This window comes from Oncorhynchus kisutch, linkage group LG13 (genome assembly GCF_002021735.2).
Source record: "Oncorhynchus kisutch isolate 150728-3 linkage group LG13, Okis_V2, whole genome shotgun sequence".
Lineage (NCBI taxonomy): Eukaryota > Metazoa > Chordata > Actinopteri > Salmoniformes > Salmonidae > Oncorhynchus > Oncorhynchus kisutch.
This window is the reverse complement of record NC_034186.2, coordinates 29,074,431-29,610,740: the sequence shown is the minus strand read 5'-3', so window position 1 is coordinate 29,610,740 and position 536,310 is coordinate 29,074,431. Positions and strand designations below refer to the sequence as shown.

Here is a 536,310-nt window from a genome sequence, read left to right as displayed (position 1 = left end):
ATTGTCAAGGCAATTGTTTTGGGTTTTCATAGTGCAGAGAATGTTCAACCTTATCACATGCAGATGGGGATAAGTGTATGGAGTAAATGAATAAAATGTCTGAACCCTCCCATCCCAATCGCTTAGATGGTGTAATTCTGCCATTTTTAGTCTGCTGCATCAAGATGGCACTTAAAACTGACAGACCCAATTAAAGAGAAAATGTGTCAATGTCATCAGATGGCCCCAAGTCTTTTTTGTCTCTTCATTCTCTGGTTTAGAATGTGAAACTGAAATAACACTAAAAGCTTGGTATTGTATGATACTCATTTGCCATTGTGAAGATTTATCATACAACTTTGACTTAGAGTTCCTTAGAAATGACAAAAGAGCTGGAGGGTGCTCAAGTATGGTGTCGCATTCAGCTCTGCTAGGACTACACTCAACCTGTCTGTGTCATTTTACCAATACCCTGTACTGTGCTATGGGGCTCTTAATGGTTCAGAGTGAATGATACACTAGACAAAGACTATGAGTGTGTAGAGCCATTTCATCTCCTGTTGTTTTGAGGGTCAAAGTACAGTTTCAGCAGGTCATATTTTCAGTAGACTCAGTAAGGCTGTCTTAATTTTCAACAATAAGACAGGTGTTGTTTAAATGCAGGAGCCGCTCTAACCCCCATCCAGTGATTTCTTGAGGGTTCTCTCCTGTGGCAGAAAGCTTTTGTTGTTCCTAGGGCTGAGACAGTCATGGAATTTTGGATGATGGTAATTGGCCAGCCAAATGACCACGGTCACAGTAATAACAGTTCGAAATGCACATTTTCTCCTCTCTTCCGCTCCTGACTGCATTTGTTGCATTAGAAATTGAATGAATAGAACGGGGATCCCCTTTAAGTCAAAGAGGACATAATGGGTGGACTGGCGGCCATTGCGAGTGTACCCATAGGAGCAAAGCAGGAAGTAAAATATGTGCTAAAATATGTGCTGTGATTTGTTGATTAAACTCAACTGATGTTACAAACAATACATTACATTGGATGAGCCACATCAGTTAACATCATTTGAAGGAACATTCTACATTACCATGCAAATTATTGCATTACAATACCAGAGTGTACCCATATGCGAGTGTACCAATGAGTTTACCAGTCAAATCAAATTGCCAGGGTTAGAGATTCCAAGACTGTTCTATTTATTCTATTTTTATATGTGCTGCTGCTGCATTGTGGAGGCATTGCCTAGGCAACCGTAGACTACTTTGCTTGTTTCAACAAGGAGCTAAGTTTCATCACGTTGTTAAGAGTCCATGTTATGGCTAAAACTGACTCAACCTCACAAATGTCCGGTCGTCCCATCTTCAATTAGCTGTTTTTTTTTCTCACTCAAATTATAATATTTTTTTTTAACGGTTATGATGGTTATTTTATTTTCATGTCGGTCTTCATTCATAACCGTCGGTTACACAGTTGTACGATAATTGTGCGTAGTTGTTCCTTTCCAGTCATCTGAGTGACAGGACCATGGTACTGGCACATGTTGCACAGCAGATTGGACCTAGACAATCGACGCAGAACAGCAGACACAGCTATTTCTCTGTTGCCTATTGTTTCCCTTTGATGCATATAAATAGCTATTTATTCCACCTTTTGCTTACCACTCGTTTTAGTGGCTGGGTTCGATGTCACAGTCCACACGGCCTGGCAAAGTGAAATTTATAAAAGACCTCAGCTCTGAATTATTAGATTGTCTCTAATGGACTATCTTATGGTGCTGTAAATGGCTGTTATATGACTAGTGCGGAGTACATCTGTGTGAAATACTCTTATTATAGAGCAGTTTCTTTGCATCTGTATTTGTCTAGAGGGCAGTTAAGAGCTGTACCATTTCCTGGATAAGTAAGTGGAGGGCTGTTATAGTGTGCCATATTTCACGTTAAAGAAGTGCTTCTGGATACAGCTGCACTTTCTAAAGTCAAGCCGTTATATATTTCTCTCAATCTCTTTGCTAATAATGAGATAGCAGCTCATCCATATGCATCTACCTTACCCGAGGAGGACCTTGGGAGTATGTTTATGCTTAGTCTAACACACTATTCACAATGAAACAGAAAGCCCCGTCACAGAGGCATCCTTGAGATTTCTTGCTGCTACATTTGTTCCTTCTCATAATTGCAACCCAATACATAGACCTTGCTCACCCTACCTTGGGAAAGATAATATGGATGATATGCTACAGTGGAATGCATCTCCTTACATATTCAGTAGTCAAGCGTGGAGTGTCGTAATGACATAAAAGGTGTCGTCGACGTCTCCCGATGGAGAGGCTGCTGCTATGTGGATGGTTTGGAGGAGGGGTGGGTAACTCATTCTGGCTTCCTCTCTGCAGTGGTGGGTCTACTGTTAGACCCTATAGCTTGAAGCTTTTCCTGAGCCCCAAAGAAATCAGCAATGATGAAGGAAATATAATAACTTGAGTGGATATCTAATGAAGAAAGTAGGGCCATATAAAAATCAGTTTGCTCACAAAGGCTGACACGGCTGATTAAATAAATAATGTAAACTGGTTGTTGCTGCAGTATAACAGCAAACAGCATAGGGAGACAAGGCTAGTACTCATCGGGAGTCAAAGTTAGTACCAATGCTAATGTAGTGGTTCTGGTTAGAGGAGGAAGAGGAAGAGGATGGGGAAGGGTGGGTGCTAATGTAAAATTCATTTAGAATTACAAATAATAATATTAATTAAAATCATCAGTCCGTAACTGATTAACAATACAAACAAATTGGTTCAGAAGAGATTCTGACTTCTTCTTCTAAATAATGAACATAACAGAATCAAAGTGAAATGGAAGCTCTGTGTTATTTTGTTACTACATAAAAAAATAGCTAAATATGCCAACTTTGTAATCCTAGATTCCACTGAGTTAATGAAATGGACATCAATATGCTGCTAACAGTGTATCTTCCTCTACTGTCCCTGTCCCCAAACTGGGCTTGAACAAGGGATCCTATGCTTTGCAACACACGTAACCACCTCCTTGCCAATGTACCAATCGTTTGAACTATACAAACAGTACCAATTAGACAGCTCCATCAACGACATTTCAAGCTAGCTGTGGAGTGAGTTTACAGCACGTTCTTAACTCTGTTCTATCAAGGGTTAAACCAATTCCAGCACTGAACCTTGACTTCAAATCATAAACCTTTACTAAACCTTACTCTCTGCCAATGCGTAATTAAATCCATATGTCATCAGATTTATTTGGGGGTAAATCACCATGAGGATAAGTATCTGGTTCTTAGAGTAACATACCATGGTGTGGAATACATGTGGATGAGAAAATGCTTTCGGGCCATATCAAGAGCCCTACAATCTTCTACTCCGTATATTTTCATCTAAAACGATACACTTCAAATAAAAATCTGTTGGATATACCACGCATTATCTATGTGTCCCTCTAGAAATGCGGTTGAGGTCTGCCTTGCTGTGACAATTCCCTGCTTCGGTGGGAAGTGTTCTTTATTCATACTCTGTTGAATAACTTTTGAGGGTGTTGGTACTAGACATGATGCAGGATTTCCAACCACAACATTACTGACGTAATATAATGTATGGTTCTGGGCTAATGTACTTGCCCAACTTTAGTTGAACCTCTTTTTAATAAAAGTAAACAGGCTTGGAGAAACATCTTTAATGTCCAAACAGGCTTGGAGAAACGTCTTTAATGTCCAAACAGGCTTGGAGAAACATCTTTAATGTCCAAACAGGCTTGGAGAAACATCTTTAATGTCCAAACAGGCTTGGAGAAACATCTTTAATGTCCAAACAGGCTTGGCGAAACGTCTTTAATGTCCAAACAGGCTTGGAGAAACGTCTTTAATGTCCAAACAGGCTTGGAGAAACATCTTTAATGTCCAAACAGGCTTGGAGAAACGTCTTTAATGTCCAAACAGGCTTGGAGAAACATCTTTAATGTCCAAACATGCTTGGAAAAACATCTTTAATGTCCAAACCGACTTGGAGAAACATCTTTCATGTCCAAACAGGCTTGGAGAAAAATCTTTAATGTCCAAACCGACTTGGAGAAACATCTTTAATGTCCAAACCGACTTGGAGAAACATCTTTAATGTCCAAACAGGCTTGGACATAAACGTTGCCATGCAGATGGCTCAGCTTTTTGAAAGGGAAATGGTTAAATACTGCAGAAATTAAAACGTGGGCCCATTACTTTGTATGAATTGACCCCATATTGAGCAGCCTTTGTAGTGTGTAAATATGTGCCGTATATGAGAATGTTCTAAGAAATGGCAAGGTCAATACAATGTTCAGTGGATCTGTTTCATTAACACACTCAGATCCCCCGTGTGTAAGCCGTTTTCACTGTCAGTTGAGATCTCAGCTGTCTTGGATCAAGGACAGTAAGCTCAGCTGTACCTTTGTTTTACCATCAGATGCATTCAAAAGGTTGCATGGCTTTACATTTGTGTTCTGTGTACTATAGTGAGCTTTACATCCCACCACTTTGTCTACAACAATACGCTTTTAAGTGATACCATGTTTTAACATACAATAAATTCTCATCAAGAGAGATGCATAAAACGTGCACACAACTACCTGTTTGCCAAAAAGGAGAATTTGGATCCAAAAGCTAATAGTGGATGCAGGACAAGAAAGTGAGCTTGGTGGAAGGCGACGAGAGACAACAGCATTTGAAGGAAAGTAAATTAATAAAAGCATGGTAAAGATTGTTATATTATGACAGAGAAAGAGTGCATCCATTGTCTTCTCTGTGGATTTCAGTGTTAGCCACAGTGGACCTGGCAGCATGGATGATTCTGTCTCTGTCAGTGTTATGGATGGTGCTGGCCCAATGCTGTTGCTGAGTGCTAGGCTTTTCACGGGACCCACAGAGTGTCATCACTATGATGTTAAAATGAGATCACAGCCCAGACTCAGTACCAGGAAGCTCCTCTCTAAAGGAGAGATGCTCTAGGTCGGGAGGGGAACCTTGTAATATTGGATGTTTCATTTATTAATTATAAATGTGAAAAAACAGACATGAGACCCTCAACAGTAACCCATTAAATATAAAGAATGTTGTTATTGGCATATTGATAAACATTGTTTTATTAATACTGTAGAAAATATCAATGCAGCTCCTGCCTCTGGCATTTCATAACAAATATTCTACTTATGCTGTATGTTTATCTGATTCTGGTGGTGTTTGTCGATGAGTTCTTGAGCAATTATACCAGCACTGTGTGCATGTCAGTGAAGTGTTGTCTTTTACTTCTTTCAATTAGAGGCTATTTGTGTTTTTGAATGTACACAGTGATTGTTAGTTGCAACAGAAATCAATGCCTTCTGTAATTAGCCATTAATATCAACTGGTGTAGCCTACCACCTCAAGACCAAGTATTGATACATTACAACCCACTTTTCCATTCTACCATATATTAAAAAAACAGAGACACATTTTCCACTCAGATATTGAGGTTGGCAAATGAACTAAATCATTCTGATTGTAGCCAAAACCTGATGTTCGTTCAATGAATATGTCTGAAACATGCTGCCTCTATTCAGCAGTCATTGAGATTTTGGGTTTTTTAAACGCTGCTCCACATTTGTTCACATACTCAACTATTTACTATTTTTGTTATTGCCATAATTGTCATTTTTGTAATGGTCAAATTATTTTTTCATAACACATCTTTGAAAACCATACCTAATGAATGAAACACAGCTTTGGTGACACCCCTGTCTCAAAAATCAATGGTTTTGATAGAAATGAATAGAAATTGGTAATGAAGCTTCTCCTAACCCTGCCATTCTGCTCGTAAAATTATTACCAACTTTACCCACTTCATGTAAGAAGAAAAAAACTGCTATTGGGTAAACTATATCTAGTTGAATATGAAGTTGAATTCCCCCTTCTCCTAAAATGAGTGTAGTAAGACGATAATGACAATTATTATATGATACTGTAATTGTGCCAGCCATACTCCAAACACATCTTCGATAATTGCTGCTGTTAAGCTGGTTAAACAAAGGTTAGCAATGTTTTGGAAAAATGTATGTCCAAGTCAAGAAGGCTTGCCAACAGCCAGCTTGACAGCCAGCTGGTATGTCAGATACTCCAGTGAGTGTAATTATCTCAAATCAGTGTAATTTGCTCAATATTAGGAGTTCAAAAATAAAGTTGACATCAGTAGAAAGAAGATATTCCCATCTTTTTGGTTAAACAAAGGTTAGCAATGTTTTGGCAAAAATGTATGTCCAAGTCAAGAAAGCTTGCCATCAGCCATTCAAAGGTTTGCACACAACTACTCATTCCAGGGTTTTCTTCATTTTTACTATGTTCTACACTGTGGAATAATAGTGAAGACATCAAAACTATGAAATAACACACATGATTTCATGTAGTAACCAAAAAAGTGTTAAACAAATAAAAATACATTTTATATTTGAGATTCTTCAAAGTAGCCACCCTTTACCTTGATGACAGCTTTGCACACACTTGGCATTCACTTAACCAGCTTCCTGAGGTAGTAACCTGGAATGCATTTCAATTTCAACAGGTGTGCTTTGTTAAAAGTTAATTTGTGGAATTTCTTTCCTTCTTAATGCGTTTGAGCCAATCAGTTATGTTGTGTCAAGGTAAGTCCATATTATGGCACGAACAGCTCAAATAAGCAAAGAGAAATGACAGTCCAAATGACAGTTACCTCTGCTGCAGAGGAGAAGTTCATTAGAGTTACCAGCCTCAGAAATTGCAGCCCAAATAAATGCTTCACACAGTTCAAGTAAGAGACACATTTCAACATCAACTGTACAGAGGAGACTGTGTGAATCGGGCCTTCATGGTCAAATTGCTGCAAAGAAACCACTACTAAAGGACAGCAATAAGAATAAAAAACTTGCTTGGGCCAAGAAACACAAGCAATGGACATTAGACCTGTGGAAATCTGTCCTTTGGAGATTTTGAGATTTTTGTGTCCTACCGCTGTGTCTTTGTGAGACGCAAAGTAGGTGAACAGACGATCTCCGCATGTATGGTTCCCACCGTGAAGCATGGAGGAGGAGGTGTGATGGCATGGGGGTGCTTTGGTGGTGACACTGTCAGTGATTTATTTAGAATTCAAGGCACACTTAACCAGCATGGCTACCACAGCATTCTGCAGCGATTGGCCATCATATCTGGTTTGTGCTTAGTTCCACTATCATTTGTTTTTCAACAGGACAATGACCCGACACACCTCAAGGCTGTGTAAGTGCTATTTTACCAAGAAGGAGAGTGATGGAGTGCTGCATCAGATGACCTGGTCGCCACAATCACCCGACCTCAACCCAATTGAGATGGTTTGGGATGAGTTGGACCACAGAATGAAGGAAAAGCAGCCAACAAGTGCTCAGCATATGTGGGAACTCCTTCAAGACTGTTGGAAAAGCATTCCAGGTGAAGCTGGTTGAGAGAATGCCAAGAGTGTGCAAAGCTGTCATCAAGGCAAAGGTTGGCTACTTTGAAGAATCTCAAATCTCAAATATATTCTGATTTGTTTAAAACTTTTTTTTGGTTACACGATGTTTCCTTATGTTTTGTTTCATAGTTTGGGTTTCTTCACTCTTATTCTACAATGTAAAAGAGTAAAATAAAGCAACACCCTTGACTGAGTAGGTGTGTCCAGACTTTTGACTGGTACTGTATATATATATATATATATATATACACACTACTGTTCAAAAGTTTGAGGCCACTTAGACATTTCCTTGTTTTTGAAAGAAAAGCACATTTTTTTGTCCAATTAAAATACCATCAAATTGATCAGAAGTACTGTGTAGACATTGTTAATGAAGGCCAGTCGCCTCTTCACTGTTGACATTGATACTGGTGTTTTGCAGGTACTATTTAATGAAGCTGCCAGTTGAAGACTTGTGAGGTGCCTGTATCTCAAACTAGACACTCTAATGTACTTGTCCTCTTGCTCAGTTGTGCAGCGGGGCCTCCCACTCCTCTTTCTTTTCTGGTTAGTGCCAGTTTGCTCTGTTCTGTGAAGGGAGTAGTACACAGAGCTGTATGAGATCTTCAGTTTCTTGGCAATTTATCCCATGGAATAGCCTTCATTTCTCAGAACAAGAATAGACTGACATGTTTCAGAAGAAAGTTATTTGTTTCTGGCCATTTTGAGCCTGTAATCGAACCCACAAATGCTGATGCTCCAGATACTCAACTAGTCCAAAGATGGACAGTTTTATTGCTTCTTTAATTAGCACAACAGTTTTCAGCTGTGCTAACATAATTGCAAAAGGGTTTTCTAATGATCAATTAGCCTTTTAAAATTATAAACTTGGATTAGCTGACACAACGTAACATTGGAACACAGGAGTGATGGTTGCCGATATTGGGCCTCTGTATGCCTATGCAGATATATTCCATAAAGAATCTGCCGTTTCCAGCCCCTGCAGTACCTCCGTGGATCCCTAGGGGGCCGCGGGCCCGGGTTGAATACCCCTGCTTTAGAAGGAACCATATAATGAGGATAAAGATATATCTCTGCTGGATATGGTATCCGCAATAAACACACATCCAAAAAATACAAATTAATAAATTAAGACATATCAGAACGAGCAATGTCTCTATTACACAGGTATAAGAGTTCACATCTTGAGATTGAGATTTGTAAACTAATTGTATTTCCTCAATGAGGCTGGTCTTTTCATTTTATAAGAAGATCATTACAGTGTCAAACTGTTAAGCTCCTGAGAAAATAATCATGCATTTTCCTGCTTCAAAAAGTATTTACAAGATTGCCTGTTGAACATTTGATTCCATCTCCTCTTAAATTTCTTGATAGGATTAGATGAGGTTTTAAACAGAATATCATCCTACACTCAGGAACTTCAAACCCCCAGGGGAAGGAAATACCCTGGGGAATCCTAGTCCTATGTGAAAACAAGGCTAAGTAATTCAGCGGCTCAAAAACTGGGTTCTAAAGGTTCACACATGTGCCAAATCATGTTAATTATATTCTTGTTTTATTCTTCAGAATATTGCAGAGACATTCAAAGACAATGGTCAACATGAATGGGTGTACATTGGGAATCTCTATGAATGTATTCTAATAGACCAAGCTCAAATAAACGTAGCAGTTTCCCCGTACATTTGAGATTTAACCTGTGTTAAGACCTGATTAAACATAGCACGTTCGCGCTGCTTTCTGCAGAATCTCACATCACTTTTGTTATGGCAGCGGAGATGCACCGCCTCGTTAAGATTTGTGCGGTTAACTGCTCATCTTTTCATATCAACATTGGTGATTATAAGAGTTGGGTAATTTGTCTGGACTTGGTCTATCAACATACAGTTTAATAACCATGTCGGCGGCGTTCTCATTGAAACGTCATAGCTGACTTGGTTTCTTCATCGGACTCTATTCTGCTTGTTATTCCGTTCACTGTCAAACACACAGCAACTGGCGCAGGAGCGGGAGTCGACTGTTTTACCTTCAAACTTAGGGAAGGTATAACGGTTGCACCAAATGTAGCTGGTCCAAGACATTCTGAGAAAAAATGGTAAACTGACTGCTGATAAGCTTTTTGGGAGTATTGACGGTAGAAACCGGGTGCAGTTGAAAAACCGTTGCCACTCCCGTTGCTTCAGTCATCGCAACAGTCAACCATCATTAACTGTGTATTAACTGGGAAAACTCCTTCAAGGATTGCTCCGATTCGACGAGCAAAATAGAGATTCTCCCATAACTCAGGTATGTCTTATAAACTATCAGCATATTTTACATTATTTAATGATTTATCTTAGATCATGTGATTTATTAGGCCTATGTTTTTAAGGCCAGTCCATCCTTATTCTATTTGCATAATGCAACTGAGGATTCATGCCTCTTGAGGAAAACTATCAAGACGAAACAAAGTTGCAGTTTCTGATTGATTAGTGTGTGTGTGTGCGCGCGAGAAAGATGATGAGTAACTGAGTGAGTGTGTGTTAGGCTATATTACACGGAGGTCGATAATTCCAAGTGAGATAATTATTACTACGTCAACAAAGTGATGAAATATTATTATATATTCTTATTTAGAAAGTCACATTTTTCCTCCACAACATGATCATCGAATTAATAAACTAGCTCTCAAGACAGAGAATGTGGCTCACAAATAAATAAAATAAGTCTGAAAATAACAGTATTCGATCTCCATTGCAAAATCTGGTGCGACATTTTGTAGTATCAGAGCTTTTATTAATTTTCATTGAATTAACAATTGAGACAATAAGAAGTAAGCAGCTTTGCTAACTTCCCCAGTGTTTTACGATTTCCCTCACATATTCCAACATTGGGGCCAGGCCAGCTCTAGTCTCCTCTTTAGAAAGCACTGCGTCGCTGTTCATGGTGCTGATTAAGACAGTTTGCGGGCCATGCGTGTAGTTCTTGTTCGACAGGAGCCACTTCTCCAGCCTTGCTTTTCAGTTGAAATCACCAGCACTGTGCGCAGAGGCACCAGCCACCAGGCAGTACGGCATCAGTTGCCTCATCTCTCTCTCTTCAAATGAAACACTAGCTTGAGTCCAATTTGACACAGTAAATCAGTACCACAACCAACCCCATCAACCATTGCCACACATACTGGTCGGGGGTTGAGGCACTTATTGGATACTCACAACATGAGATTCATGATTGTATGACACCTTCATATTCAAAGCATTTGAGATATTCCCTGTCTCATACAACTACAGTATAGTTGATAGCTGAAAAGGATAGCATAAATCACAAAGCTCCAGTCTCTGTACAGTGGATAGTAGTGATAACACTATGTAGGCCCGAGGCCATCAAATTGCTTGCTTATCTCCTGATAACAGTGATTGTGATCATAAAGGATAGCTTGAGATAGGGTTTTTAAATTCACTCAATTAGTGGCACTGCCAAACTCAGTGGTTGTTACCCTCAGGACTGTTTGCCTGTAGATGGCAGTACAGGTCAGATATTAATTTACACACAACGCCATCAATCCTGATAGGCCATTGACAGGTCTAGTGTAATTGGGGTATCATAGCGAGATATTGTTGAATTATTCATTGTGGTATGGTGATGGATTAATGTATCTTTATCATGATTTATGTTTGGATGAATGGTGATGTGAAACACTGACCTCAGTGAATGCACAGAGTGTACAGTAATGTGCATTCTAGGCCCTCATCTAAATTCTGTGGATTACACAGTTGTGCATTATAGACTCTGCATAATTTCATGTAGCAGACCTGGATATATTTTATCAAGGCCTGCTCACAGCTGATGTACTGATAAGGTCAATACTGATTCATTGAGAACTAAACTCACTATGAAATGAAGAAGTTATATTTAATTTATCTGGATTCGGGAAGCAATGCACAGGCTCTATTGGGTGTCTGAGTCACAGGTATCATGGTTTGGTGGTTTGTCGGTGACCCTGTGTTCCTCTTTGTAGAGATGAAAGCCAGACAGCTTTGACATCAACCACAATACAACTCTCTTTGTATTTTACTGCTGGCCAGCTCCATGTCCATCATATGAATATTTAGAAAGTGAACAGCTGTGCTTCCACACTACACTTTTAATTTTGTATTTTAAACAATAATTCCAAGGGTCATGCTGTCTGGCCACTGTTGAGGTCTCATTGTTCATTATTACTGAATCCAGGGTTACATACTGTAGACTGCCAACAGAGATGAGTTGATTCAGTTTGAATGTCTACTGCATAAGGAGAGGGGGGAAGGGAGATAGACAACCATTTAAAAAGATATTCAGAGAAATAGAGAGAGAGAGCGAGCGAGCGAGCGAGAGTTCTCAACATCCTGTTGAGTACTACAGTGGAAGAAGTAAAAGAGTGAAGAAATATTCACCACTGAATAGCTACAGAGCTATGAGTTTACTTGATGGGCTCCAATTCTTAGTCAAGTTTTCATTGTCAAATGAAGTGAGTGTCATTTAGAAGATTGAATGGTTCTGTTACACAAACCAGGGATTTTAGATAACCAATATTGAATACAGTTGGGTTATTTGACTTTTGTTTGGTTGAAGGACATGGTGAGGGTTGATCAAAGTGGGTTGCTGGTACAAACATGTATTTCAGGTTGTACATGAGAGCCTGCTTGGCTAATGGGCTGAAGGTAATGTATCACGTTTGTAATACTTTCTATGTTAAACTGCCATCAGTGCCATGTTGTAATTACATTACATGTTATGCTTCATGTTGTGCTGGAACCTGAGTCATGCTGTTGGTCTGTCCTGACTGTTTACTGGTTTCCATAGGCACAGGAGGGTACTGTAGACAGCTTATCTAAATAACAGCATGTTTTCTCTATGAAGGGTCACTGCCTCACTCTGCCTCACACTCAACAACAAATCATATAACAAGCACAGAAACACAAAACGTTAACTAAGACGCTGCTTTATTTACTCACGTCTCTCAGGGTCACTTTATCGCTGGAGTGTCCTTTCTTTCAATACTTAAAACCTGAATGTTGTCTCCTTGACATACATGTACTGTATGTCCATTGTTCGTGAATCCACTCCACAGTGTGTATTGGAAACAATGTTTTCTCTTTTCTCCATTGAGTTAGACTGATATGTAAGCTGAGTGTTCCCCATTCTTTCAACATGGCTGACTAGCCACCTCATGACTACTTTGACTTTCTAAACCTGGTTCACACGTGTTTGAGGCCTCCACAGACATGAACCATGTGTCAACAAGATAAGTCTTTTTTTTTACAGGTTTATTTTTGTAGCTCATGTTCATTGTCCTAGTCATCTCCATTTTCTGACTTTGTGAACAGAAAATATGGATATCATTTTTTGGGAAGAATAGGTCACTTAAATAGGTCTGTTCTGCAGTGAAATCTCATTCATTTGGGATCTAGGTACAATGTGTTTGACCCTGCTAGCGCCGTGGCTATGTCCTTGTTTAGCCCTGTCACCAGGAGACTGTTTATAGTCACCTTTAGCTTTTGACCGTCCCGGTCACGTCAATATGAGCACAGCTCCTCTACCTCGGTCACACAGGCTTGAAACACGGCAATTAGCTGTGCAGTCACAGCTAATGTTAAGGCCCTCTGTCAGAGGGAACAGGGGGATGAGACATGGATTGCGTCCCAAATGGCACTCTATTCCCTATATAGTACACTACGTTTGACCAGGCCCCATATGGCTCTGGTAAAAAGTAGTGCAATGCAGGGAATAGGGTGCCATTTGGGATGTACACAGAGTCACAGAGCTGACGGATGGCAGAGGGCAAAGCCATGTTACGTAACACAGCTCTGGTGATGGTCAGACTCAGACTCATTGGGTTCATTGAGCAAATTGATAAGACAGCATTAGTCAAATTTGAATATTCTCCATTAGGGAAGTCACACATCAAGTGAATATGGGGAACGACTTCATTTAGTATCTTTGGTGAGTATGACACTAATGAGCTCAGCTAACAGTTCTGTATGTATTTGGGTGAAGTATCTTCTTTACTACAGTTAATCTTTTTTGTATTCGTAAACCAATATAACCTACCTAGTCATTACTGGGGAATCAGACGCCTTGAAAGTCATATTGATCTTTTTCATGCTCCCAGTACTGACATTATTACTTTCCATTACTTTCCTATTTTTCTGGATATTTTTCTGGTTCATGAAACCAGGCAGTTTAAACTTTATCTTTACATTTTGAATCCTCACCAGTACTTAAATACTTCAGCGTTGTATCATTATGCAACATTTCCAGGATCTGTCTCGATAGCATAATGGGATTCGAAACATGGCTTGGAAAATTACAAGCAACAAAGCATTCAAGTATTGAATGTGGAGCTCAAGGCAAGATAAAAAAAAGTACATTTATTAAATTGTGCTTCCTACTAATTCATGGGCTGTAGTTATTCATTTTAGTCTGTGGTTTTGACTTGCAGCGTTGTTTGCACACACAGAGGACATAATGAAATAAGATCTGAGGGAAAGTAATCATGAAGTGAGGGTATAAAGTGGCAAGTGTTCCCCACATTGATCATCCGACTCATATCCCCTGGGGGATACAGAAGACTGGAGTCAATTATCATCAAAACGTTTGTACATCTGCAGTCTATCTGAGTTATTACTGCCAATAAAGCACAGAAGCTCAGATGCAGATTTGCATTCAAATGCAGAGGATATTTCCTCCCACACCGGAGAAGATAGCATCTTTTTCACTTATGAAAATGGCTGCTTCGTTAGGAGCAGGGGGCCTCTGCCTGTACAGTGCTTAAGTGTAATCGTCCAGGTCTTGTGGAAGAGAAGTGGAGGTCAACTGCTGTTTGCCAACAATCAATTGGGGTTGGCTTTAGCTTGATTAATTTAATGACAACATGAATATATTATTGAGATGTCCTGTTCAAAGATCGCCCGGACCCCTACTGTGGCTCTCCACAGCTAATGCAGAGGTGTGTGTCTGTGTGTTCGTGCTTATGTCCTTATGTACTGGAACGATGGAGCTAGTTGGGTGGTTGTTTGAGTGTTATTCAGAGAAAAAGGCTCCACATTGTCTGTATGATTTATATGTTCTGCTGCTTAGCTGATGTTGACGCCCGAGTGTGGCTGGGGCCAAACTAGTGTCTTCTCAGCTGTCCGGACAGGGTACTACATGTCCCTATGTCCCCACCTGTTTGGCTGCGTACGTTGTCACTGTGTGCAGCGCGATGATGAGGACCGTGACTATCCGCCTTGACCCACACAATGGGTCCATCCACCAGCCCTGCTCCTAACAGCAGCACTGCCCACTTCACCAGATTAAACGACTGACCGCCGCAGTAATACACTATATGGATCACCTGTCTATTGGCTATAGATCTTTCTCACAGGGCCACTGCCAAGGTTATAGATGGCAACATATTGCACTACAGGCAGGCGCTCATGGCTAAAACACAGCCACGGACACTGACTGAGCCAGAACATCCTCATGAGATGGATAGAATAGAAACGGCTAGCTATCTACAGTGCTCACGAGTGTAAACAGTACTAGTTTTACATTGCCTAAGGAATGCCTTTCCAAATACCATTCAGTATACAGGCTACACTCTAAGAAAAAAAGGTGCTATCTAGACATAAAAGGGTTCTTCGGCTATCCCCATATGAGAACTCTTTGAAGAACCGTTTTTGGTTCCATGTAAAACCCTTTCCATAGTGGGTTCTACATGGAATCCAAAAAGTGTTCTACCTGAAACCAAAAAGGGTTCTCATATGGGGACAGCCGAAGAACCCCTTAGGAATCCCTTTTTCTAAGGCTGCCCTTTACAGGTAATGAAATTCTGTTATATTAGTTATATTTTTCTTTGCTGAAGATGTCACTAACAAGCTTACCCCAGAAGCTCAGGGTTCTTTCTCACTAGTGTTAAGGATAGTTGGTAATGTAATTATTCTAATTGTTTATTCTCTCTCTCCATCCTGAGTAAATGGCCTGCACTCACTGCATTCATCTGAATTACCTGTACTGAAGCAGTTGTACATTACCTTCTATTCTCCACCACTCCTTCCCTTCTCCTTTCTCCATTTACAGAAGTGGATGTTTGACTCTAGTCTCAGCCCAATGCTCCTGCGGCCCTCCGCTCTCCCTGACAAAGTAAGCAGCAGTTAAATCTTTTATTAAATTGCTCTGTGAAAAATGTAACAAATCAGTACTTCCATGTGTTTTAGGGAAGCCTTGTCCTTTACTGATGGCTCTGTGGGACACCCAGAGAGAGAGAGGGCGGGGTTTGTACATTGATACGGCTTCCTCTTGCTTTTTAAGCCTAGAAACACTTGAAAACATGCCACACTCACTCATGTCTCCCCCTCGTTCGTCTCGGGTTGTTATTGTTGCAAACATTCAAGACCTGAAAATGTTGTATGAACCTTGTTGAACAGATCATGACCCTTCCTTCCAGGAAAAGTAGGCCAGGGGCCTGATAGATATGAGGATCATGTTCTCCCAGGCCTTTGTTGGTCAGTGTGGGGAGCAGAGCAGAGCAGAGCAGTGGAGGGAGGGAGGAGTGGAATAGCCACTGGTTATAGGAGAAGTGCTGGGACATGTGTTATCACTGCAGTGAGGATGAGACCTCTTTCACCTAGCTATGTGATCTACTTACTGCCTCACTTTGAACTCACATGAGAACCTTGGGTAGAGCCACCGCTGCCTCTCCACCGCGTCTTCTGTTCTCATAAGCACTGGGCCTCTTAGGAGTAAGAGGGTTCTCCAAGGTTATCTCTGGGGAGAGCTGATATGAATATGCAAGTGAAATGATGGATATGAAGGTTGATCAGACAATTAAATAATTCCTGTCAGCTAGAGCACTTTGGCTAACACTGACCACTTTGCGTATGCTTTTATTCTCAAGCCCCATCTGTTATATTTGAAACTTTTTAAGAGTAGGTTTAAAGAAGTGCATTTCCTTTTTGAATAGTCAAATGCTTCCGTTTGACTTGCAGGTGAAGATCGTGACCTTTGTACGCCATTTGATGCATTCTGCAGTCTATCTGGCTGACCTCCATTCAGCCTGGTATTAGAGTGAATCAGCAATGAGCTGAGTGGCCCTAATACGCAATTTTTCACTCTCAACCCTCACACAGCCCTCTAAACTTCTTTGGACAAACTTAATTAAGAGCTTGAAATCAATGCACTATTGCATAAAAAAAAACACAAACAGTGAAGACGGAGGGGGAGAGATTTCGCCATATAGTTAATTATAGAGTATATATTACCAAACAACTACTTTATGTTGGTTTTTTTTTTTTTTAGTGTGCCCCTCCTAAACTGCTCAGCCCTGCTTCACTTTTGGTTTTACAGACAAAATTACCACGTCATCCGTGTTCTCGATAAAAGGGCTGGTCTATGTGTAAAAACGACAACAGGATTGCAGATTAATGGCCAGACCTGGACATTTACAGCTGGTTATTACCAGTTCAATTTTGGTTTATTAATTTGTTTCCCTTTTTCTGAGGCGTGGTAAAAATGTCAAAATGTTCTCTAGTTATTTAATAGGGCAAATGTGCTTACCAGTAAAAACAGCCTCTTGTGATTCCCTAAACTACAACTATGGTAAATCCCAAACAACCTGGTCATCTACAATAGGTCATTGTGTTGTGTAGAGCTCACTAGACACTGAGACAGTGTATAATCTGAATTTCAGAGAAGTGCAGATGGATTGTCCTCCTTTTTAGAAGCAGTAGCATGATAGACGAGGTGAATGTAAAATGGCTTCAGAAACCCTGTTGTAGTGAGACAGGTATTATCAAATACGGCTGGGTTGATTCTATGGAGGCAGCATTAGTATGCCGAGCCCACAGTCATGTCCCTGTTTGTGATGATATCATCTGTAGTGCTCTCCGTCAAATGTCGCCCCATAGTTTACTTGGCCTTACAAAAATTACCCTGGAGCGTGGCCAAATGCACAGCGAACATGGTTGAGCAGCAGCCAACCTGCACCTGGGAGCAGAGCCTAGGAACACTGTTCGAATTTGCTGACAAGTATTCTTAAGCAGTGAGCCCTGGTGACTATTGGATTATGGGAAACAATAATGTCCTGTCCTACAGGTAGCTCTGTCCTATGGCAGCCAGCAGAGGAGCCGACACGGTCCTTAGACAGGCAGCTAACCAAGAATGCAGTGGTTGATTCTCAGTGGCATTGAACAACACTGAACACACGTCGGTGATTGTGAGACAGATTGGGATGCTGTGATCTATAATAGACAGCCATTGTGGCAAAGGATCAGGTGTAAATCATCGCTAACCCAGATCCCTCATCCCATGAACATCACATGATAGCTGCATGAGGCATTTGCAATGCATTATGTGAGGAACAGATGTTGCCATAATAAATCCCCTCATATCAAGTGCCTATATGTCACATCTCATAAAACAATCATCTGCAGTGTCTTTCAAGTGGCTTAGCGAGCCAGAATGTACTTGTGTGTTGCCTTCTGGCCCCATAGACTGTACAGTGAAAAAAATCCATGTTGATTTGTCTTGGATATATATAAATATACAGTACATGTGTAACCGATGTGAAATGGCTAGCTAGTTAGCGGTAGTGCGCGCTAATAGAATTTCAATCGGTGACTCGCTTTGAGACCTTGAAGTAGTGTTTCCCCTTGCTTTTGTGGAGCGATGGGTAACGATGCTTCGTGGGTGACTGTTGTCTGTGTGAAGAGGGTCCCTGGTTCGAGCCTGGGTATGGGCGAGGGGACGGTCTGAAGTTATACTGTTACATTGGTGCCGTGACCCAGATCACTGGTTGCTGTGGAAAAAGGAGGAGGTCAAAAGGGGGGTGAGTGTAAGCGATGTGAAATGGCTAGCTAGTTAGCGGTGGTGCGCGCTAATAGCATTTCAATCGGTGACGTCACTCACTTTGAGACCTTGAAGTAGTGGTTCTCCTTGTTCTGCAAGGGTCGTGGCTTTTGTGGAGCGATGGGTAACGATGTTTTGTGGGTGACTGTTGTCTTTGTGCAGAGGGTCCCTGGTTCGAGCCCGGGTATGGGCGAGGGGATGGACTAAAGTAATACTGTTACACATGTTAAATATAATTGTAGTGCGCGCTAATAGCATTTCAATCGGTGACGTCACTCGCTTTGAGACCTTGAAGTAGTGTTTCCCCTTGCTTTTGTGGAGCGATGGGTAACGATGCTTCGTGGGTGACTGTTGTCTGTGTGCAGAGGGTCCCTGGTTCGAGCCTGGGTATGGGCGAGGGGACGGTCTAAAGTTATACTGTTACATTGGTGCCGTGACCCGGATCACTGGTTGCTGTGGAAAAAGGAGAAGGTCAAAAGGGGGGTGAGTGTAAGCGATGTGAAATGGCTAGCTATTTAGCGGTGGTGCGCGCTAATAGCATTTAAATCGGTGACGTCACTCACTTTGAGACCTTGAAGTAGTGGTTCCCCTTGTTCGGCAAGGGTCGTAACTTTTGTGGAGCGATGGGTAACGATGTTTCGTGGGTGACTGTTGTCTTTGTGCAGAGGGTCCCTGGTTCGAGCCCGGGTATGGGCGAGGGGATGGACTAAAGTAATACTGTTACACATGTTAAATATAATTGTCTTACGTCAGATGGCATCACTCCTACACGAACCTCAACCGATATGTCAGGTAGAATGTGGAACTCATCTAAAGAAAATTTAGATTTTGCTCATCCGCCTAAAACAAATTCCTAATCCACTTTTAGTAGCTATCCAGCTACTGTAATAGCCTAGTGCTCTGCTGTTGTACTCGGCACACTAATCACGGCAGAACAGTTATAATGAAAACTACTTTTGCATTAGCTAGAACGTCACTTCACTAGCTAGCTAGAGGGAGTATTAAGCACTGAGTGTGTGAACTGGCGTTGTTAGCAACCCTGCCTTTTTGTTTCATATGGATTGATTTGAGAGTGGTTCAGCCAGCAAGCAGACACTAGCTAGCTAACACGTTAACCAGCACATTTTTGTGTACATCCCGAATTTCATAAATACTAATTCTACCACCACAAAACCCCTTAGTTAGATGTAGAATTAGGTAGTGAAAACTTGTCCACGAAAAAAAAACATCAATAGTATCGACAGGTTTATAATTGTTGATAAGATGAACACTTGTGAGAATAAAAGAAGTTCAGTGGACGATATCACCTTAGTAACATTTTCAAATTTTAGGACAGCATATTTTTAGCTATCCCATGAGTGTTTGCGCTCATTAGGCCGTCGCACTATCCGACGTGAGACAATGTGTTAAATATATGAATCTAAATGACTCCAGGGTGTAGGATCAGAATAACGACCTGCAGTTGACCCAGTCATTACTGTGATTTGTTAATAATGAAGTATTGAGCTCCTACAGTATCTCCTTGGCTGGTAGCAGTCAGAGAGATGATGAACCCGGTGAAACGACTTGGCAGGCCACGCCAGCCACTACTGTCCTGGCTCTCAGAATGGACTTTGATTAATGTCCACTGTCCACCCTCACAGTCCCTGGGGCAGACGGACTCAGAGACCAGGTCATTGGTGTCACATTAAAGTGCTGTATATGCTGTGCATAGAGCTCCCTCTGGGTGCTCTTTCTTTACTTTGTGTGTGTGTGAGGACGCCGGAACATTATGTTTCTGTGAAGGGGTGGTGTGTGTTTTTTCCCAAACGCACACGTATACAACAATGATTTATATATACATTAGGCTAATACATAGCATCAGCAATCCAGAGTTAAAATGCATCATTGTTATACAGTTGTTCTGTGCATCAAGGGTTGAGCGTGTTGTGTTTTTGAGTGTGTGAGTATTGTATGCTTTCCAGAAATGCCTGTGTATCTCAGATAGGCACTATTGGTATTGTACACACCACTGACACTGCTCACTGGTGTCTAAATGCTACACACTATAAACCACTTTCAAGCTACCCTCTACAACATAGCTCATGGAAACTACCATGTGTGAAGAGAAAACTATTTTGCTATTGATTTGTGTGCTACAGCTTTCAAATCAAAGTTTATTGGTCGCATACACAGTTTAGCCGATGTTATAGCGGGTGCAGCGAAATGCTTGTGCTACTAGCTCCTAACAACAAAATACAAAAAACAAGAAATCATGAAATGTCAGAACAAATGCCAGTTAGCAACCCAAATAACACTGTATCAATAATCCAAATGTAATCTGTATGTATATAAACAAAAAATATATAGTGAGAATGATATGTACAGCAGTAGAGATATTAGCTATGTCAAGATTCCAGTATATAATCAAGTATATGAATATACGGTGTGTATAAACAGTGTAACAAAAATGCAATGTACGGTAGAAGATATATTGTAATGAGCTATATGAAGAGTATACAGTGTGAAAAACGCTATAAAATATACAGGAAGTATCCAGTGTTTAATGTCTCTATATACACGGGACAGCACTATTGTCTGTTTGTATGTGTGTGTGTTTGTGAGAATGGGTATATGCTTGTGTGCCCTAACCCATCTGGACAAGAGGAATACCTATGTAAGAATGCTGTTCATCGACTACAGCTCAGCATTTAACACCATAGTACCCTCCAAACTCGTCATCAAGCTCGAGACCCTGGGTCTCGACCCCGCCCTGTGCAACTGGGTATTGGACTTCCTGATGGACCGCCCCCAGGTGGTGAGGGTAGATAACAACATCTCCACCCCGCTGATCCTCAACACTGGGGCCCCACAAGGGTGCATTCTGAGCCCTCTCCTGTACTCCCTGTTCACCCACGACTGCGTGGCCATGCACGCCTCCAACTCAATCATCAAGTTTTGCGGACGACACTACAGTGGTAGGCTTGATTACCAACAACGACGAGATGGCCTATAGGGAGGAGGTGTGGGCCCTCGGAGTGTGGGGTCAGGAAAATAACCTCACACTCAACGTCAACAAAACAAAGGAGATGATTGTGGACTTCAGGAAACAGCAGAGGGAACATCCCCCTATCCACATCAACGGGACAGTAGTGGAGAGGGTAGTAAGTTTTAAGTTCCTCAGCTTACACATCACGGATAAACTGAATTGGTCCACCCACACAGACAGCGTTGTGAAGAAGGCGCAGCAGTGCTGAAGAAATTCTGCTTGCCACCAAAAACACTCACAAACTTCTACAGATGCACGATCGAGAGCATCCTGTCGGGCTGTATCACCGCCTGGTACGGCAACTGCTTCGCCCACAACCATAAGGCTCTCCAGAGGGTAGTGAGGTCTACATAAGGCATCACCGGGGGCAAACTACCTGCCCTCCAGGACACCTACACCACCCGATGTCACAGGAAGGCCATAAAGATCATCAAGGACAACAACCACCCAAGCCACTGCCTGTTCACCCCGCTATCATCCAGAAGGCGAGGTCAGTACAGGTGCATCAAAGCTGGACCGAGAGACTGAAAAACAGCTTCTATCTCAAGGCCATCATACTGTTAAACAGCCACCACTAACATTGAGTGGCTGCTGCCAACATACTGACTCAACTCCAGCCACTTTAATAATGGAAACTGATGGGAATTGATGTCAAATGTATCACTAGCCACTTTAAACAATGCCACTTAATATAATGTTTACATACCCTACATTACTCATCTCATATGTATATGTATATACTGTACTCTATATCATCTACTGCATCTTGCCATCTTTATGTAAAACATATCACTAGCCACTTTAAACTATGCCACTTTATGTTTATATACCCTACATTACTCATCTCATATGTATATACTGTACTCTATACCATCTACTGCATCTTGCCTATGCCGTTCTGTACCATCACTCATTCATATATCTTTATGTACATATTCTTCACCCTTTACACTTGTGTGTGTATAAGATAGTGGTTGTGGAATTGTTAGGTTAGATTACTCGTTGGTTATTAATGCATTGTTGGAACTAGAAGCACAAACATTTCGCTACACTTGCATTAATATCTGCTAATCATGTGTATGTGACAAATACAATTTGATTTGATTTGTATGTGTGAGTGAGTGCAGGAGTCTGTGTGTGTAATATGTGTGTGTGTGTGAGCTTGTGTGTGTGTTTTGTGTGAGTGTGTGGGAGTATGTGTGCAAGTACTTTGTCCTGGGCAGGTAGCCGGCTAGTGATAGCTGTTCAACAGTGTGATGGCTGTTCAACAGTCTGATGGTCTGGTGATAGATGCTGTTTCTCAGTGTCTCGGGCCTGGCTCTGATGCACTGTACTGTCTCTGTCTGCTAGATGGTAGCAGAGTGAACAGACTGTGACTCAGGTGGCTAAGGTGATCTTCTTGGCCTTCCTTTGACACAGAGTGCTGTAAATGTCCTAGTGGGCAGGTAACGTGCCCTCCGAAGAGTCATGCGGTTGAGGATGGTGCAGTTGCCGTACCGGGCGGTGATACAGCCTGACAGAATGCTCTCAATGGTGCATCTGTAGAAGTTTGTGAGGGTCCATGACAAATTTCTTCAGCCGCCTGAGGTTGAACAGGCGCTGTTGTGCCTTCTTCCCCACAACTTGTTGGTAAACAATTCGATTGAATATAAGCACAAAAAGTGTAAAAAGACAACAGCAAGAGACAGAGAACAATTCTGAATGGGTTTAGGAAGAACTAAAAACATTGACAGTTATGAGCAATATGTGGAGCTTGCATTGGCGAGAGAAGACAACGTACCATCTACCTTTAGAGGGGATTAGGGGGAGTTTCAGTAGCCTGAGCTCGCTGAGACTGGTTGCGTTCAACTTAATTATGGAAGAAGAGCAAATTTGGCTTCACATTTGAACTCCCGTTGGCTTATGGTGGAAGGCTGATGAATCTGTGATTGTGTGGTGGTGTAGATGGAGGTTGTGGGTAGATTTGATGGAGAAGATTGAACACATTTAGCCATAACTGCGGCCTAAGCTCCCCAGCCCTCTATAGTTCTCTAGTCTGATGGAAACCTACAGTATGTGAATAGCTGTGCTCCAGTGATAACACAGACCACGAGCTCTGCCAGCCCCCTCGGGATAAACAATGGATTCACTAAAGGTTTTGCTGTGTCCAGACTTCTCACATCTCTAGCAGGGGCCTGCTGAATACTAATGCTTTGCCGGCTGGTGTCCATGCATGAACAAATAGACCGATAAACAAACAAACAGACAGACAGACAGACAGACAAACAGACAGACAGACAGACAGACAGACAGACAGACAGACAGACAGACAGACAGACAGACAGACAGACAGACAGACAGACAGACAGACAGACAGACAGACAGACAGACAGACAGACAGACAGACAGACAGACAGACAGACAGACAGACAGACAGACAGACAGACAGACAGACAGACAGACAGACAGACGGACAGACAGGGCAGTAGGATGTATGTTCCTGGTGATCCAGGAGGCCTGAAGGACAGCCAGCAGCCAACCACATGATTAAGATGCCTGGTCTTGTTAGCAGAAAAAAGGCAGGGTTACCATACACTGTGTCATTAGTTCAAACTGTGTGCTTTGCTCTGTGTTTGTTTCTGCAAATGCAGAACGAAACATAATCTTACTAATGAAGGCATATAAATTGCAATCGGGCTGCTGCTAGTTTCTCTGTCAGGTGTCAAGTTATGAATTTCAAATGAGGGCTTTAACAAATATCACTGGAGCACTCCAAGTTGGTTTGTTTGTCTGTGATTTTTCCTCCCTTCATCAAAGCGTGTGATACATTACAGGTACACCAGTAAGGAACCAGGAAGTGCTCATGAGATTATTTGCTCCTGCTCGTACACGTTCCCCCATATCACTCTAGTCCATACCCATTGTACGGTTTAGGAAGTGGCTCGCTATTTTTGTGCGCAAGTGTGTTCCCAGATGATAGTAGCAGGGGATTTACATTTTTAAAGGTAGTTCTTGGCAGGTCATTCACATTCTCATACAGCAGAGGCTCAGCTTGGAATAGAAATAAGGGGGACATTCGGTGGGATATTTAGTGCAGCATGTGTGTATTTTCAGACGTTGAATGGTGGATCATGCAATTTGCGCAAACTTCCCACATCGTTGTGTGATTATCTGAATGCTGGACATGAAGTGGTGGCCTCAAGCGTCTTTGTCAGTGAGGTGGGGAATAATAGCAGAGCTGGCTGATTTTTCAAGGACAAGAGGACAAAATGGTTAGCATGAAGTGCCATCTTCAACCGAGACAATATAAAGGTCGTTCCACAAAATGAGTGACTTTTGATATTTTAAGTAGGAATTGTGCACCAATATTGCATTTTAAAAGCCTGTTATATTAAATGAAGTGCCCTTTAATATAGACCACACGGAGAATTCAATACATCCGTTATCGCTCTTATTGTAAAGTTATTTTGTTGCTTTGGCAAAGTCATTTCTGAAGATTATTATTTATTTCATGTGATTAGTGATTCATTTGTGTCTGTCCCTAATTTTAAGGACAACCCTGTTACGTAAACTGAACTTTTATTTTAATGTGGTGAAACTAATTCCTTTTTTCCCAAAAGAGACATTGAACATCTATCCAATAGTCAAATCATAGTGTAAAAGCAGGTGAGCTGGTTCTACTCTGTTTGCCAATTGTCTGGTGTTTTGTGGTGGAAAACTGAGCGGGTTGAGCATAACATGTCAACTCTGTTACCCAGAGGTAGACAACCCTGTTACCCATAGGTAGACAGGCTAGAAATGTTTTTACAAAAACAATATACAGATATTTGAATTTTGCATTCAACTGCACTTCCCTGTTGCACAAAACAAGCTTCCATTCCCCCTGTCACAAGGGGATTTATGGGTGATTTAAGATTAAAACATCAACCCTGTTAAGGTCAACCCTGTTACTTTCTTTGGCACTTAATAGACTCTTACTATAGTATTTTTTCTTTTATTTAACCTCTGGAGATGGGGAAACTTTTTTTAAATGAAGTTGAACCTGTGCTCTTTATGACAGAATGTAAAATATTTCTGAAATCAAATATGTATATTTTTTTTATACCAAGTTACACTTCTCAAAAGCAACTGAATTGGTGGACCGCCACAGAGAAATGTGTGAAATGGCTGCTTACACTACATTTGTGTTGTTGTTGAATACCAATAGGAGGAGTTTGTTGAGATTCACAAATGTCGAGGATTCAAAGCAGTCAGAGCATGACAACGGCTGAAGGCTTGAGAACTAACACCCAGACACAGGCGGAAGCACAACCAAACAGACAATCCCAGGTGCTTCGGAGTTATGACTAATCAGTGGAGAGAGGGCATGTTCACTGATTTCACAGCTTCTCATTCAAATCTACATCGTGCAACATACTGTAGAAGCTTTAGAGCCAGGCTCCTAACACTGGAACCACTATGTTCAATTTAGAAGCCAATAATATTGCTGTGCTTCCGTTTAGAAGGAAATGTGTTGTTGGGCTATTTATTGATATTTTCATATTATTTAGACAGAAATGTTCCCCTCAGTCTGATGCTGTTGCTTGATTAGTATGCAGCTAAGCTAAGTGTCCAACCACCATCATTCGGTGCACAACGCCAGAAGTAGGATCATGGCATCACCCACCTTGTAATAAAGGACAGAGACGTCAGAAGTGTTTCAGTCCTCCCTGGTGTTTGAGAGAGAGAGAGGATCCTTAGGAGGCCTGAGACTAGAGGAGTTAAAGCTACTTTGGCTCACGCTGTCTCCCTCAGCTTAAATCAGTAGAGCTGGATAGAGGATGGGACAGTTAAAACTCCTCTTCTGAGGAACTCACTGATCTCTGGCTCTCACTTCAAAGAGCCTCATTATGCTACAGATCCTCTGTAACTGCCTTTACAGGAAGTGGGTACTTATTTCGTTAATCTGAAAAAATCTGTAATTAGCAGTCAGACAGCTTTTGATATCCTTCACTGAAGTTTTGTTGGGATTTGAAACCAGTCCAGCACCATGTGAATGGCAGTTTTGTGACAAGCCATAGTCCCACATACCGTAATTCTGAATTCATGACACATCATATGTGTAAATGTCAGGGTTGATATTGTCCAATCTTAAATGTTCTCCAGGGAGTGTAGCCTAGTGGTTAGAGCGTTAGACTAGTAACCAGAAGGTTGCAAGTTCAAACCCCTGAGCTGACAAGGTACAAATCTGTCATTCTGTCCCTGAACAGGCAGTTAACCCACTGTTCCTAGGCTGTCATTGAAAATAAGAATTTGTTCTTAACTGACTTGCCTAGTTAAATAAAATATATTGTAGATGCATTCTGTCTCTACTTGATGTAATTGCATAGGATATGATCTATCTACAGTCAAAAACAAACGTTATTAAAGATGTTACCCACTTGTTGATACAATATTTTAATACATCCTGTCATTTACATGCCGTACAAAAGAAGACAATGTGGTTCTTCAATCATTAACATAGCTAATGGCCCTCTTTGCATTCAGTCTTCCAAACTTGGTAGTCAGTTCAGTGGACCAATGTTCTCCTATATTATGAGAGGGAAGGGTCAGAGCTCCATTGAACAAGGAATAGGTGCCCCATTAATATTCCAAAACAGGTTTTATCCCCAGGTAAAAAAAAATTGGAAGGCGGCAAAAACAGAAGAACATTTGTTGTCAAGGATGAACAGATTGGTTTCCAAACAGCGGCGAAGTGTATTAGATTACCCAGTGAGGAGTCTCAGCCTGACGTCTGAAATGAGGCCCGAACTGTTGAATGCCTAAAAACAAATCCATATTTGCTGGAGGGACCTCCACGGCTCCCCAAATCCCACTTTAATGTCTTTAAATATCGAAACCTCATTATTCTGTTGTCAGAGAGGGGCATTGAGAGCCAGAGGAAGAGGGATGCCATAGTGGGCATAGGGCTTTGCACAGGAGGTGCGCCGCAGAATGTACTCCAGAGATTATAAGGGGGCCGAGGGAGCAGGACTCCATACAGGAGAATGAATAAACCCGAATACCTTTCTGTTGTGTTGGTTCTATAGATTCTGAACTGGTGTAGAAGAAGTATGTAAATAAACCTGGAGATGGAAAAAAAACACTGCTTGTTTTTACAACAGTATTTATTTCCTGGCTTCAGAGTGTGGATCAATATTCCTTATTCTAGTACCAATAACTGTGGCTGTATGTATGTGGCTGTATGTACGTACTGTATGTGGCTGTAGTTTTATAGACTGTGGCTGTATGTACATACTGTATGTGGCCGTATTGTTATAGACTGTGGCTGTATGTACATACTGTAGGTGGCCGTATTGTTATAGACTGTGGCTGTATGTATGTGGCTGTAGTTTTATAGACAGTGGCTGACAGAGCATGAGTATGTGTGTTCGTAGAGAGAGAAGTTAGACATAATAGTCTGACCATCACATTCTCTGTCTAGGAGTGGAAAAGTGGCAGAAAAGTGGTGAAAGTGGTGAATTTGTGGGATGAGGTGGAGTGATTCTTTTCCCACTGATATGAAACTGGTAAATTGCTCTGGGTGATTGGATGAGTACCATAGCATGGTGATGGGTGCATCCATGGCTCTGTCCATGCCTGTTTGAACAGTAGGAGGTGCTCTGACACTATACAAAGGGCTCCTGGGAGGGGTCAGGATTGGTCTCTTTAATTCTCCCACTTCAGGTAAAAATAATCTGTGTCCTGCTGAGCCTCAATCTGATAGGAACAGACGAGGCATGAAAGTACATGCAGGGGGATGAGGGCCCAGGGAGCTGTGGTGGCTGAGCTACCAGACCAGACATAAACACTGAGGCTCCAGGTGAGTCCGTTCCCTTACTTCTGTGTGATATGGTGCCCTGGTCATGTGACTTGTGCCAGGTCTCCTCCCACCGTGCCTGCCCCAACCCCTCCTCCTCTCCTTGGCTGCAGCCAGGTCTGTTTGTCACTAATGGAGCTGCACCACTCAGACCTCAAGAGGAGGCACCAAGCCTTGAAATGGTGGGCATAAATCATGCATCCCGCGCTCACTACGCAGCCCCCTTTTAAAAATGCATGCTGTTGAATACGGCCCTCTTACGGGATGAACACTCCCAACGAGAGAACAGAACAGGAGCATGGCTGAGACAGACAGCCGGGTGAGGCGCTTTCAACAGGGAGCCTCCTTTAAAGCAGACCTGCTGCTATTGTCGATTAATGAATGTCTTCCCACTTCAACGTATTGGCTTAGAAGGCATAAATGGCACTGATCCCATCGCTCATTTATTCCCACTCTGACTGATATTGACAGCACAGCTCATTGCCGATGTGTTATTTTACCTCATGCTTGAATAAACCAGGACTTGAGCCATTTATGCATGGTGTGAACAGTCCTACCAGCTCCTGGCTCTCCTAATGGAACTGGGAGCCCCTTCGCTGACCATTAGTGCAACACAAACAATGATGGCCAGCAACAGAAAAATAACATCAGATTGTGAAGTTCGATCCTTGGTTCCCACTCCTCTCTCTCCATCCATTATTGAGTCATGATGCAGTGTGTCACAGTGGTGGTCTGCTCGGAGAGGGGTTGGAGGCACACAGGTGGTGATCCACTGGCCACTGATTGGGTTGGGTGTTTTACAAATGGTCAATAGAGGCACAGTGGGGGTACACTGACATAGTCATTAACTGTGGAGAACCATTTGTCTAAGCCACTGTAGGGAGGAAGATCCCACCCTGCCCGTTCATGTTTCTTGTTATTGGCTGCTTCACACACACACACACACACACACACACACACACACACACACACACACACACACACACACACACACACACACACACACACACTCACACAAATCCAAATTAAATGTAACTCACTACACATTGGGACATTCTTACAAGCTTGACTTACAGCATTATTGGAGATGGGGGGTAATGATCATGAATCAGGTCTGAGTTTTGTCATTGTTAATGTCCGTGATTCATTTAAAGACTAGAGAATGACGATGCTTCTGAATACAGAACAATATCCCTCTAAGATTTGTGGCAGTTTTTTTACTCCAACATGCGTATAATGACATCTAAGCATGGCTGGAGAGGACACAAAGAGAAGATTTGGCAGATATCTCTTTAGCTGCTTTGCACAAGGTTTTCCCATACAAAGAGGAATTTGTTTGTCAGATGAAAAAGACCTGATTTCACAAGTAAAACATTGTTTACTGTAAGCTTTACATCCCCAAATTAATACACCAGAGAGAGGGGAGGAGGAATTACCTTAAAATAGCTTTTAACAAGCACTACGATTTCGGGTTATGCTTATGAATTGTGTTTAACCACACACTAACAGATAGGACAAAAGTAAGGTAACCAATTGATAACTGAACAACAGGAATGGATCCACTGAGATGAACAACCTCGTAGCCTAATGTAGATTAACGGCACTTAAACTGCAATTAGTGACATGCTCTATGTCTGTATGGAGTTTAGAGCCTCTTCCATTCAATCTACTGTAATCTTCTAAAGGGCTTCTTCGCAGTTCCAATCTACCCCTCTGCTGTACAAGAAGTCCATTTTGACCAGCCATTTGAGTCAGATGTGGTAGTGCTTGGGTCACCAAAGTAACATAGTGCTTCTATTGGGCTTATCAAAACAGCAACCATTACCTCTGAAGGGTGTTGTGGCTGTTTGCTGCACTCCATTTCATTCATGTCTGCTGCTTTTTCCAGAACATGACATTTTCTTCCAGACAAAAAGGAGGTTTTTTTTATTTTCAGTTTCTCTCCATGTTCTTTGAAAGTATATTTTCCGGTTCAAATCCCTCTAAAGTAACTTAGGGGTAAATAAAACCTTCGTCCTAAAATATGACGGGAACAAAACAACAAATGATATGCTTGGCTTGAAGCTGGAATTGGCTTGCCCTTTTTTACTCTGCACATTTGGGTCTTGCGGCTTGTGCTCACGGCTCAATAATCAGGCTAGAGCTCGGCCACAGACAAAGAGACAGCGATCTTCTTCCTTGTATCTGAACATTCGACTGCACATACAGTACCAGTCAAAAGTTTGGACACACCTACTCATTCAAGGGTTTTTCTTTGTTTTTACTATGTTCTACATTGTAGAATTATTGTGAAGACATCAAAACTATGAAATAACACATGGAATCATGTAGTAACCCAAAAAGTGTTAAACATATCTATATATATATTATATTTGAGATTCTTAAAAGTGTCCACCCTTTGCCTTGATGACAGCTTTGCACACTCTTGGAATTCTCTCAACACCTGGAATACTTCACCTGGAATGCTTTTCCAACAGTCTTGAAGGAGTTCCCACATATGCTGAGCACTTGTTCTCTGGTTTTACTTCACTCTGCTGTCCAACTCATCCCAAACCATCTCAATTGGTTTGAGGTCAGGTGATTGTGGATGCCAGGTCATCTGATGCAGCACTTCATCACTCTCCTTCTTGCTCAAAAAGGCCTTACACAGCCTGGAGGTGTGTTGGGTCATTGTCCTGTTGAAAAACAAATGATAGTCCCACTAATCGCAAGCCAGATGGGATGGCGTATCGTTGCAGAATGCTGCGGTATCCATTGTGGTTAAGTGTGACTTGAATTATAAATAAATCACTGACAGTGTCACCAGCAAAGCACCCCCACACCATCACCCCTCCTCTTCCATGCTTCACGTTCAGAACCACACATGCGGAGATCAACCGTTCACCTACTCTGCGTCTCACAAAGACATGGCGGTTGGAACCAAAATGTTACATTTGGACCAAAGGACAGATTTCCACCAGTCCAAGCAAGTCTCTTCTTCTTATTGCTGTCCTTTAGTAGTGGTTTCTTTGCAGAAATTTGACCATGAAGGCATGTTTCATGCAGTCTCCTCTGAACAGCTGATGTTGACATGTGTCTGTTACTTGAACTCTGTGAAGCATTTATTTGGGCTGCAATTTTTGAGGCTGGTAACTCTAATGAACTTATCATCTGCAGAAGAGGTGTCTCTGGGTCTTCCTTTCCTATGGCAGTCCTCATGAGAGCCAGTTTCATCATAGCGCTTGATGGTTTATACGACTGTACTTGAAGAAACATTCAGTTTCAAGTTCAAGTTCTTCAAATGTTCTGCATTAACTGACCATCATGTCTTAAAGTAATGATGGACTGTCGTTTCTCTTTGCTTATTTGAGCTGTTCTTGCCATAATATGGACTTGATCTTTTACCAAATATGGTTATCTTCTGTATGCCACCCCTACCTTGTCACAACACAATTGATTGGCTCAAACATTAAGAAGGAAAGAAATTCCACAAATTAACTTTTAACAAGGCACACCTGTTAATTGAAATGCATTCCAGGCCTCATGAAACTTGGTGAGAGAATGTCAAGAGTGTGCAAAGCTGTCATCAAGGGAAAGGGTGGCTACTTTGAAGAATCTCCAATATAAAATATATTTGGAATTGTTCAACACTTTTCTGGTTACTACATGAATCCATATGTGTTATTTCATAGTTTTGATGTCTTCCCTATTATTCTACAATGTAGAAAATAGTACAAATAAAGACAACCCCTTGAATGAGTAAGTGTGTCCAAACATTTGACTGGTACTGTACATCTCACAGCTGCCTTATGTAGCACGACCAGTTCTTTTTCGAGTTTCATAACCGTTGAGAGATTCTGCACCGTCATCTTCCCCTGACGCAAATCCATTGTTGACAGGTGGCACAGTGCAGAAAAGAGATGGCTGGTGGGAATTATCTTGTTGTTGTGTGTGCTGTGGCTTCCTCTCACCCTGAGAATTAGGCCAGACACACATCATTTGAAGACCTAAATAGGGCAGACACGTCCTGCTCTGACTCAGAGATACATCTGAATTCTAATCCCGTTCACCGTGGGATTTTAGTATTTGCATTATTTAGTGGAGGAAGGCCATTAAACAAGGCTCTGTTAAGTTTTAGCCACTGACATGACATAGCCTGCCATTTGTGACTCTATAAACTATGACACTGAGTGGCAAAAGTCATGACAACATTGAGATGTACTGTAGACTAGGCTATGTGATTGTTTTGTTAGAAAGACGGGGAGTGAAACAGAATTGTCACACTAACATTCTGAAGAGCTTCAAATTTCTTCTGGTGAATGCTCATCACATTGAATTTCCAGGAATAGAGGCCTTATAAACACAAACTTCTTTCCTTTTTTTTGACCTCATACTAAGCTAGATACTTTTTGAACACACTGCACACATACAGAATCACATCCATTAGCCTCAGACTGTTTGGATCCATTAATTTTCCTTATTCAATTTGCCAGTAAGTCTACAAATGGTGACCTTAAAAGTCTGAGGTCATGGGTCACATTGTACAAAAGTACATGGAACTTTAGCTTGCATTCTAGTCTCTATAAATGTAAATATAAATGTAGAGAGAATTATTCATTACCAGTAAGTGAAGTTGGAAGACAGAATTTCCAGTAATATTTCATCCACACAGATGCCACCTTCCATACTGTAATAATGTATTGGCCACGAACAGCCTCATAATGTGCATACTTGTTCTCTATGCTGTAGTAATGCAAAAATAACTGCAGTCAGTATTATTTAACAGCAGATTATTATAACTCTTATTATTGCTATTTGGAAATCGGTGCTCAGTTAATTATTTTAAAAGGAGCTGCAATATGCTCATTAAAGTGGAAGAATATTCACATTCATGTCTCAGGTCAGCATTTTTCATCCTTAATGTATTCCATGTGTAAAATACCTTGTGGAGTTGCATTGACAGTAATAAATAATGGAGAGATGATAAATGAACATTTCTAGGCCAAGCTATGCAAGTATGATAAACACACAGCATATGTGTGAATGTGTAATGGCACCGCTGTTGCCACAATGTGCCTTGTAAGGTCCAATCCCCTGACAGAACATCTGTATCAGTGAGACTAGAGAACCCCCACCCATACAGTAACACACACACACACACACACACACACACACACACACACACACACACACACACACACACACACACACACACACACACACACACACACACACACACACACACACACACACACACACACACACACACTAACACCCTACCCTTGTTTCAATTCACAATGATCCAGCTCAGTTTAATATGTAATTATTCTACAATATTATGTGTCTCACCTTGGTTTATGACCTGTATCTGCAGTAGATGAGGGCAGTGTACGTAATCAACAAATGTGTCTCTTTGAGGTCTTTAATGAAGGTGGACCAAGATAGGGAGGGAGGGAGTCCATATTAATTACCTTTAGAATGGAGGGTATTCAGCTCTTCACTCTCCCATTTCAGATTTAATCAGGCCCTGGAAGGACTGGCTGAGATTTACAGAGAACGAGCAGGAAGAAGAGTGGAGGAGTGAGAGAGGAGGGAGGGAGAGTAGGAGGGGAGTGTTGAAAAATAAGACTTTCTCTGAGAACCACTATGAGGCCATTTCCACATTCAGTATAGCTTTTTAATTCCTCTAAGTAATTGTGTGTCTTTTCACAATGGGATTTATTTTACGGTGCAGCACACACTGGGCCTATGCCTATGCTTACTGCCCATAGAGCTCCTGTTGGCTGCTGTACTGCTCCACTGTGGCTGCCGATGCAAGCATAGCAGGCTTTCCCTGAAGTGTAATGGAATGATAAATTAACGATCATACATACAATACTAGGAAATGAACGCTAGCACTCACACATACACAGCTGTGTCCTTCAGAGACAGGTGTTCCATCATGGGTCTCCATTCTCAGTGGTTACAGGAAAAGTCCCTCTATCTAATAGTCATGCACTCCCCCTCCCCAACCCCACACGCCACACTATATCCCTGGACCATTCTGCATAACAAGGATCTTGGCCCTCTGCTATCGATTTTTCCACTGTGTTCACCTGACTCCTGGTATAGGGGTAATTCTCTGATTCAGCAGCATTCTCCAAATGTAAAGGCCACGGCTTATCCTTGGTGATGGCATACAGCAGTCAGTTCTTCATAAAGGTGTGACAATTCCACACCCCTTTCCTTTACAGTTTAGAACTTTTCGGCATGAATCTTGTTTTGGAAGCAGCTCTTCAGAGTAGTCACTAGCTGGCACAGTCACAAAGTCCCAAAATCAGATTTTAAACCTAACCCAAACCATAACCCTAACCTTAACCACACTGCTAACCCTAATGCCTAACCTAAACATTAAATTAAAAGCAAAAAGCTCATTTTTGATTTCAGACATTTTTACAATAGTCATTTTTGTCTTTGAAGCTGGCCTATCTAAGGGGAAATCGCTCAGTTCTGCATCCAGGACAAGACTCATGACAATAAACATCAACCTGCCTTTCCTTCACCCCACTTTCCCCAATTTCCCCTCTCCTCATTAATTCTTGAACCCTGAGGTCTCATATCCTATTGTCTACTGTCATCTCTCATTTTCAAATGACTACAGCTTAATGTGACACTGCTGGGTCAATGAATACTGGACATATTGATTTCCAAAATACACCTGGCTTGACCTTTGTATTATGTGTGTATGAACACTATACAGTGCCTTCAGAAGTTTTCATACCCCTTGACTTATTCCAAATGTTGTTACAGCCTGAATTCCAATTTGATTACATCGTTTTTTTCTCGCCCATCTACACACAATGCCCCATAATGACAAAGTGAAAAAAAATCTAAAATGTTTGCGAATTTATTGAAAATGAAAAACTGAAATATCTCATGTACATAAGCATTCACATCCTCTGAGTCAATACTTTGTAGAAGCACCTTTGGCAGCGATTACAGCTGTGAGTCTTTTGGGGTAAGTATCTAAGAGCTTTCCACACCTGGATTCTGCAACACTTGCCCATTTATTATTTTCCCAAATTCTTCAAGTTCTGTCAAATTGGTTGTTGATCATTGCTAGACAACCATTTTCAGGTCTTGTCGTAGATCTTCAAGTAGATTTTAAAACTGTACCTAGACCACTCAGTTAATGTTTGTCTTCTTGGTAAGCAACTCCCTTGTAGATTTGGCTTTGTGCTTTAAGGTATTTTCCTTCTAAAAGGTGAATTCCTCTTCCCGTGTCTGGTGGAATGTATACTGAACCATGTTTTCCTCTAGGATTTTGCCTGTGCTTAGCTCCATTCCATTTATTTTTTATCCTGAAAAACTCCCCAGTCCTTAACGATTAGAAGCATACCCATAACATGATGCAGCCACCGCATTATTTGAAAATATGGAGAGTGGTACTTTAGTGCCTTGTTGCAAACAGGATGCATGTTTGGAATATTTGTGTTCTGTACAGGCTTCCTTCTTTTCACTTTGTCAATTAGGTTATTATTGTGGAGTAACTACAATGTTATTGATCCATCAAGTTCTCATAGCCATTAAACTCTGTAAATGTTTTAAAGTCACAATGAAATCCCTGAGTGCTTTCCTTCCTTTCTGGCAACTGAGTTAGGAAGGACGCCTGTATTTTTGTAGTGACTGTGTGTATTGATACACCATCCAAAGTATAATTAATAACTAATAAATAAATAATAAGTTCAAACAGATATTTAATGTCTGCTTTTGAAATGTTTACCCATCTACCAATAGGTGTCCTTCTTTGTGAGGCATTGGAAAACCTCCCTTGTCTTTGCTTGAAATGTACTGCTCAACTGAGGGACCTTACAGATGTGTGGGGTACAGAGATGAGGCAGTCATTCAAAAACCGTGTTAAACACTATTATTGCACATAGAGTGAGTCCATGCAACTTATTATGTGACATGTTAAGCACATGTTTTACTCCTGAATTTGTTTCGGCTTGCCATAACAAAGGAGTTGAATACTTATTATCAAGGCACAAGGCGAGACCCAGATGCAGATGGTTGGAGTCTTACAATGTTTAATAATCTAAAGGGGTAGGCAAGAGAATGGTTGTGGAAAGGCAAAAAGGTCAAAAGCAGATCAGAGTCCAGGAGGTACAGAGTGGCAGACAGGCTCGTGGTCAAGGCAGGCGGGTACAGAGTCCAGAAACAGGCAAGGGTCAAAACCGGGAGGACTAGAAAAAGGAGAATTGCAAAAGGAGTACGGGAAAAACATACTGGTTGACTTGACTAAACATACAAGACGAACTGGCACAGAGAGACAGGAAACACAGGGATAAATACACTGGGGAAAATAAGCGACACCTGGAGGGGGTAGAGACAATCCCAGGACAGGTGAAACAGATAAGGGCATGACAGTACCCCCCACAGGGACGCCACCTGGCGTCCTACCTGGGTGCATACCTAGCTGGCCGGGGTGTCGGTGGTGGAAATCGGCAATGAGGGCCGGGTCCAAGACGTCTTTAGGCGGAACCCAGCACCTGTCCTCCGGGCCATAACCCTCCCAGTCAACCAGGTACTGGAAACCCCTGCCCTGTGGTCGAACCTTCAGGAGGCGTCTCACCATATACGTTGGCTGGCCACCGATAACCGGGGGGGAGGGATGGGCCTGGAGACAGAAGACAAAGGACAGTGAGACACAGGCTTAATCCTAGACACATGGAATGTTGGGTGAATATGGAGGGTACGGGGTAACACAAGACGGACAGGAGTGGAACTCATTACTCTGGAGATGGGAAAAGGACCAATGAACCGGGGAGACAGCTTGCGGGACTCTACCGGAGGGGCAGATCCCAGGTAGAGAGCCTCCAAGTAGAAACCCTCTGTCCAATGTGGCAGCGGGGAGCTGGGGTCCGGCGACGGTCAGCTTGTCGACGATACCTGGAGTTTGTCTTGAGAATAGCCGCCCTGACTCTTCTCCAGGTACGATGACAGTGGCGGACAAACATCTGGGCCGAGGGTACGCTGACCTCCTGCTCTTGTTCCGAGAAGAGTGAAGGCTGATACCCCATGGAGCACTCGAAAGTGGAGAGTCCCATGGCAGAACTGGGAAGGGTGTTCCGGGCATATCCCACCCAGACCAGTTGACAGCTCCAGGTAGTGGGGTTGGTTGAGACCAGGCACCTTAAGGTTGTCTCCAGGTCTTGCTTGGCTCGTTAGTTTGGGGATAGAATCCGGATGACCTGGCCGATGACCCAAAAAGGGTGCAGAATGCCTTCCAGAACTGAGATGAGAACTGAGGACCCCGATCAGAGACCATGGATCTGGAAAACATGCTGCACCATAAGCTGGGCCGTCTCCTTGGCAGAAGGTAGTTTGGGGATGAAATGGGCAGCCTTGGAGAACCGATCGACTACCGTCAGAATGACAGTGTTGCCATCAGACGGAGGGAATCCAGTGACAAAGTCCAGAGATATACGAGACCAGGGAAGATGAGGGACTGGTAATGACTGAAGGAGGCCAGAAGGAGCTTGCCGTGGAGTCTTGTTCTGAGCACACACTGTGCACGCGGCGACGAAGGCAGAGACATCAGGGACCATTGTGGGCCACCAGAAACGTTGTCGGAGGAAGGCTAGTGTACGACGGGACCCTGGATGAGAGGTCAGCCTGGAGGAATGAGCCCATTCCAGGACCTGGAACCAGACTGGATTAAGGACAAACAGCCGGTTAGCCGGGCCACCTTCAGGTCCAGGCTGGGAGCGTTGTGCCTCACGGACCAGGTTCTCAATACTCCAATCCACAGTGGCAGCAAGGCATGAGGTAGGGAGAATGGTTTCAGAGGTTGAGGGTGTGGCAGAGGAACTGTATAGGCGGGAGAGGGCGTCAGGCTTCAAATTCTTTGACCCTGGGCGGTAGAAGAAGGTGAAGTTAAATCTGGTGAACAGGAGGGCCCACCGGGCCTGCCTGGAGTTGAGGCGCTTGGCTGTATGGAGATATTCCAGGTTTTTATGGTCAGTCCAAAACAGTATTGGCTGTTCTGCTCCTTCCAGAATTGGCTGTTCTGCTCTTTCCAGTGCCTCCACTCCTCCAATGCCATCTTCACCACCAGGAGTTCTCAGTTGCCAACATCGTAGTTCCTTTCAACAGGATTCTTCTGGTCCTGGGCAGATTGCTGGGACAGGATGTCCCCCACTCCAACATCCAAAGCATCCACTTCCACCACAAATTGATGCGAGGGATCCGAATGGATGAGGATGGATGCTGTTGTGAACCGATGCTTCAGGTCCACAAAGACTTTGTTGACAGCTGTAGACCATTTGGGAGAGGTGAGTGCCGAGACAGAGGCCCGAATTAAATGGCGGTAGAAGTTTGCAAACCCAAAAAACCTTTGCAACTGCACCCTGAACGTTGTTTGAGGCCACTGCTTTCACCTTTCCAGGATCCATCTGAACATTGCCCTCAGCAATGACATAACCCAGAAAGGTGATTGTAGAGCGGTGGAACTCACACTTCTCGGCTTTCACGGACAGTTGGTTCTCCAGGAGGCGCTGAGGACCTGTTTGACATGAGAACATGGTCTTGTGCAGATCGGGAAAAACCAGGATGCCGTCAAGGTACACAAACACAAACCGGTTTAGCATGTCCCGGAGCACATCATTGACCAAAGCCTGGAAAACAGCAGGGGCGTTAGTGAATCCAAATGGCATGACCTGGTACTCATAATGTCCACTGGCTGTGTTGAAGGCTTTCTTCCACTCATCCCCCTCGCGTATCCGAACCCGGTGTTAGGCATTTCGACTTAAAAATATGGTGGCCTCCTGAAAAGGTTCAAATGCCGAGGAGAGGAGAGGTAGGGGGTAATGATTCTTGACAGTAATGTCATTAAGTCCCCGGTAGTCAATGCACGGACGCAGGGTCTTGTCCTACTTCTCCACAAAGAAAAACCCTGCGCCGGCAGGAGATGCAGATGGACGGAAGGCCCCAGTGACCAGAGACTCCTATATGTACTCCTCCATAGCTTTCTCGGGTCCAGACAGAGAATACAATCGACCCCGAGGTGGTGTAGTGCCTGGGAGAAGATTGATGGCTCAATCATAAGGGTGGTGAGGGGGAAGGGAAGTAGCCCGTGCCTTACTGAACACTTCCAGGAGGTCATGGTGTTCTGTGGGGATAGCAAAGACATCCATAGTCTTGCCAACATCCAGAGAAAGATGACTTGAGGAAGGCTGCGCTGCTTGAAAGCAGTGGAAATGGCAAAATGGGCTCCAACCCAGGATGGAGCTTGCGGTCCAATCAATCTTTGGATTGTGCTTTTGAAGCCAGGAAAATCCCAAAACAACCGGAACATGGGGAGATGCAATGAGGAGGAAGCATCCATGGGCACAGATAAAGGCTGAGTGGGAATACCAAGCTCCGAAGCTATCGTGGCATCCATAAAGCTTTATCAGCCCCAGAGTCAATGAGCACTCGGAGAGACTTAGATTGGTCTCCACAGAACAAGAGCAAAAAGGGTGTGCCCGTGATGGGAATTAGGGAACTCCCAGTCTGACTCACCATGTACTGGTACCCACTAGAGACAAGGGTTTCCTAATAGGGCAGGTAGCTATAAAATGTCCTGCCCCTCCACAGTACAGACAACAGTTATTATTCATCCTTCGTGAGCATTCCCACAACTGATAACCTAGATCTTTCAAACTGCATAGGCTCAGGAGTATCCAACTCAACCGTCGTAGATTCCCGAGAGTGGCTTCAAATCCTCTCGGTAGAGCTGTCTTCGGAAACTTACGGATTCCCTTGGAGGTGAACGCACCATAGCGGGTGCGATAATAATTTTGCACGCCCAATTTTTCAGTTTTTGATTTGTTAAAAAAGTTTGAAATATCCAATAAATGTCGTTCCACTTCATGATTGTGTCCCACTTGTTGTTGATTCTTCACAAAAAAAGACAGTTTTATATCTTTATGTTTGATGCCTGAAATGTGGCAAAAGGTCGCAAAGTTCAAGGGGGCCGAATACTTTCGCAAGGCACTGTATGAAGATCCAGTCGATTTAAAAAATGGAGGCCTCTTACAAAAAAATTCTAGCTAAATGCTTGGCGGAAAGAATTTAAAAGGTTATGTCAGATATTATTCATCCTAATCAGACAGTTTTTTTTACATGGACAATACATTGGAGATAATATAAGACAAGTACTGGAAACAATAGAATACTATGAAATATCAGGGAAAACAGGCATGGTTTTCATTAGGTGATTTTGAAAGTTTTGGAGAATCTGTTATAAAAGGGGTTAAAGTTATGTATAGTAACCCTAGGTGTAAAATAGTAAATAATGGCTACATCTCAGAAAGTTTTAAACTGTCAAGAGGAGTAAAACAAGGTTATCCACTATCGGCATATCTATTTATTATTGCAATCAAAATATTAGCTGTTAAAATGAGATCCAACAATATTATTAAGGGATTAGAAATCATGGCTTAAAAACAAAGGTGTCATGTGCGCTGATTTTCTAACCTCTCTGGATTAAAACCAAATTATGATAAGTGTACTGTACTATATTATGAATTGGATCACAAAATAATTGTACTTTTACATTACCGTGTAGTTGACCAATAAAATGGTCTGACGGGGATGTGGACATACTCGGTATACATATCCCGAAAGAAAGAAATTATCTCACTCCAATGCATTTTATTATAAAGTTAGCAAAAATAGTTGTGGGTGAATTTTGGCCCATTCCTCCTGACAGAGCAGGTGTAACGGAGTCAGGTTTGTAGGCCTCCTTGCTCGCTTTTTCAGTTCTGCCCACAAATTTTCTATGGGTTTGAGGTCAGGGCATTGTGATGGCCACTCCAATACCTTGACTTTGTTGTCCTTAAGCCATTTTGCCACAACTTCGGAAGTATGCTTGGGGTCATTGTCCATTTGGAAGACCCATTTGCGAACAAGCTTTAACTTCCTGACTGATGTCTTGAGATGTTGCTTCAATATATTGTGGCAGACCAGGGGGTTGGGTCAAGACGTTTACAAAGATCAGACACGGACAGAGTATGACTAGCTCGGTTTCAAGGGTGTTTATTAAATAATAAATCAAAAGAAAAGGATAGGTCTCCCCCATGAGACCCTTTCCGGGATACTGTCTTCTGTGCTCTGGGTCTTCCTGTATCCTGTCGGGCACACAAACTCAAACTCAAACTCCCTCGTCTTAGCTCGGGCACCGTCTCCAACTACACGGAAGTCACCTTAATTCCCCAGTCCTCTCCTGTGTGCTGCCCGTCTGGCAGCTTTATGGGGCTTGTACAGCTGGTGAGCAATCAGCCCTTGATTACTCACCAACTCCCCAATCAGACCCAATTAGTCCTGGGCGGAGAGCCCGTCTAGACCTGGCACGTCCAGCAGATGGAGCCATCGCCTCGTGATGTATACTTCGTCTGTCACCAGGCCTCGACGAGTCTCCCCCTGGTAGCTGACCTGCTGTACGCCACAATATCCACATAATTGTCCTGCCTCATTATGCCATCTATTTTGTGAAGTGCACCAGTCCCTCCTGCAGCAAAGCACCCCCACAACATAATGCTGCCACCCCCGTGCTTCACGGTTGGGATGGTGTTCTTCGGCTTGCAAGCCTCCCCCTTTTTTCTCCAAAAATAACAATGGTCATTATGGCCAAACAGTTCTATTTTTGTTTCATCAGACCAGAGGACATTTCTCCAAAAAGTACGATCTTTGTCCCCATGTGCAGTTGCAAACCGTAGTCTGGATTTTTTATGGCGGTTTTGGAGCAGTGGTTTCTTCCTTGCAGAGCGGCCTTTCAAGTTAGGTTGACATAGGACTCGTTTTACTGTGCATATAGATACTTTTGTACCTGTTTTCTTCAGCATCTTCACAAGGTCCTTTGCTGTTCTGGGATTGATTTGCACTTTTCGCACTATAGTACGTTCATCTCTAGGAGACAGAACACGTCTCCTTCCTGAGCGGTATGACGGCTACGTGGTCCCATGGTGTTTATACTTGCATACTATTGTTTGTACAGATGAATGTGGAGCTTTCTGGCATTTGGAAATTGCTCGCAAGGATGAACCAGACTTGTGGACGTCTACAATTTCTTTGTCTGAGGTCTTGGCTGATTTCTTTTGATTTTCCCATGATGTCAAGCAAAGAGGCACTGAGTTTGAAGGTAGGCCTTGAAATACATCCACAGGTACACCTCCAATTGACTCAAATGATGTCAATTAGCCTATCTGTTTAAAGGCACAGTCAACCACAAAATATATGGGGATTGGAAATGATGGAGACAATTACATTGATGGAAGCAACAATCTATCTGCTAAATTAAAGCTGATCCACACCCCCCAAAAGTACAAACAATAATAAAAAATACATTTAAAAACACTCGCACTTGATTTTTTTTATTTGATAAAAAAAAATATATATATCTTACTCGATCTGACTTTACTGAAAGCTACTTTACAGAGGAAAAATGTACTTACTATGACTGTGATATGTGGTTGTCCCACCTAGATACTGTATCTTCAAATAATGCACTAACTGTAAATTGCTCTGGATTAGAGCATCTGCTAAATGACTAAATTGTAAAATGTAAAAATGTAAAGTTTTTCTCCAGCAGTATCTGAAGGATGAACTTTTTGAGCAGTCAGTAATCCTCTTGTAATGTAGTATTTATTATCCATTATGGAATCAAACAAGATAGAGCTCCATTACTGACATATATATTATACAATAGTGTGTTGTTAGAGGCCTCACATTCTCCCCATGCCACGACCAATTACATCAATGAAGAACTTTAAATCGAATACAAAAGACAGACTTCCCTTTACACTTGAAATTATGAACAGTGGAATATGTAAGGTATCTATCAAGTTTCACAACACATACTGGAATTTTAGCCTAAAATGCATCATTCACAGGGTAAAAATCCATTTAGGTCCATTTCACACTTTCAGGTTATTCTATCTCTCTGGTGTAATTTTTTCCCACTCAGTTTAAACACATTATGCTGCTCGGGGGAACTTAGAGTTCTATGGAGTTGACAAATTCAGCAGTACTTTTCCCAAGGTTTTCCCTTTATTTGCCAATGAAGAGTGAGGCAGACCGGGAGGATGAGGGGAAAGAGGCTGTGCACTTTTTCCTCTGATGTCAAAAACTAAGTAAGAGGTAGTTTTTTACATCAAAGAAGATGGAAAGGCCAGGTTTCATAACGCAGTCTCATCAACCTGGTGTCCTGTTTGTTTTGGAATACAAATGAGCAAAAGGCGCCGAGCAAAAACAGTTTCCCCGCAAGGACACTGAATGTGATCTCAATGTCAGGCAAATGTTTCGGGAAGAGGTTGTGCAGAATTCTGAAACAGCCATATTTGCTTGACCTTGCATCCAATGAGAAACACCACTTCTGCCTTACTTCCCCTGGTCACTACTTTATTTATCAGTTCTCTACTAGCGCACTAATGCATTATCATGTCCACAATGCAGACACATCCTACTAAGTTTAGCAGCACAGTAAGCCCAGCTTTATGGCCAGACCAAACTCCCTAGACTCATGGGCAAGTGGAAATGGGAGGTCAAGAAGCTAATATGTCCTCGACTGTCTCAGATAAAATAAAATAAAACTATCTCAGATAAAATCTTTATAAATTAATTTCATTTTTTACTTATTCCAGACACTGTCTGGGACTCCTGATCGAGGGATCAAGTCACCACTAAACCAGGCTTTTGTATATCATAATAATTTCCCTACAATAAACCACACTTTTATTTTTCAGATAGATTCAGAGGTTTGTCCCTTTCCCCCTGCTTCAGAGACACTTCTGTCGTCTCTTGTAGGCACCAAAATACTCCCAGGCACATTATGTGAGTCAGTGGCAGTCAGTGCCGTTTAAGATGAGAGAGGAAAAATTTGAGGTGACAGACAGTGACACATGGACAGACAGTGACACATTCAATACAGCCTTGCACACTCTTGTCTGCCTCTAGTTGATACAGGGTGTGATCATTAGCCCAACAGTTGCAAACGAGAGTTTGGACAGATTCAGGTATTTTTATCCATTTTCAACAGAATCAGCAGAATTATTACACCCCTGATCACGCGTAAACACAGTTCACTTTCATAACAGCCACGTTGTATTCCTTCTCGCATGTATGCACTCTCCTCCTCTCACTTTGTCCCGTTGCTTGTGGACTTCAATGCACAAAACATCAGCTGTATGTGACCAGGCAAAAAAAACTTTCCAAGCCAAACCATATCATAACTGCTACATACAGCCTACATCGTTGCCACAATATTAGATAAAGTAACGTCATAGTCAACATAGCTAACACAATTAATGAGTTAGTAAACCTGCTACTATCATGCAGTGGCATTACAGTGTACAGTCAGTAAGCAGTTTAGCACTTACACCGGCGGGCCCTGGTGGCAATACATTTGGGAAAATCACAAGCTTACCTTGACTTGGAAGTATTGGATAGTCATAGGCTGCTAGCTAACATAGCATCTATCTGCTTGAGCAGGGTGTTTGAGGAGGGTAAACTAGCTAGCTGCATTTGCTAGCTAAGTAAGTGAAACTGAAAGTGAAATAAAATGACAATCTCTATTTCTCTCTTGCTTCTCCTTAATTTTGGAAGAAATTAATTTGTTCAAAACTGTTCAACTATTTTCTATCTCTGTCTGAGTCAACTACTCACAACATTTTATGCACGTCAATGCTAGCTAGCTGTATCTTATGCTTTCAGTACTGAATTCATTCTCTGATCCTTTAATTGGGTGGACAACATGTCAGCTCAATCTGTAAGAGATCTGATAGGTTGGAGGACATCCTCCGGAAGTTGTCATAATTACTGTGTATGTCTATGGATAGGGGTGAGAATCATGGTTTCCTAGGTTTTGTATTGAAGTCAATGTACCCAGAGGAGAATGGAAGCTAGCTATCCTCCGGCTACACCTTGATGCTACCCTACAGAGTGCTGTTGAGGCTACTGTAGACCTCCTTTGCAAAATAGTATGTTTTAATCAATTATTTGGTGGCATGTGATTATATTTAGTATAGTTTTATCTAAAAATGATAACTTTTAAAATCTTTTACCATTGACATTTTTCTGAAAATCACTGAGGAGGATGGTCCTCCCCTTCCTCCTCTGAGGAGGCTCCACTGATGTGAGTGTCTCTAAGACCATGCCTCTGTCAGTCTGGACATCAGACAGAGTAGAAGAGCTAGCTGATGCTCCAGACAGAGAGAGGCTGAGGAGGGCTGGAGGCTAGAGGCTTACTTTCCCATCCCGTGGAAATATGTTTTGCCAGTAGTGGGCCGCAGCAGTCACACTTGTTGACCCCGTGGCGCGGTATAAACAAGATTTAGTGGGCAGTCAATATGTGCCAGGCAGCTCCAGCCCTTCCCCGTTCTGATGTAATTGGAATGGGCTCTCAGATATGGTGGATCCACACTCTCCCAGTTCCTCACTCAGTGATGAAGGGAGAGATCCTGCACGACCAATGAATCCCATTTCACTCTACATGATGTAGGGCACAGACAAAGTCCCTTATGACTCAATGGGTGGTCAAACGCCTAAATAATATTGGACTGTATACAGACCATTCATAGTGGTTAGCTTGGATGGTTCAGCATCATAAAGCTTTTAGACTTTTTGTTGTTGTACATTTTTAACATCATATCTAAATGCAGTGCATTAGTCCCCCTTTAAAAAAAGTTACGACACATTTCGTTTTTCTTGTTGTTCTTTCTGTATTGACTGTGCCAATGAGAGAGGATTGTTGTGCTTTGGAGTTGAAATGGCTCTGTAAGACGCATTTAATTTCACTATCGCCTCTCCCCCCCATATAGATTCATTACAGTTTGATGATATCAGATGATTGCTCTCTCACTCCTGGAACAATAGGCTGCCGGTCCCCCTGGCATCAGATATAAATTTGATGGGCTTTTCGCTCAGACATCAATGAGTGAGTCACTTTTGCCAGAACGTCTGCCTCTAACCATATCCTACTAGAGATGAAGGAAGAGAGAAATTCAATTCAATGACTTGAATGCCAAATGAGTGTGAATGGTATTCTGTTAAAAAATGGTTTGGTACCAAAATCTTTTGGGTTTACAAATATACAGTAGAGCAGTGTGCACATTGTTATCACTACTCTTTTAAAACTTGCATGCCTTGATTAGAATGTTGTGTAGCTGACATTCTATTGATATATGGCACAGGGGAACTCATAGCCTAAAGAGTTTTGTTACAGTAGCCTTCCATATTCAGCTCATTGGTAAATGTTGCAGATCCTCTCACGCTATGTTTTTCTTATATAAACATGGATAAAGCCGGTGTTCTTTGTTTACAACATACACCATGGCAGTTGTAAATTCATTTGTAGACACTAATGTAAAATGATTTACTTTGTATTACAGATTAGAATGAGCAACACTATTTGAGAGCAGCCAGCAAGGACACAAACCACACTGTCATTACAGAATACCTGTGGAACTGATTATGGCTGACCGCACTCTCCGACACAAGGGAGGAGCAATCACAAATGGAAGCATTTTCATTTCCATTAATTTAGTTATAGATGAAAACCTGACCCATTTACTAATCGTAGCGTTGGCACGGTTTTAGCAGGGCCTGTGCTCGAGACCTAGTTGGTAGACAGATTACACCATTAGACTATCATACCTTCTCTATATGCGGAACCCCCTGGAGGTGGTATCCAGGAAACAAGTGGTCGGTGGGACTTTAAATCAATCACAATACTTTTAGAGAGATAAAGAGACCTACAGTACTTTGTTGTGCTTTGCATAATGTAGTTCATAGTGGATTGGCAGGCAGTTGAGTGGTGGTACATACAGTATGTGACGATGGTGTGGCGTGGGCTCTATTTTAGATTGGTGCACTTTTCAGATTTACTGGAAGGTAACTAAGTGGGTGAGGAGAAGAAGAAGCAGGATAAGGTGGAGGAGGAGGAGAAGAAGCAGGAAAAGGAGGAGGCTGTGGCAGCGGACAAGGAGAGTGGGTCAGACGACATGGGGGTTGGCCACAGCAGCGGCAGCTGCTCATAGCCAGGCATAGGCAGGCCGATCATCAGAGTCAGCCTGAGGGGGGCCTGGTTATTACACCAGCGTGTGCTTGGCACCATGCTTTCCTCTCTCCTCTCGGGGCAATGGAGCCACGTGGTGTTGTACCCAGTCTCTCTGTGTCTTCCCCAACATCTGTCCACATGCTTGTTCCACATTGTGCATAGAAAACGACCAGTCTGCATGATGGCAGGCACCTCAGAATGACAGCCCAGGCTGACATATGGAGAAGCTGGCGGTGTTTCATATAATTCTAGAGAAGACCTCTCCAGCTTGGCCCATTGTACATGGGTGGAGAGAGTGGCAGGGTGAATGACTAACATTTGAGTAAATTTCAAGTGTCTCCCTATACAATAGCCACTTTCTGGGAGATCATCTTGTTGCCCATGAAATACAGTATAGCCAGGATGGATGCTGTTGTAGTTCTGAGCATGAGTCATATGATGGGGGCGTCCTCCTCTCAGGCTTTGAAGAGTGAACGTGGATCCACAGAGGAGAAGTGGGTTGGTGTAATTTACATTGTTTGTGGTTCTTAACAGATATTAGAATCCACAGTCTGCGCTGAATGCAGAGCTGTCATCAGAGTATCCACAGGCAAAAAGCAGCTTTTAGATTCAGTGGGTAGAATGAATCTTGGATGAGGTCAGGGCAACGTTTCACTGCTAATGACCAAAGTGCATTAATGTGAAAAGTGCATTAAAACTTTCAATGGTTGTCTGTGATAAAAATGGAGCACGTCAATTAAAATATGCAATATTTATGAAATGATATAAGAGACAATGACACTGAACAAGGAAGACCCAGTTAGCTGGAGGCTATTTTTTATTTTCAAATGGTTCAGCTCACTCAAATGGGAAACAGGCTGTGCATTGTCTTTCATTCAGTGAAAGCAACAAGCAACCACAGCATGTGGGTAGCTAGCCCAGTAGTGGCCTTTTGTGACGACACAACTGTCTTCAAGGACAGCTATGCCCACATGAGCCAAACATCATCCATATCACAAAGGATTTACAATACAGCAACCTCTTTTGGCAATAGACAGTGGCACAACTTTCACTGTGGAAACACACACACACATATTCTAAAATTGCATTTTTGTCCCCCACAGTTTTATCATTGTGCTGTGATACAAAAAAACATAATCAGTGTGCTTTAGGACCATGTGGACGCCTCAGCGGTTGGGTAGGCTGTTTGGCGGTTTCAGCAGGTTGGATTTAGGACCACTTGGACACCACAGAGCATGCGCACAGGCAATTCTTCTGACCAGAACGGTGTTGCTGTCTGCAGCTGCAGTCTGTGTGTTGCGCTTTTTGTAAAAGCAAACAGAGCAGAAACTGGCTACTCTTTATTTGACTGATGTAGCTGGCAAGGTAACTACTGTTTAACTTTTTTCCCAGTGCAGTGCTGAGCTAGTAGTGTAACTGACATGTAATGTTAGCTAATGTTTCATCCCTTCTCGACTGAAGTTCCGTCTGAAGAGAATCATCTAGCTAGCTAGCGAGTAGCTACCACAGCCAGTTCAGCTGTAGCCTCTAGCTATATGTCAGAGTGCAATATCTAACAACTGTTGTGTGTATGGAAATGTTTTGTAGTCTTTTTATCCCGTTTCAACAGAAGTAAATTAATTTGGCTAGTTATCATCAGTTGATGTACCATTATAGCTATCCAAAAGTTGGCTAACGTTAGCTAGCTAGCTCACAAACTTTCGGTATTATTTTTACCTCAATCACACTAGATCTGAATCAAACGATGAAACCAGCGTCCAAACGCTCAATATTATGATGTTTTTTGACATAGCAATGTGAGTTTTTATTAATGTCAGTATAGCAATGTAACATTATTGATCTGTCAGTTTCTCTAGCGACTTCCCTACTTTTCATACTGACATTATATAAACAGCTCTACAGACTACACCGTCATGGTGCACAGTCAGTACACAACACAATAGTGATGATGAATGAATACAGATACTGAATGTTTGAATGCCCAGTCATGTTCATATAATCTCAGCCATAAATTACTGCAGTTTAAGACCATCCGTAGAGCATCCTATATGCCAGTGAAACTGAATATCATGCACTCAGAAATGCAATTCCTCTGCTGAAAATGTAAAACCAAAAGGGGACATATTTGCATGTTATTGTCTTGTGAAGGCTGGCTGAATTCTGGCAAAGAGTATGATCTGCTATCTCAGCATGTCTACGGATTCTCCCTTCTCTCTGTTTTTGTTTGCTTGGAAATGTTGATACTGGAGACTGTTATCAAAAGAAACGGTGTAACCTATTATTGATAGAGGTTAGGAAATGTATTGCCATTAATTGGAAGGTTGGTTATGCTCCCACAATGTCACAATGGATGGCAGAAATGTCAAGTTATGTATCACTACTAGATTAGATTTATTACAAGATTAAGGGTATACTGTGCAACTTTCATCAGGTCTGGCTGCCTTATATGGACGAGCCTACTGTATGACAAAAGAGTCTGTATTGAAAACATAACAGTCACAAATAGATTTTTTTGTTGTTGTCATGGCACACGAGTGACCTATTTGATTTGCGCCTGTCTCAGTAGACTAATCCATTGATGAGGCCGCGGGGACGCCGTGGTCCAAGAATAAGGGCAGTGTGGCTCAGATGCACAAAGAGCGTCTCTCCAGAATGTGCTCACTCCCACCATTTTGTATACATTGTTTCATAACTTCATTGTGTGCATTGTTTTCTGTGTCTATCAATTCCCCATTACATATATCACAAGTAGTAGCCTACATTTGTTTAATTGCTAAATTAAATTGTAATTATTTTGCCACTATGGCCTATTTATTGCCTTACCTCCCTCACCTTACCTCATTTGCACACACTGTATATAGACTTTTCTATTGTTGTCACGCCCTGACCTTAGTATTCTTTGTTTTCTTTATTGTTTTGGTTAGGTCAGGGTGTGACATGGGTGATGTATGTGTTTATGTACTGTCTGGGGGTTTTGTAGGTTTATGGGGTTGTTTACCATCTAGGTGTTTATGTATGTCTATGGTTGCCTAGATTGGTTCTCAATTAGAGGCAGCTGTTTATCGTTGTCTCTGATTGGGAACCATATTTAGGCAGCCATCTTTGGGTATTTCGTGGGTTATTGTCTATGTGATGTTGCATGTTTGCACTCAGTATTTATAGCGGTCACGGTCGTTTTGATAGTTTGTTTGTTTGTTTGTTTAGTGTACTTCGTGTTTGTTTTCATCTATCATTAAAAGGATGTATTCACATCACGCTGCGCTTTGATCTCCTCACTACGACGTTCGTGACAATTGTGTTATTGACTGTATGTTTGGTTATTCCATGTGTAACTCTGTGTTTGTGTCACACTGCTTTGCTTTATCTTGGCCAGGTTGCAGTTGTAAATGAGAACTTGTTCTCAACTGGCCTACCTGGTTAAATAAAGGTTAAATAAAAAAATACCATTAATTCACATAATTTCTAATCTGCAATGTTTGTTTGGTTAGGGTTATTTCTGTTGATGCATTCAATTTATTATTAGTCATTTACCGTTCTCATTGTTGGAGTGGACATGTTTTTACAGAACTCACAACCTATGCTACACTTGTGAGAAGTTTTGTCAATTTATTAATCGTCTTTTGTTTGAAACGCTCCTGTCAATGTTGAGTAAGGATGCACACCTGATTACGCATATAGAAGTAGGACTAGTCTACCTGTACTGCGGCTGTCTGGTAGTATTTCTGCTTGTCTTAACTCACCACCACTAATGAGCTGTGGAGCTTCTCAAAGTCATTTTTCTTCACCTCAAACAGCAAGTAAACAAAGTATGTTTTTAGAATCAATTAATAATGACAATAGTTCATCAAAGTATTTACACAATATTTCCAGCTCTATCCCTTTCGATAACCACTCGGCATGAAACTGAAAAATGTAATGCTCTGATAAGGTGGAAACCTGATTACTTCTTATCCCTTGTACAAATAGCCTACAGTTGTGTATTTTATGGGCTCACTGGCACGGCCCAGAATATTTGATACAATGTTTCAAGTTTGCTAGGGAGAGTTTTGGGGCAACCTTGTTAATAGTTGATACAATGTTTCACGATCGTTGCAGACAGACTGTGCAAAGCCAATGTGATTTACAGGTTATTTATTTGTATCATGATCTTTTCTACCTGCATGCCTCAATGTTTTTGTGTTTTCTTTATGTAGGTTATTATTACATAGTTGGGAATGGCAAGAAAAGTTACTTTTAGATTGGTATCATTTTCATTTAGATTTAGATAGAATGTGGATTAACCACAGACAATGATTTTGAGATACAATTACTTTTATAAATGAAATTAAACTGTTCCACAAAAATGTAAATGGCATGGAAATTGGTAGAAATGGTAAGATAAATTTGCACTCCAAATGGAAAAGCTTGTCGAGCACTGGCGTAGCCTATTACCAGCAACTTCAGGAGCATAACAGCAGGAAGGAGAAGGAGGGTTAGGAAACAGATTTTCTTCTTCTGGTTAGGCTATCTTGATCTCTGGCTCCTTCTTGAGTCATTTGTGTGTATTGATTTTTAATCGAACAGCTTGTTTAAGCATCAGAGAAGTTCAGTACATTTTGCCTAGTTGATTTTATTAAAACACATAGGGTGTGTCTATATAGACCTATGTAATAATACACATTTTAAAATGTTGATCTATTGATTGGTCGAAAGAACATTTTTGTTGTTGTTGTGGACAGCCTAAGATTTTTGTTGTTGTTGTGGACAGCCTTAGTAGAAATGCAGGAAATTACCTTAAGATGCCACAAAAAAATCTGAAGGAGGAACCCCTGCCAGATTATGTCCCACCCACATCTAAAACCAAAGTTGCGCCCCTGGACAGTGGACAAAGAGTGGCTAAGTTTCCCCTTATTCTTAAAAAGAACTTCCATTTTCCAAGTCGCCATATCAACTGTAGCAGCTGAGTTGCTTGATATCTATCAGTGCAGTTTCACAATCTAAAGTTCTGTTCAAGTGCTTATTCAGTCTTTGGTTCCCTTGAATAGGCAGCTGAAAAAAAACATGGAAAATATTTGTACTTACTGCTTCCATCACGTGGACTGGGATATGTTCCACATTGCGGCGAACAACAACATTGACGAATACGCTGATTCGGTGTGCGAGTTCATTAGAACGTGCATTGAAGATGTCGTTCCCATAGCAACGATTAAAACATTCCCAAACCAGAAACCGTGGATTGATGGCAGCATTCGCGTGAAACTGAAAGCGCGAACCACTGCTTTTAATCAGGGCAAGGTGACCGGAAACATGACCGAATACAAACAGTGTAACTATTCCCTCCGCAAGGCAATCAAACAAGCTAAGCGTCAGTATAGAGACAAAGTAGAGTCGCAATTCAACGGCTCAGACACAAGAGGTATGTGGAAGGGTCTACAGTCAATCTCGGATTACAAAAAGAAAACCAGCCCCGTCACGGACCAGGATGTCTTGATCCCAGGCAGACTAAATAACTTTTTTGCCCGCTTTGAAGACAATACAGTGCCACTGACACGGGCCGCTACCGAAACATGCAGACTCTCCTTCACTGCAGCCGACCGTGAGTAAAACATTTAAACTGTTAACCCTCGCAAGGCTGCAGGCCCAGACGGCATCCCCAGCCGCGCCCTCAGAGCATGCGCAGACCAGCTGGCTGGTGTGTTTACGGACATATTCAATCAACCCTTATCCCAGTCTGCTGTTCCCACTGGACCCCACAAGGGTGCGTTCTGAGCCCTCTCCTGTACTCCCTGTTCACCCACGACTGCGTGGCCACGCACGCCTCCAACTCAGTCATCAAGTTTGCGGACGACACTACAGTGGTAGGCTTGATTATCAACAACGACGAGACGGCCTACAGGGAGGAGGTGAGGGCCCTCGGAGTGTGGTGTCAGGAAAATAACCTCACACTCAACGTCAACAAAACTAAGGAGATGATTGTGGACTTCAGGAAACAGCAGAGGGAACACCCCCTATCCACATCGATGGGACAGTAGTGGAGAGGGTAGTAAGTTTTAAGTTCCTCGGCGTACACATCACAGACAAACTGAATTGGTCCACCCACACAGACCGCATCGTGAAGAAGAAGCAGCAGCGCCTCTTCAACCTCAGGAGGCTGAAGAAATTTGGCTTGTCACCAAAAACACTCACAAACTTCTACAGATGCACAATCGAGAGCATCCTGTAAGGCTCTCCAGAGGGTAGTGAGGTCTGCACAACGCATCACCGGGGGCAAACTACCTGCCCTCCAGGACACCTACACCACCCGATATAACAGGAAGGCCATAAAGATCATCAAGGACAACAACCACCCGAGCCACTGCCTGTTCACCCCGCTATCATCCAGAAGGCGAGGTCAGTACAGGTGCATCAAAGCTGGGTCCGAGAGACTGAAAAACAGCTTCTATCTCAAAGCCATCAGACTGTTAAACAGCCACCACTAACATTGAGCGGCTGCTGCCAACACACTGACTCAACTCCAGCCACTCTAATAATGGGAATTGATGGAAATTGATGTAATATATATCACTAGCCACTTTAAACAATGCTACTTAATATAATGTTTACATACCCTACATTATTCATCATTATATGTATATGTTATACTGTATCATCTACTGCATCTTTATGTAATACATGTATCACTAGCCACTATGCCACTTTGTTTACATACCTACATTACTCATCTCATATGTATATACTGTACTCGATACCGTCTACTGCATCTTGCCTATGCCGTTCTGTACCATCACTCATTCATATATCTTTATGCACATATTCTTTATCCCTTTACACTTGTGTGTATAAGGTAGTAGTTTTAGTAGAATTGTTAGGTTAGATTACGGACATTAAGATAACACGGACATTAAGTTGCTCTATTATATCCGTGTAGTTATACCAGCTGAATTACGACAGTCACAACATTGTACTATGTTCTGTGTTACCACATTAATACAATATTGTTATTAGTGTAATTACAGCATTTCTACACGTTTAAGAGCAACTCAATGTATACTGAACAAAAATATAAACTCAGCATGCAACAATTTCAACGATTTTACTGAGTTACAGTTCATATAAGGAAATCATTCAATTGAAATACATTTATTGGGCCCTAATCTATGGGTTTCACATGACTGGGAAGACAGATACAGTGGGGCAAAAAAGTATTTAGTCAGCCACCAATTGTGCAAGTTCTCCCACTTAAAAAGATGAGAGACGTCTGTAATTTTCATCATAGGTACACTTCAACTATGACAGACAAAATGAGAAAAAAAGTATTTGGTCAATAACAAAAGTTTATCTCAATACTTTGTTATATACCCTTTGTTGGCAATGACAGAGGTCAAAGGTTTTCTGTAAGTCTTCACATGGTTTTCACAAACTGTTGCTGGTATTTTGGCCCATTCCTCCATGCAGATCTCCTCTAGAGCAGTGATGTTTTGGGGCTGTTGCTGGGCAACACAGACTTTCAACTCCCTCCAAAGATTTTCTACGGGGTTGAGATCTGGAGACTGGCTAGGCCACTCCAGAACCTTGAAATGCTTCTTACGAAGCCACTCCTTCGTTGCCCGGGCGGTGTGTTTGGGATCATTGTCATGCTGAAAGACCCAGCCACGTTTCACCTTAAATGCCCTTGCTGATGGAAGGAGGTTTTCACTCAAAATCTCACGATACATGACCCCATTCATTCTTTCCTTTAGACGGATCAGTCATCCTGGTCCCTTTGCAGAAAAACAGCCCCAAAGCATGATGTTTCCACCCCCATGCTTCACAGTAGGTATGGTGTTCTTTGGATGAAACTCAGCATTCTTTGTCCTCCAAACACGACGAGTTGAGTTTTTACCAAAAAGTTATATTTTGGTTTCATCTGACCATATGACATTCTTCCAATCTTCTTCTGGATCATCCAAATGCTCTCTAGCAAACTTCAGACGGGCCTGGACATGTACTGGCTTAAGCAGGGGGACACGTCTGGCACTGCAGGATTTGAGTCACTGGCGGCGCTGTGTGTTACTGATGGTAGGCTTTGTTACTTTGGTCCCAGCTCTATGCAGGTCATTCACTAGGTCCCCCCGTGTGGTTCTGGGATTTTTGCTCACCGTTCTTGTGATCATTTTGACCCCATGGGGTGAGATCTTGCGTGGAACCCCAGATCGAGGGAGATTATCAGTGGTCTTGTATGTCTTCCATTTCCTAATAATTGCTCCCACAGTTGATTTCTTCAAACCAAGCTGCTTACCTATTGCAGATTCAGTCTTCTTAGCCTGATATAGGTCTACAATTTTGTTTCTGGTGTCCTTTGACAGCTCTTTGGTCTTGGCCATAGTGGAGTTTGAAGTGTGACTGTTTGAGGTTGTGGACAGGTGTCTTTTATACTGATAACAAGTTCAAACAGGTGCCATTAATACAGGTAACGAGTGGGGAACAGAGGAGCCTCTTAAAGAAGAAGGTACAGGTCTGTGAGCGACAGAAATCTTGCTTGTTTGTAGGTGACCAAATACTTATTTTCCACCATAATTTACAAATAAATTCATTAAAAATCCTACAGTGTGATTTTCTGGATTTTCTTTTTGTCTGTCGTAGTTGAAGTGTACCTATGATGAAAATTACAGGCCTCTCTCATCTTTTTAAGTGGGAGAACTTGCACAATTGGTGGCTGACTAAATACTTTTTTGCCCCACTGTATGTATCTGTTGGTCACAGATACCTTAAAAAAAGGTAGATGCGTGGATCCAAAAACCATTCAGTATCTAGTGTGACCATTTGCCTCATGCAGCACATCTCCTTCGCTTAGAGTTGTTCAGGCTGTTGATTGTGGCCTGTGGAATGTTGTCCCACTCCTCTTCAATGGCTGTTCAAAGTTGCTGCATATTGGTGGGAACTGGGACATGCTGTCATACACATCCCCAGAGCATCTCAAACATGCTTAGTGGGTGACATGTCTGAGTATGCAGGCCATGGAAGAACTGAGACATTTTCAGCTTCCAAGAATTACAGATCCTTGAGACATGGTGCCGTGCATTATCATGCTGAAACATGAGGTGATGGCAGTGGATGAATGGCACGACAATGGGCCTCAGGATCTCATCACGGTATCTCTTTGCCATTGTTAAAATGCAATTGTGTTCATTGTCCGTAGTTTGCCTGCCCATACCATAACCCCACCGCTACAATGGGGCACTTTATTCACAACATTGACATCAGCAAACCGAGCACCCAGACAACGCCATGAACTTGGTGTGCAGTTGTGAGGCCGGTTGGACATACTGCAAAATTCTCTAAAATGATGTTGCAGGCAGCTTATGGAAAAAAATTAACATGAAATTCACTGGCAATATCTCTGGTGGACATTCCTGCAGTCAGCATGCCAATTGCATGCTCCCTCAAAACTTGAGACATCTGTGGCATTGTGTTTTGTGACAAAACTGCACATTTTAGAGGGGCCTTTTATTGTTCCCAGCACAAGGTGCACATGTGTAATGATCATGCTGTTTAATCAACTTCTTGTGGAGTGGTGGATGGATTATCTTGGCAGAGGAGAAATGCTCAATAACAGGGATGGAAAAAAATGTGTGCCCAAAAGTTGAGAGAAATAAGCTTTTTGTGCATATGGAAAATGTCTGCAATCTTTTATTTCAGCTCATGAACCATGGAACCAATACTTTACATGTTGCGTTCATATTTTTGTTCAGTATAAATTGAGATTCTTATTTTGTGACCATGTCTACACAATAGAATCACAACTGAAACTCCCTTTGAAGTGTAGAAATCTATTAAACCTAGCCTTCTCTGACTCCTCTGCCCTATTATTTTAACATTAATAGGGTACAACTTCAACGGTTGTTTGTACCCTCTATCTTTCTCTACTTGGAAAGGCTGTCCGTGTTGCTGAAAATATCCTTTAGGTGAAATCATATATAGTGGCAGTCCCACAATGCTTGTAGCAAACAGAGCAATACTCTTAGCATTCTCCATATGCTGCAAGTAGCCTATCAATTGTGAAGTGCTTGCAGAACAATGGCTCTATATGGTGGCTAAATCCAATCCAGGGTTTAAATAATTATCCCTCTCAGGTGGTATATGCTCATATGCACTGGTGATCATTCTGCACTAAAAAACAACAAACATTCTGGCAAATAAAATGCAGTCAAAAAGTACCTGTGAATGTGATGCAACAGCAGTACGTTCAGGGAAGTGATTCATTATGGGAATAATAGCTACTTCAGAAATGCCCACACATAGAGATACAACACAATAGGTAACCTATAATGGGCTGGAGTAAAATCGTGACTTGAAAAGAGGAAGTTAAATTGCAGACAAACGGAAACAAATATTCCTTGTCTCTTTAAAAGATATTTAGCAGCTTTATTGAAGTTCTTTCCAGGGCCACTAGGTGTATCTCTGTTCCATTTTTCGATCAGCGCATCCTCTCTCCAACAGGGATGAGAAGAGACCTCGGCATTTTATCAAGCAGGTGCACCCTGAATCGTGAGGAGCAGATAAAAAAATATTTCAGTTCTTTAGTTTTCATGTTGTTAAGACAAGGAGGGTTGCGCAAGACCCAGAGCAAATGGTCATCTGATGAAGGAAAACATTTTGGATTAAAAACACTTATTCTGGCTGAGGGGGACCCTTTAGTTTGTCTTTATTCTGCGAAATTGGACCGAATTATGACGAAGTATGAAAAAGCAAGTTTTTAACCTTTGAAATGAAAAGTCCTATTTTTTCTGGCAAGGTTTGTGTCCCTGATTTTAAAGAGCAATGCACTCTGAAATAACGGAAGATGGCACTAAGGAAAATTGTCTGAGGTGACGACGAGTGGTGGAGATCAAGCCTTATGGTAAATATACATGTACGCAAATATGACTGTTTAAACATGTTACTCGGTCCCAGCTTTTGTGTACTTTTATCAAATGGGGATTTTAAACGCGAGCCTTTGTGTCGAGGTTAATTGTAATATATTGGAAAGGAGGTGATAAACAAGTTTAGACTGCCTAAATGTATTTAATTTCATGCATAATGTGTATATTGCATAGCCTATATAATTATCCTAGAGTTATGACGAATTTCAATTGGGGATGATGGAATTGTGGCTACATTAAACGATGGGGCATATGTTGCTATAGATGCTTGACAATATGCTCCTGTTCAGCTCTCTGGTGAAATCTCTCTGTTGGAAGCTCACACACTCACGTGCCTGTATGTTGAATATGAAAATGTGATACATCTACTTTCATAAGGGTCAGTTGTGCTGATGCCAGTTGCACAGGTGCTTAGGTCCAAAATGCTCTGTCCATTTTAACGTCAGTTGCAGTCCTGAGAAGAGACCTAACCCTATTCAGTGCAATACAGATAGAACACCATCCTCACTTGATGAAGGAAAATCAATTTCCACCCTTAATTGAAATTAATCAGCCAAATGACTTGATATTAATTGACCCATAATTAAGGATATATACCTCACGTTGAGTTGGGAATGTCTTAGCCTTCATTAATTAATGTCAATGGGTATGTTCAGAGACGACTGAGTAGACAATTAAACATTTTATGCTATGAAGAACTGAATGTATTATACAGTAAATCGAGTAGGCAGCGTTTGATGGGCAAGTTCAACACTATTGGCTATAGGCACCGGGCACCAGAAAACTGGATAAATGCGGTATTTATGTGCGCTCAATTCATAGCCCACAGACAGGACAAGGTACTCATAGCAGTAAAAGACTGGATTACTTTATTTGGCTTTGCGAAATAGTCGTTATTGATATTATCTACAATATGGATATTTAAGGCATGTTTGATATGGGGGATAAACTCACCAGTTATCATTATATGATCTTCAAGCTATTGGTCATTGACTTACATCGATTGCTATATGCATAAGTGGGCATTTTTCAGATAAGCTTCTATACAATGCGCTCTGGCGTGGTGCTGTTAATTACAGTTTTATTGACATGAACACTGCATGTTGTGTCGTTTTAGACACATTGGATTTTGCTCCTGTAAAAGCTTATAAAATGAGGTAGTAGGTAGGCCTAACCAATCAAATCGTACACAATATTAGAGTCAAGGACACAGTTGAATGTGATTTGAAATAGAGAGCGATATGATTAGTTGCTCTCAAGCATTTCGCTACTCTCGCATTAACATCTGCTAACCATGTGTATGTGACCAATAACATTTGATATTGTAACGCAAGCACAAACAATTATCAATTATGTCTGCTGATTTGTGAGAGCAACGAGTAAAATATTAGCTTTTTCCCGTAGCCACATCTTTAACATTGAAAGTAACATTCAAAATTGTTCCTATAAATGTTAATTTAAATGGCTAGCTAAATAAAGATATGATTTTGACTCACTCAACTCAACTAGAATGTATGGAAGGAGCCAAATTGATTTGAAACAATGGGATACAATGTTGCTAATGCTAATGCTTAGGCTACTGTTATTTTTATTTTTTTACATTTATTTATGTTTATTTATATTTTTTAACATCTGTGTCATCAGTAGTTCATACCTCCAATAGTCTCAAACCATTGATCTATTGTCAAGCCAGTAGCCTGAAAGGTTAGAGCTTCTTACAATAATCTACCTTCTTTCCTTTAGCCCCTGGCAGACTTTAACTCAGCTACCCACTCTGTACATGGGAGGGAGCTAGTTCATAAATAATGGAAGTGTTGACTTCTGTGTTCCTGTTGTTTCAGGTGCGTTACTTTAGAATTATATGGCCGATTTAATGTACTCACCCTCAAAATGTTGGTTAGGACATTTTTGGAAAAGTTTCTTTTTCAGTGCATTATGCACAGTGCCTACCGTTGTGCTAAATCAACAGCCTATGACAAATGACCATTGATGGCATATTCTATTGTTCAAGTACAGAAAGTCAACTCCAGGTCTCATAATGCATTATTCATCTAATTTCCCTTATTTACAAGTATTGCAAAAAAAAAGTCTGATTGCCAAATTGTCATTGGAATAATACTCTTTTCATTACAGTATTGGCAGAGAGCCTCCAACTGTCGCATGTCTTTGTACATAACATTCTCTGTCTGTGCATTTATATAGCAAGATGACCTTCACCAGTTTTTCTTTCTATACTACTATTTTAGAATTTTTATTTTATTTTTAAAAGCTAAATATTTTCCCTTGACAGATTGCATGGACAGTATTGGCACATGATCACAGTCAGACAGTGTGGCTTTTAGTTTCAGATAATAATTCCACAAGCTAATAGACATGTGGGAAGCACACCTGCTTTAGCTATGGGATGGAGAATATGGAAGATATCTGCTATCCTTTCCTCCTTAGATGATTGCTGTGGAGTTTTCTGTTACAAGTTCTGACATGGTGTTGTTTAATTTGGGGCCATTTTGGAACTGTCTGCATTTTTTGCAAATTTTCTAGCATGGGCTCCAAATGGCCCCTCTAAAGAAGGCTTTGTGAGTATCCTGTGTCATGGATGGTGTTTGGGATTTGCCATGGTAGGTGGTTTTGCATGTTAACTAGCCATTTGCTGGTTATTTAGCCCAACAGTCTTTCTTCAACTCAAGTGGACTGATGGTCTCCTCTTGTCAACATGAGAGCTGAGCTTAATGGTTATTTGCTGTGTTTTTGGTCAGTTCATTATGTCTGACTGATCAGAGGTGGGAAATGGGTGCAGCGAGAGCATCAGCTCTGACAGGGAGCACAGCAGGCTCTGGGAAATGGGGCATTAATCAGGTCGGAAGTGTGTGTGTGTGTACCCATGGAGGGACGTTGGAGCACCCAACCTAATGAGTGGACAGAGGCACAGAGCTCTGCTGTGGCACCTGACCGACCCTCTGGTCTGATGGCTCAGGTTCTCACCTGAGGGCATCCAGTCCTTTTACACTTCTTTTGTCCATTTCCTGAAGAAAACCAAAACACATAAAGTGAAGCACAGTATGTGCCAGGGACTCAAAGTGCAAGACAAAGCTAAACGGCCTTAATGGACTTTTATCTCTGTGTCCCTGTGAGGAGTGCAGTTTTTGCTTGTTGCTTGCTTCCTCTCATCTGTACTCCACTTCTCACCTATCCACAGCTGTTGGAGTGAAAGGATGTCTCAGCCAATCGATCAGAGTCCTGTAGTTCTAAAGGTGAGAGAGAGCTGGGCCACAGCAGCGCTCTCACACTTTCCAATTCAGTAGGCTCTGTGTTTTCACAAGAACACCTGTCCTTCCACTCAGGGGGGTGGCTTTTAAAGCCAGATCAGAGCAAAGTGAAAAAATATTGGATTCATATAGAGAATTAACAACCACAAATGCTCCACTAAAGTTTTGACTCATTTATGTCTCTTAAAGAAAGTTTTGCCCTCTATTTGTGCCCATTAAGAAACCAAACCCAAGTTTGAGTCCCACCAGGGGAAACTAGCTGAGTGTAGGTTCTGTGTTTACTCTCTCCAGCTCACAGGCTTGGCCCTTGAGGGCATCCCAGTCCCTTATGAGCTCTGCAGTAACTAACTGACTAATTATTGCTTTGATGTAAACCAATTTTAGGGGGCCCCCTGGATCCTAGGGGTGGGCTAAAGTGGAGCCGTAAGACCTGTCTGCCCCAGGAGAGCTGGGCTGGGGAGAACCCGCCACATTTGTATTAGTGGAAAATATTATCTAATAGTGGAGTTGATAATTTTCTAAGTATGATAATGACTTTCCCACGCCTCCTCCTGACCAGGCCTATTCCCTGTGCCCTGAAGTGAGAGAGTGGGAGGTAGTGTTTCTCACTGAGCACAGGGACACTCGGAGAGAAGGCAGGAAGCTTTTCCATTTTTTAAAATTTCACGCCAACCTAGTGCTTCAGCTGTGACCCCTGGCAAGAAGGCACGAAGATGGCAGCCAGGTGAACCAAGTGGAGGGAAAAAAACAGATGCCCTCCCACACAACCAATCCATCCATGCTGCATAAATGTAGTCAAATGATGAAAACATGTTTTCTAAATACAGGCTCTAACAAGGGCTGTGATCAGCTGATCACTGCCTCTCCCACCTCTACTCGCTACCTGTCCCGGTCTTTTTCCATTGATTGTGTTATCAATGTGTATTCAACTTGTATTCCCTTTTCTTGCATTGTTTTGTTTGTCAGTTCTTGCTTCATTTTGTTCAGTGTCTTGACACCCACGTGAAATGCAGTTAAATATAAACTTGATTTGAGAGAATTGACCCGATTTGCTAAGTAGAAGCACCAATGAAGCTGTCCAGTTATGATGCTGTTTATCATCTTGGTAAACAGTGTAATATGGGGATGTGAGACCAGAGGAGGAGGCTTTCTTAAGGGGGCTAATTAAGGATAAGGGGGTAAAGTAGGGAGTTGTGTAGGCTATAGTGTGCTGTGTGATGCAGGACTTCACCAGAGCTGCTGCAGACGCTGGGAGTAGAGCAGGCTGAATAATGAGCAGCCACGTCACCCCTGTCGTCATGCACTTCAGTGCTCCGCCACGAGCTGCAGGCGTATGCTGGGCACCATACGCTGTGTGTTTCTCTCTGTGTGTGTGTGCAGTTTGTGTGCAGTGTGTGTGTGCAGTGTGAAGCGCTCACGGCTTGCCATTACAGTTTTAACTTCTCCATGTTCCCAGTACTCCAGAGCACTGAGGGGCCATCAGAGTTGATGTGACATGACAGCACAAGAAAACCTGCTACAGTCAGAGGGACTTAAGCAGTAATTGAGTAAATCATGGAATTTGTTAAGTGTCATTAGCCATAATTAAGATGGTAGTAATGATGAAAAACCAAAATGGTGGATACTACTACTTGTATTAGTGATTCTACTCCTACCGCTGCTACCAAATGTAATTGATGATATTATTGGTATTATTGGTATTCTATCATTTTTTATTAGTAGCACACATAGTGGTGGTGGTCATTTGTCATATGATCATTATTGTTTCTTAATCGTCATTTCCTAATGGATTTACTATAGATTGTAGATTTCTTCTTATTAATGTATGGATGCTGGATGTATTCATCAGTCTTTATTAATAACCCCAGCCCTGGGATTTCCCCCAGTTTGGAGACAGGCCTCAGTGGAGCTGCTGCAGTCAAGTCTAGTTACTCACTTCCTCACAATGTGACTGACATGTTTTACTGAAGGATGGTGATACAATGGACATTGTCACAAACGGTGCTCAATTTGTTAGGAGCACAGAGGAGGCTTCTGACTCCTGTTCTTAATTCACAGCGACATCTCACTGTCACACCGCAAAATCCCCAAATCACACCCTGGCCATGGCGAACCTGCTGGCTAAGCATCCACTGAAATAGTCATAAGCAGTCGTCTATAAATTCCCCAAAAGCCTTTATTGGAGGTGAAATTAGATCATTAAGGTCAGTGGGAGCTCGCATGGATGTAAACCACACAGTGATGGAAGGTTTAGTCTGTTGACTGACTGCCACCATAACTCTGCTTTGTGCCTCTATGTTCTCTATGCTTTACAGCTTGGGCTCAAATAATAGGCCGTTTGTTTTCCAGAGTACACCTCTATATAATCGGGGACCTTCCAGTGGCTCCTATGGGGAAAAATGTGCTGAACCTCATTAAACGCTGTTCATCCACCATTGTCTCTCAGTCTATGTACTGCGTAGCCATGCCTTTTCTGTGATATTTTGCCACTCCGTATACCCGTCAGTTTATTAATAGGGTAATAAATGAAGTGGTGATGACGTATTGTGATGCATCAGGTATAGATTGTCTAGAGGTGAACAATGACATATTTTTGACATAACATACAGTCATAACATTGCGTCCCATTTCAAAGCTTCCCATTTCAGCATTGACACTTGGCTGCAGTGTCCCTGAGCAGGTTAGTGATTCGACTCACACTGGGACAAGTTCCTGCACTGGATCTGCTCGAGGCATGCTTCTCCATGTACTCTGGGAACCAACAACATACTAAAAACATGGGGGAAAAAATTGAAAAACAGGATTATACATGAGTTACTCCACATGCAAAATAAATGGCAAGGTTGATTTCATAGATCCCCTCTTTTTGCTTGAGCTTATTATGTTGGGGTTCTTAAGCAGGGGATTTTCAAAGGATTTGTTAAATGGATATCTTGGCCACGTGTGAAATTTGTTCTCAACACCTGGAAGGGTTTAATCACACACAGAAAGTATGGAAATTGGAGGCAAAGTGGCAAACATTTTTTGTCCCCATTTAGGGAAAGTGAGGAAAATGGAATGAGAAATAATTTTCTAGAAGGAAAACATGAGCATATAGTACAGCATTTAATTGATTTTCCTTTTGATTCAAATGACATCAGGGTGACACTATTGTATTGCTGCAGGTATGACGTAGATATTACAGAGTGTTAAGGTAGCTACCATAGGTTTGTGGCCCAGTGTTGCTGGGATGTGTACAGTACATTACCACCCCAGAGAGATTTAGCTTTGGGAGAGACCTCACTAAACTCCTCTCACCATAGGCCTGTTTGAGTTAGATTGTCATAAGGATTAAAGGACACAATCTGATCTCATCCTCTGTGCACACACTCATTTACTTCATCTCCCTCACACAGTGCAGCACAACATTGTAACCAAATCCTGCTTTGCTCCAACCAGCCAGCTATCAACCCTCCAGCCAAACCTTGCCCCTCCTGGATTCTGAAAAAAGATTAGAGCCAAAGCCTTGGTTTTTATTTGCTTGTCTGCAGTCTAAATATTTGTCTGGTGTGTCAGAGATGACAAAGGCTTGCGGCGAGGTCCATGTGCAGTTTTTCTTAGCCTCCCCCATTGTAAAAACCTCACAGTAGTTTTATAGCCTCATTAACAATACAGTACACAATCAATGCCAGAGGTTTTCATTTCATTCCGCTGTTTATCTGTTTGCCTAATTATTCCAGGGCGCAGACTGCTTGCTATGCATTTGTTTGGATGCATATCATTTGTATGCCTCTGTCAATAGATGCGATTTGTTTTGAAATATGGTTTTGTTGCAAGGGTTGAAGTGAGAGTGGTACCAGTAATGAATGTGTTTGGCTATATACAAAAAATAAGTGATTGCAAATATTACCATTGGGTACACCTAGACATCTCATCTGCTGTGTCTGGGATGGTTTAAAACTATCAGACCACTGCAAAACTCCTTCAACCCAGAGCACTTAATTTACATTTACTATGGGTGATATAAAGCTCTGTTCCAACCCTGTATCCTTGTATATTCACACACACATAAGTGTACTTAGGTCTACAGGAAGACCAATAAGCGGACAGATCTGCTTGACCAACCTAAGTGTTTCTTTCAACTTGCTCACAGCTACAGTGTATTTTTAGAACTGCTGTCTAAAAATGTCCAACCTTAGGGTGTGCTTAATGTCTTGGGGTTGTGGGTTGTTAGGATCACTTCATCTCCCCATGGTGTCAACCTACTTCACCACTGGGCCACTCATTTTAAAGTAACTTACTACATGCAGAGGCATCATGCCCATAGGGGGAGCTTGGAACACTTGACTCCTCAGATTTGTCCTGTTTAATATATATATAGATACATATTTTGTATACATTTTTGTTGTTGTTTCTCTGTAATACTACTAGCCATCTAGACATTTTCTGAAGTTGGCTTTAGCTAGCCCAGTTATGTTCCCAATCTCCAAATCTCATAACTAGCTACTAAGAAGCCATTTCAGCCTAGCAATCAAGTTAGAGTAGCTAGTTTGTCTAACTATCTTAGCTGGCATGCCTGCTGGCAAGGTTGGTAGACTTTAGAAAAGCAAGCAATAACTAAATGTACTGTACCCAGATTATAGCATTATAGATACCGAGCAGCATATTTCAGTTAGGAAGATACAGACAGCTCAAGAGGTATGCTTAGATATGCAGAAAAATAGACATTTTTTTTTTTTGACAAAGAATTAAGCGTAATGATTATGACTCTAGATTGCAGGAAAAAGCTGTTTCATGTGTTTGAAAAGTGCTAAATTCTTCAACCTAGCCCCCCTCCGGACCACCTCCCGCAGGTACTTTGTGCCCCCTCAGATTTCTGGGGAGAATGACACCCCTGACTACATGGTTACTACACTACATTGTATAGTCTCCACTCCGAATGCTGATGTCTCTACGTTTTGGTCTGAACTTTGAATGATGTTCCTGTTCTGCTGCTGTCTCTGAGTCCGTGACTCTGTGTCATTGACTCTATGTGTGGCGGACCCAGTACAGTAATATTGATGACAGGCATCCTATATTGGGAGGACATAAACCCACTTTGTGTTTCGCTGGGAGATCTGCCGCTGTTTTCATGTCTGGTCTAAATGAATGGCTGATCTGAATCCGCCCGTAACTGATTCCCTTGGAGAGCTAGAGCGAGTCGCTTCTAGTTACAAACTAACCTCCCATTCCTCCTTAATACTTATTTTCTAAAGACGGGTTGGTTGTTTAGCAACAAAACCGATGTGTGTGCAACTATGGGGCAATACATAAAGGGTTGGCTTAGATCGTGGACAACATGTAAACTATATTTAATCTCCAATGTTTATTGAAAACATAAATACATTTGCACAATGATTTGTTGGTTAGCTAGCTAGCGAATTTTAGACATATTAGCATAGAGGTGTCATCCCAGCTAGCAATGAGGAACTGGCCCAGAAGCAGCCCTCTTCCGGGGGGCCGGAACTGATTGAATCGGCCCGGAATCGGGTGTCGGACTCGGCCCGGAATCAAATTGAGTGACTGCCCAGAATCGGCCCAAGTACATCGGGGCATTTCCAACTACAGGAATTCAGCCACTTTGCCGGCATTTGACCAGAATCCCTCCAGAAATGGACCGATGCAAATTGAAATAAATGTATACAAAATTACCCAATTTAGTCATTTTAAATATTACTATTATACATTTTATACATACAAATTATACCCATCGACAAAAAAAAAAATGGTGTCAGAGGGAAATACCATACACTTTGTCAGCTTGCATGCGCTTGGCCCGCCACAGCATGATGGGACAAGGACATCCCGGCCAGCCAAACGCTCCCCTAACTCGGGTGATGCTGGATCAATTGTGTCTCGCCTCATGGGTCCCCCGGTCGCGGCCGGCACGCGTCAGCTCGGGTTTCGAACCAGCATCTGTAGCAATGGAGTTTGCACTGCGATGCAGTTTCTTAGACCTCCACGCCACTTGGGAGGCTCCATCTACAAAGTTTTAATGCTTATCAATTGCGTTGCACAAAGTATCAAAATACAAAAATACTACACACGACTCTTAAAATTGTCAATTTAAATGTTCATTTAAATTATCACAGAAACAATGAGAAAATATGGAAAAATAAATTAGGAAAAGTAATGTATAAATCAGCCCGCGTAGTCATCTGCCAGAGAGTATCCCAGAGCCCCATGAAATACATTTGGGACAGATAAATGTCACTGGAGTCGGCCCAAGCCCCAAATAATACATTTGGGCCAGATAACTCACACTGGAATCAGCCCGAACTCAATCCCCGCATCGTAGCCATAAGTAATACTGCCGAAGGCAGCACAGACTCGGGCCACATGACTCTCAGCCGAGTGTCCCGACTCTCACCCGAATCGGCCCAGATCCTCTGTGCTAGCTGTGATCAGTCAAAACACCCCAAAACAAGACATGGTATTAAGAACAAGATGAAACTAGCTTAAACTAGCCACCTATGATTCCCCACATGGCAGCTTCTTGTTATTGTTGCTAGCTATCTGTCTATCCAGAATCACACAAACTTCTGCCTCATTAAATCATGTGCAACGTTTTCGTGACATCAGCTAACCCGTCTATAGAGGATGATCCAAATATAGCTTTCAAATATTTGTTTTATGTACCGTACTGTATGCAAGGTGGAAAGGTTACTCTCCTAAGATTTGGAAGTAGCCAGTTAATGTGCAAGGAGAAGCAAGTCAACATGTCGCATTACCTCAAGGCTCGGTTTGCAACTTTATTATGTTATTCTTCTGAGCATATTTCCCTAATTAACGTCAATCTCCTTGTTGAGTAAACATGTTCAAAGGGGTGCTCTAGTCATAAGAATATGGATGCTCTTAGAGAATGTTTGGATCTCTTTTCACATTTCCATGCTAACACTGTCATAATTGAAGTTTCTCTATGTCCCCCACTATATGTCTATGACAGGTGTCATCGCATTGTAAACAAAATAGGATTTCCTTCTCTCTATGAACATGATCTTCTTAATTCTCCCTCCCTGGTCTGGAAGAGGAGGAGGGCTCCCTTAACTAATGCCCAGTCACTCAGTCAGTCTGCTACTTGCACATGATTGATGAGGTGTCACTAGGCAGACTGTGATTCCCCTGTGCTCTGCTTGATGGCAACATAGCCAGAATGTAACAGCCAGTAAAGCCCTGCTCTGTTCATATTTCTTCTCTCCACCTCAGTACTAATTAATTATTTTTTATTTCCTGCAGGATATAGACCCACGCCTCGACTGGGGTTGATTTATCTGTGGAAGACCTGCTGCAAATGGCTGCCCTGCCTGCGTCGCCAGGATGGAAAACAGGACTGTCAATAGGATGCGGCCTGACGAATAGCAGCAAGTGAAGATGTTGCCTCCGTCAGTGTGAAATCAGTGGGGAGTACTTGCCATGCAAAGAGCCTTTGAAAGTTTTGACAGCCGCACGTTTGGGGAGGCCTCACACTTTTCCTTTGATTGTACCCCTTTCTGTGGGCGGACCTAAAGTGGATTTTTGCTGCTAGCGCTGCGGTGTGGTGAGCCCTAGTTGGTGTGTGTATTTACTGGTGTGGCAGAGGGAGCATGCCCCTGCAGAGGCCTGGCCGTCTGAGGCTGCACCCTGCCTGGAGGGTCATGCAGCCCCGGCTGGGCGTAGGCCTGGGTCTGGGCCTGGACCTCACCTTCCTGCTATGGATACTGAGCCTAGCACAGCAGGCCCTGGTCACGGCCTCTCAGAAACTGGACGAGACGGACCCCGTGGTCACCACCGTCTACGGCAAACTGAGGGGCGTCAAGAAGGAGCTCAACAACGAGATCCTGGGACCCGTCATTCAGTTCCAGGGGGTACCTTATGCCGCACCCCCCACGGGCGAGAGGCGCTTTCAGCCCCCGGAGCCGCCCATCTCGTGGCCAGAGGTCCGTAACGCCACGCAGTTCGGCCCGGTCTGCCCTCAGACCATCGTGGAGGGGCGTCTGCCAGACGTCATGCTGCCTGTGTGGTTCACTAACAACCTGGAGATAGTGTCTTCTTACGTACAGGACCAGAGCGAGGACTGCCTTTTCTTAAACATATATGTTCCCACTGAGGATGGTGAGTTAACAGCAGGACCAACAGGAAAAACAGACCTAAACCAACAACCCCTTTTAAAATATTTTCCTGTGTGTTTTGTACTGACAAGAGTGAGAAAAGCATGACCTCTGCATGTTTACGTGCATGACACTGCTTTTATGTGTGTGAGTATGTATGTGTGTGTGCGCCTCTATGTGTGTGTGTGTGTGTGTCTGTGTGTGTGTGTCTATCTGTGAGTGTGCGGCTGTTCATCAGTCTCCTGATCCCTTCCTCACGCACATCCTCCTGTTTACCTCAGCACGTCCATTCAGGTGAGACTGGTTCCTCCTTTCCCCTCCTCCTCCTGCTTCTCCTCCTCCTCACTCCTCACTCCTGACTGATAGCAGGTCATCATCTGTCCATTGTGTGTAGGCACAATGAATAGGGCTCATCAAGGAGGAAGCTCATGTAAATAATGATTATTGATTGATTTACTGACTGATTGATTAATGAACTAAGCCAGTAAGAGCAACCCACTGGGCACAGATGTCAATTCAACGCCTATTCCACATTGGTTCAACGTAATTTCATTGAAATGACGTGGAAAAAACGTTGATTCAACCGGTGTGTGCCCAGTGGGAACTCTCTTTGCTACCACATTCTCTCCTTCCTCAGCAGTCAGATAGTGGTGTTGCATGCTCCAACTGTCCTTAATGGAGCTCCATGTTATTTTTTAGTCTTCTATTCATTTTACAGTAAAAAGAATATCCAAGGAATGTGCCAGGAAACCGGGCAAGAAAATATGTAGACAAGGAGGTATGTATGCACTGGAATAAATAACAGAGAAAACAGAGAAGGGAGGGCCGGTGGCATGGGGCCCCAGAGAGAGGCGTCTCCCCTCCCCAGTCAGCGATCCACCGAGAGGTGAGGAGAGGAAGTGGGGCCCTCTGATTGGCTGCCAGGTCCCAGGTCAGAGAGTATCCTGTAATTGATGACGTGTGTGAGGAGTTAACTGTGGTGAGACGTCGGCCACTCTTAAATTAGATGGGCGCACGGTGAACTTGCAGAGTCTAATCTCAATTAAAAGGGATGGTATCGCTGTTCCATTGGCTTGCTCTGGCTTTATCGATCATGGCTTCATCAAGATAATGTTCTCTAGGCTCCTTCCCTCCCCACTCCTCCCTCTTTCTTTCTTTCTCTCTCCTTCCTTCTCTCCCTCTCTTCTGCTGGCTGGCAGAGTGGCAGTGCATTGTGCCTCTCAGGGCCGGTGACAGCGCCCTTGATAAGGCGTGTGGTGTTAATGCAGCCACTCTGGCAGGCAGGAGGCTGGGGGGGGCGCTCATTATACATCCTCTCTCTGCACCCTCTCTCCTCTCTGCTGAGCTACACACACCGGGCAGGGCAACCCCTCTCCAACCCTCCTCCCCTCCGAAGATTTGGGTTCTGGCATATCAGGCTCCGACACTGTTATAGCAATGCCAACATATCCCCACATCACCTCAGATATTCCATCCCACTAGCAGTCCTCCAAGTCCCTTAATTAAACATATATACCCAGAGGTAGTCACACATATAGTATTTCGTAGACATATACAGTAGCTCCAATGTACAGTTGAAGTCAGAAGTTTACATACACCTTAGCCAAACACATTTAAACTCAGTTTTTCACAATTCCTGATATTTAATCCTAGTAAAAATTCCATGTCTTAGGTCAGTTAGGATCACCACTTTATTTTAAGAATGTGAAATGTCAGAATAATAGTAGATAGAGTGATTTATTTCAGCTTTTATTTCTTTCATCACATTCCCAGTGGGTAAGAAGTTTACATACACTCAATTAGTATTTGGTAGCATTGCCTTTAAATTGTTTAACTTGAGTCAAACGTTTCGGGTAGCCTTCCACAAGCTTCCCACAATAAGTTGGGTGAATTTTGGCCCATTCCTCCTGACAGAGCTGGTGTAACTGAATCAGGTTTGTAAGCCTCCTTGCTCGCACATGCTTTTTCAATTCTGCCCACAAATTTTCTACAGGATTGAGGTTAGGGCTTTGTGATGGCCACTCCAATACCTTGACTTTGTTGTCCTTAAGCCATTTTGCCACAACTTTGGAAGTATGCTTGGGGTCATTGTCCATTTGGAAGACCCATTTGGTAGACCCAAGCTTTAACTTCCTGACTGATGTCTTGAGATGTTGCTTCAATATATCCACATAATTGTCCTCCCTCATGATGCCATCTATTTTGTGAAGTGCACCAGTCCCTCCTGCAGCAAAGCACCCCCAAAACATGATGCTGCCACCCCCGTGCTTCACGGTTGGGATGGTGTTCTTCGGCTTGCAAGCCTCCCCCTTTTTCATCCAAACATAACGATGGTCATTATGGCCAAACAGTTCTATTTTTGTTTCATCAGACCAGAGGACATTTCTCCAAAAAGTACGATCTTTGTCCCCATGTGCAGTTGCAAACTGTAGTTTGGCTTTTTATGCCGGTTTTGGAGCAGTGGCTTCTTCCTTGCTGAGCGGCCTTTCAGGTTATGTCGATATAGGACTTGTTTTACTGTGGATATATACAATTTTGTACCTGTTTCCTCCAGCACCTGCACAAGGTCCTTTGCTGTTGTTCTGGGATTGATTTGCACTTTTCACACCGAAGTACGTTCATCTCTAGGAGACAGAACGCGTCTCCTTCCTGAGCGGTATGACGGCTGCATGGTCCCATGGTGTTTGTACTTGCATACTATTGTTTGTACATATGAACCTGGTACCTTCAGGTATTTGGAAATTGTTCCCAAGGATGAATCAGACTTGTGGAGGTCTACAGATTTTTTGTCTTAGGTCTTGGCTGATTTCTTTTGATTGACCCATGATGTCAAGCAAAGAGGCACTGAGTTTGAAGGTAGGCCTTGAAATACACCCACAGGTACACCTCCAATTGACTCAAATGATGTCAATTAGCCTATCAGAAGCTTCTAAAGCCATGACATAATTTTCTGGAATTTTCCAAGTTGTATAAAGGCACAGTCAACTTAGTGTATGTAAACTTCTGACCCACTGGAATTGTGATACAGTGAATTATAAGTGAAATAATATGTCTGTAAACAATTGTTGGAATAATGACTTGTGTCATGCACAAAGTAGATGTCCTAACCGACTTGCCAAAATTATAGTTTGTTAACAAGACGTGTGGAGTGGTTGAAAAACGAGTTTCAATGACTCCAACCTAAGTGTATGTAAACTTCAGACTTCAACTGTATATACCCAATATACCTTTACTAACTAATCATATCATAACTTGTCCCCTCTCTCCCTGTTCCTCTTTGCTTAATCATATGACCCCCTTTCCTGCCAGTCAGAGACACCATGTTGACCCCCCTCCCCCACACTTAACACGGAAATTGGAGTGCCGAGTGCAAGCCAATGAAGTGGCTGATCATACATTTGAATGTTTCTCTTAAATGTTCACTTGATGATGGCAAAACTGCAACAACTATGTTACTGTGTTTTGCTACATTGTCTATTTCCATGTGTTCTTATTGCCTAAAAAAATGACACAGCTTCCTCTAAGTTAGGGATATAATTTATTGATTGCAGTGCTTCATGGGTAAAGCAGTGTGATGAGATGGAATGATGTTTTAGTCACCACAAGCTGCAACACACTGATGTATGTCTAATTCATTTTTTGGCACTGATCACTCAGCATTTTCCCACTGCAATTATCTACTCACTCTATATCTCGGGTCACTGTGGAAGCACACACAATTCAGGCAATGCGTAGAGCTCAAGGACATCAGTAATGCAGTAAAGAGTCATGTTTTGTGCCTCTCTTTTATATGTTTATTAGTAGGCTATTTTTCATCATTCTCATCATTCCACGTTGATAATAGGATTTCAAATGTACAGATCAGAATGTCTCAGTCACATTGATTGTTTCAGGGGAGAGCTAATTCATCCTCTATATCCTCTGTAATACTGCAGAGATTTTCAGTTAATGTTTGTATTCATTCAATGTTGTGTTCCTCTTTGGGCATATGTAAAAGAGAGGCACATTTGAAGTTGAGTGTTGTGTAATTCAGGTTGAACTGTGATAGTGTGGTACTTCTATTCTACATCCGGGTTTCCCAAACTTTTTCACTCGGGCCCGCCTTCCAGCTTTTAGGACCCCCCCCCCCCCCCCCCCCCCCCCCCCCCGCGCGCGCGCGCATTCACCACGTCTATTTCTATGGGCACAAGCACTGTGCACTTTTCACACCCCTCTTGTTGGCGGAGAGAATTGTGCAGGTTTAAGCTTATTTCTTGCAAATCTACACATTTCGTCATGGGGTGCAAATAAAATGTTGCATTTTTAAAGCAAATTTTCTTGCAATTCTCTACATTTTGCCATGTCTAATGTGTATTCATGTGATTTTTGAGTGACTAAAAAATGACAACAAAATCTATAGGTAAAAAAATCTAAATAAATGACTAACATGACAAGAGGAACTGATGATGCTCTACCCAATGTGTGTTCTACTATTACAACTTTCAAGAGTAAGTTTAAATCTGGACTGAGTTCCATGCATTTTTTAAAACACTCCCCATCTAGTAAGATATTAGTTAGGTTTTTCTCCAAATTTGCATCCACATTGAGGGTATTACAGAGCTGATTTAGAATAGATCTGTGTGGTTGGGGAAAGTCGGTGAAGCTTAAATAAAGCTCTTTAATCAATTTTGGGATGGTTTCTATGAGCTGCTGTTCAGTTGTTATAGTAGTTCTGCAGTACTCCAAATAACTGGAACCCAGTGTAGTTAGTGTTATGATGAAGGCTGTTTTACACATAGAGTGATATATAGTTGCCCTTAGCACTCCCACCCCCCCTTTCCATTTATGAGGTCTCGTCCCAGTTTTGTAATGGTTGAAGGGGGCTCCTGGGGGAGGTGCAGGACCTCAGGAATAGATTTTTACAGCTCCAATAAGTTTCCAGCCTTCTCCCTACTGTCTCCCCGGAGAGAAGCTGTCTGTAAAACCTGGGCTAAAGTTTTAGTTTTAAAGGTGTGCTGTAGCTTTCTTTATGTGGGCTGAAGCACTGTGGGTGGGTGGGTGAATGTGTATATGATTTGTATGTTCCATGTGTTTCAGTCTTTCTCTGTAAGAGAGATCAAAAGAGGCAAACCTGTGTGTTTGTGTTTGTGCGGGCAAACGTGGGTGTGCATTTGTAGACTTTTCTGTACACATATAAACGGACTTGTTCTCTATCAGGAAATCAGAGATAAATTGTTCCAGTGGTGACTGTAGTGCTAAGTGTATTCAATTTGAGCAGAAGTGTACAATGGTGGGCTCAGCATTCATAAGAATCAGGCTGTGAGTGAAGTCATTAGAGTTTGGTAGAGTTGGGAAATGCCCTATATGTTATTCATGGTGGATTGGATTCTCTCTGTGGATTGTGCATGCACATATAGTTGTTATAGTAGTTCTGCAGTACTCCAAATAACTGGAACCCAGTGTAGTTAGTGTTATGAAGTATGTGTGAGTCGTGGGACTGCTCTGTAGACTTAACGAGGTGCTTCCAGACTTCGTGGCAAATCTAATCTGTTAATTTTCAATTGATAAATGCTGATTCCACTACTGAGAGCCACACTTCAAGTGTATTTTCAATCTGAAAAAGTAATACCTCACCTGGTTTTGATAGCTCCGTGCTCTCACCGTGAGTTTCCATCAAATGAGGTATGACAATGTTGATTGGGAAAGTCTCCCCTGATCTTTTATGCTGTAGCAGGAAGAATGGTGGCTGAACATTTACTATTGTTGTCATACTAAGATGTTTCTGTGAAGGTACAAATGGGATTCCAAGGTTCCAGTGTTGACAGCTTCAGTTAAATATTAATGACGACTGTATTATGATAAATAAATGAGTATCTTCATTTTTGAATCTTTAATAAATGGCATTAAACTGAAGATAACAGTCCAGGCATTGCACTTATTATAGAGCTAGTAGTAGGGAAACAAGGGAAAACTACAGACCTAATATGGCTTTCTGTGCTGTTCATTTCTAAGAAATTGTATTTTGATGCAGTGTGAAATGCATTGCAAGCTCTCATGCATATTTAAAATATACTGTTGAATCAACATAGATATTGCTGCCGACAAGTAACAGCTTTTTACCATAGTTTCAATTTCATATTCACAGACATTCTTTATGGGCCTTTCCAAAATGTCCTTATATTATGTAATGCATGAGGCTGCAATGATGGATGACATTCAACAATGACAATGCAATGAGTAGAGAGGGAAATGTTCCCACATTTAGACTTAGTTTTCTTTCTAACAATCTGTGTCAATACCATGTACTATAGCCCTAGTGTTGATGCACAGACGTACAAGCACTGTACAGTATGCACATCTTTGTACTTTTACACATGCTAACATATGTTCTTCGCAGTAGGGTTTGATTCTATCACTTCATTTTTTTGTGGCCTCATGGCCTATTCCTCGGAATTCAGAGCAGGGTTGAATAGAGGCTCTTTAAGAAAACACAGGCCCGGATGTGCAATGCTGCAGTGAAGGAGAAAGAGAAAGCGAGGGATAGAAAGAGGGAGAGAACGAGAGAGAGAGAGAGAGCGCCAGTGGGTGATATAATGTTTGGACCGACTTGGTCGGTGGCAGCTGTGATAAATTCTGAAACGCCAATTCACCGCGGCCCATTTTAAAGGGCCAGGCCACACTTTAGTGCAGAGTTGCTGTGTGCCCCATTTGAACTACAGTGGGAAACTGTTAAACATCATCTTCCTTGACATACAATCCACTAATTGCCCAAGGACATGTTTGCTATGTGTCAGAAGACTGTGAGGTATAACTCAAACAGAATGGTAATGCCAATGGCAACCTGTGATGAAATGTGATGGTACAGGAACCTTGATTTCAGGATGATGCAGTATTGGAAAGTGGCTTGTTTGTTGGTTCTGTGATGAGTAAAACCCCATAGGTTTTATATAGGCCTTACATCATGGATACCTGGGACCGTATACTCAGGATACCTTGTACTATACCTGTTTTTTCTATTTGCACTGTAGTCCAAAAGTGTCAATATATAGTACATTAACCAATTGCCATTGATAGTTGTACATCAGCTTGAACGTATTTAATAATTGTCAGGGTGGGCATTTAAATAACAAGTCCACATCATCAGGCTCATTTCTGGCTACCAACTGCACACCCATTCTTGTGATCAGGGAGTATGAAATTTGGTTTTAGCCGACTGCCAAGTCACTTTAATTATGGTTTATGCTAAATTAGGGAGTGTCGGATGAAACAGATTCCGTGCTGCACTTGGCCCTGTTCCCGGTTGAGCACAGTGCATTTTCTCAGTAAGTGACAACTATTGAACCTGAAGAAGAGGGGGAAGAGAGAGAGAAAGAGAGCGGGTTGGAGTGACAAGCTGTTGCAGATGGCCACCGTGCAGGGGAATCTAAGTAAATGCAGGTTTCACCTTGACTTGATAATGGGAACAAAGCACCTGACCCAGAGTGTGTTAATCAATGGGTTTAAGTTTACCTCCCAGCTGCTACCTCTTCTACAGTCTGCCTGTTTACTGTAGAAAGGTCATTGGCACATTTTCATTCCCATGTAGAAACTCATTTTTAATACTTTTGGCCCCCGTAACAAATATGTTTAAATGACAGAGGTTAGTCTTGGAATAAGAAGTAATAAACTGTAATTTGCACATACAGTAGTCCATAAATCACTTAGCCAGGAGCCACGTTCTACTGAGGTGCTCCATATCAGAGGGTGTCATTAATAAATGTTTAACCGCAGCAGTTGTCGAGGTGGCTTTCAGATGCATATTAAAGATAAATCCATGAGGATTTGAAACCATTAAGTACCTTCACCCTGTGTTCACTTGTTTTAATGTTTAATTTCAAACAAAAATCAGGAGTGGTCGAGAATGGTACATGTGGGACTTGAATACTCCGGGGACTAAGCCATAAATTACCCAGGTCTCCCTTGCTCCCACTTTCCACCAAACATTTCATTATTGGCCTGGAGTTAAAGCCAGTAATTAGTTTCACCAATCCACGGAAGTGTGACTAATTGGAATTTAAGGCTTCTGTCGGTCAAAGGGACAGCAGATAACTTGCTCCCTGCCCGGCAATCTCTTACACACTCATATACAGTACACACACACACACACACACACACACACACACACACACACACACACACACACACACACACACACACACACACACACACACACACACACACTCCCTCACAGACACACACACACACTCCCTGAAGTATTCAGATACAGTCCACCACAGCAAAATCAATGGTCCTCTTTGTGTCTGCACAAAGGCTGCAATAGACACCTCAGTGCCTCTAATTAGACGAGAGCTGTCAATAACTCATCACTCCTGTCATTAAGCATATTGGCAACCAGGAAATGGGCCGCAGTCAGTTTTTTTTCACTGGTTCAGCGGCTCGCCACACCGTCCGTCTCCCACTGGTGACAGTGCACATTGTCGTTATAGCGGGGGTCATTTAATCACAGAGTTCATAATGTGTGCACGCAGCTAGAAAAGTAACATGTATTCTGGTGGGTGGCCTCTCCACTCATCTTGCAACCAGGCGACGCTCTGGTCTGACAGGTAAAGGCAAAGGTGATGATTAATGGAGGGGTGGAGGAGTACATTAAGTGACGATCAGAAAACAGGCAGACTGGGAGAAATCAGCCTTGAGGTCCGGCCGCGCCGAGCAGGTTCCACAAGCAGTTGAAACTATGAGGAGTTCACCTTGAATATTAATGGCTGGGCAGAGCCATCAATCCCTGTGGCAGCCAGGCAGAGGGAGAGAGGGAGAGAGGTAGGTAGGGGAGCTTCAGTATCAGACCGCTATGGTTATTCTGTGTCATCTGTGCAGCCTGCTTACAGCAAAATTGTATGTGGACATGATAGACAAGTCATAGCAAAATATTTTTCAATCCAACTGCAACTACATTCTAAGAAAAAAAGGTGCTATCTAGAACCTAAAAGGGTTCTTCGGCTGTCCCCATAGGATAACCTTTGAAGAACCATTTTTGGTTCCAGGTAGAACCCTATTGGGTTCCATGTAGAACCCTTTCTGCCTGGAGTTCTGCCTGGAATCAAAAATGGTTCTACCTGTAAGCAAAAAGGGTTCTCCTATGGGGACAGCCGAAGAAACCGGTTGGAAACCTTTTTTCTAAGTGCGTAGACAAGAAATATCAAGATGTCCTATAAGTCAACTAAAGTAAATCCTGGCCAGACAATTTGTATCTATTTCTTTTCATTAGATAGATATTCAATGAGGATACTGTACAGGTCAAATCCCTTTCTTACTCAGTTTTAAAATTGAAGAACAGGAATGGTGGCATAATCCTACATTAGATATACCTTTCTGCCCTCCAGTGTCGATAAAGGATCCAAAAAGATTCACCTATGATGAAAGCAGGCATTTGAAGTCACCAGAGAGAGTTTGATTGGGGTTGCTGGACCCACTGGCTAAGAAACAGTATCCCCATTAATATTCATTCAACAAGTAGACATTCGTATGAAAAATGGGCAGAGGGGGAAAAAAAACGATGTATATTGTTTTACAGTGTGGTAACTAAAAAATAAACCAATAATTAGTACACTACAGTGCATGAAACCAAAACAACTACAGATCTATTCAGCCAAAACAATCACACAGAATCTTATTCGTATATGTTTAATTCTGACAGTCTGCAGAGTGGAGACTTGTTTGAGCTGAGTATACTCCCCTGAGGTGTTAAAGGATGTCAGTGCAGAGTTAAAAGCAGACATCAGAGTCCGGCTGCGCCAATCACATGCCTCACTTTGAGTCAGTAGTCGACTCTATATAGAATGTGCACCATTTCAAGTCTGAGTCACACTCCTTTTTGTGTCTGACTAACTTTGGATCATCCCACTCAAACCGCACCCCGAGCTAGGATGTGATGCTTTGTTGTCTATTTTATGTTTGTGGGTGTTCGCCAGAGCTGAGTGTATCAGTGTCTCTGTGTAAGAGATCTAAGCCCAAAGAAGTTAATGTTAGACATCAATAATTCCATAAAGCAGAATTTCATGTTGAGTCAGAGGATAACATCATAAAAAAACAGTGCATTGAGAATGCGTTCCAGACTCCTTTTGTGCTGTCACATTGTGACAAGAAGGGCTCTATTCAATCCGTAGCGCTGAAGATCCGCTTCATAGTGCGATTGACAATTAAAGGCAATGTCTCAAGAGGCAACTACCTTTATATTTTATCTTCCGCGTTCCGGGTTGAATCCAGACCGAAGAATATGACAGTATATAGCATCAAATGCTGTAGTTACATTACTGTCATATGATTTAGGAATTTTTCAGTTGACCCCATCAGTGTTAGTAAATCATACATTTGTATGCTCTTGCATGTGGTATACAGATGTAGGATCTTAATTTGACCACTCTTTTGTTGCTGAGAATGTTCCATTGCAGGAAATGCAGATGAGCATTGTGATTGACATACATTTACTGAAAACCCACAGTAACAGGGTTATATTAACAGTATTGTAGCCTATTTTTGGCCAGGTTAATAATAGCCTAACCATGGATTAAGCAACATTATTGACTACGCGTTCTAATCCAGTTTCTGCAGGATTATTTCGCTGTGAAATTAAAGTCAAATTAAGATCCTACACCTACATCTGTACTTATATGCCACTTTTTGACACCCTCTAGCTACAGTAATTTTAGCATAACCTTTAAAATAGCAGGATCTTCTCTATGAATTATGCTCGAATAATGTCTGACTGTTGCAGGCAGCACAGGACCCAGGAACTGCATTCATGCCATCAGAGTTCATTTTGTGGGATCACTAAATTCAGTTCTGCTCAGGGTCACAGTGAAGAATTCCAATAGTATTGGACAGGCAATGGTCAGGGTCACGTTTGCCATCTCCCTCCAGCGCTACTCCATAAAGAGCTTAATCGGAAGCCTTAGCACTTAGACCAAAGGTCAACACAGACCAGAACCACAGAGAAAAACTGCAACAACATTCAGACTCTCCAAACATTACATTCCTGTAGGGCCAAATAATTTTTGTTGGAGATTGTAACAAATGCAAAGAGCACATTTTCTGTGTTTTTTTCAGGAGGATTTATGACTTGGTGATATAAAACGGCACGCTATACTCAAATAGCTAGCAGCGATTTAGCCACTAAAGCTGTCAAGACTCCAACTGTTGGTCCTTATTAACCAGTGTAGTGGCATTTAGGAAGCCACATGACAAGCTTGGCTAATTCTCTACCTCCTTCCTCGTAAAAGAAGAAGAGAATAAAACTCAGGCTGAAAATCAGGTTAGCCCAGTCCACAGATTTGAAATATCAAGTTTGTTAAATCACACTGGTCTTTTGCTGGTCCCTGACGTTTGAATAATCGCAGGAAGACAGCCTGGCTTTGGCTTTTAATGTGCTTGATGGTAGTCCACTGTGACTTGGCCCTCTTTGTTCTGCTGTTTAAATGTTCTATCTAGCTGCTGACACAGAGGCCTGTGTTTAATTGTATTCAGGGCTCTTTGTTTGGGATTTTGGAGCGCCATTATGCCAGGAAGTCGGGTTAATTGGTGTTTCTGCTGATAGGAAGGACCTTTAAACAGCTCAAACTGAGTTTGACATCTCTGGCCAGATATTGCTCAATGCCTCTCAAGCCACTGCTATAGCAGATCAGTAACAGGATGCTAGTTTCACTGAGGCAGTGTGGAGCAACAGTTCCCACTGTACTGTATATCACAGGATATCGGAACAGCGACTTGTTATCATTTGCTCTTGTGACACCTGTCTCAGTGCACTCAGCTGCTGATGTCTCAATAATGGGAAAGAAGGAAACCTTAACTACTCACAAATTGTGTTTGCCAAACGTTCCCATAAATCAAAGGATATTTGCACCTGACTGATAACTTGCTTTTTATTTCCAAAGGCATTTCAAAGTTTGTCAGGGAGATAAAAGTGCACCAAAGGAATAGGGTGTGAAATGCTGTTTCTTTTCAAATCATTATATTTCTGGTGTTTCTCTTAAGCCCTTAGAATTTATGGTCACCTGCTTGTCGCCTGCAGTGCTTAGATGATGAAGCAGAGGCTCTCCACATTAGTGGCCCCCCAACCCTAAGATCCTGCTCTCTGATATCTGCCACTGTCATCTTCCTTCAGCCAGTCATCGATATGCCTTGTTCTCAGTCTCAGCAAACAGGCAGTGCAAATCAAATAAAATAAAATAAAATAAATTGTCACATGCGCCGAATACAACAAGTGTAGACTTTACCGTGAAACTGCACCCAACAGTGCAGTTCAAGAAGAGTTAAGAAAATATTTACCAAGTAGACTAAAATAAAAAGTAATAATTAAAAGTAACACAAAAATAACAATAATGAGGCTATATACAGGGGACACCGGTACTGAGTCAGCGAGCGGGGGTGCAGGTTAGTTGAGGTCATTTGTACATGTAGGTAGGGGTGAAGTGACTATGCATAATTAGTAAACAGCGAGTAGCAACAGTGTAGAAAAGGGAGGGAGAGTCAATGTAAATTGTCCGGTGGCGATTGTATAAGTTTTTCAGCAGTCTAATGACTTGGGGGTTGAAGCTGTTGAGGAGCCTTTTGGTCCTAGACTTGGCACTCCGGTACCGCTTGCCGTGCGGTAGCAGAGAAAAACAGTCTATAATTCGGCTGACTGGAGTCTCTGACAATTTTAAGGGCTTTCCTCTGACACCGCCTATTGTATAGGTCCTGGATGACAGAAAGCTTGGTCCCAGTGATGTACTGGGCTGTACGCACTACCCTGTGTAGCGCCTTACTGTCAGATGCCGAGCAGTTGCCATACCAGGCGGTAATGCACCTGGTCAGGATGCTCTCAATGGTGCAGATATAGAACATTTTGAGGATCTGGAGACCCATACCAAATCTTTTCAGTCTCCTGAGGGGGAAAAGGTTTTGTCGTGCCCTCTTCACCACTGTCTTGGTATGTTTGGACCATGATAGTTCATTGGTGATGTGGACACCAAGGAACTTGAAACTCTCGACCCGCTCCACTACAGCCCCGTCGATGTTAATGGGGGCCTGTTCGGGCCCGCCTTTTCGTGTAGTCCACAATCATCTCCTTTGTCTTGCTCACATTGAGGGAGAGGAGGTTGTCCTGGCACCACACTGCCAGTTCTCTGGCTTCCTCCCTATAGGCCGTCTCATAATTATCGGTGATCAGCACTACCACTGTTGTGTCGTCAGCAAACTTAATGATGGTGTTGGAGTCGTGTTTGGCCACACAGTCATGGGTGAACAGGGAATACAGGAGGGGACTAAATACACACCCCTGAGGGACCCCAGTGTTAAGAATCAGCATGGCAGACGTGTTGTTGCCTACTCTTACCACCTGGGGGAGGCCCGTCAGGAAGTGCAGGAGGGAGGTGTCCTTAACTTAGTGATGAGCTTTGTGGGCGCTATGGTGTTGCTGTAGTCAATGAATAGCATTCTCACATAGGTATTCCTTTTGTCCAGGTGAGAAAGGGCCGTGTGGAGTGCGATTGAGATTGCGTCATCTGTGGATCTGTTGGGGCGGGATGCGAATTGGAGTGGGTCTAGAGTGTCCGGGAGTATGCACTTCATGGCTACCGACGTGAGTGCCACAGGGCGGTAATCATTTAGGCAGGTTACCTTCGGTTCCTTGGACACAGGGACTATGGTCGTCTGCTTGAAACATGTAGGCATTACAGGCTCGGTTAGGGAGAGGTTGAAAATGTCAGTGAAGACACTTGATAGTTGGTCCATGCTTTGAGTACATGTCCTGGTAATCCGTCTGGCCCAGCAGCTTTGTGAATGTTGACCTTTTTAAAGGTTTTGTACACATCAGCTAACGAGAGCATTATCACACAGTCATTCAGAACAGTTGGTGCTCTGGTGCATGCTTCAGTGTTGCTTGCCTCAAAGCGAGCATTAAAGGCATTTAGCTCATCTGGTAGGCTCATCCGACAAGTGTCAGAGCCAGTGTAGTAGGATTCAATCTTAATCCTGTATTGATGCTTTCCTTGTTTAATAGTTTGTCTGAGGGCATAGTGGGATTTCTTACAAGTGTCCGGATTAGTCTCCCGCTCCTTGAAAGCGGCAGCTCCAGCCTTTAGCTTTATGCAGATGTTGCCTGTAATCCATGGCTTCTGGTTGGGATATGTACGTACAGTCACTGTGGGGACGACGTCATTGATGCACTTTTTGATGAAGCTGATGACTGAGGTGGTGTACTCCTCAATGCCATTGGAGGGATCCCGGAACGTATTCCAGTCTGTGCTAGCAAAACAGTCCTGTAGTGTAGCATCCACGTCATCTGACCACTTCCGTATTGAGCGAGTCACTGGTACTTCCTGCTTGAGTTTTTGCTTGTAAGCAGGAATCAGGAGGATATAATTATGGTCAGATTTGCCAAATGGAGGGCGTGGGAGAGCTTTTTATGCATCTCTGTGTGTGGAGTAAAGGTGGTCTAGGATTTTTTTTCTCTGGTTGCACATGTGACATGCTGGTAAAAATGTGGTAAAACTGATTTAAGTTTGCCTGCATTAAAGTCTCAGGCCACTAGGAGCGCCGCTTTCTGGGTGAGAATTTTCTTCTTTGCTTATGGCTTTATAGAGTTGGTTGAGAGCCCTTTTAGTGCCAGCTTCGCTCTGTGGCAAAAAGACGGCTACTAATAATATAGATGAGAACTCTCTTGGTAGATAGTGTGGTCTACAGCTTATCATAAGGTACTCTACTTCAGGCGAGCAATAGCTCAAGACTTCTTTAATATTAGACATTGCGCACCAGCTGTTTTTGACAAATAGACACACACCCCCACCCCTCATCTTACCAAAGGTAGCATCTCTGTTCTGCCGGTGCATGTAAAATCCTGCTACCTCTATATTGTCCGTATCGTCGTTCAACCACGTCTTGGTGAAACATAAGATGTTATAGTTTTTGATGTCCCCTTGGTAGGATAATCTTAACCGTTGGTCCTCAATTTTATGTTCCAATGATTGCACGTTAACAAGAAGAACGGAAGGCAGTGTGAGTTTACTTGCTTGCCTACAGATTCTCAGAAGGCTGCCCGATCTGCGGCCCCTTTTCCTGCGTCATTTCTTCACGCATAATGCGTGGATCTGTGCCTGTTCCAGTGAAATCAGGATATCCTTCTCGTCAGACTCGTTAAAGGAAAATGTTTCTTCCAGTCTGAGGTGAATAATCGCTGTTCTGATATCCAGAAGTTATTTTCAGTCATAAGAGACGGTAGCAGCAACTTTATGTACACAATAAGTTACACAAAATGCCCCAAAAAATACCAAAATAGCTAAATTGGTTGGGAGTATGTAAAACGTCAGCCATGTTCCTCGACGCCATCTTCAAGCGTTTAGAGGAAATATGTTTTTGACACAATAAAAGGAGGGCTGAGCATTCACTGTGGTCTCTTTAATTATCCCATGGGAGAAGAGGAGCTGGTGATTAATGAGAGCAGGGACCTTTTGAAAGACAGACAGACAGACAGACAGACAGACAGACAGACAGACAGACAGACAGACAGACAGACAGACAGACAGACAGACAGACAGACAGACAGACAGACAGACAGACAGACAGACAGACAGACAGGCTGCCAGCCCAGCAGGAGAGGTGAGAGGAGACAGGCAATGACGTGTCAGATAGAATGTTCCCTCTCTCGCCCCCTCAGCTCTTTGACATGCCTACTGTTTAGCATAGAAGTGCACCTGCTGTGAGGGTCCCTCTTAAAGCAGAGACAGAGCACTAACTGTCCAAGGGTTGGTTCAGGCGTCTAATGGTCAAGTTAAAGGAAAATACCACCCAAAAACTCTCTTTTAGTTTTTGAATTAATTAGTTAATTGTTGACATAGTCCCAAAATGCTTTGCTTGTCAGAAATCAAGTTTTCAAGATATGTAACTTTCAAAATACAGAAATTATCCCAATATGATACAAAATGCGGCATTCATATGATGCAAAATGCATCATATGGGGGCAATTTCTGTATTTTGAAAGTTACATCTCTTGAAAACTTGATTTCTGACAAGCAAAGCATTTTGGACTATGTCAACAATGAACTACCAAAAGATCATTTTGGGGTGGAGTTTTCCTTTAAGCCTTGCACACATCACACCAAATGTGGATCTAGCGTTCCTCTGTCGATTGTTCAGCGCGCTGTGTTTTAGGGACCAACCGCTGTAGACGTCTGACTGACATCGGTCAGCAAATTACATTCAACAGCAAGCTCTATTGGTGTGTCTGAGCCCTTAGAACCTAGCTATAGTGATTGATGTGTATAATTGATTGATAAGAAACGCTGTGTCTGTAACATAGCATAGATGAATCTTAAATGACAGAAGGGCACCAAGCTTTGCAGTTGTCATCTATACATTCAGTACAGTAGATTATATTGGGACTCCATGAGGCTTACATTTAGCAGATTAAGTTTTCAGAAATGTATTCTGCATTGATATCCCTCAAAAACATACGATGGCAAAGCAGCAGCCTCTAGGGGCAGGCTGAGTCTGCCAGAACGCCCCTCTGACAGCCCCTTCCCCTTCTCCTTCCCTTCCCTCCGCTGGGTCGGAGACACACAGGAGACCATAAGGGAAAGCACTTCCCTTTTGTTGAGAGAAAACAAGCTTGAAGAAATGTGTGAACTCAGGGGCGGCGTCTGACACATCGGGCCCAGCATCGGGCCCTGCAGTCTGACCTGCCAGATTGGAGCTTCTGGGGAGGGGAAGCGAAACACCGATTTCCGCCAATGTTTGGTATTTAAGACTTGGGAGGAGAATAAAAAGAGATTGATGTTGTGATGGATTGTCATTGACTTATGACCTTTTCCCCCACATTTCAGTACGGCGAGCCGTTGTCAAATGGCAGAGGGAATTTGCAAAGCTATTACCTTAGTGTCTAAGGTAAATCATATGCCTCTGAGTGGAGATGGCTCCCATAATACCTGCCATTTACTGGCCAAATTATCTATTATATTCCTGCTTCATATTTAGTTTGCTCCAGCCTGGCTCTGAGTCTGAGGGTAGGGAGGGGTGGGAGAATGGGAGCCTCCGCATTATTCACACCATGCAGGCCTGGCTTCTATAGTCCTCTTTTTTTCCTATTCAGATATTTCTTTGTGGATGGCTTTTGATACGCTTTGAGAGACAACCACAGAGATTTATCAGTTGAGATTTTCACCTTTGGAGATTTCAATTCTGTTTCGAAAATTAAAAACATCCCCAAAAGGGACTTCAAACTGAGGGAGGCTTCATCATATTGTTTTTGATGGCCTGGTGGAAGCAGCAGCAGCGTTTGCAACAGCTGTGGATTCGCAAAAACTGTATTTGTGTGATGAAAGGAGTATAATTGAATAAAGGATGTAGGAGGCCACGTTATTAAGCCCTACCCTGCCTGTTTGTAAGGAATTAAAACACCTAAAATAAACCAATGGCGGGGATATTAATTGAATCAGAGTTAGACTTTCTGGGCAGGGATGATCTCTTTCTTATGCTAATCTGACGTCATTAGCATGCCTGCGGTAATCTTTCCCCATGCAGACTGAGTCACTGTTGCGAACTTCATCTTTCGGTCCATCTGAAAACATGATGCTGTCAGCGAGGGTAAAGCCTTGTGCTCCATACTAGCTACTGTGTGTTCATAAAAAGAACACATAATCAATTAGTTATAATGGACATTGAGAACCTAATGTCAGCTTTAATTATGAAGACTGAACCATTTTTAGTAGTACTCATACCATTGTTTATGTTTCGAGTACCAACAAATGATTTATTCTGGGTGATATACTGTCTCTTAGTTCACAGTGTTCCATTTGAAACCAGGTTGTATTTTGCTTCATGGGTTTCCAGGTAGTCCAGACTAGGTGCCTGTAATTAAGGGTGTGGTGATGCTCGATCCCAGTCACTAGGTCCTTGTTGCTAGGTCGAGACACTTTTAATGACTTTGGAATATGAATATATTAAAAAATAATTAGCTGATCTGTGGTGATAATCTCAGTCAAGAGTCAATTAGTAGTTTTTTTTTGTTAATGTGACAAAGGTTCCAGAGATAGAGAGGTGACAGTTATTAATTACCTCAGTTTGTCAGACGCTCTCTATAGAGAAACCCAGACTCAGAGACCAGGGTAAACTGTCTGACATGCCAGCCATAGCCCCAAACAATGGAGAATTTAAGATATTTGACATACTGTACAGGCTGACTGAACACCCTCTCTCCTCTGGTGCTATTCTATTCTGGGAGCCATTTGTTCCTTTCACTGGGCTTATCTATGCCTCCTCCTGTCCTGCCATTCTTAGTTGGACTGTGCCTAGGTGTGGGTAATGAGGATCCTCAGACCTCATTGCCCTTCATTACCACTCGTCCTGATGGGACTATTTCTCTGTACGGAATGTCACCCTCAATGTGTTATCCATTGGCGCATCTGTGGAAAAGAAACCTTACAATTTTAGGGTTTTAGTGATCAGGTCCTCATAGGCTTTAGAGTAGAACGATTACACCTAGTCACCCATGTACTGTATAGAGTTATTTTAAAGGAATTGCTCTAATTCAAGCTTCATTGTAATTTTTTTGTGAAGGATAAAGGTTCTCCTATATGTAAAAGATGTTGAAAAGACAATAAATACTGTAGTCAAAAGTTTGGACACACCTACTCATTCAATGTTTTTTCTTTATTTGTACTATTTTCTACATTGTAGAACTATGAAATAACACATATAGAATCATGTAGTAAGTAAAAGTGTTTATATTTGAGATCCTTCAATGTAGCCGCCCTTTGCGTTGATGACAGCTTTGCACACTCTTGCCATTCTCTCAACCAGCTTCATGAGTTAATCACCTGGAATGCATTTCAATTAACATTTGTGCCCTGTTCAAAGTTAATTTGTGGAATTTCTTTCTTTCTTAATGAGTTTGAGCCAGTCAGTTGTGTTGTGTCATGGTAAGGGTGGTATACAGAAGATAGCCTTATTTATTATACCAACTCCATATTATGGCAAGACCAGCTCAAATAAGCAAAGAGAAATGACAGTCCATCATTACTTTAAGATATGAAGGTGATTAAATACGGAACATTTCAAGAACTTTGAAAGTTTCTTCAAGTGCAGTCACAAAAACCATCAAGCGCTATGATGAAACTGGCTCTCATGACGACAGGAAAGGAAGACCCAGAGTTACCTCTACTGCAGAGGATAAGTTCATTAGAGTTAACTGCACCTCAGATTGCCGCCCAAATGAATGCTTCACAGAGTTCATGTAACAGACACATCTCAACATCAACTGTTCAGAGGAGACTGCGTGAATCAGACCTTCATGGTCGAATTGCTGCAAAGAAACCATGACTAAAGAACACCAATAAGAAGAAGAGACTTGCTTGGGCCAAGAAATGAGCAATGGACATTAGACAGGTGGACATTTTGGTCTTAAGAATCCAAAACGTGAGATTTTTTGTTCTAACCGCTGTGACGCAGAGTAGGTGAACGGATCTCTGCATGTATGGTTCCCACCATGAAGCATGGATGAGGAGGTGTGATGGTGTGGGGGTTCTTTGCTGGTGACACTGTTGGTGATTTATTTAGAATTTAAGGCACACTTAACCAGCATGACTACCACAGTTCTGCAGCGAAATGCCATCCCATCTGGTTTGAGCTTAGTGGGACTGTCATTTGTTTTTCAACAGGACAATGACACCTCCAGGCTGTGTCAGGGCTATTTGACCAAAATGGAGAGTGCTTCATCAGAAGACCTGGCCTCCTGAATCACCCGACCTCAACCCAATTGAGATGGTTTGGGATGGGTTGGACTGCAGAGTGAAGGAAAAGCTGCCAACAAGTGCTCAGCATATGTGGGAACTCCTTCAAGACTGTTGGAAAAACATTCCAAGTGAAGCTGGTTGAGAGAATGCCAAGAGTGTGCAAAGCTGTCATCAAGGCAAAGGGTGTTTACTTTGAAGAATCTAAAACTCTTTTTTAAAACACTTTTTTAGTTACTAAATGATTCCATGTGTTATTTGATAGTTTTGATGTCTTCACTATTATTCTACAATGTAGAAAAATGTACAAATAAAGAAAAACCCTTGAATGAGTACGTGTGTCCAAACTTTTGACTGGTAGTGTATATTTTTCCCACATTCCTACTATGATATCACCCCTGTATCTCGTGCGGTTAATTAAGGGCTTGATATTTGCCTTTGTGTCTACTCATAGCATGTTCACACATTATATGCCCTGTAATTATATGGACATTATATGCCCTATATGCTCTTTGTGCTGAATAATACTGTGAAAGTAAAGAATAATTTGTCCTGTTGTAGCCTCGTTATAAACCATTCTGTTCTCGTGAACATCAGGTTGGTTTGTACGAGGCTAGTCCTGCATTACCCTCACCAACACACATGGACCCAGATGAGGGAGGGGAAATTGGATTTGAGCAGAGAAAGATGGGCGCAAAGAACTCCAGATATTTGTTTTGATATACGTAGGTGGTATTTATTTACAGTGCAGGTTGTGGAGAAAACGTGGAGTTATTTTTACAAAAATGAAGGCTACAAAATGGCAAAAATTACTTAAGAAATTTTCAAGAGAAAAGCTGACAAATTAAACTTGGTTAAAAGTTTGGTTTAAGGCAATACTATGTGTTTAAGGCAATACACGACATAATTTGCATAAGCATTAATGTTTCTAATAATACTGAACAAAAATATGTTTCATGAGCTGAAATGAAATATCCAAGACATTTTTCCAAAAGCACTAAAAATCTTATGGGCACAAATTCGTTTAAATTCTTGTGAGCATGTATCCTTTCTCATATCAAGAAGCTGGTTAAACAGCATGATCATCACACAGGTGCAACTTGTGCTGGGGACAATGAAAGGCCACTCTAAAATGTGCAGTTTTGTCACACAACACAATGCCACAGATGTCTCACGTTTTGATGGAGCGTGCAATTGGCATGCTGACTGCAGGAATGTCCAAGAGAGCTGTCGCCAGATAATTTAATGTTAATTTATCTTCCAAAAACTGTCTCCAACATCATTTTAGAGAATTTGGCAGTACGTCCAACGGCCTCACACCAGCCCAGGACCTCCACATACAGCTTCTTCACCTGAGGGATAGTCTGAGACCAGCAACCCGGACAGCTGAATCAATTGAGGAGTATTTCTGTCTGTAATAAAGCCCTTTTGTGTGGAAAAACTCATTCTGATTGGCTGGGCCTGGCTCCCCAGTGGGTGGGCTCCTCAGGACCACCCATGGCTGTGCTCCTGCACAGTCATGTGAAATCCATAGATTAGGGCCTAATTTATTTATTTAAATTGACTGATTTCCTTATATGAACTTTAACTCAGTACTATTGTTGCATGTGGCGTTCATATTTTTGTCCAGTAAACATGTAGACACCACCTAAACGGGAGAAATAAATGTAAAAGAAATTGGCATGAACCTGTGGCTAAATCAGGGTACTTCACCCGCTCGCATTCACATCGGATCCAGTTCTCTGAGTAGCCTACAAAAAGGTTGGCGATACCAAACAACAGATATACAATCTAAACATTTGTATAAATGATACAATTACCAGTCTCTGGCATGTGTTATTTTATAATGCAAAACAAAATGTTTGATGGGACCAGCGTTAGGATAGGTTAGTTAGTAAGCAATGTGTAAAGCGAATGTTCATGTGGGGGGAGAAACGGAGAGAAATGTCCGATTTGAGGAGTTCACATGCACATTCATCATCACATCATCACTTCATCACCTACATAGAAAAATTGCATCAGCACATGCTTTATTGCCAGAAGCTGAAGCAACCCCTTGTGCCCTCAAATAAATTAGGTGAAAACAATCTGGAGGAATTGGAGGAAACAAATCTGGCTACCAGAATCAGTGCCAAGTAGAGGCTAGATAGAAGGTACGTGAGGTGAGAGCGCTAGTGAGGAGCAGTCCTGGGGTGTATTCATTAGTCAGATTCTCCAAATGGAAATCGTTTTGCAACTAAACTAGAGTTTCTATTGGACAAATTCATGTAGGCCCCTCGTTTGTTTTTTTTGGTTTCGTTTGGTTCCTAAAGTAGGCGGGTTACCTTGCAAAATGTTTTGCAACAGACGAAACGGAATCGGTCTAATGAATACACCACTGCTTTATACTGTAACTGATGACAGCCTCTGAGTGGACTGTGTTTACCAAATATTCCAACATTTATTGGGATCTGTATTTTGATTGGTATATAGAGTGCTCTTTAGAATGCTTTTTCTCTAATTTGTTGGCCTTTACCAGGACTGCAGGGTTTGGGTTTTATTATTTGCTAAGCAGGGTGGATTGCTGGCGAGAGGCTTTATTGGTATTTGCGCAATATTGATTAAGTGACACCATGGAGAGCTCTCGTCTCACCTTCAGTGGCTGTTTTGTTATTGGTTTGATTACTGTAATACCATGGTGACTGATGCACTTTACATTTAGTCATCATCCATATCTGCAGAGTACACAGGAGGAGGTGCTTTCAACAGGCCAATTTTTATGTTCTCCTGAACATTTTTATTGTTTGTCTACTGATCATGATCTTGTCATTTTGTATGTGTTGAACAAATGTTTTTGAAATAGCTTTTCTGTTCTCTACCAAATGCTGATAATGGTTAACAACAGCAAAGCAAAAGTTCCCAGAGTAGAACATATCATACCCAGTATCCAGTCATAATCCCATGCCAGTTCTATGTGGCTTTATAAAAAACATGGCCCAACCCAGCCCAATCCCCTGTTTGATCACTGCAAATGGATATTCCTGGGCCGTGTGTTCACCCTGCTTGTTCTGCACCTGAATCCCAGGGAAATAATTCTCCACTCTGTCGTGTCGAGTCTCAGGAGAGCTGACCATTGTCTAACCTTACTGCTCGTTTAAGTTCAGGGGTTTATTGTCATTAGTAAGGGAAGGGAAACAAAATCCCTGAAATGTTCTCCCTCTGTGTTCAGCAAGGAGTTGCCCTTTGATGCTGGGGGTGTGTGTTATTGATGTTATTAGTGGTGGGTATTGAGCTTTAGAGAATATATGTGGCCCTCTGTTTAAATTTAGAACCGTTTTTTTATTTTTTATCTCACCTGTCTAATTAGCTGCAGTAGAGACTAATTGTTAATGGCACTGCCATTAATGCTCTGGGTTCTTTTTTTGATTCCAAATGGAGCGGGCTGCTTTTGTGAGGCATAATTAGGTTTTATAGTGTTACTCAAACCAGCCCTTTTTGTGGTGGCAGACAGTCCACACGGTTTTATCAGCCACTATTCTAGAGAGCAATTAGTACGACTACAGCATTTGTAGTTCTTCCGTCCCTTTCTGCTTAAACCGATAGATTAGTATTACTGTGTTAGAAGCACTGCTGTGTTTTTTCTCTCAACCTGCTGTTAGACTAGCAATTATCCAGTAGTTTAGCTTGTGGGTGGAGCCTTGCTGATTTCTAGAGAGTCTTGGTTCTGAATAAAGAAATTCTTAACCAGATCTATGGGCTGAAGTGTGGAATGCCAGGCATTAGGAGATGGGATTCCTCCTCATTTGTAATTTGGCGTTGCTCTCTACTAATTTGACGCTTTCCATGGTTTTTCAATTCCGCTATGTTTTGCCTGCTCATATATTTCACTTTAACTCCAGCCCATTAGATGTAGGCCTATACCCCCCACACACTACTGTGTTGTTTGACCCGTTTCCAAAGTTGTAAAGGATATTTAACAAACCAAACAAAAACAAACTTCTTCTTCATTGTGTCTCTATTTGTATGGTCTCACTCCAAGAAGTGTGTTTTCTCTATAATCCTGGCAAGTGAAGCGAATACTGAGAAAACAGCAATTAGAGGGTGTCATGGAGATGATTCACATTGTCTCCCAGTATGGAAACCATATGTAGTCTTTCCCATTTCTACAACAGTAGGAGAGTTATTACTGTTTATGTCTGTGGGCTGCAGGCTGTTGCATCCCACCAGTTAGCAGATACATTGATCCCCAGCTATCCAATTAGTCCAAACACACCATTTCATCTACACACTGAGCTCAGTGCAAATGCAAGTGGATTGGGTTCAGTCAAATGACACCAAATGTTTTGTCTTTTCTCCCTTTGTTAAATTCACCTGCTGAATTGTTTGAGTGAAAGTATGAGTCCCCCAGCCCTGTGTGCCCTGGTCCAGGTATCCTCTTTAATGACAGAGTCATCCTAGCCTGGACATACAGCTGGAGCTGGGCGTCCTGAGCTGAGCCCTTTAAACCATGTCAGTGGGAGGCTTAGCACACAGCATTTTCATCTCCATCCGCAGCCCATGAAGTGGATCTCCTAAGGGCTTATCGGTTACACATCAGAGTAGCCTTTCATGTCCCTTCCACACTGCCATCTGAACCCAAGAAGCTGGATGTTTTTTTTTAAGGTGGTGGAACAATGTAGATAGATGTACATAGATGTTGATGCAATCCGTTGTTTGATTTAACAAATACTTATCAAATATCAAAATGTCGCTTGTGGTTTTGATGTCAGTCAGAGAAGTTGAAGGTATTGTTGGTGAAAGATTCACACGGATTGCTGAAGGCAACACGTATAAACGATAATGCACACCTGTTGGATGCACATCCTGATGCACATCCTTTAGAAACTGTAACACCACTTTCTTTGTAGGTTTGATTATCATCAAGCCTGCAGTGGATTTGATTACGCTGCACCTCAGGCTTATTTAGTTGAAAACACTATTATGAGCTAATAAGTGCTACGCCTGTCTTTATTTCCTGTGTGAGAGTTAGCAAGGACTCTTTAACTCAGAGGTCGGTGACTTTGTGGATTCAGCTGGCCTGGACACATTAGGCTACACTACATTGCTTAAACTAAATTGATTGTGAGCCTTGAGCCATTCTCAGGAGATTGTCTCTCTTTGTCATCGTTTTTCACATGTCGGCTCCACTAATTGATGTAATTAATTTGCTTATTGATGGGACTCACTTGCCTGATGGTTTTAACTTTTTTTTTTTTTTAATCTGACATTTTAGTCAACTAATGAAGCAATCGTGAGAATGATTGTGTATACTTTACAAGTAGTTTGTGTGAAACTAATGACTTGACTGCTATAATTAATTGACCCCAACAAACCTGAATAAGCAGACTTTTAATGAGATGTGACAGAGAAAAAAAATCCACTCAGAGCAGTTTACTGTAAAGGAAAAGCACTGAGTCATATGCTCTGTCAGATGAATAGGAAATGTCCCTTTAAAGTTGGTCCATGTGTACAGTGTATATATTAATAACTGTTTTAGTTTTAAGTGTGGATTTAGCTTCAAATGGGACTTCTGTTATATTTCCCAAACTTACTACACTGACTGTGTGCTCTGAGCCATCTCAAGGACTTGGGTGTAATCCATGGAAATTCATCACAATCCAAAACACATCTGTGTGACAGGCCTACATGTTTTCAAGGCTCAAGCACTTCTATGCTTGGACCTTGAAAACATGTAGGACCAAAGGGTCCAAAGCAAATCTGAATATTACTTTCGGAGAATATTATAGCACACTATTAAGGCGTATATATATATTTAAAATGTGCCAGCGTACATGTGTATGACGGATTTCACAGCTGTAAAGGAAGAGGTCTCTTTTCTCCAGAGCTGAGGAGCCAAGGGAGGGCTGACATCAGCACAGTACCAAGGTTAGCGGGTTGCATGTTGATCTGCAGGTTTAGACTTTAAAACCATGTCATGCTCCTCCATCTCAAAGCAGGACTGAGATATAGATCCATTGGGTGGGAGAACAAAAGGCCGCCATAAACCCAAGGGAAGGGCAACGTCTTTTTTTTCACCTCTCTTCTCTCGTTTTTGCAGAGTATGCACATTGCCTTCATCCTCCCATCCCACAATATGAGAGAGAGAAACATGAAAGGCTGCCACATGGAATAAGGATCTTTCTGCCAGTATAGGAGTATGGTGTAATTGGATGAAAGCGGATGACCTTCGCCTCATTCATTCATACTCATCTAGTGGCAAAATCTGAGAACAACCAGGTGTTAACATGGAGGTGCTCTGCCCCAGCTAATACAGGTCTCGCCATATCAGCTTTCCTGTCTCTGCTGAGTTAAACAGATCCAAAGAGAGACATCATGGTAGGATGTGAGCAAAGTGAAGCACTGATATTTGGTTTTGCGGGGAAAATACCCCCTGGGCACACACTGGTTGAATCAACATTTTTTTTCATGTAATTTCAATGAAACCACTTTGAACTAACGTGGAATAGACATCGAATTGGCGTCTGTGCACAGAGGATAGTCATGGATCAATGATGTAAACTCTACTTTGATCTTAAGGGCTTCCAATTGGTTATGTGATTTGATTACTATGGAACTACTATTGTAGGTATGCTGTCATATTGGAGAGCAGGTAAAACCCTTGTCAAGTTCTTGGGAAGCTGCATGTGGAATCTGGGCCTGCTGCAGTTGCAACTTAAACTGATCAAGAACATATAGCTGTTCATCAGAAAAGGAAGGTGTTAGTGAATTTGTGAATGTGGTTTCTGAATTATGGGTGAAGGATTTAATTACCAACTTGGGAGGGATATTCATTCCAGTTAGGTTGGCATAGGCTTCCTAAAAAAAACTGCATACAAGGCCAAGTTGAGTTACTATTGCATGTTCCTCATTTAAATAATACACAAATAAAGGCCTTTTGTTAGTGTAACCTGCCCACAGAGTTATATAGCTAAGAAAATATGACCTCTAAGAACCTGTAGTATTCTAGAAATGTCTCAAGGACTAGTACACACAAGTATTCGAAATAAAAGAATGCAATGCAGGGTAAAGGCTAAATTAAATGGTGTATACTGGAAGGAAATGTATTACTGTAGATTAAAAGAAGGATTGTGAGGTGAATGACTGTTTTTAGCAATATGACCTTGAAATGAATCAAATGGTTACCTAGACCGTCAAAGTTCAAGTATGTCTTTTTACAGGTCATGTCCAAGCCAAAAAGTGGTTAGACCGTCTTTGGGGTTCTGGAGGACTTGTTCAACACGTCAGGGCCAGCAGGCCATGCTCATCCAGGAGGGGTTAGCCCTAGTTCAAACACTGCACCATCGCTGCACCGATGGTGCTAAAAAATGTACCTTTCTCTTTGGAAGAGCGGGGATTGAGTTCTGTCTGAAATCACGCAGTGCGCCTCGTCAGAGTTTTGACATTAGTTCAGCAGCCTCTTTCACTCTTTCGCTGCGGTGTGGGTGACACACGCCTCTGTTTCATGCAGCGCACCAGAGCAGTTCTTCCACTATCGGGAGAAATGGGAATGAATATTAACATATGTTAATTGCATGCAAATTAAGGTTGCTTCGCTACCACACCTACAACGGAAGCGCAACCATGTCCTCGGATTTTGGAGGTGGACGTGTTAAAGTATCTAGTGTCCTGCCTAGCATATCTTTGGTCCATGGTGCACCTGGGAAGGAACCACTTACGAGTGAGAATGGGGAAGGGTACTCTTTGCCTGGTCCAGTCAGTGCCCCCTCCACAAAATATAGCTGACAGAGCTTTTTATAAATATTTATGATAAAACTTGGGCTTATACATGATGTTTAGTAGTTAGTTTAACATCTGAAGAATTCAAAAATAAGTCAAATGTATAATTCTTAGGGGGCACGTGCCCCCTATGGGCATGACATCTATGCTTCTAGTCTGCTCTCAGCCCCTGCTTTCTGGGTCTGCTATGTGTGTGTGTGTGTGTGTGTGTGTGTGTTTGTACGCCAGCCTCTCCATGGAGCCAGCCCTCCACAGATGGTGGCAGCCACAGCGGACCCCTGCATTCCCATGCACAGCACGTCCTGGGGCAATCGCCACAGCGATTTACCGGTCGCTCTGTTGCCGTGACGACTGAGTGGGAGGGTCAGGATGGGGCCCCTATTAAGTGTTTTTCACCATATGCACGTCCTCCCTGAGTGACAAGATCACATCTAATACTAGAGAGACACAGAGGGCACAGAGAGTTCCCATGGTCAACATCTCTTATTTCCCCATTCTATACATTTCTTTACAATTTCACATCCGGTCCATTTTATTATTTTTCTGCAGGGGGTTAATTGTTCCCTGAGAAGATGCATTGCTCAACACCTGACTTGTAGTCATTCATAGCTGAACCAGAGGGAATATTTTCCCAACCCTTTTTCTTGTGGCTGTGCAAAGGACTATTGTCTTGTTGTTTACATTTGATTTAATTGATTTATAATTTTGCATAATTTGTTTTCGTAGAGACTTCCACTTTGGGTGGCGGACATGTAATTTGAAAGCTGAATAACATTAGGCACTTACTTAGAATGCTTAATAGTGAGGATGAGACCTTAATATACTTCTTATTACTTATAACTTTGAATTACTGCTGGAGCGGGCTGCGATGTATTATAATTCGAGGAGGGAGCCTTTGAGAAGTTGCTCTGCTGAAAAGGCAAGGATGAGGGCTGGGAGATTAGAGTTTAGGCTAATGGGAATCTTAGGCTCATTTTGAGTTGATATCTCATCTTTGGTCCTGCTCGTGAGGGGATTGGATTAATCAAGGCTGAGCTCATCTGTAATGGATGCTTGAGCACACAATCTGACGATTTGGATGCATGGAATGGACGGTTCTCTCTGTTCCTCCCGTGCATATCAGATCTTCATTAATAAGAGAAGGGAGGGGGGGTGCTTTTCAGTTCTGCACACACAGTCCTGTCTGTCTGTCTGGGCTTACTAAAGAGTGTAGATGGAACTACATGTTCTACTTTGAAGTAGAAGTCAGAAGTTTACATACACTTAGGTCTCACTTAGTCATTAAAACTTGTTTTTAACCACTCCACACATTTCTTGCTAACAAACTATAGTTTTGGCAAGTTGGTGAGGACACCTACTTTGTGCATGACACATTTTTTACAGACAGATCATTTCACTTATAATTCACTGTACTACAATTCCAGTGGGTCAGAAGTGTACATGCACTAGGTTGATTGTGCCTTTAAATAGCTTGGAAAATTCCAGAAAGTGATGTCATGGCTTTAGAAGTTTCTGAGAGGCTAATTGACATCATTTAAGTCGAGTGTACCTGTGGATGTTTTTCAAGGCCTACCTTCAAACTCAGTGCCTCTGCTTGACATCATGGGAAAATCAAAAGAAATCAGCCAAGACCTCAGAAAAGCAATTGTAGACCTCCACAGGTCTGGTTCATCCTTCGGAGCAATTTCCAAATGCCTGAAGGTACCACATTCATCTGTACAAACAATAGTACACAAGTATAAACACCATGGGACCATGCAGCCATCATACCGCTCAGGAAGGAGTTCTGTCTCCTAGCGATGAACGTACTTTGGTGCGAAAAGTGCAAATCAATCCCAGAACAACAGCAAAGGACCTTGTGCAGATGCTGGAAACAGGTACAAAATAATCTATATTCACAGTAAAATGAGTCCTATATCGACATAACCTGAAAGGCCACTCAGCAAGGAAGAAGCCACTGCTCATGGAATCTTTAGGGAGGAAAAGAATGTGGATATATTGAAGCAACATCTCAAGACATCAGTCCGGAAGTTAAAGTTCGGTCGTAAATGAGTCTTCCAAATTGACAATTTAACCTTTATTTTTTACCTTTATGTAACTAGGCAAGTCAGTTAAGGACAAATTCTTATTTTCAGTGATGGCTTAGGAACAATGGGGTAACTGCCTGCTCAGGTGCAGAACGACAGATTTTTACCTTGTCAGCTCGGGGATATGAACTTGCAACCTTCCGGTTATGAGTCCAACGCTCTAACCACTAGGCTACCCCAAGCTAATCCCAAGCATATTTCCAAAGTTGTGGCAAAATGGCTTAAGGACAACAAAGTCAATGTATTGGAGTGGCCATCACAAAGCCCTGACCTCAATGCTATAGAACATTTGTGGGCAGAACTGAAAAAGTGCGTGTGAGCAAGTAGGTCTACAAACCTGACTTAGTTACACCAGCTCTGTCAGGAGGAATGGGACAAAATTCACCCAACTTATTGTGGGAAGCTTGTGGAAGGCTACCTGAAACGTTTGACCCAAGTTAAACAATTTAAAGGCAATGCTACCAAATTCTAATTGAGTGTATGTAAACTTCTGACCCACTGGGAATAAGATGAAAGAAATAAAAGCTGAAAGAAATAATTATCTCTACTAATTATTCTGACATTCACATTCTTAAAATAAAGTGGTGATCCTAACTGACTTAAGACATGGAATTTCTAGTAGGATTAAATATCAGGAATTGTGAAAAACTGAGTTTAAATGTATTTGGCTAAGGTGTATGTAAACTTCCGACATCACATGTATATCACTGGGAAGCCAGATGTGGCAGGCACCAGTCAAAAAGCATGATGACTATGCACTATGCAATTTGATTAGGTTGTGTGATTTTCTGTTTTTGTTGGTCAATGTGTCATTTATTTCACAAAGGAACTAAAAGTAGCAGATTATTTTAGGTAATTTTGGCAGGTTATTGTTTTTTGTCATGAATCTTGTTCTGGAAGCAGCTCTGCAGAGTGGTCATTAGCTAGCACAACCAAAAAGTCCTAAAATCTGATTTTAAACCTAACCGTAACCACACTAAAATAAAAAATGTATTTTTACAATATAGCCAATTTTGACTTTGCAGCTGGCCTATCTAAGGTCAAATCGCTTAGTTCAAAATTTTGAGCCACATTTTTCAGTGTTCTTTTATAATTGTTATGTAACAAGAAAACAACCCTCTTACCTTCTGTCTGTACTGTAGTTGTGTCGCAGGGGCAGCATACTGAACTGCTATTTGTAGCTGCTTTTTATTCTGCCTACACAGGGGAATGGAAATGGGATGTAAAAGCAAGACTCCCCGTGAATGCAATGCAGACGTTAAAAACGTTCGCCCTTCAGGTCCGATGGGAGACCATCTAAATAAGGTAAGATTCAGCGGTTCAATTTGAGGGGAGGTCACGGAGTACCATGAAGCCTACTCAGGACACTTGCTCATCCGACTTGCTCAATTTTGTCAGAATTGTCTGTCAGAAAGAAGAGCCTTGTTAGCCTTCATTTATAGTTGTTTAACGAATTACTGTGATAAAAAGATCAATACACCTAGAGAAATATGTCATCTCAGGGTTCGCCAGCATTGGCTGTGGCATGTTGAGGGTTTCTTTCATTTGTTCTGTATGTCTCAGGTTTGTGAGACAGGTAATATTTTCTACCCTGGCTGCCATGCTATTGTTTTAGCTAGGTGGTCACCTCAACTAGCCTCCGAATTACTAGACTGATTATCGCAATCAATGTAGCGAAACAGAATTTAAGCTTACAAGACGTTTGGGTGGTTGTATGAGGTTACACCTCAACTGCCAGGGGCCAGTTTGTCAGCTTGTCTTGTACACTGTATAGCATTGCTGTTTCTGCTTTGTCATAGGAGGTTTGGAGTCCCATATCTGGGCCTGTTGTTTTGGGTTGTGATGCAGTGCGGGTCTCTTTTCAGCCTGTTTGGGAATGCAAAGGGATTGTAGGCTGTCAGCAGTGGTTTGCTTGATGCATGGATAGACATGTGAGCTGGCTGGCAAGCTGGCAGGACGGGACTGGACAGGCTCTTACAGGAAACCCCCCTTCCCCTCCTAATGCAGGAAAGGAATAACCCTTTTTCCTTCTCTTCTCCTTATTCCTTTTGTCCCCTCTGCCTTCACACTCCTCTTCCTCTAATTTCTCTCCTCTCTGCCGTCTCTTATTCCCAGCTTTCTCTTTAGGGATGGATTGAAATTTGCAGAATAGTTACCTGGATGACAATGGGGGAGGGTCATGCTTTTTCAATTTCAGTCAATCTAGTACAGGTGAGGGTCATGTCATTTGTAATTGACAAAATTTCAATATTTCTCAGTGTTTTAGAATTAGTTACTTATTAGGCTGTATATCGATGTGCCGGATGCTGCCCCTCATCTCTGATTCTCCGTTGGGCATGCAGTATCAAGTGCGCCTACAGGCTATTTAGTGTAATCTATAGCCTATAGGCTACAAAGTGCATTCTTGGAGAAGCACAGAGCAAAGTTATATTTCGAAGATAGCTGCTGGGATGGTGTAAATAAAACTAAGCTGCATTACACACTGCAGTGGATATTCTCACCCTGAGCCTCGGCCTGCTCTGCTCTTGCTAATCAAAATGTTTTTGTGTGCTGTCTAACCAATCACTGTGCTGTGTAGGCCTATGGTGGCAATTCAGGAGGAGAGTCAAAGGCTTCTTTCGATTATTTGTTTTATTGGGCCTAGTCCAAAAAATGGTGCATGCGGACTAGCCTATAGCCTATGTTCTATTCAGTTTAAGGAGGATAGCTCGAAGATGAGGAGGAGGACCGGAGGTCAACTTTGATAGCTTGCTACTACTATAATTGATTTGATTAAAAATAATGTTTATTTCCCATTATTTATTTATCAGCGTTATTGACCTCACAATAAGCCGTATTCAAGTAATGTACATCGTGGTGCTGAAACTTGAAGCAGCAGCGGCACATCGATTGGGAATGGAACACTCTTGCTATTGAAAGTAGGCAAATTCCAGTAGGCATAATTATTTATATTTTTATTTAACTAGGCAAGTAAGTCAGTTAAGAACTAATTATTATTTGCAATGACGGCCTACACCGGCCAAACCCGGACGATGCTGGGCCAATTATGAGCTGCCCTATGGGACTCCCAATCATGGCCGGTTATGATACAGCCTGGAATTGAATCAGGGTGTCTGTAGTGACGACTCAAGCACTGAGATGTAGTGCCTTAGACCGCTGTGCCACTCGGGAGCCCAAAACCATCTTCATTTGAATTAGACTTTACTAACAAGAGGGCTTTGTGTTGGAGCCTAATTCTTCCTATTTATGAAATAATACATTTGGGCTCCCGAGTGGCACAGCGGTTTAAGCCACTGCATCTCAGTGCTTGAGTCGTCACTACAGACACCCTGATTCGATTCCAGGCTGTATCATAACCAGCCATGATTGGGAGTTAAATCTGTTTGACAAAAGAAAATATCCATAGATTTGTAAGTCAATTCCTCCACCCACTATGTACTGTTTAAATGGCCTACCTTCGTGTCAGTGAAGGCCTATCTTTTATTAAAGACAGTTGCAAAAAGCACAGGCCTATCCCTTGTTAGCTTAAGACTTTGAAGAAAATAAAATGTGTCCGATTATGTAAAGTGATCTTTAACAGCGCTTTTGTCCGCAATGCATTATGCTAGAACCAAGCTGTGAAATACCCGGGAAAGACATGACTCCGATGCATATTGGGAGCTACATTGCATTCGGAAAGTATTCAGACCCCTTGAGTTTTTCTACATTTTGTTACATTATAGCCTTATTCTAAAAATGATTAAATTATTGTTTTTCCTCGTCAATCTACACACAAAACCCCATAATGACAAAGTCAAAACAGGTTTTTAGAATTTTGTGCAAATGTGTTAGAATAAACTTAAATATCACATTTACATAAGTATTTATGGTTGTTTTCATGTTGGAAGGGGAACCTTCACTCGAGTCTTATGTCCTGAGCGATCTGGAGCAGGTTTTCATCAAGGATCTCCCTATAGTTTGCTCCGTTCATCTTTCCCTCAAACCTGACTAGTCTCCCAGTCTCTGCCGCTGAAAAACATCCCCACAGCAGGATGCTGGCACCACCATGCATCACTGTAGGGATGGTGCCACGTTTCCTCCAGACGTGACGCTTGGCATTCTGGCCAAATATTTCAATTTTTGGTTTCATCAGACCAGATAATGTTGTTTCTGATGGTCTGAGAGTCTTTAGGTGCCTTTTGGCAAACTCCAAACTCAATGTGCCTTTTACTGAAGAGTGGTGTCTGTCTGGCCACTCTACCATAAAGGCCTGATTGGTGCTGTTGTCCTTCTGGAAGGATCTTCCATCTCCACAGAGGAACTCTGGAGCTCTGTCAGAGTGACCATCGTGTTCTTGGTCACCTCCCTGACCAAGGCCCTTCTCCCCTGATTGCTCAGTTTGGCCGGGCGGCCAGCTCTAGAAAGAGTATTGGTGGTTACAAGCTTCTTCCATTTAAGAATGATGGAGGCCACTGTGTTGTTGGCACAGGAGGTTGGTGGTACCTGAATTGGGGAGAACTGGCTTGTATTAATGACAGGAGAGGAATGGGTGGAATGGCATCAAATACATCAAGCACATGGTTTCCATGTGCGCCATTCCAACCATTATTATGAACCATTATCTCCTTAGCAGCCTCCTGTTGTTGTTGGGACACCTTCAATGCTGCAGAAATGTTTTGGTACCCTTCCCCAGATCCGTGCCTCGACACAATTCTGTCTGAAAATTATGTAGACCTCATGGCTTGGTTTTTGCTCTGACATGCACTGTCAACTGTGTGATATTTTATATAGGCAGGTGTGCGCCTTTCCAAATCACGTCTAATCAATTGAATTTACCGCAGGTGGACTCCAATCAAGTTGTAAAATATTCTCAAGGATGATCAATGGAAACAGGATGAAAACAGGATGCACCTGAGCACAGTTTCGAGTCTCATAGCAAAGGGACTGAATTCTTATGTAACTAAGGCATTTCTGTTTTTTATTTAAATAAATGAGCAAAAATTTCTGAAAACCTGTTTTCACTTTGTCATTATGGGGTATTGTGTGTCGATTGATGAAGAGTTTTGTATTTATTTAATCCATTTTAGAATAAGACTGTAACGTAACAAAATGTGGAAAAAGTCGAGGGGTCTGAATACTTTCCGAATGCACTGTATATTGTTTTGTTTCATTGACATTCAGAAACTGAGCTACAATCTTCTATAGCCGAGGAGACAAAAAATGTACTTTGCTTGGGAAGTAATCTAATTCTGTCACTATCGATTGATTAAGCTATTCACTTTCTGTACAATAGAAGATGTTAAACCCAGACTTATTTTGGGGAAACACTTGTGACCTTCTCGTTGGGTTAAGCAATGGAAGAAAAGTTGCCAGCAGTTAAAGCTGACATTTTTCTACGTTGGTAGGCCTACTCTGTCTGGGTTGGAAAGCAGCCCTAACTTTTAAAAGTACCATGCTCAGATTCCTAATGACGTCTTAGAATGTATTATTAGCAAACAGGGACAGTTTCATTGCAAATAAGACACACTGATTTGGTATTAGAGAAATAATAATGATAAGCTGAACACAGGCCTATCTCTCTGTCCATTCTTAGCCTGTAATTTTGGTAATGTGTGTCGTATAAAAAAATATTTGGCTAATATGTAAAATGACATAGAATTGCATGAAATGTTGATAAAAGGCTATTTTTTCGCAGACCTGTAAACACAATGATAGATTCATGCAATGCTTTTACTATGAAGGAGATCCTTGTCCACCCATACACTTGTCCACGAACCCACAACAGATGGACAGATCAGTGAAAGAACTGTCCATCTGCTGGTTCTTCTCTGTCCTGGTGCAGAAACATAATGAGAACACCAAAGTGTGGGGGCTGAAGCAAGAGGATGCCATGGCAACTCAGCACTTACCTGTAGCACTGAGTAGGAGGTATGAAAATAATGAATGTTTGAAATCGCAGGGGGATAAAATATACCAGCAGGGGCGGATTGGCCATCTGGCAATTCTGGCAAATGCCAGATGGGCTGGAACATTTTTTGGTTGAGTGGGATGGTAGAAATTGACACACAAAAAATATATTTTTTATATAAAATAAAACAATGGAAAAGGTGACGATTTTTATGCTGCTGAAAAACACAGCTTTGGAAACTTCGTCCCCTTGTCTTTGTCGAACTGAGGGTAGCAGCTTTCTGTAGGTGTACGTTTTAGTCTCAACTCAAAATATTCAGCTCAATAGCAGCAAGGTTTACAACCAAGATATTTGATATAGCTTTGAGATATGGAGAGGTGCGCACGGGAAATGCGCACCAGCCATTGGCCTTCAGGCCTCATGGGGTAGTAGCCTGACCTACAACTACAACGTTTTTTAGAACATGAAATGTACGGTTGGATGAATACATGGCTCACAGTGGGTATTATATTTAGGGAAAGGGGGATACCTAGTCAGTTGTAGAACTGAATGCATTCAACTGAAATGTGTCTTCTGCATTTAACCCAACCCCTCTGAATCAGAGAGGTGCGGGGAGCTGCCATAATCGACATCCACGTCTTCGGCACCCGGGGAACAGTGGATTAACTGCAGAACTAAATATTTTTACCTTGTCAGCTCAGGATTGGATCCAGCAACCTTTCGGTTACTGGCCCAATGCTCTAACCACGAGGGTACCTGCTACCTGCCGTTAGCAATCTAGTTAATGCGTTTTGAGATTCCACTTCCTAAAGTGTTGAACCCTAAAGTAATTAGGCTATAAAATTAGGGCTGTCTCGAAAAGAAGAAAGAATATATATAATATAAAAATTGGTCGTTCTTTCCCCTAATCGATTGGTCAACATTTTTAAACATGTATTTTTCCATATACTGTATAGACACACCCTATGTGTTTTAATAAAATTGACTATGCACTGAACTTGTCTAATACTTTAAGCTCCCTGTTTGATTAAATAATTAGGACATACAAGTGGCAGTTTGTTCATTCTTCAATCGCATTCATCTCTCTACTCCGCCTGTCTGCAACAAAATTGAAACATTGTATCAACTATTAACTAGGTCAGGCTAGGAGCAGAAGCTTGCAGTAGCAAACTTGCAATATTGTATCAACTGTTCCTGGCCCTCACGCCAGTGCTCCGGACAGACACAGCACACAGCTGTAAGGGATAAGAAGTAATCCGTTATTTTACAATGTTTCCACTGGATCAGAAAATGACATTTTTCGCTTTCACACCGAGGCTTGTGGTTAACAAAAGGGAGAGAGCTGGAAATAATTTTCAAATGCATTGAGGGACTATTGTCATTAAAAACATGTAAAAACAGACTTTGTTAACTTGCAGTTTGAGGTGAAGGAAAAATGATATGACGGATCAAACCCTTATATTTTAGATCTGGTAAAAGAGAATACAAAGAAAAAAACATTTTCTATAAAGAAATGTATTCATTCATTTTTATAATGCAAGAGAAAGGCCATTATATCACATAGGAGTATAGGCTCAATTTAAAATTTGGCTACTAGATGGCAACAGTGTATGTACAACATTTTAGACTGATCCAATGAACCATTGCATTACTGTTCAAAATGTTGAATCAAGTCTTCAAGTGTACCGAATTGGTAAATTGATACATTTTCAAGTACATAACTATAGAGAAAATACAAAAATTATATGGTAATAAAAAAAAATGATTTACACACTCCCAGGAATGTCATAAATAATGGTTATTTAGTTTCCCTACAGAAAAGACACAGCAGGGGTTCAAACTGTAGAACCCAGTTCCTACATTTGAATATACAAATTGATTTTATGAAATAAAATTATGCTACATTTTATCTCTGGGACCCTCAGAATAACAAATCAGAGCAAGATTACTGAATGTAAGTACATTATTTACCTTCAAAGGTGAATGTATCAAACCATTTGCCGTGCTAAGTTTTTTTGTTGTTGTGCACTCTCCTCAAACAATATCATGGTATTCTTTCACTGTAATAGCTACTGTAAATTGGACAGTGCAGTTATATTAACAATAAAGTAAGCTTTCTGCCCATATAAGAGATGTCTATGTCCTGGGAAATGTTCTTGTTACTTACAACATCATGCTAATCACATTAGCGCACCTTAGCTCAACCGTCCCGCGGGGGGACACCGATCCCATTAAAAGCTCCACTGATCATTAGTAGTGGAGAGCTAAGACAATCAGAAATACTATCAGACATCCCCGAATGGGCACATTTAGACATTTGTGCGCAGGCCAGGTACCCTAGACCTACCTCTTTTATTTGTTTATTTTTATTGTTATTATTTTTTTGTGTTTTGTCCCACTCCTGTATGGACTTGGGAGAGGCAAAGGTCGAGAGCCATGGGTCCTCCGAAACGTGACCTCGTCAAGCTGTACTGCTTCTTGACACCCTGCTCACTTAGCCCGGAAGCTGGTGACCGAAGTCAGCGTGCATGCGCCCGGCCCGCCACAGGGAGTCGCTAGAGCGCGATGGGACAAGGACATCCCGGCCAGCCAAACCCTCCTCTAACCCGGATGATGCTGGTCCATTTGTGCTCCGCCTCATGGGTCTCCCGGTCGTGGCCGGCTGCGAACCATCCTGAGATCAACCCGGGTCTGTAGTGACGCCTCTAGCACTGCGATGCAGTGCCTTAGACTGCTGCGCCACTCGGGAGGCTAGCCTAGGCCTACTTCTATGCGTAATCAGGTTTGTGTCCTTATAAAAGACAATGAATAAATGGACAAAACACGAAAAATGAATGAAATAAACCAAAACTTATTTCTAACACATGTAGCATAGGTCGTAAGCTCTGCAAACAATGTGTCCACTCTGTAACGACTGTAATAATAATAAAATATTGAATGCATAAACCGAAATTGCTGTAACCAAACAAATATTATAGATTATAAATAATGAGGATTAGCGGTAAATGTACTACTGGTGATATACAATATGTAATGGGGAATTGATAGACACTAACAGTCAAAGGGCAAACAATTCACACAATTAACTTATGAAACAATGAATGCACACAATGTGGCGTGAGAGGACGCATTCTGGAGAGAGACGGGCCTTGTGTGTCTGAGCCAGACTCCCATTCTTCTTGACTCAACATTTTAAATTAAACTCAAGAGCCAAGACACTTCATCTTCACACATACTGTAGGACTAAGGAATACTCTCACAAAATGGTGTCAGGTCCAAAGTAGTACCCATTTATCGAAAACCAATGCAATTTCAAACTAATGCAATTTCACTTATTTTCTAAATTGTATTATATTGCTTGGTGTGCCAAGACAAATACCCTTGCGGTGCGCGTGTCTTACGTTGTCGATGCCTGTCTTACAGAGTGATGGACTGTGCCATCCCACGGCCTCCGCAATGGATTAGTCCAGGCGCGAATCAGACCGGTGTTTCTTGTGCCATGATTTTTTTTTTTACTATTAGCGACTGCTTGACTTAAATAAAATCTCTGTCGATCAACAATGACCAAAACAATCAACCAGTCAACTAAATGAGGCCAGCCCTAGTGCACATAAAGATGTAATTAATCTCTATTAAAAAATTATAATAATTCTGGAATTCTATTTTGACAGTAAATAATAGCAACTACTCTATTTGTCAACCCATAATTCATGACAATCACAGGATTAGGTTGCACATAAATATATCTTGAAACATGCATTCCTGCTTGGATCAAACAACGTATTTATTGAATACCTCAATAGTATTTTTATTATACTTCTTAATAAAGCACTATTCATTACTTTATAAGATGATTACTCATGATTTAGGTCTGACCAAATCATGGGCTGATGCCACCAAATGTAAAGGTTAGTGATACCAGAGGAAAATGTTAGTCTGCAGCCTTGTAATACTAATTAACACTTAATTGTAGGTGTTGCAAGGGAACACATATGACAGACACTCATTTGCAATATAGCCTAAGTCAGTAGCTTGGACTTTATAACGTACTGTATAAGGCAGAGAGACAAGAGAACAAGAAGAAGCACAGTAACAGCAGAGAAGGGGCTGAGACAGATAGACAGGCAGATAGACAAGAGAACAAGAAGAAGCACAGTGACAGCAGAGAAGGGGCTGAGACAGATAGACAAGAGAACAAAAAGAAGCAAAGTAACAGCAGAGAATGTGCTGAGACAGACAGGCAGATAAACAAGATAACAAAAAGAAGCAAAGTAACAGCAGAGAATGTGCTGAGACAGATAGACAGGCAGATAAACAAGATAACAAAAAGAAGCAAAGTAACAGCAGAGAATGTGCTGAGACAGACAGGCAGATAAACAAGATAACAAAAAGAAGCAAAGTAACAGCAGAGAATGTGCTGAGACAGACAGGCAGATAAACAAGATAACAAAAAGAAGCAAAGTAACAGCAGAGAATGTGCTGAGACAGACAGGCAGATAAACAAGATAACAAAAAGAAGCAAAGTAACAGCAGAGAATGTGCTGAGACAGATAGACAGCACAACAGTGAGACAAACAAAATGGTTATAGTTGTGAGTTGGATCTCTTGTGGTGTTTTTACAGAATGTCTTTCTTTTGAACATGAACTGGTTAAAAAATAGGAGGACCATGTCTCGACAATCAATGGTACAGAAATGGTTGAGAAAACCTGTACTAATGTTATGTGTCAGCAATATTGCCTGTGTTGAAGTAGTGTGTGTAGGGTCAGGGTATATGGTGTGTGTGTGTATGGCTGGTGGCCATATCTGACACTTTCTGCCCAATGACACCTTTAATGGACTGAGATGAGATAAGTGTAAAGTCTACTAAGCATGGTGCCGTCCAGTCCTACTGGGTACTGGGTACTGTGCATTCGGAAAGTATTCAGACCCCTTGACTTTTTCCATATTTTGTTACGTTACAGCCGGATTCTAAAATGGATTTAAAAAATATAAAAAACTCAGCAGTATACACACAATAACCCATAATGAAAAAGCAAAAACAGGTTTTTAGAATGTTTTGCAAATGTAAAACAAAAATAGAAACAGAAATACTTGATTTACATAAGTATTCAGACCCTTTGCTATGAAACTTGAAATTGAGCTTAGGTGCATCCTGTTTCCATTGATCACCCCATTATTTTTATTTCTACTTTGCACATTCTTCCATTGCAAAACTACCATTCCAGTATTTTACTTGCTATATTGTATTTACTTTGCCATCATGGCCTTTTTTGCCTTTACCTCCCTTCTCACCTCATTTGCTCACATTGTATATAGACTTGTTTATACTGCATTATTGACTGTATGTTTGTTTTTACTCCATGTGTAACTCTGTGTCGTTTTATCTGTCGAACTGCTTTGCTTTATCTTGGCCAGGTCGCAATTGTAAATGAGAACTTGTTCTCAACTTGCCTACCTGGTTAAATAAAGGTAAAATAAAATAAATAAATAAAATCATCCTTGAGATGTTTCTGCAAGTTGATTGGAGTCCACATGTGGTAAATTCAATTAATTGGACATGATTTGGAACACACACCTGTCAATATAAGTTCCCACAGTTGACAGTGCATGTCAGAGCAAAAACCAAGCCATGAAGTCAAAGGAATTGTCCGTGGAGCTCTGAGACAGGTTTGTATCGGGGCACAGATCTGGGAAAGGGTACCCAAAAAATTCTGCAGCATTGAAGGTCATCAAGAACACAGTGGCCTCCATCATTCTTAAATGGAAGAAGTTTGGAACCACCAAGACTCTTTCTAGAGCTGGCCGCCCGGCCAAACTGAGTAATCGGGGTAGAAGGGCCTTGATCAGGGAGGTGACCAAGAAGCCGATGGTAACTCAGACAGAGTTCTAGAGTTTCTCTGTGGAGATGGGAGAACCTTCCATAAGTACAACAGCGCTCCACCAATCAGGCCTTTATGGTAGAGTGGCCAGACAGAAACCACTCCTCCGGAAAAGGCACATGACGGCCCGCTTGGAGTTAGCCAAAAGGCACCTAAAGACTCTCAGACCATGAGAAACAAGATTATCTGGTCTGATGAAACCAAGATTGAACTCTTTGGCTGGAATGCCAATCGTCACTTCTAGAGGAAACCTGGCATTATCCCTATGGAGAAGCATGGTGGTGGCAGCATCATGCTGTGGGGATGTTTTTCAGTGGCAGGGACTGGGAGACTAGTCAAAAATGAGGGAAAGATGAACAGAGCAACGTACAGAGAGAGATCCTTGATGAAAACCTACTCCCTAGCGCTCAGGACCTCAGACTGGGGTGAAGGTTCACCTTCCAACAGGAAACCGACCCTAAGCACACAGACAAGACTCTGAATGTCCTTGAGTGGCCCAGCCAGAGCCCGGACTCGAACCCGATCAAACATCTCTGGAGAGACCTGAAAATAGCTGTTCAGCAATGCTCCCCATCCAATCTTACAGCGCTTGAGAGGATCTGCCAAGAAGAATGGGAGAACTTCCCCATAACAGGTGTGCCAAGCTTGTAGCGTCATACCCAAGAAGACTCTGTAATCGCTGCCAAAGGTGCTGCCAAAGGTGCTTCAACAAAGTACTGAGTAAAGGGTCTGAATACTTCTAGAAATGTTTTATTATTTCAGTTTTACATTTTTTATACATTTGCAAAAATTCTAAAATCCTGTTTTGGATTTGTCATTATGGGGTAGTGTGTGTATATTGATATAGGGGGGAAAACTATTTAATACATTTTAGAATAAGGCTGTAACCTACCTAAATGTGGAAAAAGTCAAGATGTCTGAATACTTTCCAAAGGCACTATACGTATTAGCCAAAGCTTTCAGATTCAATCTAACATGTGCTCTCCTCTCTCTGCCCATCGACTCCTCCCTCCCTCACTCTTCCTCTACTAGGCTGGGCTGCCAATTTAAAACGGCACAGACTGTTAGGGTTAAACTGGCTCTACATGTTGTAAGATATACTCTTAGCTTTACTTGTTTTCCTGTTTGTTAAAGTAGAGGAACCTACAAATAACTTCCTGTCTGTGTATTTCTTCAGAGGAATGTTCTGTCATCCCATCTCTTCTCTGTGGGCATGTCTATGGGGAGTCTGTAGTCAGTTTGATTCTCCTTCGCAGGGAGAAGGCCAGAATAAACCCCTGCTTGTCAAGCTATCTGCTATGTAACTACAAATACAGTTTTAAATGGCTAATCTACAGCCCCTCTTCCTACTTTATTGTGAAATATAGCTTTTAGTTTACACAGCTATTGTGGTCATAGATAGTAGAGCTGGGCCATATAGACAACAATCCATATCTCAATAAATTGCCTGAATTGAGGCGATAACGATAAATAGAATGATAAGTTTATCACATAAATGTGCAACACAGTTTAAAAAAAAGTATCCTTTAAACTATTAGTTTAATGGTTGTAGCCATCAACTATCACCCATATTAGCAAACGTATTTCATTTCAAACTTCACATTTCTCTAGTATAGGCTACTTATCGTAATGAACGATATCAGCAAAATGCCTCTCGATAAGTGATCGGTATGGTCGGTGTCGATAATCTTCTGTTTATTGTCCCAGCTATGATAGATACTGTAGGTCATCATTTTCAGTTGGTTTATGTCACTGCAATGTTCTTGTGCTTTCCTAACCCGCACTTGTTCTGTGCTGGGTGGGACTGGAAGTGGGTTGTTCTCCAGCGCATTGCAACGCACACAGAGAGGTGATCATTGGCTGCCGTCTTCTGTGCGATCCATAGCCGACCGTATGCTCAACGATTTCCTGCCAGCCTTTTAATGTATCTATAGGACAGGTCGATGCCTCCGTGGGAAGAATTCTATATTTTTGTGTGATGAACTACTTAATCATCTCAGTTGGTCACTTGCGTCAGAAAATCCATATCCATTTTCCTTTTGTCTTTTATTGACCTGTGCTTTTCAAGTCATCAGAAAGGGAGAGGGGCATAGCAGATTAATGGGTCAGGTACACGGTTTCATACTTTGATACTAATTAAAGCTTTCTGAGACTAATTTACTAGTTCATTACCCCTCCCTGAATTAGTGATATGTGGGCATTTACCCTGATAATTCTCCAAAGAGTACACAGGGTTCTCAGCGTTTAAAATAACATTTATGGTAGGACCCACCTTGCATTTTTACCCCCTTTCACCACTCCTCTGCCTCACTGTCTCTATCTCGCTCATTCACATTTTGATACGCTATCCCAGTGTAGCTCTGCCTCTGTGTTCCTGTATCTCTTTCACCCCCCCCCCCCCCCTCGTCTGTTTTCATGCCAACTCCTTTATCACTCTCCACAGAGTAAGGTTTGTCTGTGCAGGGTTGCCCTGGTACATATTTGTACAGTTTAATGGCAAACAATAAATGGATTTTAAATGAATTTGGAGCTGTTAAGCGGCTCAGTGTCATAGCTATTTTTACCAGTGTGCCCTCCATGTGGAGATCTGATAAGAAGGACACACTCTTCCTGCAGCTGAAAAGATCTTGATTCACCGTGCAATATTTCTATGCAGATGTCATTGCTAGCATGAAGCACTCTACAAACCCCATCCATTAATCCCTCGTAAAATATAACCCCAAACTTCTGAAAAGACTCCCTATGGGGATAACTTATTATATCATTCCAGGCTTTGATTTCCTAGATACACGTACAGTATACGGAATGCACTTTGATGCATGTTCTACAGCCAGACATGACCGTTGCAGTGTTGTAGCATCGTCAACTGTGAGTCACGTTGAACTGTCAGACACATGTTACTAAGGTGATCTGCCAAAACTGATACTATACAACCATGGCTCAATCTAAGAGATGATTTCCAAATAATTTACATGACATCTTCTGTGCTGTATAAAAGTAACCTGATGCTACTTTGAAGTGTTGTTGTTGAAGCTACTGTGGCTCAATCTTGGCACTCCCCCACCATGTAAAACATATTTTGGATGCTATAGAAATGCATTTATTAATGTCTACATTTGTTTTTACCACACTTATTATATTACGGACATCTTAATGCATACTTTAAATTATATTATGTGAGATAAACATACAGATAAAACTTTTTTTTTTAAACATTAAAACATGATTCCTTAAAGTAAATTTCTTGGAGATTAATAATGTCACTGTGTCCACTACAAAAAAAACAAATACTTAAATACATATAATTCTGTCCTTGAAACATTTAATTGAAATAGTGTAGAACTCCATTCACTCCTATGGAGGACTACTCCTACTGGGGAGTGCCAATATGGCCGACCGGTAAAGAGAACTAGGCTATTATAAATGGCCAATGCATAGCATCAGCAATCCAGGGTTTATATTATTTTATTTAACCTTTATTTAACTAGGTAAGTCAGTTAAGAACAAATTATTATTTTCAATGACGGCCTAGGAACAGAGGGTTAACTGCCTTGTTCAGGGGCAGAACGACACATTTTTACCGTGTCAGCTAGGGGATTCGATCTTGCAACCTTTCGGTTAGTCCAACGCTCTAACCACTAGGCTACCTGCAGCCCCAGGTAGATTCTAACCACTAGGCTACCTGCCGCCCCAGGTAGATTCTAACCACTAGGCTACCTGCCGCCCCAGGTAGATTCTAACCACTAGGCTACCTGCCGCCCCAGGTAGATTCTAACCACTAGGCTACCTGCCGCCCCAGGTAGATTCTAACCACTAGGCTACCTGCCGCCCCAGGTAGATTCTAACCACTAGGCTACCTGCCGCCCCAGGTAGATTCTAACCACTAGGCTACCTGTCACTAGGCTACCTACAGTTCATATAAGGAAATCAGTCCAGTGAAATAAATTCATTAGGCCCTAATATATGGATTTCACATGACTGGGAATAAAGATCAGCCCCCCTCACAATGGGACATTAGGATCTCATCACGGTATCTCTGTGCATTCAAATTACCATTGAATAAATGCAATTGTGTTCGCTTATGCCTGCCTATACCATAACCCCGCCGCCACCATTGGGCACTCTGTTCACAACGTTGACATCAGCAAACCGCTAGCCCACACAACGCCATACACGTGGTCTACGGTTGTGAGGCCGGTTGGACATACTGCCAAATTCTAAAAAACAACCTTGGAGATGGCGTTTGGTAGAGAAATTAACATTCAAATCTCTGGCAACAGTCGACATTCCTGCAGTCAACATGCCAATTGCACGCTCCCTCAAAACTTGTGGCCTTTATTGTACCCAGCACAAGGTGCACTTGTGTAATGATCATGCTGTTTAATCAGCTTCTTGATATGCTACACTTTTCAGGTAGATGGATTATCCTGGTAAAGAAGAAAGGCTCACTAACAGGGATGTAAACAAATGTGTGCACAACATTTGAGTGAAATAAGCTTTTTGTGCGTGTGGAACATTTCTAGGTTCTTGTATTTCAGCTCATGAAACATGGGACCAACACTTTACATGTTGCATTTGTTGTTCAGTGTAATTGGTTGCCCCTATATAATCAGACTGTTCCCTTTTCGTACATTTAATTAGAAATCGAAGATGATTAATTGTGATGTAGTTTTGCAATGTTTCCCCATTCAGCCGATCGGTGGAGCCAGCCAATAGTGTACCAGGCTGGCCAAATGAGTGGCCTTGTTGTTCAGTCCGGATGCAATGCTGCTGAGATGTGCTCATTAACTTGAAAACAGGGAAGGAGGAGATCAATTAGCCAGGCTTGTGTGCTGCTGATGTAATTGAGTGATCTGAAAATTGAGGATATTGATTCAGCATTATGCCGTGCACTAACATTCTGACCATAGGTGGACACCAGGGGATACTCAGAGAGAGTTGTGACAGTGGTAGTTTGGCAAAGATGATTGCCTTGCAGTAACATTATTCTGATACCTTACCATAGGTCTACATTAGGAGATACAGAGAAATAGGCTTAGGACTAGTTGTAACAGTGATAGAGTTCGGCAAAGATTCCTTCCCACTTTTTAAACTTTTCTTAACTGAATCAACTTGGTCTTGGTTAGATGAAAGAGAAGGTTTGCAGTTTAATGGGTAGACTCATAGAGTAGTTAGTAGATGGGGGATTGTTAATGGGAATCGGCATCCTCCTTGTGAGGGTAAAACTGCAGGAAAACAATGCTTTGATGATTAATTAGCATACTGCTTTATTTCTCAATTGTGTTCCATTCTTTGCAAGTGAGCTTTGACAGCGAATGCTTCTCCTCTGTGCCAATCTATTGTTGTATAGTAGACCGTCAGGGGATTGTTGTTGTTGTGGTTTTGTACTACATTTCACTGAGAAACACAAACAGTAGCAGAGAGCGGAGATAAGAAGAACATTGGAGGAAATCCAAAATCAACATGATTATTTTTTGTCATAAGGAAAATCTCTTCATCTTATCGCTCTTTAGATATTGCTGCTCTATTTCAATTTTTGCATGTTCATTTTTAAAATAGTTTTTATTTTGGGGGGGAGGGGTTCTAAACAAGCAGGAGATATTGATATAAAATGTACCTTGGGGTGTTGTTGCTTTGGTTTACTAATGCTCTTGTCTCCCTGGCAAGATGCATCGGTCACTTTTAACCTTCGTTCCACTGTTATTCATCTTCTCACCCTCCGAAAAGTGCCGTTCTTTTTAAGTGGATGACGAAGTTTAAATTTAGCTTTGATGAGACGGGATTGAACTTGGTGCTTGGGATGATAGATACAAAACCTCTCCTGGAGAACATTAAGGGGAGTTGGAGCCATCCATTATTCAGCCTTACAGTAATAGCAAAGGCAAGGCAGTTTCCATGTTGTGGACCTGTTCTTCTCTCTGTCATTGTGTTGCCTGCTTTTCAAGCCTCTCTCTCAAAAGGTAATGGGCACAGCTTTAGTTCCTATCAGTGACAATACTGATTATCATTTTTACATAACCTATCACACACTGTTACGTTCAGAACTTTAAAAACAACGTTGCATTACTTTTGTGATTGTTTTCCAAGTACTGTACACAGTTCATAGGATACGGCATATCCAAACTCCAAAATGTCTTCCCTTTGCAACCATTAGGATCGGCATTTTGTGAGTTAGAGTGGGATATATGCAGGTTCTCAGATGGGAGAGATGAAATATTGATTAAAAGCTAAATTTGTAATTTGTAGGTCCAAATCAAAGGCATCAGTGCACACACTGCAAAATGAGAGAAAGAGCACGTGTTTGAATTCATTTTGGAGCTGGTAAATGATGCCTAATTCTGCTGACGTGCTGTTTGAGAGGAGAGGAGGGCTGGGGTTGAGGGATGTTGATGGCAGAGCTGAGCAACGCACTGCAGTCCTCTCTTTCATCCCCGCCGCATGGTAATGCAGTGCTTTGAAATTGAAATGATTTGAAAATAGAATACACTGGCAAATTAGCCTGTTTGCTGTCCCGCTGGTGCCTGGGCCTCTTTGAACATCTCCCTTTCCTCATCATCTCACCTCCCCTCGCTGAGGCCTGGCCTCAGAAGCATGCTCCGTGCTCTGTGTCGTGTTGGGAGCCTTGGCTAGAACCCTGATGAACATTGGCTGTCCAGCTCTTGTCAGAGTACAACTCATCTGGAGTCTAGAGACCGAGCATCCAGCTAGCATAACATCATAACATGTTGTTTAGGAGTAGGTGCATTGTTTAGCTGCAGGTTGGGTTTGGCCTTTAGTCAGGGCCATGGGGTGCGGCTAGTGAGTGGGGTATACTACAGGTGTCAGTATGTGGGTAGATAGGAGTTGTTTGAAGACAAGCCCCTCCTAAATCACTCTGAGCATCCACAGAGACTTAAACTGGAATGAGAAAGTGAAAGAAACCAAGACAGATAAACAGACACAGATAGACCTAAACTGAAATACAGAGGGGGAGAGACTGACGGACAGAACGATAGCAAGAGAGAGAAGGAGAGAATCTCCATTTAGCTGCGACATAAAAGGCCCAGTTGAGAGAAAAGGAACCAAACTAATTTGATCAGGCTGCATCCCTGGCAATGACGGATACAAAATGAATACATAAGCAGATCATCCAGAAAGTAATATTTATGTTTAATAAATTATTTGAATCATGAGGGTTGTTTTATGTGTGGCAGCACCTCGTAAGGTTGTTTAGCTCAGTGTCTGCAAGATTCCTTGTTTGGTCGTTATCTATGGTAGATTTCATATGCTCAACCTCAGGGCGACATTTAACTCAACCACAGCCATCTCCACGCTTGATTTTCTCAAGTCCTTTTGATGTATCAAAGTGAGACAAACAGATGCATACCGATATAATTTGTAAAAAGAATATATACATTCAGTACCAGTCAAAAGTTTGGACACATTTAAAGGTTTTTCTTTATTTTTTACTATTTTCTACATTGTAGATTAACAGTGAAGACATAAAAACTATGAAATAACACATATGGAATCATGTAGTAACCAAAATAGTGTTAAACTAATCAAAATACATTTTATATTTGAGATCCTTGAAAGTAGCCACCCTTTACCTTGATGACAGCTTTGCACACTCTTGGCATTCTCTCAACCAGCTTCATGAGGTAGTAACCTGTAAATCATTTCAATTAAAAGGCAAGCCTTGTTAAAAGTGAATTTGTGGAATTTCTTTCCTTCTTAATGCATTTGAGCCAATCAGTTGTGTTGTGACAAGGTAGGGGTGGTATACAGAATACAGCCCTATTTGGTAAAAGACAAAGTCCATATTATGGCAAGAACAGCTCAAATAAGCAAAGAGAAAAAACAGTCCATCATTACTTTAAGACATGAAGGTCATTAAATACGGAACATTTCAAGAACTTTGAAAGTTTCTTCAAGTGCAGTCGCAAAAACCATCAAGCCCTATGAATGAACTGGCTCACATGAGGATCGCCACAGGAAAAGAAGACCCAGGTTACCTCTGCTGCAGAGGATACGTTCATTAGAGTTACCAGCCTCAGAAATTGCAGCCCAAATAAGTGTTTCACAGAGTTCAAGTAACAGAAACATCTCAACATCAACTGTTCAGAGGAGACTGTGTGAATCAGGGCTTCATGGTTCAATTGAGGCAAAGAAAACACTATTAAAAGGACACTAATAAGAAGAAGAGATTTGATTGGGCCAACAAACAAGAGCAATTGACATTAGACCAGTGGAAATCTGTTCTTTGGTCTGATGAGTCCAAATTTGCGATTTTTGGATCCATCTGCCGTGTCTTTGTGAGAGGGTGTGGGGGTGCTTTGATGTTGACACTGTCAGTGATTTACAGTATTTAGAATTCAAGGCACACTTAACCAGCATTGCTACCACAGCATTCTGCAGCAATACGCCATCCCATCTGGTTTGCGCTTAGTGGGACTATCATTTGTTTTTCAACAGGACAATGACCCAACACACCTCCAGGCTGTGCAAGTGCTATTTGACCAAGAAGGAGAGTGATGGAGTACTGCATCAGATGACCTGGTCTCCACAATCACCCGACCTCAACCCATTTGAGATGGTTTGGGATGAGTTGGACCACCGAGTGAAGGAAAAGCAGCCAACAAGTGCTCAGCATATGTGGGTACTCCTTCAAGATTGTTGGCAAAATATTCCAGGTGAATCTGGTTAAGGTAATGCCAAGAGTGTGCAAAGCTGTCACCAAGGCAAAGGGTGGCTACTTTGAAGAATCTAAAATCTTAAATATATTTTGATATGTTTAACACTTTTTTGGTTACTCCTTGATTCCATATTTGTTATTTTCTAGTTTTGGTATCTTCACTATTATTCTACAATGTAGAAAATAGTAAAAATAAAGAAAAACTCTTGAATAAGCAGGTGTGTCCAAACGTTTAACCGGTACTGTATATTATTTTAAAACTTTACAAGATGTTGAGTCAGGACACCTCAAGCAATTTAGGATAAAAATTAAGAGTACTTTATAGTGAATGGATGCATAGAATTTCACCCTAAAAAACATGGTCTGACTTGCTTCCAAATCAAAAAAAGGTATGTATGTGTAATGAGCGAACATATAAATTGACAAGAAAGAACATAATTTATGCGCAGTGGGGCATACTAATCAATGATTATAGGAACATGTGAAGCATTGATCAAAAATCATCATGCATTGCCAATACTACATCTTGTGATTCCAGTACAATTAGCACTATCTGTATCTGCACTTTTAATTGGATCAATATTTTGCTCTGCTGGGAAATTGGTCACACTCAAGTCTATCCTCTCCTTGTGCTTACTTAACTTTATATCGAATGGAGATGCCACTCTTCATGATCAAATGGTCAAGGCCTGAATGATTATGCCCACACTCGGCTGGCCAATAACAGAGGTGCTACAGCACACGCTCCTGTGAGATTATTTATTTTCAGTGTTTCCCCTATAATTTTTTTCAGCAGCAGTGGCAAAGTGGGTGACCAATGGCGCATTTCAAAGGTCGTCCTCTTCTCTGCAGAAAAAAAATTATATTTTTTTTAAAGCTAATTTCCTTCAATTGCCATAGGACTGAGAGACAATTTGCAGTTTTAAAGCTAATTTTCTGCAGTGATACACTTTCCCACATGGCTTATACCTTGTTCTTATGCTATCTGAGTGACTCAAGCATAATAACAAAATCAATGGGGGCTCCATGATTTTAGATTATCCCTGACTGTCTGGTTTTTATGTTGGGGATTGTCAGTTCTCAAAAATGATCTTATTAAAACATATATAAGTCCATTATCTTTTCTACATACTTTATATAGGGGAAACACTGATCTTGCTATGTGCTCCTCGCAGGATGCGGTGTCGCTGACCCCCTCTCCAGGCAACTTCCCCTCAACAGGAAGGGTGCTTATTACGAGGTGTGTCATTTCCAATGTCCCTGTTCTCATTCTGACAGCTCCTAATGAAATCCCCCCTGCGTGCACACACACACACACACACACACACACACACACACACACACACACACACCGATGTTACCTGCCTTTAAATCCTGTCAGTGGCTGGCTCTAATGAGCAGCAGCACCTTTACAATCCAAAGGCGCTGTGACATTTGGGTCCCCAGGTCCTCTCTGCTCTCCCCAGGGGGGATTCCAAGAAAATACATTTTTTGCTGGCATTTACTACTGATATTTGAAACCCAGCATCAGACCCTTTTTCGCTGGGTCCAGAGACCCTTGTCATCAGTTGTTAGAATGTCAGCCATGTTACGGAAATCAAATATTTATGAATCTCCAGTTGTTACCATTTGTGACTGATGTTACACAGTATTACACAGTGACTGAGTGTGCAGTACATGTCAAATATATCAGAATATATAGGTACATAAAAGCATAGGTATGTGTATTGATTCATTAGGGGAGAAAACACACAGAGGGCTGCGGGTCCAGACAGAGATCATTGCGGCACAGTCAGCATTTTTCAGACAGACATATTATTTTGGGATGAAAATATATTTTTTGTCTCACAGATTATTTGGAAACATCATCTTTCTGCTTTGTAAAAGCACATCTTTGTCACATTATTAATCTTTGTCACTGCTTCACCTTCAGTACCCTACCTTTCCTATTCTAGTTGGGTGTGTGAGATCAGCCTGGTCTCAGACTAGACATAACATAGGAAATACGTGACACTGAAATTATGATATGTTACATTTAGTGGTTTTACATATGACAAGTATAATGCAAATGACTAGCAACCCAAAGGTTGTGTCCAATCTCATTACCGCAAACTAGCATTAGCATTTGAGCTAATTACCAACTTTATTTACTACTTAGCATGTTAGATAACCCTCCACCTAACTCTAACCTTAATCTTTTTAGCTAACTCTTCCCCTAACACTAACTTTTAACCTAACTCCTAACCTTAACCCTAAACCCTAATCCAGCTAACATTAGCCAGCTTGCTAACAGTAACCACCTAGTCACCTAGCTAACGTTAGCAAATATAAATTGGAATTTGTAACATATCGTACATTTTGCAAATGTAACCTATTGGACTAATGGCAATTCCTAACATATCATACACATTGTAATAGATAACATTTGATAAGTAATGGATGATGGACATCCACAAATGAATACATACCATACGAAATGTAACATATCATACTAAATGAAATGTCTCGGATTTACGTATAGAATAATGAAAAATGCGTATACTGTATATGTGGTCTCATTGAAATAGAGTAGGCTGCCTATGCATGGTTGTAGAATCACTGGTAGTTATCTTTCCAAGGAAATGTCTGAAAATCATCGCACTCCTAAAAGGTAGGCTATAAAAATAGCTTGCAAAAGTGCAAGTCTCCCCAACTCTGCTTTTCTTCCAAATACGTCAAGTATATTGTCATATAGCCTACCAATAATGGGCCACGTGAAAATCTCAATTTAACCCAGGCTATTTCTTAGGTTATTTTTGATATCGCCTATAGGGCACAAAAAAAAGCATTTTGATATTGCCTATAGGGCACAAAATTGCTGAGACCATGGCTGGTTGGGACCAGTTCTTGCAGTTGGAGTTGGACAGAAAACCTGTGGGTGCAGTATGAAAAGCTGCGGGTGCAGTATGAAAAGCTGCGGGTGCAGTATGAAAAGCTGCGGGTGGGGTATGAAAACCTGTGGGTGCGGTATGAAAAGCTACGGGTGCAGTATGAAAGGCTGCGGGTGCAGTATGAAAAGCTGCGGGTGCGGGCGGGATGAAGAAATCAGTCCCGCGCAGACCTCTACACTGAAGCACATTCAATTAGCATCATGAAATATTCATGCTGGAATGGTTACAAATTATTTTTGAAGAAAGAAATGTTTGATGTCAGGTCTCACTGTGCCGATATAGTATCCTTCTTCTCTCACTAGCATGGAAGAGAGCAAACAGAAAAGATGGAGATGATGTGCAATACCAGTTAAATAGCTGAGTGCAACAGGGTTGAGTCCTGTATGACACAGGTGACATCGTTCTCATATGTTACAAGCTGTACTGTATATGAAAGTGCGGGTTGGAAAATAAGCCTCGACTTCCATGGGAGTGTGCTCTAGATGCGTCTTGTTCTGTGGTAATCGGTCCTGTCAACGAAAGCTTCATCCTAGCCTCTCCCCCTCATCTTGTGCTTTAGCCGTCACACATTTTAGTACAGTATGTCTCCCTTCTATGAGGGTAGAGAATGCTTTCTCTCTCTGGCAGGTGTGACCAGTAGTAGGGTGCATAGTTAGACAGTAGGAAAGACAGGCTGTTGGGTTGGAACTGAAGGAAAATCAGGGCGGTTGCTGAGGCTTTTAGTCCCATATGGCATGGTTAGTTGCCTTGGGCTCGACATGTTAGCCTAGACGTGTGGGAAACCTTGTCATAGGCAGGCAGGCAGCCAGCTGAGAGGGTCATCTGTTGTACTGAATGTATACTATGTGTGTTCTGCAAAGCACATAGTAGTCACGTGGTTTTCTCTACCCTGCCTATCTGTATAGTTTGCATCTACAGAGCCTCGAGAGCTGCATGCATAGCTGGCTTAAAGCGGCAATCAGCAGTTGAAACAAAAACAAAGTTTTTCGCTAAAAAGCTGAGGGATGGTGCTCGAGAAATATAAGCTCTCAAAAATTCATAGTATCGGAACGTATTCAGACCATTACTTTTTTGATATTTGGTTAGGTTACAGCCTTATTCTAAAATGTATTTAAAAAATCTGCATCGATCTGCACACAGTACCCCATAATGACAAAGCAAAAACAGGTTTTTAGATAATGTGTGCTAATTTATTACAAATAAAAAACTGAAATATGACATTTACATAAGTATTCAGACCCTTTAGCACCTTTGGCAGCGATTATAGCCTCGAGTCTTCTTGGGCATGACGCTACAAGCTTGGCACACCTGTATTTGGGGAGTTTTTACCCATTCTTCTCTGCAAATCCTCTCAAGCTCTGTCAGGTTGAATGGGGAGCGTTGCTGCACACCTATTTTCAAATCACTCCAGAGATGTTCGATCAGGTTCACGTCCGGGCTCTCGCTGGGCCACTCAAGGACATTCAGAGACTTGTCCCGATGCCACTCCTGCGTTATCTTGGCTGTGTGCTTAGGGTTGTTGTCCTGTTGGAAGGTGAACCTTTGCCCCAGTCTGAGGTCCTGAGCCCTCTGGAGCAGGTTTTCATCAAGGATCTCTGTACTTTGCTCTGTTCATCTTTGCCTCAATCCTGACCAGTATCCCAGTCCCTGCCGCTGAAAAACATCCTGTTAAATCTTGGTTTCATCAGACCAGAGAATCTTGTTTCTCATGGTCTGAGAGTCTTTAGTTGCCTTTTGGCAAAATCCAAGTGGGCTGTCATGTACCTTTTTACGGAGAAGTGGCTTCTGTCTGGCCACTCTACCATAAAGGCCTGATTGGTGGACTGCTGCAGAAATGGTTGTCCTTCTGGAAGTTTCTCCCATCTCCACAGAGGAACTCTAGCGCTCTGTCTGAGGGACCATTGACAATTCCTTCGACCTTGGTTTTTGCTCCGACATGCACCGTCAACTGTGGGATCTTATATAGACAGGTGTGTGCCTTTCTAAATCATGTCCAATCAATTGAATTTACCACAGGTGGATTCCAATCAAGTTGTAGAAACATCTCAAGGAGGATCAATGGAAACAGGATGCACCTGAGCTCAATTTCGAGTCTGATCGCAAAGGCTGAATACTTATGTAAATAAGGTATTTCTAAAAACCTGTTTTGTCATTATGGGGTAGTGTGTGTAGATTGCTGAGGATTTGTATTTATTTAATCCATTTTAGAATAAGGCTGTAACGTAACAAAATGTGGAAAAAGTCAATGAGTACTGTATGCACGCTAAAAACAAAGTTCCTGGAGTATCCTTTAGAGGTTCTTCAAGTTGAAACTGTGGGGGAACCCCTATAAGTTCTTCGAATACCCATTTAAAAGGGTTCTTCAAATAACCTTTTTAATGGATCCTTGAAGAACCTTTTGGGGTTAATTTGATGAACTGCCCCCCCTCCCCTATTATTATTATTATTATTAATAATAATATACATAACAATAACACCATATTTTAGTTTTCAGTGTTTATTGTTATTTTAGTGGCAAAGCAGAATAAAAACAATCTAAAGATGAGGTAAACTCCCAGCAGAGCCCCAAGTTCAATGGGTATATCCTCTGGCGTGTTGATGTTAATGTGTTGATGTTTTCTGTATCCATATCCAGAATGATTTTTCAGTGCATGGTGATCGAACAGGTTTCCTGTTAAATTCATCAGAGATGAAGTCTGTGAATCCACATTTTTTTAAATTATACAGATGATTAACAGTATTCATACCTTGGTTTTTGTGGAAAATGTGAATGAACTGTTTTGATAATGGTTTTCATGCACATACCTTGTCCATAATGTAGAGGCCTATGGGATATTCATTGAAGAGGTAAGGGAGGAGGATGATACATGTGATCTGCATAACATACCAATTGACATACCTTTGTGTATGCCTCCTCGTCTTTGTATACTTGCAGAAAAGGATGCAAAAGTGAGCAGTTCAGTCATCTGCACCCAATACATCTTGTCTTCAACATATTCTTATAGCCTACATATTCTTACCTCTTTGTTGATTTGATATCCATTGAATTTTGATTTGCACAAATATGAAAAGATAGGTGGTTTCACCATAAAACAATATCAATTTACATCATACAAGGGACAAACCTTTCCTTTAAATTGAGACCTTTACATTTTTCAGTTAAGTGCCTGCACCTGCTGTCCATTGAAATTCAAATCCAAACGTTTCAGTTGGGCAGTTAGGTACCTGCAAGAACGCCCACCAACTAACGAGGTTGCTCAATTAACCTTTTGGGGGATATTTTCAGTGCTTAGAATTAAGGTTCTTCAAAGAACTTTGAGGATCTTAGAAAAACCCTTATTGAACACCTAATTTGTAGAGTGTAGAGCAAGGACTGACCATCCAGATATCAAAATGATAGTTTTAACCATGGTTTGAGGCAATACAGTGTTTACATTTACTTTGTTTACAAACATTGGAGTAAAACAAGCTTATATTTTGGGTTCTGATGGGGTACGATAGTTGAACTAAGCCCATGGGGCATTTACAAGTTATATTCTTCAAGAATCAATGGGTCCATATCAATAATGTATAAGTCAAAACATGTATACACCAACTGCTGATTGCCCCTTAAATGATGAGTGCAGGTTGAGGTTACTATCTTGTTTTAGAATGTTAATGCAGTCAAATCCTCCCCAGCCACACCTGTGAGCATTTGTTTTTCATCTGTGTTATTTTTCGTGCTTTGAGAGTGTGAGTCAGTCAGCCAAAGAGCCAGCCTCTCTCTGTTATGTGCCTCTAACATTTGAATCGAGTAGGATGGCACTGCATCAAGTGCACAACACATGGGTGGATGTATTCAGTAGTGTCCTGTTCCTGAGTACCACCTGGTCCTGAGTCATTGATCAAAGAGATCCACAGAGCTGTGAGCACTGTAATTGGCTGTATAGCCATGTACACTGCACTACATGTGTCCCATGGGCACCAGGCTCATGACTCACTCGGCCCCTGGGAATGAGTTGTGCTGTTGGACTTGATTCGAAAGGTAAGTTCTTGTGTATTCTGCTCTTGATCAAAATGTTATGGCACAAACTGCATTGTATGAAATATTTCACCATACAGGCTATATTTCACCATAGACATTCAGTAATTTATCAAAGGATGTGAAATATTTGTTCATGCAACAATATGTTTTATAGCCAGTACTGTCGAAGGTCAGTACTTAATCCCCAGATTCATTGGCTTTTGTATGTTAGAGAGCCCGTTGTTTTTATGGTCAAATCAATGATTGAGTTGGTTTGTTTCCATTTGGATAGGCCTAAGATCCTTGACGAATGTGTCGTATGGATGCCCATGTGCACAATGTAAGATCAATTGAGCTCAAAGCATTAATGACCTAATCTGGTTGGAGCCTCAGGGTTCATAGTGCATTAAAGTGTTAAGGGCCAGGAGCCCCGGAGTCGGCCGCCTGCTGCACGCCTCACCAGCCCACCTCTTTTTCTGCATTACAGAGTACTCAAGCGTGAAGTTGCACTTTATCAGTCAGAGATGAACACAAATCAATATCGGCACAACGAGGGATATGGAAATTCATTTGGAAGGGGTGTGTAAGAGCTAGGCTGCAGTAATAAATCAATTTATCATCTGACTGGGAGACAGCATTACTGGTGAGACAGACAGTGTGTGTGTGTGTGTGTGTGTGTGGGGGGGGGGGGGGCAGAGGGACAGAGACAACGGCACAGGAAAACAGTTTGGCAGTTAGACAGACGGAGAGGCAGAGTAAATAGAGGGAGAGAAAGGTAGACTGAGGTAAAGGGAGAAAGAGAAAATAAATACTGGGAAAGACAGAAAAACAGAGTCTCCCTAATCAGTGCAGTGGAGCCAGGTGCGACACAAAAGTGTTGAGGCGTTCAGTACTCCAAAGGGGTCAGAGGGGTTGGAAAGTCAGTGTGCAGGGCCTGGCCCTCAGTCACTTGGAGTTTAGGAGTGACGTGATGCTGACAGCATGCTGTCATGTTGCCGTCCTGACTGATATGATCCAACCATCCCCTCAGATAGGGGACAGCCATGCACAGTCATGTCACAGGGCACTGCAGTGCCTTGCTCCAGCATCTACGTTCAGTTGCTTTATAAGCCTTACCTTAGCTTATGAGAATGTGATGGTTTAATGATGTGTTCCGATAAGGTAGGCTACAGTGTACTTTACTCTTAACTGTTTTCATTTTTTGTCATGTATCTCACAAAATCAATCTCAGCATGGCTGCTGGGTGAAACGGGATGTTTACGCCAAATGTTCTCTCCAGTGTTGAATAACCCCTGTTTTCTTCTCCAGAATGTTGCTACAAATTATAGAGGTGTCATGCCATTGCCTACTGCTCTAGCGTTCTGGCTACAAGACATGAGGAAAATAAATGACTGGACTATTTTAATAGAATGAACAGAAAACAGAGCATTTCCATTTCCCCCTCCCATCCCTGCCTCTCATTGCTTCCCTGTTTTGGTTTTCCTGTACTGTATTGTCACGAAGGAGCATGATCATAAGCAGGATGAGTTTGAGTGATGTGTGGGAAGGCTTCTTTCATTGGTCATACTGTGTATCTCACTCTTTCATGTGCTGCTCTCTGCTTACACATGCTTGATCTAGCTCGCATGTGTCTAGACTAACGCTTTGTCAACCTTGTGTGTCTGTGTGTGCCCCCGTCTGTCTTTCTGTGTCCCCCCGTCTGTCTTTCTGTGTGCCTGTGTGTCTTTCTGTGCCCCCGTCTGTCTTTCTGTGTGCCTGTCTATCTGTTTGTCCATCTGTGTCGTGTTTATAGTACAGTCCATTGCTGCGGTCTTTGTGCTGTTACTCCCTAAATGAATCCTGTCTTGGTTTATTCTGCTGCAGTCTGACCTATTTCCTGCTTTATTATTTTGCCAATGAGGGAGAATTAAGCAATTAACCTCTGTGTGTTTGGAGCCACTTAATACATTAACTTTTTCCATTTGCATTTTGGCACTCTGTGATCCTACAATGAAATTACTTCATTTAGGTTCTATTTTACATATTTACATAGTATGAGTCCACTAATGATTCAATCTGGAGTATTCTCTTTTAGCACATTAACATTCACAGACGTGGGCTACTTATTGGAACATAATGTTAGAAGACACCCTCACAAACATCCATAACAATTATGCTTTTGTCTGTTTACTTGAGAATGACATGAGGGTTAGAATGACATGAGGTAAAGCTGTGACCCTATAGGACCTGTTTTACTGGGAACGACTTATCTTACATTCTTGAATCTTTTTGAAAGAAAGGGTCCTATTTTGAAGATCCTTTTTGTTTTGTTACAGTACTTTGTAACAAAAGTCTTACTATCTCATAGCTACCAAGCTCCACAAATGTGTATGATATTATTTACATTCTTTCTCTTTCAGTAAAAGTTTTCACAGGGAAAATCACTTAAGATTTCTTTCTCTTTTGAGCATTTTTAAGGTTTGTGTGTTCTTATATTATCTGTTTCCTCCATCTTCTCCATTCTTGATCCTAGGTCCCCTTACAAAGAAACACAATGATGATTTAGGTGATAATGACGGGGCGGAGGATGAAGGTATTTTTTGATGCCAAACATATTTGCATGACAAGGAACCCTCCAATTTTTCCTCTTTGATTTTTTTTTTTACATTTCTTGTCCTTTTTTTGAAAGTGAAGATTTTTTTTCTCCGTAATTTTTGCTGGATGTGTTTTGTCTTTTTTGCTTGATGTTTTAAGAGTATGTTTAATGTCGCACATCATTCCAGAGTACTTAATTGTTAATAATCTAACATAGGTTTTTGCTTGAATTCTTTTTACATTTTGTAAACAAATAAATACATGTTGCATCCCATCTAAAAGAGAGTAACTATTAACCCTTCAATTAAATCGTAACACCTTTTTGCATGATTTTTCACAACTCTTTTCCTTTTCCAAAATAAAATATACTATTCCAACCCTGGGGAATTTGATACCGTGATCAATCCTAACACATAAGTCACCTTCAGTTGTGTTGTAAAAAAACTGTACGTTTCCTATGCAACATGTATGGATGTTCCTGGATCGTTATGGGCAAAGACCTGTAACATATTGATCACAAATCCCTTCCTAACGAGGCCACTTCATCACTATTTTACACAAATTCAAGTACATTATGGCACAGTTATGTAAACCTAGGAATCAAGGCCAAATGTTTAAATCAACAAATCTAAAATGGGCTTCTCACTGAAAAGTAACAGACTGAAGAAAGTACTCAAATAACCCCAAATTAAGTTATTCAAAGAGAAAGTGAGAAAGTGAACTTCCTACTTAATGACAGAACACAGTCTTAATAATGCACATCTCCTGTATAATCTGGTGAAATAAACACCAATTACAGAAAACTAAACTAGGAATGCGGCAGCTATCTTTGATCTGCAGCAACTTGCGATTTCCTGAGTACACACATCAAAAGATTAGAGACACAAATATACAGTGAAATCTCAGCCAGCCTCTCAAGTATTCACTTGATGAAGAATCCAGGCCAGACTAATAATCCTCTCTAAGACAGAAGACAATATGCTGTTAAAACCAACACATTGAAATGGCCCAAGGACCAATCGGCTTGATAACTCACTGGCGGTGCTCTTTTGACATTTAACCTATTGCCACAACAGAGCTATATAATCAAATGACAACAACAACACACTGCCATGGAACCTCAATGTCATGGAATGTAAGATGTGCAGTTCTCTGTAGGTGCCACTCCACCTGTGGATTTGTAATGGATGGAAACCTTTGTCCTCAGGAGGATTGTGACAGGGACATTCTCTTTATACTGTAGCTTGTTAGCAAGGCCATCCAGATTTGGCATTGGATGGATATCCAGTGCAGTGCTTTTATAGCTAGTCTTCTGTGATGTGAGCGCCTGTATAGGAATGCACCTGTCCTCACTTACCTCTGTACCTTACCTACAGCTAGGATTAGCCTAGCATGCCATGGCGTCCACGTAGGATGCATGACCGAACCCTATGATTAGTAGGCCCAGTTTAGAACAAATGGCTGAATTGCCATCTATTCTCAAAAGCCAGCACACACAATTCCCTGGCATCTATTCCTCATTGATGGAGGTTTAAAATGGTTTGACCTCTGTCAGAGAAGCCTGGAATCCCTCCAAAGGATTTAGAATGTGCACTTGCTTTTGCCACTCACAAAGATGAAGTGAACACAAGAACAAACAGCATAAAGGACTGTGAATGACATGAATGATGTAATGGACATCCTGACAGACACTGTAGCCATAACCCTCTGTGACCAGATGTGTGTCACTTTAATCTGCTGTTGGCACCCACACAAGAGACAGAGGGGGGCAACATATGCACTGTATGAATATTTCACTTTCACATGTACGCATGAACGCATGCATTGACATAGACAGACAAACAGACACGCAATCTTTCCAGTTAGTCTTCAGTCCTAGTTTTATTTTACATATTTAATCATTTACCTTGCTGTTATGTTTGTAACTATATGGAGAGATCAGGTATTACTCTCCTGTCTCAATGCTGCTCTAGTTTACACACTTGCGTGAATCCAGCTGCTCTTCTGTGATTCAATTAATTAATCAAAGTGAATGGAAGATGTTAGGATTCTGATGCGCAATTTATGAAAATAATTTAGATTTGCCCTCCGGATCTCTCTCTTTACAGTATCTCCCACTCTTTCCCTATTTCTCTCCCCCTTCTATTGTTCTCTCTTTCTTTCACCAAAAACGTATGCTTTTGCGCGCACACACACACACGCGCATACACATGCACTCAGCAGCTGCTCAGTCCTCATCAATATTCTAGAAGTTATGGATTGCCTACTGAAGACGTGAGGATTAGAGGTGCCCTGGCATTTTCTTCCCGCTTTCACTGGAAATGTAAGAAAGAGAGCGAAGGAAAGAGAAAGACAGAGTGGGAGGAAGAAAATCAACTAAAAGAACAGAGATGTGCTTGCATTTTGCAAATACAGCCTCATGTTTTGCCATAAAGGCATTGTGGAAGATGCCATCCTACTTTCTTTACTATTTAATTACTTTCCTTAGCTCTGAGACCTCCTGCAAGTGTCCCCCAACACCAAACATCGATAAGATATTGAACATGAATGTGGATATTTTGCACCCAAGATGAAACGTCTGTCTCCTTTGTGGAATATAAAAGTAATCAGAAGCCAATTTTTTAGTATCCCTCCCTATCCCCCATTTAATTCAAACCCAGCGGCCAAACTAGATGTCCTCTCTCAAAGACGGGATCAATTGAGTTGATGTCATTATGCAAAGTTCAGTAAGCGTAACACTTTGTTAAAGGGAAACGTTGGATGTCTGAAATTGAATTAAAAACTTTTCTTGAAGAATGTTAATCATTAAAACATTTAGGTTCAATCTTGTTTATTAGATTCTACGTTACTGATAAAACTAGCCACCTGTGCCGCTTAAATTGAAATGTCAGTTTGAATCTCTACGCTTCTTTAATGCTGACAGTTTATTGGCCCCCCAAAAATAAGAGCCCATAAAATTTCCTGAAACAAAAAACAAGATTAATGTGGAATTTTCAATTACCAGGAACATGTCATACTTGTCACGTATGAAATGAGCGGTATCACGTGCAAAAGCAGAAATTGTCTCAAAGCTAAGTCAATGTGTCCGAAATTATGAGAAAACTAAAGCGTCCACAATTTAGATTGCATCTCCAGCTGTCATTTTAATTTGTCCTTTAATCATTTCCTTCCCCTTGCAGACATCCGTGAAAGCGGTAGCCCCAAGCCAGTGATGGTATTTATCCATGGGGGATCCTACATGGAGGGCACTGGGAATATGTTTGACGGCAGCATCTTGGCAAGTTACGGCAATGTTATCGTCATCACAGTGAACTACCGGCTTGGAGTATTAGGTAAGGTTTTCCAGATTTTGTCCTTATCACTAATCCCCCACACTAGCTACCTATATATGTATATACCGGACAGTAGGCGCCCATCAATGCTTTTTCTTTGCCTTGGGGGGACAGTGTGAAACAGAGTGAAACGGAGGTGCTATGGTTTCACCCTCAATGAGATTATGCTGTCATTTGTTTTCATGAATATCCTTATTCTCGCTTCATATGGTGATTTACCCCTCCTGAAAAGCATCAAGGCTTTAATGCACACAACTCTGTGGCAATATCCTCCTTTCACTCACACCAGCAGCAATATGTGTCAAAGGAAACCGAGCTTGGAGGCACAAGATTTAAGATGATAGTAAATATGGGGTATAATTATAACCATGAATACTTTATGACCAGCCCCCAGCATGAGCCCCTGCTTTTGTCCCCATAAAGCAACTATTTCCAAATTGATTTCTCTCCATAACAAGTCTTTATTTGTACAAATTATGAATATTAGAAAACGTGGTATGTCAGATGTTTTTATTGTGAGCAATTTGGCAACAACTTGAATCCCTCCTGAATTTAAATTAGCAACGATAATAATTGGAATTTTAAAACATTAGGCCTGATTCCTCTGGACTGGTTTCATGTTGATAGTGTTCATGTGAAGATTTAAAAGCACCAGTTTTGGTGATGATCAGGTAAGTGGTGTGGCTGTGTTTTCACTAATGCTGGTTCTCCTGTCAAGCTAAGAGGCTGTGGTTTGGTGCTACAGGAAAAATGGGAGCATATTTAATCAGATGTATCTTTTTAGCATCACAAAGAGTCTTGTTGACATTTTCCTCAGTGTTTGTATTTACCCCTGTGGCGGTGGGGTAAGCGGATCAAACCACTCAGCTCTGCTGAATGAGATGAGCAGAGTAACGTTACAGGAGCAAAGCAGACGCTGTGTGATGTGTGACAAGCCTGCTCTCTGCTCATCTGACCAGCCAATCAAGGGCCCGTCTAACAAGGCCCAGAAGTGCCTTGGCCCCTGTGGCCCTTTTGTAGTCAGGACTGTGTGTGAATGTGCAAAGGAAGTAACAGAGGGGCTCTGTCATCGTGGCCCCTTCATCTCGTGTGTGTGTGTGGGGGGGGGGGGAGGCTATTTAACCAATGCTGCTACTCCTCCTAATTAACCTGACAATTAGAGGAGAGCAGAAAAGAGGACGAGAGAGAACGGGAGAAAGAGAGCGAGAGAGAGAAAGACTGGGAGAGAGAATGCTAGTGGTGCTTTTCTCTCCCACTAATGATCCTGCCAACATTATTGGGTTCTTGGTATTTTTTTTTTCTTGCCACCTGATGATTTGTTTTTCATTGTCAGGGAAGGCATGCAGAGTCATAAGGAGCCCGAAATATGCAGAGTGGCTGACGTGAGCTTTATTTATCGGTTTGGGTGTAGCGCGGGATGGATTTGGCCAGGGGCCGTTTCTCGGCCTGCCTCCGTGTGTGTCTGCAGATGTGTCAGGGTTTTGTAAGACGCCTTAATGGAATAATGGAACTCTGCTGTCAGCGCATCATTATCAGAATTGCTCTGAATTTATGGGCCGAATCATACTCATCATGGACTCCTGTATAAGACCACAGTCTGGCCGAGCTTCAACTCACATAAGACCTATTTAAAACACAGCCCTGCGCACTGTAGTGTTGGCGTGAACCTTATGGCCTCAACACATTCTCTGGTCCAATCCATCGTTAAGCATCCTTTGAATTCCAGAATTGTTGAAGCTCACAAATATGACCTTTTAGTAGTTAAAGCCAAGGCTAATAAGGGAGTTAATAACATGTCTAAATCAGGATGGCTTTTATTGTGCTTAATGACTCCCTGTATCAGAACCCAGCTGGCCTTGAAAGCATCTGTTGATCTCCCAACAGTAGGTAGAGCAACAGAGGAAAGTGATCTACCACCGCTGTCTGGGCATTAGCCAGGTAAACAGCCCAGGTTCCACTGCTCCTCCTATGCTAGGCCTGAGCACGCAGCATGTCAGCGTGATATTGCACCAGGCAGGGCTCCGGGAGCAGATGCAGCCAGCCATGTTCTTCCCATTGTTTACCCTTTCAACCATCTTCACCGCTGCCTTTTGTTCTTGCTGAAATAATTGGTTCTGCAGTTTTTTTTATTTAATCATTGCGTGTGGCCCGGTGTAGAGGATTATTGTTTTTCATGCTTATTTATGTATTCTCCCTGAAACAAATACCGCAGATAATTTGTTTCATTAGTCTGCGTCTCTTTCCTTTCTGTTGCTTCACGGCTGGCCTGCCCATTGGCCCGACTAACATGTTAGCTGCTGGCCTCAGTCTCTGACTGGTAACCCTGGGCTTGCCTGAGGATCTTTAAGAGGGACATGGAAAGTGTCTGACCCCATTTCTATTAGCAATGCATCTTGGGAGATGCCTAATTTGAGTATGTTTATTAATATGCGTTTAGTGGTTCTTCAGGATTGCTCTCTCTACAAATGCTACATGTATACAGTGTCTTGTATCTTGAGTGGATATTATATACTATTGTACAGTGGCAGTTAGTGCTGTTTAAGATGAGAGAGGACGATTTGTTTTCATGAGCATGGCCATATTTCTATTACAGCATATTGGGTGACAGTCAACGTATGAATCATAACCTCTTATCATATCATCATTCTGAACCGTAGTAACCTCCTTGCATCTGCAAAAAACCCAGCCTTACTTTCAGTACTACACAAATTGCTTTAATTATTTATTTACTAGCTAACTAAATGATAACACAGGATAAACATACACACTTAATACATTAGAAACAGGTCCCTAGCTACTGACACAATATGGCTGCTTGTTACAAAGGAGATGGAGAGAGAAAGAGACACTTATCGTTGGTACATTTTAGGAACTACTCTCACAGTAATCATATACTTTGCACACGAACCGCCAACCGTTTGGAGTAAGAAGTCATACATTTATTTACGTGTGAATGCTTTCGTTCGCAATTTATCTCTGTCCGAACCAGGCCTTCTTAGGAAGGGTGTTAGGACTTTCCGTAGCATGCTTGTAAGGCTCTGATTGTCCCAAAGGGCCCCCCCCCAATCTTCTACTGTTGTTCACTCTGGAAGATGCTCCTTGGAAGATAAGCTAGCCAGCCGTGTCGACAGTTCCCATTGGTGATGAGAGTAGTAGAATACAGTGATTTGAGAAGAGTAGGATGGTTTGAAGAGTAGTAGAATGGTTCAACTTTTTTTTTTTTCCACCTTTATTTAACCAGGTAGGCTAGTTGAGAACAAGTTCTCATTTGCAACTGCGACCTGGCCAAGATAAAGCATAGCAGTGTGAACAGACAACACAGAGTTACACATGGAGTAAACAATTAACAAGTCAATAACACAGTAGAAAAAAAGGGAGTCTATATACATTGTGTGCAAAAGGCATAAGGAGGTAGGCGAATAATTACAATTTTGCAGATTAACACTGGAGTGATAAATGATCAGATGGTCATGTACAGGTAGAGATATTGGTGTGCAAAAGAGCAGAAAAGTAAATAAATAAAAACAGTATGGGGATGAGGTAGGTAAAAATGGGTGGGCTATTTACCGATAGACTATGTACAGCTGCAGCGATCGGTTAGCTGCTCAGATAGCAGATGTTTGAAGTTGGTGAGGGAGATAAAAGTCTCCAACTTCAGCGATTTTTGCAATTCGTTCCAGTCACAGGCAGCAGAGAACTGGAACAAAAGGCGGCCAAATTAGGTGTTGGCTTTAAGGATGAACAGTGAGATACACCTGCTGGAGCGCGTGCTATGGGTGGGTGTTGTCATCGTGACCAGTGAACTGAGATAAGGCGGAGCTTTACCTAGCATGGACTTGTAGATGACCTGGAGCCAGTGGGTCTGGCGACGAATATGTAGCGAGGGCCAGTCGACTAGAGCATACAGGTCGCAGTGGTGGGTGGTATAAGGTGCTTTAGTGACAAAACGGATGGCACTGTGATAAACTGAATCCAGTTTGCTGAGTAGAGTGTTGGAAGCAATTTTGTAGATGACATCGCCAAAGTCGAGGATCGGTAGGATAGTCAGTTTTACTAGGGTAAGTTTGGCGGCGTGAGTGAAGGAGGCTTTGTTGCGGAATAGAAAGCCGACTCTAGATTTGATTTTCGATTGGAGATGTTTGATATGAGTCTGGAAGGAGAGTTTACAGTCTAGCCAGACACCTAGGTACTTATAGATGTCCACATTTTCAAGGTCGGAACCATCCAGGGTGGTGATGCTAGTCAGGCGTGCGGGTGCAGGCAGTGAATGGTTGAAAAGCATGCATTTGGTTTTACTAACGTTTAAGAGCAGTTGGAGGCCACGGAAGGAGTGTTGTATGGCATTGAAGCTCATTTGGAGGTTAGATAGCACAGTGTCCAAGGACGGGCCGGAAGTATATAGAATGGTGTCGTCTGCGTAGAGGTGGATCAGGGAATCGCCCGCAGCAAGAGCAACATCATTGATATATACAGAGAAAAGAGTCGGCCCGAGAATTGAACCCTGTGGTTACTTAGGACAGCTAATCAGCCGTACCAGTGATTGTCCGGGAGGTGACGTTATTGTCTCTACCTTGTGTTGAGATTTCAGAGTTCGAACCACTTTGGACGTGAGCTGCAGCTCAACTCCTCTCTGGTCTGATATGGTAATTCTTAACCCATCATTTTATACAGTTCTTCAAAAGGGGCAGTTTGTGAGGCTGACACACTCTGACCTCACTCAAGGGGGCGGTGACTACTTACTTGTACAAAGTTATAAAAACAATTTCCTCTTATAGTTTCACATCCCGCTCTTAACCAAAACACTTTCATAATGTTTGATATTTCATACACAATGTAAAGCATGGAAACTTCGTACATATAGTTGTTATACTTTCCTGTGGGTGAGAGATGGTCTGGTTGAAATCATCCATTGCCAAGCTGATCTGACCTATTTGGATCCTCACAGGACAGTCATAACACTAGCCTATGAATGAAAGTTTATAACGTAGGTGCACACAGGTTGAGAGACAAATTTGAGGTGACAGACAGTGACAAATGGCCAGGCAGTACTGCCTTGCACGCTCTTGCCTGCATCTAGCTTATATAGAATGTAGTCATTAGTCCAACAGTTACAAACAATTGGACAAATTCAAGCATGTTTATCCACGTTTTGTTCCGTTTACGAAACATTTTTCAACAGTATCGGTGAAATGAATACACCGCTGATCACACGTAAACACACAGCCATGTTATATTCCTTCTCACATCTATGTGCTCTACTCCTCTCACCTCGTCCCATCGCTTGTGGACTTCAATGCAAAATTCATCGGTTGTACAGTATATGACTAGGTAGAAAAACCTTTCCAAGCCAAACCGCTACACACAGCCTACATCGTTATCACCATATTAGCTAAAGTAACATCCTAGTCAACATAGCTAAGATACGAAAAAAACAGTGTTTAATTTCATCAAACTTAACATGCGTAAATATTTGTATGAACAAGACATGTGACTAACAGTAATGGAATAATGTGTCCCTGGACAAAGTGGGGGTCAAAATCAAAAGTAACAGTCAGTATCTGGTGTGGCCACCAGCTGCATTAAGAACTGCAGCGCATCTTCTACTCATGGACTGCACCAGATTTGCCCGTTCTTGCTGTGAGATGTTACCCCACTCTTCCACCAAGGCACCTGCAAGTTCCCGGACATTTCTTGGGGAGAATGGCCCTAGCCCTCACCCTCCAATCCAACAGGTCCCATACGTGCTCAGTGGGATTGACATCTGGGCTCTTTGCTGGCCATGGCAGAACACTGATATTCCTGTCTTGCAGGAAATCACGCACAGAACGAGCAGTATGGCTGGTGGCATTGTCATGCTGGAGGGTCATGTCAGGATGAGCCTGCAGGAAGGGTACCACATGAGGGAGGAGGATGTCTTCCCTTTAACGCACAGCATTGAAATTGCCTGCAATGACAACAAGCTCAGTCCGATGATGCTTTGACACACCGCCCCAGACCATGACGGACCCTCCCCTCCAAATTGATCTCACTCCAGAGTACAGGCCTCGGTGTTACGCTCATTCCTTTGATGATAAACGTGAATCCGACCATCACCCCTGGTGAGACAAAACCGCGACTCGTCAGTGAAGATCACTTTTTGCCAGTCCTGTCTGGTCCAGCGACAGTGGGTTTGTGCCCATAGGCGACGTGGTTGTCGGTGATGTCTGGTGAGGACCTGCCTTACAACAGGCCTACAAACCCTTAGTCCGGCCTCTCTCAGACTACTGCGGTCAGTCTGAGCACTGATGGAAGGATTGTGTGTATCTGGTATAACTTGGGCAGTTGTTGTTGCCATCCTGTACCTGTCCCGTATGTGTGATGTTCGGATGTACCGATCCTGTGCAGGTGTTGTTACACGTGGTCTGCCACTGCGAGGACGATCACCTGTCCGTCCTGTCTTACGCGTCTCACAGTACGGACATTGCAATGTATTGCCCTGGCCACATCTGCAGTCCTTATGCCTCCTTGCAGCATGCCTAAGGAACGTTCACACAGATGAGCAGGGACCCTGGGCATCTTTCTATTAGTGCTTTTCAGAGTCAGTAGAAAGGCCTCTTTAGTGTCATGCAGTAATGCTACAGTAATGTTACAGTGTACAGTCAGTAAGCAGTTACACTGTCGGCCCCGGTAGCAATAAATGAATGAAGCCAAAAGTTTACCTTGACTTGGAGAGTTCCAGTGTTGTGTTGGATAATCATAGCCAGGTAGCTAACATAGCATCTCCCTGTTTGGGCAGGGTGTTTCAGTAGGCTAAACTATGTAGCTGTATTTGCTAGCTAAGTAAGTGAAACTGAAAGTGAGAAAAAAAGGACAATTTCTATCTATATAAATTTCTCTCTTGCTTCTTCATTTTGGAATAAATTAATTTGTTCAAAACTATTCAACCATTGTCTTTCTCTCTCTTACTCACCAAGCTTATGCTTTTAGTACTAGATTACTTATCTGATCCTTTGATTGTGTGGACAACATGTCACTTCATGCTGCAAGAGCTCTGATAGGTTGGAGAATGTCCCCTGGAAGTTGTCATAATTACTGTGTAAGTCTATGGAAGGGGGTGAGAACCATTAGCCTCCTAGGTCTTGTATTGAGGTCAATGTACCTAGAGGAGTATGGAAGCTAGGTGTCCTCCGGCTACACCATGGTGCTGTAGACCTTTGCAAAATAATGTGTTTTAATCAATTATTTGGTGACATGATTATATTTAGTATAGTTTAATCTAAAAAGGATAACTTTTAAAATATTTTACCTTTAAAAAATATTAAAAATTCACTGAGGAGGATGGTCCTCCCCTTCCTCCTCTGAGGAGCTTCCACTGATTGTATAACATGTACAAGTGCAGATTGATGTTTATTGTCATGAGGCTTGTCCTGGAGGCGGAACTGAGCCATTTCGCCCCTAGATAGGGTTAGCAGTGTGGTTAGCGTTAGGTTTAAGATCTGATCTTATGACTTTGTGGCCGTGCCAGCTAGAGACAACTCTGCAGAGCTGTCTCCAGAACAAGATTCATGATGAAAAACGCTAACCTGCTAGATAAGTAACCTACACACACATCTGAACTGGTCATGTTAGGTAATCCCAATAGTCAGTTGTGGTCTGCGAATTGTTCCCAGGTGACTTGACGCTTTGGTGGAGGGAAAGAGAGGCTGTGGCTGAAGTACACGGGCATGTGCCACCAGCAGGGCTGTGGGGGCTGTGGCCTCAGTGTTCTGGTGACACAGTGGATATTAGTGGTGGCTGGTAGAGCACAGCAGATGTCCATGTAAGCCTGCTTAGTGGCTGGTCTTTCTGTCCTCGATCCCCCCCCCCCGCCCCACAGGCTCACTAGCCAGACCCTCTTAGAACCATGCTCTCCTAATATAAGTACATAGTTTGGCACAAGGTCTGCCTCAGGAAGACATAGTCAGAACCAAGAAACCACTCAGGATGTGATGTTTCCTCGTACACGGGGATGACACACAGGGATGAGTGTGGCTTTGTTCCTCTTTGTCACTCCACTGTTGTAATCCTCTGTGGATCTCACCGGGCCTGATGTTTGTATTGGTCTGATTTCACTGGGAGGTTATCTGACTGAAGGCTCCCAGCTAACTGTACTGCCCCCCTACCACTTTTATTTACTGTGTCTCGACTCCTGGGGAAATTGCATTGTGACTCCATCTCATGTGAAGCTGCCACAATTTACGGCCAAAGCCCCTGAAGTTATTTTGCCGATGGCTGCGGGGGTTTCTGTCAAGCTGACCACCCTCATCCGGTCCAGCCGTGGCATTTATTTTGCTTGCAGATAGGAGATACTGTGAGGAGCTGACGTGCAGGAGGGCAACAACAGATGGATCGATGTGGACTGACACATCTATCTTTACCACAGCGTGAAGGATAAGCTTGCCTTGCTCCTGGGCATTTCTGTGGAAACCAACCAGTGTGGATGATCAAGGTGCTTGCTGGGCTGAGTGCGGGGAGCAGGGCAGCACGGTGCGGGGCTGCAGTCTGGGCTCCGGGAAAACAGATGGATATGTTTAACAACTTGGAAACGAGGCATATTGGAGGACCTTGTAGCTCAAGAAGGCACCCTGTTCACACGTACACATGTAGAAGGAAAGTGGGAAAGCAAACCTTTCTCTGTGCCAGTGTCATTTTTTTATAGGCACTAACCATCCTCCCTAGCTGTAATCCCTCCTCAACATTTTATCCAGTGTATTTTGCAGTTGAATTATTCATATCTCCTGCAGTAATTTAACACAGCCCAGAGGTGTCTTTCTCTTTGTTATAGCAAAAGCTATTCTTTTATTCTGCCTTGCTTGAATAAACCCCACTCTCCTGTCAACTCTTGGCTCGAGGAAAAGCGTCTGTCTGCCCCAGCTGCCATGGCCCGGGATGCTGATTGGTTGGCTGGGTGCTGTAACTTGTGTCATATTTTTAGAGGCGAGTGAGAGGGCTGCTGCTGATGCAGGTCAGCGTTTTCCATTTGGTCCTCTCTTACAGCAGATAATAAGTGAGGATGAAGAATATCTGACATTTACTGTGTCGTAATCATGCCATGATGCTCTCCCCCTGCTTGTGAAATGGACACTTATCTGTGAAGATGCTCAGGGGAGGTTTGACCAATGGTGGCATCTCACAGTTTAATCTCATGAGTGCAGGTAACGTCATATTCCCTCTGGTTCTGTCAGTTTCATGAATCCTATACATTACCTAACCTGTTCATAACCAAGATACTTTTTCACCTTTGTGCGCCAAGCTCCTTCAAAAAACAGGTAAGATTCTGTGCTTGTAACCACCCCTTAGACTCATCCTGGCTATACACTGAGTTCATAAACAGAGAGTTAGAAATGAGACTAGAGTAAGTTCACAGAGGTGGAGAAATATCGGTCAGAGGATTTTTCTTTAGCCCCAGGCCCGATTTGTCTGTGCTCTAACTCTTTGCCTTGACTCTGCTGGCCTTGATTATTGAGGATTAAGATTACCAGAACCACGCAGGAATTTATCTTGGGCCTGGTGACCTGCAGGCATCCAGCCCCACACCTCCTAGTTTCATTTATTGGTAGGTTTTAACCGAGATCCACCGCTGTAAATTGTCCAAAAATGTGGTTACTTAGAGGTGAATCTGTGCCCTAGAAGATTTATATCTTCAACCACAAGCATGAGGCTGGGGTAGGAGCTAGCGTAGCTACTTACTATGGTTTGGTTAAACCTGCTATGCTTCAGCCAATGTGGACAAAACACTGTCATGTCCTTTACAATAGACCATGCTTTCCAAAGGACATGAGCAGATAGACATATTCATCATGAACTAATTTGTGATCTCTCTAAGTTACATGTTGAGATCAACAACCATATGGTTACAAATGACACATTAATTTATGATGATGATGTGATTTCACTAGTTCTTACTAGCAGACATCAGACATGCACTGTCTGTTCACTGGGGTTTACAATGACATTGTTAATAGTTTTATATTTAATTTAATTTCTTACAACTAGGGCCGGCTCTAGTCTTTTGGGGGCCCTAAGTGAGATTTGGTTGGTTAGTTTATTTTCTGCAATTCTACACATTTTGCCATGAGGCACAGAGAAAATGTTAGTGTGTTAAAGCAAGTTTTCTGCAATTCTACAAATTTTTCATTTTACAGCTAATTTCCTGTAATTCCCCCCCCCCCCCAAAATACATGGGATGGAGAGACATTTTTGCAGTTTTAAATACATTTTCTGCAATTCTACACATTTTGTAATGACTTAATAATATGGTTAATATGGTATCTGAGTGAGAATGACTAAATAAATCATTGGGGGACCCCTGGAAGTCAGGACCCCTGGGCACGTGCCCTGCCCGGTCTGTATTCGGCCAGGATTATTACAAGTTTAGATTGTTGGCTACCAATCTAAAAACTGATAACTGACATTGCTAATTGAGTGACTGTCAGTGACTGACATAACAAGAGAAAAAACACTGATGCACAACCAAGTTTCAAAAATGTCTACTGTGCTTACTCTCAATAGTAAGTTGAGAGTTGAGAGGGGGCCCTAAGCGACTGCATATGTTGCTTATGCCTGGAACCGGCCCTGCCTACAACCATGTTTTGACTGCAGTCTTTTAGTAATGTGGTATTTTAGTAAATACATCTGCCAACGTCTCTCTGTCTAATACCATCGCAAATCCCGTTGAAGGTCAGTCTTTTTCCCCTGCAACAGGGTGTTTTCATTCTTTCCTTGTGGAAAAATCAACACAATATGGAGGATTAAAGGAGTAGGGATCCATCTCTCTAATCACGTTGCGTGAACAGTGAGACATCCCATGTTCTCTCCTCATACCGAAATGGTGTAAACCAGGCTGCCTGGGTAGACTGAAAGCTGTATGTCTCATTACAGAGGAGAGAACATCGTGTGATCACAACTTGATTTGCATGTAAAAATTAATACTGCAGCATATTGCATCCTGCTGATTCTAATTACTGGAATAATCATTAATAGGAACATTCAATCATTGATATTAATCTCTGTAATTATTATTAATTTTGTCCCTCTAAAACACAACTAGGAAGTGTCACAGCAGTGCATGCATATCAACCTCTTCATTACCTTGGTTATCTCTCTCACTTTCTCTCTTTCCTTCACTCTCTCTTGCTTTCTCTCTGTTTCTCTCTCTTTCTTTCTCTCCCTCCCTTTTTCTCTCTCTCACTTTCTCTCTCCATCTAATGTATTTGTCTTTTCTTCCCCTGACCCCCGTCCCAAACAGTATGCTTAGATGTTGCAGCTCGGCTGTGTTTTTAGTTAGTGTGTACTGTCTGTGAGTGGGTGTTTCTCTCTCTCTCCCCGTCTGCCTGTTACGATATCGTGGGAACGGCATAAACATTCCACATTCTTATTTTCAATACACATCTCTCTCACTACCATAGTTTAGGATTGACGGATGAGCACAAGGGAGATTGGTTGTAACGCTGTCTGTCTCCCTGTCCTTATTGTTTAGTTTATTAGGATCCCTATTAGCTACTGCACATGCAGCAGCTACTCTTCCTGGGGTCCACATAAAATGTACAAATACATGACAAAGTACAGAAGAGTTATAGACAATGACATTACTGTAACAAAACAAAACACAAAACAAAAAATACATATATTTATTATTAAAAAAAATATATATATATACAGTACCAGTCATACGTTTGGACACACCTACTCATTCCAGGGTTTTTCTTTATTTTGACTATTTTCTACATTGTAGAATAATAGTGAAGACATCAAAACTATGAAATAATGCATATGGAATCATGTAGTAACCAAAAAACGTATGAAACAAATCAAAATATATTTCATATTTGAGATTCTTCTAAGTAGCCACCCTTTGGCTTGTTGACAGCTTTGCACACACTTGGCATTCTCTCAACCAGCTTCATGAGGTAGTCACCTGCAATGCTTTTCAATTAACAGGTGTGCCTTGTTAAAAGTTAATTTGTGGATTTTTTTTCCTTCTTAATGCGTTTGAGCCAGTCAGTTTTATTTATTTACCTTTATTTAACCAGGTAGGCAAGTTGAGAACAAGTTCTCATTTACAATTGCGACCTGGCCAAGATAAAGCAAAGCAGTTCGACAGATAAAACGACACAGAGTTACACATGAAGTAAAAACAAACATACAGTCAATAATGCAGTATAAACAAGTCTATATACAATGTGAGCAAATGAGGTGAGAAGGGAGGTAAAGGCAAAAAAGGCCATGATGGCAAAGTAAATACAATATAGCAAGTAAAATACTGGAATGGTAGTTTTGCAATGGAAGAATGTGCAAAGTAGAAATAAAAATAATGGGGTGCAAAGGAGCAAAATAAATAAATAAATTAAAATTAAATACAGTTGGGAAAGAGGTAGTTGTTTGGGCTAAATTATAGGTGGGCTATGTACAGGTGCAGTAATCTGTGAGCTGCTCTGACAGTTGGTGCTTAAAGCTAGTGAGGGAGATAAGTGTTTCCAGTTTCAGAGATTTTTGTAGTTCGTTCCAGTCATTGGCAGCAGAGAACTGGAAGGAGAGGCGGCCAAAGAAAGAATTGGTTTTGGGGGTGACTAGAGAGATATACCTGCTGGAGCGTGTGCTACAGGTGGGAGATGCTATGGTGACCAGCGAGCTGAGATAAGGGGGGACTTTACCTAGCAGGGTCTTGTAGATGACATGGAGCCAGTGGGTTTGGCGACGAGTATGAAGCGAGGGCCAGCCAACGAGAGCGTACAGGTCGCAATGGTGGGTAGTATATGGGGCTTTGGTGATAAAACGGATTGCACTGTGATAGACTGCATCCAATTTGTTGAGTAGGGTATTGGAGGCTATTTTGTAAATGACATCGCCAAAGTCGAGGATTGGTAGGATGGTCAGTTTTACAAGGGTATGTTTGGCAGCATGAGTGAAGGATGCTTTGTTGCGAAATAGGAAGCCAATTCTAGATTTAACTTTGGATTGGAGATGTTTGATATGGGTCTGGAAGGAGAGTTTACAGTCTAACCAGACACCTAAGTATTTGTAGTTGTCCACGTATTCTAAGTCAGAGCCGTCCAGAGTAGTGATGTTGGACAGGCGGGTAGGTGCAGGTAGCGATCGGTTGAAGAGCATGCATTTAGTTTTACTTGTATTTAAGAGCAATTGGAGGCCACGGAAGGAGAGTTGTATGGCATTGAAGCTTGCCTGGAGGGTTGTTAACACAGTGTCCAAAGAAGGGCCGGAAGTATACAGAATGGTGTCATCTGCGTAGAGGTGGATCAGGGACTCACCAGCACCAAGAGCGACCTCATTGATGTATACAGAGAAGAGAGTCGGTCCAAGAATTGAACCCTGTGGCACCCCCATAGAGACTGCCAGAGGTCCGGACAGCAGACCCTCCGATTTGACACACTGAACTCTATCAGAGAAGTAGTTGGTGAACCAGGCGAGGCAATCATTTGAGAAACCAAGGCTGTCGAGTCTGCCGATGAGGATATGGTGATTGACAGAGTCGAAAGCCTTGGCCAGATCAATGAATACGGCTGCACAGTAATGTTTCTTATCGATGGCGGTTAAGATATCGTTTAGGACCTTGAGCGTGGCTGAGGTGCACCCATGACCAGCTCTGAAACCGGATTGCATAGCAGAGAAGGTATGGTGAGATTCGAAATGGTCGGTAATCTGTTTGTTGACTTGGCTTTCGAAGACCTTAGAAAGGCACGGTAGGATAGATATAGGTCTGTAGCAGTTTGGGTCAAGAGTGTCCCCCCCTTTGAAGAGGGGGATGACCGCAGCTGCTTTCCAATCTTTGGGAATCTCAGACGACACGAAAGAGAGGTTGAACAGGCTAGTAATAGGGGTGGCAACAATTTCGGCAGATAATTTTAGAAAGAAAGGGTCCAGATTGTCTAGCCCGGCTGATTTGTAGGGGTCCAGATTTTGCAGCTCTTTCAGAACATCAGCTGAATGGATTTGGGAGAAGGAGAAATGGGGAAGGCTTGGGCGAGTTGCTGTTGGGGGTGCAGTGCTGTTGTCCGGGGTAGGAGTAGCCAGGTGGAAAGCATGGCCAGCCGTAGAAAAATGCTTATTGAAATTCTCAATTATGGTGGATTTATCAGTGGTGACAGTGTTTCCTATCTTCAGTGCAGTGGGCAGCTGGGAGGAGGTGTTCTTATTCTCCATGGACTTTACAGTGTCCCAGAACTTTTTTGAGTTAGTGTTGCAGGAAGCAAATTTCTGCTTGAAAAAGCTAGCCTTGGCTTTTCTAACTGCCTGTGTATAATGATTTCTAGCTTCCCTGAACAGCTGCATATCACGGGGGCTGTTCGATGCTAATGCAGAACGCCATAGGATGTTTTTGTGTTGGTTAAGGGCAGTCAGGTCTGGGGAGAACCAAGGGCTATATCTGTTCCTGGTTCTAAATTTCTTAAATGGGGCATGTTTATTTAAGATGGTTAGGAAGGCATTTAAAAAAAATATCCAGGCATCCTCTACTGACGGGATGAGATCAATATCCTTCCAGGATACCCCGGCCAGGTCGATTAGAAAGGCCTGCTCGCAGAAGTGTTTCAGGGAGCGTTTTACAGTGATGAGTGGAGGTCGTTTGACCGCTGACCCATTACGGATGCAGGCAATGAGGCAGTGATCGCTGAGATCTTGGTTGAAGACAGCAGAGGTGTATTTATAGGGGAAGTTGGTTAGGATGATATCTATGAGGGTGCCCGTGTTTAAGGTTTTGGAGAGGTACCTGGTAGGTTCATTGATTATTTGTGTGAGATTGAGGGCATCAAGTTTAGATTGTAGGATGGCTGGGGTGTTAAGCATGTTCCAGTTTAGGTCGCCTAGCAGCACGAACTCTGAAGATAGATGGGGGGCAATCAGTTCACATATGGTGTGAACTGTTGTGTTGTGACAAGGTGGGGGTGGTATACAGAAGATAGCCCTATTTGATATTATGGCAAGAACAGCTCAAATAAGCAAAGTGAAACAGCAGCCCATCAATACTTTAAGACATGAAGGTCATTCAATCCGCAAAATTTCAAGAGCTTTGAAAGTTTCTTTTAATAAAAAGTTTCTTCGAATAAAATGGCGCCGGAAGAAATGGCAGCAATTTTACGGGCGCCCAACCAATTGTGCTATTATGTATTTTTTCGCGTTATTTGTAACTTATGTTGTACATAATGTTTCTGCAACCATATTTTACGGCAAAAAAGAGCTTCTGGATATCAGGACAGCGATCACTCACCTCGGATAACAAAGATTTTTTTCCTCAACAAGCAGGACGCACAGGACATTCTCCAAACACCCGACAGTTATTTGTAAGAGAAAGAGACGCAGGTAAAGAGGACACAGAGTGGGGTGCCTTGTAAGGATCCGCAGAAGGTGAGTGGGAAAGCTGCCGTTACTATCGATATTACTTGCCAACGTGCAATCATTGGATAATAAATTAGACGAGGTATGATCACGAATATCCTACCAACGGGACATCAAAAACGGTAATATCTTATGTTTCACGGAATCGTAGCTGAATGATGACATGGATATTCAGCTAGTGGGATATATGCTGCACCGGCAAGCTAGAACTGCACACTCCGCTAAGAGGAGTGGGGGCAGTCTGTGCATATTTGTAAACTACAGCTGGTGCACGAAATCTAAGGAAGTCTCTAGATTTTGCTCGCCTGAAGTAGAGTATCTTGTGATAAAATGCAGACCACACTATTTGCCTAGAGAGTTTTCAGCTATACTTTTCGTGACTGTTTATTTACCACCACAGGCCGATGCTGGCACTAAGACCACACTCAGTCAGCTCTATAAGGAAATAAGCAAACAGGAAACCGCTCACACAGAGGCGGTGCTCCTAGTGGCCAGAGACTTTACTGCAGGAAAACTTAAATCAGTTCTACCTTATTTCTATCAACATGTTAAATGTGCAACCAGAGGGAAAACAATTCTAGATCCCCTGTACTCCACACACAGAGATGCGTACAAAGCTCTCCCTCGCCCTCCATTTGGTAAATCCGACCACAATTCTATCCTCCTGATTCCTGCTTACAAGCAAAAATTTAAGCATGAAGCACCAGTTACTCGATCTATAAAAAAGTGTTCAGGTGAAGCAGATGCTAAACTACAGGACAGTTTTTGCTATCACAGACTGGAACATGTTCTGGGATTCTTCCGATGGCATTGAGCAGTACACCACATCAGTCACTGTCAATAAGTGCATCAAGGACTTCATGCCCACAGCGACTGTATGTACATACCCAACTAAAAGCCATGAATTACAGGCAACATTCGCACTGAGCTAAAGGGTAGAGCTGCTGCTTTCAAGGTGCGGGACTCTAACTTGGAAGCTTATAATAAATCCTGCTATGCCCTCCGATGAACCATCAAACAGGCAAGCTTCAACACAGGGCTAAGATTAAATTGTACTAAACCGGCTCCGATGCTCGTCTTACATGGCAGGCCTTGCAAACTATTACAGACTACAAAGGGAAGCACAGCCGCGAGCTGCCCAGTGACACGAGTCTACCAGACGAGCTAAATCACTTCTATGCTTGCTTCGAGGCAAGCAACACTGAGGCATGCAGGAGAGCATCAGCTGTTCCGGACGACTATGTGATCACGCTCTCTGTAGCCGACATGAGTAAGACCTTTAAACAGGTCAACATTCACAAGGCTGCGGGGCCAGACGGATTACCAGGACGTGTGCTCCGGGCATGTGCTGACCAACAGGCAGGTGTCTTCACTGACATTTTCAACATGTCCCTGATTGAGTCTGTAATACCAACATGTTTCAAGCAGACCACCATAGTCCCTGTGCCCAAGAACACGAAGGCAACCTGCCTAAATGACTACAGACCCGTAGCACCCACGTCCGTAGCCATGAAGTGCTTTGAAGGGCTGGTAATGGCTTACATCAACACCATTATCCCAGAAACCCTAGACCCACTCCAATGTGCATACCGCCCTTGCAGATCCACAGATGATGCAATCTCTATTGCACTCCACACTGCCCTTTCCTAGCGATACGCCCTCCCGTCTAGTTTGTGGTTAGCGGGACTATCATTTGTTTTCAACAGGAGATTGACCCAACACACCTCCAGGCTGTGTAAGTGCTATTTGACCAAGAAGGACAGTGATGGAGTGCTGCATCAGATGACCTGGCCTCCACAATCACCCGACCTCAACCCAATAGAGGTTTGGGATGAGTTGGACCACATAGTGAAGGAAAAGCAGCCAACAAGTGCTCAGCATATGTGGGAACTCCTTAAAGACTGTTGGCAAAATATTCCAGGTGAAGCTGGTTGAGAGAATGCCAAGAGTGTTCAAAGCTGTCATCAAGGCAAAGGATGGCTATTTTGAGGAATCTGAAATCTAAAATACATTTAGATTTGTTTAACACTTTTTTGGTTACTACATGATTCCATAGGGTTATTTCATAGTTTTGATATATTCACTATTATTCTACAATGTATAAATGAGTTAACATAAAGAAAGACCTTTGAATGAGTAGGTGTGTCCAACTTTTGCCTGGTACTGTATACACAGCAACACCTCCCTCATAGACATTCCTGTCTTCTATATTTGTTATGTCCTTGTATTCCTACTGCTGTATCATCAAAGGTGCTGTCTAAGTGAGTCTCAGAAATGGCTAATATTTAAATATTAGCAAAGATGAGCTAATTACTAATCTCACGAATGTTGCTTCTGAGACTACATATGAGCTCATTTGAACCATTTCCTAGGTACCTAATCTAAAACTGAACACAATGATAATATGTTGTATTTCTACAAATTCTATTTCTGATAATAACAAGAAAGAATGAATAGATTGTTGGATTATGTTCAGCAGATGCTTTATCTGTTTTAGCTTGGCTGCAGCAGGGTGGAATATTCTTTGTGCCACTTCAGAATAGCTGTCTTGCTGGACTTTTGGTCTCAATGGTGCAGGGGGTGCTGTCCTGTCAGCATGGGAGGTAATGGGGTTGGGGGGTCGGTGCTGTCCTGTCAGCATGATGGGTAGTGGGGTGGGGTTTTGAGTGGGGGCCAACGGAGTGGGAGGTTGCTGGCCCCTCTGGGTGGAGATCTGAACTTTCTGGGTGGAGAGTTGAGCTCTCTGGGCGAAGTACTGGCCTCTGGGGAAGTGTTGCCCTCTCTGGGAGGAGAGCTGGGCTCTCTGGTTGAGGGGATGGTCTCTCTGGGTGAGGTGAAGATCTCTCTGAGCGGAGTGCTGGCCTCTCTGGGCGGAGTGCTGGTCTCTCTGGGCGAAGTGCTGGCCTCTGGGCGGAGTGCTGGTCTCTCTGGGCAGAGTGCTGGTCTCTCTGGGCAGAGTGCTGGTCTCTCTGGGCAGAGTGCTGGCCTCTGGGCGGAGTGCTGGCCTCTTATTTGCTGGCTTTCCATAGGCCGTACGCTCCTGGTCTTTCTTCTCTTATTGGCTGTGTACATTAGCACCCTTACAAAGACCTTTACACTGCACATGTTTAGGAGGATGTGGTCTTGCATCTGGTGAGGTTGGATGTCTTTCTGTTGTGCCAAAAAGACATTAGGCCTTAGTGCACATTTTCTTGAGAGCTCTGCATTGTTTTCTAAAATAATATTGAATGGCACATTGCAGCTCGGGAGAAGAGATTCAATTCAAATTCTTGCAGATGGGTATCTCTCTGTGGTCATAATGGCTACTTTTGCCATAGCTGGGGCCACACATCCTCATGTTATTTAGGTTGTTCATTCCAGTGAGGATTATTACTGTCTTCGCCCCTGTGAGGGTGTCCTTTGAAATTATTTTGAGGGCACTCGTTCATGGGGCACCATATTTTTCTCACCTCCATGCCAGATAATAGTTCTCTTTCCTGTAGATGTTTGCTGTTGGAGTCCAAATAGTGGGAGTGTTGGTTGAGCTAGCAGAGGTGGTAGGGAGGTTATTTGTTGGACAGGGATCTGAGGTAGATGAGTTGGTGTTGGTTGGAGAGGGATCTTCTGGAGGAAACAGGTCGGTGCTGGGTGGAGAGTGATCTCCTGGAGAGCTGTTGGGGGTGAGTGGGTGGAGCACGGTGGGGGTGGGCTGGGGTTAGTGACCCTGGGTAGCTGCTCGTTCAGAGCCTGTATAGTGTCCTCTCTGTTCTTCAGGTCCCCTTTGCTTCTAAAACCTCTCTTCTAATCTCCTCCTTGATCTCCTCTACTTTTGTCACTGTCTTCATTTCAGAGTTCTTCCTTTCTTTCTCTCTGGACTTCTCTGACTTCAGATGTTAGGTTTTCTATCAACCGTCTGTGTTTATTCTTCACCTGGCAGAGTTGGTCACGCAGCTACTCCATCTTTACATCAGTGCTGGTGGAGAGCTGGTCCAGTACTTGTTCTTTTAATTCCGACTCTTTCTGGGAGAGTCTCATCTGCACCACAATGGAATTGGGCTTCGGTGATTTGGGCATTTCTTTGGCCATGTCCTCTCTTGTCTTTGTTCGTTGGGGTGGAACTTGCTTGTGATGTTTTAATGTTGATCAGGGACTGGTCATTTCCCCCCTTTCACCACAGATTTGAGTGTAAAAAGCTGGGTACAAAGGTGTGGAGAGCAGCTTCACTCCCTTGAACCCTTACTGTTCCATTCAGGTATATGTTTATTGTGAGGTACCTGATATCACTTTCTTTCTTCTTGATCCTCCAGAATCTGTGTGTCTATGTGATAGCCCATGGGGCTGTGGTTTAACTCCGACATGGTGGGGGTGTAGTCATTTATAGGGGACCCTCTCATACGCCCAATCCCAGGCAGAAGGCTTAGATTTAGCGCACACTGTCTGCTGATCTCTAATCTGCTTGTTCTCTGTGTCTGCCATCGACAGAATAGATAGCGTTCTCCTCTCTCAATGCCTGGCCCTTGCACACAGTGCACAGAGGGATCTGTCTGTACTGTACTGGGCAGGACGATGAGGAACAGAAGCAGGAGGGAGATGGAGGGATGGCGGGCTGGGTTTCGGAGTTACTAGCCATTGCTCTGTGGTGCAGCCCCAGCGCCAGAGTTGTGATGAAGAGGAGGCAGGGGAAAGGGGGATTTATCAGCGCTGCCCTTACAGGTTCATAACAGGTCCTCAGAGAGCTGTGAGGTGGCCGGGGTTGCCCGTTCGGGAAAACCGAGAGGATGCTTTACAACTATCCAGAGATCATATGTTTACTAACACCCTATCACAGCTTCTGACATAGGAGATGGCTTTCCCCTCTATGCCAATGCTGCTCACTCCAATATGATTTGGTCCCCATAGTGAAGCATGCACAAACTGGGAAGACATTTCTAGTTTACATACACACCATGTACTTCTCTGCATTTACCGAAGCACCATAGTTTACTAGTGGAGGAAAATTGGCTGGTGTGTGTGCAGACTGTTTGTGCCGTGTGTTGTTTTTTTTAAGGAGAGGGGAGTGTGTGCAGTGAGGCAGTGTCACAAGGTGTTTGAGCAGACCAGCTGTAATGAGTTCCTTGTCCCATAGACAGATAACAGCCTCTGCTCCAGACGTTGTGGAGGTGGGCTAGCTAGACAGACATAGAAACATACAGCATGCTACTAGGGACATTTCGAGTGGGAGCCCTACATCCACCTTTACTCGACTCAGTAGTAGCGGTTTCTGGTGTTTGTGTATCCGTAAGTGATATGCAGCATGTGTTTCTGTGTGTGTGAGAGAGTGTGTCTGCGTGTGTTCATGTGCTCAGTGGATGTGTCTGTTAGTGTGCGTGTCTGTGTACATGCATCTGTGTGGGTGTGTGTGTGTCTGCTTTAGTGTATCTGTGTGGTGTGTGTGAGCACTGTGGTGGGTGCGATGCCACAGGCCTGGAGGGGGGACAGATGTTTAGTTGTCTCCAGAAGCCCTCTACAGATTAGAGTGGTGCTCCCAGGCAACTTCCCAGCACAGGGGGAGAGCATTGCTCCGGGCCAGCGATGTTGCTTAACTTTGGTAAAAAGAGGAATCTCACATTTAGCTGGAAACTATCAGCATACCGGCTGGTTGGTTGGTGGAGATCGTTTTCGCAGGTTGCAGTGAGGTTTTCTAAACCAATAATATTAGGGACTGAAAATGAGATTTTTCTTTTCAAACTATACTGAACAAAGATATGAACACAACATGCAACAATTTCAGCAATTTTACTGAGTTACAGTTCATATAAGGAAATCAGTCAATTAAAATGAATTCATTAGACCCTAATCTATGGATTTCACAGGACTGGGCAGGTGCGCAGCCATGGGTGGGCCTGTCTGTACAGGGAAACCAGGCCCAGTCAATCAGAATGGGTTTTTCCCCACAAAAGGGCTTTATTACAGACAGCTGTCCGGGTGGCTGGTCTCAGAAGATCATGCAGGTGAAAAAGACGGATGTAGAGGTCCTGGGCATGGTTACACGTGGTCTGCGGTTGTGAGGCTGGTTGGATGTACTGCCAAATTCTCTAAAATGACGTTAGAGGCGGCTTATGTTAGATAAACATTGAATTCTCTGGCAACAGCTCTGGTGGACATTCCTGCAGTCAGCATGCCAATTGCACACTCCCTAAAAACTTGAGACATCTATCTGTGTTATTGTGTTGTGTGACAAAGCTGCAAATTTTGAGTGGCCTTTTATTGCCCCCAGCACAAGTTGCACCTGTGTAATGATCATGCTGTTTAATCAGCTACTTGATATGCCACAACTGTCAGGTGGATGGATTATCTTGGCAAAGGATAAATACACACTAGCAGGGATGTAAACAAATATGTGCACAAAATTTGAGAGAAATAAGCTTTTTGTGCATATGGAACATTTCTGGGATCTTATATTTCAGCTCATGAAACATGGGACCAACACTTTACATGTTGAGTTTATATTTTTGTTCAGTATAGTTGATGGCACGTGTGTGATGAAATGTGCATTAAGATTGAAGGTTGACCATCTGTAGGTAAGGCACTGGTTTGGATTTATCCTCTCAGTGAAGAGCTGCTATCGAGATCTCCTACAGGCAGTGGCACAGCACTCTTTGACTCATTTAGGATTGGCTGTCATCCAACCTAGATTTGAATATAGAGAAAATGTTTTAATATATTTAGTTTCCACCACTGTCACTGATCTGATGTTCTGTCACACCAATGATCTCAGAGTGTACTGCAGGATGTAGGAGTGCTACTCCAAAAACTCCTTCTTAGAAGCAGATTGTGTGTCTGTGTCGATGCCTGTGCATGTGGGTGACTAGCAGCTGCCACAGTTGGTCCCTTAGTCAAACAGACAATACTGAGACGGACGTTTATCGTAGTGATTCATACTCTTTAACACGTTATAACTGATGAGTTGTATTAATCACACTAATCCAATTACCTGTAACTTTACCATATGTCTCTGTGCTTAATGTCATGAGGCAAATCCACCCGCCGCTGGCAAGTTAATTAGCTTTTATCCTCAGAAGGCTCGTAAGTCATCCGTTCACCTAAATCAGGAGGTTTCAGTCACCAGATTTACTCTGCTTGTTCACCGTCCTCACTTTCACTAGCTACTGCTGAATGCATGGCTGTGTTTATATCCATGAGAGAAGGTCAGGGCCATCCATCCACATGTTTTGTAACTTCTCTACCAAATCCCTGTAGGTAAGATGTTGCTGCCTTTTTTGTCAGCCACTTTACACAAAACTTGCTACCTTTCACATGTGGTGTTGCTGCAGACAGTCCAGTTACACCACAGGTCTCTATTGTACTCCATACTAAACTACCCTTTAGCCACTGGTCCTTCTGTCCTGCTGCTCCCCTCATCCACTGATTCATCATGTCCCTGCAGCCACCATATAGAGGACAGACTGACTGACAGACTGAAAGGCACTGATGGCAGCTAGTAGTTATTATGACATTGCCACAGATACAGTAAACAAACTAAGGATTGAACTGCTGCTGTACCTGTCAAGTTATTGACAGGACCAGGTGATGATTCATTTTACACTTACGTCTAGCTTTGGAGTGGGATTGTTACACCATGGTAAAAAGAGTCTCTTAAACCGGATGGCTGGTTGCTTAGCTTATAGGATTTTGAAACCTGACACCGTTGTTGTCGAGATTCCATCATGTGTTGTTTAATATGTGAGCAGGTGTGTTAAATAAATTCTGTCTTGAGACGCATTGGTGAGAATATGCACAATCAATAGAAAAACAACTAGAATGGGAACATTCTAGCTTACAGCTGATGCCTGATGTGGAAGGACAATGCATTCCCTTATTTATTTGCATAGTTAAAACTAAGACAGAAAAGATGAAGCCATATACCACAACATGATAAATTGCTTTTCAATGAGCAGAAAATATATTCCATTCTGGGAATTTCCAAGAGCTCAGCAGCATTGTGGTAATAAGATGGTAGAGGGGGGCATCAAGCAGTATCTCCCTCAACCCCCTCCTCTCCACTCCCTCTCCCACTCTGTCTATTCTCTCTCTTCCTCTCCCCTTGCTCCTGTCACATCAGTCAGGCTCTCTTGGTTTATGTATTTTTAAATGCAATTTTGCCCATTCAAATTTAACAGTAAAAGATTGTTTTCATTAGCAACTGACAATAATGTGGATATTTAAACAGATGAGTGGCTTTCAATTTCAGCTTCCTGTCACGGATGTGCCGTGTTTTATTGCCGTCCCGCCACAAAAGGGCCGAAAGAGCGCTGTTTTTCCACCGCTAATGCATATTAGTCAGAGATGTCATTTAAGCATTTTCTTCTGACAACGTGTTTAATCTGTTTCATCATCAGTATTAGCACTATTTATTTGCCTCTTAGCCAGGAACAGTAGCATGGAGACTCCTCACAGGCTTCTAACATGACATTTTTGAGGAAACTCTCCTGGAGAATGTATGCACCAGTTAAAGTAAAACACACATGTCCAGGAATCATGGCATAGCATCAGAATGTATTCACTGTTAGCCATAAATGGGATTAGTCGATGAGCAGGAATATTTCTGATGAGATGACTGTCGGGTTGTGGTTCTCATGGTCAGTCTGAAGGATTAGGGTATTTGGATGGATTAAAACAGACAGTTTGTGGGCAGAGAGCAGGCTAACTGTTTCCTTTTTCCATGAAATTTCACACAATGTCAACACGTAGAAAATAAACACACAGTATTGTTTCAGAAGTTTTGGATATTTAACACCCTGAGGCCTGGAAGACATTGATAAAACCTCTTGAATCTAGGTTTGGTGTTCCATGCATATTCCACCTAATATATAGAGGCTAAGCAGGAGAAAATGCATCATGAGTGCATGGCTAATTGAAAGCATGGCCTTCACTGTCATGTTCCAGCAGAATCTGTTCAGGACAATTCCCAGCACTGCCTGGCGCTCGCAACATGCTCCGTCTTGAGAAGAGGATCTCTAAGGATAGATGTGCTACAATTATTCCCAAATAGATTGAATTTCACACGCATTCATTTGCTGGGAACAGGGGGCATGATCAACACTGTGCTGCGTCGTTAATACATAGACGTCACCCTCATCATAGCCCGCTGTGTGCATGACTAACACCAGAGACCATTAGTCAAAACCAATATTAACAGGTACATCCAATTTTCATACCTCCCACCATGTGAAGGCAACGCCAGCCCAAGTGGCCATTAATCACCCCATACTGAGTGACTCACCCTGTGCTGTGTGACTAGCGCCAACATAACGCTAACATAACTCTAACGCAACGAGCACACACTAGCAGGAGGCAAGTACCAATGAGAAAAATACAGGAAATTGATATGTTGGATGGTAACTTTGTGGAGATGTACTGTAAGCTGTGAGCGTTGGGCTGATAGAGACATGACAAGACTGGTCTATTATGAAGAGGTAGTCAATTCCCCCCTCAGTTTGGGCTGCACGCATCCATCATATTTGGCATGAGTCAGCGTCAGGGGGAGATTGGGCTGGATGGAGGGGGAGGGACAGTACAGGAACATCCTGAATCCTGAAGACGGGTCTCTTGTCCTACACAAGGGGATGATGGGAGGGGAAGGGGGTGGGAGTGACTGTGCTCACATGCTCTCTGTCTATCTGAGGAGTGGCTGTGTCGTTCCAGAGGTAGCAGCATCACATCACAGAGTTTAAGGCCTGGGATAAAAGTGGTGGGGTGTGGTGAGTACCGCAGTGTGAGTGATAGGTGAGTGGTGGAGATTAATTCCGGGGGAATCTCTAGAGCCTGAGTAAACAGCGTGCTGCATTTGAGGGGCTGGAGCAGTTGAGCCGTGGAGGCAGAGCCCACCGCCCTCTGTGCTCCATAATCTCTCGTCAGTTCAGCCTGCGCCATATTGTTGCTTAAATGTTTTTGCAGAAGAGGGCAAGCTGTCTGGTTTCAGGAAGTGGATCATACGATTCAGAGGCAGGCAGGCAGGGCACAGCAGAGCAGACCTCTCTCTCCTCTCCCCTATAACTGCTGGGTTCACCGTTCAACCGGCCGACCGGCCGACCGGACATCTGGCAGAGCAGGGAGTGGGGAGATGTTTTACCCTCTCACTGGCACCAGCAGCCAGCCAGACTCTCAAAGGAGAAATCCACTGGAGACAGAAAGCTTCTAGCCTCCCCCCTCTCCCCGTCTTAAACTAAACTGATCTGATTTGGGTGAATGAGCTGGACTTATACGACTGATAGATAGTTGTCTTGTCTTTTTATTGTGAAATCACATCCACTAATTTGATTAGTGTATACATCGAGCGGGTTAGTATTGCACAGGGCCAGACACAGATACGTACACATGGCTTTTCATCCAGTAGAGGAGAGTGGGGTATGTTGAGCCACCCTTGTTTCTAGGAAACGATACATAAAGTTTGTAATTTTACCAAATGTTTAATAAGAGGTAATCATTTCATGAAGGAAGTCTGTGAAGGAAGAAACCACATGAAAAAAGTGTTAAGCAAGTTAGGTCCAATTAAAATGAATTGATGCTAATTCAAGCTTGCGTCTAAACCAAAGTAGATCATTCTAAGATTGTTCTATACATCAGGCCTCTATAAGCTACAATATGAGGTCCTAAGCCTAACATGAAAGTGCATCCTTGTAACTGTCTGGGCTAATATAGTTAGGGTAAGTTGAGCCAATGTACATGGGGTAAGTTTAGATAGATATAGGTAACAGTACAAAGTGGGTGTTGTGTGTTAAATTATGCTTAAAATTATTCAAATGCAAAAAAGCTATCGGGTTGAATTGTTTGGGAACTAAAGATTGACATGGTTTTAAAAAGATAGTGGTAATATTTCATTCAGTACGAACAGTTTTAGGCAGCTTAACTTATACTGTAAATTCTGCCAAGAGACCACATTTTTTAACAAGCTATCGATTTTGCATTGAGCTAGGTGAATGGAATATGAATGACAGTCATCCAATATGCTGTAATAGAAATAGGGCCATGTTCATAAAATAATTGTCCTCCCTCATCTTAAATGGCACCGATCACCACTGATGTAAACATCTTTGTTAGAAAGAATACTTTATTTCCCTTGATGGAGTGATGCTGAATGTAAAAATGGCTCAACTTACCCCACACTCCCCTATCTTAGTTCATTTGGTTTCTATAATGTCACAATGGCTGTTGTACTGCTTGCTCTACAGTCTTTATTGGGCTGCCTCTCTGCCCATGACGCCAGCATGCCCATTAATGTCTCCCTAAGTTGGCTGTAGTGCGCCGAGCATGGAGGAAGGGGAGGGAGGACACTAAATTTGTCCTCTTGACTTGAAGAGATTGTTCTTGCAATTATTTGAGGACCTTTCCCTGAGTAAATCAATACAATGTAACAATCTTAGAATGCTTGACACTACTTGACTGATGGCTCTAGTCTATTTATTTTCTCTCTCTTTCTCTCTCTCAATTTCTTCTCTCCCTCTCTCTCTCTAGCTCTCTCTTTATATAAACTCAGCAAAAAAAGAAAGAGGACTCTGTCTTTCAAAGATAATTCATAAAAATCCAAATAACTAGACAGATCTTCATTGTAAAGGGTTTAAACACTGTTTCCCATGCTTGTTCAATGAACCATAAACAATTAATGAACATGCACCTGTGGTACGGTCGTTAAGACACTAACAGCTTACAGAGGGTAGGCAATTTTAGTCACAGTTATGAAAACTTAGGACACAGAAGAGGCCTTTCTACTGACTCTGAAAAACACCAAAAGAAAGATGCCCAGGATCCCTGCTCATCTGCGTGAATGTGCCTTAGGCATGCTGGAAGGAGGCATGAGGACTGCAGATGTGGCCAGGGCAATACATTGCAATGTCCGTACTGTGAGACGCCTAAGACAGCGCTACAGGGAGACAAGACGAACAGCTGATCGTCCTCGCAGTGGTAGACCACCTGTAACAACACCTGCACAGGATCGGTACATTCGAACATCACACCTGCGGGACAGGTACAGAATGGCAACAACAACTGCCCAAGTTACACCAGGAATGCACAATCCCTCCATCAGTGCTCAGACTGTCCGCAATAGGCTGAAAGAGGCTGGACTGAGGGCTTGTAGGCCTGTTGTAAAGCAGGTCCTCACCAGACATCACCAGCACCACTATGGGCACAAACCCACCGTTGATGGACCAGACAGGACTGGCAAAAAGTGCTCTTCACTGACGAGTCATGGTTTTGTCTCACCAGGGGTGATGGTCGGATTCGCTTTTATCGTCGAAGGAATGAGCGTTACACCGAGGCCTGTACTTTGGAGCAAGATCGATTTGGAGGTGGAGAGTCCTTCATGGTCTGGGGCGGTGTGTCACAGCATCATCAGACTCAGCTTGTTGTCATTCAAGGCATTCTCAACGCTGTGCATTACAGGGAAGACATCCTATGCCCTGAAGTGGTACCCTTCCTGCAGGCTCATCCTGACATGACCCTCTAGCATGACAATGCCACCAGCCATACTGCCCGTTCTGTGAGTGATTTCCTCCAAGACAGGAATGTCAGTGTTCTGCCATGGCCAGCGAAGAGCCCGGATCTCAATCCCATTGAGCACATATGGGACCTGTTGGATCGGAGGGTGAGGGCTAGGGCCATTCCCCACCCAGAAATGTCTGGGAACTTGCAGGTGCCTTGGTGGAAGAGTGGGGTAACATCTCACAGCAAGAACTGGCAAATCTGGAGCAGTCCATGAGGAGGAGATGCACTGCAGTATTTAATGCAGCTGGTGGCCACACCAGATACTGACTGTTACTTTTGATTTTGACCCCCCCTTTGTTCAGGGACACATTATTCCATTTCTGTTAGTCACATGTCTGTGGAACTTGTTCCGTTTATGTCTCAGTTGTTGAATCTTGTTATCTACATACAAATATTTACACATCTTAAATGTGCTGAAAATAAACGCAGTTGACAGTGAGAGGAAGTTTCTTATTTTGCTGAGTTTATGTATATATTTCTCTCTCTCCTCTCTCTCTCCTACTTATGAACAGACGTGCCCAGTTCTCTGTTGTAGATCCACTAGGTAAAACGCCCACTACCCTTATGAGAGATCATATATTTCCAATTTGTAATGGAATTGTTTATGGGGAACCACATGGCATGGAGACTCACCTAAAATGGACCCTAGTTCACTATCCTCCCCATGTTTTTATAAGCCGTGGATTTACTGAACGTGAAAGTGCTGTGCTTGATTTCACTGAGCCCAGGACTGTTTTTATAGGACACCATTAGATGGGCTGGAGTCTCCTCAGTGCTTTCTGGATGTGGAGCTTCCTTCTAAATCAGTCAGGATTTCTTTATTTTACTCAGTGCCTGTCACTACTGTGAAAGATGATTGTTAGCTTTATGGTCATATCTGACTCCAGCCCAATGAGGGTAAATATTGTTCCTTTCTCATAGCAGACCGACAACAACATGGTGAGGACATGGTACCAAATCAGAGTCAAGATAAGCTTCTCCAACCTATCCTCCAAATGAATATAGATTATCTATCTTAATATGTGTTGTGGAAATTCTTGCTCAGGGACACTCGAAGTCAATCTTAAATGACTCATTGTTTATTGTCAGCGCGCTGGAAAGGTTCCAATACACTTGATGCACCATAGTGAATTTCTGTCAGGAGCTCTAACGGGGCAGTCCCATTAGTTCCAGTATATACTGCAGACAAGTCATATTTGCATGATTAAGCTTATTCATAATTAATTCATCATTAAAGTTTGCTTCCTTCATGTGACCGACCAATACTGGTTCATAACATGTGACAGACCAATACCTCACGAGGCTTATTTTCTCTAAGCTGAGACCTTGAAACTGAGATATCCCTTTCTCTAAACAAGGTTCTGGGCGTACTGCCAAATTGCAGACACTGATAGTGAGGATTTGTTCAATCAGTCACTTGCATGAACACAGAAATAGGTTTATAGAAATGCACCAACATAGAACATAGAAATTGGTAAATAGAAAAGCACAAACATAACATTTTCCGTCACATATGCATGCTGAGTGTCTGCACTGTAAACCAATAGTCCTCCCCATCTCCCATTGAAGCTTAGCGCTGTATATTTTCCATTACTTAGCGTAATTGTGCGTGCTAATTATTTTCCCATTATGATTACACAGTGTGCTGCAATTTATCAAAAATGTAGTTTTCTTTCAAAGTTGCCTATAAAATGTAATTTTCTTTCCTGAATCCAGACTTCTTCTGTGATGGTGACAAATGTGCCTGGGGATTAGAAGAGCCCTGTCTCAGATAGCACCATCTCTCTCCCTCACTTCTTCCCTCCCTGTCTCCCTTCAGTTTTCCTCCTCCTCTCTCTTCCTCTCTCTTTCTCACTCTTCCTCCTTCCCCTTCTATCTTTCTCACTCTTCCTCCTTCCCCTTCTATCTACTCTCTCTCTCCATCTCTCGCTCCCTGCCCTTCTCTCTGCTCTCTCTCACACCATCTCTCCCTCCCTCCCCTTCTCTCCACTCTCTCTCCTTCCGTCTCTCCCACTCTCTCTACTTTCTCTCTCCCTCCGTCTCTGTCCTTCCACCTCTCCCCCTCTCTCTCTCTCTCTCTCCCCCTCCATCTCTCTCTCCCTCCATCTCTCCTCCCCTCTACTCTCTCTCCCTGCATCTCTCCCCCTCTTCCTCTCTTTACTCTCTCTCTCCCTCCATCTCTCCCCCCTCTCCCTCTCTCTCCTCTCTTATTCCCACCCTTTCTCGTAACCACCGAGTTTCCTCATTGTGGCTGGGTGAATCCTGTTATAGTGCGACAGGGCCCTGGGATGGGGGCTGGGGGCGTTTTGGTAGTGGAGAGATTGCATGCATGGCCCTTTCTCCCAGACATCATTCTCACTATGAGACGGATCACACAGTTTGCACAAGGCTCCCAGGTTCCTACCATAGCCACTGGTAAATCCAATTGTGTCGTTATGCTGTGTACTCTACCATGATGCTTCCCTAGTACTCGTACCCCTGCACATCGACTCTGTACTGGTACCCAGTGTATATAGCCAAGTTATCGTTACTCATTCTGTATTCTCTCCTCATGAAATAATTATTCTATAATTTATATATTTTTCTCTCTCTGCATTGTTGGCAAGGGCCTGTAAGTAAACATTTCACTGTTAGTCTACACCTGTTGGTTAAGAAGCATGTGACAAATAACATTTGATCATCATACAGATGATCCATCCCAGGGCCTTTTAGGCACTGCATACATCTCGGTTAAAGTACAGAATACACACACTGTTATCTTGATGGGTAGAGTTTTAACTCCCTTTTTTGCTCCAGCTCGTCGTCATCGGTGAGGTTGACAAAAAACAAGGGGGTGCCTGCTGAATTCTGAACAGGCTGATATACAATTTCCAGCAGGAGCCCAGATCCAGCAGAGGTCATGGATGGACTAGGGTGCATTACATTGATTGAAGTGTGCCCACACACTACCGTTAATGTAGTAACAGTCTCTTGGCTGTGCCCTCTAACCCAATCACTGTTCTGCTGATGTGAGCCCCTGGCTGTTCCTGGCTCCTGCACGGCTCCCAGTACCCAGCGATTAGAGTGAGCCGGACTGATGTTTATTACAAGCTATTCCAGCCTGCTATATGATTCCAGTTCACGTTTCCTCACTTCACATGTTGTTCCTTTAAACATGGGGCTTTACTCTGCAAGTCATAGAAACAGCCTCATATTGTGACATCTCGTAGCATCACGCAGCACTGGACTGTTATAGGGCCTCCTGTGGCCCTGAATGGTAATAACCCGGAGGTAAAACGAAAATAAGTTGTGAACCAAAGGAAACGGATTGCAGATTTATTAGCATTTCAGAGATGACAAGCATAAGCCAATCACATAAAGAAGAAGAAGCAGCAGCAGCAACAGATGGCAACAGTGATGGGTGACCCTTAGCATTCATCTCTCCGGCCTGCAAATGAAATGTTACATGAGGGAGAGTGGAGTGGAGATGGAGGAGGCGGCAGGCTAGGATTGCTCATTAGATGGGTAGAGAGGACCCCTCTGTTAACCCCGCCGATCCAGACCCCCAAAACGGCAAACAAGCAGATAGATACCTCTTAATTGTCTGTCTGTTTAGCATTCACAGCGGCCCTCTGTGTGCGAGAGGGAATCTGGTTGTGTATGGATTGAAGAGAAAAGGCTCCACAACGCTCCGCTAAATCACTGTGTATTTTCGTCCGCTGGGGCAGCTGTACTCTGGTGGGTTGTTATTCCACAGAGGAATCATTTCACTGTGGAAAACACAAAACCAGAACAAAAAAGCATTTGGGAAAAATGATGTTCTCTACCGGTGTAAACTGCATTCTACAGGGTAGGGAAAATATTTGCTTGATTCGGATGGATGATGCAGTAACATAATAGTATTCTCTGTGAGTGCTTTGGTCAGATAAGTGGGTCTGAAGGCTTCGGGTGTCCTGGTGAATGACATTGATCCAAGCGCATGCTAATTGCCATTGTGCTGGCGTTGAGAGCAGCACCTGTATGTGCATGCATCCAGGGGTCTTTCAACTTCCTGGCTCCCGGTTGTCATCACAACAAGGTCTCAAGGCCAAAGCTGCAGTAGAGCTGTCCACCATCTCAAAGACTTGCTGCATAAATGTATATCTAAATGTTTGTGTGTGTGCGAGGGTGTGTGTGTGTGCTTATGTGTGTCTATATATATATATATATATATAGACTGTCAACTATCATTAGTGAAGAACAAATCATCCACAAGAGCTTTTCTTCCACAGCATTGTTGAGTGTATGCATATAACGACTCACTGGTACACACAGCAGGATGTTGAGAGACCTGGCTAGTATCTGGCTAGAGTGAAGGTGGTGGTTCCTACCTACCTGTCTCTGCCGTACCACAGACTCTGTGGGCGTTGGAGTGACGATCACTCCATTCTCTGGAGAGTGATGTCAGATGTGCTATGTATCACCCTGGACTCTACTTCAGAGGGGGCTTGAGCATGGGAGAGCACGTCCATGACAGGGGCACTCACTTTGATTAAGAGTCCTGTGTTTGTTCCCTACCACTGTCTGAATACAATCCATCTATAGGGCCACCATGCACTCTCCTCTTCCTTAACTCCTCTCTTCTCTGACTCCGATCGTTTTGGCCATTGACCGACCCTCTACGATCCCCCTCAAAGCATCCATCACCTTCTCAACTCCAAACATTAGTCCCATGGAGCTGGGAAACCTTGTCATCCTATAGGCATCAGGCAGGATGTAAACCATCACCTTTGTGTAGTAAAGCCCGTGGAATGATTAAAGTGAGAGGAGAAAGGAGAGGCAGAGGGGACAGAGATTGGTCCTGTTGTAACAGCTCCAATGATTCCACACTGGGGGAATATTGACTGGAATGCGCCTGGAGGTCAATCGAAGTTCACAAGGCAGGACCATATTTATGACAATCTATAAAAACACAAGCCTGGAAGTATAGGCTAGTATGTTGGTGGGCTAGTTGTATTTTTTTCACATCAGATTGATTGCTGCTCTTTTGTAATGTTCTGCTAGCCAGCCACCCAACGGTCACTCATTCCTTAAGGGCCGTCGAGGATATTGTTTTGTAATAACCCGTTGTATTAGTAAGCAAGCAAGCAGTGCATTCCTGCCAATCATCTCATCCCTCCTTCCCTCTCATCCCAGTGCACAGTCACCACTCTTGTTTACACTCAACCACGTCACCCTCTCTGTTCTGCAGCCAGAACTCTGTACTTGTATGACATAGTGGTGTCTCCAATGCATTAATAGGTTGTTTGAAAATGTCAAGGTCTAAAATGTAATTTCCAATGCCAAAAACAGAGTTGTATTAACAGCTAAATCTGAGCTAATTCAGAGAGAGAGAGAGAGAGAGAGAGAGAGAGAGAGCTCTGACCACAGACCCATTGGGCTGTCTGCCTAGGTTCTGGGTGGGTATGGGCACAGTTGTGTGTTTGCACCGCCTGTATGTCCCTTGGCCTGCCTTGCGACCGCTTATTCTCATTCAACTGCAACAGAGAGGACTTTAGACAACTGCTAAATATATAGCCGCCTCTCAGGGAAACCATCCCCATTTTAAGACCAGCGCTCAGATCTCTCTTCATGCTGTTCACTAAACAAGACAGTGTCTCAAATCCCCTTTTAGTGTGAAAACATGACTCTGTGATGATACAGTAGAAGACAAGGCATTTACGTCCCCTTTGTTTCCAGTGAAACAGGATTGCTGCTATGATGAGAACATTCCAGTCAGTGAGCTTGCTTTATTTCTAAAATGTTACAGTAAATTAAGCTACTATAGCAAGATTTATTGTTCTGTTTTTTAGGCTCTGACACACAAGCTTTTCACAGCACATGACCTTTCCTGTGCCTTTATCTGCTTTGTTGCATGAGCCTGTGTGCTCTTCTCAGGGTCTGCTTCTCAGTGTAACCTCCTGCACCCGACATGTGGACATCAATTCCCTATGACAAATAAATGGTTGTCATGCTAGATCCCTGTGCCGCTATAGCCTGTGAAGAGACCTTTCTGGGTAATAGGCTCTAATAGTCCCTGTGCCTGGATCCATCTTAACAAGAAGGGATCAGTTAAGTTGTCTGCTGGATAGAGTCACCTGGGGATGGCGCTAGTGCTCACTAAGCCTTACTAACCGAGACGAGGAACGGGAACCTCTATCTCTCTCTTCCCCCAGACACTATCAGACTGTGGCTTCGGTGACAAATCCCCTTTTTGTGTTCTGTGAAAGCGGTAGAATTATTTTCTGAAACAGATTAGGCTATCGTTCTGAAGGCGAGTTATCATGTTGAATAAAAAAGAAGCCAAAATGTTTATACTTTATTTTTTGGGTTAACAACACGTTATGATGGTTCATCCTGACTAGGGGATTTCTGCCGTGTGGAATCCTTTAAGGGATCTGCCCTAAATTCCATGCTGTCATCTAACATAGTAGCGTTGGTGTGGGTCAGATAAGCTCTTGCTCCCATCGTTGTGCTTCTGCCACCCAAACCAAATCTTTTATAGTAGAACAGAGGGGGGGAGTTCAACACTCCGATTGTCCAAACTGTGAGCAAATTGTAATGGAAATTTGCAGCTGGCAACACAGATGTGCATAACTGAAAGCCCTAGTTCAATGTGCCAATCCTGTTTGCTGGAGTACTCAGTCCTCAAGAGCCTGAGTGAGTGGTTTTGGGAAATGATGTCCAGCCTCGATAGTGGGAATTTAGGCTTGTTCCATATGATAATGGTCAAATTGTGTGCAAAATCACATGTAAGCATTTTATATAATGAGATTGTTGCATTTGTTCTCCTTCATTGTGAGTTACTGACATTTTTGCAACGTACATCAGAATAACACTTAGAATATTAAACTGATTCTATTTGACCTTTACAGAAGATGTATTGTCTGAAATGGGCCTTGTTGGAAAACTGTTTGAAACCCATCATGATGCACAATGCCCTTTCCTTTCCCAAGTGAAGTAGTCCACAATGTTGTTGAGTTTTTATTAGGCAAGACATATTCAGCCCCTTTAGTCCACAGATTTAGACTTGACCATGAAAGAACAACACTTGATTTATTTCCTGTCGTTGGTGTGCTCTGTTATTTGGTGTTATTACTGTAATACGCTGCGTGGCAATTTATTGGCAGACAATCATTGCAACTCATGGCACTCCATTTTAAACAGCGCTAACACAAACTCATGTTTGGTCATGTTTCAATTATTCATATTGGCACGCTTTGATCCTAATAACGTCTAAAGTAGCTCAGCAGGCTGTTATCAGCACAGTGTAATGCTGAAACATTAGTACAACACTTGGTGTCAAATCAATAATAATTAGCGAATAAAAGCCATTTATTATTTTATTATTCCAGAGCCATGAATAGTTGTATTGAATTCTCTAGCTCCAGCTAAACATTTGCCCTTGTACAACAGCTTAGTAAATGTGACCCTTAGTGTGATGAAAAAGGGACACATTTTATGTCGTCGTAAAACAAGTTCAATATAGCGATCACAATCTGTCTCCCAGTCCAATGTTGTGGTAAAGCAGGTTATGCACAGCAACATGGCTGCATGAGAACATTTCTTTTATCTCCTATGTTACCTGTCACAGAGAATCCCTCCACATCACTCCCAGTTCCCTTGTGTGGTACACAGCATCGTTTACGTGGATTGGATTTACTTGCAGATTGATCTGCTCAAAATAATGAAGGGCTTTTGATTTCCCCCGAGTCGGCTGGGGTTAGTCGCTCCTCACTCACTGAAATCATTGCTGATGGCTCTCTCAGGCCTGGCTCCCTCTATCCACCTGGAATTAACTGCTGAAACACAAAGCTTTTGGCATTATGACTGTAGTTAGATTACCTTATCAGTGTGGAGATAACACTCCTTTAATAATCAACGCCTGCATGTGTCAGCTGACAAAACCAAAGGGATGGAGTTGAGGACTGAGGACAGAGATGTGAGACGGAATGGGCTGCCCGTTTGTCGGGTTGAAAGTGTCTGTTTTTGGGGGGGGACTATACTGAAAGGTATACTGAAAATGTCCTTTTTCTAATAAGTACTTTATCGTAATAATGATTTCATCTTGAATTATTGATTTACCTTAGGGTCTGGGAAGAGACTGATTTAGTCCCTGGAGAGCAATTTGTTTCATTGGACTAGGAGGATACAGCATTCATTAGCACGGTCTTCATTAGCACAGTATACTGTATGTTTGGGGTTCTGTGAGACACGTGTGTGTACACATACACGCACACACACAGTATGATGCACCCATGTACAGTACATCAGCATGATTTCAAATGACAGATCTTAAACAGATCTTCAAGGCTGTTTTTAGCTGCAATGGAAATCAATTGGCCTTCTGTAGTTGTTTTCATGATGCCACATCCTGCTTTCCTCCAAGGTGGCTGCTGTTCCTGTTGATTTAATTATCATGCTAGCAGTTTAATGTGGTTACATTTTGTCATGTCACTATCTGTGTGCTTGATAGCTTCTTGATTATGTCCACATGAACGATGAAATGCACGTGGTGGTACTGCAGTGAAACAACGTTTGCTGTTCTGTAGCTGCATGCAATTCACAAGACACCATGTAAACCGGATTGTTCTGAGAAATGTGTGAAACATAAACATTTAGAGTAGATGCTCAAATTTGACACAATGCTTCCATATGGTTGAGGCTGCTGATTTGTTTATGAATACCTGCATTTACTATCACGATCGTCTGAATGAATGGACCAAGGCACAGCGTACTTAGAGTTCCACATGTTTAATAAATATGAAACTCACCAAAAACAATACAGAAGAAAACGAAACGTGATGTTTTGTGCTGCTCACAGGCAGCTACACAAAAACAAGATCCCACAAACAACAGGTGGGAAAAGGCTGCCTAAATATGATCCCCAATCAGAGACAACGACAGACAGCTGCCTCTGATTTGGAACTATACCAGGCCAACAAAGAAATAGAAAACATAGATTGCCCACCCTAGTCACACCCTGAGCTAACCAAATAGGGAATTAAAAGGTTCTCTAAGGTCAGGGCGTGACATTTACAGTGCATCCAGGGAAATATTCAGACCCCTTGACTTTTTCCAATTTTGTCACGTTATAGCCTTATACTAAAATGTAATAAATCGTTTTTTCCCCTCACCAATCTACACACAATACCCCATAATGACAAAGCTAAAACAGTTTTTTAGAAATTCTTGCTAATTTATAAAAATAAAAATAACTGAAATATGACATTTACATAAGTATTCAGACCCTTTACTCAGTACTTTATTGAAGCACCTTTGGCAACGATTACAGCTTAGAGTCTACTTGGTTATGATGTTACAAGCTTGGCAGACCTGTATTTGCAGAGAAGAATGGGCGAAACTCTCCAAATACAGGTGTGCCAAGCTTGTAGCGAATGGACTGTACCCTCACATTATATAGGTTATTTGGCCGAGGGCCAGCGATGCCTTAAACAGGCTCTTTCTAAACATATCCCTGATAATCGCCTTAAGGGGATATTATCAGGGTGATCTCAGATAGACCCAGAGATAGCACATGAGTGTTGGTGTGAGTTTTCTACCCAGGCTCAGCTCTATCCCTGTGGGGAGGTGCTGGGTGTTTAAGCCAAGCTGCTAATGAAAGTGCCTTCAGCCACAGGGAAGCAGCAGTATCCATCTTCATTAAGTCACACTTTTGTTTTTAACCCACGCTGACCTTCTTTGTATGCACCCACAGTTTGAATGCCATGGTATTCTTTTTCATAGCCACAATTGTATTTCATGCTCTTACTGTAAATAATGTTACAAGTTGTACACATTGTGGACAGATGCTCTTTTTTCTCTCTTGCTTTCTGTATGGGCTCAGAAACGAGCCAAAAAGGACAATTGTTTCAAACACACTGTTGAAATATGAATCATTGAGGAAATTGGTGGCATCGCGCTGTGCTATGAACATTTGTGTGGTGGACTCATGGAGGGGCATTTGCAGTCTGAATGGGTTAAGCAATCAACTTCAACCCCTAGTGATTTGTATGTTACCTTTCAATTCTGACAGGAAGTCTTTAGCTATTGTCACGATGTTCAATAGTCACCTGCACAGTCACTCCTCATGGCCTCCAGGCTTTGTAAAGGAGAAAGACAATCCAACCCTCACTGTGACACCACCCTATAACCACCATTTGAATTCTAGTCAGTCTGAGAGAATGAACCCCCCCCCTTTCATAATAACCCACCCTCTCCAAACTGCATCACAGTCTATTTTATTGGGATATGGTCATTTGAGAATGAATTGTACTCCCAGCAGTGTGGAAGGTAAAAGCAGCTCTGAATAAGACCTAACCCCACAGGTATGGCCGGGCTCCCTGCAAGGCCACAGAACAGCTATAATAGGTGTCCTTCCTCTTCTCAAATGTATTTTTAATGCCATTAGTTTGCCCTGCCATTATTGTACAATTAGATAGGCCCCTGTGTTAATACACCCACAGCTCGTAGGCCGTCATTAACTCTGGAATACTAACAAAGAACACATTCGCCCTGTGTATGGCCAGCATTCCAGCAGGCATTTCCAACGTCGCCCTTGGTGAACTAATTGAATTGCAGACCTCTGACTGTTTTTTGGGACCGGATGTCGATCATTTCAATATACAAGGGCATTACTAGTCATGTAGGAACATTTACCCTCCATGTGTTGCCAGGAAGAGTTATGTCCGTTTGGCCATTAGTACAACCCCCCTCCATCTGTACCCTCCTTGTTCATCAGCATTTGAAAACCCCCCTGTGAATGAATATGCTAAATGAATCCAGCATAAAGAGCTCTGCCTGCCTGCATGGTGTTCTTGTTTAGGAGACCAGCCCTGTAAAGGGGGAAATCTTTCCAACCATGAGTTATCAGATGTAGCCCGACGGCCATGAAACACGATAGGGAGGGCGAGTTCAGGGACTTTGGCTGATTGTTCCGGAGATGCTTCAACAGTTTTACACATACATGGCCGACTGCCCACCAATATGATAATCCGTGCCCTCAGGCATCTCTGTGTTATTGTTGTGCAGAAGGAAGAGAGAGAAATAAACAGATTTGCAGTTTATGACCCGTCACTTGCCATCCCATCATGCACTAGTTGCGTGCTGCAATTAATGTTATTGACTCATTGTGTTGATGAATGGAGACAGCAGATGAGTTAACAACCCAGCGTTAACCTGCTCTGCAGCACAATACTACAGTTTACACAATTGTACACAACACCCCTGAGCATTACGGATGAGGCATGGGCGAAGGACAAGGACACATGTGGCCTATTATAATACAATCAAATGCTCTAATTATTCTTGTAAATTCTACAATAGCAATAGAGAACTGCGAAGAATCATAATTCTGACTTGAGAGCTATCTAGCAACAAAAAAAGTACAATTTGCAATGCCTGAGGTCACAGCAGGGAGTCTCAGTGCTCCTCAATGCTCTTTACAGATGTATGTGCACTGGCTGATGAGTAACCATTGGATACTCTTTACAGAGAGCTAGCTCCCGCTCCCATTTCTCACTCAGTGTGCCACAGTGGCTCTGTGTGAACTTGGCATGTCACAAATGTCATTGTGTAATTCCCTCTGTCATCCGCAGCGTGGTTGCTGTGGCTGTGGCGTCCGAGGCCCTTGGTGGGCACAGACTAAAGATCTGCAGTGTTGACATGTGTGTCGCCAGGATTAGGGATGAATTAGCAAAGCAGTGCTGGGAGAACAGGGGGCAGTTGTTCATGACACATCTCTTCACTGCTGCGTGAGAGAGAGAGAGAGAGAGAGAGAGAGAGAGAGAGAGAGAGAGAGAGAGAGAGGGAGACAGGGAGAAGAAAGAAAAATATAGTTTCCTCCCTCCTTGTGTGTGTCATTAGTTACCAGTATAGGCTACAACTAGGCCAAGGGGAAGAGCAGGGAGGGTGGGGCAGACAGGGACATAATGGGCCTGGTAATTTACAGTGCCAAGGACTTTCACTCAGACACTGGGTGTGTGTGTGCAGGCATCCGTGTGGGTGGGTGCATTCACAGGATGGTGGATAAGGAAAGCATTTGAATCGCTCAGGTCCTTCACCTAGCCTAGCAGTCATATTTGTCCTGTGACCCTTCTCCATGGATCAGTAGCCGTGAGCAGACACACACCTGAGCTCTCCCTAAGGCCATGGGAATGAGTGACAGAGCTCAGGGTCAAAAACATGACCTAGCATAATCGTATAGCATTTCCTTAATTTCCCTTCAAGGTCAATTCTACACGCTAGGTGCTGATCCAACACCGCTCTGCTGCCTCCTATTAAAACACAGAACAAATCAAAATGTATTACATTGTCGGAATTGAAATTCCTATTCAGACGTTCATAAAACCTGATCCCATAACCACCAATGAGTTGTGTTTCCATTTGAAATGAGTGACACGTTCTCTCTCTTCCCCTCTGAACTTCCCTTGGAGAAGGTTCCTTTCCAGCTCCAGTCCATCCAAGCAGATCCTCTAAATACATTTAAAGGTGTTTAAAGAGGGTCCTTGTGGTGCATTGTGGCTGTCAGGACCTGCGTTAACAGCTAGAGAGACACAAGACAGATAGGAGGGTTTAAGGGGCTGAGCAGCCCAGGGCCTGGCGGGATTTAGAGCCCCGCCCGGCTTCACTGCACTCCATGCTCCAGGAATTAATAAGGCAGGACTTTACCTCGTCACGTTGTTTATTAAAAGCAGGCCCTCTTTATTTTCTATCCGTCGCTTGTTCTCCCCGCTCGGGTTATAAACACCCAGTAATCGATAGGAGACGTGGGAGGTTGGGGAGAGAGGCTTTATGGGGTTGCCTTTTGTTTTTAAATAGATCCCAGTTAGGCCTGGGATTTGGGCTGTGGTAGGAGGGGATGGAGGTGAGGCTCTGGAGAGAGACAGAGAGAGAGAGTCGGAGAGGCTCATGTGGTTCCAGGCACTCGCTGTGTATGTTAATTGAGGTTATGCACTTACTGTGCTGTGAGCATTATAACGGTGCAGTCATAACACTTGACAAAAGGTGAGTAATTCTATAAAAAAGTGAATTTACATGATACAAGGATACTGGTCTTTAGAGCATACTTTTTAGAGTGTCAGCAGCATATTTTTTTTGTCTCTGGTGAGCTATTGTTGTACTCCAATGAGTCACTGCATTGAGCTGGCATTTAATGGACATAGCCTTGTCGGTGGAACATGCCTGGAATAATGAACCCTAATCAGAAGGACCTGCTGATATTTGCGCATTAATTTTAACTAGTCATTATTCATTATTTGTTTTAGCGTTTCACCTTTTATGTGGTGGACACACACTGCAAGCAAGATATTATGCCTGATTTTGTTATTAGCATTACACAGTGAAATTGGAGGAATTTGGGTAAAACTCATGACATTATAGGGGAATTGAAGAGACACATAATTTGGTACAGCATTCAAATCTCCCGAAGACTTACCGAGCTTGTCTTGTCATATTTAACTTTTTCCTGATATAAGATCTACACAAAACAAAAATATATATGCAACATGTAAGGTGTGGCATATCAAGAAGCTGATTTAAACAGCATGATCATTACACAGGTGCACCTTGTGCTGGGGACAATGGCGTCACGTGGACGAGCAGTTTGCTGATGTCAACTTTGTGAACAGCGTGCCCCATGGTGGCGGTGGGGTTATGGTATTGGCAGGCATAACCTACGGACAACGAACGCAATTTGATGCACAGAGATACCGTGACGAGACCCTGAGGCCCATTGTTGTGCCATTCATCCGCCTCCATCACCTCATGTCTCAGCATGATAATGCACGGCCCCACATCGCAAGGATCTGTACACAATTCTTGGAAGCTGAAAATGTCCCAGTTCTTCCATGGCCTGCATTCTCACCAGACATGTCACCCATTGAGCATGTTTGGAATGCTCTGGATCGACATGTGTGACAATATCCAGCAATATCCAGCAACTTCGCACAGACATTGAAGATGCGTGGGACAACATTCCACAGGCCACAATCAATAGCCTGATCAACTCTATGCAAAGGAGATGTGTCGTGCTGCATGAGGCAAATGGTGGTCACACCAGATACTGACTGGTTTTCTGATCCACGCCCCTCCCTTTTTCTAAAGGTTTCTGTCACCATCAGATGCATATCTGTATTCCCAGTCGTGAAATCCATAGATTAGGGCCTAATTCATTATTTCAATTGACTAATTTCCTTATATGAACTGTCACTCATTAAAATCTTTGAAATTGTTGTGTTTATATTTTTTGTTCAGTATAATATTGCCTCATCGTTTGCCTGTCTGCCATTGTCAAACCACATGAATATTGTTGTACCAACAATGGTATATTGTGTGGGTGCAATATATTAGGATAACATGACATCATGTATTCTTATCATTTAAAGCTGTCGCTTCTCCATTTTCCATCTTCAGCACTGCATATTGCTGTGTGCAGTATATTGTCTTTAATATAGCTATAAGATGGTTATGACTTATAAAAAGCATCATCCACCTGTGTCAGCACAGTTCCACCAAGGGACCTGACTTGTTTATAAGCTGGCCATCTGGCTCGTGACCCCTGGACCAATATTAGCTTTTTCTCTACCGATCATTTGACAAAATGGGAGAATGGAAGTTAGCTGAGAGGACAAACCGGAAGCTCAGAATTAGCCCTGTGTTCACAGTGTTCTCTGTCAAAGGCTACACACACACACACACACACAGAGAGAGAGAGAGAGAGAGAGAGAGAGAGAGAGAGAGAGAGAGAGAGAGAGAGAGAGAGAGAGAGAGAGAGAGAGAGAGAGAGAGAGAGAGAGAGAGAGAGAGAGAGAGAGAGAGAGAGAGAGAGAGAGAGAGAGAGAGAGAGAGAGAGAGAGAGAGAGAGAGAGAGAGAGAGAGAGAGAGAGAGAGAGAGAGAGAGAGAGAGAGAGAGAGAGAGAGAGAGAGGAGAGAGAGAGAGAGAGAGAGAGAGAGAGAGAGAGAGAGAGAGAGAGAGAGAGAGAGAGACCTCTTAGCGACTGAGAGGTGTGATAATAGTGATAACAATAGGAACCTAATTCCTCTTTTGGTCAATGGCAAATGTGTTGCTCTAATTAGAAACCTGTTGGAAATAACCACAAATGCCTGCAGACAAGTAGAAAATCATTAATTAAAGATGCACTATGCAGAAATCACTCTGCCATTTGCTGGTTGCAAGTTCTAATAGTTTGCCTGATTTCCGTTTGTGACAAAACAAGCAAGTATATGGTAGAGAATCATTGTACCATCTAAACCGCTGTGAAATATATTTTCCTTAAAAAATATTGTATTTTCAGCTGGTGTAAAAAAAGAAGAAAGTAAAAGATGCAAAAATTTAATTGAAATGGGAAGGATACAAGTAGCGCATTCTCAATAGAACAGATCTACCCGATATAACAGCTTCTTAGACTTGCTTCAATGGGAATTACAGATCTATAACATCATTTCTATGTGAATTTGGTCAGGTCGCCCAAAAAGTTACATATTGAAGTAGAAAAAGAGGGAAAAATAGCTTCATGGAGGACAACTGTGTGAGCAGAATGCTTAGCACCGACAGGCTCGTTTATCATAGTCCCGTTGCTAGGGCAACGGGAGTTCTTGGGAATCATGTGATCCCAGGCAGTGGGTGACTGTCTTCTTAAGAGAGGGGCTCCTGTGTTTCTGCCAGCAAGGAGGGGAAAAGAGGACGAAAGACTGACATTTTCCCAAACACGAGGGTGGAGCAAGTCGCAATAAAAGAGATCATATCTTTGTCTTTAGATTTGTTTTGATTGCTTTGGAAAATGCCCACACGTCTCCTTAATTTAACATTTCAAAAGTATGTGCTGTTTACGGAGTCTCATGTTGTGTGTGTGTGTGTGCGCACGTCTGTGTGTCAGCAGCAGATTAATTTAAATCACAGCACTGGGCACTGCGCAACACTTTCTCTTTGTGACAAACTGGCTCATTGCCCCTCACATGCTTAGGGGCTCTGTCTCTCTATCCATGGGTTAGTTTAAAACAGGGGCAGCAGCCAGAATTCCAGCAGATTTTTGCTGCAGGATCTCTGGTACACAGCAGAAAGCCCTTATGCAATTGTCTCAGCTCATTTGCTTTGAGTTTGCCCGGCTTATATAACAGAATGGCTTCATCACTGCATGCGGCATTGGCGTCGGGAGGTGGTGGTGGTGGTGGTGGGGGAAGTGTCACTGCTGGCTAATATTTGTCTAATGTCTGCTTTTGGCCTTCCTCTTCCTGCTGCTGTGCACATTCACTGTGCGGTATTATGGTTGTGTTTGTGAGCAGCGTTTGTTCTCCTTTTGGTGGGTTCTGGCCGTGATCATTAATGCTATTGCCAAATCAGCTACACTGCAGCCCGAAATTGGCCTACTACAAACCTTAGGATTAATTTGAGGATAAAATAGGTAGTTTAGTACAGAGATACATACAGTAATGTACCACTGGGTCTAAATTGACCTAGAGCACATGTTAAGAGCAAATATTCATCCCCCTGAGTGCCTGTGTGTACTCAGACTTTCACTTCAATCTCTGTCTTGGTGCCAGGTAATGAGTTGAGAACCCATTTTAACATGACTGGAGTTTATGGAATAGTCCAAATTGTCTCTTTCTTCAAAAGCTTGGAGACTCCTATGGGGTGTGGAGGAGGCTCAAAGAGAATGATTCATTTGGTGTTTACATACTAGGTTTGACTAAATGAGACTCTGAGCAGTAGTGGTGGTGTTATTTATCGGCTTTGCCTGCAGGATAGAGAGACTTGTTGAGCTCTTGAGAATATGGACAGCAAAAAGCTCTCTAAGAGGAAATCTCTCAAACATTGTTGATGCTTAATGATCGCAGTGATAAGCACTACATTATCAATGTCATTATGTTTGACTTGTCATTCTGGTTTGGATTGATGTTAGACTTGCCTCTGTTTGCTCATTCTCAAAGAACATTATTAAATGGGCTAATTACTAGGACCAGATGCATTGATGAATTCAAATATCCCGAATACATCCGTTAGTGATAGGGATGAGGATTGAGAGGGTCATTTAGGGGTCTTAAGTCAACATATCACCAATTTTCTTTACCAAACAACATTTAGCCTAACTTTACCCTACCATAGTCAAAGACATCAATTCATATAGCACATTTAGCAGAAATATAGCAGTTGAAGATCCAAGTTATTTAAAAGGTTCAAGTTATTTAACGGAAAGTAGGGCAGCTATTTTAAACTCATTTTCATTACCGCTGAAAGTCAGACACTTGAGAAACTAGAACACTCATATACTGTAGCACAATGCATTCTGAGGTTCACTGCGAGGCCACACTTGTACATGCTTAATTGATTGTGGTTGACTACAGACCACACTCTCTCACTCATAACTGTATATTATTCCATGATGTATCCTCCTTTACTGCACAGCTTATCCTTGTGTCAGATAATCACACTATAAATATTTTCCACCCCTTGATATCAAATGAAACACCCATCCTGAGCATAGAGAGTATACATTTCAAGGGATAACATATGGAAAGAACTGTCATCCTTGAATTTATTACCACTTTGAAGTATCCTTTTTCATGTTTATGGTGATGCGGTTAGACTCCGTGGTGGAGAGGAGAGGCATGTGAATTTCTCTGGATGCTGGATGTAATAGGATGCTTTAATTGGGTTAGGCTGTATAACAGGCACCCTAAGCTGGAGCTGTAATCTGGGTTTACACTGGCCCAGCATTAATCAGTTTTACATGTCCATTCAGGAAAGGCGTGCTCTGCTCAGCACTGCCAACCCAACAGGGGAGAGGAGAGGAGAGTGACTCTTCCTGTAGTCCATGATGGGGGAGAAGTAGATTGGCTATTATGGCACCAGTACAAGTCTTCTAGTACTCACACAGAATCTAGCAAAAGCCTGGATACACTGACTGGAGTGTTGTTGACCTTGGAAACATAGTTCATTACTTAATTAATTAGGTGCTTTTATTTATTTCTGTCAACATTTTATTGTGAGTCCCCTTTTAGAGATCCTTAATGATATAAATTAATGAGATTCCTCAATGTCATGGCCAGGGAAATTAATTCAAAGAGGAGACACCACACTGTAGCTTTTACTGTAGCTGTTTAGAACCACCCATTGTCTTGAAATGGCCATTTTCATCTGCTGAATCCCTTTGTGATGACATTTGTCTAGTTGCTTCTGCGTATCATTAAAAGTCCAGCAAAAGGAAAATCAACCGGGTTTTATTGGTCAACTCGTCAGGGACCCTGTCCAATTAGGCGGCGGAGGGTGGTGGTGTGTGCCTGTGTACTCCACCACGCCATGTGACATTTCACTCAAACCTAGAAAAAACACACTGACAAGAAATTAAGAATTCATTTCAGACCTGTTTAGCACAGAGGCCCTTATCAAAGAGACAAATGCTTTTGTCTGCAGAGAAACAAGGAGCCGGGCCCCGTACGGCTAAATTGGCTCTCTGGCATCTTTTGTGGCTCTGAGTGACAGAAGCCCTAATCATATTCAATGGAAATGAAGTCCAGGAAGCTGGATGGTGGGTCACAATAAAAGGTTTCCTTGATATCACCATGCAAAATCAGCATGCTAAATGCTACCAGACAAGCTGTCCCCAAACATATTGAAGATAAGGGGCTGGCGTGGGGGAGGAGGGGAGGATGGAGGGACCATGGCTTTGCTGAAATGAAATCACAAAGGGAGCTTCTTACAATGAGCTGAAGTTTCAATCATTTGTTGCCAGTTATCCCAGCAGCAGTGCCTTCACACCACAGTTCATTTAAGCTAAAGGATGCCAGTGGTCTAAGGTAATGCCGAGTTTCTCCAAATAGATTAACAACAAGATTAAGGCTGACGTGCACCTTTTCCAATTTCGTAGAACACATGGCTTGGGGTAACCCTACATTAACTCTGGATATGCCCATTAAGATTTTCACTCAAAAGCTAATAATGCTGAGAGGTTGCGGTTCAGTGTCTCTCTAGGACCAGGGGATAACAGCACACTTAGCCAAGTGGTTATCCCTGATCAGAACAGGTGTGAGCTGTGAGCCACAGCAACGTTAATTGGGGTAATAAGTTGTCTTAACGCAAAATTGGTAAAACACATCTGACTCCGACCGCGATGGATTTAAAGAAGAAGCCAATCAATATGGATGAGCAAGAGACATTTTCATATTCATTAAGTACTGTTTTTAAAGGCAGAGAGACAATCGCTGTGGGGATTGGGGTCTCAGATATGATGGGGATGACATTTACAACTGCAGCCTTCTACCATAGCTGATTGGGGTGGATCAGAGTTACTGCTACCTAGCCAAGGTGTAGGAATACCCTAACCCTATTATTTTACATTTAAATTTGAGTCATTTAGCAGACGCTCTTATCCAGAGCAACTTACAGTAGAGAGTGCATACATTTTAGTACTTTTTTTCGTACTGGTCCCCCGTGGAAATCGAACCCACAAACATGGCCGCCTTGCTCTACAAACTGAGCTACACGGGACGTATCAGTGATAGTATCACTCTGACAAAGCAATTAGACAATCCTCATTCACAGAGTAGCTTAGTAGGCATCCCTCACAGAACAATGGATAGCTTTCATGGTATCCATATCAGTATGATAATATACTATTTGATGGTATCCATATCAATATGATAATATACTAGTTGATGGTATCAAATAAAATAAAATAAAATGTATTCATATAGCCCTTCGTATATCAGCTGATATCTCAAAGTGCTGTACAGAAACCCAGCCTAAAACCCCAAACAGCAAGCAATGCAGGCGTAGAAGCACGGTGGCTAGGAAAAGCTCCCTAGAAAGGCCAAAACCTAGGAAGAAACCTAGAGAGGAACCAGGCTATGTGGGGTGGCCAGTCCTCTTCTGGCTGTGCCGGGTGGAGATTATAACAGAACATGGCCAAGATGTTCAAATGTTCATAAATGACCAGCATGGTCGAATAATAATAAGGCAGAACAGTTGAAATTGGAGCAGCAGCACGGCCAGGTGGACTGGGGACAGCAAGGAGTCATCATGTCAGGTAGTCCTGGGGCATGGTCCTAGGGCTCAGGTCCTCCGAGAGAGAGAGAGAGAGAGAGAGAAAGAGAGAAAAAGAGAATTAGAGAACGCACACTTAGATTCACACAGGACACCGAATAGGACAGGGTACTCCAGATATAACAAACTGACCCTAGCCCCCCGACACATAAACTACTGCAGCATAAATACTGGAGGCTGAGACAGGAGGGGTCAGGAGACACTGTGTCCCCATCCGAGGACACCCCCGGACAGGGCCAAACAGGAAGGATATAACCCCACCCACTTTGCCAAAGCACAGCCCCCACACCACTAGAGGGATATCTTCAACCACCAACTTACCATCCTGAGACAAGGCTGAGTATAGCCCACAAAGATCTCCGCCACGGCACAACCCAAGGGGGGGCGCCAACCCAGACAGGATGACAACATCAGTGAATCAACCCACTCAGGTGACGCACCCCTTCCAGGGACAGCATGAGAGAGCCCCAGTAAGCCAGTGACTCAGCCCTGTAATAGGGTTAGAGGCAGAGAATCCCAGTGGAAAGAGGGGAACCGGCCAGGCAGAGACCGCAAGGGCGGTTCGTTGCTCCAGAGCCTTTCCGTTCACCTTCCCACTCCTGGGCCAGACTACACTCAATCATCTTCAGTAAAGACTTAAAGCTTGAGACCGAGTTTGCATCTCTGACATGGGTAGGCAGACCGTTCCATAAAAATGGAGCTCTATAGGAGAAAGCCCTGCCTCCAGCTGTTTGCTTAGAAATTCTAGGGACAATTAGGAGGCCTGCGTCTTGTGACCGTAGCGTACGTGTAGGTATGTACGGCAGGACCAAATCAGAGAGATAGGTAGGAGCAAGCCCATGTAATGCTTTGTAGGTTAGCAGTAAAACCTTGAAATCAGCCCTTGCTTTGACAGGAAGCCAGTGTAGAGAGGCTACCACTGGAGTAATATGATCAAATTTTTGGGTTCTAGTCAGGATTCTAGCAGCTGTATTTGGCACCAACTGAAGTATATTTAGTGGTTTATCTGGGTAGACGGAAAGTAGAGCATTGCAGTAGTCTAACCTAGAAGTGACAAAAGCATGGATTAATTGTTCTGCATCATTTTTGGACAGAAAGTTTCAGATTTTTGCAATGTTACGTAGATGGAAAAATGCTGTCCTTGAAATGGTCTTGATATGTTCTTCAAAAGAGAGATCAGGGTCCAGAGTAACGCCGAGGTCCTTCACAGTTTTATTTGAGACGACTGTACAACCATTAAGATTAATTGTCAGATTCAACAGAAGATCTCTTTGTTTCTTGGGACCTAGAACAAGCATCTCTGTTTTGTCCGAGTTTAAAAGTAGAAGGTTTGCAGCCATCCACTTCCTTATGTCTGAAACACGCAATTTTGGGGCTTCACCATGTTTCATTGAAATGTACAGCTGTGTGTCATCCGCATAGCAGTGAAAGTTAACATTATGTTTTCGAATAACATCCCCAAGAGGTAAAATATATAGTGAAAACAATAGTGGTCCTAAAACGGAACCTTGAGGAACACCGAAATTTACAGTTGATTTTATCAGAGGACAAACCATTCACAGAGACAAACTGATATCTTTCCGACAGATAAGATCTAAACCAGGCCAGAACTTGTTAGTGTAGACCAATTTGGGTTTCCAATCTCTCCAAAAGAATGTGGTGATCGATGGTATCAAAAGCAGCACTAAGGTCTAGGAGCATGAGGACAGATGCAGAGCCTCGGTCCGATGCCATTAAAATGTAATTTACCACCTTCACAAGTGCCGTCTCAGTGCTATGATGGGGTCTAAAACCAGACTGAAGCATTTCATATACATTGTTTGTCTTCAGGAAGGCAGTAAGTTGCTGCGCAACAGCCTTTTCTAACATTTTTGAGAGGAATGGAAGATTCGATATAGGCCGATAGTTTTTTATATTTTCTGGGTCAAGGTTTGGCTTTTTCAAGAGAGGCTTTATTACTGCCACTTTTAGTGAGTTTGGTACACATCCGGTGGATAGAGAGCCGTTTATTATGTTCAACATAGGAGGGCCAAGCACAGGAAGCAGCTCTTTCAGTAGTTTAGTTGGAATAGGGTCCAGTATGCAGCTTGAAGATTTAGAGGCCATGATTATTTTCATCATTGTGTCAAGAGATATAGTACTAAAACACTTGAGCGTGCGTCTCTCTTGATCCTAGGTCCTGGGAGAGTTGTGCAGACTCAGGACAACTGAGCTTTGAAGGAATACGCAGATTTAAAGAGGAGTCCGTAATTTGCTTTCTAATAATCATAATCTTTTCCTCAAAGAAGTTCATGAATTTATCACTGCTAAAGTGTCCATATCAATATGATAATATACTATTTTATGGTATCCATATCAATATGATAATATACTATTTGATGGTATCCATATCAATATGATAATATACTATTTGATGGTATCCATATCAATATGATAATATACTATTTGATGGTATCCATATCAATATGATAATATACTATTTGATGGTATCCATATCAATATGATAATATACTATTTGATGACATCCATATCAATATGATAATATACTATTTGATGGTATCCATATCAATATGATAATATACTATTTGATGACATCCATATCAATATGATAATATACTATTTGATGGTATCCATATCAGAATGATAAAGAAAATCAGCTGCCCTTCATAGACATAAACACAAGGGCTAACCAACCAACTAGCTCCCTATATCTTGAATTAACCGCTGCTGGTATTTTGAGCCAGTTTTGTACGTTATCTTTGTGACATAGGACTTTATTGCTACGTTTCATCTTTTGAACTGTGGGGGGACAATAAAGGACTATCCTTTGTTTTTTCTTAGAATTCCGCTTCCTCCTATGCCAATTCCTCCTATCTCTTAATGAGGTTCATCCCTGCCTCGGTGCTGACATTAAGATCCCTTCTTCGAATGGCATATCAATTACTCAACCTGGGAGGCGGTCCAGAGAAGTGACTCATAAATTGAGAACCCCTACTGTCAAAGAATATTGGACATCATCTTTTTGATGATTTTGTTTTATCTCCAGAATGTTAAAATGGGCTGAGAAACTAGCTGTGAAATAGCTCGTTAATCTGTGTCCATGAAAGCACGTGTCTCACATTTTGTGGAATTCGCGTGTAAAAGAGTAACAGTTTGTGAACTTGGCAACAACTATTGCTTTAGTTATCTCATAGTCTTACGAGATGACTGAATGTCCAGTCTGTTTTGGATAACCTACAGAATTTTTACTGGCAATATCAATTGCATGACATGGTTACAGGCCAGCAAGGGGGTTCTGAGTTAGAAATGCAGAATTAGGCCAACATGATTCAAGATGTTTTATACTTAGTCAATAAGGCTCGAGGGGTGTGGTATTTGACTAAGGGCTGTTCTTACGCACGACGCAACGCGGAGTGCAAGGAGACACAGCCCTTAGCCGTGGTATATTGGCCAAATATCACAAACCCCCGAGGAGCCTTATTGCTATTATAAACTTGTTACCAATGTAATTAGAACAGTAAAAATAAGTGTTTTGTCATACCTATGGAATACGGTCTGAAATACCACAGCCTTCAGCCAACCGTCATTTAGGGCTTGAACCAGCAAGTTTATAATAGGGTATCAAAAACAGTGTCTTCAGAAACTATTCACACCCCTTGACATTTTCCACACTGTGTTGTGTTACAGCCTGAATTTAAAATTGATTGAATTTAGATTTGTTTGTCACTGGCCAACACACAATAATACCCTGTAATGTAAAAGTGGAATTATGTTTTACATTTTTTAAGAAATTAATAAAAAATGAAGCGAAAAGCCCGGATCTCAATCCCATTGAGCATGCCTGGGACCTGTTGGATCGGAGTGTGAGGGCTAGGGCCATTCCCCCCAGAAATGTCTGGGAGCTTGCAGGTGCATTGGTGAAAGTGTGGGGTAACATCTCACAGCAATAACTGGCAAATCTGGTGCAGTCCATGAGGAGGAGATGCACTGCAGTACTTAATGCAGCTGGTAGCCACACCAGATACTGACTGTTACTTTAGTTGTTGACCCCCCCTTTGTTCAGGGACACATTATTCAATTTCTGTTAGTCACATGTCTGTGGAACTTGTTCAGTTTATGTCTCAGTTGTTGAATATTTTTATGTTCATACAAATATTTACACATGTTGAGTTTGCTGAAAATAATGCAGTTGACAGTGAGAGGACATTTCTTTTTTTGCTGAGTTTAGTTCTGAACACATACAATTATCTGTAAGGTCCCTCAGTCGAGCAGTGAATTTCAAACACAGGTTCAACCACAAAGACCTGGGAGGTTTTCCATGTCTCACAAAGAAGGGCATCTATTGGAAGATGGGTGAAAAAAAAAAACAGACATTAGATATCCGTTTGAGTCTGCTAAAGTTATTAATTACACTTTGGATGGTGTATCAATACACTCAGTCACTACAAAGATACAGGTGTCCTTCCTAACTCAGTTGCCGAAGAGGAAGGAAAACGCTCAGATATTTCACCATGAGAGCAATGGTGACATTAAAACAGTTACAGAGTTTAATGGCTGTGATAGGAGATAACTGAGGATGGATCAACAACATTGAAGTTACTACACAATACTAACCTAACTGAAAGAAGCCTTTACAGACTAAAAATATTCCATAACATGCATCCTGTTTGTAAAAAGGAGCTATTGTAATACTGCAAAAATTGTGACAAATTGTGACACTTTTTGTCGTGAATACAAAGTATTATGTTTGGGGCAAAACTCATTACTGAGTACCACTCTCCATATTTTCAAGCATAGTGGTGGCTGCATTATGTTAAGTGTATGCTTGTAATCGTTAAGGACTGGGGAGTTTTTCAAGCACAGGCAACATCCTAGGGGAAAACCTGGTTGTTTGCTTTCCACCAGACATTGGGAGATTAATTGACCTTTCAGCAGGACTATAACGTAAAATACAAGGCCAAATCTACACTGGAGTTGCTTACCAAGAAGACAATGAGTGTTCCTGAGTGGACAGTTTTAACTTAAATCTACTTGAAAATCTATGGCAAGACCTGAAAATGGTTGTCTAGCAATGGTCAACAACCAATTTGACAGAGCTTGAAGAATTTGGAAAATAATTATGGGTAAATGTTGCACAATCCAGGTATGGCAAGGTATTACAGACTTACCCAGAAACACTGACAGCTGTAATCGCTGCCAAAGGTGATTCTAACATGTATTGATTCAGGGAGTTGAATAATCTAATCAAGATATTAGTGTTTATTCACTTACTTTGACATTACATATTATTTTGTGTAGATCATTGACAAAAAAATGACAATTAAATCAATTTGAATCCCACTTTGTAACACAACAAAATGTAGAATAAGTCAAGGAGTGCGAATACTTCCTGAAGGCACTGTACATATGTGTGATACTTGCGACTTCAGATGTCAACCAATGTTTTTAATTTAGTCCCAAAACACCTTGGTGCTTAATAAAAAATAAAAAAAAGTACATGATGTATCTTCCTTTAAATTGTCATTGATTTTTACATTAGTGAAGTTTGACTGTGGTAGAGGCTGAACACCTCTTTTATTGTATTGGAGCACTGAACTGTTTACCTGCCTGTTTTCACTGCAGATTGTAATACCAGTAAAAACACCAGATGATGAACAATGAGATCCAATCTCTGCTCGGGGTAGAAAATAAAGCACTTATTGAAAACACAACAGTACTGATATACTGTTTGTTATATCATCTGAGCAAAGAGGGCGAAAAGTGCACCTGGGAGATCGAAATAGGAATGAAAAATGCACATATATGCATGAATAGGAATAAGGAAAAAATTATTGTTTCATTTTTAGCACACCACCCCCTTTCTCAGTTGATGTGGAGCGGTTATAAAATATTATTTATCTTTCTTAACCATGCTTCATCTCTTCTCTCTCTTTATTTTCCACTTCCCTCCTTCCTCTGTTTCTCACTGCTGGTTATTAATATGTGGGTCAGCCTCAGAGGAGAATGAGGATAAATTAAAATACCAGGAGTGCTGCATCCATCTCCATGAAGAATATGGTGGCCATAATAAATCATTATGAGTGCTTTGATCAGAGCTGGACTGACAGGGACTCTAATCAGCAATATTGGACACAATGCATCAGCCGCAACCCTACAGATATGCTAATGATATTAAGTTCTCGCTGGTGTCCATAAATGTGGGGGCCGGTTGGTGTTATTGACAGAATCCTCAGCTCCGGGGGGAGACTGGGATCGAATAGCATCATTATTCCTCACCGGGGAAAAGTGGGATCAGGCTTTGGAAACCTCTTTGAATTATCGGAATATACATTTTTATGATTAAAGTAATACCCCATCTCGCTTCTGTTCGAGGATCAAATTTGAAACAAGGAATTTGCTGCCCTGGCCAAGCCATCAAATATGGATTGCGGTAGTTTTGGCCTGTGCTGTGTGAGTGGACGTTAGCAGAGCAGGGTAAAGATATGAGAAAATGGCTGACTGACTGTCTCGGTATTAGGAAGGTCATCGCCTCTACTCCTGGCAAAGGGGATATATAATACTTCTTTCACATTGTCATAATTGTATGTCTCATCTCTGGGTGAATTTTTGTCTTAATTCTCTGTCTAATCTCTGTCCAATTCCCTTGTTGGTTAGTGCAAGGTAAAGGACATTCTTAGGATAATTATTAATGTTTCTGTTGACTGTCATGCTTTTCAGGTCTTCATGATACAAATGTCTTGGACTTTGAACTGGATTCATGAAAATGTGAACTGCACTTTTAAATGAAATAATATTTCAATGTTGAAATGATATTACACAAACTAAAACCTAAACACCTGACCAGCTTTTGCTATAGCTGTTGGTCAGAGACAATTTTATATATGAATGGACAAAACCACCAGTCACGTGACACCATTCAAGACTCAATAGTGCATGGAAGACAAATTAAGTCGGTTAAGATGGCGTCTCATGGAGAAAATATTGTAACATGCACAGTTTGAGCTACTCCTGGAAGTTACATTGCAGGCTAGCTCAGTGCTGCACCCTTTCATGCGTAACTCAAATTGAAGGCCAACCGGTATACTGCAGGAATCTACTAGCAACTAAATTATCTTATCCGTATCACTTCTTCTGTGTGTGATTTTTTTTTTATCTATTCAAGGACATACATTGAGTATTATTGGTACCATGATTTTCTTCTAAATGTTTTTTGTACTTACATAAAGATTGCAATATTTCCATTCACTATAATGGGGCATCCTGTTTTCTTTATCTTTTCTTTAGGTGTTAGATTAGCTTTAATATTGCAGATAGATTGTGGCTGCCGTCAATGATATTGTCTGCTAATTTCCAATCCCCATATATATATTTTTTGTAAATACATAAAATATATGTGTATATATTAAATATATATTTCCTTTATTATTTCCCCTAAACCGACCATCCCTCCCCTAATTGGAGTAAACTAATGGATAACAACACTTATGCTTCTACTACCAGCTTATTCATACTATATACATTTTATGTTTTACAATAGTGATTTTTGGTTTGTTTTTAGTCCCTTCCTTCAGCTCCACTCAACCCATCTATCTCAGAACACCATCCAGTTTTGATTTCTATTTTGTTTTCTGCAAAAGCAGTCGGCCTTGAACTTCGGTGGCTTCAATGAGAGAGGGCAGTCGTTGTCCCTTGGTCATAGAGCACCATCTGTGTTTTAGTGTGAATGTACAGCGAGTTCTAGTTCACTTCAGGACCATTTCACCATGTCACCCCTTTACATCGCTAAGAGTTTTAGGGCAAAATGAAATGGGAGGAAAAAAACATCTCTGCTCCATCTGTAGTAGCCGCGTTTCAAAAATGACTGCCCCCTGGCCCAGTCTTTTCCTTAACAAATATTATTTAGAGAAGAGAGCTCCAAGCACCTGGTCAACTAAAGTCTGATCTCTTAAACTCTCAATGTTGTCAGTGGAGCTGAAATGAGGCGGCGGCAGCCATTGGCCCTGAACACATTTGGGTCATAAGCATGATATTTGAGATGACTCTTTAATTGTGAGTGGTCATAGCACAGTAGTATATCAGTCCACATTTGAATATACACTGTGAGTAAATGTGATATGCAATAGAATAATCTGACATTAGGCTTGATATGTGTAGCGGAACAAAGGGGGTTCTTGGCCGCAGAAACACAATCCTGGACCTAACTCTAAACATCATCTCCACATGTTCTGGGTCATGCAGCCCGTGCCTCTCTCTTCCTCGCCCAGAGGTAAACATGCCCAGCAGCTTGCTCTCTGTTCATTCCCTTGTCTGTCCCTTCCTATCACGGGTGGCGTTTTAATTTGCTCGCCGTCTCTCGTTATCTCATTAGGATGGCTGTCAAATGGCTCCAACAATTACCGTCCCTGCTCCTTCAGAAAGAGGTGTGGGCCTAATTGTGTGAGCCTGCAGGGTATCTCATCATGAGACACGGTTAGGCCTGCTCAGACTTGGAGTTTACTGGCCACCACCTTCACCACAACAACACAACATCGTGACTCAAACGGGGGGAACCGAGGTTAATTTAAAAGCATTATTTAATTATCTTTGAGTCCTGGCCGGGAGATGAAAGTGATTTATTTTGGTCCAGATCTGATACCCTGTATTCAATCTTTTGGGAAATGTTGTGACTGAAGCACTGCAGATGGTGTTTCATAATTTCTTTTCAATCAGTTCCACCTGCCCTCTGTGATAGCTTAGATATAAAATATTTCACCACCTTCTATAAAGTGGTTTATGTCCTTGGAGATGTGGCACAAATCTAAGACAAAATCGCACAGAAAATGTATACACAAAAGTACTAGCTACCTCTCCTAGCACTGGCACTAGTAAAACTAATACCTCTACTACTGCACTACTACTGTACCACAACTTGAACCACTAATTTATTCTAAATGATATCCTGTTTGATAATGTCAAACCTAACAGCAACCATGCTCATGGTCTTCATTTGGAATGTATGATGGAAGGCAGAGAGGGAGCCTGACACATAAGGTCCAGTCAGGGCGGGGTGAGGGTGAGAGCGCGCGGCACAGAGGCAGTGAGTGTTGACCTTGTATGAGCATGTGTCTCTGGGCCGGATCCCAGGGACTGAGTCCTGAAAGGTTGGCTGAGCAGTTTCCCCGGCTGAGGTCCCAGGCCAGCCAGAAAGCAGGAGGGAATCACACACACATACACACACACACACACACACACACACACACACACACACACACACACACACACACACACACACACACACACACACACACACACACACACACACACACACACACACACACACACACACACACACACACACACACACACACACACACACACACTGTACCATGTGCCCTGCTGACGGGGAAAGGCTTAAGCCAGACTCTCCATGAGTTCCCAGTGTGTGAACCTCCCATGTGTTTCCAGTGTAGTGCTTATGGTATCCTTAATGTAGGCTAGTTGCCATTTACTGTATTATTTATGTACAGTATGTATCTATGTCTGTGTGGTGTTGTAATCTATACTGTAGAGCATATGTAAGTATGTATGTGCAACAATGCCCTTCATGAATGTGTAAGCCTGCGGGGCCCATTAGCTTTGGTGTGTGTGTCACTTTAAGTAGAGCATCTATGGTGGTGGCAGCTGGGGCCGCTGAGCTGTGGAGGGAGAATGAGCCTCTGTCTCGTTTGCTTCGCGGGAGGTCCTGGAGTGTAATAGCTGGCATCTGCGGGGCTCCCATTAGAAGGGTTCTTGCACCTCCCCAAACTGGGCTCTGTTTTCAAAGCAAATTAGCCAGCACTTCTATACTCCAATGTTCATCCTCACCTCCCGCCAAGGAAGTGTGTCGCGGCTTAAATGTCAAAACATTTAAAAAGCTGTGGTCTGGCTCCTTCATTAAGGTGAACGGTCCTGGAATTGTGATGGTCTGTTTAGTTTTACTCTGCTTAAAATAATACGGTACAGGAACGTCCTTCCTGAGAGGCACCATAGAGACAACTTAAGAACACTCGACCACAAGTCAGCTGCTGTCACAGTAATTCACAGGAGAGAATACACTTAAAAGAAAATGTTTTTTTTTACTGCGATTCAGCACATTTTCGCCTGATTGGACTTAATAGAAAACACAACCTCAACCATCCCTTGGCTCAGTAAACACTAGCTGGGTAGTTTTGTGTGTGTGTGTTTTGTTTTAGGGTCTTGTAGTGAGTTTCTTTGGCCAGAAGAGGGAGTAGGGTCCAGCTGCGATCCCAGAGAGAGACATACACCTGGGTCATCTCTTGTCTCAAAGTGTGAAAGACAGAACAGTAACCTAGGTTATGCTAACGTTTAGGAGCTATAGATGTGGCAGCTGTTTCAACAGCACCTAATGAGGTTTTAATGTATGATTCATACACTATAAGTGAGTTATTCTAAATTAAATGTAGAACATACCAAACCAATGTGAGACGAGGTGTGGAGCAGGGGCGTAAATGTGTGAAATTTAGCCAATGTGCTGATATTGTCCAGCAGATAGATGAAATAATTGTTACAGTTTATGATACAAGCATCAAACTTGGTACACTAATACTAGGTACCTTAAGGAACATTTTAAAGTTTGGAGGCAACCTAGGAAGCCTCCCAATCAACCAGGTCATCCAAATTTCCTGTTAGAAGAAAATCATTCCAAACAATAAAAAAAGAGTTTGTAATGTTATCTACCCACAAAAAAAACCCACAGAGAATATAAACAATTCTGACCATAAAGTACTCTTAAGACCTTAATAAGGTTCATATTGAGGTCATTTTAAGCATAGTCCAGCGGCTCCGTCATTTTTGGGGACACTTTGTGATTAAGTATTTCTGGCTACAGTGTCATCGCAGATTGTCCATTACCCCTTGTCGGTCATTTCCAATACGGCCACTGAAAAATAGGTTAAGAAACCCAAGCTAGGTAACTGGTTGGATAAATGTCACCAGGGGTACTTTGCTCCAGTCAGAGAGTAAGAAGATAACAGAGACGATGTCAAAGTTCACATATTTATTGAGGACTTGTGGTTGGACATGGTAAAGTTGGATTTCAACAAAGTAGAGACATAATAAGCAGGTTGCATAACATAACAGGTAAATGGGATAAGGATGAATCTATTAAAACAATATATCTCAAATAATTAAAATTAGGAAACGACATGACATCTTAATGTTGTGACTTAACTCTTAACTTAAATGCACACAACTGGAAAGAGACTGAGGAAGGGCTTGACAGGATTTAAATACAAACTTAAGGTGTGAATGAGCCTACCAGGGCAGTCCTGATAATTAGTGACAAGGATGTGGCATTGAGAGAGAGTCAACAGGTGAAATCAACTTGGTTGATCAAGTTAATCTCAGTAGTATGCTGCTCCACTCTGAGGGCTTTTGTCCATAAGCCAACGAGCTTTATGGGACTGGAAGTGATTCACATGGCCATATCTTCATAAATAATTGGTATATACAGCCCAGTGATGGCTTAACATGTTAGAGGAGGTCTGGAAAATACAGTAAAATGGACCAAAGTTGGCATGTAAATGTACGTATATATCCTTTAAATTGTTTGTAGGGAAGTGGTGAAAGCGTGTGCCAACTTACTGTTTTTTGTAAATGTTTTCATGGCTAATTCCAATAGTTTACACTCTAAAATGTATGAAATTGTATTTAATATGATATTCTTTTTTGTGTCAATTTTAAGAAACGTTTCAAGAAACCTGTACATGCCACTTTAGGTAAAATCCCATAGAAATGCCTTGTGTCCAGCAGAAAGACAGGTAACCCATTATGATGAGACCTTTCAGTCTTGAAACAAAGTGAGTAGACTACTACATAACGATAACTAGCTATAGTGGCATTGCAGATTTAATAAACCATTCAAATATAATATACCAGCTTTCCAAAATGACCTCCAACCAGCTACATTGGTTCTAATTGGACAGAATTTACATGGCCATATCTTCGTATATAATGCAGTCCAATGATGGCTTAAAATGTTTAAGGTGGTGTGGAGTATGCCTTATGTGTGTGTCCTTCATACATTTCTTGAAATTAACAAAATACAGAACATCATATTTTATATGATAACAGAAGATGGCGCCGGAAGAAATGGCAGCTGTTTTACGGGCGACTAACCAATTGTTCTATAATGTGTTTTTTTCACGTTATTTGTAACTTATTTTGTACATAATGTTTCTGCCATCGTATCTTACGGCAAAAAAGAGCTTCTGGATATCAGGACAGCGATCACTCACCTCAGTTTAGACTAAGATTTTTTCTTCAACAAGCAGGACGCACAGGATCTACTTCAGACACCCAACAAGGCCGAAATCCCCGTCATTGGCAAGAGAAAGAGATGCAGGTATAGACACAGGGTGGGGTGCCTCATAAGGATCCGCCGACGTCAAGAGGAAAATATGCCCTTATCATCAATATTACTTGCCAACGTACAATCATTGGACAATAAATTAGACGATGTATGATCACGAATATCCTACCAACGGGACATCAAAAACTGAAACATCTTATGTTTAACCGAATCGTGGCTGAATGACAACATGGAAAACATTCAGCTAGTGGGATATACGCTGCACTGGCTAGACAGAACAGCACACTCCGGTAAGACGAGGGGGTGCAGTCTGTGTACATTTGTGAACAACAGCTGATGCACTAAATCTAAGGAGGTCTCTAGATTTTGCTCGCCTGAAGGAGAGTATCTCATGATAAGCTGTACACCACACTATTTGCCAAGAGAGTTTTTTCATAATTTTTTTTCATGGCTGTTTATCTACCACCACAGACGGACACTGGCACTAAGACCGCACTCAGTCAGCTGTATGAGGAAATAAGCAAACATGAAACCGCTCACCCAGAGGCGGCGCTCCTAGTGACTGGGGACGTTAATGCAGGGAAACTTAAATCAGTTTCACCTCATTTCTATCATGTTAATTAAGTATGCAACCAGAGGGGGAAAAACTCTAGATCACCTTTACTCCACACACAGAGACACGTACAAAGCTCTCCCTCGCACTCCATTTGGCAAATCTGACCATAATTATATCCTCCTGATTCCTGCTTAAAAGCAAAAATGTAAGCAGGAAGCACCAGTGACTCGATCTATAAAAAAGTGGACAGATGAAGCAATGCTAGAGTACAGGAGTGTTTTGCTAGCACAGACTAGAATGTGTTCCAGGATTCTTCCGATGGCATTGAGGAGTACACCACATCAGTCACTGGCTTTATCAATACGTGCATCGAGGACGTCGTCCGCACAATGACTGTACATACCCCAACTAGAAGCCATGGATTACAGGCAACATTCGCACGAACCTAAAGGTTAGAGCTGCCGCTTTCAAGGTGCGGGACTCTAACCCGGAAGCTTATAAGAAATCCTGCTATGCCCACAGGCGAACAATCAAACAGGCAAGCGTCATACTATCATACTACACTGGCTCCGATGCTCGTCGGATGTGGCAGGGCCTGCGAACTATTACAGACTACAAAGGGGAGCACAGCCACGAGCTGCCCAGTGACAAGAGCCTACCAGACGAGCTATGCTCACTTCGAGGCAAGTAACACTGAGACATGCATGATCACGCTCTCCGTAGCCAACGTGAGTAAGACCTTTAAACAGGTCAACATTCACAAGGCCGCTGGGCCAGACGGATTACCAGGATGTGTGCTCCGGGCATGTGCTGAACAACTGGCAGGTGTCTTCACTGACATTTTCAACGTGTCCCTGACTGAGTCTGTAATACCAACATGCTTCGTGAGAATGCCATTCATTGACAACAGCTCAGCGTTCAAAACCATTGTGCACTCGAAGCTCATCACTAAGCTAAGGATCATGGAACTAAACACCTCCCCTGCAACTGGATCCTGGACCCCAGATGGTGAGGGTAGGTAGCAACACATCTGCCATGCTGATCCTCAACACTGGAGCTCCTCAGGGGTGCATGCTCAGTCCCTCCTGTAATCCCTGTTCACCCACGACTGCACGGCCAGGCACGACTCCAACACCATCATTTAAGTTTGCAGATGACACAACAGTGGTAGGCCTGATCACCGACAACGATGAGACGGCCTATCGGGAGGAGGTCAGAGGCTTGGCCAACAACAATAACAACCTATCCCTCAACATAATCAAGAGGAAGGCCCTAAAAAAAACTACAGCCACCCCAGTCATAGACTGTTCTCTCTGCTACTGCATGGCAAGCGGAACCGGAGCGCCAAGTATTGGACCAAAAGGCTTCTCAGCAACTTTTACCACCAAGCCATAAGACTCCTGAACAGGTAATCAAATGGCTACCCGGACTATTTGCATTGTGTCCCGCCACTCCCCCCCCCCCCAACCTCTCCCTCCCCCGCCAACCCCTCTTTTACGCTGCTGCTACTCTCTGTTTATCATCTATGCATAGTCACTTTAACTATACCTACATCTACATATTACCTCAATTAGACCGACTAACCGATGCCCCCGCACATTGACTCTGTACCGGTACCACCTGTATAAAGCCTCGCTACTGTTATTTTCACTGTCATTTTACTGTTTTCTTTTTATTTTGTATTTCTTTACTTATCTATTGTTTACCTAATACCTGTTTTTTACTCAAAAATTGTTCTGTGGGTTAGGGCTTTTAAGTAAGCATTTCACTGTAAGGTCTCGACCTGTTGTATTCGACTCACGTGATAAATAAACTTTGATATCATTGCAATTAGTAGACTTTAAGGAACACCCATTTCATAGTTTTCAGTGTTTAAATGTAAACTACTGAAAATTACGATCAAAGTATATTCAGGAATCAAGAATTCTGGTAGATTTTTGGCACCTTTTCACAACTTTTCTACAAAATATTTTAAGTGGTATTGTTCTTCAGAGACCCTCAAACATCTTAAGCCATCATTGGGATGTATGTACCAATTATTTATGGAAATTTGGCAATGTGAATCCGGCCCAACATGGCCCTATGGAGCTGGTTGGTGGTCATTTTGGAAAACTGATTATAATCAGGGGTGTAGTGCTGCTGGAGAAAGATCACTTCATTAGTTAGTATTCTGCATAACAGCCGGAATATAATGGCATACTATAACGTTAGTGTAATACCAAAAACACAGCATAATTTGTTATGAAATTTAAGGATGATTGTGCTGAATGTTCTAATTTTTTCTCATGATGTGGCGAAAACTAAACAACACATGCCATAGGATAAATGTGCTCAGATGTAAACAATACAGGTAGGCTAGTCTGTAGCTTGTTAATACTGTATCATCTGCTCTGCAATCTGTTTAAATAATATTTACTCACATCACTCAAGAAGATCTAAATGCATATTCTCATGAAACTGAGTGAGATCAAATGGTTATGATTGGCATTCAGATGCAGCTTGGACGTTTCATAAAACGAGAATAATTGTAATTTGAAATTGGCACTATTTTGAAATTAGGTAGGCCTAATTTGGTATTTAAGGGTATCAAATATAGAAACATTTATTAAAGTCAATGTTTAAGCATGGGCAGACATTGCATTTGGATGATGCGTTTTATGCACATAAAATAATATTATTCAACAGGCTAGTGTGCAAACGTTGATTGAGAAATCATGACATCATTTTCGGGCATCTCAAAAAATAGCAGTACACCACTGAGTATAATAGGTTAAATCTCAATGTCACTATTGCTTGACATCTTTGTTTAGACTTTTACTTGCTTTGTGTAAAGGCTGAAAGGTCTCATCAAATCAAATGTTATCGGTCACATGCATGTCATTAGCAGATGTTATTGTGGGTGTAGTGACGAGCGATGTCAGAGAGGAATGTACTAAGATATAGTATAGAATACAGTATATACATATCAACATAAAAGTATTTTGTTAAAATTGGTTACTTGTCTCTCGGCTGAACATAATACATTCCTATGGGATTTTACCTAAAGTGACGTGTACAGGGTAGGTTTCCTGCTATTTTTCTTCAAAACAAAATATAATATTATATATCTTTGCAATCAGTAGACTTCAAGGAACACCCACATTGCATGTAAACTATTGGAACTAGTAATGAAGACGTTACAAAAAAACAGTAACGTGGCATGTATTTTCTCACTTTTTTACTAAAAGTTTACAGGATAAAAGTTTAAATACGTCTTTAGACATGCAGCAGCTGTGTGTGAAATTTGGAGACTCTATCACAGACCACAATGTTTTCCCATAGCTGCTGGACTCTGGTCAAAATGACCTCAGTATGACCCCATGAAGGTCTTAAGAATATTTTATGATCAAACTTATTGTCTATATTATCTGTGGGGTTTATTTAGTGAGTAGGTAACCTTACAATGTCATTTTGTTATTGTTTGGAATGATGATTTTACCCTATTTTTCTTTTAACGGAAAATCCATATGGCAGCCATGTTATTAAAATGTCTACCCTGGCTGACTGACATGCTTCCCAGACTGCCTCCAACCTTTAAAATGTTCCTTAAGGTATCTGGTATTAGTTTCCCAAGTTTGATACTTGTATCATAAAGTGGAACGATCTCAGGTATGTTTGGTTCTTATTCGCTGGACTATCATGAGTGTTCTTTTCAATGACCTTGTTTTAGGACCATATGGTGTGTTTTTTGCACTTCAGTAAGGAAAGATTGAGGAAAATGAGAAGTAGAGAGGGGGAGGGAGTGAGAAAGGGGGAGGGAGAGAGTGGTGAAGTTATTGCAATGAATTGAATGTATTATTCACAGTTGCCCTTCATGATGGCACTGTGTGCTGCTGTATCTGGAGGGGAGGAATTGAGAAGAGGGGAAATCATCCCTAATTTATGCTCTGCTCTTATCCCAGGCCTTGAATCTCTCTGATCATACAATAGACCTCTGAAATATATGTAGGTTCTTCCCCGTAATACTGCTATGCTATCTTTAGCCAGTGGTGTCGTGACTAGGCGCAGTTCAACTCAACTATTTTATTGGAAACATTGAGGTGGAAGAGAATCCACTGAGGTAAGAACTGTAAGGTGCCAACTTTGATCTAAAAGGCCTGCCAACAAATGATAAATCCACATCACTACTCAGTTTTCTGTTTATGGCGACTTCACAGTTAGAGACAAGGAAACTTGGTTGGTTGTTCTTTTCCATCAGATTGGCTGTGGAAAGATCAAGTGAAGACTGCCATGTGTTTGGTCTCATACAGAGTGACATGATTGGCCTGGTAGGATCTAAGGAAGAGGTAAACCCGATGTGAAAATAAAGTATTATCTCCCCTGTACTACCTCGGTGTCTTTGCATGCTAACCACGGCTAAGGGCTTAGTTCAGTAAGACATTTTGGCTGTCAGATTAGGACTAAAACAGCCAGTGACAAGTATACATACTTACATCTCATTCCAAACAAGAAAATGATTGGAAATGAAGTGGTGTTGTGAGCTTTAATTCCTACGGCTAATTTTTTGATTAAATTAATGCTTAATTAATGAGTGAAGAGGAAGGCATCTATATGCATCATATCATCTCCTCCATCAAGACTTGTCTTTTAACCTCTGAAAATAAAAAAATGTTCATTCTGACTCTTGCATAACCCTGCAACCAGCAAGGCTACCACAGCATTCTTCAGCGATACGCCATCCCGCTTGGTTTGAGCTTAGTGAGACGAACATTTGTTTTTTAACAGGACAAGTACCCAAAGCCCACCTCCAGGCTGTGTAAGGGCTATTTTACCAAGAAAGAGAGTGATTGAGTGCTGCATCAGATGACCTGGCCTCCACAATCACCCGACCTCAACACAATTGAGGTGGTTTGGGATGAGTTGGACTGCAGAGTGAAGGAAAAGCAGCCAACAAGTGCTCAGCATATGTGGGAACTCCTTCAAGACAGTTGGAAAATCATTCCTCATGAAGCTGGTTGAGAGAATGCCAAGAGTGTGCAAAGCAGTCATCAAGGCAAAGGGTGGCTACTTTCAAGAATCTGAAATATAAAATATTTTTTAATTTGTATAAAACCTTTTAGGTTACTACATGATTCCATATGTGTTATTTCATAGTTTTGATGTCTTCATTATTATTCTACAATGTAGAAAATAGTAAAAAATAAGGGAAAACCCTTGAATGAGAGGGTGTGTAAACTTTTGACTGGTACTGTTTGTGCTTGTCGGGTGTAATGGTTTACACAGTGAATGCTTCCCTCACAGCTGCAGACAGCTAACAGAGGAATAAGAATGAGGCAATGAGGTGCTGGAGTTACGTTGTGGAAATTCTCATCTACCATACCTACAAGACAAATTACCCAGCTCTGACCACTAATGTTTATGGTAACTCAATCCATAGTAATATTGTATTGTTCCATATTGCATCCATATTGCATCCATATCGCATCCATATTGATCCATATTGCATTGATCCCATGACCTTGTGTCAATCACATTATCGGAATCATATCAGTACTAGCATAGCATGTCCAGTCTGGATGATGTTTCCATATGACATAAAAACAGGTAAATGGGCCTCCCGAGTGGTGCAGTGGTCTAAGGCATAGCAGTGGTAGCTGTGCCACTAGAGATTCTGGGTCCGAGGCCAGGCTCTGTCGCAGCCGGCTGCGACCGGCAAACCCATGGGACGGCGCACAATTGGCCCAGCGTCGTCCGGGTTAGGGGAGGGTTTGGCATGCAGGGATGTCCTTGTCCCATCGCACACTAGTGACTCCTGTGGCAGACCGGGCGCATTGCACGCTGACGCGGTCACCAGGTGTACGGTGTTTCCTCCGACACATTGGTGCGGCTGGCTTCCGGGTTAAGCGGGCATTGTGTCAAGAAGCAGTACGGCTTCGTTGGGTTGTGTTTCGGAGGACACATGGCTCTTGACCTTAGCCTCTCCCGAGTCCATACGGGAGTTGCAGCGATGAGACATGACTGTAACTACCAATTTGGATACCACGAAAAAGTGGTAAAAATATACATTTTTAAATTAAATAAAAATACGTAGATAATTGTTTGACAATTGTAAGTAATACGTCTCCCACTGGGCACAGACATCCAATTCAACGTCTATTCTACGTTGGTTCAATGTAATTTCATTGAAATGACGTGGAAGCAACATTGATTCAACCAATGTGTGCCAGTGGGCTGCCTCTCCTGGAGTTGAAGGAAGTTTGCTAAACAAAATTTACACAAGCGAGAAAATCAGGGGTCCTTCATTTTCTATTTCCCAGCCTCAAGGAAAGATGCTAATATGAGTCAAGTGTCTGTGGCTCTGATAGCTACTGTAGCATTACTTCAACTGCTCTCTTTCAAAATGGGACTGTCTAGACCTGATGCTCATCCATTAAACTACTCATGAAAGATGAAGTTTGAAATATTTCTAATTAATCAATTAAATAAAACCCACGTTACACAAATGGACATACATACAAAGTATTATAATGCCAACATATTGATTTAGTCTTAGGACTGTAGCTTCCAAATCATACATTAAAAGTTATTTGCATACCTAAGCTTCCCTGAGGTTAAAACACAATATTAAAGCCCTTAGGAAATGTATATGTTATAACAGAAGTGTGTGGCGTTTTATTAATATGTGATATCAAATGTAATTCAATATGTATTATAGGGGAGAGTGTGGTCAGTTGAGTTTTTTTTCACTCCATCAAGGGAAATACTGTATAGTATTCTTTCTAACAAAGATATCAACATATATTTCAGGATGTTGTTTATCCCTGGACAATAATCAGAATTCATGTTAACATTATTTTTGAAAACATTATTTGTACAAAAAAGTGGTCTCTTGGCAAAACATATGGGGTAAGTTGAGCGGCGAGACAGGGTAAGCTTTTAAAAACATGTAGCTTTATTTCCCAAACACAATTCAATACAATCACAATCACTTTATTGTTTTTAATCATTTTAAGCATCTTTCAACACAGGTTTAACACCTAACAAGCACTTTTTACTTAAAAAAAACTTGTAACATGGGCCAGGCCCTATTGTTACCTCATATCCCACCGATAATGCCTTGCATTACACCTGGGAAGAAAACACTTCAACTTGCCATTGGCTCAACTTACCCCAAGGCAAACATTTTGACTATATTAGCCCACACACCTACAAGGATACACTTTCATGCTAGGTTTAGGACCTCATGTTGAAACTTATAGAGACTCCAACTGGTTTAGAATAATCTTAAAATGATCTAATTTGGTTTAGATGCAAGCATCCTGAAACTTCTAACACAAGAAATTAATTTGATTGGAGAAAACCTAAATTTCTTACCACTTTTGGTATGTGGTTTCTTCCTTCACAGACTCCATGAAATGATGACCTTTTCGTAAATATTTGTTCAAATTAATAATTTGGTGTATGGTTTCCTAGAAACAAGTGTGGTTCAAATTACCCCACTCCCTAGTGGTCGTAGCAAAGAGTTGGAGGTTAGATTATAGTCTCTATAGTTGTGGGCCCAAGGTGGAAGCAGTTGCTAAGAAACTAACAAGTATGGTGGTATATTAGCTGTGCTATTTTTTTTGTCTGGATGACAAGTTCAGAGAAAAATGTCAGCGAAAAATCAATCTCTTCCACCCTCCTCCTCTTGAGTATTGTTTTCACCTCAGCCTGTCTCCAAATCAAATGAGTCACATGAAAACATGTTCACTCATTATACTTGATGTGTCTTTGTGTGGATGGAAGCGGAGGTGGAAGCTGGAAGAGGCGGTGGTGGTGGGTTGGGTTGGGTTGGGTGGATGGATAGATAGATGGATGGAGGGCGTTCAGGGACCTGGTTGAGTGACAGGCTCATCTGAGAGAGAGAGGGAGAGGGGTGAAGGGTACAGACGGCAGTTGACTTAGCCATTAGCAGAGGTGTAGCGGAAGGCCACCTTGAATGAAATGAGGGGTGGAGGAACACATTTACACTGTCTTCAAGGGAGGCATCCAATTGAGAATAAATTAAGGCAATTACCAGCGCACAGAAAGCGGCAGAAATCAGGTTTAGTGTGTTATTTGTGTTTGACATTGCTACATGCTTGTCTGTTTGTGCTCTTTGTGTGTGGGAAGGAAGGCGTTGAGGTTTACGATAATGGATCCATGGAATGTGACTCTATATTTTATGCAGCTTGTCTATTTAAATGAGCTGTGGGCCACCACACAACCCACTCCACACTGTTTGCCTTTGCCACAATAGAGCAGGAGGAGAATGAGTGCTTTTCTGAAACAACAACACAGATAGGCAGGATGGTCGCCCCAGACAGCTGTGGAGAGAGTGCAATGGAGAGAAAGACCGAGAAAAAGGGATAGAGCTAGAGAAAACAAGAAAGAGGGGGCTTAAGAGAGATGGAGAAAGATGAGTGACAGCCTTGCTTGTGCATTGAGGGAGGTGGAGAGAGAAAGGGATGGAGCAAGAGAGGGAGGGAGAGAGCAGAGTTTCTGGGGTCTCTTAAGAGATGTATCAGGACTGTGTTACTGTCAAAGAGACAGGGAGTGCATGGCGGTGTGTGGTGCTGGAGTGCAGTCACCGGCTGCCTGTGTCACTCTCAATACAGAAAGGCTATGACAGGAGACCTACAAGAAAAATGGCTGCTTGATTAGGCCAACCAGCAGGCAGACAACACAAGAAGGATTACACACTAAGCAATTGACGGAGACCACAAAACACAGTCACCCATCCAGCATTCTGTATGCTTGATTATCTGTAGCAGGACTTTTTATGTTTTGACTTCAGTATGTCCCAGGGTTTTAGAAGACTATCTCTTGATCTGATTTTGTTGTCCTTAAAGGCCTAGTCTGTAAATCCAATATTGGCATCCGTAGCCTCTGAGGCAATCCTCCATCGACATGATATTTATGTTTTGTGTGAAGGGGATAGGCAGTTATTACATATCTGGTTATTTGATTAATCCTTCTCTAAGATGGCGCTAGAGCGCAAATATGTGCATTCATGTCGTTTCGATTTCAAATGGAAATGAGAGAAACAACTCCCAGCTGTTGTACTGTGAAATGGGTTTATCTAGTAACTTATTCATGCACATTTGCATCTTGCATTCATTTATTGCAGCAATAAAGCCAATTAAAATTGGTGCCAAAAATGATATTTTCTTCCTTCTGATGTCAGCTCTTCTTTGCAGAGAGTAGGGATGGGTAAACATGGAAAACATTTAAAGCCAAACACACACACACACACACACACACACACACACACACACACACACACACACACACACACACACACACACACACACACACACACACACACACACACACACACTCATTCATCTAAGGAACTGTACATGAACTGGTGCTGGCCCAAGTGTGTAATGAACCCGAAGAGGTGATTAAATGTGTCTCTGTCTCTTTCTCACGAACAGGGCTCTGGATGGATGGGTGCCAGGGGGTGTATGGTGGCACTGCATTGTTTACACGTGCCACATTCAAAATAGCTCTGTTAGGAGAAGATGTTCATCAACATGACACAGCACTGGCTACATATATTAATCAACTTCTCAACTTCTCAAGGTATTAGCCTGTTATATCTTACATCTAGAGAAATACACATGAACATTGGCATTGGGTGTGTTTGCTTGTACCTGCTGTAGACCATTTTGTACTTTCAAATCTGATGAGACAATGCTTGCATGTTTATGGCATTGGTACACCATTTGTCTTGGTTCCAGTAATTATTTTGCCTATTTGTCTGCTACAATTCTACATATTTTTGATGACAGTGAATTAAAATGTAACTTCGTTATCCTGTGCTCCTCATCTATTCTCTCCTTACACAACTTGCAGTTCCACTTTCCCCTCTTGTTTCCAAGGGAACAGTTTCTAAGGTTACAAATTTACACTGTTTTTCTCTCTCACTCGCTCCACAGAAGGTCTATGCACCTACAGGAAAGAATCATGAATATGATGTGGTTATTGTGCTGCCAGATCTTTTAAAATATAAGTGATTATTCCCCGACCAAACCCAGCTCTTTAAAATATAAGTGATTATTCCCCGACCAAACCCAGATCTTTAAAATATAAGTGATTACTCCCCGACCAAACCCAGATCTTTAAAATATAAGTGATTACTCCCCGACCAAACCCAGATCTTTAAAATATAAGTGATTACTCCCTGACCAAACCCAGCTCTTTAAAATATAAGTGATTACTCCCCGACCAAACCCAGATCTTTAAAATATAAGTGATTATTCCCCGACCAAACCCAGCTCTTTAAAATATAAGTGATTATTCCCCGACCAAACCCAGATCTTTAAAATATAAGTGATTACTCCCCGACCAAACCCAGATCTTTAAAATATAAGTGATTATTCCCCGACCAAACCCAGATCTTTAAAATATAAGTGATTACTCCCCGACCAAACCCAGGTCTTTACAATATAAGTCATTACTCCCCGACCAAACCCAGATCTTTAAAATATAAGTGATTACTCCCTGACCATACCCAGATCTTTCTAGGATGCTCATTGCCATTCTGACATGAACACCATGTGACTGATGACCTACTCTCTGAAAAAGCAGGACATGACACACATCTCTGTAGATACACACATATCTGGTCCTTCACATCATCTGATGGATATGTTCTATTCCCTTGTGATCTCTCACAGGCCCAATTGAAACCCCTCAGAGTCAGACATGTTAAATTTGCCTCAGCTACGTTCAAATGTGATCCTAATCGCTCTCTACATGTGTCAAGTTAATGAATGGTCCTGCGTGGAGAGTCAGGGAAGCAGCAGGAGTGGTGAGAGGGTGGGAGGGAGGGTGGCTGGCCAGTGGTAGCTCCTGCTTTTCCAACTACATATTAATATACTGGCCATGTTGCTTGTTGGACCATTATCTGAGAAAAATAGAGCCTCTCTGAGGATGCTGGAATGTGTGGGAGAGTCGGCGATGAGCTAGCAATATTATGTTGATAAATGAGTGGGTTGATGGTTGGGCACGGCTCAAGTGAGCCATCCTACTATAAGCTTGTATTTCCACTGCAATGTTTTGATGAGTGGGGTGACATCTTAGAGCTCGATCTGTAGGAGCACATTTTTTTTGCTTACCATCTGGTTGAAGCATCGACTTAATGGAAATCTCTGGCTGTTTTAGAAGGAATGGATGAGCTTGTGAACACTTGGATGTGTTATTTGTACAGTGCCGTCAGAGTGTATTCATACCCCTTGACTTACTATAGTTACAGTCTAAATTCAAAAATGATGAAATACTGTAGACCATTGCCAGGCAACCATTTTCAGGTCTTGCCATAGATTTTCAAGTAAATTTAAGTCAAAACTGGCAACTCCAGTGTAGATTTGGTGTTGTGTTTTAGGTTATTTTCCTTCTGAAAGTTGAATTCATCTCCCAGTGTTTGGAGGAAAGCCAGCTGAACCAGGTTTTCTCTAGGAATTTGCCTGTGCTTAGCTTCATTCCATTCTTTTCATCCTGAAAAACTCAACAGTCCTTAACGATTACAAGCATACCCATACTTTGATGCTGCCACCACCACACTTGAAAATATGTAGAGTGGTACTCAGTAATATGTTTGGGGCAAATCCAACACAACACAACACTTTGTATTCAGGACAAAAAGTGAATTGCTTTGCCACATTTTTGGGAGTTTTCCTTTAGTGTCTTGTTGCAAACAGGATGCATGTTTTGGAATTTTTGTTTTCTGTACAGGTGTCCTTCTTTTCAGTCTGTCATCAAGGTCAGTATTTCGGAGTAACTACCATGTTGTTGATCCATCCTCAGTTTTCTTCTATCACAGACATTAAGCTTTGTAACTGTTTTAAAGTCACCATTGGCATCATGGTGAAACCCCTGAGCGGTTTCCTTCATCTCTGGCAACTGAGTTAGGAAGGACGCCTGCATCTCTGTAGTGGCTGGGTGTATTGATACACCATCTAAAGTGTAAATAATAACTTCACCATGGTCAAAGGGATATTCAATGTCTGCATTTCATGTTTACCCCTCTACCAATAGGTGCCCTTCTTTGCAAGGCATTGGTAAACCTCCCTGGTCTTTTTGATTGAATCTGTGTTTAAATTCAGATAATTACAGACCTTACAGATAATTGCATGTGTTAAACACTATTATTGCACACGGAGTCCATGCAATTTACTATGTGACTTTTTAAGCACATTTGTTACTCCAGAACTGATTTAGGCTTGCCATTACAAAGGGGTTGAATACCTTTCACCTTTTCATCTGTAATTCATTTGAAAAAATTTGGGAAAGAACATCATTCCACTTTGACATTATGGGGTATTGTGTGTAGGCCAGTGACAAAAATCGAAATTTAATCCATTTGAAATTCAGGCTGTAACACAACAGAATGTGGAAAAGTCAAGGGGTGTGAATGCTTTCTGAGTGGTTAAGAAAGCACTAGAATAGATGACATCCTCCCTGACATCTCCATACCTTACATTTATTTTGAATGTCTTTGCATTTCCCTAGGACATCAATAGAAGGAAGGAAATATGCTACAGTAGGTTTTATTTTTAATGAGATATCTGATTGTTGGGCAGTCCTCTTGATTGAAATAGCCCTAGTATTCCTACTCTCTCTTTTCTCTTTCAAACTCTAGTACCACTCGTTTACCTTGAAGCCACATTATTAGCTGATGATGGTATCCATGCTAACCTATCTGTGTGTTATAAGTTGTGACCCACACTGTGTGAGGCCCAGGGAAAGCAAAGCCGCTGGTAATTACAGATACTCTGCGAGAAATTATTTCAAATTGACTGATAAGAATTTTGCCTCCCACATTATTTCTGCTGTGCTGGATTCTTTAGCCCATTCTGTCTACTGTGTAGAATGAACATATCTTTGAACAATGATGGAGGTCTCAGAATAAAATTTGATGGTGTGGATCTCTCGCTGTTTCCTTTCATTTCATCCAATTGGATTCTTTTCTTAGTGGACTTTTATATAAAATTGAAATTCTTTGGCTGCTTTATTTTGCTTATGTAGCTTTTGTAACTGTTTCCATTTGTTATAGTCGGACCTAGAAGTGGGTACAGATCATTTGTCAGTCAAAAGTTTCGACCAGGCCTCCCGAGTGGCGCAGCAGTTTAAGGCACTGCATCACAGTGCTTGAGACGTCACTACAGACCCGGGTTTTATCCCAGGCTGTGTCACAACTGTCCGTGACTGGGAATCCCATAGGGCAGCGCACAATTAGCCCAGCGTCGTCCGGGTTAGAGGAAGGTTTGGCCGGAGGGGGGGCTTTACTTGGCTCATCACGCTCTAGCGACTCCTTGTGGTTTTCCAGGCGCCTGTGTAACGGATGTGAAACGGCTAGCTTAGTTAGCGGTGGTGAGCGCTAAATAGCGTTTCAATCGGTGACGTCACTTGCTCTGAGACCTTGAAGTAGTAGTTCCCCTTGCTCTGCAAGGGCTGCGGATTTTGTGGAGCGATGGGTAATGATGCTTCGTGGGTGACTGTTGTTGATGTGTGCAGAGGGTCCCTGGTTTGCGCCCGGGTATGGGCGAGGGGACGGTCTAAAGTTATACTGTTATACCTGCATGCTGACTTCGGTCGTCGGTTGAACAGTTTCCCACTACACATTGTTGCGGTCTGCTTTCGGGTTAAGCGGGCAGGTGTTTCGAGGGATGCATGAGTCGACCTTCGCCTCTCCCGAGCCTGTTGGGGAGTTGCAGCAATGAGACAAGATCATAATTGGATATGACAAATTTTGACCAACATTTTCTCTGAGTTGTGAGAGTATTAACTGCAATTTAATATGCTTGAGCATTTGTTTTTCAAAACCACCATGTCCATTTTCTTTAAATTATTTTTCAATTATTCAAGATGAGGCATGTTTAGTATAGCATCCTCCGTCTTCCTATCTTCACACTCCTTGAGCAATTCATCACAGAAGCAATTTGTGCTAATTTATTCAAACATAGACATACAATTTGTACTAGAAATGTACCAGAAATGATATTTTTATAAAGAAACCTATTACAGTACTGGGTCTGAAAAAGTCCAGACCCAGGGAATTATTATTTTGCATTAGCAGCCAGAACAGCACGCGCCCACACAAATGCTAATTTTAATGCTTGAGCTACTTTTAAATGTCTGTGAATGTGTTCTGGTACAATGGCTCTCACCCTAATCACAATAACACTCGGCTATCTCACTGCTGTAACCATATTTCACCGGGCTTGCGATCACAATGGGCCACACTTCAAATGAAAAACAAAAGGCGGCTGTACACATTATTCATAATAGCCATGGCCAACATGAGCGTTTCCTTCTTTTCAACTCTGTTCATTTTAGTTTCAGGATTTGTTGGAAATTCTATTAACCAGAAAAGTCCATTGAAAGAAATGTAGTGAATTGAGAATCGTCAGAGAGTTTAATAGGCCCAAAGAGAATTAAACGACTTGCCTTGTCTGGCTAATTTCATTAACATTGTAAGCAGTTAATCATTCCCATGACAGAATAAGCACTGTACAACTCATCCCATAATAATCTGGAATTACAGACAGCCAGGTACCAAATGGTTGTGTGTATGAAATGTGTCTTAAAAGCCCATACTGAGAGGATAACTGAACTCTAGAAGGATTAATAGTGATTCCAGAAAATGGAACTTGTTCAGAGAATGGAATGTGCACTGTTTGTGTTTGTCACCGGCCTCAGATTGAATCTGAAGATTGCTAAGACAAATAAATATAGGTTTAAAATAAAGGGGTGTCCAACTAATTATACTCTCCCCTCCTCTTTTGATGACTCCTGGCATGTATTAGTTTGTCTGTCTGTAATCAAGTCATTGTCTCGTCAGCGTCTAGTATGTCCAACAGTAACCTCATTGGAACAGTGGATAGGGCATCATGTTTCCAGGCGTCATGTAAGGACTGAATGTGACTGCATTTGCTCCCGCTCTCCATGACTGGAATGACAGTTGGCCCAGCCTTTCATAGGTGAACATTTCCTGAGGCCTTCCACAGGTACAGTTGAAGTCGGAAGTTTACATACACCTTAGCCAAATACATTTAAACTCAGGTTTTCACAATTCCTGACATTTAATCCTAGTAAAAAATCCCTGTCTTAGGTCAGTTAGGATCACCACTTTATTTTAAGAATGTGAAATGTCAGAATAATAGTAGAGAGAATGATTTATTTCAGTTTTTATTTTTTTCATCACATTCCCAGTGTGTCAGAAGTTTACATACCCTCAATTAATATTTGGTAGCATCGCCTTTAAATGGTTTAACTTGGGTCAAACATTTCGGGCAGCCTTCCACAAGCTTCCCACAATAAGGTGGGTGAATTTTGTCCCATTCCTCCTGACAGAGCTGGTATAACTGAGTCAGGTTTGTAGGCCTCCTTGCTCGCACACGCTTTTTCAGTTCTGCCCACACATTTTCTATGGGATTGAGGTCAGGGTTTTGTGATGGACACTCCAATACCTTGACTTTGTTGTCCTTAATCCATTTTGCCACAACTTTGGAAGTATGCTTGGGGTCATTGTCCATTTGGAAGATCCAAGCTTTAACATGCTGACTGATGTCTTGAGATGTTGCTTCAACATATCCACATAATATTCCTCCCTCATGATGCCATATATTTTGTGAAGTGCACCAGTCCCTCCTGTATCCAAGCACCCCCAGAACATGATGCTGCCACCTCCGTGCTTCACGGTTGAGATGGTGTTCTTCGGCTTGCAAGCCTCCCCCTTTTCCCTCCAAACATAACAATGGTCATTATGGTCAAACAGTTCTATTTTTATTTCAACAGACCAGAGGACACTTCTCTAAATAGTACTATCTTTGTCCCCATGTACAGTTGCAAACCGTAGTCTGGCTTTTTTATGGAGGTTTTGGAGCAGTGGCTTCTTCCTTGCTGAGCGGCCTTTCAGGTTATGTCGATATAGGACTCGTTTTACTGTGGATATAGATACTTTTGTACCGGTTTCCTCCAGCATCTTCACAAGGTCCTTTGCTGTTGTTCTGGAATTGATTTGCACTTTTCGCACCAAAGTACGTTCATACTTGCGTACTATAGTTTGTACAGATGAACGTGGTACCTTCAGGCGTTTGGAAATTGCTCCCAAGGATGTACCAGATTTGTGGAGGTCTACATTTTGTTTTCTGAAGTCTTGGATGAGTTCTTTTGATTTTCCCATGATGTCAAGCAAAGAGGCCTTGAAATACATCCACAGGTACACCTCCAATTGACTCAAATGATGTCAATTAACCTATCATTTGAGTCAATTGGAGGTGTACCTGTGGATGTATTTCAAGGCCTCTTTGCTTGACATAATGGGATATCAAAAGAACTCAGCCAAGACCTCAGAAAACAAATTGTAGACCTCCACAAGTCTGGTTCATCCTTGGGAGCAATTTCCAAACGCCTGAACGCCGAACATCATTGTTACTCTCTCTGGCCAGGCTCTGATTCTGCATTTCACCTCTGCTATCTGACCTGTATGAATGGTGAGTCCTTTCTTTCCCACTTTCACATGTCGGTGACATTTATTTATGTGTCATTCAGGCAGAGACCATGGTTTCAACAGCTAATCCTCTAACATTCATCCCGTCACTTAGCAGAGCACTAAGATGTTATTCGCTGTTTCTCTGATCAGTTCCTCTATGACATTAAAGCCTATTAGTGGACAGTCTACACAGCTCTAACTGACTAGCATAGTCACATGTATGGCCGTTTTCCCGTGCTGAGTACTCAAAAGCCCCAGGAACACGTCTGCCATGCATTAAAGGGGACAGCATTGCCATTGGCTGCAGTCACATGGAGCTGGCTGTATCTTAACACTTGGCAAAGCGTTCTATACCCAGGCCCTCCCTACAATGCTAACCCTTGCCCCTGTGGCCTAACAACATCTATGCTTTGACACCATTGACCGGACATGAGACCATACATATATTCTCAATGAGCTGTGCGACGTGTTTCACATTGGGTGTTTTAGACTGAGTGTGTTGTTGTGTGTGGTGTGGCTGGTTTCTCTGTCTTCACACAGTTGACAAAGAGTGGAGACGTTTTGTTTGCAGCAGTCATTGTCTGTCCCTCGTCAGCGACCTGGACCCGTTTCCTGACGTCTGTCTCTTCAGTTAGCCGATGGCTCTATGTCCTTCTTGACCATAGTGGAAGAGGGCAGCTATCGATCCCTTGCAGGGCACAGTCTCGATATTTAACCTGGGTGTTGATTCTCTCTGTCGTCTGTGCTTTGGATGGTGGGGAGGGGGCATATCCTTCTGCCTCACCTCTCGACTGTGCTCTAGAGGATGGGGGATGGGTGTGTCCATTGGCCTCACCTCTCGTCTGACCTCTGCAGAGTGTGGGATACGTGTATCCCTGGGTCTCACATGCAGTAGGTTTCATAATTTTCTCCAGGTTTTGAGCACATGCCAAAACAGTGTCAATCAGCTCCTGGATGGCTGTGAGGTTGGCCTTCACTTCACCGTCAACCTGGGTGGGGGAGACTGGTCACATTGTTCACTTTCCCCATGTTTCTGTGTTGAGCTGACATTTACTGGTCTGTGTCTGCAACCTAGACGTTTCTGTCTACCTGCTTCCTCACTGGCTGATTTTGTTCTCTGCTCGAGGATGAAGTTGTCACACTATGACCAGAGATGTGTTTCTTGATGTCATCTCTGATTTTTGTAAATTATTCAATGAGACTTAATGTGTGTGTAGAAACACACCCTTTTAGGGTATCTGAGGAGTAAGTAGAAATGTATTTTGACTTGTTGAAACAAAGTTTAGGTGTAGATTTTTGGATTATTTTCTCTGCTTGTTGAACGAGTGGATTACTCAAATCGATGGCGCCAACTACACTGACTTTTTGGGATATAAAGAAGGATTTTATCTAACAAAACAACACTACATGTTATAGCTGGGACCCTTTGGGTGACAAATCCGAGGAAGATTTTCAAAAGGTAAGTGAATATTTAATCGCTATTTATGAATTTATTAAATCGGTGCCGGTGGAAAAATATTTTGATGTGGGGCACCATCCTCAAACAATCAGATGGCATGCTTTCGCTGTAATAGCTACTGTAAATTGGACAGTGCAGTTAGATTAACAAGAATTTAAGCTTTCAACTGTTATAAGACACTTGTATGTACCTAAATGTTTAATATACATCATTTTTATGATTATTTATTTGAATTGCGCTCCCTCCAGTTTCACTGGAGGTTGTCTCGCTAGCGGGACGCCTATCCCTGAGAGGTTTGTCCCTGAAAGTACCTGGTTTGATTACTTTGAGTACATTTCTGACTACCGCCGACTCAGCATATTTCTCTCTGAGACCTTCATCCATTTGTTTACATATACTGCTGTAAGTAAAATCAGACAAGGAATAAGAGATTTGACCACCATGTATCCTAAACTCTCTACGGGCAGCTTTGTGACTACATCAGTAACCCTCACCAACCCAGATACCTGTTCTGCAACAGGGGATGCTGCAGGCTTTGTACCATTGCTTACAGTGCCTTTGGTTGATGTCGTGTTGTTGTTCGGTTGGTGTGTTGCCGTTGGTTTTGGTTGGTGTAGTGTCATTGTGTTTATTTGGTGTGTTGTCATTTTCTTCGGTTGGTGTAGTGTCATTATATTTGGTTGATAACAGTTTATCAAGTTGATCATGCAGGTCAGGCAGGCAGGACAAGCCCTTTTCCTCCAGCTTCAGCAGCTTCTCACACTTGACGCGGTCATTGATGTCGTCAAAGGGTTCTGGTTCATTGGACTCAGGTGACTCTAGAATGTCTTTCTCGCTCTCGCTGTCTAGTGCCACTGCTAGTGTTTGCAACTGGCTTCCGTTCAGTGATGTTTGCTGTTTCTAGATGTTCCAGATGATTTTGCGATGCGTCACCATCTTCACTGGATACCTGATGTCTCACTCTGCTCTTTGATGACTCTCGAAGTTCTCCCTGTAGCCTCAGCTCTCTGGATGACTATCGCAGCCTTCTCTGCAGCTCTGCCGTCAGTGTCTCGGTGTTGTAGGATCAGCAACCAGCCATATAGTGTTGCGATCCCGCACAAGCCCCCAAATTCTACCGGTCTCAGACCGTAGAATTTCTGAGGGTGGCCTTTAGTGATAAAGAGAAACGGATCATCTTAACAGTTCTGGCGCTTTATTTTGAAGAATAGTGCTCACACTTGGCCAGAACTTGGTTTTTACCCCACTACCACAGTGCAACATCGCCATCTATTGGACTGATGGACTAACTACCTATAAAGAGTTTAGAAAATAAGAGTTAGATTGATAAAAGAAAAACTTTTGTTGGTAAAAATGAAGGGTTGTCTGTTTTTAGTGACTTAGTTTTTCAACCCATTACAATTACATTACAATTCTAAGAGAAAATATGAACACATCTGTAAAGCCTCTCTCTCTAGTGTGGTACAAAGCAGATCCCAGAGCAGACGGTATAGAGCAGGAATAAAGTCATGCATCAGATGAGCAATCATAGTGTCTGTGAATCAGTGTAGCTCACCTCTGTCTTCTCTCAAGGTGCCATTAAATAACTCTCTAATTATTTGAAATAATTATGTAATCATCCAGGCCTGACATGTGAGGGGCTTTAATTAAGATAATTAATTAGTTGATTAATGTGATTTTTCTCTGGAACAGAAACTCAAGTCATTCTCTCAACTTCTGAAACACAAGTGTAATTAACACTTTAACCAGAGAGCCCTCTCTTACATCAACACAAACAGTTAGACACATGTTCTGTTCTGTTCTGTATTGAGAGATGGAGGAGGCGTCTAGGACACTCACAAATACCCTATGTTGTGTGACAAATAATATTACATGTGAAAATATAGTCTGTGGGAAATATGTATATGAAGAGCTACATTATTTTCTCCAGTACACTTTTTTTAAACACTCAATGTAGGCCCATTATGTAATGTAAATGTAAAGCCTAAATGTGTGTGGGTTGACTGACGTGTTTTCACTATCGTTTGTTAATTCACACTATACTACCACGCATGCAGATGAAATATGCCTGTAATATTCTGTTCAACCGTTTTTGGGGGAGCTGAATGTGTCACTGTCAAAGGCCAGTGTAATTGATGCCTTGTCTCGTCACGTGGTCAGACCATGTTAAGTCTTTGTATCAACCGTTTTTTTTCTGGTGGAAAATGTCTTCATAATAATTAAAGGTATTTGAATCATCTCAGGTGACCTTTGCGCTTGTAATGGTATGTAGTCAATTTATCCAATTAATTTTAATAGGGTACTCAATTTATCTGGAAATTGTGAGCCCCCTTGGGAGAGCAATAATGTCTATCTGTCTTTTACAAAACAGCAATATTTTTTTCCCTGCCATTTTACCTTTATTTAACTAGGCAAGTCAGTTAAGAACAAATTCTTATTTTCAATGACGGCCTAGGAACAGAGGGTTAACTGCCTGTTCAGGGGCAGAACGACAGACTTGCCAGCTCGGGAGTCTTGAACTAGCAACCTTCCGGTTGCTAGTCCAACCCTCTAACCACTAGGCTACCCTGCCGCCCCATGATGACGTGGCCAATGAAGGACATTGTAGGGAGGGGAGGGCCTGTTTCCTTCTTCTATGGTAATTACAACCATCAGTGTGTTACTTCCTCCTGTATTACTGACTACGCATCCATGACACACACAGACCATGGTGTCCATAACACTCTCCTCTCCAGGTCTCTGGGAGCTGAAGGGGGTTCTGGCCAGACATATGAAATGCTCCATCAAATACAATCTAATGGAATATAAAGTTCATGAACTCAATTGTGACTCGTTTCAGGAAACTAGGCGTATGTCGCACATCACTACTTCAAAGGAGAGCCATTTGAATGTAAACCTTTTTGTTGTTGTTGATCAAAATGCATTTTTCTTGGCAGAAATGCCACCTGGAACATGTGAACTTTCATGTGCCTTAATAACAAACTTGTATGCTAACTGTAAATACAAATGGTTTAATTACGATCCTAGATGGATTAGCCACGGACAGAGTCAGCAACCTTCCTGCTAGCCAACATACCATCAAACAATAGTGATGTGTGTTGACTGGGTGACAGAGTCTTTGGGAGTTTTTTATATGTCTCGCTGACAACGTGATGAAATAATGCGGTTGGTTCTGATGGATGGCTCCCTTGTTGCCATTTGATTTCATTTTCACTGTCGATAGCTACTCTGAGGTTCCATTCTCAACTCTCCAGAGACTAAAGCACCACAATGACGGCAGCTGTGATTCTGTTAGAAATGATTGATTATTGATTATCAATATTACAAGAGTATGCTAACTGCTAATAATGGGCAGAGGAGTGGTAATATTGATAGCCACAGCAGCCTCAGAAGGCTATCATATTACTAGCCATTAGAATATATGTATTTTTTAAATAAAACAAGTATCTTCTTCTGCCTCTTCTGTTATGACATTGTGCTTTCATGTAGAGTGTAAGAGTGATCTGTTACATGACAGTGATAATTGTCCACTCCTCAACCGAAGATAAGAAACTCTAATTGGAACTAAGTTCAATCCACACTAAGGAATTTCACACTCTAAAGATTGCCTTTCTAGACTTTGGACACTCTCGCTAACCTTCAAGTGGGAACCAGGGTTAAAGCGGTAATACACTTTCCAGACTGGCTACAGTCTGTTTATTGTTAAAGACATTCAGTCCATAAATGAGTGGAGACATCGATTCCTATGGGCAGAATAATGAGACAGAGAATGCTTTCCTTTAGAAGCCATTCCCTCTGTTTATTTTGTATAGTTTTTTTTTAGATCAGCCTCCCCACCAAAGGGCCTTTTGCTCTTCAAAGACTTGGTCGGTACGGAGGGATAATTGAATGGCACCATGTTGAATGCAAAGTGGTCTGTGTCCACGCTAACAGATTTATCAGCCCAACTCCAGCCCCTGCCCCTTTGACCTTGCTTTCTGGACGGCATGTCAGCATGTACATACAGCCATTTCTCAGGGGGGAAACACTTAGCCTGCATGCTCAGGGGAATACAAATCTGGCTTGAAAAATTGGGAGTTTGTCTCTTTCACACCGTTATATATCCCCGCTAAGGTTTTGTCCGATTCTTGGTGGCAGACTAGCCATCTGTGGTCAAGCTGTATGAGGCATTTCGACTGTGTGTGTATGCCAGTGATGTTTTGAGGTTGGTGGCTCTGTCACAACCTTGTTCCTCTGTATGTATCTATTTCTTCTCTCCTGCGGTGCGTGGTGCATCATTAAGTGGGTGTAATGAAGTTGTGCCGGGCATTCTTAGGGAAAGGTCAAGCAGAGAGCTTTGGGCCATGGAGGTTGGGAGGATGGTCTGAGCCTGCCATGGAGGTTGAGATATCCATTAGAGATGTGGCTAGAGAGCTGGGATTTCTATCAACCACACTAGAATAATGACCATGTTGGCAGTGATTTCACCCGCATACATCATCTGGAATCTTGACATGTAGTGAAAGGCGGACTTTTGCTTTTGATTTTAGGAATTTTAGCCAATGGTCTCACTCATGATAGTTTTAATTGCTGTGTGCTTGGTATGTGGCCTCTTGCCCTCCTGTCAAGTGGAAAAGTTAGCTTGATGTTTGAAAGGTTGGCCCATAAAACATGAAAAACTGAAAGCTGGACTGAAAAAGCTTGAAAAACTATAGGTTTCCTGCAGCGTCTTGCTCTGAATCTTATTAACAAGAGCTTGCCTGAACTGCAGCTGTGTTCGTAATAGATTATTCAGGTATGGTGGCCTGTGCTGGTGATCTACTGGGCTCTGTGTGGTAGAGGCAAGGCCTCGGGGGCTAGGCCCAGAGCTGTGTTCTGTGTAGAGCTCTGAGTTTCTCTCTGTGATTATTATTATTTGACCCTGCTGGGATAGGGTAGCCTAGTGGTTAGAGAGTTGGACTAGTAACTGGAAGGTTGCAAGTTCAAACCCCCCGAGCTGACAAGGTACAAATCTGTTGTTCTGCCCCTGAACAGGCAGTTAACCCACTATTCCTAGGCTGTCATTGAAAATAAGAATTTGTTCTTAACTGACTTGCCTAGTTAAATAAAGGTAAAATAAAATAAAAATCTATGAACGTTTGAACATCTTGGCCAATGTTCTGTTATAATCTGGCATAGCCAGAAGAGGACTGGCCACCCCTCAGCCTGATTCCTCTAGGTTTCTTCCTAGGTTCTGGCCATTCTAGGGAGTTTTTCCTAGCCACCTTGCTTCTACACCTGCATTGCTTGCTGTTTGGGGTTTTAGGCCGGGTTTCTGTACAGCACTTTGAGATATCATCTGATGTAAGAAGGGCTTTATAAATACATTTGATTGATTGATGGTTTGGAGATGGTTTGTGCATTTTTTGCATGTACCGGATCCATTCTGTGATATGTTTCACCCTTCAGTCCCACTCCCCTTTGTTTAATTGGCTGAGACCCGGCCTTTCCTATAATCCGTCTAAGGCTGGTGGCTGAGAGAGACAATGGAGTGGGAGCTAAGCAAGTACTTTCCTACTAGAAACAAATCACACTGAGGGGTTTACACTCTTATGTGTTGACAAATTCTCTGGAATAAATTGTCTGATGATAATTAAACCTCTGTCTCTATACATCTCATATAAGTGGCGCATCGGCAGCATTCTGTAGTTTTAAGCATACTTTTTCTTCATTAGAGTAATAGAAAAAAATATCCTATTAAATGGTGACTCATTCCATCAGGATTATGTTTTTAGACTGAAGTCATACGGTACTGTCACGACTTCCGCCGAAGTCGGTCCCTCTCCTTGTTCGGGCGGTGTTCGGCGGTCGACGTCACCGACTTTCTAGTCATCGCTGATCCATTTTTAATTTTCCATTGGTTTATGTCTTGTCTTCCTTCACACCTGGTTCTATCAATTGGTCACACCTGGCCCCATCAATTACATGTTGTGTATTTAACCCTCTGATTCCCCTCATGTCCTTGTCAGTGATTGTTTGTATGTTATGGTGTGCGACAGGTTTTATACACACACCCATTACAGGTCCATTCTGTCCACTTTTGACTAATTCTTATTTGTAAAGATGTTATGTCATGACATTCAGCAAGTCCTTTGTGTCACCTCAATATGTTTTGTAAATCATACAGGCTTAAATACATGAATCATTAAGGCTTAAATATATTATCCCAAATGTAGTTAATACCAGTGTGGGATGCGTACATCATCACCACTATTGTACTATACTGACCATGCAGAGCTGCGAAACATAATAGATACAAAATCAATTTAGGCTAACAAAGATCAGCAGTCCTTCATAAAAGATGCAATCTCAATTGTGACTATTTGATATGGAATTTATATAGTCACACATTAAGTGTTACGGTTTTCTTGTGGTGAAGGAGAGTCGGACCAAAATGCAGCGTGGTAATTTTGATACATGTTTAATAAATGAATAAACACGAACAATACAAAAACAAGAAACGTAACGCGAAAACCTAAACAGCCTATCTTGTGCAAACAAACACAGAGACATGAACAATCACCCACGAAACACTCAAAGAATAAGGCTGCCTAAATATGGTTCCCAATCAGAGACAACGATAATCACCTGCGTCTGATTGAGAACCAATTCAGACAGCCATAGACTATGCTAGAAAACCCCACTAAGCCACAATCCCAAAACCTACGAAAAACCCCAATACAAAACACACCACAAAATAAACCCATGTCACACCTTGGCCTGACCAAATAAAGAAAGAAAACACAAAATACTAAGACCAGGGCGTGACATTAAGTAGTAGAAAATGGTTTTAATAATCAAGAGACCTGCGTAATCATTTGTGTAATGACCCTGTCTTAGTGTATTTAAGCAATAAGGCCCGGGGTGTGTGGTATATGGCCAATATACTGTACCACGGCTAAGGGCTGTTCCTTAGCACAACGCAACGCGGAGTGCCTGCATACTATGGCTGTCCCTGACTAAAAAAAGTATTGGTTGACCAAGAGCCTTCTGTTCTTTCGACCAATTGATTGGTCAAAATGTTAAAATGTCTATTTTTCCAAATATAGATACATCCTATGTGTTTTAATCAAATCATCTATATGCACTGAGCTTGTCTGATACTTTAAGCGAACTGTTTGATGAAATAATTAAGACACACAAATGACTAGAGGGAGTCTGACCGCAATTGATTTGATTGTGCCGGGCCCAGCTCAGACTTGCTGTGCTGTGTAAGAGAAAAAAGACAATGAGTGACTGTGTAACTAGCACCCGTTGTCTCTCTCTCCTCCCTGCTATAGCGACCACCACATAACATGAACCATGTGTATAGTGTTGTCTCTCTCTCCTCCCGGCTGTAGCGACCACTACAGAACATTAACAATGTGTATTGCACTGTCAGTGTTGCTGAATTCTGAAAATTAATGACAGCCATTTCTGATTGAAAAGTTATGTTACCAAAACCCCTAATTTGTTTAGGAAAATCATTCCTTATTCCCTCAACCCTTGCTCTCTTTACGTGACACATGTATGCATCGGATCCACATGACCAATAGGGCCTTACCTATACTGTAGCATATCATAATCACATCAATAAATTGGTTATAACAAACTCTGAACACCATAACACATGTGACAGCAAAATGTACAGTATGCAGAGGACGTGACAAACTTGAAATGGGGGAATGTTTACTGTTCACGCAAGAGGTGAAGGGGAAGTTAGATGTGTGGAATAAATTTGACTTGTTGTGGAAAATATTGGAGATCAAGAAAAATAAGGAATGGAGCAAGCCCTGTGTGCATATTATGTGTGCTAAACAGGTGCTGTTAGATTACAATATCATTTTTCTGATAATTTGGGAAAATGTAAACAACACAAAATAAATTATAAGCGTACAAGAGAGTCTGTAACGTTTTTTTGTGGTTTTTGTAAAGCCTTTATTACAGCAAAGGCTATAGATATATATGGATGATTTATAAAGCCAGGCACATTTAACAGTTAGGCTATTGATTTTAGACCGAATTAAGTTGGGGTTTCCGCTCTCCTCACTTTTCTTAGATAATTAAGGCAAGGGCTGTTTTCTTTTGTTTGCTAACTCTGCTGCTGCCTGTACCACATTGTTCTCACCACCAATATGCTGGTTAACTTTCCTATCAGGCACATAGTCATAGTCATGGACATGGTCTAGGAAAAGGTGCCAATTCAACAGCGCACTGATATGTTTTTGAACCACAGACCACGACCACTATCCAACACAGTAGAAAGCGTATTTGTTATAAAATAATATAATTGTATTTATGTTGCACCATTGTTATTACAATAAATAACCATATACAATTTCTGTAGCACATGTCTGAGACTGTGCCATCCCCACGACCTCCACAATGGATCAATCTACTCGGACAGGTCTTCTACACCATACATTTAAAAAAATATATGTTTTGCTACTGCTTGACTAAAGAAATCTCGGTCTACCAAACAATTGACCAGTCGACTAAATGGGGTCAACCCTACTGGATACAACCCTTAGCAGTGGTATATTGGCCACATACAACCAAAGCCAGAGGTGCCTTACTGCTATTGTAAACTGGTTACCTGTCACGTCCTGACCATAGAAAGCCTTTATTTTCTATGGTGGAGTAGGTCAGGGTGTGACTGGGGGGTGTTCTCGTTTATTATTTCTATGTGTATTCTATGTTTTCTATTTCTTTGTTGGCTGGGTATGGTTCCCAATCAGAGGCAGCTGTCTATTGTTGTCTCTGATTGGGGATCAGACTTAGGCAGCCTTTTTCCACTTGTTGTTTGTGGGATCTTGTTGTTGTGTAGTACCTGTGAGCACTCCAGTCTTTGCGTCTCGTTTGCTGTTTATTGTTTTTGTTAGTGAGTTTCATTTAAATAAACATGTGGAATTCTATACACACTGCGCCTTGGTCCGATCATTATGACGAACGTGACAGAAAATCCCACCAACAACAGACCAAGCAGCGTGCCCAGGAGGAAAGCCAGGAGTGAAGGACATCCTGGACGTGGAAATAAATTATGGCAGGAGATAGAAGCCTGCCATGGAAGCAGGCAGAGGCAGCGAGGGAACAACAGCGACGACGCCAGGGTTTGCGGCCACGACGCAAGCCCAAAAGACAGCCCAAATTTTTTTTGGGGGGGGCACACGAAGTGGTCGGCGAAGTTGAGGGGTGAGTCAGAGACTGTCGGAGTTATTGGACAAATTGGAGGAAAGTGAATGGAGGGGAGAGTTAGAGACCTTCGAGGAGTTGTGGGACAAATTGGAGGAAAGTGAAGAGAGAGAGCTGTTGGTTTGGCATAGTATGCACGGCATTCACCCTGAGGAGCATGTTAGCTATCCGATGCCACCTGTGCCAGTTCCTCGCACTTATCCAGAGAAGTGTATTAAAGTTCCGGTACAATTGATGTCGGCTATACCAACAGGTCTCCAGTGCGCCTTCACAGCCCAGTACGTCCTGTGTCAGCTCCTCGCACTTGTCGTGCTAAAGTGGGTATCTGTCCAGGACGGGTTGTGCCGGCTCAGCTCTCCTGGTCTCCAGTGCGCCTCCAGGGTCCAGTACATCCTGCGCCGGTTCTATGCATAGTGTCCCCAGTGCGCCTTCACAGTCCAATGAGTCCTGTGCTAGCTCCACTACGTCCTGTGCCTACTCCCCGCACTCGCCCTGAGGTGCGTGTCACCAGCCTGGTGCTACCTGTACCGGTCCCACGCATCAGGCCTCCAGTGCGCCTCGACAGTCCCCAGTCCAGAGCTTCCGGCGTCGGTCCCCAGTCCAGAGCTTCTGGGGCGGTTCCCAGTCTGGAACCTCCAACGACGGTCCACAGTCCGTAACCTCCTACAACAGTCCACAGTTCGGCACCTCCTGAGACGGTCCACAGTCCGGCACCTCCTGAGACGGTCCACAGTCCGGAACCTCCTACGACGGTCCACAGTCCTGAACCTCCTGAGACGGTCCACGGTCCGGAACCTCCTGGGACGGTCGGCGTTCCGGAGCCTCCAGCGACGGTCTGCGGTCCGGAGCCTCCAGCGACGGTCTGCGGTCCGGAGCCTCCAGCGACATTCTGCGGTCCAGAGCAGAATGTCGCCTCCTGTGAGGGTTCCCAGTCCGGTGCCTCTGGCGACGAACCACGGGTCCGGTGTCCCCGGCGACGACCCACGGTCCGGTGCCTCCAGCGACAATCCACGGTCCGGTACTTCCGGCGATGATCCAAGGTCTGGAGTCCCCGGCGATGATCCAAGGTCTGGAGTCCCCGGCGACGATCCACGGTCCGGAGGCCCCCGGCGACGATCCCCCGCCATTGAACAGGAGGTATCCGCGGGATGAGATGGTTCTTCATCCCGCACGTGAGCCCGCCTCCGATGCTGGCGGATCTGCAGGATGAGAGGGTTCTTCGTTCCGCACCAGAGCCGCCACTGACACTAGACATCCCCCCTAACCCTCCCATTTGGTTTCAGGTTTTGCGGCCGGAGTACGCACCTTTGGGGAAGGGGGGGGGGGGGGTGGTGGTACTGTCACGTCCTGACCATAGAAAGCCTTTATTTTCTATGGTGGAGTAGGTCAGTTTCTAAAAATGTTTAAATAATATCTGTGAGTATAACAGAACTGATATGGCAGGTGAAAACCCGAGGACAAACCATCTTGAAAAAAAAGAAATTCGGCCCACCACTCTTTCCAATGGCTGTCATGTAAAATATGAAGGGAAAACCTCCCAGATTGCAGTTCCTAGGGCTTCCACTAAATATCAACAGTCTTTAGAAAGAGTTTTAGGCCAGTTTTTTTTTTTAAATGAGCTAGAATTTGTAGTTTTTCTAAGTGGCTCCCATTTTGACTGTAGTGTTTTCATGCACGTGGATGAGAGCGCTTCTTTGTTGTTTATCTCCGGTAAAGACAATAACGATTCTCTGTCTTAAATTGTATAGGTTATTTACGTGTTAGGGTACCTAAGGTTTGATTATAAACGTTGTTTGACTTGTTTGGATAAGTTTATTGTTAATGTTTGGGATTAATTTTGTATGCATTTTGAAGGAGGGAAACCGGTGGATTATTGAATGAAGCGCGCCAGCTAAACTGAGTTTTTGGGGATATAAAGAAGGACTTTATCGAACAAAAGGACCACTTGTGATGTAGCTGGGACCTTTTGGAGTGCCAACAGAAGAAGATCTTCAAATGTAAGGCATTTATTTTATCGCTACTTCTGACTTTCGTGGCGCACCTGCCTGGTTTAAAAATGTTTTTAATGCTTTTGTGTGCGGGGCGCTGTCCTCAAATAATTGCATGGTGTGCTTTCGCTGTAAAGCCTTTTTGAAATCTAACACAGCGGCTGGATTAACAAGAAGTTACGCTTTCTTTTCTGATGTATGACACTTGTATTTTCATGAATGTTAAATATGACTATTTCTGTCATTTGAATTTCGCGCTCTGCAATTTCACCGGATGTTGTCGAGGTGGGTCGCTAGCGGAACGCCTGCGCCAGAAAGGTTTTAAGCATGTCCCAGTTTAGGTCACCTAGCAGCACGAACTCTGAAGATAGATGGGGGGGCAATCAATTCACATATGGTGTCAATGGCACAGCTGGGGACAGAGGGTGGCCTATAGCAAGCGGCAACGGTAGGAGACTTGTTTCTGGAAAGCTGTATTTTTAAAAGTAGAATTGTTTGGGGGGTAGAGGGGGTACCACTGATAAATGTCTTTGTTTTTGAGAGAAAATCAAATTTTTGGTCCATTAAAATAAATAAAACAGGCCTTTAGAATAGTTAAATATCTGGATCATCAGCATTTGTGGGTTCGATTACCGGCTCAAAATGTCCAGAAACAAATAACTTTTTCCTGAAACTCGTCAGTGTATTCTTGTTCTGAGAAATGAAGACTATTCCATGCGAGAAATTGTCAAACAACATGAAGATCTCGTACAAACCTGTGTACTACTCCCTTCACAGACGCCTCACAAGTCCTCAACTGGCAGTTTCATTAAATAGTACCTGCAAAACACCAGTCTCAACGTCAACAGTGAAGAGGCGACTCCGGGATACTGGCCTTTTAGGCAGAGTTCCTCTGTCGTGTGTTCTTTTGCCCATCTTAATATTTTCGATTTTATTGGCCAGTCTGAAATATGGCTTTTTTTTGCAACTCTACCTTACCTAGAAGGCCAGCATCCCGGAGTTGCCTCTTTACTGTTGAAGTTGAGACTGGAGGGGACTGAGCACGCACCCCTGAGGGACCCCTGTGTTGAGGATCAGCATGGCAGATGTGTTACCTACCCTTACCACCTGGGGGTGGCCCATCAGGAAGTCCAGGATCCAGTTGCAGAGGGAGGTGTTTAGTCCCAGGGTCCTTAGCTTAGTGATGAGCTTTGAGGGCACTAAGGTGTTGAACGCTGCACTGTAGTCAATGAATAGCAATCTCACGTAGGTGTTACTTTTGTCCAGGTGGGAAAGGGCAGTGTGGAGTGCAATAGAGATTGCATTATCTGTGGATCTGTTGGGGTGGTATGCAAATTGGAATGGGTCTAGGATATCTGGGATAATGGTGTTTTGATCTGTGACCAGCCTTTCAAAGCACTTCATGACTACAGACGTGAGTGCTACGGGTCAGTAGTCATTTAGGCAGGTTACCATAGTGTTCTTGGGCACAGGGACTATGGTAGTCTGCTTGAAACATTTTGGAATTACATCTTGGTATTCCATCTGGCCCTGCGGCCTTGTGAATGTTGAACTGTTTAAAGATCTTACTCACATTGGCTACAGAGAACGGGATCACACAGTCATCCAGAACAGCTTATGCTCTCAGTGTTGCTTGCCTCGAAGCGAGCATAGAAGTAATTTAGCATGTCTGGTAAGCTTGTGTCACTAGGCAGCTCGCAACTGTGCTTCCCTTTGTAGTCTGTAATAGTTTGCAAACCCTTCCACATCCGACGAGCATCGGCTATTCAATATAGTCATGTATTGACGAGCTGCCACTTCTTGAACGTGGCAGCTCTACAATTTAGCTCAGTGCAGATGTTGCCTGTAATCCATGGCTTAGTGCGGATGTTGCCTGTAATCCATGCGGTTGAGGGCGGAGCAGTTGCTGTACCGGGCTGTGATACAGCCCGACAGGATGCTCTCGATTGTGCATCTGTAAAAGTTTGTCAGGGTTTTGGGTGACAAGCCACATTTCTTCAGCCTCCTGAGGTTGAAGAGGTGCTGTTGCGGCTTCTTCACCACACTGTCTGTGTGGGTGGACCATTTCATTTTGATTGTGATGTGCAGGAACTTTAAACTTTCCACCTTCTCCACTGCTGTCCCTTCAATGTGGATAGGGGAGTGCTCCCTCTGCTGTTTCCTGAAGTCCACGATCATCTCCTTAGTTTTTTTGACGTTGAGTGCGAGGTTGTTTCCTGACACCACACGAGTGCCCTCACCTCCTCCCTATAGGCTGTCTCGTCGTTGTTGGTGATCAAGCCCACTACTGTTGTGTCATCTGCAAACTTGAGGATTGAGTTAGGAGCGTGCATGGCCACACAGTCTTGGGTGGACAGGGAGAACAGGAGGGCTGAGCACACACCTTTGTGGGGCCCCAGTGTTGAGGGTCAGCGAAGTGGAGATGTTGTTTCCTATCTTCTGCACCTGGGGGTGTCCCGTAAGAAAGTCCAGGACCCAGTTGCACAGGGAGGGGTTGAGATCCAGGGTCTCCGGCCTGATGATGAGCTTGGAGGGTACTATGGTGTTGAATACTGAGTTGGAGTCAATGAACAGCATTTTTACATAAGTATTATTTTTTCCAGATGGGATAGGGCAGTGTGCAGTGCGATGGCGATTGCGTCATCTGTGGACCTGTTGGGGTGGTATGCAAACTGAAGTGGGTTTAGTGTGGTCGGTAAAGGTGGCGGTGATATGATCCTTGACTTACCTCTCAAAGCACTTCATGATGACAGAAGTGAGTTCTATGAGGCGGTAGTCATTTAGTTCAGTTATCTTTGCCTTCTTGGGTACAGGAACAATGGTAGCCATCTTGAAGAATATGGGGACAACAGACTGAGATTGGGAGCGATGCCGTCTGGGCCAGCAACCTTGCGAGGGTTAACCTGTTTAAATGTTTTTACTCAAGTCAGCCATGAGAAGGAGAGGGGGAGGGGTGCAGTCTTTGTTAGCAAGCCGCGACGGTGGCACTCTATTATCCTCAAAGGTGTTTCGTTTGTCTGGAAGCGTGACGTCAGTATCCGTGATGTGGCTGTTTTTGTTTTTGTAGTCAATTAATCAATAATATAATTATTATTTTAGCAAAACATTTTTTTAAATGTACAATCTGTAGAAGCTATGAGAATAGAACGGTTCAGTACTTTTGTGAAGCATCACAGCACAGTTGAAAAATATATGGCAAATAGAAATCCAAAATGGATGGTGTTGAGAGATAAATGGGAGGAGTTGAATGGAGCTGAAGGGTGGGACTAATAACAACAAGATAACCAATGTGAAACATATGGGGTCTGTAAAACAGCTGAAGTCGGAAGTTTACATACACTTAGGTTGGAGTCATTAAAACTTGTTTTTCAACCACTCCACACATTTCCTGTTAACAACTATGGTTTTGGGAAGACGGTTAGAAGATCTACTTTGTGCATGACACAAGCAATTTTCCAACAATTGTTTACACACAGATTATTTCCCTTATAGTTCACTGTATCACAATTCCAGTGGGTCAGAAGTTTACATACACCAAGTTGACTGTGCCTTTAAACAGCTTGTCAAATTCCAGAAAATTATGTCATGGCTTTAGAAGCTTCTGATAGGCTAATTGACATCATTTGAGCCAATTGGCGGTGTACCTGTGAATGTATTTCAAGGCCTACCTTCGAACTCAGTGCCTCTTTGCTTGACATTATGGGAAAATCAAACGAAATCAGTCGAGACCTCAGAAAAAATTGTAGACCTCCACAAGTCTGGTTCATCCTTGGGAGCAATTTCATCCTGAAGGGACCACGTTCATCTGTACAAACAATAGTATAAACACCATGGTTCCACGCAGCCATCATAGCTGGTCACGGGTGGACCTCAGCCACACTCAAGGTACTAAACGATATCATAACCGCCATCGATAAAAGACAGTACTGTGCAGCCGTCTTCATCGACCTGGCCTAGGCTTTCGACTCTGTCAATCACCACGTTCTTATTGGTAGACTCAATAGCCTTGGTTCCTCAAATGACTGCCTCGCCTGGTTCACCAATTACTTCGCAGACAGAGTTCAGTGTGTAAAATTGGAGGGCCTGTTGTCCGGACTTCTGGCAGTCTCTATGGGGGTACCACAGGGTTCGATTCTCGGGCCGAATCTTTTCTCTGTATATATTAACGATGTCGTTCTTGCTGCGGGTGATTTCCTGATCCACCTCTACGCAGACGACACCATTCTGTTTACATCTGGCCCTTCTTTGGACACTGTGTTAACTAACCTCCAAAACGAGCTTCAATGCCATTCACCACTCCTTCCGTGGCCTCCAACTGCTCTTAAACGGTAGCAAAACCAAATGCATGCTTTTCAACCGTTCGCTGCCTGCACCCACCCGACCCGACTAGCATCACGGACTAGCATGCACTCTATCACAGTGCCATCCTTTTTGTTACCAAAGCGCCTTATACCACCCACCACTGCGACCTGTATGCTGTAGTCAGCTGGCCCTCGCTACATATTGGTCGCCAGACCCACTGGCTCCAGGTCATCTACAAGTCTATGCTAGGTAAAGCTCCACCTTATCTCAGCTCACTGGTCATGATAACAACACTCATAGCACGCGCTCCAGCAGGTATATCTCACTGGTCATCCCCAAAGCCAACACCTCCTTTGGCTGCCTTTACTTCCAGTTCTCTGCTGCCTGTGACTGGAACAAATTGCAAAAATTGCTGGAGACTTACATTTCCCTCACTAACATTAAACATCTGCTATCTGAACAGCTAACCGATCGCTGCAGCTGTACATAGTCCATCTGTAAATTGCCCACCCAATCTACCTACCTCATCCCCATATTGTTTTTATTTACTTTGCTGCTCTTTTGCACACCAGTATCACTACTTACACACCATCATCTGCTCATCATCATCTGCTCATCTATCACTCCCGTGTTAATCTGCTAAATTGTAATTACTTTGCTACTATGGCCTATTTATTGCCATACCTCCTCATGCCTTTTGCACACACTGTATATAGACTTTCTTTTTTTTCTATTGTGTTGACTGTACGCTTGTTTATTCCATGTAACTCTGTGTTGTTGTTACTGTCGTACTGCTTTGCTTTATCTTGGCCAGGTCGCAGTTGTAAATGACAACTTTTCTCAACTAGCTTACCTGGTTAAAAAAAAGGTGAAATAAAATGAAAAATAAATTTAAATACCGCTCAGGAAGGAGGCACGTTCTGTCTCCTAGAGATGAACGTACTTTGGTGCGAAAAGTGCAAATCAATCCCAGAACAACAACAAAGGACCTTGTGAAGATGCTGGAGGAAACAGGTACAAAAGTATCTATATCCACTATATCCGCTCAGCAAGGAAGAAGCCACTGCTCCAAAACCGCCATAAAAAACCCAGACTACGGTTTGCAACTGCACATGGGGACAAAGATCGTACTTTTTGGAGAAATGTCCTCTGGTCTGATGAAACAAAAATAGAACTGTTTGGCCATAATGACCATCGTTATATTTGGATGAAAAGGGGGGAGGCTTGCAAGCTGAAGAACACCCTCCCAACCGTGAAGCACGGGGGTGGCAGCATCATGTTGTGGGGGTGTTTTGTCAGGAATTGTGAAAAACTGAGTTTAAATGTATTTGGCTAAGGTGTATGTAAACTTCTGACATCAACAGTATTTACGGTTGGGATGATGCAGACAGTTACATTTATGGAAGCAACAATATTTCCGCAATGTTACAGCTGATCCACCCCTTTAAAAAATAATTATTATATTTTGTCCTACTAGTGGTATATGTTCTGATATACCATTGCTTTCAGCCAATCAGAATCCTGGAGTCAAACTACTCGGTTTATAATATGCAACATTTGTTTGCAACAACATTGTGTCACATGCTCTCTCAGATCAACAGCATCCATCGCCTACAGTTTAGTGAAAGGCCATGTGGTTTACAGTATGAGACCGATATAGAGAACTCTCCTGTGGGAGTTTATTTTGTGAAGGCCAAGCAATTCTGTTTAAGGTTGTGGTTGTGTAAATGCTGCACTGTAGGGATTAAAGGAAGGAGATTTGTTGCTTTCTATCCACCCTGCTGGTCAAGTCTCTCTGCCCTCTGTGCTCCCCAGCCCCAGTTAGTTGGACATCATCAGCTTGAGTATTGTAAGTACTGTAGAGGTGAGGTAAACAGTACATTACCTCACTGTGACTAGTGTATTTATCTCCTAATCCTGGGTATATTATTAGAAAAGGACCGGCAAAATAATTTCTTGAACACCTTAAAACTTCTTATGGCTGCAGGGGCAGTATTGAGTAGCTTGGATGAAAAGGTGCCCAGGGGTGCCCAGAGTAAACTGCCTGCTCCTCAGTCCCAGTTGCTAATATATGCATATTATTATTAGTATTTGATAGAAAACACGCTGAAGTTTCTAAAACGGTTTAAATGATGCCTGTGAGTATAACAGAACTCGTATGGCGGGCAAAAACCTGAGAAGAAATCCAAACAGGAAGTGGGAAATCTGAGGTTGGTCGATTATCAACCCAGTCCCTATTGAATACACAGTGGGGTATTGGTTATGTTGCACTTCCTAAGGCTTCCACTAGATGTCAACCGTCATTAGAAACTTGTTTGAGGATTCTACTGTGAAGTGGGACCGAATGAGAGAGGAATGAGTCAGAGGTCTGCCAGCAGTCACGCGCTGGTCACTCGCATTTCACATGAGAGGTAGCTGTGTTCCTTTGCTTTTCTGAAGACAAAGGAATTATCCGGTTGGAATATTATTGAAGTGTTATGTTAAAAACATCCTAAAGATTGATTCCATACATCGTTTGACATGTTTCTACGGACAGTAACGGAACTTTTTGACATTTCATCTGCAACTAGGGAACGCGCTTCATGACTTTGGATTTGTTTACCAAACGTGCTAACAAAAGTAGCTCTTTGGACATAATTGATGGACATTATCGAACAAATCAAACATTTAATGTGGAACTGGGATTCCTGGGAGTGCATTCTGATGAAGATCATCAAAGGTAAGTGAATATTTATAATGTTATTTCTGATTTATTTTGACTCCAACATGGCGGATATCTCTTTGTTTTCTGAGTGCCGTTCTCAGATTATTGCATGGTTTGCTTTTTCCGTAAAGCTTTTTTGAAATCTGACACAGCGGTTGCAATAAGGAGAAGTGTATCTATATTTCCATGTCTAACAATTGTGATTTCATCGACATTTGTAATGAGTATTTCTGTAAAATTATGTGGCTCTCTGCAATATCACCGGTTGTTTTTGGAACTAGTGAACATAACGCGCCAATGTATACTGAGATTTTGTGATATAAATATGCACTTTATCGAACAAAACATATATGTATTGTGTAACATGAAGTCCTATGAGTGTCATCTGATGAAGATCATCAAAGGTTAGTGATTCATTTTATCTCTATTTGTGCTTTTTGTGACTCCTCTCTTTGGCTGGAAAAATGGCTGTGTTTTTCTGTGGCTTGGCTCTGACCTAATATAATCGTTTGTGGTGCTTATGCTGTAAAGTCTATTTTAAATCGGACACTTTGGTGGGATTAACGACAAGATTAGAGATGGTATAAGATACATGTATGTTTGAGGAATTTTAATTATGATATTTCTGTTGTTTGAATTTGGCGCTCTGCACTTTCACTGGTTGTTGTCATATCAATCCCGTTAACGGGATTGCAGCCCTCAGAAGTTTTTAATCACATATAATGTGTTTTTCCCTCACATACTCTCCTTTTTTTCTCTATATGCTATAATGGGTCTGGCTGCTAAAGACACAAAAATGTATTTGCAGTGTTCGCTGCTGCAATGGAGATAGAGAGAGAGAATAAACTAGAGGAAGAAAGAGAGGATGAAACGGAAAAGTGGAGAAAGAGAGAGGCCGATATTTGCAGTGCACCCCACAGTGAACAGACTTCATAGGCAGCTGTCTGGCTAGCTGTTTGTCTGTCTGTCCCTAAGGCTAAAGGTGTCAGAGCAGATAGCGGGAAAGAGAGATGGATACAAGGAGAAGAAAGGGAGGGGATATGAGAGATGGACAAAAAGAGAGGCAGAGATTGAGAAAGAATAGATAGACTGAGGGAGAGAGAAGGCTATAGGGAGAGATGAAGAGAGAGGGAAATGGGTCCCCCTGCTTTACTCTGTAGTCCACTAGCTCCCCTGCCTGTATGAAAGAGAGCGAGAAATCCATTAATCAAAGGGAAATCATCACTTTGGGCTCAGCGTAGCACTCCCTCTCATAGGGGCGTGTGCCATGGGCAGATGTAGAAATAAAAAAGGTATCATTGCGAAATCATTTCTGTTAATTTAGGACTGGGGACAATGTATTATTGTTATTGTAGTTATGTAGTTATTGTCTCAATGTAGGATGGGATTGCAATGGAGAGGCCACAGTGCATCCAGGCCCCATACATTACACTATTTATGTTGCCACACTCTGCATTCTTTCTGGGATCACATCATTTATTATAAAGGACAGAATGCCATTTGTCTGAAAGCTTTTTATGACCTTGTTATGATACAACACCATCCATTTTGTGCCAAGTGTATTATGCAATCCAAAGCAGCACGAAAAAGGGACGATCCCCTGCATTATTTATGCATTGCCATTTCTAAGATGCAGTGCTACGTTCTTCATCCCTGATTCATTACGCTGAGATAGGGGATACCATTTATGTCATCCTGGAAACCTGATACAAAATAACGTATTTCCCAAATGGATTTCCATATTCATCCTCTCTCAAAAGAACCAGCACAGCAGCCCTTTTATTGAGATAAAGTCCGCTCCTTACAAGGAATGATGCACAGGGCCTAGTACGGTTCTGTCATTGATAGATCAATACCTTATGCTGGGCTGTTTATTTAGATTCTGATCTTTGAGCACTTTTACCTCTCCAGCATATCACAGTAATGGCACCTGTTAAATTCACTTCAATCGGTGTAGATAAAAGGGAGGAGACAGGTTAAAGAAGGATTTTTAAACCTTGAGACAATTGAGACATGGATTGTGTATGTGTGCCATTCAGAGGGTGAATGGACAAGACAAAAGATTTAAGTGCCTTTGAACGGTGTATGGCAGTAGGTGCCAGTTGCACCGGTTTGAGTGTCTCAAGAACCTCAACTCTGCTGAGTTTTTAATGCGCAACAGTTTCCTGTGTGTATCAAGAATGGTCCACCACCCAAAGAACATACACCCAACTTTACACAATTGTGGGAAGCATTGGAGTCAACATGGGCCAGCATCCCTGTGGAAGGCTTTTGACAACTTGTAGTCCATACACAGACAAATTGAGGCTGTTCTGAGGGTAAAAGGGTGTGCAATTCAATATTAAGAAGGTGTCCGTAATGTTTAATACGCTCAGTGTCCATCAGAGTGAGTGAGAAAGGGTGTCATGCACTGACATGGGAGATCACATCAATTAGGTGGGTGAGTGGGGGTATACAGGCACAACAAGATACCATTGGTAGTTGGTTGTGAGTATTTAGATACTGTATTTACATTCAGTTATAATCAGTGACCTTCATAGTTGTATATTAAAAAAGACAGCGCTGCCAATTCGTTACACAAGTCTGGAACATATAAGCCTAAGCAAATTACTATCTGGAAAGTAAGCTAGTTTTTCAAACAGCCTTTGTGAGACAGTGACCACAATCAAGGTTCTTTATTCTCTGAGTGTTGTGTAAATCATTTTCTTAATATAGAATTCATTTGTTTCTTTTCATTCTCACTTTCTCCGAGATGCAACAGTACAGTCAATTGGATGGTGCCATTTTGTCATACCTATTTTAGTCTTTCAAAAATGATTTCCCTCCAGAGCTCACAGTAAGGGTCCATGCTGCTAGCCTTGGTTCTGTGTTGGAAGAGGTGACGTGGAGGGGGGTTGTTGAAAGGGCCAGATGTGATGGTTTATGGATCAGTGGTGCCAGCTTCCATGGTAGTGTGTCTCAACTTAGCAATGCATATACTATGCACATCATTGTTGTGTTCGAGACCAGGACTGGAGGGGGGGTTGAGACCGAGTCAAGACCAAGACCGGGAGGGGGCAAGTGGTCATAGACCAAGTCAAGACCGAGACAAGAAGAATGTGAGTTCAATTCAAGACCATGATTGTCATTTTGTCAAATCACCACCATAAATAAGAGTTCAAAATGCCCCATATTTCTGTGTTCATATTTCAGAACAACATATGGATTCTTAAGACATTCAAAATAGTGAACAAAATGTATGCTGAGGAAAAATAGAGCCACTCTACAAATTATTACTAACTCAAACACAGTGTGGAACAATGGGCATTCTACACGTTTAGAGAAGGGATAAGGATTTATAAAATAATGATTACAATAATAATGATAATTGTATTATTATTTTCAATGATGTTCTGATTTAATATCTTCAGTTTTTGTTGGAAAGGAAATGGTTAACACTGAAAATAAAAAAATATACAATCAGAACTTTTCTTTACTGGTCTCTGGGGAGATAAATCTAGCTAGCTAAGTCAGCTAGCTAAAGGCATCTGTCATTCAACTGTATTAGTGTGACATTTTGAGTGACAGTGGAATCAACCAATCACATTTTTGGGGTTTATTTTACAAAAACATATGGAAAATGTTGCCTTCTTGAATGCCAACAGGTCACTACGCAACAGTGATCAGTAGTTTTCCCACAGTCTAGCTAGCTGTCTTTTGTTGTCGGCTTGTTTGCAGATGCTGCAGCAGGTGTTATCAAAGAGGATGTTGTTGCTAATTTGTTAGCTTCTCCCTTTTCAATAATTATTTCCAACAAGAAGTTAAGTTTCAAATTATCATCATCTGGTGAGTGGAACTGTGTTTTTTTTTATTGCAGCACGCTTGCTGTTGTTAGCCATCTCTTTGAAATAACTTTTGTGTGTGAAATATTGTTGCATTTAAAGTGGAACTGACAGCATTTTAGCAACATATAATCTTATTAAAATCTGCTCATATACACCCCCAGGAAGAATATGACCACTTTTTAAAAACATTTTCTGACAAGCGACTACTTTTCATAAATTCTTAGAATGTTTGGGAATTGCGTATACTAAGGCATTTGTGAATATTGTATAGCAATATAGAGTGCGAAAGCAGCTGTGCGTTTGGAAAATTAATGGACACTGCAGTAAATAAAATGGAATAAAACATCTGTCTTGTCCAGGACCGGTGAGCTGCAGCCAATCAGAAACCAGTTATATTTAGCGGTTGTTCTGGGCTCTGGCACACTCAAACGAGAGCTCTCTGAAATAGGAGTAGACAGCCAGAGTGAATTTGAGAACGCAAGAGATATGCTAATTGGATAACCAATTAGTACCAAGCCAGCTGTGATTTACAACCTGATAGCCATATTTTTTGGACAACCAAGAAAAGTTTTGTTGAATTATATTAATCATGCATTGAACTGCATCCATATAATCTGCCAACAATGCCTTAGTGTACGTCATGGAATGTTGAGCTAAATATAACCTAATTTTATAACCTCTTATAAAGTTGGGTTTGTAGCATAAACTGGAAGTTTTATATTTTTGACTGATATTATTATTGTCTGTTTGTTTCATCTGCAAAGTAGTTAAAGCGCTGTCAGTTCCACTGTAAACTTTAGGTCACCGGTTACTTTGTGTGCTCAACGTGAAATGTTTTTTTGCAATGGCAAGTAACAGTTGTATATTTAGATTGGGAAATGCTTAATGGTTGTGTTATGATTGGGATCTACTGCCTTATTATGTGAATGGACTGCTTATCCTTTAACACTTTTAACATTATCCTTTAGTGTGCGACTGCTGTCTTTCATGTTCAATTTGGTTTAAATAATGCAAAAACACAGTGTTGGACAAAAAAGTAAAAGTGCAATATGTACCATGTGTAACGGTGTTATTCGTTTGTCGAAAGTGAGTCGGACTGAAATGCAGCGTGGTGGTTACTCATGTCTTTAATGAAGAAAAAGTGACGATATATGAAATAACTAATAAATACAAAAACAACAAACGGAACGTGAAACCTAATACAGCCTATCTGGTGAACACTGACAGCTCTGACTGCTCCATGCAGGCTGACAGCTCCTTGCAGACTGACAGCTCTTTGCAGACTGACAGCTCTGGCTGCTTCATGCAGACTGACAGCTCTGACTGCTCCATGCAGGCTGACAGCACCCTGCAGACTGGGAGCTCCCTGCAGACTGACAGCTCCCTGCAGACTGGCAGCTCCTTGCAGACTGACAGCTCTGACTGCTCCATGCAGGCTGACAGCACCCTGCAGACTGGCAGCTCCTTGCAGACTGACAGCTCCTTGCAGACTGACAGCTCCTTGCAGACTGACAGCTCCTTGCAGACTGGCAGCTCCTGGCAGACTGACAGCTCTGACTGCTCCATGCAGGCTGACAGCTCCTTGCAGACTGGCAGCTCCTTGCAGACTGGCAGCTCCTTGCAGACTGACAGCTCCCTGCAGACTGGCAGCTCCTTGCAGACTGACAGCTCTGACTGCTCCATGCAGGCTGACAGCTCCTTGCAGACTGACAGCTCCTTGCAGACTGGCAGCTCCTTGCAGGCTGACAGCTCCTTGCAGACTGACAGCTCCTTGCAGACTGGCAGCTCCTGGCAAGAAAAAGTGACGATACATGAAATAACTAATAAATACAAAAACAACAAACGGAACGTGAAACCTAATACAGCCTATCTGGTGAACACTACACAAAGACAGGAACAATCACCCACGAAACACAAAGCGAAACTCAGGCTACCTAAATACGGTTCCCAATCAGAGGCAACGAGAATCACCTGACTCCAGATTGAGAACCGCCTCAGGCAGCCAAGCCCAACTAGACACACCCCTAATCATAGCAATCCCAAATCCTATAAAACCCCAATACGAAACACAACACACAAACCCATGTCACACCCCGGCCTGACCAAATACATAACGAAAACACAAAATACTATGACCAAGGCGTGACACCATGTAAAAAAGCGTTTAAGTCCCTTGCTCAGAACATGAGAACATATGAAAGCTGGTGGTTCCTTTTAGTCTTCAATATTCCCACTTAAGAAGTTTTAGTTTGTAATTATTATAGGAATTTCTAGTGTTCTTATAGTCACTATAGTATTGCCAGCCTAATCTCGGGAGTTGATAGGCTTGAAGTCATACACAGCGCTGTGCTTCACAGGAAAGTGCTGTTTGATTGAATGCTTACAAGCCTGCTGCTGCCTACCACCACTCTCAGACTGCTCTATCAAATATCAAATCACAGACTTAATTATAATATAATAAACACACGGAAATATGAGCCTTAGGTCATTAATATGGTCAAATCCAGAAACTATCATTTAGAAAACAGAACGTTTATTCTTTCAGTGAAATATGGAACCATTCCGTATATTATCGAACGGGTGGCAACCCTAAGTCTAAATATTGCTGTTACATTGCACACCCTTCAATGTTAAGTCATAATTATATAAAATTCTGGCAAATTAATTACAGTCTTTGTTTAGGAAAGAAATGGTCTTCACACAGTTCGCAACAAGCCAGGCGACCCAAACTGCTGCATATACCCCGACTCTGCTTACACTGAACGCAAGAGAAGTGACACAGTTTCCCTAGTTAATATTGCCCGCTAACATTAATTTATTGAAACTAAATATGCAGCTTTAAAAAAATATATACTTGTGTATTGATTTTAAGAAAGGCATTGATGTTTATGGTTAGGTACATTGGTTGTACGATTGTGCTTTTTTTCACAAAGGCTCTTTTGTTAAATCATCACCCGTTTGGCGAAGTAGGCAGTGATTCGATGATAAATTAACAGGCACCACATTGATTATATGCAACGCAGGACAAACTAGTTAAACTAGTAATATCATCAACCATGTGTAGTTAACTAGTGATTATGTTAAGATTTATTGTTTTTTATAAGATAAGTTTAATGCTAGCTAGCAACTTACCTTGGCTTCTTACTACACTCACGTAACAGGTGGTCAAGCCTACCACGCAGTCTCCTCGTGGATTGCAATGTAATCGGCCAGTAATCGGCATCCAAAAATGCAGATTACCGATTGTTATATGAATTTGAAATCGGCCCTAATTAATTGGCCATGCCGATTTATACCTGTGTATAGACTCCACAACAACACTGACCCTTTGTGTTTTACATGAAGTGCACTCTCCTACATTAGTGTGCTGGTATTACGGTTGTTTTCCTTTCAAGAGTCTGTCACACACAAGGCCTATAGGTTCACCAGTGCACATACATGTCTATAATAGATATAAAGGATGTTAAGATACTGTATTAATGTTTCAAGAAAGGAGTGTACATTACAGCGCATTCCAAAATAATTTCCCCACATTTTGTTACGTTACAGCCTTATTCTAAAGTGTGTTCAATTGTTTTTTTCCCCTCAATCTACACACACTACCCCATAATGACAAAGCAAAAACTGTCTTTTAGAAATGTTTGCTCATTTATAAAAAATAAAATAGAAAACTGAAATATCACTGTTGTCCTGTTGGAAGGTGAACCCTCGCCCCAGTCTGAGGTCCAGAGCGCTCTGGAACAGGTTTTCATCTCTCTGTACTTTGCTCTGTTCGTCTTTCACCTCGATCCTGACTCCCAGTCCCTTCATCTGAAAAACATCCTCACAGCAGGATGCTGCCAACGTAGAGATGGTGCCAGTTTTCCTCCAGATGTGACGATTGGTTTCATCAGACCAGAGAATCTTGTTTCTCATGGTCTGAGAGTCATTTAGGTGCCTTTTGGCAAACTCCAAGCAGGCTGCCATGTGCCTTTTACTGAGGAGTGGCTTCCATCTGGCCACTCTACCATAAAGGCCAGAGACGTGTCCTTCTGGAAAGAAAACTCTGGAGCTCTGTCAGTGACCATTGGGTTCTTGGTCACTTCCCTGACCAAGCCCTTCTCCCCCGATTGCTGAGTTTGGCCGGGTGGGGACCTTCAATGCTGCAGAAATATTTTGGTACCCTTCCCCAGTGCCTCGACACAGTTCCTTCTCAGAGCTGTACGGACATTTCCTTCAAACTCATGGCTTGGTTTTTTGCTCTGACATGCACTGTCAACTGTGGGACCTTATATAGACAGGTGTGTGCCTTTCAAAACCATGTCCAATCAATTGAATTTACCACAGGTGGACTCCAATCATCTCAAGGATAATAAATGGAAACGGGATGCACCGGAGTTCAATTTCGAGTCTCATAGCAAAGTGTCTGAATACATATGTAAGTAACAAATTTCTGTTTTCAATTTTTTATAAATTTGCCCCCAAAAATAAATAAATAATGTTTTCACTTAGCCATTGTGGGGTATTGTGTGTAGATTGATTAGGGGAAAACATTTAATCAATTTTAGGATGGCTGTCATTTAACAAAATGTGGAATGATATGAATACTTTCCAAATGCACTGTATTTGGCCTGGGGAAGTGGTTTTATGCGCTGACTGAATGGGAGCTAATTATGAGTTTTTAACTCTGCTGATCTCAGGAAGAAATTACAAGTCCTCACTGTCTGAGACCTAGTCAAGACAGAGTACAAATGTATCTGACACCGAGACAAGACCGAGACTGGACTGGACCAGGCATGAGTATGACACCACTGGTGCACCTAGACCCACAACATATCAGGTCAATATTATCAAGATCCAGTCTTTGACTCTGACCCACCACAACTGTAAAATGTACTGTAAATCCAAATCTGTTCTCTTTGGTAATGTGCTGCTGTTTGTGACTATTCAAGCCTGAGCCCTGTTTCAGCCAGCTGAGAATCCCTGGGCTAATCTGTTGTGCTTCTGAATCAGTTGGACACGCCGATGGGCTAAATTCACTTAATGGCCATGTTTGGCGCTGGCGCTATGTGTTACACTCACTGTGTCTGGGTGTGAGCTCTGCTCGGCTCTGCTCTGTATGCTGGGAGAATTAAGCCTTTTACATAAAATGTATGCAGATATTCTGATAAATGCACTGTAGTATTACAACAGTGTGTCTGTCTGAACCACGTTTATTTACAGCTGAAAAAGAGATTATACAATTGGCCTAATGAATTCAATGTTAACATCAGTGCTGTAAATAATAGCTTGCAATGTGTTTTTTGTTTTTATCAGTGCTGTGTGACTGATTTTGTGTGAAAAGCAGCATTCCAAAACACCTACTATAATACTTCCTTTCAGAGCTGGAGGCAAGTGCCGTTAAATGTCTGTGCCCTTGCATCAGGAAAAAAGCTATTGAACATTTACAACTGTCCTGCAAATCTCATTGCCTGGGCCCTGTGGCTGTGGTATGATTTTATTGCATCCCCCACTAGCGTCTAGATAGAGGTGATAACCCCATCTCTCCAGCCAGAGTGCTGAGCTGCAAACTTTCTGATTCCTGCCATAAATTGCATTTTTTTCTCTATGAAAAATCATGGGAGAAGAGCGGTGGAAAATACGGAGGCTCCTGGTTATGTTACTTGGCCACCTACAATGCCTGGCCTCACAAAATCAGGGCAAAAATAGGGACAGTGATTGCAGAAACATTCAGCTAGAATAAGTCTCCTCATCCATTCACTTTGCATTATCATGTGTGTGTGCATGCAACCATGTGTGTGTGTGTGTGTGTGTGTGTCACAGGGTTCAAAGGGTGGATTTATCATCAGGAAAAGAGATGAAAAGGAGGAACACATTACGTGCTAAGATGGGAAACCTATGGCCCTACATTATGTGATGAGACCTAAACGGACTGTGGTAACGTTATATATTCCACGCTTTACTTTCCAGTTTCTCCAGAGACCATTGTTAGGGGTAGGGACAATAATATGGGTCACTCTGCAATGTTTTATTAGTGGAGGTTTGGCTTCTTCATTGGTTTCAACCGCATAGTTTCCTGGGGAATTTGATTCAGTAAACAATGGTTGGCTTAACTATTTAATAAAAAATGATACTGTATTAGCACTGTAGTCTATCAAAAGCTTTTTATGTGTCGAGAGCAAGAACTGCACAATGAGCTTTGGTTTCTGATGAAGCATGTGAGATACGTAATTGACGCAGGTAATCTGAGGATAATCGTTTTGTAACAAACACGCTTTGGTCCAGATGTATAAATTTGGTTAAGTTTTGAGACGGAATGACAATTTTAGAAAATAGTTTCATATGTGTTTATCAAAGATAAAGAGCGATAGTGAGAGCAATATTCACTAATTGATCATTACTGCGAAGCTTGTTAGCTAGTAGATGACTGGGTAAGATTACCATGGAAGTAATGGCAAATTCTGCTCTCTGTTTCATCAATAGATTTAGTTCTGTCTTGACGTTGAAGAGAGTAGTCTCTAATGTCCTTAACAACTTTTCCAATTGGGATTTATTCAACCCAGCTGCAAATGCAGTAGTGTTGTTTTTAAGAAAATCTTTGACGTCCCATAATATTTCAGGATCATCGACTGAATTTTTGTTCATAATTATCAATTCATTAAATTCAGTTTCAAATTGTTAACAGAAAGTAGTATTTTTCAGAGGCTCATTTGTATCTGGTATTAATAAGCATGACGATCCGATACTGTAGGCCCATATGTCAAATGTCTATTTTCTTGATTAAAGAAAATAGAGGAGTAGATAATAGTATGAAATCAAATTCAGGAGAATGTTTTGTGCCTGTTTGAATAAAGCGTACTCTTTTGCTTTAGGGTTATGAGCTCGCCAGGCATCATGGTAGCCTGTGGATTGTAGTTCATCTTATCAGATTTGTCCCGCATGTCCAGAATGGCATTCCTGTCTGTCCCAATAACCAGTTGGAATTCAGTTAATTGTAACAATATGCCGTTCAGAGAATCAAAAAAGTAGATTCATATGAATTTGGTGCATATACTTTAAAGGAGAAGTTTAACTTAAATTCCAGAAACTCCCAAGTGATTCCATACATTGAAACTAGTTCAGTGGAGTCTCCCTTTCTGGAGTGCAGAACTGAGACAGCTGCAAAAATTGCTGGCTGCAGGCCTCTCTGTTGTCAGTGAATGCATGATTGACAAATCTGTTGAACTGTTCATTGTTTAGTTGAAAGCGTACGGACGAATTAGCTATTTTTGTCAAAAGGACTATTGGTTTTGAGTCAGAAAATGTGTGCCTAAAATATTTTCTATTATTTTCTATGATTATTTTATGTAGCCGACTGCCACAGCAGCGGAGATGGGTAACATCTGCACATGAGCGCCGTCGTAGGGGAAACTCTGCTACGTAGAAATTTCACAATATGCACTTATATGGAGCTTCATGCCACAGATTACATTTTTTGGGGAGGTAGAAGTAGTGAATATACTGAAGCTGCAATATGTAACTTTTTGGTTGACCCGACCAAATTCACATAGAACTGTTAGTTATAGATCTGTCATTCTCATTGAAGCAAGTGTAAGAAGCGGTAGATCTGTTCTATGTGCATTATTTCTATGCTTCCCATTCTTAAGTTTCGTTTTTGCATCTTTAACTTTTGGTTTTGTACACCAGCTTCAAGCAGCCGAAAATACAATATTTTTTGGTTATTGAAAATATATTTTACAGTGGTTTAGATGGTACAATGATTCTCTACACTTGCTTGTTTTGTCACATAAACTGAAATTAGGAGAACTATTAGAATTTTAGCAACCTCGAAATGGTAGAAGGATTTCTGCATATTATTGCACCCTAAAGACAGCACAGTCGTATTAATTGTCTTACATAAAAAATAAAAGAAGTCTGACGAAAGAGTTGCGAGTGAGGAGGAAGAGTCCCCTCATGGAGGGGCATCAATGTTTTCAAACCTTGTTTATTTAAGCCAGAGCAGCCTATTCTGATGAAGAATTTAAGCAAATTCTACTTCAGATGGTAGCCACCGTTTTAGAAACAAAGGCCGCAGCAGCAGCTGGACCGGGGCTCCGACCCATCCCCAGGATCAACACAGACTAGTGGTTCAGTTGTGGCAATTGCGTTCCAATGCCGACAAATGAGGAATGTTTGTGCTGCATAGAATTTGAATATGTGACTTACAGACATGGAGGAACCTATTGATGATGAGGAATAGTTCGTTTGCTTTTGCGACCACATGGATTTTGCTGCCCACAAAATCTCTCGTGTCCTGGAAACATTTTCCGTTTTCCAAAAAGGAATTGGAGACACAACCCTGTTCCAGGTGGGCCAAATGGACAGTTATCTAACGAGTAAGTAGCTAATCTCTTATCATTAACCTCTATGAGTGGGACCGTTAGTGGGTTTATGTTTTTCACATAAGCTCAAACCACTATATAGCCTATGTTTATTTATCACAATGTTTTGGGGATATTCTATTGTGCCATGTAAGGTCACACAATGTCTATTTTCTCCTCAACCCCCCTTGTCAAAAATACATAGGGCACATATGCTAACCTGTAGAGCACCTAGGTCATCATGTCTACATGATATGGTGCAATGGTAATAACACAATAAGAACACAGCGAACTTCAAATCAAATTTTATTGGTCACATACACGTGGTTAGCAGATGTTATTGCGAGTGTAGCGAAATGCTTGAGCTTCTAGTTCCGACAGTGCAGCAATATCTAACAAGTCATCTAACAGTTCCACAACAACTACCTAATACACACCAATCTAAGTAAAGGGATGGAATAAGAATATGTACATATACAGTGGGGCAAACAACTTTCCACCATAATTTGCAAATAAATTCATAAAAAATCCCACAATGTCATTTTCTGGATTTTTTTTCTCTCATTTTGTCTGTCATAGTTGAAGTGTACCTATGATGAAAATTACAGGCCTCTCTCATATTTTTAAGTGGGAGAACTTGCACAATTGGTGGTTGACTAAATACTTTTTTGCCCCACTGTAAATATATAGATGGGCCCTGAACGACCGACATAGACGAGATGCAATAGATGGTAGTATATACACTACCGTTCAAAAGTTTGGGGTCAGTTAGAAATGTCCTTGTTTTTGAAGGAGAAGCACATTTTTTGTCCATTTAAAATAACATAAAATTGATCAGAAATACAGTGTAGACGTTGTTAATGTTGTAAATTACTATTGTAGCTAGAAATGTCAGATTTTTTATTGAATATCTACATAGGCGTACAGAGGCACATTATCAGCAACCGTCACTCCTGTGTTCCAATATCACGTTGTGTTAGCTAATCCAAGTTTATCATTTTAAAAGACTAATTGATCATTCGAAAACAGTTTTTCAATTATGTTAGCACAGCTGTAAATGGTTGTTTTGATTAAAGAAGCAATAAAACTGGCCTTCTTTAGACTAGTTGAGTATCTGGAGCATCAGCATTTGTGGGTTCGATTACAGGCTCAAAATGGCCAGAAACAAATAACTTTCTTCTGAAACTCGTTAGTCTATTCTTGTTCTGAGAAATGAAGGCTATTCCATGCGAGGAATTGCCAAGAAACTGAAGATCTTGTACAACGCCGTGTACTACTCCCTTCACAGAACAGCGCAAACTGGTTCTAACCAGAATAGAGAGAGGAGTGGGAGGCCCCGGTGCACAACTTGAGCAAGCGGACAATTACATTAGAGTGTCTAGTTTGAGAAACAGACGCCTCACAAGTCCTCAACTGGCAGCTTCATTAAATAGTACCCGCAAAACACCAGTCTCAACGTCAATAGTGAAGAGGTTCCTCTGTCCAGTGTCTGTGTTCTTTTGCCCATCTTAATCTTTTATTCTTATTAGCCAGTCTGAGATATGGCTTTTCTTTGCAAATCTACCTAGAAGACCAGCATCCCGGAGTCACCTCTTCACTGTTGAAGACTGAATAAGGTGACGATTAATAATTGACTGCTATTGATATAAAATATCTTCAGATAGGATTAGTTTAGCACCAGATGCTACAGCTTAAAAAGAAACAGCAGCCATTTTGTTTTCGTGTGTCACACTGAATTTCCTCCGGCTTGCACGATGAAGTCCCGCCCTTTGTACTTCTGTTTGAATTCAGTGTGTGCCATCACTGACCTCTGGTGGTGAAGAATAGCCAGTACATTTAAATACAAATTATTATTTAGGTGACACTCAAATGTGGATGACATTTAACAAGTGGTTACTTATGATATCCAGACATTCTCAACTGATTGGATATTAATGTCTCATTAAATTGAACTAATAAGTCAAATTGCCAGACTTACCTTTTCAGGTGGATCTTATAAATAATATCCAATTTGATTGGTTTTCTACAATGAGACAATTCAAACTTTTCCACAATAACCTAGATGCGGAAATGCTCTCAGGTTAATTCAAGTTTAATTCCCAAATAGCCTATACAGGTTTGATTTATCATTAAAATTGATCAATCAGTAAAATTTGATTTTGCAAAGCACATTCAGTAACCCCAGTACAGAAGGATGTCCCGCCTCCAGCGGGAATCCCATGTGGCTTTGGCCTTAGGGATATGTCAACCTGGTGGTCAATGTACCCTAACATTTGAACTACTTTTTGCACTTATGACAATCCAGACAATCTCAATTGATTGGATATCATCATCTCATTCAATTTAATAATTTAAATTGTCGAACATGCCTTTTCAGGTTCTTCCAATTAAATGAGACATTTTAAACTTTCCAATAGTAACCTAGATGAACCAACTTCTCAGGTTAATTAAAGTTTAATTCCCAGATATCCTGATCCATCATCTGTAATCAATTCAATTTGCTTTTGTAAATTCATTCACATCCAACTCCTACATTACAGTACTGATGGTTCATTAACGTCTATAAATAGATTAAAATCCTCTTTGCAGCTTCCAATGTATTCCAAAACCAATCTTTGGAAAAATAGGATAAACATTTTTTCCTTTCAAATGTTCTAATAATGTGCAAGCTATCAGAGGGGGTAGTCCCCACTTGCTAATTAGCCTCCACCCATAAATGGATTGATCTCTGACCTCAGCAGCGATACCAACCATAATTATGCCATTAGTGGAAAAACAGCTGAAATTGCGAACAACGCTCTCCAAAATCACCCATCGGGCGCATGCCTTGTAGAGGTTCTCTCAAGTCTAGCCCTGGTGTCTTGCCATCCGAGATTGGCATCGGTCCAATACCGCGGTGCACAGCTGAAGCATGTGCAGGTAACGGTAGAGATAAAGGGACAGGTGAGGTGGAGAGAACCGGGACACTAATGACAAATGCAGAAAAGGGAAACATTCTGCTACCGATGGAACTGTGTTTGAAAACTGAACAATTTAATGTAATTGTAAAAACTTATGATGGTGAACGAACACAAACTCTTCAACAAAATCGTCTTCATCAGGAACAAATACGTCTTCTACAGGAACAACTCAATTTAGCCAAAACTAAATACAATGATGTCCACGTCAAACTAGATAACTCGTCAGATTTATCTACAAACAGGAGCTCAAAACTTGATAACATGCATGCAGTTTTGTTGAAGGTTACTCAAAGTAACAATGTTCTACTCAACATGCTACAGACCAGACAGTTAATGAACACATTGACAAAGTTGGATGACATGTCAGCAGGACTCATTGAAGTCGCTGACCAAATGAATGATGAGAGAAGGTGTGAAGATGGAAATATTGATTTCTAAGCAAGCGGAGGAAATCTCATCACGGAATATCCCACTCCGTACTCAAGACCTCTTTATGTAAACAATGACAGATATGTTTGAGACCGAAAGGAGCAAGTGTGACACTCATGTGTCCAAAATCGGTACTCTAAGCGCTCAAGTGGACTCTGCAATGTAGCGGAATACCACCCTTAGGTACAATCTGGTGGAATTCCAGAAAGTCACACGATATAGCGTGACTACCTAACCAAGCAGCCAGAGTCTGATAGTCAAAGGAGTGAAGACAATAGAAGGTTTGAGACTTTGCCTCCCTCATGTGTCCCTCAGTCTTCTCCTCTTGGCCATTTGGTACTGAGTAATATGGCGCCTTCGCCAACAAAGCCAAAGCATGGCTTCTCCTCTTGGCCTTTCGGCCCCAATTTCCCCACAGGATAAGCCAACCCTCTTCGCCCTCTTGGCGCGGAACACCTTGACACCTTGACACCTTGAATTCCCCCCCCCCCCCCTTTGACCCCGTTCCAGGTCAGCCAAACGATACTGAGATGTTCCTAGCTGACATAGAGGAGGCATTGGATGGCTACCCGAACACTACGGGTTCTGACAGGGTTTACCTGTTGAAGCAAACGCCAAATAGACACGTGACGAGGTTCATTCGTCTACAACAGCAACATATGCTTAATGACTACACTAAACTTTCAACAGCTTTGAAATTAGAATTCAGTAGTTCTGCGACTCGCTAACACTGGCTATCACTTTCAAACAAGTTTGGAATGAACACCCACAAGTTTATTATCACAGGCTTCGTTCAGCTTACTTTGGCCTACTCACTGAAACAGGAAGGGAAGAGCTGTTACCATTCAAACAAATGTTTCTGTCGAACATGTATCCCACCTTCATTACCTACTTGGGACCTACAACCCATGTTGGCTTGCCTATCCTACAACTCAGAGAGCTTGCAAGCACAGCTTTTGAAGCATCAAAAGATCACAACGTTAAGAACCCTGACCACTCGGTTTTGAAGTTTGACCAGGAGCACTCACTCCAGTTAGAGGGTGCATTATCAGGTATTGGAGTGTTGAGAGATGACTCACAACAACGGTTTCCACCACGAAACCACTAGTCCAATAACCTCCACGGTCGAAATAACTGTAAAGTATGCCGCCATCGAAACGACTACCGCTACAATCGACCTGTTCGCTACGTTCCTGCCGTTGTGTCAAAGCACAAGGGTAACAAAGTGTTAAAGGACGATCAAAACGTAGACCAATGTTCTCTAGAAGTTCCACTACGTGAAGAATTAAAGTGAGAAAAACTTGAGAAAAGGGTAAAAGATAAGTCACAAGGACTAGACGGGGAATTACCGGACACCAGGTCCGCAGGAATTAACACCCTTAGCAAGGATGTTAAAATTCAAATTTCTGCCGCTCCCACTCGAGACCCTATCCAGGGCCCGCTTGATCAAGAAACAATTCCACAGGCTTTGTCTATAGATTCTGATACAAAGGTTGCGAAGAAAAAGCTAAAAAGCTTTGCTAAAGCAAAGCCCATTCACAATCTGAAAAGTCGATCTGCTTTCACCTTGAACAGAAATGGCACATCACGTCGTTGTGAACGACCACTCCACTTTGTGGGGAATATGTCCACTAAACATGACTCTAAACATCCATACCTGGAAACAGTCCTGGAGGACTGCTTAACTTGTCATGCACTAATTTATTTGGGTGAGACAATATCGCTCATCTCTCAAACATTGTTCGATATTCTCAAAAGGGTTTGAAGCCAACTAAATGTTGGTTAAAAGTGGAACAATGTGACACTACACTTCAAGGTTTCACTCAAACTACCTTGCCTCTCACATTGAGAGTCATGCTGAAACTACACTTCCAGGACGTATCGCTCGTTCACCCTGTGTATGTTACCAGCCTCAAATCTGAACCCCTGCTACTTGGAGCGGACTTGATGGATCGGTTACTCCCACTGATGGATTAGAAAACCAACCATGTATGGTCACAGGCCAGTGCCTTCTCCACAGACCACACAGTCTTCTCCTAACGCTAGCAGCAACGCAGTCATTTGCGAGGGGTATCTGTCGAAAGCACCCCTTGAGAAAAATATGTTTCGAAACCTCTTGGTGCGGAATCCGATCCAAGGAGATATTACGATATCTCGACACATTCCATCAGAAAACCTAATTGTCCATTATTTTCATGATTTCGAGCCAGCAGTCTCTGTGAATGGGCAACTTCCCTCCTTGAAGTTGCGCAATACTGTTGAGTTGAGATTAACTTCTCTTGCCTTTCGGGCACTTCTGCAAGTACTGTGGCCGTCTCAGCAAGAGAAACATTGATGTGCAAAGTGTACTCTGCTTCCGATGATACCTCTTCCACTTTGTGGGGGACTGTCACCCCTCTCAATGACACTAATGGCGTCAGTCCAGCAACTGACCCAATGACTCCCACTGGTGAAACACTTTGTAATATCACATATCCTCGTCTCAGTTCACAGGTACTGAAGAGGTTGCCACACACGGACGCTGTGGTGACTGACATGCCTCGACAGCCACTGAGCGTTTTGAAGCACAAACACCAGGAGATTTGGTTGGAAGGTTAAAGCCATTCGTACATAGGGTCCGACCTTTTCGTTTGTGCCTCGGATACCAACACCACCTGGTGGGGGGGTCCCGAGACACAATTGGGGGGAATACTAGCCCAGACCCATGATAAGCCTCGGTGGGGGGGGGGGGGTTTGAGACCACGTGCAACACCGTACGAGGCCACCAGAGCAGACAAAAAATGCTCTAATCATGTGTTCCTGTGGAATAACATTTCAGAATAAATTGGTAGGACAACTGGTCCCCTTGAGTACCAGTAACAATTCCACAGTCAGTCCAGCAACAATCAGTAAGAGGATTAGAGACCTCAAGTCAAATTGCTATTGATAATAGCGACAGAGGAGTTAGTTGTCACTCAGATTGCAACACGTGTAAGGGAATCCCCAGAACACTCTTCTTATGGTCAACACACATACCAATAATAAATAGAACCCTCAATTCAGGAAGAACGCTATTAGAAGTCATGAACCATGATCACACTGTGTACGATTGGTTCAGTGCTTAGACTACTTCCGTCGTGAGGTTAGCTCCTCCATGGATAACATAGCTATGAAATAGACTTCTTCATACCTATCGCCACCACTATAGTGGAAGATTACACAATAGTGTAATAAAACCACTACAGACTCCCTCGACACCAATTCTGACTGACCTCCAGGCATTGACCTGAAAATTACCTGATTACATCAGACTCATTCTGAAAAACCAGGATACTTGGTTTTCTTCCCTTGACATGCACCCTTGTATAAGCATAAACGCATATGTACAATGGAACATCCAATTAGGATTCATGCCAGGATCACTTAAGGGTCCTAGCAAAACGCCAGCCTGGGAAAAATTGAAAATTTACCCTGAAGCCTTTGACCCTACAGCTACCATACTCACCAGTTTATCCCCAGAAGTCCATAGTTCATCTCTGTAGACTGACCAAAACTAGTGCCTTACAGTTGTTATGTAGTTATCAACTTAGGATAGCGCGCTAAGCAATACCCCGCAAATTAGGAATGCCCTAGACATGACATTAGAAACAACGTTATGATAGTCATGTTTCCAAGATCTTGGACGTATATAGAATACAGTCCAATTAGATGATTAACGTGTGATAACTAGATTTTCTATTTGTCTTTTGTTTATGCTTTTATTAATTGTGTTTAGGAAGTGATAGAGCCATAAACAACTTCCCCATACAACCATCAGTTAGTGCAGCAACGCCACTCATTTGGGAGGAAATGTAATTATATATTTCTTGAGTGTGTGTGCGTGGTTAACATCTGCCTAAGTTACTGCCCAGATCTTCCAGTCTAGATGACCAGACGACAGGTCCGGAACGGAGATCCCCAACCTAGACATCCCCTGGCAATTCCTGTGATGCTTGGCAGCTTCCAGAAAACCTACCAAGGTAGACCATCAGAGGGGGGACCGCAACAGTGGTCACCAACTGGACATCTGCTGCCCAGCCTTCGAGCTGCCTGCTTCATTCGCATAAACCTTACCCAGGTCAACCACCAGAGGGGGACCACAACGATGGTCCACAACCAGGACAACCCACAGTCATTTTTATGTTGGTTTGCAACTTGCAGGTTAATCGCAAGATTGAACCCAACAAGGTGAGACTGTCATGACGTTGCCCTGTTGTATGAGGTTCATGACCCCCATAAATACCTTTCCCCCTTTTCTTTCCACCCTACAGAATGGACACTTGTAAAGCCATTCGTTTACATAGAGTATGGTAACATCAAAAGGTTGGGGAAAGGTACAATATTTCTGTAATCCAACCAGTTGAAAGTGTCCATTGGTACTTAAAGAATATGATGTTAGATCAGTTGGTGTCGGGGACATTATATCAGATTATAAGATTACATAAATTGTATCTTGGAAAGTCTACACATTTTAGTTATCAGATTCACATGGAATTGTTGTAGAATTTAAGTGTTTAAATATGAAACAATTTGTGAAAAGATTAAATGTAATTTTAGATTCTAAATGAGAAAATTGTAAACTATGCTCACTCAGTGACCACGCCCAATTGGACAGACATTGGTTGAGAACTATGAAACACACCTTTCTCTCCCCCAATACAAAATCCCGTTGACGGAAGTCAACCTCAGTTCCCGACGACGTGAGGACTGGTATCCATACGGTAATTTCAACATGGAGTTGATGATCACCATGCTGGAAGGATGACTTTCTACTAGACCAGCCAGAACTCAGTGCTGGCTGATTCTGGCAAAATGTTATGAACGTTGAACTCTTATTCACTAAAGAAGAAGTGATACATCCTAGAAGACGAGTTATCAGCTGCAGCTGTAAATGTACGTGGCCTAGGAAAGGACAGACAATCTCCTAATAAGAATGACAGGGTACAACATATACGACCAGAAATATTCTTCGAAGGACAAGGGCGATCTCTGCTGGGCAACCCAGTCTTCCATCTTCGACCCATCTAGCTCAGAGTAAATATATAGATTGCATTTTCCTTTTCCCGAATGTGCTGTTATTGGAATGCATACATTTCTGTATTTATGGTAGCATAGCTTCTCAAGGTCCGATAGAGACCCAATTCCCTTTGTCCTTCGGTCTTCCCGCTCTTTCATTCAAACCCAATCCCCTTTCTTTGTGTAACCAGCCGTCATATCGGTTTCCTCCGCTAGGGACTTTTTCTTTAATGACATGATTAGTAATTGATGTATGATCCACCCTGTGTATATGTAATTATGTGTGATTATTTAGTAAATAAATCATTAAGCCACTTTTTGTATTACTGATTCAACTTGTTAGCCAGGGTTCGTGAAGATCAAATAATTTTATGACGTCCAGATGAGACTGAATAAGGTGACAATAATTAATTGACTGCCATTGATATAAAATATCTTCAGATCTTTAAGAGTTTATTCTGAAGACAGCAGCTGTATAAACACTCTTCCGTGGTGCCCCAGGCCATTAACAAGTTTATTGTTGCAAGGTTTAATTCAATCACGAAATCAATCAAACATTAGGTAATCGAATTTGATAAATAGCCTGTCATAAAATTGAATCAGTCAGAGACACGACACAAGCAAAAAATAAAGCAGGAAGCACCAGTGACTAGATCAATATAAAATGAAGCAGATGCAAAGCTACAGGACTGTTTTGCTAGCACAGACTGGAATATGTTCCGGGATTCCTCCGATGCCACTGAGGACACCACATCAGTCATTGGCTTCATCAATAAGTGCATTGATGACATTGTCTCCACAGTGACCTTCGTACATACCCCAACCAGAAGCCATGGCCCTAGGACCATGCCCCAGGACTACCTGACATGATGACTCCTTGCTGTCCCCAGTCCACCTGGCCATGCTGCTGCTCCAGTTTCAACTTCCACCTGACTGTGCTGCTGCTCCAGTTTCAACTGTTCTGCCTTATTATTATTGGACCATGCTGGTCATTTATGAACATTTGAACATCTTGGCCATGTTCTGTTGTGGTCTCCACCCGGCACAGCCAGAAGAGGACTGGCCACCCCACATAGCCTGGTTCCTCTCTAGGTTTCTTCCTAGGTATTGGCCTTTCTAGGGAGTTTTTCCTAGCCACCGTGCTTCTACACCTGCATTGCTTGCTGTTTGGGGTTTTAGGCTGGGTTTCTGTACAGCACTTTGAGATATCAGCTGATGTACGAAGGGCCATATAAATAAATTTGATTTGATTTGATGGATTACAGGCAACATCTGCACTGAGCTAAAGGCTAGAGCTGGCGCTTTCAAGGAGCGGGACTCTAACCCAGAAGCTTATAAGAAATCCCGTTATGCCCTCCGACGAACCATCAAACAGCCAAAGCGTCAATACAGGACTAAGATCGAATCGAACTACACCGGCTCTGACGCTCGTCAGATGTGGCAGGGCTTGCAAACTATTACAGACTACAAAGGGAAGCACACCCGAAAGCTGCCCAGTGACACAAACCTACCAGACGAGCAAAAACTACTTCTATGCTCGCTTCGAGGTAAATAACACTGAAACAACAATCTCTATTGCACTCCACACTGCCCTTTCCCACCTGAACAAAGGAACACCTATGTGAGAATGCTATTCATTGACTACAGTTCAGTGTTCAACATCATAGTGCCTTCAAAGCTCATCACTAAGCAAAGGACCCTGGGACTAAACACCTCCCTCTGCAACTGGATCCTGGACTTCCTGACAGGCCGCCCCCAGGTGGTAAGGGTAGGAAACAACACATCCGCCAAGCTGATCCTCAACACTTGGGGCCCCTCAGGGGTGCGTGCTCAGTCCCTTCCTGTACTCCCTGTTCACTCATGACTGCACGGCCAGGCACCGATGACACAACAGTGGTAGGCCTGATCACCGACAATGACGAGACAGCCTAAAGGGAGGAGGTCAGAGACCTCTCCCTCAATGTGATCAAGACAAAGGAGATGATTGTGGACTACAGGAAAAAAGAGGACCGAGCACGACCCAATTCTCATCGACGGGGCTGCAGTAGAGCAGGTTGAAAGTTTGAAGCTCCTTGGTGTCCACATCACCAACAAACTAACATGGTCAATGCACACCAAGACAGTCTTGAAAACGGCACGACAAAATGTACTCCCTCTCAGAAGACTGAAAAGATTTGTCATGGGTCCTCAGATCCTCAAAAGGTTCTACAGCTGCACCACCCCTGTCATAGACTGTTCTCTCTGCTACCGCATGGCAAGCGGTACCGGAGCACCAAGTCTCAGCTTGTAAGTAAGCATTTCACTGTAAGGTTTCCACCTGTTGTATTCGGCACATGTGACTAATAAAATTAGATTTAATTGCAGAACTCGCGTGGGCAATACACTGGACCGCTGCTATTCTAACTTCCGTGATGCATACAAGGCCCTCCCTCGCCCTCCGTTCGGCAAATCCGACCTTGACTCCATCTTGCTCCTACCGTCCTATAGGCAGAAACTCAAACAGGATGTACCCGTGACTAGAACCAACGCTGGTCTGACCAAGATTGCTGGTCTGACCAAGATTGTTTAGATCACTCGGACTGGGAAATGTTCTGGGCAGCCTCAGAGAATAATGTCTATACGCTGTCTCGGTGAGTGCATTGGAGATGTTGTACCCACTGTTACTATTAAAAGCTACCCTAACCAAAAACCATGGATGGCTGGCGGCATTTGTGCAAAGCTGAAAGCGTAAACCACTGCATAAACAGTGGCCAAATATAAACAGTTTAGTTATTCCCTCCGCAAGGAAATCAAACAAGCGAAATGTCGGCATAGGAACAAAGTGGAATCACAATTCAACGGCTCAGACACAAGACATATGTGGCAGGGTCTACAGGCAATTACGGACTACAAAAAGAAAACCAGCCACGTCACAGACCAACGTATTGCTTCCAGACAAACTAATCACCTTCTTTGCCCGCTTTGAGGATAATATTGTCCACAGTTCACGGATTTGTGAGTCATGCAGTCACTGACAACGGAGCAGAGCGAGGCCTGCATCCAGCAACGTCATGACTCACATTACCTGTTTTTGCAGTCTCAGGAAGAGAGAGGGGGAGAGGGGAAAACTCAACTGAACGATTTTCAATGAATGGAATCACTTGGGAGTTTCTGGATGTTGGGTAAACTTCTCATTTAATATAGACAATTTCTTTCCATTATGGATACGTTTAAGGAAAGTGATTCTACCTTCTTGGTCTTCACCCTTACCAAGGTGACATTGAGCACATATGTATCATTATGAATACACCCTTAGTTTTGTTTGGGGCTAATGAAAAAGCAGTTATCTATTCTGTTTGCGTCCTTTTGGAATAAGTGTGTTTCTTGAAGCATTGCTACTGTATATCAAAATGGTTTCTTTATAGAATATCAAGACAGGTGGAATGCTTGATAGGATTATTAAGGACTTTCAAATTCCACAAGAGAATAGCTAGTGTTGCCATTGTTTTTCTAAAATGTAATTGTTTTCTTTAGGGTTGATAGGCCCATGGATGTAAAATAAAAAGCAGGACCCACAGGGAAACCCCACCCATTGGTCACTCCCCACCCAGAAGATCCTCTATAAATCGTTCCCCCCCTTCCCTGCCTGAATAATGAGCCATTTATGGGGTTCCATCTGTCGGCTTATCCCGTTGTGTGTTCGTTTTTGAATAATCCTTGGATGTGGAAAACATGTGTGTTGTGTTCTGGAAGGTCAAGATGAGTTTTTCCGGGTGGATGAAGCCACATCTCAGGTTTAGTTTGTGTAGCTGGGATCTCACTCTGTTTTAGCAGTTCTGAAATCAGGTCTGGGTTTATGCTGATCTCCTCACCTGCGTATGTCAGACCCCCGGATTCTGCTGTAAGGCGAGTAATTTGCCGCTTGACTTGAAAGATGTGTATTCGTACAATCATACAGTGAGACCCATTCCGGAGAGGACCCGTGGGGTCATCAATGTTAATCAGTGGCATGGGACCCAGCTTCTCCCGTCTGAACAGTTCATAGAAAAGATTGCTCATGAAGAAAGTTGAGTTGCCCACTTCCACACCAGTTTCAAGTCCTGTGACCCCTCACTTTGAATTCACAGGAATGATTTTTGAGTGATTCTGTTTTCTCTTTTAAGAGTTTGATTATCCCTTCCAACTTAGCTTGTGCTGTTTCCAGGTCATGGAGTTGTACCTCCAGCACTTGGCTGTCTTCTGCAGAATTTCCACATTGGTTGAATATGTATCCACTTTAGCAGTGAGCAATGCCAGTTATTCATTTACCAGTTTTAATTGTAAATAGAAGGCAGAGGTAATCTCATCACGAACAATCTCTCGTATAGTAGCGTCCAGCTCTTTCTGCTGTCTGGTGTACATAGCTGCCATGTTCCCACAGTTGAATTGTGGATGGGCAAATTCTAGCTGCTTGAGTGTAATAGACCTGCTAGTTATTTCTTGTCACACAATGAATGTCCCATACCTTAAAATGATGTTTAGTATTGCTACGTTGTAGGAAATAAGTCTGTTAATTCATAGTAATTTGCAAAAGAAAGCTACGGAAAGGCCACACGTTTCAATGCATGCCACTGGAACCGGAAAACATCTTTGTTAGTTTTGATTACATTTTCAGGCAAGGGAAGGCAGTTGGTCTGCCAATTACGGTTTGTCCTCCCTGTTCTTTTTAGTTGGCTAATTCCAACAACCTTCCAGTCACCTTCTGCTTTCCCAGGCTGTGTGTGGAGGAGTGTAATAGCCTTGGCATGTGTCTGTGTGTGAGTCTGCCTGCCTGGCCCATTCCCGGCCCGGCTGCCTCTCTCCATACAACCCCCCTTCATACCCCCTCTCCTCTGTGCAGGTACGCTCTGGACAGATTGGGGTTTTGTTTTGCGACTCCCGTCTCGCGGGTCTTTCCCTTTCATCAGTTTTATTTTGGAAGGGGGGCCGGGCAACGGCATGCACCCTCTCCGGCTGTCCCTTCCTCCCACGCTGGTCCTCTGAAGTTGGAGCTAATTAGGCTTGGCGTGGGACTAAGCCTCCTGTGCAATGCCCTATCTCCTGACTCCTCCACTCCTTTCAAGGTCCTAATAAAGAAGTGACAACATGGTCTGTAATGGCCAGCAGTCACAGGGAGAGGAGCAGAGCCAGGCTGCAGAGAGAACGAGACTTCTACTGTATCATGATGATTCACAACCAGCCAGTACTGGACTCCACTGAGAACATATGTTACTTTCCTCCTCCTCCTACTGCTGCTTCTTGTGACGTGAAAAACAAAGAGCTGTATAATGCAATTGCCTCTGTTCTTGTCCCAACAATGCGGCCAGCTGATGAGGTACTTTGTAGGTGTTAAATAATATTTGTATTGTTACATACACCGGATAGGTGCAGTGGAATGTGTTGTTTTACAGGGTCAACCACAGTAGTTCAGCGCTCAAGGGCACATAGATCTTTCACCTTGTCGGCTTGGGTATTCAAACAAGTGACCTTTTTATTATTGGCCCAATGCTTTAACCGCTAGGCAAGCTGCTACACTGTGTTTATGGATTGGCTGTAACGCTCTCCATTTATCTGTGGCTCATTTAGGTGTGTGGTGCATCCAACTGACAATCTCTTAGAAAAAATGTAAACTATTGGAACCAAGACTTGTAGAGGGTGCAACAGGTCAGCACCTCAGGAGTAAATCTCAGTTGGCTTTTCATAGCCGACCAATCAGAGTTAGAGACAGCAGGTGCGGTAGAGAGAGTCCAAAACAGCAGGTCCGGGACAAGGTAGCAAGTCCTGTGAACAGGTTAGGGTTCCTTAGCCGCAGGCAGAACAGTTGAAACTGGAGAAGTAGCATGACCAGGTGGACTGGCGACAGCAAGAAGTCATCAGGCCAGGTAGTCTTGAGGCATGGTCCTAGGGCTCAGGTCCTCCGGAAGAACGAGAGAGTCATGTCTTAAGTGTAAAACTAACAATAACTCAATAATTCATACCTTCTGGGAGTACTGTAATGTCCAAAAGTTATGGGCAGAGTTAGAAAGCTGTCTGTCAGAGTTTTATAATGTATCTTTACTTTAAATCTGTCTATCTGCAGATTTCAAGACATGGAATATGGGGGTGCTGTGAGATACCCAATGGGTGTGCATCTCAATATTAGGAAGGTCTCCTCAATGTTTTGTGTATAGTTTTAAACACAAGTGACCGGTTACAGGATTTGAGGCATTTGACGTTGGTTCCTACTTCACAGTAGCGCTGTAAAAAATCAAATGTGTATGGTAAAACTTATCAGCCTAGTTGAGTCAAGGAGAAAGCACTGAGCTATACGGAAAGACAGGATCATTCCTGGCCAGTCATGATAGACTACGATAATGGAGTGGTTGGAGAGAGACGAGTCCGGATGTTTGTTATGTCACAGGCTTCTGTCAATAACAGAATGGGTTCTTCCCTGATTAGTATAAAGATCATCTTTGCTACTGCAGATGTTTTGAAAAATATAGCTATGGCCAACTGCAAAAGTGTTGCTATAGCTCTCAAAATCATTGCTTCCCAGAATTTTGCTGGGTTTAAGTAGAGACTACTTCATGGAGGACAATACCATGCTGATTCGTGTGCATTTAGGGGTGGGGCTAAGGCTTAAGATGGTGTTGGGGCCTAAACAAAGAAGAGCTCTCTGGGGAAATGTGAAAATCTTGTTAATCTACCCATCATGTCCGATTTCAAAAATGCTTTACAGCAAAAGCACAACATATGATTATGTTAGGTCATAGCCAACTCAAAAAACACACAGCCATTTTTCCAGCCAAAGAGAGGAGTCACAAAAAGCACAAATAGAGATAAAATTCATCACTAACCTTTGATCTTCATCAGATGACACTCATAGGACATCATGTTACACAATACATGTATGTTTTGTTCGATAATGTGCATATTTATATCCAGAAATCTCAGTTTACATTGGCGTGTTACGTGCAGTAATGTTTTGATTCCAAAACATCCGGTGATTTTGCAGAAATACTCATAATAAACATTGATAAAAGATACAACTGTTATACACAGAATTAAAGATAGACTTCTCCTTCATGCAAACGCTGTGTCAGATTTCAAAACAACTTTACGGAAAAAGCATAATCTGAGAACGGCGCTCAGAGCCCAATCCAGCCAGAGAAATATCCACCATTTTGGAATCAACAGAAGTTAGAAATACCACCATAAATATTCACTTACCTTTGATGATCTTCATCAGAAGGCACTCCCAGGATTCCCAGTTTGACAATAAATGACTGACTTGTTCCATAAAGTCCATCATTTATGTTAAACATTTAACCTTTGTTTAACTAGGCAAGTCAGTTAAGAACAAATTCTTATTTACAATACGTATTCAATCACAAAATAATACAACTTTTACATTACTGTGTAGCTTACCAGTAAAATGATCTGACGGTGATGTGGACATACTCGGTATACATATCCCGAAATAAAGAAATTATCTCACTCAATACATTTTAGTAGAAATGGAGCAAAAATAGATAAGATCTTGCTATCATGGAAATTAAAATACCTGTCTATTTGTGGAAAAATATCCCTGATGAACTATTTAGTCATATCCCAGTTTACCTATTCGCTTATGGTCTTGCCTACACCTAGCGACCAAAAAATACTAAATTGTATTTGGAATGGCAAGCTAGAGAAAATAAAAAGGGCCTATTTGTATAAAGAATATGAATTCGGAGGGAATAAATTATTAAATATTAAATACCTCTCACTAAAGGTGTCAGTCATGCAAAAGTTATACTTAAATCCAAACTTTTTCTCTAGCAAATTAGTAAGAATGGCTCACCCCATGTTCAAGAATGGCCTTTTCCCCCATTTATTCAGATTACAACTTCTCAAAATGAAATAATCTCAAAAATATTGCTATTTTTAAAAGTTTTTTGCAATTTCAGATAAATCCACCAAATAATACAACAAATATTGTGGTTAAGCTCAAATATACGAATTGATAAAAAAACAAACATTATTTTTCGATAACATATTTTTTTTTTTTAAAGGTATAATCTTTGTAAATTATATCATAAATAGGACTGGTGGAGTTATATCACACATGCAACTCACAAAAATATATGAAGATGTCTGCTCTACCAAAAATGACAACCAACTAATTGCAGCATTACCGCAAAAATGGAAGAGGCAAGTGGAAGGGGGAAAATGTAAAGGAGCTTGTCTGTTGGCCCTGCATTAAAGACCAACAAATGGTTAATGAAAATTGTGATAAATAAAGAAGTGTACCAGTTTAATTTAATGATAAAAAATGACAGCTGTGCCATATAGATTGCAAAATAGTTGGGAAGAGATTTCCGATGTACCAATTCAATGGCACGTGGTTTATGAACTGATACGCAAAGTGACACCGGATTGAAAATGCAGAATTTTTCAATTTAAATTATTATACAACATTTTTGCAACCAACGGAATGTTATATGTTTGGGGGATACCACCTTCCCAGCTCTGCAGACTTTGCTGCAAAGAGACAGAGTCATTAGAACATTTATTTTGGTACTGTCCATATGTACTGTATCTTGTTTTTGGTCACTGGTCCAGGAAAGGCTGAAGAATTGCAACATTTACCTGGAAATAACTCCGCAGATAGCACTACTTGGTGATTTGAAAAGTCATAGTCAGTTGATCTATAATATAATACTTTGAGAATTTTTTAAATCTTTAATTTACAATCTGTAGAAACTTTGAGAATCAAAAGATTCAGAACTTTTGTGATGCATCACAGCACAGTTGAAAAAGATATGGCAAATAGAAAGCCAATATGGATGGTGTTAAAAGATAGATGGCAGGGGTTCAATGGAGCTCAAAGGTGGCACCAGATAAGGGTGGCACAAGGTAACTCATGTAAAATATACTGTGTCCGTAAAATGTGTATAGTTACAGAACTTTTGTGAACAAAACAGTAAAAAATATATAGCAAATAGAAATCAAACTGGATGGACATTAGAAATAGATGAGAGAGGTTGAGGGTAGAAGCAGGACAGGGGTAAAAACAAACTAAATATACGTTTTATCAAATAGATTGTGTCTGTGAAATGTATATAGTATGTATAAGCTGGAAGTAGAAGCCTAAGTGTTGTTGTTCTTTAGTTTACTACAGTTAAGGGAGGGGCAGTAGGGTTAGTGAAAATAATACATGAAAATACATTTTAAAAAGAAATGTATATTTATATATATGTACATGTATGTATGTATGTATGTATATTTATATATACAGTACCAGTCAAAAGTTTGGAGACACCTACTCATTCCAGGGTTTTTCTTCATTTTAATTTTAATAGTGAAGACATCAACACTATTCAAAGTAGCCCCCCTTTGCCTTGATGACAGATTTGCAAACTCTTGCAATTCTCTCAAACAGCTTCATAAGGTAGTCACTTTGAATGCATTTCAATTAACAGGTGTGCCTATAGCAGTTCATAGTTCATTTGTTTGAGCCAATCAGTTGTGTTGTGACAAGGTAGGGGTGTTGTACAGAAGATAACCCTATTTGTTAAATATTTCTAATAATTTAATTTGAATTTGGCACTCTGCCATTTCACCGGATGTTGTCAAATCGATCCCGTTAACGGGATTTGATCCCTAAGAATTAAAACGTGAAGGTCAGTCAATCCGGAAAATGTCAAGAACTTTGAAAGTTTTTTCAAGTGCAGTCACAAAAACCAACAAGCGCTATGATGAAACTGGCTCTCATGAGGACCGCCAGAGAAAAGGAAGACCCAGAGTTACCTCTGCTGCAGAGGATAAATTCATTAGAGTTAACTGCACCTCAGACTGCAGCCTAAATAAATTCGTCACATTATTCAAGTAACAGACACATCTTAACATCAACTGTTCAGAGGAGACTAGTGGATTAGACCTTCATGGTCTAATTGCTGCAAAGATACCACTACTGAAGGACACCAATAAGAATAAGAGACTTGCTTGGGCTAAGAAACACGAGCAATGGAATATAGAGCGGTGGAAATCTGTCCTTTGGACTGATGAGTCCAAATTTTAGATTTTTAGTTCCAACTGCCGTATCTTTGTGAGACGCAGAGTAGGGGAACGGATGATCTCCGCATGTGTGGTTCCCACCGTGAAGCATGGAGGAGGAGGTGTGATGGTTTGGTGCTGCTTTGCTGGTGACACTGTCTGTGAATTATATAGAATTCAAGGCACACTTAACCAGCATGGCTACCACAGCATTCTTCAGCGATACGCCATCCCATCTGGTTTGCTCTTAGTGGGATGATCATTTGTTTTTCAACAGGGCAATGACCCAAAACACACCTCCAGGCTGTGTCAGGGCTATTTGACCAAGAAGGAGAGTTATGGAGTGCTGCAACAGATGACCTGGCCCCCACAATTAACTGACCTCCACCCAATTGAGATGGTTTGGGATGAGTTGGACCGCAGAGGGAAGGAAAAGCATCCAACAAGTGCTCAGCATATGTGGGAACCCCTTCAAGACAGTTGGAAAAGCATTCCAGGTGAAGCTAGTTGAGAGAATGTCAAGAGTGTGCAAAGCTGTGATCAAGGAATAGGGTGGCTACTTTGAAGAATCTAAAATATATTTTGATTTGAAAAACAGATGCCTCACGTCCTCAACTGGCAGCTTCATTAAATATTACCCGTCAAACACCAATCTCAACGTCAACAGTGAAGAGGCAACTCCAGGATACTGGCCTTCTGGGCAGAGTTCCTCTGTCCTGTATCTGTGTTTTCTTGCCCATCTTAATCTTTTCTTATTTTGGTTAGTCTGAGATGTAGCTTTTTCGATGCCAGGAATGCCATCATCCCGGAATTGCCTCTTCACTGTTGACATTGAGACTGGTGTTTTGCGGGTACTATTTAATGAAGCTGCCAGTTGACGACTTGTAAATGTAGACACTCCTCTTTCTATTCTGGTTAGAACCAGTTTGCGCTGTTCTGTGAAGGGAGTAGTACACAGCGTTGTATAAGATCTTCAGTTTCTTGGCAATTTCTCGCATGGAATAGCCTTCATTTCTCAGAACAAGAATAGACTAACGAGTTTCAGAAGAAAGTGCTTTGTTTCTGGCCATTTTGAGCCTGCAATCAAACCCACAAACGCTGATGCTCCAGACACTCAACTTTTCTAATGATCAATTAGTCTTTTAAAATTATGAACTTGGATTAGCTAACACAACATGCCATTGGAACGCAGGAGTGATGGTTACTGATAATGGGCCTCTGTACGCCTATGTAGATATTCCATTATAAATCAGCTGTTTCCAGCTACAATAGTAATTTACAACATTAACCATGTCTACACTGTATTTCTGATCAATTTCATGTTATTTTAATGGACAAAAAAAATTGATTTACTTTCAAAACAAGGACATTATTAAGTGACCCCAAACTTTTGAACGGTATTGTATGCACACACTACCGGTGAAAAGTTTTAGAACAGCCACTCATTCAAGGGTTTTTCTTTATTTTTACTATTTTCTACATTAAAGCAAGTCTTTTCTACAGTCTAAAATAAAAATAAAGAAAAACACTGGAATGAGACGATGTGTAGAACTTTTGACTGGTAATGTAATATATACTTTTGAAGTCGGAAGTTTACATACACGTTATCCAAATTGCTGACATTTAATCATAGTAAAAATTCCCTGTCTTAGGTCAGTTAGGATCACCACTTTATTTTAAGAATGTGAAATGTCAGTATAATAAGAGAGAATGTGTATATGTATATATATATATATGTATATGTATGTGTGTGTGTGTGTAATGTATATGTATATATGTATACAGTGGGGCAAAAAAGTTTTTAGTCAGCCATGAGAGAGGCCTGTAATTTGCATCATAGGTACACTTCAACTATGACAGACAAAATGAGAAAACAAATCTGGAAAATCACATTGTAGGATTTTTAATTTATTTATTTGCAAATTATGGTGGAAAATAAGTATTTGGTCAATAACAAAAGTTTATCTCAATACTTTGTTATATAGTATGTTTTGTTATATACCCTTTGTTGGTCAAACGTTTTCTGTAAGTCTTCACAAGGTTTTCACACACTGTTGCTGGTATTTTGGCCCATTCCTCCGTGCAGATCTCCTCTAGAGCAGTGATGTTTTGGGGCTGTTGCTGGGCAACACGGACTTTCAACTCCCTCCAAAGATTTTCTATGGGGTTGAGATCTGGAGACTGGCTAGGCCACTCCAGGACCTTGAAATGCTTCTTACGAAGCCACGCCCGGGCGGTGTGATTGGGATCATTGTCATGCTGAAAGACCCAGCCACGTTTCATCTTCAATGCCCTTGCTGATGGAAGGAGGTTTTCACTCAAAATCTCACGATACATGGCCCCATTCATTCTGTCCTTTACACGGATCAGTCGTCCTGGTTCCTTTGCAGAAAAACAGCCCCAATGCATGATGTTTCCACCCTCATGCTTCACAGTAGGTATGGTGTTCTTTGGATGCAACTCAGCATTCTTTGTCCTCCAAACACGACGAGTTGAGTTTTTACCAAAAAGTTATATTTTGGTTTCATCTGACCATATGACATTCTCCCAATCTTCTTCTGGATCATCCAAATGCTCTCTAGCAAACTTCAGACGGGCCTGGACATGTACTGGCTTAAGCAGGGGGACACGTCTGGCACTGCAGGATTTGAGTCCCTGGCGGCGTAGTGTGTTACTGATGGTAGGCTTTGTTACTTTGGTCCCAGCTCTCTGCAGGTCATTCACTTGGTCCCCCCGTGTGGTTCTGGGATTTTTGCTCACCGTTCTTATGATCATTTTGACCCCACGGGGTGAGATCTTGCGTGGAGCCCCAGATTGAGGGAGATTATCAGTGGTCTTGAATGTCTTCCATTTCCTAATAATTGCTCCCACAGTTGATTTCTTCAAACCAAGCTGCTTACCTATTGCAGATTCAGTCTTCCAAGCCTGGTGCAATTTTTTTGTTTCTGGTGTCCTTTGACAGCTCTTTGGTCTTGGCCATAGTGGAGCTTGGAGTGTGACTGTTTGAGGTTGTGGACAGGTGTCTTTTATACTGATAACAAGTTCAAACAGGTGCCATTAATACAGGTAACGAGTGGAGGACAGCGGAGCCTCTTAAAGAAGAAGTTACAGGTCTGTGAGAGCCAGAAATCTTGCTTGTTTGTAGGTGACCAAAAACCTTTTTTCCACCATAATTTGCAAATAAATTCATAAAAAATCCTACAATGTGATTTTCTGGAATTTTTTTTCTCATTTTGTCTGTCATAGTTGAAGTGTACCTTTAATGAGGCCTCTCTCATCTTTTTAAGTGGGAGAACTTGCACAATTGGTGGCTGACTAAATACTTTTTTGCCCCACTGTATATATATAAATAAACAATACCGGTCAAAATCTTTAGAACACCTACTCATTCAAGGGTTTTATTTAATTGTACTATTTTCTACAATGTGTAATAGTAATGACGACATCAAAACAATGAAACCACAAAAGTGATAAACAAATCAAATTATATTCTTCAAGAGATTCTTCAAATACCCACTCTTTGCCTTGATGACAGCTTTGCACACTCTTGCCATCCTTTCAACCAGCTTCACCTGGAATGCTTTTCCAACTGTCTTGAAGGAGTTCCTACATATGCTGAGCATATGAATAAAAGCAACCATATATTAGTGGTTATGATGGGGTATAGTGGTACTAATCTTACGAGACATCTATAAATTGTTCTTGAAGAATCAATTGATAAATAAATATTTTAAATTAACATTGAACCGCTCTTAATATTGCAGTTTGTACCTGCATGGTAGTCTCTAAACTGTTTAGCTGAATTAACTATCACAGTTGTTATCGTTCGTAACAGAGCTAGTGAGTTCTGAATCTATGCCGAAATGGTAAATTTACTCAGACATGTATGCAAAATAACATTGACGGCTATGAAAATATCAGTTGGATCTTTGAATTAGTTAACCTCACATTACAGCTATTATAATATTATGGTCTTAAATTGATTGACTAATTATGGACAACATTTTGAGGTGAAATGATCTTCTAGCTAATATCTTTGCTAACTAACCTTTCAGTCCTGTAGGGCTGTAATAACTTCAGAAAGACAGAAGTCTGCTGTGTGTGTCTAGCATAGCATGTTGGTGTGCTGTATGTTCCTTTCTGTGCAGGTGGCCCGCTTTAGGCTATCACTTGTTGTGCATGTGCCACAATGCAGCTAACAATAGCCCCAAGTTATTATTTTGTTTGTTCATCCCAAACTATCCAAATTAAATGTATTTTGGAAAGGGGGTAAAGCAATTTTTGTGTTATGAATAGATGATTAAACAAAACATATTCTCCTTGCAGGAGTTCTGCTCTGTTTTACTCTACTTTTTACTTGGCTGCGCATTTTACACAGGTGTATGGGGCTGTTGACATTAGTTTTTCTTGCTGCCTGCCACAAACACTGGGATTCTATGTGTCTCTGTTATGCCATTGGATAAGGTTAAGCTGTGTCAAAAAGTACTGTTGGAGCAGGGTCATTCTATGTGACAGCTGTGGTCAGGATACGTCTGGGCCCTGAAAGGCATGAGAGAGATTGATAACCGTCCTCAGCCTTGTACGCATCTGCAGGTCTGACTGAGATACCTCTTTGAAAAGCAAGAGATATCAATTTCTCTCTCAGATAAACAAGGGATTTGCAGTAGCTCCTGGCATTGTTGAGTTTCATTGGTAGTGTGGTGGTGCAGTATCTTATCTGAAGGCAAATCAGTTCAGACTTAAGTTCATATCAAGTGGAAATATCCCATGCATACAATTAAACACTGCTTCATTTTAGTATTGTCAAAGAACATCATTACTAACACCCAGTTTGAGAATGTATGGATGAAATAGGTGAAGCTCAGCCAGGTATAACGAACACTGACTGGTAATTTCTGAGCTTGAGTATTTACACAGAGAGCCTCCTGACCACAAGTACATTTCCAGAGCCACCTATCCAACATCTGCATGATTAACTGTCAGATGCGAGTCAGATGGGAGCCTTTCCCAAAAGTCTGACTGAAGTGGCTGAATTCTAATTCGCTCCAGCTAAAAGCACCTATTTGACGCACTTCCTCCAGACTCTATTCTGGAGGTCAGATGAACAGGTTGGGAGTGGAGAGTGTTGTTCTGAGGTGTAATCAACAACACATTAGAGGCATGGCACTGCCATGACAGCTCCTTCGTGTTAGCAAGGTGGCATCAGGTAGAAAATCCCTCCAGCTGGTGCTTATAGCTTCAGCAGCTCTTCTCTTCTTCCCTCTCTGCACTGGGAAATACAGTCATCTGTAACCTATGTTCTGTCTACCATATATCATTTCTCAAAATGGATTATCTACAGTGCTCTAACAGTAGAAGAAAGAGGAACAGCTCTGTGAATCCCAGTACTAATAAGTGATCATAGAGGGCAATGAGGGATGCTGGGGCTAGTGACTAGAGCCCTGGTTGAATTATGGCTGTGTAAACAGTAAAGCGCACAGACACTTCTTAGTCTCAGCCAGACACTTAGCTCCCTGCATAGTGCTGCTCTCTCCCCTTGGCCACGCCCAAGTGAACAGACATTGGTTGAGAACTATGAAACACACCCTTCTTTCCCCCAGTACAAAAGCCCGTTGACGGAAGTCAACCTCAGTCCTTGATGACGTGAGGACTGGTGTCCGTACCTTTAAAATGGCTAATTTCAACATGGAGGTGACGATCAATTTGAATTGTGAATTTCGACTAGACCAACCAGAATACAGTACGAGCTGATTATGGCAACTTGGTATGAATTTTGAACGATTATTCACTAAAGAAGATGTGATACATCCTAGATGTCGAGTTATCAGCTGCAGCTGTAAACGTACGTGGCCTAGGAAAGGACAGACAATCTCCAAAGAACGACAGGGAACTTTAACATATCCACTCTTCAACACTACGACCAGAAAGATTCTTCAAAGGACAATGGCGATCTCTACTGAGTAAACCAGTCTTCCATCTTTAACCCATCTATCGAAGCGCAGCTCAGAGTAAATATACATATTGCATTTTCCTTTTCCCGAATGGGCTGTTATTGGAATGCATAAGATTATTATATTCACGGTAGCATAGCATCTCAAGGTCCAATAGAGACCCAATCCCTTTGTCCCTTAGTCTTCCCGCTCTTTCATTCAAACCCAACCTTTGTGTAACCAGCCGTCCTATCGGGTTAGCCCACTATGGGCTTTTCATGACATGATTAGTAATCAATGTATGATCTATCCTGTGTATATACAGTTGAAGTCGGAAGTTTACATACACCTGAGCCAAATGCATTTAATTTCAGTTTTTCACAATTCATGACATTTAATCCTAGTAAAAATTCCCTTTTTTAGGTCAGTTAGGATCACCACTTGATTTTAAGAATGTGAAATGTCAGAATAATAGTAGAGAGAATGATTTATTTCAGCTTTTATTTCTTTCATCACATTCCCAGTGGGTCAGAAGTTTACACTGAATTATTATTTGGTAGCATTGCCTTTAAATTGTTAAACTTGGGTCAAACATTTCAGGTAGCCTTCCACAAGCTTCCCAGAGTAAGTTGGGTGAATTTTGTCCCATTCCTCCTGACAGAGCTGGTGTAACTGAGTCAGGTTCGTAGGCCTCCTTGCTCGCACACACTTTTTCAGTTCTGCCCACAAATTCTCTATGGGATTGAGGTCAGGGCTTTGTGATGGCCACTCCAATACCTTGACTTTGTTGTCCTTAAGCCATTTTGCCACAACTTTGGAAGTATGCTTGGGGTCATTGTCCATTTGGAAGACCCATTTGCGACCAAGCTTTAACTGATGTCTTGAGATGTTACTTCAATATATCCACATGGTTTTTCCTCCTCATGAAGCCATCTATTTTGTGACTAGTCACTCCTGCAGCAAAGCACCCCCACAACATGATGCTGCCACCAGTGGCTTCTTCCTTGCTGAGTGGCCTTTCAGGTTATGATGATATAGGACTCGTTTTACTGTGGATATAGATACTTTTGTACCTGTTTCCTCAAGCATCTTCCCAAGGTCCTTTGCTGTTGTTCTAGGATTGATTTGCACTTTTCGCACCAAAGTATGTTCATCTCTAGGAGACAGAACGCGTCTCCTTCCTGAGCGTCATGACGGCTGCGTTGTCCCATGGTGTTTATACTTGCACACTATTGTTTGTGCAGATGAACGTGGTACCTTCAGGCATTTGGAAATTGCTCCCAAGGATGAACCAGACTTGTGGAGGTCTACACACACAAGGTAGATGTCCTAACTGACTTGCCAAAACTATAGTTTGTTAACAAGAAATTTGTGGACTGGTTGTAAAACGAGTTTTAATGCTGATTCAACTTATTAGCTAGGGTTCGTGAAAATATTCATATTCATGAAATCACAAGTGAAATATAGTGAAACACAGCTTAGCCTTTTGTTAATCACCCTGTCATTTCAGATCACCCTGTCATCTCAGAAATTATGCTTTACAGCCAAAGCAAGATAAGCGTTTGTGTAAGTTTATCGATAGCCTAGCATAGCATTATGTCCATTTAGCAGCAGGATGCTTTTTCACGAAAATCAGAAAAGCAATCAAATTAAATCGTTTACCTTTGATGAGCTTCGGATGTTTTCACTCACGAGACTCCCAGTTAGTTAGACAGCAAATGTTCCTTTTGTTCCATAATGATTATTTTTATAGACGAAATACCTCCGTTTCTTGTCCACGTTTTGTTGAGAATTCCACGGGAAATTCCACGAGTTCACGACAACGTAGAAAAAAATCTCCAATTAGATCCATAATATCGACAGAAACATGGCAAACGTTTTTTATAATCAACCCTCAAGGTGTTTTTCAAATATCTATTCGATAATATATCTACCGGGACAATTGGCTTTTCAGTAGGAGCGAGAGGAACAATGGCCTCCTTTGTCTATTACGCACAAATCACTCTGAGAGCCACCACCTGACAACTGACGCAATGTTGTCGTTCACGCTTATTTTTCAAAATAAAATCCTGAAACGTTGTCTAATGGCTGTAGACACTTTAGGGAAGCCATAGAAAAAGGAATCTGGTTCATATCCCTTTCAATGGGCAAAAGGGATGCATAGGAACACAGGGGTTTCAAAATAAGAGTCACTTCCTGATTGGATTTTTCTCAGGCTTTCGCCTGCAATATCAGTTTAGAGTGTTTTCTATCCTAAGCTGTCAATTATATGCATATTATAGCATCTGTTCCTGAGAAATAGCCCGTTTACTTTGGGAACATTATTTTTCCAAAAATGAAAATAGTGCCCCCTAGTTTCAAGAGGTTGGATTCGGGAGATAACCACTCTTTATAAATGAATGCTTCCGTGGTGCCCCAGGTTAGTAATGGTTTAATTGTTGCATGGTTTAATTCATTAAACGTTTAATCAATTAAACGTTAGGTAATCGATTTGATAAAATAGCATGTCATATAATTTAATCATAGACAGCGACACGACAGCAGCGGTGGCGATGGCTGCTGCGGGTTTCTGTGTTTTCGTGTGCCCTGACACACAAAGACATGCTGACCATCCCAGAGGCATGTGAGACACACGGGTGCAGTGCTGGAAATGAGACAGAGACTCAGCAGCCTGCAGGCCCAGGCAGAAGCATAAAATGCAGAGGGGGGTTGGTACAGTACTGAAGATTTAACCCTGCTCTGGCCTTTTAGCATTGAGAGAGGGCCTAGAGGTAGCCTATTTGAGTTTTAGAAGAGTCTGTTATGGTTATTCTTTTAAAACAGATTATTGCCGGCCTCCCGAGTAGCGCAGTTGTCTAAGGCACTGCCGGGGGGGCTTTACTTGGCTCATCGTGCTCTAGTGACTCCTTGTGGCGGGCCAGGCACCTGCAGGCTGACCTCAGTCGTCAGTCGATTAGTGTTTCCTCTGACACATTGGTGCAGCTGGCTTCCGGGTTAAGCAGGCGGGTATTAAGGAGTGCGGTTTGGCAGGTCATGTTTCGGAGAACGCATGACTCGACCTTTTGCCTCTCCTGAGCCCGTTGGGGAGTTGCAGCGATGAGACAAGATCATAATTGGGAGACAAATGGGTAAAATATATATATATATATATATATATATATATTTACATATGATTGTGGAAATATCAATGCCTCACAAGCAAAATAGACCTCGGTTGAAAATTTCCAACCATAACAATGAGAACAAATAAGTATATGGGGTAGTCCACACACACACACACACACACACACACACACACACACACACACAACAACAGAAAAGCAGGACTTGTGGAGAGCACTGGATATTCAAGCAATAGTACACATATTCAAGAACTATGACAAAGAGTTTGCAATGCTAGAATGATGTGAACTAAGTTTGGCACGTTACCATCTTACTTTGTCTCTGTATATTCCGTTTGTAATAATATTATTATTATAATATTATTACAAACAGAATATGCAGGAAGACAGTTCAATTCTCAGAATCTGCAATTAAATGGTAGAGGCTTGAACTGCAGTTCTATGAACCAGCAAGGATTATTGTCCCTCTCTATTGCTCTCTGAGTCATTGCCAATGGGAACAGAGGAAGAAGGGACAATTAGTTGACAGATTTTGATCTTCTAAATACAATGTAATGCACTCTTAACTGCTGAGAGGGATTGCCATTTTGAGAGCCTTTTTTCTTAATACTCCTCTTTGCCTCTAGCAGGCTAATTTCCTCTCTCTTCAGTTTTACCCCCTTTAAAAAAAGTAATGCCGTTAATTGTGTGTGAGTGAATCATTGCCACTGACCATATCTAGTTCTGTCTTAGGTTCAAAGTTATCTGATGAAGGCTTTGAGGGTGCGGTGGGTACCTAATGCTTTCGGGGGTCTTGAGACCTACCGTAGTCAGTTGATTGGAACATTGAACAAGGGGTATGGAGGGATAGGGAATGGGGGATGAGGGGGGCAATATGCTGACAAGCTGTTAGGCCTTGGAGCCGGAGTTAATGGACAGCTAATATCATGAGTGAACGGTAAAAGTGGAGTCTTATCCGTTGGTGGATGTAAAATCAATAGTCTATTAGAGTCGACAGGGTAGGAGAAGCAGTGGAGAGGAGAAGGGAAGAGGAAGCCTAGCGCATCACTGCTTCCCCATCCCAGGCCTCAGCCTTCCACTCTGTCAGCCAGCCCCGCTAACTACTAATGAAGCGGCTGCTGTGCTGCGATGCCAGAACCAGGCCAGCGAGGCCCGCAGGATTGAAATGGTAATGACAAAGCCAGAGAGGACCAGCAGTGGATGAAGCCTCCACACCATAAGGCATGCTGACAGACAATTAAACCTCTTTATCAATCTGTCCCTCTTTCTCCTCAGATGAATAAAAAACTATCCCATGGCAGGCGCGCAACCCTGGCAGGGTCTTGGCACGGCCGTCTGCTACTAGCTGGAGGTTCACTGCCCCCAGTCCACTTCCATGACTCTGAAGACGTCGCTCCACTCCTCTTGAAGGGTATCCAGGGAGGGGGAGTTTGTCAAGTCAAATACAGCCTCCATATTGAGAATAAACATATTGTCTGAGACGATGGCCTGCCTGCCTTCTTGGCTGGTGTGCCTGGCTTGTGAGGCATTGTGAAGCCATATGTGTGGGAGCATGAAGTCACTTAAGCTCCTCCACTTTTCTCACTTTTCTGTCAGGCGTCTGTCAGACTTTAGTTCTGTCAGTTTTCTCATGACAGGGATAGAGGGAGGGAGTTGCGTTCAGATAAGGTTAGGAGTGACAAGACAGGAGCTGGTGCTTTTGTGACTGTCTGTGTCTCATCGAGCAGCTCCCAGACCTCCCAAGAGGACCGCTTCTGAACACTGATAAACTAGTGAGGCAAAAACAGAAATAAAAAGGGGGAGAAAAATCCTCCTCACTGGCTGACATACCCTCATCAATTCAGCCGCTTGTACAATCATGCCACGTGTGGGGATGAAATGAGGTCTCATTGGTGAGGCAGAGGACATTAGCAAGAGCCACCTATTGCCTCCCACCACATCACGGGAACTGCTTGCGTTGCCGTGGCTGCAGCGTGCAATGTCACAATGGCTTTGGTGTATTAGCATGAACCGTCCCCTGGGCAAAGTGATCCCATAATTCTTGTGACTCTGTGCTGATTTCACAAACAAAGCAGGGGGAAATTCAGCGTATAGACAGAAGCTTGTTGGGGTATGGGAGTTTTTTCCAGGGAAGGGAAGTATTGACATGGAAATGGCTCCACATGGTGCTCTTCATGGAGCCACAGAGCAGGAGCCTGTTAGGGAAAGGAAGGGACCATTAATGCCGTGTGGGATGGGTGCGTGTACAACCAACAACCAGAGGACTCACAATAGTGTTACATAACCTGGCCTGGAGTCACTTTGAATCACTGTTAGAAAATGTGCATAGCATGGTGAAATGTCTGATCAAACCTCCACAATGACGTAAATTATACTTTGTTCTGATTACCATATTCCACTCTTCATTGTGTATTGGGTGTGAGACATGCAAGAACAGTGGGGTTTTATGTTTAGAGATTGATTTAGATAAGTCATTACTGTTCATAATGAACCACTTCACTGTTTGGTGTAAGAAACATTAAGATATACAGTGCATTCTGAAAGTATTCAGTTACGGTAGACTTATTCTAAAATAGATTAAATACACATTTTCATCAATCTATACACAATACCCCATAATGGCAAAGGGAAAACAGATTTTTAGAAAAACAAATACCTTATTTACATAAGTATTCAGACTATGAGACTTGAAATTGTCTCACAGCTGAAACTCGAAATTGAGCTCAGGGAAATCCTGTTTCCATTGATCATCCTTGAGATGTTTTTATAACTTGTGCTAAATTCAATTGATTGGACATGATTTGGAAAGGCACACACCTGTATATATAAGGTCCCTCAGTCGACAGTGCATGTCAGAGCAAAAACCAAGACATGAGGTCGAACAAATAGTCTGCAGAGCTCCGAGACAGGATTGTGTCTAGGGACAGATCTGGGAAAGGGTACCAAAACATGCAGCATTGAAGGTCCTAAAGAACACAGTGGCCTCCATCATTCTTAATTGGAAGAAGTTTGGAACCACCAAGACTCCTCTTAGAGCTGGCCCCCTGGCCAAACTGAGCAATCGGGGGAGAAGGGCCTTGGTCATGGAGGTGACCATGAACCCGATGGTCACTCTGACAGAACTCCAGTGTTCCTCTGTGAAGATTGGAGAACCTTCCAGAAGGACAATCTTCCAGAAGGACAACCATCTCTGCAGCACTCCACCAATCAGGCCTTTATGGTAGAGTGGCCAGACGGAAGCCACTCCTCAGTAAAAGGCACATTACAGTCCGCTTGGAGTTTGCCAAAAAGTACCTTGAAGACTCTCAGACCATGAGAAATAAGATTCTCTGGTCTGATGAAACCAAGATTAAACTTATTGGCCTGAATACCAAGCATCATGTCTGGAGGAAACCTAGCACCATACATACGGTGAAGCATGTTGGTGGCAGCATCATTCTGTGGGGATGTCTTTCAGTGGCAGGGACTGGGAGACTAGTCAGGATCGAGGGAAATATGAATGGAGCGAAGTACAGAGAAATCTTTGATGAAAACATTCTCCAGAGCGCTAAGGACCTCTGACTGGGGCGAAGGTTCACCTTCCATCAGGACAATGACCCTAAGCACACAGGCAAGACAATACGGTAGTGCCTTCAGGACAAGTCTCTGAATGTCCTTGAGTGTCCCAGCCAGAGGCCGGATTTGAACCTGATAGAACATCTCTGCAGCAATGCTCCCCATTCAACCTGACGGAGCTTGAGAGCATCTGCAGAGAAGAATGGGAGAAACTCTTCAAATATAGGTGTGCCAAGCTTGTAGCGTCATACCCAAGAAGACTCTAGGATGTAATTGCAGCCAAAGGTGCTTCAACAAAGTACTGAGTAAAGGGTCTGAATGCTTACACTACCGTTCAAAAGTTTGGGGTCATTTAGAAATGTCCTTGTTTCTGAAGGAAAAGCACATTTGTTGTCAATTAAAATAACATCATATTGATCAGAAATACGGTGTAGACATTGTTAATGTTGTAAATTATTATTGTAGCTGGAAACGGCAGATTTTTTAATGGAATATCTACATAGGCGTATAGAGGCCCTTTATCAGCAACCATCGCTCCTGTGTTCCAATGGCATGTTGTGTTAGCTAATCCAAGTTTATCATTTTGAAAGGCTAATTGATCATTAGAAAACCCTTTTGCAATTATGTTAGCACAGCTGAAAGCTGTTGTCCTGATTACAGTATCCTTTGTTAGACTAGTTGAGTATCTGGAGCATCAGCATTTGTGAGTTCGATTACAAGCTCAAAATGGACATAAAATGTGCTTTTCTTTCAAAAACAAGGAGATTTCTAAGTGACCCCAAACTTTTGAACGGTAGTGTACGTAAATGTGATGTTTTTATTTATACTAAATGTGCAAAAAAAAAAAAAAAAAATGTTTTTGCATTGTCATTATCGTTATACATTTTAGAATAAGCCTGTAATCTATAAAATTGTGGAAAAAGACTGAATACTTTCCGAATGCACTGTACTGCAGGACTTTTTAAAGCAAGATAAACTCCTACTCTTCTGTGACTTGAGTAATCCCTGTAGCCCTCCAGTACAGTATAGGCCTTTCTTTTGAAATTTTCTCTTGCTCTCTCAAATCAGGCATCTTGATGATTCTTAACGTAGGGCAAGGCAGTGTACAAGCCACTCGAAGAGAGAGCGAGAAAAAAAAATCTAATTTCCATGGTGTTATTGGACTCCTATATTTGGTGACAGGGCTCAGCGGCTCCTACACATCTAAAGAAAGGTTGATATTTACAATATGAATGCATTTCCTCCCCTGAGAGTGCTTCATTTCCCCAAAATACCAAAAGCTGCATGTGGTGACATTTCTGATACGGGGAATGCATGCGTCTCTGGTTCATGCAGCAGTGGTGTGGCTGCTGCTACTCTTATGCATGATTAATAGCCACAGTAAAAGCTTATATCACCCACGTTTTCCATTGGGCATCATTATTAAATGAGCATATACCAGGCCTGGGAGGATTTTTTTGCTTGTCTTTTACTGCTACACTATGTGCCAATACACTTTCCATGGATATATCTGGCCGTGCTCCAGTCAAACTCAGATTGCTGTGCTGCCAACACCTGTGCTTTTCACCTGTCTGGCCAGCTCTGCTAGGTTTGTGTTGAAATATTAAAAGCTACCTCAGGCTTTCTCTGGCATGAGAACATGTCCTTGCCCTTTTTTTAAAGAGTATTTCTGGAACACTCTCACAGGTGCTAATGTCATTATTTGACCCATTAATTGCCCTCAGAGTCATGTCAGTTTTCAGTCTGCTATGCACTCTGATAGCTTAGAGACATCAGCAGACTCATATAATGTTTTGAAGTTAGAAACTCCAACGGCACACAGCTATTCTCAATAGGCCTACTGGCACAGAAATACTAATTGATACCCAATTACATATGGATGCAAATCACTTCAGTTATTTCGTATGTATTACCTTTTTTTCCCCCTTAACTGTCTGACAAATTTCATACAGCATTACGGATTCTCTGTCTTCATGTCTCCATCAGGAATATGGTAACCATAGCCATTCAGCCCACAACTCTTTCATTGCTGCAAACTCAAACACTATCAGGAATTTCTTTGAAGAAAAGTTACTTGAGAGCACTTTGAAAGTTTTCTTCCTAACTAAAGAAAATGTCCACATAACTTAAGCTCCACACTGTTTAAAACCACACAGCTCCCATTTCCATCCACTACAGCTTTGGTTCATTATGTAATCATGCATTCTAAACGTGTGTGTGTATGTGTGTGTAAAGTTTATAGAAGTCGGGGAATGCACATGAAATTAAGAATTATGCAATGCATCAAGCTAGAAGACCCCACAGGGAAGCTTCTGTTAATTTGTCTGCCAGCAGAACAGATACTGCACGTTTCAAGTTGCTTGGACTCTGAAGGGAAATCTGAGTAATGTATTGTATAATGCGACCAAATCTCAATACACTGTTTACCACCCCTCTATTACACACTTCTGTTTCACCTTCGGGCTTTGAGAAAATGCTGCTTTAATGGAGAAACCTGTAGTTTGCTGCTTACAGCCAAATGCTGGCTACTCTGTTAACAGTGAATTTCTCTCTCTTACAACTGCTTTTAAGCACCCTATCCTCTCACTTCACAGTGTCGTTCCCTGAAGCTACCTTTCCCAGCATGAGACATCGCTCAGTGGGCTTAAAGAGCTGGCCCGCTATCACAACACACCTAATTGGACATGCAGACGACCCTCTCCACATCTACATGAGCAGTGTGCTTAATGTCTTAAAGTACACCTCACAAACCATGAAGATGCAACACTCCATCTTGTCTTACTTCAAGCTCAGTATGAGGAGCAGGGAGAGCAGGTTCATGTGGGGTTTACAGCTACTGTAGCAGGCTTGAATCATCTGTCAAGAGTCTTTTATGGAGGGATATTCCTTGTTTGAAAAACATCCTGAAAACAAACAGTGATTCCATGACTGTGATTTCTGTAGTAGATCATGCAGTACATTATAATGATCATCCAACCGTGAAGAGTGAGGTCATGTTGGGGAGAGAGAGAGAGTTGTTGGACTTATTTTTAAATTTTTTATTTCACCTTTATTTAGCCAGATAGGCTAGTTGAGAACAAGCTCTCATTTACAACTGCAACCTGGCCAAGATAAAGCAAAGCAGTGCGACACAAACAACAGCACAGAGTTACACATGGAATTAACAAGCGTACAGTCAATAACACAAATAGAAAAAAGAAAGTATATATACAGTGTGTGCAAATGGCATGAGGAGGTAAGGCAATAAGTAGGCCATAGTAGCGAAGTAATTACAATTTAGGAAATTAACACTGGAGTGATAGATGTGCAGATGATGATGTGCAAGTAGAAATACTGGTGTGCAAAAGAGCAGAAAAGTTAATAAAAACAATATTGAGAATGTGTGTGGTGACAGATTGTGTTGAACTACAGAAAACACCCTCTCCTCCAACAACTGTGGCTAATGAGAACTGTTGTTCATTTTCAGCTTTATGAGAAACGCTGCAATGTTTGATTCATGATACAAAAAAATAACATGCCCCCTTGAAAGGCCCAGTGCAGTAAAACATGATTGTCCTGTGTTTTATATTTCCACACTATAAGGTTGGAATAATACTGTGAAATTGTGAAAATTATGTTAATGCCATTTTAGTGTAAATGCTGTTTGAAACGACCACCTAAAATTTCAGCCTGTTGCGGTGGTGTCACGATATTTGGAAGCATACTCGGACCAATGTGCAGCGTGATCTGGGTTCCACATCTTTTAAACAAAGACTAAACGAAACGTGACAACAATGGATGGTTAACATGCAACTACACATAAACAATATCCCACAAAACACAGGTGGAAAAAATGCTACTTAAATATGATTCCCAATTAGAGACAACGATTACCAGCTGCCTCTAATTGGGAATCACCAACATAGAAAAACAAAACTAGAACCCCACATAGAAATAATAACCTAGAGTAAACCCCCAGTCACGCCCTGACCTACTCCACCATAGAAAATAATGGCTCTCTATGGTCAGGATGTGACAGGTGGGATGGAGTTTTGTCCTTCCATGGTGACATCACCATGCGGTAATAACCAATAACACCTAGTTTTCAGTTTTCCCTTCCCCACTCAGACCATTCCCAATCAGATCTAGCAAAATTCTTGCTTGAGAAATTGCCCTTTGCTAAGAAGCAATTTTTGATTATTTTTGACAATTTTAATAGAAAAAAAATCTCAGTAAGGTACTTAATTCTTACCCAGAAATGATATGATATTGAGATAAAAAAAAGACTGCAATGGACCTTTTAAAGAAAAGTTATACAGGTAATTAAATAACATGAGGCTGGTACAGAGAAACCAAAAAGAGATTAAAAGGAAATAAAACTGGAGAGAGGCCATAGGCTTCTTACAGAATTATTGATGGTGAGATGCGAGCAGTGCTGAAGAGTAAATAAGGCCCAAACACACAGAACGCTGGGCTGCTCCACCAGGGGTGCATGCTGAGATTTGGCGCAATTAACTATCCAGCCTTATGGATGTACTGTAGTGTACATGGAGATGAGAGAGAGGGACTGACATTGGTTGGTAAAACATTTTCTAGAGTTGATTAGTAATATCTTTCTCTTTCATAAGGAATACTTGACACAACAAAAATAATTTCAGCTATTGAATCTGACGTGTTTTTGTAAACCAAGAAAGAGATGTTGCTCTGGGACTGGGACGCCTTGGAAGTGCATTCCATAGATTGTTTAGCATGTTTCTAGTTCTCTGTGAGAAGGTAGCTGTGTTAGTTTTTTCCAATACCTCCTTTTGTGGATTGTAATGCAGTATTTCTGTGCTTTATGTAAGGTTAACCTCGAGCTCAAGGGTTTGATAAAAAAAAAAAATACTGTGTTTTTTGTGTTCCTGTAACGAATGTCGTCGGGAAAAGGAGAAGAGGACCAAGGTGCAGAGTGGTAAGTATTCATAATACGTTTAATAAATACCAACACTTGAACAAAAACAACAAACGAACAGTTCTGCAAGGTGCAATTCACAAAACAGAAAACAACTACCCACAAAACCCATGTGGGCAAGAGCTACCTAAGTATGGTTCTCAATCAGAGACAACGACAGACAGCTGTCCCTGATTGAGAACCATACCCAGCCAAAACCAATGACATACAAAAACATAGAAAAAATAACATAGAATGCCCTCCCTAGTCACACCCTGGCCTAACCAAATTAGAGAATAAAAGCCTCTCTGGCCAGGGCGTGACAGTTCCATTGTGTTGACATGTCATGCAGCCTTACTGGAAGTGTCTTGGGATAGAAGGATAAGTGATCAACTGTGTGTTAGTTATTCACAGTCACATTAATTGTATTGAAATACACAGAGAACACTAAATGCTTCATTATAAACTGGGTGGTTCGAGCCCTGAATGGTGATTGGCTGACAGCCGTGGTATATCAGATTGTATACCACAGTTATGACTAAACATTTATATTTACTGCTCTCATTACATTGGTAACCAGTGTATAATAGCAATAAGTCACCTCAGGGGTTTGTGGTATATGGTCAATATACCACGGCTGTATCCAGGCACGCCGCGTTGTGCTGCGCTTAAGAACAGCCCATGGCTGTGGTATATTGGCCATATATCAACCCCCCCCCCCCCCCCCCCCCCCTTATTGCTTAATTATACACTGGGAAGGCAATCAGGGCCAACAGGTCTGTCATGGAAATTCTAATAAATGAGTAGAGACAAGGGCAGTCAGCATTCAAGTCATTTCTTTATTCAAAATGTATTAATAAGGGAGCAGGTCACACCACACACACAAGTGAATAGAGTGAGAGCTCCGCGATTCTGAGTTGGGGCTTGTCTTATACAGCCCAACCTTGTTACATTTCCTTAATCCACCACAACTGTCTCAATGTGTCGAACCAACCTCTGTGTTATCCTGTGAGTACTAAGAACTGTGTGTTCTTAGAATAGAGGATAAGGAGAGACTTCGTTCTGAACATAGATACCTCGTTCCGAACATGCAAGTTTCAGAGTACAGAGGGTGGGGGTAAGAACAAGAGATGTGCACAGCCGTAGTGGATTAGGTACAGAGTTAGGTGAAAACAGAAATTTACACAACCAGAGTAACAGGATAGTACATACAGTGGCTTCTGAAAGTTTTTACCCCCTTGGCATTTTTCCTATTTTGTTGTCTTACAACCTGGAATTAAAATGGATTTTTGGGTGGTTTGTATCATTTGATTTACACAACATGGCCACCACTTTGAAGATGCAAAATATTTTTGTGAAACCACCAAGAAATAAGTCAAAATAACAGAAAACTTAAGCTTGCATAACTATTCACCCCTCCCCCAAAGTCAATACTTTCTAGAGCCACCTTTTGCAGCAATTACAGCTGTAAGTCTCTTGGGGTATGTCTTTATAAGCTTGGCACATCTAGCCAATTCTTCAAGGCAAAACTGCTCCAGCTCCTTCGAGTTGGATGGGTTCTGCTGGTGTACAGCAATCTTTAAGTCATACCACAGATTCTCAATTGGATTGAGGTCTTTGCTTTGACTAGGCCATTCCAAGACATTGAAATGTTTCCCCTTTAACCACTCGAGTGTTGTTTTAGCACTATGCTTTGGGTCATTGTCCTGCTTGAAGGTGAAATTCCGTCCCAGTCTCAAATCTCTGGAAGACTGAAACAGGTTTCCCTCAAGAATTATCCCTGTATTTAGCGCCATCCATCATTCCTTCAATTCTGACCAGTTTCCCAGTCCCTGATGATGAAAAACATCCCCACAGCATGATGCTGCCACTACCATGCTTCACCGTGGATTCACCGTACCATGCTTCAACCGGATGTTGTTCTCGGGGTGATGAGAGGTGTTGGGTTTGTGCCAGACATAGCATTTTCCTTGATGGCCAACAATCAAAATTTTTGTCTCATTTGACCAGAGTGCCTTCTTCCATATGTGTGGGGAGTCTCCCACATGCCTTTTGGCGAACACCAAACGTGTTTGTTTCTTTTTTTCTTTAAGCAATGGCTTTTTTCTGGCCACTCTTCCATAAAGCCCAGCTCTGTGGAGTGTACGGCTTAAAGTGGTCCTATAGACAGATACTCCAATCTCTGCTGTGGAGCTTTGCAGCTCCAGCTTTGGTCTCTTTGTTGCCTCTTTGATTAATGCCCTCCTTGCCTGGTCCGTGAGTTTTGGTGGGCGGCCCTCTCTTGGCAGGTTTGTTGTGGTGCCATATTCTTTCCATTTTTTAAATAAAAAATGTAATGGTGCTCCGTGGTATGTTAAAAGTTTCTGATATTTTTCTATAACCCAACCCTGATCTGTACTTCTCCACAAAATTGTCCCTGACCTGTTTGGAGAGCTCCTTGGTCTTCATGGTGCCGCTTGCTTGGAGGTGCCCCTTGCTTAGAGGTGTTGCAGACTCTGGGGTCTTTCAGAACAGGTGTATATATACTGAGATCACGTGACACTTAAATAAAGTCCACCTGTGTCCAATCTAACTAATTATATGACTTCTGAAGGTAATTGGTTGCACCAGATCTTAATTAGGGGCTTCTTAGCAAAGAGGGTGAATACATATACTTAGAATTTTTTGAAACAAGTTTTTTTTCAATTCACTTCACAAATTTGGACTATTTTGTGTATGTCCATTACATGAAATACACATACAAATCTATTTCCATTACAGGTTGTAATGCAATAAAATAGGACAAACGCCAAGGGGATGAATACTTTTGCAAGGCACTGTACCTGTCATTTAAAGTAATGCTAATACAAATTCTTCCCCCCCATGCCTCATCCATAGTGACATCATCCATAGTGACATCAGTCAATGGAATGATTTCACCACACGCTTAGGATGCCATGGAATACCCACCCACCATGACTGATTTGTTGAGCACAAAAGTTTTTTCCTCAGACAGTTTTAGAACAACTAGGCACTCTGTTGAAGTGAGAGAGTTGTAGTGTCGCTTTTTCTCTTTCTTGGCAAACGGTGTGAAAATATTTATCACTGTCTAATTCGGTCTTTTAAAAACGCATGAACAATGTGAGGGCAAATTCCTGTCTGTAATCCTGTTTGGTCTGACATTGTAATCCTGTTATGTCTCGTGTGGTGCAAACGCCTGTTTGTTTGGCCCTTAATCATGTCATGACCATGAGTGCTGCTCTGCAGGTTTGGGTGGGTTTGCTCACTCGACAGGACACTGTTGTTCAGAGGAACTAGCCAACAACACAGCTAACATAATCACTGCAAACTGAAGCTGGAAAGACTGCAAACTAGCTGCACTTTGTTTCTTTGTTTATATCCATAAAAATTATGCCAGCTGATGCATGATTTCAACTGGCTGAGAAACTCTGCCTACTTGTCTGTCTCGTCCCAACCCCTGACATGTTCATTACTATGGGACAGCTGGAGATTGAATTTGAATATTGAAACAATAGTGACAGACAGCAAGGTTTATACAAATCTCCTCCGTTGAAAACTAAATGTTAGTCTAAAAGAAATGTGAGATAATGTCTAGATGATTTTTATAGTGGTGATCAAATTTATAAATTGCTTGGCTGGGCGGATGAGACAGTGGATTGCGCAGTCAGATGGAACAGAGTAAATAGGCATTTTAACCAATCAAATCAAATCAAATTTTATTTGTCACATACACATGGTTAGCAGATGTTAATGCGAGTGTAGCGAAATGCTTGTGCTTCTGCTGGTGGTAACTTGTGGAATAGATATCGGTTGGAATGCGGTTTTAACCGATCAGCATTCAGGATTAGACCCACCCATTGTAAACACTGATAGATGCGTTATTGTACAATGACTATTGGAAAATAATGAAAAGGTTCTCGACAAAGAGGGCCCAGTTAGGCTACAATTGTGATAATTATCTCAGAATGGAACTTCTGCTCTTGCCATTCGTAATGTGTTGATGGTACACGTAAAAAAAAGGGCAATTATGAGGAGAGAGTGGAAGAGAGGCTCTGTGTCTTCCATTTCTCTTCTTCTGCATTTCATTTAGCACCTGTCTTCGCCTTCTCTTCTTCTTTCTGTCCATACTGTGATGAGAGGAGAAGAGAGATATTAAATGGGGATTGATAGAAAGGGAGAGCGCAAAGACAAAGTGAGAAATATGAATGGTCTGAGCTGTGTTTGTGTGTGTCAGTATTAATTTTGTCAACAAAAACAACTATTTCTCAGTGGCAATTGACGATATTATAATGGGACCCAGAAAAAAACTAAATAATTATTAAAGTGACAAACATGTGACTAAGACTTAATACAATTTTAGTCAAAATTAATAAGACTAGAATAAATAAAAAAGTGCCAAAATGAACAAGTGTGTGTGTGTGTGTGTGTGTGTGTGTGTGTGTGTGTGGACCAGAGGCAGGATGGGAAGGCGGGCAGGCGCTGCAGTAATGAATCTGCGGCCTCTGCCAGTGCTGCACTGTGGAGATGAAATTGCATTGGCCTTTCTGGAGGCTGAGTTAATTGGCTGATTGTTGAGCCCTCTCTCTGGCTGTAATTTATGACTTCCCCTCCATACGTGTGTGACTGTGGAGGGTGCACTTGACCTTCTCAAAATAAGGGGGTGGTATTATTTGGGAGGTGTGGATATGCGCTGGGCTTTAACAGGGGGAGGGAGGTTGTGTGTTTCCTGACAATTTGTTTAATGTCAAACAGGACAGCTTGTTAGACAGCTCTTTCTTTGGAAAGTTAAAAGCCTAAGCAATTCATGGTTAAACACTCACACGAGGGCATAGGGTATGCGCACACAGACTACACACACACACACACACACACAGCATGGGCAGACAGATGGTCACTTGTGCAGAGTAGTGGCTCTAAAGAATAGTCAGAAATTCCCTCCCATATATTACAGTAGTGTTATAGAAGCATGGAATACATGAAGTCAACTGTTACTTCACAAGACATTCCGTAACATTGTCACAATGTCATCCAATTGTATTGTTTCCAGGTTGTCAACCCTATCCCTTCCAGTTTGTGTCATTTTCATTCCACATCACATGAAGAATTTAATTGAGAAAATTACAGGACAGGCTAGCTTGCAGTGTGATGGACTGGGTCCTGCATGGATGGTATTCCCAACACCAGACTGGACTCGGGACTGACCCAGAAAGCATTGCTTGTCCCTCACCTCTCTGGACCATGGAAACTTTCCACCCTCCCTCCAACTCATCTCACATCTCTCCTTAGGAAATTGTGCTCTGTCTCATCCTCATCCAGTCCATTCTGGATGAGGGATGAGGGGCGGCAGGTAGCCTAGTGGTTAACGCGTTGGACCAGTAACCGGAAGGTTGCTTGATTGAATCCCCGAGCTGACAAGGTAAACATCTGTCGTTCTGCCCCTGAGCAAGGCAGTTAACCCACTGTTCCCCGGGCGCCGAAGACGTGGATGTCGATTAAGGCAGCAGAGGGGTTGGGTTAAAGGCGAAAGACACATTTCAGTTGAATACATTCAGTTGGACAACTGACTAGGTATCCCCATTCCTCACACTATTTTCTCCCATCTCTCTCCTTCAGCCTCTGTCTCCCCCTCACTGCGCTGACATCTTAGGCACACACACATATACGGCTCATGAAGAACAGGCAGGAATGTCACAGCCGTTAGAAATCACCCGTCCTGTCTGACTTAGAGCTGACTGTACCCTACCCAATTAACCTTTCTGTAGAGGAAGCCCTGAGAACTCACAAAACACAGCCAACGATGATCTATTCATTTGTTTCTGTTCTCTGCCAAGACAATTTATAATGAATCAGTGGCACAGTATCTTTTCATACGCTTGGGTCAAAGTGGTGTGTGCATGTGGATCGGTCATTCCACACACAGTATTCTACAGTTCCAAGCCTTTTCTCTCTGAAACCACACCATAATTTAGGTTGGGGGAAGAAATGAGTCATCTATATCAGTCTAGTCAAATTTATAGTCACAATTTCCCTGTTGGAGTATATTTTTCACCGCAAGAGCCTATGATGGGTTATTTTGGAGCCCAATTGACCATAAGTATACCCAAAATTAGAAAACAGTGCTGGGGTTTTAATAAAACATGAAAGGATCACTTCATCACCATTTGGAATTTGTTCCTGTTTGAGGTAGTGTGGGCTGGTGATTGATTCCCATAGGAATGGTGCTCGCTCCTCTGAGTGTTCTGCTGAAGTGAGGATCACGTCATGCCTAGCGATAAGGTTCAGATATGCTGCTGGGCCGTGGTAATGTTTTATTAACACTTCCAGTGTGTTCAGCTGCCGGACGCTCTTTGATTCTGTTGATTCACACTCATGTTGGTCTCAGCAGGGTTTCTGTGGAAATCACTTTGCAAAGGGCTGTTTTGATCTCCTGGTTTTATTTACTTGGGCACAGGGCCGCAGGAGGGCTACAGCGGGGCTAGGCCTCTGGCCAGGGGGCAGAGTAAAGGATGTGGTTACGACGTATGTAATTTGCCCCAGAATAAACTCTTGCTCCTCACTGCTCACCACTGTTTGTCTTCACCATGGGGCTTCTCATAGAAAAGAAGCACCTTTCACACGGGTGTCATCCCTAATCAGACACATGCTACCCTTTGGTTCCTGGTCCTCTGTCTAGTCATGTCACTGCTGGTCCACTCTTTTTCAGAGGCTACAGTTGTATTTACAGTGCCCTCCGAAAGTATTCATACTCCTTGACTTACTCCACATTTAGTTGTTACAGCCTGAAGTCAAAATGGGTTCAATTTATTATTTTTCTCATCTATCTACACACAATACCCCATAATGACAAAGTGAAAACATGTTTTTAGAAATGACAGAACTATCTAAGTAACATAAGTATTCACACCACTGAGTCAATACTTTGTAGAAGCACCTTTGGCTCTAAGAGCTTTCCACACTTCGATTGCGCAACATTTGCAAATAAATTCATGAAAAATCCTACAATGTGATTTTCTGGATTTTTCTCTCTCATTTTGTCTGTCATAGTTGAAGTGTACCTATGATGAAAATTACAGGCCTCTCTCATTTTTTTAAGTTGGAGAACTTGCACAATTGGTGGCTGACTAAATACTTTTTTGCCCCACTGTAAACTGTAAATTACAGTGAGCCTACAGTGAACAGGGGTCATGTTGAGACTTCTGGACGCCCTTCTAGGTCCAGACATCCAACAGAACTCAAGTTGTGAAACCCCATTCCAACGTAGATAAACATTTCCCCTTCTCCAAAGACATGATCACTGTTCTTCTATCTGAAGAACCCCAACTCAAATATTACAGTGAGTCATTTAGATTGTAGCATCTCCATTACACAGCATGGTGTTGATTTTTATTTATTTATTTATTTTATTTCACCTTTATTTAACCAGGTAGGCTAGTTGAGAACAAGTTCTCATTTGCAACTGCGACCTGGCCAAGATAAAGCATAGCAGTGTGAGCATACAACAAAGAGTTACACATGGAGTAAACAATTAACAAGTCAATAACACAGTAGAAAACGAAGGGGGGGTCTATATACAATGTGTGCAAAAAGGCATGAGGAGGTAGGCAAATAATTACAATTTTGCAGATTAACACTGGAGTGATAAAAGATCAGATGGTCATGTACAGGTAGAGATATTGGTGTGCAGAAGAGCAGAAAAGTAAATAAATAAAAACAGTACGGGGATGAGGTAGGTGAAAAGGGTGGGCTATTTACCAATAGACTATGTACAGCTGCAGCGATCGGTTAGCTGCTCAGATAGCTGATGTTTGAAGTTGGTGAGGGAGATAAAAGTCTCCAACTTCAGCGATTTTTGCAATTCGTTCCAGTCACAGGCAGCAGAGTACTGGAACGAAAGGCGGCCAAATGAGGTGTTGGCTTTAGGGATGATCAGTGAGATACACCTGCTGGAGCGCGTGCTACGGATGGGTGTTGCCATCGTGACCAGTGAGCTGAGATAAGGCGGAGCTTTACCTAGCATAGACTTGTAGATGACCTGGAGCCAGTGGGTCTGGCGACGAATATGTAGCGAGGGCCAGCCGACTAGAGCATACAAGTCGCAGTGGTGGGTAGTATAAGGTGCTTTAGTGACAAAACGGATGGCACTGTGATAGACTGCATCCAGTTTGCTGAGTAGAGTGTTGGAAGCCATTTTGTAGATGACATCGCCGAAGTCGAGGATCGGTAGGATAGTCAGTTTTACTAGGGTAAGCTTGGCGGCTTGAGTGAAGGAGGCTTTGTTGCGGAATAGAAAGCCGACTCTTGATTTGATTTTCGATTGGAGATGTTTGATATGAGTCTGGAAGGAGAGTTTGCAGTCTAGCCAGACACCTAGGTACTTATAGACGTCCACATATTCTAGGTCGGAACCATCCAGGGTGGTGATGCTAGTCGGGCATGCAGGTGCAGGCAGCGACCGGTTGAAAAGCATGCATTTGGTTTTACTAGCGTTTAAGAGCAGTTGGAGGCCACGGAAGGAGTGTTGTATGGCATTGAAGCTTGTTTGGAGGTTAGATAGCACAGTGTCCAAAGACGGGCCGAAAGTATATAGAATGGTGTCGTCTGCGTAGAGGTGGATCAGGGAATCGCCCGCAGCAAGAGCAACATCATTGATATACACAGAGAAAAGAGTCGGCCCGAGAATTGAACCCTGTGGCACCCCCATAGAGACTGCCAGAGGACCGGACAGCATGCCCTCCGATTTGACACACTGAACTCTGTCTGCAAAGTAATTGGTGAACCAGGCAAGGCAGTCATCCGAAAAACCGAGGCTACTGAGTCTGCCGATAAGAATATGGTGATTGACAGAGTCGAAAGCCTTGGCGAGGTCGATGAAGACGGCTGCACAGTACTGTCTTTTATCGATGGCGGTTATGATGTCGTTTAGTACCTTGAGTGTGGCTGAGGTGAGCTCATTTCAACAATTCTTTGTCAACTTATAGACAAAATGTATTAGCTTGCAAACCCTGTGTCTTTTTTATTAACAACCATGATGATTGAACTAAGTGATGGCCTGTTAACCCTTTACACTCATAGGAATTGGCCTATTTGGATAGGCCAAGTCATGAGTGCATTCCGTTTCGTGGTCCGCAGCAAATTTTCTTCACAATCAAATAGACTCATTCTGTTCAGGACAACCCAGGGTGTAATGCCATGTCATCTAGTATGAGTGTAAAGGGCTACCATGCTAAATTACTTTACAGTCTGACAGTATTGAACATACTGAAATGTCACTCAATACCCACACAATTTATGTTTACCTTTTGAATGGTTGAATATTGTTTTCATCAATTGCTGTGATTGTGGGATTTAAGCATACTGTACTGATGTTGTCATCTTTCCTTTTCTGTTTATCTTTCAGTTTGCAGTCTACTAATTATTTGTAATTATGTTCCGGCCCCCTGACCATCCATTCTGAAAAAATGACCCTTCGGCTGAATCTAGTTGATGATCCCTGCTATAGACCAGCTATAGGACCATATTTCACAAGTAGGAGGGTCGCTGTGAGGGTCAGTGTCTACATACTGAATGTGATGGAAAGGCTTTGCTGTAATATAGAGCAGTTCCATGGTTATTTCAGCGGTGCTGCTGCATGGTGAATCTGTGTTGATGCTGTCTGTATCCTCTGTGGTTTGTCCTGGGAGGGTTTAAAGCCAGTGTTTCACTCTGGGGTAGTGTTGCTAGCAGATTGTGTTGGACAACGTCTTATGATGCCCCTGTCAGAGAAAGGACATTTTTACAGACGTTTGTGTATACTACGAGGACAGTTTTTGTGACTAGGACAAGAGTAGCGCAAACAGGGACAAAAAGTGAGGGACAAGAACTGGAAAGCTGCATGTTATGGTGGAGTGGTAAATTTGAGCAAATTTCAACGATGACATTAAGCTGTCAGGGAAGGTCTGTTCACATTTTCCACTGAAATGGGCGGAGGAGGAGGGAGGGGTTTTTAAAATGTCAACACTCGACCATGGGCGCTGTCAAGAGTTGGGCTGGGTGTATTTGTGTTTCTGTCTGCTTGAGTGTCTGTATGTCTCTATTTAACTAAGCTTTTGTGTGTGTTTGTCTGTGTTTGTATCTTAGAATGTTTTTGTAACCTGTCCATATGTGTGTGTGTGTGTGTGTGTGTGTGTGTGGCATAACTGGAGAAGTCTGTCAGAGAGCTGTCATCTTCTAGGTGCACTGGGCATGTCTGTCCTCTCCAGATGTCTGGACTGTGATTAGATGTCTAGCATGTCAGCCTCATCACGAACAGACAGTGTGAAGCCACTTTGGGGAGATTTAATTGCATTACGGGATGCAAGAGAGAAGGCATCTCCGGGGAGGGAGAAGTCACGATTACCTGCATGGCACTGGGCTTCTGACACGATACAGATCTGCTCAAACTCAAACTGAGTCCTTTTCAACCGCACATCTTATGTTAAATCTGTATTTTTATGTCTGAAAGGAATTGAGATTTCATAGGAGTCCGAAGATGGCGATTTTGTTCTGTAATAGAAATGTCTGCAAGGTTGTTTGGGGGGAAGGGGGCCGTTTGCCAAAGCTCGGATGTCAAACAAGTCTTTGTCCCTATTAAGAACTGTTTAAAAAGCACTGTTCACATTTAAGCATGCCCTCGGAGGGTAGGCTATGCTATTTTTGTATCTTTTACTATAACAAATCAGTGCCTCCAAAGCTGAAATCTGTCAAATATTATTATGTCTCTTTTTCTCTCTTTCCTTCTTAATGCCTAACCTCAAAAAGGAGATTAGAGCCATCGACACAATTGTTTTTGTGTCACAGAATTTCAGATCACGTTATTGGACTGTGTGTTTTCACTTTGGTGTGTGTGTGTGTGTGTGTGTGTGTACAAAATAACAGGAGACATTCATGGTCTGTGAATGATTCAACTTTCCTGAATCAGCTATCTACTGACCACCAGCCTGTTTTAAATAAGATGTATTTATTTCCATTTAGCTATTTCAGATGTCTGAATTCTCAGAACGAGCGCCACTCTTTTTGTTGCATTCTAAATGCTATTAATGGTGAGAAGCTTTTGTCAAATGTGAAATGAAGCCTTTCATCTGTGTGGGGTCTCAGTGTTTTCAGGTGGCATGCAGACAGAGAGGTGCATGATTTCCAGAGGCATTGAACACTAGCATGGTCTGACTGGTAACCATACCAACAGTAAAACAAGTAATAGTTGCTCCTAACGGAGTGGATTTCATTATTTATAGCTGCCCAATTAGGCATGGTGCATAGTGTATTAGAGCAGAGCCATATAAATCTATTTCATGACCTAGTGAGATGAAGTAACAACAGGAAGTACAATCAGGCAGCAGGAAAGTAGACTCATATTGTGCTGTATGATCCTTATTTTGGTGAATGACTTTTCTGTTACGGTTCCAACACACAACAGCTTGTTTGAAGTCGTTTTATTGCACCGCTAGAGACAGAAGAAGCCCCACCTCTACAGATGTTGTCATTAACCAGACCTTGCATAAGTCATTACTTTACATTTGTCTTTTTCCCTTTCTACCCATCCATTTGTTTTCTACCATCAATTAAATTGTTTCAGCTCCTCCAAGCACAGGACGCAGCCAGGAATGATATTACTGGAGCAGATTAGTGGAAAACCCCTTGGTGTTAACATATTCATTCATTCTTCTTCTTCAGGTTATTATACAGGTGTACACTTCCCTCCATTCAAAGGTCCTAAATAGGGAAAATACAATTTTCTGTTAACGATCCAACAGATAATGCAATTAGGACTTTCTCTTGATGTTTCTCACTCTCGTCATAATGGCAAATCACCTTGTTGTGGAGGGGAATAGGGAGCTGGCCATTCTCAGTCTTTTTCATATGAATACAAATGTAAGCTCTCCGAAAGCCTCTTCACCCATTATGGTGCAGATGTGTGCTTTTACTCCGGTTACATTTTCCATACATGCAGAGATGTGATCCTAGTGGGTTTAAACGGGGAAGTGAGTTAAAACTGTGAAGTCCTGGCTTTTGCTGTCTCTTAAAATCGCAGTGCTAATTACAAAAGGGTTCAGAAGATTGAACCCAGGAATGGGATGTGCCAAGTGTGTTTTCTACCCTGTGTGGGCCATGTCCTGCAACCCTGCAGACCTAGCACTGGAGCCCAGGGTTGTTCTTCTGAGACAACATTATCCATCAGCACTGTGTGTATTTCTTTTCTCTCCTTCTCCCCTCCTCACAGGTGGCAATCATCATTCCCCAATCAGTCACCATGCAGTCATCAATCAGAAGACACACCTCCTGTTTCCATTACCCAATCACATCCCCTTTCCCTTTCCCTTTTGTTTGATGGTGGGAAAAGGGGGTACCAAGGCAAGTTGCCCATGGGCATACATTACCCGTAGGAATACTTTGTCTAAATACCCTAGATAGAACTGGGCGGACCACCCGCTGTATTTTTGGAGAGTTAGTTAGCTCTATTGAAGTAGGCTAGTCTAGCTTAGGGGTGTTTTGGGATATTTGTTTCTTTCCTTGGGTCCAGCTCAGCCCCTTTTCCTTATACATCACAGTGCAGCTACAGAGGCTGGGCCTAACGGCCGTAAATCTGCCATGTGGCGTGTTGCATCGTTTCCAGGAACTTGTTAGGGATGTTTGGCTACAGCGCCAGGTGTTGACTCACTATGTGTGGACATTAGACTGTAATGGCACTACTTCCATAAGAACCAAACACTGGAGGGAGTCATTATTCCTTCCAGTCATACACATACCCTCATTATGGCTTGTTAAACAGTTCATCTAAATTCACCAAGACATTTTGGACGACAATTAAATCAGCAGCACATCTTTCATTGCAGCTTGACTCATGGAGGATGTGAAAGTTAATCTAGGGGTGTGTGGACACAAAGACACAAACACGGGGCTTTATGATAAAAAAAAGTCAAAACGCTAGTCAGCCCTGCAGCCACACACACAGCAGTTGAGTCGGGTGGCTGTCTGGCTGTCAGCATTCTCATCCCAACAAAGATCCTGTCACGCTCAATGAAAGATATGAGCTGGATCTAACAGTCAGGCTAATGGCCCTTTTATGGCCCTCCCTGGTAATATCAGCTGGCACAGGCCTGCCCAACTCTGCCCATTCCATGTCGTCTTTGTCGACAGGGTTTTACTTACACCACCATTGGATACGGGGGGAAACTTTATGGGGCATCTGCTATTGTGGTATTGTTATGTCTCTATTCAGTGTAATTGATTCAGACCTGGTGAAGGTTAAACCGTTTAAAGTCAGTCCTTTGGAGCACGATTTACATAGACACATTGGTCTGTCTAGCAGCCCAGCCCTGATGGTTATTGATATCCTACTTGTTCCTGTTGAAGAGATCAATTGAAAGGCATTCTTCATAATGCTATTCTGCCACCCCCTGGGCTCACCTAGATCATACACGTAGCAGAATCCTTTGGCATGAAGGCTATTGTTGAGGCATTTTGTCTGAGAAATCTTCTGACTAACGTCTGCAGCATTGACAACAATAGATAAATGTAGAGCAGAATAGGGGGGAGCTATAAACAAGCTCCAGTTTCTCCACCCAGGGCTCTAAGCAAGCACACAGCAGGGAGTGTGACATTATGACTCTGTGCAGCTGCTCCACACAAACAGCCAGGCACAGCGTTTGGGAAATGGAAAAAAAAGAAAGGTCTCTGTGAAAATGTGTGATGACAGCTATAGGTATTTGACTCCTCTCAGCAATAATTTCCTACTGAAACCTGTTTACCATCTTGTATTTTATTTTACCATACCTGTCTGCCCTTGACAAGGGATAAGGATGTGTTTTACTGAAATTAGTTTTTTTTTTCCCGACAGTGCTGTGCTGTTTGTGAATACTTGAAGAGAAATTCTAAAACAGAGACCTGCTGTTATTTGTGGGTTTGTGAGACTTCATTCACCACGTGCTGCTGCAGTGCAAGCTGTTTGTGGATCTCACATACCAAGACAGGTTTGACAGCCAGTCCCCAAAGAGAGGCTCACTCTCAGTTTAAATCTTTTATAGGCTGCAATATTTAGGAATTCTACAGTGAGCTCTTTGAGGTGGGCCCCTCGTCTTTGAGGTGGGCCCCTTGTCTTTGAGGTGGGCCCCTCGTCTTTGTGGTAAACCCCGTCTTCTTTGAGTTGGACCCCATTGTTGGTGGATCCCTGGGTATGAGGATCCATCGCAGCTGCTCTCTGCTAATACAGTCAAACAGCATCCACTCAGATGAATTGAACTATGTTTCACGAGCACCCCAAAAAATGAATGATTGATACAAACTTAAAACAGAAGCCGGGTGGAGCATGCTTAATTAACACATTTTGTTGCTTAATATGAGCAAGTTTTCCATTCTGAGGGATGTGATGAATGTGTGATCAACCATACCAGACAGAGCTAGAAATAGCTATCTTGTAACATTTGTGTTAATTTGAGTTTTGTTTTTCTAGGGCTCCATTACACTTGAGCACAGATCACATGCAAACATAGTGCTTCTCTATGTTTGCATGGAAACAGCAGTGCACCCTGGGTAAGGCAGGCAGCAGGACTCAGGAAGATAGCAGGAGCCAGTGAGGCAGTAGGAGCCAGTGAGGCAGTAGGAGCCAGTGAGGCAGTAGGAGCCAGTGAGGCAGCAGGAGCCAGTTAGGCAGCAGGAGCCAGTGAGGCAGCAGGAGCCAGTTAGGCAGCAGGAGCCAGTGGTTTAGTGAGAGTGTTGAATAATAAATAGCATTATTAGTTTCCTGACTTGGTGGGGGAATAGAATGATGAATATGTCTCTGTGTGTGTGTGTATGGGAGAAAAAAGGTAGTGTGAAGCAGTGACATTTCATCTTGGAGAGAGCAAGAGTGACGGTGGGGTGAGACAGGGGGCGGTGGTGGTTAAGGGGAGGTTAACCTAACGTATCAGGCGTAAAATAAAACGCCCAAGGGGAGATCCCACAAATGGTTTTCAGCAGAAAAGGAAGCTAGGTTGAATTAGCTGTCTCTCTGAAAACCGGATGCATCCGGTTGTTTGCAACTCCGCTAAGGGTGAGGGGAGAGAGGAGGTGGGTTCACGGAATTCACCACATGGTATTTGGTGGCGCTTCAGTGGCTTGGTACAGTACAGACTGCAGATGGGTGCCATATCAGGTGTAGACGTCACAGCTGTCAAACACGCTCCTCCAGACCTTGAGACTACACTCAGTACTGTACGCTCACGTCCCTTCCCTCCCTGGTCCTCTCTCTGACATCTCATTTGTCCTTCTCTCATTTTCTCCACAACAGACTTCTGGCAACTCAGACAGACAGACGTAAAAAAAACGTTCTGTTTTCCACAGCTAATAGCATTGATCAAGAAAAAGAAGCTATGAAACACATACATGATATACTGTCACACCAAAAGTGTTGAGCAGTGACTAGACCTCTGACTTCTTCAGAATACATTCAACTGTATTTGGGGTGTCTGAATAAGATTGCTGATGTTACAGTTCTTGACTTTTATTTTAGGTTTAGCAGCCACTTTAGCTAAGAGAGAAAAGTACAAGAGCCCTCCCCTCGCTCTCTGCTTGGTCCGATAACTTTTCCACCAAACAGACAAGAATAACTTTTTATGAAAGTTGCCCTTGCATGTGGTCTGAGCCCTGCAGTGGTAGTTTCGACTGTATGCTGTGAGGGGATAGCGTGGTAGTCTTACTGCAGACAGCAAAGTCCCTCTTGTCGTACCCACTGGGCAAAAGCTGGTTGAGTCAATGTTTTTTCCAAATCATTTAGATCAAAATATGCTATGTGATGACATTGAAACAACGTGGAAAACTAATTGGATTTGCAAAAAAGTATTTAATGTAGGGTATTTTTTATTTATTTTTTCACCCAACTTTGAACCTAAATCTAATGACATAGTGATATTTTTTGTTGATTTCACATTGAGTTCACGTAAGTTGACAATTAGACCAAATGTAAATCAAAACTAGACATTTGCCCAGTGGGTAGGCTCTCTGTGATGACAGACTGATGGAAATGGGTTCTGTTTTGGCAATTTCCCTCTAATGTGGGGGTGGCTAGCTGCAGAGATGGTCTCATTCGTACCAAGTTGGATACATCCTCTTGTTAGGCCTCCATTGTTAGTCATCTCTGGTCTTGGGGAAATTACATGGCGCACTAGGCTATAGCCTATTAGGATCGTTTCAGATGTCTCTCAGGGATGTGCAGAAGGCACAAATGTGAAGTCTGTTGTCATGTGAATTTTGTTTTGTAGAAATTCACTACCATCCCTCTATGGAAGATATGTTGTGTATAGTTTATATGGCTGACGCAGCAGATGTTCCCTTTCATTATATTTATTTTTAGATAAATATGTGAGCTTTGTAAATACAAAACAAATATCTTTGTATTATTCCAAAAAAGACATTTGTACTATTTGTATTCTTCAAACAATCCATTCTTGTTGCTTTTCCCCTAATCATTCCTCAACTGTTATGGAGATAATTCCTTATTTGGCAGAGACACATCTCTCCTCCCTGCTATTTGGCCACTTGTCAGGATATGGCATCCATGGTCTACATGATATAATCTGGTATTCCAATATGATAAACTCATGCCAGTAAAGTGCATTGTGGGTAATACCTCAAGTGACCATGTAAATCAACAGTGCATGAGACCACACAAAAATACATATGGCATTAATGATTTTACTTCCAAGTGAAAGTCTGTATATAACAGAATAAATCATTGAATGTAAATCCAAAATAACCTTTCAAACAAATCTCTGCAATAAATTCCTTAATAGTCCAACCCACCAACCTCACTATAGTCTGATTCCGAGGCCTCTCATTGTTGCTGTAGAGTTCTGGTGACATTGTCAGCTGTGCTGTTATGACTGGAGGGAGCGGGCTCCACAACATCATTTCTCTGCCTTGGCTCATTAGGAAGACCTTGCCTGCAGCTTGCAGGTTCCTCCCATGCAGTCCCAGGGTTCTGGAGTGACTCTGTGCTCTCCTCTGGGACATACACTGTGATGTCTGTGATGCCCAGACAGCCCTGGGATCATTACCCATGTGACGTCTCTAATATCAGCCTGTCCTCTGTTGACTTAAGATCTGTTTCCAGGTCAGCATCCCTTCTGTTCTCTTTCCACTTGTCGACCACCATCTTAACCACCACTAGTCTACTTACATTTTACAGAGACCTTGGAATAAGTTTCAGTGTGAACTTGTGGACCCAGAAAAATGTATATGGCTGGCTTCCTTATGCTAATGAAAACTTCACTTATTATGCAGAGTTTTGTATTCTCCCCTCATACTCTCTCTCTCGCCTTCCTTCCAACCACCTCCCACTCTCTTTTCTCTCTCTTTTCTCTCTCTCTCACTCTCTTTCCCCTCCCACTCTCCATCTCTCCCTCCCTCCTTCCCTTCCTCCCTCCTTCCTCTTTCGCCTCTGTGTGTTAGTCAGTGGAGACCTGTTATCTGTATGCAAATGTTGTTGTTCTCCTAAGAAAGGGAGCTGGTTAACAATTCAGATCAGGCTCAATCTGTGGCTCTGCTGAGACGCACATTTCAAAGAGAGCAGGGATCCAGTCTCAGGGATGCATGTATGTTCTACCCACTCTGTGCACTAGTACTTCCACAAATATGCATCTACAAATATGCATCCCCCCATTCTGATGGCAGAGGAATCTGCAGACCCTCATACTATATGTATCAGGTTTGTCTTTGGGCTTTAAATGAATGCCATTTTCAGGAACTGTCACTTTGACAATGCTATGGAATGGACGTTTTGTCCTTGTTTGGGGACGGTTTCACATCCAGCTTTTTCTCATTGCTCATGGAGGTCTTTATTTCCCATAGAAATGTAATCTACATTGAACAAAAATATAAACGCAACATGCAACAATTTCATCGGTTTTACTGAGATATAGTTCATATAATGAAAATCAGCCAGTTGAAATAAATTAATTAAACCACAATCTGCAGATGCAGATACCTTTAAAAAAGGTAGGGGCGTGGATCAGAAAACCAGTCAGTATCTGGTGTGTGACTATCATTTGCCTCATGCAGCGTGACATCTACTTCACATAGAGTTGATCAGTCTGTTGATTGTGGCCTGTGGCTGTGCGAAGTTGCTGGATATTGGTGGGAACTGGAACATGCTGTTATACATGTCGATCCAGAGCATCCCAAACATGCTCAACGGGTGATATGTCTGGTGAGTATGCAGGCCATGGAAGAACTGGGACATTTTCAGCTTCCAGGAATTGTGTACAGATCCTTGCAACATGGGGCCATGCATTATCATGCTGACACATGAGGTGATGGCAGCAGATGAATGGCATGAAAATGGGCCTCAGGATCTTGTCACGTTATCTCTGTGCATTCAAATAGCCATCGATAAAATGCAATTGTGTTCGTTGTCCATAGCTTATGCCTGCCCATACCATAACCCCACTGCCACGTTGGAGGCAGCTTATGGTATAGAAATTAACATTCAATTCTCTGGCAACCACTCTGGTGGACATTCCTGTAGTCAGCATGCCAATTGCACACTCCCTTAAACTTGGTGTTGTGTTGTGTGACAAAACTGCACATTTTAGAGTTGCTTTTTACTGTCCCCAGCACAAGGTATACTTGTGTAATAATCATGCTATTTAATCAGCTTCTTGATGTGTCACACCTGCCACACTTAATGTTAGCTAGCTAGCCAGTTCAAATAATGACCATATCATATAGCTTGAAACATCTTAAATTGAGCTAATATGTATTCGTTATTACAAGAAAATAAACTAACAACAAGATAATTCTTTATAAGTGAATAGCTTACGGTTGTGAGTGTGACGAAATAAAAGCAGGGCATTCTACCTGAGAATTGTAGAACTTGGACACTCTTGTTGACCTAACGTTACTTTATATCCTAATTTGAATTTGGTGCATGTCATATTGTTCTTCACATTACCTACTCTGGTAAACGCACACTCAAAGTGTATTTGCCACATGTCAAGATACAGAAGGTGTAAACGGTACAGTGAAATGGTTACTTGCATAGTGGAGTCTGTAGCTAGCTAGCTAGATAAACAATTAAACATTATCCCAACTCATAACATTACTACCCTGCATGAATCTGCTGGTAGCTAAAGCTAACCAACTATCTAGGTTCAATGCTAGCTAGCTAGCTAACATTAGGCTATAATTAGAATTGCAAATGGCTCTGAGATACGAATAATATTACTGCACAGATCATACACTTAATGTTAGCTAGCTAGCTAAAAGTACACTTTAACTTGCAATGAAATTAACTTTCTGACAAAATTAAAAACTTATAATATCTGAAAATGTAACTAGCTAGACACTCTTACCCATATACCTTGATGAATGCTTCTCCCTCTCTGTCATGGATGCCACGGTTGCCCTTAGTTTAAAGATGTAATCCGGAGACAGGTGTTTTATACAACAGCCTTATTCTGTGTGTTTTCTTTTCGCATTATTTGAAATCACACGCCAGAATATTCTCCATCTCTTTAGCTATCATACTCTACTTCCACCAGACATTCCATTGATTTCAAAACTCTGTCCTCCAGAAAGTGGAGCACATTAGCAACACCTAAGCAACAGTTTTTCGTGATGTATTTCAAAATAGCCTTGTGAGCAGCGCATCATATTATAGCTAGAAGTGTGCTACATGGCAGACCAATCCGAACTCATCTCTCAGCATGTCCAGCCCATCTATTGTCTTAGCCAATCATGGCTAGCGGGAAGGTGCCTTACTTTTTCCGTGGCTAAACCAACTAGCCTCATAATTTAACAATTTTATTAGTATTTACAGATTACATACAAGTTTGTTATTAAAGCACAAGAAAGTTCACATGTCCCAGAAGGCATTTCTGCCAAAAAACGCATTTTCATTTAATAAAAAGAATGGTCAAATGCCTCTCCTGTAAAGTATTGATGCGCGACATATGCCTAGGTTCCTGAAACAAGTCACAAATGGTATACTAAAACTGAGTACAAAGCGAGACCTCCCGGCAATGTCTATTCATCGGTAAGCTTGGGGTTTAGCTGAGTCACAAGTCACAATGGGTTGCATAACAAACACATTTTCTCTCCCTGATGACATGACTTCTCCTATAATAACTGCAGCAGGAGCTATAACAATACACCAGAAATTGGAACAGCTTTAAAACATATGAAAACTTCCCTTTAATGCCCTATAAAATGGGGCATATTTTATTTCCACTCTCTAGCCAAGTCTAGACCTACTAATTATAGGCAAAATAAACAATGCCTCCGTGGCCTGTGAAACAGCTTAATCACACACTGTTCAAAAGCAAAGCTGTCATTACATCTCTCATCACCGCCGCTGTGCTGTACTCAGCCCAGAATGACTGGGCCCTAGTTGGCTAACACACTGCACTACTTACCATCCCATGGATTCAGTTCAGCAGCTCGAAACACTCAGTAACAAGACTGAGTCGATGGCCTTGGTGAGGGATTTGTTTAAGGATTGGAGAGGGCTGAACACAAATTAACACATGTTTATGCATACCAAGACATTCATACATTATTTCATGTGATGCTGACAGAGTAATTTAACTTGCGCTAGAGACTAACACGGGAGAGAGAAATTGCCATGTTAATACAGCATGGGTGTTTTCTATCCTTTAGCTGAAGGTACATTGTAAATGGATGTCAGATTTAATATTGCCAATTGAAAAATGTCCTCTCTCGCAGGAGAAACATACAGCATTTACCATCAACTATGTAATTGAAAGATACTTTTGGTAAAATAGTGTATGTGGACACCTGCACGTCGAATATGTCATTCCAAAATCCTGGGCATTAATATGGAGTTGGTCCCTCCTTTTCTGCTATAACAGCTTCCACTCTTCTGGAGAGGCTTTCCACTAGATGTTGGAACATTGTTGCAGGGACTTGCTTCCATTTTGCCACAACAGCATTAGTGAGGTCGGGCACTGATGTTGGGCGACTAGGCCTGGCTCGTAGTCGGCGTTCCAATTCATCCCAAAGGTGTTTGATGGGGTTAAGGTCAGGGCTATGTGCAGGCCAGTCAAGTTCTTCCACACCGATCTCGACAAACAATTTCTGTATGGACATCACTTTGTGCAAGGAGGTATTATCATGCTGAAACTGAAAAGGGCCTTCCCCAAACTGTTGACACAAAGTTGGGAGCACAGAATTGTCTAGAATATCATTGTATGCTGTAGCATTAAGATTTTCCTTCATTGGAACTAAGGGGCCTAACCCAAACCATGAAAAACAGCCACAGACCATTATTCCTCCTCCATCAAACTTTACAGTTGGCACTATGCATTGGGGCAGGTAGCGTTCTCCTGGCATGTGCCAAACCAGATGGTGATGCGTGATTCATCACTCCAGAGAACACGTTTCCACTGCTCCAGAGTCCAATGGCGGTGAGCTTTACACCACTCCAGCCGACACTTGGCATTGTGCATGGTGATCTTATTCTTGTGTGCGTGCGGTTGTTCGGCCATGGAAACCCATTTCATGAAGCTCCAGACGAACAGTTCTTGTGCTGATGTTGCTCATTTGAAGGGGTGTCCACATACGTTTGTATATATATATTGTATCTTGCGCTGCATAGAGGTACATTGTAGCCTGCTGCAGTGTATTACAGTAACTGGGCTTTCTGTAAAAAATTTCACAAAGCCCAGAATATACTGTATGAAAAACCTACCCATTGATTCTGTTTGTTGTGAAAAAACTAGACTGATAGAGTGAAATATTGATCCATTGTTGCATTAGTCTATTAGTCCCTCAGTTGATCCTTGTCTAAGGTAGAAGAGCACATTGATTCTGTACAACTATAGTCTATGCAGGATTACCCAAGCGCCTCTGTTTTCTGTTTTCCGTTCCGGTGGATCCTGTGTATCCATTAAACAAAGTTAGCCAAGTGGAATAAGCGCAGTGCAAGTGTTTACATTAGCTTTCATTAGTCTCCCCTCTCCCCTGTGTACCTCAACTGGGACTGAATATAATTAGAGTATTGCTGATCCACCCAAACCCAAACTCCACCAACCGCAACCTTACACACATATACTGAATATGAATACATGTATACCTGGCTGAGAGAATAGAACACGGATACTACGTGGAATACATTTTCTTCAAACATCTGAACCTGTCTAGCTGTTTATTTCCAGAAACTGTACATTTATTGAAATATGAAGCTTTTGGAGCGATATACAGCAAAGCCTCAGCATGGAGTTCTGTGGTGTGTTCATTCACATTAGCAAACCGTAGGTTTCGCCCAAGTTAATTTCACGCACACTGTCTACTGAAATGGGATATGAAAGGGATGTTAGTATGATAAAAATCTGACATGGCTAATGTATGCAGAATAATGCAGCATCTTGACTGTACAGTAGGTGCTATGTTATCGTCCCCATTATTGAAATGTACATTTAACTTTCATCGCTCTCATTTACCCTAGAAAGGTAACTCTACTGTTGCCTGTGTTTGGACTGCATTTGGAATGGCTTTTTTTCATATGCTAATATACTATATCCACAGACTGAATCCATTATGCCTGTGAAAATCAAACCCTTTATGTTATTAAAAAAAAAAATCCATTCAGTTAAACACTAGCCCCACTATCTTCCCAACGAGCATTCAGAGAGAAAAAAAAGGAAAAATAAGAAGATAAAACAATTGTGTGAAAGTATTTTGAGGGAAATTGCAGTGTTGGAATTCTGTTGTTGTTTTCTCTCTTTTTAATGCGCATTGTGGAGATTGGAATTATGGTGTCTGTGTATTTCGCCTGGGGCAGCAGTTTTGGTCTTACATTCATTCATTTCAAGGAATTTAAGTCATAAATAGGACTGTCAAGTCACATCTCAGCAAGATAATGAGAAGGCTTGCTGTTGTTAACCTCTGTGTAATAGCCAGCAGTCACACTGGCCAGGTACCTGGGGAGCTGGAAAGGGCTGAGGGAGAGAAGGGGGTATGGAGGAGGGGGTACGGGGGGATTCCTTTGTATAGATACTGGGGATATTGCAGCGTAGTTCAACCACCAACCACATGAGGCACTATAATCTCATCTGCCTTCAAAAGTAGAGAATCTCCTTCAAGATTAGGGAAGTGAATAGATAACTGGTAATGAAAAACCATCATAATGGAAAAGGAAACAATTTGGTGAAGAATTCCACCACCTACTGAATTCCAATTAACCCCTGTGTTCAGCTTTAAAGTAAAGAATGCATTGTGTTTTATCAGTGTGCTCCTTGTTTGCCTCCATGCCAGTACTAGCGTATGGAGAGTGCAGATATGAATGGTCTAACACTGTAAATATTCTGTAGCAAATGTTTCTGGGGGGTTGATTTTTTACCAGGCATTGTGTGAAAAAGAGGTTGAATGAGGAAATACAGCACCAACACATTTGGGCAATGTTTCTTTTTGTAATGCCAAGAGTGCCAAACATCAGAATATATCATTCCAAGCACATGTGAAGATTTGTTGCCACACTCTGTCTCCTCACCTTGAAAGGACTGGGAAATAATGTCTCAAACAGGGATCCTATTTTGCTTTTTTCTCTCGCCCTCATCTATGCCTTTTCTTTCCCTGAGACTATCCATCTGAAATGGAGATCAATTCAACATCTTTGCTTTTTGCTTGTGTTTCAAGAGGCAATGATTAAAGTATATGACACTTAGACCCATGCCTTTCTGCCAATCTTTTATTGAGGTGTGCAATGTGTCCTTAGATGGGAAGAGGTCTCTTTCCTCAATCAGAATGTTTGTTTGGCCTGACATGGCTTTGTCATAATCCTGTAGGTTCCATAATAAAAGCCTCTAGTATTTTACACAAACTCTAGATATGGCAATTAGAGGGAAGGCAAGCACTCCTTACCACGAGATGGACGCGTGAACTGTTATTTTTTTTTCACATTACTTTGCTTCTGGTTACGGCTCTTTCCCAGTAGTTTTTGGTACTCTCTGCCATTGGTTGTGAATGTAATACATGTTAAGTGGTCTTTTGTGTGACACCAATGGAATTATGTATTTTCTCTTATTTGGCATTCATAAAACAGGGGAGAGGATTAGAAGCTATAGAGCATAACTGTGAAAAATGTATCTGTGTAGAAAGCAGCATTTCAAGTAAACCATTTTTCCATCTGCCTTTTCTCTTGGTTGGGTTGTGATAATAAGACTTAAGCCGGCCCCAGACACATTGTGACACATCCCATCTAGTAAAGGAAAATACACCATATAGCGAACAAAGAGGGATGGCATAGCACTGAATCCTGTACTCCATGTTTGTAAAAATGTTTTGTACTTTAAATGACAAACACCATTCAACATTATGCAAATTGTAGAGCAATTTCCTCCCCAGAGTTACAAACATGGAGCATTGCATTGAGACTCCCTCTCTCTGATCTGTTTACCTTAGCTCATTCATTCACAAAGCACAATTCCCAAAGTCCGCTTTAGGTCTTTCAGCCAATGTTAGACCAAAGAGCAACATAGACACAAATCCATCTGTATCACTCCTCAAGCCTTCACTGTACCATTGCTTCAAGATGACTTGTGTTCACCTCACCTTGCAAAATGTTCCATGGCACGTACTTCTTTGTGATTTCACCAAGGAGAAGATATGATATCGCTGCTTTAGCCCACTATCTTATTTAAGCAGTGATCTGCTTTAGCTGTGCTGTCGCTGTATGTTTCTACCCCAGTAAGTATCTCTAGACACAGCTTGCTCCTTGATCTTAGACTATGTACACCATATGCCTGGAGTGAGCTGGTGTCAGTCAGCTTCATTCACAGCTCTGTACTGTTCACTTAACTGGGGGCCTTGCTCTTTTTCATTGACTGTGTTATGTTCCCTGTTGACACTGAGCATGTAGGTGTATGTAGACACAGGTCTGTTTAGTCTGATTCACCGGCAGGCCCCAGCAGTGGTCAGACCCACCGTTTGATTGCTATCCATTTTCAAGCCATGCCTTTTTGATTCACCCCCCATCCCAGCCCAGCTAAATTGAATAAATGAAACATGCTCTTGTAGATTGTTGTTGCTTCCAGGAGATTAGGCTTTGAATGGATTGGAAAAAGTTAATTAAGAAGTCTGTCTGAATGCAGACTGTCTCAATGATTCAGATGTGCATGTTGCAGGAGCGAAAGGTTCTGAGCCATAGATCACATTTTGATACTTTGTGTGTCTGTTGAATTGGTCTATTTGGTAATTTTCTCATAACAACCTATATCGACTCTGCATAGCTCTATAGGCGATGGTAAGCAAGATAAACCTCGATGAGAAAGTTGTGAATTGAAAATGAGCCATAAAAGGAAATATGTGTCAGGGTTAGAGGGGAATGCACTCCCAGGGTGATTTCCCAGGTAATGGACCTTTTAGCATGGAAAACAGAGAGTAAGGGAATAGGGACTGCCATTAAATGGCTTCACTGTTGCTCTTTTGGGATGCATGGACTTAATCAGATATATTTCACAGATGTCATCTTTTATATATGGGTACACATTGATCTTCAGTGTTACAAGTCCCTAATTGGACAGAACCATGTGGGGTAGGCCCGGAATGAGAAGCAGATAGAATATGATTCTCCCTATAATTGATCCGGGCCTTGCTGCCATCACAACACTCAGAGGACTTGTTGAAGCCATACACCGTACGTATCTAGAAGTTACTAACTGGTATTAGGCTTCTGTGTTTCTTTTGATACTAATCTTGTGTCGTGGAAAGTTCCTCTATTTTCCAAATCATGGGAGCAAACCACACACACACGTCAGAGTTAGTTATAAAAGTCCATCTTTAATTATATGAGCTCTATCACAATCCTGTGACTCTCAGATAAATTCAGTGTCTCCCCCTGAATTCTCTGAGAGCCCCCTTACAATGCAACTGAGTTCCTTTAATAGCAAAGACACACATAGTCAGACAGCATAGACATAATTCATCGTTCAGCTTTGTCTCCTTTCCCAAACCCCAGAACCATAAACCAAATCCTCCATATCAACAGGCATATATCAAATTGTCATTTAGATACAACCAACTCAAAATACAACCTCCTGGACAAACTCACGGAGAGGAGAATGAGGCTATAGGTTAAGATAGAAACAACATTAGAGGGAGCATAGAATGATTCCAGATACTGCCACCCTCCTTTCTCCACTGGGAAAAAGGTAGGGAGTGAAAGATATGTTTACACATGATGACACTTTGACCTCTCCCCTCTCAGCGGCCCATGCAACTTAGTTTTGACATAGAACAGATAACTGCAACCTCGCCACAGCATTACAGAAAAATACCATTCTGATGAGAAGTAACTTACACACATTTGATGAATATTAAACATCTTACAAATGTTACCAACAAATTCTGATCCTTCCACGACACTTGGCACCCAGAACCAAATCTTGCATTCATATAACATACATAACGTCTTTACTATAACAGTGTCGGGAAAATAGTGTGGGATCTTGATGTGACAGCAAGCCATTCTGAATTCTTTAGTAAGCTAGAGTATCATATATGATACATTAAGTAACTAATTAGCGATGTCTTCAGAAATATAAATCACAATATTTTTGGAATGCTTTGATGATTTTCTACAACTTCAATGTGTTTCTATGGTAACATACGTTCATACTTAATGCTGTAGGCCTATATGACATGGTAAGACTCCCAATTACATCCTTAAAGATTTTCCGTTTGCAGCCCTGCAGCTGAGACTACCTTGAATTATTTTATCCATTGTGTATTTTTCATGTGGTACGGATTAGAGGTCGACCGAATAATCGGAATGGCCGATTAATTAGGGCCGATTTCAAGTTTTCATAACCATCGGTAATCTGCATTTTTTAACGCTGATTATGGCCAATTATATGGCAGGCTGACCACCTGTTACGCGAGTGCAGGCAGCAAGGAGCCATGGAAAGTTGCTAGCTAGCATTAAACTTATCTTATAAAAAAACAATAAATCTTAACATAATCACTAGTTACCTACACATGGTTGATGATATTACTAGTTTAACTAGCTTGTCCTGTGTTGCATATAATCAATGCAGTGCCTGAAACTGTGTCACTTCTCTTGCTTTCAGTGTAAGCAGAGTCAGGGTAGATGCAGCAGTTTGGATCGCCTGGCTCGTTGCGAACTGTGTGAAGACCATTTCTTCCTAACAAAGACCAAATTTATTTGCCAGAATTATACATAATTATGACATAACATTGAAGGTTGTGCAATGTAAGAGCAATATTTAGACTTAGGGTTGCCACCCGTTCCATAAAATACGGAACGGTTCCATATTTCCCTGAAAGAATAAACATTTTGTTTTCGAAATGATCGTTTCCGGATTTCACCAAATGAATGACCCAAGGCTCGTATTTCTGTGTGTTTGTTATATTGTAATTATGTCTATGATTTGATATTTGATAGAGCAGTCTGACTGAGCGGTGGTGGCAACAGCAGGCTCGTAAGCATTCATTCAAACAGCACTTTCCAGCAGCTCTTCGCAATGCTTGAAGCACAGCGCTGTTTATGACTTCAAGCCTATCAACTCCCGAGATTAGGATGGCAATACTATAGTGCCTATAAGAACATCCAATAGTCAAAGGTCTATGAAATACAAATGGTATAGAGAGAAATAGTCCTATAATAACTACAACCTAAAACATCTTAAGTGGGAATATTGAAGACTCATGTTAAAAGGAACCACCAGCTTTCATATGTTCTCATGTTCTGAGCAAGGAACTTAAACTTTTTTTAAGCTTAAGCTTTTTTTACATGGCACATATTGCACTTTTACTTTCTTCTCCAACACTGTGTTTTTGCATTATTTAAACCAAATTGAACATGTTTTATTATTTATTTATGTATATATATTAAGTTAAAATCAAAGTGTTCATTGTTCACTCAGTATTGTTGTAATTGTCATTATTACAAATATATATATAAAAATCGGCTGATTAATCGGTATCAGATTTTTTTGGTCCTCCAATAATCGGTATTGGCGTGGAAAAATCATAATCGGTCGACCTCTAGTATGGATTAAATCTGTCTACCTCAAAATTGCGTTTCCAAAATTATACTTAGTGAAGCGTCCACTAAGTCGACTCTTTGGAGTAATAACTCCTGTTTTATTGCCAAAAGTATTACATTCACAAGCTTGTTGGTTTTGCATTTAAAACTGTGCTGTGCGTAATGAGTCTGTTGTGAATCATTTCCAGGTAGACTCAATAAGATGTTCAATCATCAAACACTATGAAATACAATAAAAATACATATACAATTTAGTTTTCTCTCTCATTAACTTTAAATGGAGTTTCATCCTAAGTTTTGACTACATTATAAACTTCTGTAAAATATGCAAAGATATAATCAGTGTTTGCATAGGAATGAACCATAGCACAACAGATAGAGAAATGATACACCGGATGTGTAAATGTAAAGCATCCGGTTGGTGTTTCCACTCACCAATATGTGTGACCCACCACCTGAATTAGCTAAAAATAGAATGTCTCTCTTGTGAAGTAGTGATGTGCGACATACGCCTAGATTCCTGAAACGGGTCACATATGGTGGTGAGAGGAAGCCCAGTGGCCGGCAATGGGAGAAGATGGAGCGAGATGGATATGGCAAATATTCTGCACATTTTCTCATTGATTAAACATTTGATCTCAATACAGTTTTCTGTTTCCAAAACTAGAATCTGTTATGAATAGAGTGGGCAAAGTTTTGTAGACTTTCCCATTTGCCAAAGTAAAAAAAACTGCATTGTCGTGAAGGAGTGCAAGGGAAAATGTAGTTATTGCAAACACACACTTCACACAGTAGGCGTTCCCTAATAGAAATATGCAAATAAATGTTAGAACACCCCAATAGGCTCTCGCTAGCTCATACTTTGCTCTGCCCACCTCCTTGCTTGTTCTACCCACTATGATTAATTTGCTCCCATTGGAAATGACAGGCTGTGGTCTATCTTGGGTTAGTTGTAAAAAATATTTGGTAGCTCTGTGTTCATACCTCCAAGACAGCCCAGTTTGTTGATCTGTTCTCTGTTTTGTTCTCTCTGTCTTCCAGGTTTCTTAAGCACTGGGGACCAAGCTTCCAAGGGAAACTACGGACTCCTTGATCTGATCCAAGCTCTGCGCTGGACTAGCGAGAATATTGCTTTCTTTGGGGGTGACCCTTTACGAATAACTGTTTTTGGATCAGGGGCTGGCGCCTCCTGTGTTAACCTCCTGACCCTGTCCCATTATTCTGAAGGTAACCGTTGGAGCAATTCAACCAAAGGTATAATGCAGAGGTTGCAACTTTTGAACATTTTTGGTGTCGCATGCCACCTTCATTACTGTGTAATTTGAGTTGATGTGGGTATTTTGTTCTGGAATGGCTGTATAAGGGTGCTGTTGATGATGTGATTTGACATGCCACTGAACCTTATATTGTCTAAAACTCTTGAATGTTTACTAAAGGTTAAAGTTGACTAAAGCAGTGACCATGTATACTGTAGAATCTGATGGTATTTCATACCAGAATACCAGACACAGCCCCATTTTATTTTGATTGTATCACTCTCTCATCTCCTAATCCACGTTACAAAGGGAGCCCCCGTAAATGTTACCATGTCAGTGTATTGCTTCCTCTAATCTTATTGTCTTCAGAGATTAATTCCACAAAGTATTAATATTCATACCACAGTATGAAACACCATTCAGACGCAGTACGACAAATCCTAGTCACTGCTGCCAATGCAGGTGAATGACAACACTTTTACATCGAACAAGATTTGACAGCACAGTGATATATAATCCTTTCCTCTGTATTCCTCTGAGCCATCACCACAGGGTCTCTGAGGGCTCTGCTCCTACAAATTTGTAACAATTGCCAAAGTGTATATTGAGATACACATAATAATAATTATTATAAGAATTTATAGAGCTATTCATTACATAAATTATCTCAAATTGCTTTAAAGCAACACAAAAAATACAAGCAATTTAGAAAACGACAACCACAACATAATTGATGGAAGGTCATGAGAGGTTTGGAAAGTTCATGGCTTGAGTGATCATCGGAGGGAGGTGGTCAAAGGGGGAGAGCAAGCAAAGATGATCCCTGCAGCAAGTTCGGGGGCAGGCAGCACGGTGTCATCAGGGTGTCTCGCCGTCCTTGCTGTCAGTGTAGCTTCTCCAGTTCATGGACTCTGTAGCAGGTGTAGCTAGGCTTCACTACTACCAAAATGAAGCACCCACTTGGGTGAAGCTAAGTCACGTGGCGCCAGAAAGCACACCACATTTCAATGATAATTAAAGAGTAGCCTTGTAACTTAGTACTCCTTAGGATCCTCATCACTGCATACCTCTGCCGTCTGGCTTTTGGGCTTCTCTTCATCCTCAACCTCCTGACACACATTTTACATTTACATTTGAGTTATTTAGCAGACACTCTTATCCAGAGCAACTTACAGTTAGTGCACTCATCTTAAAATAGCTAGGTGGGACAACCACATATCACAGTCATAGTAAGGACATTTTTTCCTCAATACGGTCGCTATAATCAAAGTCAGAGCTAGTAAGAGGGGGATGTCAAGTGGCGGGGAGAGTCAAGTGTGGGGCGGGGGGTGGGGGGGGGGTGGGGGGGGGGGTCATGGGATTAAGATACTCTTTGAAGAGGTAGTGTTTCAGACGTTTTAGGAAGATGGACAGGGACTCTGCTGTCCTAGCTTCAGGGAGACACTGGTTCCACCATTTGGGTGCCAGGACAGAGGACAGCTTGGACTGGGCTGAGTGGGAGCTGCCCTCTCATAGGGGTGGAAGGGCCAAGAGACCAGAGGTGGCAGAATGGAGAACTCGGGTTGGGGTGTAGGGTTTGAGCCTGAAGGTAGGGAGATGCACCTGCTCCATATGCAAGTACCATGGTCTTGTAGTGGATGAGAGCTTCAACTGGAAGCTAGTGGAGTGTGCGGAGGAGCGTGGTGACATGGGAGAACTTGGGAAGGTTGAACACCAGGCTGCACCGTTCTGGATAAGTTGCAGGGGTTTGATGACACAAGCGGGGAGCCCAGCCAACAGTGAGTTGCAGTAGTCCAGATGGGAGATGACAAGTGTCTGGATTAGGACCTGTGCCTCTATTGATGTTGTAGAGCTTGAACCTGCAGGAGGGAGTCACTGCTTTGATGTTTGCAGAGAACGACAGGGTGTTAACAGTCCAGGGTCACGCCAAGGTTATTTGCACTCTGGGAGGGGGACACCGTGGAGTTGTCAACTGTAATGGAGAGGTCTTGGAGCGGGCAGGCCTTCCCCAGAAGGAAGAGTCTTGTTGAACTTGAGGTGGTGGGCCGACATCCAAGCTGAGATATCTGCCAGGTATGCAGAGATGCGTGTCACCACCTGGGTGTCAGAAGGGGAGAAGGAGAAAAGTAGTTGTGTCATCCTCACAGCAATGATAGGAGAGACCATGTGAGGATATACATGATGGAGCCGAGTGTGCCTAGAAACGAGCTCTGGGGGACACCAGTAGTGAGAGTATGTGGTGCAGACACAGATCCTCTCCATGTCACCTGGTAGAGCCTGAGATGCCCAGCCTTGAGAGGATGGAGAGGAGGATCTGATGGTTCACAGTGTCAAAGACAGCATATAGATCTAAGGAGGATGAGAACAGAGGAGAGAGAGTCAGTTTTGGCAGTGCAGAGAGCCTCCGTGACACAGAGAAGAACAGTCTCAGTTGAGTGATCCATCTTGAAGCCTGACTGGTTAGGGTCAAGAAGATAGTTCTGAGAGAGATAGCAAGAGAGTTGGTCAGAGACAGCACCCTCAAGTGTTTTGGAAAGAAAAGAAAGAAGGTATACTGGTCTATAGTTTTTGACGTGTCAATTGTTGGTTTCTTGAGGAGGGGAGCGACTCAGGCTATTTTGAAGTCAGAGGGGACGCAGCAAGTGGTCAGGGATGAGTTGATAAGGGAAGTAAGGAATGGGAGAAGGTCTGGAGAAGGAGATGGGGGTTGAGTGGGCAGATTGTCTGGCGGCCGGACCTCACTAGTCGCATGATTTCATCTGGAGAGAGAGGGGAGAAGAGGTCAAGGCATAGGGTTGTTCTGTGTGAGTGGGACAAGTGTACTCAATAGGCTGAGTGAATGAGGAGCGGATGTCATCAACCTTCTTTTCAAAGTGTTTGATGGCTGGCATTCGAATCAAAACAATTGCCAGCCAGCCAGATTATATTAGCTAGCTAGCCAAACAAAGAAATTACATGCTAGCTTCAGTTGAGAAACTCGGTGGTCGATTCTGATGATATTATTTAGCTATATTAATTGTTCATTCATAAAACAAAAAGTTATCAGGGAAAAATGCCCAAAAATGTATTAATTATACAAATATTTACAAAATGTACAGGAGCTTTCTGCCTAGGCGAACTTACGGTGCCATGACAACCACGGAATCCACATACACTGTAGCTGATGGGAGTTACAGTGTTACACAAACTCATCACCTTAAGGAATCACATTGCACCATAATCTGAATCTTAATTTCCGTCTTCTTCTCAATGTACATTTGTGGGTTAGATCGAAAGATTTCATGTCAACATGTTTGAAAATGTGATGGTTAAACCAAGTTTTCGTTAACTTATTAGAATGATAAAAATACATGTTTACATGAAAATACATGTGGTTTCTTGTTTATAAAAAACGTAGCAAATCATCAACATTTATAAAAAGTCAAAACTGAGCCCATGGGCTGTCATGGTAACACAGACTAGTTACCTCTACCTTTTTACCTCTCTCTCTTTCTCCATCTCATTCCTTATCATCCCACTCTACATGGTGTCTTCCTACAGTACCTGGCTTGTGTGGTGTGTGTCACGTGTGTTTGATCACATCATATATTATGACAGAAAGTTTTAATGAGCACTGTGCACCCTGTGTGAGAAAAGGATACAGAAAATGGATAGTTGATTATAAAAGCACTAGTATACAGTATAGTATGAGTATGTAATATCATGATAATTCATGTTAATAATTCATGTTTGTCTTCAAACCTTGGCAAACAAACTCTGAAATAGCAAGTCTGTCTGTTTGTAAAGCCCTAATCACTGCTAACGATGCAGATGTCTGTCAAGGCAATGGATAAATGTTTCCCTCTGCTCTCCCAGGAATGGCACAATAAACTAATCCAGACAAATGGACTTTTACATGTTTAAGGTTTTGAGGAGAGTTATCTCTATTGCCAGCAAATGTAATAGCTGCATTAATATCATCAAAGTAATCAATATAAAAAGGTATTCAACTGTTATAGTAAAAGTAGGCTGTTTATCAGTGAAATTATGAAAATTATATACTGTTCAAGGGCACATTTTGATGTAAGTGTGAATACACATCACACTACGTTTAGATGTGTTAAGTCATGACATAGTTTCAGTGGTAGATGCATGTCATGTGTGTAATGCATTGTGATTCTATGAGGCGTTTTCTCACTCTGGTGGGCTTCTATCTTGTCTCTCTGCAGGACTTTTCCAGAGAGCTATAGCACAGAGTGGAACTGCGTTGTCCAGCTGGGCCGTCAGCTTCCAGCCTGCTAAGTATGCTCGCATGTTGGCCAAGAAAGTGGGCTGCAACCTGAAAGACACGGTGGACCTGGTGGAGTGTCTACAAAAGAAGCACTACAAGGAGCTGGTGGATCAGGACATCCAGCCTGCACGGTACCACATCGCCTTCGGGCCTGTTATTGACGGTGACGTCATCCCAGACGACCCTCAGATCCTCATGGAGCAGGGCGAGTTCCTCAACTATGACATCATGCTGGGCGTCAACCAGGGCGAGGGCCTGAAGTTTGTGGAGCTTATCGTAGACAATGAGAACGGCGTCCAGGCCAATGATTTTGACTACGCCGTGTCCAGCTTCGTGGATGACCTGTACGGTTACCCGGAGGGAAAGGACATTCTGCGGGAGACCATAAAATTCATGTACACGGACTGGGCTGATAGACATAACCCAGAGACCAGAAGGAAGACCTTACTAGCCCTGTTCACGGATCACCAATGGGTGGCTCCGGCTGTGGCCACAGCAGACCTCCACTCCAGCTTTGGGTCGCCAACGTACTTCTATGCCTTCTACCACCACTGCCAAACAGACCAGGTGCCCCCCTGGGCAGACGCTTCCCACGGCGACGAGATCCCCTATGTGTTTGGCCTTCCCATGATTGGCCCCACAGAGCTGTTCCCCTGTAACTTCTCCAAGAACGACATCATGCTCAGTGCTGTGGTGATGACCTACTGGACTAATTTTGCCAAAACTGGGTACGTGCAATACTGAGACCTATTTTAAAATGTTGTGTATGTGCGTGCATGCGTGTCATACTTACACATTTCTATAGTTCATGAATTTAGTACCATTTTGGTTGTGTTCTTTTTTATGTTTTTAAAGCTTGGACAGGATATCAATGTCATTGTCTCATCTAATATTCTTTAACATGCTGTTAACTGACAATGACAGTTTCTATGAGAGTGCAATTCTCGAAAGGAAAACATTTAAATCCTATTTAGCATATTCTTTAAACATGTACTGTAGTCATGGAAATAATTGTTTTTTGGAACATAATGGGGGACAATGGCTTTTTCCCTCTGCAGTCAAAGAGCCCAACGGGACCATCGGGATAGTATTGATCTACATATAGTACCAGTCAAAAGTTTGGACACACCTACTCATTCAAGGGTTTTTATTTATTTTTACTATTATCTACATTGTAGAGTAATAGTGAAGACATCATAACTATGAAATAACACATATGGAATCATGTAGCAACCAAAAACGTGTTAAACAAATCTAAATATAGTTTATATTTGAGATTCTCAAAGTAGCCACCCTTTGCCTTGATGACAACTTTGCACACTCTTGGCATTCTCTCAACCAGCTTCATGAGGTAGTCACCTGGAATGCATTTCAATTAGCATGTGTGCTTTGTTAAAAGTTAATTTGTGGAATTTCTTTCCTTTATGCATTTGAGTCAATCATGAAGGTAAGTCAATGCGGAACATTTCAAGAACTTTAAAAGTTTCTTCAAGTGCCATCACACAAACCATGAAGCACTATGATGAAACTGGTTCTCATAAGAACCGCCACAGGAGAGGAAGACCCAGAGTTACCTCTGCTGCAGCGGATAAGTTCATTAGAGTTAACAGCCCAAATAAATGCTTCACAGAGTTCACGTAACAGACACATCTCAACATCAACTGTTCAGAGGAGACTGCGTGAATAGATCGGTGGAAATTTGTCCTTTGGTCTGATTTTGGTTCCAACCGCCGTATCTTTGTGAGATGCAGAGTAGGTGAATGGATGATCTCCACGTGTGGTTCCCACTGTGAAGCATGGAGGAGGAGATCTGATGGTGTGGGGGTGTTTTGCTGGTGCCACTGATTTATTTACAATTCAATGCACACTTAACCAGCAATACTACCACAGCATTATGCAGCGATATGCTATCACATCTGGGGACTATCATTTGTTTTTCAACAAGACAATGACCCAACACACCTCTAGGCTGTGTAATGGCTATTTGACCAAGAAGGAGAGTGATGGATTGCTGCATCAGATGACCTGGCCTCCACAATCACTTGACCTCACCCCAATTGAGATGGTTTGGGATGAGTTGGACCGCAGAGTGAAGGAAAGCAGCCAACAAGCGCTCTATAATGACACAGGGCGAGACCCAGATGCAGACACAGGAGGCAGATGGTTTGAGTCACTGATATTTATTGAAATACAAGGGGCAGGCATTGAGCAGATCGGGGACAGGCAGAAGGTCATAAACCAGGTCAGTGTCCGAAAAGTACAGTGGGGGCAGGCTCAAGGTCAAGGCAGGCTGAATGGTCAGGCAAGTGGGCTCAGTGTCAGGGCAGGAAGCCCGGGTCGGAGCCGGGAGGGCTAGATAAACAGAAACTAGGAAAACAGGAGCACGGAGAAACACGCTGGTAAGCTTGACAAAACGAAGTGGCAACAGACATACAGGTAAAAATACACTGGGGATAATTAGAAAGATGGTCAACACCTGGAGGGGGGTGGAGACAAGCACAAAGACAGGTGAAACAGATCAGGGTGTGACAGTACCCCCCCTTTGGGGGCTCCTACCTGGTTGACCGGGGTGCTGGCGGTGAAAGTTGGCATTGTCGGCCGGGTCAAGGATGTCCTTAGCGGGGACCCAGCCCCTCTCTTCTGGGCCATAACCCTCCCAGTCAGCCAGGTACTAGGACCCCTTCCCCAAGGTCGAACCTTCAGGAGGCGTCTCACTGTGTACACCGGGTGGCCCTCGATGAGACGGAGGAGGGGTGGGCCTGGAAACAGGAGACAAAGGACAGTGACACAAGGGCTTAATCCTGGACACGTGAAAAGTGGGATGTATACGGGGCAACAGAAGTCTAACAGCAGTGGAACTAAGGAGATGGTTATTAAAGGACCAATAAAGCAGGGGGAAAGTTTACTGGACTCCACCCAGAGGGGCAGGTCCCGCGTAGACAGCCATACCTTCTGCTCGAGACGATAGCGGAGAGCCAGAGTCTAGTGGCAGTCCGCTTGTCGATGATACCTGGAGGTGGCCTTGAGAAGAGCATACTGAGCTCTCTTCCAGGTACGCCGACAGCGGCAGACGAAACATTTGGGCCGAGGGAATGTTGACCTCTTCTTTTTGCTCTGGGAAGAGCGGAGACTGATATCCCATGGAGCATTCAAAGGGTGAAATCCCAGTGGCTGTGCAGGGAAGAGTGTTCCGGGCTTACTCCAGCCACACAAGTTGCTGACTCCAGGTGTTGGTTGAGATGAGGCACCTAAGCGCAGTCTCCAGGTCTTGAGCTTGCCGCGGAGCTTGCCGTTCTGAGCACATATCGTGCATGTGGCAACGAAGGCTGAGACGTCAGGAACAATAGTGGGCCACCAGAAGCGTTATCGTAGGAAGGCCAGGGTTCGACGGGAGCTGGGATGGCAGGTGAGCTTGGAGGAATGAGCCCATTCCAGAACATGAGCTCGCGCCGAATCAGGGACAAATATTCAGTTAGCCGGGCCCCTCCCAGGGGTGCCTTGCGACCCAGGCTCTCGATTCCACAGACAACTGTAGCTGCCAGATATGAGGTAGGGAGCCGATGGTCTCAGAGTCAGGTGGTGTGGCAGCGGAGCGATACAGTTGAGAGAGAGCGTCCGGCTTCACATTCTTGGACCCTGGCCTTTAGGAAATGGTGAAGTTGAACCTGGTGAATAACAGGGCCCAACAGACCTGCCTAGAATTAAGGCCCTTGGCGGTGAGGATATATTCTAGATTCTTATGATCGGTCCACACCAAAAATGGATGTTCCGCCCCTTCCAGCCAGTGCCTCCACTCCTCCAAAGCCATCTTGACTGCCAGAAGTTCCCAATTTCCTACTTCATAGTTTCTCTCAGCAGGGTTGAGACGATGGGACAGGAAAGCACAGGGATGTAGCTTTTGGTCCTGGGCATAACGCTGGGACAGGACGGCCCCCACTCCAACGTCAGAAGCGTCGACCTCAACCACGAACTGACAGGATGGATCCGGATGGATGAGGATGGGGGGCTGTAGTAAAATGAGGCTTGAGTTCCAAAAACGCCCTCTCAACAGCTGGAGACCATGCAAACGGCATCTTGGGTGAAGTGAGTTTAGAACGGGCTCTAACCCAGGATAGAACCAGTGGGCCAGGGTTGTGCCTCTGGAGCCATGAAAATCCTTAAACAACAGGAACATAGGGAGATTCCATGAGAAGAAGCTGATCACTGGGATTGCCTGACACACGCAGGTTAATGGGCACCGTACTATGAGTGACACTGCGTATGTTGCGTCCGTCCAGTGCTCTGGCATCCATGGGAACGGAGAGTATATTTGCAATGCCCTGTAGCACCACAATACAGGAAACTGTTGGAGTTAAGCCTCTGTAGTTGTTTCTGAGGCGACAATCTAGCTCTGCCCTGTTGCGTACGCACTGTAGAAAACCATTCGCTTATTCCCGATGATTCCCAAGGTGACTCGTGTGACTTCGGATCCTCTCAGGCATACAGGCATCAGGGACTTCCGGGTTCTTCGGGGGCGAGCCGACAGCTGCGGACGAATAAGTGGGGCCGAAAACAAACCTCTCCCTCCTACGCTCCCGTAGACAGCCTTAACCATAAGGTTTGATGGACATGATGGAGTCGAGGTCCAGGGGTAACTTCCGAACAGCGAGCTCATCTTTGATCTCCTCGGATAGTCCATGAAGAAAGGTATCGAACAGAGACTCCGGGTTTCAGGCACTCTCTGCGGCCAACATGCGAAAGTCTACTGCGTAGTCTGCCACACTACAGGGTTCTTGATGTAATCAAAGTAGCTTTTGGGCCGCCTCTCTCCCGGAGAATCGAATATCTTCTTCACCTCCTCCATGAAATCCTCCAAACGAAGGCAAATGGTGGACTGTTGCTCCCAAACCGCCGTAGCCCAGGAGAGCACCCTACCAGACATGAGCGTTATAAGATCCACTATTCTCAAACGGTGAGGGCTGCAGCACAAAGATAAGGGAGCACTGGGAAAGAAATGCCCAGCAGGTTCCAGGGTCCCCAACATAGATGGTAAGCGGTTCCCGGGAAGCCGGGGTAGGCTGTACAAAATCATCACTGGCAGGGGAATTACTGCACATCCGGGAGGTCTCCGTTGTGGCATGCTGCCTGATAGATAGTCCACAGAATTGCTCTAGTAACGTTTTGAAACCCTGGTCATGGCATCCCGACATCGCATGGAGACTTTCCATAAGGCTCTGAAGTAAGGCCTCACATTTTTCAATGGTGGCTCCCTGCAAGGAGACAGCGTTGTGGAGCCGGTCCGAGTCTGCTGGATCAGTAATGGCCAGTTCGTACTATAACGACACAGGGCGAGATGCAGACAGGGTAGGCAGATGGTTCGAGTCTCTGATATTATTTTTAATACAAGGGGCAGGCAATGGGCAGGTCGGGGACAGGCAGAAGTTCATAAACCGGGTCAGAGTCCGAAAGGTACAGTGGTGGCAGGCAGGCTCAAGGTCAAGGCAGGCTGAGTGGTCAGGGCTCGGTGTCAGGGCAGGCAGAACGGGTCAGAACCAGGAGAACTAGGAAAACAGGAGCATGGAAAAATATGCTGGTAAGCTTGACAAGACGAACTGGCAACAGACAAACGGAGGTAAAATACACTGGGGATAATAAAGAAGGTGGGCGACACCTGGAGGGGGTGGAGACAAGCACAAAGACAGGTGAAACAGATCAGGGTGTGACATGCTCAGTATATGTGGGCCCTCATTCAAAATGGTTGGAAAAGCATTCCAGGTGAAGCTGGTTGAGAGAATGCCAAGAGTGGGCAAAGCTGTCATCAAGGCAAAGGGTGGCTACTTTTAAGAATCTCAAATATGAAATATATTTTGATTTGTTTAACACTTTTTTGGTTACTACATGATTCCATATGTGTTATTATTCCATATTCCATATTTCACAGTCTTCATTATAATTCTACAATGTAGAAAATAGTAAAAATAAAGAAAAACACTTGAATGAGTAGGTGTGTCCAAACTTTTGTCTGGTACTGTATATAACAGTAAATTAACATTTAACACAGGGCACATATGGAATTTATGCTTCCACATTGCATTTAGCCAGTTTATGATGGCTCTATATGCCATTCCAAGGCAATGGTGCTCGTTCTGCTGGAAGTAGCCTCCATTCCTCATGCTGTGTAGTGATGCTTTACTCATACTAAGTTCCCCCTTTCTCTTGCAGTGACCCAAACCAGCCAGTCCCCCAGGATACCAAGTTCATCCACACCAAGCCTAACCGCTTCGAGGAGGTGGCATGGACGCGCTACAACCAGAAGGACCAGCTGTACCTCCACATCGGCCTGAAGCCCCGAGTCAAGGAGCACTACCGAGCCAACAAGGTTAACCTGTGGCTGGAGCTGGTGCCCCACCTCCACAGCCTGAACGAGGTCACCCAGATCATCTCCACCACCACCAAGGTCCCCCCACCAGAGGTCACCCCGAGGACACCAAAGAAGATCCCTGTCAACACCAAGAGGCCTAACCCCACTCCCTTCCCCACCGAGACCCAGGACAGTCAGAACCAGCCCTTTCTGGTGGACCAGAGGGACTACTCCACAGAGCTGAGCGTCACCATTGCCGTGGGCGCCTCGCTGCTCTTCCTCAACATCCTGGCCTTTGCGGCGCTCTACTACAAGAAGGACAAGCGGCGGCACGACGTTCACCGGCGCTGCAGCCCCCAGCGCAACACGACCAACGACCTGGCGCACACGCAGGAGGAGGAGATCATGTCCCTGCAGATGAAGCACACGGATCTGGACCACGAGTGTGATGCCATGCACCCACACAAGGTGGTTCTGAGAACTGCCTGCCCGCCAGACTACACGCTAGCCATGCGACGCTCTCCTGACGACATCCCCCTCATGACCCCAAACACGATCACCATGATCCCCAACACCATGCAGGGCCGCCAGTCCTTGCACAACTTCAACACCTTCCCCAGTAGTGGACAGAACAACACCCTGCCTCACCCACACTCACACTCCACCACCAGGGTATAGCCGGACGGACGGACGCTGACACACACAGCACACGCCAGAGCTCACACCCAGCCTGAATCAAACGGATGTGGAATAACTTCTACTCCTGTGAATATATGAAAGGAATATAGGAATGTTGCTGGGACTGGAGAAAATGTTCATTTTATATAAAAGAAGATATGATTAAAAGTACAAAAATATTTCAAATGAAAAAATGAATAAAGAGAAGGATCATTTTTATTTCTGGTATTGCAACAAAACAAGGTCAACTTTTCCAGCTATAGATATCGCCTTCGGAATTTTATATACGATTGCTTGATCCTGTTATCATGGAAAAGAGAGAAACCTCAGTGGAGCCTCAGAGGAGTAGCAGGGCCGCTTTGTAAATGAAAGAAAACATATTGTTTTCCTGAGGCATCAAACTGTAGATTACTCTTTCTGGAGCCAAGATGAGATGCCGCTTAACCAATTTAGGCATGTGTTACTCTACAAGTAGAGGCAGTGTAAGATATGACAAAAACTATCTAGAGAGAGGGGGAAAACTCTTAAAGAATATGCACAATGTAGACATTTTTTAAATGTCTTGGATTCTTTTCATCAATTTATTTTTGGGGAACAGTTTTATTGTATAGAACCTATTTACATATCTAGATATGTACACAAAGCACCAATGCTGTTTAAGTCCTTCTTGGGCGTCAATACCGCAAATCTGCCAGCAGAACAAAAAAAGGGGGATCCACTGGCTTTCTGGCAGATACAGCTTCATCACACAAGTGCTGTCTATACCGAGAGCTGGAGGACAAAGGATACTGGATATTTTTAGCACGACGCGCATGACAATTTATCTGCTTGATGGCTGTTCTGCTGATTAAGTCATAATTAAGAATACTTTTCATCCCCATTGGATTGGTTTGAAGGAACAATACTGATTAGCTTACAAATCCATAGGACTTTGGGAATGGTCACATGGGTGAAGGTCATGGGTCATAATTGGGGACAGCAGGGGAGGGTTGGCTTATGGTAACTACAGTACATACACAATAGCTTGAATGAACATGGGTATAAGGACTAGTTTTGTACAATTTGTGTTGGTACAACTTTTTGATAGTGGTGAATCACTCGCTGTTTGGGATCCCAACGGAGGGACCTTTCATTGTACTCTTTTAGTTTGGATCAATGTTCTTTGCTATTATACATATTGGGTTTCTTATCACCACTCTTGACTAGTTCAAGACCACTTTAATGTAGAAAAGTAATTACCTGCACTGTTGATTTTTTTTTGAGGGGGGGGGGTTCGTATGAATGATTCCTGAGCACAAAGCGTGCCCAGGGCTATGAAGAAGGGAAGGTGAAGACTAGGAAATAGTAGAACCTCTTGGCTGCATAGATTTTCTTTCCTCCTATTATCCTTTCATAGAGTTTGTTCCGTAGCGCTGTTTAAAGATGAATGCGTATAAATGTGTAATTGAAGCGAGGAGGCCCTCCGCTGACATGGTTGATTAGGGGTTCCTCTCATCCTGTCGTCCCTGCAACTCAACACAGAGAGAGAAAGAGAGAGAGAGATTCAGGAACTCCCATGGTACACCTCTCCCAGGCAGGGAACAGTGATCAGTCAGATTCTTGCTCACTGCAGTAGAACCGGTTTGCTATCACCCTCGTCTCTCCCAGAGTAAATGCCATTTGCCTCTGTTTTTTTATTTCCTACTGTAGATGCTGTACTGTATCATATCGGAGTTTCTGGACTTTTAGTTCTCCTTTTTCTTTAGCATGGTTTACACATGCCTTGGTGTCACATTGTACATGCCTGTCGGCATTTTACCATCACTGTCCCGCTAGCCCCAGTGAGTGTTCCTGCCCTCGCAGTGCTAGAGTGCAACAAAGTGGAGTAATAATGTGTCATACAAATACAAACCAGAGTGAATAGCTTAAAGGAGGAAGCCGCTGAGGGGAAAATAGTTCTCTCTAAACAGACAAAAGGCCTACTGTACTCAAGCAGAGAGTGGAGACGACAAATACATTAGTAAGAGAAGACTAATAAGTAAGACATAAAATAGTAAGAAACATTATACCACTCCCATTTTCCTGTGTAATAAAAGCCTGGACATTCGCTCCACCTCCTTTACTTACTGGCGCTCTACAGTCATTCAAAGTAAAAACATACACTTCCAAACAATGAGCTGTAGACAAGGTGTAGCTTTTTTGGGGAGGTGAACATAAATTATAACAAAACCTTCACGTGTCCCAAAACTAACACCCAAGCAGTTTCACCAGTCTGTATTACAGTGCTGTGACCTCTTAACAAGGCTGGAGAAATGACAGTTAAACATGTAATTGCAAATTAAACATGTAATTGCACTACAGATAAATGATCAAGTAACATTGGAGAGTTAGCAGGTGAGGAGAATGCTAAAGAAGCACTTACTTTAGCACGCATAGGCCACCCCCCCTCCCCTCCCTGGATTGTAAACAGAGTTAGAAATGAGCCAACCTGTACTACTCTCCTCTCCCATCCTCCTTCCCTCCCATAACAGCTCACTCTGTACACCCCCCATTTTCAATTAGGTATGAATATGGATAGTTGCTGCTCACTGTACTCTCTCTCCATCATGCTCCCTCAGAGTGGTGTTAAAATTGTATGAGCCAGTGGTGAAGGAGAGCTTTTCCAAATTTTCATGCAGGACTTCTAGAAGGTAAGAGAAAGAAGGGGGGGTGGGGGTACCTGAAGCTATAATGTGACCATGTGGCTCATGCCTAACCTGTGTTACCCAGTCCTGGACAGAGGAGGGTCAAGCATTGTGAATGAATGTAATGCAACGAGTGCCATTTTATATAAAACGCTTCTCAACATCTTTGAGATCTATGAAGATCTATCAAAGGGTGATCGCTCTTTCAAAATGTCTGTGAAAAGGGCGCTATGTGAGTGGGTATGGCAGTTGTATTGTAGATTATTTGTCACTTGTCTTTCTTTCTGATTAAATAGTAATTACTCTTCTGGAGCACAATAAATGATTTTAATAAGCTGAATTAGCATTGCTGCAACTCTTTTTTTCCCCCATTATGTTTGTTCAATAGGCTGATTTGATTATATTGCAGAGTAGACACTCACAGTTAAAGAATGCTTGACTGAACTGAACTTCAAAAAAGCCTGTAGTCACTCACTTGTCTGTTGGTCTGTCACACACTGTTGGGTTCCTTTGCCGTCTAGGACTTCATGTGTCCTAGACCTAGACTGAAAACAACATCTCAGACAGTGGACTTTTACATGGCTTAAGTAACCAAATGAATACAACCAACAATATGAGAAAAACAAATGACTCTTCTGAAGGGTAATGTACACACCAAACCTACACTTACTGTTACCACAGACATTCAGCTTAATGCAAGTCACAATTTGTTTTGTATACACCGTGTATCATTTTATAAGTCCCAGATACAATATCCCCTCAAACCATAATGTAATATGAAAAGTATCAGGGGAAGGTTTCTCAGTTGCTACCTGCTAAGAAAAAGTACAAAGGCTTTAGACAGTGCCATTCTTTTCTGGCATACTGTATTTCCATCGATCCTGTACACCTGTCACTCCTCCTTACTTGTTGTACATTTTATGAACTTCAAATTTGATTGTTGAAAACTGAAAGAAGAGCAAATGTCATTGCTGGTAGAGGTGTCCTCCCTTACATTTTCTCAGTCAGCGTGTAAGGAAAAATTAAATGCAGCTAGTTAGGCTTCAGTATCAAAGTATTTAATTTTATAAATACTTTAGAAAAAAGGATATAACTTATTGTTTTTATCTGACATTGTCAACTCCTTTGCTTTGAATGAAGTAAAAAATACCTTTTACTAAGAACCTGAAAATCATATACTACAGAATACCAATGTTAAACAAATTTAGACAAAGCAGCTACCAACCACACCCATGTTTGTTGCATTTGTAAATGACAAGTGGGTGGCATTTCTGTGAATTTTTCTGTAAATAATGCTTTATTATAGCTTACTAATTCAAGTGATAATGGCATCCCATCATTTTAGCTGCTGCATTTTATAAGGTATCTTACAAGGTGCCAAATCCAAACACAAGACCTTCAATGTCATCCATATACAACCTACAGTGGTGATCTGTAAAGATGTAATAAAGCCATTTGTCATTCTAAAACAATCTGGACAGTTATATCATTTTCCCTGTTTGAGACCTGAAATAATGTCATAGCAGTCACTCTCACACTTCCTGATCATAGGAAAACATGTGTGTACATTTTCTTTTCTGATTCCCATGCTCAACAGAATAGAGCACAGTCTGTCATATTCTATAGTAGTATTTGCATGCTTTCACTAATTTTAGCTCTTTGTGTACTAATTGGCCTTTTAAAGCAATCAACAATGTCTAATGGTTTATTTTTTTGCAGGTTTTGACTGTTTCAGTTGTTGTTTTAAAGTGACAGATATGAAAGATGAGTAATTAAATTGATTTTCACTGCTGTGCTTTCTGTGGTCTGTTGGGGCTGTGTGTCATGGAGGTGTCAATGGTATATTTTCCTCTTATCTGTACAAATCACAAACATATTTGGCATTTTCCTTTCATGGTAATAGGAAATAATTAGAGACTCTCGTCCACTTTGGAAACGGTGACATTTCTACTTGTTGGCAGCGATTAATAACTAATTATATCACCGCCTGACTTCGACATTTGCTAGCAGGCAAGAGAATCTGCCTTGAGACTGAGAGGGGAACAAACAGAGAGTTGTTTATCGCACATGGTTTTGACCAAGGGCACAGATGCTCCTGTCAAAGAGCTGCTCAAATCCTGTTTGATAAGTGTTTGTCATTTCCCATTATGGAGTATTTCACAACATCAAACACTATTGCCTCTGATAACCATTCTTTCATTTACCAGCACTGTTTGATCTATTTGCTTTCTCATCCCTGGGCCATTTCTTGCAAGTCTTTTATAACATTAGATAATTCCTATGTACTTAAAGCAATGTTTTGTAAATAAAACTATTGCAGAACTTTGTACTACCTATAGCACAGCAGCATATGTTGTGAAATAGATTGAATATCCTGTAAAAAGTGCAATGCAATATGCTCTGAGAGTTGGGAAAACCATACCGAAGAGTTGACATATACCAATCCTTATGTATGTTCCAGATTTGAATGACTGTGGGGAAATAGTTTGTGTCACATTTAAGTTTGAATTGTTGGTTACAAATGGAGGTTCAACAGCAAATCAGCTACACTTCAATCATGATGCCCCCCTTTTTCGAGTACAAGGGAGTCACTACAATTAAACATATACTTCTATGTGACCCTGTGCAACTGACTCTGCCAATAGACAATGTACTTTGCATTATTGGTGGTTTGTTCTCTTTGGAAACTTCAAAATAAAGTTAACAGCCTCCTCCCTCCAAACCCATTTTATTTATAATGTAAGGCATCTGTTTGTCTTCAGTGACTTAAGTTTGCGTGTGAAGATCCATGGCTTTAATGAGCATTTTTCATAACATAAATAAGTAGTATCTTATTTTTTAACTTGTTCAGACTGTTGTCCTCCTGTGTTCTATAACCGCTGTATAAATGAAGAGTCTTCCTATTTTTTACTTACTGAATCTTACACTGAAATAGTTGAGGTCAAATATTACTAGGGCCAAAATATATCACAATATCTTTTTCATTTTTGACAGTATTTTATTTTTCGGAATATGTTTTATGAGTAATGCTTGATTCTAGGATGCCAACAAATTAATTCTAAGTGGTTTTAATGGGCTTTCTCCATTCTGATTGTTTTAAACTCAAACTAGGACAAAACTGACAGTGTTATAGTCCAATTTGTAGAACTTTTCATTTATTAAGCACTATATCAAAATATTGTTATAGACTGTATTGTAAAACTCCATACTAGTATGTGGATCCATACCGGTATACCCTATATCACCCGGCCCGGCCCTAAAACTTACAAAGCCGTAGTCTGCATTATCTGGTGTATGGTATTGCATACAATGTGCTACATGCAAAGACCTACAAGCTCAAATCAAATCAAAGTTTATTTGTCATGTGCGCCGAATTCAACAGGTGAATTCAGTGAAATGCTTACTTACAGGCTCTAACCAATAGTGCAAAAAAGGTGTGTGTGTGTGTAAAGTCAAATAAAGAAATAAAACAACAGTAAAAAGACATTTAAAAATAAGAGTAACAAGGCTATATACAGACACCGGTTAGTCAGGCTTATTGAGGTAGTATGCACATGTAGGTATGGTTAAAGTGACTATGCATATATGATGAACAGAGAGTAGCAGTAGCATAAAAAGAGTGGTTGGCGGGTGGAGGGACACAATGCAGATAGCCAATGTGCGGGAGCACTGGTTGGTCGGGCCAATTGAGGTAGTATGTACATGAATGTATAGTTAAAGTGACTATGCATATCAGATAAACAGAGAGTAGCAGCAGCATAAAAAAGGGGTTGGGGGGGCACACAATGCAAATAGTCTGGGTAACCATTTGGTTACCCGTTCACGAGTCTTATGGCTTGGGGGTAAAAACATTTTTGTCCTAGACTTGGCACTCCGGTACCGCTTGCCATGCGATAGTAGAGAGAACAGTCTATGACTGGGGAGGCTGGGGTCTTTGACAATTTTTAGGGCCTTCCTCTGATACCGCCTGGTATAGAGGTCCTGGATGGCAGGCATCTTTGCCCCAGTGATGTACTGGGCCGTACGCATTACCCTCTGTAGTGTCTTGCGGACGGAGGCCGAGCAATTGCCGTACCAGGCAGTGATGCAACCGGTCAGGATGCTCTCGATGTTGCAGCTGTAGAACCTTTTGAGGATCTCAGGACCCATGCCAAATCTTTTTAGTTTCCTGAGGGGAATAGGCTTTGTCACGCCCTCTTCACGACTGTCTTGGTGTGTTTGGACCATTCTAATTTGTTGTTGATGTGGACACCAAGGAATTTGAAGCTCTCAACCTGCTCCACTACAGCCCCGTCGATGATAATGAGGACGTGCTCGGTGCTTCTTTTCCTGTAGTCCACAATCATCTCCTTAGTCTTGGTTACGTTGAGGGATAGGTTGTTATTCTGGCACCACCCGGCCAGGTCTCTGACCTCCTCCCTATAGGCTGTCTCGTCGTTGTCGGTGATCAGACCTACCACTGTTGTGTCATCTGAAATCTTAATGATGGTGTTGGAGTCGTGCCTGGCCATGCAGTCGTGGGTGAACAGGGAGTACAGGAGGGGACTGAGCACGCACCCCTGGGGAGCTCCAGTGTTGAGGATCAGCGTGGCAGATGTGTTGCTACCTACCCTCACCACCTGGGGGTGGCCCATCAGGAAGTCCAGGATCCAGTTGCAGAGGGAGGTGTTTAGTTCCAGGTTCCTTAGCTTAGTGATGAGCTTTGAGGGTACTATGGTGTTGAAAGCTGAGCTGTATTCAATGAATAGCATTCTCACATAGGTGTTCCTTTTGTCCGGGTGGAAAGGGCAGTGTGAAGTGTAATAGAGATTGCATCATCTGTGGATCTGTTTGGGCGGTATGCAAATTGGAGTGGGTCTAGGGTTTCTGGGATAATGGTGTTGATGTGAGCCATTACCAGCCTTTCAAAGCACTTCATGGCTACGGACGTGAGTGCTACGGGTCTGTAGTCATTTAGGCAGGTTGCCTTTGTGTTCTTGGGCACAGGGACTATGGTGGTCTGCTTGAAGCATGTTGGTATTACAGACTCAATCAGGGACATTTTGAAAATGTCAGTGAAGACACCTGCCAGTTGGTCAGCACATGCCCGGAGCACATGTCCTGGTAATCTGTCTGGCCCCGCAGCCTTATGTATGTTGACCTGTTTAAAGGTCTTACTCACGCCGGCTACAGAGAGCGTGATCACACAGTCGTCCGGAACAGCTGATGCTCTCATGCATGCCTCAGTGTTGCTTGCCTCGAAGCGAGCATAGAAGTGATTTAGCTCGTCTGGTAGGCTCGTGTCACTGGACAGCTCGCGGCTGTGCTTCCCTTTGTTGTCTGTAATAGTTTGCAAGCCCTGCCACATCCGATGAGTGTCGGAGCCGGTGTAGTATGATTCAATCTTAGCCCTGTATTGACGCTTTGCCTGTTTGATGGTTCATGGCAGGGCATAGCGGGATTTCTTGTAAGGTTAGGTAAGCAATCATATAAGATTTTTTCATATCAGATCTTTTTCTGAGCTGATCTGGTGAAGTGAAAAAAATACCAGAGTTGGGCTGCCTCTCTAAAGTCAAGAACTTGTTCTTTTCAAGGCAGATACCTGCACCTCTTTTAATCTACAGTAGTTTAATGTGGGGTAACTAAGACAATGTCCAATTGCTGAAAAAAGTTTGGTAAAAATGTGGTATGTGGATGATGGTCATGCTTAGGCAAACAAACTATGAAGGAAAATGAGTGGTTATTTAATGACAAAAAAAGTGGGGTATGTTGAACGCCCCTGAAGATTCTGTTTTATACATTTTATTTTGAAAATGTTTAGTAATTAACTCTTATTAAAGTGAAGTCTCTGTATCTTGTTCTAATTAAATAAAAGAAATATTGAAACAAAATGGCATTTGTAATATTGATGCAAGGTTCAGCTAAATCATTTTTGTGCCAAATCATGTCCAAATCATCCTAAAGTATAAAACAATGACTGTGTAACTCAATGAAGTTACTTGTAGATGATTTGGACATGATTTGGAAGATGCTAAATCAGGTACCATTGCCTAGAAGTTGCCCAAATGGAGGGGAGTGGGGGTCCGGGAGTGGGTGGGGGGGGGTTCTATACATTTTTATAAATTAAAAAATATTAGATTAACTTATCTCAGAATCGTTTTGGTAGAGTGACCGACATTTTTGGGATGAGACAGATACAAAATTTAGTTGAGCAAGAGTCGTTGCAGAAAGGGAAAGAAACATTGGTGTCATAAAGTGGTTTCTGTGAGAATTATGACGGGGGTGGCAGTTACCCCAAGGGGGCTATTTACCCCACGTTACCCTACAACTGAACATGCATATGCTTGATCAATGGTGAGTATATGAGGACACCCAGGTATTGATGTTTTACAAACAGTTGCTCATAATTGTAATGACATGAATTTGAACTTGAACATCTCCATGAGTCTTGAAAACCTGGACTTCAATATTGGTGATTCAACTACAACCCTGATATGGCACCTGCTGGAATCATATACCACACTTAGTTGTGAACATTAGCTTTCTTAGACCTTGATCACAATTCAGTTCAACCTGAATTGCTCTATTTATGCAGTATCTCAAAGTATACATATTTCCATGTTGTTAAACAAAGTTAAATCATTTTGGACAAAATATATGGAGGACTACTCCAGTACATGTTTTCCGTTTTTAGAATAATGTCTCTATTCAATCCGTATCGCAAATGTTCCGGGTTACATCGTGATTGAAATTTAAAAGCATTGTTCCCGTGTTTAGCGGAGAGCGCAATCACGGTAAACACTGCATATGTCGGCTCAATTGGAAATTACATTTACATTTCTATCACGTAATCTGCAACGCGTCAGCAATACAGATTATATAGATGCCTGAGACGTGTGTGTGCAGGGAGAAGTTTGTTAATTATACTGCATTAACATTGCTAGAGCAGGTGCAATGGCCCTTTACCATGCTTTCCCTGGCTAACAATGTCCAATCAGAGCTTCTTAAATCTCCTTCTGCAATATCTAGAAATGTGAGTGTTTAATTGTTTATTGTCAGGTGTCAACATTCATGAATGTACTTCAGTGTCTTTTTAACTGAATAGCTCAAATCTAACACCATATGGTCTGTCTGTCTGCCTGCCTGTCTGTTTTCTGTCTGACTTTCTCTGGTATAATGAGAACAGCTCAACATTTCATGGGAGAATGTCATACAGAGACAAGAGGACTGAGCATGGGGGAATTATTTAAAGTGAGGCAGTATCCTCAGATACCCTCAGACACAATGTTCCCTTCACTGTACAGCTCAGTATACGTGTTCCAGGCTGCACCAGAAGATGGATGGCCTACTTCTCAGGCATCTCAGACATTTTGTTACAATCTGTGTAGTCTTTCTCATCCCCTGCTTCCCCTCCTTGTAAAGCCCTTCTCTACCTCTGTTCCTCAAGTTTATTTATGAAATGCTGTGATAGAAAAGTACAGTACATGCTCAACATAAGATGTAACATTGCTGACAGCCTATTAGGTCAGCAAGGGTGATTCTGGCTTGTTTTCTTATACAATGAACATAGTATATTGACAGAAAGCCAAAGGAAGAGCCTGCAATCTAAGGGTGGAGTGTATCTAGTCATACCATTGTGTCAACTGAGAGTCTAGTGAGAGTCCTTCATTTGAAAACGTAACAAGGATACCCTGTCTTACAACTTCCTCAGTCCACAAAATTATTTCATCCTTTACAAAAACGTTGGCCAATACTGTAGTTGTGGATGAAAGTTTCCGGATCTCCCTTCGGTTTGATAACACCTGAAGACAGAGTGGGGTGACATGGATGTAGTGGATGATAAAAGAGGATTCATTTTGTTCTTTGGCGGAAAGTTTATTGAGGTGTCGTGTCTGAGTGAATGTTTTTTTTATGCCTCTGAAAAATTACTCATGAGCTGCAGACAGGAAATTTGAAATGTGTGATTTTGTTTCTTCTGATATTTCTATCATGTATCAACAGCCTCTTTGGTAAAAATCTGTGGCAGGGCTAAAGCTGATGATGTCGTAGTGTAATAGCCCCTCCCCTCAGCACCATTTATGTTCATTACATCATGCTTTCATTTTGACAATTACAATGTCAATTTAAATGTTTTTAAGAGAATTTATGCCCTTTAAAAAAAAGGTTTACTGCAATTCAATAGGCATGCCAATTGAGATTCTCTGAGAGGAATGTAACCCTGTGACATCATATTTGGCCAGAGTAATGTATTTTCTCTGCTGTGTGGACTAAAGTATTGTGCAATATATACATTGTGTTGAATCATGTTATGTTTGTAAGACTGTTATTCATGACAATTGTGTTTTTGAGTTAACTACCCTGTGTGTCAAGTAATCAAATGTAATCTAATTATAAACGTCTGCATCATAAAGCAATAATGCCCTGCATGTAGAAAAGTGTATATGTCACATTGCAAACGTAATCAGAATTTAGCACAATCAATATTTTCCATCCACCTTCATCAAGCCCAAAATTAGACCTTGAGCTTGAGTCCACCATGGGTGCATAAATCAGACCAACCACACAGCCTACCTAAATTCCAACCCAGCGGGAAGTTGCTTTGACCTCCTCTGGTCTTATAAAAGATCCAATGTCACTGACTCTTTCCCTCTCTGGGAGAAAATGTACATTATTAAAATGGGAAAAAAATGCTCAAGCAATGTTGCTAGGACTGTCTGGGAGTGGTTTGAGTGGGGAGTTAGAAACTAAAAACTAGCTGTTATTTGCAGAGAGGTTTGGAACTCTCTTAGTTATTGGTCTATTAACCAATTAGGATACTGCATAGTGAAGTCACCATGGAAAGCTGAAAATCCCATTCATGCAAACCTGCTGACTAGAAGTTCCTGTGTAGATTTAATTTTCAACGAGCAACTATCAGGAAATAAAATGGATCAAATGTTTTCACACTTTTAGAGTGTTAGATTCATCAGCTTTTGTACAATTAAGTGATAATGCCCGGGAAGCCGGTGTTTGGAGGATATATTGGCACCGGCTTCGAGGGCAATATCACTTTTATACAACGACTTACCAACATATTCAAATAACGATTTAAATATTTTCATTAAAAATATACATTTTGATTAATTTATTCATAAAGACCTCACCACGCTAAAATTATCTGAGAGGTACCAAGACTATCATGACATTTCGTTGTGTTTTATTCCACAGCAAAATCTCTGGCACTTTCCACAGGATCAGACCATGAGGTGTTGTCCCCCCTAAAGTTCCAAAACTTCAAAGAAAATAACCATAACATGATTTGTCATCTGTCTCTTCAAATCAAATCAAATCAAATGTATTTATATAGCCCTTCGTACATCAGCTGATATCTCAAAGTGATGTACAGAAACCCAGCCTAAAACCCCAAACAGCAAGCAATGCAGGTGTAGAAGCACGTTGGCTAGGAAAAACTCCCTAGAAAGGCCAAAACCTACGAAGAAACCTAGAGAGGAACCATGTGGGGTGGCCAGTCCTCTTCTGGCTGTGCCGGGTGGAGATTATAACAGAACATGGCCAAGATGTTCAAATGTTCATCAATGACCAGCATGGTCGTATAATAATAAGGCAGAACAGTTGAAACTGGAGCAGCAGCACGGTCAGGTGGACTGGGGACAGCAAGGAGTCATCATGTCAGGTAGTCCTGGGGCATGGTCCTAGGGCTCAGGTCAGTTGAAACTGGAGCAGCAGCACGGCCAGGTGGACTGGGGACAGCAAGGAGTCATCATGTCAGGTAGTCCTGGGGCATGGTCCTAGGGCTCAGGTCCTCCTCCGAGAGAGAGAAAGAGAGAATTAGAGAACGCACACTTAGATTCACACAGGACACCAAATAGGACAGGAGAGGTACTCCAGATATAACAAACTGACCCTAGCCCCCGGACACATAAACTACTGCAGCATAAATACTGGAGGCTGAGACAGGAGGGGTCAGGAGACACTGTGGCCCCATCCGAGGACACCCCCGGACATGGCCAAACAGGAAGGATATAACCCCACCCACTTTGCCAAAGCACAGCCCCCACAACCACTAGAGGGATATCTTCAACCACCAACTTACCATCCTGAGACAAGGCTGAGTATAGCCCACAAAGATCTCCGCCATGGCACAACCCAAGGGGGGGGCGCCAACTCAGACAGGATGACCACATCAGTGAATCAACCCACTCAGGTGACGCACCCCTTCCAGGGACGGCATGAGAGAGCCCCAGTAAGCCAGTGACTCAGCCCCTGTAATAGGGTTAGAGGCAGAGAATCCCAGTGGAAAAAGGGGAACCGGCCAGGCAGAGACAGCAAGGGCGGTTCGTTGCTCCAGAGCCTTTCCGTTCACCTTCCCACTCCTGGGCCAGACTACACTCAATCATATGACCCACTGAAGAGATGAGTCTTCAGTAAAGACTTAAAGGTTGAGACCGAGTTTGCATCTCTGACATGGGTAGGCAGACCGTTCCATAAAAATGGAGCTCTAGAGGAGAAAGCCCTGCCTCCAGCTGTTTGCTTAGAAATTCTAGGGACAATTAGGAGGCCTGCGTCTTGTGACCGTAGCGTACGTGTAGGTATGTACGGCAGGACCAAATCAGAGAGATAGGTAGGAGCAAGCCCATGTAATGCTTTGTAGGTTAGCAGTAAAACCTTGAAATCAGCCCTTGCTTTGACAGGAAGCCAGTGTAGAGAGGCTAGCACTGGAGTAATATGATAAAAAATGTGGGTTCTAGTCAGGATTCTAGCAGCCGTATTTAGCACCAACTGAAGTTTATTTAGTGCTTTATCCGGATAGCCGGAAAGTAGAGCATTGCAGTAGTCTAACCTAGAAGTGACAAAAGCATGGATACATTTTTCTGCATCATTTTTGGACAGAAAGTTTCTGATTTTTGCAATGTTACGTAGATGGAAAAAGGCTGTCCTTGAAATGGTCTTGATATGTTCTTCAAAAGAGAGATCAGGGTCCAGAGTAACGCCGAGGTCCTTCACAGTTTTATTTGAGACGACTGTACAACCATTAAGATTAATTGTCAGATTCAACAGAATCTCTTTGTTTCTTGGGACCTAGAACAAGCATCTCTGTTTTGTCCGAGTTTAAAAGTAGAACGTTTTCAGCCATCCACTTCCTTATGTCTGAAACACATGCTTCTAGCAAGGGCAATTTTTGGGCTTCACCATGTTTCATTGAAATGTACAGCTGTGTGTCATCCGCATAGCAGTGAAAGTTAACATTATGTTTTCGAATAACATCCCCAAGAGGTAAAATATATAGTGAAAACAATAGTGGTCCTAAAACGGAACCTTGAGGAACACCGAAATTTACAGTTGATTTGTCAGAGGACAAACCATTCACAGAGACAAACTGATATCTTTCCGACAGATAAGATCTAAACCAGGCCAGAACTTGTCCGTGTAGACCAATTTGGGTTTCCAATCTCTCCAAAAGAATGTGGTGATCGATGGTATCAAAAGCAGCACTAAGGTCTAGGAGCACGAGGACAGATGCAGAACCTCGGTCCGATGCCATTAAAATGTCATTTACCACCTTCACAAGTGTCGTCTCAGTGCTATGATGGGGTCTAAAACCAGACTGAAGCATTTCATATACATTGTTTGTCTTCAGGAAGGCAGTAAGTTGCTGCGCAACAGCCTTTTCTAAAATTTTTGAGAGGAATGGAAGATTCGATATAGGCCGATAGTTTTTTATATTTTCTGGGTCAAGGTTTGGCTTTTTCAAGAGAGGCTTTATTACTGCCACTTTTAGTGAGTTTGGTACACATCCGGTGGATAGAGAACCGTTTATTATGTTCAACATAGGAGGGCCAAGCACAGGAAGCAGCTCTTTCAGTAGTTTAGTTGGAATAGGGTCCAGTATGCAGCTTGAAGGTTTAGAGTCCATGATTATTTTCATCATTGTGTCAAGAGATATAGTACTAAAACACTTGAGCGTCTCTCTTGATCCTAGGTCCTGGGAGAGTTGTGCAGACTCAGGACAACTGAGCTTTGAAGGAATACGCAGATTTAAAGAAGAGTCCGTAATTTGCTTTCTAATAATCACAATCTTTTCCTCAAAGAAGTTCATTAATTTATCACTGCTAAAGTGAAAGTCATCCTCTCTTGGGGAATGCTGCTTTTTAGTTAGCTTTGCGACAGTATCAAAAAGGAATTTCGGATTGTTCTTATTTTCCTCAATTAAGTTAGAAAAATAGGATGATCGAGCAGCAGTAAGGGCTCTACGGTACTGTCTTTCCAAGCTAGTCTGAAGACTTCCAGTTTGGTGTGGCGCCATTTCCGTTCCAATTTTCTGGAAGCTCTTAAAGGTCAGTCTCGATCTTGAAATCCCTACAATATCATCAGTCTGAAAATCATCAATGTACAGTACGGGCTAAAGAACCAGCAAACCTACAACATTTTTTAATCGTGGGCTAGCTAACTTAGGCTAGCTTGTCAAATGTAGGCATTTCAATCCAATTTCAGGACCTTTTGCTCTGCCGTGAGCACATGGATGAAGTGCACGCTGCACACGCTAGACTAGAGGACTATCAGGAGAAATTGCGGACAGTGCAAGTTGGGTAAGACAGGATCAAATGTAAGTAAGATGTTATAACATGAAGTTGGCCTAAAACAGCTGTAGAGGGAAAAAAACAACAGGGATTAGGTTATACCTAAGTCAATAACACTTTATTTTACTACTAATTCTCATAGTCTCATGTAAGAATTACAGTTGAAGTCGGAAGTTTACATACACCTTAGCCAAATAGATATAAACCAGGTTTTACACAATTCCTGACATTTAATCCTAGTAAAAATTCCTTGTTTTAGATCAGTTTGTATCATCACTTTATTTTAAGAATGTGAAATGTCAGAATAATAGTAGAATGATTCATTTAAGCTTTTATTTCTTATTTCTTTCATCACATTCCCAGTGGGTCAGAAGTTAACATACACTCAATTAGTATTTGGTAGCATTGCCTTTAAATCATTTAACTTTGGTCATCCACAAGCTTCCCACAATAAGTTGGGTGAATTTTGGCCCATTCCTCCTGACAGAGCTGGTGTAACTGAGTCAGGTTTGTAGGCCTCCTTGCTCGCACATATTTTCAGTTCTGCCCACAAATTTTCTATGGGATTGAGGTCAGGGTTTTGTGACAGCCACTCCAATACCTTGACTTTGTTGTCCTTAAGCCATTTTCCACAACTTTGGAAGTATGCTTGGGGTCATTGTCCATTTGGAAGACCCATTTGTGACCAAGCTTTAACTTCCTGACTGACTGATGTCTTGGGTTGTTGCTTCAATATAACCACATCATTTTTCTTCCTCACGATGCTATCTATTTTGTGAAGTGCACCAGTCCCTCCTGCAGCAAAGCACCCCCACAACATGACCCTGCCACCCCCGTGCTTCACGGTTGGGATGGTGTGCTTCAGCTTGCAAGCCTCCCCCTTTTTCCTCCAAACATAACGATGGTCATTATGGCCAAACAGTTCTATTTTATTTTCTTCAGACCAGAGGACATTTCTCCAAAAAGTATGATCTTTGTCCCCATGTTCAGTTGCAACCCGTAGTCTGGCTTTTTTATGGTTTGGAGTAGTGGCTTCTTCCTTGCTGAGTGGCCTTTCAGGTTATGTCAATATAGGACTAGTTTTACTGTGGATATAGATACTTTTGTACCTGCTTCCTCCAGCATCTTCACAAGGTCCTTTGATGTTGTTCTGGGATTGATTTGCGCTTTTTGCACCGAAGTACGTTCATCAATAGGAGACAGAACGCATCTTCTTCCTGAGCGGTATGACGGCTGCGTGGTCCCACTACTGTTTGTACAGATGAACGTGGTACCTTCAGGCATTTGGAAATTGCTCCCAAGGATGAACAAGACTTGTGGAGGTCTACAATTTTTCTGAGATCTTGGCTGATTTCTTTTGATTTTCCCATGATGTCAGGCAAAGAGGCACTGAGTTTAAAGGTAGGCCTTGAAATACATCCATAGATACACCTCCAATTGACTCAAATTATGTCAATTAGCCTATCAGAAGCTTCTAATGTCATGAAATCATTTTCGGGAATTTTCCAAGCTGTTTAAAGGCACAGTCAACTGCGTGTATGCAAATTTCTGACCAATTGGAATTGTGATACAGTGAATTATAAGTGAAATAATCTGTCTGTAAACAGTTGTTGGAAAAATTACTTGTGTTATTGTCACGGCTTCTGCCGAAGTCGTTGCCTCTCCTTATTCGGGCGGTGCTCGGCGTTCGACGTCACCGGTCTTCTAGCCATCATTGATCCATTTTTCATTTTCCATTTGTTTTGTCTTGTCTTCCCACACACCTGTTTTCAATCCCATTCATTACCTGTTGTGTATTTAACCCTGTTTCCCCTCATGTCTTTGTCAGAGAGAGTTTATTGTCAGTGTAGTGTTTTTTGTATAGGTGCGCGACGGGTCTTCGAACCCATATTTGTTATTATTCATTTTTCTATTTAGTGTTATGGAGCATGTTTACTTGGACATATATTAAAATACTCCATTTTACACTCCGTTTGACTCTCCTGCGCCTGACTTCCCTGCCACCTATACACATATCTCTGACAGAATCTCTGACCAATATATATGAAGTCAGCAGGAGAGAACACTACGCTCATGGAGGTGGAGGAACGCGTTCGGGAACAAGCGGAGGAGACTGTTTAAGCTCCGTCATGGATCGCATTGTCCAGAATATGGATCGCTGGGAGAGACAGGGAGTTTCTCCAGCCACCACCACAACCACAACCAACCTGCCGGCTGCCAGGGTTTCCTCCTGAAGCTGAACTTGTATCTGGCCACGGTCTCCCCAGTACCATCTGACCGTGAGAAGAGTTACGCCCTCGTCTCATGCCTCACCGGGAAAGCCCTGGAATGGGCCAGCGCTGTGTGTAGTAGGGAGGATGTGGCGTTGGACTATTTTGAGGAGTTCACCCGCCAATTCCGGATAGTATTCGACCATCCACCCGAAGGAAAAGCAGCGGGTGAGCTCCTCTATCATCTGAGGCAGGAGACGAGGAGTGCACAGGAGTTTGCTTTGGAGTTTAGGACCTTGGCTGCCGGCGCTGGATGGAGCGACAGGGCCCTGATCGACCATTACTGTTGTAGTCTACGCGAGGACGTCCGTCGGGAGCTGGCCTGTAGAGACACCACCCTCACCTTCGACCAGCTGGTGGACATATCCATCAGGCTGGACAACATGCTGGCTACTCGTGGACGTCTAGATCGGGGTCTGGTTGTTCCATCCTCCCGCACCCTCTCTCCCGAACCTATGTAATCGGGAGGGATGGTGCGCAGGGAGACCGGAGGGGGTTCCCGCTGGAGCACCATTCATGGTCGCAGAGGGCACACTGCTGGTCGGTGCCGGGTTGGTTCCTCTGGGAATAGAGAAGGCAGGCAGGGCATTCTGGCATCACCCCAGGTGAGTAGGCACCATTCTCATCCAGAGCCCTCTGTTGCACTAATGTTTGTCTCGGGCTCTTTTCCTGATTTTCCCTGCATTCCCAGTATAAGGCGCTAGTAGATTCAGGTGCGGCTGGGAATTTCATTAATAAAAGTTTAGCTCATAGTTTAGGGATCCCTATTGTTCCTGTGGATATGCCTTTCCCTATTCATGCCTTAGATAGTCGACCATTAGGGTCAGGGTTTATCAGGGAGTTAACCGGACCTTTATGTATGATAACGCAGGAGGGTCACAAGGAGAAGATTAGTCTTTTCCTTATTGATTCTCCTGTGTATTCTGTGGTGCTAGGCCTACCCTGGTTAGCTTGCCATAACCCCACTGTTTCTTGGCCACAGAGGGCTCTCACGGGGTGGTCGCGAGAGTGCTCAGGTAGGTGTTTAGGGGTTTCCGTTGGTGCTACTACGGTGGAAAGTCCAGACCAGGTCTCCACCGTGCGCATTCCCCCCGAATATGCCGATTTGGCTCTCGCCTTCTGTAAAAAGAAGGCAACTCAATTACCACCCCATCGACGGGGGGATTGTGCGATAGATCTCCTGGTAGACGCTGCATATCCCAAGAGTCACGTGTATCCCCTGTCGCAAGCGGAGACGGAGGCTATGGAGACATATGTCTCTGAATCCCTGCATCAGGGGTTCATTCAGCCATCCATTTCACCCGTCTCTTCGAGTTTCTTTTTTGTGAAAAAAAAGGATGGCGGTTTATACCCGTGCATTGATTATCGAGGTCTTAATAAAATCACAGTGAAATATAGTTACCCGCTACCTCTGATCAATGCGGTTATTGAGTTAATGCACGGGGCACGTTTTTTCACAAAATTGGATCTCAGGAGTGCGTACAATCTGGTGCGTATTAGGAAGGGTGATGAGTGGAAGACGGCATTTAGCACCACCTCAGGTCATTATGAGTACCGTGTCATGCCATATGGGTTGATGAATGCTCCATCAGTTTTCCAATCATTTGTAGATGAGATCTTCAGGGACTTGCACGGGCAGGGTGCAGTGGTGTATATCGATGATATTCTGATATACTCCACTACACGCGCCGAGCATGTGTCCCTGGTGCGCAGGGTGCTTGGTCGCCTGTTGGAGCATGATCTATATGTAAAGGCTGAGAAATGCTTGTTCTTCCAACAATACATCTCCTTCCTAGAGCATCGGATTTCCACTTCAGGAGTGGAGATGGAGAGCGACCGCATTACAGCCGTGCGTAATTGGCCGACTCCAACCACGGTAAAGGAGGTGCAGTGTTTTTTGGGGTTTGCCAATTACTACCGGAGGTTTATCCGGGGTTTTGGTCAGGTGGCTGCTCCCATTACCTCACTGCTAAAGGGGCCCGGTGCGCTTGCAGTGGTCGACTGAGGCGAACAGGGCTTTCGGGCACCTGAAGACTCTGTTTACCTCGGTGCTTGTGTTGGCTCATCCGGATCCCTCTTTGCCATTCATAGTGGAGGTGGACGCATCCGAAGCTGGGATAGGAGCAGTGCTCTCTCAGCGTTCGGGTACGCCACTAAAGCTTCACCCCTGTGCTTTCTTTTTGAAGAAGCTCAGCTCGGTGGAGCGAAACTATGATGTGGGGAACCGAGAGCTGTTAGCTGTCGTAGCAGCCTTGAAGGTGTGGAGGGATTGGCTTGAGGGGGCTAAACACCCTTTTCTCATTTGGACTGACCACCGCAATCTGGAGTACATCCGGCAGGCGAAGAGACTGAATCCTCGCCAGGCAAGGTGGGCCATGTTTTTCACTCGTTTTGTGTTAACTCTTTCTTACAGACCAGGCTCCCAGAACGTTAAGGCAGACGCATTGTCTCGGCTGTATGACACAGAGGAGCGATCCATGGATCCCACTCCCATACTCCCAGCTTCGTGTCTGGTGGCGCCTGTAGTGTGGGAGCTGGACGCGGACATTGAGCGGGCGTCACGTGCAGAGCCCTCTCTCCCTGAGTGTCCAGCTGGTCGTCTGTACGTTCCGTCTGCTGTCCGCGACCGATTGATCTATTGGGCTCACACGTCACCCTCCTCTGGTCATCCTGGGATAGGTCGGACGATGCGCTGTCTTGATGGCAGGTACTGGTGGCCCACTTTAGCTAAGGACGTGAGATTTATGTTTCTTCCTGCTCGGTGTGCGCTCAGTGCAAGGCTCCTAGACACCTGCCCAGAGGTAAGCTACAACCTCTACCCGTTCCTCAACGGCCGTGGTCGCACCTGTCGGTGGATTCTTTGACTGATCTTCCACCTTCACAGGGTTACACCACGATCCTGGTCGTTGTGGATCGGTTTTCGAAGTCCTGTCGTCTCCTCCCTTTGCCCGGTCTCCCTACGGCCTTACAAACTGCAGAGGCCCTGTTTACACACGTTTTCCGGCACTATGGGGTGCCTGAGGATATAGTGTCTGATCGGGGTCCCCAGTTCACATCAAGGGTCTGGAAGGCATTCATGGAGCGTCTGGGTATCTCGGTTAGTCTTACCTCAGGTTTTCACCCCGAGAGTAATGGGCAGGTGGAGAGAGTTAACCAGGATGTGGGTAGGTTTCTGCGGTCTTATTGCCAGGATCGGAGCGAAGTGAGTGGGTGAAGTTCGTGCCCTGGGCAGAGATGACTTCTGCCGAAGTCATTGCCTCTCCTTGTTCGGGCGGTGCTCAGCGTTCGACGTCACCGGTCTTCTAGCCATCATTGATACATTTTTCATTTTCCACACACCTGTTTTCAACCCCATTCATTACCTGTTGTGTATTTAACCCTGTTTCCCCTCATGTCTTTGTCAGAGATTGTTTATTGTCAGTGTAGTGTTTTTTGTATAGGTGCGCAACGGGTCTTCGAACCCATATTTGTTATTATTCATTTTTCTATTTAGTGTTATGGAGCATGTTTACTTGGACATATATTAAAAGACTCCATTTTACACTCCGTTTGACTCTCCTGCGCCTGACTTCCCTGCCACCTATACACATATCTCTGACAGTCATGCACAACGTAGATGTCCTAACCAACTTGCCAAAACTATAGTTTGTTAACAAGACATTTGTGGAGTGGTTGAAAAATGAGTTTTAATGTCTCCAACCTAAGTGTATGTAAACTTCTGACTTCAACCGTAATGTTCATCAACATTTCACAAATGTCAGATTTCGAAGTGGTTCCAAACATTACATTTCGAAGTGTTTAAGGTGAAGTTCATGCATTATCTTCAAATTCTTAAGGTTAGGCATTACCTCCAAATGTTTAAGGTACGGGTTAAGTTTTGGGATAGGCTTAAAACAAAAATATCAAAAACAACTTCCTATCACTGGATTCAAACTTGCAACCTTTGTAGTCAGAGGCAGATACTCTCACCCATTCCCAACACCCAACATCGAAACCTACTTGAACGTAACACTGTTGCCCTTAGTGGCCGGTTTCGACGTCATCTCCCGAGTTCCTCAGACATGGATGGATGTCGAATACTGACTTGTATCAGAGGTGAACTGGCTGTTATTTTTAAAGGTCCATAATAAACCATTTATAAGGTATTTACAAACGGTTTGCTTGCCATGTATTTGTCATTACTCCCACATTTGTAAATGTTAGTAGGTTATTCACACGTGTGTATATTTCCTTAAACACATCTGTGTTGTGTGCTTATTATTTTACCATGTACTGCAGGAATGTTTACCAATGTTTTTGTGATAAATTACACAAGTCATTGAAAACATTTCAGAAGTATAAATAGCACTCACTTTGGATTAGAGACTTGACTAATTATTGGAAAATGGTTTAAAGATGTGGGAGTAATGATTAACACAGACAATTTATAAATGGTTTATTATGGACCCTTAAAATAAAAGTCACCTGACCCAGCATTCAGACACAACATGTGATGCAATTTCCGGTTGAAGGACAAATGTTTGTTTGAACTGTTCACATCCTCTCTGATTAAGCAGTTTATTTTATGAATCCTAGTAAGCCTACATAGTCCGGTTATGCATTACTTTATTATTATGCCATCTTATATCAGGTTTGTCTCAGCCTCCAGTATTTATGCTGCAGTAGTTTATGTGTCGGGGGGCTAGGGTCAGTTTGTTATATCTGGAGTACTTCTCCTGTCCTATTCGGTGTCCTGTGTGAATCTAAGTGTGCGTTCTCTAATTCTCTCCTTCTCTCTTTCTTTCTCTCTCTCGGAGGACCTGAGCCCTAGGACCATGCCCCAGGATTACCTGACATGATGACTCCTTGCTGTCCCCAGTCCACCTGGCCGTGCTGCTGCTCCAGTTTCAACTGTTCTGCCTTCTTATTATTCGAACATGCTGATCATTTATGAACATTTGAACATCTTGGCCATGTTCTGTTATAATCTCCAACCGGCACAGCCAGAAGAGGACTGGCCACCCCACATATGCTCTCTCTAATTCTCTTTTTTTCTCTCTCTCGGAGGACCTGAGCCCTAGGACCATGCCCCAGGACTACCTGACATGATGACACCTTGCTGTCCCCAGTCCATCTGACCGTGCTGCTGCTCCAGTTTCAACTGTTCTGCCTTATTATTATACGACCATGCTGGTCATTTATGAACATTTGAACATCTTGGCCATGTTCTGTTATAATCTCCACCTGGCACAGCCAGAAGAGGACTGGCCACCCCACATAGCCTGGTTCCTCTCTAGGTTTCTTCCTAGGTTTTGGCCTTTCTAGGGAGTTTTTCCTAGCCATCGTGCTTCTACACCTGCATTGCTTGCTGTTTGGGGTTTTAGGCTGGGTTTCTGTACAGCACTTTGAGATATCAGCTGATGTACGAAGGGCTATATAAATACATTTGATTTGATGATTTGTTTTCATTTTTATTTTTTTATATATTTTTTTAGCTTTAGGCTTACTCTAGTTCCAGCGTCCTGATCTACCTTCTTACTTTTTACATCCGGGGCTCCTGCCCTCCCCCTCAACAAGCGAAGCCCCTGGTATTAAAGTAAACATCACAGATAGCCTACAGATATTTAGAATAGAAACTTGTTTTAATTGTTAGTCCACTTTGCTTGTTGTCATAAAAGACAACCTCTCATCTGTCACGGACAATCATGTTTGAACTTGACCACTGCATATCCATGGAATTGCAATGACATGTTTCCCCATCCTTCACCCATCCAAAACCAGCCAGGTGCTACAAATATGTCATCACTGAGGATTATCTGTGGCATGGCAAGTGTTGTTACAGCTTTCATCAGGATTTAGGCATTAAAAACTAAAGGCATAAAATAGTCCATACTAGGCCTACTTACTGTTAACAGCAGTTCCAGTGACTTTTCTTAGAGTGGGCTAGTGTTTGTAAGCCAGGTTCCAAGAGACATAGTGATAGGTGGTAGTGATGCAAGGGTTGACTCAACCATTTAGACAGGCAGCCCAATTCTGATGTTTTTTTCCACTAATTGGTCTTTTGACCAATCATATCAGATTTTTTCACATCAGCTCTTTTTCAGAGATGATCTGATTGGTCTAAAGACCAATTCGAGAGAAAAACAAAATGGAATTGGGCTACCTGTCTAAACGCAGCCCTATAGTCAAGAACTTGTTATTTTCAAGGCAATCTGCACCTCTTTTAATCTACAGTAGGGTAATGTGGGGTAACATTACAAGTGCAATGGCCCTCTACCATGCTTTCCCTGGCTAGCAATGTCCAATCAGAGCTTCTTAATATTCCTTCTGATATACAGTGGCTTGCGAAAGTATTAACCCCTGTGGCATTTTTCCTATTTTGTTGCCTTACAACCTGGAATTAAAAAAAAAAATGCCTACCACTTTGAAGATGCAAAATATTTTTTTTATTGTGAAACAAACAAGAAATAAGACAAAAAAAAAGAAAACTTGAGCTAGCATAACTATTCAACCCCCCAAAGTCAATAATTTGTAGATCCACGTTTTGCAGCAATTACAGCTGCAAGTCTCTTGGGGTATGTGTCTATAAGCTTGGCACCTCTAGCCACTGGGATTTTTGCTCATTCTTCAAGGCAAAACTGCTCCAGCTCCTTCAAGTTGGATAGGTTCCTCTGGTGTACAGGTTCCTCTGGTGTACAGCAATCTTTTGTTATTCCACAGATTCTCAATTGGATAGAGGTCTGGCTTTGACTAGGCCATTCTGAGACTTTTAAATGTTTCCCCTTAGTGTTGCTTTAGCAGTATGCTTAGGGTCACTGTCCTGCTGGAAGGTGAACCTCCATCCCAGTCTCAAATCTCTGGAAGACTGAAACAGCCATCCATCATTCCTTCAATTCTGACCAGTTTCTCAGTCCCTGCTGATGAAAACCATCCCCACAGCATGATGCTGCCACCACCATGCTTCACTGTGGTGAAGGGGGATGGTGTTCTCGGGGTCATGGAGGTGTTAGGTTTGCGCCAGACATAGCGTTTTCCTTGATGGCCAAAAATATACATATTTGTCTCATCTGACCAGAGTACCTTCTTACATATGTTTGGAGAGTCTCCCACATGCCTTTTGGCAAACACCAAACGTGTTTGCTTATTCTTTTCTTTAAGCAATTGCTTTTTTCCGGACACTCTTCCATAAAGCCCAGCTCTGTGGAGTGTACGGCTTAAAGTGGTCCTGTGGACAGATACTCCAATCTCCGCGGTGGAGCTTTGCAGCTCCTTCAGGGTTATCTTTGGTCTCTTTGTTGCCTCTCTGATTAACGCCCTCCTTGCCTGGTCCATGAGTTTTGGTGGGTGGCCCTCTCTAGGCAGGTTTGTTGTGGTGCCATATTCTTTCAATTTTTTAATAATGGATTTAATGGTGCTCCGTGGGATGTTCAAAGTTTCTGATATTTTTTAATAACCCAACCCTGATCTGTACTTCTCCACAACTTTGTCCCTGACCTGTTTGGAGAGCTCCTTCGTCTTCATGGTGCCGCTTGCTTGGTGGTGCCCCTTGCTTAGTGGTGTTGCAGACTCTGGGGCCTTTCAGAACAGGTGTATATATACTGAGGTCATGTGACAGATCATGTGACACAGATTGCACACAGGTGGACATTATTTAACTAATAATGTGACTTAAGGTAATTGGTTGCACTAGATTTTATTTAGTTATTTTTTTCATTTCACTTCACATATTTGGACTATTTTGTGTATTTCCATTACATGAAATCCAAATAAAAATCCATTTAAATTACAGGTTGTAATGCAAAAAAACAGGAAAAACACCAAGGGGGATGAATATTTTTGCAAGGAATTGCATATAGAAATGTGACTGTTTTATTGGTTGTTGTCAGGTGTCATCATTCATGAATGTACCTTGTGTCTTTTTAACTGAACAGCTCAAATCTAACACCATATTGTCTGTCTGTCTGCCTACCTGTGCCTGTCTTTCTGTCTGACTTACTTTGGTGTAATGAGAACAACTCAAAAGTTCATGGGACTATGTCTTTACTTAACTTAACCAAGCAGCCACAAGCTCTCTCCATGTCATACAGAGACAAGAGGACTGAGCATGGGGGAATTATTTACAGTAAGGCAATTTCCTCAGACACACTCAGACATAATGTCCTCTTAACTGTACAGCTCATTATACGTGTTCCAGGCTGCACCAGAAGATGGACGACCTGCATCTCAGGCATCTCAGACAGTTTGTCACAATCTGTGTAGTCTCTTTCTCGTCCCCTGCTGCCCCTCCTTGTAATGCCCTCGTCTACCTCCGTTCTTTGAGTTTATTTGTGAAATGATATGATAGAAAGATTGGGAACAGTACATGTTCAACATAAAATGTAGCGTTGCTGACAATCCATTAGGTCAAGGGTGGTTCTGGCTTTTTATACAGTGAACAGAGTATATTGACAGAAAGCCAAAGGAAGATTTAAGGGTGGAGTGTATCCAGTCATACTGTTGTGTCAACTGAGAGTCTAGTGAGAGTCCTTCATTTGAAAATGTAACAAGGATACCCTGTCTTACAACTTCATCAGTCCACATTTACAAAAACCGAGGTCAATAGTTGTGGCGGAAAGTTTCTGGATCTCCCTTCCCATTGATAACACCTGAAGACAGAGTGGGGGGAAATGAATGTAGCGGATGATGAAAGAGGATTCATTTTGTACTGTGGCAGGAAGTTTATTGAGGTGTCCTGTCTGAGTGAATGTTTTAATAATAGCCCCTCCCCTCAGCACCATTGATGTTCATTGAATCATGCTTTAATTTTGATAATTACAATGTAATTTTAAATGTTTTTAAGAGGATTTATGCCCCTTTTTTCAGCAATTCAGTAGTTAAGCCATTACTTGTTCTCTGGAATTCATTCACCTGAATGGGCAGAGGGGACATAGTGACATATTGGTTAGAGTAATGTATTTTCTCTGTTGTGTCATCTAAAGCATTGTACAATATATACATTGTGTTGAATCAGTCTACGTATGTCTGGTGGGTACAAATGTAAGACTGTTTTTTGTGTTTACCCTTTGTGTCAAGTAATCAAATTTAATCAAATGATAAATGCCTGCATCATAAAGAAATAATGCCCTTCATGTAGAAAAGTTAATATGTCACGTTGCAAATGTAATCATAATTGATCACAAACAATATTTTTCATCCACTAATATTTTCCACCAAAAGCCCAAAATTTGACCGTGCTCTTGAGTCCACCACGGGTGCATAAATCAGACCAACCACACAGCCTACCTTAATTCCAACCCAGCGGGAAGTTGCTTTGACCTCCTCTGGTCTTATAAAAGATCCAATGTCACTGACTCTTTCTCTCTCTGGGAGAAAATGAGTTTGGGTGCAGTAATTTCTTGAAAGTTGACACGTTTATTGTGTTGTGATCTGCAGGACCTGAGTGATGAAATGACACAGGGTGGTAAAGTGCTGATCTGCAGACACTTCTCTTGCTTGTTAAGACCGCGCCACACTAAAATATCCAACTCGACCAACGTCTGAGAGGTACCAAGACTATCATGACCTTTTGTTATGCAGCAAAATCTCTGGCACTTTCCACAGGATCAGACCATGAGGAGTTGTCCCCCCTAAAGTTCCAAAACTTCTAAGAAAATAACCATAACATGATTTTTCATCTGTCTCTTAAAGGTCAGTGTCTCTATCTTGAAATCCCTACAATATTATCAGTCTGAAAATTATCAATGTACAGTATAGAGAACCATGCAACCCAGCAACCCTACATCGGTTTTATTATGGGAGATAATCTAGTCTAATATAGATTATTTTATGTTTCAAAGTGCTTCAAATGTAGGCATTTCAAACCAATTTTAGGACCTTTTGCTATTAGGAGAAATTCTGGACACTGCAACGTGGGAAAGACAGGATCAAATATAAGTAACATGTTATCGCAAGAAGTTGTCCTAAAACAGCTGTAGAGGGAAAATAATGTTTTTGATACCTAGCATAGGCCTAGCAGAGATTAGGCTATACCTAAGTTAGTAACACTTTCTTTTAAGGGTCCATAATACACCATTTATAAGGCACTCTATAAGGCAAATAAACAAACCATGTATTAATCATTACTCCCACATCTGTAAATGTTAATAGGTTATTCACATATACACTATAGTTAAAAAGTTTGGGGTCACTTAGAAATGCCCTGGTTTTCCATGAAAACATACATGAAGTGAGTTGCAAAATGAATAGGAAATATAGTCAAGACGTTGACGAGGTTATAATTAATGATATTTAATTGTTATAATAATTGTGTCCTTCAAACTTTGCTTCGTCAAATAATTCTAGTTGTCAATTTGTTGAGGTAATCTGAATAGATTTCACCCCATGCTTCCTGAAGCACCTCCCACAAGTTGGATTGGGTTGATGGGCACTTCTTAGGTACCATACGATCAAGCTGCTCCCACAACAGCTCAATAGGGTTGAGGTCCAGTGACTGTGCTGGCCACTCCATTATAGACGAATACTAGCTGACTGCTACTTCCCTAAATAGTTCCTGCATAGTTTGGAGCTGTGCTTTGGGTCATTGTAGGAGGAAATTGGCTCCAATAAAGTGCTGTCCACAGTGTATGGCATGGCGTTGCAAAATGGAGTGATAGCCTTCCTTCAAGATCCTGTTTACCCTCCCACTTTACCACCACCAAAGCGCCCCCAGACCCTCACATTGCCTCCACCATGCTTGACAGATGGCGTCAAGCACTCCTCCAGCATCTTTTCATTTTTTCTATGTCTCACGAATGTTCTTCTTTGTGATCGAAACACCTCAAACTTAGATTAGTCTGTCCATAACACTTTTTTCCAATCTTTCTCTGTCCAATAACTGTGCTCTTTTGCCCATCTTAATATTTTCTTTTTATTGGCATGTCTGAGATATGGCTTTTTCTTTGCAACTCTGCCTAAAAGGCCTGAATCCCGGAGTCGCCTCTTCACTGTTGACGTTGAGACTGGTGTTTTGCGGGTACTATTTAATGAGGCTGCCAGTTGAAGACTTGTGAGGCATCTGTTTCTCAAACTAGACAGTCTAATGTATTTGTCCTCTTGCTCAGTTATGCACTGGGGCCTCCCACTCTTTCTATTCTGGTTAGAGCCAGTTTGCACTGTTCTGTGAAGTGAGTAGTTGTAATGCTCCGGGTGTCGTGGGTGTGGAGTCAAATGCAGGAGACAGAGAGTTCAATGCTGTGCGTCTTTTAATAGCGCCTAACACACCACAGGGTGCTCACAAAAGTAACGTTCCCAAACACAGGGAATCAAAATGTACAATGGAACAAATCACGACCAGGCACAAAACACGTACCTCTACAACAGAGCCGAAGGTTACATAGAAATAATCCCGCACAACAACCAGGCGGGCCGGCTGTCTAATAAAGACAAACTAATTAACCCTACACAGGTGCTACCACTAAACATACAAGGAGGGGGAGGAAAAACTATCAGTGGCAGCTAATAGGCCGGTGACGACGACCGCCGAGCACCACCCGCCCGGGAAAAGGAAACACCCTCGGTCGGACTCGTGACAGTAGTACATAGCTTTGTACGAGATCTTCAGTTTCTTGGTAATTTCTCGCATGGAATATCCTTCATTTCTCAGAACAAGAATTGACTGACGTGTTTCAGAAGAAAGGTCTTTGTTTCTGGCCATTTTGAGCATGTATTCAAACCCACAAATGCTGGTACTCCAGATACTCAACTAGTCTAAAGAAGGACAGTTTTATTGCTTCTTTAATCAGGACACCAGTTTTCAATTGTGCTAATATGATTGCAAAAGGGTTTTCTAATGATCAATTAGCCTTTTAAAATGATCAACTTGGATTAGCTAACACAATGTGCCATTGGAACACAGGAGTGATGGTTGCTGATAATGTGCCTCTGTATGCCTATGTAGATATTCAATAACAAATCAGCCATTTCCAGTTACAATAGTCATTTACAACATTAACAATGTTTACACTGTATTTCTGATCAATATGATGTCATTTTAATGGACAAAAAAATTTGCTTTTCTTTCAAAAACAAGGACATTTATAAGCGAACCCAAACTTTTGAACAGTAGTGTATATTTCCTTAAACATCCTGTTTTGTGTTTTTATTGTTTTACCAGGTATTGCAGGAATGTCTACCAAAGGCATGCCCATCTTTTTGTGAGAAATTACACTAGTCACTAAACACATTTATAAAGTATTCATAAACAATAAATATCTCTCACATTAGATTAGAGACTGCAAAAAATACTTGACTAGTGATTAGGAAATGGTTTACAAATTAATTATAAATGTTGAACACACAATATATTAATAGACAGAAAATTGTTTCTTACAGACCTGGGGTCAGCCCAGGTAGCCTAGTGGTTAAGAGTGTTGGTCCAGTAACTGAAAGGTCTCTGGTTCAAATCCCCGTGTTGGCAAGGTGGAGAAATCTGATGTTTGATCATTGAGATGTCCCAACTCTGATGTTGACAATTTACATGAGTAAGGGTAGGGGTTAAATTTTAGGGTAGGGACACCCCAATGATTCCGTATAGCACTAACTGTTATGTCACCTGACCTAGTATTCAGACAAACTTTTATGCAGTTTTTGGTTGAGGAACAAGTGTTTGTTTGAACTGTTAATGACCTCTCTAATTAAGCTGATTTTACGTCCCAGCTTTTATTTTCTCAAACATTTTAATGAGTCCTTAGCCTACATAGTCCAGTTACGCATTACTTTATTATTTTACCATCTTATGTTTTTATTTTTTAGCAATATCTATTTATTTTTTATTTTTAGCTAGGCCTCTAGTTCCTGCATCTTGATCTACCTGCCTACTGTGAGCCCAAGAAACACCTGTCCCCACCTCAACACCAAGCGAAGCACCATGTATCAAATGAAACATCACAGATGGCCTACAGGTATTTAAAATCAGTGGGGTAAAGTACTTAAGTAAAAATACATAAAGTACTATGTAAGTAGTTTTTTGGGGGTATCTGTACTTTACTTCACTGTTTATATTTTTGACAACTTTTACTTCACAACATTCCTTAGGGAAAATAATGTACTTTTTAATCCATACATTTTCACTGACACCCTGTCACATCCTGACCGTATAAAGCCTGTATTTTCTATGGTAGAGGAGGTCAGGGCGTGACTGGGGGGTTGTTCTAGTTTATATCTTCTATGTGGGGTTCTAGGTTTGATTTTCTATGTTGGTGATTTGTATGATTCCCAATTAGAGGCAGCTGGTTATCGTTGTCTCTAATTGGGGATCATACTTAAGTAGCATTTTTTCCACCTGTGGGTTATGGGATATTGTTTATGTTTAGTTGCCTGTTCGCACTGCATTATCGTCACGGTTCGTTTATTCTTTATTTGTTTTGTATTTGCTTAAGTTTCACTTTATTCATTAAAAGTATGTGGAACTCAAAGTACACTGTGCCTTGGTCCGATCATTATTACGAACAATGTGACACACCCAGAAGTCCAATTCACACACTGGCAGTATTAAGAGAGCATCCCTGGTCATCCTTACTTCCTCTGATCTGGCGGACTCACTAAATATAAATTCCTAGTTTGGAAATTATGTCTGAGCGTTGGAGTGTGCCCTGGGCTATGCACCAAAAAAAATTGTGGCATCTAGTTTGCTTAATATAAGCAATTTTAAATGATTTATACCTTTACTTTTCATACTAAAGTATATTTAAAATAAAATACTTCTAGACTTTTACTCAAGTAGTATTTTACTGTTTGACCTTTACTTGAGTCATTTTCTATTAATATGGCTGCAATCCCGATACCGGGATCGATATGACAACTACCAGTGAAAATAGAGGGCGCCATATTCAAACCACAGAAATCTCATAATTACAATTCCTAAAACATACATGTGTCTTATATAATTTAAAAGCCATTCTCGTTGTTAATCCCACCAAAGTGTCCAATTTCAAATAGGCTATTCAGCAAAAGCACTACAAACGATTATGTTAGGTCTCCACCAAACCACAATAAGCACAGCCATTTGAGCAAAATATACCATTCACAAAAAACAGAAATAAAATTAATCACTAACCTTGAATTATCTTCATCAGATGACACGCATAGGACTTCATGTTACACAATACATGCATGTTTTGTTTGATAAAGTTCATATTTATATAAAAAAATCTGAGTTTACATTGGCGCGTTAGATTCTCTAGTTCCAATAACATCAAGTGATTTTGCATAGCCACATCATTCAACAGAAATACTCATCATAAATGTAGATGATAATACAAGTTATACACATGGAAATATAGATATACCTCTCCTTAATGCAACCGCTGTGTCAGATCTTTAAAAAACTTTACGGAAAAAGAAACGCATGCAATAATCTGAGACGGCGCTCAAAAGTAAAAACACCACAGCCGCAAAGATGGCGTCAACATGAACAAGAAATTACATGATAAATATTCCCTTACCTTTGATGATCTACATCAGAAAGCTTTCCAGGTCCACAATAAATGTTTGTTTTGTTAAAAAATGTCCGTTATTTATGTCCAAATACCTTCTTTTGTTAGCGCGTTTGGTATACATATCCAAACACTAATTCTGGTCAGCGTTATATCGGGCAAAAACTTCAAAAAGTGATATTACCGGTCGAAGAAACATTTCAAACTAAGTACAGAATCAATCATTAGGATGTTTTTAACATATACCTTCAATAAAGTTCCAACCGGAGTATTCCTTCTTGTCTTCGTGAGCAATGGAACGCAAGTGACTACCATGAGGAAAAAGCGCGATCACAAAATGGCTGCTTGATGGACATCTGATATATTCCACTCTCATTCACTCCCACAACAACATAGAAGCCTCATTATAATTTATATTGATGGTTGACATCTAGTGGAACCCCTAGGCAGTGCAACATCATTCATATCTCAAGGGGATTTCATTGGGGACTCTGGTGAGTACATACAAGCTCAGATTTCTGACTTCCTGTTTTGATTTCAACTCAGGATTTAGCCTGCCAATATGAGTTCTGTTATACTCACAGACATCATTCAAACAGTTTTAGAAAAGTCAGAGTGTTTTCTATCCAATACTAATAATATGCAAATATGAGCAACTATGACTGAGGAGCAGGCCGTTTTATATGGGCACCTTTCATCCAAGCTACTCAACACTGCCCCTGCAGCCATAAAAAGTTAAGGCATCTTTACTTTTACTCAAGTATCAGGTACTTTTTCCACGACTGCTTAGAATAGAAACTTGTTTGAATCGTTAGTCCACTTTGCTTGTTGTAATGAAATAGTATAGAATAGTATAGAATACAGTATATACATATGAGATGAGTAATGCAAGATACTGTATGTAAACATTATTAAGTAGCTAAGATACCGTAGAATAGTATATAATACAGTATATGCATATGAGATTAGTAATGCCAGATATGTAAACATTATTAAAGTGACTAGTGTGCCATTCCTTCAACATGAAAAGCTGAAATGACTTGAGTCAATAAGTATTCAACCTCTTCGTTATGGCAAGCCTGAATAAGTTCAAGACTAAACATTTGCGTAAGTCACAAAAGTGGCATGGACTCTGTGTGCAATAATAGTGTAACATGATTTTTGAACCACAAAGACCATGGAAGTTTTCAAATGCCTTGCAATGATGGGTACAAATACGAAAAACAGGCATTGAATATCCCTTTGAGCATGGTGAAGTTATTAATTACACTTTGAATTGTGTATCAATACACCCAGTCACTAAAACGATACAGGCGTCCTTCCTAACTCAGTTGCCGGAGAGGAAGGAAACAGCTCAGGGATTTCACCATGAGGCCAATGGTGACTTTAAAACAGTTACAGAGTTTAATGGCTGTAATAGGAGAAAACTGAGGATGGATCAACAACATGGTAGTTACTCCACAATACCAGTGGAGGCTCATCAGAGGAGGAAGAGGAGGACAATCCTCCTCAGTGATTTTCATAAAAATAAAAATGGTAAAACATTTAAAAAGTTACCCTTTTTTAGCTAAAACTATACTAAATATAATCACATATCACCAGGTTGGAGGACAACCTCCAACCTATCAGAGCTCTTGCAACATGAACTGACATGCAGTGGTGTAAAGTACTAAAGCAAAAATACTTTACTACTTAAGTAGGTTTGGGGTATCTGTACTTTGCTATTTCTATCTTTGCCAACTTTTACTTCACTACATTCCTAAAGACAATCATGTATTTTTTACTCCATACATTTTCTCTGACACCCAAAAGTCGTCGTTACATTTTGACAGGCAAATGGTCCAATTCACACACTTATCAAGAGAACATCCCTGATCATCCGTACTGCCTCTGATCTGGCTGACTCACTGTTGTTTTGTGCCTCTGCTATCCTTCAATAAAAAAATGAGAGCATTTGCCGTCTGGTTTGCTTAATATACGGAATTTGAAATTATTTATACTTTTACTTTTGATAGTTAAGTACATTTTAGCAATTCCATTTACTTTTGATACTTAAGTATATTTAAACCTAATCATTTTACTCAAGTAGTATTTTACTGTGTGACTTTCACTTTTACTTGCATCATTTTCTATGAAGTTATCTTTACTTTACTCAAGTATGACAATTAGGTATGAAAATCCACCACTGCTGACATGCTGTCCACCCAATCAAAGGATCAGAGAATTCATCAAAATCAAAATAAATCAAATCAAATGTTATTGTTCACATACACATGGTTAGCAGATGTTAATGCCAGTGTAGTGAAATGCTTGTGAATTCTCTTGGATTCAAGAACACAAGCATCTTAATCTTGTGCTGAAAGCATAAGATACAGCTAGATAGCTCCGACAGTGCAGTAATATCTAACAAATGACACAACATATTCCCAATACCCAGTAAACATTAAGTGACTAAGATATCGTAGAATAGTATAGAATACAGTATATACATATGAGATGAGTAATGAGTAATGCAAGATATGTAAACATTATTAAGTGTATAAGATACGGTAGAATAGTATAGAATACAGTATACATATGAGATGAGTAATGCCAGATATGTAAACCTTATTAAAGTGACTAGTGTTCCATTCCTTAAAGTGGCCAGTGATTTCTAGTCTATGCCTATCTGCAGCAGCCTCATAAGAGAACCCTTTCCATGTAGAACCCCAGACTCTTAATCGTTATACCTGGAACCAAAAAGGGTTCTACCAGGAACCAAAAAGGGTTCTCCTATGGGGACACCCAAAGAACCCTGTTGGAATCCTTTTTTCTAAGCATATAGTGGTGGCTGCATCATGTTATGCTTGTAATTGTTAAGGACTGGATCGTTTTTAAAGGATAAAAAAGAAAGGGATAAGCACAGGCAAAATCCAAGTGGAAAACCTGGATTAGTCTGCTTTCCACCAGACACTGGAAGATTCATTCACCTTTCAGCAGGACAATAGCCTAAAACACAAGGCCAAATCTACACTGGAGTTGCTTACCTAGAAGACAGTGAATGTCCCTGAGTGGCTGAGTTAAAGCTTTGACTTTAAAAATCTACTTGAAAATCTATGGCAAGACGTGAAAATTATTATCTAGCAATGATCAACAACCAATTTGCTAGAGCTTGAATAATGTTTTCAACGATAATGGGCAAATGTTGCACAATCCAGGTGGAGAAAGCTCTTAGTGTAACGGTTTTCTTCGGGTGAAAGAGGAGCGGACCAAAATGCAGCGTGGTGGTTACTCATGTTCTTTAATGAAATAGAACAAACGAACAATACAAAACAACAAACGGAACGTGAAAACCTATGCAGCATATCTGGTGAAAACAAACACAGAGACAGGAACAATCACCCACGAAATACACACCCTGGCCTGACCAAATAAATGAAGACAAACATAATATATTTCGACCAGGGCGTGACAGACCCCCCCCCCCCCCCCCCCCTAAGGTGCAGACTCCCGGACGCACATCAAAACAATAGGGAGGGTCCGGGTGGGCGTCTGTCCATGGTGGCGACTCCGGCGCGGGACGTGGACCCCACTCTATCAATGTCTTAGTTCCTCCCCCTCGCGTCCTAGGATAGTCCACCCTCGCCGCCGACCATGGCCTAGTAGTCCTCACCCAGAACACCACTGGACTGAGGGGCAGCTCGGGACGGAGGGGCAGCTCGGGACGGAGGGGCAGCTCGGGACTGAGGAGTAGCTCGGGACTGAGGAGTAGCTCGGGACTGAGGGGAAGCTCGGGACTGAGGGGAAGCTCGGGACTGAGGGGAAGCTTAGCACTGAGGGGAAGCTTAGCACTGAGGGGAAGCTCAGCACTGAGGGGAAGCTCAGCACTGAGGGGAAGCTCAGCACTGAGGGGAAGCTCAGCACTGAGGGGAAGCTCAGCACTGAGAGGAAGCCCAGCACTGAGAGGAAGCTCAGCACTGAGAGGAAGCTCAGGCAGGTAGTTGGATCCGGCAGATCCTGACTGGCTGGCGGATCTGGAAGAGTCTGGTTGACTGGCGGATCTGGAAGAGTCTGGTTGACTGGCGGATCTGGAAGAGTCTGGTTGACTGGTGGATCTGGAAGAGTCTGGCTGACTGGCAGATCTGGAAGAGTCTGGCTGACTGGCAGATCTGGAAGAGTCTGGCTGACTGGCGGATCCTGGCAGACTGACGGATCTGGCTGCTCAATGCTGACTGGCGGCTCTGGCTGCTCCATGTAGACTGACAGCTCTGGCGGCTTCTTGCAGACTGACAGCTCTGGCTGCTCCTTGCAGACTGGCAGCTCCTTGCAGACTGACATCTCTGGCTGCTCCATGCAGACTGGCAGCTCTGGCTGCTCCATGCAGACTGACAGCTCTGGCTGCTCCATGCAGACTGACAGCTCTGGCTGCCCCATGCAGACTGACAGCTCTGGCTGCTCCATGCAGACTGACAGCTCTGGCTGCTCCATGCAGACTGGCTCTCTGGCTGCTCCTTGCAGACTGGCAGCTCTGGCTGCTCCATGCAGACTGGCAGCTCTGGCTGCTCCATGCAGACTGACAGCTCTGGCTGCTCCATGCAGACTGACAGCTCTGGCTGCGCTGAACAGGCGGGAGGCTCCGGCAGCGCAGGAGAGGAGGAAGGCTCGGGCAGCGCTGAACAGGCAGGAGACTCCGGCAGCGCAGGAGAGGAGGAAGGCTCTGGCTGCGCTAAACAGGCGGGAGACTCCAGCAGCGCTGTAGAGGAGGAAGGCTCTGGCTGCGCTGAACAGGCAGGAGACTCCGGCAGCGCAGGAGAGGAGGAAGGCTCTGGCTGCGCTAAACAGGCGGGAGACTCCAGCAGCGCTGTAGAGGAGGAAGGCTCTGGCTGCGCTGAACAGGCAGGAGACTCCGGCAGCGCAGGAGAGGAGGAAGGCTCTGGCTGCGCTAAACAGGCGGGAGACTCCAGCAGCGCTGTAGAGGAGGAAGGCTCTGGCTGCGCTGAACAGGCGGGAGACTCCGGCAGCGCAGGAGAGAAGAAAGGCTCCGGCAGCGCTGGAGAGGCGAGGCGCACTGTAGGCCTGATGCGTGGTGCTGGCACTGATGGTACTGGGCCGAGGACACGCACAGGAAGCCTGGATGGGCTAGACCGTGAAGGCGTACTGGAGATCTTGAGAGCAGTGCTGGCACAGGACGTGCAAGGCTAGGGATGTGCACAGGAGGCCTGGTGCGTGAGGCTGGCACCAACTTCACCAGCCGACTAACACGCACCTCAGGACGAGTATGGAGCGCTGACCCAGGTGCCATCAAATCCCCGACACTCTCCGTCGGGCGAATACCGTACCTAAAGCACCAACTCCCTCATAACTCTCTCCTCCAATTTCCCCATTAACTCCTTCACAGTCTCTGCTTCGCTCACCTCTAACACCGGCTCTGGTTCTGGTCTCCTCCTTGGCTCCTCACGGTAAACAGGGGGAGTTGGCTCAGGTCTGAACCCTGACTTTGCCACACTCTCCCTGAGCCCCCCCCCCCAATACATTTTTGGGGCTGACTCTCGGGCTTCCTTCCGCGCCGCCGTGCTTGTCTCTCCAACTCCATTCTCCTATAACCCTCTTCGCACTGCTCCAGCGAATCCCAGGCGGGCTCCGGCACTCTCCCTGGGTCGACCGCCCACCTGTCTATTTCCTCCCAAGTAGTGTAGTCCCGATATTGTTGCTCCTGCTGCCGCTGTTGCTTCTCCTCATACCAGCGCCTCTCAGCTCTCTCCGCCTCCAGTTCTTCTTTGGGGCGGCGATATTCTCCAGGCTGATCCCAGGGTCCTTCTCCGAACAATTCATCCTCCCATGTCCATTCCTCTCTTTGTTGCTCCTGTCTGTTACCACGCCGCTTGGTCCTGTTGCGGTGGGTGATTCTGTAACGGTTTGCTTCGGGTGAAAGAGGAGCGGACCAAAATGCAGCGTGGTGGTTACTCATGTTCTTTAATGAAATAGAACAAACGAACAATACAAAACAACAAACGGAACGTGAAAACCTATACAGCCTATCTGGTGAAAACAAACACAGAGACAGGAACAATCACCCACGAAATACTCAAAGAATATGGCTGCCTAAATATGGTTCCCAATCAGAGACAACGATAATCACCTGACTCTGATTGAGAACCGCCTCAGGCAGCCATAGACTATGCTAGACACCCCACAAAACCCCAAGACAAAAACGCACCACAATAACCCATGTCACACCCTGGCCTGACCAAATAAATGAAGACAAACATAATATACTTCGACCAGGGCGTGACACTTAGGGACTTACCCAGAAAGACACACAGCAAAGATGCTTCTTCAAACTATTGCCTCAGGGGTGTGAATACTTATGTAAATGAGATATAATTCATTTTCAATAAATTTGATAAAATGTCCCAAAGAAATTCAGGCTGTAACACAACAAAATGTGAAATAAGTCAAGGGGTATGAATACTTTCTGAAGGCACTGTTTTACTTGACAAAGCAACTAAGGCATTTGATCTTCTTTAAATAATGTGGGCTTATTGTCGAAAATAACCCCTTCCTGTGTGCCTTGGCATATGCTAGAGAACGCCCTGTCCCACCGAATCAAAATCCATGATCTGCAGTTGAGCAAAAATCTTCAGTGTAACATTGTCACATTCATGATGAGAGACGAACCAAGGCGCAGCGTAATTTGAGTTCCACATTTTATTTCACGGTGAAACTTCCAACAAAACAATAAAACACACAACGAAATGTGACTTACGTGGTGCAACAAGCACATACACAAACAATATCCCACAAAGCAGGTGGGAGAAAGGGTTTCCTAAATATGATCCCCAATTAGAAGCAACGATTACCAGCTGCCTCTAATTGGGAACCATACAAACCAGCCACATAGAAAATAAATGACTAGAACACCCACCTAGTCACACTCTGACCGAGGGCTCTCTATGGTCAGGGCCTGACAAACATATTATATTATAACCAATACTTTGATTGTCTGAGCTCTATTTTAACAAACCTAACGCAATGGTAAATCTAAGTGCTGGCGGCAGCGCTATAGGTTTGGAAGGGGAGGGGTCAGAAATGTTGTTTGCTATTTTCACAACCATAAATATGGGTGCAGTTCTTGGCGGTGACGCGAAAGGGCTGGGTTTTGATGAATAAACAAGTTGTGGGTGTGTCGAGGCTTGGCCCCTCACTGGCCGATCAGAATGTGCTCCATGGCTAAATATGTGGTTGTATCAAGTTGTGTATTTACTGTCTTTCATGTATTGTGTTGTCATCAACTCCAATTTGAATCTGTTATAGCTAGTTCGTTACATAGCCTGCCCCATATTTGAAAAATATGGTGAACATGTTTGGAGTCCACATTGTTCCAGTTGCATTGCTTCAATGTGGAAATACATTTTTAAACATAGGCTATAGCATTCACAATGATATAGGGGCTACTGTAAATTGCAGTTTGTGGAAATGCCAAACAGAATCAATGAGCAAGGCACCATAATTGCTCCTCATGGACGTATAATACAGACATGGCAACATAGAGGTTGGAGGGGTTTACGCACATCCAAACTTTTCACAGGAGCTGGATAAAGATCCAATATAAAGAGAAAGGGGAATGTCTACTCACCATGGGCCCGACTCCACAAGGGGGCAAAAGTGGGCATAGCCCCATCAGTTGAAACTTGTGCCCCTCAGTTTTTGTTTTATACCCCCTAGATAAAAATAGCAAAAAATGTGAAATGATTGAGTGACAGGTTGGTGAAAAAATCTGTATTTCCGCTGTGCTTTGTTGGCAAAATGGACAGAGGGTGCCGCAGTTTGTGTAGGGGGGCTATGGAAAGCCATTTGGGTGGTTAGGTATGACTCCTTTGGGTTTCTGTAAAATTTGTGAATAAACACTTATCATCCTTGGTAGGCTTGGTGAATAAAGTGATACACATCCGCCTGTAATATTTGATTTTGATTTATAAGGGTGGGGTCAAGTTTACCGTTGAAGCTGCTTCACTCAACTCTGCCTCACGCCCCACCACTAAAGAGTTTAGTTAGCTTCTTAGCTAGCTATAAAAAGCATTCATGCTATTAGCCTATTTTGCTACCTCAAACCAGCTAATCTGCCACTGCCGCGATGGATATCAGCAATTGGCTTCGCCAAAGTACCCAAACAAAGCTAAAGGAAAAGGAGATTGATGAGCAGCAGCAGCATCAAATCACAAAGGACACCTCCAAGCTCAGCAGTGAAGATTCTGCCGAGCTCCAGCTAGCTCGGTGTGCAGAGCCTACCCACCCTTCCACAAGCGCTGCCAGGATAATGGCTCCACAGCCCCCTCCACCTCCGACTGTTCGTGACAATCTTAGAACAGAGGAGCCAGCCAAGGTTAGCCTAGAATTATACCCTAAATGTTAATTTGTCCAAAAACATTAATTTAATAGCAAATGGTTCATACGAAAAGAGAGTCTCGAATACTCGGTTACTGCAGATGCAGCATTTTGTTTCCCATGTCGAAAGTTCTGTGTCGGGTCCAATGTTAACACAGACAAGGCCTTCACCCAAGCTGAGTATTCTAACTGGAAGCATGCTAATGTTAGTGCCAAAGGATTCACTAAGCATGCACCAAGTAAAAAATATTTGAAATGCACTGCACTGTGGAAAGAAAAAAAAAAATCTAAGTGCTATGGGAACATCGGTGTCATGTTAATGATGTGCAGTTGGCACGAAGTAGTATCTATTTGTCAGAAGTTGTGGACATTCTTAAGTTACTTGTTTCAAACCAGCAACCACTAAGGGCAACATTGGATGCGATAGAGTCAAGAGGGGAGGGGAGCTTTTTCTGTTTGGTGCTAAACACCTTGCCTCACAATGCCACAAACACGTCACACGATATTCAAAATGAAATCATAGGGCTCATGAGTGGGGCATCCGCAGCTACTGTACATGCGAGAACTCGAGAACTCCTTTTTCAATTTGACAAATGTGTTCAGTCAGCATAGAAGAAGCATGGTACAATAAAACCCACGACATTCAGGCCCTACCCTACCCAGACCCGATTACTTCTGCCATATTTAAGGCTCAGAGTCATGTAAAAATCTTCAGAATCTGAAATAGTTCCATTCATCTGATTGTGTTGTCATTGTTACATTATGTTGTAAACATTTGCACAGCATGTCAATAATATGCATGCATGTCTGTGTGGATGGCTGAGCTCGTGCAGATGTTTCTCAAATCAAATCACACCCCCCCCATCCTTGATTATCTAGTTTATCTAGTATTAAGTAGCATAATTAGCTGTATACTGGTCAAGATGGCTTATTCTCAGAGCTGTACAGTTTTAACTTGTTCGTATAGTTAACTAACTAACTAACTAACAACCAAATATATGCACTCGAAAACGTAGCGCCCAAGTCTTTGCCATCACAAAAAAATCTCCCCTCACATCAACCCTCAGCAGTACGACGCACAAGTCCGGGTATTCATATCTTGGTATTTATATGCAAACGTCACGCCTCAACAAGCTTCTGATTGGTCAGAGTCAATAATCCTGGCCACCATTGATTGGCAGATGTGTGAAGCAAATGCGCGTGCCCACAGAGCAGTTTATCGAGGTTAAGGGAGGGTGTGAGAGAAACATCTGCAGGAGCTCAGCCATCCACATAAAGAGATGCGGGTGCAATTATTGAACAAGGAAAATGTTCACGCTGGGAGAAATTTTACAGCATGACGTCACAATCAGAACACAATCAGAACAACTGGGAACTATTTCACGCTGGGAGGATTTTTACATGACACTCGGCCTTGCCCGAAACCCGGAATAACTTCCTCCATTAGTAAATCCATTAGCTGCTCCTCTCTGACTCACTCGATTTCTCCCTGAGTGCAGGAAGATCTCTCCACATGCACTCTGCTCATGGTGGCTCTGAGTCTGTGTATCCATAGCAACGGCTCGACTTGGGCTGCTCTGCCAGAGATATTACAAAAGGAGGAGATAGGAATACCATTGTGCAATGAATGGAGGAACGTATTACAACCCACCCAGCACACTGTCGAACAATCGCGTTCACTTTGTCATACTGCGTCACGCGGTTGCTAAGCTAATCGTCACTCAATCCCTTCTCAAAGTCAGGGTAGGAGTCAAGAAACGCACGTATTTTCCTCGAAAGTACTTGTAAATGTCACAATTCCAAAGCTGTACAAAATTTGCAAGTTAATTATTTCATATCATGACAAAATCCATGCTAATGTTGGGTTTTTGACTCTCATTCACTCCTTGAAGGAGAGCTCACCCTGTCCCAGAATCATCCAGAATGCACCACACGGCCCATTGACATAGAATTGGCAATGTACACAATGTGCGTTTATATACGATTCTAATGGAGTTTCCCATCTCATCAAAAGTATCTCTGGCTCTGCTCAACAAACGAAGAGACCTCTAAACTCTGACAAAACGCAAAGACATTTTTGACATAATCTCTCCCATTTAATATTTGTAAAGGTTTAAGCACTTCTGACACCATGTTATGATCTTAGTCAGATATGACTACTGTGCAGCAGAGTACGAGCAAAATGTTCATGATCAATTTAATGATACCCAAGCCCTAGTTATTGATGAAAAAACAGGCCCTTCCCGGGCCTAAGACCATGTATAACGTTGGGGCCCATCGGGCTTGGGATGGGTAGCAGAGCTCTATGGTACACCAAAGGAAAGCTCAAATAATTCAAATGGCATTTTAGGGGGATCTTGCAAGAAGATTCCAGGGAGAATGAAATGATTGATTACTCAGGAAGTTCCAAAGAGCATCAAGGAGGCAGCAACTCTTCTGAAAAGGTAAGAAACAATCTATAGTAGCTTGTTCGTTTTTTTTCAGATAGACAATGTGGGATAGACAATGACATCATTTTAGCAAAAATCTAGGGTATGGAATTGCAAAATGACTTTCTTAGCCAGCCTAGGTTTTCAACAGCCTTGCTTTAGTGTGTAGGGCACTGTCCATGTTGCTGAAAGAGCCCAGCAGAGATTTTGCATCAACCTGCCACTTCTTGGTCAAAAGCATTCAATGGTGTGGCATTTGTACTTTTATGTTTATTTTGGTATAGCTTGATATACGTCAAATTCAATACAATTACAATGCATGAACACCCTGGGTAGAGCTACATATTGATATGTTCCACCATAGAACTAGATACATTCTATTATGGTTTTCTTGGTAGCCTATTGGTTTTCGTGGTTGTAAATGGAATATTGGAACCATTTTACAGATTACACTCACACAATTGCATTGCATGCGTGCCACTGATGTTCTCACCATGAAACCAGGACTGTGAATCATTCTAACACGTTTGGTTTTAATTTAATTCAACAAAAAACAACCAATATGTTCTTGTTTTCTAACATCAATAAATATCATATATATCATAAAATCGGCAGGATAAAAAAGACGCGAGGCATTGCTGTTGAACCAGCCTTCGTTATATTAGGCCTAGGGCAGGGGTAGACTACGGGGGGCTTGGGTTCTGAACATATGAAATGGAAAACAAGCAAATGTTACAGGAAAATAACTTCTAAATACGAAGTTCACTGGTATTCACCGATATTCTCATCTCTCGTTTCATGATGGGCATGGACACATGTAGTTTACTTCATGGAGGGGTTTTTACACACGTCCACAAAGGGAGCTGCATGGCTAAAGTAATGTCGGCCTGCCACAATACACAGATTCAAAAGTAATGGTAAACCCTTTATGGACTGTCTTGACTACTTGACGATTGTTTTGGGCAGGACAAAAAAAACTGCCTTTCATTGAGAGGAGCGGAGGCTGTGCTTGGTTTTTAATAAAATAAAATGAAATGAGGAAAAATATGTTTCTAAATATGTTTCTAAATACAAAGTATACAGGCACCAAAAGCACATTACTCTTGTTTTATGTGCATATGGGCAGTGTGTGTCATGGCTGGATGGGCTGTGTTTCCGCTGTCAACCAAATGTGTTACCGTTTTAATAACAAGCTTCTGTTTGAACTTATATATCCCAACCCTCCCATCTAGCGCAATCGAGCTGATATAGAATTACCAATCCTTCTCAACAGTTTGAACATAGCAGAGCTGGCTTTAACAGGTTGAAATTTACAACGAATGTGTGTTTAACACTACCGTTGCCTTAACGCCAGCCGAAAATAGAGCCTTCGGGAGTCAACTTGCAAAATATGTCTGTAACCTGCAGTAATATCTTGGAATAATAAGTCTTCTGTCTGGTTCCATGCCATTCATTTTACAACAATGGGCTAAGACAGGTATATGTATACTAAATGATAACTTCAACCATCAAGGACTTTTCTATCTCAAACTACGTACTATGAAAACCAGGGATGCAACTTTCACTGGGGACAGGACCCCCTCACACTACCGGCCCGGGAAGGGCCTGTCTGAAATTGGATTTTTGTCCGCCCCCCAATTTTATAATTTATAACACATCCAAGTGGTTGGGTAGGCTGTTTGGAGTGTTTATCCTTCAGGATAATAAAAAATAAAAAATAATAAAACCAGTGTGCAAAGCTGTCATCAAGGCAAAGGGTGGCTATTTGAAGAATCCAAATCTAAAATAAAAATAAAGAAAAACCCTTGAATGAGTAGGTGTTCTAAAACTTTTGACCGGTGTGTTTTAGAAAGATCGGTGAAACAGATCAGGGTGTGACAGAGCTAGCGTTAAGCTAGCATTACAGTGGCTTGCGAAAGTACTCACCCCCCTTTGCATTTTTTCCTATTTTGTTACCTTACAACCTAGAATTAAAATAGATTTTGGGGGGTTTGTATCATTTGATTTACACAACATGCCTACCACTTTGAAGATGCAAAATATTTTTTATTGTGAAACAAACAAGAGATAAGACAAAAAAAAATACAAAATCTTGAGCATGCATAACTATTCACCACCACAAAGTCAATACCTTGTAGAACCACCTTTTGCAGCAATTACAGCTGCACGTCTCTTGGGGTATGTCTCTATAAGTTTGGCACATCTAGCCACTGGGATTTTTGTCCATTCTTCAAGGCAAAATTGCTCCAGCTATTTCAAGTTGCATGGGTTCTGCTGGTGTACTTAAGTCATACCACAGATTCTCAATTGGATTGAGGTCTGGGCTTTGACTAGGCCATTCCAAGACATTGAAATGTTTCCCCTTTAACCACTCAATTGTTGTTTTAGCAGTATGTTAGGTTCATTGTCCTGCTGGAAGGTGAACCTCCATCCCAGCCTCAAATCTCTGGAAGACTGAAACAGGTTTCCCTCAAGAATTTCCCTGTATTTAGCGTCATCCATCAGTCCTTCAATTCTGACCAGTTTCCCAGTCTCTGCCTATGAAAAACATATCCACAGCATGATGCTGCCACCCCCATGCTTCACTGTGGGGATGGTGTTCTTGGTGTCATGAAAGATGTTAGATTTGCGCCAGACATAGCGTTTTCCTTGATGGCCAAAAATATCAATTTTAGTCTCATCTGACCAGAGTACCTTCTTACATATTCTTGGGGAGTCTCCCACATGCCTTCTGGCAAACACCAAACGTGTTTGCTTATTTTTTTCTTTAAGCAATGCCTTTTTTCCTGGCCGCTTCCATAAAGCCCAGCTCTGTGGAGTGTACGGCTTAAAGTGGTCCTGTGGACAGATACTCCAATCTCCGCTGTGGAGCTTTGCAGCTCCTTCAGGGTTATCTTTGGTCTCTTTGTTGCCTCTTTGATTAATGCCCTCCTTGCCTGGTCTGTGAGTTTTGGTAGGCGGCCCTCTCTTGGCAGGTTTGTTGTGTGGCCATAGTCTTTAAAAATGTTAATAATGGATTTAATGGTGCTCCGTGGGATGTTCAAAGTTTCTGCTATTTTTTTTATAACCCAACCCTGATCTGTACTTCTCCACAACTTTGTCCCTGACCTGTTTGGAGAGCTCCTTGGACTTCATGGTGTCACTTGCATGGTGGTGTCACTTGCTTAGTGGTGTTGCAGACTCTGGGGCCTTTCAGAACAGGTGTATATATACTGAGATCATGTGACAGATCATGTGACACTTAGATTGCACACAGGTGGACTTTATTTAACTAATAATGTGACTTCTGAAGGTAATTGGTTGCACCAGATCTATTTAGTGGCTTCATAGCAAAGGGTGTGAATACATATGCATGCACCACTTTTCACTACTTTTTTAATTTTTTAATTTTTAATTTCACTTTACCAATTTTGACTATTTTGTGTATGTCCATTACATGAAATCCAAATAAAAATCCATTTCAATTACAGGTTGAAATGCAACAAAATAGGAAAAATGCCAAGGGGATGAATTATTTTGCAAGGCACTGTAAGACACTAACCCACTCTGATTCAGAGGGGTTGGGTTAAATGCGGAAGACACGTTTCAGTTGAACACATTCAGTTGTAAAATTGACTAAGTATCCCCCTTTCCCATCTGGTCCAAGGCTGTCTGGTGGCGCAGCAGTCTAAGGCACTGCATCTCAGTGCAAGAGGTGTCACTACAGTTCCTAGTTCAAATCTAGGCTGATTGGGAGTGCCATAGGGTGGTGCACAATTGACCCAGTGTTGTCTGGGTTTGTCCCAGGCTGTCATTGTAAATAAGAATTTGTTCTTAACTGACTTGCCTAGTAAAATGACATTTGTATTGAAAAAAAGACCACGTACACCCAGAATCTGACCTAGGATACTTCTCTTTAGGATGTTTGGTTGCTATTATACTGTAGGCAATACTTTGTATGTTTGGTCATTATGTGTATGTGTATGTATCTGAACAGATGTAGGATCTTCATTGAATTTTGGTTTGTTACAGCAGGAAAGTAATCCTGCAGCAACAGGCCTAATTAATGACATGTTTTGTAGGGGTTGATACTTTTTTCATTAGGGCAAATCAAGTCTGACATTTTAAAGTGAAAATGACAAACTTTAGAAGCCTTGCTAACCTTGAATACACTACAAGTTTGTGTTTCTTGCTGTGTTCTCAGCAACAAAATAATGGTCAAATTAAGATCCTACATCTGTACATATGCACACTATCTGTTTTGGTTTTGCCTGCATGATTCTTCTCTTTAGTTATACTTTAGGTTTTTTTCTTCCTCTTTTTTTGTTTGTGGTTGCTCCCCTTGGGTACTGCTTGTATGTACTGCTTATTTGTTGTCTTATACAGTGGGGCAAGAAAGTATTTAGTCAGCCACCAATTGTGCAACTTCTCCCACTTAAAAAGATGAGAGAGGCCTGTAATTTTCTTCATAGGTACACTTCAACTATGACAGACAAAATGAGAAAATAAAATCCTGAAAATCACATTGTAGGATTTTTTATGAATTTATTTGCAAATTATGGTGGAAAATAAGTATTTGGTCAATAACAAAAGTGTATCTCAATACTTTGTTATATACCCTTTGTTGGCAATGACAGAGGTCAAACGTTTTCTGTAAGTCTTCACAAGGTTTTCACACACTGTTGTTGGTATTTTGGCCCATTCCTCCATGCAGATCTCCTCTAGAGCAGTGATGTTTTGGAGCTGTTGCTGGGCAACACGGACTTTCAACTCCCTCCAAAGATTTTGTATGGGGTTGAGATCTGGAGACTGGCTAGGCCACTCCAGGACCTTGAAATGCTTCTTACGAAGCCACTCCTTCGTTGCCCGGACGGTGTGTTTGGGATCATTGTCATGCTGAAAGACCTCAATGCCCTTGCTGTTTCAACTTCAATGCCCTTGCTGATGGAAGGAGGTTTTCAATCAAAATCTCACGATACATGGCCCCATTCATTCTTTCCTTTACACGGATCAGTCGTCCTGGTCCCTTTGCAGATAAATAGCCTCAAAGCATGATGTTTCCACCCACATACTTCACAGTAGGTATGGTGTTCTTTGGATGCAACTCAGCATTCTTTGTCCTCCAAACACGACGAGTTGAGTTTTTACCAAAAAGTTATATTTTGGTTTCATCTGACCATATGACATTCTCCCAATCTTCTTCTGGATCATTCAAATGCTCTCTAGCAAACTTCAGACGGGTCTGGACATGTACTGGCTTAAGCAGGGGGACACGTCTGGCACTGCAGGATTTGAGTCCCTGGCGGTGTAGTGTGTTACTGATGGTAGGCTTTGTTACTTTGGTCCCAGCTCTCTGCAGGTCATTCACTAGGTCCCCCCGTGTGGTTCTGGGATTTTTGCTCATCGTTCTTGTGATCATTTTGACCCCACGGGGTGAGATCTTGCATGGAGCCCCAGATCGAGGAAGATTATCAGTGGTCTTGTATGTCTTCCATTTCCTAATAATTGCTCCCACAGTTGATTTCTTCAAACCAAGCTGCTTACCTATTGCAGATTCTGTCTTCCCAGCCTGGTGCAGGTCTACAATTTTGTTTCTGCTGTCCTTTGACAGCTCTTTGGTCTTGGCCATAGTGGAGTTTGGAGTGTGACTGTTTGAGGTTGTGGACAGGTGTCTTTTATACTGATAAACTCCCAAACTCGCATGCGGGAGCATAATCATCGCCTGAAACTAACTAGCATAACGCAGCGGACATAAATATCCCTATAAAATATTCCTATTCATGAAAATTACAAATTAAATATATTGAGACACAGCCTAGCCTTTTGTTAATCACCCTGTCATCTCAGATTTGCTTTACAGCCAACGCTAGACAAACATTTGTGTAAGTTTATAATAGCCTAGCATAGCATTATGCCTTGCTAGCAGCAGGCAACCTTGTCATGGAAATCAGAAAAGCAATCAAATTAAATTGTTTACCTTTGATGAACTTCGGATCTTTTCACTCACGAGACTCCCAGGTAGATAGCCATGGTTAATTTTTTCCCAAAATATTCCCAAAATATTATTTTTGTAGGCGAAACAGCTCCGTTTGTTCTTCAAGTTTGGCTGAGAAATCGCCCGGAAATTGCGGTCACCACAACGGCAATTTTTTTTCTCCAAATTAGCTCCATAAGATCGACAGAAACATGGCAAACGTTGTTTAGAATCCATCCTTAAGGTGTTTTTCTAATATCTATTCGATAATATATCCGTCGGGACAATTCCTTTTCTCTAGGACCAATTGGAGTAATGGCTACCTCTGTACTTTACCCCGAGAATCTCTCTCGGAGCCACCATGTGACCACTTACGCAAGGTGCCCCCATACGGCTAATCTTCAACAGAAATGCGTAAAACTACGTCACAATGCTGTAGACACATTGGGGAATACGTAGAAAGTGTAAGCTCGTTGATGGTACATTCACAGCCATATAGGGAGTCATTGGAACGCAGCGCTTTCAAAACCTGGGGCACTTCCAGATTGGATTTTTCTCAGGCTTTCGCTTGCAACATCAGTTCTGTTATACTCACAGACAATATCTTTACAGTTTTGGAAATGTTAGAGTGTTTTCTATCGAAAGCTGTCAATTATATGCATATTCTATTCTTTTCCTGACAAAATATCCCGTTTAAAACGGGAACGTTTTTTTCCCAAAAATGACAATACTGCCCCTAGAGTTCCAAGAGGATAACAAGTTCAAACAGGTGCCATTAATATAGGTAACGAGTGGAGGACAGAGGAGCCTCTTAAAGAAGAAGTTACAGGTCTGTGAGAGCCAGAAATCTTGCTTGTTTGTAGGTGACCAAATACTTATTTTCCACCATAATTTGCAAATAAATTCATTAAAAATCCTACAATGTGATTTTCTGGATTTTCTTTCTCATTTTGTCTGTCATAGTTGAAGTGTACCTATGATGAAAATTACAGGCCTCTCTCATCTTTTTAAGTGGGAGAACTTGCACAATTGGTGGCTGACTAAATACTTTTTTGCACCACTGTATACAGTATATATAATTAACAATTATTATTAATTTAGTGCGCCCAAAAGTCTAGGGCCGGCTCTGACTGCATATTTGGGTAAGGGTATGAGTACTCAGACCCACGAGCCACTGCGGCCCCTCATGATGTGTTCCAATTGTTTGTGTCTCTCACCCTCATCAAAGTTGTCCATCTCTGTTTTAAGATTGAGATACTGTACTGCACTATATAGTAGGCACTGGCAGTACATGAGCAATGAGTTATATACTTCATTAAGCTAAAGTAATTTCCCTCTCAGATATCATGTCTCCTTTAAGCCATTCTATAATCCATCGTACCCAGCCATTATCTATATTTAGCACTAACGAGTAGAGCACTAGAGCTGTTCATACAAATCTATTTAGAGGTGTTATTTTCTGGTACAAGAGCACAGATTAACGAAAAACTTAAAATGTTTGAAAACAGAAAGTTTGCAATCAGTCAGTAAAAGTGATTCACTTTTAATAATCAAAATATTGGTGGTAACATGAAGGCAACTTAAAATCCTTCCTCATTAAATTGGTGTTACTCATTCATGTCTCAATTACCTACCACTGATTATTATATAGCTGTCTACTACTAGACTTACATACCACAGCTTCCAATGAGTTGGAAAGCTAGCCTTCTGGTTATCCTTTCACAGCCTTCATAGCATTAATATCGACCTTAGAGCCCAAGGAGCATTGTTAATAATCAAAGATGAATCAAAAACCACATTACTAACATTTATGTTATGACCTTTATATAACAAATTAATGAGTACTCCAGACTGCTCACAGAGCAACATAGTCATTAGGCACATTTCTTCAAAGAAACACAGAGAGATATTCACAAAACATTGTATATTAGAAACAATACAACATTCACATAGATAGAGGCTAATGTTCCATAACATGCAGGGGGTGGGGGGGGGACTGGGCCCTGGCCAATACAATGTGTCCTACAGTGTGCACAATCAGCATTATATTTAGGCTATTCTGAGAGCCTAATTACTCAAGAGTAAAGTCATTGTCAATCAGGATATAGGTCCAGGCAACATGCTAATTAAGCTCATATACAGCATCACTCGGAAACTCTTAAATTTGGTAAGTGGTAATAGTTTCCATTATCCATCCAAACATGTTTTGTTCACATCAAGTCAAGTGACACATGATCTATAACTGCAAGAGAAACTGATCCTAACTTCACTGTTTGTCAGAGTAATCTGGTCAGAACCTGTATGATTTCAGTGACTAACAATTGATTATCAGTAAACATATCAAAATATATTCAAATCAAATCAAATGTATTTATATAGCCCTTTCTGCTGTACAGAAGCCGTGCCTAAAACCCAAAACAGCAAGCAATGCAGGTGTAGAAGCACGGTGACTAGGAAAAACTCCCTAGAAAGGCCAAAACCTAGGAAGAAACCTAGAGAGGAACCAGGCTATGGGGGATGGCCAGTCCTCTTCTGGCGTGCCGGGTGGAGATTAGAACAGAACATGGCCAAGATGTTCAAATGTTCATAAATGACCAGCATGGTCAAATAATAGTAATCACAGTGAACAGGTCAAGGTTCCATAGCCGCAGACAGAACAGTTGAAACTGGAGCAGCAGCACGGACAGGTGGACTGGGGACAGCAAGGAGTTATCATGCCAGGTAGTCCAGAGGCATGGTACTAGGGCTCAGGTCCTCCGAGAGAGAGAAACAGAGAAACAGAGAAACAGAGAATTAGAGAGAGCATATTTAAATTCACACAGGACACCGGATAAGACAGGAGAAATACTCCAGATATAACAGACTGACCCTAGCCCCCGACACATAAACTACTGCAGCATAAATACTGGAGGCTGAGACATTTGGGGTCAGGAGACACTGTGGCCCCATCTGATGATACCCCGGACAGGGCCAAACAGGCAGGATATAACCCCACCCACTTTGCCAAAGCACAGCCCCCACACCACTAGAGGGATATCTTCAACCACCAATTTACCATCCTGAGACAAGGCTGAGTATAGCCCACAAAGATCTCCGCCACGGCACAACCCAAGGGGGGGCGCCAACCCAGACAGGAAGACCACGTCAGTGACTCAACCCACTCAAGTGACGCACCCCTCCTAGGGACGGCATGGAAGAGCACCAGTAAGCCAGTGACTCAGCCCACGTAATAGGGTTAGAGGCAGAGAATCCCAGTGGAGAGAGGGGAACCGGCCAGACAGAGACAGCAAGGGCGGTTCATTGCTCCAGTGCCTTTCCGTTCACCCTCACACTCCTGGGCTAGATGACACTCAATCATAGGACCTACTGAAGAGATGAGTCTTCAATAAAGACTTTAACGGTTGAGACCCGAGTCTGCGTCTCTCACATGGGTAGGCAGACCATTCCATAAAAATGGAGCTCTATAGGAGAAAGCCCTGCCTTCAGCTGTTTGCTTAGAAATTCTAGGGACTTTTGTTTTTATTTATTTTATTTCACCTTTATTAAACCAGGTAGGCTAGTTGACAACAAGTTCTGATTTGCAACTGCGACCTGGCCAAAATAAAGCATAGCAATTCGACACATACAACAACACAGAGTTACACATGGAATAAACAAAACAAACAGTCAATAATACAGTAGAACAAAAGAAAACAAAAAGTCTATATACAGTACTGTAAGTGCAAATGAGGTAAGATAAGGGAGTTAAGGCAATAAATAGGCCATAGTGGCAAAGTAATTACAATATAGCAATTAAACACTGGAATGGTAGATGAAGAAGATGAATGTGCAAGTAGAGATACTGGGGTGCAAAGGAGCAAGATAAATAAATACATTATGGGGATGAGGTAGGTAGATAGATGGGCTGTTTACAGATGGGCTATGTACAGGTGCAGTGATCTGTGAGCTGCTCTGACAGCTGGTGCCTAAAGCTAATGAGGGAGATATGAGTCTCCAGCTTCAGAGATTTTTGCAGTTCGTTCCAATCATTGGCAGCAGAGAACTGGAAGGAAAGACGACCAAATGTTATCTACCCGAAGGAGTTATCCGGCTGGCTCCTCCGTCGCGACGTTACCTGAACGCCCATCTGCGGCCTGCTAACCGTTAGCTGTCTTACCGGCTGCTATCTGAATAGACAATCGGACAATTTATTTATTTTTATTATTATTATGTTTTCTTCTTGGGCCTCTATAACTATATCTATTGTTTTTATTTTTGTTGTTGTTGTGTGATTTGGATTAATCCCCTCTACCACACGGAACCACACTAATCTACTGACGGAGCGCAGGAGGTGGCTAACAACAGACCTCCATCCTATGCTAGCTTGCTACCGATGGCCTGGCTAGCTGTCTAAATCACCGTGATCCCCAACCAACCTCTCCACTCACTGGACCCTTTTGATCACTCGACATATTGATGTCTTGTCCATTGCTGTTCTGGTTAGTGTTTATTGGCTTATTTCACTGTAGAGCCTCTAGTCCTGCTCACTATACCTTATCCAACCTATTAGTTCCACCACCCACACATGCAATGACATCTCCTGGTTTCAATGATGTTTCTAGAGACAATATCTCTCTCTTCATCACTCAATACCTAGGTTTACCTCCACTGTATTCACATCCTACCATACCTTTGTCTGTACATTATACCTTGATGCTATTTTATCGCCCCCAGAAACCTCCTTTTACTCTATGTTCCAGACGTTCTAGACGACCAATTCTCATAGCTTTTAGCCGTACCCTTATTCTACTCCTCCTATGTTCCTCTGGCGATGTAGAGGTGAATCCAGGCCCTGCAGTGCCTAGCTCCACTCCTATTCCCCAGGCGCTCTCTTTTGACGACTTCTGTAACCGTAATAGCCTTGGTTTCATGCATGTTAACATTAGAAGCCTCCTCCCTAAGTTTGTTCTATTCACTGCTTTAGCACACTCTGCCAACCCGGATGTTCTAGCATTTTCAGACAAGATAGAACTGCCAAAGGGGGCGGTGTTGCAATCTACTGCAAAGATAGCCTGCAGAGTTCTGTCCTACTATCCAGGTCTGTACCCAAACAATTTGAACTTCTACTTTTAAAAATCCACCTCTCTAAAAACAAGTCTCTCACCGTTGCCGCCTGCTATAGACCACCCTCTGCCCCCAGCTGTGCTCTGGACACCATATGTGAACTGATTGCCCCCCATCTATCTTCAGAGTTCGTGCTGCTAGGCGACCTAAACTGGAACATGCTTAACACCCCAGCCATCCTAAAATCTAAACTTGATGCCCTCAATCTCACACAAATTATCAATGAACCTACCAGGTACCTCCCCAAAGCCTTAAACACGGGCACCCTCATAGATATCATCCTAACCAACTTGCCCTCTAAATACACCTCTGCTGTCTTCAACCAAGATCTCAGCGATCACTGCCTCATTGCCTGCATCCGTAATGGGTCAGCGGTCAAACGACCTCCACTCATCACTGTAAAACGCTCCCTGAAACACTTCTGCGAGCAGGCCTTTCTAATCGACCTGGCCGGGGTATCCTGGAAGGATATTGATCTCATCCCGTCAGTAGAGGATGCCTGGATATTTTTTTTAAATGCCTTCCTAACCATCTTAAATAAACATGCCCCATTTAAGAAATGTAGAACCAGGAACAGATATAGCCCTTGGTTCTCCCCAGACCTGACTGCCCTTAACCAACACAAAAACATCCTATGGCGTTCTGCATTAGCATCGAACAGCCCCCGTGATATGCAGCTGTTCAGGGAAGCTAGAAATCATTATACACAGGCAGTTAGAAAAGCCAAGGCTAGCTTTTTCAAGCAGAAATTTGCTTCCTGCAACACTAACTCAAAAAAGTTCTGGGACACTGTAAAGTCCATGGAGAATAAGAACACCTCCTCCCAGCTGCCCACTGCACTGAAGATAGGAAACACTGTCACCACTGATAAATCCACCATAATTGAGAATTTCAATAAGCATTTTTCTACGGCTGGCCATGCTTTCCACCTGGCTACTCCTACCCCGGACAACAGCACTGCACCCCCAACAGCAACTCGCCCAAGCCTTCCCCATTTCTCCTTCTCCCAAATCCATTCAGCTGATGTTCTGAAAGAGCTGCAAAATCTGGACCCCTACAAATCAGCCGGGCTAGACAATCTGGACCCTTTCTTTCTAAAATTATCTGCCGAAATTGTTGCCACCCCTATTACTAGCCTGTTCAACCTCTCTTTCGTGTCGTCTGAGATTCCCAAAGATTGGAAAGCAGCTGCGGTCATCCCCCTCTTCAAAGGGGGGGACACTCTTGACCCAAACTGCTACAGACCTATATCTATCCTACCGTGGCTTTCTAAGGTCTTCGAAAGCCAAGTCAACAAACAGATTACCGACCATTTCGAATCTCACCATACCTTCTCTGCTATGCAATCTGGTTTCAGAGCTGGTCATGGGTGCACCTCAGCCACGCTCAAGGTCCTAAACGATATCTTAACCGCCATCGATAAGAAACATTACTGTGCAGCCGTATTCATTGATCTGGCCAAGGCTTTCGACTCTGTCAATCACCACATCCTCATCGGCAGACTCAACAGCCTTGGTTTCTCAAATGATTGCCTCGCCTGGTTCACCAACTACTTCTCTGATAGAGTTCAGTGTGTCAAATCGGAGGGTCTGCTGTCCGGACCTCTGGCAGTCTCTATGGGGGTGCCACAGGGTTCAATTCTTGGACCGACTCTCTTCTCTGTATACATCAATGAGGTCGCTCTTGCTGCTGGTGAGTCTCTGATCCACCTCTACGCAGACGACACCATTCTGTATACTTCCGGCCCTTCTTTGGACACTGTGTTAACAACCCTCCAGGCAAGCTTCAATGCCATACAACTCTCCTTCCGTGGCCTCCAATTGCTCTTAAATACAAGTAAAACTAAATGCATGCTCTTCAACTGATCGCTACCTGCACCTACCCGCCTGTCCAACATCACTACTCTGGACGGCTCTGACTTAGAATACGTGGACAACTACAAATACTTAGGTGTCTGGTTAGACTGTAAACTCTCCTTCCAGACCCATATCAAACATCTCCAATCCAAAGTTAAATCTAGAATTGGCTTCCTATTTCGCAACAAAGCATCCTTCACTCATGCTGCCAAACATACCCTTGTAAAACTGACCATCCTACCAATCCTCGACTTTGGCGATGTCATTTACAAAATAGCCTCCAATACCCTACTCAACAAATTGGATGCAGTCTATCACAGTGCAATCCGTTTTGTTACCAAAGCCCCATATACTACCCACCATTGCGACCTGTACGCTCTCGTTGGCTGGCCCTCGCTTCATACTCGTCGCCAAACCCACTGGCTCCATGTCATCTACAAGACCCTGCTAGGCAAAGTCCCCCCTTATCTCAGCTCACTGGTCACCATAGCATCTCCCACCTGTGGCACACGCTCCAGCAGGTATATCTCTCTAGTCACCCCCAGAACCAATTCTTTCTTTGGCCGCCTCTCCTTCCAGTTCTCTGCTGCCAATGACTGGAACGAACTACAAAAATCTCTGAAACTGGAAACACTTATTTCCCTCCCTAGCTTTAAGCACCAACTGTCAGAGCAGCTCACAGATTACTGCACCTGTACATAGCCCACCTATAATTTAGCCCAAACAACTACCTCTTTCCCAACTGTATTTAATTTTTATTTATTTATTTATTTTGCTCCTTTGCACCCCATTATTTTTATTTCTATTTTGCACATTCTTCCATTGCAAAACTACCATTCCAGTGTTTTACTTGCTATATTGTATTTACTTTGCCACCATGGCCTTTTTTGCCTTTACCTCCCTTCCCACCTCATTTGCTCACATTGTATATAGACTTGTTTATACTGTATTATTGACTGTATGTCTGTTTTACTCCATGTGTAACTCTGTGTCGTTGTATCTGTCGAACTGCTTTGCTTTATCTTGGCCAGGTCGCAATTGTAAATGAGAACTTGTTCTCAACTTGCCTACCTGGTTAAATAAAGGTAAAATAAAATAAAATAAAAATAAAATAAAATGAGGAATTGGCTTCGGGGGTGACCAGTGAGATATAGCTGCTGGAGCGCGTGCTACGAGTGGGTGCTGCTATGGTGACCAGTGAGCTGAGATAAGGCGGGGCTTTCCCTAGCAGAGACTTGTAGATAACCTGTAGCCAGTTGGTTTGAAGCGAGTATGAAGCGAGGGCCAACCAACGAGAGCGTACAGGTCACAATGGTGGGTAGTATATGGGGCTTTGGTGACAAAACGGATGGCACTGTGATATACTGCATCCAGTTTGTTGAGTAGAGTGTCGGAGGCTATTCTATAGATGACTTCACCGAAGTCGAGGATCGGTAGGATGGTCAGATATAGGAGGGTATGTTTGGCAGCGTGAGTGAAGGATGCTTTGTTGCGATATAGGAAACCAATTCTAGATTTAATTTTGGATTGGAGATGCTTAATGTGAGTCTGGAAGGAGAGTTTACAGTCTAACCAGACACCTAGGTATTTGTAGTTGTTCATGTATTCTAAGTCAGACCCGTCCAGAGTAGTGATGCTGGACGGGCGAGCAGGTGCGGGCAGTGATCGGTTGAATAGCATGCATTTAGTTTTACTTGCATTTAAGAGCAGTTGGAGGCCACGGAAGGAGAGTTGTATAACATTGAAGCTCGTCTGGAGGGTTGTTAACACAGTGTCCAAAGAAGGGCCAGAAGTATACAGAATGGTGTCGTCTGCGTAGAGGTGTATCAGAGAATCACAAGCAGCAAGAGCAACATCATTGATATATACAGAGAAAAGAGTAGATTGAGGATTGAACCCTGTAGCACCCCCATAGAGACTGCCAGAGGTCCGACAACAGGCCCTCCGATTTGACACACTGAACTCTATCAGAGAAGTAGTTGGTAAACCGGGCAAGGCAGTCATTTGAGAAACCAAGGCTGTGGAGTCTGCCAATAAGAATGTGGTGATTGACAGAGTCGAAAGCCTTGGCCAGGTCAATGAATACGGCTGCACAGTAATGTCTCCTATCGATGGCGGTTATGATGTCGTTTAGGACCTTGAGCGTGGCTGAGGTGCACCCATGACCAGCTCTGAAACCAGATTTCATAGCGGAGAAGGTACGGTGGGATTCGTAATGGTCGGTAATCTGTTTGTTAACTTGGCTTTCGAAGACCTTAGACAGACAGGGTAGGATAGATATAGGTCTGTAGCAGTTTGGGTCTAGAGTGTCTCCCCCTTTGAAGAAGGGGATGACCGCGACAGCTTTCCAATCTTTGGGAATCTCAGACGATACGAAAGAGAGGTTGAACAGGCTAGTAATAGGGGTTGCAACAATTTCGGCAGATCATTTTAGAAAGAGAGGGTCAAGATTGTCTAGCCAGGCTGATTTGTAGGGGTCTAGATTTTGCAGCTCTTTCAGAACATCAGCTATCTGGATTTGGGTGAAGAAGAAATGGTGGGGGCTTTGGCGGGTTGCTGTGGAGGGTGCCGAGCAGTTGACCGGGGTAGGGGTAGCCAGGTGGAAAGCATGGCTAGCCGTAGAGAAATGCTTCTTGAAATTCTCAATTATAGTGGATTTATTGGTGGTGACAGTTTTTCCTAGCCTCAGAGCAGTGGGCAGCTAGGAGGAGGTGCTCTTATTCTTCCTGGACTTTACAGTGTCCCAGAAATGTTTTGAGTTAGTACTACAGGATGCAAATGTCTGTTTGAAAAAGCTAGTCTTAGCTTTCCTGACTGCCTGTGTATATTTGTTCCTAACTTCCCTGAAAAGTTGCATATCGTAGGGGCTATTCGATGCTAATGCAGAATGCCACAGGATGCTTTTGTGCTGGTCAAGGGCAGACAGGTCTGGAGTTAACCAAGGACTATATCTATTCCTAGTTCTATATTTTTTGAATGGGGCATGCTTATTTCAGATAGTGAGGAAGGCACTTAGGAGGCCTGTGTCTTGTAACCGTAGCGTACGTGTAGGTATGTATGGCAGGACCAAATCGTAAAGATAGGTAGGAGCAAGCCCATGTAATGCTTTGTAGGTTAGCAGTAAAACCTTGAAATCAGCCCTTGCCTTAACAGGAAGCCAGTGTAGAGAGGCTAACACTGGAGTAATATGATCAACTTTTTTGGTTCTAGTCACGATTCTAGCAGACTTATTTAGCACTAACTGAAGTTTATTTAGTGCTTTATACGGGTAGCCGGAAAGTAGAGCATTGCAGTAGTCTAATCTAGAAGTAACAAAAGCATGGATTCATTTTTCTACATAATTTTTGGACAGAAAATGTCATATTTTTGCAATGTTACGTAAATGTAAAAAAGCTGTCCTTGAAACAGTCTTGATATGTTCATCAAAAGAGAGATCAGGGTCCAGAGTAACGCCGAGGTCCTTCACAGTTCTATTTGAGACGACTGTACAACCATCAAGATTAATTGTCAGATTCAACAGAAGATCTCTTTGTTTCTTGGGACCTAGAACAAGCACAGCCATCTTGGCTCGTTTTATCCATGTATTGTTGTCATTTGCAAAAAGCAGAAAACATCAGTCAAGAGGAGTGACCTTGGCTGAAGCAGTGTTAAATGGGCCGGCAATGATTATTTTAGTGAGATATTGCTGTTATTAGACCACCATTTTCCTATTTCTCTTTGTCACTGATGCTTGACAGGTTAGGCCTATAATTTCAATTATCTCACTTGGATGAAGCCCTCTCAAGCAAAGATTATTATTAACATATATTTTTTACCTTTATTTATCCAAGCGAGTCAATTATAAAAACAAATTCTTATTTACAATGATGGCTTGGTGAAAATGATAGAGTTAGATTTTTTTTAACTGCCCTCTTAATTCTTTATAAATCTCTATAATGTGAAGGCAGAAATAAAAAACAGATGCCTTTTTACGAAACAGCTAAATAGTAAAGTTGAATAAGAGTACTTCGGTGCCCTCACATTTACAGTTTCAATCAAAAAAGCGTTTCCATTTTGTCACTGTAATCCAATGACTAATGGTTTTAAGAACATAATTAATTGGAAATGTTGGTTAGAACCCCACTATTTATCTTATTCAGCTGTCAGTTCAATACCATCATTCATATTGTGTTACCGTTTATTTTTCAGGGACATCAATTCAACAACATCTACTGTAATGAGTAAAAATGACGATACATAAGGACAGACTTTGAAGGGTTAATAACTGAAAAGGATTCATTTCAGTATGGTCCCTTATCGACCAGCTTGAGACAACACTCATGTTCATTTGAATAGTATGTGTGCTTCCACTGAAGTCATTCATTGAACAGGCTGCTAAGTACTGTGGGTATATTGCTTTTGTACAGTGTATCCATAAATCAATAACTGTAGTGCACCACCTACTCTTTGATATTGATACAGTATGTCCATTCATGAACAGAATGATGTTCTTGGATGTTATTGCTGATGGGATTGGTGCACTCAATACACAATGGATATTGATCCAAACAGAATCATTCAAAATGGCAAAGAAAGATAACAAGCATTATGTTGAACTATTACATGATCACATGCATTATTTGAAAAATGTCGATTTCACAGTAATACAGTCCCTAGTGAAACTCACCCCTTGCACAGTCTTCACATTTTGCTATCTAAAAATGTTATCCCCCCCACGTATGTCTTCATACCCTAGAGTAAATACTTGGTGGAAGCACCTTTTGCAGTCATTACAGCTCTGAATAATTTTGAATAATATTTGACCAACTTTGCACAACTCTTAGGGCAAAATGTATCCATCGTTTTTATCAAAATTGCTGAAGCTCAGTAAATTTGGTTGAGAGTCATTGATGGACAGCAATATTTATGTAAGTCAGGACTGAGGCTGGACCACTCAGGAACACTCAACAGCTCTTTGAAAGTAATTCTCGTGTGTTGTTTTCATTAAATATAGTGTGATTGTGTAATTGCTTAAAGATGTAATTTTTCAGAAGACTAAGACAGCGTTTCCTCTAAGTTTTTACCTGGGCTTTTCTCCTTTCATATTTATTTTGATCCGGACAAACCTCCCAGTCCCAGCCGATGATAACATACCCATAACATAATGCTGCCAACACAATACCCTGTAAAATGTATATTAATGCTTAATTGTTAATTGCTTCAATCAGTGAACACAAGGTGGCATAGCAGTTCAGACGTCTTTTGTCCTCGTCTTGTCGTGTCCTGTATATATATATATATTTACAACTTTTTCACATACATTTTATTTTTATTTTCCATCAACTCATCTTCAAAACACTCTCCTGCAACCCGCCTCACCAATGTATATTTATAAAAAAGTATTATTTACCTCAGATCTGTAATCCTCCAAGAAGCTAGCCAGAAACTCCAGGAGGCTGGCCTGAAACTAGCCAGAAGCTAATCCAGAAGCTAGTTCAGAAGCTAGTTGGCTCCTTTACTGGCAAGTCGTTGGTGTTCAGCTAACCACGGTTTGTGGTCATCGGCTATCCTTTGGCTCGAAAGTCTATCGCCAGTTCTGTACGGCGCGGCTCGGAGCGGAGCATACCGGACCAATTTTTCTCTCCATGTCCCTGGATTTCGACAGCTCTCTGGACATTCATGCCCGGATCTCACAGCTAGCTAGCTGCTATCCGTGTGACTATCGGCCTTCGTCGATTCCGGAGCAAACATCAATTGTTCCGGAGCTAGCAAGCTCCGTCAATCACTCCTGAGTTCCATCAATCGCACCTGGGCTGCAGTCGCCTATCCGAACCCGTTTTGCTGCCTTCGCGGAGCCCCACCGGGCCTTCACAACTGGACTGCCGACGTTATCTACCCGAAGGAGTTATTCGGCTGGCTCCTCCGTCGCGACGTTACCTGAACGCCCATCTGCGGCCTGCTAACCGTTAGCTGTCTTACCGGCTGCTATCTGAATAGACAATCTGACAATTTTTTTAAATAATTTTTATTATTATTATTATGTTTTCTTCTTGGGCCTCTATAACTATATCTATTGTTTTTATTTTTGTTGTTGTTGTGTGATTTGGATTGATCCCCTCTACCACACGGAACCCCACTAATCTACTGACGGAGCGCAGGAGGTGGCTAACAACAGACCTCCATCCTATGCTAGCTTGCTACCGATGCCCTGGCTAGCTGTCTAAATCACCAACCAACCTCTCCACTCACCGGACCCTTTTGATCACTCGACTAAGCATGCCTCTCCTTAATGTCAATATGTCTTGTCCATTTCTGTTCTGGTTAGTGTTTATTGGCTTATTTCACTGTAGAGCCTCTAGTCCTGCTCACTATACCTTATCCAACCTATTAGTTCCACCACCCACACATGCAATGACATCTCCTGGTTTCAACGATGTTTCTAGAGACAATATCTCTCTCTTCATCACTCAATACCTAGGTTTACCTCCACTGTATTCACATCCTACCATACATTTGTCTGTACATTATACCTTGATGCTATTTTATCGCCCCCAGAAACCTCCTTTTACTCTATGTTCCAGACGTTCTAGACGACCAATTCTCATAGCTTTTAGCCGTACCCTTATTCTACTCCTCCTATGTTCCTCTGGCGATGTAGAGGTGAATCCAGGCCCTGCAGTGCCTAGCTCCACTCCTATTCCCCAGGCGCTCTCTTTTGACGACTTCTGTAACCGTAATAGCCTTGGTTTCATGCATGTTAACATTAGAAGCCTCCTCCCTAAGTTTGTTCTATTCACTGCTTTAGCACACTCTGCCAACCCGGATGTTCTAGCTGTGTCTGAATCCTGGCTTAGGAAGACCACCAAAAACTCAGACATTTTAATTCCAAACTACAACATTTTCAGACAAGATAGAACTGCCAAAGGGGGCGGTGTTGCAATCTACTGCAAAGATAGCCTGCAGAGTTCTGTCCTACTATCCAGGTCTGTACCCAAACAATTTGAACTTCTACTTTTAAAAATCCACCTCTCTAAAAACAAGTCTCTCACCGTTGCCGCCTGCTATAGACCACCTTCTGCCCCCAGCTGTGCTCTGGACACCATATGTGAACTGATTGCCCCCCATCTATCTTCAGAGTTCGTGCTGCTAGGCGACCTAAACTGGAACATGCTTAACACCCCAGCCATCCTACAATCTAAACTTGATGCCCTCAATCTCACACAAATAATCAATGAACCTACCAGGTACCTCCCCAAAACCTTAAACACGGGCACCCTCATAGATATCATCCTAACCAACTTCCCCTCTAAATACACCTCTGCTGTCTTCAACCAAGATCTCAGCGATCACTGCCTCATTGCCTGCATCCGTAATGGGTCAGCGGTCAAACGACCTCCACTCATCACTGTAAAACGCTCCCTGAAACACTTCTGCGAGCAGGCCTTTCTAATCGACCTGGCCGGGGTATCCTGGAAGGATATTGATCTCATCCCGTCAGTAGAGGATGCCTGGATATTTTTTTTAAATGCCTTCCTAACCATCTTAAATAAACATGCCCCATTTAAGAAATTTAGAACCAGGAACAGATATAGCCCTTGGTTCTCCCCAGACCTGACTGCCCTTAACCAACATCCTATGGCGTTCTGCATTAGCATCGAACAGCCCCCGTGATATGCAGCTGTTCAGGGAAGCTAGAAATCATTATACACAGGCAGTTAGAAAAGCCAAGGCTAGCTTTTTCAAGCAGAAATTTGCTTCCTGCAACACTAACTCAAAAAAGTTCTGGGACACTGTAAAGTCCATGGAGAATAAGAACACCTCCTCCCAGCTGCCCACTGCACTGAAGATAGGAAACACTGTCACCACTGATAAATCCACCATAATTGAGAATTTCAATAAGCATTTTTCTACGGCTGGCCATGCTTTCCACCTGGCTACTCCTACCCCGGACAACAGCACTGCACCCCCAACAGCAACTCGCCCAAGCCTTCCCCATTTCTCCTTCTCCCAAATCCATTCAGCTGATGTTCTGAAAGAGCTGCAAAATCTGGACCCCTACAAATCAGCCGGGCTAGACAATCTGGACCCTTTCTTTCTAAAATTATCTGCCGAAATTGTTGCCACCCCTATTACTAGCCTGTTCAACCTCTCTTTCGTGTCGTCTGAGATTCCCAAAGATTGGAAAGCAGCTGCGGTCATCCCCCTCTTCAAAGGGGGGGACACTCTTGACCCAAACTGCTACAGACCTATATCTATCCTACCGTGCCTTTCTAAGGTCTTCGAAAGCCAAGTCAACAAACAGATTACCGACCATTTCGAATCTCACCATACCTTCTCTGCTATGCAATCCGGTTTCAGAGCTGGTCATGGGTGCACCTCAGCCACGCTCAAGGTCCTAAACGATATCTTAACCGCCATCGATAAGAAACATTACTGTGCAGCCGTATTCATTGATCTGGCCAAGGCTTTCGACTCTGTCAATCACCATATCCTCATCGGCAGACTCGACAGCCTTGGTTTCTCAAATGATTGCCTCGCCTGGTTCACCAACTACTTCTCTGATAGAGTTCAGTGTGTCAAATCGGAGGGTCTGCTGTCCGGACCTCTGGCAGTCTCTATGGGGGTGCCACAGGGTTCAATTCTTGGACCGACTCTCTTCTCTGTATACATCAATGAGGTCGCTCTTGCTGCTGGTGAGTCCCTGATCCACCTCTACGCAGACGACACCATTCTGTATACTTCCGGCCCTTCTTTGGACACTGTGTTAACAACCCTCCAGGCAAGCTTCAATGCCATACAACTCTCCTTCCGTGGCCTCCAATTGCTCTTAAATACAAGTAAAACTAAATGCATGCTCTTCAACCGATCGCTACCTGCACCTACCCGCCTGTGCAACATCACTACTCTGGACGGCTCCAGACCCATATCAAACATCTCCAATCCAAAGTTAAATCTAGAATTGGCTTCCTATTTCGCAACAAAGCATCCTTACTCATGCTGCCAAACATACCCTTGTAAAACTGACCATCCTACCAATCCTCGACTTTGGCGATGTCATTTACAAAATAGCCTCCAATACCCTACTCAACAAATTGGATGCAGTCTATCACAGTGCAATCCGTTTTATCACCAAAGCCCCATATACTACCCACCATTGCGACCTGTACGCTCTCGTTGGCTGGCCCTCGCTTCATACTCGTCGCCAAACCCACTGGCTCCATGTCATCTACAAGACCCTGCTAGGTAAAGTCCCCCCTTATCTCAGCTCGCTGGTCACCATAGCATCTCCCACCTGTAGCACACGCTCCAGCAGGTATATCTCTCTAGTCACCCCCAAAACCAATTCTTTCTTTGGCCGCCTCTCCTTCCAGTTCTCTGCTGCCAATGACTGGAACGAACTACAAAAATCTCTGAAACTGGAAACACTTATCTCCCTCACTAGCTTTAAGCACCAACTGTCAGAGCAGCTCACAGATTACTGCACCTGTACATAGCCCACCTATAATTTAGCCCAAACAACTACCTCTTTCCCAACTGTATTTAATTTTTATTTATTTATTTATTTTGCTCCTTTGCACCCCATTATTTTTTATTTCTACTTTGCACATTCTTCCATTGCAAAACTACCATTCCAGTATTTTACTTGCTATATTGTATTTACTTTGCCATCATGGCCTTTTTTGCCTTTACCTCCCTTCTCACCTCATTTGCTCACATTGTATATAGACTTGTTTATACTGCATTATTGACTGTATGTTTGTTTTTACTCCATGTGTAACTCTGTGTCGTTTTATCTGTCGAACTGCTTTGCTTTATCTTGGCCAGGTCGCAATTGTAAATGAGAACTTGTTCTCAACTTGCCTACCTGGTTAAATAAAGGTAAAATAAAAAAATAAAACACAACCAGCACTTGTTAGAGACAGGCTTCTATTTGAGGCAGGCATTTATTTCCTTAACGCACACAGCTTTTACTCAATACCATTTTGAAAAGACTACCACACTGTTTATTGTGACCAGTATGTATGACCAGTATAAACCAAATCCCTTTCAGATCAGACTTGCAAAGACTAGGCTCTAGGCTGCCTGTCATACACCCTTGATTTTGTGCTTCAGCACCATTCTCTCACTAGTGACACCTCCTTGCACCGTAGTTGCAATGCAATCACAGCAGATAAACTTCAGTATTCAACGTTTGTCCAGGTCCCCAGGGCATTGGGAGATGCCTTCAATATCATCCACCAGGGGCAACTAGTGCAGTCTTTTACATGTTATTTTCTTAACTCATCAATGTATGGTCTCACGTGGCGCAGTTGGTAGAGCATAGCGCGTGCAATAACAAGGCTCTGTGTTCAATTTCCACAGTGTCACACCCTGATCTGTTTCACCTGTCTTTGTGCTTGTCTCCACCCCCCAGCAGGTCTCTTCCATTATACCTTGTGTAATTATACCTGCCTTTGTCACTTTGTCAAGTCCTACCAGCGTGTTTCCTGTGCTGTAGTTTTACTTAGTCTTCCCAGTTTTGACGTTTCTGTCTAGCCTGAACCGTGATACACTCGGAACCAGTACAAAAATGTATGCACTCCCTACTGTAAGTCACTTTAGATAAGAGCGTCTGCTAATTAACTAAAATGTCTAATAAATCAATGTGTGTGTTAATTTCTTTAATATAACTCCAAAATATATTTTTTATAATTTATTTCCCTGAGCCTCCTTGGGATACTGAAATGCTCAGTCCAACTGTGTGGGTGTGGGGATACAAATGTTATATATATTTACATACAGCCCTTATTGGCTAATAGAATAGTATAGAGCCCACCCTTTAAAAAACAACAACAACAAAGGCACATGGTATTCAACTGGAGTACTTTGTTATGTCATCAAAACAAAAGGCATACATCATGCCTCTTCATTTTCTATATCATTGTTGTACTGTTTTCAATAGTCACCAGAAGATTTAGTAGGTCACCAGAAGATGCAAGACCAGAACAGTCTGTTTACATGGTGGACTATCCTGGCTTATACCCTGTCTGGCGTCTATGTATTGCCTCTATAAGCCTCTGCGTCTTAGCCCATGGTATAATCTCAGTATCATCACAAAGTTTACGTCATCATTTTGTGAAATAAACTTTGTGATGATACTGGAGATTATAAATTATACATTTATTCTAATAAGTAAGCACTGTTGAATTGCAATTATTTTTCTGTTGTTGAAAGTAAATAAAGCTGACTGCAATGAAACGTGTTATTCTTCATAAATTCTCTTGTCAGTTATTTACATAAGATAATAAACAGATCGTAAACAAAATTACAATGAAAGTCAGAATCATGGAAAGTAAGTATCTTCTCAATGTATTGTTTTACAACTCAAGCTCTGGAAGGTATAACTCAAAATAAAATAAATGTATATTTTGACCCTTAGGAACACCTGTTTTAGTGACTAAATTTCAATGGAATTTTCTGTGATCAGACACTTTCTTATCCGGCATAGCACAATAAACACATATCTGCACCAAAACTATGTACAAAAAGCATTGACTCTTACACATGATAAGGAAAGACATACACAAGTAACATACAGTTACTTGTGTAACTTTGGAAAACACCTACTCATTCAAGGGTTTTTATTATATTTGATATTCTTCAAAGTAGCCACCCTTTGCCTTGATGACAGCTTTGCACACTCTTGACATTCTCTCAACCAGCTTCATGAGGTAGTCAACTGGAATGCATTGCAATTAACAGGTGTGCCTTGTTAAAAGTTAATTTGTGGAGCTTCTTTCCTCCTTAATGCGTTTGAGCCAATCAGTTGTGTTGTGACAAGGTAGGGGTGGTATACAGAAGATAGCCCTATTTGGTAAAAGACCAAGTCTATATTATGGCAAGAACAGCTCAAATAAGCAAAGAGAAACATCAGTCCATCAATAAATAAAATGTAAAGAACTGTAACGACCGTTGGTGGAAGAAGGTGAGGACCAAGACGCAGAGTGGTCAGTGTTCATCATTATTTTAATAAACTGAACACTAAATACAACAAGGAACAAAAGAAACAACCGAAACAGCCCCGTCAGGTGCAAAACACACTAAACAGAAAATAACTACCCACAAAACCCATGTGGGCAAGAGCTACCTAAGTATGGTTCTCAATCAGGGACAACGACAGACAGCTGTCTCTGATTGAGAACCATACCCGGCCAAAAACAAAGAAATACAAAAACATAGAAAAAAGAACATAGAACGCCCACCCTAGTCACACCCTGGCCTAACCAAAATAGAGAATAAAAAGCCTCTCTATGGCCAAGGCGTGATAAGAACTTTGAAAGTTTATTCAAGTGCAGTCGCAAAAAACATCCAGTGCTATGATGAAACTAGCTCTCATGAGGACCGCCACAGAGAAGGCGTTCATTATAGTTAACTGCACATCCGATTTCAGCCTAAATAAATGCTTCACAGATTTCAAGTAACAGATATCTCAACATCAACCTTTCAGAGGAGACTGCGTGAACCAGGCCTTGCTGCACGAATCAGGAATTGCTGCCAAGAGACTGCTATTAAAGGACACCAATAATAAGAAGAGATTTGCTTGGGCCAAGAAACACGAGCAATGGACATTAGACTTGTGGAAATCTGTCCTTTGGTCTGATGAGTCCAAATTGGATATTTTTGGTTCCAACCGCCATGTCTTTGTGAGACACAGAGTAATGAACTGACGATCTCCGCATGTGTGGTTCCCACCGTGAAGCAAGGAGGAGGAGTTGTGATGGTGTGGGGGTGCTTTGCTGGTGACATTTATTTAGAATTCAAGGCACACTTAACCAGCATGGCTACCACAGCATTCTGGAGCGATACGCCATCCCATCTGGTTTGTGCTTAGTGGGACTATCATTTGTTTTTCAACAGGACAATGACCCAACACCTCAAGGGTGTGTAAGGGCTATTTGGCCAAGATGGAGAATGATGGACTGCTGCATCAGATTACCTGGCCTCCACAATCACCCGACCTCAACCCAATTGAGATGGTTTGGGATGAGTTGGACCACAGAGTGAAGGAAAAGCAGCCAACAAGTGCTCAGCATATTTGGGAACTCCTTCAAGACTTTTGGAAAGGCATTCCAGGGGAAGCTGGTTGAGAGAATGCCAAGAGTGTGCAAAGCTGTCATCAAGGCAATGGGTGGCTACTTTGAAGAATCTGAAATCTAAAATATATTTTCAACAATTATAAAATATATATTTGTTTAACACCTTTTTGGTTACTACATGATTCCATATGTGTTTTTTCATAGTTTTGATGTCTTCACTATTATTCTACAATGTAGAAAATAGTAAAAAATAAATAAATAAAAACCCTTGAATGAGTAGGTGTGTCCAAACTTTTTACGGGTACTATAATATTAATAAAACAATAACTTTATTGAAAGAATAAGGTTAGGGAAATAAATTGTTTAATTCAATCCTGAAAACAAAGTGCAAGTTACATCACCATCATACCATAAAATCATACACAACCGCTTGCCCTCGCATTCAGGTGTGGCAACCTATGTCATATTGTCTTTCTATCGTAGAGTAGTCCTCAAGTACGTTGAAGTTTCACTCTTTCTGTTCTGCCAATCAGCCAAATCTTAGCTTGGTCTTTGATCTGTTTGTGCTATATAGCCAACTCCTGTGTATGCCATCTTCTATGGTGACATGGCATGGATAACTATCATACATTAGGAGTTAGCACGACAGCGTAAACATATTTGGGACCAGGATAGGGTATTTCTACGACCTGCACCACTAGCTTGGTATGTACAGCTGCCACCTCCATCACCATCAACCTAGGAGGGTTAGGAGGAACCAGTTCAGCGGCTTCTCTGCCAAGGGATGTTACCCTGTCTGTCCTGTCGTGTGTGTGTCATACTCTTTATCCTCGTCTTCACCAAGTTGCTCCTCATCAAAAGCATCTTCCACCAAGAAGTCCATGACCTCATGGTCTTCTTCATCCTGCAGGCCTTCCTCAGTGATGACCTTTTAGCACATCGGAAGGGAATCATGAATGGAAGGGAATTGTGTAGCTACAAGTTATCAACCTGTTTGCAAGGTGACAAAGTTATATTTTATAATCCTAAAATGTTCACTCTAACATTTGAGAAAATATCCAACGTAATTAAATTTCTGTAAATCCATAACTGAAATAATATGTTCATGTATGCCTGCAGCAAAGTCAAACCAGCTAGATCTACAGCCTAAGCTTTCATCAGTCATATGATATATCATAAGGTTTATACATTCATTCTTGTATTCAACAGCCAGAAGGCTTACTAAGTTCTGTGAATCATATCACAGATAAACATACACCCAGCTAATGAGATACAGTGCCTTCAGAAAGTATTCATACCACTAGACTTATTCCAGATTTTGTTGTGTTATAGCCTGAATTAAAAAAAATTCAATATGCAGTGGGGCAAAAAGTATTTAGTCAGCCACCAATTGTGCAAGTTCTCCCACTTAAAAAGATGAGAGAGGCCTGTAATTTTCATCATGGGTACACTTCAACTATGCCAGACAAAATGAGAAAAAAAATCCAGAAAATCACATTGTAGGGTTTTTAATGAATTTATTTGCAAATTATGGTGAAAAATAAGTATTTGGTCAATAACAAAAGTTTATCTCAATACTTTGTTATATACCCGTTGTTGGCAATGACAGAGGTCAAACGTTTTCTGTAAGTCTTCACAAGCTTTTCACACACTGTTGCTGGTATTTTGGCCCATTCCTCCATGCAGATCTCCTCTAGAGCAGTGATGTTTTGGGGCTGTTGCTGGGCAACACAGACTTTCAACTCCCTCCAAAGATGTTCTATGGGGTTGAGATCTGGAGACTGGCTAGGCCACTCCAGGACCTTGAAATGCTTCTTACGAAGCCACTCCTTCGTTGCCCGGGTGGTGTGTTTGGGATCATTGTCATGCTGAAAGACCCAGCCACGTTTCATCTTCAATGCCCTTGCTGATGGAAGGAAAGGGGGTTTTCAATCAAAATCTCACGATACATGGCCCCATTCATTCTTTCCTTTACACGGATCAGTCGTCCTGGTCCCTTTGCAGATAAACAGCCCCAAAGCATGATGTTTCCACCCCCACTTCTCACAGTAGGTATGGTGTTCTTTGGATGCAACTCAGCATTCTTTGTCCTCCAAACATGACGAGTTGAGTTTTTACCAAAAAGGTCTATTTTGGTTTCATCTGACCATATGACATTCTCCCAATCTTCCTCTGGATCATCCAAATGCTCTCTAGAAAACTTCAGATGGGCCTGGACATGTACTGGCTTAAGCAGGGGGACACGTCTGGAGTCCCTGACGGCGGAGTGTGTTACTGATGGTAGGCTGTGTTACTTTGGTCCCAGCTCTCTGCAGGTCATTCACTAGGTCCCCCCATGTGGTTCTGGGATTTTTGCTCACTGTTCTTGTGATCATTTTGACCCCACGAGGTTCTGGAGGATCTGGAGCCCCAGATCGAGGGAGATTATCAGTGGTCTTGTATGTCTTCCATTTCCAAATAATTGCTCCCACAGTTGATTTCTTCAAACCAAGCTGCTTACCTATTGCAGATTCAGTCTTCCCAGCCTGGTGCAGGTCTACAATTTTGTTTCTGGTGTCCTTTGACAGCTCTTTGGTCTTGGCCATAGTGGAGTTTGGAGTGTGACTGTTTGAGGTTGTGGACAGGTGTCTTTTATACTGATAACAAGTTCAAACAGGTGCGATTAATACAGATACGGAGTGGAGGACAGAGGAGCCTCTTAAAGAAGAAGTTGTAGGTCTGTGAGAGCCCAGAAATCTTGCTTGTTTGTAGGTGACCAAATACTTATTTTCCACCATAATTTGCAAATAAATTCATAAAAAAATCCCACAATGTGATTTTCTGGATTGTCTTTTCTCATTTTGTCTGTCATAGTTGAAGTGTACCTATGATGAAAATTACAGGCCTCTCTCATCTTTTTAAGTTGGAGAACTTGCACAATTGGTGGTTGACTGAATACTTTTTTGCCCCACTGTATATTTTTTCTCTCACCTATCTACAAAGAGAAAGTGAAAACAATTATAAAAAAAGTATTATTATAATATATGAAATACAGAGATATGTTATTGACATAAGTATTAACACCCCTTAGTCAATACTTTATAGAAGATACTTTGACTGCGTTACAGCTGTGAATGTATTTGTGTAAGTCTCTAAGAGCTTTGTACACCTGGATTGTAAAATATTTGCCCATTATTTATTGCCAAGCTCTGTCAAGTTGATCGATTTTCAAGTCCATTTAAGTCAAAACTGTAACTCAGCCACTCATTCAATGCCGTCTGGGTAACAACTCCAGGGTAGATTTGGCCTTGTGTTTTAGGTTACTGTCCTGTTGAAGGTGAATTCGTCTCCTAATGTCTGTTGGAAAGCAGATTGAACTAGGTTTTTCTCTAGGATATTGCCTGTGCTTATAGCAGTATTCCGTTTCTTTTATCTTAAAAAACTCCCTCGTCCTTGCTTATGACAAGTATACTTATAACATGATGCAGCCACCACCATGCTTGAAAATATGAAGAGTGGTACTCAGTGATGTGTTGTGTTGGATTTTCCCCCCCACGCTTTGTATTCAGGAAAAAAAGTTAATTTCTTTGCCACATATTTTGCAGTGCCTTGTTGCACACAGGATGAATGAATTTTAATATTTTTCATCTGTATAGGCTTCCTTCTTTTCACACTGTCATTTAGGTTAGTATTGTGGAGTAAATACAATCTTGTTGATCTATCCTCAGTTTTCTCATATCACAACCATTAAAAACTTATTTGGGATCGGTGTCCCTTCCGCGGAACGGTTGGGCTAATGTAGGCTAATGCGATTAGCATGAGGTTGTAAGTAATAAGAACATTTTCCAGGACATAGACATATCTGATATTGGCAGAAAGCTTAAATTATTGTTAATCTAACTGCACTGTCCAATTTACAGTAGCTATTACAGTGAAAGAATACTATGCAATTGTTTGAGGAGAGTGCACCATTTTGAACATGAAAATATATTAATAAACAAATTAGGCACATTTGGGCAGTCTTCATACCAAATGTAGAACAGAAATGCAATGGTTCATTGGTTCAGTCTAAAACGTTGCACATACACTGTTGCCATCTAGTGGCCAAAATCTAAATGGCACCTGGGCTGGAATAATACATTATGGCCTTTCTCTTGCATTCCAAAGATGATGGTACAAAAAGGGTTGTTTTTATCTTTGTATTTTCTTTTACCAGATCTATTGTTTTATATTCTCCTACATTCCTTTCACATTTCCACAAACTTCAACGTGTTTCCTTTCAAATGGTACCAATAATATGCATATCCTTGCTTCAGGGCCTGAGTTACAGTTAGATTTGGGTATGTCATTTTAGGCGAAAATTTTAAAAAGGGTGGATCCTTAATTAAACTCTGTAAATATTTAATCACCATTGGCCTCATCCCTGAGCAATTTCCTTCCTCTATGGCAACTGAGTTAGGAAGGACGCCTGTATCTTTGAAGTATGATACACCATCCAAAGTTGAATTAATAACTACAGCTTAATGAATAACTCAGTTGACACTGAGACACTGAAAAAACCTCCCTGCTCTTGTGGTTGAATCTGTGCTTGAAATTCATCACTCGATTGAGGGACCTTACAGATCATTTTATGTGTGGTGTACAGAGATGGGATAGTTATTCAAAAATGTCGTTAACCACTATTATTGAACACGAAATGAGTCCATGCAACTTAATATATGATTTGTTAAGCAAATGTTTACCACTGGACATTATCAAGAAAAAAACTAAAACCAGAGTTAGCATTTCGTTGGACAGTGTATACCATGTGTATCCTGTACATACGACTAACAAAACTTGAAACTTGATACATTCTTTCTTCTGACTGGCAGGCAAGCTACTAATCCAATCACCAGCCAGTTCCTTTAAGCTCTAATACTGTCACGTTCTGACCTTAGTTCTGTTATTATATCTTTGTTTTAGTATGGTCAGGGCGTGAGTTGGGTGGGTTGTCTATGTTTGCTTTTGTCCTCCGATCCTTGGTTCTCCGATCCTTCTCGCTACTCCTCCTCAGAGGAGGAGGACGAGATCCATTACAAATACATAAAGATGATTACAGTGCATTCGGAAAGTATTCAGACCCATTGACTTTTTCCACATTTAGTTAAGTTACACCCTTATTCTAAAATGTATTAAATAGTTTTCCTTATTAATCTAAACACAATACCCCATAATGACAAAGCAAAAACAGGTTTTTAGTAATATAACATTTACATAACTATTCCGACCCTTAACTCAGTACTTTGTTGAAGCACCTTTGGCAGTGATTACAGCCTCGAGTCTTCTTGGGTAGACATTACACGTTTCTAATTTAGTTAGAAAGTTGTTTTCAGTTCAAGTTAAAGTGTGCTGTTAGCTACCTGGATATTCATGCAGGGTAGTAACGTTGAGTTGGGAATGTGCTTCATTGTTTAGCTAGCTAGTTATGTCTACACAAAAGACTCCACTATGCAAGTAATTATTTCAATATAATGTTTATGCTGTCACTGCGACAACTGTTGATAGACGTAGCTGGTAAATTCGAGTGCAGAATGACTAACGAATTTACGAACGCTCAACACCCGTTGAATATGTAGAAGATAGTAAAAATAACTGGTACTGTATATATATATATATATACACAGTTGAAGTCAGGAGTTTACGGACACCTTAGCCAAATACATTTCAACTCAGTTTTCACAATTCCTGACATTTTAATCCAGTAAAAATTTGCTGCCTTAGGTCAGTTAGGATCACCACTTTATTTTAAGAATGTGAAATGTCAGAGTAATAGTAGAGAGAATGATTTCTTTCAGGTTTTATTTATTTCATCACATTCCCAGTGGGTCTGAAGTTTACATACACTCAATTAGTATTTGGTGGAATTGCTTTTAAATGATTTAACATGGGTCAAACGTTTTGGGTAGCTTTCCACAAGTTTCTCACAATAAATTGGATGAATTTTGGCCCATTCCTTCTGACAAAGCTGGATTAACTGAGTCAGGTTTGTAGGCCTCCTTGCTCGCACAAGCTTTTTCACTTCTGCTCACAAATTGGCTATGGGATTGAGGTCAGGTCTTTGCGATGGTGTAACACTCGTCAAAATGGGTAGACCAAGGCGCAGCGTGATTTGGGTTCATCATATTATATTTAAATGTGAACCAGCAACAAAACAATAAAGAGAAACAAACAAACAAACAAACAAAAAAACAAACGTTCAGCCTTGTAGGGCTCAAAAGCAACAATTTCAAAAACAAGACCCCACAAACAACAGGTGGGAAAAGGCTACCTAAATATGATCCCCAATCAGAGACAACAATAGACAGCTGCCTCTGATTGGGAACCATACCAGGCCAACATAGAAATACAAAAACTAGACTAAGCATAGAATAATAAACTAGAACACCCCCCAGTCATGCCCTGACCTACTCCACCATAGAAAATAAAGGTTTTCTATGGTCAGGACATGACAGATGGCCACTCCAATGCCTTGACATTGTTGTCCTTAAGCCATTTTGGGGGGTGGCAGCATCATGTTGTGGGGTGCTTTGCTGCAGGAGGGACTGGTGGACTTCACAAAATAGATAGCGTCATGAGGTCGGGAATTTATGTGGATATATTGAAACAACATCTCAAGACATCAGTCAGGAAGTTAAACCTTGGTCGCAAATGGGTCTTCGAAATGGACAATGACCCCAAGCATACTTCCAATGTTGTGGCAAAATGGCTTAAGGACAACAAAGTCAAGGTATTTGACCCATGTTAAATAATTTAAAGGCAATTCTACCAAATACTAATTGAGTGTATGTAAACTTCTGACCTACTGGGAATGTGATACAAGTAATAAAAGCTGAAACAAATCATTCTCTCTGCTATTATTTTGACATTTCACATTCTTAAAATAAAGTGGTGATCCTAACTGATCTAAGACAGGGTATTTTTACAAGGATTAAATGTCAGGAATTGTGAAAACAGAGATTAAATGTATATATTTGCAGGTGGGGCAAAATAGGTGGGGCAAAATGGGGCAAAATATATATATACATTACCAGTCAAGTTTGGACACACCTACTCATTCAAGGGTTTTTTGTTATTTTTACTATTTTCTACATTGTAGAATAATAGTGAAGAAATTAAAACTATAAAATAACACATATGGAGTCATGTAGTCACCAAAAACGTGTTAAAAAAATACAGATTCTTAAAAATAGCCACCCTGCCTTGATGACACCTTTGCACACTCTTGGCATTATCTCAAACTATCTCAATTGAGTTTGGGGGATTGCAGGAGCCAGGTCGTCTGATGCAGCGCTCCATCACTCTCCTTCTTGGTCAAATAGCCCTTTCACAGCCTTGAGGTGTATTTTGGTTCATTGTCCTGTTGAAAAACAAATGATAGTCCCACTAAGCACAAACAAGATGGGATGGCGTGTTGCTCTAGAATGCTGTGGTAGACATGCTGGTTAAGTGTGCCTTGAATTCTAAATAAATCACTAACAGTGTCACCATCACACCTCCTCCTCCATGCTTCACGGTGGGAACCACACATGGGGCGATCGTCCGTTCACTTACTTTGTGTCTCACAAAGACACGACGGTTGGAACCAAAAATATCAAATTTGTACTCATTTGGAGTCTAAAGTATATTGCTCGCGTTTCTTGGCCCAAGCAAGAAACACTTCTTATTATTGGTGTCGTTTAATAGTGGTTTCTTTGAAGCAATTCCTGATTCACACAGCAAGGCCTGATTCAGTCTCCTCTGAACAGTTGATGATGAGATGTGTCTGTTACTTGAACTCTGTGAAGCATATATTTGGGCTGCAATCTGAGGTGCAGTTAACTTTAGTGAACTTATCCTCTGCAACAGAGGTTACTCTGGGTCTTCCTTTCCTGAGACGGTGCTCATGAGAGCCAGTTTCATCATAGCTTTTGATGTTTTTTGCGACTGCACTTGGTCTTGGTCTTTTACAAAATAGGGCTGTCTTCTGTATACCACACCTACTTTGTCACAACAGAACTGATTGGCTCAAACACATTAAGAAGGAAATAAATTCTACAAACTAACTTTTAATAAGGCACACCTGTTAATTTAAATGCATTCCAGGTGACTACCTCATGAAGCTGGTTGAGAGAATGCCAAGAGTGTGCAAAGCTACCATCAAGGCAAAGGTTGGCTACTTTGAAGAACAACACTTTTTTGGTTACTACATGATTCCATATGTGTTATTTCAAAATGTCTATCTCTTCACTATTATACTACAATGTAGAAAATAGTACAAATAAATAAAAACACTTGAATTAGTAGAAGTGTCCAAACTATTGACTGGTACTGTGTATTTCACAGATGGGGAAACAGTGACCACATCACGATAATGATTATTGTGACACATTTGGTGGGGAAAGATCCCATTCCTCTTATGGGATTCCTCTCATAGAACTATTTCCTTTGTGGTTAAGGATGAGGCCTGGCAGTTTTCACAGAGATGTTTTGCTTTCTTTTCTGTGGCTGTGTGAATCCGGCAGCTGTGTATCACACTGTGTAACCCCCCAAAATTAGGAGAAGTCCCCTGATAAGACAATCTTGCCTCTCCAAAGTTTTTCTGACACCTCTGTGGCTGTACTGTGTGTGTGTGGTGTCACAATCACCAGCGAGAGATCTTTTCTCTTTATTATTCAGTAAAGTTTCTCAACCTATCGCCATAAAGCTGAAAAATATGATATTTTGACATATGATAGATCTCCAAACACGTCCTCTGAATTATAAAGCCGACAGCTCTTGCACTCAAATAGTCCCAATGACCAGTTTACGTTGGAGTTAAAATTATGCTCAACATTCGCCATGTGAATATTTCAATTTGAGAATAACATCTTGGACTGCCTCTTTTCATTTTCACTACCCCCTTTATCACTTGCCATTGTACTACTACTTTTTTGGTTACTGCATGATTCCGTATGTGTTACTTCATAGTTTTGATATATTCACTATTCTTCTACAATGTAGAAAAATGTGAAAATTAAGAACTTACTTAATCTTGCCATAACAAAGGGGTTGAATACTTACTGACTCAAGACATTTCAGCTTCTCATTTTGTATTCATTAAAAAAAAATCTAAAAACGTAATTCCACTTTGACATGATGGGGTATTGTGTGTAGGCCAGTGACACAATCTAAATTGCATCAATTTCAAATTCAGTATGTAAGACAACAAAATGTGGAAAAAGTCAAGGGGTGTGAATACTTTCTCAAGGCACTGACATGTAGGTAGGGGTAAAAGTGACTAGACAATCAGGATAGATAATAAACAGAGCATCAGCAGCGTACGTGAAGAGTGTGTCTGTGAGTGAGTGAGTGAGTGAGTGAGTGAGTGAGTGAGTGAGTGAGTGAGTGAGTGAGTGAGTGTGTGCGTGTGTGTGTGTGTGTTGGAGTGTCAGTGTAGTATGTGTGTGTCTGCAGTGAGTGTGCATAGAGCCAGTGCAAGTGAGTCTGCACAAATAGAAAGGGTGTCAATGCAAATTGTCAGGGTAGCCATTTGATTAACTGTGCTTCAGTCTTATCGCCTGGGGGTAGAAGCTGTTCCGGAGCCTTTTGATCCCAGACCTGGCACTCCGGAACCTCTTGCCATGCCTTAGCAGAGAGAGCAGTCTTTGGTGGCTGGAGTCTTTGACAATTTTTAGGGCCTTCCTCTGACACCACCTGGTATAGAGGTTCTGGATGGCAGGGAGCTCGGCTCCAGCAATGTACTGGGCCGTGCGCATTACCCTCTGTAACGCCTTATGGTTGGATGCCAAGCAGTTGCCATACCAAGCAGTGATGCAGCCAGTTAGGATGCTCTCAATGGTACAGCTGTAGACCTTGTTGAGGATTTGAGGTCCCATGCCAAATCTTTTCAGCCCCCTGAGGGGCAAGAGGTGTTGTCGTGCCCTCTTCATGACTGTGTTGGTGTGTTTGAACCATGATAGGTCCTTAGTGATGTGGACACCAAGGGACTTGAAGTGCTCGACCTGCTCGGCCCTCCGTTTCCTATAGTCCACGAACAGCTTCTTTGTCTTGCTGACATTGGGGGAGAGATTGTTGTCCTGGCACCACACTGCCAGTTCTCTGACCTCCTCCCTATAGGCTGTCTCATCGTCGTTGGTGATTAGGGGGGGGGGTTGACTAAGCACGCACTCCTGAGGGGCCCTCGTATTGAGGGTCAGCGTGGCAGATGTGTTGTTGCCTACCCTCACCACCTGGGGGCAGACCGTCAGGAAGTCCAGGATCCAGCTGCAGAGGGAGGTGTTCAGTCCTTAGCTTAGTGATGAGCTTGTAGGGCATTATGTGGCTGAACGCAGAGCTGTAGTCAATGAATAGCATTCCCATATAGTTGTTCCTTTTGTCCAGGTGGGAATGGGCAGTGCGGAGTGCAATCGCGAGCTGCCGTATGGGTTTCGCTTTGTAATCCGTGATAGTTTTCAAGCCCTGCCACATCCGACAAGCGTCAGAGCCGGTGTAGAAGAATTAGATCTTAGTCTCGTAATGATGCTTTGCCTGTTTGATGGTTCGTTGGAGGGCAAAGCGGGATTTCTAATGAGTGGCAGCTATCGTCTTTAGCTCAGTGCAGCTGTAGACTGTAATCGGTGACTTTTGGTTGGGATATGTACGTACGGTCATTGTCGGGACTACGTCGTCGATGCCCTTATTAATGAAGACGTTTCTTCTTTGAGTATTGGGGATTTGGGCCTGGTCCGGGATGAGCCGTATGTCATTCGCCTCTGACTCGTTGAAGTAGAAATCCTCATCCAAATAGTTGACTATGTCGCTGTCGGCAGAGAGCGGATTGTGAACTTTCATAACAATGGCATAACGCAACCCAGTGATGGAGGTGTAGCCTATGAATAGCAACATTTGTTTTTCATTCTTCTGTTTTGCCCAGCTCGCAGACCGTGTGTGTGTGTGTCTGCCAGCCTGTCTGACTAGGATTTCCAGATGTGGCTGGAGGTGTGGTGGTGGCCAATGGAGGGCAACTTTACTGGAGCACATGTAGGAGCTCATTATCATGAAGTTAATCTGTAACAGCTGATATAAGTAGGTATCCCATATTAGGTACTACTACAGTGCTACCTAGGACATGTACCACAGGAGGCTGCTGAGGAGAGTATGGCAAATAATAACGGCCCAGAATGGAGCAAATGAAATGGCATCAAACACCTGGAAACCATTTGATACCATTCCACCTATTCCACTCCAGTCAATACCACAAGTCTGTTCTACCCAATTAAGGTGCCAACAACCTCCTGTGACATGTACATATGGATTTACAGTACTAATTCATATTTTATTAATGTACAGAGTCCACTTGGACCCAAGAGAACAATCCAGACTAAGAAGTTAGATGGCGCCGGAGGGGATGGCTGCCGTCTTATCGGCTCTTAACCAACCATGCTATTTTGTTTGTTTTTGTGACATTGTTCGTAACTTGTTTTGAACATAATGTTGCTGCTACCGTCTCTTAGGACCGAAAATAGCTTCTGCACATCAGAACTGGGATTGGACGAGGAGTTATTCTTCAATGAGTCGGACGCGAGGGACATACCACAGACACCCAACCAGGCCCAGATCCCTGTGATTCGCTGGAAAAGGAAACATAGATTTCGCAGAAAGAGATCAGGATGACTTGTGAAGATCATTTGACAAGTGGCTAATCTGCCTTTGCCTTCCGTTCTGCTAGCTAACGTTCAATTGCTGGAAATTAAATTGAAGTACTGGAAGCACGTATATCCTACCAACGGGAAATTAAAAACTGTAATATCTTATGTTTCACCGAGTCGCAGGCTGAATGACGACATGAAGAACATACAGCTGGCGAGTTATATACTCTATCGCCAGGATAGAACAGCAGCCTCTGGTAAGACATGGTGCAGGGGCCTATGAATATTTGTAAACAATAGCTAGTGCACAATATCTAAGAACGTCTCAAGGCTCGTCTGAGGTAGAGTATCTCATGATAAGCTGTAGACCACACTATCTACTGAGAGAGTTTTCATCTGTATTTTTCATGGCTGCCTACATACCACCACAGACCGAGGCTGGCACTAAAACCACACTCAATGAGCTGTATTTCACCATAAGCAAACAGGAAAATGTTCATCCAGAGGCGGTGCTCCTAGTGGCCAGGGACTTTAATCAGCATGTTAAATGTGCAACCAGAGGGAAAAAACTTCTAGACCACCTTTATTCTACACACAGAGACACATACAAAGCTCTCCCTCGCCCTTCATTTGGCAAATCTGACCATAACTCTATCCTCCTGATTCCTGATTACAAGCTAAAATTAAAGCAGGAAGCACCAGTGACTCGGTCTATAAAACAGTTGTCATATGAAGCAGATGCTAAACTACAGGACTGTTTTGCTAGCACAGACGGGAATATGTTCCGGGATTCTTCCGATGGCATTGAGGAGTACACCACATCAATCACTGGCTTCATCAATAAGTGCATCGAGGACGTCATCCCCACAGTTACTGTATGTTCATACCCCAACCAGAAGCCATGGATTACCAGCAACATTTGTACTGAGCTAAAGGGTAGAGCTGCTTCTTTCAAGGAGCGGGACTCTAACACAGAAGCTTATAAGAAATCCCGCTATGCCCTCCGACGAACCATCAAACAGGCAAAGCATGAATACAGGTCAAACAGTTCAACATTCACAAGACCGCTGAGCCAGAAGGATTACCAGGACCTGTACTCCGAGCATCCGCTGACCAACTGGCAAGTGTCTTCACTACCATTTTCAAACTCTCCCTGTCTGATTCTGTAATACCAACATGTTTCAAGCAGACCACCATAGTCCCTGTGCCCAAGAACACTAAGGTAACCTGCCTAAATGACTACCAACCCGCACTCACATCTGTAGCCATGAAATGCATTGAAAGGCTGGTCAAGGCTCACATCAACACCATTATCCCATAAACCCTAGACCCACTCTAATTTGCATACCGCACCAACAGATCCACAGATGATGCAATCTCTATTGCACTGCACACTGCTCTTTCCCACCTGGACAAAAGGAACACCTATGTGAGAATGCTATTTATTGACTACAGCTCAGCGTTCAACACCATAGTACCCTCCAAGCTCACCATTAGGCTCAAGGCCCTTGGTCTGAACCTCACCCTGTGCAACTGGGTCCTGAACTTCCTGACGGGCCGCCCCCAGGTGGTGAAGGTAGGAAACATCACCTCCACTATGCTGATCCTAAACACTGGAGACACACAAGGGTGTGTACCCAGCCCCCTCCTGTACTCCCTGTTCACCAATGACTGCGTGGCCAAGCATGCCTACAACTCAATCATCAAGTTTGCAGACGACACAACAGTGGTAGGCTTGATTACCAACGATGATGAGACAGCCTACAGGGAGGAGGTGAGGGCTCTGGGAGTGTGGTGCCTGGAAAACAACCTCAACATCAACTAAACAAAGGAGATGATCGTGGACTTCAGGAAACAGCAGAGGGTGCACCATCCTATCTACATCGATGGGACTGCAGTGGAGAAGGTGGACAGTTTGAAGTTCCTTGGCGTACACATCACTGACAGTGTGGTGAAGAAGGTGCAACAGAGGCTAAAGAAATATGGCTTGTTACCTAAAACCCTCACAAACTTTCACAGATGCACAATTGAAAGCATCCTGTCGCCTGGTACGGAAACTGCACCGCCCTTAACTACAAGGCTCTCCAGAGGGTGGTGTGGTCTGCCCGCCCTCCAGGACACCTATAGCACCCGATGTCACAGGAAGGCCAAAAAGATCATCAAGGACATCAACCACCCGAGCCACTTCCTGTTCACCCCACTGTCATCCAGAAGGTGAGGTCAGTATAGGTGCATCAAAGCTCGGAACGAGAGACTGAAAAACAGCTTCTATCTCAAGGCCATCAGACTGTTAAACAGCCATCACAAAGTCATTAGAGGCTGCTGCCTTTTGGCATAGACTAGAAATCACTGGCCATTTTAATTTGCTTGTAAAAATTTATAAAAACATAATCCCACTTTGACATTGTGGGGTATTGTGTGTAGGCTAGTGACAAAAAAATCTCAATTGAATCCATTTTAAATTCAGCCTGTAACACAACAAAATGTGGAAAAAGTCAAGGAGTGTAAGTACTTTCTGAAGGCACGATCGATGAACTGATACACAGCTTTATATTTTCATTTGATGTTTGCTCTCTATTATAACTTTCCCTTAAGCTTTACTTGATCTCTACATATATTTACCAATTTGTTTTAATATCTTGAAAAGTCGATAGTTAGATATTCATTTAACGTATAATGATGGTTCAAATGATAATAGTTGATAATGATTATAAGCTCAGATTATGGAAAGCCGTTAATCATGATATGAAAACCAGATGTCCTTCACTTTCCTGTGCATACGTTTGTTTCCAGTCCAACTGGATTATCTTAGTTTACAGGACTGTAACACTTCCATTTAATCACAGCTAAGTAGTGAGGGCAACTCTATCACAATGAAAAACAAGGTAAAACGACAGAAAACAAGTCACCCACAATGCAACTGCCCATCACACCTGGAATAATGTATTGAAGTCATTATATGGAGAGACAGTTTAACATCATTTGTATTTCTATATATTTCATTCGGGTTGGGGAAGCACTATCATCCCATAGACTTTTGAGTGATCAAATGTCATTCTGACATTACAAACCCTACATAGAATGTCTAAGGGAAGCAGTATAAAAAGGGTTAGTGTAGTATTTTATAGGGTTAACAATTTCCAAATGACATGGGTGTGAGATTGAAAGTGAAGGGCGTGCTCCTGGGCAAGGGGAAAGTGTAAGAGTGGCCCTAATGCAGCATCTCATTAAAGCAAATGTCAGGATTATTTTTATTTTTTTACCATCACCTCACTTATTCTGTAAGAGATAAACTGTCGTTTCGAGTGAGTGTGCCGCCAAAGAGGCATTTACAAATAAATGAAAAATGTCACAATTGATTTCACTCCTCCAAGACTGCAGCGTCTCAGCTTTGTCACAAACTGTCTTTGTTGTTCTCTTTTCTTGCAGGTCCTGCTCCCGGACGTGGTCAATAGTTTTTGACGGGTTCGGGCCCTTTCCATCTCACCCAGGGTAAGCCCCCAGACAATGACCTTTCATTAATGTTGTTGTAACGTTTTTCTCTGTTTCTTTCACTCGCTGCGAATGCCATTTCTAGCGAACAGGAAGTTGCTGCTGGTGAGGGTAAAAAAGCTAGGCAGGAAAATAAAGAGCTGGTAAAATGGCGTGGCATGCTGATAGTAGAGAGAGCATGGTATAGTTTTTAACCCTTGCCTTGTTGTTTGCCTGGGATGCACAGCTGGCAACAAAGACAGAAAATTAAAGTAACATCGCTCCTTTTTCTTGTTGGTTTACAAAGGATCGCAGAGTGCTGTGATTTTGATGACAGAATGGAACGTGGTGCATTGTTGTCACAGTTCCGTTGATGAAACCTTTTGAATGGCTATATCGGTACCTACTTGGCACGTTAGCAGGTTGCACCAGTGAGTGTTGGCATGTTTGAATTGTTGCAGCATGCATGCAGTCTGATTTCCAAGCAAATGGCTTTTTCCTCTGAATATTGTATAGTAGGATTGTCTTGCCCAATATGATACTTTTAAATATATTGCTTACCATTAATGTTTGATTGAGATCTTACAGTGAAGTTTTATGTTTTGCTTTGTAAAATGTACATGCTAAGTATAGATATTTAAAGAATATCTTACAAATCGCCACATTTCTTTGTTTTGCCACGCCATACAGTAACATAAAGTAATTCATGAGGGTTATAGCATTTATTTTTTCAATGATACGTATAGCCTAGTAATATGCCTACCATTGTTTTGCCTTACTATGGTCATTTTACCATTTTAGTGACGTTCATCCATTTTGCAATTCCATTCTCTGCACCTGCCGCCGCCATGTTTCATGCATTTTGTACAGTGCACTGTTATTGTATCAATCTGGATTGGTACATTATATGGTGCAACATTTGCTCCGGTAGAAATTAGAATTTGACATATAGGCTTGCAAACTGCATAAATATACATTGAGCCTATGTAAATGAAACATTTGTCTCATGTCACCATTGTCGCATTTAGATTCACCACATCAATGGGAGGGATATATTTCTCCTTACTCTTTCACCTCAGCTGAACTCTCCATATGTAACCCAGACAAAGACATATTTGTAATATATGTACTGAGTGTCGTCGCGGTACGATATTCACTTGAGAGCTTATATTTGTAGCACAGCTTCCCTATTGTTAAGTCTAATGTACACCCTTCTTATGTTCAAAGGACATGTCTCAAGAGACTGCCTCACATGACGATGATGGGAATATATACTTTGTTGACCCTTTGATCAACCTTTTATGATTAAAAGCAGCCTATTCTTTTCTTGCATGTTTTTTATATCCATAATAAGCCTTTTACCTTTGTAAAGTCTTTCAAGTTGTTCTTTAAGATAATGCAGGTAGCATATGATGATGCAGATGAGTACGAATTTATAAAAGCTTCCCAATACAAAGTTACAGCAAGTGTCTAGTCTGCTCCAATTTACTGTAGTGTCAGGCGCCTTGAAGTATCTTCCTCCAAAACCTAGTGGTAAACTAAGAAAAAAGTAAATCAAACTTGACTTACCTACAGTAACTTCTACTTGTCGCAGCTAGTATATTTCCAACTGGACACAAGTATCGCTTTGAAATGTTTGCTACTCCAGCCCGCTTGCTCTGTACAGGTCTTTGTATGGACTGTAAGTCTCTAGTAACCTTTTTAACTGACACAAAACAAAGTCTCAGACCGAGGAGAATAGGTTTGCAGTCTGCAGTCCGGGAGATGTGTCTGGGAAATGGACATGGTTTGAAGATTCAGCCTCTTGGATGTTTCTACATTTAAAGTGTGGTAATGATGCATAGCCTTCACTAAGGAAGCCATGGATGTGAGCCAAGTGCTTCTGAAAGGGAGAGTGTGGGACACCTGTTGTGACCTTTCCTGTCTGACGGGCAGACGGCTGAAGGCTGAATGGGGCCCTCTGAATGAGCCAGCCTGAGCTTTTCTGACTTCAGACATTGTTGAGAAAACAGAAAGAAGGCACGGCTTTTCTTGCTGGACCTATGCAACTGGCTGCTCCTATGCCTGGCACATGGATCACACATCTCAGAAAACCCAAGTTTAGATAAGCATTGATACATTTTCTCAAACAAGGCCAGTCAGTATAGCTTGCGACTGAAGCCAAGCCCAGTCAGATGTTCAAGAATGTGTTGTCGCAAAGCACCTTGGCCACCTGTAGAGAAGACATAAGTCGTGGAAAAAGTACTCAATTGTCATACTTGAGTAAAAGTATAGATACCTTAATAGAAAATTACTCAAGTAAAAGTGAAAGTCACCCAGTAAAATACTACTTGAGTAAAAGTCTAAAAGTATCTGGTTTTAAATGTACTTAGGTACAGTGGTGGAAAACGTAGTCAATTGTCAATTGAGTAAAAGTAGATGCTATCAATCAAATTTCTTATATTAAGCAAACCAGACAGCACGGTTTTCTTTTTTAAAATGTATTTACAGAAAGTAATACAGACATAATACAGACATAATACAGACATAATTTACACATGCAGTATTTGTGTTTAGTGAGTTTGCCAATTCAGAGGCAGTAGGGCCGACAACTTGTTATTTTGATAAATGCGCAAATTGGACCATATTGCTGTCCTGCCTGAGTATTTGAAATGTAATGCATACTTTTGGGTGTCAGGGATAATGTATGGGAGTAAAAAGTACATATTTTCGTCAGGAATGTAGTGGCGTGAAAGTAAAAGTAGTCAAAAATATAAATACTCAAGTAAAGTACAGATACCCCCCAAACGATTGAATTAGTACTTCAAAGTATTTTTTTACTTAGTCACTTTAAACCACTGCAAGCCATATGTATGTGTGGTGCGTGACAGATTAGCTTTATTTATTTGAGGGCACTTCTGAGATGTCTGACATTACTTTAGAGTCTGACGGTCCAGTGTTAATGTGACATTCTGTTCCAGACAACTGTAAGCTGTTGTATCTCAGATAGTCATTTTCATTAGAGCTAAGAAGTAGGCATGATTATCTAGGAGGACAATTTAAATAAATGTTATTTGTAATTAAAGGTCATAGGTTAAAAGCTGTATGGAAGACACGTTCCTCTCTTACTTGACATTTCCTTTAATGTCTTCAGATGTATTCAATAACACAGGTTATTCAGAGGTCAGACTATCACATGTGAATTGATTTGCATTAAAATGTTCCCTGCAATTCTACTGCTCTACTGATCCAGTACTTACAAAGCTCTGATTTATCTTCTATGTCCAAATCTATTTGGTTGGTGGTTGTTGTTACTGACCATTTGCTGTAAGATCACCATAGCCACTAGTCATATCTTATCCAAAGAGACATAATTGCTAATGTGCTTCAAAGACACTGCAATCCTGAATAACTGATTCATCGTCAGATAAGTGTGGATAGATTTGAAGAACTACTATAAATAACATTGGACGTTCTTCAGACCTTAGCATAGACAGAGTTTTACTCCATTGTCACCACATATTACCATGGAGGATGAAATGATTTCATGTGACTTTGTGCTGAAGCAAGGCTTACACTCATAGGCTGACTCAACTTTAACTCCAGGCACTTCAAATAGCAACATTGGGGCTTTGCAGCAGACAAATACTGGAAATATGTGCAAAAAGACTGAACCACGCATTTCTTTAATGCGTAAACAGTGAATCTCTATAGTTATTCACTTAATAGCTGGAGTGCTCCATGAATGTACAGATGACATTGTCCACCCTTTGTGGGTATGAGTTTTAGCAGACAGGCTAGAATTCAAGTTTTGTGGAAAGCTCAAGCAAAGAAGTATTTCTCTGCATGAGGAACATATAAGCCCTTTTAACATAAGCTGTAATTACGTTCATTTTTCACACCTTTATTTAAATTCATCAATCATAAATGTATTGCATTAGGGCTTTCTTGGTGCCGTTTCCATGGAAATCACTTAACTGCCTCAAAATGAGAAGAAAGCAACATGCCATTGTCCCCTATATATGTCATTTGTTGTTGCATTTTCTAGGACAGCAGAGATGTTTTATTCCGGAATGCCTTTGCCTTTAAAGGGATATATAAAAAAGCACTACCACCACATCAACATATGTGAAATTTGCAATGCCTACTCATAATTGGGTAAAATCACACAATGCGCACCAATGATGTAATTGGAAACACTTATCTTCCTCTATCTTTGTTACTACAAAACATAGAAATGCGCAATTTTCACATATGTTGATGTTGTGGTGGTGCTGGATATGATGAATATGATGTAGATTTTTTTTGTATGGCCCTTTAAACATACAGTAAATAGTGTATCAACACTTCTAATGATGTACTTCTTAAAATATTCAGAAACTTGCCTTGTTTGGCTTTTTAACCAGGCTATTTTCAGTCCTTCTGTGCAGGTATTTTTCTTCTGAACACCCTCTTATGAATAATAAAAGTAGTTAAATCTCCTTAGGGGAGTATTGCTGTGCCATCACTACATACTTTGATAGAGAGACCAGCAGGCATTCTCCTTTGATGTTTTGACGAGAAGGACGTTTTCCATGCTCCACTTGCTTAAACTGGCAGTTTAATGACATCTGACACTCTTAGAAAAAAGTTGGCTGTCCCTTTTTGTTCCAGGTAGAACCCTTTTTGGTTCCATGTAGAACCCTTTCCACAGAGGGTTCTACAATTCAAAAGGAACCCAAAAGCGTTCTACCTGGAACTAAAAGGGTTCTTCAAAGGGTTCTCCCATGGTGACAACCGAAAAACCATTTTAGGTTCTAGATAGCACATTTTGAGTGTATGGGTTCCTCAGAAAGAGGGGTGTTTGGAAGGATTCTCCTGACTTTTGAAAAGTGGCAAGCATGAAAAATGAAATGTGTCTCCATCATGTCTGTATCAATTCAGCAATTTTCGCCTCATAATTTTTCAGGGCATGGCATGAACTGTTAAAAAGTCCCAGTCTTAACATGTTATATGGCATAGGAACACATACCAAACACACTAGTAACTTCACTATGTGTGCCTTCTTACTCGATTACCTGGGAAACTCCCGGTTGCAGCTGACATAACTTGTCATAACTTTTCATAACCTGTCATAATATGGTCATAACACTGCCATGACACATATATTTAGAACTGTTGTATCATACAGTATATTTGGTTATTTTATTGCTGGTTATGCCACCTACATAAGACTGTAAAAACCCACAAAACCTACCAAGGTAGTTAGTTTATGGATGGCTATGACACCTACATAAGACTGTAAAAACCCACAGAACCTACCACGGCAGTTATTTTATGGCTTGCTTTGGCACCTAGATTAGAGTGTAAAAACCTACAAAACCTACCACACAAGGCAAAACATTCCATTAAACCAGTGCTCTCCAACCCTGTTCCTGGAGAGCTACCGTCCTGTAGGTTTTCACTCCAACCCTGTTCCTGGAGAGCTACCGTCCTGTAGGTTTTCACTCCAACCCTGTTCCTGGAGAGATACCGTCCTGTAGGTTTTCACTCCAACCCTAATCTAGCACACCTGATTCTAATAATTAGCTGCTTGATGAACTGAATCGGGTTAGATACAACTGGGGTTGGAGTACACCCTTCTTATGTTCAAAGGACATGTCTCAAGAGACTGTCTTTCCAGCCATAATGGTCTTGATGCACATTTCCTCTTTCGCCTTGATGATGGGAATATATACTTTGTTGACCCTTTGATCAACCTTTTATGATTAAAAGCAGCCTATTCTTTTCTTGCATGTTTTTTTATATCCATAATAAGCCTAACCCGATTCAGTTCATCAAGCAGCTAATTAATAGAATCAGGTGTGCTAGATTAGGGTTGGAGTGAAAACCTACAGGAGGGTAGCTTTCCAGGAACAGGGTTGGAGAGCCCTGCATTAAACCATTGCCTACTTGTCAACAGTATTTGTATGCTATATACAATATCAGGAGCAGGACAAGACACCCTCTTTTTGACAGATGATTGACATAAAGTCATGTACGTGATAGGCCTATCTGGATTATATGATTATGATGGTCATAATGTGAATTGACAGTATCCTAAAGTGTATTTTGTTAGTCCAAGTAAAGTGACACAGGATGGTCATAATGCTTCATGAAGGTGTCATAAAGTGTTTTTTCTACAAGTTATTTCAAATATGATTTTATAAAAACATGATGTAAAGAATTCATTACAACAGCCACAAAGGACATAAGAAAATCAAATTTTCAAACGATAGGACACTTCTTGGCATGGAAAAAATACATTTGAATAAATGTGGGTTTTGAGACTCTTACGTAGGTGTCATAACCAGCCATAGAATAACTGCTTTGGTCGGTTTTGTGGGATTTTGACACTTTATGTAGGTGTCATAACCAGCCATACAATAACACAATCTATGTCACAGGTGTAAATATATGGGTCATGACAGTGTTATGACCATATTAGGACAGGTTATGACCATATTAGGTTGTCAGGAAAGCATTATATTTTGAACTGTATGACAAGCCAACATCTCAGCACAATAATACTTGTAACAAAGGTTAGCTTTGCATTATAATTCATGTGACATTTCAGTTGAAGAGCAGGGAGCGCAGAGTCTACAGGTGCAATCACTAGACCCCACTCCACCAGGCCTTTATCGGGCCTAGCATGACAAATAATTCAGCTGCACCTGACACTTGTGACAGCTGAGACGTTTTGCTTAGATACCCTGACAGCGCTCGTATTGAACAGAAAGGTGCATCCGCTCCATTAAGTTAGTGTAAAATGAAATGTCTAACGGCTTACTGTTATTGCTGATGGTGGCAGCGGTGGGGTGCGGAGGACAACTGGGAGGATATATTGGGAGCTGAGGGGACCAATGTGAAGGAAGCAATAGGATCTCTGCCGAGGCTACATGTGTCACGGGGTCCATGTGCAGATGCTCCAAGCCATGTGACAGGATGTGACTGGGGTTGAGTATAGAAGAGGTGGGTGGTTAAGTAAGCAACCTACCCAGAAACAGTAGTATGGCTACTCACTTACTTAATAAGATGATGATGATGGACGTGGTCTGACTCTGTATAGATCATTTTTGCTCAAACAGTTGGTTGCTCAGACTGTTGGTTGGCTGCTTGTTCAAGCTGTGATTCTAAAAATTCAGATTTATATGCGCATTTGTCATTGAGTTGTGAGACAGCTTGTGCTCGGACTGCATCTTTTAGAACAGTCTGATAGACTGAGACATTCTGTGCCTTGATGGCAACTGCCTGATGCTCCATTTGGTTTAAATGGGATTATTAGATGCTAAGAGATTTGCTGGCCAGGACTACTACAATATAAAACAAGCCTTTGCTTTCCATGAAAAAGGTAGGATACACTAAATGTGAACGATATTGAGGTTGTTTATACTAAGATTAAAGAGATAATCACCAAGTGTGCTTATTACTGTATGTGGTCCCTGTATGTCGTCTCAAAACCATTACTGTTTAGTTCAACATTGGGTTCAGTTTTATAGAGCCTCACCAAAGTTGACCCTGGTTTCCTTTCAATACACCTTAGACAGGTGCTCAGTTATTTTATAAAGCACTGCTCTGTATGTAACCACACATCATTCTCCAGAGAAAGGCTAAGCAGCTTGTTCCTGCCCTGCAGTACTGTGTGGTTATCGCTTAGTTATCGGTTCTTTGATAAAAAATAAGTGCATTATTTTTGTTACACCAGGGGCAGTTGTTCCAGCCTCACAACACTGATAACATCAGTAAACTCTACACAGGTCATCTTTACTTTTACCCCCCTTAGGAAGTGCCTGGCAGATCCTAGAGATGTCCCACGATAACTTGGCCCATATCGTTAAGTGATTTACAGAAGAGAAAGGCATTTCTCAGATTAAAAGGTGTATGTAGTATTTTGATAAGTGTTGGACTATCTGCTTTATATACAGTACCATTAAAAAGGTTTGGACTCACCTACTCTTTCAAGGGTCATTATTTTCACATCAAAACAAGACGTCAAACTATGAAATAACACATGTTGAATCATGTAGTAATAAAAAAGTGTTAAACAAATCAAAATATATTTTATATTACAGATTCTTCAAAGTAGCCACCCTTTGCCTTGATGACAGCTTTGCACACTCTTGGCATTCTCTCAACCAGCTTCATAAGGAATGCTTTTCCAACAGTCTTGAAGGAGTTCCCACATATGCTAAGCAATTGATGGCATGTTTTTCCTTCACTCTGTAGTCCAACTGTCACGCCCTGGTCGAAGTATATTATGTTTGTCTTCATTTATTTGGTCAGGCCAGGGTGTGACATGGGTTATTGTGGTGCGTTTTTGTCTTGGGGTTTTGTGGGGTGTCTAGCATAGTCTATGGCTGCCTGAGGCGGTTCTCAATCAGAGTCAGGTGATTATCGTTGTCTCTGATTGGGAACCATATTTAGGCAGCCATATTCTTTGAGTATTTCGTGGGTGATTGTTCCTGTCTTTGTGTTTGCACCAGATAGGGCTGTTTCGGTTTTCACATTTCATTATTTTGTAGTTTCTTCATGTATAGTTTCTTCCTTCATTAAAATAACATGAATCATCACATGAATCATCACAACGCTGCATTTTTCCTTCACCACAAGAGAACCATTACAGAATCACCCACCCTATCAGGACCAAGCAGCGTGGTAACAGGCAGGGGCAACAAAGAGAGGAATGGACATGGGAGGATGAATTGCTCGGAGAATGACCCTGGGATCAGCCTGGAGAATATCGTCGCCCCAAAGAAGAACTGGAGGCGGCGAGAGCTGAGAGGCGCTGGTATGAGGAGAAGCAACAGCGGCAGCAGGAGCAACATTATCGGGACTACACTACTTGGGAGGAAATAGACAGGTGGGCGGTCGACCCAGGGAGAGTGCCGGAGCACCCGCCTGGGATTCGCTGGAGCAGTGCGAAGAGGGTTATAGGAGAATGGAGTTGGAGAGACAAGCACGGCGGCGCGGAAGGAAGCCCGAGAGTCAGCCCCAAAAATGTATTGGGGGGGGGGGGGGACTCAGGGAGAGTGTGGCAGAGTCAGGAGTCAGACCTGAGCCAACTCTCCCTGTTTATTGTTAGGAGCCAAGGAGGAGACCAGAACCAGAGCCGGTGTTAGAGGTGAGCGAAGCAGAGACTGTGAAGGAGTTAATGGGGAAATTGGAGGAGAGAGTAATGAGGGAGTTGCTAGTTTGGTGCTTTAGGTACGATATTCGTCCGACGGAGCGTGTCGGGATTTGATGGCATCGTCCTGAGGTGCGTGTTAGTCGGCTGGTGAAAATTGTGCCAGCCTCACGCATTAGGCCTCCTGTGTACCTACCTAGCCTTGCACGTCCTGTGCCAGCCCTGCTCTCAGGCTCTCCAGTACACCTTCACGGTCCAGTCCATCCTGTGCCACCTTCACACACCAGTCCTCCGGTGGCAGCTCCCCGCGCCAGGCTTCCTGTGCGTGTCCTCGTCCCAGTACCACCAGTGCCAGCACCACGCACCAGGCCTTCAGTGCGCCTCGCCTGTTCAGCGCTGCCAGAGCCTTTCTCCTCTCCAGCGCTGTCGGAGTCTCCCGCCTGTTTAGCGCAGCCAGAACCTTCCTCCTCTCCTGCGCTGCCGGAGTCTCTCGCCTGTTCAGTGCTGCCAGAGCCTTCCTCCTCTACAGCGCTGCTGGCGTCTCCCGCCTGTTCAGCGCTGCCAGAGACTTCCTCCTCTACAGCGCTGCAGGAGTCTCCTGCCTGTTCAGCGCAGCCAGGGCTGCCAGTCTGCATGGAGCAGCCAGAGATGTCAGTCTGCATGGAACAGCCAGAGCTGTCAGTCTGCATGGAGCAGCCAGAGATGGCAGTCTGCATGGAGCAGCCAGAGATGTCAGTCTGCATGGAGCAGCCAGAGCTGCCAGTCTGCATGGAGCAGCCAGAGCTGCCAGTCTGCATGGAGCAGCCAGAGCAGCCAGTCTGCATGGAGCAGCCAGAGATGTCAGTCTGCATGGAGCAGCCAGAGACGTCAGTCTGCATGGAGCAGCCAGAGCTGTCAGTCTGCATGGAGCAGCCAGAGCTGTCAGTCTGCAAGGAGCTGTCAGTCTGCAAGGAGCTGCCAGTCTGCAAGGAGCTGCCAGTCTGCAAGGAGCTGCCAGTCTGCAAGGAGTTGCCAGTCTGCAAGGAGAAGCCAGAGCTGTCAGTCTGCAAGAAGCCGCCAGAGCTGTCAGTCTACATGGAGCAGCCAGAGCCGCCAGTCAGCATGGAGCAACCAGATCCGTCAGTCTGCCAGGATCCGCCAGTCAACCAGACTCTTCCAGATCCGCCAGTCAACCAGACTCTTCCAGATCCGCCAGCCAGCCAGGATCTGCCGGATCCAACTACCTGCCTGAGCTTCCTCTCAGTGCTGAGCTTCCTCTCAGTACTGGGCTTCCTCTCAGTGCTGAGCTTTCCCTCAGTGCTGAGCTTTCCCTCAGTGCTGAGCTTCCCCTCAGTGCTGAGCTTCCCCTCAGTGCTAAGCTTCCCCTCAGTGCTAAGCTTCCCCTCAGTGCTAAGCTTCCCCTCAGTTCTAAGCTTCCCCTCAGTCCCGAGCTTCCCCTCAGTCCCGAGCTGCCTCAGTCCCGAGCTGCCCCTCAGTCCCGAGCTGCCCCTCAGTCCCGAGCTGCCCCTCAGATCCGAGCTGCCCCTCAGTCCAGTGGGGTTCTGGGTGAGGACTACTAGGCCATGGTCGGCGGCGAGGGTGGACTATCCTAGGACGCGAGGGGGAGGAACTAAGACATTGATAGAGTGGGGTCCACGTCTCGCGCCGGAGCCGTCACCATGGACAGACGCCCACCCGGACCCTCCCAATTGTTTTGATGTGCGTCCGGGAGTCCGCACCTTAGGGGGGGGGGGGGGTTCTGTCACGCCCTGGTCGAAGTATATTATGTTTGTCTTCATTTATTTGGTCAGGCCAGGGTGTGACATGGGTTATTGTGGTGCGTTTTTGTCTTGGGGTTTTGTGGGGTGTCTAGCATAGTCTATGGCTGCCTGAGGCGGTTCTCAATCAGAGTCAGGTGATTATCGTTGTCTCTGATTGGGAACCATATTTAGGCAGCCATATTCTTTGAGTATTTCGTGGGTGATTGTTCCTGTCTTTGTGTTTGCACCAGATAGGGCTGTTTCGGTTTTCACATTTAATTATTTTGTAGTTTTTTCATGTATAGTTTCTTCCTTCATTAAAATAACATGAATCATCACAACGCTGCATTTTGGTCCGACTCTCCTTCACCACAAGAGAACCGTTACACCAACACATATCAAACCATCTCAATTGGTTTGAGGTTGGGTGATTGTGGAGGCCAAGTCATCTGATGCAGCATCATCACTCTCCAAATAGCCCTTACACAGCTTGGAGGTGTGTTTTGGGTCATTGTCCTGTTGAAAAACAAATTATAGTCTCACTAAGAGCAAACCAGATTGGATGGCGTAATGCTGCAGAATGCTGTGATAGTCATGCTGGTTAAGTTTGCCTTCTAAACAAATCACCAACAGTGTCACAAGCAAACACCCCCACACCATCACACCTTTCCCTCCATGCTTCACGGTGGAATCCACACATGCAGAGATCATCCGTTCACCTACTCTGTGTCTCAAAAAGACAAGGAAGTTGGAACCAAAAATCTCAAATTTTGACTCATCAGACCAAAGGACAGATTTCTACCAGTCTAATGTCCATTGCTCGTGTTTCTTGGCCCAATCAAGTATTTTCTTCTTATTGGTGTCCTTTAGTAGTTTCTTTGCAGCATTTCGACCATGAAGGCCTGATTCACGCAGTCTCCTCAGAACAGTTGATGTTGAGATGTGTCTGTTACTTGAACTCCGTGAAGCATTTATTTGGGCTGCAATTTCTGAGGCTGGTAACTCTAATGAACATATCCTCTGCAGCAGAGGTAATTTTGGGTCTTCCTTTCCTATGGTGGTCCTCATGAGAAACAGTTTGGTCATAGTGCTTGATGGTTTTTGCGACTGTACTTGAAGAAACTATTCCATATTGACTGACCTTCATGTCTTAAAGTAATGATGGAATTTATTTAATGATGGACTGATGTTTCTGTTTGCTTATTTGAGCTGCCATAATATGGACTTTGGTCTTTTACCAAATAGGGCTGGCTATCTTCTGTATACCACCCTTACCTAGTCACTATACAACTGATTGGCTCAAATGCATTAAGAAGGAAAGAAATTCCACAAATTAACTTTTAACAAGGCACACCTGTTAATTGAAATGCATTCCAGGTGACTACCAACTTTAATTGAAATGCATCGCAGGTGATTACCTTATGAAGCTGGTTGAGAGAATGCCAAGAGTTTGCCACGCTGTCATCAAGGCAAAGGTTGGCTCCTTTGAAGAATATCAAATATATTTTGATTTGTTTAACACTTTTTTGGTTAATACATGATTCCACATGTGTTATTTCATAGTTCTGATATCTTCAATATTATTCTACAATGTAGAATAAAAGAAGAAAAAAAAAACTTGAATGAGTAGGTGTGTCCAAACGCTTGATTGGTACTGTATATTGAATCGTTTTAAAAATAACACAAAAAATGTTTGCATTATTTGACTGTACCTACACCAGAACTCCAGTATTTGTTCTTAATTTCTCATTCTCCATCTTCTTTTTAAACAGGGAGTTCATTTGTTTTCATCACTTTTATTTCCATGACTGATCAAAACTGTCTTGTCCCTCTGCAGCAGACATGTTTGGAACACGCAATAAAATCACAATATCAAATCGCAATACATATAGCATCGTGAGAATCGCATACATATAGTATCGGCACCAAAATATTGTGATAATATCTTACCGTGAGGTCCATGATGATTCCTAGCCCTAGACATTACAGCAGTTGATCTCTTAAGTGATGACTAATTTCTGTAGAATTTTACTCTCATCATCCATAAATTATCAGGTTGGAGTGTGATTTAAAACTGCATTCATTATAAATGAACCTTACAATGACGTTAATGATTGGACACTGCCTGTCTCTCATACTGTAGATGTATTTTAATTGCAGTTGCATAGGCAGTAATTGTCTAAGTGGGAAAAGTCAACCCAATTGTCTGATGATAGTTGATCAGAATTGGTTGAATCTTCTGTAATGTACTTTCCTGAAACCAGATATACATTTCGGAAGAGTTGAGTATTAAATGCATGATTGAATAGATTGAACGACATTTAGCAATGACTTTTGGAAAAAATGTAATAGGCCTATGTTTGTAATAATGACGTGTGCACAAATCTATATAATTACTTGGCTCCATGTACACAGCAACACAATGTGACATGTTTACCTCAAGGATATGAGACCATTCTCACAATAAAAGGGCTTTTGTATAAATGTTTAGGCTAGTAGCACTCAATTACCATGCTCAACATGTCTGGAGGCCATTATCGAAGAATGGGTCACAAATGAAAACAGTCCCAGTCTCATTTGTGCACGTATCATTCTTTGATGCCCTGGTTTGTTTTTGTTCAGTTTAATGGGAAATGGGAATATGTAATGGAAATGTAACTCTTAGGAGTGCCCTAGATTTTCTCCTGTCAGGATGCATTACTGTTACTTAGGTTTTCCGTGGCAGTGACACTTATTTAAAACCACTTGAATGTCAATCAAGAAACAATGGAAACATTCCCCCTATTACTGCTTTTACAGGTGTGTGTGGTTCAAATACTGCAGCTGTCTTGAAATCTCTGACAGGAACAAAAGGATCATAAGAGTGTCATTTTTAGGGAACAGTAGTTTTCCATATCAAAATGATCACAGTATCAAAGTTTGTTTTTCCATAGAGGAAATGTTGAGTACCCTGCAGGACTGAGTGTAAATTAAGACAGGGCATTTGTTTTAACAGTTTACTCCCAATTAGAACATTTCCTACCTGCATTCCGCATGCATTTGCAAAATATAATAGAACAGTAATCTCTATGGCATACAAAACATTGTCTATGCAGTATGCATATTATTTCCTTGACAACAGTGATATTACACAATAGTGGGCTATTGTTGAAGTGTAAACATTACCATTGATACATGGATATTGATGTAACCATGAAGGATGTTACTTGGAAACATGCACATTACACAATATCTGGAAGATGATCAGTAGATAAATGTAATGTGAGCACATCTTGACATTCAATTGGAGCTCCTTGCTCACTTGCTTTATTGTTCCCAAATGTTAGAGGTACTGGTTATCATATTTATCGCCATTGAACTGATGTGACCTATCTATGCCATCTTATAAATTACAGTGCATCTTTATGTAGACACGAGGCAGTTGTATCTTGAGGCCAGATGCAGTTGTATCGTGAGGCAGGATTTTTTCTGTACCTACAGTTGAAGTCGGAAGTTTACATACACCTTAGCCAAATACATTTAAACTCAGTTTTTCACAATTCCTGTCATTTATTCCAAGTAAAAATTCCCTGTCTTAGGTCAGTTAGGATCACCACTTTATTTTAAGAATGTGAAATGTCAGAATAATAGTAGAGAGAAGGATTTATTTCAGCTTTTATTTCTTTCATCACATTCCCAGTGGGTCAGAAGTTCACATGCACTCAATTAGTATTTGGTAGCCTTGCCTTTAAAATGTTTAACTTGGATCAAACATTTCGGGTAGCCTTCCACAAGCTTCCCGCAATAAGTTGGGTGAATTTTGGACCATTCCTCCTGACAGAGCTGGTGTAACTGAGTCAGGTTTCTAGACCTCCTTGCTCGCACACACTCTTTCAGTTCTGCCCACACATTTTCTATGGGATTGAGGTCAGGGCTCTGTGATGGCCACTCCAATACCTTGACTTTGGTGTCCTTAAGCCATTTTGCCACAACTTTGGAAGTATGCTTGGTGTCATTGTCCATTTGGAAGACTCATTGCGACTTAACTTTAACTGATGTCTTGAGATGTTGCTTCAATATATCCACGTAATTTTCCTCCCTCATGATGCCATATATTTTGTGAAGTGCACCAGTACCTCCGACAGCAAAGAACACCAACAACATGATGCTGCCACCCCCTTGCTTCACAGTTGGGATGGTGTTCTTCGGCTTGCAAGCCTTCCCCTTTTTCCTCCAAACATAATGATGGTCATTATGGCCAAACAGTTCTATTTTTGTTTCATCAGACCAGAGGACATTTCTACAAAACGTACGATCTTTGTCCCTATGTGCAGTTGCAAACTGAAGTCTGTCTTTTTTATGGTGGTTTTGGAGCAGTGGCTTCTTCCCTGCTGAGCGGCCTTTCAGGTTATGTCGATATAGGACTAATTTTACTGTGGATACTTTTGTACCTGCTTCCTCCAACATCTTCACAAGGTCCAATACTGTTATTCTGGGATTGATTTGCACTTTTCGCACCAAGTACATTCATCTCTAGGAGACAGAACACGTCTCCTTCCTGAGGGGTTTGACGGTTGGGTGTTCCCATGGTGTTTATCTTCTTACGGCTGAGATCCCGTTAATGGGATCGACATGACAACAGCCAGTGAAAGTGAAGGACGTCAAATTCAAACAACAGAATTCTCATAATTAAAATTCATACAAGTATTATACACCATTTTAAAGATAAACTTGTTGTTAATCCCACCACAGTGTCCGATTTCAAAAAGGCTTTACGACAAAAGCACTCCAAACGATTATGTTAGGTCTGCACCTAGTCACAGAAAAACACAGCCATTTTTCCAGCCAAAGAGAGGAGTCACAAAAAGCAGAAATAGAGATAAAATTAATCACTAACCTTTGATGATCTTCATCAGATGACACTTATAGGACTTCATGTTACACAATATATGTATGTTTTGTTCGATAAAGTTCATATTTATATCCAAATATCTCAGTTTACATTGGCGCGTTACCTTCAGTAATGTTTTGCTTCCAAAACATTTTGCTAAGAGCCACATCAATTTACAGAAATACTCATCATAAATGTTGATGAAAATACAAATGTTATGCATGGAACTTTAGACAAACTTCTCCTTAATTCAACTGCTGTGTCAGATTTTAAAAATACTTTACCGAAAAAGCACACCATGCTATAATCTGAGTATAGTGCTCAGAGACCAAAACAAGCCATACAGATATCTGCCATGTTGTGGAGTCAACAGAAGTCAGAAATAGCATTATAAATATTCACTTACCTTTGATGATCTTCATCAGAATGCACTCCCAGGAATCACAGTTCCACAACAAATGTTTGATTTGTTCGATAAAGTCCATCATTTATGTCCAAATACCTCCCTTTTGTTCGCGCGTTTAGTACACAATCCAAACTCACGAGGCGCGGGCAAGTCCAGGCAAAAGTTCAGACGAAATGTCATATTACAGTTCATAGAAACATGTCAAACGAAGTATAGAATCAATCTTTAGGATGTTTTTATCATAAATCTTCAATAATGTTTCAACCGGGGGAATTCCTTTGTCTGTAGAAATGCAGTGGAACGCAGGTCGCTCTCACGTGAGCATGCGTGATCAGCTCATGGCACTCTGCTAGACCCCTGATTCAATCAACTCTCATTCCCCCCTCCTTTACAGTAGAAGCCTCAAACAAGGTTCTAAAGACTGTTGACATCTAGTGATAGCCTTAGGAAGTGCAATATGACCCCATAGACACTGTATATTCGATAGGCAATGACTTGAGAAACTACAAACCTCAGATTTCCCACTTCCTGTTTGGATTTATTCTCAGGTTTTTGCCTGCCATATGTGTTATGTTATACTCACAGGCATCATTCAAACAGTTTTAGAAACTTCAGAGTGTTTTCTATCCACATCTACTAATAATATGTATTAGCAACTGGGCCTGAGTAGCAGGCAGTTTACTCTGGGCACCTTGTTCATCCAAGCTACTCAATACTGCCCCCAGTCATAAGAAGTTAAACTTGCATACTATTGTTTGTATAGATGAATGTGGTACCTTCAGGCATTTGGAAATTGCTCCCAATGATGAACCAGACTTGTGGAGGTCAACAGTTTGTGTTCTGAGGTCTTGGCTGATTTCTTTTGATTTTCCCCTGATGTCAAGCAAAGAGGCACTGAGTTTGAAGGTAGGCCTTGAAATACATCCACAGTATGTAAACTTCCGACACAGTATGTAAACTCCGCATTTTTTCACCACAAGACAGAGTGAGCTGCATTTATTGATTGTGGGGGGATTTGATGCTGAAAGACTCCTGCTCAGATGTCCCCATGAGGCTTTTAAATGGATTACTATGAATTACAAGCTGTTTCCTCATGATAGATAGTTATGCTTACAATTTACAAGTCAATGTCCAGAGATAACACTGAGAGTTTATGGAGTATTGCTGCAAATGCTCTCTCCTTCAACATGAGAATTTCCTACCAGAGTCAACCATTTTAGTCACCTGGCTAGTGTGAGTCAGTTTAGTTTTCATTTTTCTATTGGAAATTGATAGTTTTAGGTCATAAAAAATGATACACATCTTAAAAGTTATCACATGTATGTAGCTAAGTCTGTTTCATTAGGGTAATGGTAAGTGTTTGTTCAAAGGTCCAAACCAGCTGTTTTGATCTAAATATCAAATCATTGCTGGGTAACAAAATCATATCAAATCAAATTGTATTGGTCACATACACATGGTTAGCAGATGTTATTGCGAGTGTAGCAAAATGCTTGTGCTTCTGGTTCTGACAGTGCAGAAATATCTAACAAGTAATATCTAACAATTCCACAACAAATACCTAATAGAATAAGGAATGGAATGGAATAAGAATATATAAATATATGGATGAGCAATGACAGAGCGGCACAGGCTAAGATGCAATGGATAGTATAGAATACAGTACATACATATGAGATGTGTAGTATAACATTTGTAATCATTATTAAAGTGGTATTATTAAAGTGACTAGTGTTCCATTTATTAAAGTGGCCAATGATTTCAAGTCTGTATGTAGGTAGCAGCCTCTGTGCTGGTGATGGCTGTTTAACAGTCTGATGGCCTTGAGATAGAAGCTGTTTTTCAGTCTCTCGGTCCCAGCTTTGATGCACCTGTACCCCTCGCCTTCTGTGTGGAAGCGGGGTGAACAGGCAGAGGCTCGGGTGGTTGTTGTCCTTGATGACCTTTTTGGCCTTCCTGTGACATCGCGTACTGTAGGTGTCCTGGAGGGCAGGTAGTTTGCCCCCGGTGATGCGTTGTGCAGACCGCACCACCCTATGGAGAGCCCTGCGGTTGTGGGCGGTGCAGTTGCCGTACCAGGCAGTGATACAGCCCGACAGGATGCTCTCAATTGTGCATCTGTCAAGTTTGTGAGGTTTTTAGGTGTACCGTCGATGTGGATAGGGGGGTGCTCCCTCTGCTGTTTCCTGACATCCACAATCATCTCCTTTGTTTTGTTGACGTTGAGTGAGAGTTTATTTTTCTGACACCACACTCCGAGAGCCCTCACCTACTCCCTGTAGGCTGTCTCGTCATCATTGGTAATCAAGTCTACCACTGTTGTGTCATCTGCAAACTTGATGATTGAGTTGGAGGCGTGCATGGCCACGCAGTCATGGGTGAACAGGGAGTACAGGAGGGGGCACCCACCTGGGTGTGGCCCGTCAGGAAGTCCAGGACCCAATTGCACAGGGCGGGGTTGAGACTTAGGGCCTCAAGCCTAATGATGAGCATGGAGGGTACTATGGTGTTGAATGCTGAGCTATAGTCAATTAACAGCATTCTTACATAGGTATTCCTCTTGTCCAGATGTGATAGGAGAGTGTGCAGTGTAATGGCAATCGCATCATCTGTGGACCTATCGGGGCGGGAAGCAAATTGAAGTGGGACTAGGGTGATGTTTATATTCAATCCTCAGGTTGTTTTTTAGCCTAAATGTGAAATAATATTTAAACCGGACAATAACTTCGTAAAAGGGAAACAAGAAATGCACATGCGCCTGAAAAAACTCACAATATAGGTCCACTCGTTCAGACTGGTCTTACTCCCTCATTTATAAGAATACAAGCCTGAAACGATTTCTAAAGACTGTTGACATCAAGTGGAAGGCATAGGAACTGCAAATGGAGTCCTAAGTCAATGGATCCTGTGATGGCATTGAATAGAAAACTACAAAACCAACAACTTCTTGAATGGATTTTTCTCAGGTTTTTGTCTTCTAAATCAGTTATGTTATACTCACATACACTATTTTAACAGTTTTGGAAACTTCAGTGTTTTCTATCCAAATCTACCAAATCTATATGCATATCATATCTTCTGGGCCCGAGTAGCAGGCCGTTTAATTTGGGCATGCTTTTCATCCAAAATTCAGAATGCTGCCCCCTATCCTAGAGGTTAAGTGGACCACAAAAAATATGAAATATTTTTGATGCCTTCAAAGTGACAACAAACAACAGATATATAAGTATACTGTTTTTTGGGGAAATGAAATGTATATGATAAAAAGGAAAATTTTATCTCTTCCTCAGTTTAACCTTCCAACTCGCTACCCAATGTTTTTACTTGCAACATATAGTTAAATACACTGAAGAAGAACAATGGGTACATATTCAAGATGCTCATCCCCAGAATCGTTTTACCTGTCTATTTTCAGAGGATGAAGCTAAGAACATTAACAACTTCATAGTTAGAACACTATACCAATATGGAAGAAATTGAAGCATAATCTACAAGACCTAATATCACTCCCTAAAAACACAAACCTATGGAACAATCCTTTGGTAGCTTTTCAGAATTTACAGATAAATTGGTCCACATGAAAAACTGAAGGCATAGAAACCATAAATGACTTCGTAACTGGAAGTTAAAAAGCCATTTTTGACTGACCAATGTAAATATTTTCAAATACATGCAATTTAAACAATTACATATCACAAAATGTAGATTTTAAATCTTTTGGACATCAGAGCAACCTTGAGAGGATCTTATTTGAGTCAGAAAAGGATGTTAATATTATAGGTAAGATATACAAAACCTTGCAGAGAGAATATTCAACTGACAATCTCTTAGAAAAAAATATAAACGATTGGAACAAAGACTTGAAAATAATTGATGATGGCACAAGATGAAGAGAATGTTGGAGCATAACTAACGAAATTACAGTTAACAAAAATGTACACTTAATCCAGTATAAACAAGTCTACAGTAGAGACAAAATTCACAAATTCTACAGCAGATGGCTAGAAGACCGGTGACGCCGAGCTGGAACCAGTCGTCCACCGCAGGAGCCTCTGTCTGACTCGGATGCCATGGAGCCAGAACCGGCTGATACCCCAATACACACTGAAATGGAGAAAGGTTAGTGGAGTGGCGGATCCAGGGCACGAACGCCTCCCACTCCCCTGCCGGTCCTGGCAATAAGACCTCAGAAACCTACCCACATCCTTGTTAACTCTCTCTACCTGCCCATTACTTTCGGGGTGAAAACCTGTGGTAATGCTGACCGAGACCCCCAGACGTTCCATGAATGCCTTCCAGACCCTTGAGGTAAATGGGGGACCCCGATCAGACACTATATCCTCAGGCACCCCGTCGTGCCGGAAGACGTGTGTAAACAGGGCCTCCGCAGTCTGTAGGGCCGTAGGGAGACCGGGCAAAGGGAGGAGACGACAGGACTTTAAAAAACGATCCACAACGACCAGGATCGTGGTGTTACCCTGTGAAGGTGGAAGAACGGTTATAAAATCCACCGACCAACAGGTGTGACCACGGTCGTTGTGGAGACGTAAGGGTTGTAACTTACCTCTGGGCAGGTGTCTAGGAGCCTTGCACTGGCGCTCACTGAGCAGGAGGAAACATAAACCCTTACGTCTCTTTCTAAAGTGGGCCACCAGTACCTCCCATCAAGACAGCGCACTGTCCGACCGATCCCAGGATGACCAGAGGAGGGTGAAGTGTGAGCCCAATGAATCAGCCATTCGCGGACAACAGACAGAACGTACAGATGCCCAGCTGGACACTGAGGGAATGGGCTCTGCACGTGACACCCGCTCAATGTCCGCATTGAGGAGTTTCGGTGGCGTACCCGAGCGCTGAGAGAGCACAGCTCCTATCCCAGCCTTGGAGGCGTCCACCTCCACTATGAAGACCAAAGAGGGATCTGGATGCTCCAACATAGGAGCTGAGGTAAACAGAGCCTTCAGGTGCCGAAAAGCCCTGTCCGCCCCAGCTGACCACTGCAAGCGCACCGAGCCCCCCTTCAGCAGTGTGGTAATGGGAGCAGCCACCTTACCAAAACCCCAGATAAACCTCCGTTAGTAGTTGGCAAACCCTAAGAATCGCTGCACTTCCTTCACCGTGGTGGGAGTCGGCCAATTACACACGGCTGCAATGCGGTCACTCTCCATCTCCACTTCTGACTTGGAAATGCATGCCCTAGGAGGGAGACAGACTGTTGAAAGAACAAGCATTTCTCAGCCTTGACATACAGGTCATGCTCCAACAGGTGACCAAGCACCTCGCGCACCAGGGACACATGCTCGGCGCGTGTAGCGTAGTATATCAGAATGTCATCGATATACACCACTACAACCGGCCCATGCAGGTCCCTGAAAATCTTCTCTACAAAGGATTGGAAGACTGATGGAGCATTCCCCAACCCGTACGGCATGACTAGGTACTCATAATGCCCTGAGGTGGTACTAAATGCCACCTTCCACTCGTCTCCCTCTCGGATACGCACCAGGTTGTACACACTACTGAGATCCAGTTTAGTGAAGAAGTGCGCCCCGTCGATCTTTTGCACAATCCCCCCGTCGATGGGGTGGTAATTGAGTCGCCTTCTCTTTACAGAAGGTGAGAGCCAAATCGGCATATTCTGGGGGGATGCGCATGGTGGAGACCTGGTCTGGACTTTCCACCATAGTAGCACCAACTGAAACCCCTAAACACCTACTTAAGCACTCCTGCGACCACCCCATGAGAGCCCTCTGTGGCCAAGAAATAGTGGGGTTATGATAAGCTATCCAGGGTAGGCCTAGCACCACTGGATATGCAGGGGAGTCAATAAGGAAAAGACTCATCTTTTCCGTGTGACCCCCCCACGTCACCATACTCAAAGGAGCGGTGGTCTCCCTGATAAGCCCTGATGGTCGACTTTCTAAGGCGTGAATGGGGAAAGGTACATCCACGGGAACAATAGAAGTCCCCAAACTATAAGCTAACACTTTATCAATGAAATTCCCACCCGCGTCTGAATCTACTAGCGCCTTATGCTGGGAACGAGGGAAGGAAAAGAAACAGGAAAAGTGACAGGCACAAATATATGTGCGACAGAGGGCTCTGGGTGAGAATGGTGCCAACTCACCTTCCCTCAACTTCCCCTCCACACACGGACTGGGCAACTCCAGTGCTTTCCCGGTGAGGCACGAGACGACGGCGAAAACCTTCTCATGGTCCGATGGAGCTGGTTGGACCGTGGCCAGAGAAAGGTTTAATTGGAGGAGGAAACCCTGGCAGTTGGCAGCACTTCCGTCGTACCCCCGTGGCATGGGTAGATGAATCCCACTGGGTTCAGGTGGGAAAGGAGCGCCCAGGATAGACCCCGGTTGTGCTGGTGGAGGCACTGGAAGAACTCCCCGTCTCTCCCAGCGGTCCATATTCTGGACAACGTGATCCATGGCGACGCTCAGATGGTATAGCTTCTCTGTATGCTTCTGGACGCGTTCTTCCACCTCCATGTCCGGGGTATTTTCTCCTGCTGACTTCATATTAGGGTCAGAGATTCTGTCACGTCGTGTATGTAGGTGGCAGGAAGTCAAGCACAGGAGAATTAAACTTGGTATAATTGGAGTATTTTAATAACTTAAAACATAAACTCCAAAACCAAAGTCCATAATAAAAAAAATGTGGGTACAAGAACCCGTCGCACACCAATCCATAAAACATGAACATAACAATAAACAATCTCTGACAAGGACATGAGGGGAAACAGAGGGTTAAATACACAACACTTAATGAATGGGATTGGAACCAGGTGTGTAAGAAGACCAGACAAAACCAATGGAAAATTAAACATAGATCAATGATGGCTAGAAGACCGGTGATGTCGACCGCCGAGCACCACCCGAACAATGAGAGGCATCGACTTCGGCAGAAGTCGTGACAGGGGGGTATGAGCATGCAGGTCTGGGCAGATTAGATGTAGTCGTTGTGTGTGTGCGTCTGTAAGTTGTTGTTCGTATGTGTATGTTTGTATTTGGTGTGAATAAAATATTTAAAATAAACATTAACTTATCGCATTCACATTAATTATTAGAATTTTACTTACGGTACTGTATTAAAATTTGTGATGTAGTGGTAAAAAGATAGTGGGTAAAGTCCATTGGGTGATCGAGATAAGACGAACAACCACCAATTTAAACCGGTATAAACTATATGGTTTGCTTTTTGATTGCATTTTAATGTAGGCCTATAGGGAAGATAGGGCATGTGATGTTTATATTTAAACATATATATATTTTTTGGAGGGGGGGTTCCTATCTTGTTTGATAATATTAGTAGAGATTTTCTCAGAGGACCCCACATGGGGCCCTAACCTCTCTCTCTGCTTGCTTCCTCTATTTCTCTCTGTCTCCTCTGTTTACTCCTGCCTCAGCCTCATCACTGAGTGCCACATCACTGTCTGGCTCAGTAGCCTACTCTCTGTCAAGCAAAGTTGTTATGAAAACTTAGTAGCCTATTTTTCCTCCAGCCTAAGGTAGGCTCTGTTTAATGTGAGCTTCTTACTTCATCCTTTCGCTGGCTAAGTAATACTAGCCAGAGCCCTTCAACGTTACTGCAATAGAAGTCTCTGCCGGCAGCTAGCCACCTGACTGACTGACATCTATAAGTGACTATTTACCAGTTGTGTACTCATTCTCAGAGTGTTGTTTTTTGTTTGTTTTGGGGGATGTCTGTAGACATGTCAGGAGTTGTAGGATGGTTAAAATGGCCTTTTGTCCGGCATCTCGCAAACACACTCTCAGCAGCATCTTTAGTTGCCTCCTCGAACCAACTCCGTACTGGGGTAGTTAGTTTCACATCTCAGGCCCTCGGCCTGTGCTGCAAGAGGTCGGAATAAGCCGTTTTGGAGAGTACTAAAAGTACTGCTAAAAAGGCACATCTGGGGTGAGAGGCGAACATAACAACCAAACAAACCAATGTTCATGAATCCAGCCATTCAACTAGAGGTAGGCGCGATTAGAACTCAGTCAGATAAAGAATATAAGCGTTCTGAGCTTTGATCAACGCTGGGAGCAATATTTAGATGTTGACCCGTAATTGATTGTCTTTGTGTACAAAATATATATATTTAAAAAAATGAACAAGGTTCCTTACCTGAGTGTTCTCATGCAGTTACGGCCCTGAACACCAGAACATGTAGTTTTTGACTGCACTTCAAGAACCACACGTCAGTGATATTTTACGTCAATTTATTTGATCATATTTAAATCAATAGGCCTACAGTGCATTCGGAAGTATTCAGACTCCATGACTTTTTCCACATGTTGTTACGTTTCATCATTCTACACACAATACCCCATAATGACAAAGTAAGTTTTAAAAAATGTTTGCAAATTTATAAAAAACTGAAATATCACATTTACATAAGGATTCAGACCCTTTACTTAGTACTTTGTTGAAGCACCTTTGACAGCGATTACAGCCTAGAGTCTTCTTGGGTATGATGCTACAAACTTGGCACACCTGTATTTTGGGACTTTCTCCCAATCTTCTCTCCATTTTCTCCTGCTCTGTCAGGTTGGATGGGGAACTTCGCTGCACGGATATTTTCATGTCTCTCCACAGATGTTCGATCAGGTTCAAGTCCGGGCTCTGGCTGGGTCACTCAAGGACATTCAGAGACCTGTCCCGAAGCCACTCCTGCATTGTCTTGACTGTTTGCTTAGGGTAGTTTTCCTGTTGGAAGGTGAACCTTTACCCCAGTCTTATGTCCTGAGCGCTCTGGAGCAGGTATTCATCAAGGATTTCTCTGTACATTGCTCTGTTCATCTTTCCCTCAATCCTGTCTAGTCTTTCAGTCCCCGCCACTGAAAAACATCCCCACAGCATGATGCTGCCACCACCATGCTTCACCGTAGGGATGGTGCCAGGTTTTCTCCAGATGTGACGCTTGGCATTCAGGCCAAAGAATTCAATCTCGCTATCATCAGACCAGAGAATCTTGTTTCTCATGGTCTGAGAGTCTTTTAGGTGCCTTTTGGCAAACTACTATTGGGCTGTCATGTGCATTTTACTGAGGATTGGCTTCCATCTGGCCACTCTACCATAAAGTCCTGATTAGTGGAGTGCTGTAGAGATGGTTGCACTTCTGGATGGTTCTCCCATCTCCACAGAGGAACTCTGGAGCTCTATTAGAGTGACCATCGGGTTCTTGGTCACCTCCTTGACCTAGACCCTTCTCCCCGATTGCTCAGTTTGGCCAGGTGGCCAGCTCTAGGAAGAGTCTTGGTGGTTCCAAACTTCTTCCATCTAAGAATGACGGAGGCCACTGTGTTCTTGGCGACCTTCAATGTTGCAGAATTGCTCTGGTACCCTTCCCAATCCATTCTCGAAGCTCTACGGACTATTCCTTTGACCTCATGGCATGGATTTGGCTCTGACGTGCACTGTCAACTGTGGGACCTTGTATAGACAGGTATGTGCCTTTCCAAATCATGTCCAATCAATTGAATTTACCACAGGTGGACTCCAATCAAGTTGTAGAAACATCTCAAGGATGACCAATGGAAACAGGATGCACCTGAGCTCAATTTTAGGTTTCTTGGCGAAGAGTCTGAATACTTATGTAAATAAAGGTAATTTTCTTTTTTAAATTGGCAAAAAATTCTATAAACCTGTTTTCACTTTGTCATTATGGGGTATTGTATGTAGGTTACTAAGGATGTTTTATTTTTATTTAAGGCTGTAATGTAACAAAATGTGGAAAAAGGGAACGGATCTGAATAATTTCACAATGCACTCTATATCAGAGATCCAATGGCATGATTTAAAGACAATTCTCAGTTTCATCCTTGGCTTTTCATGTGAAGAAGAAGGTGTTAAAGTAGCATGGCTGAGGACAATTGCTGTCAGTTGCATCGAATACATGATAGCGTTTCACTTTAAATCCCTCAATTCCCTCAGAGACTCATTATAAAGCCAAGTCTCAGGGAAGTAATTAATTCTGCAGTTTTTTTATATTGGTTTGATTCTGCAGAGAATGTCAGGTGGCCTCTTGGTTCGTGAAATAGAGATCTGTGAGCTGAAGACTGAGAGAAAGGGGACTAAGAGGTGACAGGACAGGCTGCATTTTGCTTTGTTGCCAGAGTCAAAGCTGAACTACAAAGAGAGTCGATAGCACTTGATATTTATGCTTTTCTTTTTGCTGCCTTAGTTCCTCCCTTATCAAACTTGTATTTTATGTGTGTGTGTGTGTGTGTGTGTGTGTGTGTGTGTGTGTGTGTGTGTGTGTGTGTGTGTGTGTGTGTGTGTGTGTGTGTGTGTGTGTGTGTGTGTGTGTGTGTGTGTGTGTGTGTGTGTGTGTGCATTCTTGTAGTGCTTCACATTCATGTTTAAATTGTCGGATCTCTAAAGAGCCACGGCCGAGATCAAAGGTTCCCTTTGTAAAATAAATGCCAAAATGGATATCAACAGTGAATGTATCTGGATGCCAAAACATGACCATGACCTTTGTTCTCATAGGGCCCAGAAGACTTTCTCATTTCTCTTCGGCAATTCCTGCTCTGCTTTACATTTCTGCTGAAAAATCTCTCTTCATTTCAAATGTGCATCTAAGACAGGGCCCCTGATACTAGGAAAAGTAGGTCCACTGCCTCAAATAGAAACATGCTATACCCCAGGGGTCCTGAGTGAACGGCCATGAGAGGGACGGTGGGAGAGAGGGCCACCATCTGATGAAAAATAATATTTGTCATTTGCTGCTGCAAACAGTACACCGAGGATGCAGGGGACTGTTTGAATTAATTGTTTTTCAAGATATTGAAGTGCCCTATGCGTTCATTGTATTCTAGACAATTTGATTCCCAGGCTATAGCTGGATTCTCTTCTTTGATCTACAGTGGAACTATATCTTTACGTTATTTTCTCACTCCCACATAAGGTTCTAGATTTTTCTAAATACCTTGATTCTCCCTTCTTGGATGTGCTCAGATGCACATTCATGCAGATACCAACTGTATCATGAAATGTAAACAGTTTTACTGTAGAACAGGGCTGGATCTGAAAGGGTCTTAGGTGGTAAGCGTGGAAGGGGGCATGGAAGGGGGTGTGGCAATGAGTGTGGTCAGCCCATCTGCACTGCTAAATCATTGAGCAAATTATTAGGTCCCCATCTTGGCAATTTAGAATTATTCTGTATTTTTAAGCCAATTTCTGGCAATTCTACAAAGTTTTCCCATTTTCAATTTAACTTTTATTTTGGTTGTTGTTAGTTCTCAAAGACTATATTATTAAAATACATATAACCTACCAGTCAAAAGTTTGGACACACCTGCTGATTCAAGGGTTTTTCTTTATTTTTACTGATTTGTTTAACACTTTTTTGGTTACTATATGATTCCATAGTTTTGATGTCTTCACTATTATTCTACAATGTATGAAATAGTAATAATAAAGAAAAACCCTTGAATGAGTCGGTCTGTCCAAACTTTTGACTCGTACTTTTGACTCGTCCATTATCTTTTCTACATACTTTTATCTGGTTTTAGTCATTTAAGTTTACACTGAAAGCTTTTTTCCATCCCGACAATTATCATAAATATTTTTTACACTATTTGAATTTTGGCTACCCGAAATGATTACAATGGCATAAAAATCCCTATGTATGACAGCACAAGAAAAGATCCGAGGCACACCGAGTCTTGACTCTTGCCCTGTGTCCTCCTCTGAGTGGTTTTGCATCTCTCTAGCAAGGGTTATGCAGGAAACTATGCCAGAGGCAACCATTTCAGCTCACCAGCGATGACATTCAGACAAGCCCCCAGCTGCCCTCACCTGTCTACCCAGGCCCTCCATTATTAATGCAGTGGCTGTTGCTTTTAACACACTCAAACCTGCTGCTGTGAGGCTGCTCAGCGGGCGCCAGACAGCCACTGTTCTGTATGACAGAACCCATGGAAACCTGGCTCTCTGACGGCCATATACTGTTTAAGCAGGGGGAACCGGCCATGGAATAGAGGGGAATCAGCCGTGGCACAATTCAAATCAAATCAAAGTTTATTGGTCGCTTACACAGATTTGTAGATGTTATCGACAGGTGCAGTGAAATGCTTGAGTTTCTAGCTCTAACAGTGCAGTAATAATCAATATGCGCATAATCCAAAATAAAAATTAAGAAATTAAGAAATATCAGAATGAGCAATGTCAGAGTCTGGAATATGAATATATATACAGAGTATACAAAACATTAAGAACACCTGATCTTTCCATGAGATAAATTGACTAGGTGAATCCAGGTGAAAGCTATGATTTATTATTGATGTCATTTGTTAAAACCACTTCAATCAATGTAGATGAAGGGGAGGAGACAGGTTAAAGAAGTATTTTTAAGCTTTGAGACAATTGGGACATGGATTGTGCCATTTAGAGGCTGAATTGTGCAGGAACAGGATTAAATGCCATTGAACGGGATATGGTAATAGATGCGATGCTCACCAGTTTGTGTCAATAATTGCAACGCTGCTGAGCTTTTCACGTTCAACAGTACCCAGTGTGTATCAAGAATGGTCCACCACCCAAAGGACATCCCAGTTGAACGCTTTCGACACCTTGTAGAGGCCATGCCCTGACGCTGGAGGGGGGCGCTGGAACATGGAATAGTATCAAACACATGAAAACCATTCCCCTGATTCTGCTCCATTCATTACCACGAGTCCGTGCTCCCCAATTAAAGTGCGACCAACCTCCTGTGTACTCAGTGTATATACTGGTGTGTGTAGACAGTATGACAGTATGAACAGAAAAGGTGTGTAGAGCAGTAGTTATCCTTGTTAACACTTATCTTGAGACACATATTTTAGCTTCTGTGCAAATATGAAAAGGGATATGCGGGTTATCTCTATATTGCGAAACACTCTGAGGCATTCATGTAGGCCATCAGAACTTGAGATATAATCAGCCTAATTGGAGAGCACCACAGAGTGATACAGTTACAGTACACTACATGCTGCCAGCAGTGTGTCAGTCAACTTGCTAGCTATAGGTATGATGCTTGTGACAGGACTCGGACTCAAATACCATCAACTGATACAGCATAGAGTCATTATATTCTGTAGCTTGCTTCAGTCTGTGGCCTCACGTTCACACGACTTAGAAGGATGATCTGCAGCTCTCTCTCTCCCTCTCCCCACCCCCCTGCCCACCCAGACTGAAAAGATTTCTGGAAGGCACTGACCCACTCCAACATGAAGTCACCCGGCTTAGTCTGCTATCTGAGGTAATTATTGGGACAAAAATACTTGGAATAGTCTACTGCAGTGGGGAAGTTCAGGAGAGCAGAGGAGAACGTATGCTTTTTCCAGTGCAACTTTTAACAAGTGTTGAAACTCCAGTCTGGAACTTTCATCTCCTGCTCCAACCAGCCGTCTCTTGTCAAAGCAGGATGCTTCTTTACAATGCAAATGAGTACAGAATAAGTGGCCACACACCATAAATTAGTCAAATACTTGTTGTAGTGCTGACACCTCTATAATAAGTGTATCGAATACCAGGTCTGCAGTTCATTGGCAAACCTAATCAGTATACTTTTATCTCTTGTGTTTCTTTTTCACCACTTAGCCAACATTTAGTTGATTTAGACTAAAGGCTGTGTAAAGCTCACTGGACTTAAAAAGATCTCTTTGAGTTTGTTACCCACTGCCCATATTTGAATGTAAACTGTGAATGTTTGACTGTTTAGAAATATCCTGTGTTTTCATTTCCTTTGCATTTCCTATCAATTTCAAACACCAAAACGTCACACTGTTATCAATGAGCTGGCCTGAATAAATGTCACTGTTGTCTATGAAACAAGAACTTCTCCTTCCCTACCAAGCAGAGGTACCGTCATATAGAACAACGGTTCAGATCAGTTAGAAATGATCTCTAAGGCGCACATACACACTTTTCTGAGATCTTGTCAAGATCTACCACACACTGGACTGTTCAGTTAAATTCATTATAAGTTGGTAGTCACGGCATGTGCTATATCGTCCCCTGACCAGTGATCAGGAAACATTCTATAAATTAACTTCTTATCATTGATCTATCGTGTCTGCCTCTTTCAACTCAAGCTTCTCATTGCGTAACTATAGGGATATACAATATTTCAAACAGTTCTACACACTACCTTCAATAGCAGGCGAAGCATATTAGTGAAAACTACTGAGTCAATTTGCATATTATCTGTTTGTAAAGTGAAGCGTATACTTGTAATTAGGAATAGCTGTAGCTGAATGAGAGGATGAACTATATTGTCATGTGGTAGAGTGTTATAGAGCCTTATTGATGTCGCCTTGGTGAGTTCTTTGATTATTTAATTTTTAGTAGGCTCTTTTGCTTTGGACAAAATTGCCAATAAAGACTGTTGGAATACAGTTTAGGAGAGCAGAACAGAGAAACTTTGACAAAGAACAGCTGTTTAGAATGAACTGACAAAAGGAGAGTCTTTCTCGTTGTAACTTAAGCCTAGATGTCTGTCTCCCTCAGTATTGGCTAGCTCTGTTGTCTCTGCCATGCCACACAGGCCACTGCTGAAACAGCCAGACTATTGTAACTTTTATCCTACAAAAATGAAATAACACAAAACCTTCCATTTTCTCTTCTTGCTCATCTATTTTCTCATGTAAGCTCTTAATGGTGATTACCATGCTCTGGTGAGTTTGCTTGTGTGTCCTCTTTCACTGTAGTACAAGTGCTGTCAGTGAACTCAGTCTCAGGCTGTTAGCTACTATTGATTTTCCTCAAATGAATGCATATAATACAGTGCGGGCTTGTAGATAAAGAGGAAGGGGAGGGACATTGTTATCAAGTGGATCTCAACATTAAGAAACAGCCAGTGTGCCAGTGCCAAGACCCTGTCACTTAGAAACCATTGGCAGTAACTAGAGACCACAGTAACATCCCCATTCACCTTCCCTCAAGACTCCCATCAGGGGATTTGAACAAAGGCCCCCCGACAACAGTCTTGGCTCCTTGGGCCCCTCCTCCATACACCTAGTGACTGTTTATTATACCGTTGCCAAAGCAAAAACTATGATCAGCCCTCTGTATTCCCATCTTCAATACTATTTGACACATTATTTTAGCAGATGTCTCTTCCGTAACATGACATGAATAATAGAATATCAAATTTAATTTAATTTAATTGAGACAGTATACAGCTTATCCTTTCACACGCAGATGTCATTGTCTAAAAACAATTGTTTAAAAATGTTTCTTATCAAAACGTTGGATCTTAATTCAATGATGTTTACATTTATCTGTCATGCCCTGGCCATAGAGAGGCTTTTATTCTCTATTTTGGTTAGGCCAGGGTGTGACTAGGGTGGGCATTCTATGTTCATTTTCTATGATTTGGATTTCTTTGTTGTTTGGCCGGGTGTGGTTCTCAATCAGAGGCAGCTGTCTATCGTTGTCTCTGATTAAGAACCATACTTTAAACAATGCTACCTTATATAATGTTACTTACCCTACATTATTCATCTCATATGCATACGTATATACTGTACTCTATATCATCGACTGCATCCTTATGTAATACATGTATCACTAGCCACTTTAACTATGCCACTTTGTTTACATACTCATCTCATATGTATATACTGTACTCGATACCATCTACTGTATCTTGCCTATGCTGCTCTGTACCATCACTCATTCATATATCCTTATGTACATATTCTTTATCCCCTTACACTGTGTATAAGACAGTAGTTTTGGAATTGTTAGTTAGATTACTTGTTGGTTATTACTGCATTGTCGGAACTAGAAGCACAAGCATTTCGCTACACTCGCATTAACATCTGCTAACCATGTGTATGTGACAAATAACATTTGATTTGATTTGATTTGATTACTCTGGTAGCCTTTTCCCACCTGGGTTTTGTGGGTAGTTCCTTTCTGTTTTTGTGTCTGCACCAGACAGAACTGTTTCGGTTGTGCTCTTTGTTGTTTTGCAATTCAGTGATCAGTTCAACTAATAAAAGATGAACACGTACGACGCTACACCTTGGTCCTCACCTTCTTCCACCAACAGCCGTTACATTATCAGTGCTTTTCAGTTTTGATATGTTAATGCTAAATTATGATTCTGAGCTGCAAATATGAGGTTGCCCTCAATGAGCTGTCAGATTATGCTGTTGGTTGCCTAGTAGAGACATATTCAGGCAGAATAAGAGTTTAAGATTTGTCACATTTAGCGTTCAGATATTCACTGGGGGCTTGTCAAAGTACAATAGCATTTTCACCTATCTTTGCCCCATACTCTCAGCTCTCAGAAAGTGAGAGAGGGGAAGAGGGGAGAGAATGAATGAAAGTATGGATTGGGGAAGAGAGAGGCAGACTGCATTCATGACGTGCTCATTAATGTACTGTAGGTTGTATGGACTGAGGCAGATCTCAAGGCTTGCTTGTTAAATCCATCCATGAATGGCCATTCCTCACATCAAAATAAATCCATGTTGCATTCAGAGAGCAGTCTAGTCTCCGATAGTACAGTTGAGTTGTAAAGGTGAAATTCCTCTCTCATTGTGTGTTGATTGTTGTCTAATCAACTATACCCATTACATACAAGAAAACGATCTATCAATGCTATTACCATATGGTCTTGCCTTCACTCAGCTGGTTGAAGGTTGTCCTTGGGGTTTAAAGCCTTTTTGTGGCTTTCGACTCCACTCAGAGAACCACATACATTACAGTGTTTAGAGATCCTGTTCAATCCCTGCACCTCTTATCTGAGGCACCAGCACATGAAGGCATATATGTGTCCCGTGTGTATTACATAAACTACAATAGCTACAGTTGTAGATGTACCCACTTTAGATATATACCCATTACAATAGCTGGTTGGAATTGTGGGTTGGAATTTGGTTGGAATTGTGGGATTATGTTCATTCAATTTTGTCAGACAGCAGTTGATGTCTATCTGGTAAAGCAGCACAGGATACAATATGTCCATAGATGTCTGTGTTGTGGCTTACTTGTATTTCCTTTATCTTTTATTCAAGTCAGCAACATCATGGACCTAAATGTTTGCTCAGCATGTTTAACATTTCAAGCCTGTGTGTGGTAAATGGAAAGTCAACCAGTGTAATGGACCACAATTGGCATGCCCTAGACTCCTGGATTGATGAAGGGGATTTTAACAGCCGCCAATGATATATTGCCTTCAAACACATGCCCTCACAGTGGCACCCATCTCTGGGAGTGTGCTCACATTGATCCACAGAGTTAGCCCAGAGTATGAAAACAAAATGTTACTTTGTCTCAGTTTTTTCATTTGTTACCACCATTTTGGCTGTGCCGCTATAGTCAATGCTCTTCACCCTGTGGGTATTGATCTGTTGATAATTAAATGCATATTAAGTGACAATTATTGAGCCAAAGAGCTTTGATGATAATTATTATCACCATATGGAGTGGGCTTTGATCTCCCCTGCCAAGACTCTAGCACTACTGAAATGGTTTCTTTATGTGCTCTTTCTCAATGGATTCCTTCCTAATAGACCATAGTGTAATATTTGCCCATTTTCTTTGTCATTCCACATTTTAATATTGCCCATTGTTGGCATCCCCCCAAAATATCATTGTTCCTAATAGGAAAATGGTTTCAGTTTACATATCCTCATGAATTTCACAAGTTGATAATTGAATGTAAGATTAGAAACGGCAAGCTCTCCCATTGGTATCGCTGTTCTAACACATATCTAACACAGACATTCCTTTTTTACAAGAAAGTAGTGACTGAACTTTATCTATGTGTATTCAAAATTGGGTGGCAATCAGATAAAACCTTGGTATTTTGTAAACCCTCAAGGTTCTATGGATTAATCAACCTGTCCTTTGACAAATTACGATATAGACTTGTAGATTATGTTGTTTCAAAGATACTTTGATCGTCAACAAATCATTTACTTTTGTTTGGATTAGTGTGGGACAGTCCCATAGACTGGCACAAAGCTGTATTAGCGGTTTTATCCTTTCCATTGTGCTTGCGGGTGAAAATCCCTCACATATAGGAGGTTGAAATGTACCCTGTGTCTCACATGGGGGAAAACATGTTGGTTGTATTACTGACTGCTACAAACATTAAATCCTTTAATAAATTCCAATCTCTTTGCATCTAAGAAGGAAAAATATAATCAGAGTTTAAACATGATGAACATATGATGCACAAGTGAATGTTTTCTTTATATATATGAAAGTGAAATCTGATATCTTCACAACACAATAGAGTAGCTTTGCTGCTTATACCTGTATAACAGGTGGGTCCAGTATACAGCAATGAGGAGGAAGTGATGTCAATCAACAGCAGAACAGGTTAGATTAGTACAGGTGAGCCAGGAAGCAACCTATGCTAATGTCTGTGCATAAGAAAGCCTTTCTAGTGTTACAGCTTAGTCGGGAGGACGGCAGTTACATGGGAGCCTATTAGATAACCTATTTCCCTGTCCCTGGACTCACACAAACAGGGAATGAACAATGGGAGACACACATGGATATTCTAGCGACCCAGCCCTGCAAGGTAAATGATTATATTGCCACACTTTTTGTGCCACGATTCTGATCGATCCACTGAATGCAGCGCCTCGTCTGTGTACTGCTTTCCCTGAATAGGAGAAGTTTGCTGGAGCAACAGCCGCTCCTCTATTTCCTGGATCAGTTAGACCGCCAGCCGCATGCAATGCTCTATGTTTGTTACTGGTGGCTGGCTCTCTGAAGAGAGAGGAGCTACTTTTTGTGTTGAATAACATTCATATGAGGAAGGTAGGAGGTTTGAAAAAGACGAGCGCTAGCGTTATTCTGTCTCTCCTCTTGCTGGCACTCTCTGCTGGAGGAGAGAAGCAACCCACAAGCTGGCTGTAGGGTAAAAAAAAACAGGTGCTTCTGCTGGCTGGCTGGCTGGATATGGTTTGCTACTCCATTATACATTTTAAATGACAAACATTTCACAACTAACACCCAGTCATTTGAGAACATTTTATTATATAGTGGTTCAGCTAAATTTTACAGTCCATTATTTATTTACCTGGTATTTACTTGGAATTACATGGTGAATTGTCAATTACTCAATAATAACTTAATAATTACTCTGTTCTTTTGCTTCTTTAGGATTGATTAAAACAAGCAATATTACACACTATTTGGTACCAGCGAGTTACTATTGTACTACATTCTTTGTAAGTATGAGAAAGTACCCATTGGTACCACACATTCAATCCTGGATTTAACCATGCAAATGCAAATACCAGGCAAACAGGTGAAACAGGACCGTGAAATAAAGTATACGCCATTTTAGTAACAGTAAGACCTGTCTGAATTTGGCTTCACCTCTCTCTTGCTGTTCTTATCTGTTACACTCTGTGTTTGTACACTTGCTTTGTGTTGCTAGCTGAGCTTCTCTTTCTTTCAGTACATATACTCTTATATTGGAGATGTCCTGAGTGGTTCAAGATGCTTGACTCATAGTTTTATTTACAGAAAACATTACATTCTGTATTCCTGTCAATGGGCCAACTTGTATATGAAGGACCCACTTGTCTATGAAGGACCCACTGTTTTCAAAGTGGGTCTTGAATATTTTCCATTATTTTTCTACTGTGTTTTAATTATATGAATGCATAATAAAGCTTCCCTGGAATTGTGTGGATTTGTAGTCTATTTTAAGACTCTTTTTTTGATAGAGGCTCCTGTCTTGTTCTAATTTTGTCCTGTGGAGGTGCCTGTACAGTAAACTGTTCTTCAACCCAGCATTGGCATTCCAACCAGGTAGCACATTCATTCAGCTGGCTTAATCTCCTAGGTGGACAGTCAGTGGTGAGGCTGAGGGGAGAAGAGTGGAGAGCACATTTCACTGGGTTTCTTTTTAGGACCCAGGTCACATTGTCTACACTTGTTAGATTGAAAAAACACATTGTGCTGTCTTCTCCTCGCCCACTGGGGTCAAAGGTGGATACTTGATTAGTTTCTGAATGCAAATTTACTCTCCTCTATCATAACTAAACCACTTATAATAATTCACATGAAGGCACGGAGCTGGGAGCTAAATGTCAGTTTAGGTTGTACGTGTGGTGTGTTTGCTTGTGAGATGCAGGTCGCGTTTTAGGGTCACATTACAATGAGAGTATAACGTTATTGTACTCCCCTGGCAGAATGTTCCATTTTGTAGTCTGGTTGTTGGCTATGGTATTGTGTTTGCATAATATCAATGAGATAGTGCTCAATAATACATTTCAGACACTCTGCCACTCTGCATTAGAAAGAGCACTGGGTCAGAAGTTTAGTCGTACCTTTGGCATGAATTTTTCTCAACTTTCCAGAGAGATCATACATTATCTGGTATTCACCTTTTCTTTTGAAATGTGATCAGATGTGTCTTTTCAGTAACAATGGAGCAGGGAGGCCAGCTACGCTACAGCCTGGTATCTTAGCTGGCTTGGGAAAGCTCTTTGTTATCTGCCCAGCAGAGAGAACGCTCTTTATTATCATCAGACATTGATAAGGACAGGCCTCATCGCGCGTCCGCTAGCTTACAAAGGCAAACTGATACCTCTGAGCTACGTGCCTCTTTGGTACCTGCATTTGGTCTTGTCATACACTACTGACAGAAAGTTTTAAATGTAATTTCCTGCAATTCTACACATTTTGCTATGGGATAGAGAGAACATTCTGCAATTTTCTAACAATTTTTTTACTGTTTTACAGCTAATTTCCAGGAATTCTGCACATTTTGCCATGACTTATAAAATGTTAATATGATATCTGAGTGAGAGTGACTAACAAAATCAATTGGGGCCCCCTGCAGGTCAGGGCCCCTCGGGACTTCGTACCAATCTAAAAATGTTGACATGGGATAATTTAGTGACTATGAGTGACTGACATAACAAGAGGAAAACTCTTGATGCACATCCAAATTTGTTTTCTACTATTCTAACACTCAACAGTAAGTTGAGACCCAGACTGAATTCTTTTTTTTTGGGGGGGGGGGGGGGTCCTCCTAGCGGCCAGGGGCCTTAGGTGACCGCGTACAGTGCATTCGGAAAGTATTCAGACCCCTTGACTTTTTCAAAATTTTGTTACGTTACAGCCTTATTCTAAAATTGATCAAAAAACTATTTTCAGCAGTCAACATACGACAGCCCATAATGACGAAGTGAAATATTCAGACCCTTTGCTATTGACTCTAAACTGAGCTCAGGTGCATCTTGTTTCCGTTTCTACAACTTGTTTGGAGTCCACCCGCGGTCAATTAAATTGATTGGACATGATTTGGAAAGGCACACACCTGTCTACAGTGCATGTCAGACCAAAAACTAAGCCATGAGGTCAAAGGAATTGCCCGTAGAGCTCTGAGACAGAATTGTGTCGAGGCACAGATCTAGGGAAGGGTACCAAAACATTTCTGCAACACTGAAGGTCCCCAAGAACACAGTGGCCTCCATCATTCTTAAATAGAAGAAGTTTAGAACCACCAAGACTCTTCCTAGAGCTGGCGGACCAGCCAAACTGAGCAATCAGGGAAGAAGGGCCTTGGTTAGGGAGCTGACCAAGAACCCGATGGTCACTCTGACAGAGCTCCAGAGTTCCTCTGTTGAGATGGCAGAACATTCCAGAAGGACAACCATCTCTGCAGCACTCCACCAATCTGTCCTTTATGGTAGAGTGGCCAGACAGAACCCACTCCTCAGTAAAAGGCACATGTCAGCCCACTTTTCCAAAAGGCACCTAAAGACTCTCAGACCATGAGAAACAAGATTCTCCGGTCTCATGAAACCAAGATTGAACTCTTTGGCCTGAATGCCAAGTGTCACGTGGCACTATCCCTCCGGTGAAGCATGGCTGTGGCAGCATCATGCTGTGGGGATTATTTTCAATGGCAGGGACTGGGAGACTAGTAAGGATCGAGGGAAAGATGAACGGAGCAAAGTACAGAGTGGTTCTTGATGAAAACCTGCTCCAGAATGCTCAGGACCTCAGACTGGGGGCGAAGGTTCACCTTCCAACAGGACAACGACCCTAAGCACACAGCCAAGACAACGTAGGAGTGGTTTCGGGACAAGTCTCTGAATGTCCTTGAGTGGCCCAGCCAGAGCCCGGACTTGAACCAGATCTCTGGAGAGACTTGAAAATAGCTTTGCAGCGACACTCCCCATCCAACCTGACAGAGCTTAAGAGGATCTGCTGAGAAGAATGGGAGAACCTCCCCAAATATAGGAGTGCCAAGCTTGCAGTGTCATAGAGGCTGTAATCACTGCCAAAGGTGCTTTCACAAAGTGCTGAGTAAATGGTCTGAATAGTTATGAAATTGTCATATTTCAGTTTAGAATGTTTTATACATTTTCAAAATAAATGTAAAAAAAGTTTTTTTGCTCTGTCATTGTGGGGCATTGTGTATAGATTGATGAGGAAAAAATACAATATAATCAATTTTAGAATAAGGCTGTAACATAACAAGATGTGGAAAAAGTCAAGTGGTCTGAATACTTTCCGAATGCACTGTATGACGCTTATGCCCAGGGTCGGCCTTGCCCGCATGAATCCACTCTTTGAAGGAGGAAAACATCCAGAGGCTATCATTTATTTGTCAAGTTTTCATAGTGGAGCCTGAACCAGGAATAGAAATGTTGCTTGGTAACGTGGAATGTCACGCAAATGGATATTTGAACAGCGTGTGTATGTTAGGCCCTGTCATTTCCTTCTCGGTCCATAAAATAAGTGCTAAGCCTCTTTTAGTCCATGTCTTCTTTATCCCCCTTTGCGGCGAGTATTTAAATATGTCAATTTAAACAGATACAGCTGTACAGGATGTGCTAAATGTCTTTAATCTCACAAGTCCTTCCAATGGGCCTAGTTACTCAAATTTAGAGCATGTTCACATTGAAGCCTGATCTGACTCATCTGTACACACTAACCCCTGGGAAGGCATGCAAACTGTTTTCATGCTCAATGAGAGTGGTCATTGGCTGATTATGGATGTGTGGATGTAGTGTAGCTCCAAGATCAAAACGAAGACACATTCTGATGTCATGTGTTGACTCAAACGTGAGGGGAAAGACTGATCTGGCCCTTCTCAATTTGTCAGCTAAAGAAAGGTCAACAGAAGAGTATTTTATTGAGAAGTCAGTACATTTTCCCTTGCTTTCGCTCTACTCCACAGAGCGAATGGATTTAAGGGTAGCAATTTTCTCTCTCTAACGAAGAGGTGTTCATCTGCTTTAGGGCTGGATTTAATCTGTATCGCAGAAGTATCGTGGAGGATCGGCATTCAAATGTAAAGATAATTTCTGATTGAGGTGTGTTACAAACCAAATAACTAGCCTGCTAATATTGTGGCACTCACTAATCTAGGGGTCTTAGGCCTAGTTAACTGGTATGTAATCTGAATGAATGTGTGCATTTACAGTATGTGAGAAATCAGAGTTTGAGAAACATGTTGGATGTAAATGTGCCCTGGGAGACAGCAACTTATCAAGTTTAGGGTCATCTCCGTCTTGACCTCTTGGTAGACCAGTCCAAGCGGATTATTAGGTGTTCAGATGGTGACGAAAATAAACATACAAAAAGGAAAAATACCAAGGCATTCCCGGACTAAAGACTTAAAAACAAACAAAGGGCCTATTGGCCACCAAACAAACTCAGCAGCCTCATGGCTTGCCAGTTGTGACACTGACTGGTGATCATGCTAATTGTCAGCACCTGATGTGCTTATCAACCAGGCTCAACACCTAGACAAGGCTGCTGCTGCCCCCTAGGGGAATGAAGTGTGGAAGTGTATTCTGGATAGTGTGTTTGTCTATGTCCTAACACTAACCTTGTCCCCATATCTTAACAGCCAACATGTGCATTCACGTTTACCATGAATGCAGTTGAATTCAGCCCGTAGTAAATTTAATTGACAAATACTCACTGGCCTGGCATGTCCCAGTTAACCCAGTGTCTATAAACATGACAGTGGCTCTCAGTCAAACCATTGGAACAGTCACATGCATCACAGATGCACCACTTAAATGTCACGGCAGACTACCAAGTCTTTTCAAACACAGCAGCCACTGATCTAAGACCTTACTTCTCAGCGTAGTCAAGATATAGAACACAGGATTGACCGCTGACGTAGACAGATGTCTGCTTCTTTATTCATGCATTTTCTCTGTGTAATTTCTGTCAGTTGTTAATCAAATCAAATCAAATCAAATCAAATTTATTTGTCACATACACATGGTTAGCAGATGTTAATGCGAGTGTAGCGAAATGCTTGTGCTTCTAGTTCCGACAATGCAGTAATAACGAACAAGTAATCTAACTAACAATTCAAAAAAAACTACTGTCTTATACACAGTGTAAGGGGATAAAGAATATGTACATAAGGATATATGAATGAGTGATGGTGCAGAGCAGCATAGGCAAGATACAGTAGATGATATCGAGTACAGTATATACATATGAGATGAGTATGTAAACCAAGTGGCATAGTTAAAGTGGCTAGTGATACATGTATTACATAAGGATGCAGTCGATGATATAGAGTACAGTATCTACGTATGCATATGAGATGAATAATGTAGGGTAAGTAACATTATATAAGGTAGCATTGTTTAAAGTGGCTAGTGATATATTTACATCATTTCCCATCAATTCCCATGATTAAAGTGGCTGGAGTAGAGTCAGTGGCATTGACAGTGTGTTGGCAGTAGCCACTCAATGTTAGTGGTGGCTGTTTAACAGTCTGATGGCCTTGAGATAGAAGCTGTTTTTCAGTCTCTCGGTCCCAGCTTTGATGCACCTGTACTGACCTCGCCTTCTGGATGACAGCGGGGTGAACAGGCAGTGGCTCGGGTGGTTGATGTCCTTGATGATCTTTATGGCCTTCCTGTAGCATCGGGTGGTGTAGGTGTCCTGGAGGGCAGGTAGTTTGCCCCCGGTGATGCGTTGTGCAGACCTCACTACCCTCTGGAGAGCCTTACGGTTGAGGGCGGTGCAGTTGCCATACCAGGCGGTGATACAGCCCGCCAGGATGCTCTCGATTGTGCATCTGTAGAAGTTTGTGAGTGCTTTTGGTGACAAGCCGAATTTCTTCAGCCTCCTGAGGTTGAAGAGGCGCTGCTGCGCCTTCTTCACGATGCTGTCTGTGTGAGTGGACCAATTCAGTTTGTCTGTGATGTGTATGCCGAGGAACTTAAAACTTGCTACCCTCTCCACTACTGTTCCATCGATGTGGATGGGGGGGTGTTCCCTCTGCTGTTTCCTGAAGTCCACAATCATCTCCTTAGTTTTGTTGACGTTGAGTGTGAGGTTATTTTCCTGACACCACACTCCGAGGGCCCTCACCTCCTCCCTGTAGGCCGTCTCGTCGTTGTTGGTAATCAAGCCTACCACTGTTGTGTCGTCCGCAAACTTGATGATTGAGTTGGAGGCGTGCGTGGCCACGCAGTCGTGGGTGAACAGGGAGTACAGGAGAGGGCTCAGAACGCACCCTTGTGGGGCCCCAGTGTTGAGGATCAGCGGGGAGGAGATGTTGTTGCCTACCCTCACCACCTGGGGGCGGCCCGTCAGGAAGTCCAGTACCCAGTTGCACAGGGCGGGGTCGAGACCCAGGGTCTCGAGCTTGATGACGAGCTTGGAGGGTACTATGGTGTTGAATGCCGAGCTGTAGTCGATGAACAGCATTCTCACATAGGTATTCCTCTTGTCCAGATGGGTTAGGGCAGTGTGCAGTGTGGTTGAGATTGCATCGTCTGTGGACCTATTTGGGCGGTAAGCAAATTGGAGTGGGTCAAGGGTGTCAGGTAGGGTGGAGGTGATATGGTCCTTGACTAGTCTCTCAAAGCACTTCATGATGACGGATGTGAGTGCTACGGGGCGGTAGTCGTTTAGCTCAGTTACCTTAGCTTTCTTGGGAACAGGAACAATGGTGGCCCTCTTGAAGCATGTGGGAACAGCAGACTGGTATAGGGATTGGTTGAATATGTCCGTAAACACACCGGCCAGCTGGTCTGCGCATGCTCTGAGGGCGCGGCTGGGGATGCCGTCTGGGCCTGCAGCCTTGCGAGGGTTAACACGTTTAAATGTCTTACTCACTTCGGCTGCAGTGAAGGAGAGACCGCATGTTTTCGTTGCAGGCCGTGTCAGTGGCACTGTATTGTCCTCAAAGCGGGCAAAAAAGTTGTTTAGTCTGCCTGGGAGCAAGACATCCTGGTCCGTGACTGGGCTGGGTTTCTTCCTGTAGTCCGTGATTGACTGTAGACCCTGCCACATGCCTCTTGTGTCTGAGCCGTTGAATTGAGATTCTACTTTGTCTCTGTACTGGCGCTTAGCTTGTTTGATAGCCTTGCGGAGGGAATAGCTGCGCTGTTTGTATTCAGTCATGTTACCAGACACCTTGCCCTGATTAAAAGCAGTGGTTCGCGCCTTCAGTTCCACACGAATGCTGCCATCAATCCACGGTTTCTGGTTGGGGAATGTTTTAATCGTTGCTATGGGAACAACATCTTCAACGCACGTTCTAATGAACTCGCACACCGAATCAGCGTATTTGTCAATGTTGTTGGCTGACGCAATACGAAACATCTCCCAGTCCACGTGATGGAAGCAGTCTTGGAGTGTGGAGTCAGCTTGGTCGGACCAGCGTTGGACAGACCTCAGCGTGGGAGCTTCTTGTTTTAGTTTCTGTCTGTAGGCAGGGATCAACAAAATGGAGTCGTGGTCAGCTTTTCCGAAAGGGGGGCGGGGCAGGGCCTTATATGCGTCGCGGAAGTTAGAGTAACAATGATCCAGGGTCTTTCCACCCCTGGTTGCGCAATCGATATGCTGATAAAATTTAGGGAGTCTTGTTTTCAGATTAGCCTTGTTAAAATCCCCAGCTACAATGAATGCAGCCTCCGGATAAATCGTTTCCAGTTTGCAGAGAGTTAAATAAAGTTCGTTCAGAGCCATCGATGTGTCTGCTTGGGGGGGGATATATACGGCTGTGATTATAATCGAAGAGAATTCTCTTGGTAGATAATGCGGTCTACATTTGATTGTGAGGAATTCTAAATCAGGTGAACAGAAGGATTTGAGTTCCTGTATGTTTCTTTCATCACACCATGTCACGTTGGCCATAAGGCATACGCCCCCGCCCCTCTTCTTACCAGAAAGATGTTCGTTTCTGTCCGCGCGATGCGTGGAGAAACCCGCTGGCTGCACCGCTTCGGATTGCGTCTCTCCGGTGAGCCACGTTTCCGTGAAGCAAAGAACATTACAGTCTCTGATGTCCCTCTGGAATGCTACCCTTGCTCGGATTTCATCAACCTTGTTGTCAAGAGACTGGACATTGGCAAGAAGAATGCTAGGGAGTGGTGCACGATGTGCCCGTCTCCGGAGTCTGACCAGAAGACCGCTTCGTTTCCCTCTTTTTCTGAGTCGTTTTTTTGGGTCGCTGCATGGGAACCATCCCGTGGCGCTGGTTGTAAGGCAGAACACAGGATCCGCATCGCGAAAAACATATTCTTGGTCGTACTGGTGGTGAGTTGACGCTGATCTTATATTCAGTAGTTCTTCTCGGCTGTATGTGATGAAACCTAAGATGACCTGGGGTACTAGTGTAAGAAATAACACGTAAAAAAACAAAAAACTGCATAGTTTCCTAGGAACGCGAAGCGAGGCGGCCATCTCCATCTCTGTCGGCGCCGGTAATGTGCTGTAGCTACCACTCCCTGGTTTGTCCTGGGTTTCCTGCAGTACAGGTCATGAACTTCTCAGGCAGATTTATTGGTGTGTCGATAGAGTCAGCGCTGCCTGCTATGACATGGCTGATCGCCGCTGAACACGTGGAGGGAGACAGCCAGCCCCCATCCAGAGCTGGGGTCAGGGGGTCAGGGATTTTGGCTTAACTGGCACTCAGTCACTCACACATCAGGATTGCTGCTAGAGGAGGAACAGGCTTAACGTTTGTCCATGGAAATGCATTTTATGTACAGTACAAAAGCATACAGACTCCTGTCATCATGTTTATACTGTACCATTCATTCATAACTAACTATTGTAGCAGATTAACTATAGAAAGAATAACATTTCCACAAAAAGTGTGTACGTTTACATTTTCTTGTTGAAATGCACTGTGTGCTTTATAAGAGGTGTCCTCATCCTCCATAAGGAATGCAGATTGTTGTGTCAGAATACACTTAGGTAGAGATCAAATCAAATTTATTTATATAGCCCTTCATACATCAGCTGATATCTCAAAGTGAAAACCCCAAACAGCAGAAAACCCCAAACAGCAAGCAATGCAGGTGTAGAAGCACGGTGGCTAGGAAAAACTCCCTAGAAAGGCCAAAACCTAGGAAGAAACCTAGAGAGGAACCAGGCTATGTGGGGTGGCCAGTCCTCTTCTGGCTGTGCCGGGTGGAGAGTATAACAGAACATGGCCAAGATGTTCAAATGTTCATAAATGACCAGCATGGTCGAATAATAATAAGGCAGAACAGTTGAAACTGGAGCAGCAGCACGGTCAGGTGGACTGGGGACAGCAAGGAGTCATCATGTCAGGTAGTCCTGGGGCATGGTCCTAGGGCTCAGGTCCTCCTCCGAGAGAGAGAGAAAGAGAGAATTAGAGAACACACACTTAGATTCACACAGGACACCGAATAGGACAGGAGATGTACTCCAGATATAACAAACTGACCCTAGCCCCCCGACACATTAACTACTGTAGCATAAATACTGGAGGCTGAGACAGGAGGGATCAGGAGACACTGTGGCCCCATCCGAGGACACCCCCATACAGGGCCAAACAGGAAGGATATAACCCCACCCACTTTGCCAAAGCACAGCCCCCACACCACTAGAGGGATGAGAGGGATTTGTCCTGTCCATTTTTACTGATGACTGAATTTGACATGGTAATGTAGATATTACTTTACTTGTTCTCCCTATCAACAAACCATGATGAATTACCTATAAGTCCCTATGTAGTAACTGTCACGTTCTGACTTTAGTTCCTTTATGAATTTGTGTTAGTTTGGTCAGGGCGTGAGTTGGGGTGGGTAGTCTATGTTCTTTTTTTCTGTTGTATTTCTGTGTATTTCATCTTCCCTGTCCCTGCTGAAGAAAAGCAGGCCCAAACCATGATGCTGCCACCACCATGTTTGACAGTGGGGATGGTGTGTTCATGGTGATGAGCTGTGTTGCTTTTACGCCAAACATAACGTTTTGCATTGTTGCCAAAAAGTTCAATTTTGGTTTCATCTGACCAGAGCACCTACTTCCACATGTTTGGTGTGTCTCCCAGGTGGCTTGTAACTTTAAATGACACTTTTTATGGATATCTTTAAGAAATGGCTTTCTTCTTGCCACTCTTCCATAAAGGCCAGATTTGTGCAATATACGACTGATTGTTGTCCTATGGACAGAGTCTCCCACCTCAGCTGTAGATCTCTGCAGTTCATCCAGAGTGATCATGGGCCTCTTGGCTGCATCTCTGATCAGTCTTCTCCTTGTATGAGCTGAAAGTTTAGAGGGACGGCCAGGTCTTGGTAGATTTGCAGTGGTCTGATACTCCTTCCATTTCAATATTATCGCTTGCACAGTGCTCCTTGGGATGTTAAAGCTTGGGAAATCTTTTTGTATCCAAATCCGGCTTTAAACTTCTTCACAACAGTATCTCGGACCTGCCTGGTGTGTTCCTTGTTCTTCATGATGCTCTCTGCGCTTTTAACGGACCTCTGAGACTATCACAGTGCAGGTGCATTTATACGGAGACTTGATTACACACAGGTGGATTGTATTTATCATCATTAGTCATTTAGGTCAACATTGGATCATTCAGAGATCCTCACTGAACTTCTGGAGAGAGCTGGCTGCACTGAAAGTAAAGGGGCTGAATAATTTTGCACGCCCAATTTTTCAGTTTTTGATTTGTTAAAAAAGTTTGAAATATCCAATAGATGTCGTTCCACTTCATGATTGTGTCCCACTTGTTGTTGATTCTTCACAAAAAAATACAGTTTTATATCTTTATGTTTAAAGCCTGAAATGTGGCAAAAGGTCGCAAAGTTCAAGGGGGCCAAATACTTTCGCAAGGCACTGTAGCACGGCAGCGCAGCAGGGACTAGAGGCAGCCCCAAAAAACTATTGGGAGGGGGCACACGGGGAGTGTGGCTAAGTCAGGTAGGAGACCTGTGCCAACTCCCCGTGCTTACCGTGGAGAGAGGTGGACCGGGCAGGCACCGTGTTATGCCGTGAGGTGCACGGTGTCCCCAGTGCGCAGGCATAGCCCGGTGCACTACATCGCAGGTCCTCGTATCGGCCAGGCTAGAGTGGGCATCGAGCCAGGAGCTATGAAGCCGGCTCAGCGCATCTGGTCTCCAGTGCGTCTCCTCGGGCCGGGTTATATAGCACCAGCCCTACGCACGGTGTCCCCGGTTCGCCAGCACAGCCCAGTGTGGTCTGTTCCACCCCGCCGCACTTGGCGGGCTGTAGGGAGTATCCAGCCAGGACAGGTTGTGCAGGCTCAGTGCTCGAGACCTCCAGTGCGCCTCCACGGTCCGGTCTATCCGGTGCCTCCTCCATGCACCAGGCCTCCAGTGGCAGCCCCACGCACCAAGCTGTCTCTCCGTCTCCCCCCTCCAGGTGCTCCCTCCTGTCCCGCGCTTCCAGAGTCTCCCTCCTGTCCAGCACTTCCAGAGTCTCCCTCCTGTCCAGCGCTTCCAGAGTCTCCCTCCTGTCCAGCGCTTCCAGAGTCTCCCTCCTGTCCAGCGTTGCCAGAGCCGCCCGTCTGTCCTGAGCTGCCAGAGCCACCCGTCTGTCCTGCGCTGCCAGAGCCACCTGTCTGTCCTGCGCTGCCAGAGCCGTCCGTCAGTCAGGAGCTGCCAGAGCTGTCCGTCTGTCAGGAGCTGCCAGAGCCACTCGTCAGTCAGGAGCTGCCAGAGCCGCCCGTCAGTCAGGAGCTGCCAGAGCCACTCGTCAATCAGGAGCTGCCAGAGCCGCCCGTCAGTCAGGAGCTGCCAGAGCCGCCCGTCAGTCAGGAGCTACCATAGCCGCCCGTCAGTCAGGAGCTGCCAGAGCCGCACGTCAGTCAGGAGCTGCCAGAGCCGCACATCAGTCAGGAGCTGCCAGAGCCACTCGTCAGTCAGGAGCTGCCGGAGTCTCCCATCTATTCGGGGCCCGCTGCAAGGGTCCCAAGTCCGAGGTCGGCGGCGAGGGTCGCCGCTCCAAAGGCTCCACTTAAGTGGGCCAAGACTATGGTGGAGTGGGGTCCACGTCCCACGTCAGAGCCGCCACCGCACCTTTGGGGGGGTACTGTCACGTTCTGACCTTAGTTCCTTTATGTCTTTGTGTTAGTTTGGTCAGGGCGTGAGTTGGGGTGGGTAGTCTATGTTATTTTTTTCTATGTTGTATTTCTGTGTGTGGCCTGGTATGGTTCTCAATCAGAGGCAACTGTCAATCGTTGTCTCTGATTGAGAATCATACTTAGGTAGCCTGTCTTCCCCATTTTGGTTGTGGGTGATTATTTTCTGTGTCTGTGTTTTCCACACGGAACTGTTTCGTTTTCATTTTGTGTGGTGTTCACTTTTAATTAAAAATACTTACCACGCTGCCTATTGGTCCGCTCCTTCCTACTTTTCCTCAGAAGAGGAGGTTGAAAATCGTGACAGTAACTCAGGGCATGTCAGTTCATCAAATTCAGTTACCTCGGTTCTCCTCTGTCACTTACTGTGTATGTGATACAGGGTTGGTTGGTTAATTACAAATAATTAATAACTGCAAACATAAGTTGAGACAAAACACAATTTTTTCATCTTATGAAACTTTTATTAGCTGACGAGACTCAAATGAGAGCTTCACTGAAACAAGATACAACTCCCAAAGAAAGAACAAGAACAGGGCCTATCTGATTTAGTCAGCTACATTGATTAAAAGGCCCAACAGTGAACAGCATTGATTATCACTTGAGCACAGATATTTTCCTAATGACAGCGTTCCCTTAACACTTGGCGCACAACGACTTTGAGATTTTAATGATGCAAACAAGTCCCATGCTCGGGCTCATTAATTAAGCAGACACTACAAGATGTTGACTAATTGATTACCTCCTATGATCAAATTACAATAGTTGAAAGCAACAGTTCTAAATATGTAGAAACCCCCGACCCCATCCCCTCCTCTTCTGCTACAGTGTTTATTAACCCCATTCTCCCTCATTCTGTGGAGAAAGCCTAGTAAGGCCCCATACAAAACAATGATGCATTTCAGCAAAATGACAAAGGGTTATGTGCCTTATCTTTTATCGTTTGAGGTAAAAACATGCCAATATGGATGTTTATCAGCCCATGCCTGCATACAGAGCAGGACACAATCCACTGGTTTTTAACCCAGCCATACACATGGTTCAGTAGGGCCCAGGTGGCTTTGCTGCTCCTTCTCAGGTCTCTTAAGTACTGGATGATCTAATGGGACTGGAAGCACCACTAAGGATTAGGCATGGGCCCATGAGTCTCAAGCATCTTGCACTTTAACTCCCAAATTTCGGGCAGGTGACCCATATCTCTTTTAGGCCTATTTAGATCAAGTTAGAGATTTTGTCGTGATCTGCAGGACCCTCATTGTCTAAAGAAGCGACCATCCCTTGCCTAGTGAATTTAATGGGGAAGGAATGAACACGAGTTGGAACATGTCTGACATGGTGTGTACATTATGTGTACAGTATGTGTTGGATCTTTATGTGTGCTTTGTCACTGATCACCCCCTGTGTAGAGCAGAGCTCCAGTCAGAGCCTGCTTCTGAAGAGGTTTTCTGTCTCTCTCTATTTAATTACCTCCCCTGTCTGCTGTTACCACCACCTCCATAATTACATATGAATTTGGAATCCGGGCCTAGTGTTATGAACCGCGGTTACTGGCTGTGACATTCCAAACTCGTATTATTAAGAGATCTAACATGGCTGCAGGTGATTATAGTTATTAATTATCATCTGTTGGCAAATAGGTCAAGAGAAAACATTTATTCTCATGTATTTCCTTTCAAACATTTAACAGATTTCTTTCCACAATGAGCCATAGTAATAAAAAATGGCCAATGGGAAGGTTAGTGCCTTTGCCCTCTGTGAGTAGTTCTGTATCAACAAGGGATGAAACAACAAAAAAGCAATGTGTTATTGACACTTCACCTGCTATTCAGAGAGAGAAAGTTAAAGTATGTTTGTGTGCAATTCTGAGTAATGCAACACAGTGCAGTCAAGTGTGTGCTCCTCCACTGGCCAACTGATACTAAGAGCTGATATGAATCATTTAGTGCTGATGGATGTTCTTCTTCATTTGAAGCAGGAAAGATTCTGCTTGACTGAACAATACCTTCACACCCAAACCCTGAGACGTCTCATGAAGACTGAATAGAAAAATACCATGTGTAGAGTGTAGATGAATACTTTAGAGTCAGGGTGTGCTAACAGGAAACAGAGCAGTGATTTAAATGCAGAGGCGAAAGCCATACAGTCAGGGGTGGACTGACCGTCTGGCATTTCGGGCAAATGCCAGATGGGCTGGTACAGTTTTTAGCATAGTGGGCCTGTCTAACTTGTTTTTTTTTGTGCAAAAGTATCATTATCTGGCTAATAGTGAGGGCCTCAAGGAAAAAATGGGCCAATGTGGGGGCCTCGAGGGGGAAAAAACGGCATCAGTAGATGAAGGAGACTATTTGAGAAATATTTCTCATTTACTTTTAAATTCCGCCTATTTAATGGGAACCTGGGTAATTTCACTCAATTTCCTCTCAGCGTCTGCCCAATGTCCTACTGTAACACATTTTCCCCCATAACACTTGAAGAACATGGGGACATTTTGTTTTAAAAATTAATTATGGTTTAAATATTTTTTTCCACATTAAATGCATTATGAAATAATGACTTTAAAATTATTTTAGAGTTTCCACCAGCCAACACCTGCCTTTTCCCTGACACTGGGTTGAATGCTGTAACAACACAGAATAAAACAATTAATAAGAGCTCCATTATGTTTTTGATTTAGTTTACCCTTATTTTACCAGGTAAGTTGACTGACAACACATTCTCATTTACAACCATGACCTGGGGAATAGTTACAGGGGAGAGCAAGGGGATGAATAAGCCATTTGGAAGCTGGGGATGATTAGGTGGCCATGATGGTATGAGAGCCAGATTGGAAATTTAGCCAGGACACCGGGGTTAACATCCCTACTCTTACAATAAGTGCCATGGGCTCTTTAGTGACCACAGACAGTCAGAACACCCGTTTAACATCCCATCCGACAGGCACCCTACACAGGGCAATGTCCCCAATCACTTCCCTGTGGCATTGGGTTCTTTTTTTAGACCAGAGGAAAGAATGCCTCCTACTGGCCCTCCAACACCACTTCCAGCAGCACCTGGTGTCCCATCCAGGGACCCGTAGTGGGATGCAGGGTGGTATGATGGTAGTGAACGCCCATTACTGCTTGTCACTTATTAACCATATTGTATTCACATTACTAATAAAATATTTCAGTTGTGTATATTACTGCATTTTTGTACTATTTTTTTAACTTCTAACCCTAACCCTTAAAGTCATCATCTCAAGTCTTCTCAGGCAGTAGCAGCAAGCCAGATAACCATCTAACATTATCTCTGTGAACGAATATATCATATTTAGCTAGGCTAGTAGTAGCTAGCTGGCTGACTAAATAATTTTACTAGTTCTTCAAGGTAGATTGGGCATACTTAATAAGATTGCTTATTACCAACTACTTCAACTGTCAATCGGGTAGAGCTACTTCACCTGTCTCTATCACTGTCATCATTGTGTTGTGTGTTGTGCCATTCCTCTCTCATGTGGTCTCAGGTGGTCTGTGTGTGTATGTATCTGCCTCTGTCCGTGGCCGGAAAAAACAGGCGCAATGGATTATGGCCATTGTGGTTAATTACCAAGTTTCTGCGCTGAACTAGGTTGAATATTTGTCTGATGAAAACTATAACTTAACATCAGACCAGCGTCCCACATATTTCTTGACAATTTATCATTAATTATTTGATTTCTCTCTAGAGAAACGGCGTGTTGAACTCACAAATAAATTAAATGGAATGCAAGTGTAATATAGTCTGTGTGTAGCTGGTGTAGTTGAGTCAGGTGCAGGACAGCAGATATGAGTAAATACATTTATTTTACTCAAAATAGACAAATACAAGTACAAAATAAGCGAGCGCACATAAACTGAACGTATTACATAAAAACAATCACTCACAAACAAACATGGGGGAACAGAGGGTTAAATAATGAACAAGTAATTGGGGGATTGAAACCAGGTGTGTAAGACAAAACAAATGGAAAATGAAAAGTGGATCGGCGATGGCTAGAAGGCCGGTGATGTCGACCGCCGAACGCCGCCTGAATAAAGAGAGGGAACGACTTCGACGGAAGTTGTGACAGTACCCCCCCTTGACGCGCAGCTATAACAGCGTGCCGACACCAACCTCGGGCACGACCCGGAGGACGAGGCGCAGGGCAATCCGGATGGAGACGGTGGAACTCCCGCAGCAACGAAGGGTCCAAGACGTCCTCCACTGGCACCCAGCATCTCTCCTCCGGTCCGTACCCGTCCCACTCCACAAGGTACTGAAGGCCCCTTGCCCGACGTCTCGAGTCCAGGATGGCTCGAACAGCAAATGCCAGGGCCCCCTTGATATCCAGAGGGGGCGGAGGAACCTCCCGCACCTCAGACTCCTGGAGTGGACCAGCCACCACCGGCCTGAGGAGAGACACATGGAACGAGGGATTAATATGGTAATCTGGGGGAAGCTGTATCCTGCAGTATACCTCGTTCAGTCTCCTCAGGACTTTGAGTGGCCCCACAAACCGCGGACCCAGCTTCCGGCAGGGCAGGCTGAGGGGCAGGTTTCGGGTCGAGAGCCAGACCTGGTCCCCCGGTGCAAACACCGGGGCCTCACTGCGGTGGCGGTCGACGCTCGCCTTCTGCTGCCTCACCGCCCATTGCAGGAGCACATCCCAGGTCTCCTCCGAGCGCTTAAACCATTTGCCCACCGCAGGAGCTTCGATCTGACTCTGAGGCCAAGGTGCCAGAACCGGCTGATACCCCAGTACGCACTGGAAAGGAGAGTGGTTAGTGGAGGAGTGGCGGAGTGAGTTTTAGGTCATCTCTGCCCAGGGGATGAACGCAGCTCACTCCCCCGGCCGGTCCTGGAAATATGACCGCAGAAAACTACCCACATCCTGGTTTACTCTCTCCACCTGTGAAAACCTGAGGTGAGGCTGACCGAGACCCCCAGACGTTCCATGAATGCTCTCCAGACCCTGGACATGAACTGGGGACACCGATCAGAGACTATATCCTCAGGCACCCCCATAGTGCCGGAAGACGTGAGTGAACAGGGCCTCTGCAGTCTGTAGGGCCGTAGGGCCGTAGGGAGACCGGGCAAAGGGAGGAGACGGCAGGACCTGTCAGGAAGTGTAACGTGTTGGCCCAATAGTTCAAACGGTCGCGGACAGCAGACCGTCCAGGCGCCCAGCTGGACACTGGGGGGGAGTGGGCTCTGTGCGTAACGCCCGCTCTATGTCCGCATCCTGCTCCCACACCACCGGTGCCACCAGGCAAGAGGCCGGAAGTATGGGAGTGTGATCCATGGACCGCTCCTCTGTGTCATACATCCGGGACAGTGCATCTGCCTTAGCATTCTGGGAACCTGGTCTGTAGGACAGAGTGAAAACAAAACAGGTAAAGAACATGGCCCACCTTGCCTCACTGCCCGGATGTACTTCAGATTGCGGTGGTCAGTCCAGATGAGAAAAGGGTGTTTAGCCCCCTCAAGCCAATGTCTCCACGCCTTCAGAGCCTTGACAACAGCCAACAGCTCCCGGTCCCCCACATCATAGTTTCGCTCCGCCGGGCTGAACTTCTTCGAAAAGAAAGCACAGGGGCGGAGCTTTGGTGGTGTGCCCGAGCGCTGAGAGAGCACGGCTCCTATCCCAGCCTCAGACGCTTCCACCTCCACTATGAACGCCAAAGAGGGATCGGGATGAGCCAGCAAGGGAGCCAAAGTTAACAGAGCCTTCAGGTGACCAAAAGCCACGTCCGCCTCAGCCGACCACTGCAGCCACACCGGTCCCCCCTTCAGCAGTGAGGTAATGGGAGCTGCTACCTGACCATAACCCCGAATAAACCTCCGGTAGTAGTTGGCAAACTCTAGAAACCGCTGTACTTCCTTTACCGTGGTGGGAGTCGGCCAATTACGCATGGCTGAAATGCGGTCACTCTCCATCTCCATCCCTGAAGTGGAAATGCGGTACCCTAGGAAGGAGACAGACTGTTGAAAGAACAGACATTTCTCATCCTTGACGAACAGGTCATGCTCCAACAGTCGACCAAGCACCCTGTGCATCAGGGACACATGCTCGGCGCGTGTAGCGGAGTATATCAGAATGTCATCGATATACACCACTACATCCTGCCCCTGCAGCTCCCGGAAAATCTTGTCAACAAAGGCCTGGAAGACTGATGGAGCATTCATCAACCTGTACGGCATGACGTGGTACTCATAATGCCCTGAGGTTGTACTAAATGCCGTCTTCCACTCGTCCCCCTCCCGGATACACACCAGGTTGTAAGTGCTCCTGAGATCCAATTTTGTGAAGAAGCTCGCCCCGTGCATTGACTCGATCGCACTGGCGATGAGAGGCAGTGAGTAGCTGTACCTCACAGTGATCTGATTGATACCTCGATAGTTAATACATGGGCGCAGACCCCCATCCTTCTTCTTCTCAAAAAATCAACTTGATGAGGCAGGTGAAGTGGAGGGCCGAATGTGTCCCTGCCCCAGGGATTTGGGGACATATGTTTCCATAGCCACCGTCTCCTTCTGTGACAGAGGATACACGTGACTCCTGGGAAGGGCTGCGTCTACCAGGATATTTGATGAGGTGGTCATTTAGTCCAGGTGTGTAAGACAAAGACAAAACAAATGGAAAATGAAAAGTGGATCAGCGATGGCTAGAAGGCCGGTGACGTCGATTGCGCCGCCCGAACACGGAGAGGGGCCGACTTCGGCGGAAGTCGTGACAGCAAGTAATTGAACAGACGTCGATTCGTTGTTTAATACCCCCCCCCCCCCCCCCCCCACAAAAAAAACACAATTTCTGTTCATCGCTAAGCACCATTAATCAACAAGCTCAGCTCAATATCATTACATTGCTAAACAGCACAGAATGCTTATTCTGTGACCATCTATACCGGCCATATTGATATTAGATCTTCTGGTCGGAATGTTGCAGCTACACCACTGTACCTTTTAAGCCTGTGATACAAATGTTCATGCTCGGATTTCAGTGGCTTTAAAAACAAAATCACAGTCATGATCATTTTGACTCTGATGCAGTTTGTTTCACAAGTGTATCATCATGTGCTGGCAGGGGTGTGTTATGAAATGAATCTCTTTGGCATGCCGATGGCCTCCATTATAGCAGGTCGCTATTGCTTTGTCACAAGATATGGAGCATTATTCTGCTTCTGGACCAGCTGCATTATCTGCATCACATTGCATGTGCAATATGTTCATGATTTTAAGCATTCTCCATGGAAGCTTCAGTAATGTATGCTTTTGGAAGTTTTTAGTGATGTGTCTGCTGGATGCACTATAACATTATGAATAATTTGTGATACAAGTGTTCCTTTGAAGAATGGTTGTAACCAGCACTACTGTCACTACAGCATTTAACCCGCTGTATAGACATCATAGCCACAAATAAGGAGACTACAACAAATTTCCTCTTTAGCATTGCCATAAGAGAGTACCCCAAAGAAACACAAAGAGAGTTTTACTCATACGTTCATGGGTTGGTTGTCATCCATGCATTTATAGGCTAATGTTGTACTCTCCGGTGAGGTTTAGAACCTTTAGATATAATCCGTAGGTTTCTGTCTGTCAGGAGCATCTCAGTCCATCTCTCTATCTCTCAATCTTTTACTGAGCACTGACTCAAGTGACAAGCACCTCTCCCAGACCTCTCCCAGACGAGACAAGCCTTAAGTCTATAGGTCTATGTGAAATGGAAATGATTGGCATCCTAGCACCGAGCAATATGTACCTTTTTTTAAAGCTGGAACCCTTTTAAAAATATGGGACAGGGGGTCTTATCTTCCCCAAACACCTGTACACGCCTTACTTTGGCATTCAAGGGTTTACGCCGCATGAGAAGGTGACAATGCTATTTGTTGTGCCTTTATAGCTGTCACAGACTTCACATACAAACAGGTTTTGGCATTGTGCCTTGTTCTTTTTTTCCCCAGTTTGCCTCTCTTTTGGCCAAGATGACTTTTTATCGACTCTGATGTTATTTTCAAATCGTTTTTAGTTGTTTAGGAGTTTCCGGTGAGTAAATTCCAGTCAAATGCAAGTGATGAGATGCACCATACAGTGGTAAATCACAGTGTGATAGCTTCAGTAGTGACTCACACCATGGTCAGGATGTTACAGTATGTATGAGGTTTACATTATATTGTCCAAAACAATGTTCAAAATCCATTCCTCCAAATCAAATCAAATCACATTTATTTATATAGCCCTTCGTACATCAGCTGATATCTCAAAGTGCTGTACAGAAACCCAGCCTAAAACCCCAAACAGCAAGCAATGCAGGTGTAGAAGCACAGTGGCTAGGAAAAACTCCCTAGAAAGGCCAAAACCTAGGAAGAAACCTAAAGAGGAACCAGGCTATGTGGGGTGGCCAGTCCTCTTCTGGCTGTGCCGGGTGGAGATTATAACAGAACATGGCCAAGATGTTCAAATGTTCATAAATGACCAGCATGGTCGTATAATAATAAGGCAGAACAGTTGAAACTGGAGCAGCAGCACGGTCAGGTGGACTGGGGACAGCAAGGAGTCATCATGTCAGGTAGTCCTGGGGCATGGTCCTAGGGCTCAGGTCCTCCGAGAGAGAGAAAGAAAGAGAGAATTAGAGAGAGCATATGTGGGGTGGCCAGTCCTCTTCTGGCTGTGCCGGGGGGAGATTATAACAGAACATGGCCAAGATGTTCAAATGTTCATAAATGACCAGCATGGTCGAATAATAATAAGGCAGAACAGTTTAAACTGGAGCAGCAGCACGGCCAGGTGGACTGGGGACAGCAAGGAGTCATCATGTCAGGTAGTCCTGGGGCATGGTCCTAGGGCTCAGGTCCTCCTCCGAGAGAGAGAAAGAGAGAATTAGAGAACGCACACTTAGATTCACACAGGACACCAAATAGGACAGGAGAGGTACTCCAGATATAACAAACTGACCCTAGCCCCCCGACACATAAACTACTGCAGCATAAATACTGGAGGCTGAGACAGGAGGGGTCAGGAGACACTGTGGCCCCATCCGAGGACACCCCCGGACAGGGCCAAACAGGAAGGATATAACCCCACCCACTTTGCCAAAGCACAGCCCCCACACCACTAGAGGGATATCTTCAACCACCAACTTACCATCCTGAGACAAGGCTGAGTATAGCCCACAAAGATCTCCGCCATGGCACAACCCAAGGGGTGGGCGCCAACCCAGACAGGATGACCACATCAGTGAATCAACCCACTCAGGTGACGCACCCCTTCCAGGGATGGCATGAGAGAGCCCCAGTAAGCACTCAGCCCCTGTAATAGGGTTAGAGGCAGAGAATCCCAGTGGAAAGAGGGGAACCGGCCAGGCAGAGACAGCAAGGGCGGTTCGTTGCTCCAGAGCCTTTCCGTTCACCTTCCCACTCCTGGGCCAGACTACACTCAATCATATGACCCACTGAAGAGATGAGTCTTCAGTAAAGACTTAAAGCTTGAGACCGAGTTTGCGTCTCTGACATGGGTAGGCAGACCGTTCCATAAAAATGGAGCTCTATAGGAGAAAGCCCTGCCTCCAGCTGTTTGCTTAGAAATTCTTGGGACAATTAGGAGTCCTGCGTCGTGTGACCTGCAGCGTACGTGTCGGTATGTACGGCAGGACCAAATCAGAGAGATAGGTAGGAGCAAGCCCATGTAATGCTTTGTAGGTTATCAGTAAAACCTTGAAATCAGCCCTTGCTTTGACAGGAAGCCAGTGTAGAGAGGCTAACACTGGAGTAATATGATCACATTTTTTGGTTCTAGTCAGGATTCTAGCAGCTGTATTTAGCACCAACTGAAGTTTATTTTGTGCTTTAACCGGGTAGCCGGAAAGTATGGATACATTTTTCTGCATCATTTTCGGACAGAAAGTTTCTGATTTTTGCAATGTTACGTAGATGGAAAAAAGCTGTCCTTGAAATGGTCTTGATATGTTCTTCAAAAGAGAGATCAGGGTCCAGAGTAACGCCGAGGTCCTTCACAGTTTTATTTGAGATGACTGTACAACCATTAAGATTAATTGTCAGATTCAACAGAAGATCTCTTTGTTTCTTGGGACCTAGAACAAGCATCTCTGTTTTGTCCGAGTTTAAAAGTAGAAAGTTTGCAGCCATCCACTTCCTTATGTCTGAAACACATGCTTCTAGCAAGGGCAATTTTGGGGCTTCACCATGTTTCATTGAAATCATCTCCATCATCTCTATTGCATTTTATTTTTTTTATGTTTCCAAGCACATTTGTCTGTTTCCTTTGATTTGTCAGTCTGATTAAATTATAATTCAATGAACTTCTGCAAGTTCAAATTGATTTCTTGGTTTTTCCTCAATTCTAATCTTGTAAATTACGTTAATAAAATGTGACACGACAGCTTCATCTCAAACTATTTTTACATGTGATTTCTTGAACTCTAAACCTATGTTCAAGTGTTCATAATCTAAAGAAAGTAATTCCCCGAGAAACAATTAGCCAAGCTATGTGGTCTGGTTTTTAATTTTCCACCAGAACAAACCGCTCTGACATTGACTGAAGTATCTCCCTGCCCCAGAGGACCAAGACATCATCGCTATTTAGGAGCCCTGCCAAAACCCCTTATGATCAGACAAGAAAGATCCAATGCATGTTTAGGAACCATTACATGGTTATTATGAATACTTATTGTTTACCATTAACAAATTGTCTTAGGTGATCTTTTATGAGCTTTCCTTGTGCAGATGTAGGATCTTATTTGCATCACTCAGTTGCAGACTAACTTTCCTGCAGTACAATACATTTTACACTTGTAGTGTATTTGAGGTTTGAAAAGGCATCTGACATTTGAAGTTTCCACTTAGAAATGTCAGACATAATTTTCCCTTGTGAAAAATGTATCAACCCCTACTAAAATGTTCATTAATTATAATCCACATAATAATTCACATTTCCTGTTGCTGTATGATTATTTTCCTGCTGTAGCAAACTGGCTAAAATTAAGATCCTGTAGCCTAGATGCCTTCACTTTGTTTGTGGTTGTCTTTCCTTTCAGTGCACAATAGGAATCGTAGGAACTCCGAAATGCGAATATGGCCAAAATCATAGGGAAACGTGATTTTTGTGCAACAGTGCACACAGTTGACAGTCACTTGGCTGTGTTCACATACTGCAGTATTAGCACTTCCATGTCTGTCTTTCTCTCTCTTGCTGTTGGGGTATGTCTCTGTGTGTGTGTGTGCCCCAAACCCAGTTCGGGCACAGCCAGGAACATGGCATAGAGTCTGACCGAGCTGAGCGGAAAGCAAACAAGTCTGCCATCTCTGCCTGGCACCTCTGCTACCCTGGCAACAGGTCCCCACAGGAGTCAACCTGTGGAAAGAGTACAGCTCAGCTCAGCTCAGCCTTCTGCCTCTCAGGCTCCCCATCCCTCATATGTGATCTGTCTCTGCAGCCCCATTCCTTATCAAGCAGCCGTAATCTGTTTTTGTGCCTTTTCAAACCGGCCGGGTCAAGCGTGAGGGCTAATCTACATTTAATTCACTTTATCACCAGCAAATTTTCAGTGGTGGAAAGAAGAGACAGGTCTTCACCAATGTTGTCGTCTATATCTCGCTCCCTCCCTCCGTTCTCTCTCTATCTCTCTCCCCCTGTCATCTCAATGATAGGTACCATGTCAAATCCTGGGTCTCCAGGATTCAAAGCAAACACATAGCTAGCCAGGTGATTGTCACGTGCAAGCTATTACACTTTAAGGGGTTGCCTTGATTTTTTTAGTAGGTATACCGGAAGTAACTAGATTACAATGGGTTGAAAACACATGCATGAATCCAGATTCCAACCCTTAAAATGATTGATAGAACAATGGAATAAAATGCTGTTGATGATAATGACAGGGTGGTGTCTATGCCAATTTATGCTTTTCTTTCTAATCATATTGAAAGCTCTAATCCTGAATTTACAACCAATGTGGAGGATGCATAGCAGTGACATCTGTGTTCTGCTCGACTCCCGGGTTTCCAAGGAAACTTGGGAGGTGCATAGAAAGCTAAAAAGACTTGCAGCTTTGTATCTTGGTGGTTTAGAGACCAAACACTGCTCTCTCTGCACCTGGCTAACGATGATGGTGAAATGGAATTACAAGAGGTGGGTTTTGGATTGGTCATCATTACAGGAAGGGTTGTTGTTTTATTTAAATGTCTTTCATGTGGTGGAATTTACAGTGATAGCAATTGATATGCAGTCAGAGCTACATTAATTACGTGTTGATTGATGTTCGTAAAAACGTGCGCTTTGTCTATGAAAGGTAGTGAAATTAAAGTCAGTAGAGAATTGTGATAATTGATCTACTGTAAACGTCTTAACCATATGTAGTGTAGTTGAGACAGATATGGTTCCCCCAGGACTGTTTTAATGGCTGTGATTTCCTGTGTGGTGACTGGTCAAGGCACATGGGTGCCACATACTGGAGAAAATGCTCCTCGTCTGATTATTTCAAATAAAACATGTGCAGGCTGTATTAGCTTAACTAACCAGGGAATTGGCCATTTTCATTTATATTGTTATGTTCAGTGTTGGGGTCTCAAAAGGGAAATCAAGACATGGTATGGTCTTTGTGCTGTCAATTATATACACTACATGACCAAAAGTGGACAGCTTGCCGTCGAACATCTCATTCCAAAATCAGAGTTGGTCACCCCTTTGCTGCTATAACATCCTCCACTCTTTTGGGAAGACTTTCCACTAGATGTTGGAACATTGCTGCGGGGACTTGCTTCCATTCAACCACAAGAGCATTAGTGTGGTCGGGCACTGATCTGAGGCGATTAGGCCTGGCTCGCAGTCAGCGTTCCAATTAATCCCAAAGGTGTTCAATGGGGTTGAGGTTAGGGCTCTGTGCAGGCCAGTCAAGTTCTTCCATGCCGATCTCGACAGACCATTTCTGTATGTGCACAGGGGAATTGTCGTGCTGAAACAGGAAAGGGCCTTCCCCAAGCTGGTGCCACAAAGTTGGAACCACATAATCCTCTAGAATGTAATTGAATGCTGTAGCGTTAAGATTTCCCTTCACTGGAACTAAGGGATCTAGCCCAGACCATGAAAAGAGCCCCAGACCATTATTCCTCCTTCACCAAACTTTACAGTAGGCAATATGTATTCGGGCAGGTAGTGTTCTCCTGGCATCTTCCAAACCCACATTTGTCTGTCGGACAGCCAGATGAATAAGTGTGATTTATCATTTCATAAAACATTTTTCCACTGCTCCAGAATCCAATGGTGGCGAGCTTTACACCACTCCAGCTGACACTTGGCATTGTGCATGGTGATCTTAGGCTTGTGTGCGGCTGCTCGGCCATGGAAACCCATTTCATGAAGCTCCCGACGAACAGCTCTTGTGCTGACCTTGCTTCCAGAGGCAGTTTGGAACTCAGTAGTGAGTGTTGCAACCAAGGACAGACAATGTTTACCTGCTACACGCTTCAGCGCTAGCCGGTCCCATTCTGTGAGCTTGTGTGGCCTACTACTTCGCGGCTGAGCCATTGTTGCTCCTAGACATTTCCACTTCACAATAACAGCACTTACAGGTGACCGGGGCAGCTCTAGCAGGGCAGACATTTGATCCTATGACTGTGCCACGTTGAAAGTCACTGAGCTCTTCAGTAAGGCCATTCTACTGCCAATGTTTGTCTATGGAGATTGCATGGCTGTGTGCTCGATTTTATACACCTGTCAGCAACGGGTGTGTCTGAAATAGTCAAATCCACTCGCTTGAAGGGGTGTCCACATACTTTTGTATATGCTGCATGGTGTATGAATGGGAGTGCCTACCTCTGCCTAAGCCAGGCGAATGATTTTTGTATTGACCCTTAGTCTGCAGTCAACCTGTTAATTCAGCCATATATTTACTGGAAAAATAACTGGTTGTAAATGGATGTGTTTTACAAAGGTTGTAAAAATTATGCATGCAAGCGTGTAGTTGAGTCCATCTCTACCGCCATGAAGCAGCAGTACATTGGAAACTGATGTTTATCTTCACATAGTGTGTTCTGCACAGTTTACTGGACACATCAATAGTGTACTGTCTTTATCAGCGTGATACTAAACACAAGCTGAGATTGTCACCCTATCTCTTGGTGTAAACACAGCAATCAATTAATTTGTGTTCAAGGTGAGAAGCCCTGACCTCTGTTCTATTTTCTTAAAGGGAAAACATCCACAACAAGCGTTCTGATAAAGAGATACATATTTAGCATCTTCCTCCCTCTTTCATCAGAACTACAGTAGCACTGCTCTGTGCTCAACCAGAGAAAGGAGAGAAAGGACTAAGTATTCTACCCCTGCGGGGAGCACAGTGGTGGATATGACATTGGTGACAGTTGTGCTTGTAAGCAGCTTGGCACACTCTCTGCATTTACAATGCGGTGTTGATAGTGATTAAAGCGCAGAGGAGTCGCCTGTGATGTGCCCTGGGAAATGCATTCATCTTTCTGTGTTCCTGCCCTTTCCCTAAAGAGCCATGATCAAAGCAACAAGCCGCAGCTCAAGGACAGTGGAGGACTTTGGGGAGGGGGGCGAGGGGTGCCGAGGGGTGCCGAGGGGTGCCGAGGAGGCAGGTACACCAGATGGAAAGTTCAGACCTGCTTGTTTCACACAAATGTCAGAACTGTAAAAAAGCTTTTATAAACCATCAATCACACATAATGGCGACTCCAGGAATAGTCAGGAGGCTACAGAAATTAGAACTCTCTGGTGAACTGTGGAGGTAATTACTGCTGCTTGGCTTAGGTCACTTCCTTTTTAGGGAACTCAAGGGCCAGCAAGAAGCTTTCAAAGACCCATCAAACTGAATTGGTCCTGAGGAAAGCTATCGTGTGACAGGCACAATCCAACTGCCTCCTCTCCCCAACACTTCTAACAGGCAATATGTGGCTGACTGTGTATGTGAATGTTTTATGTGACTGTGTGTATGCAGTGTATAGGTATGTTAAATGTGTAGATGTATTGGCTTGGGCACAGGTTAGGCGTTTGTGTGCTGTTGTTAGTCCATCAGACAGGTAGAGGGAGATGCTGTTTTTACCTAAATATATTATTACTGTGCCATATATTTAGGCTGAGAAATTATTGGAGCATCAATCCAGTGGTCGTATAGTGTACACTGTGTTCCCTTGTGATTGAATTAATTACTTTATAGGCTAAGTTATATTTATTTTACCACCGTATGACATTTTATATGACATGCAAAGTGCTCTCTAGGCTTGCTTTACGGACAAAATATTTTACCTTGACTTTGCAAAACTGTATTGCTATCATGTTTTATTAGTAGTGTGTGCTTAGGTTGATTAAGAAGGAGATCCTTGGTCATAATTTATGTTCTGAAAACAGAACACTTGGGATGTTGCTTTGATTTAACATTCACAAGCGGAACCAGGGCCTAGTAAACATCCAAAGTCGCAAGCATTGGGGCAAGAGTAATTTTATATTAACATTGTTTGATTGTTTTACCATATGTAGAAACTTTATCAAGCAAGCAAGGTACACAGCAAGGTAGAGTTAGGTTAGGCTAATTTAGGTAAGGTGATAAGTGGGCAGTCTTACTGAATATTGGATAGTTTTAGTGTTTCACTCTGAGGTGTTTTTAAAAAGAAGTCATTGCCAACCCATGTGCAATTTACCCATATTTAGACCTTCCTCCAAGCATCTCCATCACCTTTCTTTGTTCAGTGTAATTTATATAATAAAAGTGAACATGTAAGGTGAGTTCAGGACGACCCAGTCATTTTAATTGAATTAACTTCTTAAAAGGCTCAGTGTGAATATCAAAGTTCAGTTTGAGCTTCAACAGTGAAATGGTAATGGTGCAATATGCAATAGGAGACCTTTATGTCTGCATCAAAGCTTGTCTTAATTGGCTGAAAGTAAGAGGTGCCACAAAGAGGCTTTAGTGTCTAGCCCTAGGCTATGTCATAGTGTTAGAATGAAGAGTTTAAAACGCTCAGAGTTCAGAACTGCATGTAAGTGATTGTACTGTACTGTATATAGGCCTACTGTATAGTTACTGGCGGTCTCTTGCCCATCTGTGCTTAGATAGCACACATACCACATACAGATGTAGGCTCTTAATTTGAGCCAGTTTGCTACAGCAACAGGAAATAGAATCCTGCAGCAACAGGATGTGTGAATTATAATGTGGATTATAATTCATGGACATTTTTGTATGGGTTGAAAATCAAGTCTGAAATTTCAAAGTGGAAATGACAACCTTCAAAAGCCTTTTAAAATCTCAAATACTCTGCAAGTTTTGAATGTCTTGCATTGCAGGAAAGTTATCCTGCAACAGGGTGATGAAATTAAGATCCCACATCTGTAGATACTGTACATGATTCGAGTAGGCTATTACTCTCCTAAGAAACTGTAAGTTATTCTCCCCATATGCTTGTCTGACATGATCAGATGTGTCATTTCTGACCTCCGACGGGTCACCTTTCCTCCGGTATCAATCAGGTTTCCATGTTCTAAAAAAGTTTATTGTTAACCACTTTTTGGAGATACATCGCTTGATCAGTGCGAAATCAATTACTTTCTCCTCTCTTCTCCCAGACACTTTGAAATGTAATTCTGGAAGCTTTGAAAAAAAGTTATTACTGAAATGTTGAGAGTTTAAGAGTTAGAAGTAATAAAAGAAGAGTGCCATAGAAAAATAAAATGCTAGCCACAGGTTACGCCACTACAAACGACTTCATTTGGTACATCGTCTCATCTCTGACTTGAAAGCAATAAGAGAGCTCTTTGTCTGCTATAATTATATATTTTTCTCTGTCTCATTTTTTTTTGCACCCATTGCATAATTATAATGCTAGGATTTTGTGATGGTCTGTGCCATTACTGTTGTACAATGGCCTGTAGAGAGACAGATTGGATTCTCCAACACACTCCCACAAAACTCCTAGCTGATTCTGCATATCAATGGAAAGGCTGTGTTTAAACTGCACATACCGTTATTATTATTTTTTTATAAGAAATGGTAATGACATTTCCATTCTCTGCTATTTAATTGTGCGAAAAGAAGACCTGGCAAACAGACATGGGGGACAGGCATATTTCTCATCAAAGAAGCAAGTTATTCTAAGCATAGATTTTTGGGGGACCTTTTTTCTCTTTCTGTCTTTCTTTCCATTGGGGACTTGGCTAATAAAGAGTCCCTTGGGTTTGAACTCAAAGCAAAAAGATTTTCTGAAGTAAGGCTTCATGGATATCAACCGAGTCTTAAATAACAATCTCAGTGAAGTTGACCATGTTCTTTTCCTCTCTCAGGGATTCTGTTCAATAAATAACAAGCCCCTGTCTTGAAATGGTTGATTCTCTCTTCCTATTCATCAAGTTCTATGTAAGAACAATGCTATTTTACTGAACAATGAGGTTCACTTGCTTAGAGGTTAGCAATTGCTTATTAATGTTTAATAAATACATTTTGACCATATTCTCAGATGGTGTGTGTGTGTGTGTGTGTGTGTGTGTGTGTGTGTGTGTGTGTGTGTGTGTGTGTGTGTGTGTGTGTGTGTGTGTGTGTGTGTGTGTGTGTGTGTGTGTGTGTGTGTGTGTGTGTGCGTGTGTGTGTGGTGTGAGAGCCATCAGACAGTGGTTACACATATATGGACATGGCTACTGTAGCTGTGGACCACACATGTTCTCTCCCAGGGAGAGAATTAGTTTAGTTTTACCTCCTGGACCCTCTTAGCTGATAGCTAGGAGGCTGGACGATTGGTAGTACCAACAGCTATCTGAGATTGGGTGACTCATTACCTGTAATGCCCCTGCTGAGGTTCAGCTTGGCATTTGTCCTCAGATCTCATCTCAACTTCCGTCCTGAACTTTCTTTATCCTTTCACAGAATGACATCACGAGTGACCCAACTGAATCTCTTGAATTAGCTCACTGTGTAGTGTGTCATTGACAAACACAGGAAGACAGGCTTGCATTATGTCCTTGTCTAAAGCATGCTTACTTATGGGTGGTCCTCTGTAGCTCAGTTGGTAGAGCATGGTGCTTTGGTGCTTGCAAAGGCAGGATAGTGGGTTTGATTCCCGGGACCATGCATGAGCAATTTGTTTTGGATAAAAGCATCTGCTCAATGGCACATATTATTATTTTATGTCCTTTTTTAACTGTATTCTATTTCTATGAGCTACTGAGTAGACCAGTGCCTGAAAAAAAGTCACTTTTGCAAAGTTTTAAGTCTAATAGGTTGTCCTGTACTTTAACCGTTTATTCAAGTGAGAGACTGCCTGAGAATACTGACGAGTCAATAGTTTCCAAACAGTCTAAGCTAAAACAACCAAAACATCATTTTTTAAATCAGACTGCAGATGACACAAATATTAGGTCCTTTCCCCAACTCTCTCTCTCAAAGAATGATGTCAGATTTTTTTCGAGTATTGCCGGCTGTGACACAAAGCTAGCCTAGCACTCGTTGGGGAATATAGAGAGAGATTTAAAAGATGCGTTCTCCCATTCATCTCTCTTTCCAAGACACTTGAGAGTCCAGTTCAGATGTTATAATAATAGACGGAATTCTGCAAATAATAGAAGTCTCTTAAATTCTCTCTCAAATTTGTCCTTTTTCTGGAGCCTGTCAAAGGGGGGGGATCAAGGTTTATAGATCTCCATGATGAACAGTTCCCAAGGCAATATGAAGAGACTGCATGATTAGTAGCAGTATTTATCATTATTGTGGGACTACAATGATTAAGCTTTGATCAAATATTGAACTTTGAGCATTTATTTATGTATTTTGGAGCATGACATGTATATAGTACTTGTTTTTTTCTGGTTTGTTAGGATGAAGAGTTGATCTGTGGAGAGTTGATGCATTGTCGTCTTATGTGGTCAGTCTGTCATCAGGGCATATTGGAGCAGTGGCTGAGACAGTGATGCTAAGCGACAGGAACTCGGTCATCGTCATCATGGACCTCAGACAAATTCATGCATGACCTATGACCAATGATACTTTAACCTCAATGTCTTGTCAGGATATGGTCTAAAACCTAAAAATGCAGTAGACTAGCACACTCTTCTACAGTGCTAAATGAACAGACAGTAGTTAGATACATAAAATGTCGACACTGCTTGTTTCCTAGTGGAGCGGGGTGCAAAGCTGATGTCGAATCAATGAGTTTGGTTGAGTGCTCCATTTTATTGTAATGCCAGCACATGTGGTGAATTGTCAATGCCTGCCAGTAAACGGCACCTTCAGTCCACCTCCAAGTGAACTCCACTCAGTAGGACCGTGATAGACAGAGTGGTTAAATGAGTGTGCAGGGAGTGTGGAGAGAGAGGGAATGTGTGTTTGCGCATGAAGTGTGTGTGTGTATGCCTTCTTGTGTGCTAATTCCCTCACAAGTGTATGTGTGTTTGTGCATGAACAGTAATAATGTTGTTGTGTGTGGGTGTACTTCATGTGCGTCCATGTGTGTGTGTGCTTGTGTCTGGCTCGGAATGAGAGTGCAAGATTGCAGACACTGCCTGGGCTCCTGTCTATCTGGTATGCTGTGGTTACTGTTGCGTCTGAGTCAGTGTACTCCACTGCGCAGGTGACCTGAAAGCAGATTGCAAGTGCTCACATCAGCCGAGCCAGTGGGCCGTTCACACTGTGCTGCTCCCATGATTTATGGCCCCACAATACAGTCAATAACAGCCTCGGCCCAGATGCAAAGCTCACCAAGATTAGATTACAAGGCTGGGCCCTGCATTTAGGTTTCTTCATTAAAAAGTGTCAGCACCTTACATGGCCACTGCTTGGTGTCTCCCACGTCAGGTGGGGGCTCTATGGCTGCAGTGAAATCATGCTAGTTAATGACTTTCCCATCCTTGAATAGAAACACATGTTAAATAAGACCTCTGTGCAGCAGAAAACAATTGTAATGCTCTGCCTCGCTCCACCGACTTTTGTTTGACAATAAATTAAGTTCCTAGTTTGTTTCAGAAAATAAACCACATTTGAGAACAACATATGAAAAAATGTTGACCTAGCACTGAATCAGAGAGAGAGAACATGAATGGATGGGATAGCTTTGAAAACCATATTTGCATTATTTTGTGTTGCCTTATCCCATACGTTGCTGTTTTTCCCCTAGTTGTGATTGTTGGATTTTCGCCTGGCCGTGACAGCACATGCATCGGTTCACTGGTGAGGGAGTGTAGTGATATTGCTCCAAGGTAACGTTGTTAGGTGGATAATTTGATTGATAGTGACTTGTTTGTCAGAGGCGTTCGACTCTCATGTGATGGTTTAAACATGCAGGACAATTAGATCACTGGCAAATGGCTGACCTTGCCCCTGGCATTTACTGTTAAGTGGGCGAGCACCTCTCTAAATACTCTCATAACTCAACCGGTCAGGCCTACCGCAACAGGAACCTGTGAGACGTGGGATCACTGAAGGAATCAGGCCTTTTTGTATGCCAGGTCAGTTACACTTTTATTACAGTGACCTTACTCTGTGTGTGTGTGTGTGTGTGTGTGTGTGTGTGTGTGTGTGTGTGTGTGTGTGTGTGTGTGTGTGTGTGTGTGTGTGTGTGTGTGTGTGTGTGTGTGTGTGTGTGTGTGTGTGTGTGTGTGTGTGTGTGTGTGTGTGTGTGTGTGTGTGTGTGTGTGTGTGTGCGTGTGCGTGCGTGCGTGCGTGTGTGAGTAGGGCTCCAGACTGGGACCATTTAGTCGCATTTTGCGACCCTTTGACTTGGCTGTGCTAGTTAGATTTTTTATTGGTCACGCATCATTGCGAGTGGCAAATTATAGCTTTTTCCTCACTCAAAAATTATTATTTTTTGAGAAGCTTAAACCATGATTTGGTCAAACAGTTCACCTTCAGTCAGAGGTGGCACCATAGGTCCCAGAGTGATCAAGTAACCTAACCAGGTAAAACTCTGGAACTTAAACACTATGATGTGAATAATATGTTGTAAAAAGGTGTAATATGGGCTATGATGGGACCAGAGTTTTTCTAACATGGTTTTAAAAGAACTCCTGGCCTTGGGGAGGATGAAAAAAAGCTTTTTTATGCTGGTTTGCATGGTGTACTCCTGCCCTATGCAACTGTAGACCTAATTAGCAATGTACTCAAAGTCTATGTCAGCTATTGTGTTTATTGATTATTTCCAGCTAATCATCTTGATTGAAAAAGTCAGCCCAAGTTTGAATGTAAACCAAATTTGATTTCATTCACATTTCCTCACAAACAAATGGGCTAGAAATACACAACGTTACTGCTTTGTTTACCCTGGCCAGGGGGACATGGCTCTTTCTAGGCTAGACTATGCAGCTGCTGTTGTAGCCTACATTTAATCAGACTGAAACATTTTCTCATTTCCATGCAATACAGTATGCAATTCGCTAATGTTTAGATGTATAGGCTGCTACAGTTATATAAGAGTTTTTGTTTGTGTCTTTGGGAGTGATGTGTAGTGATGTGTAGTGATGTGTAGTGATGTGTAGTGATGTGTAGTGATGTGTAGTGATGTGTAGTGATGTGTAGTGATGTGTAGTGATGTGCTATTCGCAAACGATTCATTATTTTTGAACAACTCTTTTTACTGACTGACTTGTTCATTTTCATCGTTCGTTTGACCTGCTGGCCACAATTCATTCTAAAGCAGGATTAATACACTCTCCTCCCACTCACCGGCTCCGGAGATGTGCTCTGACCAACAACTGTGTATATCATGTGCACAAGGGAAAATAGAACATACTGTGTGGTGCAAGAATGAATGCAGTTAATTGCTTATTGAATGATGGACACAGCTTTGTTGAACCAAAACACACACAGCCTCTGCTCATCAAACTCAAACTCGAGAATGAATCATTTGGGGGGCTGCAGTTCGCAAAATATATTGTGCATAACACTCTCTCAGCAGTGAAGAGCAATGCATTCCACCAAGAGTTATTCACAATCTTGTCCAGTTGTGACCACAATCTGACCTTCATTCAAATGTATCAAGAAATAATCGTATTTGTATGCCTAGCAATTAGCAAACATACATTGTTTAAAGCACACTTTTACAAGTCTCAGTCAATCTAGCTGGTGTGTTTTGAGTTTCCACTTCCTCAGGTTTTGAAATAGCCCCAAATGAATATGTACAGTAGGAAAAAGGTTCTCTATTGACCAAATTTGTGAGTCCTATTTTTACAGAATAATATAGCAACAGAACCCTTATTGTCAACCCAAAATTCATGACAATGCAACAGCACATCAAAATATTTGAATCCTGCACTCCTGCTTGGACATTTTTGATGAACAATTTCTTTAATCGTACCATAATCAATCCATAGTCAATTTTCTCAATAAAGCACAGCGAAGGACTTTATAAGGTGGTTACTAATTTGTTTTATTGTAGTTTTCTGGTGTGACAAAATCCTGAGCTGGTGCCCGCCTGGAAGGGATGAGAGAGCCATGCCTATGGGTTCGTAGCTTCAACCACACAGCACACACACACACACTTACTACACACACACACACTTACTACACACACACACCGATGGACTGCTGAATGTTTCTTTTTCTCTTGCTTTATTTGTTATTTTCCATATTATATTATATATATATTTCCATATCTCTGAGATAGACATAATGTATGGGGCCTTAGAAATAGGTTTCATGAAATGAATAACTTGCTAACATCAGATAACATTCATATACAGTATTAGCCATTTCTGTGACTCACTTATATAATTCCTTTGATGATACACCAGTAGCAATACAAGGATATAACATCTACAGAAGACACAAAATACGTATGGGGGAGTTGTTACTACAGCATATACACTCAGAGCCATATCTCTAATGCTTCGAGAAGATCTCATGTGACTTGTTATTGAAGTGTTGCGGTTAAGGGTTCACCTGCCTCATCTAAAGCCTATTATTTTGGGGTGTTTCTATAAGCCACCAAGTGCCAACAGTCAGTATCTAAATAATGTGTGTGAAATGCAGGAGGTCTACTTTCTTGGTGACCTGAATATTGACTGGTTTTCATCAAGCTGTCCGCTCAAGAGCTGTAATCTGGTTCAGGTTATTAATCAACCTACCAGGGTGTTTACAAACACTACAGGAACGAGATCATCCACTTGTATTGATCACATTTTTACTAACACTGTAGAACTTTGTTCTAAAGCTGTATCCTTACCTATTGGATGCAGTGATCACAATTATTATTTTATTTTATTTATTTTTTAGTTCACCTTTATTTAACCAGGTAGGCCAGTTGAGAACAAGTTCTCATTTACAACTGCGACCTGGCCAAGATAAAGCAAGGCAGTGCGACAAAAACAACAACACAGAGTTACACATAAACATTAGTACAGTCAATAACACAACATATATTCTTTTTGAAAAATCTATGTAGAATGTGTGCAAATGTAGAAGAGTAGGGAGGTAGGCAATAAATAGGCCATAGAGGTGAATTAATTATAATTTAGCATTAACACTGGAGTGATAGATGTGCAGATGATGATGTGCAAGTAGAGATACTGGGGTGCAAAAGAGCAAGAGGGTAAATAATAATATTTACAGATTTACAGAGTGATCGGTAAACTGCTTTGACAGCTGATGCTTAAAGTTAGAGAGGGAGATATAAGACTCCAGCTTCAGTGATTTTTGAACTTCGTTCCTGTCATTGGCAGCAGAGAAATGGAAGGAAAGGCTGCCAAAGGAAGTGTTGGATTTTGGGATGACCAGTGAAATATACCTGCTGGAGCGCGTGCTATGGTTGGGTGTTGCTATGGTGACCAGTGAGAAGGTGGGGATTTACCTAGCAAAGACTTATAGATAACCTGGAGCCAGTGGGTTTGGCAACGAATATGCAGTGAGGGCCAGCCAACGAGAGCATACAGGTCGCAGTGGTGGGTAGTATATGGGGCTTTGGTGACAAAACGGATGGCACTGTGACTAGACTAGACTACATCCAGTATGCTGAGTAGAGTATTGGGGGCAATTTTGTAAATGACATCGCCAAAGTCAAGGATCGGTAGGATAGTCAGTTTTACGAGGGTATGTTTGGCAGCATGAGTGAAGGAGGCTTTGTTGCAAAATAGGAAGCCTATTCTAGATGTAATTTTGGATTGGAGATGCTTAATGTGAGTCTGGAAATAGAGTTTACAGTCCAACCAGACACCTAGGTATTTGTAGTTGTCCACATATTCCAGGTCAGAACCGTCCAGAGTAGTGATGCTAGTCGGGCAGGAGGGTGCGGGCAGCAATCGGTTGAAGAACATGCACCTAGTTTTACTAGCATTTAAGAGCAGTTGGAGGCCACGGAAGGAGTGTTGTATGGCGTTGAAGCTCGTTTGGAGGTTTGTTAGCACAGTGTCCAAAGAAGGGCCAGATGTATACAGAATGGTGTCATCTGCGTAGAGGTGGATCAGAGAATCACCAGCAGCAAGAGCATCATTGATATATACAGAGAAAAGAGGCAGCAAATTATACAGTGGGTATATCTAGGAGAGCCAAGGTTCCAAAAGCTGGCCCTAAAATAATGCATAGGAGATCATACAAAATATTTAGCTGTGAGTCTTATGTGAATGATGTTAAAAATATTTGTTGGTCTGTGATTAATGTGACTAATTAAGAGCATCCAGATGCTGCACTTGATGAATTTATGACATTTCTTCTTGTAATTATTGATAAACATGCACCTGTTAAGAAACTGACTGTTAGAACTTTTAAGGCTCCATGGATTGATGAGGAATTGAAAAACTGTATGGTTGAAATAGATGGGGGGAAAAAGGAGTAGCTAATAAGTCTGCTACACATCTGACTGGCTGACTTACTGCAAATTGAGAAATTGTGTGACTAAACTCAAACAAAAGTAGAAGAAACTGTATTATGAAGCCAAGATCAGTAATATAAAGAATGATGGAAAAACACTTTGGAGTCATTTAAATTATATTATGGGCAGAAAGACCATTGAAACTTTCATCGAATCAGATGGCTTACGATTTGCCAATCATTTTAATGATTACTTCATTGGCAAAGTGGGCAAACTTAGACAGGAAATGCCAACAACGAACAGTGAGACATCGTATTCATGGATAAAAAAAACAATAATGAAAAAAAGCATTGTAAGTTAGATTTTTGTGATTGTGATTGTTATCGATCAACAATGACAAACCTGTTGGCATTGACAACTTAGATGGAAAGCTACTGAGGATGGTAGCTGACTCTATGGCCACTCCTATCTGTCATATATTTAATATGAGTCTCGAAGAAGGTGTTTGTCCTCAGGCCTGGAGGGATGCCAAAGTCATCCGCTACCCAGGAGTGGTAAAACAGCCTATACTGGTTCTAACAGCAGACCTATTAGCTTGCTACCAGCTCTTAGCAAACTGTTGGGAAAAATTGTGTTTGACCAAATACAATACCATTTATCTGTAAAGAAATTGACAAGACTTTCAGCATACTTATAGAGAAGGGCACTCAATGGGTACTGCACTAACCCAATTGACTAATGATTGTTTGAAATAAATTGCTGTAGACCAAAGAGTCCTATTTACTGTAGCTGTTTTAGCGAAAGGTACTTATTTGCATAGATGCCTACTTCAAAATACAGTATAACAATCAATCATTCATTAATTTGTGCATGTCATCACACAGCATACATGTCCTTAAATACATTCAAGCATTTTAGTTATAAAATGAAATAACAAAGGAGAGCCTTGAATATTTAAACAATGATTAACCCTCAGCATGTCGGCTAAAAGCGATTGAATTCAGGAATGCATTTGGCTGTTTTAATGTTAAGAAAATATGGCGCTGTACAACGTGACCGGTCGGGAGTAGACCTAGGCTACTAAGTGACTGCGAGTGAAGAGAAAAATAATCATATTATAATAATCACACCCTAATTGTAGGCTAAAAATATCCTTGATCCTTGAAAAATATCCAAGACCAGTCCCCATGCTTGTCTCAGAGCAGCACAAAATGGTGCTTAAATAGTTGACCACACGTGAGTAGGCTATTGCTTCAAATCCTACTATAACAATTGGATGACTTTGGGAGTTTCAGTAAGCAACAATTTGTTGCCTTCATTAGCCTACTTTATTCCAATATTTCAGTTATTCAGTGATATTTATTCCCATAGTAATTTGTTATGGATCCAGGAAAACAGTGCATTTGGTGAGCTATGCAAAAGTATGGGAGAAGTGAAATGCCTCGCAAACACCCATGAAAACAACCTAAACTCGGCAAGAGTCTATTGTCCTGCTGATAGCTCATCAAGGGTGGAAGGCTTCTTTTGTATTCTTAAAATAATTCTTAAAAGTATGTCTTAACTAGTGGCGATTTTAGCATGTAAATCTTGGTAGGACAAAATAAATGGGGGGGGGGGGGGGGGGGGGGTGCATGCCAACAAAGCCACTACATAACAAAACACAGCACTAAACAATACATTAAATGCTCAATAACAGTGACAAACGATACCCACAAACTGTTAGGGCCTACATAAAGCTGTCCCAACAGCAGAGGCCTAACAGCAGTCCCAACACCTTACCACTTCTACACCTGGCTATCAGCAGAGCCTTGTCTGGCAACGAAACAGTTAATTCAGCTTCCTTTAAAAAAAAACATAGCTGATATGGCTGACTTGCTTAAACAAATGTGGTTTCTTCTAACAATTAGGATGTACAAACTGTGGCATAAGGGGATGTCAAGCGCATTACAGGCAATCCATAATTTCGATTGAGACATGAGCGAGCTAGGACGGATGTAGTCAATATAACTATTTGTTCAGCAATTTTGAAATGTACAGTGACAGATTTCAGAACATTGGCCGTTCTCTCTGTACACCAAGTCAGAACCGTAGGATAAATAAAGTGAGCATATAAGCAGACAATTAAAGCTCTTACAATATTTGATTATTACATATCTCTAAAACAGCTTATAGGCTATATGTGCACCACCAAGTCAGAACAGTAGGCGTAATTAAGAGGGGAAAATACACCAAATTATTTGGGTGATGCACATGAGCTACTAACAGCTTACTACACAACATACACTTAGTATTACTTTCTTAGCTACAGTATACATATCTCCCTGGCATATTGCATCATTTATCCAGTAGCATACAATACATTTTTGGGCAGTGCACACTTGAACAGGAAGGTGGCGTGGCAGTCCTTCATGTACACATTTTGTCATCAAACGTCATCAAAGTCTGGCATTCTCTGGATTTATGGTGCTTTCAAGAAAACTGGGAACTCGGGAAAAAACAAGGTTGAATCATGATGACGTCAGTGATCTTCAGGTTGTAGCTCTAGAAAGAGGACAGAGTTCCCAACTTACAATTCTGAGTTAAATAACCATTCAAAACATATTTTCCCAGTCGGAGCCCGTTTTTTTCAGAGTTTCCAGTTGTTTTGAACTCGCTGAAGTCAAATTTCCTAGTTCTGAGTTAACAGTTGTTTTGAGTGAGGCAGAAATCATGCTGTATTGACAGCATGGCCAATGTTGAATGTTTATCATAAGCATGGAAAAGAGCATGAAAAAGAGACCCTGGGACCACACAGCCACACCACTGAATAGCAGGCTAGTGATTGCTTTACAATGCTTGCAGTTAGCCACTGATTCCTTCCAAACCACACATTGTTGAAATTGTGATTTCCAACTTGTTGTATAATGTTTATGTTGAGTGGCCGAAGGGCACCGATACGTTTTATCTATAATTTCTCTTCATTATTCTTAAAAAGGATTAGCCAGTAGATTGTCTACTTGATTCATGATGATGACTGCTAGCTAAGATTTTGAAAGTATGATGTTGACATGATCAATCCAATCCCAAAACAAATTGTATTTGTCACATACTCGTGTTTAGCAGATGTTATTGGAGGTGTAGCGAAATGCTTGTGTTTCTAGCTCTAACAGTGCAGTAACATCTAACAATTTCACAAGAATACACACAATTCTAAATTAAAGGATTGGAATTAAGAATATATAAAAATTTGTGTGAGCAATGTCAGAGAGGCATAAACTAAGATACAATAGAATAGGTGGCCTTGAGATAGAAGCTGTTTTTCAGTCTCTCGGTTCCAGCTTTGATGCACCTGTACTTGCCTCACCTTCTGGATGATAACGGGGTGAACAGGCAGTCGCTCGGGTGGTTATTGTCCTTGATGATCTTTTTGGCATTCCTGTGACATCACGTGCTGTAGGTGTCCTGGAGGGCAGGTAGTTTGCCCCAGTGATGCGTTGGGCAGAAAGGCACCAGTCTCTGGAGAGCCCTGCGGTTGCGGGCTGTGCAATACAGCCCGACAGGATGCTGTTGTGCCTTCTTCACCACACTCTCTGTGTGGGTGGACTATTTCAGTTTGTCAGTGATGTGTATGCAGAGTAACTTGAAGCTTTCCACCTTCTCCGCTGCTGTCCTGTCAATGTGGATAGAGGGGTTCTCCCTCTGCTGTTTCTTGAAGTCCACGATCAGCTCCTTTGTTTTGTTGACGTTGGGTGAGAGGTTATTTTCCTGGCACCACACTCCCAGGGCCCTCAACTCCTCCCTATAGGCTGTCTTGTCATTGTTGGTAATCGGGCCTTACTACTGTTGTGTCGTCTGCAAACTTGATGATTGAGTTGGATGCGTGCGTGGCCACGCAGTCATGGGTGAACAGGGAGTACAGGAGTGGGCTGAGCACGCATCCTTGTGTAGCCCCAGTGTTGAGTATCAGCAAAATGGAGGTGTTTTTCCTACCTTCACCACCTGGCCCGTCAGGAAGTCCAGGACCCAGTTGCACAGGGCGGGGGGCCTCAAGCCTCAAGCCTCAAGCTTAATGATAAGCTTGGAGGGTATTATGGTGTTGAATGCTGATCTATAGTCAATGAACAGCATTCTTACATAGGTATTCCTCTTGTCCACATGGGATAGGGCAGTGTGCAGTGCGATGGCGATTGCATCGTCTGTGGACCTATTGGGGCAATCAAAGCTACTGCAGATATAATGTGATTTGACGTAATTTTATCTGTGCCCAACAACCTTAACCCTTCTTGGATCTAATGTAAGTATATGGAAGCACCCAAGGACCTTGAATTTTTGAGCTCTACCCTTAGATTTAGCGGTGACGCAGTGTCCCCATGAGTGACAGAACACCGAAGCAATCACGGAGCTACTAGAGAACATTACCAACCCCTACGCTCCATATTTGTTTGTATGTGGCTTTAATAACTCAATGATAAAACACATTTTTGACATTGTTTGCAAACTGATAAGTGGCACTTATTAATGCCAAAATGACATGCAAAACATGCAAGCTCGAATGAACAGCAAACCTGGTAAAAAGAAACTAGATAAAGCAACACCTCACGGCACGATGCCCTATTTGACCTAGATATTTTGTGTGTATGTATTAATATGTAGGCTATGTGTGCCGTTTTGAAATGTATGTAGTTCTGTCCATGAGCTGTTCTTGTCTATTAATGTATTATGTCATGTTTCATGTTTTGTGTGGACCCCAGGAAGATTAGCTGCTGCTTTCACAACAGCTAATGGGAGGGGGATTCAACAATATTCGAAATGTATTAAAATTAGTAGGAAATCAACTAAATATATTGAACTTGTTAGAAAATGTATTCATTTGAACCAAGTGAATCATAAGACGTTAACAAATACAGTAGTTATTCATATTTTCATGCAACTTTCTGAAACGGCCCAGGAATGTCCCTGTCTGTATGTATGTGTGCGGTGTGTCATTATGGTTACACTTTGTTTATCCTTTATCAAATATGCTAATGATGACCTTCTTCTGGTAGAGATGGAAAGGCTTTCTCAAATAAATGTTAACTACAATACAAAGTAGCCTATGCTTACCTGGCTGAATATCAGGATTATTTTCATCAAGCCATTTGTTTTGCAAACTCTGCAATCACATGAGATCAACACCGAACAATGCTCTCTTCCGGTTGTTCGCTTGCATTAAAGGCTAACTACCCCAAAATACATTTTTCTCAGACCTAAAAAAAGGTATCCGAATGTGGTTTAAACATTGTTGTGGACTTAAACTATCCCATTTTGTTGTTTTTCTGTTCTAAATGTGTGGTTTTGAGAGTGAAAACCTGAAAATATGGGGGGAATGGAAACCTGGAAAAACAAAATGCAATCAGTCCAAAATAAAACATATTTTATAGGGCCCTACATTTCCCAGGTCTCCACGAGGACAAAGGCTATTTTATGCTTAGGGGTTAGGTTTATGGTTAGGGTTACAATTAGGGTTAGGTTTACAATTATGGTTAAGGGTTTGGTTTAGGGATAAGGTTAGGGTTAATGTTAGGGTTAGGGTTAGGGTTAGGGTTAGGGTTAGGGTTAGGGTGTGTGTGTGTGTGTGTGTGTGTGTGTGTGTGTGTGTGTGTGTGTGTGTGTGTGTGTGTGTGTGTGTAATGTTTTCATAAGCTAAATCCAATCATTGGTTATATTATATTATATCATAAATATATATCATTTTTGGTCTTGAACTTCTGAAAAGTTAAAGAAGGCCATGTCATTCGCAATATTTACATTATGCACATTTATACAATAGCTCCTGTGGAAGGAACTAGAAGCATCTTAGATAAATTGTGCATTGGATGGCCATTGCCAGATTTCTTGGAATAGTATAGCAAGAGAAGTGTGTCAAGAGCTGAGGCAAGTAGTTTCTACCTGAGTTATCTGTGATTGTAAATGAGTTAAGTTAGTGTAAAGAAAATGTTGAACATAAAATATCTCTAAAGACTTATAGCCATAATAGTGGGGAATATAGTCTAGTCTATGCATTTGGTAAGTACACGCTTTTGACCATATTGAGGATTAGACTCCTAATTGATCGAAAGTGCTCTGTTTACAGATATGAGTCTGTACTGAATGTAGTGTGTGGGATAGGCATGCAGCTCTATAACTGTTTACAGATATGAGTCTGTACTGAATGTAGTGTGTGGGATAGGCATGCAGCTCTATAACTGTTTACAGATATGAGTCTGTACTGAATGTAGTGTGTGGGATAGGCATGCAGCTCTATAACTGTTTACAGATATGAGTCTGTACTGAATGTAGTGTGTGGGATAGGCATGCAGCTCTATAACTGTTTACAGATATGAGTCTGTACTGAATGTAGTGTGTGGGATAGGCATGCAGCTCTATAACTGTTTACAGATATGAGTCTGTACTGAATGTAGTGTGTGGTATAGGCATGCAGCTCTATAACTGTTTACAGATATGAGTCTGTACTGAATGTAGTGTGTGGGATAGGCATGCAGCTCTATAACTGTTTACAGATATGAGTCTGTACTGAATGTAGTGTGTGGGATAGGCATGCAGCTCTATAACTGTTTACAGATATGAGTCTGTACTGAATGTAGTGTGTGGGATAGGCATGCAGCTCTATAACTGTTTACAGATATGAGTCTGTACTGAATGTAGTGTGTGGGATAGGCATGCAGCTCTATAACTGTTTACAGATATGAGTCTGTACTGAATGTAGTGTGTGGGATAGGCATGCAGCTCTATAACTGTTTACAGATATGAGTCTGTACTGAATGTAGTGTGTGGGATAGGCATGCAGCTCTATAACTGTTTACAGATATGAGTCTGTACTGAATGTAGTGTGTGGGATAGGCATGCAGCTCTATAACTGTAAAACTGAAATCATATGTATGAAATAGGTCAATCTTTTGCTCGAATTGACTAATGAGCTAGATGTAAGTTGAAACATGACATAGTAAACACAGCCTGTCTTATTACCTTTCCTATTTGGAGGCAGGTTGTTAAAGCACTTTGAGCCTGGAGTCAGTGAAAACACTCCAACTGACAGTATTGCCTTTAACATCAGTCTGCTTCATTAGCAGTGTTAGTTCAGTCTGACACTAGGGAAAACAGAATGAGTGGAATGACTTATCTGTGAATTCTTCAGCCTCCTGCCAAGTGTGGTCACCTAATCACCCTGACTTGTGTGGACTGCAATTGTTGCTGCCCACTGTGCTCATCATGTTGACATTATCGATATAGGGGACATGCCTGTGACCTCTGCTGAGTACAGTATTTTGTCCAGCTCTTCAGCTTGACTCTCTCATGGTCCTCTAAAAACAGTCCGTACAATTAAAGGGGCAGTCCGCAGTTGGAAAAAAAACAATGCAAAGTCCCTGCCCCTGTTTCTGTAAAATGATGAGGGATGCGACTGGAGAAATGTAATCCCTCTCAAATTAATCGACAGAGCTATAGATGCAAGGATTGACCATCCATGATATCAAAATTATAGTTTTAACCATGTTTTGAGGCGATATTGTTTTTTTAATACATTTACTTTGTTTACACAGATTGGAGAAAAACAAGCTTATATTTTGGGGTTCTGATGGGATACGACAGTTGAACGAAGCTCATGAAGCATTTAAAACATATATTCTTCCAGAATCAATGGGTACATATCATACATTTATAAGTCCAAACAAGGATGTAGCAACTGCAGATTTCCCCTTTAAGGTTTGCTTCTCTTTTTGACTTGAGGAAGATATTCAAATGAGATAACATTTGTAGAAGGAAATCATGTCATGTTGATTTCATTTAACTGCAATGGTTGGACTACGTTGCTCTTTTAGGATTTTTCTGCTCCACCTAAATAAAAAAGAAAAACATACCAATAGATGTTGTATTGTCACGTACTTCGGATAAGTGCAGGGAAATGTGTTGTTTTACAGGGTCAGCCATAGTAGTAGTACGGTGCCCCTGGAGTAAATTAGTGTTAAGTGCCGTGCTCAAGGGCACATCAATAGATTTTTCACCTTGTCAGCTCAGGTATTCGAACCGAAGTATGCGTATGTCTCTGTGGTCAACTAGGATATGAAGAGGGGAAGGGTTGTGTTGATTCACGCTCCACATTACAGTTACCAACCATCGGTCTGCTTCTTTCATGTCATCTGAGGTAGCTTTGTGCAAGGAGGCATGCTAAACCAAGAAGTCGGTGGACCATGAAAAATATGCTTACTCCATGTGAAAATTTGAAATTATTAAAGATGCCCTTCAGGGTTGGCTACACTTATTATAGTTTGCTGTAAAGGATATACTCTGCTTCCCTGCCCTGAAACAGACAGAGGGATGGTGTTTTTGTAGAGAGGAGGATTTTTTCCTGTTTAGTTGTTGGACTGTATGTTTTTTCTAGAATTACACGCATATCAGGATGTCAGATTCCATTTCAACACAGGAGCTGTGATGTCTGGGCAGCCTCTTCATTGAGGCTTCAGTTGGTCATGAAATATTTTCCTTCCTGTTGCTGGATTGATCCCCCCACTACACCTCCCAAGCTCTTTCCCTCTACTCTGCTCTAAGCCTACATGTTATGGCGCTACATAACACTACATCAGTCTTACAACTTCTGGTGCCTTATCCCTAATCCTGTCATATTGCTGTAGTGCCGTCTTCAGTGTTGACAATGGACAAGTGTTTGAAGCATGTGGTGCCTTAACCCCACAGCTATTTCATCACAAGCTACCCTTTGCGTGCCCTGGTGAAAGATGCCTGGGATGGAGAGGCATCAGTGATGCAATGACTTACAGCACGGGATGAAAGACAGGGACAGGAATGAAGCAATTGGACAACTTGGAATTATTTTGAAATAAGATACTGGTGTTTGTATAATTATGTCACTTTTCCCTGAATAATCTTTAATATGCTGTTCCTGGCTGTAATGTGATTATGACATGGCATACTTCAGGCTAATCTCTAGGTTCACTCAGTCAATGGTGTGACTGTTTCTAGGAGTGAATCCCTGAGGACAGTTGCCCCCTGCTCTCTAAACCTCTCCATCTTTGAGGCCTTCTAGCCTGCGTCATGCTGTAACTCCAGCGTCTTTTTCAAGCACTGTCTGAGTATGGGGCTACGATAGAGAGGAGCCATTGGCATCTATTATAAGCTACCCCATAGAGCCAAGTGACAATACGGAGGTGATTTGCACATGGCAAGGATTGATATCTTCTCATCCATAATCAAATCCGTTTACGCTTTTAATCTGGGATCCCTGGGTAAAATGCAGCATATTGGATACTCAAGGAAGGCAATTAGACTGTTAATTTCTTCCGATAACTGGTTTGTCTTCGTTAGCCGATAATTGATATTTTTTGGGGTGGTTGTCGACTTGGAGTCTGGGACATCATTCAGGATGTTCCATTTTTTCCATTGCACTTTTTTTCTTCCGCTGATTCATTTGTAACCGAAATTCACAGACAACAAGTTCAGTCCCTGAAACTTCACATTAGACTCTAGCAAGTGGTAAGAGAGAGTATCAGCTTCCACGTTTGACCGTTTGATAGAAATGCCACTTTTTAGACACATTTGTATAAAATGTTGGCCTTTGTAGAGATTTAACTGCATAGTGGTCAAATCCAAGTTTTTAGAATGTACCCTGAGTGTTTCAGTCTTTCTGACATATCCATTTTCATGGAAAGATATTATCAACTGTCAAGTTGCGATGTGTACAGTCATTATCACATCTTCCAGAATGCGGATAGTGGGTTGGAGGCACATTCCCACTCAGTTGCAATCATTGTCAGTTCCAATCTATGTGGATTACAGTCGCACAGAATCAATTCCCCCTGCGTTGGCATCTGGACTGTGTCCACAAATGGAGACAGAGAGGCCTGCAAATTGTTTTCTTAGATTGCTACATTAGTAGTTCAATGTTTAAGAAATGTGCAACAAACTGTTACAGACCACAACCAAAAGGGAGGAGAATGGTGTTTATTTACCAGAGACCAGTGTCTCTTTTATGAGTGAGCCCTGCATATACAACGTCATAAAATACATAAAATATCCAGTGGTGTGTATTCATGGATGCCAAAAAATATTCACCAAGAAAAAAATCTAAATAATATATTTTGTCTCTCTGTGTTTCATAATTCTCCTTCAATTTGAAAGAGGCTGAATGTATCTCAACAGAGAAAGCATCCAGGCAAGGGAAACAGCATCCCTCTGTCTCAGTACATGTAGCCCATCTATCTGATGTTGTCTGGTCAAAAAGAGTATAACATTGTTGCCACCCATAGCATTGAATACAAGGGAATTCAGCAAGCATCTGGCCTCACTTGATAATTTGTTTATAACAATACCCAATCAGCGTTGCGCTAAACTGAGTGAGCTCAACTGTAAATGGTGCTGGCGCACTGAAAAAAGTGTCAAGGGAAGCCAGTTTGGATTTGGCTTCACACCAATCAGATCACATCACATCAAAAGCTAAATATAATCTACAGCAGCAAAAACTAGAACTGTTGCATCGCTTTGTGTCGTTCTCCGGTTGCTAGCTAGCTAGCTTCCCTTTCCTAAATTAGCCATGGATGGATATAGGGATTTGAACTTAATTCTCCGTACTGGCTAATGATTATAATGGCAATTCTGATTCAGCCATACATTGTGCCCCTGGCCTGAGAGGATGCAAGTTCAATATGTAGCTAGATGTAGTAGTCTAATGTTAACTAGCTGGCCTGGCTTTTTGTTGCCCATGAAAGGAAGTTAGCCTAGCAAGCAAGCATTTAAGCCAGGTAGCCCAGGACAACAAAAATGTTTCTCTACAAGTAGGGTGAGTCAACATGTTTTTTGTACTTGAATACAAACCCTAAAACCCAAAAGGATTGTATTGTTATACCACACACACACACACACACACACACAAACCGAGAAATCAGTACTATGGACAGCCACATCATATTTAGCTTAAGTTGATTGGACTAAATAGTTTTTGGGATCCTAGTTTTCACTGTATTAGACAAAGTAAATGTGATTTGATGATGTTGAAATGTTGAAGACAAAATAGTGCTGGAATAGTGGAGGCAACTCCTGTTTTCCTTGCGGTAACTCTCCGTGATTCTAAATCTGATTGTTTAGTAGGCAGAGAATGTTGGAAACATTAACTTATTGAAGGTCATGCAACTGTTTGTTACATGCAATAATGTAGAATATGCTTTGTGGACTTCACCGGACAGATGTTGCTATCCTGTTTTGTGATGAATTGCTTCTGCATTGTGTCTTCTTTTGTCTTGGCATTAGGCCTATATATCACAGTGGCAAGGCATATGAACTAACAGGTTATACAGAGAACAATGGAATCAGCACAACACATAGGTTGTAATATATATATTTTTAATTCAGTGATTTGACCCATGCACCGCTACTGGAAATAAATCTAATACAATATAAAGCAAAAAGAATACAGCACAACACATATTGCAAAGACAAACATAAATGTACACATTATGCACAAAACACAGTCAACTAAAACAAACACATTCTTCATTCTAAAAATCTTCTGTTCTCAGCCTGAACTGCCCCAGGGACACTTACGCATCTATTCTAAATGTATTTTGAAGATCATTCCAAACATGTAGAGCAAGGTACCATTCTTTATTCATGGCTGTGTTCTTAGGCAAAATTGTTAGTGAGCCCACTCCCTTGGCTGAGAAGCAACCCCACACGTGAATGGTCTCAGGATGCGTTACTGTTGGCATGACACAGGACTGATGGTAGGGGAATTCATCTGAGAAAATTACTTTACCCCAGTCCTCAGCAGTCCAATCCCTGTACCTTTTGCAGAATATCAGTCGGTCGCTGATGTTTTTCCTGGAGAGAAGTGGCTTCTTTGCTGCCCTTCTTGACACCAGGCCATCCTCCAAAAGTCTTTGCCTCGCTGTGCATGCAGATGCACTCACACCTGCCTGCTGCCATTCCTGAGCAAGCTCTGTACTGGTGGTGCCCCGATCCGCAGATGAATCAACTTTAGGAGACGGTCCTGGCGCTTGCTGGACTTTCTTGGGTGCCCTGAAGCCTTCTTCACAACAATTGAAGTTCTTGATGATCCAATAAATGGTTGATTTAGGTGCAATCTTACTGGCAGGAATATCCTTTTTGTGCAAAGCAATGATGAAGGCACATGTTTCCTTGCAGGAAACCATGGTTGACAGAGGAAGAACAATGATTCCAAGCACCACCCTCCTTTTGAAGCAATTAATTTCAATTCATCTGAACCCTCTTCATAACATTCTGGAGTATATGCAAATTGCCGTCATACAAACTGAGGCAGCAGACTTTGTTAAAATTAATATTTGTATCATTCTCAAAACTTTTGGCCACGACTGTAGTTGCTGTGATAGTGCTGTGCCCTAGCCTAAACCCAGATTGATTTATATTCAAAATACCATGCTCAGATAAAAAAGAGCGAAGTTGCTTATTTACCAAAGATTCAGGAATCTTGGCTAGACATGGTAGCCTGGAGATGGGATGATCATTATCAAGATCACTACTATCCGTGCCCTTATGGAGTGGAAGCACATAAGCTGTTTTCCATACTTTTGGAATATTCCCTGATAACAATGTTAGATTTAAGATTACTGAGGTTACTGAGCCTGCAACGAGGGGGACAGCACACTTAAGCAGACCCAGCTCCAATTGGTCAGCCCCTGTGGATTTCTTGGTATCCATAGCAAGTAATGCATCAATGACTTGTTTTTCTGTGAATTGCCAAAATGCAAAAACTTGACTACCATTTTCTGAAACAATCTGCAAAATATCAGAATCAGTGTTTAGCCACTGTTAGAGATAGAAGGGTTAGATACTCTTTCAAAAAGATAGGCCTCTGAATTAAAATTGTGATTAAATGCATCAATGACGCCATTGTTTGTCTGTGATGGGGCCAGAGTCTGAATGAATTTGTTTGGGCAGAAAGGAGGAAGTGCAATTCTTTAGAGATTTGACAGCTTTCCAAACTTTTGCCAGATGGTTACATAATAATCAGATTTAGCCTTTTTCATCAGTCTGGCACATTGATTCCTCAATTGCCTAAAAGTTTGCAAATCCAGGCCTAATCCTGTGTTCCTGCCCTTGGCCCAGGCAACATTTCACTTATGAATGACTTCAGATCATTTGATCTACCTATAACTCTCAGAGTTTTGAAGGGAGCATGATTATCTACAATAGTATTGAAGACAAATCTTAGCTGAGACACAATCAAGGTCACTAAAATAAAGATAATGTAAGAAAGCTTGTTCACTAAAGTTTTTAAAGTTAATCTTAGTAATGACATGAGGCTTAGTGGGGGAAATCCCACTAGCAGCATTTTTATCTAGAGTATTTGTCAAAATAAGCTCAATCAGGGTAGATTTCAATGGTTCTTTAGGATTTGGCCGTGTAGTCTCAGTTATCAGCTGAGACAGGTTTAGCTCAGAGCAAATATCTTTCAAGGTACCTGACACCGGCGTCCTCCAATCAATATTAAAATCGCCCATAATTAATAGTTCAGATTTACCATACTTAGATAGCAATTCAGATAAATTGTTCAGAGCTCATGAGGGAGCTGAGGGAGGGCGATACACTCCTACTGTTGTCAGCTGGTTATTATGACCAAGGCCTACATTAAGAACGAGACAATCAAACTGCTTAGGGACAGAGGTAGCAAGAAATACAGAAACACTTAAATTGTCCTTTGTAAATATGGCAATGCCCCCACCTCTGACAATTCTGTCTGATCAGTAAACATTATAACCAGACAGACACATCAGAGTCCAGCTCAGAATTATTCAACCAAGTTTCAGAAATTACCAGAATGTCCACGTTGGATTGAGAAGCCAGAATTTCAATTAAAATCCATATTTGAAATCAAACTTCTGTCATTTACATGAACAAATCCAAGACCGCAGCTGCAGGGGTACATCCTTAATTTCTGTAATATTTTACTACTACAATTAATAACTTTGAAATGAGAAATAGAATAATAATATCACTAAATGCATGTAAGTATAATTTATGCTAAATGCATCTCAGCAGCAATTTGTAGAAATCAATCAGTTTAAAATTGGTTGTATCGAAGTAAACAGTTTGTTTTGATTTCACCTCTAAAACCCTGATAATGATTCAAAATGATTAATGCTAGTAATTTAGCCTGTGGCATGAACAAACTGCTTCACTACGCGACAAAAAATAGCTGTAAATTGGAAATGTCCAACAAGTGGAGTAGTTGGCAGGCCAAGTGCTCAAAGCAATTAACAGATCCTGCAGACTGTCTAAGGGCTCCATGGCTTTTTGAGCTCTGATTAAACATGTTTGATTCCTAAAGCTCTCAGGGAAGCTATAGCCGGTTATATGCTATTTGGAGATCCATTAACCATACACAGGCACTTTTTTGAGGAAGCTCTTAAGGACGTTAGAGGGGATCAAGTGCAACTTTCTATGAGGAAATATGGTTTGTAGTGATGCGGTTTTTCATTGAATGACATGCTCTGCTCTTGCTTTTTTGGGCCGCCTTCACTCAAAAAATATGGATTTGTGTTTAGCATATTACCATGGTTGGGTTGGGGGAAGAGAATATAAACACTTCCATATCTCAGACATTCACAGTTGTTTTAGGGTCTTTAGGGGTTTTCAACTGAATGCATACAAATCAATTGATCGAGGTTCTACGATTCGGAAAATGCAGGAAATGGAAAGGTTTAAATAATCAGGGATTTCACAGGACAGGAGGATACCGTTAGATGTCTATCTCTGTGAGTCTTTCTCCCTCTACCATTGGGACTTTTTGTCAGTTTAAACTTGAGTCTAGAAGGTGTCCTTTCCTCAGACGACAACAGACTTAGTTGTCATGGCCTCTATTAACCCATTACCTGCTGCTTCAGTGTCAGAGGCATTTTCTATATCAAGATATAGAAAATTGTATTTAGGTATTAACAGGGTTTTATCTGCTTTTAAGCAAATACGTGAGTGGGTTTTGTGAAGAAAGATAAACGTGTCATACTGTATATGTTAAAGGCCCAGTGCAGTCAAAAACGTGATTAACCTGTGTTTTCTATATATTTCCACACTATAAGTTTGGAATAATATTGTGAAATAGTGAAAATAATGATAATGCCCTTTTAGTGCAAGAGCTGTTTCAAAAGACCACCTAAAATTTCTACCTGTTTTGGTGGGACGGCATTTTGGCCTACCTGTTGACATCACCAACTGATAAATTAGTTAATTGACCAATAATAAAGAGAGTTCCAAACCTCTCTGCCAATAACATCTAGTTTTCCCCTCCCAATTCCCAGACAGTCCTCGCAAAATTCTTGCTTGAGAAATTGCTCTTTGCTAATAATCTTTTTTTGTTGTTGACCATTTAAATTGAAAACAATCTCAGTAATGTTACCCAGAAATTATTTGATGTTGAGCTAAAAACGGCTGCATTGGACCTTTAATATGGTCATTTATGGAATGTAAAGATGGAGAAATAGACTTGTGACCCTTTCTTTAGTTCATTGTCAATACATTTTCTCATGAGCACTGAGATACACCTAAGAATACTTAAACCATATTGGAAACTACATTTTGATTTATTCTTGATTAATATAATTAATTAGAGTTAGACTAATTATTTTCAGTGGCCACAGCTATTCATCAAGATGTGGTCTTATGTTTGTATTGTTTGCCCTCAAATTGGAATGGTTGTCATCCAACTCTGCCCATCTGTATGCCAGAACACCTTTTAAAAACATAACACTGTTGAATATTCAGCTTCTTGATAGGAGCTCCAGTCATTCTTCAATAATATTTCACAGAATTGTGATAGAGTCATGCAAATTCCATGCCAAAGCATATTCTGTTGAATATGGTTAACCATGGTCAGATTAAATCTGGAACACTGCTAGCACATCTAGAAATACACATGGAAACCCTAGGCATGTGTAGAAGACGGTACGCTATAGTATGTTTACTCAGTATTTACACAGAGATACACATTAACATCAGAAACCTGGATAATTGAGGTCTTTGTTTGTTATATTGTCCCTTTGAAAGCTCTCCATTGTTTATCTCTGCAGCACATATCCATTTTGTGTTGTTGTGGCATAGTCAAGGTTGATGAGCCGGTTGAGTCGTTCCCAGTATGAAGGTGAAGTTTTACAGGGAGACTGTTGTAGGAAGTAGCCCAGCTCCCTCTCCCAATGGGGAGCACTCTGCCATGATGCAGATGAGAGTATGATTCATGATTGACTGGCACAGAAGGAAAATACATATTAATCAAGTGCCAGGAGAAGCGTGGTGCCGTAATACAAATGGCATGTTAATTGAGTGTTGGATGGCTTTGAATAATGGGAGAGGATTTTCAGCCATCAATGCACGTCACAACAATTGGGACAATAAATGTACGTGGGTGTTTCTGATGAAACCAGTTTTAAACATGTCTGTAGCAAATCGAGTTACAAAACCATAATGCAGCTGCAAAAATCAACTGAAGACTATGTTTTTTAGAAAAGTGTCTTATTTTAAATACATTTAACATTTTCACCTGAATTTTGTACATTTTCACCACAAATTCTCAAAATGCATCCGGAATAAATTATCAGGTCATTTTACACAATTTTACTTTAGAAAAACCTAACTTATTTGAATAAACTACAGCAACATACTGCACAAAATACAGTATTTTGCTGTAGTTGTTTCATAAATAATACAAATGGTATACTAGTTGAAGTTTACATTAAACTATAATATGTAAAAAAATATATAAAAATATAAAAAAGTTGTATTCACCCATGATGGATCATCTAGAGGAGTAGTCCTTAGATAAGCACATGTTAAGTTAAATCATTATCTTATATGCCTTCAGAATGAGGTTCTTATTATAAACACCCCCATTAACCGAAACGGTTAAATAGCCCAAATTTGGAAAAAGTAAATGAACCCTTACCATACCAACATGGATGTATGAATGGGCTTTAGTGATGTGGTCAATTGTTTGCTGACTCATAATGGCGGTCTCCTATTATTTGCAAATTGAGCTTAGGGCCTCTCATTACCAAAACACAAATGTCTCATTACCACTTCATTTTTAGGTCCGTTTCGGGAATGGCAACCTTAATTTCGGTAATGATAAGCTGATTCTAATGTATAGTCAAAGGATGTGCTGTGCTGGTAACTTTATTTACTAGGACGACACTCCTTTTTTGGAAAACAAAGTTATTTGATTAAGTTGGGTTTGTCAGCAAATATGGGGTTTCTTAACCCCATTTAGCTTACTTTAAGCCACAATCATCAGTTTGTATTTCAGCAAAGAGCAACCCCACCACTTAGAGGAAGATATCACCCATTTGGATATGTGTACCTGTTTTCACACTTACTGTAACTATACTGTTGTTTGATATCCAATATTTTAGATACTTTATAGGCATATTGTGTTATGCCGTTTGCCCATAGGATTCCAATCAATCCAGAAATACATCTAAAATACCTTACAACCACATATGCCCACATCCTAATACATCAATATTACCTGTAAAGACCTTGGGTATACAGTACAGCACATTTAGAAGGTATTCAGACCACTTGACTTTATCCACATGTTGTTACGTTACAGCCTTATTTTAAAATTGATTCAATTGTTTTTTCCACTCATCAATCTGCACACAATACCCCATAATGACAAAGCAAAAACAGGTTTTTAGACATTTTTGCAAATGTGACATTTGCATTAGTATTCACAACTTTCATTCAGTTGAAGCACCTTTGGCCGCGATTACAGACATGAGTCTTCTTGGGTATGACGCTACAAGCTTGGCACACCTGTATTTGGGGAGTTTCTCCCATTCTTCTCTGCAAATTCTATCAAGCTCTGTCAGGTTGGATGTGGAGCGTTGCTGCACAGCTATTTTCAGGTCTCTCCAGAGATGTTCGATCGGATTCAAGTCCGGGCTCTGGCTGGGCCACTCAAGGACATTCAGAGATTTGTCCCAAAGTGCTTAGAGTTGTTGTCCTGTTGAAAGGTGAACCTTCGCCCCAGTTTGAGGTCCTGAGCACTCTGGGGCATGTTTTCATCAAGGATCACTCTGTACTTTGCTCCGTTCATCTTTCCCTTGATCCGACTAGTCTGCCAGTCCCTGCCTCTGAAAAACAATCTCACAGCATGATGCTGCCACCACCATGCTTCACCGTAGGGATGATGCCAGGTTTCCTTCAGACATGATGCTTGGCATTCAGGCCAAAGAGCTCATTCTTGGATTCATCAAACCAGAGAATCTTGTTTCTCATGGTCTGAGAGTCCTTTAGGTGCTTTAAGGCAAACTCCAAGTGGGCTGTCATGTGCCTTTTACTGAGGAAGGACATCCATCTGGCCACTCTACCATAAAGGCCTGATTGGTGGAGTGCTGCAGAGATTGTTGTCCTTCTGGTACATCCTCCCCTCTCCACAGAGGAACTCTTGAGCTCTGTCAGAGTGACCATTGGGTTCTTGGTCTCCTCCCCGACCAAGGCCCTTCTCCCCCGATTGCTCAGTTTGGCCGGGTGACCAGCTCTAGGAAGAGTCTTGGTGATTCAAAACTTCTTCAATTTAAGAATGATTGAGGCCACTGTGTTCTTGGTGACCTTCAATGCTGCAAAACAAATGTTGGTACCCTTCCCCAGATCTTTGTCTCGACACAATCCTGTCTCGGGGATATATGAACAATTCCTTCAACCTCATGGCTTGGTTTTTGCTCTGACGTGCACTGCCAACTATGGGACCTTATATAGACAGGTGTGTGCCTTTCCAAATCATGTCCAACCAATTGAATTTACCACAGGTGGACTGCAATCAAATTGTAGAAACATCGGAACATCTCAAGGATGATCAATGGAAACAGGATTCACCTGAGCTCAATTTCAAGTCTCATATCAAAGGGTATGGATACTTATGTAAATAAGGTATTTCTGTATTTTTTTTTACATTATCAAAAATGTCTAAAAACCTGTTTCCACTTTTTCATGATGGGGTATTGTTTGTAGATTGATGAGAACATGCTTTTATTTAATACATTTTAAAATAAAGCTGTAATGTAACGAAATGTGGAAAAAGTCAAGGGGTCTGAATACTTTCCGAATGCACTGTATATATATATATATATATATATATATATATATATATATATATATATATATATATATATATATTTATAAAGTCAAACTGTTATGTTTAAGTCCACTTTTGCATTAACTTATTATACAGGTATGTAATTACAGCACTTATACTGAAAACAGTAAATTGCATTAAGATCAGTTATTTTAATATTAATCAAGTCATTTGGGATAAAAAAAAAATAACTTTGATGATATGTTGGGTTACTTAATTTCTGATAAAGATCACAATAGTTTTCATTGGCAAACTATGCAACACTCAGATTAAGACCAAATTGCAAAGTATACGTTTAATTGTTCCTAATATTTCCTAAACATTGGTGCATTAACATGTAGTCTCATCTCCGAAACCTGCTCATCATTACCGTAATGCATCAATGTTTAGGAAATATTAGGAACAATTAAACGTATACTTTTGCAATTTGGGCTTAATCTGATAGTGTGACTTTTGTTCTTTACCCAAATATGTGTATATAAAGAAACATATTTCTATATTTTTTTAAGTTTGTCTTATGGTAATGACATAAATTCCTAAATAAATTGTAATAATTTAATTTTAAATATTTTTTTGTTCTGTGTTATGTTTAACTCAGGCCTTTTCATCAGTGGGCAGTGATAAAAAACATTAGAGATTGATATTACTTTTGAGGTAATGATAATGTTTGCGTTGGTAGTTGGTAGTTGGTAGTTGTGGAAATTGTGGAAAAATGCATAATATCTGATTTTAAAAAAACATAATAATAATTATGAAATAGATTAGTACAGATCCTAATCTCAGTGCTTGAAGAGGACATTTCCTGAAAAATGACACTTGAGAACTTTTTGGTTAAATATCAGTTTCGTGACAATGACCTTGTGTGAACGGTATAAAATGTAATGTAATGTAATTCCCACAACACACAACAGCCTTTATATCACATTTGATTAACATCCCACTGGACACAGACATAATTTCAATGTTTTCTCTTGGTTGTTGTTGTCAACTAACATAAATTCAATGTGAAGTAAAAAAAAAAAATCACAATATCATTGAATTTAAGTTCAAAGTCATGTGAAAAAAATACAAAATTCACATACGTTGATGACCTTTTGCAAATGCAAATCTAATCAGTTTTCCACATTGATTGAATGTCATAAGATAGATGTTTTTATTCCTAGGGGGGAATTACTTTAAGAAGTCATACCATGGTTCATTCAGCTATTTTAGAATTTTGGCTGTGATGGAAATGTTTTATAGGCACTCTTAACTGTCATAGGGAAATTGTGGGTTTAGCCTATTTATTTATACATTCTTTGTTATGGCTTTGCTTTTATTCCTAGTTTGAGAGAAAATCTGTATTTTTTTACCTTTCAATATTGAGGAATTGAGGAATTCTAGTTGCTCAGATATTTGTGATGCATTTGTTCAATGTTTGTTTTCCCTCTATATTCCAGAAATGAGAGGCCTTTTGGAATGTAATGTTTCACTCTGTTGTGAGCTCCAAGAGTTTTTCCAAATTGGGCTTCAGAGGTCTGTTTAAACCACTCCAGCCCTAAAACCCATAGGCTTAAAGCACGGCAGATGCTGCTTAGTTATATGTCAAGGAACATCTGGCATATACTTAACCATGTCCCTCAAAGGAGACTAATTGAGTCATTAAGATTGTACCATTAGAAAATTGAACAAAAAATATCAAGCACAGTAATGCTATCCCCGAGTTTGTCTTAATTACATACCATCATCTTGTTAAATGAACTTTCCTTTTGCATCCTGAGGGGAAACAGATCGACAAACACAAAATCTACCTTACTTCTGGCACTCAAACACATTCATCAGAGAATCCTCTGGCTTAAGAACGGCCTGTTCAAGAGAGACATCCTTAAGGGGCAAGAGCTGCATATCATCCAAACCTGAATTCCTGAGGTAGTCCCAAATGGGAGGCTGGATAAGTGATTTAATTCAGTAAAACATCCTCATCTACTTACTCAATAAATACCAATGTCACTAGCTCTAATGTATGTTTTAGTGATGTATGTCTGTTAATGCACTGTTATACAGGGATATACAATATAAATCTACTTTTAAATATATTCATACAGTATGTATATACAGTTGAAGTCAGAGGTTTACATACACCTTAGCCGATTGCATTTAAACTCAGTTTTTTACAATTCCTGACATTTAATCCAAGTAACAATTCCCTGTCTTTGGTCAGTTAGGATCACCACTTTAATTTAAGAATGTGAAATGTCAGAATAATAGTGGAGAGAATGATTTATTTCAGCTTTTATTTCTTTCATCACATTCCCAGTGCGTCAGAAGTTTACATACTCTCAATTAGTATTTGGTAGCATTGCCTTTAAATTGTTTAACTTGGGTCAAACGATTTGGGTAGCCTTCCACAAGCTTCCCACAATAAGTTGGGTGAATTTTGACACATTCCTCCTGACAGAGCTGGTATAACTGAGTCAGGTTTGCCTCCTTGCTTGCACAAGCTTTTTCAGTTCTGCCCACACATTTTTTATGGGATTGAGGTCAGAGCTTTGTGATGGCCACTCCAACACCTTGATTTTGTTGTCCTTAAGCCATTTTGCCACAACTTTGGAAGTATGATTTCAATCATTGTCCATTTGGAAGACTCATTTGCGACCAAGCTTTGACTTCCTGACTGATGTCTTGAGATGTTGCTTCAATATATCCACATAATTTTCCTCCCTCATGATGCCATCTATTTTGTGATGTGCACCAGTCCCTCCTGCAGCAAAGCACCCCCACAACATGATGCTGCCACCCCCATGCGTCACGGTTGAGATGGTGATCTTCGGCTTGCAAGCATCCCCCTTTTTCCTCTTAACATAATGATGGTCATTATGGCCAAACATTTCTATTTTTATTTCATCAGACCAGAGGACATTTCTCCAAAGAGTACGATCTTTGTCCCCATGTGCAGTTGAAAACCGTAGTCTGGCTTTTTTATGGCGGATTTTGAGCAGTGGCTTCTTCCTTGCTGAGTGGCCTTTCAGCTTATGTCGATATAGGACTCGTTTTACTATGGATATAGATACCTTTGTACCTGTTTCCTCCAGCATCTTCACAAGGTCGTTTGCTGTTGATCTGGGATTGATTTTCACTTTTCGCACCAAAGTACGTTCATCACTAGGAGACATTCTGTCTCTCCTTCCTGAGCGGAGTGACAGCTGCGTGGTCCCATGGTGTTTATATTTGTGTACTATTGTTTGTACAGATGAAAGTGGTACCTTCAGGCATTTGGAAATTGCCCCCAAGGATGAACCAGACTTGTGGAGGTCTACAATTATTATTTTTTTTGTTAACAAGAAATTTGTGGACTGGTTGAAAAACGAGTTTTAATGACTCCAACCTAACTTCCGACTTCAACTGTACAATATATACCCAAATATGAATATATTATATCAACAGGCCTGCATATATATGTATATGCTTGAATTTGAATATATTACCTCATCAGATCCACATCATCCAACTCTTAAGTTTAGAAAAGCTATTAGCTTTCTTCATTGATGTTTGGATTAGATCTTTGTCTTCACAAAAGCTTAAGTATTTGACACAGAGAGCATACATATACCTATGTGACAAACATCAGAGTATATCAGACAAGACTGTGAATCTCTCAAAATCAAAATGCAATATACTGTGCACTAGAGAAATAACTGTCATGTGTACGCTGTTCACACGTTCACTGTATCACCATTTTTTTTTTTTTATCTAGGTAATAATTTCAAATACATGCCCTCAAATAAAGCAGAGTTGATTGAAATACCTTTGGGTAGACACTGCATTTAACACCTCACTGGGTTTTTAGCTGAAGAGATGTCTTCCATGAAGATTTAGCCCATATTCTTGGCAGGAACATTAGCATATTAATGGGTTGGTGTTCTTCAAACAGTTATTCTACTAATTAATCCACAATTATGTGGATTGTTTAATTCTCTTTGCCAGCAATATACTGCACAGAAGGATTAACAATAGCAGGGCTTTTATGAGCACAGTAGAAAACTCGGGAATGCGTGGTCTGTGTAATTAACTATCAATACACTTTTTGCATGAATACATTACTTGTTACTGTATCGTGTTGATTAAGCGCAAACGACAATGACAATAGTCATTGTGTTTTTGATCCCAAAATGGTCAGAATCACTCTGAGAGATGTTTTCAGTGATGCATAATGGACATATTGATAATATGCCAAACTGAAATTGAAACAGAATGGAAATCAAAATGTTCTCATTTTGAAATTGCGGTAATGTTATTATAAGCAATATGCACTTGCTTTTGAAAGTCAATCAGAAAATTACGCTGTCACAGTTTATGGAATTATAATGACTGATACAATTTGGAGATACACACATACAAGATGAAGATTGAGATGTGGGACACAACGACAGGATTAGATTAAAATTAGATTTCCCTGAAGTTGTCTGAATTGTTGTGGAACCCAGGCGAGAGGCAACAATTGTCGGCCTAAGATAATTCAACACTTCCTTGTTTAGTGTTTTATTTGAAAAGGAAACATAATCTATGTATTGATTCTATGTCAGTTTGGTAAACAATAGGCCTAGGTCAGGAGCCTATCATTTTAGAACAGGTGGTAATCTAACCCACTTCAATTCATCTATCTGCTTCCTAATACGTGTTGTCTGTTGTACATTGAATAGAAGATGGTCTCCCTTTTCCATACCTGTTGCTAGCTAAGAAGTAAATAGCTATTTTCAGAAGAAGTAATGCACACCTATTGGAGCCTCTAAACAGCCCACATGTTAATGCTTCCTGATAGTTTGGCTATGAATCTATGTTTTACCAACATATACTTTACCTTAGGGCGGTTCAATTCTCCTTTGAGGGCTTACATACGACTGGTCTTATTTTCTCAATGCTGTCAATTAATGTTATTGATTGGCTGACAGATCGCTAATCTGGTGTCATGGGTCTGAATCAGTCCCTGATTAGAAGTAAATAAATGAAAACAACTAGTGTTGCGGTTCTCCATATCTCTAACGGAATAGACCTGCTTTACCGGACTTACACAGACCACATTTACAGTGGGGCAAAAAAGTATTTAGTCAGCCACCAATTGTGCAAGTTCTCCCACTTAAAAGTTAAAAAAGATGAGAGAGGCCTGTAAATTTCATCATAGGTACACTTCAAATATGACAGACAAAATGAGAAAAAAAATCCAGAAAATCATATTGTAGGATTTTTTATGAATTTATTTAAAAATGATGGTGGAAAATAAGTATTTGGTCAATAACAAAAGTTTATCTCAATACTTTGTTATATACCTATATCTTTCCTTTACACGGATCAGTCGTCCTGGTCCCTTTGCAGAAAAACAGCCCCAAAGCATGATGTTTCCACCCCCATGCTTCACAGTAGGTATGGTGTTCTTTGGATGCAACTCAGCATTCTTTGTCCTCCAAACACGACGAGTTGAGTTTTTACCAAAAAGTTCTATTTTGGTTTCATCTGACCATATAACATTCTCCCAATCTTCTTCTGGATCATCCAAATGCTCTCTAGCAAACTTCAGACGGGCCTGGACATGTACTGGCTTAAGCAGGGGGACACGTCTGGCACTGCAGGATTTGAGTCCCTGGCGGCGTAGTGTGTTTTACTGATGGTAGGCTTTGTAACTTTGGTCCCAGCTCTCTGCAGGTCATTCACTAGGTCCCCCCGTGTGGTTCTGCGATTTTTGCTCACCGTTCTTGTGATCATTTAGACTGATGAGTTTGAGTTTGAGTTTATTTTTTATTTTTACAGGGACAGTGCACATTAATCAACGTTTCAGTAAAAGTGCCGGTTTTAGCCAGCCGGCTAATTTTCAACCGCAGTCCCTGGGCAGGTTATTAAAAACAATTACAATATAGACAATAGCAACATAGAACAAGCAAGACATAGCAACATAGGACAATCAAGACATAGCATACAGACAGAGCAACATAGGACATGCAAGACGTAGCATACAGACAGAGCAGCATAGAACAAAAAGCAGCAAGTCAAAATTCATAAAAGCAACAAAGTGTTTCCACACCTCACAAGCTACAGACAACAGTTTCAGAAGAAAGGTCTTTGTTTCTGGTCATTTTGAGCCTGTAATCGAACCCACAAATGCTGATGCTCCAGACACTCAACTAGTCTAAAGAAGGCCAGTATTATTGCTTCTTAAATCAGAACAACAGTTTTCAGCTGTGCTAACATAATTGCAAAAGGGTTTTCTAATGATAAATTAGCCTTTTAAAATTATAAACTTGGATTAGCTAACACAACGTGCCATTAGAACACAGGAGTGATAGTTGCTGATAATGGGCCTCTGTACGCCTATGTAGATATTCCATTTAAAAAATCTGCCGTTTCCAGCTACAATAGTCATTTACAACATTAACAATGTCTACACTGTATTTCTGATCAATTTGATGTTATTTTAATGGACAAAAAATAGCTTTTCTTTCAAAAACAAGGACATTTCTAATGGACCCCAAACCTTTGAACTGTAGTGTATGTAACTCACGGGTTATTTGGCAGTGTGGGTGTCAGGAAAAACTAGGAAAAAAGTATGAATCTCTGCCTGCATTTATTTAGTTAACCTTGACATCGCCCTTAGCACAATCGCCCTTAGCACAATTCTGAGAACTTTCCCCATCAGCACATTGAGGTTTGGTAGCCTAGTGGTAAAGAGAATTGATTTTCCCAAGATTCTGCAATAATTACATTCCGTGAAATGAACAAATGGATTCCAGGGTGTTAGAAAATAACTGCACACGATTAAACAGCCTCAATCAAGGTCAAGTCCCTAGTGCTGTGAAAAGAAGTGGAGTGATAAAGATTTAAGTAGTAGAGATTTCCCATATGAACGAGTATAGTATAAAATATGTTATCTCTGGGGGCAGGCAGCTGCGTGCAGGGGCTATGGGTCTCTGGTGTATCTGGGTAGCTGACCAGAGATAATGCCTGTAGCCATGGGTCCAGGCGGTCTCTCAGGGCAGCTGTCAGAGGCCACAGAAGATTGAAGCAGGTTTTGATCCTGCTCCCTGGGTTTACCACAGAGCACTGAGTAGGGACCGGCACTCATAATTGCAAATGGTTCATTAGAACATGATCCAAATACCCCCGAGTACTGTCCTGGCTGGAGGGAATGGGCTACATGCTGTGCTCAGTACACTCTTAGCAAAAAGGGATCCAAAAATGTGCTATCTAAATCCAATAAGGGTTCTTTGGCTGTCCCAATAGGATAACCCTTTGAATAACCCTTTTTGGTTGCAAGTTTCACTATTTTGGGTTCCATGTAGAACCCACTGTTGAAAGGGTTCTTCATGGAACCCAAAAGGGTTCTTCAAAGGTACTCCTATGGGGACAGCTGAAGAACCCTTATTGGTTCTAGATAGCACCTTTTTCTCTAAGAGTGTATTACACAGTGGATATACAGTAAAAGAGGCCTTCCCTATATGACCATGTATATTTGCTGAAAATGTCTTACTTGTGGGCAGAATCCTAACTTGAGCTACAGTATGCATGTGTAATCGGTGCACACATGGATCTCAAGTAAGGATACATGATTAGAATCAAGATAACACTACTACTCTGTGATTATACTGTAGCTGTTGACCATGTCATGACAACTCCAAACAAGTTACAGCATTATCTATGCGTGTTAAATGGCTGAGCAATAAATAAGTGCACTAGTCATTTTCACATTGTCATGGAAACAGAAGCAGAGGTATACGATGACTGTCCTTATCAGCTTAGTGCAATATACCTCCAAACAGAGTTGTGATTTACTATCACTGACTGCCCCAGACAAAACGCTCTGGTCCTGCAAGCTTTCGTTAACGCTTTTCCTGTCTCTTCATTGTGGTAGCATCTTATCCTGATATGATGTTTGATTACATTTTTAGACACCATATCTTTCCTATTTTTCTCTCAGTGACAAGCTCAGTGCCCATTTGTTGTCCTTGTATTATTTACTTGTTCATTCTACTCATGATTCACAGTACCTTACTTTTTTACTTTGGTAATGGTAATATGATTGTCTGAGTTAGATGAGCAGTCAATCTCATTCAGCACAAATTGTATTTTTGCAGGACACAACCACAAGAGAGGCAGATATCCCGGGTATGAAAATGCTGGCACTTCCATTTTACAGTCACTGCCAACCGTAACTAACCTTACCATTTTATGACATTTTCCATTGCCTAACATTCAGAAAGTAAAATAGGTGAAGAAGAAAAAACGCACGGATAAAGCTCAACCGAACATGTCATAATCATATTCTCTTTGGTTTTTTCCCTTTATGGGACAAAAGGGGGTTTCATGCTGTATAGGATAGGTACTGTACGGCAGTCCCAGCTGCAAGCATACAAGCGTGAAACTCCAATTGCAAGCTGTTGTTATCACTTTCTGCTTTTTCATTCTCATACCACAGATTGGTATCTGCTCTTAGAATTTAACATGGTTGTATGTTCTATGCGCTTCTCTTCACACACTTTACCATGCCGTGCTTCCCCCAACTCTGACTTGCCAATGCTGTTTGACCATGGAAAGGTAGGTATCACTGCCCTGATTTAAACTACAAAGAATATGCAGCCGTGCGATAGCAAAGCAATTTATTTATCTTTCTGCTCGACATGGCCCCTTTGTGAGATGTAGATTGCCTCTATAAGTGTATTTTTAGGAAGTGCCATCTGGTGTAACTGTACATGCATGGGCAGATGTGGCATTTCTCCCCATCTCCCCATGCCATGGTATCGTTGAGCATGCTTGATTTTCCCATGAATGAAGTTATTTTGTGAAATATACTTTGGTAAAGCTTAACAAAATATGAAGCGTGTGGCAGAAGAATATTGAACCCGCTGCAAATGTGAAATGTGAGCTCATTTGAGTTTCTAATGCAACAGTGGTTTGTGGTATTTTGTGGTATTTGTGTTAGCTGTACAATTGTTTTTCATATGATTCTACAACTGACTCTTACCTTCTCTGAATTGTACTGAATGATTTACTTCACTTCGTTATCATTAGTCTGACAATTTCATACTACATGTGAATACATAATGCATTTTGAGGTCTTTGCGCTTTCTGTAAGAATGCTCATTCCCAAAGATAATGGTTGATACAAAGACCTAAGCATTCCCCCAGCATATTCTTCTTTTCACCTGTCATGGCTACAGTAACACTCTTATCGCTTTCTGTGACTGCAATAATATCTGAGCTCCCGGTAACTCTCACTGGGAAAACAGTAGTCAAGTGCCCTTGCTCCCATTCTTAAGTCCAGCAGAAATAGTCCACTCTCCATGTGAACTGTATTAATAGTCTCCATGGTCAGGTCATGACCTGTTTGATCCTCTTGCTCACTGCCAGCAGGGCCCTCTCAGGGTTATACTTTACAGTAGCAGAGTAATAACAATGCCAGGATTTCAGGAGTGCTGCTGCTGTCTGAGATAACAAATACGATTGTAGAAATACACACACACACACACACACACACACGCGCGCGCGCTTTGAGTAATCAGGGTTGATGCATTGTGGGGAAAATGCCCTTACCAACATATAATTTAAGTTAACATTCCACTTGTTTTACCTAATGTGATTAGGCAATGTTTATATGCCCATATTCATTCCAGTCATTACAGAAGTTCTGTTTCAATGTTACTTCACAGGATGTTGGTATTTAGAAGTTAGAAACAGTATTTACCACCGTTAACACAATAGGCTGTTTATTCTCCACCTTTTATTTAATTTGACAAATGACTTTAAGCAATCTGTTGGAAGCTGGGCTGTGAGGGTGAATACAAAGTGAAAATTGTGACAGTATTTAGATATTTTGTTATAGAACAGAAACACTGTTGTGATATGGATATGTGACTCAAGGAAATGCATGTAGAATTGAAATGTAATTGTAACACAAAAAAAATATCTGAATTAAATTTGAACTGCCGGTCAGTTCTTATCTGCCTAATGCTATGCAGAGGATTCCAGTTACCGTGGGGAAGAAGCATAGTAACAAACGGTCAGAGATAGGTCAGACAGGCTTTTAGAACTCAGTACAAGTCATGTCGTTTGTGACAATGCATTACACTACGAGCCGCTGGCTCTAATTGTATCATAATTGGATATAAGGATAATGAAAGTGGCTCATTGTTTATCGTTCCATCATTAATTATTGTATGGACACTAATTACAGAACAACCATGTTGTTACATGAAATAAAGAACCACCTTATTTCAAACATTTATTAATTTGTTAATCAATTAAAATGGATTTACACCAATTTTAAATATGCTAATGATTTGTTATCATTAGCGGTTGAAGCGGAAGTTAACTTTTCTCAAATAGTTCATTAAGTGGATGATTAATCGTGCAGGGCAGGTAAAATCTATCACACACAGAGAGGTGATTATTTCATTATGAACCTCTAAATAACGGTTTGGTCAATGCAGCCAAAGCCTGGTTGTTTATCCCCACTGTCACCTTTGATTTTCCCCTATGTAGAGATGTTGCTGCTTCCCCCCATATCATCTAGCCCCTCAGGGTATTCACTGAAAATACAGATTCACTTTGTGTCACTATTAATTAATAGAACAATTAATGGCGCGGGTCGAGAGTGTTATTTTCTTTCTGTGTAGTGTGAAAGTGACTGTTTTTCAGCGAGGCGGCAAGAAGTTGCTGTGGTAGAAGCAGATGAGTTCAGAAATGGCCAGGTTCTCACCCAGATGGTAAGGGGACAGACACACTGTCACCCTGCGTGACCCTCGTATGATGAATAAACAACACATCCTCTAACAGGGAAATTCAGCCAACTGCCATAGAGCACAATAATCTACGCTTTTTTTTTTTTTTGGAGGTCCTCAGATTATTTCTGTCTCTTCCATGGACATAATTCTGAGATTATTTATCTCGCTCCATGAAGAGGATTTTGACTTTCCACCTCACTATTAGCTGACCCACTAACTTCCAGAGAAGTGTTCCAAAAGGACTGCAAAGGAGCAGAAAGAAGCCCACCTTCACTCTACTGCTCTTCCCAATGTTTTTACTCTCCCGTTCTAAAATTAAAGGCTGATGGTTTCCATTGAGTTTCCATTTTTTTACCTTTATTTAACAAGGCAAGTCAGTTAAGAACAAATTCTTCTTTCTTCAAATTCTTCTGCCTGTTCAGGGGCAGAACGACAGATTTGTACCTTGTCAGCTCAGGGATTTGAACTAGCAACCTTCCGGTTACTAGTCCAACTCTCGAACCACTAGGCTACCCTGCCGCCCCGGCATGGCACTAGGGGGGATTATTTGCAGAGAAGGCTCTGTCTTACTCCCAAGGTTGCCCCCTGGGAAGCACCTCATTCCTGCAGCAAAACTAATGGCAGGAGAACATACATTTTTCTAAATAATCCAGACCTTTTACTCCGAGTGGAGTTGTCAAACCTGACACTGGGGGCACGGATTATGGCCCACCAAGCGCAGGGACTGTTTTTAGGGGTGAAATATGGCTACCTTAGGTATCGTACAGGCTTTCAGGACACCCTGGAAAGGTATCAGCAAGAGACCAGTTCAGTGAAGAAGAAGAAGATGATGCACATCCGCATAGAACCACCCACTGGTGCTTTATAACTGCTGGTTGATGATGTACCGTTGCAATGCATATTCAGCCCATTATGGAGGCTCCCTACGAGAGAACCAAAGGAATTCATCCACCAAGACAGCTGTACTGTAGAAGGGCCATGATCCATTGTTGACTCATCGCATCACTCTACCATCTCACTGATCTCAGTGTGAGGATGCATGGAAATGGCTACTTCAGAGACCTGTATGGTTGCAATATGTGGAATATGAGGCAGGAGGTAATTAGCCTCTATACTCTACTGGCCTGTTCCTCTACAATAAACATCGTCTGCCATCAGATACCATTGGAGGCTCTTTTAGACATGTCAATTAAAGACAGTGTAAATATCTCTAATTATACTCTATGGTAGAATTACCCTGTAGTGTGCTCTCTTCCACTCTGAATGCTGAATATCTGGCAAATTAGTCATTGTGTGTGTGTGTGTGTGTGTGTGTGTGTGTGTGTGTGTGTGTGTGTGTGTGTGTGTGTGTGTGTGTGTGTGTGTGTGTGTGTGTGTGTGTGTGTGTGTGTGTGTGTGTGTGTGTGTGTGTGTGCGCGTGTGCATGCGCGCAGGTGCATGGGTGTGTGTGCAAATGTGTTTTCATATCTGAATTGGCCATTGCCTCAGGGTTCAGTGGATTTTGACTTTGAGCCATCTCCCCCCACTGTAGCAATGATACTTTGTATGTATGCCCTCGAAAAGGCATAATCAATTTAAGAGTTTGTCTTGGGTCATTATTACCTGCCGCAGAGCCATCTGTTAGCCAAGTCAGACTGAGGCCTGTGCCAGGTAGCTCAAGTGTTGGAGTGCATTGCAATGTGGAGGTCTGTAGCACTGGGTTGAGTGGATGGGAGGGAGGGAGGGAGGGAGGGAGGGAGGGAGGGAGGGAGGGAGGGAGGGAGGGAGGGAGGGAGGGAGGGAGGGCACTGCCAGATGGTCAGGGACACCAGCCTCTTTACACTGCCAAATGGGCCCAAGCATATTTAAGAGTACCAGGACTAAATATAATCACTCTCAGCATCAACTCAAAGAAGGGTCTGCTTGAGCACTTATTAACTCATACAAACTGTGAGGAACTATACTGAAGACTAGTGCAGACATAAAACAATGTCTGGTATGTTTGACGTCAGAGAGATGTGATGCACTCACAATGAGCTGACCTTTAGTCTGTATAACAGCACAAGGACCCAAGTCACCTCCACGTCTGAAACACTGCAGGTGATGGCCAGTTACATATTACACACACCTCATGGCCTCCGCAACCACTGAGGAAATCAAAGGAATATATATGTGTGTCTCGAGTGAAAAGAAAAGGGCACACCTGTAGCATCAAACATAACCTTCATTATTTCCTTGTGTTTTTAGAGTGACTTTGTTTGACAGGGAGTGTGACAATCCATCATTATGTCACACAAGGGAAAGACCTCATTTTGAACAGCAGAGGTGACATTCTCTTTGTGTGACAGTGGTAGGTGATACTGAGTGATCTGTGTTTGTGAGGAAAAGAACACCAGCGTGACACATACTGGCTATATTTAGATCACTTTTCTTTGAGGATGTGAGTGTGACTTTCAACAAACAGGAACTGGATCATATTTGAGCCATGGAGATGGGGAGAGAAGTAAAGCATGTGATTATGATTTAGTAAACTACTTTACAAGCAAGTGTATTGGAGGTCTCTGTTTAAACTATATCTTATCAAATACACAAATTGCCATCTAAAAATTAACTGTATATAATATGCTAACATAAAGTACATGCAAAAAAAATCAATGAAAAAAATCAATTGAAAAGCGAATTCAACCACTGATCTCTGTGGTTAGAAATGTGTGAGGAAGAGCAGGCACTGTATTCACTCAATGGTCACCAGTGTAATATTCAACTGGCATGTGAGATGGTCATGCATTGGGCCTACAGAGTGTACCATGGACCGTGGTGTATTTAGTTAGAGACCTGCAGAGAGAGCCTTGTCTGTCTGTCTGTCGAGTCCACACTGACTAGCCTGATCTCTAATGAATGGGTTGACATTAGCTAATGAAGCTAATGGCGTAAACTGAGCAGCATATGGCCGCCCCATGGGGATCCATACTTAAAGCTTTAATTTTGATAAATGATGCCCCAGGTTATGTTTTGTATTAGCATTTCATTTGCAAAGCTGGATTAAACATAGATGGTAAAGATTAAACAAGGGTGGGGGGTTGGAGGAGGTTGGGGGGTTGGAAGGGGTTGGGGGGCTGGGAGGTTGGAGGGTTGGAGGATTTTGGGGTGCTGGAGAGGAAACATACATGTTTGAAAGAGGGATGCTGCCTGACACATGTTCCTGCCTGGATAGATCCCCTGGCCATGCATGGGGCTTGCATCAGATGAAAGGATGGTGAGGAGAGGGAGGTTGTGGTGGAGGACGTTTGGTATGTGTGAAAATGTCAATCAGAGTGCATGGGAGAGGAGGAGAGGTAGAGGGCATTAGCTGGCTAGATGAAAAGGCCTGTGGAACATGGGCCGAAAGCTTGTTATTGTGCAAATCCTCAGGTCACAGGAAAGGTTACTCATCACGAGTTAGGCTATACATATACATTTAGTGTTAAATTCTTCTCACTCCCTATCCTGTCACCTTAGCCAATGAAAGGAGAATTCAGTGTGTGAAATGTAGGTTTGTGAAAGATGAACAGTCCTTCTATATAATTATGTGTGAAATGTGTGTGAAATGTAGGTTTGTGAAAGATGAACAGTCCTTCTATATAATTATTTGACTGAATCATACCAGCCTTCCAGAAAAAGAATGCTACTACACAGTACAAATGATTTGTGCATGCTGCTCACAATGTTAAATATGCTGCTGAAAATGGATGAGGTTGGTGTGCTAAATTCATACAGCAACATGAAGAGCAAGTGTTAGAGGTCTTAATTAAGCTTACAATACAGTCTTGTTTCAAACTTACAATTAGTGACATGTCCTTATTTGAAAGAAACTGAGTTATATACAAAACATTAGGAACCCCTGCTCTTTCCATGACATAAACTGACCAGGTGAAGCTATGATCCCTTGTTAAATCCACTTCAATCAGTGTAGAGGAAGGGGAGGAGACCGGTTAAAGACAACTGAAACATGGATTGTGTATGTATGTGTGCCATTCAGAGGGTGAATGGGCAAGATAAAAGATTAAAGTGCCTTTGAACGGGGTATGGTAGTAGGTTCGAGGTGCACCTGTTTGAGTGCAATGGTGCTGGGTTTTTCATGCTCACCAGTTTCTTGTGTGTACAGTATCAAGAATGGTCCACCACCCAAAGGACATCCAGCCAACTTGACACTACTGTGGGAAGCATTGAAGTCAACATGGGCCAGCATCCCTGTGGAACGCTTTCGACACTTTGTCGAGTCCATTCCCTGATGAATTGAGGCTGTTTTGAGGGGAGTATGGGGTGCAACTCAATATTCGGAATGTGTTCCTAATGTTTTGTACACTCAGTGTAGATATGTAATGAAGGATTGTTAATGTAATTCAGGTCTTAATGATCTGAGTGCCACTGGTATTTTGTTGTGGAAGGTAAAAGTCAGTCTCAATTGTGTTTCCTGCTTTTATAACAGACACGTCTCATCCCACAATTGACTTGATATACAAATGTGCACAATAACGTTCATGGTGGTTTGCAGCCTGATAGATGGCCTTAATAACCCTTACCTTAGATTAGGACTGCTCAAATGGATGTTTCTGTTGACTCAAAGTTGTTCACTCTCCAAGCAGAATGTAATGGAGGCCAGTCATTGATCTGATTTCCCTGTAATGCTGCTGGCCTTGTTGTTCCCAGAAACCCTGTATTTATCTCTAGGATCATATTCATATCTCTGAGCTACAGCATCACTTCCACCTCTGTTTATTGATCCGGATACACAAATGAAGCATCGCTCACTGAAGGAGTCTTGTTGCACAATGCACACACCGCAGCCTGCATCTGTTCTGTAATGAGGAGTAAAACACTCAACAAACCACTACTATATTGAGACAGATCAGAGAATGGGATCTTGAATGCCTACCTATTGTATTGAGGGTTCTGTAGTTGACATGATGCCTAAAGGCAGCTTAGGCAGAAAACTCATGCAAATTCTGTATTTAATAATTTATATATAAATATTTGTAAAAACATTTATTTTTCACTAGCTAAATGAGTGCGGATCAAGTCTTGATATCATGAGTTGGATTCTTGCACGTAAATGGGTGAAAATCAGCATTGTCAACAAGCTAGTTCATGCTAGGTAGCCGGTGTGTGTTTTCATTTGGGTTACACCTAACTAACTTTACTGACTGGGTTGATTTTCAACAACAAAGAGGCTATGCATGCAAAGTTGGCAGTGGAACATCCTTTTTATTGGTCAGGAGGATACTTCTGAAGTCAAACTTGATCAAAGTCCCAATACAGAGAATCTGCAGACGGTGGAGATGCCCTGATGACATTGTGCCTGCCTGCCCTTGGACACCTGAACACCATCTCTGACCACCACCTTTGCTGATGGGTCATGAAAGCTTCCAGGTCCTCTCATGACCAATCTGCTGGAGGCTTCAAGAAGCACTCAAACAGACTTGATCTAGCTGATCTACAGTATAACTTTACTGTTGTAGTCTATATATATTCTTAAATTACTTCTTGTTGTTTATTTAGCTTAATCTTGGAACCACCCATCCCGGATCTGGGATAATTGTCATCAACTACGCTAAATAGCATAGCGCAACGGTCAAATAATCTTACTAGAAAATATTCATATTCATGAAATCACAAGTGAAATATAGCGAAACACAGCTTAGCCTTTTGTTAATCCACCTGTTGTCTCAGATTTTGAAATGATGCTTTACAGCGAAAACAATACAAGCGTTTGTGTAAGTTTATCGATATACTATCAAAACATTATGTACATCTAGCGGCAGGTAACTTGGTCACGGAAATCAGAAAAGCAATCAAATTAATCGTTTACCTTTGATGAGCTTCGGATGTTTTCACTCACGAGACTCCCAGTTAGACAGCAAATGTTCCTTTTGTTCCATAAAGATATGTTTTATATCCAAATACCTCCGTTAGTTTGATGCGTTATGCCTAGGAATCCACCGGAAATAGTGGTCACGACAAAGCAAATTCCAAATTATACCCATAATATCGGCAGAAACATGGCAAATGTTTTTATCATCAATCCTCAAGATGTTTTTCAAATATCTATTTGATAATATATCAACTGGGAGATTTGGCTTTTCACTAGGACTGGGAGGAAAAATGGCTACCTCTCTGTTTTTGCGCAAAAATCACACTGAGAGCCAACAACTGACCACTTACGCAATGTGGACGTTTACGCTCATTCTTCAAAATAAAGGCCTGAAACTACGTCTAAAGGCTGTAGACACCTCAGGGAAGACACAGAAAAAGGAATCTGGTTGATATCCCATTCAATGGGCAATAGGGATGCATAAAAGACAGGGGTTTCAAAATAAGAGTCACTTGCTGATTGGATTTTTCTCAGGATTTCGCCTGCAATATCAGTTCTGTTATACTCACAGATAATATTTTTACAGTTTTGGAATCTTTAGAGTGTTTTCTATCCTAAGCTGTCAATTATATGCATATTCTAGCATCTGGTCCTGAGAAATAGGCAGTTTACTTTGGGAACGTTATTTTTCCAAAAATAAAAAAATTGTGCCCCCTAGCTTCAAGATTAGCTAGCTAGTAGTGCCCCCTAGCTTCAAGATTTTGTATGTAATGAAAAGCACTATAAAATGTTTATTAGATTATTATTATTATTATTACCTATTGGCAGGAAATTCCTCTCACTCTTATCTTATTGAGTGAAATGTCAAGGACACTCATTCCTGCTTGCTTTATCTCATCGTGTAATGGGGTGCGTGCTGGTGGCAGGGAAGTCAGGCATAGGAGAACGAAATTGGTATAAACGGAGTTATTTAATAAATGCTTACAAACTCTGAAAACCAACATACAAAATAAAGAAAGTGGGTAAAAATCCGTTGCACACCATAACATACTTGGCACCAGTACATACAACAAACAATTCCCAACAAGGACATGGGGGAAAACAGAGGGAAAATATACAACATGTAATTTAGGCATTTGAAACCAGGTGAGTGTGAAAACAAGACAAAGCATATGGAACATGAAAATGGATCGGCGATGGCTAGAAGACCGGTGACGTCGACCTCCGAACACCGCCCAAACAAGGAGAGGAACCGACTTCGGTAGAAGTCGTGACAGTAACCCCCTCTTGACGCTCGGCTCCAGCAGTGCGCCGACACCGGCCTCGGGGATGCCCCTGAGGGCGATCCGGAAGGAGACGGTGGAAATCCCGCAGCATAGAAGGGTCCAACATGTCCTCCTCCGGAACCCAGCATCTCTCCTCCGGACCGTACCCCTCCCAGTCCACGAGGTTCTTGAGGGCCCTCGCCCAACGTCTCGAATCCAGGATGGATCAAACGGAGTACACCGGGGTGCCCTCGATGTCCAGAGGGGGTGGAGGAACCTCCCGCACCTCAGCTTCCTGGAGCGGACCAGCCACCACCTGCCTGAGGAGAGAGACTTGGAACGAGGCGTTAATGCGGTAATTTGGGGGAAGCTGTAACCTGTAACATACCTAGTTCACTCCCCTCAGGACTTTAAATGGCCCCACAAACCGAGGACCAAGCTTCCGACAGGGCAGGCGGAGGCGCGGGTTCCGGGTCAAGAGCCAGTCCCGGTCCCCTGGTGCGAACACCGGGGCCTCACTGCGGTGACGGTCTGCGCCAACTTTCTGGCACAGCACGGCGAGCTGAAGATGGACATAGGTGGCGTCCCATGTCTTCTTCGTGCACGGGGAACCAGTCATCCACCGCCAGAACCGGCTGATACCCCAACACACAATGGAAGGGAGAGAGGTTAGTGGAGGAGTGGCAGAGTGAGTTCTAGGCCATCTCTGCCCAGGGCACGAACGCTGCCCACTCCCCCGGTCGGTCCTGGCAATAAGACCTCAGAATCCTACCCACATCCTGGTTAACTCTCTCCACCTGCCCGTTACTCTCAGGGTGAAAACCTGAGGTAAGGCTGACCGAGACCCCCAGACGTTCCATGAACACCCTCCAGACCCTCGAAGTGAACTGGGCACCCTGATCAGACACTATATCCTCAGGCACCCCATAGTGCCGGAAGAAGTGAGTAAACAGGGCCTCCACAGTCTGTAGGGCCATAGGGAGAGGACGACAGGACTTAGAAAAACGATCCACAACGACCAGGATCGAGGTTTTTCCCTGTGAAGGTGGAAGATCGGTTATGAAATCCATTGACAGGTGCAACCACGGTCGTTGTGGAATGGGAAAGGGTTGTAACTTACCTTTGGGCCGGTGCCTAGGAGCCTTACACTGGGCGCACACCGAGCAGGAGGAAACATAAACCCTCACATCCTTACCCAAAGTGGGCCACCAGTACTTCCCACTAAGACAGCGAACTGTCTGACCAATCCCAGGATGACCAGAGGAGGGTGACGTGTGGGCCCAATAGATCAGCCGGTCGAGGACAGCAAACGGAACATACAGACGCCAGGCTGGTCACTGAGGGGGAGGGAACTCTGCACGTAACGCCCGCTAAATGTCTGCGTCCAGCTCCCACACTACCGGTGCCACCAAGCAAGAGGCTGGGAGCATGGGAGTGGGATCCATGGACCGCTCCTCTGTCTCATACTGCCGGAACAGTGTGTCTGCCTTAAAAACTTCTTACGGCTGAAATCCCGTTAACGGGATCGATTTGACAACAGCCAGTGAAAGTGCAGGGCGCCAAATTCAAACAACAGAAATCTCAAAATTAAAATTCCTCAAACATACAAATATTATACACCATTTTACAGATAAAATCGTTGTTAATCCCAACACAGTGTCCGATTTCAAAAAGGCTTTAGGGTGAAAGCACACCATATGATTATGTTAGGTCAGCACTTAGTCACAGAAAAACACAGCTATTTTTCAAGCCAAAGAGAGCAGAAATATAGATCAAATTAATCACTAACCTTTGATGATCTTCATCAGATGACACTCATAGGACTTCATGTTACACAATAGATGTATGTTTTGTTCGATAAAGTTCATATTTATATCCAAAAATCTCAGTTTACATTGGCGCGCTACATTCAGTAACGTTTTGCTTCCAAAACATCTGGTGATTTTGTAGAGAACCACATCAGTTTACAGAAATACTCATCATAAATGTTGATGAAAATACAAGTGTTATACATGGAATTAACCTCTTGCGACGAGCAATCCTGTATCCGGGAGCGTAATCATAGCCTCAAATGCATTAGCATAACGCAGCGGACATAAATTCCCCTAGAAATATTTCCTATTCATGAAAATCGCAAATGAAATGAAATAAATATATTCAAACACAAGCTTAGCCTTTTGTTAACAACACTGTCATCTCCGATTTTCAAAATATGCGTTACAGCCCACGCTAGACAAGCATTTGTGTAAGTTTATCATGGCATAATGCTATGCTAGGCTCTGCTGGCAGCAGGCAACATTTTCACGAAAATAAGAAAAGCAACCAAATTAAATCATTTAGCTTTGAAGAACTTCAGATGACTCCCAGTTAGATAGCAAATGTTCCTTTTTTCCAAAAATATGATTTTGTAGGCGAAATAGCTCCCGTTTCTTCATCATGCTTGGCTGAGAAATCGACCGGAAAATGCTAGAACTATAACGCCAAACTTTTTTCAACATTTGCTCCATAATATCGACAGAAACACGGTAAACGTTGTTTAGGATCCATCCTCAAGGTGTTTTTAACATATATATTCGATAATATATCGGGCGAGGCAATTGGTTTCTCATAAGAAGTGATTGGAAAAATGGCTACCTCAGTATTTTACGCAAGATTTTCTGCGGGAGACACCATGTGACCACATGCTATATATGGTCCCTTACGGCCATTCTTCAATGGAAATGCCTAAAAAGAAGTCACAATGCCACACCTTGGGGAATATGTGGAAAACGTATAAACGTGTACGTGTAAACGTGTACGTGTAAGCTCATTCGTAGCTCATTCACAGCCAGATAAGGAGTCATTGGCATGAGGCGGTTTCAAAAAATGTGGCGCTTCCTGGTTGGATTTTGATCTGGGTTTTGCCTGTAACATCAGTTCTGTGGCACTCACAGACAATATCTTTGCAGTTTTGGAAACGTCAGAGTGTTTTCTTTCCAAAGCTGTCATTATATGCATAGTCGAGCATCTTTTCGTGACAAAATATCTTGTTTAAAACGGGAACGTTTTTCATCCCAAAATTTTAATAGCACCACCTAGTCGCAAGAAGTTAAAGATATACTTCTCTTTAATGCAACCGCTGTGTCAGATTTCAAAAAAGCTTTACGGAAAAAGCACACCATGCAATAATCTGAGTACAGCGCTCAGAGACCAAAACAAGCCATACACATACCCGCCATGTTGTGGAGTAAACAGAAGTCAGAAATAGCATTATAAATATTCACTTACCTTTGATGATCTTCACCAGAATGCACTCCCAGGAATCCCAGTTCCAAAATAAATGTTTGTCTTGTTTGATAAAGTCCATCATTTATGTTCAAATACCTTTCTTTTTGTTTGCGCGTTTAGTTCACAAATCCAAATTCACATGGTGCAGGGATTTAGTTCAGACGACAATTCCATTATAGTTCGTAGAAAAATGTCAAACGATGCATAGAATCAATCTTTAGGATGTTTTTATCGTAAATCCTCAATAATATTCCAATCAGACAATTCCTTTGTCCTTAGAAAGGGAAAGGAAAGCAGCTAACTCTTACGGTCGTGCGCCTGGCATTCTGCCAGACACCTGACTCAAACAGCTCTTATTCGCTCTCCCTTCACAGTAGAAGCCTGAAAGAAGGTTCTAAAGACTTTTGATCTAGTGGAATCCTTAGGAAGTGCAATTGGACCACATTTTACACTGTATATTGGATAGGCAAAGACTTGAAAACCTACAAACCTCAGATTTCCCACTTCCTGGTTGGATTTTTTTCTCAGGTTTTTGCCTGCCTGCCATATGAGTTCTGTTATACTCACAGACATCATTCAAACAGTTTTAGAAACTTCCACTAATAATATGCATATCTTAGCTTCTGAGCTGGACTAGCAGGCCGCTTACTCTGAGCACCTTATTCATCCAAGCTACTCAATACTGCCATAAGAAGCTAACTTTCTGGGAACCTGGTTTGTATGAAAGGGTGAAAACAAAATGGGTGAAAAACATGTCCCACCTTGCCTGGCGAGGGTTCAGTCTCCTCGCTGCCCGGATGTACTCCAGATTGCATTGGTCAGTCCAGATGAGAAAATGGTGTTTAGCCCCCTCAAGCCAATGTCTCCACGTCTTCAAGGCCATGACTACAGCCAACAGCTCCCGGTCCCCCACGTCATAGTATTGCTCTGCCAGGCTGAGCTTCTTCGAGAAGAAGGCACAGGGGCGGAGCTTCGGTGGCGTACCCGAGCACTGAGAGAGCACCGCTCCTATCCCAGCCTCAGACGCGTTCACCTCCACAATGAACGCCAAAGAGGGATCCGGATGTGCTAGCACGGGCGCCGAGGTAAACAGAGCCCTTAGTTGCCCAAAAGCTCTGTCTGCCTCAACTGACCACTGCAGACGTTCAGGACCCCCCTTCAGCAGTAAGGTAATGGGAGCAGCCACCTGACCAAACCCCGGATAAATCTCCGGTAGTAATTGGCAAACCCTAAAAAACCATGCACCTCCTTTACCGTGGTGGGAGTCGGCCAATTACGCACGGCTGAAATGCCTTCACTCTCCATCTCCACCCCTGATGTGGAAATGCGGTACCCTAGGAAGGAGACGGCCTGCTGAAAGAACAGGCATTTCTCAGCCTTGACGTACAGGTCATGCTCCAACAGTCGTCCAAGTACCTTGTGCACCACGGACACATGCTCAGTGCGTGTAGCGGAGTATACACGCAGGTCCCTGAGAATCTCATCTACAAAGATTGGAAGACTGATGGAGCATTCATCAACCCATACGGCATGATGAGGTAATCATAATGCCCTGAGGTGGTACTAAACGCCATCTTCCACTCGTCTCCCTTCCGGATACGCACCAGCTGGTATGCGCTCCTGAGATCCAGTTTTGTGAAGAAGCTCGCCCCATGCATTGACTCAATCGCCGTGGCGATAAGAGGTAGCGGGTAACTGTACCTCACCGTGATTTGATTAAGACCTCGATAATCAATGCCTGGGCGCAAACCTCCATCCTTCTTCTTCACAAAAAAAGAAACGCAAGGAGACGGGTGAAGTGGATGACCGAATGTACCCCTGACGCAGGGATCCGGAGACATATGTCTCCATAGCCACTGTCTCCGCATGCGACAGGGGATACACGTGACTCCTGGGAAGTGCAGCATCTACCAGGAGATTTATCGCACAATCCCCCCGTCGATGGGGTGGTAATTGAGTCGCCTTCTTTTTTTTTTACAGAAGGCGAGAGCCAAATCGCCATATTCGGGGGGATGCGCACAATGGAGACCTGGTCTGGGCTTTCCACCATAGTAGCACCAACGGAAACCCCTACACACTTCCCCGAGCACTGTCGTGACCACCCCGTGAGAGCCCTCTCTTGCCATGAAATAGTGGTGTTATGATGAGCTAACCAGAGAAGGCCCATTTCCACGGGAAATGCAAGAGAGTCAATGAGAAAGAGACTGATTCTCTCCTCGTGACTCCCCTGCGTCACTATGGCCAGGGAGATAGTAGCTTCCCTGATTAGCCCAGACCCCAATGGTCGACTATCCCGAGCGTGAAATGGGAAAGGTCTAGCCAAAGGGATAATGGGGATCATTAGACTAAGAGCAAGCCCTCTGTCAATAAAATTCCCAGCTGATCCTGAATCGACGGGCGCCTTATGCTGGGAATGCGTGGGAAAATCAGGAAAGCGAACAGGTACAAACAGTTGGACAACAGAAGGACTCTGGATGAGAGTGGTGCAGATTCACCTGGGGTGACGCCAGAGTGCCCTGCCTGCTGCCTCAACTCCCAGAGGGACCGACCGGCAGTGTGTCCTCTGCGGCCACAGATGGTGCACGAACTGGAACCCCTCTGGTCTTCCTACACACCACCCCTCCCAGCTTCATAGGTTCAGGAGAGGGGGTGCGAGGGGATGGAACCACCAGACCCTGATCTGAACGTCGGCGGGTAGCCAGCAGGTTGTCCAGCCGGATGGACAGGTCCACCAGCTGATCCAATGTGAGGGTGGTGTCTCTGCAGGCCAACTCCCGACGTACGTCCTTGCGCAGACTGCAACGGTAGTGGTCGATCAGGGCCCTGTCGTTCCATCCTGCGCCGGCAGCCAGGGTCCTAAACTCTAGGGCAAACTCCTGGGCGCTCCTCATCTCCTGCCTCAGCTGGAAGAGGCACTCACCCGCTGCTCACCCGCCGGAAATGGCGGGTGAACTCTGTGAAGTCCTCCAACGCCGTATCTCCTTCCCCCCCACATGGCGTTGGCCCACTCCAGAGCTCTCCCTGAGAGGCACAAGATAAGGGCGGATACCCTCTCCCTTCCGAGGGAGCTAGATAAATGGTGCCCAGGTATAGGTCCAGCTGTAACAGGAAACCCTGGCACCGTGCCTCAGAAGGAGTGAGTAGTGGAGGTTCAGGTTGCATGGTTGAAAGTGCTGGCTGACCTCCCTGTCTCTCCCAACGGTCCAGGGTCTGGATAACTTGATCCATGATGGCGCCGAGATGGTGGATTACTTTCGCTTGCTCCTGGATGCGCTCCTCAACCCCTATACCAGGGGCACCTGTTCCTGCTGACTCCATGAGTGGTCGGCAATTCTGTAACGGGGTGCGTGCTGGTGGCAGGGAAGTCAGGCGCAGGAGAACGAAATTGGTATAAACAGAGATATTTAATAAATGCTTACAAACTCCGAAAACCAACATACAACATAAAGAAAGTTGGTAAAAACCCATCGCACATCATAACATACATGGCACCAATACATACAACAAACAATTCCCGACAAGGACATGGGGGAAAACGGAGGGAAAATATACAACATGTAATTTAGGGAATTTTAAACCAGGTGAGTGTGAAAACAAGACAAAACAAATGGAACATTAAAAATGGATCGGCGGTGGCTAGAAGACCGGTGACGTCGACCTCACGAAACACCGAACAAGGAGAGGAACCGACTTCAGCAGAAGTCGTGACACATTGATGAGATTATAATTTTTTACATTTACAAAGCTATCCGTCTCTGTAAAAGCTGAAAAAACTTAAAATATATTGCACATAATAATTTTCTAGAATTACATCATAATGGAAGTATTCTATGTATGGATTCTGTGTGTACAAGGAACTACTACACTAGGCTCCGCAACAATTAGAAATACAATTAAATGCTTGAGCGTGGCGCACACACAATACCAATAATAATACCAGAATGTCCAACCTATGAGTTGATTTGAAGGTAAGACTTTCTTCTGATTTCAGAGCAGAAAACAGGCTCAGATCTGAGGAAATGGATGTGGTGCATGTTATTGTTTTCTTGTCTAGCATTCTTAGACATGCCCCATCTACTGTACATTGAGATTTAATGCAGAGATCCATAAAGTAGAATTATTTGGGCCACACCCTGGGGATGGAATATTTTATTCATGAGCACTATAAAAATAAAGGCTTGCTCTGGTGGCCCAGGCCAGTAACATATTCTGAGAGCTGGGCCAGATGCTGGTTCTAAATGAATAGTACCGTAGCAAAACAGCACAGCAGCCATGCTTCCTCTTATTCCTCCAGGCTGGTGCAGCGTTAGTTCCAGCCACTGTTGGCCCACAGTAGTTCTTAACCAAGCATATACTTACTACACTTACAATTGGCATTTGTGTCTGTCCATGAAATAGAGTTTGCTGTTTAATTTGGCAACAGCATTTGCATTGTGTGCTGCTATGTTGTGCAGCGAGTTGTAGGTATTCCATGGCAATAATTTGCTTAAGTTTTTCTTGTCACCTTTCTCCAGTTTCTTTGCCCTTCTGTGAAATGTTCAACAGCTAAACTGATCGACAGCTGGCTTCATGTTTTGTAACTACGGCAACTGACAAGGTCATGTCAAATGAGATGATGGGTAGGCAGGACTGTGCTGGGAAATATTTACTCTCTCTTTTTTTGTCCTCTCTCTTCCTCCCACCTTCTCCCTCTCTCACCCACTCACACGCCCACGCACAATAACCTACTCCACACACGGACACAAACACACACACATTTCTCTTTTACTGTAATGAACAAAAATATAAATGCAACATGCAACAATTTCTAGGATTTTACCTAATTACAGTTCATATAAAGAAATCAGTCAATTTAAATAAATGAGTTAGACCCTAATCTATGGATTTCACATGACTGGGAATAAAGGTATGCATATGTTGGTCACAGATACCTTTAATGAAAGGCTGGGATGAGTATCAGAAAACCAGTCAGTATCTGGTGTGACCACCATTTGCCTCATGCTGCACATACACATCTACTTCTCATAGAGTTGATCAGGCTGTTGATTGTGGCCTGTAGAATATTGTTGCACTCCTCTTCAATGGCAGTGTGAAGTCCCCAGCACAAGGTGCACCTGTGTAATGATCATGCTGTTAATCAGCTTCTTAATATGCCACAGCTGTCAGGTGGATGGATTATCTTGGCAAAGGAGAAATGCTCACTAACAGGAATGTAAACACGTGTGTTCAATATTTGAGAGAAATACGCTTTTTGTGCATATGGAACATATATGGGATCTTTTATTTCAGCTCATGAAACATGGGACCAACACTTTACATGTTGCGTTTACATTTCTGTTCAGTATCTCATCAGTATTGAAACATATGGAAATTATATTAATAAATAATATAGTTACAGATACAGGCATTCAAGAAAGGTCTTGGGCTTTTCTTTCAATCTCTCTGTCAATGGCATCTAAGGGTTGAAAGTTAAAGAAGAGGGTTACCCTCAGCATCCCAATGTTATTCTCCCCTCTCCAACACTGATCCACAAACAGATTTGTATTCCATTGTGTGCCCTGAAGATTAACCATAGAATGCTATCAGGGCATTATAAGAACTATAGTTACTAAGGCTACTGCACATATACAATATATTCTGTAAACACTTGTTGAGTTGTTCTTTTTTGTATAACTTGAACAGGAATAGATGAGTAGATAAACAGTTAATTTCAGTATTAATGCTAGAAAGTCCATGGTAAGGCCAGTGTGATGCCATTTGAATGTGTTGGCTGAAGACTAACAGACACAGTTAGTTGTGATGTCTTCATGCCTGCCCTTGGCAATCAGGTTATCGATCACGTGTTGGTAGCTATTGTACATTCACCATATTATCAGTTGTCTCATTTGATTTCAGTCAAAATGACAAATCAAATCAACGTTTATTTGTCACGTGCACCGAATACAGCAGGTGTAGGTAGACCTTACAGTGAAATGCCTACTTACAGGCCTTAACCAACAGTGTGATTTTTAAGTAAAAAATAGGTATTAGGTGAACAATATATAAGTAAAGAGATAAAAACAACAGTAAAAAGACAGTGAAAAACAGTAGCGAGGCTATATACAGGCACCGGTTAGTCAGGCTAATTGAGGTAGGATGTACATGTAGGAATGGTTAAAGTGACTATGCATCAAATCAAATTAAACTTTGTTTGTCACATGCGCCGAATAAAACAAGTGTAGACTTTACCGTGAAACGCTTACTTACAAGCCCTTAACCAACAGTGCAGTTCAAGAAGAAGAAAATATAGGCTAAAAGTAGGCTAAAATAAAAAGTAATAATAAAGTAACACAATAAGAATAACAATAATGAGGCTATATACAGGGGGCACCGGTACCGAGTCATTGTGCAGGGGTACAGGCTAGTTGAGGTAATCTGTACATGTAGGTGGGGCGAAGTGACGATACATAGGTATCAAACAAACAGCGAGTAGCAACAGTGTGGGGGGTGTCTATGTAAATTGTCCAGTGGCGATTTTTATGAATTGTTCAGCAGTCTAATGGCTTGGGGGTAGAAGCTGTTGAGGAGCCTTTTGGTCCTAGACTTGGCGATCCGGTACCCCTTGCCGTGCAGTAGCAGAGAAAACAGTCTATAACTTGGGTGACTGGAGTCTCTGACAATTTTATGGGCTTACCTCTGACACCGCCTATTATATAGGTCCTGAATGCCAGGACGTTTGGCCCCCAGTGATGTACTGGGCCGTTCGCACTACCCTCTGTAGCGCCTTACAGTCAGATTCCGAGCAGGCGGTGATACAATGGTCAGGATGCTCTCGATGGTGCAGCTGTAGAACCTTTGAGGATCTGGGGGCCCATGCCATATCTTTTCAGTCTCCTAAGGGGGAAAAGGTTTTACGACTGTCTTGGTATGTGTGGATACCAAGGAACTTGAAACTTTCAACCCGCTCCACAACAGCCCGTCGATGCTAATGAGGGCATGTACGGCCCGCCTTTTCCTGTAGTCCACGATCAGCTCCTTTGTCTTGCTCACATTGAGGGAGAGGTTGTTGTCCTGGCACCACACTGCCAGGTCTCCGATCTCCTCCCTATAGGCCGTCTCATCGTTGTCAGTGATCAGACCTACCACTGTTGTGTCGTCAGCAAACTTAATGATGGTGTTGGAGTCGTGTTTGGCCACGCAGTCGTGAGTGAACAGGGAATCCAGGAGGGGACTAAGTACACACCCCTGAGGGGCCCAAGTGTTAAGAAGCAGTGTAGCGGACGTGTTGTTGCCTACTCTTACCACCTGGGGGCAGCCCGTCAGGAAGTCCAGGATCCAGTTGCAGAGGGAGGTGTTTAGTCCCAGAGTCCTTAGCTTAGTGATGAGCTTTGAGGGCACTATGGTTTTGAACACTCAGCTGTAGTCGATGAACAGCATTCTCACATAGGTGTTCCTTTTGTCCAGGTGAGAAAGGGCGGTGTGGATTGTGATTGAGACTGCGTCATCTGTGGATCTGTTAGAGTGGGTCTAGGGTGTCTGGGAGGATGCTGTTGATGTGAACCATGACCAGCCTTTCAAAGCACTTCATGGCTACCGAGTGCCACAGGGCAGTAATAATTTAGGCAGGTTACCTTCCCTTCCTTGGGCACAGGGACTATGGTGGTCTGCTTGAAAAATGTAGGTATTACAGATTCGGTCAGAGAGAGGTTGAAAATGTCAGTGAAGACACTTGACAGTTGGATTACATCCCGGTAATCCGTCTGGCCCAGCGGCTTTGTGAATGTTGAACTGTTTAAAGGTTTTGTTCACATCGGCTACCGAAAGCGTAATCACACAGTCATCCAGAACAGCTGGTGCTTTCGTGAATGCTTCAGTGTTGTTTGCTGCGAAGCGAGCATAAAAGGCATTTAGCTCATCTGGTAGGCTCGCGTGACTGGGCAGCTCACATCTGGGTTTCCCTTTGTAGTCCGTAATAGTTTTCAAGCCCTGCCACACCCAACCAGCGTCAGAGCCGGTGTAGTAGGATTCAATCTTAATCCTCTATTGATGCTTTGCTTGTTTGATGGTTCATCTGAGGGCATAGCGGCATTTCTTATAAGCGTCCGGATTAGTCTCCCGCTCCTTGAAAGCGGCAGCTCTAGACTTTAGCTTGATGCGGATGTTGCCTATAATCCATGGCTTCTGGTTGGGATATGTACATACAAGATCAAATCTCAGAGCTGACAAGGTAAAAATCTGTCGTTCTGGCAGTTAACCCACTGTTCCTAGGCCATAATTGAAAATATGCTCTCGATGTTGCAGCTGTAGAACCTTTTGAGGATCCATGCCAAATCTTTTTAGTTTCCTGAGGGGGAATCTGCTTTTTTGTGCCCTCTTAACAACTGTCTTGTTGTGTTTGGACCATTCTAGTTTGTTGTTGATGTGGACACCAAGGAATGTGAAGCTCTCCTGCTTCACTACAGCCCCATCGATGAGAATGGGGGAGTGCTCGGTCCTCCTTTTCCTGTAGTCCACAATCATCTCCTTTGTCTTGATTATGTTGAGGGTTGGGTTGTTATCTCTTGGCAAATAGTGTGGTCTACAATTTATCATAAGACACCCGCTAGCTGAATATTCATGTCATCATTCAGCCACGATTCCGTGAAACATAAAATATTATAGTTTCTGATGTCCCGTTGGTAGGATATTCGTGATCGTACCTTGTCTATTTTATTGTCCAATGATTGCACGTTGGCAAGTAATATTGGCGGTAACGGCAGCTTTCCCACTCGCCGTCTGCGGATCCTTACGAGGCACCCCGCTCTGTGTCCTCTGTACCTGCATCTCTTTCTCTTGCCAATGACGGGGATGTTGGCCTTGTCGTGTGTCTGAAGTACATCCTGTGCGTCCTGCTTGTTGAAGAAAAAATCTTAATCTAATCTGAGGTGAGTGATCGCTGTCCTGATATCCAGAAGCTCTTATTAGAAAAAAAGGTGCTATGAATAAAAGAAAGCAATAGCAACTTGATTTGCAGGTATTTAGCAGGTTGGTTATGTACTGTACATCTCTTTACATTTTAACAAGAACCAGCAATACCAGGGCACCTAATAAAACGCTAAATAAAATACTCATGCTCAAGAACGTGGCATGTATTTGATATACCTTACCATGTGAGGTGTCAGTCTGGCATCCTTCATGGAAAAGTCAAAGACAGTATTAGAATGGATGGCTTTGTCTGAGAGTTGAAAGGCATTAAATCGCTGGTGTTCCTGTGATTAAATGTCAGCTGTCACTCTGCATGGGAGAGCTGCTGTTTCCCCTCACCACCATATGTACAGTAGACTATGCCAGTCCACATGGGGTAAGGCTGGGTGGGGAGTGGCACTGGGTGTGTGTGTGTGTGTGTGTGTGTGTGTGTGTGTGTGTGTGTGTGTGTGTGTGTGTGTGTGTGTGTGTGTGTGTGTGTGTGTGTGTGTGTGTGTGTGTGTGTGTGTGTGTGTGTGCGTGTGTGTGTGTGTGCGTGTGTACATGCGTGCGTGCGTGTGCATTCTGAACTATTGGTTGACAAGGGTCAATATTAAAATTTACTTTGTCCCTTGGCAGAGAGGGAATCTTTTATCTGACTGTGCAGAAATAATGGACATTTAGTGGCGCATTGAAGATTGATGTGGGGAAATTCTCAGGCCTTTGTCTATGCTGCATTCGTACCATCAATCAATCAATCAAATGTATTTATAAAGTCCTTTTTAAATCAGCAGATGTCACAAAGTGCTTATATTGAAACCTAGCCTAAAACCCCAAACAGCCACGTGATGTCAGATCCAGGCATGTTATTTTTAAGCAAGGAACAAGCTTTTCTTCCTCCTCTCCCTGAAACACCCACACAAAATTAAATGACCATTCTGACATTGAAGTATACAATGTGAAAGGGACCATATTAAACTTATACATTTTTTCTTCTCTTTTCTTCAGAGAAACTGAAGAAAAGTGTTGCTCAGAGAGATCACTTAGTGTTCTCTTGCTGCTCAGGGTGGTGCAATATAACTTTCATAGCAACAGATTTCACTCTAATGTCTGTTTAAAGAAAGTCTTTAAAGCAATGTCTTTGAAAGAATAAGTGGCTTTGGTGTGCTTTTGAGTTTGGCGGCAGTTTGGAATTTTTGGTTATTATCGATTGGGCTTCTGTTTGGAGTTTGATAACAGTGTCAGTAAAAGGGACAGTTAAATTTGATGGTATACTAAGACACTGGGCTCCGTTTTATGAATTTGATCCCACTCAGTCATCTCCCTTAATGATCTGCTTCAGCAGCTGTAGTGAACTTAGCATGCTCTAATTGGGTTTCGTGCGACTATTTAGTTAGGGCGCTGGAGTTCAACCCCTGGGCCACATAAATACATCACCTTTGAATTGTTATGGTGATGTAAGCCCAGGAAACAATGTGTGTGCCATGCGCGTCAGTGGTAATGCAGTGCATAGGTCCAACTGCACAGGCTCTCTCAGTGTAGGTCTGTATGATATACTGAAAGGTTAAGTTCATCAATTTGGTTGATTAGCTGTTAACCAACCCCTCATTCAGTGCTCATTTTAACCTGGGATAATAACAGAGACCTCTGTATAATCTGTTTGTATCCAGGTCTTGAAGGCATGGCATACAGGAAGGTGCGTGCGGCCCACACAGGGTCTCTGGAGCGGGAGGAACTGCAGGCATCCGCCCTGGACCTGGAGTGGGACATGGAAAAGGAGCTACAGGACCCGGGACTAGGCCTGGACCGCTTCCAGCTGGAGTGTGTGGAGCATCGGACCGTGGGCAACTCCAACCGTGCTGATCCAGACCCAGACCTGGAGCCCATCCAGCCCTCTGTGTCCGTCTCGCCACACGGTAGGTTTGAGCGGCTGCAGGAGGACCCCAACTACATCTCCCACTTCACCAGGGCTCCACCCAAGGGCCAGCGGAGAAGCAGCTGCAGCCTGGTCAAGTACCTGCTAGCAGGTGTAGGGCTCTTTATCCTGGGGCTACTGATAGGCCACTACGCCCACAGCACGGACAAGCCCACCCCTGAACCCCCCACTGACACAGACCTCCTGGAGGAGCTGCTGAGGGACATCACAGCTGAGAAGATCCAGGCTCTGCACAGGTAGGTAGGCCTTTTCACACATACACCAATTACTCCGTAATTCTCTGTTTCTTAGTGCTTCTTAGTGTGGAGGCATTATGCACAGCTGCAGAACAATAAATAGCGAGCTGAGATGATTTGCATGAAAATTACATTCATTTGGAAGTGTTTCTCTGAGAAGGAGGCTCTCCCAGGTCATGCAAAGGTGATTTAGAGCACATTGTTTGCTGCTGATCTCTCAGCCAATAAACCTGCGGCCCCTTCTGAAAGCTTTTCTCTGTCTGAGTGAAAGTTAGACATTCTTAGGAAGCAGATGTGGGCTTTTCTGTAACAGTCTCTCAGGGACCTGCATCCTTCTAGCAAAGACAGTCTCCCAGCCAAACACTGTAGCACACTGTATCCCCACTAGTGACAAGAAGGCCTTGTTCACTCCATGCCCAGCTGTGTATAGCTGACAGGCGGGGACAGGGCCCAAGCAGGTAGTAATGTTAAATTAAATGCCGACAAACCTCTGGTGGCATGATATTGTTTTGGTGCCAAGGATCATGGAATACATGTATATTTGTGTCAGAAAGATAACTCAGTTTCAACTGAACTGAGACAATCTGACTCCCAAACAGGCTTTGCAGTTTAGTGTATTTATTATTTATTTAGTCACATTTATTTTTCAGGCGACAGGGCCAACAGCAGAGCCCAGATTCTTTTGGAGAAAGACACAGTGTTGTAACCTCAACTAACATTATGATCATGCATTCAGCCACCAACTCATAGTTCATACCTTGGATGAACTACCTGTTTGGGGGTGTGGGCTATATCAGCCTGCTAATATGGGACTAGTAAAGGCCCAGTGCACTACTTTTGTGAAGAAAAATAACACTTTTTTTTAAATCAGGGGGTGCTTCAGCACATTCAGCACCCCTACTTCCTGCAGCTATGCAACAGAGGGAATCCTGCAATCTCTCTCCCAAACTGATGCTCTATGGGGAGAGGGGATATTGTGTTAGAATGTTTCAAAAATAAAATAAAATAGTTACGTGAAATGGTTTTATCCTCAGTAATTCTCCCACATTAACTAACGGCATTCTGTCCTGCTTGGATGCCTCAGCTCTTTCCACTTTATTTGTGACCACTCGGATTTCTGCAGGAGGCTAGTAGACTACAATTAACTTTATTTAGTCAGTGCACTGTGTGCTTGGTGATTGACTATACATAAATAGAAGGGTGGGATTTAGTGTGCTATGATGAACAACGGTATGTAATAGTCTGAAGTTTGGGCATTTTCTCCGGCCAAAAGGCCCATTGTTTTCCCCTGTATAGACTCTTATGCTGAGACGTTAATATTTCTTTGGGTCATTACTGTTTGTGTTTGCTTCTTTTACCATTTACACGTCAAAGAAACGTGCAGGCGCATAAACAGTCTCGGTGAAATTGGATTAGCCAAAAATCCCTGGAAGAAGTCAATCTCCCTCTGTTTGTGTCTCTCTAATGCTATTCTTTATCTCCCCAAGACACTCACTCACTAATTATGCCCTGTAATTGATACAGTCCAGCATGTTGGGAGCATTTCTCATCCTCACCAATTGAAATAAATAATCCCAAAGTCAGATTAAGGGTCATGTCTCCAGGCGGATAAGGAAGGAGGGTTTGTGTAGAAGAAAAGAAAAAACGGTTTGGACATACTGATTACTGTAACAGAGCTCTGGAAGACCTAAGAAGATACTGCTAGAGACCTTTGGTCTCCTGGTCAGTTCCATCTCCAAACAGAGAGCGGGGCTACAAACTGTCTAGGTTTAGTGTCAAACATGGGTGGCAGCTTTTAAAACAGGCCAGAACACAGTACATATAGCCTGGCCAAATATTGTAGCTACCCACTGGGCACAGACGGTAATTCAGAGTTTATTCCACGCTGGTTCAACATAATTTCATTGGAATTATGTGAAAATAATGTTAATTCAACCAGTGTGTGCCCATCATGAAGAATGGCTTTCTACCACCGTTGGGCTCATAAAGATATTGTGTGATGTGGTGTTATGTGTCATTGACCTAGATTGCCCATAACATTGTCAGTTCTTTTTTTATTCCCCATGGAGACAGACCCATTTGAATGAAAAGATGAAGCCAGACTGTTTCTCTGTGCAAATGTAGTCTGTTTTGGTTTGGTGCCAAATTGAATTTATATAGACAATCTTAGATTAATCATCAACTGGAGCCATATTAACCCGGCTGGTAGGGTGCCAATCATAAACTCAACAGGAGAAACTTGTGAGTAAGCGCAGCGTTTAAAAATGATGCTGATTCTCTAACAGGTGGAGCAGCCGCAAAACGTTATCTTGATTACAGCTAGAATATGACAAATAAATACAGTAAGAGTCTTATTGTACCACATATTTCTTATCTACCTTCAACACATTTGGGTTCGTAGTTATAAAAAATAGAACGATGCCCAGAAATTAGACTCACACCTCCATATACCTGTGCACGGGTGTTAGGACTTTTGTAGCTCTGACTAGAATACATCTCTTTCCATCCCTCCATCCCTCCCTCTTAATGAATCTCTCTCCACTGAGGGGGCTGTGAATAGACTACACCACAAGGTCATCTGGGGCTTATTTTATAACCTGGTGATAGGACTGGTAACATTCCTTTGGTAGAATACCTAGACTTAGTGAGGATATTATGCATTCTTTAACAGACATCTCATTATGATTGAAAGCTTTTGAATAAAAAGAACAGAGTATTGTTGTGGGAATATAGTGTCATATGGGAAATGCTTGAGGTGCATGTGAATTGAATAATGACCTAATTGGTTGTCAACATGAACCATTGCCAAGTCGGCATACAGCTATTATAGTGTGACACTTAAATCAATAAAAGTATGTTTGGTATACCGAATAATGTAGAATGTAAATACAAATCTAAAAGGAGATTTAAAGAAATGGAATTATGTTATATATGGTCATATACAGTATAGTGTGCATAGTACGGTACTGTATTTCAGCATGCCCAATGTTTCACTTTTTTGTGCTGTAATAATTCTTAGTGTGCTGTAAGTATAAAGGCGCAGGGAAAGACCCAGATGCAGACACAGGAGGCAGATTATTTGAGTCTCTGATATGTATTAGTCCAAGGGGCAGGCAAGAGAATGGTCGTGGACAGGCAAAAGATCATGAACAAGGTCAGAGTCCAGGAGGTACAGAGTGGCAGGCAGGCTCGAGGTCAGGGCAGGCAGTATGGTCAGGCAGGCAGGTTCAGAGTCAAGGCAGGCAAGGGACAAACCCAGGAGGACTACCAAAAGAGAGATAAGAAAAAACAGGACCACGGAAAACCACACTGGTTGACATGACATGACGAACTGGCAACAGACAAACAGGGAACACCGGAATAAATACCCAGGGACTAATGGGGAAAATGGGTGACACCTGGAGGTGTGTGGAGACAATCACAAAGACGGGTGAAACAGATCAGGGCGTGACAGTAAGGTATGAGCTGTGTCTGTTTATTGTGTATGTAAGAGAGAGAATGAGAGACTGTGTGTGCATGCCCGCATGCAGCTTCTGCTGAATCTGTACGACCACTGCTCACTCAAGGCTAAGACCCATTGTTAGGATACAAGTTGCGATCGATTGCTGTAGAATGAAATTGATATTCCCGGGGGGTGTGAAACATAATTAATAACGGTGCATTACAATGGACATCAATAAGCAGGAGACTACTCTAGTCCCACTGTCACTCCCAGGACAACAGGACAGCACTTACTTCTTCTTAAAGAGAAACTGCATTTGAGCAGACAGATAGATAATGGTATGTTTGAATGGCATTGTATTTTCTCCTGGCACAGCTCCTACTTCCTGGTGGAACAGGATGTAGAATAATGTCAAACAGCGTCCATTTGGTGAACATGGAACTTGCATAGCAGTCATCTGATGGGCGAGGGAGGCAGTGACATGATGAGACAGGACAGAGATTGGTCAAACACTCTCCAGCGCAAGAGTGTAGAAATAATGAGGACTTGAAAAGTATTGTAAGCCAAATTGGCGCTCCCAATATTTCAACAAGCACCAGCAATTACCAACATCTCCCCCAACATTCAGGTCAATTCAGGTCGATTTTTAGAAGCAGTGAAATTTGTTTTTAAAAGAAGAACTTGAAAATCAACTTTGGGAAACAGATTGCTGCTATGGCAACTAGCAGGATGAGCCCTTGCATGCACGACTTTGGCTCAGTCCAACCAAACGTCCACGAGTGTGAAGCCCAGGGTGCTGGTTTGTGAAAAGCAATTAAACTAGGGAGCTTGTCTCTGTGGTGGAAGGGAGCAGTAGGCTACGGGTGTCAGGAGTCAGAACCACGGCCCATCAGCCATGCCGGATGGATCCACTGTGAGCCCATGACATTTAAAACAAACAGTGATTAAGCAGGAGATTACCAAAGTGACTCTGGCTGCTGAGGTCATTTTGATCATTAGATCGTTTTGGGTGACACCAAGGTAATGTCTCCCTCCTGCCTCCTGTACGCCACACTCCAACACTGCAGTCGTATTTCACTCTGCCTCCTCTGCCCTACTCCTGCAGCCCAGCCCTTCCTTGCATGACAGCACAATATTTAATAATCTACTGTACCTCAGAATTGGAACAGATAACATTACAGATGGTAATTACTTAACAAAATGTGCAACTTCAATTGGACCTTTAGTATATCGGCTAAACTTCACATAATTGTGCCAGCCATAGTCTCTGACTAGTAATACAATGATATGAAGGTGAAGGTGCGTCATGGGATAGAGGAGGTCATTAGATCTAAGTCTCCCGATGACCATCTTTGTGATCATAGTCAGACTTGATTGTCCATTGGAAGTCAAAGGTCACCATCACAGTTGTAATCCATCCCAGTGAGTGGAAGTTCAAAAGTTAATGAGTAATAATAATGAGGTGGGGGAACGGAGCCAAACGGTTGGGGATATATTTTATTGAGATCTCACTCTTCAATATAAAAAGAGGTTTTTATAAAGCAGGTCCCAATGCAGCTCAGGTATCACGATGACCTAGTGAATGACAGTTCTAGCTCTACACAGCTGTGTTGGGGTGACACTGCTGGGGTGATTCTTACACATACAGTAGCAAACTTTGGATAAATGTTTTATTCTTCTCCATTTTAGCTGCACCATTTACTGGTCTTATTTTTACAGTGCCAAGGCCGCCATGCTATAGAATGACCATTCATGATTCACCGTAAACAATTGAAACCAAATTACAAAGTTCGGAATATTTTGGTGATGAATGCACTTGTTCTAATTACAAACATCAAATACTAGATTTGAATATCTGTATTCACCTGCCTCCCGGGTGGTCTAGGGCACTGCTTCACAGTGCTAGGTGTGCCACCAGAGACTCTGGGTTCGCGCCCAGGCTCTGTCGCAGCCGGCCAAGACCGGGAGACCCATGGTGCGACACACAATTGTCCTAGCGTCGTCCGGGTTAGGGAGGGTTTGGCCGGTGGGGATTATCCTTGTCTCATTGTGCACTAGAGACTCCTGTGGCGGGCCGGGCGCAGTGCACGCTAACCAGGTCGCCAGGTGCACAGTGTTTCCTCTGACACATTGGTGCGGCTGGCTTCCGGGTTGAATGCGCGCTGTGTTAAGAAGCAGTACGGCTTGGTTAGGTGGTGTTTCGGAGGATGCATGGCTTTCGACCTTTGTCTCTCCCGAGCCCGTATGGGAGTTGTAGCGATGAGACAAGATAGTAACTACTAACAATTGGATACCATGATATTGGGGAGAAAAAATAAAAATAAAAATAAATAATCATATGTACCATCTGTTTGAATACTCTTTAATTGTGATGGGCATTGAGTGTTATGTTTTCAAACTGAACATCTTTTCCCATTTGTATTTTATTTTGTCTTCTCCTCTTTTCTACTACAGCTACTGTCTCCCTCTGTCAGTTGACATCCAAAAAGTATGTTAAGGGAGGCTGTCCTGACAATGTTTTTTTAACAAAAAGGGATGACTTGATTGCTGTTATTTCCTGTGGCAGTCAATGCCCCTGTCAATCAAAATGGTGTAATTGTCATGTTCAACACACTCAGTGCATAGATGATGACGTCAATGGTTTTAACTTCCATTTTTATTTATAACCCTCTTTTTCTTTTAAGTGTTAAAAAGGGTTTGGATGAAGTTCTTGTTAATGAAGCAAATTATCTGAATGCAGAGGACTGCCAATGCTGTCTCCCTGTCTCTGTGGTCGAAAATTATGTAGACGGTGGTCAGGTTGGTGACCAATCTTACTGCTGCTTGCTCACCCTGTGACTGTAGTGATGGAGGGTCAGTGGGATGTCTCTGTTTTTTGTTATCATCTTGCTTGCCTTCTTTTGTACCCTGTCCAGTGCAGCTTGTTGCTTTTTTGTGCAGACTACCAGCAACACACTGGCATACTCCAGGCATGGTTGGATCAGAGTGGTGCAGATATCCACAAGTCACTGCCTGATACTGTAAATGTGTTGGTCCTCACTGAGTTGGTTGTCCATGTGGAAGCCTTGATTTTTTTGTGCTTGTTACAACTGGAACAGCCTGTCTACCCAAGATTAGTGGAGCATGTTTGGAGAAGCAGATTCTTAGATCGATGGACTTCTTTCCATTAAGAAAAATGTTGTTGCCTGCCACCCATGCACCCTACCCAGCAAGCCTTAACAGACCGCTCTGCCACTATATTCTCCTAAGTTCTTTCTGTTAGGTGCCCTTCAACACAACAACATGGCTATATCCCAAAGGGGAGATAGTTGACATACAGAAGTATTATACAGGGAATAATGAGGTAGTTTCACTAGAGGGCACTGTCTCAAATATATTGTAGGAATACATCTTTGAACAAGTGCCATTGAGAATTCATCTATTTGCATTTACCATCTTAATAAAAATAATTAGGTGGGTTCTTACATTTGTCCTATTTAAAAACAATAAAATGCTTTTTGCATATCCCAATTCCCCTGAGACACCCTCAGAGAGTGGGGTCATGGCCAGGGATCAGCCATTCATGAAGGCGACCCTGGAGCAATTAGGGTTAAGTGACTTGCTCAAGGGCACACCAACAAATGTTTCACCTAGTCAGCTGAGGGATTCAAAACAGCACATTTTCAGTTACTGGCCCAACGCTCTTAACCGCTAGGCATTACATAGGCATTATGTCTGGGTAACTACTGTATAAGGGAATACCTGATAATCGTATGCCAGATGTAAAGTAACAGGTTGATTACCATACAGAATCTTTTGTGCTGCCAGTGTTGAATTTCCTCTCAGACATTCTTTATTGAATCATCCACTCTTTGCTACATTAGAATGAAAAACAGCACCCAACATGCCGAGGTAAACGATAACAATGCTTTGAGTTTTATATAGGGAGTGACTAGCAGGGAGCAGGCTGCTCAGCATGGCAGTGCTCACCGTGCATGTTTGGTTTATTTTCCAGCACTGTCGGATAATAGTCAATAGGCCTCTGTAGTCAATGGGCTGCTGTAGTCAATGGGCCTCTGGACAGTTACTATGAGTGACACGTATTGTCTCAACGAACAACTCCACTGCACTGTGGGTAAATTGTCTAATCCTTTCATGGCCTAACTCTAGGCCAGGAAAGGAAAGGGGCATACTAGAGGTTCTCGCTGTTTCACTGCAGGGCCATGGTCTGAATGGACTTCCTGGAATACAGTACAGTATGTGCAGGGTTGTACTCCCCCCTCTAAAGAGGCTTTTACTGCAGCTGTGCTGTGGCAGGGAGAGCGGCGTTGGAGCTGAACCCTGAGCGCCATCAGGCGTCCTACGTTTGTGTGCATAAACACAAAGCTCTTTAGATAAGAATTGAGGCCCTGGCCTTCTATGGCTAATCGTGAGCTGAAGTCAGCCTTGAAGAAGCAGTCAAGGTGCTGTCATCAGGATCTGTTTTATCCTCCTGTGGACACACTCTGAGAGCAAGGCCCTGTGCTATTTAGAGACAGCATGTTAATAAAACATCATACTGTTCATTGAAGTTGAAAGGCGCCTCGACCCCATTTTAAGTTGAAATGCCTTAAAAGCCCCATCATACATTCTTATACATTCTTGGTACAAAGGATGAAGTACAGTGCCAGGCTTTGATTTGTCATAGCAGGGTCTTAGAACTAATTCTGAAGCTGCACTGAGTTGTTAATACCACTGTTTGTTAACCTGACTTGTTTATTTGAGGAGGTGAGGCTCTGTGATAATACTATGATGAAATGAGTTGTCAAGAGTTTCTGTACACTGTGCCATAGAACAGATTTATAGGATATGTGTTGTTTTATTAATGACTATAGCCTAAAGAGCTAAGCATTATGTTAAGGAACTATACTGGGAACAGAGGACCCACCTCATGCTCTGTGCCAAAGCCAGTGGAGAGAGATCTTGCATGTGGCTTTTTGAAGTGAACTTGCCTTCAGGGCCAGGGAGATTGATAATAATTGCCACACACATCGTGGCAGGTAGTTATTTTCCTGTTTTATCCAGCCAGAATGAGGACATTACATATGCTTTCTAGAAACTACTGCAGTGGTTTATATACTGTAACATCAATATGGTCACAGCTGTAAAGGGTTTTGAATATTTTAGGATTGTGAATTATGAAATTGAGCCTGAAGTTATATTTTTCTGTTTTAATAACAACCTTTTTTTGTTTTCTTCAATAATTTACATTGCCTTGCATGTGTGTCTCTGCGTATGCAAATGTACGAAGTCCATATCTGATTGAAGCCCATTAATGTCCTGCAGACATAGCTGAGCTATGAGCACACTGCATTTAGACACACATACTCTGTTGACTAGAGGGAGTAGGCCATCTGGTTCCTGCCTTTTAAAACAGTGAGCTTCCACACCACCAATGACAGGTACAATTGTGTGTGTGTGTGTGTGTGTGTGTGTGTGTGTGTGTGTGTGTGTGTGTGCGTGCGTGCGTGCGTGCGTGCGTGCGTGCGTGCGTGCGTGCGTGTGTGTGTGTGAGAGAGAGAGAGAGAGAGAGAGACACAGACCAGACACAATCCCTAACATATTTGTGTGGAAACAGCATTACAAAATGTCCCTCAATACACTCTAAACAAGACACTTCATACATTGGGTGTTGAGGTAAATGCTGTCCTCTTTCCAATGTAGCCCATTGCCCACAGATATGATCATATCTTTCCCTTCATCACATAGACACAGTGCTGTGATGTTTTTGCCACAGGCCTCTGCCACATATCAGCTGCAAATGTTCCTCCTTGCTGCTTTTTCTTTTATCTTCACCACATGAACTGAGTGCCAGTGATTTGGAGCAGAGTAAGAGTGGTGCATGTGTGCCGTGGAGAGGTCCCCTCCCTGTCAAGGTGGCAGTGACACACGGTTGTCTCACTCAGGCCATTCCATTTGGGACAGCACCGGGGACATTTGCCTTCAGATGTCACCTTGGCTCAGATGTGAGCTTTTGGCCTGGGTTTAGTAGGCTTGTTGCTGCCTGGCAATGTTCACACACACACTCACCCTACACACACGCACATGCACACACGCATACACATTCTCTCTTCTTTCTTCCTGGTTCTCCTCCCTTCCTTCATCCCTCTCTCTTCTCTCCACACCTGGAGAGCTGGCCTCCCCTGTAACCCTGAGTTTTAATTGCCTCCCCTAGATGATGATTAATCCACCAGACCACTCCAGCAGTCTCCCCCAGGACTCTGGCCACTCTAGGACCTTTCATCCTTATGTACTGGAATGCACTAATGTGTAAAAACTATTTAAGGAGTCTGCATAAAATGAAAAGTTCCCATTTGACTTCATTGTAGTTGGATACAGTAGATGAAACTCTAAAATATTTGTATTTGTTGAAATTCAGTTTGTCATGGATTCTCCTTTGCGTTCAGATGTCAGGTCAAATTCAGAGCTCTCTAGTCCCCTATTTTCGGTCAGATTTTGTTTTAGAGGCCTTGGGTGGTTTGGGGATTAATGAAAAGCAAGGAATTCTTTAAATTAATTTCTGTCTGGCACAATACAATGTACAAGTCATGATCAATGGGAGAAGCCTTGCCTCGCTCGAGTGACATTAACAGTCCGGGAGACGCTTCTCTTTCTGCAGGTGGTTTGTCATTTTGAACTCATTCTCAGTGTGTGAGCAGATGTCTTGAATAAAAGAAGTCCTTAGAATCCCCACATGAAACAATGGTGGTTATGCCAGCTCTGTCTATAGCATCATTTGAGCGTTCTCATTGGTTCCCAGCAGGTCAAATAAAAGGGAAATTATGTTCAGCCAACCTGAGCCGAACAAACATATATATTTTGTATTTTAGCACAGGAGCTATGCCGGCGGAACAAAACACATCCTGTTTGGTGTTGTTAAAGTCATTGACATTTCAACTGTGATAACTAATCTACCGGATTTCATTTTATTGTGTTATTTTCCTCCTTCCTCCGTGTAAGCTAGGTCAGGTAATGATAACAGAGGATGACTCACATGGACAGATCAGTGTGATTGTTATGCTTATGTGAGCGTGAGTGATAGCCTCAAGCTGAGGGTCTCACCCCCTGAGAGCCCAATGGAGAGACCCTGGACCGGGGGGGTGCAGCTGTGTGTGCAATCTGTTGTTAGTCTGCAGCCAGGGAATGGCCCTCTTCTCACCTGGCTCCTGCTGCCTGCCTGGGCCACACCATGCCCCCACCACACACCAAAGATGTTTTATTCTCCCTTTTCCAGGCTTTGGTAAAAATGCATTCTGTCCCGATAATCATATTTCACCTCTGTGAAGGGGAGCTGGTTAGCGTTAAAGACCTTACTTGACGACGACGCAGCGAGAAAGGAATGTGTTAGAAAGTGATAAGGAGGGCCCATCTAATACAGGAGAGTGCATTCCCCCGACAACCTCCTTACCTTGGTGCTAATCTCTCCCACTATTTGATGTTTACACTGTGTGTAGAGCCTCCATCTCCTGGTTCCATGGGCTAATAGTTTAGTCCTAATCCCCCTTTGCATTAGCATTGATCCCCAAATAAAATCCCTATTTAGTGCACATCCTACAGTCCCCAGTACACCCA

The 536,310-nt window shown here is 42.4% G+C and overlaps 2 protein-coding genes and 1 long non-coding RNA gene across 4 annotated transcripts in view; 2 read left to right on the top strand and 1 right to left on the bottom strand.

The window, feature by feature from the left end:
• Window positions 1–57,667: 57,667 nt before the first annotated feature.
• On the top strand, window positions 57,668–322,216 carry LOC109902985 (neuroligin-1). Of its 2 annotated transcripts, XM_031785956.1 has the most exons (7): window positions 57,668–58,056; window positions 68,599–69,453; window positions 128,914–128,973; window positions 132,155–132,307; window positions 306,430–306,642; window positions 310,853–311,642; window positions 317,116–322,216. In XM_031785956.1, the coding sequence occupies exons 2-7, from the start codon at window positions 68,946–68,948 to the stop codon at window positions 317,930–317,932; spliced, it is 2,541 nt and encodes an 846-aa protein (XP_031641816.1). In that variant the 5' UTR covers window positions 57,668–58,056; window positions 68,599–68,945; the 3' UTR covers window positions 317,933–322,216. The 2 variants fall into 2 exon arrangements, with proteins under 2 accessions (XP_031641816.1, XP_031641818.1); XM_031785958.1 differs by lacking the exon at window positions 128,914–128,973.
• Window positions 124,893–125,545, bottom strand: LOC109902644 (uncharacterized). Its single transcript, XR_002256914.2, has 3 exons — window positions 125,419–125,545; window positions 125,204–125,326; window positions 124,893–125,069 (listed from the first exon to the last, which is right to left on the bottom strand). It is a non-coding gene; the product is annotated as an uncharacterized LOC109902644 (long non-coding RNA).
• Window positions 322,217–436,187: 113,971 nt separating the features above from the next.
• Window positions 436,188–536,310, top strand: part of naaladl2 (N-acetylated alpha-linked acidic dipeptidase like 2) — a 273,612-nt gene continuing 173,489 nt past the window's right edge. Inside the window, exons 1-2 of the mRNA XM_031785955.1 lie at window positions 436,188–436,407; window positions 524,777–525,278. Coding sequence (XP_031641815.1) covers window positions 436,365–436,407; window positions 524,777–525,278 — 545 coding nt within the window. The 5' untranslated portion in view covers window positions 436,188–436,364. The remainder of the gene's footprint in view (window positions 436,408–524,776; window positions 525,279–536,310) is intronic.

Bases quoted from the DNA above. Each gene is read 5' to 3' on its own strand.
- LOC109902985 (XM_031785956.1), top strand. From the start codon at position 68,946: ATGCCCCTGCAGAGGCCTGGCCGTCTGAGGCTGCACCCTGCCTGGAGG. The intron at 132,308-306,429 runs GTAAGGTTTTCC...TCTGTCTTCCAG, and splicing joins CTACCGGCTTGGAGTATTAG to GTTTCTTAAGCACTGGGGAC. The intron at 311,643-317,115 runs GTACGTGCAATA...TTTCTCTTGCAG, and splicing joins ACTAATTTTGCCAAAACTGG to TGACCCAAACCAGCCAGTCC.